The 576716-nt window shown below is 42.0% G+C and overlaps 1 protein-coding gene and 1 long non-coding RNA gene across 4 annotated transcripts; one reads left to right on the top strand and one right to left on the bottom strand.

The window, feature by feature from the left end:
- Window positions 1–204743: 204743 nt before the first annotated feature.
- Window positions 204744–518268, bottom strand: GBE1 (1,4-alpha-glucan branching enzyme 1). 2 transcript variants are annotated; one of them, XM_090059712.1, is made up of 17 exons: window positions 517896–518268; window positions 435355–435524; window positions 405199–405314; window positions 354548–354673; window positions 353725–353860; window positions 348015–348105; window positions 346520–346729; window positions 305071–305186; window positions 304647–304774; window positions 301922–302020; window positions 299531–299641; window positions 290859–291030; window positions 250597–250781; window positions 248761–248889; window positions 222568–222687; window positions 220519–220581; window positions 204744–205716 (listed from the first exon to the last, which is right to left on the bottom strand). In XM_090059712.1, exons 1-17 carry the CDS (start codon window positions 518009–518011, stop codon window positions 205660–205662), a joined length of 2145 nt encoding a protein of 714 aa, XP_089915838.1. In that variant the 5' UTR covers window positions 518012–518268; the 3' UTR covers window positions 204744–205659. The 2 variants fall into 2 exon arrangements, with proteins under 2 accessions (XP_089915838.1, XP_089915848.1); XM_090059722.1 differs by lacking the exon at window positions 220519–220581 and having other exon boundaries at window positions 517896–518266.
- LOC149874309 (uncharacterized) lies at window positions 517770–557170 on the top strand. 2 transcript variants are annotated; one of them, XR_016443789.1, is made up of 5 exons: window positions 517770–517927; window positions 537445–537567; window positions 549125–549511; window positions 551856–551987; window positions 552482–557170. It is a non-coding gene; the product is annotated as an uncharacterized LOC149874309 (long non-coding RNA). The 2 variants fall into 2 exon arrangements; XR_016443791.1 differs by lacking the exon at window positions 549125–549511.
- Window positions 557171–576716: the final 19546 nt, after the last annotated feature.

The following is a 576716-nucleotide window of genomic DNA, read 5'->3' as shown; positions in this document are numbered from 1 at the left end:
GTTTATTTATACCTTTTACTAAAACAATAAAGTAACATTTACAGAAAAAATATATATAATATACTAATAAAAGTATATAATGTTTGATTATAAGTAAAACCATAAATAAGATTACACTTTCTACTAATTTAAAGAAAATTAAAATAGAACATAATGTATGATTATACAAAAAAGAGCTGGAATGAATCAATATACAATTTAAGAATAAAATAATAATTTGTATTTGATCTTGGCCCTTACTCTTTACACAAGTAACTGAAAGATACCCAAGGCACGTAAGATAGGTTGTAAGTTATCTGAAAGGAGTGAAATTGTTGGATGTTTCTCATTAACCCAGTATTTAAACTTTTCTCCTAATGGAGCAATCCCTTTTCGTCCTACTTCTTCAAAGAGTAAGATCACAAATAGCGATTTAAATAGTCTATCTCAGTGGTGCTCAACCTTTCTGCCTGGTGGGCTAGATGGGTAGTTCCCAGTCCGTCCACAGGCTGGATCTGGCCAGTGATCCCAGAACAAGTGTGTGTGGGTGTTGGGGCAGGGGGCAACCCTGCCCTGATCTAGCTATGTGAGGGAAGAAGGTAAGGCCTGACCCTGGGGTGGGGTTGAAGTAACCATGTCCCAGCCCCAATCCAGCCCCAGCCTCGTAGTGTTGGGGGCAGGGAAGGGGGTATGGCTCAGCTTGGACCTGCCTCATGGGGGCTTGGGACCTGGAAGCAAAGGAGGGTGGCAAAATTAATTGCCACTGCTATCCTTTGCCAAATTTCCCAAACAAGCCCCACAAGCTGGATGCCCTGGCTTTGTGGGCCAGTTTTGGGCCAAGGTTGAGCACCCCAGTCTATCTCATTCTTCTGACAAGGAAATATCCTCTTGTATAAGGGGTCTGACGCCACCTGCCCATAATGACTCCACATCTCATTTATGTGAAATGCAGTCTAGTAACAGCCTCTTGTACTTTACAGTTTGGTACTTCAGATAGGTAGTTTTCTAGGCCAAAAGAGTGCTTTATTAATCTCAAAAAAAAAAAAAAAAGAAAAAAAGATCTCACTGCTTGTCTGCATGTTGTATATATCAATATGCATGTTGACATCTTTAATTCTTAAATGTGCATCTTATTTTAAATTGTAAAGCTATATCTTATCTTTATTTTACCTGCATCTACTAGGTAAATAGCCTCAATCAGCCTCAGTTGATACTGTTTCTTCTTCTTATCTATTAGCTTTTTTATAATTTATTGATGTGTTGGAAACTAATACCTTCATTTTTAGACTTGTATTTCTTCAGCACTTATATTAAAGGTTCTTTGGCTTTGTATAGTCCTTATCAAACCATGGTTTATACCACTGATGCCTATTCCCTGCAAAGATACATTCTTTTATGGGAATATTTTTGAGCTGTTGAACATCTGCTTTGTATTGAGTAATTGCTTCCTGGGGTTCTTTTTATTTGAGAATGCCAGATAAGTGGCCTGAGACAGTATCTTTAAATACAGTAGTAACATACTTCTCTCTTACCTTATTATTATCCCATTTGATTCTATTCTTATTAATTACTTCTAATCTAGGGACTACTTCTGTAGTTTGTGGGGAAGACTCTTCATAAAATTATAATGGTCTTCTTAGAGAGAAGTGGCCATTCTCCACACATGGTAGAATTTCAAATGATTTATACTTTAAACACATATGTCATTCTACTAATATATACAGTCTTGCAATGCCCCAGATATACAGGTATATCCTTTCCACTCCATACATATCTCACTCTGAAATTCACTTCTGCAATAAAATTTCAAGGAGCATTGCCCTCCTTCATTTAATGCCTTATCACATAAAATTACTGGGAGGATTCCACATATTTTGTTTGATGTGTCTTCATTATCCTGGATATTGGTGCTTCAGATTCTAGCATTGAAATCACCTGCTACTATTATTTCTAGCTCTGGAAAATTATTTTGGATCATTTCCATGGCATTATATAGCAGTTCTCATTTCAGAATGCTGTCAATTCTGGATGTATACAGTGGAAAATACACATTAATAAGAACCAAGGGAACTGTACCACAGAATTGAATGTAGACTGCTAATAGATAGTTTCATTTATTGACATGAGACTAACCAAGCCTCCCTGAAATTGCCCTTTAGGTCCATTCTTCCAGCCTTTTCTGTAGAATGAAAAAACCCATGAATGGGCACCAACTTGCCATACCATGTCTCTTGTAAAATCACAGTATTAAAAACATTAATGAGAGTTCTCCACAATGGGACAGATGATTTATTTGTCACGTTCTAAGCCAATAGACCAAGCTTACCTAGAGATGAAACAATTTGCTTCTCTTTAGTATCTAGAGCATGACCCTTTTTCATTTGATGCCTTAACACGTAAAATTACTGTGAGAATTCCACATATTTCATTTAATGCATCTTCATTACCTTTGGTGTTACAAATTCTAGCACTGAAATCACCTGCTATTATTATTTCTCCAGAGCATTATGTATCAATTCCCATTTCAAAACTCTGTCAGTTCTTGATGTACACGGTGGGAAATAATTGGTAATCATTGGTAGGAACTATCTATCATATATGCCTAACTTTGAATAGGTAGAGTGCCTTCTTTAATTTCCATCCCATTAAGAGAACAATTGACTCTCCAATTTTTCACCAGATGCTGAACATAAAACTTCTAAAAACAACTCTCACTATCCAGATTATTGTTTTTATTAGACATACACTTTAAAGATTCTTTGTTTATCAATTTTCGAGCAATTATATTTAGTAGAATATCATGTGCTTCTAGATGATTTAAAAGTGACAGATTGATATCTTCACTGGTATTAATTGGTTTAAAAGTAGAATATACCTTTCTTCATTTACTTTTATCATTTAGGTCTTTTCTCCTGGGACAGAACCAGGAAGAGAATTAAAACACTCACTCAAATTAGAATCAAATAGTAAAGGAAAGTTGTGGATTTTTTCCACAGTAATTTTAGATGGTGATATGGTACTAAATAAGTTCTCTTCTTCATTGATCATTTCTTGAAGTGTCTCATATGGTCTCAATTGTATCATTGAGCTGTTACTGGGGATGTTAGTGGTTGAAAGGAAGAGATTTTTATTAGGCTTTTCCTAACAATACAATTTGTAGTTTTCAGCTGTGTAGATATTGCTGACAGAAAGGGTGTAGAGACAAGAGGTGCTTCCATTATGAGTGGTTTAACAGATTAAGGCCACCCACAAGGGTGTGAGTGCCATTTGCCCCACTGGAGCCACTGCATCAGTTTCAGTGAGAGCAGTGGGGCACTCTGGTCTCCAGGAAACTGATGTGGTGGCTCCACACTGAAAGTGGGACCATTGTGGCTCAGCCATACCAGAGAGCCCCAGAGAAGCTACTAATAAAGCTATTTCCCCAGGGCTTTCTGGGCTCACTGAAACTGATTTGGTGGCTCCATGCTGAGAGCTCTTAGATCCCAGAGACCAAAAGCCCAGACACCAAGTAGCTTTCCTGGGGCTCTCTGATCTCAGCAAGCTGTATCCACTCCACCCAGAGAGTAGGCCAGCAGAGATTCAGTTCTCTGGTCTCATCTCCATTTCAGCAAGACCAGAGACACCCAGAAAAGTATCTTCTGAGCTACAAGTCTTCCTCTCATCCTCCCACCTGGCTACTCTCTACGTGCCCCTGTTCACCAGGCCCTTCAGTGGCAAATCAGTCGTGCAGGTCTGAAATGACATGAATCCTTCACCTGTGACTGCTCTAAAACCATCCTATATTTATGACACCACAACATACCATAGATTCTCGGCATTATGAAGGTAACTTGGGACAAAGTCCATAGTCTCTGGCTCCTGCCTCCAGCTCCATGGCATTCAGCTCACCTGCTTTATAGACTTTCCAGTATAATCCAAGACAGGCAGAAGGCAGGATATGGTGATATCTTATGGTGTCTTTACATGTGCTCTGGGAATGTGGGGAAGGGCAGGAATTCTTTAATTACAGCAGCTCTGAAAGCTGCTCTAGTCAAAGTGCCCACAGTGTCTCATGTATCTGCATCCCCATGCTTCAAAATTGCGGTAGGGGCACTGTAGTTAAAGCTCATTCAATGCGCTTTAAAGAACCCCTGCTGCTGTTCTGAAGTGTGGAGACACTAATACATAAGATGCGGAGGCTGCTGGAGCATGCTACTTAACACACTCCAGCAGACTTGATTAATCAATTACCCCTTTACTCCAACAGAGATAGTATTCTCTCTATAATTTAAGAGAATGTTATGGTCATAAATATTACATCATGCACAAACTACAATGCTGGTCTTCTTCATATGATTACCAATCCAAGTGATATTCAGAACAACAGAAAGTGTGCAAAGGTACACCTGATAACTGGATCAATTCAGAGGTAACTCCACTTTCTGAACTATATCAAAGCTCATTATTTACTTGCTGGATCTTTAAATGGATCCCTGGGAGAATAAAATACTTGCACATTTGCTTATGTAATTGCTACGAATTGTACCCTGTGTTAAATACAACTATGTATAATATATAGGGTAATATATGGACTTAGACACAAAACAAATTCCAAGGAGGATCTAGTCCCCAGGACTGGGAAAACTCTCAAGCCATGATAAGAAAAGAAATAGCCTCAGCAATCTATCATACCCCAGTAATTTCAGCAGAAACCTGACAATTCCTTTCTGGGCACTCTGTCCCTCTAGGCTCTCTGCTTCCTACAGCTCTCATCCTCTTCATGTTCCCTTTTTCATTTTTTCCATGGCCACTCTACCTTTCTTTGTCTTTCTGGTTGCTCTATAATTGCTTTACAAACGTACATTAAAAATTCTTTAAACTATATCCATCAACAAGAATAAAAAATGCATCAAAATCCTGGACCCCAATCTGTGGAAAAAAATGTGAAACTAACTTGGCGTCTGTAAATCTTCACTTGGTTTGGATATTTAAGTCACTTCCCTTCCCTTTGATCTGTCTTGCACATTCAGATTATAAATTCCTCAAGTAGAGACCACACCAAAATATGTGGCTTAGTACAAATGGGCCCTGTTGTCACTTGGCTACTGGACACTATCGTCATACAGCTAAATAATTAACAACAATAATTTAGAGCATTACCTAGAGCTAAATTTATCTATATGAGGAAGGATTAATTTACTAAAAATGATTATGAAGCCTAAAACAAATACTTCATAAATATACTCCATATTGATATACATGAATCTTTATTAAAAGAGATGGGCAGACTCTTGGCAGGAATTCTTTTTGGGATGAAAGGGGAATAAAGTTATTATTCTGTGAGACTGAAAATGTATTATGCATATATGAATTAGTTTCAAACGTTCTGTTTTATTATATGACTTTCATTATCCACCATGCTATGCTAGAGCTGCTACTGTAGAAAGCTGTATCTGCAAAATTACTTATGCATCTTCATGATTCCTCTCCAACTATAGTCAGAGTGAAACAGACTAATCTAATCATTTTGATCACCTTTGGTTGAGCAGCGCCCACTGTAACTCAGAGAAGATGCACGGATGCCATGTCTTCCCTCAAAGTCATCAGCCTGGTTTTCACCATAAATTACCCCAACCTGAATGCTAGTCTGCATATTAGTGTTTTAGTGATGATATAGCTATAATGGTCCAGGACTTATGAGGCAAGGATTTTTGGATGTGATGTCTTATATTGAACAAACTATGTAGTTGGGAGACATCTTAGATTGCTTTTGGACAAAAGGTACCATTCCTTAGGTCAGGGAAAGCAGCAGAGACAGCCTGAGCTCAGTAGCAGAGAGAATAATGGCCTGTGTATAACTCCCTATGTAAATAAAAACAATATGTTTCAATAAACGGAGGAGTTCTGTCACATAGGAGCAGAGAGACGTTATCAGGAGCAGCAAAACCAAGTGCAGTAGAAAGGATAACCTGATTAGCACAGCAAGACCATTCAAAAGGAAAGAGGGTCATTTTTACTTGTGGGGAGCAGAGAGGTTATGGATTTTTGTCCCCAGGTGAAACTATTACATCCTACACTTGAGAAATACCAGATTTTGTGAGACATATGTGCCTCTAACTGCCTCCCCCCTCCACAGCACCTGGCTTTCAATTAACACCTCAACCTCACTAACTCATCATGAGAAGCAAATTTCCTACTGATCAATAGATACCAGATGGAACAGTACCTTACCCTAACAATAAATACCAAACCTGTCAACACATCTCCATGTGGCAGGCTTGACGGTAGCAGCCTGTCTTGCCGGCTTGAGCCAGGAGGTGCATAGCGACTGGTGGGGGCATTTCCCTTCCCCACCAGTCTGGAAAGGGAAGGAGAGAGGCTTGCCCTGCCTCAACCTAGAGGCGAGGTGAAGAGGAGGACCTGAAGGGGGGAACTAACCCCTCAGGCTTTCCTACTGGTCCACTTCCAATCCGTGGGCAGAACCTTCTGAAGGAATAAAAAGGCAGCATGCGCCCAGCCCATGGGCAGCTTCGATGGGATGACAAACAGGGCTGATGAAGAACTAGCGTAGCTGACCAGCAGGCTGGAGCAGTTGCCCCAGAAGATGTCTTTGCCAGATGGGAGCAGCATGCAGCTGCATCAGACCCACTGTGGAGAGAGCTGTGACAATGGTGCACAGGTCGGTGCACAGAGAGTCCGGAAGCAGATGGGACTGGGAGTTGTACGAGGCAGCATGGGTCCCCAGCCACACATGAGGCAGGGGCTGAAGCCCTTGGTGCATGGACTGGTGCACAGATCAATACATGCCCAGGATCCAGGAGCAGACAGGATCTCAGCAGCTGCACGAGCCAGCATGGGTCTCCAACCCTGCATAAGGCAGGAAGCAAGCCCCATACAGAGCACAGAGCAGTGCACAGGGCTGAAGGCCCAGAGCACAGAACGGCGCATGAAGGGTTTGGGAACTAATGAGGCCACAGCAGCTGCACAAGGCAGTGCAGGTCTCCAGCCCTCTGTGAGGCAGGAGCCGAGCCCCATTCAGAGCACGGAGCAGTGCACAGGGCTGATAAAGCTGAAAGGGACTTCAGTGACTGCACAAGGCAGGGCAGGTCTTCAACCCTGCACAAGGCAGAAGCAGGGCCATAGGTGCACTACTGTAGAGCAAACAGGATGCCAAAGGCTGCCCTTGGCAGCTCAGGCTCCCACCCCCACCTGCATGCGACAGGTGCCCCTTCAGAGCACAGGACGGTGCATGGGGAGGAGAGCGGGCTGACAGGCTGGGAGAGCTGCACAAAGCGGCTTGGGCCTTCCCACAGAGATACCTCGCCCCTCCAACATACGCTGCTGGAGATGAGTCCAACCCCTTCAAGCTGTGGGAGTCATGAGTCATCAAGGAAGGGGATTCCCACAGGGGAAGCTGAGGGGGAGCCCTTGATGGGAAGGGACAATTCACCCTGGGGTATAACAAGAGATCCAGGATTCCTGTTTGTTAAGCGGGGTTCTCAGGTTAAGAGCCCTGTGGCAACTGAGTATCCCCAGCAAAGGTCAGGGTGTCCTATTTGGTGATGGACTCCCCTGCCTGGGTTGTCATTTCTTCCTTGGGCACAGCCGCTGTGCCACTGTTGGGGTCTGTTTGTTTTTTCTGTGTTACTGGGATTTTGTTGTAGCCCTGTGCCTTTATTATTGTATTAGAAGAGGGTTTTAAGCTGTCTTGTATTTGTATTTATTGTACTGATTGTTTCATGAATAGCTGTCTTATCTGATGTAACCTTTGTGCATGTGCGTATTCCTATCATCATTAGGCATTTGTGTCGTTGTTTATATTGGTTATTATTGGGTACATATATGTTGTATTTGATGTAACCCTTTTATGAATGTTTAATTATTGACGCATCGCTATCAGATGTTCTTGTTACTGGTCCATCAGCTAACCTCTGTTTTATCACTGAGTGCCTTTCCCCTCTGGCTGGGAGGGCTCTGAATGAGGGGCAAGGGCTGCAGTCTAACCTGAAGGCATCAGGGAGCTAGGTGTACGCTTGTGTTCAGGTTTAATTAGGGATTTGCTTGGGTAAATGATTATCTGCAAAATATATATACATACACACACACACACACATACATATCTATATACACATACATTTACATATATATATACACACATATATATACATAAACATATACATGTATAAGTTTGTGATTATAAGTTTAATATTATTTTATAATATTAAACTTGTATATAGTTAAGAAACACTATGTGTAGTGGCTGTCTGCTCGGTAGAGAAAGGAACTGAGCTGCATATGGCTAAGAAGCCATGTTTCCCACAGCATACCTACACCTGCTGACATCCCTTGGCCTGAAGAGGGCATACCTTTCTGTGTTACACCAAACCTGTCAACACATCTCCACTGCAACTAAAATCACAACCCCCCACTGTAAAACCAGCAGAATCCACAGACCCTACATACATGTATCCTAGAAAGTAGCTTATATCATCCAGCACACCAAATGTCATCATGGAAACTATGTGGGTGCATCTAGACAAACCTGGGTTCCAGAATGATGAATGATCACAGGAAAATGATGCAGGACAGAAAATCATGAATACAGGCAAGCAAACACTTTTCACAGAATAATCTTTTGGACTTCACAACCCTTATGCTCAAGATAAATCTACAAATCACCTTCAGAAATGGGGCTGGGATCAAAAATTCATAACTTTACTGGACACTAAAAACAGCATAATCAATGCTAGTTGCTAAAATTTACAAAGCAAGGCATCGAATAAATACTGGATTCCCTACTCAGAGAAATTTCCTAGTGACGATTAAATTGGATTTAGGACTGCTTTTCATTTCCAGATCTTATTGTACATGGGAAAATACTTGTAATATTGTCACGAGTTTCACATTAGATCCTCATGGTATACCTATTTTTTAACTAAGTAAATATTAAACATGTTGGTGAGGCACATGTAGAGAGAAAAAAGTTAAAACTTTGGGAGATATAGTCTGAAGAAAGTAGTTTAAATTTTAATAATGTATTTAATTCACAACTTGTACCCAATTACTGCTTTCTGCAGTTTTCCACACTGGATGATTGTTTTCTTTCGCTAATTGGCTATCTGTTCACTTCATGCTACATCCATGATTTCTGAAATTTACAGTATTCTGGGACAAATTTGTTTAAAATTGAGACTAATTATGAAATTAGCTGCTGATACCAAGTTACATAAAGGGGGCTCAGTAAGACAAATGTATTTCATGTACTTCACCCTACATATTATCAATAATACAGTCTAAACACTCACATTTTGATACATTGTTCAGTAATCTGGGAACTCATAATATTAACACAGGATCATAACAGCCTAGGGCTATGGAGGCAGAAAGATTTTAACTGCTGTTGCCTGGAAAGCATAGCTTGAAGACAGTGAAGAGTCTACATCTTTGAATATGGGAAATGGATCTGTATAGCCATTACATTCTTTTGCACAGAATCCACTAGAAACCTACCTACTTTAGAAGAGTAGGATATACCAGTTTTGACTTTGGCTAACAGATGTAAAGATGAGAAAGATGATGCATTTATATTGTATTTAAGTGTACAAACGTTTAGTTTTGGATAAAGCATTAACAATGGAAATATAGAAGGTGCCAAAAAAATAAACATGACTATAAGCCCCCTCACCACATTGTTGACCAACAAATTAATATCTCCTACATTTAACATAACAGATTTCCACATAATAGTAGGGTGGTTCTTTCAAAGTAAATTGATACCCATCTGTTACCAGAGTTTAGTAAAAAGTGTGAAGTCTAACACATTTGCATTTACAACCCGTGTTAAAATGATTTCTGATGGCAATACCAGTTAGAGGTGTTTGCAGAGTGAATGTGTCTTCTTTTAAACATGCAACAGGTGGATGTCTGCAAGTTACAACACTAAAGCTATGGACTGGATTTTCATGAATTAGTGTAAGTGGTGCAGCAGAGTAAATATCTCCTTCATAAGTAAGTATTTTAAACAACATAATGAAAAATTTTAGGTGCAACAGGAGTAGAAGAGAAGACTATACAAGTCCAATTATAATTCAATATTAGGCTCTTGGTTCAGTAGGTTAATTTTCCTTGTACTTACGTATCTGGTATAAATAGTAACATCTGTCTTGTAATTTTTTAAGTAGAGGTTGATTTATTGAATGACAGCAGACTCCATTGGCTAGAATACCAGGTTGTGTGTGATTATTCCCCTTTATTCAGCACTGGTAAAGCCATATCTGGAATACTGTATTCAGTTTTGCCCTCCCCACTACAGAAAGGATGTGGACAAATGGGAGAAAGTCTAGTGGGAGACAACAAAAATGGTGAGGGGGGTGAGGAACTTGATTTATGAGGAAAGACTAAGGGAACTGAGCTTATTCAGTCTAGAGAAGAGGAGGCTGAAAGGGGACTTAACAGCTTCAACTGCTTGGCAGGGGTGTTGAAAAAGGATGGACCTAGAGTGGTGGCAGATGACAGAACAAGGAACAATGGTCTTAAGCTGAAGCAAGGGAAGCTTAGGTTAGATATTAGGAAGAATTTTTTCACTAAGAGGGTAGTAAAACACTGGAACAGGTTACCCAGCGAGGTGGTGGAAGCTCCATCCCTGGAGGCTTTCAAAACACAGCTAGACAAAGCTTTGGTTAGGATGACGTAGTTTGGGATTAAGGGTGTGTGAAATGGGCTGTATTCGATTCAGATTCAACCTGAATCGGGGACAGTGATTTGATTCATTGATTCGGATCACTCTCCCTGATTGGATTCGGTCAAATCCAAATCTGAAGATTCAATGCTGATTCAGAGAATCAGCGATTTGGCCATAGACACAGCTTTAAATGTTTTTTCCACATACCTCAAGGTACCAAACATGACTTGTGAACACTACGATACTGGGGTGGATGAAGCATCCCACAGGAGTGCAGGGTAAGGGTGCCCACAAGATCAGCAGGGACCCCAGAAGTAGACCAGAAGTATGTTGGGTCCAATTCTGAGCCTGCTAGGGAGTGTACTGAGGGGCTGCCCTCTGCCTCCTGGCTCAGCGATTGGCAATGGGGGGACTCCCAGATCCAGAAAGGACCATTTGTAGAGCCAGGAGGGTTCAGGGGGGACCCAGAAGTGGACCAGAAGTCCTTCCGGTCCAATTATAGGTCTGCTGCTGAGCATGCTGGGGAGCCCTCCGCATTCCTGTGGGATGTTCCATCTGCCTCAACATCACAGAATTCACAAGCTGCCTGGTACCTTGAGGTATATAGAAAAACATTTAAAGCTGTGTCTGTGTCCAAATCTCTGAATCTTTCTGAATCTCTCCAAATTGATTTGGAGGGTTGTGATTCGATTTGGAGAGATTAAAGGGTCTCCTGATTCAATTTGAATTCAGAGATTCAGCCACCAAATCAGGCCAATTCTCCACCACATCAAATCAGGGACCAAAGATTCACACAGCCCTTTTTGGGACGGTCCTGCTTTGGGCTTTGGGCTGGATGGCCTGCTGAGTAGGGCTGTGTGAAACTTCAGGTATTGATTCAATTCAGGGGAGATTCAGCCTGATTTGGCGGCTGACTCTCTGAATCCAAAGTGAATCAGGAGACCAATGAAAAGGTCTGAATCAATCTGAAGCTCTCCGAATTAATTTAGAAAAGATTTGGAAAGCCTCAGAGATTTAGGCAGTCCCCACTTGCTGCCACAGGGAGCTAGACCCAGACTCCATGCCGGTATGCAGGGAGAAGGGGGAGGAGGGCTGGAGGAGGGAGGGGATCATGGGAGACCCCTACCAGGCCCCTTCCCCTGCCTGCTCCCCTCAACCCATGAGTGCCCCCTGACCCCCACCTGCTCTCCCAGCCCCATCTGGCCCCAGCTGCCAGTTCTTTAAAAAAAGAAAGAAAAAGCTCCCACTTACAGGCTGTGCCAGGTGGGGGAGCCTATCCCCTCTGCTCCCACTGCCCCACGCTGTGTGTGGGGGCTCTGCCATGAGCTCCCATCCCCCACCTTGCCATGGCTGCCCCACCTGACCCCATCTTCCAGCTTTAGAAAAAAAAAATTAAAGCCCCACACTCACTGGCTGCTGCAACAACCATCAGGGCTTCTGGTGGCTTATGGCAGAGCCCCGCCCCCCACACAGCATGAGGCAGTGGGGATCACCCCTTTCATGTGGCAGGAGCCAGTGAGAAGGGACCTTTTTTTTTCTTTTTTTAAACAACCAGGAGCTAGGGCCAGGCAGGGTAGCCATGGTGGGGAGGGGAGGCTGGGAGAGCAGGTGGGGGATGAAGACTCGTAGATTTCATAAACATTAGGGCTGGAAGGGACCTCAGAAGATCATCAAGTCCAGCCCCCCTGCCCAGAGGGCAGGAAGTCAGCTGGGGTCATAGGATCCCAGCAAGATAAGCATACAATTTTCTCTTAAAGGTGTTCAATATAGGTGCTTGAACCACCTCTGATGGCAGGCTATTCCAGACCTTGGGGGCTCAAACAATAAAGAAATTCTTCTTTATGACCAGCCTGAAACGGTCTTGCAGTAGTTTATAAACATTTGACCTTGTCATCCCTTGGGACTAATGGCAGAGCCCTTCCATGCAGCACGGAGCAGTGGGGGGCAGTGAGGATACCCCCCCCACCTGACAGCAGCTGGTGAGTGTAGGGCTTTTTTTTTTTAAAAAAAAAAGCCAGGAGGCTGGAGCCAGGTGAGGCAGCCATTGACGGGGCTGGGAGAGTGGGCAGGGGATAGGGCCTGTGTGATTCAGATTCAACCGATTTGGTGGTGGCTGAATCTTTGAATCAGATTCAGTCGAATCAATTTGGGATATTAATTTGAATCACGGAATCGAATCCCTGTTCCCCGAATTGGCTGAATCCAAATCTGAAGCAAATACTAGCCACTTCGCACAGGCCTACTGCTGAGATCCCTTCCAACCCTAATTTTCTATGATTCTATTATTGTGGCTTGGACATGGCTATATTCACAGCTCTGCCACTGACTTTTTATGTGACCTTATGCAAGTCGTTTATTTTTCTGAGTATCCACTTCCACCTCTGTGTTTTTGCCAATGTAGCATTTCTTCTGGGCATTTTCATGCAGGCTCTGAGCTATTGGGACCCTGATCTCAACTGCAGTTTCTAGGCAGTAGTAGGCAATAATATATATATTTTTAAGTGCAACCTTAAAAACTACAAATTATATTTTTGGAAAACATTGAGTTTTAGTGCCTACTCAGTCAAAAAAGAATGCAGCATTTTAGTTGTTTTCTAGGCTTACTACCATAATTTCATAAGATCATAAACTTTTAACTAATTAAAATTACTAATAATAATGTAAAAATAACAAACTTTTTCACTTATTATAGAGACCTACAGTTACTAGATCAAGGATCAATAAACGCTGAACTAGTAGACTGAATGCTAAACATAACTTTTCTTAAAATATTAGCAGTCAGTTTAGAGAAGACTGCAAGGGAGATGTTACAAACACCATTGTAATGGATCTTAATATACAATGAAGCCAGAGAGAAGCCAGAGAATATATAACAAGAAAAGCCAGAATCAGCTGAATGAAAATGTAACATGACTATTTTCTAAGTTTTGATTCATGGGTTTTTGCTAAAATTCAGAAGCCACTCTTAGTGGCAAGCTTCTGAAAACTTGCAGAGCTCTGATAAGAAAGGACATCTCTCATAAATATTCATTAAAAATTACCTTTTCTGGATCATGAATTTTTCAAGCAGACACTCATTTGACCTCTACAAGGAACAAAAACCAGCCTATAAAATAGTGTCTCCATTTTCTGACAAAAAAAAAGGGGCTTTTCTACCTAAGCGTCTACTTTGTACACTACATGAGGTCTCAGGTCACTTACCTTTGCAATGCAAGCATTTGGGTATTAATATTCATTGAAAATACAGTCTTTAAATTCTAAAGTGTTTCTCATTGTATTTCCTTGAAAAAATTATTGAGTCAAGGCTGGGATTTGCATTTTAAATAATATTCCAAACCACTTATCATGCCTGTCCCTCAACAATCTACTGATCTGAACTCAGCCATTTTAATGGATTAATTTTATTTGTGATCCTGCAGCATTTTACTAATAATGCCTGACCCTGCAAGTTTCAGCGTATTTTGTGTGCACAGTTAATTATGTTCTTCTTCCATTTAAGTTAGTGGAAGTAAAATAAGCTACAGAATTCTGATGAAACACAGCATCTCAAAGGATCCAGCTTACTATTTTGATCATACTCTCAATTATAGTGTAGTCTATTGGCTTGACCTCTTCACACCCAAAGGAGTTAGTGTGATTAGTGTTTGGAAGTTAAGTCCACATATAGAAGATGAACAAGGTAATGGCTTTCAAGATAAAACCAGCCCCTCATCTTGCTTCACTTTACAAATAGAAGCATTTTCGTTAGGATACAGGCATTATCTCAGTCAGATACTTTTTTCTGTCTTTAGCAAGTACACAGGTAATGTTAGGATTCTTTTGAAGGACATATGCTGCTTGTATTTACAAAAAAAATAGTATTTTCTGTTTCTATATTATAGATTTCATAGACATTAGGGCTGGAAGGGACCTTGTAAGATCATTGGTCCAGCCTTGCTGCCCAAAGTGCAGGAAGTCAACTAGGATCGAAGGATCCCAGGAAGATAAGCATCCAAATGTTTCTTAAAAGAGTCCAGAGTAAGTGCTTGCACCATCTCTGGGGGGAGTCTATTCCAAGCCTTGGGGGCTCGGACAGTAAAGAAGTTCTTTCTTATGTTCAGTCTTGCAGGAGTTTTTGATCATTGAATCTTGTCATCCCTTGGGGTGCTCTGGTGAACAGGTGTTCCCCCAGATCCTGATACACACACCTTATGTACTTACAGGCTCCCACTAAGTCACCCCTGAGCCTGTGCTTCTTCAGGTTGAAGGGTCCCATGGCTCACAGACTCTCTTCATAAGGCTTGTTCTCTTGCCCTCTGATTGTGCTTGTGGCTCTCCTCTGGGCTCTTTCAAACTTCTGACACCAGAGTCCAGATGGTTTATAAAGACATTAAACAGTACAGATCCGAGAACAGAGCCTTGGGGGACATCACTGGTCACTGAGTGCTGTGTTGATTCAGTTCCGTCAACCACCACTCTCTGGGTATGTCCTTGGAGCCAGTTACCCAGCTATCAAACTCTAATGTAGTCTGAAATATCATGCCCATATATAGAAAATTAAGCAATGATGAATGTCTCCTTTTACCTCTATTTTAATATTTCTCTGATCTGTCCACTTTTCCTTTATTAGCTACAACAGGGGGCAAAACAGTGGGGGAAAGCAACCACAAAGCTGATACAAGAATATCTCCAGGGGATGAGAGTAAAATATAGCTGGCTCCATATTAAACAAAGGTCATAGCATAAAACACATGGGATTGTATCAGAAGGATGTAATTGAATGGACTGTGGTTGCATTTCCCCAGCCCAGCTATAGCATAGCTTACTAGGACCTCATGCATCTGTGTTTAATGCAAAGGAAACCTGTGGCTGTTCTAATTTTGTGGTAATTGAGCTTCAAGAATTAAAGGAGTGCAATAATGTAACTGAGACCTGCTGTTCTTCTCTCCCACCCTCTTCATCTACACAGAATAGAGACCTGACACAGTACAAAATTTAGTCCCACACCTTTGAGCTATTTTTGTTTCATACATAAGCACATCTGTTTTCCTGGCACTTGCTTTGAATGTTACATTTTAATTATTTTTTCTCTTTCAAAACATTCTCTTCTTCAATTTTCCACCTCTGCCTTTCTGCTTCATATTTTTTGCCCTTTATTTTCTCACTTTTTTTTTCTATATTTCTGGATTCCTTATCAGGCCATGGGCCATCCATTAACCTAGTCATTCATGAATGCTATGCTGAGCTAGCCAAGGCTCTGCATTTAGAGCCATGGCCTGCCACCTCTCCAGCTGACCATTCAGACATAGCAAACAGGCCAGAGACCTCCATCCAGGTCAAACCATCCCCTCACCCCTTAACACCAAAGTAGCTAGTCAGAGTCAGCTGACCATCACTCTCTCGCATATAGACCCTGGACCCATAAAATGAAATGTCTGGACAATGGGGGTCAACCCCTACCAGAATTGCCTTGATGGCCCTTTCTTGTACCTTTGTCTGTTCTTTGCTTGATCTCTTGGCTACTGACCTGACTTGCACCCAGGCTCTACACACTACCTAATTCTTCAGCTTCCTGATTCAGCTTTCACCCCAGACTTGGCTCTCTGGTTGTTCTCCTAGCTACTAGACTCAGCTTATCCTCTGACTGATTCTCCACCTTCCTGACTTGGCTTCACAGACTGACCTCCCAGCTTCCTAAGCCAGCCCATTCCATTCATTCCTCCTGACCCAGGTCAGCACCTTGGGCACCTATACACATGCAATGAGGCCACTCCAACATGGTAATTATGATCCAGCAGACTCCAGTGTCATGTGTACCAGCACCCCTGAGCTACAAAATGGCAGTGGGGGCACTTTTAATAAAGCTCATCAAATGAGCTTTAGTTAAAACTCCCCTGCCATCATTTTTCAGCGCAGGAATGCTAATACATGTGACAATCCAGGCACTTTAATTAGAGCACCTCTTGGAGCTGCTCTAATAAAGCACCCCACCCCCCCAACTCCTGAACCATATGCATAAATGCCCCTTGTTCCCCGAGTGGCTTCTGACCTGGCCACTCATAGCCCAGTGTAACACAACCATCACTCAAAATGTCTCACTTCCTGTTCTCTCCCAGGTCACAAATTATCTCTTCTCTTCTTTTTCATTCCTCCTTTTCCTTTTTTCAGCTTACAACTCTGATCTCTTCATTTTTTTCCCCAAATCTTTTGCTTTTCTTCACATCCATCCTACTGACTACTCCATTCCTTCTCTATGCATTCCTCTGACTTTGATTTCTGTCTCTGTTCCTTTTCTCCTTCCCCAACTCATCCTACAAATATTCCCATCACCACATTTTACTACTGTCTTCTTTCCTTCACAACTTTTTTGCCTTATTCTCCCACCCATGGATGCCAGGGCTATGTGAGATTCCATCAGCTGTTTTGTTTTGGCGCTGTTTCAACTTGTTTTGAACTCAAAACAGCCAAATTGAAACAAAAGAAAAGGCTTCAAAACATCCTCAAAATGAAACAAGGGCAGTCAAAATGTTTCAAAAGTTTCAAAATGTTTTGAGTTTCGAAGCTGGGCTTGCTTGCAGCTGAAGAGAAACTAAGAAGAGGGAGGCGGAAGAGAGGGGATGGACTGCTCTGATATTGACTGTGTAGCTGGCCAGTGACTGTGATCCTTCCCTGAGGTTCCTTCCAATCCCAATGCTCTGGGGGAAGGATGAAAAAACAACATAAAAAGCATTGTTTCAACTGAGCTTTCTCTGTTCCTTCACACTTACAAGTGACACAAGTTTTCCTCTGAACAGTTTGAGGTCCAGTTTTCCAGAAACCCCTGCACCTATCTCCTTGAAAGCTCATGGGCTTCATGGCCTCAGCAGAGGCTACCATCCCTACAGTTTTCACCCCACTGTGCCTTAACACACACGTAATGCAAGTTTTGCTTTCAAGACTTTGTGGTGGTTTCTCAGAAACTTCTGCACCTATGTCCTTGACACTTGGTAGACTTCATGGCCTCTGAAGTATCTACAATCTCTGAAAGTTTCATCTGAATCAGGCAATAAATGACAAAGTTATAGGCAGTTTGGTTCTTCCCCATTATAGCCTGTGGACAAAATGTTGAAACAGCGTCAAAACAGAGAAACCGTTTTGACTAAACGAAACCGAACAGTGCTTTTGAAATTAAATGAAACACTGTCCCATCAAAATGGTGAAACAGAAGTCAAAATGAAATAGTGCTGTTTTTCACAGCCCTAATAGATACCACCCTTTTCAGCCATGTGATTTATAAGAGGACACCATTTTTACTGTTGACATTATTCTTCAGAATTGCTAGTTAGAATAATGTGGCGTTGTTTTTTTTCCTGTTAGCTTACATCAAAATTTTATTAATATTTCTCTTTCTTAGCTTTTTAAAATATTTCTGGTACTACTGGTCCAAGTCTGTGGCTACTCTCCCGTTACTTTGCACTGCTAATCTAGAAGTAGTAGAAATTTAGGATAGGAGTTAGTTGGTAGGCCCACCAATGGAAGGAGCAGGTATAGCTTGCTTAGTAGCACCTTTTCTTGGCTACTGGGTGTGATGTTATCTGTAACAAGTATGTTGTAGACAGAGATCATCAATCTCATATTTGGTCCACTGGCACTCAGACCAATCTAAATCGTTGGTTCACAGCTTGGAATGATTTAAAGCCCTCTTTACCTTTCTGTCATCCTAGTTTTGTTCAGCTCAGGTCCAGCATGGTTTGTTTTTCTTTTTTCCCCATCAACCCTATGTGACTTGCAATGCCTTTTGAAAATAATGTTAGCTGTGGAATTGGGATTATCAGGCCACATCTTGGTGAAGTATATAAAGAACCACTTGTGCAAAATATCAAGAGGTACCATCAGGCTACTTTGATTACTGCAGGAACTAAAGTACAGCTTTAAAAGTTACTTCAACACAAAAGGAAAACAAAAAACAAAAAACCTCTCATTCCCTAACCTTTTCCATTTGCTATGAAAAAGCCTGTGGAGAAGATATGTTAATTAAAAAGTCAACCACACTTTAAAAAAATTTGTCCAATTCTATACTGGTGTTCTTTATACATGAGTTTTAAATGCGACAAGGCTGTGACTAATAGAAAAAAAAGGGGGTTGGAAACTTCAGATTTTGGCATGCATAAAATTAAGTCTCTCTTACTGCTTCCCAAACCAGATAATTCATTTAGGCAAAATTACATGATTTAAAATGAATATAGCGTTATTCTAGTGTGGCAACATAACAGGACATGGTTGCAAGATACTTGTAGCCACAAGAAAGATTGAATTAGCAAATGGTTACTCAGACTCTGAATTGCGCCTCAGCTAGGATGATGGAATCATTTGGCTGTACTGTTTAACAGAGAACTGAATACAGTAGTAGATTAATTTAATCATGTGTATAAATGTTATATATATATTATTATGTGTATATATTTAATATATATATTAACAATGTTAATTTTGATCTGGCCCTTTGTTCTTACATATAGTTTATTTCATTACAGACAACGTTTATATGTCCCAAAACTGAAGTAAGTCAGTGTGTTTGGCAGAGAAGGCAGAAATCTGACAGTGACTTATATTTTACATTTTAATGCATACATAGAGAACTGAAAGAGGAGCTGAAGGACACTGGTTGCTACAGATTCAAGATACTGCAAATAATGTACCCTCTTCCTCTCAAGAGCAAGGTATACACATACAAGCTATTCTTTATGAACAACAGAATTGCTATTTGCCTATTTGAAATCGAATCCAAATGTGCCAAGCACAGCAAGAATACTGAGAGCAAAGGATGTTTAATATTCCAGCCCAGCTCACTGAAAAAGTATTGAATTGACAGAGCAGTGTTCTGTAGAGCAACATGATGTGTCTGCTTTAAATGGAGAATAATGGATTTAAGTTTAGTGCAGAACTAAAGGGCTCAATTACTATTCATGAATTCTGAAATGTTCTACTACAGAAACTCCTTTTGCATTAAATGTTCATCAGAATCAATGTGTGGAACTACAAAAAGTAAACCTTGCCCCCTTGCACAATACAGTACTTACCTAGAGTTGTGCATTTACAAAGAGCATTTCTGAGACATTTATCTAAAACCACTTGAATCTGTAGAACTAAACCAAATGTGTTTTGGATGGATGCTGTAAAAAAAGCAATGTAACTGGTACCATTTGGGATGAGTAATTTTCCTATTACTAAATGGACTGCCATTTGTCTAGAGAAAGATATAACCAATACTTTAGAAAAGCTGTTGCCATGGGGACTGAAGGTAACCTTTGAGTTAAAAAAGAACAAGTCCTAATTTTTCATTCCTTAAATGTATCTTTAGAACAAAAAAAAATCTTTATGAAGGAATTTTATTAATACTGAAGGAACTCTAAAGATGTTTTGTTTATGCTGAAACTTGGTCCCCATTCCCTATGAAACCAATGTTGGTGCTCATGCTCTGTATATTTGAGCATTTCATTGAAGCATATCACTATCTTCAGCAGTTCTTAATTCCCCATTGAGTTTAGTGGGAATTTTGTATAATAGCCTTCAGGATTGGGGCCATAGTATTCTGGTAATAAGCAACTTGTGTTCCAGTTTTAAAGAAGCTACAGAGGAATTAATCACTATACGTATTTAATGGAAAGACACTTGAAACTAAAAATACTATAAAAGGTTCAGATGCTGTTGCTGTTACTAATAACTGATTTCTTTAGGACCACTTGCAAGGAAAGGTACTACTCACTTTTCGAAAGTGTGAAAAAGTGGCAGAACATGAACATTGATTTGTGTATTCTTTCTACTCACTTGCAAATAATATTCTGGTCTCTCGTACACATTCATCTAGTTTATTCCTAAATAACTTAAGGCCAAATGAGTCCTCTGTCTACTTAAAAAACATCTGCCTTAGTGTCTGTTTTTGAATGCAAAAGATACTAATTATTCAAATATTTGTTTGCTGTGTTATCTATGTATATTTGCATTTGTGTTGTATTTTTACAAATGTCATATCTTGAGCCAAGTCCTTTTGTCCCCCCCACACCCCTGCCTTAAGTGTTTAGGAGTTCAGAACAGTCCTGAAGGCAGTTGCTAAAGCCTTGGTTAACAAGCTCCTTCTGTTTGCATATTCAATTCCTCAAAGTAACATATGCATAATTTTATCATCATTGTGTGCCATCTGGAGTATATTGATTGAACTGCAGTTTTAAAATGAGGTCTAAGGAATAATTTGGTTGCTTACATTTGGAAATAAAGTGTGGGGCAATTTGAGGAATCTGTCTATTTATAGCTTGGGAACTCAGATTGATTTGGGGACTTCATACGTGTATTTTGAATATTTGGGGACTTCATACTCCATTTTGAATATTTTCCTTTTCTGCTGTGTTTTCTTCTGTATGGGACTAAAACCTACTAGAGGTGATAGGAAACATTGTTGCATCTGGCATGTGGCTAATAATGGGAGTCATTAAACTTTGATGATCGTCTAGGTGGTACAGTATTGAACAAAAAGTAGCAATTACCTGGGACAAAATAGGAGTTTTCTAACTTCACATCTGAACTCAGAAAGGTTGTGGTGCTATTTAAGGAAAAGACCATAACTGATCAAAGTCATCTGACAAAGGGAACTGAAGGTTAGAAGACCCTTGGTCACTCTAGGAGGAGGAGAAAGACTTGGTTTTGACACTAAATCTTTAGCATGAAGATAAGAGTGTATCTATTTGTAACAGAGGGTTCCAAATTAACTGCAAGACTTGTTGAAAATAACAGGAAATAGGAAACAGGAAAGATTCCACAATCAGAAGAAAAACACCATGAGAAGGAGGTAAATGCTCAAGAGTGGAAATGCATCCATTTTATCCAGATCTGTGGCTTTCTTGTGCTTTGGAATCCTTATAAAATTTGTGGTTGGGTAGGCTATAAACCCAGAGGGCCACAACACAAAGCTTGGTTATATGTCTGAGGGATTTTAAACCACGAGAGGGGCTGAAGGCCCATAAAAATGGGAGTATACATTCTATTGCCATGACATGATAAACAAAGAGCTTGTGCCTAGGAAGTGCCAAAAAGACCAGAAAAGAAATGACAGTGTAGCCTTTCCTATTTCAACTGAAAGAAGCTTAAGAGATCATAGGCCTATTGAGGTAGGACCCAAATTACAGCAACCTAGTGAATGCCTAGGTATAGGAGATTACCAGGACTATCTGATAATGTGACAGGTGAGGATTTTCTGTGGGTGATATCTTGTATTGAATCAACTACAGTTTTAATAAACCTAGTGAATGCAGCGTTTGCATGCTCTACATTTTTCTTCAGGGCAATCAAAATTATTTAAATTGATTAGAATAATTTAGAAAGAGAGCTACAATTAAAATAATAAAATTAAAAATGTAGCCACAACTCGTGAACAGACTAGTAAAGTCAGGTCCTGTTAGTTTTATTCTTCAATTCTACCTAATTTAAATAAAAGTGCAATGTTTTAGCAAAAACTACATCTAGATCTTAGAGAGTATTATTGCTAAGTGGGTATTACGTTGCTCTACTCCTACTTTTTACTGGTCTAAAGAGTGAGGAAAAAAATAGGTTCAGATAGCTTATACAATGTAATGTCACTTGGGTTTCACTTGAAATTATACTCTGCGGAAAACTTTATCAGGAGATCAACCAGCTTTAACATTATACGTGAATTCTGTGGCCAATGGCAGAATGTTTAGGAGATTACAGCAAGCAAACCTTCCCAATTCCCCACCCCTCCCTCTGTAAACATATAGGATCAAAACGTGATGCCCTCAGAGTTATATAAACTAGTACTACAATGTCATTTTATTGTACCTATATGTGAAAGAACACATAGAAAAAAAAAACACACATAATGCATCTAAAATCAATGAACTTTCTGAAATACAGACTCTCTGAATGTTTCTATGAACATTTCTTAAGAGTAAAATTGGTTTATAACACTTTTGGTAAAGATGGGTACAGTGTTGATTAACCTACAGACAACTGCAAATTAAATTACTTCTTTCCATTAGTAGTTTAGTTGTTTTGTTCTTATATTCCATTGGACCTTTTTCAGCTGTGTTTAAACCTAACCTTTTCCTGCAATTTCACTGTGAGCATTGCTCTTTCTGACACTTCTATCTGATAGAATGCCACACCTCCTCTACTTAAAAAGAGCAAAGTTATATCCCCAGTAAAGACAGATACAGATCACAGGTATTAAGACAAAAAGCAAAGATGATTACCTAGTCTGACCTCCAGCAACAGAACTTAATTCTTTGATTTCTGCTTCAAGTGTAACAACTTGTAGTTAAACTAAACCAGCGATTTTCAACCTTTTTTCATTTTTCAGATGCTTAAAAAAATTTGAATGGAGATGCAAACCCCTTTGAAAACTTTGAATGGAGGTGCAGGCCCTTCTGAATTGTAAGTGTAGTTTTGATTGATCATAGCCATCTTTCCTGGACCCCTTAAACATGGTTTGTGGACCCCCAGGGGTCCATAGAGCACAGGTTGAAAACCACTGAACTAGACCATATTTTTTGGACAAGCATCTACTACTGATTGAAAGATTATATGTGATGAACAACCTATTCCATCTCTTGGAAATATATTCCGAAAGGTAACCAGAATTACTGTTAAAATGTTGTTGTACTATTCGTTTGAACTTGGTTTGAACTATTACTTTTAACTTTCAAACTTTGGATCTTGTTATGCCTCTGACTGGAAAATTAAAAAGCCTCAGTTATCTTCTCCCATGTGAATTTACACATGAAATCAGTGTACCTGAATAACCTCTGACAGTTCACACCAGAGTTTATTGCTGTTAGATGCAGTGTTTACATGTGCACCCGGGACCACAGTACACTGAGCCAGGGTAGAGCAGTCCCAGCTAGCAGGGTGCCTGAGGGGTCAGCCTACCCACTCAGGGCTGCTTCACCCTGGCTCAACGTGGTCATACCCCAGCCAACCCCAGTGACAGTTTATACATGCAGTGCAGTAGATTGAATGACTCTTCCATAAGATAACACTTGTATTGGACAGTACTAGCCTGCAGAGGAGTTAATTAGTTTAGATTGTCCAAATAGCTCCTCACATATACATGCTGAAGCTTACTGCAGACCTAATTAGTCAACTCAGTAGTAAAGTGCATGTGTACATGCCCGCCCTTGTAGTTTCTTATCAACTGTGATCCAGTTGCCTCTAACTTTCTCTTCAATACATTAGATAGATTGAACTGTGTTGTTTTTCACTATATAGTGTTTTCTTTTAGCACGCAGAACAATGTTTATATATATTAAGAAAACTAATTGGTATTGACTTATATAATGAAGTAACATTTTGAACATCAAACATCTTCACAGTAAATGGAGCTTTAGCCTAACTAGAAATATAACCAGCAAATTGCAATGTATTGAGAAAACCTTGATCCAAACAAACACCTGAAACCTAACATTAATTACACTTTTTTTCTCTTCATTTTCTGCTTTTCTTTCTCTCTCTCTTCATAAATGCTGTCCCCATCAAAATCAAATGGCAAAACCTTCATTGATTTTACTTTTTGTGTTTTAGTGTTTAGGTGTGAGATCTGTAATTCTAATAAGATTCTCATACTCTATTTAGAAAATTATCCTGGAAGGCTTAACTAAAAACATTTTTTCAGTCTCAAGATATATTACCAGGTTTAAAGGCTTTCAGCATTTCACAGACTTTGACAGACTTTCAAAACGAAACAATGTTTGAAACAAGGAAATATTATGCATATACACACACACACACACACACACACACACACACACACCCCACACCACCCCTCTCCCCATCAGATTAAGATGGAGCTTTATATATTCTATATATAAAAAGATATAGATATACATTTGTATATAAATTGTATTGCTGTGTGTGGGCATAGTTCCATCTTCAATAAACCTACTCATTAATTGTATTAAATAACCTGCATGTAGTACAGAACACCACCAATGACAATAGGCTCAAACACCACCAATGATGTTGGTTCAGAGAAAAATATAGCCAAAGATACCTAAAAAGTGTTCTACTTCAAGTGAAAATTGGTAGGGTTTTTTTGTCTTGTTTTTTGAATTATGCCCTTCCCCACCACAACCCACAACTCTGAAGGTTAAAATTGAAGATTCTGTTCCAATATTTCTCTCTCTCTATCCATATGTGTATGTAATATGTATAGATGTAATTATACACATTACATACACATATGTATAAATATACGTGTTGTAGAGCACTAAGGCAATCCTGTTCCTTTAAAATCAGGAACATCCTGGCTAGAAAGCCCAGCAACCTAAGACAGAGCTTCATGGCTCCAGATTAGGGCAGCAGGCTAATGATGGAATTAGCTGGCACCTCCACTCAGTCAGCTGACCAGGAGGAGGCAGGGCCCTGGGCACATAAATCCCAGGCTTAGGGTGTCTTGTGAGGCACTGACTTTGAATGAGACCCAGCAAAGTATGCAAAATCAGCAGGTTCTAGTGGGGTTCAGTGATCACACAAACTTGTGGGCAGCTTCCCAATTTATTATTTCAACCAACAAGATGTGGCAGGTGAGATTAGAAGGCTCCCACAGGTCAGAGCAGACATGGTCACAGAGCCCTAGGGGCATCATGGCCTGAGGACCCATGTCATGACAATACTATACGTGTGTATACACACACGCACACACACACACACGCACATGCACACACAGAGAGAGAGGTATCACATTTAGGTGTGAGAGGAGAGTGAGAGAGGAGAGGGGAGAGAGGGAGGAGATTGAGTAGGGGTAGAGGGGAGATTTGTTCTGCAATCTTGAAATATTTTCTCAATGTTTCTGGATCTCTGTGAAGGTTTTTCAGAAATCTGGATTTTTCTTCCAAAATCATTTGCTTTATAAAACATAGGAATGTAAATATAAATACCTTTAGTTTAGTTCTCATAGCTAGTTTTACAAAACAGAGAAAAATCATGCATGCAAAATCCAAAAGTGGGTCTTTATGCAGAGACAATAAATCTAGAAATAACCTTTCTAAAAATAAATAATCAGTAAGGTTTTTATGCATATTCAATATATTTCTATTAAAACGAATCTTCTAAATTTAGTACCTGATTTTGCAAGGCTTTTAAATGTCATCTTCTGTCTTGATCCAAGTCTTTCTGAAAAAGATTCTATTCTCTGCATTTTTTCTGCTAATGTTAGCCTTGCAAGACCATTTACACTACCTATGAAGTGGCTTTGGCCTCCGAGACGTCTTCATTTGTTGTCAGTCTGACTGTTTCTGTTCACATAAGAAAAATAGCCAAATCTCAATGGGCCACCAGATTGCACAATGTTTGAAGTCTACCCTGAAATCTTTTGTCCCTACCACCCTACTATTTTATAGTTTTCTGCAGAGTCTATGAAGTCCATTATTATCCTCCTGGATATTCAAAAATGGTTTATTCATATGTTTACACTAATACCGAAACAGCCAGTGTCCTCCACTAGCTTTAACAGATGTCATTAAGTAGAATTTTTATTTCAAAAGAAGGGCATTTTGATGTCTGTTTCTTTCTGTCAAATGCTGCTTGCTTTCTATGCCTTGGTAGTTCAGGAGATGAAAAGGAAGCATCAAGGAAAAGGAAGTTGAAGGCTATGTTTCTTTCCTTTTTCCTGCCACTGCTGCTTTTCCTTGGTGGTAAAGAAGAAAGAGCACTCCTGCTTCTACTTCCTTCAAGTGATCAGGGATCACTCTACCAGCAAGGAGGAACTCAGACTTGTTCTGGATCCAAGCTGTTCTACATGCTGTTCTTCATCCATGAGTAGATCTTAACCAAGCAGTGAGATATACTGGCAAAGGTGGTGGTGTCCCATATTCCAAAGGAAAATATCTGCTTATTGCAAGACTAGAATCCCCATTGTCTTGCCAGTCCTGGAGTGCCCATATGTAGAAATTGAGAAGCACCAGAGTAAAAACTTTGCTGTTTTTGAGGTGTTGGTTTTTTTCACCACTATCTTTTGAGTACATCCAGGAAAAAAATAAATTAGTAAATTCTGTGCTCTTGCCATCTCACTGAAATGGGATACCAGTATCTTGAGTCTGAGGGGGGTGAATACTATAGAGATATCTAGGATCCAATCTACATCTATTAACAGAGAGAAATAATCCTTGAAGACTCCTAAAGTTAGTAGTTGTTCCAGGGCCTGGCCAGAATTCAGGTTGTGCCAATGCTAGGATATTAGTTCAGCTAGATGCATTTGAAATAGCTCTTAGCTTGCATCATTATGGAGTAGAAGGCTACGGCCTGATGGTAGATTCAATCCTAGGATTCTATCCTTAAAAAACCTAGGGTGTCATGACGTATAAATATATAAAGCTTGGAATTATTACTTCCATTTGTAACATGACCTCTAGTAGGTTTGTTTCTGAGGATAAACCTTTCTTGCAGTGCTTGTTTCAAGTTCGTCTCTAAACGGAAGGCAGACAGTTTTGAAATAATAGCTTAAATTTAAAAAGCCATTATATTTTGGAGTCTGTGACCTGCTTTCTTTCACACAGAGCTGAATAAGTATTTGTAATCACTGGGCGGATCTACAAGAGATGCTTAATGCACAGTAGATTAATTCTGCTGGGTATTAGCGCACCATAACAAAAACCTCACTAATGCACCAATGAGCAGTAGAATTAATCCATTGCTCATGAAGCCTCACAAAAAAACCATGTGCCATTACTACTGTGCTTTAGCACTGGTTACTTTGTATTTATATAGTACCTCATATTAGGGGTGCTAAACTTGATGCACTGTAGCAACAGGGCATTAATGCACATGCAGGCATACCCACTGAAGTTTATTTCCATTGAGAACCCATAACAATATATGAATAGATTCAGATTTAGTACTGTCAGAGCAAAATTTTGCTTCGATGCTGCCAACACAGAAGATTGAGACTGACATGCATATTGGACTCTGTGAGTGGAAAGTTCCAAGGCTCACCCAGCCCTTGCCCCCTGGGCGACCTGAGGGCCTGTCAACCATTGTTGACCTACTTTCCCCACAGACGCATGCTCAGATTGTGTCAGCTTCTGGCTGAGAGCATGCTCAGTCAGAACCTGACATGAGGTAATCTGACTAGAAAGTTCTCTGCGGAGAGCGTTCTGATTGGCCACTACATTCAGATAAAAGTTCAGTGAGCCCCTTCAGGGGGAGATCGCGTTAGCTGGAGACAGAGGCTGGTGCTCCAGGGACTGTCTCTCAGTCAGGCCCTTAGGCCTATTGATCTCCTCCCTCAATTTGGCACTCTGCGTCCTTAACTGATAGTAATTGAGGCTTTGATTATTCGGCTTTCGATTGACTTCTCGCCATCCATGACTATGATTTGGATTCTCCTTATACTGACGATTCTCCGGTTACTGGACTGTTTTCGCTTTGGCCTTGACTTCGCCTCCGGATCACCCACGGTACCTCGACGTGACTCTACTTTACCTGGCTTTCGACCTCAGCTTTCATCATCAACCATCTGTTTGTCCATTGGACTGGCATCACGACCCCGGTTATTGACCTACGTGTTACAGTTCTGTTTGTCTGTTTACCCCGTTTATGAGCTGTTGACCAGCCCTGGGACTTATCCGACAGGCTTGCCCTGTCGGGGAACCTTGTGGGCCAACAGACCCCTTCATTGTTCTCTGTTGTTAATACTGTAACTGAAGACATCGCTGCCTACGCCTAAAGCGTAAGTTAAATAAATTCATCTTTGTTCAAATCCACTACGGGTCCATATCTCCTGACTCCACGCCAATAATCCCACCTGTCCATATCTGATTGCCACCCCGGCCCACTGTGACCTTGGGGCCCTGTTCCCTGAAGTACCATTCAGTTATCTCCAGTCTGCCCCACACATTAATTGTCCTCTCTGTAAAGAAATCATATATCTGAACTTGTTGCTTTCTCCAGCGGTCTTGTTGCATATGCATCCTTTTTTGCTATTCATAATAGTAAACACCTCAATCATGTCTTCTCTTAATCTGCCCTTTCATAATGACTACAAGCCTAATTTTCCTTTTTTCATAGTTATAACCCCTGAAACCATTTATCAACCTAATGAAAATATTCTTCTGTATTTCTGTCATATAGTATCCAAAACTGTGCATAGTATATTAGAGGTTCTCTCATCAGACTTCTTTGTAGTTAGAATTATCACTGCAATTTGTATTTGTATCTTCTACTGATATGTCTAAAGTAGCCTATTTCTTGTTAACTGCTGTGAGATATCGATCTTTTCTTAGTTCTGTCTTTTTATATTAGGAACAAGACCAATATAGACATAGGTCAGTTTAAAGAAGATTTGATGTTAGTTTAATAAGTTAGATTTTACAACTTCTGTTCTGGGGTCTGTGCCTCTGTTTCATGTGTATGAAGTGCACACAGGGTTTTGGGGGGTTAGATTTCCTCTTCATATTAATTTAACCTTGACCAAATCATATGCTACTTAGACCCGTTGCAATACATCAGTGTTGTGGAGTTTAAGCAAGACAGGGCTTAATACAACTCCTTGTGGTAATTTGCCATCATCTTCCTTCATGCTGTCCATTTGCTGTCTTCTCTCTAAACCTTTACAGCTAAGCTAGCTTTATGTACACCTTAAATTTGACCAATCATTTAATACAATAGTTGCATTGTTAGTCTGAGACTATAAACAATCACTTTGATATCAAAGATTTTATCACCCAGAGGTAAAATGTTAAACATTAAAAAAACCAAACCAACAACAACAATAGCAATTATCAAGACTTTTGTGAGGTAGGTATTATCTACATTTATCAGATGGGAAAATAAGACTTAGAGATATGACACTAAAATCATTTAACATGCTACCATCTACACTTCACTATTTGCCATATGGTGGTATATGTTTGCCACAGTTTTTTCTTCTTTGAAGGAGAAGGAGCTGGGTTAACAATTGGAAAATTTAGACCTTTCAGAAGCTTCTACCTTATCTCTCTCTGTCTTTGCAACAATTGTCCCTCAATACTTTGGCTCCCACTTACTTCATGAACTGTCAGTGCTATTGATATTGATATTCACTTTTCCACAAATCTGCCACTAGGTCTAGAAATTCTTCTTCTCTAGTTATGCCAGCTTTCAACTACAATTTAACATTTTTAATGCATCTGGCACTTAACTTAGAACAGCAAGTTTTTATAGGATGTCTACTTTCCTGTCGTCCTGGCACATAGTTCCTTGTTGTGTTGTCTATGCTTAGAAACATTTAGGAGGGGAGGGAAAAAAAAATCAATTTACCTCAACCAACCCAAAGGGAATACCCATCATTAAGCTCCTGTGGTGGGAACCTTTGCAAAATAAAATAGTTATGACAGCTAATGGCATGCAGGTGATACAAATGTTAGAAAATACTGAGCTTCCTGCTTATGTGGCTGAAACAATGCTGACATCATTTTTTTAATTATTTATTTTTATTAGAATAGTCAATTATAGACTGAGGTTAAGGATATGTGTCTGGTTCCAACAGAATTGATAAAAATATTGCCACTGACTTAAGTAAGACCCAGGACTGATTTACCTATCCCTATACACTTGATGTCAGTAGGGACCATAGTACCTAGTTACTGAAATGCATAGAACAACAGTTGTAATTCCTTTTGTCAATATGAGTTCTTACTCAAGCACTTTCCAACCTTCCACTAAACATAACATTTATCATAATAGAAACCCACTACTAAAACTGCCTGCTTCTGCCTAGGCCATCATAACAGTTATTTTCTCTGAGAATGAAAAGTATTGCAGCCTCTGCAGGCAAGATGTTTACACGCCATCCTGTTTTCCCCCATCAACCAAGTATTTTTCCAATTAAAAAAAACTACACTGTGGGCAAGTATATTATAAGCATGGGACCTGTGACTGGTGTAGTTCATCACCTATATATCTAATGATTGTTACCATCATGTTCTGTTACTTCAGTCTGCCTGTGAAATTACAATGTGAGCACCTTTTAGTATAAGTAATACTTAAAAGAGGCTTTAACCTTGCCCCCTTTTTGCTTTTTCCTTTAAATTACAGCTGATCTCTATAATTAGTTTACCTACAGATAAAGAAGAAAAATATTGAGTTTCAGAACAATTCTATATTTATTTAATTTTTTTGACGCTGTTAAAACATGTGTCAAGCTCATGCTTTGAGATGGCTCACTATGGTGATCCAGAGAAATGCAGAGTTGTAATGACAAGAATGTCTCAAGGTACTAATTAATCCAAAGAATCATAAGTCAAGCCATCCAAATCCTCATAGGCTAAGTTTTCTTGCAATTTATACCTACTATATGCTGCTAGCATGTAGGGAATTATGAGTTAGAAAAGGTACGACTATGGATACAATTTAACCCCAGGGCTTTAAAGAGAGAAAGATACACAGGAAAATCAGCGGATTATATGATTTATCATATCTGTATCAACTTCAACAGAATGATGAATGTTTACAGTGGTTGAAGATATGGCCACAATTTAACCATTGGATATGGAAATTAATAGGTTTCCCTCTCTAAAATGTTTAAAAGGCTGGAAATTTAGTTTTAACATTAAAACTTATTTTTAAAACAAAGGGGGAGGTCTCATATCTATACATTTATTTTATAGCATTGAAATATTCAATTAATAAAATTACAAGTTACATTGGGATTCCAAACCAATATATATAGGCTACATATATTGTTCTCTAGCTATACACAGAAGTAGCAGGACACAGAATTGTTTCAGTTAATATTTAAACTGGAATGCACAGTACTGTAGTCGAAATACATTAACTTATGACCAGAGATAAAATGTTATTCTATTCAGTATGCAAGGCATGTTGTGCATTCCACAGCTGTAGGAACTGCATGTAAAGTCCCATTTTTGTTAAAATTGCTCCAAGTGTTCTCCAACAACCATAAAAGAGACTATAATTGACATTTTACTGAGTTCTGTTCCTATAACTCTCTATTGATCTGGGGTAATCTTCAGATGCTATCATCCTTTAGAGGTCACAGAGTTAAAAAATAATATCTTCAGCATCCATATGGTGGAAAACTAATAGAATCCATGTAACAGCATTTACTTATTTAAGTATATTGCACTTTCCTGTGGGAAAAGTAATTATTATAGTGAACAAGTTATTTTGGAAATGTTAGCATGATTTTTTTAAAGCCAAATTATAGTCAAGTTATGACAAGTATTAACATTATACATACACGCACACAAATATATGTGTGTGTATAATATATAAAGAGTATATACAAAACATACTATTTATATACAAAATATACTATTTAAAGTTGTTCATCAGTGATACTATATAAAACAGTTATTATAAACGGAAAAAACCCTTCACTTTTCAAACCTTCTGGAAAGAATTACTTTAAGGACTAATTTTCTTTACCTTGTCATAAAAAAATAACTGCACATTCTGACAAATTATGTATTAATAGATGAAAAATAGTGCACTTAGCATTTTGAATGGGAGAAAAAGAAAATATTTCTTTACTGTCAAAGAAACAATTTTTCCATATTAATGTGCTTTACAGGGTGACTGGCAAAACCTAGATATAATAGGATATAATGTTAGTATATTCTCAGTAAGTTTAGAAACAAATACACATCCTTATTATTAATTTTTAAATACAGTACAAAAATCAGAGCTATACATATCAACTATATATAAACTATGCATTATGTACATGTCTGTCATAAGTAATAAAAGGCAAAGAGAGAGAAACAAGAAAAAGGAGGGAAGAAGGAAGAACAGAAGAAAAGGGAAGCATGCAAGGACTAATATTTTAATTATCAAAATAATCCAAAAATTCTTTCCAAATTGCACTAAATATTTCAATGCTATTAAGCAAGCTAAACATAACTTTCCATAGATATCAGTTATGCCACTGTATTGTCCCAGATTTCGATCTTTGGAGATCTCCTACTCTTCCAGTGAAGCAATCTAATCCTTCATGTCACTAATAAAACCTGTTCTAAGAGTGCAATCTGGGAAAGATTCAGTTTGAATCCCTTAGGGGTATACCCAAAAAGCATACAGGTTTGCTAAAGGTATCAGTCCTGTGTTCAAAACTATGTCAACTGTAACAATTTTTTCAAAAAAATTAGTAATAGGGAATTATCAAAACGTGACCAAGCATTACCTGCAACGCATCAAATCTCCAACATGCAGCTACTGGCTGTAAATATATATATTTTAAGTTTTGCAGGAACCCAGTGCAGACAAAAAATGATCTTTTGCTGTATTAGATGAAGTGTAAGATCAGTTGTTAATGTTAGAATATTGTAAATTGCTGATTTCCACTGGGATTCTGTCATCTGAATACCTGTGTCTCCATACCATTTCAGTCTTAAATAGCCTGTATCAGGTCTGCTATGTGAATGATGACACATGGGGGCACAAATCAGGGTAACTGCCCTGGGCCCCATGCTTTGGGGGGGGCCCACAGAGCTGGGAAGAGAGGCCATGGCTGAAATTTAGTCCACCCAACTCCCCGGTAGGCTGGACAGCTCTTTGCTTGTTCTGGCCAGCAGTTCTGGCCACTTCTGGTGTGCTGGGGCTTTCACTCCCCGGCGTAAGTGTGCCATGGGACTGGGAGTGGGGGCGGGGGCACACAGGCTGCTTTTCCCCAAGCCCCACATCCTGCTGGGATAGTCTCTGATAGCACAGGATAGGAAAGAGAAGCAAATTTCAAAGCAAATATATATATTTGCCTTGATATATATCTGGAATATTTGATATACCTAAAGCATCATGTCCAAACTGATTTTATAATCCTTGATGTAACATTATATATTGCCATACAACTGTTTTTAGATGGCCATAGTAATCACATAACTTTGAAAAGGATTTAATATGATTTCCTACTAGAAGCTGTTCTACATACACAGCACTCTTATCCACTCACCTTGTTCATCTCTCTCAGTTTGCATGATCCATACATCATATCGGGATAGCCCAAAATAGAGCCTTTATGATGTAATGAAATTGCAGTAAGTTTGCTAGATTCTAACCTTGTTGTGTTACAAAAAAATGTAGGAATTAGAGATAAGGGCCTTGTTACACATTAAACTTTAAGCTGCTCCAATGTTGATCAGTGTTAGTGCTAGCTTGAATTTAGAGCAGTCCCACTTAAGGCTAAAAACCCTCTCTGTCTGTCGCTGACCTACACAACTGTGACTTACCACCAGAGGCCTGGCAAGCAGGGGCCAGACTAGGAGCTGTAGCTGTGAGTTGCTATTAAAGGGCTGATGACCCAGAACAGGCTTCTATCCCTGCTCTCATTAGGGGTGTGTGAGAGATGTGTAGGGGAGACAGGAACACATAGCTGGGAGACAGAGTTAATGGGATAGGGGTTGCACCTATGAAAAAAGGTCTCATGTTTTAATAGGGATTTCGGATTGGGATTGGAGTATGGGGGAGGAGGAGCTGGTCATGCTTCCCTGGGTAACTGGGATCTGTGAGTGGTGAGGGAAGGCATTTTGGGGGGAGCTCTGCTTCTTCAGCCCAGGGAAGGAAGCCCCAGCTCATTCTGACCCACTCTAATATCCAGGTGACTGGCTAGTTGGAATGTGCTTGCAGTTAGCAAAATGTTGCACACCTACAGGTGGGAAGGTCATATTTCCAGTGACAGCAGGGGAGTTGACTTGGTGCCAGAACTGCACCCTAGGCTGTAGAGTTCAGGGGATAGAAAGTCTGTCCACATAAAATAGGAGGGTGGAAGAGGGAACATTGCATCTTGGGGATACTGGAAGACTGCAACTTGGGTGCCTCATCTATGGGGTGTGGCCACACATTAATGGAACATGAACTGGGTAACACAGATCAAAGATAAACCTGCTTTGGAGTGTGTAACTTTAAGCCAACTAAAGTGCGCTTAAAACGAGTTTCAGGTGTTAATGTGTGGACATTCCAGAGGCTAAGAACTCCAGGAGCTGCTTAAAATTCATGTGCAACAAGGTTGCTTAGGAAGATTATGATAAGGAGAGCTTGAAAATGGAAGAAAAAAAATAAGTGCCTATTCAATTTCCACTCATATCAGTAGGCCAGTACATGTACAGGCTTATTAAGAAGGCATTGTAATATTGACAAAGGTTTGGAAGATGAAAGCCACCCATTTCAATTGACAGTAGCTTTTTTGATGAAAGCCATTCCTTTTTATCCTCCCACCACAGAAACCTGTTGAATATTTAGTTGATTTTCACAAAATAGAATTGGGGGATTACACTACGCATCAACAGCATGTCTGCGTTGCAAAGAAGGCTAGCAGCATACTGGACTGCATTAGTAGGAGTGTTGCAAGCAGATCAAGGGACGTGATTATTCCCCTTTATTCAGCACTGGTGAGGCCACATCTGTAGTACTGTGTCCAGTGTTGGGCCCCCTGTTCAGAAAGAATGTGGACAGATTGGAGAGTCCAGAGGAGGGCAATAAAAATGGTTAGAAGACTGGGGAACATAATTCATGGAGGCAAGGCTGAAGAAACTGGGTTTATTTAGTCTGGAGAAGAGAAGACTGGGGGGGGATTTAATAACAACCTTCAACTATCTGAAGGGTGGTTACAAAAAGAATGGAATTAGACTGTTCTCAGTGGTGGCAGATGACAGGACAAGGAGCAATGGTTACAGCAAGGAAAGTTTAGGTTAAATATTAGGGGAAATGTTCTCACTAGGAAAGTAATAAAACACTGGAACAGGCTATCCAGGAAGGTTGTACAGTAGACAAAATCTTGGCTGGGATGGTCTGCTTGGGGGTGGTCCATTTTTGTGTAGGGGATTGGAGCAGATGACCTCCTGAGGTCCCTTTCAACCCTAATAGTCTAAATTACATTTGATTATGATTATGGGTAGATTATGTTATAGGAAAATTAGATGAGATAAGACCTTGATTTTAAAAATATTATCATGCCTACAGAGATATTGCTTAATGAAGCCATTTGTTCAGATCCTGTAATGTAACATAGGGAAAGCTTCTGAAAGTTTTAGCAAATGATACCATTGATATTCTTGGATATTTTAATATCCAAACAAGATATGCATGCTAATTGCCAATGAAACAACCATTTGCTAAATATATCCTTTGTCATGTACTCAGATTTAGTCTATTTAATTTCATAATCAACAGATTGCTGAACTGGTTGACTAATGGGACAGGAACTGATCTCTCAGACTGTGATAGGAGCATTAGTGTATCATCTGCAGACACCAATCTTGTGTTCACAGTCTCCTACCACAACACCTATTATATCATCCTTATTTCTCATGTCAGTAATCAACGGTTCCTGTGTTAAATGCAAGGGAGAGATAGTAGACAACCATGTTGAGTCCCCTTTGCAAGATAAATGGCTCAGATAAAATATTATTGGTCACACTTCTTAAAGTGAGACTTTTATATAGTAGCTATACCTACCTTAAGAATTATTTACCAAACTCCATCTCTTTGTAATACACAAAGAGGTACCTCCAAGAAACAACCAAAGGCATCAAATATGAAAAGAGCCTCAGGGCAGAAACAAATGCTGCCTTTGTGCTGCTATAATTTTTTATAGCGGTAAAAAGCCCAAGCAAACAGATGTCTGTACCCCTGTCACACCACAAATTGCCCCAATTTGTGGCTGCAACTGAGGCAATATCAAATTATGCTGCTTTATTGTAGCAGATGTCTTTTAGGTTTTCTTCAGCCTACAGCTGCTTGGGTTGTCATTCTAGGAGCTTCAGGGTCCTGAACCTGCATACCCCAGGAATTCCCACCCCCAGGGCATGCAAGATTGGGCCTCTGAAGCCTGAGGCCCTAGAACTGACAGGTCACCATTGCTGCACAAGGTGGTACGGGTCCCAGTGCACAGAGTGGTGCATGGGGGGCTGAGAGAAGGCCAATAGACCCCAGTGACTGTACAAGGCAGCTCGGGCCTTCCTGCCATGAGCAGCAACTGGACAGATCAACCATCCCTGTGCAGAAGGACACTGGAAGTCATGAGTTACACAGGGAAGGGGGATTCCCGCAGGAGAGGAGGGGCCTTCCCCACTGTGGGTGATCAAGAGGAAGCCCCTGAGGAATGGGGATTAATCACCCCTGGGCACAGTCTAGGGCCTCTGTTTGTTAAGGGTGGTGTCGTGGTTATGGGCCCCTCCTAACAAGGAAAGAGCCTCTAAAATTTCCCTCTCCAGCTCTGAAATTTGTTGTGTGGGTAGAAAGTTCGGAAACCTATCTATTTCTTCTCTAGAAACATTCAGTAAAATACATACTCTACCTCTTGGGATAGTAATTTATTCAATTCATCTCGTATTGTTAAGACTACACAGTTTACCAGGCAAAGGATCTGTGATATAATCCTCATCTAAAGACTCAATTTTTCTTTTTAAAATATCTATTTCTGTATCCCAGATCTTTCTTTCTTGCAGAATCACATAATGTTATATGCCTTCATAAGAAGACTTTAGTAGTTTCCTATAATATCGAAGCAGAGGAAGCAGTAGGTTGATTAAGCTCTATAAAATTTTTAAACTCCTTTAGAATGAATGCTTCAATTTTATAATAATTCAACAGAGAGGTACTGAGTCATCAGCAATTATTTACAGCTGATCTATCTGCAAGGAAGAGCTGAAGCTCCACCTCAGCCAAGTCTGAAAGAGTAATAGAATCAGAAGCATTGACCACTGAGTCAATCATGCTTTCAGAATTTAAAAAGTCAGCAATTCTAGAATATACTGATTGAGACATTAAGAAAAACTATAATCCCTTACTGTTAGATTCACCAGATATCTACTAAACCCAGTCTGACATACAACTTTTAATTACTTCCTTAGAAGTAGGTTTTGTGGCTAACAGGGCATGGACAGTATCCAAACATTCATTCCAAGCTGCCTCCAAAATTTATGGGCATTTCTTATTTCAGAGAAATTTACCAAAAAAAAAAAAAAGAAGAGAAAAGAAAAAAAAAGATTATATGTTGGATTGTCTGCTTTGGGCCACAGACACACCCCAAAGTAAAAATGGAATCCATAATTTTAACATTCTCATGAACAAATCTTCCCTCTGGATCATCAGCTATGTCAATTCAATTGGACATAATTGTGTCGCCACTAAAATAAAAACTCCACATGACTATGTTATGCACAGTAGCAATTGCTAACCCCACCCAACCATGCTCTAAGTTTGAGATTCCTTTAATTACAGATGAGTTTCTTGGGGGGCAGCAATATCATCCTTCTGTGTTTTAACAAAAGATATTAATTTCTTCTTTTAAATAGGACTGTTAAGGCCCTTTACATTCTAAGACACACATGTATTAGGACCAGCCATTCTTAGTGGGGGTCTACACATATTACATTTAGTTCAACATAACCAAGTGATTAAATACTCAATCATGCAGGCACTGAGGATTTCAAGTGCTCAAAAATGGTGCAACTAATCCAAGTTAGTGCACTGCAAGAAGTGCACTAACATAGATCGAGAAAGTGTTACAGATATGGAAAGCATGTGAACGTGCAACCACTCACCCCAGCCCTCAACCCTGAGGCTGTGTTATTCCCTCCCTAGCCCCCCACCACTGAACTACTTTAGCCTCCCAATTCCCCCTGACCTGGCAACCCCCTTACCCACAGATCAACTAACTCCCCTGATCCTGCGAAACCCACCCCCTCCTATCCTGCCAGCTTCTCCTCCCCCCTGAATTATGCAGCTACAATCAGCAGTGAAAGCCGGTATGATCCTCTCACAGTTCACATTTAGGGGGCTTAAAGTATGCCACATGAACACAGACTGGGTGTAGCAAACAGCTGTACTTAGCCAGTGACTTTATATTATCTGTTCAACTTTGTATACAGCTGGCAATTCAACAGTTTAAATCATGCTTAAATCAAGTGGAGAAGATTTATCTGTATACTGCCATAGTTTGTAATATTGACACCTCCATATATTCAGAGCTCATAACAAAATATACTCCCAAAATACACCCTTGAAAAGATCATACTAGGGAAGAGGAAAAGAAAGGGGAAAAAAGACAAAATAAATATAAAGTACAAGAACTAACAGTAAATTTAGTATATGACACTATGTCCGCTAGGAAAGTTTGAACAAATGTAACCCAAAGCTTTCTACCACTCTGTGACAATAAAGATAAAAATGTTAACAAACATCATTTAAATGCCATTCATTGAAAAACAGTGTTCAGCAACTTCAGAAACCTTACTATTTTCCTTTTTTGTGTGTGTAAAACTCAGGTTATCCTGAAAATTCCCTGCCTCCAGATGGTATCAATGTAATAAATGTTTCTGCTTCCACAGGTCAAAGAAAGTCTAGGTTTTCCCTCGGTGAATCAGATTCAGGATGGAAGGATACCTCATTAAGTATCTCAGCTTCTTGCATCTTGCCTGTAGTTTTGCTGGTTTAAACAGCCTGCTTCTCAGCCTTCTCCCAGGGAAGATCAGGAAACAGCATTATATGAATGCCAGGTTCAGCCCATGTCAGCTCTCCTAGTCCTCTTGTGGCTTTGAATACTCTCTCTTTGGTAGTAAATCACAGAAACTCGATTATGAAGACACTAGGTTTTTCTGCTAAATCAGGCATCCTCTAGTAAGATCTGTGGTCCCTCTCTATCTCCAAATCTGTCTGAGAGGAGTTTTAAAATGCTGAAAAGTAGTTATTTTCACAAACTCAGTGGAATTACCTGTTTTGGACCCCAGCAATGTGAATGTTGTATCTGAATCTGCCTTCCATGCCCAGCACTTTGTATCTCAGAGTCTACAGCTTCTTGTTGTGAAAGTCCATCTGCCTGGCCATTTCTATAGCCCAAGTCCTCAGAACCAGAAACTGCCCTCCACTTCCTAAACCCACTTCACCAACGCATCCAACAAAGCCTGAATATTTATTCCAAATCCCTGCATCTTGTCCACTATAATTTTAATGCTTCATCTGTCTCTAGATATGCCCTACATGAGAGAAGCCAAGTCCTCTGTCTTCTCTTCAGGTCTTACCTCAAAGACATCTATCTTGGAAGCAAAGGGACTTCTGAATGTCTTCTTTTTGGTTTTTTATTGATTTTTTTTTTCAATGGACCGTGACACCAGAAGGGAATAAGAGTTTTTTCCCAGCCACAAAGAGGATCCTATAGTAAACCCAAATATATATTTTTATTTTGAAGAACTTTAACACCTAAACATGGCAGAAAATGTCACAAAATGACAGATGCCTGTTAGAGTTGCATTTGCTTCAGTTCACACTGCCCTCTAGCTCCACAAACACACACCCTACAAGGGTAGATTCTCTATATCTTACAAGGGTAGATTCCCTTGTGTGCCATCCTTCATTAATGCCATACTTGGCTGGCTTATCTCCTGAGGCAGAAGGTCAGGTAGATTTACAGGTGCAAGTCTATACTATAAAGGGGTAACCTACACTATAAGGTATAGACTAACCATTTGCACTGGGAATGTATGCATCTTCTTGATCAAAGTCCTGGTTCTACTCCTGACTGCAACATAGAGTAGAACAGCCCTTTAGCTAGCTGAGGGATGCCACAATATACCAGACCCTAGCCATCCATTTTCAGCTCTCGAATCCCCAATATACCTACTGTAGTGGTTCCAGTTCTGCTAAACCTTAGTTATGGTAAGCTATACTAAACTAAGATCACCTGAAAAGTAGCTTGGGAGAAACTGGCCTCCTGATCTTTGGATGACCTGATAAGAAAGGAAAAAATAAGAACACACTAATGAGCAAAAAAGATTCAAAGAATGAAATAAGAAAACAGTGACCAAAAAATTTGAGGTCGAATGTAAAAAGTATGAGGCAGGGGCATTCACTAATAAGGCAGAGATAACAAGAACTGAAATATAGGCATTTACACTTTGCACAAGAAACAGGTATGGACAAAAACAGAGAGAGAAAAGAATAGAATTGGTATGGGGATGGGTGGGGGGGCAATCGTGTATAAATACAGGGACTAAAACCTATGTCTCGTAGAGATTTTGGGGAGCATAAAGAATATGTGCTGGGTCACTAGCTGCCAAGGGCAAGCTTCACTAAATTGGACTGCTGGTTAATCAGAATGACTGGTATACTGTCTGAGGACAATAAAACTTTCTGAGCTTTTGCCACCGAACACAGATTCGAGTAGTTTGTATTGTGTTGCTTCTGGAATCTGGAAGATTGCTTGCTAGCGTCAGCCTCCCAGAACACACGAACCCTGGCATCCTGTATATCAAAAGTGACAGAAGCAAGATACTACTGAGAAAACACTCCCTATACCTCAGAACATCACCCACCAAGAGTTGTAGGGAGGGTGAGTGCTGAAGCAGATAGATGTGTGAAAAAAATCTCTCACATTTATAAAATCTTGAGCTAAGTGATCCCAGTTTCAGTCCCTTTTCTACCATTGGATATTCCCAGTGTAACTATACCATTGGACCTTCCCAATGTAATTAGAGAAGGAACAATTTGGGTCCTAGAGAATTTATTTCTGCAAGAATGTATTATGGGCTTCTTTTCCATAGGTTTTTGATAGCAATATCTTGTAAGGAATATTGTTAAATAGCAAAAAAAAAAAAAAATTCAATTAAAAAATTCAAGAAATAATACATCTAATCCAAAATCCTGCTACTAGGGACATTTCCCAGGTTCTTTTTGTTTCTTTGTTTGTTTTTAATTCTGCCCACATTCTCTAGCTCAGAAGCTATTTGTTGCAGGAATTCTCCCTTTGACCACAATTTCCAGAAGAGCTCATCAGTGCTTCTTTAGGGATCAATACCAGACTTTTATTTGTTGGTGATGCTGAAACACTGCCGGAAATACAGATTCTTTTTAGAAAGGCAAAGGGTTCTCTGTGGGCTTTTTAAGGCAGAAGAAGAGAATCAAAAATGGACACCAATACATCATTTTTTAGAATGACTTTTTTAAAGAAGAGAGAAGGCAGTCATATAATGGAAGAGTCTATAATTGTTTGTGACATACATTATGTTCTTATGCAGCTAGAATAGAATGTTATGTTCCAAGTCATGCATTAAACAGAAGTCATGGTTTCCAGAAGGAAACAATGGCAACTTCATGTATTCATCTACACAATGTCACAAGAGCATGACATTGGTGAAACAACCATGTTAAAAACCAAGAAAAGATAATCTAGAAAATTCATATGATAGTACATTATATATAAAGTTCTGATCTCCAGTGACTCTATTTACCACCAGGGCTGATATTTTCCATGTTCAGTCTCCACCCAAAAGTGAACATGTGCATAAATTGCTCTCTAATTATTTTTGGGTAATACAATTATTAAAACCATTTTCACAAAGTAACTGTTTCCATACTTTTAGGACTGGATCTCTCAAAACTGCCTGATCCCTTAAACTGAAAGAATCAGGTTTTCAGCTGGTATAAATTCAGAGAGCTCTGACAAAGTCACTGGAGTTCTGATAATTTACATCAGTTGAGTTCCTAGCCCCAAAATACTTATGTATATAGCTTCTGGTTTGGAAGGCTTGGAAAATATGGTTGTAAAAATGAAAATCATGAGCAAAAGAAAGTATGTCAGTACAATGTAGCATATCTAATGACTCTAATAGAGAGAATCATTGAGCAGAACCAGCCTATAAGCTGACTAATGACCATTATAGAACATTCACAGAAGATAGCATCAGTCTTTCCAAGGGACTATATTATACACTTGTAGATATACTATGTACACAACTATTTTAAGCCCTGAAAAAGGGACCTACTTAGGTGCATTTCTTTCTATGAACAGGCAAAAAAATAATACAAGCAAACTACTCAAGCAGGAAAAGGAGAATAAGAATGATGTAACTTACCTTTGAAAGTTTATCTAAGTTTATTCCAGCAATGCAGTTGGTTCAATATATTATATTATACACAACAGTTCTCCCTCACATATTTCTTGCACTTAAGCATGAGTGGACATTCAGGAACTTGAATAATTTTCTTGCCCTATATGTAACCTATGGTGTATAGTACACAAATACTATATTTGGGCGAATCCAGACGAGCATGGCTGTGCAGTACGTGGCACCAGAAACACGTCTGCAGCGTCACATAGTGCACAGTCAGGCATTCTCCACACTGCAAGGGTGCTCTGCCCATGTGTGTACTGCATGGCTTTTTTTTCCCATGGGTTTTTTTGACCCATGGGGAAAAAAATGGAGCAGCACACACTGCTGAAAAGTGGAGCCAGGCTGCCTAAAACCATGCTGCAGCTGCCAGCCAGGCTCTGTGTGGCAGAATCGCTGCTGCTGCAGCCCCAGAAGGCTTTCTTTTCTGTTCCTCCCTCCCCTCCCCCCGGCCCAATCCCCCATATGACACATCATTTATCAAAAACAAAATTATATGTTGTTTTCAGTTATAAGTATCTTCATAAAATTCAGTGATTTGAGTTTGCTTTATTTCTAGTCCAGTGTAACTTAAAGAACATATTATAACATTTTGAAACAAAAATGTTCTCCCCCCCCGCCATTATAATTTTTTTTATTATTATTATTGAAACAACTTCTCATGGTAATAAACTTTGATGAAAATTTTAGCCAAAGTTTATTTTGGTTTTTGTCTGGGGTTTTTTTCATTTGGGCTGAGGGGATCTCCCTTCATAATTTGGCACTAGCATTAAGGATTTAAACCTAGGTCTCCCATATTCCAGGCCAGTGCCCCAACAATTCAACTGCAGATTCTCTCTTGCTTTCTGTGTGGGGGAAAAAAAATTGTTTCATTTTCCAGTCAAAAAAAAAATGTTCAGGTCAGGTCTAATTCTGACAGTCTTAGCCAGAAAAGTGGTCATCTTTCTGTCAGCAGAAAGCTGTGGTTTAGTTAAGGACCTCTTTCCTATAGAAACCACCATGCAGAAATGGGAAAGATGAAGCTTTCACTAAATAGCCTTGTAGTCAGTCAGCAAAGAGAACAGAAGAAGGCAGTATTACATTTCTGCTTGCACTGGTTTCCCTAAAATAATCAACTCCTTGCATTTATTTGAAGAAATGATTGTTGAGAGAATAACAATGAATCTCTTGGAAGAATAAATAAGCTTTCATAGTTATAAAGCTAATGATAATCAAGTGGTGGATAAAGTGGTGGATCAATCAAGAGGGACATTAAGACTTCAAAATGAGCAATATTTTGATATTTCTTTTCAGATGAACAACTCCCAATTCTGCACCATTTAAATTGGCTTGTGGCTGCTTATCCCCAAGAGCATACAACTAATGAGTCGAATGAAAACCTGATTGGTGGCCTGATCAGCATAACAGTAGAAGCTGTGGTTACAGAATTAGATTATCACTTTTTCCTCCTAGTTCAGAACCAATATCTGCAAATATCAAAACATCTGAGATCTCCCTCTTTCTCCCTGTAGGTACATCTCCAAACAGTACTATTTCATAAATGCAATGGCATCTACTAAATATTTCTTCTTCAAAAAGAGTAATAGAATCCAAATACTCTTCCACAAGCAAAGCCTTTTTTAAGACTTTCCCATAAAAAAGCAATATTTTCTGACTAGTCATTTTTCCTTGATAGCTGTAGATGACTGATCATTCTTCCCTAATGGTTAGAACATTTGGATGCATTTGTCCTTATTAAAACCCCTTATTTTAGTTGAATGCCATACAGTTTTATCATGCAGAAGTCTCTGAAACTCCTACCCTAAGAGGAAAGAAAGACAGAAAAGAGTTCAACTCCTATCTTTACTGTTGTTGTGATCATAGAATACTGCATCATCAGTCAGCCTGGATTTTTTTTCTTCCATGGAAAATGTCTTTGGGACCTAATCATAAATGTCCCATGATTCCCAATAATCCCTACATAAGGCAAGGAAAGGAGACCTCTAACAAGCAGATGAAACAAAGTTGAAGAAAATAAGTTATCCTGTAGTGTTAGGGAATTTTTTTAATATATTTTGTGTTCCAGGTCAAATTAACCAAATCATATCCATTGAGTAGAACTCAATTGTACAAAAAACATATCAGTTGAGCAGGCAGTACTTAATAGTTCTAAACACCATGTATGGTGCTACAACCAGAGAGCATCCTCCAACCCAGACTCACCCAGGGACTTCAGATACTCCCAAATACATTGGCAAGCATCCTACATGCAGGCCCAAGCCCAGAGGTCTTGGAACTCAGATGCCCCCTACACTTGATCTGAGCCAAACAGCATTAGGCGAATGGTCTTCAAGGACAGAACAAATAGCAGAAATTCTTCACCAAGAGCATGTGCTCGAATTTAAAAGACCTGATCTGATCAGATCTTGAACTGACAAATGTAACCCTTTCAGTGGTAACTTTTTGTGAACATTTGAGTGCTAGAGTATTGCTTACAAGCATACTTGTGAACTACTGGTCTTTAGCTAAACTAGTCATGAAACTGTGAATTTCAAATTCTACATTCCACTGTCAGATTTGCAATTCAAACAGTGCTGTATGGTTACATACTGCAAACTACAGAGCAGGGAGAGCAACAGTAATACTATATACATTTTATTCAAACCACCACAAAACCATCTAAGAATTCTGCAATGTCAACAGCACCCATAGCACCTGAAATTCACTCTTCACCAGTTACTTATCATGCCATAAACCATATATTCCCTTGTAATAAAAAAAAAGTACAAGACCATATCTTCAGGTGGTATGAGTGGCATGGTCTGTAATTGAATTATTCTGGCAAACATTATGCAGTTTATATAGTCTACAGAGAAAACAAGGACAGGATCTAAACAATTGTATAAAACAACTAAATTAACAGCTTCTATGTTTAGTTCCCAAGCAGAAAACAGAAAAGAAAAGTGAATTTTGTTGAATAATTTGCTCAATTTTGATAAACCTCTTCCAAGTAGTTACTGAAGATGCTATCAGTTTAACTAGAGGTTTCAAGTTTTTAACCCGTTCTTTAGTCTAATTCTGCTACCCCATAGAATCCACTCTTACTCCCTATGCCTCTGTAACAATCAGATCACTGAAGGGTGATACTACAGAGAGTCTCCTCAAGATGGCAGCAGCATCCTGTAACCGGCTACATGAATGTCCAATTCATGCTGCATTTTTTTTCCTCCTGTAAAGCAATGTCTCATCTCCTTGGTACACTTCTCCTGTGCTAGACTATGTAAGATGCAGGTGTAAGTTACATGCGAGACAGAATGCATCGCACATGTCCAATAGGTGATCAGGCAGCTCCCCATGATTACCTTCTTTCATCACAAATCACATTTATGAAGATTCAACAAAAAATATGAACTGTAACTTATACCAAACTTCCTTCTCAATTACACTTAAATGAAGACAAAAAGAAGCTGGTATATTATATCTTTCTTGTTATGACAAACATTTGTCTGCAACCCTATACAGCCATATTATTTGAAGGTACTAGCAACACCAACCTTGTTTTCATGCCTTTTCCTGCATTGAGTTCTTATTTCCATACATGATGCCTCCCTCTCTCCAGGTACAGCTTTGTTCCTGTGTGTATCAGCTACCATTGACCAAAGAGGTTGCCACTTTTTGATTTAAATTGGAGGACACAAAAGTAGTCCCAGAGAAAAAGTGGATACAAGATATATGCATAGTAAAAATGCTATATGCTTTTGGCCACCCAAAGTATATGAGGTTGTAGTAGTCTTAGTTCTAAACTTGAATAACACCCTTGTAAATTTTATTCATCTTAGGAACAGGAAAACATTTTAGAAATACTTTTCACTTTTTATAAATGTTTATGAAGAAGTAAAAGGGAGTAACACTCCAACAAAGTAATAGAACACGGTCCACATAGGGGCCCAGGTACAACACAGAGTCTAGGGCTATGGCTTGGAAGCCCTGCCCTCAGTCCAAAAAAAAAAATATTCAGGACAACTTCAGCCTGCTGAGACCCCTGCCAGTACCCCAGGAAGTGGGCTAGCAGTATCACAGTCCGAGGACTAAATGGCCACCCTCAACACTGAAGAGCACCCCCTGAATTGTCCAGCATGCCTGGAAGGTAAGCACCATCTGGTGGAGGGCAATATGCTCACACTCCAGTGACAGGTGTGCCTGCACCAAAAACTGGAAAAGCCTCAGGGCATCGTCTAAGCCAGCCCCAGCAAGCTAGTTCCTGCAGCTCTTGAGGGTAGCCATCTTAGCCTGGCCAAGTAAGAAGTTAGCCAGGCAGATAATACTCCCATTGGCCACCCAGTACGAGAATGAAAACAAATAGGTGGCCTCTGAGAGGTCCAAACCTAGCACCTCAAACAAAGTGCAGCTGCAAACAGCTGCAACAGCCAGGGACATCCGAAGAAGGCATGGTTAAGATTCTCCTCCATTCCCCACAGACAAAAGGGACAGACTGCTGACACAGCCAGGTCCATCTGGTGGACGATAGTGCTGGTGGCCAGTATCCCATGTAACAACCACCACTGGAGGTCACTGATCTTTTCAGAGATAGAGGGCTTATATAGCGTGTGCCAAGCAGGGCGGGCTGGCGTGTCGAGCCGAGTGGCAAAGATGTGGGTGTGGCAGACCCAAATCAACCACAGATCCGCCTTCTGGGGGAGCGCATCAAAGCAGATCCTGGTACCACTGTCAGGAGACATGGGGAGAACCAGTAAGGTGCCAGGCTCACCATGCAGGTTACTATCCACAACCGGGACAATGGGCAGTGTTGGAGAGGGCTTACCCAGGACATCCCCAGAAGGGAGGGCTCTCCATGATCAAAGGTACTCCTCTGGGGGGTGGGGGGGCGCATCCTCCAGGAGAATGGTCCACACATCCCTTAGGAAGTAGGAAGCACAGCAGGCTGAGCACATGCTCAAGCAGGTGGCCAGAACCTCAGCTGACAACCAGTTTCACTGGGTCATGTTGAGGAGGTGTCGCAGCCAGTTGGTATGGAACCAGACAAGGCTACTAGAGGCGAGGCTTGGCAGACTGTGCTGTAGGGCTGGGTTATGGACCAGGGGCTCCCACAGTAACTGCAGAAACCACAGATGCCTGGTTTGGGACTGGAGGCAGAAGGCAGCTCACCAGGACTCCGCCATGTTTTGATAGAAGGGTGGGAGGACACCCCAGTTCAGGAGGGTGGGGTCCAAAAGGAACAGCTCCCAATCAAAACCAAGGCCCTCCACCTGGTGCAAAAACAAATTAGCTAGCTGCCACTAGGGGAGGGGGTCCTCACACTAGAGGAGCCTTTGGAGGGCCTGTAGGTGGAAGACTGCCACCCTGCCCACCAGGTCAGCTAAGCCCTTGCCCCCTTTGGCCACTGCCAAATAAAGAATGGCTCAGGGGAGCCAGTGATGCCCATCCCAAAAGAAGTCCCCAGGCAGTCACTGGAGCTTCTCAAGCAGGTCTGGTGCAGGGTCCAACACAACACAACAGTGCCACAATGCTGCAGCTGCCAGGTTGTTGACAATAAGGTCCCACCCACAGTAGGAGAGGCTGGGCAGATGCCAGCACCATCGCTACAGGTGTGCCTCGAACTCAGTACTAAAGTCCTCCCAGTACCATGCCAAGAAGACCGACGGCCCAAGGAACATTCCCAGGGCCTTGAGGCCCTCCCAACACCAGGTAAGAACCCTAGGCAAGTTGGGGGGAAAGGGGATGATCCAAGAACTGAGAAGGAGGGTGTCAGTCTTAGTCCACTTCATGCAAGCTGAAGAGGTATGCTCATAGGCTTCTTGACAGGTGACCAAGAACTGGACATCACCCTGGGTGCTGATGAGGACAGTCATGTCATCTGCATATGCTGTCAGCCTGACCAACAGGCATCCCACTAAGATGGAGGCAGATGGAAAAGTCAGTCTGGTCAGGCACCGCTGCTGGGCGTGGAGTAGGGGCTCAATGGATAAGGTGTACAACATTCCTGACAGAGTGCAGCACTTGCAGATGCCCCTGCAGGCTGGGAACAGAGTGCACAGCATGCCATTCACTTTCAGGATGTTTGAAGCATCCCGATACAAAACCTGCAGGGCAGAGGTAAAGATGGGCCCGAAGCCAAAGGCCTCAAGGGTCCAAAACAGGTAGTCATGGCCGACCTGATCAAAGGCTTTCTCCTGGTCCAAGGAGATGAGCCTGATGTTGAGGCCAAAGAGGTCTGCAGCCATCAGCAAGTCTCAAAGCAGGAACAGATTGTCCTGGATGGTCCTGCCCAGCATGCAGTAGCTCTGCTTAGGGCTGATGCAGCCAAGGTCTCCTTTCTTAGGCAGCAAGGTGAGGACCCCTCGGTTAGCTGGTTGGCATTGTCAGGTCTGTGAAACTCTCATGAAAGATGCAGGAGGCAGGGGCCAAGGAGAGGCCAGAAGGTCTTATAAAACTTGGTAGCCATCCCATTGATGCCAGGAGCTTTGCCAGAGGTGAGATCCCCGACAGAATTGTGAGTTCTTGCAAAGACAGTTCTTACTCAAGATGGTCAGCCTCTGATGAGCAAAGCCTAGGAGGCTAACATGTAAGCACCTAGCAGACTTGAGCCAAGTCAATTCAGCTGCAAACACTTCCTGGTAAAAAGCAATGGTGTCATGTCAGATCTCAACAGGATCTGTGAGCGTTTGGTCATCTGGGGTCTTAAGATAGTCAATAACCTTCCATACGGCTCATCATTTCGCGAGGCTGAAGAAGTGAGTCAGGGTGTCGGTCTCTGACAGTTCTTGGCAACGGGCATGGACCGTTGCACCTCAGGCTGCACTCTCTGCCAGCTCCTGCATATGTTTCTGGAGGAGCTTAAGACTCTCAAGCAGCCCCACATCACTGCCAGCATCACACAGGGACACCTCAAGCTGCACTACATCCTCCCCCAACTTCTGAACATGGCAGCAAAGCTCACTTGTTGCCAACTGCATGTACTGCTAACAGAAAAACTCTAATCTCCACCTTTCCCACGTTCCACCACTGCTTCCAGGAGGGGAAGGTGGCTCCCATGTCTGCCAGAAGTGAGAAAAGCAGTCATGGAAGAGACTAGTGTTGAGGCGTCCTGAAAGAGACTAGTGTTGAGGCACCAGTAGGACACCCAGGAATGCATCCTACCAGGAAGGCTCAGCATGCAGGAAACCAGGCTATGATCTGACAGTCCTACCAGGGTAATGCAGCTGCTGCGCAGGAGTGGTAAGTGGTGCCTGGTGATGTACAGGCAGTCAAAGCATGCCATGGACAGCCCACTGGCAGTTGCCTTCAGTGAGGTATACTGCCTCGCATTGACATGGAGATGGTGCCAGACATCAACAAGGTCCGTTGCCTCTAAAGTGGTCCACAGTTTCTGGGCTGAGGATGGATGGAGCTCCAGCCCATTCTGGTCAAGACGCACATCAACTGTGCAATTGTAGTCTCCACCCAGGAGGAGAAGGTCATCACCATCAGCAGCACTCTGTAAAAAGTCACCCAGGGTCTCAAAGAAGGTGATCTGTTCTCATTCAGCAGTGGGTGCATAGATGTTAATAAGGAGGAAGCGATGTTGCACAAACTGGATGTGAATGGTGAGCAGGCAGCCATGGACAACCTCTTGGCCTACCTCTGAGTCAGGCTTCAGCTGTGGTGACAGAAGGATTGTGACCTCTGCGCTGAGGGAGGTGCCATAGCTGAAGAAACTGTGGCCCTTCCAGGCAGCATGCCAGTCAGCTTGATTGGCTGCATCAGTGTGTGTTTCCTGCAGAAAGGTAATATCCAGCCTTTTCTGGTGCAGGAAATCAAAGCATGATGTTCGCTTCACAGGGTCTCTGCAGCCATTGGCATTAAGAGAGCCAAAGGTTGTGGCAACCATGTGTGGAGGCATAGAAGCAGGGACAGGCAAAGCCAAAACAACAAAGGGAAAACCAACAGAGAGGAACCAACATGCAGGACAGGGAAGGACCAGGCCTACCACTCCCCAGCTGGCGCTTCTTGTAACAAGTGTCAAACATCACCTGCAAGCTTGCTAAGGTGAAAGCTATAACACTGCATCCCTAGAGTGGAGTGCAGCACCGCTGCTGAACCTTTAGTAGATACCACAAAAGCTTCAGGGTCTGGAAACATTTGTGTATGTGCTGTGCAACCTGCCAGTGGTGCTTGGTCTGGTCTAGAAACTCTATGAGGTGTTCAACAGAGTAGCTATCATAGGGAGGTTCCTCAGAAGCAGGAACAGGTTCCACCTCCATGGTGGGGATGCCTCCTACTGAGGGGGGAACTTTAGCTGACTCTTGGGAGTGCTACTCCCTGAGGAAGGACTTCTGTTGACTCCTCCTCAGAGGCAGAATCAAAGTCTGACTCCGAGGAGGGTGAGCTGTATATGTCAAGCACCAAGAGCCACCAAGTCCCAGGAGGAGCACTTGATCCCTCACCAGGATCCTCAGCAGCAGGCCCTCTGGGAGCAACATCACCCCAGGGGTCCTGAGGGGTGACTTCAGTCCCTGATCTCTTGGGTGGGGTGGTCTCCTGCACCAGGCACCCTTGCTCCTAGCTCCCAGAGTGTCCAACCTCCATATCAGTCTCATCAGGCTCAAGGACCTGAGAGGTAGGTGGTGGGCCATCCAACTTCCCACCACCTCCCCTACCCCCAGTTCAACCCTAGCCACTGCTGTATCTGGGGGGGATGCCAAGGAGGCAGGCAGAGAGGGGAGCCCCTGCTCAATAACCTCCTCTCCTTGAAGTGGTGGGGATGTCTTGAGAGGATAAGTAGGCCTTTTTAGAAGACCTTTTTTTTTTCTGGGACTTGCCTTTCCTAGCAGGAGGGGCCAAATCCTCCCCTGAGCGGGGAAGAAAAGGTGGGGGGGCAGGTCCACTGGCACAGAACCAGCTGACTCCAATGAAACAGAGCATGACTGGGAGGAAGGCCCTTCCCCACCACCCCATGGAGCTGCTGCACCAGAAGTGGATGAGCCACAGAAGGCTCCACTGCAGCTGGCTTCTTCAGCAGACCAACACCCCTACTACCACAACCTCATTCACTAAAGCAGGGGAGCTCAGGAAAATGATGGGGACTGAACTGACCCAGGCAGCATAAAGGACATGCTTACAACCTTTGAGTGCCCCCACAGCAGCAGCACACTCCTCCACTCCCATGGAGGGAGGGGCATGAAGCCAGAGACCAAAGCTCCAGTCCAGAGGGACTGAAGCCCCAGAAGTGAACTGCTGGGAGCTGTCTCCAGCCATTCCAGTTAAAAAATGTTTAACCCTGCAAGGAACCAGAGGGGTGGAGGATGGGCAGCCCTCTCCAGGGAACAAAGATACTGGAAACAAACAAATTAACCCACCCCAGGGGAGAGAGAAGGGTAAGCAATGTGGCAGGGAAGGGAAGGGAAGGGAAAAAAAACCTGAGGAAGGGGGAGAGGGTGACTGCAGGAGACAGGGCTGGGAAAAGGGAGAAAAAGACAGGGAAAAGTAATGAAAAGTGGGGGACTACAGTGAGAAAAGGGTCAGACTGTCTAGGAAAGGGGAAACAAAACAAGAGAAGGAGAAAGGCTCACAAAACAGGGGGAAGCTCTCAGAGCTCTGAGCAGACATGCCTGTTGGTGGCCATCTTGGAAGAAAGAAGGAAAAAAAGAAAGGAAGAAAGAAAGAAAGCCATACTGTGCCCTAAATTCTTTGCTCAGTTTGAATGTGCTACCTTTAACATAATTTAAGCATGTTATCAAATTCAAACAACCATAATTGCGTACGTGCCTATAAAGGAGGAATATCATTGTTGCAATCCAATGAAAATTCGTGGGACTGTATAAACAGGAACACACTGAAACATTAGACCAAAAGCACCATGCTACACCCCTCCCAATTATCGTACACACACAGTGAGTATGATAGAAGAATTGAGATTATTTTTTTAAAGCTCATTTGAACATCTCTCAAAAGTTTCATTTTAACAAGCAAAAGAAGAACTTTTCTGCTCCAAATTAACATCAGTTTTCTTCAAAAAGAGAATTGGTCAAAATGCTACTACTTACAAGCTTTCTAACTAAAATTAAGCAAGTCTTGCACCTCCACTAAGGGTTGTGAAATGAAATAAGTGTGTAACTGGTATACAATAATGCAAAGTCCAGATCCATAAAGGCATTTAAACCCACCAGATAAAACTAATGGCATTTAGGGGTCTTGGTAGGAGTTAGACATTGACATGAATTTATGGATATGGTCTTAAGCATTTAGCATTTTTGACAGAACAACACAATAGCAGTGAGAAAACCTTTAAAGGTAGCTAAATGAATACTCAGTAATTATTCCCTAACTTCATTCTTAAAATAAAAGAACTATGAATAGGGATTTTATCCATTTCTGTTGCAATCCACTGTTGGAGTCCACAAAAAATTTTGCTGGACATAATCTTAAAGACTAAGTCCAGACAGTCAAAATGTCTGAGGCTGAATCAAGTCGATCTTCACAGATTAGTCTAAGCTGCAGAGACTGAACCAATAAGCAAGTGAATCAAACATTTACTCTTGATTCTGGAAATGCAGCCACGTGTCTGCAGTGGCCTAGCAGAAGCTCAGGGGTGCTAGAGCACACCTCCCTGCTCAGCTGGAGCAGATAGTTTGGGCCAAGGCTAACTTGCCCACCTTGTGGGGTGGGGGGGAGTTATGGGGGAGGTGCAAAGCATCCTGGGATGCTGTAGGAAGTTTACATGTCTCATAAATGATATTTCAAGTAACACACTGCATCAGTACTAACTGTATGGTAAAGCTGTCACCCACTTCAGTAGATGAACCTTTCTTAGAGGACACACATTCAAATACTCCACACAGCTTCACAATCCTCAACTGTTACACAGTTTATAGTATATGACAAAAAAGTACAGATGTATGTTTATATACACAGTGGGCTGTCAAACATTTAAAAACCTTTAAAAGAAAACTGAGAAAAAAGAAAAAAGTTAGAAAGCATTATGTGATGGATATGTGAGACACTATTTTCTGAAATCAAATCCCCAAATTAACACTTCTCTTCATCTGCTTTTTTGCTTACTTCCTATTTATCATATTCTTTGTTTTTCCATCTGGTGGCACTGGTGTAGATGTGGCAAATGCTTTGAAAACTTTCAACTCTGTATTCTACTTTGGTTTCTCAATTCATTTACTGTTAATTTCTTAAAAGCTTTTCTGAGAAGCAGTCATTTTAGGTGAACATATTTCCAGATTTTTCAGATGTTACACAGGTATTACTGTTCCTATTTATATTACTTGCCCTGTTTTAAAGCATATCTTTAGTACTTCTAAATTACATTAATAGACAGACACCTTATGGAATAATATTCACAAATGACCACATTGTTCAGTATGCTGCATCCTATACATTTACTCATGGCAATAAGTTCAATCACATTACTCTACCTAAGGCAGATTTATACCCATTTCCTATCAGTCAATTCAGTGACTTTAAAATTTTGCTCAGTTTTTCATTACCTATCTGAAACTTCCCTTTCATACCTATCAGAATTGGTCTCCATTTATACATGCCCTCAGTCCTTACTTTCTAATAATAAATCTCAAATTCATCAGCCCCCTTGTCAGGTCTCTCATCCATGGGTAACAGAGCATTCACCTGTTATGCCCCTGAGCTGTGGAATTCCCTGAACTGAACTCTCATCACCAAATCCCCTGAGCTTTTTAAATCCCTCTTTGATTCTCACTTATTAAAATTTGCTTTTAATATTTGATCCAGTACTGACACAAGCTGCAGGCTTTACTTGTATAAAAATATTTTTATTTTCCTTACTATATAGCATGTGCATTGATATTTTTGAGACTAAAAGAGATTTTATGCATTTTTATTGGTATAAATGTTCTCATAATTCTTCCTGTTCTCTCTTGCATTTCTGCATTGAACTTTAGTTCATCTTCTGTAGTCTGTGATCCATAGACTAAGTCTAGAAGGAGAATTTGTTCTTATCAGTAAAAGACCAAGGAAAGTGAAGACTTGGTAAGGGGCACAGCAGAGTAAATGATAGGACTCAGGAGTCCAAGTACCCAAGTCACATGCTCAGACCCTGCTTCTTTCACAGTATCAGCTATGTCTGTGTCTGCATTGATTAGTTTCAGTCTGCATATTATCACCTCTTGGAAAGCCACTTTTTTATTAAACAAGCCCGTGTTTGACTTGCATATTCTAAATTGAAGCGCACACAGCTCTGGAGCGTATTGGAATTATTATTCCTAACAGCAGATTCAAAATTTGCATGCAAGTGACCTGCATTTTGTCTTACCAATCCAGGGATGAGCCAGCACTAATTTTCAAAACTAATGAAAAGCAGAGCTGCAGAGCAAGAAAGCCCCCATGTTTTCATATTTTAGGGTACCTGCATCACCCTTGAAAGGATACATACATAAATACATAAGTTGTTTTTGGTATCACGTACCACATAGATGCTATACGATAAGAAACTAAAAGACAAGCTTCAAGAATTGCCTAAAGGAGGAAGTTAATAAGACATTGTCTGCCCGTTTTGGTAAATCCACTGGGGCCTGAGGCCCAAAGTTAATATCAGAGTGCAACACTTTATAAAATTTAACAGCAGATGGGGCTCACAGAGGATATTTGTAGAAAGTATGTTTGTGAGTGGGAATTATTTGTTTGTCATGTGGAATGGCTGCTCTTCAAAAGTGTTTCCAGATCTAGATGACTTTAAAAGATGTTTCAGTGCATTGAAAATAAGAAGAACTTGGTAACCTTCTGATAATGTTGTGCAGTTGCTGAGGTACAGTGGATGCTTTTGCAGGGTTTGAAAGTCTCCTTTAGTATCTTGATTCCTTTTCAAAGTACTCTCCGTCCACTCCCATCTGGTTGTATGTGTTGCTCTTCAGGATCCTCTCTTACACAGGCTAGAGAAAGAGGTCTTGAGAGTGCTCTGGGACATCCTTCAGCAGCCAGTCTCAATGACATATGTAAAGCACTGACTTAGAGCAATTGCATTTTAACTGTAATTCTCATTGTTAAATATGAATTGATCATCAAAGTAAAATCAGTTGCTGCCTCTGTGCAATGTTCATAATCTAATTTTCTTTGCTATGCCCCATACAAGCATATTAGGGCTGGGTATTTGACCAGTCAATTAAAGTTTTGTCAGTTAACCAGTTAAATATCAGTCAAAAATTGTAAAACAACAAAATGGCCAATACAGTCAAATAATACACAGAAAAAACCCCAAATTTTACATTAAGAAATGTGTCAAAAACCATTTTAAAAATATTTCTATCAAGAAAATTGCAAAAAAATTCACTCCCCATAAAATTCCGATACTGTTTGGTCAAAAATATGCAGTCAATTGATGATATTTGACTGGTCAATTGACCAGCTCATTAATCCAAATACACACACACATATTTCCCAAAGCTAAAAACCAAATAGGAGCAAAATAGATCTTAAACAAAAATGTGAATGTTACCTGGGAGTTAAGAATGTTTTATTAGATTGCCAAAAACCTCATGATGAAAAAGGGTATATATATATATATGTATGTATATATATATATATATATATATATATATGAAGGCTTCTTCAGTTACAAAACATTCTTTTTTAACAGGGAAATTGAAAGCAAAAATGAAAAACAAAGTATAAAAAATGGAAAATTGTCAAGAATTAGTACAAATCATCAACTACAAAGCATAAACAACTGATAAAGCTAGAGTTCTTCACTGGTACCATCAGCAATCACTAGTAGGAAGGACAGTTAATAAGGAATTCTTGAAGGCATAAGTCAAGTATAAATTAAATCCTAACATAGGATTCAATATATAACAAACATAATATATGATCTATATAGATAGGAATGCTAAAAAGTGTCAGCCATGATGCCAAAATAGGTGGAAATACTTAATAAATATGTTTAGACTGGTATTTAGAAAGAAGTAGGATGATATAGTCATATCTGATATTGATAAGAAAATAGCTTCTATTCCTTCAAAGAAGAGAGAGGACGATAAATAACAATTCTCAAACTTAAACATTTTAAATTGACAGGGGCATGTCTACATGAGATGTTTACTGTAGTTGATTAATTAGCTGCACAGTAAAATGTTGCACATCTACACATATGCCCCTATTAGCAGAGTAGAGTTAACTCTAAAGCAGGATAGTACTTGTAAATACAAGTACTGTCCTGCTGCGTAGTTTTTTTTTAATTTTATTTTGTCAGGGGGATATTTAAAAAAACAAAGCAAAAGAAAACAAAACCTCTGTACCAGCACAATTGTGGATGGTACCCAGGCTGGCTAGCCCCTCACTGAAGTACCCTCATGATGCAGCCAGCTCCTCCGCAGCACATTGAGCCAGGGGGAGCAGCCCCAGGCTGGCAGGCTTACCCCTGGATTCCCTGCCAGCTAGAGATGCTCCAACTTGGCTCAACATACTCTGCTTGGGCACACGTGCAGACACAGTGCCTGGGAGCAATAAACTCCAGAGCAATATGCTCCAGCATGTTGCACATGTGCACTAAAAGCATATGTAGACATTCCCAGGAACAGATAACTTATACATTTGCATATTAAAAGAGTTAAATGAGGGGCTCTGTCTGTAGCATTAATAATGATTTTAAGCAAAACTTGGAACAATAAGGAAATTCTTGAGGAGTAGAGAAAAAAACATGTGCCAGTATTTTAAAGAGTTAGCAGATGAGACAGTTAACTGGCTGGGTAACCTGATATCTAAGTCAGGCAAAAACCATGGAAACTAAATCATTAAGAATTAAAGGGTAACAACATAATTAGCAACAGCTAACATGATTTTATGTAACAGGTCTTGCCAAATGAACTTGACATGGTTTTCCTGTTAATTTAAAGGTTTCATTCATAAAGATAACAAAATTGACCTGATATAGTTAAAAAGGATGTAGAGCATTTAAGTAGGCATAATCAAGCTAGCCTTTATTGAATGACTTAAGAATTGTTTAATTCAGAAAGCTGATGAAACTAGAATTGTAAATTTGGAATTATCATCCTATAGAATAATTTAAGAATCTATTTTTGTCTCAGCAGTAAGGAAGTCTGAAAGAAAATCGTTCCTGGTAAAATTTATAAATGACAATAATTAATGATGTGGTAAATAGCAATAAAAATGTGGTCAGTTATATAGACCTATCTAGACTATCTAGATCACTTGGTAATGATATGAACAGTGTGGGTTAATGCAGCCTAAAACAAGATCATACACATTGGAAGAAGGAATATATGACATGCTTATAAGACAGAAGACTTTATCCTATAATAAAGTGATGCTGAAAAGGAATTAGATGTATTTGAATTTTAATTATCTATCATCTTTATTACTATTTGGTCTAATAAGCCAAATAATTGACCAATACTCTACATCTCCTAAGTGATGTACACACACAGATCAAAAGCAATCCTTGCCACAAATAGCTTATAGCTTAAAAGCAAAATGCAACAGTGAACAAAATGCAACAAAAGCCTGATGGATGATCAATGAGAAAACTGGTGGGGAAGAACATGAGACAGTGTGGTCAGTGTGGATACTGCTTATCTACCAGCAGCAAATTTTTGTAGGCAAAAGTCAAAATCAGACTTTTAAAGAAGGTAGGAGAAAAAAAAATGTATTAATTTGAGGATGTTTCTTGCAAGCTCCTCCTAAGCATGAAGGGCACCATGGGAAAAAACAAAAAACCCGCTCATAGTACATATCTGAGCATGATGACTGGGAGCATGGAAGTAGACCAAGAAAAGCTGTGAATATTGAAAGTTATTTAGTTATTTATCTCTAATGCTATATAAGAAAGGAAACTGGTAGAGAGATACAGACAGATAGGCAATATGGTCAAAACTACAAAATTAAAGAAAAAAGATTAGAAAAAAGTTGCAATAGTTGACCTGTATGTGTGTGTGCACATGTGCACACATGCACATATTATGCTTTGTGTGCATGTGTGTGCAGTCCTCCACCTCAGCAGCCCAACACCTCCCCACCTCCCTTCCCACTTATCTCTGACCCCCTTCCAGTCCCTTACCAGCTGCTCTGTTGCCTAGGCTGCCATGGAGGAGAGAGTTCAGGAGGACAGCTAGACCACCTAGAAGTGGTGCCTCCTAAGAAACTGGAGGACTTCAAGTTTGTCATTTGAGCTGACTTGAACAATTAGAAGTTAAGCGAAGTTGAGCTCATTAGCACAGCTCAGACAAAATTCTCATTTCAAATGGCATAACTTTAAAACAACTAGGCCACGTGCAGACGAGTGCAGCCATTCAGTATGTGGTGCTGCAGACAGGTCTGTGCTATCTGTGGTGTCGCACCACACGTCCAGTTGTTGTGCCTCAGCATCTGTGTCTGAACATGCACTTTGGTGTGGGGCAAATTGTGCCACTTGGGGCAAACTGACCCAGCCCAGCTCCTCCCAGGTCTTCAGCTAGGGGGAGCTAGAGGCTGGAGCCAACACCTGTGCTGGCCTCATCAGTATGAAAAACTGCCCTGGTGAGCAGCTCAGGGCTACCTGCCCTCAGGAGCTTCTGAGGCCAGCCACTTGGTATCTGGGGACACTACCCCTTGTGCCAGCTAGACTGCTAAAGCACCGTCTACCGGATTTCCCAGTATTAAACTGATATCAAATACACAGCACAGGAAAGATTTTTTCATTCGTAGCATACCTCTTGCCATGTCTGAAACTGCTTTGAGATGCCACAACAGGCAGATGCTTGCACATCTGGATGGGTCCCTAGTGAGCACTTAGCAGTAGTTAACAAGCATGAATACATGGTCCTCCATATTTTAAATGTCTTTAACAAGATTTAGTTGCACCTTATAATGCTGACACACAGGTGATAGTGTCCATGGACATTAGGAAAAGACACAGTGAATAGGGCCAAAGGAGGAAGATTAAACACTCCAATCATGCCACACTGAGTTTGATCTGATAGCTAGATATTCATGAGCAGAGGCCAGAAAGAGAAAGAAAGCAGAGTGCCAGAGCTATGAGGCACCAGCCCAGAAGTACTGCTTCGGGTACCATTCCCCAGAAATAATTAGAGAAAAACAGAAGAAGCCCAAGATACAACCTTTTTTTAAAGCAACTCCATAAAAATAGTGTAAGGACTGAGAAGGAATTTTCCAAAGGGTAAACAAGCATGATTGGAGAAAAAGACAGCAATGTAGAGAGGAGTACTAGAAGACAAGTAAAGACAAGATTCCAAGAGAAGCAGCATGTTTGATGCTGTCAAAGACTTGACAAGACAATGAAGATAAGGTTCAAGTACGAGTTCAAAGCTTTGGTTAACTTAGGAAAAGGTCATTAGGCTCTTCAGTGAGAGTAATTTCAGTAGAATGCTTGGGATGGTAAATGTCTGGTTATGGAACTGGAATTGAGAAACATCAGACTACTTAAAAACAATATACAGATTAAACATGGAGATGAAAGGGAAAGGGAGATGTTGGGGATAACTGGATTTTTTAAATGTGACTAACATACTTTTGTACTGTGAAAGGAAAGAACCAGAGAGAGATTAAGGATATAAATAGGCAGAAAATGACCAATGGATGCAAAAAGGAAAAGAAGAAGAAGAAAAAATAAAATAAAATCAGGAAATGAGCTGGCAGAGGAGAACAGACAAGAAACTTCTGCATTGTTGGCAAAGTAAAAAAAAGGAAAACAGATGAGCCAACGGAGGGTAGTGAGGGGAGTAGGAAATCATGTTGTATTTTATTTTTACTTGCGAATAATTGATAATTATGTAGAAGGGAAACAGGAGAAGAAGAGTGTTTGAGTAAAAGAAAAAGTAGTGAAAAGTTAGTGGCAACTGCCAGAGTGAGATTCTATTACATTAGAAATGTAAAGATGGTTAGTGAAAGAATGGCAGGAGTGAGAAGGATTTTGTGGTGGTGGAATTAAGTCTGGTTTCAGGACCTGCCCTGATTATTACAGCTGAGCAATTTTTTTTCAGCAAAGATTTTATTTGCTGAAAAAAAGTGCAGTTTTCATCAGTATAAAACTATTAGCAAACTCAACCCAAATTCACTGACTAGTTTCAAGCTGAAAAAAGAATGAAAGGATATATTTATAGAAGGACTGGAAGAAGAGCTAGTTTGACAGGTGAAATGAATAATAAATAATAATGGTGATGGTAAATAAAGAACAATTACTTGCCCTGACCTACATACAATCTTCCCAAATGCAACCTCCACAGAAGATATTATAATCTCTTAGAAGGCTTCTTTTCAATGTTTCATAGTACAGTTTTGCTCTGCTTTGTGCTATGGATGAGTACTCTGAATCTCTTTGTTTTCCCATGTCACTTTCAAAATTACAGGTTATGCTGCTGATAAAGAACACACATAGTAGTTGTCCACTCTCCCACCTCTGTATCTTAATTTTTAAAAAGGAAAGGAAAGGGAAAAGGAAAAAGGACTTTGCTGTCTATTCCCAGGATGCCTGTTCTTAGTTATAGTTTAACAACCCTGCTTTTTTCATTGATTTCCATGTCTAGAGATAATTAACCTGAATTTAGCGTATTATTAGAGGCCAGACATCATTTCTTATTGTGGCCGGGATACGGTAGATCAACGAATTCTCCCCTGCAGGGACTCGTCTGCCACACCTTTGTTGTTGGAAGAATGAAAAGAGATGTTAAGCCCTGAGAGATCATACAATCAATCACTCTGCTATTAATCAAAATGAAAATTGGTTTTATTAAATCACAATCGCAGTCTGCGGCCATTTGTCTCCCGGTCTACAGCTTTACTTTCCCCTCTCACTTGGTTGCAGAACAGGGAGGTTATGTCCTCATCTCTCCTTTTTCTCTCTCTCTCTTTGCAGGTCCCTGCTTCCTACCTCCTACAAGGAGTTTCCCTCTTCAGACCCACCAGGTAAGTGCTCACAGTTTTGGAATCCTTTCTCTCGCTGATCTCTTGCCATGGTTTATTTCACCTGGTGATTTAGACTCTAGTGTCAGCTCTCGAACTAGATCTGTCTCTGTTACCTTGTAAATAAAAGGTATTTTGGAATTTGGAATATACAATAATGGTTCTTGAAGAGGGCCTACTTGACATCTTTAAACACCTGGATGGCTGTGGGATGCCACTTTAGCAGGTTCTTCTTGCACTTGGTAAGGTCTGTCAGTGGTGCCAAAATCTGTGAAAATTCTTTAATAAACTTGCAATAATCATTTGCAAATCCTAGGAAGGACCCAAGTTGTTTTAAGGTTTTTGAGGGTTGGTACCAGCAAAGAGCCTCCACTTTATTGGCCAGGGGTCTTATTTAGCCTTGTCTGACCATGAACCCGAGATATTGAGTTTCCCATTTTCCTAGGGTGCATTTCTTTGGGTTGGGTGTTAACCTGGCCTGCCTCAGATCTCTCAGGACTGCTCTTAGGTGCCAGCAATGTTGTTCCTATTCTTCTGAAAATACTATGATGTCATCAATATATGCTGAAGCATATTCTTGGTGAGGGGCCAGGAGAGTGTTCATTAGCCTCTGGAAGGAGGCTGCAGCCCCATGAAGCCAAAAGGGCATTCTCCTAAATTGGAACAGCCCCCAGGGAGTGCCAAAAGCAGTCTTCTTACGGTCACTCGTGGTATAGTGTCAAGTTATACTTAGCCGTCCCAACACTTTCTGGCATGTCATCTATTCTAGACATAGAAAAAGAATTGAATGTTGCAACCTCATTAACTTTACAATAATATATACGGAGCCTCAGGGTCCCATCAGGTTTTGGCAAAATCACCCAGGGGCTTCTCCAGGGACTGCATTTTCTTTGATTATTCCAAGTCACTTCATCTGCTCTGTTTCCTTTTGGACTGCCCAATGATGCCCAGTGGTGCCTTGACAGATGTCTCCACTTGTTGCATACTAATGCAACCAGCTGGTGTCTTTATTCTGTGCTCTATTCCTCATGCTTCACCTGGCACCTCTGTAAATACATCTCTGCATTCTTTTACTATGTTCGTTAGATCTTCCTGTTGGGCCTTCTCTAGAGTATCCCCTACCTCTGGGGCTTCCTCCTCCCATGAGGATATTTCTGGGTCTCCGAGATCCTCTAAATCAATACTTCTTTGTATTAACTATCCTTCTTGTGGAAGCCATTTTTGTAATAGGAAGCCATTTTTGTAATAGGTTGATGTGATATATTTGCCTTCTATGGACCAGCTCAGTGCTTAAGACCTCATAATTGGCAAGGCCTACTTTCCTAGTCGCTCGGAAGGGCCCTTGCCATTGGGCCAGTAATTTATGAGTACTATTGGGTAACATTATTAAAATTTGGTCCCCTCTTTTAACTCTCTCTTCCAAGTCTGCCTATCATAAAGCAGTTTCTGCTTAGTCTGACTCTTGCCTAAGTTCTCCTGTGAGATGGCATGTGCTTTTTCTAGCCTTTCTCTAAAATCTATTACCACCCACAGGGTTCTATTCCTTTCCCCATTTGGTTTGATCCAACTCTCACAAATCAGGTCTATCAGCCTCCAGGGGTTGTGGATGTAAACCAATTAAAAAGGTATGAACTGTGAGGAGGCTTGTGGGGCTTCTCAAATAGCAAACAATAAAGACGGTAATATTTCCTCCCACTTCCTCAGATCTCCTTGAATACAGGCACATATTAGGGCTGTGCAAAAAACAGCACTGTTCTGCTTCAACTGTTTCAATGTTTCATTTGGAGTTTAATTTCATTTTGAAAGCACTGTTCCATTTCATTTTATTGAAACTGTTTTGCTGTTTCGATGCTGTTTCAACATTTCGCCCATAGGCTATGATGGAGAAGCACGAAACTGCCTATAACTTTGTCATTTCTAGTCTGATTCAAATGAAACTTACAGAGATGGTAGCCCCTTCTGAGGGCACAATGCTTACCAGGTTTCTAGGAGATAAGTGCAGAAGGTTCTGGGAAACTGCACCTCAAGGTGATGACAAGCAAAACTTTCACTTCCTGGCAGCAACAGCCTCCTGTGACCTGGCAGGAAAATCTGGGGGCCCATACCTCCAGGATGTCTGTGGGGCTGCACTGGGTTCCTCCAAGGGGTGCAGCCCCTGATCTTCCTGCTGAGTGACAGGAGGCTGCTGCTGCCACCTGGGACCGGCACTGGGTACAGTCCACACCCAGCACAGGGAATATTGCTGCTGCCGCTGGTCCCAGGCAGCAGGAGCAGCCTACTGTGATTGGTGCTACTCCCCATCGCAGGTGGAAGGAGCATCCTCCTGTGATCCAACAGGCAGATCAGAGGCCTGCACCCCTGAGAGGGCTGCAGGGTTCTGCCGGACTCTTCCTGGGGGTGCGGGTAGGCCCCTGCTCTGTCTGCCAGATCACAGGAGGCTGCTGCTCCCAACTGGGACTGGTGCTGGTCACAGCCCAAACCCAGCACCAGGAAGATTGGTGCTGCTGCTGGCCCCAGCAATTCAGAGTAAAGGGACCCAGTAGGGGTGTGGAACCAAGATCTGGGCTCTTCCTTCCCTTTTGCTTTTTCTTTCTACCCTGTACAGGATGCCATTCCTTACCTCAAAGCATGGGTTCTGCATCATCAGCTGGGGATCCAGGATCTCTTCCTCTTGCTTGGCCAGACATTCTCAGAACAGTTTGAAAGAGAGGTTCTTGGTTCTGTTCCTCTCTGAACTTGTGCCCCTTGAGAATTGGTTCCACGTCTAATTCATCCATCTCCTGATTCAAATCTTCATCAAAATAGACTTTACCTGTTTAAATTAATAGTTCCTCCCCCTCGGGGCCCCTCATTGCTCAGGTTACCACCTCCCATAGATGGGACCAATCTATGCTGAGGAGCATTGGGCAAGGCAGGGTCCCTACTAAGCCTACTGCTAGCTTCTCAGTTTGCCCCATTAGTCATCTTGAACTTCCTCCACTCATGTGTATCTAAAGCCCCATAAATGCAGACCATGCTCACCGCATTTTCTCTAGTGCCCATCTGAGGGGAAACTAAGGCAGCACAAACCATAGTTTGGGTACACCCACTATTGACCACAGCCAGGACAATAGTGTCTCCTACCCATACCTCAGCTAGGGGCTTATTCCTTTTCCAGAGTCCTTTATGACTCCTGAAGCTGCAATCCATTTTTTCTTCATGTGGATAGTCTGGAGCAGCTTCTGGGTCCAGCTTCTGAAGACAAAAAACAGGCTAGGTGTCCTTTCCCCCCACAATCATAGCATATGAGCTCCCAGGGTTCCCTGCTAAAGTCTTTGCTGAGGAGTCTAGCTGTCTCAGGTCTCTTCCCTTTGAATCCACTCTCTCCCTAGCTAGATAGGGGGTTGTTTCAACTCTTCTCAAAGGACTAGCTTCACTTCTTGCTTTGGCCACTACATAATCTTCTGCTAGCCCCAAGGCATCTTCCGTGGTCTTCAGCTGATGGCTCTTAACCCATTGTTATGTGTTTCCTCCAAGGTCAGCTAGGAATTACTCCAGGATTATCATATCAATTACTTCCCCTAGGGAACTTTAATCTGGCCAGAGCCAGTTTTCCAATTGGTCCCTTAGTCTCTCCACTAACTGGGGCCTGAGCTCTTCCCTCTTCTTTTTAGTCCAAAATTTTTGTCAGTAGGACTCAGGGGACAATTCTAAGTAGTACAGGATTGCTGCTGTCACTTTATTGTAATCTTTGGCTCTGGACCTGGTAGGGGATCTATTACATGGCTTGGGCTGCCCTATTAAGAGGGGTCTGCTTCAGATGGCCCAGAAAGCTGAATAATTTCATTATTCATGATATATGAATTGACATTTTAATGACCGGCATATTCCAGGGCTCTGCCACAAAGGCATCAAGGGAAACCTAAGGAGAACACTGTATCTCTCCTTCCTGTATGGTATAGCAACATGGTCACTGTTTTGTTTGTATGCTTTTCAATTAGGTTGCTGAGAAGAGTCTAGGGAGATGTTGGCTTAATGTTTTATTTTGAAGGCAAAAGTTGTCAAATTTCTCAGAAAATCCATAATGGATTCAGATTGCTATTGGAAAATTAAGTTGAAAACAAAGGTATCATTGGGGAAACTCTACATTTTATCCTGAGAATATGCATGAGAATATGTAAATTTTAGGAAATCTATGGGATGCATACAAACTTTCATTTCTAGCAGTGAAAAATATTCATCACTAGAAATCATTCCAGGAGAGCACAGGTATACGTGCCTGAAATAATCCCCTTTCTCCTGGTCCTTATAATTTCCCCAGACTGGGGTGATCCAAGTCTTGGGAAAGTGTGGGGTGCAGTGGCTACTCCAGTACTCCCATTCCCAGTGGCTGGAAGCTAAGCAGATGGAGCAGTAAAGCAAAGCCCACACACCTCTCACACCAGAGTCTCTGGTGTGAAAAGTGGGCAGGGAACTGGTAGCAAAAAACTAGTATATATAAATAAAAAGAGTCTTAAATTTTTAAAAAAAAAATGTAAAAATGTGTTAAAGTGCTTTCAGGAAACTTTTTTCTTTTTTCATATCTTTAGTCATGATTTTTTTGCACTCTGACTTTTCAGATTAAATATCTAAATCTGTCTGACCTCTAGGTACAGAAATAGCTACCAGTATGAGACAGTGAGCCAAATTCATTCATGCTGCAACTCCACTGATGACAAGAAAATGCAGGGAAAGTCAATGGGCTTTCCTCTGGGGCTGAAGGCATCCACCTGCATAGATCAGCAGTACTGAAGCAGATAGCCTTGTCACAGCTGAAAGTCCTGTTACTGAAGATGAGCCTTAAGTTTGATTAGCTGCCAGCTCTAAGTGCTCAGAGCTGAAAAAGTCAAGCAATAAGGAAAGGTAAAGGTGCTAAATAAGCAAATCAACAAGCAAATAGATATTTAATTAAATCTATCAAAGAGAGTGGTGCACGCATATATTTTAAGAGCATATACCTTACCTTGCAAGCAGGGAAATGTAATATCTCACTATCTTTATTTTAGACTGCAACAGCACAAAAATAGTTCCCTAAATTGCAGATCCTTAATTGTATTCATTTGGATAAACTGCCCAGCAGCTGTGAAAGGGAAGAATGAACCTTCTTTTATGAGGCAAGTTTGGTTTAAGCCAATAATCCTAGAACTACATTTTTTTTTTCCTGGGTGAGTGGAGAGAAAGGAAGGGAAGGAAAAGAGAGAAGAGAGAGAGAGTGGGGCTAAGGGGAGAGGCTTGGACTTATTGCCAACAGAACATTATGTGCATTTCAGTCACAAGCACCATCATTACAGAGAAAAAGAATGTAGAGGAAATAAACCACCTATTGTCTCAGCCTTGTTCCTTTTATATTTTGATTCTGTGCCTCACAGACAAAAAGACGAAGAAAAATAAAAACAGATTTGTTTCCTGTAAGAGTAGACGTTTCACAGTATCTATCATAAAATGTATCAAAAACATAGTGGAACATACCCTCAGAAAATGTTGCTTCCTCAAAAATTGAAGTTTTCATGGAAACACTGGGTTAGAGGAGACCAAATGGAATTGGTAACACAGACACTAAGTACAGACAGTCAAAAAGTCCAAAGCTGAAACAATTCAATCTTTGCAGGTTAGTCTAAGCTGTGTAAATTGAACCAATAAACAAATAAATAGACATTCACTTTTGATACTGGAAATGTAGCCACATGCCTGCAGTGGCACCAGTCAGAAGCCACGGAACACTAGAGCATGCCTCCCTGCTCTGCTGGAGCAGACAGCTTACGCAAAAGTTAGTCATCCCACCCGGGGGGGGTTGCACGAAGACGTGCAAAGCATTCTGGGATGCTGGGGGGGGAATGCAACTTAACTTGAATCTGGAGGGGATTGAGGACAAAAGTTCAATAAACTAAATCAGTTAAGTCCATCCAGGTTTATCTAAACTGGTTTCAGCCATTTTGAAAGTGATTTATGTGCACTGAACTTCTGTTGTATTACAGATTTGAACTGGTTTCTGATCACTTGTATCAGTTTATGTGCAACTTCTGTCCCTAGCCAATGAGAGCAAGAAGGGGAGGAAGGAAGAATTAGCCAATAACAGCCCAGCAATCAGGACACTCCATGGTGATGCGGAAACAGGTTGAGGTCCTTGCTGTACCTGGTATAGATCAGGACCCATGCCTATGTCTCCTACATCCTAAATATATGCCCTGACCATCAGGTTACCAACTGTTCTTAGGTAAATGGGCTTCTCTCCCTCTTTTCACCCTTTCCCTGACCTCTGGCTCTGAGTCTTAAGTTAGTGTCCCTAAAACCAAATTAACTTTCTTCTCTATTAAACACTTCCTCAAAAGCTCACTGTGCTACAACAATTCCAGGCTTTTGAAAAATATTCACACTGAACTGTATATTAATAAGGCCTCCCCCCTTTGAACCAATTGCTGCGTTCAGATGTTTAAACCTTATGAACATTTCTTAGAAGTTGTAAAGGAAGAGGAAAATAGAGAGAACAACAATATGCTCCCTTTAGTCAGGAGAAAAGTTGACTTCTCTTCTTTAATAGGAGCTTAAAATCTGAAAGTCGAACCTCCTTCTCAGATGCAGGCAATGCATTGCAGAGAAGTATGTTCTATGTCTTTCATTAATGTCAGGACCCCAGCAGCAAAATTATCCACTAGCTGCAGACATCCAGTCTGACTTGCAGGCATGCCCACATAAAGGGTGCTTCACAATCCAACTATTCTATAACAAAGGTCTCAGCTAGTATCTACAGACATCCCTGAAAACAGTAGGAAAGTGACATGCAAGTGACAGCACATGATTGAGGAGGTCACCCAATTTGTCAACTCAGCCTGCATTGCCCAGAGCCAGCCATATCAAGGACAGGAAGCAGCCATTTTCCACAAACCAGTTATCACAACTTTGCCACTGCCCCTGGATGAGAGATGAATCGTAACGGCCACTGAGGAAAGATGTGAAACAGTAAGCAATGGTACAGAGCTTGCTTTTAAATAAATGGGGGATTTTGTACAGTCTGTATGTGATCTGCGAGACGAATTTATAGCAGATCCCCAAGATATACAATTCTAAAGAGTCTAGAGCACGTGACTGTACTATAAACTATTTGCAATTTGGAAAGAATAGGTTATGTTGGTCCAGGTTAAAGAGCAAGCAGGATTTTCAATTTAACAATGGAAATACATTTCAAAATTAAGGATAGAAGGTAACAAATGTATTCTGCACTAGTGTAAAAGGATTTCACTCACAGTACAAACCAAGTATTCTCCCCACCCCCTCTGTGTACACGCGCACACGCACACGCGCACACACACACACACCTATCCCATACAGAGAACACTCCTTGTAAGTCAATCAAAGGGAATAGAGAGCAAGGGAGATTAAAGTCATAGCAATTCTGGAGTGCGGGAACTCAAAATGTTACTGTGACTCCAGAATTTTGTGTGTGCTGATCTTTCACCCCCAAACAGTAATAACATTTCCACATTTTTGAATGATCACACTTCAATGCATAAGAAGCAGAACATGCAGTCTGTGGGTGTCAGAGCAAAGAAATGCCTCCAGAGTAAATGTTAGTGCCTGTGAGATGAGGCACAGCTTGGGTCACACACAGTAGAGCCAGGATTTTCAGTTGAAGCCTGTTCATCAAACAATTTGAATAATGGTTCCTTTGACATGTAGATTGCTTCTCCAAAAAGAGCTGCCTTATCCTTTTTTCCCTTTAACAACACTAGAAGTATAAGAGCATTTTCATATCTGATTTCCTATTGAATTCTTTTCTTAGCTTAGTTACAGCAGGCAAGGAGATAAAGCACTGCATTATCCAAATCCTCATTGCTTATAGTTATTTCATAGGGTAAAACTGGTTTGGGTTTTTTCCTCCCCCTTCTCCATTTTTCTGTAGAAATCTGGATTTTATTTTTCCTTTGTATCCTAGCTTTTACAAACAAACAAACCACTGTCAGCAGAAACACATAATGAAACAAGCCTTTCCATTTTAGAAATCTAAGGCTACAGTAAGAGAATTTATGTAGGAGAACAACAGAACACCAAAATAATTGGTCCAAAATGAGGGACTTTGACTTCAAAAATTCATGACTTACATGGCTGGTGCCAGGGGTCAGAAGACTCTGAAAATAAAATCCTTTAAAAATGCTTCATGCTATACACTTATATGCACTCATGTCTGAAGAACCTGACAAAGTCTTCTTGTTAAAAAAAAAAAGACCATACAAACCTGAAGTTCTTTGACTATTGAGATATGTCACATGATTTTGAACTATATTAACAACCGATCATGTATAGTCAAAAACCTGTTCGAATTTTATGCTAAACAGAGCTGTGAGAATTGTACAAACCCATTTTTTCTCCTATGCTGAGTGTAGCATACGCAGAAGTACCAACAAAATCTGCACAAATTAGAAAACAACAACAAAAAAAGAAATGTTAAGCCCTCGTAGAAAAAAACCCAAACAAACAGAAAGGTTCAAGTCCAACTCCTTTACTGTTTCTGTAGAAAGTGAATGAGACAGATTTCCTGTTTTAGAATCAATTCAGTCTGTGCTGAGTTTAAAATACAATTGTTTTAGCTATTATTGTAGCTGGAAAGTGTAGACCTTTAGGCTGTTTTCTGGAGTTTAGGGGAATTATGCAAAATTAAATGGACACCTAACTCCATTAGGCTCCTATGAAAATCCCAAACCTAATATATCTACTACATATTAGTTCATTCACCTGGCTGTTCTAAAGGTTTGCTTAATTATTACTTGTCTATATACATCTCATATCACTTGTAAAGCACACAATTTTGAATTTAGGCCAGCTTTCCCTGATTGAATAGTCTAAAACAATAAACCTAAACTCTACAAAGTATGAAGCTCAATGTTAAGCTTTGAATTTTTACTTTTATAAACTGCAATTAGGAGATTCAATTTTAGCTGCCTGAAAGCAATGGAGGGAAGGGAAGAAAATAACTAGAGGAAATAGGAAGAAAATCACCATGAACTTCATGAGGAGTAGAGTAAAGTGATTTTAGATTACTCTCTCTCCCTTTTCTGAGTAGCCTTCTGTGCCAGACACCTTCTTTGCAATTCAACATCTCACCACATGGCCCTCTTACCCTAGTATAACCACAAAGAAAACAGATATAGTTACCATGTTTGTCTCATTCTTTAGAGTGCTATTCATCTTCCTAAGGCCACCAGTCCAGCTAGTCAAGACCTGGGAAAGCCTCAGTAGGAGTTCGAGATACAGCTACAGCAATAGCATTGGTGTCTTCCTGGCTTCTCCTACCCTGCAGTTGCTACTGCTCTTCCCTCTGGAACTGTTGTTGTTGCTGAGTTTGCTGATGTTGCTGCTTCAGCCCTTCTAGCCATTTTAGCAGGGTTCTGGTCTCCAAAGCTGACATAGGGTTTTAAAATACTCACATTCTCCTTCATGTGTAGAGGGTTTTTACTCAGCTTTGTATTTTCCCTGGGGCAAACTGGTTCCTACAAGAAAACCAATGACCATAATAGGAAAAAAAAACCACTTCAAGAAGCAACAAAACCTCTAGCCCTTCCTTGGACCTGGAAAAAGCTATCCTGGCTCTGTGCTTCCTCCTTGGCAGCACAGCTCGCTCTCCCTCCCTCCCTCCCTCTCTCTCTCTCTCATCTCTCTTCCTTGGAAGCTTTTAACTTCCTCTGCCCAGGCAATCATCATTGTCAACTGACCCCCCACAGCTGGTATCCTGCCCCTGAGCAATGCACCCAGTTACAGGAAGCAACATCTGCCCAGCTTGGTGCACCATGTACAAGCTACTGATTGCCAAGAGAACTCACAACCTCTGGTGGGAGCTGTACATAGGGCCCTGGTTACAGGCATCTGTGGCTTCCACTTAGACCAGGCAGCAGCAGCAGCCCCTCAGACCTTTCTCCAAGGACTAGGTAGAGGAGATTTTTTTCACCCCTTCTTGAACTGTCCCAGCTACAGCCACTCTTTGCTGCCCTCAGCACCCTCTCTGGCACACTGGATTTGGATTTCTCTGAGACCATGTACATCTTCTCTATCCCATATTGAAAGGCCAAAGAGAGTGTGATAGGACTGGACAAATTCCTAATAGGCCAGGCCATGATGGCAACTCTGAAAAGCTGCAGAAATACAGGGGGCTGGCTCTAATGATGCCCCTCCAACTCTTCTACTTCCTGACCCAGGCACATGTCGCATTTGGTTGGGACATTTCAACTTGCAACAAAACATAAACCACTCATGAAAAGGACACTCTGCAAGTGAAAGGTGGATAACTGGTCCCACATGTGTGACCCTATGAGGGACATAGCAGGAAGAAGCTTCAGTCTCCAGTGACATGAACTTATGTTGATGACAAGTGTTTCATGCTCAGCCCCTGGGAGGGCTACATACCTTTACACTGGACGAATTCTTGGAAGAAAGGGACATCAGTAGCTATTGAGCATGGGAGTTAGGGAAACCGCCTCTCGATTGGAACTTCCAAACCTTAAACATTGGAGGCTGCAAGTGAGAGAGGAACAGTGGAAAATCCCTGGTCATACCTATGTCACTTTCCCTTTCAACATCCACTCTCTGCCACTGTGTGACACAGGATACTGGGGAAAAGAGATCTATGGTCTCACCCAGTAATGGGAAATTCTTATGTTCTTACTTGCACCAGTTGTTTTTAGTATTTGTAGAATAAAAGCTTAGGAAGTCAAAAGGTCTCAATCTTCTCTTGACAGTAAGAAAGTATCACATTCTAGAACTATAGGCTCCTTAATACTTAGCTCTGCCCTATTCAGGTCCCTGTAACATACCTATCATTTTGTTGTCTACGTACCAGTACAGCAGTTTTTTAGTGGCAGGTTTTCCTTTACATATTTCTAAACTATTTATGCATTTTAAAGAGGAGAAACAATTTTATGGTAAGAAAATGACTTTGTACTTTAAAAAAATCTATGTTCAATGCACTTCACAGCTCTTCCACAGCTTTCCTGTACATCCATGAACAAGGCACTTAACTCCTTTGTGTCTCAGTTCCCCACCTTGAAAAATGAAATGGCAAGACTGCTTTTCTCCTGTTCTTTATTCATTGCATCTATTTAGCTTGTAAACTCTTTGAGCAGGGTTATCTTCACTATGTTACAGTACTGAAGTACTTATTAACATAAAGATACCAGTTTCTCTCCTGTAAAGTAGTTCAGGATTTTTATTTCTATGCATGAAATAAAGTTCTTTGCTGCCTGAGTGAATGCAAAAGGTTCAAATGGATTTTTTCAATGGATTTAAGAAGGCAGCTAAATTGTTGCACGTTGTCTATGCTCAGAGATATTCTACTGTCAGACTGTTGTCATGTCTGAGTTTTACCTGTAGGTTAGAGTGCCGATGCCAGCAAAGCAAAAGACCATAATAACTTAGTAAGGACGCAGGCCATAAAGACCCCTGAGCACTAGTAGCCTTTATTTCTTTGCTAAAAGAAGCATTGCAGTTGGAGTTTGTTAAAAGTTTGTTCTCCACACTTAAGGAGCTTGTTTGCAATGATAAGTATTGCAGGTGCTAATCATAAGGTTGACCTTTTGAACCCGCTGAGGGCAGCCAGATGAATAATGTATCTAGGTCAAATGAATAGGTATCTAGGTCAGATGAATATGTATCTAGGTCACTGTGTAAGAACGTAATTGGCAGTCAGTAAATATTCACAATTGGCATGAAGTGATTGGTCACTGCTGACTATAACTAAGAGCAGATTCCGAGCACACCAAGGAGACACAGTCAGCAGATTGGCCACCTGTAGACATCTCCCCGCCACGGACCTTCATTTTGGCATATTCGTTTCTCACCGGTTCATCTGTCCTTCTCGTCAAAGAGCTCTCGGAAGTTTACTGATCAGAAGTGCATTGTAATTTTTCCCTGTGCATGAGCTGTTGACCAGCTCTGGGACTATTGAGTCGGGCAGCCGCACCTAGCTTCCGGGTTAGAAAGCAAGGGCTCGGCTCAGGAACCCCGTGAACCAACAGACACCTTTAGACCGTTCTGTTTTATGCACTGTAACTGAACAAGTCAGCTATCCTGCCTACGCTGCGACCATCGGTAGCGTAAGTACAATAAACCTTTCATACAACCAATATGCTTCAAGCCGCCTGACTCCTACTCGCCGCTACTCCCCACCTGTCCAGTCATCTATCCCTTCTGCGCCAAGCCGGTCGTGCCAACCCAAGCTCACAGGGCAAGGGTACGCCGGTTACGAGGTGCAACAACTGTAACAGTGGAATATGAGCAGTACTGTGACTGGATTCTTGATTACTGGCAGCTGAGTCTTATAGCTAGCGAGGGAATTAGGGACCCTGACCGCCTTGTCTGGGAATCCCCTTGCTTTCTTGGTTGGCTCATCATTAATGTTGTTTTAATGTAGCCTTGCCAGTTTCATTTTTTTTGCTTGTTCCAATCAGTCATTAGAAATATAAACCATCTCTCTCTCAAAAGCTCAGTGTATGTGACAATTTTAGGGATCTGAGGTCTAGATCATTAGTGAATCCAGACAGTTATCTGAGAGTAAATCACACAGAGGGAAAACTATATATACACACTTAACTGTTTAGAATCCTGACTCGTTATGTTCTGCTTGTAGTCAGAAACACACATTTTACCTTCACCTGAGAATTCAAAAGATTTGTTTCCCCTCAAAGTCATATAATGTATGCTTTCTGAAATTTGGTATTTAGCAAAACCAGGTGCCAAATTATCTGCTGCTGGAAATGGATACACTTGGATAGTGTAGAATACAACATGGAGAATGAAGGTGCCACTCTGACCTTGCAACAACGAAAATCATTTGCCTTTGTACTAATCAAGAAGTGGCATAAATAGGACTAAAGCCCTAGCAAGGGGGCTATAGATGGAAGGATTTCATTATCTTCCTTCTGATAAAACCCATGGGAAGTATTAAACCATTTTGTCCTAAATAAAGATTTCACACAAATTCCACAAAGTTGATTCTACAGCTTCTCCTGTTAAATGTCTACTAGGATACTAGGCACAGATATTGTGAATTGGGGTACATTGATCTACCTTTCCTTCACTTCTAGTATGTTACGTGTTTATATTGCTTTATGAAGGGTGAGAGAGAGGGGTTTGTTGCTCCTCCTTTTATTTTTTTTATTTCTGCTTTGATTTTACTAGTCCTTTTGAATGGACTTTTCCATGGAAGAGAACTCAATGCTATCATGCAGTTATATGAGAGAGTTGTTTAGCCAAAAAAAAAAAAGTCTCAGTGACTCAGGGTATGGGTAACAAAGAACAGCGATTTGATTCATCTACTAGGGTGTTCCCCATTTACATGTTCCAGACTTACAAGAGAAAATGGCTTTGCCTCAAGAATGTATTAAAACTGTAATTTTTTCCACAAAGTAGGAAATCAAAGAGTAGCTTGGAGAATTCAACACACAAGTAGGCATAAGATAAAACGGCCAACATTGCCAATATTAAAATGTATGAAACATGAATTTCAAAACTCAGGCAAGAAACTATTTGATTTAAGTCACCATGAGAACCACATAATGTGGAATGTTCTTGGCTGATACTACAAGGCTCCCAGCTCCACTTGTCAGTGGGCACCAACGTCCTCACCCTCATTTCTGGGCTCTCTGGGTCCTGCCCCCTCATGGTTATTTCCTGCCATGACTTGATGTTATAGGTTTGTTAGGAGGCTGCCCCAGAAGACAGACACTGGGGTTTGGAGTGGGTCCCTGTCTGAACTTACGCCTTTCCAGGTCTTGGATCACTTTTACTCTGGCTGGGTCCCACAGCGCAGGGTCCACTGCTTCAGGACTCTAGGTTCCTGGGCCCTAGTTCCTGCTTAGCCTCTGTGGTCTTTGAACCACTCGGGCTCTAGATATGCCTCCTTTGCAGGCACAGCGTTTACATTCCCCCCCCAGTTTTGCTGCCACATAAATAGCCCTCTGACATGCTGCAGTCCTCCCTGTTGCAACATATTTGGGCTAGTGCCCACACACAATAGCCCAGAGCTCTGGCCCCCTAGAAATTCTCTAAACAGAGTGGCTCGGCTGCACTCCAGTGGCCTCCAATCCACCCCTTACAGCCATCCTTGGCCTCTGGTTCAAATATAAATCAAAGTATGAGCATCCAACACCAAGCTTGCCATACACAAGCTCCCCTCTCAGCATTAATTCTCACCTCGGGTAACACAAATGAAAAAAGTGTGAAGTACTTACGTTACTTGCAATGTAGGGTTTCTTCCATCCTTCTGTGGTAGAAAGTCCTTGCTTCCAGACAGTCCATGCTCCCAGGCAGTCAGGACTGACTCTCCCCTGAAGCTCTGCTATGTACATTCAGACCGCCTTTTCTGGACTAAGCCCCAGGCTTTTGAGCCTCTCTTTGGGTCACCTGATCATTTACTTCTGCCCCAAGCCTGCTAGTCCTGCCTACACCTGCAGCAGATGACATCTTATTGGGATGCCTTTTACCATTAAGTCTATTCAAAGGGCTGGGCTGGGCTGGACTGCAGGCTGTAGGCTCCTTCCTCCTTATCAGGAATGAGGCAGAGGCCCCAGTACAAGCCACCATCAGGTTTGGTTAAATCAGATCTGTGTACTTCATAGTTTTATATGGCTTCTAGGTCCAGGATTGGTCAGTGCCTTGATAGATAGATGTTTCCAAATTGTATCACACCTTGGAAAAATACCTTAGAAGACTAATGATATTCTACTAAGATGTCTTTGTGGAATAGATTTGATGTGCCGGATCACATATCTTTAATGCATGCAGGCAGTCATGCATTATTTGAGCAAGTACAATAAATAACATGAGGTTTCATGTAGAACAAGATCACTGCAAGTACTGAGCCTATGGTTGAGTGTGAAATGTAGGTGATGCTTAAGTCTGGGGTTTTTTTCTTCAACAGATTTTTAAAGGCCAGAGACTATCTACATAAAAGAGACATTTTCTGTCTACAGATGAACCTGCAAGTTTTCCTTGCCACCATAGACAATAACATCGGTAATGTTATCTTACTCCTGGCATAATTGCTAAAATAATCCTTGCAGTGAACACTCACCAAAATGCAGGTAAAACAACTTAGCTATCAAAACAAACACAAACAAAAGGAAAAGCAGAAATGAATTTCTAAATGTTTCATTGTAACCACAAATTATCATGGGGAAAACTGGTCAAGGTTAAAAGCAGTTCAGGAAAGCTATTCATTTAGTAAACAACTGTAGATGGTAAAATGTAATTATCACAAAAGCAAACTTTACTAAGGGGATAACTGTCAGAGCTGTTACAGTTAAAGGTCTCTTTACTGTTTTAATCTGACAGGCTGAGAGTTCTCTGGAGAAAACAATTCTTAATAAAATCACAAATGAAAGGGTTCTTTTCAGCTTCCACTCACTACCGTGCTACTTGTAACAAGCTTACAAAGCAAATTAAACTGACTTGCTTGCTATAGTGACCAGGTGCAGAAAATGAACAGTGGCCTTGCACAGTATTATTTTCCAAAATAATAATATCATAGGAGTTTAGAAGATAAATTGTTCTTTGGTTACGGAGTGAACTGCTGCTCTGGATTCCAGTGGCTTCTTACTCCTTTGAAGGCGGAAATAGTTCAACAACATTCATTATTAGCAAAAATAGTGTATTAGAATAACAGAAATCTAATTCTTTCTCTCTTTCAACAAGACAAATACAGTAGTAATAAAAATTAGGGTCTAATCGTGCTCCTGTTGAAATGAATGGCAAAATCACTATCACCTTAAAAAATACAAGATCAGGTCAGAAAGTTAACTAATAAATGATTGGGTCAGACTCATTGCAAGATTAGGGCCAAAGTTCATCATTACAACAAACAAAGAAGTTGGTAAGAGATCTCTCAGGTGGAATAATGTGATCAGTGTCTTAAAAAATAAAAGGGAAGAGGGGAAGAGCAACCAAGATTTAATGTTTTACAGATAGAGAAGGTTTGAAAAATGTCAGGAACTGTACGAAGCTCCAGTTGCTTACGTCTCAGGGGAGCTACTTTACAAATCCCAGCATTGCATGTCAAATTCCATCCTGTGTCTTAAGAGGCCAAAAGGTCTTTTGACAAGGACTCAGATTGTTTCATCTGTTTATGCTGTCCTTTCTGAAGCGAGCAGTTTGATGCTCCAGACACCAACATTTATATCTAGAACTCCCAGTCCCTGAGGAACAGAAGTTCTTTGAACAAAAGAATCAATGATGTTACCTGGGTGGTTTATTTAAAGACAAATTTGTTGTTGGTATGCAACCTTAGTTCAGAGTCAGATATTGTACAATTGATAAGTCTTCTGATGTTGCTGCTAGCCATTTTGTGCCCTGTTCTGTTGCTATTAGGCAGGCAAAACTCCCACAGGAATTAGCAAGAGTTCTCTAGCAAAGATGGTAGGACTGGACCTCATTATGTTTTTGCATTATTGTAGTTTACTAACCTTTTCTTTGCCTGCAGATTAGTGGTCTGTCCGAAGTATCATAATCACATCACTGAAAATTATTAAGGACTTACTGGTGTCTCAGTTGTCATAGGCATACGATATAATTAATTTTGAAATAGAACTCCCCATTGATTTCAAAAGTAAGCCCTGCTTTAAAAAAAAGTAATCATAAAATAAGCAGGACAAATTATTTGAAGGTATTTCAGGCATTACAAAGAAGGACTGGCTCAAAACAAGAAGAAATGGACAACTTCACTTTCTGAAATTTCTTACTGATTTTCCAGTACAAACAGTGGACCAAAAAGAAACAAAAAAACCCTGCAATGCACAAATCTGTCTAAAGGAAAATACATTTTGTGCATGTGTGTACAAACACACGCGCAATATTTGGCACCAGGCTTTGCTAAATACCAATTTCAGAAAGCATACATTGCATGACTTTGAGAGGGAAAAATCTTTTGAATTCTTTGGTGAAGGTAATTGTGTATTTCTGACTACAAACAGAAGTTAATACTGAGTCAGAATTCTAAACGCTCGTGTGTGTGTGTGTGTGTGTGTATTTCCCTCCATGTGAGTTACGCTCAGATAACTGTCTTGATTCAGTAATGAAACAGACCTCAGATCTCTAAAATTGTCACATACACTGAATTTTTGAGAGATAGAGACAGTGTATATCTTTAATGACTGATTGCAACAAGCAAAAAAAATGAAACACACCCATACACTAAACTAAAACTATGGTAGGAAACAGTACCTAAGTGCACAAGATGAAGAAGAGCTTTTCACTGGGGAACACCTTAGGGTACAAGCTGAATCCCAGTTTTCTCCTCACATAAGTCACTTTACAGCTAGAGCTGGGTGGAAATATTTTCTTCCATCCTACAAAACTTTGTGAAAATGTTTTGCAGGAATATACAGTACCTTTGAGAAGACATTGCAGTTCTAGAATGGAACTTCTCAAAAGGAACTCCAAAAAAGTTGATTGATGTGAGGGCACACCACTTGGCATCTGGGAATCCTGGTTTCCAGTATCCGCTCTGCAAATGTGACCACCGGGACACTTGATGTTCTCAGGCGAGCCCCTCCCTTTTGACCACAAATTCTGTCCTGAACTGAGATACTTCTCAATTAAAGGTTCATCTGAATTGATATCAGATAGTTTTATTTTGATTCATCAGTTTTCCAATAAGTTATACCATTTAAAGTGTCCAGCATTCATTTTCTTCACCAATGGTTGTGCGTGCAAACTTCATAAGAATGTGAAAAGAGTAACTACTGAATTCTTTCAGTGACGGTTCATGCTCTCTCCATCAGCATCCTCAGACCTCATACACTCCATGTTGAAAGGCTTCATATGGCTTTGTCAAATAAAATGGATTATAATTTGCAATTCCATCATTTGGATATGTGACACTTGCTTATCTGACTACCATTATCCAGTAAGCCTTTTTTGTTTCTATGTTTTAACTGGCCACCTTAAGAACTTGCCCTCTATGTAGTCACAGGCAAGTTGTAACCCAGGGATGTCAATGTAAAATAATTAGAACTGATTAGAAACATATTTTGGCTACGGAAAATGGTAAAACTCCAATTTTTCTTCAAAAAAAACTTTTACCCTCTAATATGCACCACCTTGCATTTTTCAGTAATGGATATAATCTACCTCTGTGCTATACAGCTATTTAATTGTAAAGTTTTTTTCATTCTTTTTTATTCTAATAATTTTTATCATCACCAAAGTGTCTGTGAGAATAGCCATTGTCAATCCATGGCACGAATCATAGATTTTTACATCTAAAAGGGGCCATTATGATAAACTGGCCTGATCTCTATAACACAGGGCCTCGAGAATTTCATCATGTAACATCTACAGCAAGCCTTCTGGTTTGAGCTAGAGTATATATATTTGGAGAGACAACCCCAAGTTTGAATTGTAGACTTCTGGCAAGAAAATGTTCAACATATTGTTTGAAAATTGTTCCATTGGTTAATTACTGTTAAAAATACTTATTTCAATCTGAATTTAGCCACCATACAGTGGATTTTGTTTCACCTTAGTCCTCCATTACTTAAAATCCCCATGAAGATGCTTCTTGAATTTGGTCTGGTCACGTCAACTGACTTATGCTGAACTGACTGGTTTTTAAATCTCTCACTTTAATTTACAGTGTATGTGACTTAGGTATTTGATCACTGTCTAACACATTATATCTCCAAACACCCTCCCTATATGTGGGGTTCAGTTGCCATTTTGTTGGCTGAGTTTAGGACACATAGGCAAACACATGCTGTATTGTTCTCTCATAAAGGCTTCTTTGTAACTCTCCCTTGACTATTTCTGTCAGTGTCAAACATTCAGAAATGGAGAGTCAAGCCACAAAAGATAATGAGATTGCTTTTACACTAATGAGTTTAAAGCAACAACCTTCTGACTTGCTTCCTAGTTTTTGAGTCTATGTAGGCTAGTATTTTCAAGATTTTTTTCTGATATAAACTTATATTTTTCTAGAATGAAAGTGAAATTCTCATGAGATTGTCAGTTAGGCTTGTTTTGTTTCTGTTTTCACATAAAGACTGGGGGTAACTATTTGCTTTCTGCTGTGTGAAAATCATGCAATATATTTTTCCATCTGAGCCTCTCAGGGTCTATAAGACCTACTGTTCCTCTTAGTCAGCATTCTCTGCCTCTCCAGAGTCAGAGTCAAGTTCAAGTGCAACACAAAAAGCATTGCTGACTACATGCATGGCTACCAGCACAGACCCTGCCAAATGTACAGTTAAAAGCACGATGGGATCGTATGTGTGATTCCTGAAATCACACTTCCTGCCATAGCACACGTGCGTGGCAGGAGGCATAATTGTAAGATCAAGCATGCGATCCCATTGTGCCATATTGGCAGTGCAGAGGAATCTCAAAATCCTAATGCCAGGCTTCCCCTGCACCAGCAAGAAGCAAGGTTGCACAGATGGGAGCCCTATCAACTGATCTGGGCTCCCAGGCACAGGGCTGCACATTACATTCCTAAATCTGATCTGGGTTCCCGGCCACATGGTGTGGGATTTCAGCTGCGCCCTGAAGGATGGAAACCCTGATCTGTTGCTTCTCTCAGCCGAGGGGATGAAACAACCAGGTCTCTCATAAGCCCTTGTAGCTGATTATGACTGATCATTAGGACTGTGCTGATTTGATTCAGAGGAAATTTGGCCTGATTTTTTGGCCAAAGCTCCAAATCTGAATCAAATCAAGGGACCAATTAAAAGGTCTGAATCTATTTGAAGCTCTCTGAATTGATTTTGAAAAAATGTGAAGAGCTTCAGTGATTTGGGCAATCCCTGCTGGCTGCAGCAAGCAGCTGGACCCGGACTCCGTGCCTGTAAGTAGGGAAGAGGGGCGGGGGAGCTGGAGGAGGAGGGAGGGGACCATGGAGGGACCCCTGCCAGGCCCCATCCCCTGCCTGCTCCCTCATGCCCCTGAGCACCTCCCAACCCCCGCCCGCTTCCCCAGCACCCCCACATAGGTGCTGGTCCCTTGGCATCAGCCCCACAACTGCCACTTTTCAGGGTACCTGCCCTTCTAGGCTGCATCCCTTTGCCAGTCCCAGATTGGCCGCCTCTCCTCTTGCAAGTCCTAGTCCTGCAAGGCAGCCTGACATGTACCCTTCTAAGCTCCCCTCTGAGACTAATCCTTGTCTCAGAGCTCTTGCCCACAGCTTAAAATGACAGCAGGTATCCCTAGCTTATGTCACTTTTTGTTTCTCCCTGTGCTGGGTTCCTGAGTCCATCTCACTGCATTTGTGCCCAGACCTTGGCTTTCTCAGCCTTAGCCTGTTTCACTCTACCTACCGCTTTACAGAACTTGAAAACCAAAGTGTCCTTGGCACCTGCTGTATGACCTCCAATCCACTTCTACAGCCACAACCTGATGAAATACAAACCCCAAACAGCAACAGAAACAACACAAGACTTATTTCTCCTATCCAACCTCCCTGAAAAGTTCCTTCGATTGGGAAGATACAGGCCATTCTGTACCTTTGGCCTCAGACTCAGAATTGTAGGGTCCCATCTCCTCCCCATCTGGTCATCCAACCTGGCTTGCTGGTAATAAGGCCTAGGTGGTGCTCATCCCTTTTTCAACAGCTATGTATTCTGCTGCCTGCAATCTGCAGGCTGGGGCCTGTGGCCCAAATGGCAACAGGTACAGGTAGCACAGCTCTATGCAGTAGATCTTCTTGCAAACTGCACTGTATCTGCCCACATAACAGATGTTTTTTAGCCTTTTGCTGGTACCCTAGTACTTTCTGATATCCTGTTCTCACTCACACCCAGCTGCCACACTCTCACGTGGGACTTGCAGCCACACAGCGTATAGAGCAGGGTCTCACTCTCAAAGCCACATCACAGCAGCTACAGATTAATCAGCTGTTATCAGCTCCTCAGACAGACACACTTCCACCTGGTAAACAAGGATGTGCAGTAGGAATCACTACACCATCTTCAAACAAGGACAGGCTTGGAACAGGTGCATTTGTCCTAACCCTAGCTGAGCAATTTTTAGCCATTCTGATGCATTTTTAGGTATTTAAAGGGAAAAATAAAAGCAATTGAATTGTTTCAGAATGCTCCTCTGAATGCAGTAACTTCTCCTGTAAAAGTTTCATCTGGGATTTCAGCAGATCCAATATGCATACAACTGATAAATAAACCATGGATCTGAAGGTAAAACATGAGTGCTTCAAAATATTCCATGAAAATCTGTAACAGAAATCTTTTAAAGTAGCTCTTAATTACAGATGTATTTGAGAGACTGAAATCATTCCAAAGACACTAGACACATTTACAGTCTCAAAAATCAGATTTATGCTTTGTGTGAAAATTTTATGTTGTCTGTTGAACAATTATGGAGTTCTAGGAATATGATTCCTAAGAATATTTCAAGAAGTGTCCATTCCTATAGATTTCTTTTTTTTTTAAAAAAACATTAATTCAGGATCTTCTTTAGGCCACAAGAACCAGATTTGAAACTCAAATTCAGGCTCTCTCCTTACAAGTTTGCACCTGAATTTAGGGTTTCCTGATGTCTGAGGCCATCTGAAAGAAAATAATTCAACAGGCAATCCTTAGGGCCAAAATGATGAGCTAAAGAGAAAATTTAGTCCTAAATTAGATTCCATAGCATTAGGAGGTGTAAAGTGATCCATTCAATGTTCCTGTAGGTCAAGTATTATACTGTTCCTTATATTCTGGCCAGGGGAGTTTTCCTAATGTTAGAAAAGTGCCTTTGGTATGGGGCTTAAGAGTTCTAAAACATTCTGTGTTCTCACTCTTATCTTAGAGTATTAATGTCAAAAAATAAGTCTGTTGTTATTTTTCCAAGTTATGTTTTGAGTTAAAAGGTTTGGCTGCTGTGCTTTCCAAGGTTGTCTTATTCCACTGCAATTCTGCTTTCAAGCTTACATAATTTATACTACACTGTCTTCAGCTTTCATACCCAGCTGTCTTGTTCGTAAATATTTAAGTAATATAAGCAACTTTTAGGCATCCTTTATACTTAAAACAATACCATAAGGCACACAAAGTCCTTGTGTTGTCAGAGGAGTACAAATCACAGTGCATTTTTCCCCATTTCAGCTCTCTTTGGCTGCAGTCTGAATTATTATCACATATATTCTTTTGTCTTGTTTACACTTGAAAACTAAATAGAAGTATTGCCAAATGTCTCTCTAATTATTTGAGATGATCTAACTAAAAGGAATCATATAAACCATTAAGTTGGAAGCAAACAAAACATTAGTAAAACATGATTTAGAAAACAGCAACAAACATAAAATGGACAGCCCATGAATCAGAAGAATTATCCAATGTACAGAAATTATCACTGAACTAAGGTTACATAGCAACAACAAAATTGTCTTTAAATAAACTATGCAGGTAACATCATTGATTCTTCATTTCAAAGAGATTCTGTCCTTTAGGGACTAGATATAAATGTTGATGTTCACACTATCCAAAATGTTTGCTTCAGAGAAGACCGCTCAAACAGATGAAACAATTCTGAGTCCTTGTCAAAAGACCTTTTGGCCTCTTAAGAAGTAGGATGAAATTTGACATGCAACGCAGGGATTTGTAAAGAAGCTCCCTTGAGACATAGACAACCAGAGCATTTGACTGATCCTCGCTGAATAGATGTAGGCTTGGAAGCTGAGTGTGGGATAGAATAAGTAGGCTTTACAGCAGAGAAGATGAGTTGGCACCAAAGACAGAGAGGAAACAAAGAGGCACTTGCAACATAAAAAAAGGACTCTGCATAAAACTAGGTCAGACTTTCAAGAGAGCAGCAGCTCTTTTGCTCTGTTTCTGTCCTCTGACCTCCCTTCTTTCTGGCAGCGTGACGCTTAAGGCTGAGTGAAGACTGCAGGTGTGCACTCACTAACCTTGTTGCTCTGCGAGCTTGAAATGATGGACCCTCCAAGCTGTCCATACAGACACTTCCCAATCAGAATTATGTTTGGACTTGCGTTGTTTGGAACTGAGGGATTAGCAGGTGGATTATCATTTCTTTTCAAAGATAAGAGACCAAAGAATGAAAGACAGACTGCCTCCCAAACACAGGGAGAGGTAAGGCCACTAGAGGTCTTTTGGGAACAGGGTAAAATGATGCAGTATTGTAATCCAAACCAAACACCATCCTAAGCCTGGTGCCGGGCTCTGAAGCCTACAGTGAAACTCCTTTCAACTTAAAACATTGGCAAAGTTCAGGAAGGTCCACTATTGTGATGAACGTAAGGTAAAATTCACTCATTTGGAAGTCAAGTACAGCAGAGGAAGCAATGTGCACATGCTGCCTAATATGGCTGCAAGCCACTTGTTTTTATTGTTTTCAATTTTCAGGGAAAAAGCTAAAATAAAAGGATCTTATGAAACTGTAGGATGCTTCATAAAGCACTGAGTCTTAAAGTAATAAAATATATGCAGTTAAAAGCTAAAAGATAAGCATCTTAGGCTTTAAATACCTGTGTGTCAATTATTTGTAAAAGATAGGGAAGGCTGATTCTCAGTGGAGAGTTTTTAAAGTGAGGATCTGCTGAATTTTAAATAGCTCCATTCCCACTCCTCATCAGTGAATGTGTGATCTCTAATCATTGCTGTACACATACACCATGATGGAAATAAAGCCAGGTGCTGTAAACATGATGTTCTTTCTGATATGAAGGGCATTTATTTTTATTTGCACAATGGTATTCAGATTTGTTGAAGAGCATTTTTCCAAGAAATTCACAAGACAAATATTTGTTCAAGTTCCATTCATAGACAGCTACTTTTTTCTTTTCTGAGCATAGCTCTTAGTTCAGTGCTTCAGGAAAAAGAAATGACCCCTTTTGGTTTAGAAGGAAAAATAAGACTGCATTTGGGACAATAGTGTTCCCTGATAGAAATAAGTAGTGAATATTAATGCTACCCAGCCTTAATTAGCATGTGGCAACATTTTTTAAACAGTAATTGTGTGCATTACAAATCTAAAGCCCTGCACATCATATTAGCTCACTTTATGTAAAGGAAAAAAAGGAAGAATATTACATATTTTCAAATGCCAACTATTTCTTAAAAGAATGAAAGTTGCACACAAAGAATTATGCCTTTGCATAGAGTGCTGTAACAAAACCAACTCCCTATAATTGTACTGTATCATGCCAACCCCCTTAGGATATAGATTCTATTATATTTTATTGTTCCTAAGTTTGGTGAAAGTCTTTATAAAGAGCATTTTGCTAATCAGGCTAATAGCAATTCTGAAAACCTTGTAGTAATCTGTATTGTTTATTACACATATATTTGCTGACTAAACAAGTAACTCTTGTTTATTTCCACAAGATAATAATGCTGATGCTATATTTGTCTGCTCATCTATTGCTTTATCTGATGCGGCAAGGAAATGGGAGTTCTGGCAAATGAACAAAATCTAACTGCAAAGCCGCCTTAATTTCATAACACCCACCTGATCACGCCCATAAAATGGTTATATTCTGCTGTTCATTATTAACAAGGCTGAACATTTAAGTCTATTAAGATGCAATTCATTACCTCCGCCAAATGCAAATGGTTTTCAACCTTTTCAGTGCTGCAAGATTTATTGTACACTTTAAGGAATGATTGCACCTTCTTTCAAACACAAACGGGATTTGTTTTCTGGAGTACATTCCCAGCAGTTTAATATTTATAATTCAGTAAGCTTGATATACTCCTGTAAATATTTGCAAAGGAATTTGAGTAACAGTCCTGACACTTCATCTTTGACTTACAATGGGATAATTGCAGGAATGTTACAGTAACACAGTATAGTTAATGTTGCAGGGGGGAATAACCATGTAGTTGTCAAATACCTACTGTACATAGAGCTAACTCAGTTTTTAACTTTCATCAAAAATAAGGATTTATTTTATGATAGTGTACTGAATGAGAATTATGGTCTGAGGATATTTCCTAAACCCACAATTCCACACACATCTAAAAAAAATCAGTGGATTAAAGATGTTACTATATTGACCCAGTTCTTTTGGGAGGGAAGGAGAATTAGAAGGACAGTCCGTTGAAAAAGCTCTAAAGCAATTCTAGTTAAAAATGATTGTTTTCAGGATCTGAGCTTGAGATGATAGTTACAGCAAGCGGTAGCATTGTAAGCACTTCTGTCTTCCTTATACTCTAGGATTTAGGAATACTCCTTTATAGAGGGGCCTACAGAGAGAAAGTGCATACATTTGACCCATTCCAGTGCATCAGCAATTACACAGGGGGAAAGGAGGTATATTTACTTCTAAGTGTTCAGTACTTACAAAAATCTGGCCCCACTTGTAGATGCTGAGCACTTGAAAGTCAGGCCACATATAAAGTAACAATAGGGCTGTCACTCTACCATCACTATTTTCAACACTGATACCAAGCCTTCAGGTAAGAACCCAATAGACATGTATAAATATAGCAGTGATGACCTGGAACACTGAGGCCAAAATAATTCATTCATGTAGTCTACTCAAACCTTTTACTTTGTATGTTTACAAACTCCAGATCTGACCATTTGAGTAGGTACGGTGAACACGGACCTTGTAAAGAGGTATGGGCTTCTGAAGACAAGCCTTTTGTGGCTCAATTTGAACCTCAAGTTAGTAACTGCCTAAACATACTACTATTTGGCAGCCTACAGACTACTTTTGCTCTCTTTTTTTATCACCCACCAAAAGGATATACTGTACAAGCAGGGAACTCAGATAATGTAACATCTCCTTTATATTTCTTGTAATGCTGCCATTCAAGAGATGGAACTGAGCATCTCAAAATTACTTGCTTGCTTCAGAGAAAGATGCAGATGTATATGCATCTACCTCAAGTAATCTATAACTAATTAGATGGTAACCTGTCTGTCCAAGCCAATGGATAGGCTCCAGGAACTCAACCACCATAAGCTCCTCATCTAAGTTAGTCTCAAGACCCATTTTAATATAGCAAATTTCTAGCACTATTTCTTGCAAAATTAACCTTGAAAATAAATATTAATGAGAACAAATCACTGGCAAAGTAAGGAGCAATCACCTGAGAGCCACTTTTACAGTGGGAGTCTTTGCAAAAGCTTGAAAGATACTTAATTTTGATATAAAATGTTACATAATTAGAATGTAAAATGAGTTGCTTACATTTGCACCTATCCAAAAAATCATCACAGCAATATTTACCAAAATCTTAAGCCAGATTTCTTCATAGCAATGGAACTTTAGTAGACAAGAATGTAGTTTTCCATCTGACATGTTGCAAGTCATTGTTTTGCAAGACAATCCTAAAATGAAAAACCTACATGCTAGTGGAGGATAAATATGTTTGCTATGCATTGTGGTACTAACAGCTACTAAACACTAAAAGACAGTCTTTACTTTTTAAGGCTGAGTTTTGAAAGGATTTCCCCTATACTTTGGACTAAGGTCCAGAAGAAAAGCACTAAATAAAGGCATGGTTACCTTCAGCTTTGTCTTAAAGGACTTGCTTCTCATATAATTTCTGAATCATTGTGCCTAAAACATCACTCTTACACTACTGAGCACAAGAATGGAGAATAGGGTTGTTGTTTGTAGCCATGGTGGCCTAAGGACATAGGCAGACAAGGAAACTAGACATTTTTGCAAAGGACATTAAAGAATCTTGCTTCACAACACCCAATTTTTCTGTAGTTCACCTGTAATTTGAAACTAACCAGGGTTAACAAGAAGAATTTGAAGTATAAACTTTATGAAGAAAGGGATCTTAAAAGACATTTGAAAGTAAATATACGGAAATGGACTTTTCCTCTTGCTATTTGTGACATATTATCCCAAAGCTAAGATAAGTTTTCAGCCTCTCTGCCAATCATCTATAGATATATAAAGAGATATTTATGAAAAAGTAATCTATGGTCATTCAGAAAAGGAATATGATATCAACTTGAGAGCTGTATGCTCTGGAGTTCATGAAATGAGGATGAATCTGAATGACAACTTTAGTTCAACATCACTTCACTAGGTTTCCTAAATCATGTAATTACATTAAAAAACACTGAACCAGAACTCCAGAAGCTCATATTAATTCTATCATAGAATCATTTAACTCAAGTGGTTCTTTTACTCTGCAGTCCTTCCTAGGAGCATATTATTCAACTTCAGTAGCTAATTTTGCTAGAGTGGTATAGAGCCTCTCAGAGCATTTTTCGAAGAAGAGATAACATTTTCATGGAGTAGACCTTAGTGTTTTGACACAAAAATCAGATATAAAAGAAGTTAAAATCTCCCATATATACCATCTCATAATCATTGAATAATCTTATTACCTCCTTGAAAAATGCCTTCTCTACCTCTTTTCTTGATGTGATGCTCTAGCAAACCTCCACCATAATACCACTATTGTTCATGTCCACCTTTATGCTCACCCACACACATGTAGATCTGTAAATTTCTTTCTCCTGAACCTTGGAACAAGCATCCCCCAGAAATTATCCCTCCAAAGCAACATATCAATGTTGATATTTTAATCCCCTGATCCCACCAAGTTTCTGTTATGCCAATTAAGACAGTTTTCTTGACATACTGCAACTCCTAGTGCCTGTTTCTTGTTCCTCATGATCTTTGCATCTGCATCTAGACATCAGATACTTTGCAGTTTGCCTTCTCAGCTTTCTTTTTGCACCTCTTTTAGCCCTAGTGGCTCCCAAGCCCTTCTTTAGAATCATGTCTCTTACCTCAGTTCTCATCCCTTAGTATTGTAGGCATGAGACCAGTTCTTTTTCCTCACCTGCTCTTATAGAACCTATTGCAAAGGCTCCTCACCCCAGTTGCACAGGGATTAGGCTGATGATGCTCTCTCAGGTGGATGCCATCTCTGGACAGCACCCCTCTTTCATGAAACATCAGTTCTGTTAAGGAATCTAAAGCCATCCCATCAATGCCACCTTTTGAGGTACCTGTTTATTTCCATAAGGCATTTGCCCTTGCCTATACTACCTTTGATGGGGAAGATCCATAAGAATACCATCTGTGCTCCAGAACCATTTATCCTCTTGGTTTGGACAGTGTGGTTCCAACTCAGTTCATTGCAGGTATTTGCATCTTACTGAAATTAAAAAGTAGAGGCTACCCATACATTCATAATCCTGGACCTTGGGTCTCCACATACAATACTACACAAGCACATGAAATAATTGTATTCCCTAATTATATAGACACTGCTCAACATTTTACCTCAACTAAAAAGCCATAATGCAATATCTAAAGTGTTATAGTACATATCAGTGCCAAAAAAAAAAATGGATTTAGACCTCTCCCCAAAACCAAGATGGTATCAGACACTATTTAGCTCAGAAATGTAAATACCTCTCAACCCTCTATGGCTAGGGACAAAAGTTACACATAAAATGGTTTATGTGATCAGAAACTGGTTTAAACCTGTAACAAAACATATGTTCAGTGCACTTAAACTGCTTTCAAATGACCAGTACTGGTTTAAGATAAAGCTGGTTGGATGTAGTATTAGATTTGACTGATTTAGGTCTAATCTATTTGGAACTTCTGTCCCAGATGCATTCCCATTTCCAGTTATCTCAGTCTCCCAGTATCCCATGATGCTTTGCAGCTGTGCTGTCTGCTCCAGTGAGCAGGGTCTGCCCCACCCCTCTGCTCCAGCACCAGACCCCCAGCCAGGTGCTGCTGCTTGCGGTGGGGAGGGCATAGAGGAGGGAACCAGGCCCCCAGTCAGGTGCTGCTAACATGGGGAAGGCAGGGGGAGTCTGCAGTGGGGGCTTGACTCCCACCTCCAGAACCTGGTGCCAGAAGACACATCCCCTTCTCAGCCTTCAGGTTGGCTGGGAGGTAGGGAAAAGCCTGCACTGGGGCTTAGCTTCACCCCCAGAGTCGGGAGCCAGGAGCCATGGCCCCTTCTCAGCCTTGAAGCTAGCTGGGAAGGGGGAGAAGCCTGTACTGGGGCTTGGCTCTACCCCCCAGAGCTGGGAGCAGGACTGAAGTCCTTTGCCATGTCCCCTTCCCAGCCTCCAGGCCAGCTGAGGGCAGGGCAAGGGCAGAAGCCTGCAACCTGGCTTAGCTCTGTCCCCAAAAGCAGGGAGCCACAGCCTCCTCTCAGCTGGCCCAGAGGCTGAAAAGAGCACATGGAAGGGGACTCCAGCCCTGCTTCCTGCTCCTGTGGGTGAAGCCAAGCCCCGGTACAGCCTTCTCCTTCCTCCTAGCCATCCCTGAGTCTGAGGAAGGGGCATGACTAGAGGACTCAAGCCTTGGTCCCAGCCAGAGCCAAGCCCCACTGTGGGCTTTCCCCCTACCCAGCTGAGGAGTGGGTGTGACCCCTGCCTTTCCACTCTGGGGGCAGAGTCAAGCCCCTGCTGTGGATTTCCCTTTCCTCCTGCCCCTCAGCCAGCCCCAGGCTGAGGAGGGGCATAGCTCCCAGTTCTGGGGGTAGACACAAGCCCAGATGTTGACTTTCATCCCCCACTGCCTCAGCTGGCTGGGAGGCTGAGAAGGAGATTCCAGCCCCACTCCCAGATAGGGGGGTGGGGGTGGGAAAGGGGAGCAGCAAAGTAAAGTCCCCAGTTTCAAACTTGCCCTCCCCCAGCTCCTGGGCTATTCCTAGCTGGGGATCTGGTGCTAGGTAGGATGCGTGGGTTTTGCCCCCCAAACTCCTTGCTCAGCTGGTGGGGAAGCTGAAGAGGGGGCATGACTTTGGGAATCAGAGGGCTCCAGAGGCCTCTCTGCAGTGGCATGTTCTAGTGGTCTCCAGCTATTAGTATGGGTAACTACAGGGGTCTGGCTGCCTTTCCTGTTTGAATAGCGAACGTCAGTTCACTTGCTTATTGGTTCCATCTATGCAATTTTAAAAAACCTGCAAAGATTGAATCAATTCAGCCCTGGGCTTTTTGATTGGCTGTACTTAGCCTAAGTGTTTGTAGCTACTCAAATACATGCAGGTTTTCTCAATCTCAGTCTTCTGGATCTGATAAATATACCTTGGTATACCTTTTAAACCAGTGCACACCAGGCTATAAAAGATTTGTATTGCAGAAGAATAGGTAGTATTTCTTTAAATTGTGTGTGTGTGTGTGTGTGTGTGTGTGTGTGTGTGTGTGCGCGCGCGCGCGCATGCATGTGCATGTCTTCGTGTAAGAACTGAATAGCATCTCAGACAAATTAGCAATATCTTATCTATGATACCCTTGTGTGAATTCACACAAATGAATAATCTGCAAGACCAACATCAATTTGCGTTAATCTGTTGTGCCCCTTACTAAATTACAAACCCTTATACGATCAACTAGTGCTAATGAACCTTGGACTATATTCAGGAAGCCAAGCCTTACAAAAAAAGAAAGTTTCAGCTGAATACAAATCTTCATTAAGAAGATATAATTAAGTCCAGAACGAGAGCATTCTTTGTAAAACAGTATAGCAGATGACCTCTCTGACAAATTAGAAAACTTGACACAATGCTGCCATAAATAAGAACATGTGCATCTAAATGGAGATATGACACAAATATCTCCATTTAATCAAGAAGTTAATTTTGTTTCTGCTGTGTCAGAAAAATGAAAGAGAAAAGCAATGGTGATCAGAACAGACAGCAATGGTAATCAGACTTCTTGAACAGAGGAGGCTTAGAAACAAGTTAGCCACCGTTAATATCCCTTCTATGAATTTAGGCCACACAATTTTTACTTAACAACTTTCAGTTTGCTTTAGGCTTTGTAACAGAAAACAATGACAAGTTCCTGGAAAAATTATGAAGGATCTCTGAAATGGGCATATAACAGAACAAGATGCCCCATCCAAATCAATCCAGGTTTCAGGATCTCATGTAAGGAGACAAATACAACACCTCCATTCTTCAATACGTGGCACTGTTTTACAAGCAAATGTTTTGTTTCATATTCTCATACTAAGCAAAACAAAAGATGGTACTAAACTTTGAATAAAAGTTCACTGCCTTTGAATTATTTTTTCCAAGTGCCAAAACTACACTACCTCAAGCTGTTTGATGGATTACAGCCTGAAAACGTCCTAGAAGAATGAAAATAAAGCACTGAGCCAGATTCTCAATTCCTCTCTAGCTACCTGGTAGCTGTTCTTCAGAGCACTACCTGTGGTTAGGTATGTATTTTATTTCCTCCCTACTGCTATTGTTTGATTTTGGCTAGCTCTAGTTAGGCCCTTGGTTGTGACCGGTTGGTAGAAAAATACTTTTTGCTCGTGATCTAACCAGCTGTTTCTTACCCAGTCTTCAGAGGTCAGGTAGTTTGGGAACAGATGACTAGAAGATGAGGGGGAAGAGGTAATGCCTGGATTACTAAGGGCAGGATTTTCTTGACTAGTAGGAAGGCTGCAGTGTCCTTCTTATTTTGACTCTTCAAATCCCATGGAGGCAGACACAGAGGGAAAAGAGATGCGAGCAACAAGGCTCCCATTCAGTGCAGCAAGAGATTTTCCCTGCTTCTCTCTCTCCCGAAAGACTTTAGCTGTTAGAGCAATTAGACCTTGTGGTGGGGGAAGCAGGAGCAGAGTTCCTTTTGCAGCTTCGGTGGTTTCAATAGTCGAGATACACCTGAGTGTGGCATGTCAGAGTAAGCAAAAACCTAGTCAGTTCAAATTCTAGAAATAACTAAACCATTTACCATTTACCAATTAGAGCCAATTTTAGTATTTCTGGGTGGGTTTGAAATTCTATATTATGCTGCCCTGCTACTTGCCAAATAGAAATGACTCCTGTTTTATTACCATCATACTATAATGCACAGGGCTGGCATAAGGGTACTGGGAAAGATTAACAAGATAGTTACTTCAGTCACAGTGCAAACTTGACTGACTTGTTTTGCATTAAAAGTTTGTGTTCATGAAATGGAGGGATAGGGAGGGATCTGCAGAGGTCCCCGACACATTTTCCTATAGCATAATTTGAAAGACTATTGTTTTGTCCATCTCTTCCTACTGGCAAGTTGATGCTGTGATTGTAATGAAATGGCTAGAAATGTCTTTGAAAATTTAAAATGAAATCTGGGATAGTCCTAGAGGCTAGTACTGTTAACAAGGGGCTTGTAGGAACCTGTTCCAGCTTACCAGTGTCTGAAACAAGCACCTTAACAATTAAAACGATACTATGCTACGATGAAAATCCAGCTGATGCAATAACATTTGCCTTTTTATATAAAAACTAATTACATTCCAGAAACTAACGTGACCGATCCATTTTGTTGCTGAAGACATGCTTAAACATTATGGCTGTCTAACGAGTGGCAAAGAGTAGCTTAATGTATGGTAATTTATAGCCCCCCTCGCCCCCCCCAAATATTTTTCCCCTGCTGTTGGAGTACTTTTATTAAAACACACACACATTTTGATAGCTGTCTAATTTCTGACTGAGCTGCACACACTTGCTTAATTCTATACAATATGTGACCCAGATATGTAGCTTACTGCTTTGCAAAGCACATTCTCCAGCACTGACAGATAAATCAGTTGCTTGTAGCTGCTTAAAAATAGCAGCTAGCTGTTGAAGAAGTTCTCTACAAGTACAGAGCAGTTGAAACAGAAAATTGTTAGAGCAATCTACCACATTCTTGACATGCCAAAGGAAAGCCTGATTTACACACTATTGGACATTAGCATGAGCCCCCACAAGCAATCCGCCTGGCATAACAACAGAGCCGAGAAACCTGGGGGTATAGTGAAAGCTGTCAACAGTTTAATATGATTAGTTAAGGGGATCTGGCTTGTTTCCCTTACACAGATCTGAAGTGCTAATATTGTTAGCCTGGGCATCCCTGTTAACTAAACTAGGTCATCTCTGCTGTGAGACATAAAACATTCCCGATAACTCTTCAGTCCATTTTAATGCTGTTAAACCTAGTCTGATAATCTTGTCATTTTTTCCTCAGGTGTCAGTATAATTGGGCTTGACCAGAAGGTAAATGGGTTAGCTGGATGCTCAATACACTTGTAGCTTTTAGCCTAAGGGGCTTGTTTCATTTCACTATTATGTCATGTTCTGTTCAATATGGTTCCCTGGAGTAGGCCTGACTAGATTAAGAGTTACCCAGATCCCTTTTCTTTTCAGTTCGAATTTTGGAGGCAGAACAGTACTCTGAATAAACTGGATAAAAGAGTCTTCCAATTAATCAAACTAATACGGCACAACATTGTTCCATGGTGTTCTCCAAATGTTTCTGTAGTATTGTAAACAGTAACAAGAGTAGTATCCAAATAGTAATATTACCAACAGAGGCAGGATTATCACTCCCAGCTGAACCAAGGGGAAAGGATCCAGTACTTGTCTTCTAATTTTATGACTTGTAACTAATCAACTTGTTTTCTCTGGACCCATCTAAAAAAATGGTGTAAATCAGGTTTTTCACAGGGAGCCAGTGGTGTCTGCACTCGCTTCCCAATGAAAAGACAACTACCTAGCTCCCCTATTCCTCTTTGGAAACTCCCCCACAAAATGACTCTCTCTCTCCCTTCTTCCCAGGAGACTGTAAACTGAAGTTTTTGCTTGGTGACATAACTTTAGATGTAATTTAGTCCAATACAGGAAGCCCCCAAAAGACCAATAAAACCTTCAAAAGAATGTAGCAGAGATTCATGACAATCTGAAGAATGCCCAGTTAAACCTGAGCAGTGGTTTTCAACCTTTCTAGATTCAGGGCACTCTGCTTTTTTTTTTTTTTTTTCTAAGAACCAATGCCATGCTGCCTCAGCTCACCTCTATGGTTTTCAACCAGGGTTCTGTGAATGCCAGGTTGAAGTGCCCTGCATGCCTCATTTATAGCTAAGTAAGACTAAGGTGGGCAGAAGGGCTTGCTCTTCCTGCGGCCCTTCCTAGACCAGTGCTTCTGCACCCTCCCCCCCCCCCCAGAAACAGAGGTGTACAAGACAGTTCCACCTGCCCTGCATGCCTGTTTCAAGGAGGGGTGGGGTGATTAGAGCAAGATGGATCTGCAGAAAGACTGGGTGCTGCTGCCTGCATTAGGCTTACCTGACTGTGCACAAAGCACGTGGAACAGTCCCACCTGCATATTGCTGTGGCACCTGCAAGGGTCTCGTAGCATCCCAGTTGAGAACCACCGAACTAGCATGTTCAGAAACACCGAGAGCCATATTAAGCAGAGGTTTCAGACTTGGATACTGAAAATGGGCCACAAATGAAACTTAAGAAGTCCAAAAAAGACCATATGCAAGTCTTCTGCAGAGGGCTGAATATCACCCATTGAAATTGTTGGGCAAAATATTTCAGTGAATATAAACTATCATTGTTTAGGTCATTAGTAGAAGCAAGAAGTATGTGCATACAGCATGGAAAGGAACTGAAAATATTTAACATTTGATTTACGTAACTATATAAACACCGGACTCAGAATAGCTATGTATTTTTCTGCGTTTCAGAGCCCCATAATATTTTGCTCATGAGTTGTCAGCTATAGAATATTCATGACAAATCAGCATGCTAAAACCTGAGGAAAAATAGGGAAAAAAAATAATTCCCTCTACAGGGTGAAATTCTTTGACTTGTATTTGACGAGATCAGATTCGATCATTGCAATGATTCCTTCTAAATTTAAAAACCTATGAAATCAATACATGGAGTACTAGCTTAAAAGAGATAAGTCAAGGATTCCTTAAAGAAAATCATTAACACAGTTTTCATTCTAAATGAAAAACAAACAATACAATTCTAGAAGTGCTTTAGCCTCTCTTTCAGTCATCTCCAAAATGTTAATAAAAACCTGAACATTAATATCAGCAGAGTTATTTTTATATTGTACAACAGCAGGAATTTAAAAAATAATTAAGTTGTATCATATTTGCTTTTATGCCAAGTGACAGTAGAAATGAAGACAGTTGTACTGTTCATCACTAGAAATACTGTGGGTGTGTATAACTGCTGTGTAGCTTCACATAGTATAGTATTTTTCTTGCTTTTCCTCTAACCACCAAATTAGCAACCAGAACTTTGTGAGCCTCTATTGGGTACTGCTCTCTGTGTGTCTGAACATTCCTGTTTGACTACCTATTCTTTGGATTTTAATAACCCCGTGTCCTGTTCTTTACAAATGGTTTCACGACAACTGAATGGCAAACTGACCTACTGCTCACCTCCAGAGGAAAATGCCACATCCTTTCATTTTGAGGAGTTTTTGATATTCACTTTTCTGCAGTCTGACTAGGTGTTTCTGCAACTCCTGCTGCTGCTTGTCAGTTGGCGAGATGACGGATTTTGCTATCTGATTAGTTGCACTTCCAGCTTAAAGAAAAAATTCTTCTTGACGATAACAACTTCTCCTATTGATAAATGCCAGCAAAATACTTCTAGTTGTTCTAAAATTTTTGTCTCATCATCAGACAAACATAACACTTAATCCAAAAAGACACTGAGAACGTGAAACTCCTCTTTCAATCCATTGATGTAACAAGGGGTGGCTATGGTGGGGGGTGCACTTGTGCAGCTGCACCCACTTTGATTCCTGCTTCACCCAGATTTTAAAACCAATTGCCAGGGAGAGGAAGTGGCATTTCTATTCAGCCAGTGCTGTGAGAGTCAGTTTACTTCATGGCTCATTATAATCTTCCTGATTCCTGCTAACTGCTCTTGGTTCTACATGTGTTAATGCCCCTCTCTCCTTTTCAATGGTCTTGTTGTTCCATTAATCAAGATATCCTTTCTTCTACAATTTTGTTAGCCATTCCTGGTAATACCACTCTTCTGATTCACAGTTCTGCACACAATTTTCAGTTCTGGCTAAAAACCTTAACTTAATGGTGGTAATTTTAACTCAGGTGAACATTAATTCAGGTGTGGAAATAAACAACAGTGAAGTGCTGTTGGATGCTATGGGAGACATATATTTAACCAGTATGACTACAGGACTGATGAAACAATATTTTTTTATTATTTTTTCCTAGTTTGTTGCCTTCTTTTAAATGTAATACATAGTCCAGTAAATGAGTCCACATTCCAATAAAGCTGTATATAGTTTTGTTTTGATCTTACACTGTATAAGGTAGCACTGGGCCCCTAGCATATCAGTACATGTTCTAGTTTCTCTTTAACTGGAGGAAAATGTGTGTTATGTTGATGCACCACATCGTCTGCACTTCTGTTTTCAAAATCCTAGATCTGCCCAAGGATGCAACTCTCCCCAGCATGTAGGACCTATCCATAAAAAGGTCTACTACTTACATCCTGAGAATGGAGCTTTGTTGGTTCATAGGCCTTGCGTGAATCCCCTACATAGTGGCGAATTTAGGAAAAACTGGACAGAAGGAAAAACTTCTTTACTGTCTGAGCCCCCAAGGTGGCTCCCTCCATCCTAGACTCTCTCCAGAGGTGGTGCAAGCATCTACTCTAGACTCTTTCAAGAAATATTTGGACACTTATCTTTCTGGGGTCCATTGACCCCAGCTGACTTCCTCCCCCTGGGGTGATAATCTTCCAAGGTCTCTTCAGCCCTAATGTCTATGAAATCTATGAATTTCCCTTTGTGTGAGAGTTGTAACTACTCAAGATTTTTTGAAAGCATGTCTAACAATAACAATAAAAAAGGAGGCAGGAAAGGGTAATACATTAGAGACTAATTTATTCAGAGAGGCATAAGCTTTCATAGGTGGCTGCCTACTTTATTAGATGCTAGGAAAATTATCTCTGAAACTTGCTTAGAAAATTTTTAAAAAGAGGGAAAGAGAACTAATCACCAACTGCAAGTAGAACTAAGTTGAGACAACTTTGCAGGTAGTATAGGTCTTTCGATTGGTCATGACAAGGATCACCATTTCCAGTACCACTATCAGAATGATTAATGGAGACACCACAATAGCTAGAATCATTTGCCTCTCTTGTTGGCAACACCCATTGCACACTACTGCTTAAATGACTTCCAAAGCCAGATCAATGTATTGCGGTTATCTGCTCTATGCCATCTTCTTTACCTTTAACTTGTCATTGTAACTAAGTACCAGACATCAAAACAGCTATAAAATCATCTATCATTTATTTGATGAAAAGCAAAACCAACACAAACTCCTATCAATCACTTTCAAGATAACTCCAATACAAGTTCTTTAAGATACACTAATGGCTTTTGTTTCATATACTGCACACACAAAATCCAAAGAAAGCTTTTAACTGCATTTTCCTCCTTAAATTTCTATTGTACTCATGCTCGTGCCACTGTCAACCCATATAAAAAAAAAAAAAAACAGAAATACTTTGCAGTTTCTTCCACAAAAACTTCTCATCAGGGTCTTTAAAAAACCTGGAAAACCTTTTAACAACAGACAGGTATACCAAATAACATAAAGAACCTCTTCAATTAAAAAAATCTTCTTCATCTAATGTGAACTAATGCATAATATTCAGCTAACATCTGTTTGTAAATATTAGATGTACTTCAAAAGGCAATATTTATGCCTCAAATCATCACAATGGAGTAGGCCAGTATAATACTACTTTGCCAAGACAGAGGAAACTAAGGGAAGGAGGCACAGCAAAAGAATAAGACACAGAGAGGGTAAGTGACTTATTGCATCAGAGTCAGCCTACACTAGTGTTCTGAAGGGCATATACAGTAAAAGCTCTGTTATCCCCAGGAACAGGGAATGCTGGATAACAAAATATGCTGGTTAATTGAGTGGCCCTGGCTGCCATTTCTCACGCCGTGTCTGGGGTGTCCTTCTGCCCCTCCCGTAGGACAGGGAGGTGGATCCCGCATAGCCCTGAACAGCCTGTTATGCCCCCAGGCTGTGGGGGCTTGACAGCACAGGCTGCTTTGCCCCGAGCAATGGGGGCTTGGAGAAACTGGAAGTGCCATGGTGGGCACTTCCGGTTTCACTTTATCTTACAAGCCAGCATGCCGGCTAGTGGAACATGCCGGCTTGTAAGATGCCAGATAATGGAACTTTTACTGTACATCAGTTCTCTGCTATCTCATGTTCATTTAGGACATAATATATTCAGGAACAGATATTTCACTTAGCATTTTCCTACAGCTCTAGAACATTTCAGGAAAGAAAGGTAAAAGTCAGATATCTAAATCACATCAAGGAACATAAAACTGAAGTGACTGTCTTTTTCATAGCTTGTCTTAATATTTTCCTCAGTCACAAGGATTCAGAATGAGCTTGCTTTAAAAGGTGGTCTGTTTTTACAACTATTTGCCAAAGGCTGCAGAAAGATAGTGAAATGTCAGTGGGATTTGTGTTTGTATATCCCCAAGCTGCTTCTAAGTATCTCAGTGGAAACCTTAGTCCTTACTGAGACTATCTATCTGTTTTCATTCCAAATTAAAAAGACAAAGGCTCAGATGCTGGCTTTTCCTTTAAAAGGCACAGCAGAGAACTAAGAGCCCCAGAGTTCAATGAAACAATATAAAGAACGAAGATGCCTTTAAACCACCTGTTAGCCCTCCTCATTCCATACGAACCAGAACAGCCCCTAAGGCTAGAGAGAGACATTCAAAAAGCCTCAGCCTGAATTGGTTCAATCTTTGCAGGTTAGTCTAACCTGGCTAGGTTGAACCAGTTTGTAACTGGACAGACATTCTCTCTGAACTGAAGAAATTCAGGCACATGCCTGCAGTGGCTCAGGCTAGAAGCTGAGAGATGCTACAGCAGCTCTCCCTTCCCTTGTACAGTACTAAGCTGAGCGGGGGGGCATGGCCAGGCCCTGACAGGACGTTCTGATTAGGGAGGTCTGCCTGCATCTTTCCACTCACTGCTTAAGGGGTGGGAATGTTGCCAGACCCCTGCCCCCTGATAGCATTCAGAGTGGGGGGGGATACATTGCATGCATCTGTTGATGATACAGAGCTTTTCAATCTCCCTCCCTGTGTCTTTATACTGTCTGCAGCAAACTGACAGGCAAGCAAGCCAGCAGGGGGCTAATAACAGTGTGTGTATCACCTGATCAGCAAAACAATAGTCTCTCTCCATTACTTCAAACTCTCCTTAAACATCTTACCAGCTGACTTGTTGATTAGCTCCAAACAGCCCTAAGAGTTCACTGTTCTATCTACTGCCCGAGTGAAATTGGAGACACGCACACACAGATACTTCCCAGCCTTAGCTAGCATACCACATGCAGGGTCCATGGGTCCTGAGGTCCCTGCTGTGGGAGATGGGAAGGAGGGATGGGGGAATTTCCTACTTAAGCAGCGAGGGATGGGGGGTGGGGCAGGAGGAAGCCAGGCATACCATGATGTGGCTGTAAGTATCTGCCGGAGCTCTGGCCAGGAGGCAGAGGGAAGGAGCCAGTCCTCCTGTGGAGCAGAGAGCCCCTCCCAGCCCAGAGAGCGTATCGAGATGCTGGGGGTGTCTGGTTTATCTTAAACCAGCAAGGGGTCTGGGACAGACATTGCATAAACCAGTTTGAGCCAAATCAGTTAAGTCTGATACTACATTCAACCAGGTTTCAGCCATCTTCAAGCTGGTTTACATGCACTGAACATCTATTCTGTTCCAGGTTTAAACCAGATTCTGATCATTTAAACTGGTTTATGTGTAGTGTCTGTCCCTAGCCTAATGCAACTCAGATGCTAAATTACAGCAGTTTGTCACTGTGCCAACTGAAAGCACAGCTACCCAAAATTTCCACAGTTGTGTGTGCTATAGCCACATCCTGAATGTGCTCCCTTGTCCAAAGCTTGTGAAGGGGGTTGCAGAAGGTAGCCTCTGACTGTCTTTCTCAGTTTCTGTACATAAAAACTGTTCTTTCTTGGATCTGGAGAAAGGTAGTCATCCATGTTAGTCTAAGTTGGGTAGAAGACTGGGTATGGTGGCACCTTAAAGACTAACTGAGGGTATGTGCAGATGTCCCTGGGACCCTATCTATAATCACGCAGCTTGCTTTAAGCTGTATGATCATAGATTGTGTCCCTGCTTGTGTGTACATATGCTGGTGCTGAAAGCCATGCTGAGAACATGGTCAAATTAAGTTGTGATTGGGGAAAGGATGGGCAGGGGGTGTCCACCTCTGGCTTGGGGATTTTGGAAGGCTAAATATAGCCCAGTCATGGTTTGACGGGCACTGAAAAGGGGCCGCCCTGGGACAGGGGGAGTGGCTGGCCTTTACCAGCTTTGGGGCTGTCCTCCAAACATGTACACATGTTCATTTAGATAGGAAAACTACCTGACAAACCTTATTTCTTTTTACAACCAGGTCACAAACTGCTTAGATGTAGGAGTCGAGGTGGATGTCATATACCTGGATTTAAAAAAAAGACTTTGATATGGTGTCACATCCCATGCTTATAAAAAATCTAAGCGGCTGTAATTTAGACAATTACATGGTCAAGTGGTTGGCAAAATGGCTAATGGAATGCACCCAGAGAGTGGTAGTGGATGGATAGGTATCAACTTGGAAAGATGTAGGCAGTAGTGTCCCCTTGGGCTTGGTCCTCAAGCCAGTGCTCTTCAATATCTTCATCAGTGATTTGGGCAAGGGTATGGAGAGCACACTGTCCAAATTCACAAATAATACCAAATTATGGGGCAAGGTAGACACATTGGAGGGTAGGGAATGGATCCAGATGGATTTGGACAGGCTGGAAAAGTGGACAGAACAAAATAGGATGCAGTTCAACAAAGATAAGTGCAGTGTGCTGCACCAAGGGAGAAGGAATCACCAGCACACATACAGATTGGAGGATGACTTTCTAAGCAGCACAGCAACAGAAAGGGATCTCAGAGTCAGAGTTGACTCAAAGATGAACATGAGTTGACAATATGACAAAGTGATCAATAGAGCTAACCACACTCTATCATGCATTAACAGGTGCATCACAAACAGGTCTAAAGAGATGATTGTTCCCCTCTATGTGGCATTGGTAAGGCCACAGCTGGAGTAATGCGGCAAGTTTTGGGCACCGCACTTCAAGAGGGCTGTGGATAACCTTGAGAGGGTCCAAAGGAGGGCCACTAGTATGGTTAGGGAAAGGTCCTACAAGGAGAGATTGAGGGACTTGGATCTCTTCAGCCTCCATAAGAGAAGGCTGAGAGGGAATCTAGTGGCCACCTACAAATACATGGGAGGGTGGAGGGGAGCAGCAAGAAATAGGAGATGCTTTGTTTATCAAGGCACCCCTTGGAGTAACCAGAAACAATGGCCACAAACTGATAGAGAGCAGATTTAGATTAGACATTAGGAAGAACTTCTTTACAGTAAGGGTTACCAGAGTCTGGTGGTAACTCTCCCTTACCTTGGAGGTCTTTAAAAGGAGGCTGGACAGACACCTGGATGGGGTCATTTGACCCCAGCACGCTTTCCTGCCCAGGGTCAGGAGGTTCAGACTCAATGATCTTCCAAGGTCCCTTCTGACTCTAAAAAATACATGAAATCTATTAAATCTATGACACAGGTTAACCTGATCTAAGTAGTACACTCCCTCAGGTGAACAGTTTTTTTTTTCTTTTTTGCACAATCTAAGGTTTCCAAGCTATGTACAGTTCAGTACTTAGACTGAAATAACTGGGGGTAGGTCAATTTAAGTGTAACATCTGAATGTACCCTGAATAAGTTAGTTTATTACAGACTCATAGAAAAGTAGGACTAGGAAAGACCTTAAGAGGTTACCTAGTCCAAGTCTCTGCCTGAGCCACAATCATCAAACTACCCAAACTATTCACCTGCAAACACCTGCAAACTATCCAAACTATCCCATGCAAATCCTTGCCTATCCTATTACTAAAGCTGCATAGTCAGACCTGTCACATAACCACAAGGCACAATAACCTAATCTACCAAAGTTAAAGCAAGGGAACAAAAGCGACCACTGTCCTGCTGCTGTAAGCATTATTTAGGTGCTATCCTGACATGCCTTCTGCCTTACCTGGATCTAGAATTTCAAGGGCGTGTCTACATGAAACATTTACTGTGCAGTTGACTAAGTAGCTGTGCAGTAAATGCCTTGGCATCTACACATGTGCCCCTATTAGGCTGTATTAAATTAACTTACTCTGCAGCAGGATACTACTTATAAATACAAGCTCCACAGCAGCACATTTGTAGATGCTGCCCAGTTAGCTGGGGCATGAGGGTGCTTCAGTGCAGAGGCTGCGTGTTGGCTGGTCCCCACACTGAAGCTCCATCATGCCCCAGCTATCCCCTCCATAGCATGTTGAGCCCAGGGTGGGTGGCAGCCCTGGGCTGGCAGGCTGATCCCTGGAGCACCTTGCCAAGTGAGGCTGCTTCACCCAGGCTCCAGGTGCTGCATCAGAAAAAAACTGCAGAGCTCATTGCTCCAGAGTTAATTGCTCCTGGGCACACCTAGGAACAGCTAACTCCAGAGCAATAAGCTCCACAGTTTATTCAGGCACCATAATTGCATATGAAGTCACACCCTGAGAGTCTCTCTTCATGCTACTCCAGCCATTTTGACTTGGCATAATTATGCCAAAGCAGAGATGAGACTCTCACCTGCAATTTCCAAAGTAATAAACAAGGGGTCAGTTTTTTGATAATTGCTAAAGAAAAATTTCATAACAACCAGTTACAGCCTGAAACAAAGCCCAAAATCTGAAAACATATCACAAATTTGGTAAATTGATGGTATGGGTTCATTTCTAAAAGGAATCTTAGAACCTGCAACATAAATTTAAACTGAAATCTGTGTAAGAAGTGATTGTACAGTACTTTTTTGCCTGAACATTTCCTCCTTTTCTGCTGCTGTAGAAGTACACAGTAACCATCCTAGTCCATTATTACTAAGATTTAAGCCAACTAGTCTTATACTCTTGTTTTTCTCCAGTGTTGAGCATGACTCAAGCAAATTAGATTTCCAAATTCATCAACACAGATTTTAATCAATTTCTTTCTCACACTTTTTTTTTTAAAGGTTCCATCATTTTTGGTTAGACATTAAATTTAAGTTGATGCAGTACATAAAAAATGCATTATATCAACCTGCAATAAATACATTCTACTTACAGATTTATTCCTTTGCTAGGCATGTGTTCTTTTCTAGTCACACTCGAAGGTTTATTGTAATACATCTGGCTAAACAATCATGGTTTATTTTTCACTAAAAATATGGATTCCTGCTGACAGCAAAATTTTATTGCAAAAAGTACTGGAAAGTAATATCTGTTCACTGTAACAAACTCCATGAATCCATGCTATCAACCAGAAACCTGTTATAGGCTATTCATTTTGTCATTTTTTTCTTAAGAGAGTGCAATGGGAGCAGGAGCAGAAAGGTAGCCTTGAAGAACAGATCTCAAATGGTCAGCTTTGAAGAGTTAAGCAGTGTGTACTACCCATTATGATGTTAGTAGTCAGGCATGCCTTTTACGTGAAGAGACTGCCTGTCTTGCTTCTCTACTGCATTTTGACAGCTTGAGTCCCCTTTCAAGTCTCAGAAATGGCATATTTACTGACTCACACACCTGTTCTTATTAACAAAGCAGGCATGTGAGCAAGGCAACTTTGTTTATCAAGGCAACTCATCATGAATTCAGTGACAGTACCCTATGCTCAAGACCATAATAGCTGTATTTTAAAAATGGGGCTGAGTCTAAATGATTTGAAATGAGCACTCAGCTTCAGAAGAAAAACCAAAAAAGCATATTTTCCAATGCAAACCTCAATTTTTGTGAGTGAAAATAGGTGCGTGCACGATTCTGCACTTTCACTGTGACATGTTCCTGATTTATGCACACTCAGATGTAAGACTTAAATACCTAAGTGACCTAAATCACAAGCAGAAGAAATTGTGCATGCTAATTAACACCTGCAGAACTGGAGGCCTGTTACAATTAATGCTACTCTAAAAGTTCAGCTCACTATATTTAACCACAGGGCAATTTTATGCAAGCATGCGCTGTATACACGAACAATAAATAAAGAAACAAACTTGTTGGGCCAAACCTTAAACTTAATAACCAGTTAATAACAACAAAAAAAAAAGGGTGGTGTGGAATTCTACACCACTAGACATTTTTTTTTTCAGTGGCACAGGATTAGCTGAAGGCTTTACCTAACTGCAAAAAGTAAAGAAACTTCCTTGCTTTGGTCAAAGCTCAAACCAGTTATCCGAACCACAGAAAACTAGTGAATGAGCCAAGCCATAGAGGATGTACCACAGGTACCATAATCATGGGTTAGTGAGTGCAACTGTGAACATAATTAGCAGAGCCAAAACAGCAACAGAAAATTAAAGACTATGTTGTAATCTTCAGGGAAATTTTTCAGAAGAATTTTAGATAAATAGCTCCCACTAATATCAATAACATTTAAAATTATATTAAGCTCCCTGGAAAGCTTATCTATATCTTTTTATAGTTTTCAAAAGGTACTGTAGCTAGAAAAGTTGAGCAGCACAGTAATTCCAAAACAAGAAAGCTGCCTTAAAAACCTGGCATAATCAAACTAATTTGTGTGGCACGTGGGACAGGAACAAAGAAAATCATGTCCGTAGACTCTATTTCCCTACTAAAACTAAGCTTGAAATAAAACAGTGGAAAACATTTCCTGTTGCAAGACAACATAGGCATTTAGACCCTTGCTTTCTGAGGCTTCTCTCCTTTATGTGACTCCCATATTTCATTTAAATTTGTATCGCTGTGTGTCATTTCCCATGTGGTTTAACAAGACCATCCATAGACTCAACTTTTCTGTTCAAAGTGTAGTTCTAACATGATTCATTTCCCATATTAACTAGGAGAAATAAGTCTTGTATTGTAATAAATCTGATCATTCTGCTCCTGTTTCTTTATGGGGCTGTTTATTCTAAGATAATAGAACAGTTTCAAATCGAATAAAATTACCACTTGGTTGAAAGGAAAGTTAAAAAAAAAAAAGTAACTTTCTCATTTTTCACCCTTCTCTTTTAAACTCTACATTTTTTCATCTTTCCTTCTGTATATATTTCTAAATGATAATCTGTTTCTGCATGAAGAGTTTGGTAGCCCAACAGTAATGTGAATCATCATTTGAATAGTTATGGTCTGTTCCTAGATCTTGACATTTAGCAAGAAATGGTACTGTTTTAAGTGGAGGATTCTATTTCTGCACAGATCTATTTTAAAATAGTAGTTGTAGTAGTAAGAATAATCATTATAATCATCATCAACATAATCAGCTTGTTGGCCAAGATTTTCTTTTGACTCTCTATCAGTAAGCATTTTTCAGTAGAAGAGCATCGGATACTGTGCTAATTTTCCAGACCAACTAAAAAAGCAGCAGTAGAAGAAATATGGTGTAACCCCTGCATATCTATTCCTTTCTTACACAGGGGAGCTAATCACTCCAAGATAGTTAAACATAAACACTGGAGTTGCATTAACAAAGAAATTCATTCACTCACCATCCTTTTGTTCAATAGACTGTAAAAGATACAAGATACAATAACATACCCTCTGATTAGACAAAATAAAAGCTTAGAATATATAATTATAAAGCTTTCAAGGTACCTTCGTATATATGGCATTTTTAGAAATGATTACAAATCTATTCTTTTGTATTATGATTCCTCTTAAAATACTGCCCCCTTCCCCTTCACGCAGCCATGTGAACAAGAGTTGAAGATTAAAAATACTCTGTTGGCAGGGAGGGGGGTTCTTGCAAGGTAGTGCCCCTCTTGTGATATTGAATTACTTTCCTTTTCCTTGTATTTCTCCATGGGGTGAATTTAATGAAATTACCATAATAGATAATGGTTGACTGTCAATCGGAACAGGCTGTGTGGATTGACAAATTATAATCCCACGCATTGAATACCAATGATATTAGTTCTGTCTATAATGGAAGTTAATTACATTGCTGTTATGCAGTTAAATAATAATAACAAAAATTCAAAGTCAAGGTATCTTTTATGCCAAGTTGTATAAAGCACTGTCCACTCAGAGGCAATAAAGTAGATCTAGTCTAGGATCTTAGATCCAAAGCATTGGTCTTGGATCTCAGTGGCTTGTGACACTACATTCTTTCAGGGTTATGGGAGGTAGCAAGAGAAGAGAAAGGTCATAAGAGGAAGGGAAAGCTTTTGCTCCCCAAGAAAGGCTAGAACCAGCTGTGCATAACAGGATGTGGTGTCAGCCATCACATTCTTTACATTTTCTATCACACGATTTAATTGGCCAGAAATAAACTTCACAGGGAGAGAAGAAGGCTCATCAAATTATTCTTCCATGAAAATGTTTATAGCACCCAATGTATTTCTTGCATTGTAAATAATTTTAAAGGTACTTCAAGAGAACCTATGCCAAAGCTCTGCCTGCTATTCACTTCCCTTTCCCTCAAAATAGAAAAAATGTCACTCTGTATCTGTGTAGCAGATGTTGAGCCTGGGAGGGAAAGGAGAGGCAGCCATGGCACAGGTGTCATCGCTAATGTTGTGTTTGCCTATTGTTGCCCTAGTGGGCAAAATTATGCTTCAGGATACATAAAAATATTCTCAAGACTGTACATAGTCAGTACACTTGGGTGACTTCAACAGTAATTTGTGTGTGATGCAGGTATATAGTCTGGAAGGTGTCACCAGAAGCACTGCTTGCCTTCTCCCATAAATTAAGCATTCTGCATCAAGGCACTGGATTTACACTGGGTCCCATCCTTAGATAAGCTGTCCCCATCTGACCTTGGATAAGTCACTTAGCATATCAGCAGACATTGCCAGAGCTGATCTACTTTGCTGGGCAAAACAGACATCACCTGTTGTCCCACAGACTCGGGTCCCTGCCACCCTCAGGACTATCCTGCAGAACAATACTTGTGGCACACCTCTGCAAATGGGAGAACCCTGTGTTTCCCTGATTGGAGGGGTGTACCCAGGAATTTCTTATGTCCCTTGCTGCTCCACATTTGGCCCTGCACTACCCCACTTTGCCACACCAAGTCCCATGCCTGGGGAATCTCCAGGTATGACACTGCAAATGGGAAAACCTAGGCAGGCATACCCTGGGCTTCACAGGCCTGATCCTACATGCTCTGGGAATTCACCTGCAGGGAGTGCCTGAAGTCCTGGGAGCATCTGTCCAGGGTGGCAAGAAAGTGTAGGCAGCCCCAGGCTGCCCAGGCTCTCCCATCATAAAGAAAACAAATGTTTGGTACAAAAAATGGCACAATTCGATACCATCTATGTTACATCCACAAATTTGGGGCATCTCTGGTACAACAAGGGGTACAGATACATATTTGCTTGACCTTTCTGCTACCATAAAAATTGTTATGGAGACACAAAGGTGATGTCTGTTTCCAACCTTTGGGACTTTCTAAAAGCTATTTAGGCATCCAATTCTCATTGGAATCAAAGTTAGGAATCTAAATACCTTGAAATATCTGTCCTGTAATCTCTCTATGCCTTGTTTTCCTAGTCGTAAAATAGAATAACAAAACTGACTTTTCATCCATATTTGTTCACTGGGAGCCTGTCTACATGTGCAATTAATGTAACTGAATATGCTCTGGCTCAATTTGAGCCAGAGTAAACTAATTCCAACATCACCATCTAAGCACAGAAATTTACTGTGCTGCCAGATACCTCTAGTATCTGACAGGAGTATCTGATAGCACAGTAAATTAGTCTACTGTGCCCTAACTGCCATGCTTGTATAGACAGTGATGCTTTACTGTACAGCAAATTAGTCGGCTGTGCAGTAAAGCCTCTCTTCTAGATGTACCTTGTGTTATTTATTTAGATGTTTCTTGCCTCTTATGATACTATCTGTCCGGCACCTAGCTCAAGTGAACTGACTTTGTGGCACCTTGTGACATAATCAGATTATAAATGAATTAATAATACTCCAGTGGGACATTCTGGTGTAGTTGAATGTAATTCTCCGAGCTAAAGTGACTCTAGTCAGCTGTGCTTCACCACACTATAGTATAGTTGATTCACTCTTTTGTCCTTTTCACCTTACTGTCTCTTTCCTGTCTCATCTTTGTTGCCTTTTGTTGTTCACTCATAACTCACAAAAATGTTATGTGGTTCCATAACAGATGGAAGCCTTGGCAGAAAGGTGTTTATTGAATGGCATGGCCAGTGATCCACTCTATAGTTCTACAATACTTTCTCTGACAACAAACAGGTCACTGCTTCTCAAAAGCAATCATACACAGGCTAAAATACAATACAATTGCATCGACACTAGAAAAGAAAATTAGAGCAAATTTCTCATTTTAATTTTGCAACCCACCACAACAGCTGGGGAAAATGTTAAGTATGTATCACAAGGATGTATCCTTAACTGGTTTAGTTAGGGATGGTTTAGTCAGGTATAATTCTTTCTCGAGACTGGGGATTAAATTATATGACCTTATGTGGCCCCCTTCCAGCTCTACCATCTCATGATCCTATAAGAATAGTGGTAGATTCAAAGGGTCTACTGTGATGCAGTCACACCCAGATCAGATCATGCTACAGAAGCATCTGAAGCAGGTAGGAATACCCACACAACTCTTAGAACTGGCTTTCCTTCTCCTCTCTGCTCTGTGGCATATCCCCTCCCCTCCCTTCCCATTTCCTTCCCCCTGACCAACCACTGCCACTTCCCCCAGCTGATCCAGGGTTGGCAAAGAAGCTTCAGAGCCTTTCCTGCACTGCCCCAGTTGGGTTGCATGGGGAGCCAGACTTAGGCAGAGATAGGCACAGTAGTGATGGGCAGGCTCCCCTCCCTGCTTCCTATTATCCACCATCCAGGAAGCAGGCAACAGGAGAGGGAACTCCTCCGCTGCCACTGCCACTGCCCCTGGCTAAACTGAGCTCCCTGCACAACCTGGCTAGAGTGGGGCAATAGCTCTGGAGTTCCCACCATCACTGGTTCAACCAGGGACAGTGGCAGTGGCAATGAGGAGAGAGTAATGGTATGGGAGGGAAGGCGAAGTGCCACTGAGCACAGCGGGGAAGGGACAACTTCTAAAAGAAGAGGGATGGGGGCAGAATTCTTACCTAATTTTGGGAACTTAAAAAAGTCCCCAGCTGCTGCTCTAATGGTGTAGCCTGCCTTCCCTGGTGGGTGAGGAAAAAGATGGAAGCAGGGTTACAGCCACCCCTATAGTGCCAGTCACTACTCCTCGCTCTCTTCACAAAATCCTGAACCCACCCATTTATAATGAAGTTCATATATATATATACACACACATATACATACATATACATATACACATATATATACACATACACACACAAACACACACACACACACACACATATATATCTATATACACACATATACAAATACACACACACTTATATGTACACAAGTTCACCTGCATACATATATTTCCTATATGAAAGGAAAGTACGCACTTTTATGTTTATACAGATAGACCAGATTCCTATAGGCTGTGAGACTGCCTGTATATGTTTGTGTGTGCCCATGTGCATATGTATACACACATTACATTATAAATTTGCATGCATGTATATGTGTGCGTGTGTTTGTGTATGTGCATAAAAATAGTCTGCAAAGCTACATGAAATGATTGAGTGAATATGTACATGTGCATATACATACACACATATAGTTTTGTAGATTTTACTCTGATGCCAAAAATTCAGTTGCAGTTTCCAATCTCAGATAAGACTATTTCAACCAGTGTTCAGGTTAAATCTGTATCATGTCCCAGTCATACAGATGCTTAGAAACCACTTTAAAGTAAAAGAGAAAGGAGGATAAATTGTTGATCCAAGGAATAAAAGTATGCCAAGAAAAATGATTCAGTTGATAGATGAAACTAAAGAAAATTTGCCAGCTGATAAAATTGCTATACTAGAAAGTCAAATTCTCATCACAAGCTAAGATATGACAAAGATAAATGAATCCAAGAAAGTGTTGGTTTAAATATGTTGTTTGTATTCTTTATACCTGAAATTACAAATGATTTCTATTATTAGCTTAGAGGGGAAAATGTTGTTCAGCATCAGCATCAGCAACCTTATTTATACAGGGAAGGGATGTACAATGCATCACAAACTGAATATCTAATTTATTCCTTTAAGATTTAGTTCAGGTACCCAAACTACCTTGCTTTTATAGACATAATCCTAATTAGATTCAGTGAGTATATCTACACAAGATGTTTACTGAGCAATAAATTAATTAGCTGCACAGTACACATCTTGGTGTCTACACATGTGCTCCTATTAGGCTAGAGTAAAATAATTTAATCCACAGCTGAATAGTACTTGTAAATACAAGTACTGTCCTGCTGTGAAGTCAAAAACTCCACAGCATCACAGGTGTAGATGCTGCCTTGTCCTACACTAAAGCACCCTAGTGCCCCAGCCAGCCCCTCCGCAGCATGTTGAGTCAGAGGGAGCAGCCCCAGCATGGCAGACTAACCCCCAGGGACACTGTCAGCTGGGACTGCTGGGACCTGACTCAACATGTTATGCTCCCAGGCACAAGTTCAAGTGTCACTAAACTCTGAAGTATATTGCTTCACATTAATTGCACATGTAGACATGCCTGGTAGGAATTTTACCTGTCCCATGGAGAACAACATTGGGCCCAAAGAACATAAGATAAAAATACTGATAGAAGATTTTGAGATCACCTACCAGGGAGATAGCCAATAATATTACATCATTTCCTGGCATGAAAAAGTAAAAACATACTTTAAGCATCATCTTATACTCTATGTAGGCAGGACTCTCATCCACCAAAAATAATAACAACAATAATAATAATAGTAATTTTCCAAATTCCAAACTTGACCATTAATGGACAACCATTACTCCTTTATCATCTCTCTTTCATATCTCTAAAATTTTCTGTGCTTGTGAATGTAAGCATAATAGCCCCTTATGCAATTAGTTCAAGAGCTGGATTGAACCCACAGAGGTATTAGCTCAATTCCCTATTGCCTTGCACTTCACATAACTGTAATCTCTTATGAAGAATATGGATAAGACACCGCCAAGTATTTGGTAGTACATTACCTTTTATAGACTCACTTTTACCTGTACAGATCAGGTATAAAGTATTAAAGGACTGGAACCTGTATTTACTGTGTTGATCTATCCATTTAGAAAAGGGATCTGTCAAAAAGACTGCTCCAAATATAGCTGGAAGACCAGATTGATATTTATACTCTGTATAAATGTTGTATAGTGTAAACAAGACAGCAATAGTTGAAATACATTAACTGAATTCTAAATGCTGTTGTAGAAATACTGGATTCTAAAGAGGACTATAAAAAGTATAACAATTTATCTCTAAGTAATTTAACAGATGTTGAGCTAAACAATTACCAAAATCAAGCTGCCTGAAGGTTTCCCACTGATACTGCACATATCCCAAATCATGATGACAATAGCCCCACCCTTATCTGCAGGATTTATGAAATCAAACATTGATCTGTGCTCAGAGATTTAAGGGGCTGCCATCCATCTTTGGTAGGCTTAGGAAACTGTTTGCATCTCTCTGTCTCTTTACAAAGGCGACAGTTTTACTCCTCTCCTAATCTGCAGAAAGTGTCTATGAATTAATTCAAGCCTTATGATGAACAGATATTTGTTTCTGAAATGCTTGTGCAACAAGGAGCATCTTATGTTGTAGCTGAGTAGGTAAGATAGAGGCAAACATGTAAAACATCATACAAAGATTTTACTCTGAAATCTTAAATGCATCCTTTTCAGTTCTAAATACAGCCACCACCTTCTACCTAAAAATAATTAAAAATGATGTGACGACTGACTGAAACTTCTACAAATGTATCACCTACTACTTTTCAACAAAGTGAGACTTGGAATTTTCTAAACATACAAGAAATAATTGCACGTAATGTGGGGGGTCTAACAGTAGGATTCATGACTAGAAGCTGTACAGAGGAGCAAGAGAACATTCAAGTGCATTTTAAAAATACCAACAAAATCTTTCTTCAACTCAAAAGCTTGAAGAAACATTTAACCTTTTCCTTACCAGCACTTTTTCCAGTTTCCCAGCTAAACAAAGTGTCAACAGACCAATACTGAAGGACTGAAACAGAGGAAGAGAGAGAAAACATGATACTCATATACCAAAACTTCACATCAGTTTTCCAAAAATGGCTTAGTATTTAGCATTGACCAGTTTATTCCTGTATTAATAGAACAGATTAAATTTAACTAAGGCTATTAAACTTATGATTCTTAAATCGTATCTGCATCCTAATTAAGCAAGTAATTAATCGCATAACTAACTCTGAGTAGGTAAGCCCTCCTGTTATTTTCACTGAGCCTTCTCCACTGCCCAAAATGTTGTGCACGCCTGTAAGTGGTTTGCTGGACTGCACCACCAGGCATCTTAAAAAAGAAAAAAAGCTGTACTCATTTTCCAGAGCATTTCCAAAGGGCTTGACTGTGCTGAAGAATTCACATAAGAATACAACTGTAAGGAACCCTGGTAATTAAAACACCATTATACAGCTTGGGAGGGACTATTGTGCTTAAAGCAGCAACCAAGAGATTTTTAAAAATCCTACAAAAGTTTAGGTCATGTAAATAGATTATGTCAGTTTAGTCAATCTCTGTCCCTTTTTCATACTCTGCAATATCAGCCTTGGGAACATATTTGCCCATACCAAATTTGCCTATACACAGCAATTTATATGTAGATTTTGTTGTACTGAAAAGGAGGACAAGAAACTAAGCATTAGACCTACAAAAGAAGCTAGCAGAATGTAATTATAAACTGAATTGGAAATCATCCATTTTTTCTGCTAGTCTACCCCGAGATGGTGATATTACAAAAAAATATTAAAGGAAGATCACAAGTATCCTGAGAGTCACTCTGGGACATGTCCTCAAATCTTTCTTTTTTTATCTGCCTACTGGAAAGAGCATATCTTTTTTCCTTCCTTTTAAAACAACAGTATCTGGGCATGTTCTATAGGGGATGAAAATGTCAAAGCATTATCCGTGGGGAATGAAATGCTCACTAAAATGTTGGGGTAGAAAGGGCAGGTGGCAGGGGAGGGAGACTAGTTTCTCTTTCTCATTGTCACTCAAGACGCACACTATCCCAAATGGTCCCAAACGAATAGCCTGTATTTTCAAACACCACACTTAGAGTAAATTTCCAGCAGGGCTACAAGAGATTGGGAAAAATCACCTTGCAAGTCACTTTACTTTATTTTTAAAGGCTCACCAAGGTCACAAGCCCAAGGAAAGCTTAATTAAAGTCGATGGAAGATGAAGAAGTGAGGCGGAAAGAATAAGATGGCAAGAAAAAATCATTTTTTAAAAACATATTAGATTATGTGGAGCCAGAGAGGCCTGACACCATCGATTTCAGAAATGGTTTAAAGATAAGGAACTGAGTATTGTAGGAATTACAATGAGGCAATACAGGCTGGAAACACCTGCCGTACTCCACTTGCTAATTCTAAGAGATAAAAAATTAGGGCTAGGATTTTAAAGGAGTCAGGAGTCCACATTCCATAGCCCTTCATTACAGGGTGCCCAGTTCACTCTCAAAGACTCAAGTGAAAATTCTCCTTTCATGTTACAGAACAGATATTTTTGTCTCCTTTTTTTAAAGGCTGCTGGTAGAAGTTGCACTAGACTACACTACCTCTCTTTGTCCTTCAAGTCCAGAAGAAGCCAGAGCTATGGGTATTTGATACTTCAGAGGAGGAACCTAACTTTCTTGCAAGCTGGAGATGCTAGAAGGAATGACTGAGGAAAGAGTAATGAACAAATCAACCAACAAACTGAACTATTCTTTATTTTTAAATATAGACATTAAATTATATGTCTTTGGCCAAGCTTTTCCCTCAGCTTCCATTCAAGACCATTAGATAACTTAAGCAATATTATAGTGCCATTAGAATCAAGGCTTTGAGTTAAGATAAAGGGGATTAATAGAAAACAGTGGGTCATAACAAAGGGGTGACCAACCTGAAGCAGACATGCCACAGCCAGCAGATTGGAAAAGTAGCACATCGACAGATAGGGCAGGAAGCAAAGCAGTAGAATAGGCAGGGAGAAGGTGGCAGAGCAGCAAACAAGGTAAAGGAAAGGGATGGGAGTGGTACTCAGGGAGGGCATGGGACTTAATTTGTAGCACACCTCCCTAAAAGGTTGGTCCCCACTGTTGTAGTTGATGCTACTACAAACCACTTAATTAGCAGGAACACATAGGCTTATTTAAATGAGTAACTCAGCACTGAAAAGTGCAGGATCTGGTGTTTATGTGGGAATCTGTCTGCCATGAAAATAATGCAGAAGTATACAGTGAGCCCAGACAATCCTTAGGCATGTTAAAATTAATTTATGGTACATATGGTGGAGAAACGAAATAGAGGCAGTGCTCTTGGTGTGTTGCTTACTAATCTAGCTGAATAGTTTGGAAATTTGAAAGTGGAAGCAAATGTGAATAACACGGTTCTAGAAATGAGAGACTGCTCGATCTTAAGGTAAGGAAGAAAGGAGAACAGAAAAAAATCAGGCACAAATTGGGGAAAACCAGACTTTAAACAAGTGAAAAAAAGAGGGCTGGAGAGTTGGTTATTCCTAAGGGACATTAAAATTTGCTATGCAAAGAAAGGTTAGGGAAAGTAGCTAGAGACTTGGATGCTAAACCATGGTTCTCTAATAAACTGAATATATCCTGCAAAAAAGAGACATAGAAATATTTCCAAGGATAACTGTAAGAGCATATGTAACAAGTATTCAGGGACAAAATCAGAAAGGCTGAGGCACAAATTGAGATGCAGCTAGTAAGAGACATAAAGACATAGTGAACACATTGTATACATATGGTAGAGGTAAGAGCTGGGAAAATATAAGTTTCTCACTGAATGGAGAGGAAAGACTATTCATGGACAATGGAAAAGAGACTAATGTGTATAATTCCTTTTTACTTCAACCTTCACAAAAAAAAGTTCAACTATTAGATGACTAACACAATTAGCATTAAGGATAGGAGTGTAGGTAGCTAACCTAGATAAAGCAAACAACTATTTAAAGTTTACTGAGATAAGGTACAGATATTATTAAATCATCAGAGATCAGTGAAATGCCTTCTAGAGGACTCAAGGAAAATTTGAGCACTCATGGAGGTCCCATAAAATAATAAAAAAAAAGAGGGCTGACGGAGTGAGACCAGTTTAACAGCAATACCTGGAACAATACCGGAGCATATCGGTCCATCAATTTGTAAGCTCCTGAAGGATAATAATGTGATATCATGGATTTGTCAAGAGTAATTCATGTCTAATCAACCTAATTTCCTTCTATGACAGGGCAATATGCCTTATAGATGGGGGAGGAGCAGTGTATGTGATATACCTCAAATTTAGAAAGGCTTTTTAGACGGTCTACTACAACCTTTTCATAAATAACATCTAAAGGGTTATAAATCTTGATGCACAGCTTGTTGAATAATTGTGTTCAAAAGGTAGTCATCAATGGCTCAATGTCAAACAGGAAGGAGGTCTGTCCTGGTTCCAGTACTGTTCAATATCTTAATTAATAGCTCAGAGAACAAAATTGAAATCCAATGTGCACTTCGTAAATTTGCAGATGACACCAAGCTGGGTGGGCTTGCAGGCAATTTGAAGGACACAACTGTAAAATGATATTGATAAACTGGAAAAAAAATAGGCTGAAATAAAAAGGATTAAATTCAGTAAAGACAAGTGCAAAATGCTGCACTTAGAAGGAACAGTTGATTACATTGCAGTGCTGTAGAACAGAATATGCAAGTGATAGTTGATCACAAAATGAATGAACGAGCCAAGTTGTCTGGCTGGGGCACGAGAGTGCTTCAGTGCCAGGGCTGCCTGCTGGGTAGCACTGAACTGAAGCATCCCACCTGTCCCAGACAGCCCATCCACAGCAAACTGAGCCAAGTTAGAGCAGCCCTGGGCTGGCAGGGGACCCCCCCCTTACCCCCCAGACTCCCTGCCAGGTAGGCCCACATGCACATATACATGCGTACTAGGACTATGCAAAATTTCACCAAGTGTTTCGTTTCAAAGTTGTTTCAACACATTTTGAGCTCGAAACAATGAAATCAAAATGAAACAAAAAGCTTTGACACAGCTTCAAAATGAAACGTGGCAGGGAGGAGGGGAGTCATTTTGGAATTGAGTAAATACGGTAGTTAGTAACATTCCTCCTGATGGAGGCCCAGAACCTGGGCTCTAAGGAAATCATGAATCAACTACATATGATTACTGATAACTATAGTAAGAATGGCTCAGTTTTGCATCTCATAAACCAACAGGGAAGGACATCTTGCTAGTAAGTTTGTGCATGAACTCCTGCTATTATAATATTACTAGCCAATTGCCCATCAAGAATGATGGGAGGGGGTTGGGATGGAGTGCCACCACCTAACGCTCCATGATACTGCTGTTCTGCCTCTCGCAGTGACTGGGGTGGGTCTGGTCCTCAGCGCAGCTTTGGAATCATGGCGAAGCTCCCCCATTCTTGGAGCACTGTGATTGACTGTTTCTGTCAGCTAATCAGAGTGCAAGTAATGTGTTACAGACAGACAGACAGACTTAGGGTTTTAAAATATTAGATTAGAAGATATTGTGCATGAAACTCCCATTGAAATCATTGAGAACATGAGGGGGACAGAATGGTCCGAGGATCACATCCCTAGGATTTGAGTGGGATTACAGCAAATGTGCACTAATGGGTCATTTGTAAAAAATGCAGTGCTGTACATTACAGCTTGGAGCTACAGTCTGGAAACAGCAGCTGTGAAAAATGTTGAAAGAGGCAGAAAAGATAGTTGATTCCAGCTTATTTCCATCTCCTTAGCCTTAGGCTGTGCTTCCTGGAGTATTAGCTTAGCAATTCATTTTACTATACCCTCTCTGAATAATTCCAAAAGCATATCTTGAATGTTGTTCTTAAGCCTTAATCTTAAAATTTAGAGTAAAGTACAAATAAGTAATAAGAATTACACTGACATTTAGTTAGTGCTCTTCATATTGAAGAGTCTACATGTTCTTCATACACATGCCAAAAATCACTGCACTCATCACTTTGATCCAACTCCCACTTGGGAAAATGCCATTGGAGTACTTAGTATCACCCCAGCAAAACTGTTTAATAAAAAAAGAATTTTCATGCAATTGAAACTAATAAACAAACTATAGGCAGCCAGACTGCCTGATAATTATTTTATAATTATTTACCAAACCAAAATTTAAGCAGACACAAGGTCCAATACAGTTGGGAAAATGCCATTTTATTTAGCCCAACAGAATGGTGATAGCACTCAGGAAAAGAAGCCATTCCTCCTTGCTTGGTGCTTGAACTAAATGTTTTGTACTGTCACTTGACCTGGATGAACTGCAGGCAATTTAGTTACTGAAGCTCAAGAACATATCTGAGTTTTATGAATTTGCTCATAATCTATAATTATTTGGAGAGCTTATGTCAACAACAGTTAGCCTATGAACTGTATTCAAGGAGTTTGCTACTTATTACCTAATAATAGCTCATCTTGTTCACCATTTTCTGTTCTCACACCTTTCTCCCAACTGTTTCCTTTAGTGGGTGATTAACTATAATAAAGAAAAACAGTAAGTCTTTGGACATTTGATTCTCTGAAAGGGAAAATATGACTTGAAAGAGTCACAATATTTAGAGTAAAGCTTTTTAAAGATATTATAAAACTTTTCTATCCTGGGTTTCATCAAGCTCCACTGCTAGGTTGTTATAATCCAGGCTGGAGTTCTTTAAAATTAAGATTGATAATTTCATAGGAATCATAGAAAAGTAGGGCCAGAAGTGACCTCAAGGCGGGATCATCCCTGACTAAACTATCCCAGTCAAAATGGCTGTCCAACCTGCTCTTGAAAACTTCCAAGGATGGAGATTCCACAACTCCTCTAGGTAGCCTGTTCCAATGCTTGACCACCCTCATAATCAGAAAGTTCCTCCAAAGCTCCAATCTAAATTTCCCCTGCAGCAGCCTGATACCTTCTCCCGACTAGACATTGAGTTTGAGGACTACTCACCAAATACAATGATCCAACCAGATATGTTGTACCTTAAAGTACTTTAGTCTAGTCTGTATTTTCTTAGCTTGTTAATGAGCATGCCATGGGAGACAATGTCAAAAGCCTTGCTAAAGTCTAGATATACTATGTCCACTGCTCTTCTCTCATCCACAGAACATGTCACCCTGTCATAGAAGGAAACCAGGTTCATCAGGCATGACTTGCTCTTGGTGAATCCACACTGGCTATTCCTGATCACCTTGTTCTCCTTTAGGTACTTCACAATGGATTCCTTGAGGATCTGCTCCATGTTCTTTCCAAGTATAGAGGTCAGACTGACTGACCTATTGTTCTCCAGATCCTCCTCCTTCCCTTTCTTAAAGATGGGCATAATATTTTTCCTTTTGCAGTCATCTGAATCCTTGCTTGACTTCCATGAGTAGTACATTAGTGACTGGTCGGAGAGCTGGGATTTGGGAACAGACTCTGTTCATGGTATTGGGGTGGGAAGGCATTCTTCATATGCCTAGAAAAAACATTTGGTAAGTATTTTGAGCTTCATATTCCTAACACTCATTGTTATTAATTGCATTAAGCAAGCTAATAATACCTTCTAATATATATATGTGCAGCTCTACCTAAACAAGAAAGCAATTTGATCTCTATGATATCTTCTCTATCTGGGCTCAAGCTAGGGAGGCATTTAAAAAAGAGATAGATCATTCCTGATCAACTACATATAGAATGAACAACAGGAAGAGCCTTAGTAAACATAAAAAGACAATACAACACTTCTACATCATTTACAAATATCAGAGGACCGTCCTAATGTATATCACTTTCACACAGACAGGCATTTCTCCTGGAAGCAGATCATGCTGATCAGTTAAAGGGATGGGGTGGGGAGAGGGGAGCTGAGAGAGAGGAAGAGCAAGAGAGAAGAAGATTTATAAAAATGCACATGCAATTTTTTTACCTTTATTATAATTTTTTTTTAAAGTTGAAAACCAACCAGCACTGAACCCCACATGGAACTAGGCATGAAAACAAACAATTCAATAAAGGGACAAATGAAGAAAACCCTTGCATTTCCCCTGTTCCTACATACTTATGAACATATTTTGAGGACCAGCCAGCCCTTCTCCATAGTAGAAAGGGTGCCCTCGGTGGCCCAGCAGGATGCAAACTCACCCAAATGTTGCTTAAGGACAAAGTGCCTGTAACAGGGAATCATTCGCAGCCTCTGTCCCAAAGGTTAGAAGAGAGTGAATGAGTACTTACCTGGGGCAGTGTCATCCCAGTATTCCTGTGCCTGGTGACATCAAATGAATCAGGAAGGAGGAGGGGGTACTTCCAACAGTGTGGTGGCTCATTGCAGGAGCTGATGCAGATTGGTCAACAATCCATAGATTTCATAGACATCAGGGCTGGAAGGGACCTTGGAAGATCATCAAGTCCAGCCCCCCGCCCAAAGGGCAGGAAGTCAGTAGGGGTCATAGGATCCCAGCAAGATACACATTCAAATATCTCTTGAAGGTGTTCAAGGTAGGTGCTTCAACCACCCCGGCAGCAATCTATTCCAAACCTTGTGGGCACGGACAGTAAAGAAGTTCTTCCTTACATCCAGCCTGAAACAGTCATGGAGGAGTTTGTGACCATTCAATTTTGTCATCCCTTGGGGCGCTCTGGTGAATAGACGTTCCCCCAGATCCTGGTGAGCACCCCCAATAAACTTATAGGTGGCCACTAGATCACCCCTAAGCCTGCACTTTTCCAAGTTGAAGAATCCCAAAGCTCCCAGCCTGTCATCGTAAGGTCTGTTTTCCTGACCTCTGATAATGTGCGTGGCTCTTCTCTCAACTCTCTCAAGCTTCTCCACATCCTTTTTGAATTGTGGAGCCTAAAACTGGATGCAGTACTTCAGCTGTGGCCTCACCAGGACTGAGTACAATGGGAGAATGACATCCTGAGATTTGCTTGAGAAGCATCTATGGATGCAAGCCAGCGTTTTGCTTGGTTTACTGGCTGAAGCATCACATTGAAGGCTCATGTTCATCTTGTGGTCAATCATGACCCCCAAGTCCCTTTCATCCGTAGTGCTAGCCAGTGTAGCACTACTGTGCCTCTAAGCATGCTGTGGGTTTTTCCTCCCAAGGTGGAGAACCTTGAATTTTTCAGTGTTAAATGCCATCAGGTTCTCATCTGCCCATTTGCTGAGCTTGTCCAGGTCAGCCTGGATCACCCGCCTATCTTCTGGCGTGGATGCTTTGCCCCAAAGTTTGGTGTCATCGGTGAACTTGGCCAGTCCACTTTTGATGCCAATGTCCAGGTTATTAATGAACATGTTAAACAATATAGGCCCAAGGACAAAGCCTTGAGGGACCCCACTGGTCACAGGGCACCACAATGATTGACTTCCATCAACCACCACTCTCCAGGTCTGACCACGTAGCCAATTCCCCAGCCAGTGAATCATGGCAAAGCTGAGGCCACAGTTGGCCAGTTTTGCCAAGAGGTGATCATGGGATACCAGGTTGAAGGCTTTTTTATAGTCAAGATATATGATATCAATCTCTTCTCCCTTGTCCAGATGATAGGTCACCTGGTTGAAAAAGGAAATAAGATTGGTCAAGCAAGACCTACTGGCAACAAACCCATGCTGTCTATCCCTCAGGATTTTTCCATCATCCAACCTGTTGAGAATGGTCTCTTTGATAATCTTTTCTGGGACCTTCCCCAGGATAGAGGTCAGGCTGATGGGCTTGTAGTTTGCTTGATCCACTTACCTCCCCTTCTTGAAGATAGGCATCATATTAGCTTTCTTCCAATCTTTGGGCACTTCACTGGAGCACCAGGAGTTCTAGAAGATCTGTGTCAGGGGCTGGACTATGATGCTCGCCAGCTCCTTGAGTACCCTGAGGTGTAAACTGTCGGGGCTGGCTGACTTGAAGGTATCCAGCTTCTCAAGGTGTTCCTTCACACGGTCAGCATTGATGGAGGACACCCAGGCCTTCCTGTCCCGTAATAGGCAGGGGCGTCCCTTGGGACTGATGAAAGACTGATGCAAAGTACCTGTTTAGCAAGTTGGCTTTTTCAGTTGTCACATGTCCCATCTGGTTTAGCAGGGGCCCAATTTTGCCCCGGCTTTTCTTCCAGCTCCCCACATATCTAAAAAAAAAGACTTCTGATTGTCCTTGATACTTGTAGCCAGCTGGAATTCAGTTGCAGCCTTGGCTCTCCTGATTTGGTCTCTGCAGGTCCAAACCAGTGCAGAATATTTCTCCTTGGAGGTGGATCCCATCCTCCATCCTTTGTAGGCCTTTCTTTTTAGATGCAGAGGTCCACTAGTTCCCTGGAAAGCCAAGGGGGCTGCTGTGCCCTTTTGCTGCCTTACCTCTGAGATGGAATAGAGGCCCCTTGATGCCCCCCTGGCTCAGCAATTTCACCATGGGGGGACTCCAGGTGCCCCCCCAAACCCAGGAGGCACCAGTCACCAAGCCAGGGGTGTGGGGGGGGTGGTCCCCAGCTCGCTCCCTAACAGATCCAGAAGTGGGCCAAAAGTGCTTCTGGTCCACTTCTGAGTCTGCTGCTGAGTGTGCTGGGCCCCCCTGTGCTCCTGTGGAATGCTTCATCCGCCCCAGCATCCCAGCATTCATGAGCTGCCTGGTACCTTCAGGTATGTAGAAAAAACATTTAAAGCTGTGTCTATGACTGAATCTCTGAATCTTTTTGAATTGATTCGGAGCATTCCAATTTGATTTGGAGAGATTAAAGGGTTTCCTGATTCAATACAGATTCAGAGATTCGGCCACCAAAACCAGGCAAATATCCACTAAATCAAATCAGTGACAACTGGAACAACAGGCAGCGAGGAAGTTGGTATGTCTAGAGAACCTTTGGTCAGGAGGGCTTGCCATGTGTTGAGGTGATCTTGCTATGCAGCCTCAGCATTCTTGGGGCCACCTTTACTTTATCCACGAGGCACATCCAGGTGTTGAGGGACTCAGCCGGACTGGGCTGGATCAAGGAGCTGGATCAGCATGGTAATATGCAACTGGATCAAGGAAGTGACATGGCTGCTGGAGGCTTTTCACTCTCCACTTCAAGACCAGGTTGTGGATCAGCAGGTCCCACACAGCCCCTTGGGAAAACTCAGGTGCTTAACCAGGAGTCTTAGGCAGAAATAGGTTTGTCCAGGTCTGATGGAGGCTATGGTAGATAAGCAGAGCAGGAAACTGTCCCAGCTGAGGTAGTCAGGATCCAAGAAGTAAAGTTCTTGGTCATAGATGAGTTTCCCAACCTCTCCTTACCCCCTGTGACCCCCAAAAATGCCTTCCCCAAATCTGGCACAAAAAAGCAAAAGCCAACTGGTGCCATGGAAGCAGTTCACCAGGAAAGAGCAAGAAGCCACTGAAGGTCATTCAGGTGGAAAGTGTGCATCAGAACAATTGCTCACTGATAAGCGGGGCCAGAGAGTAACTCAGGAGAGCCCACCAGAGCCAGTGGTGCCCTAGAAAAGTTCTAGGAGGACCTTCTGGAGCAAGCATGGGGGGTGGATTCAGGACAGAACAGCTGTGCCACTAGGCAGCACTCACCCAGTTGTTAATAATCAAGAATCACCTGCAGTAAGAGAAGCTGGCCAGCAACACCATTGTAGCTGCACTTTGACCTCCTCATCAAGTTCTGGGCCAAGTGTGTTGTGAGAAAAGCCACTGTGATAAATTGACTTAGAATAGAAATCTGTTACTTCTACCTGAAATGAATTTGGTTTCACCGTGAAACAAATTTCAGTTTGCTGGGTGTAGCAGGCTTAGCTTTTGGAGCTTGGGTTGAGTCCCACGCTTGAAATCTTGCTGTTTTGATTGGTGGAGCTCATCCCCCAATCAGGAGGCAGCAAGAGGAGTTCAGTTGTGCCCCTTTCCTCAGGGGAGAGGGAGAGGATTCTCCCCCTCACCCCCGTAGACCTGATTGAAAACTGCAACACTCAGGTCCAGAAGATTTCAGGGGTGGAGCCCTGGAGTGTATAAAAGAAGCTGTGTGCCAGGATGAGGGGACCACATCCGGGAGTGAGAAGAGAGAAGAGCGGAACTTAGAAGAGCGGAGGAGAGCTGCTCATCAGGGCAAAACAGTAGCCCAGAAGCACCCCTGAAGACTTCCATCAGCGGGGAATGGCAGATGGCTCCAGCAGCTAGGCTCTCAGTGTGCAGCGCGGCATGTACCCTGGGAGCAGCATGAGGTGGCTCAGGTCTCCAACCTCTGGCATGCGGCCAGAGACACAGTGTACAGGCCAGTGCTCGGAGTAGGACCTTTAGAGTGCTTGGGCTCAGGTCAACCCCCAGAATAAGGCTGGGAGCTCGGTGCAGGAGGTGCTGCACAGAGGGCCTGGGAGCAGACTGAACCTAGTGCTGCATGAGGCAGCCCAGGCCTCCAACCATAGCAAAAGGTGGAGTCCAGAGAGCCAGATGGTGATTGGGCTACTGAGCCAGTCAACAGGGCCAAACCAAAGGCCCCAGAAACCCTGCATAGCAGAGCCCTGTTCCAGGGGACAGAGACCCCCACCAAAGCCCATTGCAGGTGAGAGAGCAGCCTGGCACAGAGAACAAGGGCCACCTTCCAGGCCTGGGAGCCATGAGTTGCAGGGAAAAGAGGAATCCCACACCGGAGGGGTCCCCTCTGGTTAGGTAAGGGCTCCTGAAATGGAAGATCTCACTGGGAGGGCCCCCCTAAAGTTACCAGCTTCTTTGTAGGGCTTGGGAAAAGCCCAAGGGCATTGGGCTGTCCCCAGAGGATTGTTTATCTTTGCAGTTTATCTCTTTCAGATCAGATACTTACCGGTGACTTACCTGTATCTGGAGCATTGGTATAAGCTTTTATGTAATTTACCCAGAGGGTATTGTTTATCTTACTGGTTTAGGTATCTTATAAATATATATATACATTGTACATATGTTTATATCCATGTTCCTTTCCCTTGTGATAAATTAATGTAAATAAATGTGTATACAAGTAAGTCCCCTGACTGTCCTGGCCTGGTTCTATAGGGACCGAGGGAAACTGAGCGGGCTGCAGTTCCCACCCCACAGCACACCTGCCAGCTAACAATCCCCTTCAACTGGAGAAGGGGAGTATATACCCAAGTTACCTGGGCTACACTGGGTCAACTTCCAATTCCCACAAGTTTTTGTTATACTTAAAGTGCTCACAAATACAAAATATAGAAGAGGGAAAGCAAGTTAACTGCCTTTTTCAGTGTACCTAAATGTTTATGAATAATTTTTGCCACTGTTTGCTAGGCTGCAGTTACCACTTTAGAGACTAGAGGAATCCTTAGAGACAGATAACTCAAGACAAAACAATATATATTATGTGATTCTTTTCTGAGGTGTAGGCATTGCACCTTGATTGTGGAAAGTAACCTCTTAAAGTTACCTTAACCTCACATGTAACTATTAAGTTGGCCCCATCAATATGTTGTCTCCTATTTTGTTTTTTCACGGTATTACTTTTTAAATTTGAATCAAGAATCTCCTTTTAGAACTTTCAGAACCCATTACTAAATGAGTGCAAAATTTACAAAGTTGTGCAAGAGAAAAATAACATTTCTGCTTTTATGGTTGAGTTCAGGCAGCTTTCACAGCAATGCAAAATGTGAACATTTGCCCTTATAACCATGAGTCTTTTATCAGTGATGATAAAATGAGGGAGATAAGAGCCACGTTTACTTAGTCTTAAACATTAATAGGGTAACCACTACTGCATAATCTTAGTGAAATTCAGAGATCCAAAGCAGAGTTTAATTCCAAAAGGCATTTCTGTGGAAGGGGTGGATGATTTCAGGAATAATGCCCAATGAATGGCAACCATCATGCAGTCAAGAGTTTGTGCTATTACAGCTAAAAGATTTGTTTGGCTAGTGTACAGTAGATCTTAAACTCACACTAGAAAAGTCACTTGACTTACTGAGACATGAATCTACTAAAACTTAAGTCCACCTTCCATTCTGTTCTGCTCTAAAACTACTGCCTCTATTCAGGCTCTTTCAGTAGATAAATGACTACTAAGTTAACTGCCACCCTCAAGAACTAAGCGTAGGTCTTTTGGTTTCACCCTGCAAAAGGTCTCAGGTTCCTTGCGCAGTTACACAGAAGCGATATTCCCACTTCTTTCCTCTGCTTATATAAAAAAGAACAAAAGTTAAAAAGCATATTTAACTTTAAATGAGATTATTCTTCCTGCTTTTGTGACTTTTATGAGTATTGATGGATTTATTTAGCAGGAAGAAAGGAGCTTCAATGCAGCAAATTATCCCTCCTTAATTCTTACCATTTGCCTGTGCTAACCTAGGCCCATAACATAGAAGAACAATTTTATCAACTAACTGTAGTCTACGAATGCTTTTACCACATCCTTTCTCAAGGAATTAAGGAAGCACATGGCTTGAGAGTCAATTATTCCTCTTTGCGCCAGTGAAGAGCTTCCCAGCATTGGGGGAATTCTCAGCTGGCTAGTTCACCACTTTGAGGTGCCACTTAAGCATCTCCACCTTGTATTTTTCAGACTTCGAATGAAGAAGAAACTGAAAAGGCAAATTGGCAATTAGGGCTGATGGTTGAATAGGAGCTGAGTTACCAGTGTAAACAGCTTATTCCGGCTCTTCTTTAAGAGGCAGTCAAGAAAAATAGTCCCTGATGCCCAAGCCCAGCTCTTGGTTTTAATGAGGAAAGGAGAATTACAATGAACTCATACATTTCAAGTCACAATACATCAAGCTGTCAAAAACAATGGCATGCTACATTCCTAATCTTTTTTGCTCACCAGAACACAGGCAGTGCAATTACCTCATTGCAATACATTGGCAAAAATTAGGCAGGAAATTAATACAGAAAACCTATAAAATCTGTGTTCCAGTAAAATGTCCCATTTACTATTAAAATTAAATAAAGGAATATTAAGACAGAATTAAATAAGTGTGTGAAAGATTTTTTAATAAGTCATTCCCCCTCTCTTCAAAACTGAAAATATTTTTGGTGCACACTAGTGACATGATCTGTAATTCCACTAGAGACAGAGGGGAAAAATGTTCATATTAAAGCTAGATCAGACCCGTAATTTTAGATCCAATGCAAAACAGTAGGCAAATCTAGTAGGTAATGCTATGAATACATATTGTTTCCAACAGGTATGATGGTCAGTAAATACATAGTATTGAAATTCAGGAGATGGAAAATCTCTATTCCAAAAAATGCAGTAAGACTCAATGCAGATGGAGGGTTTGCTTTCAGCAAATCAAACCTAGAAAGCCTAGGTTTTTCTTTAGACCTTTCTCAATACTTAATATATACAGGTGCCTGTACCTGAGCACAGAGGCAGCTCCAAAATGCTGTAACTCCAGCATGGTAATTACTGCACTCCAGCCAGACTCTGCATCTTGCGTATCAGCGTCCCCGGACTTCAAAATGGTGGTGAAGGCACTTATTTAAAACTCGTCAAACAAGTTTTAGATAAAGCAACCCGCCACCCCCACCCCACCATTTTGAAGCATGGGACACTGACATATGTGACATTCTGGGCAGTTTAATTAGAACAGCTCCTGGCGCTTCTCTACTTAAAGTGTCCCCTCTTATGGGTAAAAATGCCCTGTGAATAGCTAATAGAGTTAACAATGTCTTGGAATACAAAGTTTCCTTTCAGTGTCATGATAGTTATTATACTTTTAGAAATTATTACTAAATTTAAGTAGGCAGCTCCCGAAAGACAGGCTATCTTTGTCGAAGATGGATCCAGAATTTGTGACATAAAACACGAGGTCCGAGGGAAAGGGCCTATCTTTTCATTCTGTGTTTTTGAAGCATCTAGTCCAGCAATACAGTTTATGACTGGGATATTCTACAACAATACAAATAAATCAGCAGCAGCACCCAAACTCCAGATTGGAGCTATTTAGCACCCAAGTCCAATAAAAGGGGTGGTAAGATCATGCCTATGGGCAGATACTGTGGAGTAACCGATACATTGCAAATCCTTGTCTTCATATACAAAGTAGAAACTAGTCAAGTACCCGGGCCACGTACTTTAATCTCTCTCTGTTTCAGTTCCTACTCTGTAAAATGAAGAGTATTCCCTGACTCAAGAGAATAATTACATTATAGATAGCGAGGTACTTGAATACTATGGTAAGGAGGCCAAATAAGAACCTAAAATAGACAGACACATTTTTTTTTCTCATGAGATTAAATCAACCATGAGATGTTGGTTATAAAGTAAAAAGATAGGGTAAGTATTAATATACTGAATTATCTGTTCTTAAAAATCACAAGTTCTAGAAGAGCTATGCACCTGTCAATACTGACCTAGTATATTCTGCCTGGCTTAGAGAATGAACATTTTTCTCATAAGAAAAACAGGTTTAATTAGAGTATTGCTATTACATTTTCACTAGCTAGAAAATGACCCAATAATAATCAGTCACCCACCATTCTGATTGGCTGGCAGCTCTATTTTATTTGGTATAAAATTAAAGCCATCTTTTCTGTCGTTGTTGTCATCCTTTTAGGATGCTTCAAATTGTTTTTATTAGTTACCTGTCACACATCGTGTTTCTTGAAAATATCTTTCCCAGTGAGATAACAGCTCAGGAAAGGCTCCATTGTTTGTGGGGGGGGTTTCTACTGGAATCATAGCATTGTTCAGATTAAGGCAGGCATTAGATTATATTGGTGAACAGCTCACAGGACTCTGTCTTGAGCATCAACATTTTAATCAATTTTACAGAAGCAAACAATGCAGCACTTGAAAAGCAAATTCAGACTGGAGTGGCTAAGCCTTTTCTGTAGATCCTTCTAACCCCAGCATTCAATTCAAACTAAGAAAGCTCATATTCTCCATGAAGTATTTTTCTCTTCTCCTTGTGGTGATTAGCTATAGAATGAAGTAAAGTGTCTGATGTACCACATTAAGGAGACCACTAAGCGGTTTACAAGTTTCAGTAATTAATGACTATTTTTATCACAAAGAATATAGACTACCTTCTTATATCTATCTGAAACTCAATATAAGCCTCTATAAGCCTCCAGGCTGCATAATTGGTGCAACAGAGCTGAAAATGAGATGGAGGATATAATACAGCTCAAGTAATCCTGCCTTTAGCTGAAATGGAACAGTGGAGGCTCCTAGCATCCTGAAATGTTGCTGCCACTAAGATTTAAAGCCAGCCAGCTGTCACTTGCTGCAATGAAAACCACCACACTGTTATTTGCTTCCGTTAGTATATTTTAAATGTTTAAAGGAACACCACTGTATTTGTGGGCATGATTTACTACAGCGAATTAAGCCGTTTACACACTTTGCCTTAAAAGAAAAAATATATATATTTTTTTTCCTTCTAGGGGAAAAAGGAGTGATATATCCTTCATACAAATTTCAGCTGAAACACTTTGGGAAATTACCCCAGAAATTCAAAATTCCTTCAACTGAAGAAATTGATTTTATCATCTCTGTATGGTGGCTGTTGTAAATCAACCCCTTTTTAAATTGTAATGGATTTATAAAAGGTTTTGGGGTATATGCAGACATTTATTGCACTCAGTCTATGATCACTCTGCTTTCTTTGAGCTGCATGTGCATAGACTGGGAGTGGTTTGCACACACATTTGCCAGTGCTGGCAACTTGATCTAAGCAACTCAGGGTGGAAGGAGGAGAGGACAGAAACTGGACAGGGAAGGAAGAGGGGGCAGGTTCGCAAGTCTGTGGGGGGCAGGGGGTGCCTGCCTTGGGGTGGGGATTTGGGGACTAAAAATAGCCTAATCAGGGTGGAGGGGAGGGGGTAGAAAGAGCATAGCCCAGGGACTGGGGTGAAAATCTGGATTTTCCCAGCCCACAGACTGTGCTACAACCAAGTGTAGATATTCAATATAATGGGTTAACCCATTCCCAATCTAACTCAGTCCACCTCCTCAGGTGAACTAGTTTAGATAGGGCTGGCCATTTTCTGCCCGATCTAACGTCCCTGAACGTCTGCACAGATTGGTATTTAGATCAACCTAACCCAAAGCTGATCTAAATGTAACGTCTCAACAAACCCTTAGAGGATAGAATGGGGCAAAAGCATAAAAGGATTTACACCACTGAGACATCTTACAATTGAAAGGTAAAATATTACACAGACATCTGAGATAGTTGGTCAGACTGAGATTACTGCTGGGCTCGTTAACCTCACTGGTAAGAAAAAAAAAATTACAGGGCGAAACCCCTCTCCTTACCTTCTTTTATCTTTATGTTTTAGCTCGTATCTATGAGGAAGAATTAAATTTTAATAACAATAAAAAATTAATCTTCTTTTTGTGCTTCTTTATCAATTATTAGCACCAGTGATAGTCAAGCACCCTGGAGTGCCATCAGATACTTTCAAAGGTTCTGTGAAATATTAAACCTGTTAGGTGTGTGAACAAGACATCCAGAGATTTTAAACAGAAAACCATAATGTCTAAAACATTCTCACCTGTTGTGGTCTGAGTTCTTCGCAACAGAAGAATTAGTCTATTTTTTTCTGTAGTTAAAAAAAACAGTTGAAAGGTAAGAGTTGGCATTTTCTGAGCGGTTCCTTGAGTCTAAGAAGGTTGACAGCCACTGGCATATACAAGAATTTTATATTCTTTTTATCTACAAAAAACAGATGATATTTTCGGGAAAAAACAAAAACACATTTTGGAGGAAATTTGGCATTTATGATTACATACCATGAAACTGTGTCCCTTTCTCCCCTCAAATCATTACTATTTTCAAGTTAAAAAGCGTGGATTGAAATATATATGAGTTGTGGACTGCATTTTGATGTTTGCACAAAGCCTAGCAGAGTGGAGACTTGGGATGCTACTATAATACAATTATTAAACGATAAAACATCTGCTACAGATGGAAAAGCAGGTATAAATATTAGTGTACTGCACTTCCCAGAAAAAGCCCTCAAGCCCAGGTTGAAATTGTAAATCTGCCGAAGATGCAGTTTTTGATTGCAATCCTTTTCTATTTGGATAAGAATGAGCTCCTGACTAGCAAAGCACACTCTTCCCACCTATAATGTTTTATCAAGTTAGCACAGGGGGCAAAGATGATACATGATTAGCAAGAAATGAAAGGCTTCTATTCTTCATCTCAACCCACCTCCATAACCTCTTGCATAGTCACATAACTTTGCTGTGCCTCAGGTTCCTCAACAGAGAAACCTGTTGAGCAGATTCATTAGTACTGGGAGTTCTAGGATTGAAAATCCCATGAAGATACAAGTCATCATTATTAAATAATAAAATGTATTATAACAAAGTGAGGCTTATAAGATCCATCATGGTCCTGCTCAGTTTCTATATGATGTAACTACTGGAAATGAATAAAAATGTGTCCCTGCACTCTTATCACTGAACCATCTTACCACTTCCTTCTGTTTATGAGGCCACTCAAATGGCCCACCACCTCTGCTGCAAAGAACTTTTAGGCAACTGCTCTCATTTTCCAAAAATTCCACTACTTTCAAAACTTCAGCTAGAAGCCTTCTACTTTCTTAAAGAGAACTTCATGTCCAACTCATTTTGTATTCCTCTCTGTAAGTGGTAATACTATTATATCTACATAACAGTAGTATTTTTTGAGGAAGAAATCCTTTTTAAAGTGTTTACCTTAAAGGCTTTTGCTATAGATGGGTACTTCAAGACACAATTATCTAATTGCTTTCCTACCCTGAGGAATCTCTCCCAGTCTCCACCAACTTCTTGAAGTACAAAGTACAAAACCACTTCTCTGTATTCAGTGGCCTCTTCAGGCCAAAGGCACTGGAAAGGCATTTAAATCTTTCCCTCTCTTTGACTTTACTTTCTTCAAAAATGGTGATCTGGCAATCTTTGCAAAGAGGGAGGTGGAGGGGGCCACTGTACCTAGGCACATCCACCATGTTAAATACCCATTTTGTCCACCAACAGCTTTAGAGCCAGTCCTCAGTTGGTGTCAGACTGAGACAGACTTTGCAAAAGGAGAAATGTCAGAACTGCCCAGTATCTGTTTTTTTATGCTGACTCCTCCTTGTTACAGGATCTTCCTGAAATCCTGTACTGTTTTGCATACCACATCCCCACAAATAAGACCTTGTTTTGGAAAGGTAGAATGAAGAAATAAAAGCCGTGAAGTCACCAGCGCAAGGTGGCAAAGGCCTGCAGCAAGGCAGCAGCCCTTGATTTCAGGAGGGCAGACTTCAGTGAGCTAAGGAGAATAGTCAGGGAGGCACTGAGGTCCCAGAGAGGAGAGGAGTCGGGTGTCCAAGAAGGGTGGTTGCTTCTTAAGGAGACGATCCTCCAAGCCCAAAGGGCGGTAATCCCAACATGGATCAAAGGGAGCAGGAGGGCGCAAAAGCCCCCATGGCTCACCAAAAGGAGAATGCCTCCTTGCCAAAAGAGAGGCATACATCCAATGGAAGGGAGGGGCCATCACCGGGAAGGACTATAATACAGTTGCTCGGGGATGCAGGGGGGCAGTCAGGAAGGCCAAGGCAGAGATGGAACTGGGACTAGCTACCCAGATCAAGGACAGCAACAAGTCCTTTTTTAAATACATAGGGTGCAAAAGGAAGATACCGAGTAATGTGGGGCCCCTGCAGGACACGCTAGGAAATCTGGTCGTCACACCAGATAACAAAGCTAACCTATTTAACAACTTATTTGCCTCCATTTTCCTGAGCAGGGACTGGATCACCCCCCCTACCGGGCCCACCTCAGGCCCCAGGAGAGGTGCACCTAGGCCAAGGGTCAGTGAGGATCTAGTCAGGGAACTTCTAGAAGGACTGGATGTATTTAAATCAGCTGGTCTGAACAATCTCCACCCCAGAGTGCTAAGGGAATTAGCTGAGAGGTCATTGTGGGACCCCTGGAATGGCTTTACGAGTACTCGTGGTGCTCTGGTGTGGTGCCAGAGGACTGGAAGAGGGCCAATGTGGTTGCCATCTTCACAAAAGAGGAAGGAGGACCCGGGAAACTATAGGCGGGTTAGTCTTACCTCAATTCTGGGTAAGCTTTTTGAGAGAATTATCCTGGCACATGTTCACGAGGGGCCAGCGGGGGAGGTTATGCTTAGGGGCAACCAACACGGGTTCATCAGAGGCAGGTCCTGTCAGACCAATCTGGTGGCCTTCTATGAGCAGGTCAACAAACCCTTAGATGCAGGGGTAGCAATGGACATAGTCTTCCTGGACTTTAGGAAGGCCTTTGACACTGTCTCTCACCCTGTTCTCATTAAGAAACTGGGGAACTGTGGTGTTAACACCCACACAGTCAATTGGGTTGCCAACTGGCTGGAGGGCCACACCCAGAGAGTGGTGGTGGATGGGTCATTTTCGGCCTGGAGGGATGTGGACAGTGGGGCTCCGCAGAGCTCAGTCCTCGGGCCCGCACTGTTCAACATCTTCATTAATGACTTAGACGAGGGGGTAAAAAGCACCCTATTCCAATTTGCTAATGACACTAAGATGTGGGGGGATGTGGCCATGCTAGAAGGGAGGAATAGGCTGCAATCGGACCTAGACAGGTTACAGGGGTGGGCAGATGAGAATAGGATGGGATTCAACACCGACAAGTGCAAAGTGATGCACCTGGGGAGGAAGAACCAGCACCATACCTACAGGCTGGGGAACTCCCTTCTCATCAGTGCAGAGGCAGAAAAGGATCTTGGAGTCATCATTGATGCCAAGATGAACATGGGCCGGCAGTGTGGAGATGCAGTCAGGAAGGCCAACCACACCTTGTCATGCATCCACAGATGCATCTCAAGCAGGTTCAAGGAGATGATCCTCCCCCTATATGTGGCACTGGTCAGGCCGCAGCTGGAGTACTGTGTCCAGTTCTGGGCACCACACTTCAAGGGGGATGTGGACAACATGGAGAGGATCCAGAGGAGAGCCACTCACATGATCAGGGGGCAGCAGGGCAGGCCCTATGAGGAGAGGCTATGGGACTTGAACCTGTTCAGCCTCCACAAGAGAAGGTTGAGGGGGGATCTAGTGGCCTGTTACAAATTAGTCAGAGGGGACCGGCAGGCACTGGGGGAGTCCCTGTTCCCCCGAGCACCACCAGAAGTAACTAGAAATAACGGTCACAAGCTGGCAGAGGGTAAATTCAGATTAGATATCAGGAGGTGCTACTTCACTGTCAGGGCAGCTAGGAACTGGAACTAACTTCCAAGTGAAGTCCTCCAGGCTCCTAGCTTGGGGGTCTTTAAGATAAAGCTAGACAAAAAACCTTACTGGGGTCATTTGACCCCAGTACTCTTTCCTGCCATGCCAGGGGGTTGGACTCAATGATTTCCTCAGGTCCTTTCCAATCCTACCAGCTATGAAACTGTGGCATTACACAGTCAAGAATGAATGAGGCTGCATGGAGGAATGAAGCAGGGACAGCCTCTACTCTTTATCGTCACTTACTCTATCCTTGAAAATTTCTCAACTTAAATTTTGACCCTGTCACACCTGCTGCTAAATTAGCAGTAGCTTTTGGATGAAGAACAGCCAATAGCAGATGCCATTTTGGCAGCAGTTGTAACAGGGCTAAAACTGTGGGTGTCATGCTGAATAGTAAACTAAGTCTTTCTTTACTTGCTGCTAGCTGGGAGAGAAGGGGCAACAATTATAATATTCCATGTTTTTGGAACTCAGCATCTTCACTTAAAACAGATGCACCAAATTTGGGGAGAAAAGGGTTTGTACAGTATCTGAGTAAATGTGACAGCTCTCAACTGCTGCTGCAGGCTGAGTTGTGTTGCCTTCAGGTTTTTAACTCCTCATGGAAAAAAATTGCATTGGATGTTATTGAGCAAGAACTTGGTCATTAGGTACCACCCCTCCATCTCTGCTCACAAAACCTACCACATATGCCATGAATCTAGTGTCTACCACCTGAGCCACTTCCATTTTGATGCCATCCACACCACCAATTCTTACTAAGCATGCAGGTAGCAGGAAGCCGAGCTTTAGCCCAGCTATGCTCACCCCCCAAAGCAACACTGGAAGTCCAGCGCCAAAGCATTACCACCATGGGCACAGTCCCTCCCTTTAAAGCTAGAATTTTTCCTGTCTAGCAGAAGAAAAGTAGAGCCCCAGAAGACCCTGGGAGTTCCAGGCCACTGGAAGTAGAGAAGCCTGTAAAAGCATGGGAAGAAAGTTTCCCTTGGAAAGGGGAAACTGACCAGGAGACTTACCTGAAACAAGCACAGCGTTGCTGGACAGCTGCCCGGGAGACAGAGGTGTAGAATCCACAGTGGCCAGGACAAAGAGGCATTGTGCATCACTGCCGTTGCTGACCGCAGAAGTCTGGTAAGGTTGCTGCTCCTGAAAAGGAAGAGAAGAGGTCTTAGACGGAGGACCATGAGTAATAAATGGGGACTCTGTTACAAGGAGAGAGAATTAACCCTTTCAGAGGCAATTAGAGTCCAGCCCCTGTAGCTGGATAGGAGGACTGATGAGGGTCATGCCTAAATTAGACTGGCATCCCTAGCACACAGGATTGTTAGGGTCAATTAGACAGCATCTCCAGATGCCGACTCTGGAAAGTGAAAGATTCTGAACTTTGTAAGTTGAGTGCCAGCTGCACAACGAGCAGGCTAACTGCCCTGTGAGTCAGCTGCCTGGAAAGAAGGGGGCTCATAACTAGTAAGAAGTCTGAATACCAGCAAAGATTAAATAAGTTGTCCTAGGACTGGAGTGTGAAAAGACTACCATTAAGTCCAAGCAATGTAGAGAATAAGCCAAATGACAAGCGACTCTAAGGGTAAAAGAGTCCCAGATAAGCAGAGGGTGTGTGAGGAAGACAGTGAGAGCATATGCTGGACTGTTTCTCTTATTCTATAGTTTCCATTTTTATTTATGAGCAGAACCAGCTGAGTGAGACTAACAATTGATCCTACTCATGGTACATGAAGCGCACACAGTGAGGCAGACAGATCCATGCTCCTTCTTGGAACGACATTGGTGGGTGTCATCCAGGTGAGTGATGGACTGGGGTGGAGGGGTGGAGGAGCCCTGGACAAGATACATTCTGGGACCAGCAAAGAATTATTGGACTGTAGGATGCTGAAGAGATGACCCACCTAAGAAGGGGTTCCCATACAGCACAGTTCTCCTGGTCTCCAATAAATCCATTAAGGTGTGGCAGGAAAAATATCTAGCAACAAAGGAGGTGCTGTCCCTAAATAGGGAATTCACCTTAGGCTTCCAATGGCACGCTGTCACAGTGCACAACAGGCCTTGACAACCTTTGCATCAAGGTATCTTTGTGCAGAGATTATTTGGCCTGAACAAACACCATGGGATCAGGGATGATATGCTTCCTGGAATAGAGGCACATTAAGTGTTGCAGCACCTAGCTAGGCACCCTGGGCATTTATAGACAGGCTCTGGGAGACAGGGTTACACTTGAATTAGCACAGCTCCTAGAGACTTGATTAATCAAGTCTGCTCCAATGCTCTAGAATTCCAGTGCATCAGAGCAGCCTTTCTGTACATGTATAGGAACCCTCAAGTTATCCTCTTCTGTAAGCCTGACTGGATCCAGAAGGAAATAGTTTTGAGTATAACGAGATCTGGATGAAGGAAAGAATTATTATAGTAAAAGGGTATCTGATTGCTTCCCTTTACATGTCCCATACAGAGCCTGATTGACATCTATTGCCCAATCAGAGCCCTCTTCCTGAAACTTTAACAACGTACTTTTCTGAGAACTTCCAGGCCATTAGGGAGCAGGCCAAATTGATAGGACACAAAACCTGGTTTCAAAAATCTCAACTGTGCCAATGACTGCGTCAACTTCCTTATACAGGTAATAAAGATGTTATACCCTTGTAAACATTGATATTGAAGAGGACCTTTCATTGCTACTTCATATTTATATTGTTCTTTATAACCTAAATACTCACACGTCTACCTTATACTTAGGGACAGCAATGCAGAATATGTAGAGAGAGCCTAGGGTAGAACTAGCTTTGTGTTCTTGGGTAATAGTAGCAATTTCACCATGGCCACAGAGGTTAGCAGTCAATCTACCCTGCTGTGAAGCAGGCTAGTTTCTGTGACTGCAGTGTGACCTTCAGAATGCATCTATGCAAGACACTAACTGCACAGTAGATTAATTCTACTGTGTATTAGCACGTGACAGCAAAAGCCATGCTAATGCACTAATACACAGTAGAATTAGTCTACTGTGCATTAGCATCACTAAAAAAGTGTGTTCTCGCACTACTGCACAGTAACACTGGTTACTGCTCATTGAGTCAGTACTTGTTAATACAGGTACTAAACTTAATAACTAAATGGGCAGTAACTGCAGCACATCAGTACATGTATAGATGCCCTCTCAGAGTACAGAAAGGCAGAATTTTATGATGTTAGATAAATGGTGGATTTTTTCTGCCATTTCCTTAGGGAATAATTTTAAGTGTTGGCTACCTAGCAGTGTTTTTATCCATATCCATCTAATTCATGTCTGTATTTACAGTAGTACCTCTTATTTTATTCCCCATCTTTGCTAGTAACAGGCATCTTACATCAGCCTAAACTGGATGTGATAACTTTTACTGAGGATAATCACCAAGAAATGCTTTAGACGGAAACAGATCTTTGATCACAGAAAAGGTGGATTCAGGAAGCAGTAATAACCTGAGTGCAGAATGCAAGGAAACGGACAACTAGGCCTCCCGTTCCACAGGATACTGGAAGAAGCTAGCTGAGATGAAATATAGGTACGGGGCAAGAGGCCTAGTTACAATTTGCACATTTAGAAAAAGATGTGAATCAGGAAAGTAAACAACCAGCATTTATTTTTGTGTAATTAAAAGAGACTAAAATGCAATAGAAATGTCTAATCTCCACAGAAGTCCCGTAACCAATTTCCAACATGATTAAACTCATATTGTTGCAAAATGAAACAATCTAATCAACATACTGTGTTCTAATTATGTCTACCTGATCTTGGAATATTTTTGAGTTTGTTTATATCCCCAGGCCTTTTTATCTTGACGTGCTGTAAAATCATTTCTAAAATGAATCAGGTAATGTGTTTTTCTTGCCATGGCAGGTACAGCATTGTAAGAACACGAAAGTTCAGAGACCGCTGCTACAAAATGATTGAAAATCTCAAGCAAGTTGGGGGGAAGCAATGGAGAGGGAAATGAAAGTGCTCAAGGGGAAGGAACATACTTAGTGCTGGATACAGAAGGAAAAACCACTGTATACAAATGAGCATATAGCAGACTACCAGGGTGAGAAGAAAAATATATGGGGCAAAAAAAAAAAGAAAGCAGAAGTGGAAAGACTAAGGGAATCAGAGGCATTTAAAAGAAGACTGGAGGTAACTGAGGGTGTTTAAGTCCAAGATTTAAATATTTCCAATTTTCCACTATCTTACTTCAGACAACCTCTCAGACCTGATCTCTGTCAGGAAGTCCATAAGGATTCAGCTTATTGATTATGCTTGGCTGAAATGCAGAACAGATGATACTTCGATAAACTAGATAAATAAACAACACTGCCACTGTATAACATGTATTTGATTTTACTGCCCTTACCAAACTCTTCAGATTTTGCTCATGCTGCTGGATTTAAAGGCTTTGGGCTCAGACCTTGTCTTCATATTTCACATACAGTAACTTGCATTATAGGACTTATATCATCTGCCCCTGATTGAGGCACCTGCATTTTGAATATATAATTGACATGGAGTGACACAGCAGGGGAAAAATATATTATCTTACACCTTAAGGAGAAAAACATAAAAGCACAAATGTTTACAAATGCATCAAATATTCAACTAATGAGAATCAAAGGGAAGAATATAAACCCTAAAACTTTGGGAGGGGGGGGTTATAATATCTAAAATAAGCTGTTTTCCTTAACTTTCAAGTCCAAGGCAAAATACAGACACATTTGGTGGGGTAAGGGGAGGTTAGATTATATTATAAATGATCATCAAATCTAAGGTAAATTGGGATGGGGGGGAACTAGTTGGGGGGGATTATGGGGTAACAAGGCTGTGAAGGGATCCATGGGGCAATCTGGGGGGTGGGTAGAAATCATGGGAGGGACTGGGGAGATAAGGAGGGCAGGCAGTATCCATGGGTTAGGGGGCAGGTGGGGACCATGAGAGTCATGGAGGGCAAGTGTGATCAGTGGTGGACTGGAGGGGAGTCTTGAGGAAATAGCAAAGGACCCACATGACAGCCAAGCAGACTGCAATCTGTATTTGTAAAGGTTGCCAGTCCCAGAGTTGGGTTATAACCACGCATTGAACTGATGTCATTCTGATCCCTGACTTAAGCACTAAGGCAAAGGTTTTCTATCCCATCCAAACTTTGTCATCATTAGGGATAATGGTCCTGCGACTCCTTAATATACAGAGGTAACAGGGTGGTTTGTTCCCAAGGGGAAGTGAGATTTGGGACCAGCCCCAGCCACATTGCAGGAAGCAGCCCCATCAAAGAAATATATATTTAACTAAACAGAGAGAAGCTAAAATACAGGCTTGTTACACCTCTCCTGATCAGGTGTAAATCAAATGGCTCTCTCCTGATCAAGGTGATGATAATTTTTCAGTTGACCCTGGGAAATGTTAGGCAGGAAGCTCTGGCTTGAGAGAGAAAGGAACAGAGAAGATACCTGGGATTCAGTGACACTTTCCCTAGCTCACAGAAAGAGGGCCAGAGATTACAAGCCTATGGGGAGCACAAGACAGCTAGGAAGACTGGCAGGTTGAAAATAATCCTGCCAGAGAAAAGCTTCAACAGGGACACGGCTACGAACCCTGCACCAAAGGTTGCGGCCAGCTGTGAAAGCTGGGCATGTATTCCTGTGTTACTGTAAACATGATTAATACAACGAAACTCCAGAAAAGGAAATGCAACATCAAATAATACTCTGGGGCTTCCCTATATTTGCTGAAACATAGCAGAACTTAATTAAGGGTTAAAAATCCGTGTACAGTATTTAACAAAATACTCAACCTGATTTTTTTAAGATGTTCATTTAAAAAGAAAACTGTTCAGTGCGAGTCAGCTTGAAATGTATTTAAGTATTCTTTGCTTCTGTCTTTCTATACCCCAGTTTTATAGCCTTGACATCTTCCATAGGCATTTCAAGACCTTTTTATTTGGACAGGCTTTTAGCAGGCACAGATAAGATTCTAGAGTAGTGTTTGGGGTATTTGTTTGCAGAGTTCTTTATTACATACTATTTTATTTTAATATTTAATCTGCTTTTATAATTAACTTGTTTTTATTGTAAGCTGCTCTGAGCCTTTTTGTGGGAAGGCAGCATATATATCAACTAAATAAATATTCACACTGTCTTACTCCTAAGTGCCTTTTGAAAATATGACTTGGTCTCCTTAGTCACTTACATACTTATGTAATTTTTTACCTGTGACCTCCATGACTATAATAATCATTAGCAGGGCAGTAGTCATGCGAAGGGCAGATACTTCACTCTATCAAGAAAAATGTACAGTTTCTATTGATAGGAGGGGGAGAAAACAAAACAAAAACCATTCCTTCCCACCTCCCAATTATCATTTTTCACTCACAGTCAAGAGCCATTAAAGGGCAAGTGAAGTAAAAGAAAGTATTTAAAGGCCATCTCAATTATATATCTCGCTTGAAATGAACAAGGTCATATACTGGTACAAATTTAAACATGGAAGCACAAACCTCAGAGCCAGAGACATAACAAGGTATCTGGGCACCCAGGACAGCTGCCACGCACAGGCATGGGGACTCTGGGCTGCTGCAGCAGCCATTTTTTTCATTCCCACCCTCCCTAACCTTAGTTATGCCACTGCTCTGAGGGGCTAATTTACCCCATGCCTTGGTTCTTTTGTGACCGGGGTAAAATACATGGCCTTTATAAACCAAAGTCCATGTCTACACAGTAAACTTGCTACACCCACCAGCAGCTCCCAAAAGCATGCTGCTTAACTCTTCACTGGCTGCCTCTAAAACTGGAAGCCCGGGGATGCATCCTTGAGGCACTATGGATTGGCTAATTAGAACAACGAAATGACAGGTCCAATTATTTCACCCCCCATGTTAATTAGCACAAATGCAGCCCACCTGGAGCACTGCAGCATGCTAAAAGGCACCACTGCCAGGCATGGGAAACTGGGCATATGATTATGTCCCAAGTCTCTCTGACTTTCAAATACTTTGTTTCTTTAAGAGACAATGAGTTGTTTGCTATTTCAAGAGAAGAGCTTTAAAAATATATTTAAAAAGCAGGTTGATTATGTAATTCTTATTATGCAGTTCAGAAAGTTGCTGAAACATCTAATGATTTATGTATGGTTTGATCTTTTATAGGCCATCTTAAATTTAACATTTGAATTGTTTGAGAAATAGTGGCTCTTGAACTGACTAGTTTAAGAACTTTATAGCTGCTGACTCAGAATCTTTGGGCTTTTGTTTCCTTGTTTTAATGATGAATTCACTGCAGCATATGGAATTTCACTGTGGCAACATAAAAGTTTGTTTGCATAAGTGACTGGGTATTTAAAAGAAATAGTGGAAGGAAAGAAATGTGACTACTTATTAAATGTCACTGCTGTAGTGACAGAGCTGATTGCATCTCCCTGAGCACATCTTTTAAAACTTTCCTGTCCTGGGACAGAAACACAGAATCCCTTGCTAGTTCAGGATCTGGTTATTGTCTGTGCCAGCTACAAAATCTTTATCAGGGTTCAGATAGTTATACAATACTTCCTTTAGAAACCTATGAGTAGAGATATAGTGGCCAACAGCCTTTAGAAGTAGCAGAGGAAGAAGAATGCTTATTAAGAAAGGGAGTAAAATATTAGAGAAAATTATTTCAAAGTGATAAGCAATAGAGCTGTACAAAGCTTCAGTCATTGATTTGATTCGGTGGAGATTCAGCCTGATTTGGTGGCTGAATCTCTGAACCTAAATTGAATCAGAGGACCTTTTAATCTCTCTTAATCGAATTAGAACCCTCCAAACCGATTCAGAGAGATTCAGAAAGATTTGGAGATTTAGTCCACTGGGAAGCACATGATGCCCCCTTGGTCTGGGGGAGGTACTTAGGGTCCCCCCACAGCCGATTGCTGGTGTGTGGGGGGTCCCCCCAGTGTGCTTGGTGGCAGACCTGTAAGGGGACCAGAAATACTTCTGGCCCACTTCCAGGTTTGCTGCCGAGCACGCGGGGGGGGGGGAGGGGGCGGGGGACCGCATTCCTGTGGGATGCTCCATCTGCCCCACCATTGAAGCATTCATGAGCTACTCCTGGTACCTCAATATATGTAGAAAAAAACATTTAAAGCCATATCTTTGGCTGAATCACCAATTCTCTGAATTGGCATCGAATCTTCAGATTCGGATTTGGCCGAATCGAATGGGGTCTGTGATCTGAATCAACTAATCAAGTCACTGTCCCCGATTTGAGCTGAATCCAAATCCAAATTGAATATGGCCCACTTTGCACACCCCTAATAAGCAGCCTACTGTTGAGTCATCTATTCTTATGCTCTACTACAAGTTAAATTAGGTTACTCTGTGGTTATAGAAAAAGAATGGCCCCACCATACTTTCTGTCAGGTAGCCAGAGAGCTCTTGTAAAGCACAGCAGGGTCCTAGATCATCTTTCAAGACAGATCTGCCAGCTTTCAATTGTCCTTTTTCAAGGAGTTAGGTTTTTCATTTAATGTTATGTACATAGAAAGCCTTCCAGCTCATCGCTAATCATCAGTTATATTATCCTGCAATGGCCCATATTAATAGGGTCAAAGCAGAAAGTTCTCTTTTGGTCATCTTTTTATCTTGTTAATTCTTACAGTCTCCCTTATCCCTTCCCCCACACTCCCTCACTCCCTCCCCCCCCCCACACACATCAGCCAACAGTACTTTTAGGAGTGTAGCAGAATCAAGTCCATGGGGTGGCTGTAATGCCCCCTGGTGGCTGCGAAGCTCCTGTCCTGCTCTGGCTCTCTGGGTATCCTCCCTCTTTTGCCTTCATGCTTGCCGTGCCTTATTATTTAATCAGGAGAAAGGGAGGCTAGCCAGGGTCCCCAACTGAGTCCTTGACTATTAGTCTGTCTCCTTCCTGACCCTCATCCTTCCTACAATTCTAGATGGGCTCTCCCAGCCTGTCAATGCCCCTTGGGCACTAATCACCTTAAGGGCTAATTTAGTGGCCTCTAACCTCCCCTACAGCCATACCCATGCCTTGCAGATGTTGCCAGTCACCACTTAGGTGGGGCACTTTACCTCAAGCCAATGCTCGGCCTTCTCAGGCCTCTGAATCCTTGCTGGAGCATCAGCCTTCCCAGCCTCCACCCCTTTTCTCTAGCTGGGCCCTTTTGCTTAGGCCCACTGCATCAGACCTTTCCTCTTGATCTCAGGCCTGCTATCACCCCTCTCAGGCTTGTGTTCTGGCCTCTTTGGCCTCAGACCCACTACTGTCCCTCTTGGGCTTGTGCTCTGGCTCATTTGTTTGGCCTCAGACTCGCTAACAGCCTTCTCAGGTGCTTGGCTAGGTCAGGGGTTGCCAAACTTTTTTATACAGAGGACTGGCACAGGAGCAGAATGGGGTGCACAGAGCCAGCTGGCTCCCTCTGAGGGATGCCTCACCACCCAGCTTTAACCCTGCATGTGACTGCCAGTGGCAGAAGCTGCTTACCTGGGTGGACAGAAGGGGACCAGGTGAGGGACTTGTGCCACAAGCCAGCAACCAACCCTTTTCAGCCCAGTATAGAGCCATGACCCAGGGACTGGGAACCTCTTCTCTAGGCCTCAGACACACTTTTACCCTTTCTGGGCTCTTACCCCAAGTCCCTGCCTCTGGCAGGTTGTCTGACATGCCTCTCAGGCACCATTGGGATCTCCTCCTCCCACTAGTCCCAACTTGGTCCATTGGTACAAATCAGACATAGAAGCAAGCAACTGCTTTAACATAAACCTTCCCCTCTGGGCTAACAAAACATTAGGGAAAGAAAAGTCATGCTACTGCTTAAAAAGGAAACCTGTATCACACACATCAGAGCAACCCTCAGCCCTGGGAGGAGCCCTTATCCTGGGCTCTCATCATTCTCTGTCATTCTGCTCTGGTCCAGGGTCCCTCCAGTAGCTCTTTCCCTCCTAAGAGCCCTTCTTCCTGCCTCAGCATGGCCAGACTGCTTCTTCTAGCTCTGGCCCTGAGCTTGTAAGCTTCCCAAGCCCTGCCCCTTCTGGCCAGGTGGTTCCCCAGCCACCCACACAGGCTGCTAATCAGATCTTCATAGCTATCTCTTGGAGCAGCTTGCAACCACTGCTCTGGCTGCCTCAGCAGTGCCCCTGTTGTCCAAGCAGGGCTCTTGTCCTATTGTCCTATTGCAGAGCAGGTAACACTGCGATATGCTTCTCACTGCCTATTTCCCTACAGCCAGCCCATCAAGTGTAGTGATTCCCTCCATCTGGGAGAACTCGGCTGCTGTTCTCCACTTAAAGTATCAGGGAGCCTTACAGGAGCATGTATTTTCAATGGTGCCTCTGTAGCAGTAGGACGAGCTTTGCCTTTGCCATTTGAAGTTACAAGCCTTGCAATGGCGGGGGAAAGTAGTAACCTGCCTGCTTTCCTCTGACAGCTTAACACATTCTGTTGGAATCCAATGTGTCCACATTTTGGCGTACAGTTCAATATCTGTATACCAATGCTCATGATCATCACAGAAGTATTTTCTATGCCCCATAGAATCATAGAATCAATGAGTCACAAGGGACCGAGACAGATCATTGAGTCCAACCCCCTGCCATGGGCAGGAATGAGCACTGGGAGTGGGAGGGGTCATAAGACCCCAGCCAGCTACCTATCCAGTCTCCTCTTGAAGACTTCCAGGGAAGGTGAGAGCACCACCTCTCTGGGAAGCCTATTCCAGGCTCTGGCCACCCTCCCAGTGAAGTAGTTCTTCCTAATATCTAACCTAAACCTATCATCCCTCAGCTTGTGGCCATTGTTCCTGGTGACTCCAAGGGGGGCCCTGGTGAACAGGCTTTCCCCGAGTCCCTGCTGGTGCCCCGATGAGGTTGTAGGCAGCCACAAGATCCCCCCTCAGGCTCCTCTTGTGGAGACTGAAGAGATTCAGGTCCCTCAGCCTCTTCTCACAGGGCTGGCCACGGAGGCCCCCAACCATATGAGTGGCCCTCCTCTGGACCCTCTCCAGGTTCTCCACATCCCTCCTGAAGTGCGGCACCCAGAACTGGACACAGTACTCCAGCTGCAGCCTGACCAGCGCCGCATAGAGGGGGATCAAGACCTCTCTGGACCTGTTAGCGATGCCTCTGTTGATGCATGACAGGGTGTGGTTGGATCTGCCTATTGCTTCATCTCATTGGCGACTCATATTCATCCTGAAGTCGATCACGACTCCAAGATCCCCCTCTGCCTCTGTGCTGCTGAGAGGGTCAACCCCTAACCTATAACCATAATGCTGGTTCCTTCTCCCCAGGTGCAGTACTCTGCACTTGTCCTTGTTGAACTGCATCCTGTTCAGGTCCGCCCACTTCTCTAACCTATCCAGGTCTGCCTGGATGTGGTTCCTGCCTGCTGGTGTATTCATTTTACCCCACAGCTTGGTGTCATCAGTGAACTTGAACAGGGTGCTCTCCACACCCTCATCCAGGTCGCTAACAAAGATGTTGAACAGTGCTGGCCCAAGGACCGAGCCCTGGGGGACTCTGCTGCCCACACCCTTCCAGGTCGACATCGACCATGTTAAATTCCAATACAATCTTCAACTATTATACAGACAGATTTATTTGCTTACTGTCTGATAAGCTTAAAAATGAGAAAATATATACCACTTTCTTTGCTTAGTCTGAGTCTGCTTTTTGACAGGACTAACAGTCCATTCTCATTAGCCAGCTCACTTGGTTGCAACAAAAAAAGATAAATCACAACTCTAGAAACTATAAAGGGGGAGCAAATCCTTTTCATTAGGGTTTCTGCTTTAGCATTTTCTTTAAAACCAAACAAAAAAACATATTGCACACAAGTAATTGCATCTTGAGTTGGGTCAAAATTTATTGATGGAATTTTGGCCTGGGCAGCTGTCTACTTAAATTATATAATTTCTTGATATATTTGGGGTGGGTTATGCCCTATAAATGATTCAAACCGTGGGCTTTTTCTATTGTACTTTGTAAAAATACATCTGGATAGTGAAACCAGAAAAACCTATGGATTGATAGTATTTATGATTATAATAAGTGATAGCATCATAGGAATGTAGGGCTGGAGGGGACATCAAAAAGCTCAAGGCAGGATTGCCTGAATTACTGAAGCCAAGTGGCAGTCTGATCTGCTCTTGAAAACTTCCAGTGCTGGAGATCCCACAACTTCTCTAGGTAGTCAGTTCCCATGCTTGACCATTCTCAAGTCAGAAACATCTTCCTAATCTCTAACCTAAATTTTCCCTGCTTCAGCTTGAGGCAATTGCAGTAGGGGAAATGTGTGTCCTCAGAGATGCCGGGATCTCTGTATCTTCTTAATCCATCATGTTTAAGATTCATGTTTTCATAGGAATACATTTAATGGATCAACACAGAGGATGTACATTTTGTGCATAGACATTAAGTACTACCTAGAAAATTAATAGGAGGAGCAGCAGGACCCAGGTTTCCCTAGCTCTGGAGGTCAGCAATAGCAACAATAGGATGTTACCTTTCTTCAGCTTATCTGAAGGTTTTTGAACAATCTTTCCATAGAAAGTACTGAATCACTAACACTACAGAGTTTTAACAGAAATTCTAAAGTTGTGCTCTGGTCTGATCATGCAAGCTACATTCTAAAGCCCATTATCCTAGGTTTTACAGCTGATACAATGATAGCTCAGCCACATAAATGAAACATCTACTTCACTCTTGACAAGAGTCTTAGATGTTTAATCGATGAAGGAGCAACCTAAGGATTACAGCTCTTTTTGGGAATAACAAAAAAAAGGTAAGTGTGAAAACTCCCATTGTTCTTATTTTGGGATGATTGCTGTCAAGAGCCTTGCTGCAAAATAAACTGCATGAAACACTTTTTTTTTAATTGGCCTCTTTTCTCCAAAAGGGCTCATTTTCAAATAAAGGTTTATTTTGTTTAACATGTGGAATTTGGTTGCACTGAAATACAGGCCACCTCTAGGAATACAAATCACTATTGGACATTCATTCTTGATATTTTGGACAGTTGCAATCATCTACATTTGCAATAGAACATTTACCTTTGGCTATGGATTCATTTATTTCTCTTTCCTATAAAGATAACACAGATATTTATTATGGGCTGCACTTGAAATGCCTTTTTTATGTTCCATGTCAAAAAGATTAAATGAATGTAAATGTCTTGTGTTTTAGATTAGAACACTAACCTATAAACTATAATTCAATGTGGAATAGCTTTTCTAGATTGCAGAATGTGGAAAATAATCTCCACTTCCTCTTCATCCTCCATTAACATACATCCTTCTGTTTCACCTATAAATGTATGCTTAAACCTAGCTTAAATATAGTTAGAACAAAATGTTTACAAGAAGTCTCTTTTGTTGTTTGTCTGAAGACCTTGAAATGTTATTTCTGCTCTGTCAAAGACCTCTAGGTGGCATACTTTAGTAAACTTTTACTATTACAGACATTTTGGCCTCAGTGCATAGTTGGCAACGTTTTTGCCAATGTTGTTGAATTAATCTACTGTAATGACTGTCAGTTTAATGAGTTATTAAAATATATTCATGCTTTTGTAGTGCAAAGTGTAAAGAAAATGAAATAAATAACATCCCGTTTATTACAAATCTTTCTGGAATAAAATATATATCCCCTTTATAACTGCACTGCAGACTACAGGAGGGAAAAATAACAATATTGCCAAGCAATACAATCTTTTCCTGAATAGGGCATGTGACTTAAAAAAAAGAGTTACAGTTGATTTACCTGTAATCATTGAGATCTTCATACTAGGACTAGCATGATCTGGTACACATATGAGTGGTTTCACAAGAATATCTAATGAAGTGATTTAATTTACAAATCTCTACTTTGCAAAGGAGCTATATTACATTAGTTGGACCCAGTTAAATTAGTGTCATCAGATCATAACTATTCCCCTGCATAACACAGGCCAAGAAGTTTTATCCAGTAATTGAAGTACCACACCTTTTAACTTCCATTTGATTAAACTCTGATTTTCACTGCTTAATGTGTCCTAGAACTGAGCCCAATATATAAACAAATCTGTTTCCAATAAACCAAATTAGAGGGATACACCTTTGGGACACTTGGGAGTTTTGCTGCCTTTACTAGCATGAAACAAAGTTGGCAGTACCAAGTTTGGTAGTAAACCTGGGACGAAGTGCTCCCAGAAGCAATATTTCTAGACAAAGAAAAAACAATTTATACTCCCAAACAAAATAATCTGATTTTCAGATGTGCCAAACCCCATTCATGACCCACTGAGAAGGATGGTTGCTAAAGGGCATATCTGAAATCTGTCCGTTTTGCTTAGGAATCTAAACAGGATTTGAGCTCCTTTGAAAAATCTAATCCAGGAGGTTTAATCAATAAGCAAACTAGCATTATTGTAAAAGAAAACCAGTCCCTAAAACTGAAGTATCTCTGTTCTTTCTGCTTGTATTCTAACAAGTTAAAGATAAAGTGCATATCATTCTAAATGCCACAGGAAAAAGGAGAGGAGGGTGGGGGAAACGAATGACACATAAAACAAGAACAACTTCCAAAATACCCTAGGGTTATTATGCACACATACAGCTTTTCACAGGCGTTTTGGGATCCATCAGTGTGGTGGGAATTTTCCATTCATGTGGTTGCTGATTCCTGGATAATCTCTCTCTTGTGGATATCCAAGTTAATAAAGCAATGGCTATTTCAAAAAAGGAAGGAAAATGCTCTAAGTATTCTAGGTACAGACTATTGCATAGCTACCTTCACTATGCTACCACTAGCCATTTCAGAAACATTCTTTCATGGTAAGAAAGTGAATGCTGAAATTATTTACATTTTCTTTGTGTTATATGAAATTATATTGTAATTGGACAAAAAAAGGAGCTCAGAGTAACACATTTTAATATTAATGAAAATGACTTCAAACCTGAAAAGAGTGTTCATGAACCTACAAATTATTTTGCTACCAGCAGTAGCTGTAAGACATGATGCCAGAATCATCACAGATCAAGGAATTTTAAGCTTGGTAACACTGACACTGCTGTGCCTAACAGCATATAGATTTAAGATCCCTTTATCATTTTATCAAGTTGTACTCTGTATTTTATGATGGCATAATTGGGGTGGTCCTTCAAATGTGGTACACTAATAGTGGAGAGCAAAGACGTTTTAAGCCTCCAGTACATGTTCACTCAATGGCACAGTGGCATCTGATCCCTAATGCTAACGATTATGCTTTCTATCATGCCACTTGTACATGGCAGGATGCATAGATTTGGGGTTAGGAATCAGGGATCTCATCATGCCATTACTGATTACCACTGTGGGTGGAAGCTGGATTTTGATACCAGCTTCCTCATGCACCAAGTAAGTACCCACAACCCAGTGTAAAATGATGCAGTTCCAGGAATGGGACTGACAATCAGCTGTTTGTCAATCTTAGCCCTAGCACCACACCAGAGCCAGTTCAAGACATCAGTGTAGTTGTTAAATTCAGTGTCCTGACTGCAACACCGCACCAAAGTGTGCTTTGTTACTCAGCCCCTACCAGACCTAGAAGACAAGGCAATATGACACCAAGCCACGGGGAGCCATGCAAGTTTCCATGACCCAGAAACCCAGCTCAGCTAATTAGCTGCACCAGATGACTTTCAGCCTGCTGATACAAGGGAGAGATGTTAAGAAAACTCTGTCAAGCAGCCTGCATCAGGCCGCATGGAGAGGCTATCCTGCCACATGTTCAATTAAGGCACGATGGAAACCAGCCACAAAAACATTACACATTTTGTTGAATTATTTTGTAGCTGGTTTCCCATTTTGTCACACCATTAGTTGCTTGAACATGTTGCAGAGTTACTAAACAGGTTAATCGCATCTTAGGTGTAACGTCTGCCAGGGGCCTTGAATAAAACATTTAAGTGCAAATTTTAATGTAACCTTAATTAAGGAGCTGCTATAGAATCTCCCTAATTACTATTTCTTATATACTGCCTCTTTTAAAGTGTTTCATAAGCTGAGGATCAGGATGTCAGAACCATCTATGCAGCCTAGATCCACAAAGGGGAGTTAAGTACGGTGACACTGAGCACTGCACATGTTTAGGGTCAGAATTCAAAAATTATTTCTTGGGCAATGTTTGGAAAGAGTTACGTGCCTAAATTGGGATTCATGACAGTGAGCAGACTGAGCAGGAAAATGTCTAAAAGAAGCCATGCTGGAGAGAATGGCATTTCTGAAATCCTATCTATGTCTGACATATAGGCACTTAACCCAGGCCTTCAGGAAAGAGTATTCAAGAATAAGATTCCCAACCTAAAACCCATGCCTATTTTGTGCCTTTTGACCCACATTGCAAAAAGCCATTAATTTCTACCTGAATAATGTTGAGTCATGCACATAGTTGGCCACTACTCACCCCCTTTTCCAGATCAGTTATGAATATGTTAAACAGCACTGGTCCCTGGGGAAGAATGTCTAAATGAGCCATTACTTCTTTCCATCCTGGAAACCGATGATTTATACTCACTCTTTGCTTTCTATCTTTCAGTCAATTTCTAATCCACAAGTGGATGGTCTCTGTAATCCCATGACTATTTAACTTAATTAAAACCCTTCTGATGGAGGACCTCTGATGGAGGACCCTATCAAAGACATTTTGGAAGTTCAACTATATTACATTAGCTGGATTGCCCCAACTCACCTGGTTTTTGACACACTCATATAACTCTAGTAGGTTGCGGAGGCCTGGTTTCCCTCTGACAAAGCCATGTTAATTTTTCCCATGCAATTCATGTCCATTCATATGTTGAACAATTCTTTTTTTTATCATCATTGTTTCTACCAATTTTCCAGAAACAGAAGTTAGACTCAACACAGCTGCCTCCAGCTGGTAAGTCTGTTGTGGTGGGTGGAGGGGGAGGGAACAGGCATGGAGGGGAGGGAGGGACTAGGCCAGGGCAGGGAGCTCAGTACTCTGGGAGTGGTGTGGCATGGAATTCAGGTACGGCAGTGCTGAGAGTGAGGGCTATCCCGTGTTGCTACTTGCCTAGCCGGGGCAGGAGGCATGATGCAGCCGTGGCTCATTCCAGGCAGAAGAGGGCAAGTGGCAGCAGGGCATAGCCCCTACCTGCTTCCAGAGCTGCCACACCCACATCCCACCCCAGCAGGGCTATGCCCTGCTGCCACTTGCCCAGCCAGGGTGGGGGGAGGGGCACAATGCAGGTGTGGCTTGCACAGGGCAGAAGGGGGCAAAAGGCAGCAGGGCACAGCCCCCACTGCCAGTGCTGTTGCACCCACATCCCGTCCCCTTCCCCTGTCCTGGCTGGGCAGGTGGCGGCAGCTCCAGCATCCTGCACCTCCCCACCTTAGCTGGGCAAGCAGCAAGCTATGCTCTGCTGCCTCGTTCCCCCTTCCACCCAGAGTGAGCCATGCCTGCATTGCAGCCCCTCCACCCCGTCCTGGCTGGGCAAGTGACAGCAGGGTATAGCCCTCACCCTGAGTGCTGCCACAGCCACATCCCATGCTCCCCTGCCCCAGCTGGGCAGCTTGTCCCAGCCCTAATCCCTCCCTCCCCCATGCCTTTTCCCTCCCCCTTCCATCCACCCCAACAGACTTACCAGCTGGAAGCAGCTGTGTCCAGCATGGTGAGGACTGCTGCCTGTTTAGTTTATGGCCAAATCTCCCAAGCGGTGCCCAATCTTCAGATCCAATTCAGCCAAATCAAATCAGGACAGTGATTCAAATCTCTGAACTGAATCACTGTCTCTCCGAATCTGCTGAATCCGATTCTGAAGTGAATATTTGCCGTTTAACACAGGCCTACTATTCACTTCTGTGAAAAAGCAGAACTCAAGGTACCTAGGAAATTTTATTTGTGAAAGCTTAAGGTGCTTATGAATTATAAGGTCCCAAAGAGGTTAGGCAGGGATTTTATGGGTTGCTTTTGAGTTGACACAAACATTATGCTGAGGTCCCACTTGACACATGCAAACGCTATTGCAAACCTTACTTCCAAGACTAGGACAGAAACGAAAGATACAGCTTCATGCAATCAACAACATACCCCGCCCCACTTTTATTAAGAAGGATGGTAGTTGGTCAATACCAGTAGACTTCTCTTAGACATTAATATTAAGCCCCACATGCTTTGGCATCACACACAGAAGACAGCAGCAACCAAAATTCCGACTCTCACTTCACTTCACATTGCTTGTCCTACTTTAGTATAGTTGTTAGAGCCATTTGATTCTGATTTAAAATCATGTTAGTGTACAGCTGTGTTTTGAATATCCAGAGGGTTTCATTAGGTACATATGGGAGCCATAATTGCAGGTTACCTGAAATACTGTCAAATCTAAGACATTCAAATATTACAAGAATACCTCAAGATCAAGAGATTTAACACAACATTTTTGGCTTTTTACACCATTAGTATTCATGCTTTAGAGCTTTTTCTCTGCAGCAACAAAGAGTGGAAAATAACTTTAAAAAAAATGAAAGATGAGCTTCTCATCAAATAACTTGCCTCTAGAAAGCTGGGATGTGAAGAAAAACACCACTTATCCGAATACCAATAAAATGGTGGGAGTTTCAAGCTTCACAACAGTAAAAAGATAGGTGATTTTTACTGAGAAAACAGGTTAGATTAACTCTTCCTAATGTGAAGGTACTTAAAATTAGTATTGTGGCTCTTAATCCTACTGGAAATAGTGCTGATTCTGTCACTTCTTAGTTATTACTAAGATATTTGCTCCTATTGCAATAATAACTCTATGCTTGTTGCTTCTACCAGCATCTCAACCAAATATGCAAATGCAGTTAAAAGGAGTAAGGGAATAGTGTTAGGTGGTTTCAATTCTCCGCCCCATAGTTGTTTAGGGATGCCCTTTATCTTGGTCATTACCTGTCATGTAAGCCTAGAATCCCAATGCAAAACTATTTGAAAGCTTAAGGAAGTCCTAGATAGGCTTTGTGAAGCCTGAATCAATTAATCCTTTATAAATGGTCAATCTATCTCCTACTAGAGTTGTGCCATTGAGCACATCCCCACCTTATTTTTAATGCAAGGTAAATCACTGAATTTATGGTTTCTTGACCATTTTTTGCATTTAAAACTTCTATCCTAAATTAATACATGAATATTATATAGCCATTCTACCCTAAAGGAAAAGCAGGTACTTTAGGTGAGTTTCCTTAATTAAGGAAATTATTGTTTAAGAAGTCCTGATATTTATAAACATTTAACAATCTCAATTTAATTGTCTGCTTGGTACTGAATTTAGATGAATGGTGTGATTACCTACAGAGATTCTTGTATTCCCCATTTCTATATCCAGAGGGCTTGCCAATGAATAGTAACAGAATTGTGTTCCAGAATCTCATATTTTATTTGAAAAGAAGTGGTACTGTATAAACTGATAGAATAATGTACAAAATTTTCAGATAGCCTAAAACAATAGCATTGAAAGATGCACAATGTCCCATTTATTTGGCAGTTAAAATTTCACCCTAAAAATGTCTGTCTACGAAATACTGATAGGAGGTAAGGCAAGCATAGCATAACATAAATTGTGAAAATTATGAAAATAAGCACAGTAGGCCCGTACACAGATCTAAAGATGAGGGTTCTTGTAATATGAGTTTTCAGAGCTGCCACAACCAGCTGCATGGGACCAGAGGTGCATCAGCTGTTTGCTCCAGCTTTTATTTCTAAGGATGCCATTATTCCCACCAGCTGTACATGAGTTCAGCTGTGCTCAAGCTGGTTGTAGAAGTGGCACTCTTGGAAATAAAAGCTGCAGAAAGCAGCTGAATGGCTTATTTTTAAATTTGGCAACCTGCTACAAACCAAGTGGTTTATGAACCATCTATATGGAAAAATCTGGCTCTACCATAACACATAAGCTATTCAGTAGGAATGACATTATTCATTTTCAATCTAATTTGGTAGCCTACATTTTTATAATGTATCTGAAAAAAACTGTGATTTGCACTAAATATCAAGCTCTCTGGCTCTTGTTGGACAATTCAGGTCTTGCCTGCCACAAAGTAAAATGGAGATTAAATTCCATGTTAAATTCATGCTATATTTCATGGATTAGGTTTTTTAATTCTCTTGTATTGCTTTTGCACTGACATCATTATAAATAGCTTAACTTGAAAATGCCATGAAATTGAAGATTTACCTCACAGACACAGCACTACTGTAATTATGCTTTGATGCCCAACTAAAGACACTCAGGATGGTAACAGTCTAACTTACCAATATTACTGAGAATGAGGGTTAATAAAAAGTTGGTGACTTAAAAATACAGATTTGTTTAGGTCTTTTTTATACTTTACTTAAAATAAAATTTTATTTTTCAAACATCTCCATGTTTGGAAACGATTTATGAATTTAATACAAAGTATGTCAAGGCCTAAAACTTATTATAATCTCTTGAACAATTTACATAAACCCCCCCCCAATATGCTGAATATATGTACCTGTACACATGGGCTGTATGTTTTTCTATACAAAGAAGCAATCAGGAGGAAATCTTCTATAATGTGAGGTCAAGCACAAAATGTCATGTACTACCTTAATGGTGTGACCTTGAGGAAGACCCAGGAGTTATGCCAGTGAAAGAGGCTGAAAAGGTATTAGGCAATAAGAAAGATGTGGTTTCTGACTACAGGAGATGCCATCATACATCATATCAGGATCACCCACTGAGCCTACATGAGTGGTCTTATACCACCTTTTATATTGCTTCTTACTGTCTGAATTCTGATTTTAGATGTTATATTTTATATGCTGTTCTGTGTTTCTTTAAACTTCATTTGCCATCCTACTACAGCTGCTTGACCAGAATCATGAGCAAAAAGCTAATTGTCAAGTAAATATTACACACTAAAATATAAAATGAACCAGAAAGTATCTTACATAAGTGCCTTAATCAATGTGTATATTAATAATTTAAACTCTAAGTCAGGGGCAGGCAAAATGTGGCCCGCGGTCTGGATGCTGCCCTTCAGGCCATTCTATCTGGCCCACGGGGCCCCTAAAAATTTAGAAAGTTTATATTTATCTGCCCCTGGCTGCCTGTCATGTGGCCCTCTCTGGCTTGCCAAAACTCAGTAAGTGCCCCTCCACCCAAAATAATTTGCCCGCCCCTGCTCTAAATAATAAAATAATGTACAAAATGTAGTTTAACAGCTCTGTTTAGTTGTAAGTTTACTTGTTTTGATGGTATATCAACCAATGAAAATGTACTTCAGTTTAAAAAAAACAACAATGGGAGAACAAATGAAAAAGATAATGAAAATCAATTATTTAAGTCTAGGCTTTCATCTTTGTGACATAAATCAATTTACCCCCCTAAGAACAGTGGGGAAAAGTCAAATTCATTATTACAATGATCTCCATGTAGTTTTCCTATTTTGTATACTCTACATATATCCAGTTTAATAATAAAGATACAGCAAGGGTGACTAAGATATAGCCTATATGGTTCCCCACAGGTCCAAAAATTTGGTGGTGGGGCACAGGAGCCGCATGAATTGCTGCAGCTCCTGGAGTAAGGAACTGAAGCCTGAGATGTACATCAGCATTCAGCTGTAACAGGATCTTGTAAGCCTTGGAGAACAAAGTAAACAAAGCAATATTTTTTGATACTGGCAGTGGAAGGAACCTGGTGCAGGTAAGATTCAGACCCAGACTGTTCATAGTTTCACAGTTGGTAGGGTTGGAAGGGACCCGAGCAGACCATCAAGTCTGACCCTCTGTCATGGGCAGGAAAGAGTACTGGGGTCAAACAGTCCCAGCAAGGTGATTATCTAGCCTCCTTTGAAGACCCCCACGGTAGGAGTGAGCACACTTCCCTTGGAAGTTGGTTCCAGATCCTAGCTGCCCTGACTGTGAAGTAGTGCCTCCTGATATCTAGCCTGAATCTATTCTCAGTCAACTTACGGTCGTTATTCCTTCTTACTCCTCATGGTGCTTGGGGGAACAGGGACTCTTCCATTGCCAGCTGGTCTCCCTTGGCCAGTTTATAGATGGCCACCAGACCCTCTCTCAGCCTTCTCTTGTGGAGGCTGAACAGGTTCAGGTCTCGTAGCCTCTCCTCATAGGGCCTGCCCTGCTGACCCCATGTCATGCAAGTGGCCCTCCCCTGGACCCTCTCCATGTTGTCCACATCCCTCCTGAAGTGTGGTGCCCAGAACTGGATGCAGTACTTCAACTGCAGCCTGACCAGTGTCCTACAGGATCAGTCCCTGATGCAGATATTGAAAAGTGTGGGCCCAAGGACCACCCGTGGGGGACCCCACTGCCCACATCCCTCCAAATTGAAAATGACCCATCCACCACCACTCTCTGGGTGTGGCCCTCCAGCCAATTGGTGACCCATCTGACTGTAGGTATCGACACCACAATCTCCTAATTTTTTAATGAGAATGGGGTGAGAGACAGTGTCAAAGGCCTTCCTAAAGTCCAGAAAGACTATGTCCACCGCAACACCTGCATCCAAGGATTCTGTGACTGGTCATAGAAGGCCACCAAGTTAGTCTGATAGGACCTGCCTCTAATGAACCCATGTTGGTTGCCCCTAAGCATATACTCCCTTGCTTGTCCCTCACAGATGTGCACCTGGATAATTTTCTCAAAGAGCTTCCCCAGGACTGAGGTAAGACTAACAGGACTATAATTTCCTGGGTCCTCCTTCCTCCCTTTTTTGAAAATGGGAACCTTGGCTCTTTTCCAGTCCTCTGCACCTCACCAGAGCACTACAAGTGCTTGTAAAGCTGTGCCAGGGGTCCCACAATGACCTCTGCTAATTCCCTCAGCACAGCCAGCACTTATTCAGCTGCACACCCAGCACTCCCCCAAATCTAGATAGTTACCCAAAATCCATATTGTTACCCTAACAGGGACCATATCCCCCTTACCCGGAAGCAATTGTGGCAGGGGACTTGGAAAGAGCAGCAGAGGAGGCACAGATCCCAGGCCCCTGCCTTGATCCACCAGTGCAGCAGCTAGGAGTGAGCCGCTGGCTGAGTGGGGATTCCTAGCTCCTAGCTGCCACACCAACAGATGAGGCAGGGACCTGCCCCTCCCCTTCAGCTCTTTCCAAGCCCTATGCCTCAACTGACCAATTAAGACATGACCCTGGGACCCATTCCTGACTGGGACAGTTCCCAGCCCCCACTCCATAATTGCAGGGTGGGGTTTGGAGAGCCTGTTCCCTGCTCATCTCTGTAATCACGGAGCTGGGTGAGAACCAGGCTCCCCAGCCCCCACCAGCAGGATGTCCCCAGCACCAACTCCACAGTTGCAGGGCTGATGGATGGAGACTTATCTCCCAGCACCAGTTCCATGGTCATGAGTCCAGCACTGGGTGATAAGAATCTCCCAGGGCTGGACCCATTCCTGTGGAACTAGCTGTGGAGTACTAGCAGAGGCGGGGTGGGGAGGAGGCCATGGCCCTAGGTGCTGGATTGGGGGACAGGCATGTTTTGTGTTTATCCCACCCACCCACCCAGTGGGCTGTGGGCTTCTTTTGCCATTCCGGCTGGGAATTCTGGTCCCTGTGACTGGTTTGCCAGATTGCTAATTCAGGGCGGGAGGTGGGGCCCTGCACAGGCTGATTTACTTTGGGACCTGAACCCTGCTCGGATTATCCCGGGGGAGCGCAAATGTAGGCACTGGACCCCAGGTGCCGGAAACCCACAGAACACCACTGAGAGCTGGCACTGGGAGATAAAGGTCTCCCAGCTCTTTGCTCCCTGATCATGATGGCAAAATGGGGGCTTGGAGATGAGGATCTCCTGCCCCACCCTCCCAATTGAGATCTCAGAGTCTTGGAACTCCCTGCCTCCAGGGCAGGGGGACACAGTCTCCACCTCGGCTTGGGTAGCAGAGCCCACTCCTGCAGCACACGTCACCTGGGGAGCAATCTCCTGCCCCCCAGTAGCCAGTTAATTGAAAACATATTTGCTCTGGGTCAGGCATCTACATGAGTGCTACTGCACAGTAACTAATTACAAGTAAATTTGCTAGGGGTCTATAAAAAAATAGTGAGGTTTACTGTGTATTAAGCATGTGCACATGTAGATGCATATACTTACTATGCAGTAAATTATGCTACTGCTCACTAAAGTGTTTCATGGTGATGCATCCAGATTGATCTAAAAGTCAACATATATGCTGAATGTACTTTTAGCCATTATATTTATATGTGGGCAAAACTCCCAGTGTAAATATATAGGGAAATAGATATTTGTTCTTGTGCACATAATCCAAAAGACAGGTGATTTTGTTCAAATTCTCAACCAAAAAAAAAGGATCTGGTATGAGATCAGCTATAAAACAACAAAGGAATTAACCTGAGAAAACTAAAGGAGCAAGTGGATGAAAGATTTAGGATTAATATTGAAACTTAACTTCAACTATCTGCATATGCTGCAGAAGCTTGCAATCGTATCCTTAAGAAAAACTTTAAAAAGCGCTTTTGTTCAGAAGCAAATTCGTCTGCATCATTTTCCCTCAAATCTACATTGGTCATTGCTCCTTTTTAGCCTTTTTCTCTGAGAGCCAGTGCAATATCTGCTTAATATCAATTACTTTGTTTAAATGCAGGGGGATGGAGTGGATGACTGAGCACATCTGTAGCAAATGAACTCATGGGAAAGAGGTTATGGGTTCATGCTAATATGGTCTGAAACAGAGAGTTAGGAAATAAAGCACAAATGGAAGAATAATTGTTCCTAAATGGCTTGTTTTCCTAATAATTTTTCTGTGGCAACAGCAGTCCTTCAAAGCAAAACACTGCTAACTCATTTTTTGTTTGTTCAGATATGAGAAATAAATGACACACACAACTGTGGATGAAGCTGACTGATAATCCATTTTCTAAAATGGGGTGGGCTTAGGTAATACAGAATAGTACTGAATAACGCTCTGTATGCCTCATGTATAAATGGATAAAGGCTTTCTTGCCTATAATATTCATACAGAGAAAAAAGGACAATTAACGTGATGACCTCTGCAACAATAAGTTATTTTTCATCTGAGAAAGGAGTGAAAATTAGATACACAGTAAATATAGATAAAATAGATCTTGTCATTTCTGCATGAAAAAATTATCCATTTTACCATGTAACCAGCTACAGCAATTCCCTGGCTTTCAGATCCTGCTACCAGCTGAGGGGATGGTACTAATTAACTGCAAGTTGCTAGCTGCAAAACTCAGCCATCAGCTTGCTTCTGCTTTTAAGAAACATTTGAATGTTCCTGTTGGCCTTATCTCCTACACCCCCTACCCCCCGCACCCAAGTAAATACAAGATGTTTAAGACACATACAGCACATACAGCAATGACTAAATGCTAATGGATGATCAGGCCCCATGGTGCCATAAGGAAATGCTAAAATGGTCCAACAAATTAGCTTTCATAGCTATTGCACTGCCAAAAAGCAAAAATCAATGACTAATTCAGATGCATACTGCCTTCAGTGCTGAGTGATGGCATTTCAACTATTTGGTGTGCAGGGGGCTACATTTAAAAAACCCAGAACAACAGAACACGCATGACAGCACCAAAAACCTCCATTATGTACCTATATTTACACAGAATGCCCACGTCTGCAGGTTCAAATGGTTGCTCAAGGTATCCAAATGGACATTATTATAAATTGGGAACCACAAGAGATAGAAATGGTGCACATAAATATCATTTTACAGCTGTGCATATAAGTAAGCCTTTTCATTTGCCTTGACTGCCTGAATAGCACTTAGTGTTCATAGGCAGGGAAATGAACTGAAAGCTTATTGTAAGATATTCTCTGTCCTTCATAGTGAAGCACCATTTAAAACTTATCTGCTGTATTCCTATTCTAAACCCAAAGCAATTGCTTTAAGGTTCCAGTTTTGTACATACGACCTGACAGCCAGCATTAATAAATAACATTAATGCCAAGGATCCAGATACCCAGAGTTGCTGGCTGGTGAAGCAGTGTTCTGTGCTGTCCCTTCCATTCCAGAAACTGAAGAAACTAAAAAACTCTAATATGCTGTTGCACCAGGCCTGAGAGAAATTATACTCATATAAAGGATACAAACATAAACAATCTACAGGAAAAATGTAATATAAGCTAGTTAAATTAGGACCACACAAGTAATTTAATTAATAAAGTAAAAATAAAAGAAGAATTCATTAGGAGGGACATCAGTCTCAGATAAATAAGTCTCAGACTCTGATATTTGCTAAGGTGCAGGAGACATCCTAATACCACAGGCATTTGTTTTATACTAGATCACATCAGAAAATGCACCAAATGGAACAGTCCTGTATTGAAAGAGAGATAGATTGCATCCAGGGTCTCAGACTGTAGGCCATGTTTTCCAGTGGCTCCACAAAAACTTCTTCAGAGCTAAGCTTTCCCTCAGCCATTAGATCTCAGGATGCTAAGAACTCATACACTTGGCTGCTGTCTCCTAGTGAGAAGTGGGAAGCCATAAAACGTAGGCAAAACCTATATTCCAATTATTGCCACCATCTCACTAAAAAGAGAAAGGGCAGAGGGTTGATAATATCAGTAGAAATCATCAGTAGGAAACCACTCATCTTCTGATGAATCACAAGAGAAAGGAAACTCAGACCCAGTCTTGCCTCACAATAGGTAGCTAACCACTATTGTCAAAGACTTGTGAAGCTTTACTAAGCTCAGTAGAACTGAACTGGGAATGCCTCTGTTGAAAGCTAGGTTCCAAGAAAAAACAGGTAATATAGAATGGACAGCTGAAACTATATAAGCATTTTGCAAAGTAGGATGCCCAATCCTTGAGTTCACGATATAGCCCAGCAGCACCTATTAAGGGCACCTGCCATTAATGTTGCCTCAGTGACCATGAAACAAGATGTTCTAAAATTATCAAATGCTTTTACTATATAGCAACAAATGGATAATGGGTAATAAATGACCACTGTGCAAGGAAAATGTGTGTGTGTGTGTGTGTGTGTGTGTGTGTGTGTGTGTGTGTGTGTGTGTGTGTGTGGTTTCTCTGTGGAGGATGCACAATCCTGGAAAACTCCTAGTATTCCAAGTCCATGAAATGAAAAAAGGGAAACAGTTGCTCCTATACACCTCCATTCTGTTTTAAGGTATTACTGCTCTACAAATAATAGAGAATCTACCCACAACAGTCAATGTACCTTATTGTAAATATCTGTACCTATAATACCCACACTAACATTACCCAAATATAATACTCACATCTACATTAACTCCTATTACCAAACCATACATAATGAAGATGGAACTGATAAATTTCCTGCCATTGTCACTCCCTGGCAGGAAGCTGCTCCCCTCTTCACAGAGGCTTCTAGGAACTATAATGGACTCCCCTGTATATAGAGAAGTAGGTTGCTACCATTGTATTTCCTCCACTGGGCACATATGGTCCACCCATCATGACTGCCAACTACCACCATTTTCCCACTAAGCACGTTCAAGAGGGTCTCACTGATCTTCCTAAGATGGGTGCAGTATCTACCCATCACTCCACTAGGCACGCTGCATTTTGAAAAGTGTCCTCCAACAGTACAAAAGGTGAGGTTACACTTCATTCAGGAAATCCAGGCTCTAGCTTCTAACAGACCAGTGTGGATATGAGACTTCTAGTTCAAACTGTTTTTCTCTGAAAGTCCTTCCATCTGAAATAAACTAAGGAAGCATGCATGCCAGAAGGGTGTTTGTGCATGAAAAAAGAACATTTTCCAACTATTTAGTTGGTCTAATAAAAGATATCACATTTACCAAAAAACTTTGTCTGCCTATGTCCTTAGACCAACATGACTACAATCAACAACCCTTCCAAGTATCGCAACATTTTGGAAAGAAAAAGCTACTTCCCAAGGTTACTAAGACCCAAACCCCGCAAGACTTACAAGTGCCAAGCTGTAACCTTAAACTGTCAAATGATATGGAATCCAGTACAGATCACAGAGTCTGGTGCAAGGGGGCGACTGCGAGATATGCCATTGTGCGGACTGTGCAGTCCGGCCTTTCCCATCCTCTAAAATTTGAATTTGTTTCCAACTGTATTTCTATTTAGAAAGCACTGAGATAATACAGTCTAGTGACAAATACGTTATGCTGCTGCTTTCTGAGCATCCCAAAGATAATAGGAGTCCAGTAGGAATCATCAATAGTAAAATGAAAGATGGCAGAAACTCCCTTTAAAGTTAAGTGGGTTGCTCTGGAGCCAGAGTTGCAGCTGGTGCAAGAATTAACATGGTTCTATGACTACAGTGGATGAACTAGGCCCTGGTCTTGAGGACCTTATCATTTGTTCCTAACATAAACCCTTTGTGCTGCCCCACATATTATAACCATGCTGGGTAAAATGATGTAAAGAAGTCAGGTTCAACCCCAGTTAATGTAAGATAGACCTCTGCACTTATCCTCTAGACCAGAGTCCCAAAAGGAAGGCTCATGACACACTAGTGTGCCACAAGAACAACAGAAGTGTGCTGTGAAAAATTGGCTAGATGGAGCCCAGCCACACTGGTGCCACACAGCTGTGTCTCTGGCCCTGGCAGAGCCAGCCCGATGAACTAGTGAGTGCCGCCAATTTTAATCCGGAAAAAGTGTGCAAAAGTTTGAGCAACACTGCTATAGACTTGCAAACACTACTACTGATAACCTCCCTTGGAGAGTTTGGGAAAGTAACCTCCCTCTTGTGTGCCTCATTTCCCCTTCTTGAAAACTCTTTGTAGATCACTTTGAGAGTAACTAATGAGGGGTGATATATCAAACTTAAGCATTATTGTCACTAAAAGGTCTTTTAAGATTAGTGTAGATGGACACAGTTTATTTTAAAGTTTCTGCTTTAAGTCTGCCATATATTTCAATAGAAGCATTACCCATTTTTATAGAAACACTTGACTTTTCTGTTAATCACACAGGATACATTTGCTATAGACTAATTTTTTTTTGTGATGTAGAAGTTTATTTCCTTTTCACCATTCTAAATGTAATTATTGCCAGATTTGCAAGCAATAAACTGAAGGAATATATTGATGCAAATGATGAGCCAGAATAATTATTAATTTGTAATTTAAACTTAGCAGAAGTTATTTGCTCTAAATACTGGGTGGCTTCAAATGCTGAGAAAGACTGGTATTGTACATCACTTAAATAATACACTGCAGACAATTTTGACTATAAATAGAAGAACCAACAGTTGACAATATTTCTACCTAGTAAGATGGGGGCAGCAAACTGTAGTATGAGTGCCAAAAGTGGCACGGACAACCTCTGTGTGCATGGCACATGGCAAAGCAAAGCACAGTCAGGCAGCAAAGTGGTAGATAGGACAGGGAGCAGAAAGCAGAGCAGCAAACAGGTAGGAAGCAAAAAGCACAACCTCATATTGGATAGAGGAAGGAATTTGGAGTGGAACTCAGTGAGGATAAAGGGGTAATTTGTGGCACACTTTCTAAAAAGGTCACCCCTACTATGATAACAGACATAAATTTTCCAGTGTTCACAGAAGACATACTATTTCAGAATTTAACATGTAGCACTAACTTCCACTTCCCCAACACTTTTAAATCATGCATAAGGGTGAACAATCTTTTGCATGAAGATACCTCCAGTTCCCTGTTTTGTTTTGTTTTAAATTAAAAACATACTTTGTTTTAATATAACAACAGTTCTGTGAAAAAGCAAAAAGAAAAGCAAGTCAAAGATTTTCTTTTGTAAAGAACTGTATAAAAATGTCTCTCTTATAAAGGTCCAGTGATCAACCTTTCAGGAGCTTGTGATGAGATTTAAAATCAATGGCCCCATAATGTAGCTGAGTTTTAATGTTAGAGATTCCTGTAATAGTTTCCAATTGCTTACTTTTAACCAAGTCTTGACTATACATGTTGTGAATCAATTTCTAAGGCTCTCTAGAGCTGCAGAGCAATTCTCAAATAATCAGACACTTTGTTAGTCAACTTCCTTACATATTTTTTGAGGTGCTATAAGCCACATTCCTTTTTCCTTTGATACTAAATATAAGAAGTTGATACATACCAAAAAAGAGGGGAAAAAAGAAGAAAAGGTAAATGAAAATAATTAAGGCAATATAATCTAATTTTTACTCCAAGCTCTGCCATTAAAAATGTGAGATCTTAGTCAGTTGTGTGTGTTCAGTTTCCTCATGAGAAATATAAAAATAAATATTCTTACTTTCCATTGTAGTGTTCTGAGATCTGCAGATAAAAAACATCAAAGAAGAGGTAAATATTATTAATTTGATTTTTACCAGCTCAGTCACACCCCAGGATTTTATTTATTTACATACATACACTGCAGCTGGCAAAAGGGATTGATTTTAATATCAAGTAATGCCAAAGCACATAATTTGTATTTGAAAAGAAGGTGAAAGCATACCAAAGGTGACTAGATTTTTGGAAAATATGCCCTGGAAAGCTTATAAACTAAATAAATAAGACACACAAGAGAAATTGGAACTAGGAAAATATGGTTCACAAAATCTAAGTGAATGTAATCCTTGACTATCTTTTTATACAAGTCTTAAAGTTTGTCTATAGAACCACCCACCTAAGGGTGACTAGGGAAGTATTTATTAGGGCTGTGCAAAATTTTGGTAGCTGATTTGATTCACAGGAGATTCAGCAGTCGAGTGTTTGAATCCGAATCAAACTGGGAGAGCCAATTAGCTCTCTGAATCAAATCAGATGCCTCTGAATTGATTCAGAGAGATTCAGAGATTTGGCCATAGGTACAGCAGGCACTAGGCAGTGCCAGTGGGAGCAGCTGTGGGAGCATCCTGACGAGCCCTGGCTTGAGCCAGCAGCCCTGGGAGAAGCTGCGGCTTATGTGGCTGCTGCCCTGGCTGCCCCCCTGCCAGGGTGAGGCAGGCAGAGCTGGCAGCCCTGAGAGAAATCATGGGGGCCAAGAGGAATGATCGGGAAGCTGGAGGGAATGATCAGGGGCTGGGGGAACCAACAGGGCCTTCTCCCCAGCTCACAGTTCAGTTCTCCAGCTCACAGTTCAATCCCCCCGCTCCCAATCATTCCCCACGGCTTCTCTCAGGGCTGCCAGCACTGCCTGCCTCAACCCAGCAGGGGGGAAGCCAGGGGAGCAGCTGGATGACCTGCTGTTTCTCCCGGAGCTGCCAGCTCAAGCCGGGGCTTGTGCAGCTGCTCTCCCAGTTGCTTCCGCTGGCACTGCCTGCCTGTATAGTCTATGGCCAAATAAGATTTGGTGCCAAATATCTCTGGATTCAGGGCTGAATCAAATCAGGACAGTGATTCGAATCACCAAATCGAATCACCGAATCCAAAGCAAATATTTTCTGCTTTGAACAGACCTAGTATTTACCTTATTGTGTTTTGTTGCAACTTGCAATATTTTCATATTCTAGGAATGTGACATTCAGTGAGGAAGTTTTTACTACATGATTCCCCTACTGAATGTTTACCACAATAAGTATGATTCAGAGATACATGAAGAACCAGCAATGAAATGAATTGGCAACATCTATTACCCAGGTGAAGTGGTAGAAACCATGGGCCAAACTCCTGATCCTTAGTCATTCATATTATAGACATCAAAATTGAGTGTGGTTGTGGCTTCAGTACGAAATCCTGAAACATTCTTCTTTAGAGACCCACTAATACTTTATCAAAAACTTTGAAGCATTTCCCATTTCATTCTGCAATTCTATTTTCCTTCAGATAAAAAAAAACATACTTGTGTTTGTTCTCTATTGTCCTCCCCCTTCCCAATTAGAAAGGGTATTTGCATTGAAACAATCTCTTTTTCTTCTTCATTCATTTGATCAGCTGCTTATCCATCACCTGGAGGCATAATCCCTTGTCTATAGCTTCATAATCTTCTCCACTGCTAAAAGGATTAGCTATCCAGGTGAAGTATAAACAGCAGGAGCAGATGATCATATAGGAAATGAATGATATCTCCACCTCTGTTATGCCTCTTTCCTCAGTGATTAAAACAAGATGAAATAAGTTAGGAGAAACCCAGTCCAGGTACAAAAGAAAAAAAAATTCCCAACACTGAACTTCTGTAATGAGTAACTGCAGAACCAAAATTGCATAAAGCAGCAAAAAAGTGGAAATTTCACTTTTAAAAAATGGTGGAATAAGATTGGATTCCAAATGCTTTAATACATTACTTTAGTAATTCTTTTTTTCTTAATACAAATACCTCTAAAATTAGTATCCCATCCTGGGCTTCATAAAGAGCAAGAAAACACGGTGTGGCATACAAAGTTACACATAGTCCTTCCTTCTAGAACTAGCTTTCTTCAGGCAACAGCTCATCATGTTTTCCTTTATAAACTCACAGGACACACTGTTGCATCTGTCTATTTAAAACACGCTATCCCTAGTGAAAAAAGCACAAGTTTGCCACAACGCTCAATCATGCTAGACATTATAATTGCACATACATATGGGAGGAGGGGATTGGAAGGATTGAAGGAGGACTTCAGGAGGATGGACTGAATCAGACCTTTCAGTGTGCAAGAAGCCGTTGTACAATCTCACATATACTTCAGAACTGTGAAGTCTAATTCAGGTGATATGTATCCTTATGGCAGATTCTCTTTTACTTGATGCTAAAATCATATATTGTTATTCACTCTTCGACTACCCACCCCACAGCCAGTAATCTGACATTGAAACACTTTTAAGTGTATTGCACTGCTGGATTGATTTTGGATGGTTAATACTTGTGTTAAAATATTTAAGCCGAATATAACTGAAACTTTAGAAAATCTTTTGGAGAGAGACTGTGGGACAAGTGATACTGAACACAGCAATGACATCTAGAAGTCATTTATGGGGGGAGGGGCATTCTTTTTCAATGGTGGCTATTTGCAGAAATCAGACTGGGCCAATCTAAATCTTGCAGAAGTTTCTTGAAGCTGCTACAATTAACAAACAAATAAAATGAAATTACATATGACACTGTATTAAATCATTCTGATATTTTGCCCTTCCTTTCAAATCACTAGGTGTTAGTCCTACCGCTATTTTTATTAGTCAAAGGGAAAGTCACCACTATGATGCTACTGGGTGATAGAGCTGTTTATCTCTATCCATGCTCAAGAAGCTAACCTTCAGTTTCATAAACTATCAGTAGACTAGATTTTACCAAGTCAGCATAAGCAAAGAAATGCTACCTAATGCAGTGATACAAAGTCCTACTTCAAAACTTTCAGGTGCTGCCAGAAATTGGGATCAAATAAAGAATGAGTTAATAGCTTAAATAGCCTGATCCAGTCCCCTGTGAACATTTCCTGATATCATAAAACCACCAAAAGTTACTAGTCAAGAAAGCCCAGCCGAGGGGGCAATAGGATTATAAACAGGATAACTGAACTTTGGCTAAGTACAGATGTTCAGGGAGGTTGGGCCATGTTAAAAATGGCCACCCAATCTAATTTAGTTTGCTAAGGTGTGGGCCTTGCACTTAGATCCCTAGTTAGGTTGATGGTATGAACTGTACAGAAACTCCAGGGAGGTTTGATCAGTCTAAATGTGGCCAACCCAATCCAAGTGGACCCTATCCAAGGTACTCTATGTTAGATTGGGTTGGCAATTTAAACCAACCTAACTTTCCTAAACTTATGTACAGTTCCCAGTGCAGCCCCTGGGCTGGGAAGACCCAGCTGCTGACCCAGTGCTGGGGCTGCACTTCTCCTACTTGCACCCCTGGCACTAAGCAAATTTTAGCTCCCCAGTCCCATATGACCCCTGACACCCTTCCCCCCAAAGACCAGCCAGCACATCCTCTGAATCCCCCATCCCCTGGTGCCAGTTTTGTTAGTGTTTACCCGTGTTGGGAGCCAAAGAAATACGTCCAAGTGGATGGAGGGGCTGGGGGTATAGGTTTACTGGCAGAGGTAAGGAGGCCTAAAAATTGCCCCTGGTTCCCCCAAGCCCCTCCCCCATGGACTTCTGGAGCCACTCCGATCCCACCAAACCCTCCCATACCCCTTATTTACCCCTCTTGCTCTCTCAATCCCCCCTGTGGATGCCACCTGCACCCCTACCCCCCCATTCATCATGTGGCTTCTGCCTGCTCTTCAAGCTACCCCACAGATCCCACTAACCCCCCCAATCCCTCCATGGATGCCATCCGTCCCCCTGACTACCCCATGGACTCCACCTACCCCTGATTCCTCTGCAGACCCCGCCAACCCCCAAAGCCTGCTTGCCCCCCCTTACTCCCAACTCCCCTGCAAGCCCCACCAGCCTGACTCACCTTAGAACAGTTGACAATTTTTAACTCAATCTAACCTCTCTGTAACTTCCCTGAATGTCTGTACTAAGCCTTTGTTTCTGAGTTGGAAGCACATGTTTGCCTGTATCATGAGAAGTCAATTTTCCAATGTCATTCTTATTAAAACCTAAAAGAAGCTTGAAACTCAAAATCATGGAAAAATCTCCAAATCGACAATTCCTGGTATCTTACTGGGATATACTGAGAGACCTGGAGACAACCTACTGCCTGGGCACCTTACAGTGGGATATATTGGAAAGAGGATGACATGTAGGGAAGTGAGGCTCAATGATGTTAGGTAGATGGGGAAAGCAGTTAGAAAAATGTGGCAAGAAATTTATCTCCTCTCACACACAACCTCTGATTCAATAACTTGGAGGTAAAAACTGGTACAAAGGGGCTACCCACAATGCAGACGTTCTTGCTATAAACATGGTATTAGTGATCCATCATATGCACTGGGCTGCCCCTGAGCACATGAGGGAATTTAGTATGACCTATATGGCTTGACTAGGCTATGGGACAGATCACTTCTTTTTCTTTGCACCTTCCTTGAAGCTGTGATTAGCTTAAGCGTTTGAGCTGGATCCCTGTCTATTTGGGAAACAAACACCTGGTGGCATGGGCTTTCAACTTGGAGACTCATTGTTCCCTCTTTAATCTACAGTAGTCCAAATCTATTGACATTTAGAATATGCTTCAAAGCTCATCTCCTCTGAAGGCTGAGTAGAGAGGGATGGGTTGGTGGAGCAGGGTGTTTTTCCTCCTTCTTGCATTTTTATGTTTATTACTTTGATCATAATATATAGCAGAAGTGCCCAGCATCCCAGATAGATGTCTTTTAATGTTTTATATAAATCTAAGCAAACAAACGTTTGAGGGAATTAGGGGAGCATCAACAATAATAACTCAGCAATGGGAGGAACTGATTAATGAGGTAGGATGAAAAGAACTGAAGATGTATTGCCTAGCAAAGGAATAACTAAAGAGCAGGGGGTAGAGGAGATGGTAGTTGTGTGCTGATGAACTAGTCTATAAAGATTTGAAGGGTTTAAGAAAAAAAAAAGAAAAGAAAAGAAAAGATATTATTTAAGGTGGTCAGAATAAAATTTAAAAGACCACTGATAAAATCTTGTAGTTGCTTTAGAAAAGGCATAAATGGAATTTTAAAAGTTTCTTAGAATAAATACCTAAGACAGAGCTATCTTCTGTAGGGCCGTTATATGTAAGAAATACCCCAAAGTAAAGGAAGCAAAAAGTTTCAACATTTTATACATTATACTCCCGTTAATAGTATTTCTTCAAAATTAAATTGAATTTCCGCTAACAAGCCAATCGGGTATTAAAGAATGTATGTATTAAAACATTCAAACTAATATTTTTATTTTATAGTTTTATAAGCTAAGTCTTCGAAGGTGGGGCCCCTGTAAAGTGCCTGAAGCCAGGCATGCAGGAGAAAATGGTGTCAGTACTTCAGAGGTTAAAATGTGATTCTGTCACTATTTAACAGGAAACAGTTAATTGATGTTCAGGGTTTTGAATACAGACTTTTGTTGGTTAAGTCCATGGCAAATGCACTGGAAAATTCATAGCAGAAGTAGGAAAGGCAAGGGTGCAGGAGGCAGGGGAGGGAAATTGCAGCTGAAGGAAATTATATTGCAGCTGAATAGTGATAGAATGAGAAACTCATAAAAATATTAGTGTCTTTTCCAGTGAGACACGATGCTTAGTAAGAATCTGTTATTCTGTCCTCAGTGGGGAAGAAAGGGTTAGCTCTCTTTTTTTCCCCACTTAATTTGATCACTTTCTTGCTTTTCACAAAAACAGACAGGCAAAAGGGGAGGAGAGACAAGATAGGGAAAAAGCGGGGTAAATGCAGTTCCTGTTGATGTTATCAGGATAACAGGCAGCTGGTCTGTCATGGATGGATGCTTTCCCTTGGCAAGTCAGCTACAACACTGTCACTCTGGACCCTGGATAGCTTCCCAGGGCTGTGACATCAGCTGTCTAGTATGGTTGGATCCTTATCCTTCACTGGTCACTGTCAGGGAGGGAAAAACTGTACGAGCCATCTCAAGCCATTCTGCTGTCGCTGTGTGATGCTACTATCGGGATCAGGCAAAAAGTCCACAGAGAGAAAAAGAACAGGAAGGGCCAAAGAAGCATGGAAGGAAAGAGGAAAAGAAAGCAGATCTGAGCTGTTGGGATTCTTCCAGGGTTTTGGTGAAGATCAAGCATCCTGATCAAATGTCCCAACCCGGAAATCCTGAAGGTCACTAAAATACAGTTTCTCTGGAATAAATAAAACATTTGCCTACTTACCTTTCCCCAGGAAATCCCCCAAAGTTTGTTCCATCATACTGGTCTTCAAAGTGTTCCTCTGAAAAATCCCCAAAATAGACCATCTTCTCATTATTTTTTTCCATTTCTACCTGATTTCTGATTCATCATTTTTTACCCATTAACTTCTGATTTTATTCTCTCTCTCTTTTGTCATGTCCCAAACACTCCTTGAATTAAATTAAACACTCTTCCTTTTTGGACTCATCTAGTCTGTCTTCTCTGAGTAACCCTTAAATCAACATAGTTCAAGACTAGTGTAACATCTTATGAATTACAGATACACACAAGATAGATCAGTACTGGGACTGGTTGGAATATTTCATTTATTTATTTATCTCAAATCTTATTTTCCTTGTTCCTCTGTAAAGTATTCTGATCCATCTTCTTAAGATGGCATTCATAAAACTATCAAAGCAATATTTTGATGCAGTTATATTACTTAATAAAATACATGTACACTGAAGAGATAGGTAATTATGGTTAGCAGAGCTTGACAATACATAAGGTTCTTCTGATATTACTGCTTACATTACAAATGAGATAAGAATATATATTTAAGATGTACTGTTGGTCTTTAATAACACTGATAAGATTACACAAAGACTAATCTTCTTGTACCAGCAATTTAGGGTAGATATGTGTTTGTATTAAAATGGACTGTAGTGGTTACATCCGTAAAAAATGAAACAAAGCAAAACATTTAAAAAGTGAGAAAAGCATAGGATGAATATTCAAAAGCCTCAGTTTCAGCAAGGTAGTACTTCACAGATTAATGCATCTCAAAGGAAGTGGCTGAAGCTTCAACTTGCCCCACTTTAAAGACTGGGTAAAACAGTAGAAAAATATACTTTTGGGACCTGTGCTGTCCTAACAGGGTCATGGGATAGGTGAAACAATCAATTTCTACCTTCTAAGACACAATCAGACTACTGGTTTCCAGTTTCTTATGTGGAGGATGTTGTCACGGGGTGAGGCCTAGGAGCGGCCGTGAGCTCGCTAGCGCCCCCTGCCGTGTCAATTAAGGTGATCCAGCACCCTCAACTTGCCCACCACATCTTTGATGTTATAGGTTCAAATGGGAGGCTGCCTACTATCACCCTAGACACCGCTCTCTTCTATGCCCCGTTCCGAGTGGGGTGCCCCAGTGCGCCCCTGCCTTATAGGCGATGCGTGCCTCCTACCTCCCCTTCAGCATGCCCCAAGCCTCGCAGCTATTCCTGGACGTTATTATGTCCTTGCCCTCCGATGCCCCTCTCTGGCGCCCCTGGGCTCGTCACGCCCTGGTTCCCCTGTCTGGCGCCCTGGGCTTACTCCACTCCTGGAGCCCCCCTGGGCTCGTCCCTCCCCGGCACCCTTGGACTCCTCTCTGGCATCCCTGGGCCCTAGGGCTTGCCATGTTACATGGGCCCCCCTCCCTCGGCGCCCCTGGGCTTGCCTCGCCCAGGCAATGCCCCACTGGGGCCTATCTTGCGCTTTCTAAGCACTTAGTCCTCTCTGGGGCCTCTCACCCCTCTCTGGGCTCCTCGCCCTCTCAGGGCCTATGCCGCACGTCCCATGCTTGTGTCGTGCCCCTCGCGCTTGTGCTGCGCCTCGCATGCTTCCTCGCCCTCTCGGGGCCTATGTCGTGCTTCTCGCGCTTGTGCCACGCTTCTTGCCCCTCTGGGGCCTATGTCGTGCTCCTCGCGCTGTGCACCCTCTCGGGCTGGGGCCTCAACCCCTGCACGCCGAGCGCCTCTCTGGCGCTCGCTCGCCATGCCCACTGTGGCACTAGAGTCCCCAGTACTGTGGAGCCCTCTAGGACCATTTCCTGGTCCTACACCCGGTTGGGGCTCTGGTGGCCGTGGCCGTGCCTGGCCACCTAGACCACCATCTCGGTCACTTGCCCTACTAGGGCTTCCCCCTGTCTCATGCCACAGGGCAGGGGTCAACACCCCCCAAAACGCGCCCCACTGGCACAAACAGCTGTGCCCGCCCGGCACCACTTGCTGTGCCACGCTGGGCACCAGGAACCCCCAGATTACTGGGGAGCTCCCGTAAGGCCTCCTCACACCCCTACAGCCTCACCCGGTCCTCTGGTGTAATTATCACAGCCCAACAAAACTATAAGCCAGCCAGCTATAATGCATCATAAGCCCCCAAGCTTATAATACCAACTCCGCTCTATGCTGGCTCTCTCTCCTACCTCCGTCATGGTTCTCTCTACCCCTGCATCATTGCAGCCGGTCAGAGTGGTCAAGCTGCAATCATCAACTCAGGTGGCGGCGGCGGCGGCTGCTGCTCGCTAGGCTCCGACCTGGGCTGTTTATAAAGGCCCGGCCCTGCCCCCTTCTGGCCACATGACCTGCCTGGTTGCCCCAGCAACCGGCACCTGGGCTGACCTGCTGATTGGCAGCTCTCTTTATTTTCTTCTAGGCACTGGGCACCCAAGTGCCCCCGTGACAGATATATATAGCTTGTTAGCCAAACCATTTTAAGTTTTTTTCCCTGAGCTCAGAAACGTTAAAATTAGTAGTCCATCAATCCAACCCTCTCAAAGACATTACTGAATCTAAAAAACCTTAGAAGACAGGGTAAAAAAATTAAAACAAATTAGTGTGGGAAGATGAGATAAATCAAGCAGTGAATCCAAGAGTGAATTATCCAAATCACTTATTGTGAATGAATATTTTTCTACTTCAAAAGGAACCTATTAACTTCACTCCTTCTCACCCCCTTTTCACTCCTATACTTCAAGTAGCATGTTACAGAACTGGACTCATTAGGGTTTGAAATGTGTTCGAGTTCAGTTGGAGGAACCACACTACTTTTGAATATAATTTTTAAAAATATAAAAATCATTACAGCATAGGAAAATTTTCACTTAACAGAAATTAAGAAAAAATAATTATTATAACTGATTGACTGAAAAAAGTGATGCTGGAAAGCAGCATCCAGAATATGAATAGTATATGTCTGATCTAGTACTCAATGATACCAAGAGGACTGTTTTCAGTGGCTTCTGCATCTCACATTTTGGCATCAGATATAAAAAAGGCATAAGGGACTCACCTTTAAATGCAATTCAAACTCCATGGGAGTTGTGTATGTACCTCAACCTGTTTGAAAACCTGGGGTCAGATTTTCATAGATTCATAGATGTTAGGATTGGAAGGGGCCTCAGTAGGTCATCAAGTCCGAGCCCTTGCTTTGGGCAGAAAAGAAGGCTGGGGTCAGATGACCCCAGCTAGGTGCTTGTGCAGTCTCCTCTTGAAGATGCCCAAAGTAGGGGAGAGCACCACCTCCCTTGGAAGCCCATTCCAGTTTCTGGTAGCCCTAACTGTGAAGAAATTCCTTCTAATGTCCAACCTAAATCTGCTGTCTGTTATCTTGTGACCATTGTTCCTAGTTACTCCAGGAGGTGCCCTAGTAAATAGATCATCTCCTATTCCCTGCTGCCCTCCCCTGATGAATTTATAGGCAGCCACAAAATCACCTCTCAGACTTCTCTTGCGTAGGCTGAAGAGATCTAGGTCCCTCAGTCTCTTCTCATAGATCCTTGCCTGCAGGCCTCTGACCATACAAGTGGCCTCCTCTGAACCCTCTCGAGATTCTCCACATCCCTCCTGAAGTGTGGTGCCCAAGACTGGATGCAGTACTCCAAATGCAGCCTGACCAGTGCTACATAAAGGGGAAGCATCACCTCCCTGCACCTGTTCGTCATGCATCTGCTAATGCATGATAAAGTACAATTAGCCTAGTTGATCATTTTGTCACATTGATGACTCATATTCATATTGGAGTCAACTATGACTCCAAGATGCCTTTCTACTGCTGAGAAGGTCATCCTCCTGCCTGTAAGTGTGTTGGTGGTTCTTTTTGCCCAGGTGCAGCACTTTGCATTTGTCTTTGTTGAACTGCATCCTATTTTGTTCTGCTCATTTTTCTAACCTGTCCAGATCTGCCTGCATCCATTCCCTACCTTCTTGTGTTAACTTTGCCCCATAATTTAGTATCATCTGTGAACCTGGACAGGGTGCTCTCCACGCCCTCGTCTAAGTCACTGATGAAGACACTGAATAGCACTGGTCCAAGGACTAAGCCTTGCGAGACTCCACTGCCTACATCTTTCCAGATTAATATCAACCCATCCGCCATCACTGGGTGCAACCACTGGGTGTCTGGGTGCGACACCTAAGCCAATTTGCCACCCACCTGACAGTGTAATTATGTACATCACAGCCTGTCAGTTTATTTATGAGAAGAGAATGAGATACTGTATCAAAGGCCTTCTTAAAGTCTAGGTAGATAACATCTACCTTGATTCCTGTGTCTAAACATTTTGTGACCTGGTCATAAAAAGAAACAAGTTTAGTCAGGCAGGGTGTATCCATGCTGATTTCCTTCCAGCATTATTTCCCCTGCTGGGCTCCACAAATGTGATCCTTAATGATTTTTTCCAGAGTTTCACCAAGGATAGAGGTGAGACCAACTGGCCTATAATTTCATAGTTCAACCCTCCTTCCATTCTTGAAAATAGGGACCTCATTAGCCCTTTTCCAGTCCTCTGGGATTTGACCCATGAGTACTCAAACAGCTGTACCAGTAGCTCTGCTATGACACTGGCCAATTCCTTCAGCACCCTTGGAGGAAGTTTCTATAAACCTTTTAAAACAGCAATGCTTGTCTGGATTTTGTAGCTTCAGTAGAGATAAAACATGTTTACAAATTATTTTTGTTTTCTGTGGTACCACTTAGAATCAAGGATTAGTGCATCAACAACATACAGAATCAAAATCAACATTTCCTAACAATTATTTAGTTATCTATAATCAGGGCAGAATCAGCACCATACTTTTGCATCTATATTTAAGATGCTCATGTCTGACACCTTAGAAGCATGAATTACACGAGTACAATGATTCAACTGATGTGCATCTAGAAACACCAGATTCACAGGGCAGCTTTTATCACTGCTTTATTGACCTCTATATGAGGTTTCCCCAATGAAAATTATATTGGTGACAGATAAAATTCTCAGCACTTTGACTAAATTACAGTGCAAGATTCAGATCTTCCTAGATTTTGTTAAGCAATAAAACCTTAGTGTCAAATACAGCTTTTTGTGCTTATTACCCTATCGTCATAGTTTCTTGGACACTGAGGCATGATGTGTTAGCTAGTTCACAGTAACAGGAAGTAATTGTTCCCTGACTTCCAGAAGTGATAGGCGGTGGAGGGGGGGATAAGAAAACTTAACTTTGCAGAAACAATGATTATCACTTAGATTTCTGGAATGATGGTGAATTTATTACAGCCAAGAGACAGTAAAATGAACCTCTTCCTAATTCCAGGAATAAAGAGGAGCAGGAGGAGGAGGAGGAGTAATGTGAAAAACAGTAATTAGAACGGAGACAAATCTCTTAAAAACAGCCAAAAAGAGGGTTTGGTTTGGTTTGTTCCACCAGGTGGAGGCAATGGAGTTAATTCCTTTTATGTTATTTATCATCCCAATGAAATTCCCCGCCCCCCCGTATAGAAATTCAGGACTACAGGAAGGAGAGGACTGAACAATAGGGCAGTATGTTGTTCACATCACAACAATTCATTTTTACACTTGAACTATAGACATTGAATATACATATGACTGCATATATAAATTACATAGGGACCAGTTATGATTCTATAGTTAAAGCTTAACCAAGGTTTTCACTTAAGGAGAGACTGGAAGAGAGGCTTATCTTATACATGCATCTACATACACAACTATAGAAAAATTCTCTCTCTCTCTTTTTTTTTTTTTTTTTTATTAGTAGGAAGCAGATATATCTTACCTTCAGCTGTAAACAGGCCTTTTAACTTGGCCAACTGTACATAAAAAAAATTAAAAAGATTACCTTATTTATTAACCACACTCACTAATGGGGATCAACAAGAACCACTTCCACAGTGTTCCCTGGTAATATCTCAGATGGCCAAGAGCTCCCAAATCAACAAAAACACCAAAGCACACTGTCACTGGGCAAGGACAGCCTGGTGTTCCTTTGATGTTACTAAGTTGCAAGTATGGGGGAGAGTTAGGTTAGGGACAGAGCAAAGTTAACTACTTAGTAAACACAGTTGGGAAGGGGATCACACCGGGCATGAGTGCTGACTGATTAGGAGCCAGCAGCTATTTAAGTCCACGGCAAGGGGTTTTCCTTCACCCCCTGGGGCATGATGTGCAGAGATTCAGCAGGGATGCCAGGAGAAGCAAACCCAGCTCTGGAACTGCTTGCTGATTGGCTGACCGGGTGGAGGTAACCACGGAGACCAGTGAAGCAAGGAGGTGAGGAAAAAAGGAGAAACTTACTGGCTGAGAGAAAGGATCCGCTGGTACTGGCAAGAGAGAGAAAAGACAGTGATACTAGAGTCGAGCTGACTGGCTCGGGGGAGTGGGCTGCAAAGTGGTGGAGGGAAAAAGGGAGACTGAGAGCTGTGAGAACAGCTGGGGTTCTCCACAACCTGTGAGGAATTCACTAATAAACCAATTTTCTTTTATCCTGCTTCTGGGGTGATTTACTCCACCCTCTCTCGTTGGGGAATTAACATCTTATTCTTTCATCATTCCAAAGCGTGGCAGGTGAGCCCCAGGGAGAGAGATTTCTTTATTCACCCCCACCCAGCCACACACACAAAGATAAACAAATGGACACCATTTTAGTCATACAGAAAAAACTCACCTAATTTCCCAGAAGTTAGCAATTAAAAAAAATCAAGTTGTTCATCTTAATGGATGAAACTAATAATGAAGAGTTTGGTTAAAAGCAGTGGTGTCCAATCTTTATGCCCTATAGTGTGGTTGAATGATGCCAGTTTACCCCATGGATGAGATCTCGTTCATAGGCATAAGCCAGTATGTAGGGTAGGCCTGGCTGGGTCCAAAAGAAGCCACGTGGCAATACTCACCTTGGGCCCTGAAGTAGCCATGCAGCAACTCCATTCTGCCTTCCCTAAACAAGGGACATGAATTATTTTGGGGTGTGCAGTATGTGAATGAATAAAGTATATGTCTTTGCTGTGTACATTATTTTAGTAGCAATGCAAGTCCTATGGGCCCCCTATTCCTTACTTTTGCTTTACATGCTGCTGAAAAGCATCTCACTCATCACTAGATACTCTGAACAAATAATACTTACACAAATATTGGGGAGCTGGAGTCATGATATTCCCACGGGTACACAGATTTAAGGATAAAAAGGGTCAAGAAGAGCTGGTAGTTCCTAAGGATGCAATATAGATGCTCAACAAGAAGGTATTTCAACCCAGTGGAAATATAAGACAAACTACAGCAGAGTGACGTGGCTATACAAGGAGGTTCTTAGGTACCTCAGAAACAAGAAAACTAGGCGGATGTAAGTCCCATCTACACATTACACTTCAACTAACCAGTTAATCGCATCTTAAGTGGTTAAGTGGACACACATACATTCAGTTAATGGAGTGATAAGAAGAGGGATAAACTATAAAGGTATCCCACAAAACATGTGGAATACCTTGGTAGCTACTTCATACCATGCCATTAATTGAACATGTGGCACGGGAACCCTGTGTCTGGGAGCCCTGTCAGATGATTGAAGCTCCCAGCTGAGGGAGGCCCATGTGCACACCCGAGCCTGGGAGATCCTAGCTGATGCTGGCTCCCAGTTAGGGGAGCACACACCCCTGCAGCTGGGACCCCCATCAGCTGACAGGACTCCCACCCCTGGGGGTACCCCATGCACCTCCGCAGCTGGGACTGTCTCAGTTGCTGTCTTGCAGCCACAGGGGTGCACACGGAACTCCCATCAGCTGAGGGGGGCTCCCACACATGGGAGCTTCCTTGTTGGTGCAGGAGGAGCCCAATCTTGGGCTTCCCCTGCAGTGGCAATAAGGTGTGATGGGATCCAATTTGCAATCCTACAATTGTGCCTCTTTCCATGCATGTGTGGCATAGCAGGAGGTGAAACTGTGTGCAACATGCATTAGATTCAATCACGCCTTTACCCACACATGTAGAGGGGCTCTAAGAGATGAGTTGCTAAGAACACAAACAAAGGACTAGCAAAAATAAGCAGGGACAACATCAGGAAAGCAAAGGCAAGAAGTGAAACACAACTGGCAAAAGACAATAAGATGTATAAATAAATCATGCAGACAGGAAAGATGAAAGGAACAGTGGATCTGGTTAAGTAGCTCAAAATTGCTTTCACATGTTGGTCCATGTCACATCTGTGATGACGAACCCCCCCAGATCCGTCTCAGTAGCATTACTGCCTAGTCAACTATATCTCATTATGTATTTATATTTGTTTTTTCTTCTCTAAGCACCCTGTATTTCTCTTTACTGAATTCATTTTGTTGTATAGTACCCAGATCTCTAATCTATCAAATTTCTTTTGAATTCTAATCCTATCCTCCCAAGTGTTTGCAAGCCCTGCCAGTTTCTTGTCATCTGAAAACTTGATCAGGAAGATCTCTATTTCTGCATCCAAATCATTAAAAAATGTTAAAAACCAGGCCCAGAACAGACCCCCAGTGGACCACCATTTGAAACCTCCTGCCAGTCTGCTATTGATCCATTTATAGCTGCTCTCTGCTTGTGGTTATTAACTAATTACATATTTACCTAGCAGTAATTCTATCCATCCCCATTTGTCCTTATAAGAATATTATATAGGACTGTTCATAAGAACATAAGCATTGTCATTTACTGCCATACCTAAGGTCCATCTTGCCCAGTACCCTGCATCACAAACTTTACTAAATTCAAAAGTGTATTTTGTCTGTTTCATTCCCCTCTTTCACCAAACTGGTTACCCAATCAAAGAAGGAAACCAAACTGACTTTGGCTGCTAGTGATCTTTTCTCCACTTGAACACAATTTGTGTTTACAAATTGGCTGCTTTATAAATTGCTTCCTAGGTGTGGAATGGCACAAGGGTACCTGACATTTTAAGGGGAGCTGGCAGGCTGCAGAACAGCCAATAAGTGCACTCAAGCACAACTAGGTGGTCATCTGAGGGCTAAGAGGCCTCCTGGTTGGAGGAGAGCTAGTCAATTTTGGTACAAGCCCCGACCCAGGAAGCAGGGCTACCAGTTGCAACTGGAAGACCTTGAGAAAAACAGCAGCAATTGCAGCTTTCTTGGAAAGGGATGTAGCTGGGTGAACCTGGAAGGAACACAGTCCTAGGATAGCTGCAGACATGAATACCAATTTAAGCTGGGTAGTAGGCTCAGGGGAATCCTGTGGTTTGGGAAGCCCTAACACCAGGTGGAGACCATCAGGATCTGAGTAGCCCGGTTGAGCTTGGCTGCTACTCCCTGCTAGGCTGTGGAAGAAGTTTGTCACTCTGAGGAGAGAGGAGAACTGGAGGAAAGGGAGAGCTAGTAGGGGCAGGAGAAGGCTCCAGAGGGCTCAGAAGAGGTTCCTCTATATAGAGAAGGTTGCACCCAGGAGGGCTAGATTAGGAAAGGCCCAAGACCATTACAGCCTGATATGCTGTCCAGCGCAACTTGGACAAAAGCCTGGCTGTGGTTTCCTGAGCAGCTGGAAGAAGGCTCAATGAGATCAAGGGGAGCAGACCCTGGGTCAGTCCAGACCTGGGTTTTCCAGGATGACAGAGCCTGCGGAAGCAGGGGAGCAGCTCAAACCTGGCCCTGGCCTGAACAGTTCAGCAGGAGAGCAAGAGAGCCTAGGAGTTGGAGTATGGGAAGATGAGCAGTGTGGGGAGGGCCATGACTCCAAGAAGGAGGTCAAGGGGCCCTGATGGTCGAGGGCCATAGAGGCCTGTCAAGAGTGATGGTGGTGAGGGACTGGTGGCAGGCAGGCCATTTACTAACTCCAGCTGGTCTGGTCAAGGCCAGGGATCCATGATGACCTGAAGAACTAAGGCTCATAGAAAGGGGTGAATCTGGTGACAGACAGCCTGGTGTCCTGACTGGCCCAACCTGGGGCCAGGGCCCTATTGACCAAAGTTCCCTAACATAGCAGGGACCACAGATGAGGGATGAGGCCCTGGATACTGGGGAACATACAAAGGGAGTCCTAGATAACTTCTGGAAGCCACAGGGAGAGAAATTACCCAGCAGAGGAAGCTGCAGGGCAGATGAGGGTTGGCCCAGGAGTAATATCATGCTAAAAAGGGAACCGAGAAGTAGGCAAGATCTAGGGCAGGGCTGTGCAGGGCAATTGGTCCTGGGAAGAACCTAAAACTACAACCTGCTGGGGTTGAATGGTGTGGGAGAGCCGCCCATGGCAGGGTAGTTTCCAGTAAATGCTGCACCTGTGCCACTCCAGTGAAAGGCGGGGATGGGGTGCTTAAAAGCCTCAGACCCCATGACCTGGTGGGTTATCCCTTTAGTGAGTTCAGGTGAGGAGTGAGATGAGTGAGGCCGGTGATCATCTACCTGGCTAGGGAAGCAGAAAGAGGCCAGTGATCACCTAACTGGCCAGGGAAGCCGAGAGAGGCCTGGGATCTACTAGGAGGACAGGGAAGATGAGAAAGGCCTGTGGTAGTTCTGAAAGCCAGGGAGATAGTGAGCTAGGCAGATGAAGGGGCAGAGCAGCAAGCCCCAAGTAGGGGCCAACTAGTGAAGAGAGCCCCTTAAGTGGGGGAGAACATGCTCCAATGGGGCCAAGATTAAAAACAATTATGGATGCCATCTGCGAGGCATGGGACATGGTAAGAGGGAGGGTCAGAGCCATGTGTTCAGGACTGTAACATCAGGTGATGAAAAGGGTAGCCTCCCACATTTTACCAACCATTATTATAACATCAAGACATGGGGGGCGTGGGGGGTGCAGGTTGCCCAGGACAGGGGTGGGCCAGTGATGAACTCAGCACTGGGCATTGTGCCATCACACCAGGGAAAGCAAATGCTAAAATTTCCAGAAATGAATTAATACCTATTAAAGGAACTGACTGAAGAAACCTTGGAGGTTCTGGCAACAATATTTTCAGTCATGATGAGGTCAGGATTACCAATCTATAATTCCCCAGCTCCTCCTCTTTCACTTTTTCACAAAGGTACTATATATTAGTCCTGTCTTCTGGGACCTCATCATGACTAAAATATTGTTGCCAGTGCCTCCAAGATTTCTTGATTTCTTCAGCCAGTTCCTTCAGCATGCAAAAAGGAAAGTGATAGTACCATTGTAGTCTGTGCTGGTCAGGCCTCAGCTGGAGTACTGTATAAAGTTCTGGGCACCACAATTTAAGTGGAGAATCCAGAGACTAGTGACAAAGGAGGTAGGGGTTGAAATAAGTCTTTCAAACTTGTCTCATATGGCTTCTATTTTTGACCAGGGAGGCTAGGTGGGCTAAATTCTTGTGGAGAAGAGTTGCTGTAAACAGTTTCACAAGCAGGCTATCTAGATGCCCTTTCCACCCCAGGATTGCAGAAACTACTTCTGATTGTTTCCCTATAACATTATATTTAATTTGATTGGGCAAGTTGTAGTCCTCAGATTAGTACTGTTGCTATAGTTTTGTAACTGTTTTGTTGTGAGGGGCTGATTGTGCTTGAGGAAAAAGAGTGAGAAGACAGCAGAAAAAAGAAAGTAATAATCTCATGGATGTAGTGGAGTCTAAGGAAGGACAGTGGGAAAGGCACTGGCACAATAAATACTGTTTGGAGCTCAGCAGTCTGCTGTGCTGTTTGAGATGTTGGTACTCTGACCCCCCTCCATTCCATCTTTGAAGAAGAAATTTCCTGGAAACAGACCAAAAAGAAGGAGCTCTCCAAGGCAGGGGTGCTATGGGTCAACAGCGAAGCCAGGAACAAAGTCAGGGTCTCAATGTCAGAGGCTTGCCCTTTGTGAAGCCATGTCAGATTTGGCTTCAAGGGATCCTTGGGGAGAGGGAGACTGAATAAAGCCTCTTCTTGGCAAAGCTTCCCTGCCTAACGCCATTCATTTGGACATCAAAGGAGTAACACATCCTGCATTTGTGCAGGGGTTTGGAGCAGACTCTTGAGGTCCTTTCCAAGAATCAGATAGATAGTTCCCCCTGCCCCTCTGGATCAGCCGCACTCCCTCCAGGTCCCGGCTCCTCTGCCTCCAGGGGAGCAGGCAGGGAAGGGAAATCTGATCCCTGCCATGACTACATTCTCTAGACTGGGCTTAGACTGTTTACTAGTTACAACCTAATGATACGCCACTTTATTAACTGGTTTTTGTTCCCTGCACCCTCCCCTGAACTGCTTCCTGTCATGGGTGATTTTTTGTAACAAAGAGAAACAATAAATCTTTGGACATTTGAGTGTCTGAGGGAGAAAATATGAATTGGAAGAGTCACAGGGAGATACAGTATTTAAAGTAAAGCTTTTTAAAGATATTCTAAAACTTCGCTGCCATGGGCCTCACCAAGCTCCACTGCTAGGTTGTTATAATCCAGGCTGGAGTTCTTTAAAATTAAGACTGAAAATTGCATTGGAACCATAGAAAAGTAGGACCAGAAGGGACCTTATGAGGCAGGTCCCTGCTCAAGGCGGGATCATCCCTGACTAAACCATCCCAGTCAAATGGTTGTCCAACCTGCTCTTGAAAACTTCCAAGGATGGAGATTCCACAACTCCTCTAGGTAGCCTGTTCCAATGCTTGACCACCCTCATAATCAGAAAGTTCCTCCAAAGCTCCAATCTAAATTTCCCCCGAGGCAGCTTGAGGCCATTGCTCCTAGTCCTGTTCCCTACAGCCAGGGAAAAGTCAACTCCATCTTCTCTACAATTACCCTTACAACAGTTCCCAACCTGTGATACGCGTACCACCAGTGGTATGCAGACAACCTGTCAATGGTACGCAATAATGGATTTATTATAATTACTTTATATGATAAAAATTTACTGGTGGTACTTAAGGTTAAACTGAAAAATTGCTGCTGGTACCGAAGGTTGTATCATTTTAAATTGGTGTGGAGTCTGTCAGAGTTTTGGAACCAATGGGAGGCATTTGAAGCCTGTTTATTAAATCCCCCCTCACTCTTCTCTTCTCCAGACTAGATAACCTTAGTTCTTTCAGCCTATTCTCGTAAGTCTTGCCTTCCAGGTCCCTTTCTTTCTCCCATTATAGAGTTGGCCTTTGGGCCATACATTTTCTGCTGTGGGTATGATGAGCAGTTGAAGGGTTTCCCCATATGTGACATTTGGATCTGAGGCTGGCCATACGTGGCTGGCTAGGTAACAGCTGAAACTACTTTCAGGATTTTTCATGCATAGTAAAGCAGTAAAGTGCTGAGGTAGCAAATCCTGGACAGTGCCATTGTAGATACCACTTTATAATTCCCTAAGAAGGAAGGCTCTACCCTATTAAATATAAAACAATGCATTAACATATATACAGCAGTTTAAGTGACAAAAACAAGCATCTTTACAGCCACTCTGCTTTTAACTCGAATATATTGCATCACCCAGCTTAGCTACTGCAGTTCTAGCAAGCAACATTAGATTAGCATGTGTTCAAACTCCCTCTCCCTGCCCCACAAAAACAAACAAAAAACCCAACAGCAGCACCTAAGCAGAACAAAATATATCAAGGGTGGAGAGAGTTAAAACTCAGCTAATTAACTAGTTACTTTAGATTTTTAAAAGTGCTAAAAAAGATACCTGTTTCTGCACGCAAGGCAACCCTCACACAACTTAAGAAGACCTAAGAGCAGAACTACAATTTAAGATAAATCACTATCTTAAAGCTGAGAAGCTTAAATATCCTTCTTCCTTAAACAATTTCTACCTCTTCTCCCCATTTTCAAAGCTGTAGAAGGAAAAAAAAAGGATCTTGTCAAGATTTCTTGAAGGCCATTAGGTTGAAGGTCATCCACCTAAGACTATTTCAGACCAAGGAGAGAAGAATGAATTCCAAAGCTGTGGCATTCTCAGGGTGGCTGCTCATAGATTTCATAGATTTCATAGACATCAGGGCTCGAAGGGACCTCGGGAGATCATCGAGTCCAGCCCCCTGCCCACAGGGCAGGAAGTCAGCTGGGGTCATAGGATCCCAGCAAGATAAGCATCCAATTTACTCTTGAAGGTGTTCCATGTAGGTGCTTGAACCACCTCCGCTAGCAGACTGTTCCAGACCTTGGGGGCTCGGACAGTAAAGAAATTCTTCCTTATGTCCAGCCTGAAACGGTCTTGCAGGAGTTTGTGACCGTTCGACCTCGTCATCCCTTGGGGCGCTCTGGTGAACAGACGTTCCCCCAGATCCTGGTGGTCACCCCTGATAAACTTATAGGTGGCCACCAGATCACCCCTGAGCCTGCGCTTTTCCAGGCTAAAGAGTCCTGTGGCTCTCAGCCTATCATCGTAAGATCTGTTTTCCTGACCTCTGATCATGCGCGTGGCTCTCCTCTGGACTCTCTCAAGCTTCTCCACATCCTTTTTGAATTGTGGAGCCCAAAACTGGACGCAGTACTCCAGCTGCGGCCTCACCAAGGCCGAGTACAAGGGGAGAATGACGTCCCAGGATTTGCTCGAGAAGCATCTATGGATGCACGCCAGCATTTTGGTCGCTTTACTAGCCGCAGCATCGCATTGCAGGCTCATGTTCATCTTGTGGTCAATGATGACCCCCAAGTCTTTTTCTTCTGTAGTGCTAACCAACGTAGCACTGCTGAGCCTATAAGGGTGCTGCAGGTTTTTCCTCCCAAGGTGGAGAAACTTGCATTTTTCGGTGTTAAACACCATCAGGTTCTCGTCTGCCCATTTGCTGAGCTTGTCCAGGTCAGCCTGGATCACCCGTCTATCTTCTGGCGTGGATGCTTTACCCCAAAGTTTGGTGTCATCGGTGAACTTGGCCAGTCCACTCCTAACTCCAATGTCTACATCATTAATGAAGATGTTGAACAGTATGGGTCCAAGGACAGAGCCTTGAGGGACCCCACTGGTCACAGGGCACCACGATGAGTGACTGCCATCAATCACAACCCTCTGGGTCCGACCATGAAGCCAATTTCCCAGCCAGCGGATCGTGGTGGAGCCAAGGCCATAACTGGGCAGTTTGGCCAAGAGGTGATCATGGGATACCAGATCAAAAGCTTTTTTGAAGTCAAGATATATGACATCAACCTCTTCTCCCTTGTCCAGGTGATAGGTCACCTGGTCATAGAAGGAAATGAGATTGGTCAAACAAGACCTACCCGCAACAAACCCGTGCTGGCTATCCCTTAAAATGTTAGCCTGGGCCAGTCCATCAAGGATGGCCTCCTTAATAAACTTTTCTAAGATCTTCGCCAGGATAGAAGTCAGGCTAATGGGCCTGTAGTTAGCCGGATCCACTCTCCTCCCTTTCTTGAAGATCGGCACCACACTGGCCTTCTTCCAGTCTTCGGGCACTACACCAGAGCACCAGGAGTTTTCAAAGACCTGTGCCAGGGGCTGGGCTATGACACTCGCCAGCTCCTTGAGTACCCTGGGGTGCAGATTGTCAGGGCCAGCTGACTTGAAGGTATCCAGCTTCTCAAGGTGTTCCTTCACGAGGTCAGCATTGATGGAGGGTAGGGGATCCCCCTCACCCAGATTTCCCTGTCCCATAGCAGGCATGGGCATCCCGTGTGACTGATGAAAGACTGACGCAAAGTACCTATTTAATAGGTTGGCTTTTTCCTGGGCATCAGTTGCCCCATCTGGTTTAGCAGGGGTCCAACATTGCCCTTGCTTTTCCTCCGGCTCCCCACATACCTGAAAAAGGACTTTTTGTTGTCCTTGATGCCTGAAGCTAGTTGGAGTTCAGTTGCAGCCTTGGCTTTCCTGGTTTGGTCCCTGCAGGACCGGACCAGTGTGGAGTAATCCTCCTTGGAGGTGAATCCCGTCCTCCAACCTTTGTAGGCTTTCCTTTTTAGCCACAGTAGGTCTGCTAGGTCTCTGGAGAGCCAGGGGGGCTGCTGTGCCTTCTTGCTGCCTTTCCTCCGTGTTGGAATAGGTTTAGCTTGTGCACTGAGGATCGCTTCCTTGAGAAGCAACCACTCTTCTTGAACTCCCATCTCCCTGGGGTCATGGTCCTTGAAGGCCTGACCGACTAGCCTCTTGAGCTTGTCAAAGTCGGCTTTTCTGAAGTCAACGTCTTCTGTGTTGCTGACTGACTTGCCAGCTTTACGGCGGATGGTGAAGGTGATCAGCTCGTGGTCGCTGTCACCCAACTTCCCATCGATCACTAGGTCGCCGATTAGGTCATCCCCTGTAGCCAGTACCAGGTCAAGCAGCGCTTTGCCTCTCGTTGGCCCATAGACCTCTTGGGTCAGGTAGAGGTCATCCACGCATGAGAGAAACCTTTGCGCCCAGTCAGATTTAGCTGAGTGATCTTCCCACGAGATGTCCTGGTAATTGAAGTCACCCATGACAACCAAGGTCCTGGAGCAAGTGGCCTCAGTCAGTTCCCGGGCAAACTCCTGGTCAAGCTCGGGACTTTGAGTGGGAGGTCTGTAGTAGACTCCCACCGTTGTGTCCCCTGTGCCGAATTCCCCACGAATTTTTACCCAAAGGGTCTCTAGCTGTCCATGCCGGTCGCCAACATCAGCTTGCAGGGACATGTAGCTTTCCTTCACATAGAGAGCTACACCCCCGCCCCTTTTGTCAACACGATCCCTCCTGTATAGGGTATAGCCCTCTATACCCGTGGTCCAGTCATGGGTGGAGTCCCACCAGGTCTCCATTATTCCAATGACATCATATTTCTTTGCACTAAGCAGGAGGACGAGCTCATCCTGCTTGTTGCCCAGGCTCCTGGCATTAGTGTACAGGCAGGCAAGTGTGCCCTTGGGGGCTCTTGCCTTGCTCACAGATTGTGCCAGGGCTGGGGCAGGGGTGAGCTCCCTTAAGTGCCCCCTTAAGTGCCTTGGTCCGCTGGCTTTACAAGGGCCGTTCAGCGGGCCAGCAGGGGCAGTAGTCCTCCCATCCCCCAGCGGGCTTAGTTTAAAGCCCGGTGGAGCAGGTCAGCCAGCCTGGCTGAGAAGAGCCTCCTCCCCAGGGGAGAGAGGTGGAGGCCATCTCTTCCCAGCAGCTCGCTGCCTTTCTCTCCAAAGAGTGGGCTGTGGTCATGGAAGCCAAAGCCTTCCTGATAACACCAGCGCCACAGTCTTTGGTTCACCGCGTGGATCCTCCTCTTCCTCCTCAGCCCATAGCCTGAGACTGGGAGGATCGAGGAAAACACCACCTGAGCTCCCAGACCCCTAAGCCCCGCTCCCAACTCCCTGTAGCGCCTCATGACCTGGCTGGGGGTGCTCCGAGCCGTGTCATTGGTGCCCACATGAATAAGGAGCATGGGGTAGTGGTCTATGGGCCGGAGGAGCTGCGGGATCCTCTCCGCAATGTCTCGGATGCGGGCCCCTGGGAAGCAGACTTCCCGGGCTAAGGGGTCGGGGCGGCAGATTGCCCCCTCAGTGCCCCGCAGGATGGAGTCACCCACAACAAACACCTTATGCTTTGTCTTGGGGAGAGCGGGGCCAGTAGCTGCGGTCGAGCCTGGGTTGCCTGCAGGAGCTGGCAACTGTGTGGGCTCTGCTGGGGCTGCAAGAGGTGCGAACCTGTTGCTAAGCTCCGGCGGGGCAGTGGCCTTGGTGCGGCGGGCCTTGGGGCCCTTGACCACCTTGGTCCATGCCCCTGACTGGGCAGAGTGGGAGGTCCCAGTGTCCTCCTTAGTCGCGGAGGGAGATTGAGCTCTCCCCTGCGGCTCCCAGGGGAGAAGGGCCTGGCAGTAGGAGTCTATCTCCTGCTCGCAGTCCCTGATGGCACGCAGTCTCTGGACTGTGGCCTGGAGCTCCTCCAGCTGGCGCGCCAGAGACCCCAGCAGGGAGCAGACCCCGCAAGGGGAGGGGGCCATGCTCCCGGGCCCCAGAGCCTGAAAAAGGGACAGGCAGCCCCCGCAGCCAAGAGCCAGGGGCTCCGTCTGCGTTGAGCCCGGAACCATGGGCTCCATCTGGGTGGCCGTCTCTGAGGTGCCCAGTGGAGGGGCCGCAGAGCCCGAGGGGACCCTCGGGGTGCGGCGCGTGCCCATCCGTGTCATGCCTCTGGTAGGCTGGCTATGGCTGGGGCTGGCTATGGCTGGGAGGGGGGTCGCAGGCAGGGTCTCATGCCCTCCCACGCCCTCCCCTGCGCGAACTCCGCGCTAACTCAAGCGCCTGTTTACGCAGCCTGTTCCCGCGGCTCCGGTCGCGGGGCTTCCTGGGGGGCTGGGCCAAGTAGGGGCCTGGGCGGGGGCTTGACCCGGCCCGGCACCAGGCAGCGGCCTCCTCCCAGGAAGCGAGGAGTTAACCCGTTCCCACCACGAGCCCGCTTACCTCCGGCTGTGCTGGGGGTCGGCAGTGGGCTCGGCGGCTGCTGAGGGGGTGTCTGGGGGGCTTCGGGGCAGTGGGGGCGCAGCGGGGTTCACCCGCGCGTCTCTCACCGCTCCAGAGCCTACCTGAGTGTGTTTTTTTTTTTGTTTGTTTGCTTGCAGTCTGGTCCTAAAGGCTCCTTAGCTCATCTACCCTGTAATGGTATGGTGTCATCTGGTTCTTAGCTAGACAGTAGTTTTAAAAAGATAAAAAGGGCTTGAATAGTGGTGTAGAGAGACAGTCACTGTTAATCATGGTCTAGCATCCTTTCAAGTGCTTGAATACCAAGGTGATGAGCATAGCAGGAAAGCATAAACAAGGATATTGCACTTCCTCTCCCTTCTCATTCCTCCTGAAACAAAAGCACAGTTTACATAAAACAAAGTCATTACTTTGAATGTTAATGATGACTTTGTAAGATTTAAAGTCAAATGTTATAGCAATATGTAAATTGATTTCATAAATTGTCTTTTAAAGTTATCAATTGTTATTTACAAATGTGATGTTGGGGATGCAGCATCTCTCCACACCTACCTAGGCCCAAAAAAACAACAAACCCAGGGATCCATGCTCTTCCCTATGTTATATATTGCTCTTCCCTTGACCAATCAGCTTATTACTGCCCCCTTCTTCTTTCCCAGGGCTCTTCCCTATGGAGTCATTTCAAATCATTCCTTGTTCATCACCCAAAGATGAGGCCACTGCACAACCACTGGCTGAAAATGGTGTCTGCCAAGGGAGGGACAGCAAATGGTGCCCTCTACTGGGGCTGTATCCTTCCCCACTCCTTTGCCTTCTTTTGGCAAAAACTGTACCTTCAGACAGGGGCAAAGCTTTCTTGGGGGCACACTTGGCAGAGTGTGTTCTCTTGCAAGTGGTCCCAGGAAGTGGAAGCCTTTGGGCAGCCCATCCCAAAGGCCAGCTGTCATGACTTGGATTCAAACAGAGGTTGATGGAGCCACAATGAAGAGCGCTAACCACTATATGATCACGACCAGTCACCCACAAGATCTTGGCATATTCCTCCACCACATGAGTTTAGCTCCTGGGCCTGTTCCTTGACAGCTTACATTTTTCCAGCATGGCCACAGGCAGGCTATGGCTGTGCCTTCGAACAGCTTGGAGGCAGGCACAGCATGCAGACTGCAGATTGTGGCTCTGCCCTGGCTCCAAGTGTGCTGTCACCAGTACAAGATCCCAGCCGGGCCCTGGAACAACTCCCCACCTTGCCACATGCCTTGCCAGCGCTTCTGGGGCCATTGTCCATGGAAACCCCAGACCCATGCTATCACAGCATAGCTACTGCTGGAGTTTCCATGGAAACTGGCCCCAGCCACATGGGCAGGAGCTGCTGGGAAATGGAGTCCACTGATGGCTGAATCTGGCCTGCAGGATGAACTTTTCCCAACTTTCTGGTGAAAGCCCTCTGATCCTAGTGACTTATTAGTATTTAATTTATTTATTTGTTCTAAAACTTCCTCTTGTCACTTCAATGTGGTCCAACTTTTCAGGCCCATGTACTGGAAAGGATTGATCTGCCATGGGAATTTCCCTAGCATCTTCTGCAATAAACATAGACACAAAAAATAGTTTGGCTTCTCTGCTATGGCCGCCTCATCCCTGAGTGCACCTTTCACACCTTGGTCATTTAACAGTCCCACTGATTCTCCAGCTGGATTCCTGATTCTCATGTATTTTTAAAAAGTGTATATTATTAACTTAAGCATCTTTTGCTAGATGCTTTTCAAATTCTTTTTTAGTCTGCTTTATTGGCCTACTTTCACTTTTACACTTGACCTGCTAGAGTTTGTGCCTTCCATTTTTTTTTTAAGACTATCTTTTTGCTTTGAATGGCCTCCTTAACTCTGTTATTAAGCCCTGCAGGGGCTTTATTAGCCTGCTTGGTACCCTTTCTGATTTGTAGTATACACTTTTCCTAAGCCTTTAATATGGTAGTTTTAAACAGCTTCCCAAGCTGCCTGCAGGCTTTTTACAATTTCGTTTGCTCCTTTAAACTTCTAAACTTACTCATTTTTGTGTAATATCCCTTCCTAAAGCTGTATATTGGCATGGCAGACCCCTTTGACTTACTCCTTCCTGCTAGAATGTTGAATGTGATTATATTTTGGTTGCTATTAACAGAGTGGTTCACCAACAGATCCTTCTTGAACCAGATCCAGTATATTACTAAGAATTAGGTCTAGAATTGATTCCCCTCTTGTGAGTTCCAAGATGAGTTGTTCTAGAAAGCAGTCATTTATCATGTCCAGAAATTTTGATTGCTTGCAGATGTGAAACAAAACAAAAAAACCCGCGTTTTACTTTACACTTGGCACACTCCTGCACTGAACCCACCACATGCCCAGAAGAGGCAACACATTAGTTCGACCTGATACTACAGCATCTGTATAGATCAGGCACTTTAGTGTGTGTGTGTGGGGTACTTTTATCTAATAGCTGATTGAATCAGCTATTAGATAAAAGTGCCAAAAAGCCTTGCTGAAATGCCCAATCTATACAGATGCTGCAGAGCTGGATCGAACTAATGCACTGCTTCTTCTGGTAAGGCACATCTGGCAGGGGGGTGGAGAAGGGGGAGGTTTCCATGTTTGTCAGCAGCCTTTATTTCTGCATTTCACTTAGTTGTTTATCCAGTCTAGGTGAGGGTAGTTGAAGTCTCTTATTATTATTGCTTATCCCATTCTAGCAGCTTCTCTATCCCATATCATTTCCCATATCATTTCATATTCCTGATCAGGTGATCAGTAGTACAATCCTAGGACTATATTCAAGGACTGAATTTCTATCCACAGGGATTCTACAGCAGTTTTCATTTCAGGTAAAATTTTTATGCTGTTACTACCTACACTATCCTTAACATAAGGTGCAACTGCATCTGCACATCCCACTCTTATATTGTTTGTAACCTGTTAGAACAGGTATGCCAAATAATTGGCCTTCTACCAAACGTCTGAGATACCTGCTATGTCTAAGTCACTATTTATTAACCAGGCATTCTAGTTCACCCAGCTTACTATTTTAGGCTTTTGGCATTGGTGTAGAAGCACTTGAAAATGTTGTCCTTATTCAGTTGCCTGTTACTGCTCACACTATTTGTTTGGCACTCCAGTCACTCTAACTTCTCTTCGCTATTATCTACAGTAATACGTCTTACTTTCCTACAATTCTCTTCAACACAGTATAGAGTCTGAATGATGTCCCCTTTGAAGATGTCAGGACCCGCATGCTCTTCTGCAACTGTCAGCCTTCCCCCACTTTTTACTTTAAAAACTGCTCTGTAAACTTTTTAAATTTTTAGTGCTAGCAGTCTAATTCTGTTCTGGTTCAGAGGGATCCTGTCTTTTCTGCACAGATTCCTCCTCCTGTCCCAAAAGGTTCCCCCATTTACTGCTATGCCTAAACCCCTCCTTCCTGCACTATCGTCTCACTCACACATTGAGACTCTGGAGCTCTGTCGGTCTCTCTGGCCCTGCATGTGGAAGGGGAAGCATTTCAGAATATGCTACTATGCAGGTCCTGGACTTTAACCCCCTGCCTGGCCATCTAAATTTAGCTTTCAGGACCTCTCCCCTACATCCTTTGTACCCAATGGACCACAACCACCAGCTCCTCCCCAGTGCCCACTAGCATCTTGTGAGCTTCCTTTGGTATTGCTAAGACCAAGAAACTACCATATGACAAACTTTTTGCTGCCTTCTGAGCACTGTGGTATATGCCTTTATGTTTTGCATCTGTTTTAGCCAAGAACTCTAGCTACTTCAATTTCTATCACCCCAGAAAGGATTTTCTAAGGGTTAAAGCACTTGGATCTCAGTTGCAGACTTTGTAACTCTTTTGAAAGTGTCTTCCTCTAACAGCTTTTGAAATAATGCCTTGTAACAGATACTTTTTCAGTTAAATACCAGCATTTAAAGAATATCATTAGCTGATTGGAAAAGGGGATTAATTAGGGAAGAGAATACATTCTACTTCGTGAATTTGTTTTAAGTTTTTAGACCTCATTTTTTCTTACAGCCTTTTGTTCTGTTCTACTTTGATTTAAAAAGAGACAAGGACTTGGAGGTTTTCAGCTTGCGGAAGTGAACAAATTTTCTAGTGGACAGAACTGGCTTGCTGGGTTGCAATCAGACACAGCTTAGTATCTATGAGACTGGCAAGGGTAGAGGGGAAGTTTGAATAAACAGGAGCAGTCACTGGGCTAACCAGTAACTGTGACATGAGCATCTTGTGTCTAATAATGAAGCAAAATCCTGCAGAGCTTGAGTCTGTTGAGAGGGTAAGCATGCCAATTACGTGCAGAAAATATGCAAATACAAAGTGGTACATCCAATGACATTCAAGGGTCAGATTTATATTCCTTGAAAGTAACAGAGGAAAGCTAACCAAAACCTGTGCAGAGGGCAGGGGAAATGGGGTGGGAAGATCCAGGAAAAATATTTAGGCAAACACTGTGAAAACACAATACAGGAATTAGTTACTTTACCTTTTGCTACTTCTAAAGAAAGCTCCTTTTAAAACTCCCCATTTCCTTTTGGAATTTACAGGACTTTATATAATTAGACTGCTAGGCCTTTCCTCAGAAGGGGGAAAAAAAACAAACCCAAAAATAAACACGATCCAAAGCTCTATTGATAATGGTTTTTGTGCACTGAAATGTTTCCGCTACTGTTTCAATTTATAAATCTGCATTTCAGATGAAAAAGTGCAAAATAAGGGTTAGCAAATTAGATATTAAAGATTTTGCTTCTCTCTGCAGTTTCTATTATATTAGACAAGCAAACTATTTGCCTTAGCAGGCAGAACAACAATGACTAAGGGCTGCTATTATAACAGAATGGCTGCATTAAGATAACTGTAAAAATAATTGTAGATTCACTATATCAATTCTGGGTAAACATTTTCTCTAACATTTCTGTGGCCTTAGCTTGCATTTCAATGTCATTTCAAAGAATAAATACAGCCTTAGGTTTAAGCCCAGACATACAGATTGATGGTGATAAACCAAGTAAATTTGGGATTAACTTTAGTCAAATAGCATCATTCTCTAAACTACTTGGAAACCTGGATATGACAAAGATACAGTGTTACCCACTGGGAACCTTAAAAACTGTGTTAGTGTCACCTTGTTTTTCCCATTATTCCCGACTGTTAAAGGTCTCAAAGTTTATATTTGTGGAAAAGTCATAGAACGGCCAGTATGGAAGGTGCCTCACGAGGTCATCTATACCAGTCCCTTGCCCAAGCTTTAACTAAACCACCAACTGCCATGAAGTATTACAGATATAAATTCATTAATAAGGCATTATAGTTCATGAAATACTACTGATAGTGTTGACACATTTTGAGAATGATATGACAAAAAGCCAACACAACTTGGTACTGCAGACTGACAACTTAACAATGTAATATAACTATATTTCTCTGATTTGGGAATACGTTTACAGATTAACGATTGCAGAAGGGGCAATGATAGGGACGCTGTGAACTTCAATAGGTCAAAGTTTAATTTTAGCCCAGGAACACAACAAGAATACCTGAAAATACATCAAATATTTTGGACAACCTATATCAAGGCCACCACACAGTCTATTCCTAAACAAAGTTTACCACATAACTGCTTACTGCCAGTATCTTACAATTTAACTTTTTCTAATATGGCAAATTTTCAATGTTCTGATTCAAGGTTAGTAAGATATATTATTGTATTTATACAAATGTAGTGGTATTATGGAGGTACATGATGATCAAGACATTGATATGTATCTATCTATCTGTCTTGATCATATATATATGAAGTGGTTCAGTACAGAGATGGTTAATTCTGTTTTCTGTAGGGTCAGTGCTCCCTATGGTATTCAAAAAGTGCAAATAGTTGCACACCCATTATTTCCATTTGTTGGGGGGGTGTCCCCCCACACCTTTTTTTTGCATCCCTAAAGTTACTTTACTTCCCAAGAAAAAAGGAAATGTCTCCATAGTGATGGGGGATAGGTGTTTTTTTTTTTAATTTGATATTTAATTCCAATGGAAAATCTGAATTTAAATAATTAGATGTGACTTGCTGATATAAGAAAGGCTGTTTTAGATTTATTTTAAGTTATATACCATTAAGCTTTTGTATTCCCCTTAAAACATGCATGTATTTGTGTGCATGCCAAGATATATTTACTAGGGATATATGCATGAGCCAGTGATATTTTTTTCCCCACAGCGGAAACACAGCAAAACTTACATTAAATATCTTGTCAGCTTTTCCAGTCAGGCAAACCAGAAATAATTTGTTTTAAAGTGGTTTGATTTAAAAACATTATTTAAGTGAAAAAAATAGATCCTTGCTACAAAGGATCTATTTGCACAATTTATGAATGCATATCATATAACTGTTCAATCAGAAGAAAGGAAAGTAGTTATATTTATCTGCTGGGCTTTTAGAAACAGGAGGAAGAGGTAAGTTTAGTTTAATAGGAGGTTGCTAAGAGGAAAAGCAAATAACCCCCAGAAAACCAGAAAATGCATATACAGATAAGACATTTCTTGAATGGAAATGAGGGTGGGCCATTAAATTTGAAGAGCACACTTATAGGCTCCAGTCAAAAGTTACAGCGATACCCTGCCAAGGCTGCAACCTAAAGATGAAAAGGAGTTAGCATCTAATAAAGTAGGGTACTTATGAAAGCTTATGCCTACATGAATAGTTTTGTTTTTAAGGTGTCGCCCTACCTTACCTTCTATGAAATGGAGCGTGGATGAAGCCAGATAGGTAAATGTGCCCCTGCACTTGCATGCCAATTAATTCAAAGGATTATCGTAGTCTTTTCGCATGTTCTTGGTAACACTGAAAAAATACTGAAGTATTTTCTGTTAAAAACACATGTAAGTGTAACTGCAAGTGTCAACATAAAAAGTGAAAACACACAAATTGCTTTGTACACAAAGTGCTTTTATTGCTGGCATACATTTTCAAAACAATAACATGGACTTAACCAGGACCACTCTCATTGTGTGCAACAGGAGATCACGTATTTCAAACAGAATTTTAAATATTGTTTTGCAAAAAGCCTATAAGGAAAGGTCTGTGGGCTTGAATAACTTAAATAAAATATTTAACAAACACATAATAAACAAAATTTTGGACTTGTAATAAGGATGACTTGAGGTACAAAGATACTAACTAATGCTACCTGTCATGTCTGAGTTTTACCTGTAGGTTAGAGTGCCGATGCCAGCAAAGCAAAAGACCATAATAACTTAGTAAGGATGCAGGCCATAAAGACCCCTGAGCACTAGTAGCCTTTATTTCTTTGCTAAAAGAAGCATTGCAGTTGGAGTTTGTTAAAAGTTTGTTCTCCACACTTAAGGAGCTTGTTGTCTGCAATGATAAGTATTGCAGGTGCCAATCATAAGGTTGACCTTTTGAACCCGCTGAGGGCAGCCAGATGAATAATGTATCTAGGTCAAATGAATAGGTATCTAGGTCAGATGAATATGTATCTAGGTCACTGTGTAACAACATAATTGGCGGTCAGTAAATATTCACAATTGGCATGAAATGATTGGTCACTGCTGACTATAACTAAGAGCAGATTCCCTCCATTAAGCAGAGAACTCTGAGCACACCAAGGAGACACAGTCAACAGATTGGCCACCTGTAGACATCTCCCCGCCACGGACCTTCATTTTGGCATATTCGTTTCTCACCAGTTCATCTGTCCTTCTCGTCAAAGAGCTCTCGGAAGTTTACTGATCAGAAGTGCATTATAATTTTTCCCTGTGCATAAGCTGTTGACCAGCTCTGGGACTACTGAGTTGGGCAGCCGCATCTAGCCTCCAGGTTAGAAAGCAAGGGCTCGGCTCAGGAACCCCGTGAACCAACAGACACCTTTAGACCGTTCTGTTTTATGCAGTGTAACTGAACAAGTGAGCTATCCTGCCTACGCTGCGACCATCGGTAGCATAAGTACAATAAACCTTTCATACAACCAATACGCTTCAAGCCGCCTGACTCCTAGTCGCCGCTACTCCCCACCTGTCTGGTCATCTATCTCTTCTGTGCCAAGCCGGTCGTGCCGACCCAGGCTCGCAGGTCAAGGGCACACCAGTTACGAGGTGCAACACTACCAAGTCAAAGGGCAAAAAATTGACCTGTTTAGAAGGCTAGCATAAATATAGACATTGTTTAACATAGCAAGCCATCATAGACATACATATCAAAAGAGGATTTGAGAGATACTTCAAGTGGTAGCTGAACTCTACAGGAATAAACTTCACTCAAATGTCCTTATGTGGTTTTGCAAGCCAAAAATGATTGGTTTTTTTTTTGTTTTTTTTTTTAACTTCCTACAAAATAATTCATGTTAAATTTTTCACAAGACCACCTCAAGTTTAAGTAACATGTTGGTGAGAAATATTTCTTAACTCCAAAATGGGATTTTGTAAAGGTGAGGGGGAGAGGAGAGGAGAAGACAAATGAGAGAGAGCTATTGAGAGCAAACCCTTTAACAATAAATAGTCCATTTTTAAGAGCATTCTCCAGTAATGTAAGACTAGGGTTCAAATCCAAGTCTGAATCAGGCAGAGTGAGGACTTGTATGGGTGTTCCAAAATCTTATGGGGGTGCCTTAATCACAGGGCTTCTGGCAATTCTGGGTTGGGTAGGCTGGTCTCTCTTAACACTTAGAAAGTTCTTCATTTTGGCCTCCTAGGGAAATTTGGGAGTCTCATTTTTTTTAAACAAACGTAAATTATTTATTGTCCGAGTATTTGCTCAGTTCCTTAAAAACAGTGAATGAACAAAATACCAACTCTTTACAACTCACAGAAAAAAAAGTAGTTTAATACTTAGATGTGTTATGTTTTCATAATTGACTTTCCACTGCTAATCTCAAGATATGTTCTGTTTCATCTGCCATAAAGGTCTGGGCCTCCTGAGGTGCTAAACATTAGGGCTGTGAGAAGCTTTGGTTGCTGATTCAATTCAGTGGAGATTCAGCCCAATTTGACGTCTGAATCCGAATCAAATCAGGAGACCCTTTAATCTCTCCGAATCAAATTGGAACCCTCTGAACCAATTTGGAGAGATTCAATGATTTGGACATGGACACAGCTGTATATGTTTTTTTCTAAATAGCTCAAGGTACCAGGTGGCTCGTGAATGGTTGGGCTGATGGAGCAATCCATGGGAGCGTGGGGGGAGGGGGGATCCCCAACACACTTGGCAGCAGACCCTTAAGTGGACTAGAAACACTTCTGGTCCATTTCCACGTCTGCCGTGGAGCACGCGGGGGACCCCTCCCTGCCTCCTGGCTCAGTGACTGGTGCCTCCTGGGTCTGGGGTGGGCTCCTGTGGAACACTCCATCTGCCCCACTATCTCAGCATTCACGAACCAGGCCCGGTACCTCAAGGTATGTAGTAAAACATTTAAAACTGTGCCTATGTATGGCCAAATCACTGGTTCTCCAAATCAGAATTGAATTTTCAGATTCAGATTTGGCTGAATCAAATTGGGACAGTTATCTATGCCCCTGAATTTGGCCCAAATCTGAACTGGAAATGGCCTAGTTCGCACACCCCTACTAAACACGCCTCAGAGACTGTTAAGTGATTAGTAGAACTGAAAAGGCAGGAGTTTAAATGGACTTAAAAAGCAACATTTACCAGCTTCCTGCCACCTTCCCTGCCCTCCAAAAGGCAAAAAGATTGCTCCAAAAGGCAGTTGCTCCATTAGGAGGGAGCAGCTGAAGTTTGAACTCAACCATAGAGGAGAGTCCCTGGTATTTAGGTTATAAAACACAGGGAAAAAAGAAAAAAAACCCCAAGCCTCTTTATATTTGGCCTAACATCACTGTAACAAAACAGAAGCATATGGAAGGGTCAGTACATGAAAGAAACTGTCAAAAATAGTGGACAAAATTTCAAAAGCTATGCAGAGCATGCTTTCGTTTCAGTTAATTAAATTTTCCACATCTCTCCTGTAACAGAAAGAAGTAACTTCAAGGAAATTCCTTTAAAAAAACCAACAAAACAAAACACTGGATAAACTTTTATGAGGATAAATTAAGTGTGAAAATTACTTATGTTAACATGTAGTGAAGATTTTCACTCTGTTCTAGAGCTATAATCATATGCTAGCAAGGCCAGGACTAATAAAATGGATTTGGCAAGGAGCTATAGGACACAAGGACAGAATGTGGAGCTGTGTCTAACATAACAGTGTTCTTCCTTCCCTTTAGGAAGATAATTAGCATACTGTAGTTATCTTGATGTGAAATATGAAGTGGAAAAAAGACAAGGTAACTAGGCAAGAGCTGCATACAAATGTTCATGTCTGGTGATGGCAAATTTCCACTGCTAGAAATGATTCTGGGAGAGGAGGCAGTTCTGACATTTGGTCTGCAACTGCTTGCTCTTCCTGGGTCCTAACTTATGACTGGGGTACTCCTGGTCTCCGGAAAGCATGGGCTGCTTCAGGCCTGTTGTTCCTATTTATATCTGGTTCATATGTACCCTGATTTTCAGCTTTAGAAGGCACTGGTTTAACTTGAGATGAGCACACTGGGCTCCATATTGATATCCTGAAGGTATAGCCCTTGTCTCAAGAGCTTTAATAAAATGTTAAACAAACAGAAGAAGACCATGCTCAGACCAAAAATGTATACGTTGTCCTAGGAAACAGGTCTCTATATAAAAAAATGATTCAAAAGGTATGTAAAAAACCTTCAACTGATACCAATTCAGGAACCAATGTAGGTAAAGTAATGCTAGTTTCCATGAGTATGTTACTGCATTGCACTGGTTTTCAGGGTAGGTCACCAAGGAATGAGTTGAGATTGTTTTCAGAGCTTTCCATGTGGCTCTAGGTATGCAAGGGACTGGCCATCTCTTCTCGCTACATCTATTTGCCTCTTGCAGTAGCTATATCCTGTGGGATCTATGGAAATATCAATCAATTAGAAGACTCCTATATGCTCAAATCAACTTTTCCAGCTGTCTGAATCTTCACCATAGAACAGGAAGAGATAAGAAGCAGCAGAGAGACCTTACCAGGGACAAAACTGAAAAACAAGCAAACAAACTTGTTACTTGTATTGTGGGACATAAGTGTTCTGTTCATGTATTTTCTCATACACTCAGGCTTTCAACCCATTATTGGATCAATCAATGTATTCTTAGTACCGGGATGATTTTTTTCTCCTTCTCATTTTTAAATAATTGGGAAGCTCTTGGGTAACATTGTGATGGGTATTTAAGAACCTAGGTAAAGATAAAAACACTGCAAGAACTTTGCAGTTTTTCAGTGTTAAAAAAAATACATTGTACTGAAACTGAATTTCTTCCATATTGTGAATGATGGATTAATTCTCATGTGAAAGATGAAAAGTTGACAGTTACTGGCTTATAAGATATCCTGGCATCCAATCGTCCACACCTCAGATCTTTCTTGGGTCAGTTTCCCTTTTGGTTGCAATACTGGTTTTCTGTTGAGTTTTCCAGATGAACTAGGAAGAACACTCGTCTCTCAGGGCAAAGAATTCACATAGTTGAGATGAAACAAGAACCCTGATCTTCCACCCGGTCCGTTTACTTCCAGTGAATTCAATTGCAGTAAAATGAACAAATACATTAGAATATCTTAGCCATGATCCTAAGAGACTGAAAGACCTGGAACACCTTGGTTAAGGGTCTGAAACAAAGCAGGGATTAAATGAATGTAGGCTGTCCTCAACAGACACAATCTTTGTTCTTCTATTACATATAATGCATGTATTCTAAAAAAATAAAAACACTTTACTTGAAAATTCATCTACATAACTGTTTCCTGACATGAAAAGGGATTTCAATCAAAGAGGATTTTACAAAAACAAAATAAAAAAACCCCTTTGAAAATATGACCTAATTGCAAAGGAGATGCAGTGTTGTTTACCTGGGTTTCCTAGCCCTCTGAGAAAGTTATGAAAGCTACTAACTTCCAGTTCATTCTTAATTCTGAAACCCAAAGAAGACTATTCAATTTTCCAAATTTTAACTACTGCTTGTTTTAGGATGAGAAGACAGTAAGGGACGCACACAGTAGGGCATGAAGGGGGAAGCAGTTGGGGGAGGTGTTGGAGCCCCCAGCCCAATTTACAGCCTCTCATCTCTGCCCCCCTGTAACCTTTGGCCCCTGCCCATCCTTGTCTCTCCACTCTTCCTCCCCATTTCCCCCATGTGACACTTCTGCCCCCCCAGCCCTCTCCCCCCCACAGCCTCTTCTCCCTGCCTTTCCCTGCTACCCTTAGCATTGCTCTGACACTGGGGATCAGAGCATGGCCCCACAGAAGTAGAGTTGGGGCAGGATCTGGAGCTGCAGCAGCTGCTCAATCTCATACTCATACTCAGTTCCCAAACAAGAGGTTCACCCCACCCATGTTAAATGTGGGAAATAAAAATTAGTCTTGGAATCGAGTAAATATTATAGTTATTGCCCTTATCATCCCTAGGAAAATAATGGGAGCAGCAAAGGATATAAAGCCTAGTTTGGCATAAAATATGTGCTTCATCCAGGTTTCTCATATCCTTTCCCCTCTCAATACCCCACACTGTCGTGAACTCTGAACAGGAAGACCCACCTAGACCCAGTACCATCAGGGATCCTAAGTAGGCAGGTGAGCCTGAACTATGTACCACAGCAATGTAGTACATTTTGTTTTGGTAACCAAACTTGTTACAACCATTTTGTTTTAGAATGTTTTAGAATCTGTGATACTGCCTTAGTATCATGACAGTTTAAATGCCTCTGAAAACCTTAGTTTGTGTAGATTCACTAGAGATTAGAGTTAATGTAGCAGTGACCTAGCCAAGCCCCATACTCACCAGGGCAACAACTGATGGTGTGCTCTGCAGGCAATGGGCTCACAGCTGGACCTTTCCTGTCCACAGTGAGAATGAGAGCTGGGGCTTCACACACAAACTGAGCTCAGTCAGCCAAGCAGACAAGTGGTGAGAGTAGACAACACCTTCTACGGCTCAGGAGTTGCAGCTACAGGAGCTGAGTCCCTCTGAGGCTCTGAACACTTGGCAGCAATTGCAGGGCACGTGGGCCAAGCAGGGGTCCAGGTAGGCTTAGTTCAACCCAGAATTTCTGGTATAAAAGAGTGACAGCCTCAGATGATGGGGGAACACTGATACAGAAACTTCGCTACACAACATCTCCCCACCAGAACCCAGGATCCAGATCAAGGACCACAGAACCATCAATTCTCCATGAGGAGCCCTGACTATCCCTCAGCTGACGAAGGTCAGGTACACACAGGGAACACATCGGGGTTCATGGTACTAGTGGCTCCTGAGTGTCGAAAGGGCCAGCCCACTTAGACTTGTCTCACAGAAGGTGGGTAAACCCTGAAGAGCCCTAATCACCTTGGTTGAAGCAACTGACATATGCTTCAGGGACAAGAGGCCAGAAGCAGGCATGAACAGCATTATCTGAGTTACAGTCGTGTATTTGTTTCTCTTCATTTGTGGATCCATTTGCCCAAGAAGCCAAGCCTAATGAGACCAGGTGCCCACACCGGACACCAACAACACCTATATGGAAAGGGGTGGGATGTAGAGGAGGTGAAGCTCCACAGAAGACTTGCAGTTATTGGAACCCACAACATCTCCATAAACCTTGGATCATTGGGTACCACCTCCTGACAGCTATTTCAGTAACACCAAGTTGTAGCGGACGTGATATAGGAACAGAGGGAATTAGACTGTTCAATTTCAGTCACATTACTATTATGACTGAAATTGAACAGAGAAATCACATGAGATAAAAAATGTTAACAGACTAAGGTTGTAAAGTCAAGCACAAGGCAGCCAAGTGAACACTGTAAAGGCAACCTAACTATGCAACTTTATTCTTAATATTTTTTTAAATGTAATCGTCTATGTATTTTAAAAAATATATATTTATTAAATAATTGGAACAAACTACTTCTGATTTTTTTTTGTGACTTCTATAGTAAAATCTGATTTCAGACTGACAAATAATATCTAGTATTAGACTGTTACACTTATTTTTTATTTTTTTTTTTTACAGGAGTGATAAAACCACATGTGCATTTGTTTTATCCTTCCCATAGTTTATTTTAATGTATTATTACAGTTTCTACTTCACATCACATGTTTATTGCTTCTCTTGCAAAAAAGTTTGATAAGGGCAATTGCTTTGCATTATATTTTTGAACCATGGAACTTCAGCCCATAGTATCTACAGAACATATTAGCTGATCAATATAATGAAAATACAGCATATAATTACATTGCTTTTTACTTCACTACAGAGCTTACAATTTTAAAAACAATATTTTGTTTCAGCAGGTGCAACTCTTCAGTATATTGTTTAAAAGCAGCAGTATATATTTTAAAGAGTCTGTTACTGAATAACAAATGAAGTGGCAATGAAGGGGAAAAAAGAATTGTACCACTAAATAGCACTATTGCATAGGGCACTGTCTAATTCATCTATTACAAAAAGTACAATTAGACAAGTTGTGTGATCTTTCTGAACTCTTTTTAAAGTGAAATCATCAAAAGACTGTGCATCAAAGGACTATCAAAAGACTGTGCGTTTCCCATCATGTGATATTAGCCTGTCCAATTGACTCTTTACTTTTGGAACATATCCATGTTACAGATCCAAGAGAGTAAGTATAGTAATACTAAAAACCTTGCACAGGTTTTTAGTATTGGCATAAGTATTCTGCAGTTTATGTAACACTTTCTATAGAAGATAGCTAATTAGTAAAACTATGAATACCACCCCCCAAAAACAAACAACTAAACACAAAAACAACCTGTCATGGACATTTTTCCTTATGAATATTAAGTTAGAAAACAGAACTGTAATTTAGAATCAATTGTAAAGCTAAATAAAACCACATTTTAGAGCCAGTGCAAATTCATAGCTAGTATGTGTTTAAATTAGTATTGCAAAATAAGGTGTCTAATTCTTTGTCACCTTTTCAGAATAATATGTAGTTACAGTTTTCAAATATAAAGAACCTTATTCTTTACAAAAAAAATGACATTCAAGGAGCCACCTGAACACTTTTAGCCTGCACACCAAATTAGCTGGCTTGAATTTATCAAAAAGCTTAGTTTGATTACCAGCATATAAACACCCATATACATATGTATTGCTGATACTGTTTCTTCATGGTAAACAGAATTTTAAATGATAAAAAGTGCAACATCAACAGCAGAAGTGCTTGAAGTTCAATGGCAGCTTTTGGAAACAGTAAAATTAGTGGTTATGGAATCTTCAGGTTTATGCAAATATATGTAAAGAAAAGCTGTTTTTTCTTTCTCTCTCTCGTGTGTGTGTGTGTGTGTGTGCACGCGTGTGTACACACACTATGACTACTACTAAGTTTCTACACAGGGCTTTTCATTTGTAGATCTTAAAATGGTTTATAAAAGTTGGCAATATTCCCATTATTCAGATGCTAAGATGGAAGCACAGAGGTGAAGCGACTTGCCAAACCATGCAACAGATTACTGGTGGAGCTATAAACAGAACTCAGGTCACTGTAGTCTCAGCCTGTCTCCAAAGACCTCATTGTGAAATTTTCATTAAATAAAAATGGCAATGTATGCTATTTTCACTGGATTGTTCTCATCAGTGGTTTGACTGAAAAAAAAAAGTGATACCTGTAATGCCTGCGGAATGGACACCACAACATGGGGTGTCTCAAACATTTATGGCTGCATTTTCTCCAAGCTGAAGCTGTATTTTAACATATTGTTTACTCTTTGTCCTTACAAGAGATTGTGGTGTATAATGAATATCCGAATTCAATAACAAAATGACGAAGGATTAAAAGAAATTGCTGAAATCAGAGCAGTAATACACATGATAAAACATTATTCCTGAAAAAAACACCATTAACGACAGCTCAATTGAGAATGCCAGCTGCTCTAGAATGCTTTAAACTGTAATTCTGTAGTATCAGAACTATGAAGATGATTTTTTCTGTCTTTTGCATACAGTCTCCTTAAAATAGCTTTTAGTACTTGAGAGCTCTGTAATGATATGTAAATATTAATCCTATATTTGTATCACTTTAATATTACTATATTTAATTCCACAAAGCATCCATTGTACAAATTTCTGAGATATTCAGTGTTTGAGCAGCACAGTGTAGTTACTACATTATTTTAAACATCTTGCTTCTGTAGTGATGCCCATGGAGATCCTTAGTTTGGTATATCCAGGTTCTGAAGTACAATAGCCACTCTGCTTGGAATGTACACCTAATAAAAGAATAAGAACAAAAATAGTTTAATATAATATCAATTGCACCTGATATGGTTTTTCAGTAGCACTCAATAAATCACTATGTAAAAATGTGTATCATTGAGTCTTTAAAACTTGATAAAATGTGTTGCTGATGATGACTTATATTTAAAGGTAGAATTATCGATTGCCCTCTATGCTGCATCATACAAAGTAACCCAAACTGCACATTCATCACAGGTTTTCCGCTGTCCCTTAAACTTCTATGATGATAAATATGTACGTAATGACCACAAGAGGGCTCCATATGATTTACAATTGCCAGTTTAAGAAATTTGAGGCTATCTAGGTTGATAGGCTATACAGTGATAAATGACAAACTCTTATCACAGCATTTTAGCACTATTGTGTTGTGAATTAAAGCTGCCCTAAGGTCTATGTCGTCATTTTATGCAGGTAAATACAAGCAATGTGACATAATAATGAATTTTTTATTCTGTCTGACATCTGTAGAGCTTCAGCATCTGATCAAAAACAAAACAACCCTCCCTTTCTCTTCTCTCCAATGGTTACACTCAAAATAGATTCAAATTAATCATCAGTAAATTCAGATTAGCTTTCATTAAGGCATCATTACTGTTTAACCTTTTGACCCTATAATAGCAGACAAGTCTTCTTATTTGAAAAGATTTCCCAAATTTGTGACAATGTATTTTACATGACATTTCTTCCAAGCACAGATTAAATTCACAATCTGAGAACATGATCACTCTTCTACACACTGCTTACCAATTACTTGATATGTGATGCTGTATATATAGCCGAGCACAGTCAATCAAGTATGCTAAAACTCTTAATAAAAATGCAATTTTAAAAGGTAACATAGGACTGGAGATTATTGGCTTCATTTTGATAATTTCCTCATTAGACATTCTTCCTGCCTTATAAATGCCTAATTTTCTACTATTTTCAGCCAGGTTATCTCCAAGTTAGAGTCTGACAGCATGAACATCTTTCATAGTCTGCAACTGGAATAAAAGGTGTAGAGCAAACAGCTTTGGAAAAGAAGAAAAAAGGAAAAGAACAGCCGATCTCCATCGAACCAGACTACAGCATGTCCAATGCATCTCAGCTCCCACTAGTGAACATAATGATTTCCCCTAAGGTTTCAGTGATAAAAAACTCCTACAAATCTGCTCAGCTAAATAAAGTTGCTTAGAGTCAACTGACTCCCAGTCTATGGATAAAGGCAGGGTTTGAAAGATTGTTTTGTTGATTATGTTTTTGAATTCATGACTGTGGATTTAATGGGAGGGAAATAATTTCCCATTCCTCCCCTTCCCCCGCAATAACAACCACCACCACAAAAAGTCTGATGAATGGCATAAAATGATTATTCAGATGGATCCCATTAGAAATATTTTAGGCCACAGCCAGAATCAGCCATCGTACTTCTACTGACTTCCACTGGACTGCTGTCACTTTGAATCTGCTAAGGATCTGGCTACCAAGCACACCACTTAATTTCCACACCAAACGGAATGTTTAATAAAATCTTTAAGACACCAGTTTAGAGTTTACAAGACATGCCGCATTTAAAGTGTTTAGAACCACATCTTCCATTTATCAGAAGATATACAGCTCAATGCATCTCTGTATACCTAACTAGACTCTGTCCATATGATTCACTCCTCACTGAAAAGAACAATCTTTGGTCCATTATTCAATTATTTGGCCTCTGTGTTCAATCTGTTTAATACCAAATATGATGTTTCCATCTGTCACCTGTATAAGAAACAGTTCATACAGTTCACATACTATACTAAGTCTCCCAGAAAGAATGATCAGAAGTTTAATAAAATATTAAGAAATAAAACAATATCTACCATACACGTCTACCAATCCGAACCAAATTTTAAATTTAGCCCTATAGCACTTGACAGATATTACATCTCCTCACTTTGTCCAAAGCAAGCACAGTGCACCTTCCCAATCAAACACAAAGATTCTCTGGAAGGTATGTATTTAAAGTTTTCAGTCAGACTGCTCTCAAAGCAATCAGCTTCTGAATTAAGTATTTATCAGCTTGCAAAATTCCCAGTGAGCCCAACCAGGTACAAGCCATTAAAACAGAGAAGCCTTGAAATACAGTAATGACTGTTGATTGTCAAGAAATCTTTGTGTTCTTTCAGAAGGTGTTACAGTATTTTCCAGTCAAAGCCACCAACAACTGACTAGCAGAAGAAAATATATGGGAAAATTTGGAAAACTGAAGTCAAAATTATGGGCCTGTATTCTTGCTAATATCAGTGGGTATCTAGCATCTAGTTCTGTGCATATTGTATTCAGGGTTGTTGTTGTTGGTGGGGGTGGGGAAAGAAAGATCTGCCAACATTACCCTAACACAGTATGAACTGCTGTCTGGCATGAATTAGGGAAAACACTGGCATATTTAAACTTCAACTTCAGGATTTGCTTGGGGGCCATTTTGCTTATTGTGACTAGTGGGTTGTTAGATTCTTGTTCTGTTCCTGTATGGCCCTGTCCAAGATGGTTCAATGCTAAGTAGAGGGGACAGTGGTATACAACTATTTGTACACTACTGAAGCATTTCCTTATACCAGAGGTACCCTTTTAGAATGTTTTACAATCACTTTATGGTACTTTGGCAGCAGAAAATAGAATGCGATTCAATCTACAGAAAAAAGCATGGTAATAACCATCTGAAAACCTTCCCAGGAAACACATATTTATTAGCCTAATTTCTTTTTTAAGGAAAATACTCCTTCAGTGGAGGCATCTTCCCCTTTTTCAAAATTGAAACAGTTGCATCTCTTTTAAGACAATGATTAGAACGGTAGCGTATGCGAATATTGACACAATGCTCTCTGACCCCTTGTTAGCACTAAGTATGCCTTTCAATTTCAAGTCAGCTCAAAGAATCCAGCCAAAGCCATATATACTTTCATTAAGCAGAAGCTTGACCCAGCACAATCTCAATTCTGCCCGACATACAAGGAAACATTATTAATCGTTCTGCAACTGGATCTCATGTTGTTGAATGTCTGCTTTCCACCCATCATTCTCAGCTTTTTGGACTTTGCAACAGGCAACAAAGGGTGACTTCTGGTATTGAGATACCAACCAAAATAAGTTGCCAAGTTAAGGAAAATGCATTAAAATGAGTCATTCCTGCCTGTGAGTCCATTCCCTGTAGTTCTATTCAACAACTCATCAGTTTTCATTAAATGCAACATTTTATCTGTTCCCCAAGCAAGTCCTGTGCTTAGATGAAATGAGCACATAGATGAAGAACAGCTGGCTGAAGTTATACTCAGCTAAGACAGAGACCATGCCAGCTGACAGAGAGAAAAGCTTTGAGCAGCTTGCTCTCACAGTGCGGTCTTCTTTGGTTGAAGATGTTCTTGTAACTGTTCAATTTTGTCTGCAGTTTGTAAGGGCTCCTAAATTCCTTGCTGACACTAACATTTTACGTTGGACCTTCTAGGAGTATTATAATAATAATAATAATAATAATAATAATTTCTACCTTTTCTAATTGACCAGATGATTGTAATGCATCCAGGCAATTCGTTACTTATTTTCAGACATTCTTTATCTGTTCCTAGAGCAACTACTGAAAATGCAATATTTGGGTATGAAGCTATCATTCCTTAGGAAAATCCAACTTACAGAGAACGCAGTAACACATTTCAGCTACATAGTTCATCTTGAGAATATAAAATCTCCTCTCTACTATTCTCTGCAATGGCATCCCTTAGAATCTATGAGATAATAAAATATATAATAGTCTATGGAATAGAATATAAAAGTTGAATTTCAGATCTGTCCTCCTCTTCAAGATGCTCAATAGTCCTAAGCCCATATGTGAGAAAGATCAAACTCCATGAAGAATGCCATAGTTGAAAACACTATTCTTTGAATAAATGGAGCTATCAATGGCAGGATTTAAGGTCATCTTTGCATGTGATGGGAATTTTTGGGTATGGAACAAAAGCTAGCACATACAAGAACCATCTTAAACCTCACTCAATTCAATGTTAATGAAAGACCTTTGCTTTGCCTAGGATGTGATAAAATAGCATTAGTAGCTCTATGGAAGATTTCCCATTGATCAGTACAAAAGGCATCCATTCTCATTTTATTTTTCTTTTGAAACAGCAGACACAAATAATTTGAAAAACCTCACAAGACCTTCCTTTGCAGAGAAAATGAGCGAATACCTTCAAGTGACAAATGTTAGTTCCATCACCTATTGTGTCTTAAAATTTAGCTCAGGTGCTGCAATGGGGGCCAATAAGTACCTGAGTAGATGAGAGTTTTGAAAGAGGGCCATGCTTTCAACCAACTAGTTTTCATTTAACCTCACCTCTTGCAAATGGTCAGTTTTGAAACAAACACAAATTCTTGAGCCCACCGCAGTTTTGCCAAGTCAGAATCAGGGTTCAACTCATTTTGATACATTAATAGTCAGAGACTTAAATTATGAAAAGTCAGAGCAACTTGCATAAGTGTATATATAAACATTTTGGTTTCTTGATTTGTTGCTATACTTGCTTCTTTTCTTGCGCTTTTCTACAGTCCCACCAGCTGTGGAATTCAGCTGTCTATAATTCAGCTGAGTTTTTAATAGAATTTTGCAAGAAATGGAATGCTAACTCGTATTTTGCCTGAGGGTGAGTATACTTTCCTCTGGGTAGCATGATATAAGGCCCTTAAAATTCATTATTGATAGGAATCATCTACATTATACTCATATGAACACATTCCATTATATATACAATATATTTTTAATCTACTCAGTTTTAACTCCACACAGGATAGTCTATATCTAGTCACGTGAAAACATGTCTTAATACTTGACAGTAACTGTAGCTTAAATAAATCTCATTTTGAATTAGGTTTCACTATACAGTCTGTGCTTCATATAAGTGGACAATTCCAGAGATTTTTTTTTTTTTAATTTAGAGCCTTCTGACAATTCATATGAGAAATATCCATTAAGAAAGACTCCATGCCTTCTAGTATATTAGGAATGTGTGTGCAATAGGATCTAATATTAACTAAAACCCAAAGAAACAGAAATAGATACTACTGCTATGCATGTTTCTGTTGTCATTTGCCATTATTATCTCCAAAGACTGTAACTAATATAGCTTACATTTCTATTCAGATATTTTTATACTTGCTCTGCATTTTAGTATTTTTTTGAAATTCATTTGGGCTCAACTTTAAAAAAGCTAATTCTTATCACTCTTTAAAATTGGTTAGTGCTGAATGCTTGAAATGCCATTGTGAGAGTTTGGAGAATATGTCTACATCTAATGATAAATTCCATTTGATTTCAGAAATACTATTTACATGTGTAATGATAGATGGTTACACTTTCTATTTTGTGGCAGAAAACAGATGGTATCTGGGAAACTGAAACAGAGCCTTGAACCTTGAATACCTTAACCCTGATGAGACAACATGAGCTGCCAGCTGATCCATTTGACTTAGGCTAGAAATAGACAACACATCAAATGAAGTGGATTAGCTGTTCCAGGATGTGTCCTGGAACAGCTGATGTTTCACTGGGCAAAACACAAGATGCCGCATGTGATGTTCACAGGTGATGTTCTCCTGGGGTTTGAAGGTCAATGCTGTGCATCCCAGAAATTCCTGTGCAGAGTCAGGCCCTTCAAGCTTAAACAGTGTCTGCCTGGCTTTCACTTTTCACACAGATGCACCCTGGAAAATCTTGGGGCACATGTCTACAAGTGGGAAAGTCAGGGTTTCCATGCTTAGAGCTGCACCCCCCAGAGATCCTGTGAATAGCTCTCTAAGGGCAGGAAAGCCAGGGTCTATACTTGCAGAGGAACAGCCTGGGGAACTTGGGGCAAGTCTTGGCAAGTGTGAAATCCTGGCTTTCCCCACTTACAGATGTGTGCCTCAGGGCATCTCTCTGTAGGAGGGGAAATCTGGGTGGTAGGCCTGTGTGAAGCGGCAAGTATTTCATTTGGATTCGGCCGATTTGGAGGGACAGCGATTCAACTCAGTGATTCGAGCCACTGTCCCAATTCAATTCAGCCAATTTGGTTTTGTAGATTTGGCCATATGCTACAATGGGGAAATCACTAAAATACCTGTAATTTTGTCATTTTTTGCTGATTTGGATGAAAATAGCAGGGAAGTTAGCCCCTTCTGAGGGCATGAAGCCTGCCAAGTTTCAAGGAGATAGGTGGAGGTGTTTCTGCGAAAGTGCCCCTCCAATCGTTGAAAGCAAAACCCATATCACTTGTGTGTGTCAAAGGGTGTAGGTTGTAGCCGTGTTGGTCTAAGGATATAGGCAGACAAGGTTCTTTGGGTAAATATGATATATTTTATTAGACCAACTGAATAGTTGGAGAAATATATTTTAGCAAGCTTTCAGGTTTAAAACCCCTCTGTCAGGCTGAGGAAGCATCTGCAGTTGGTGTGCACTCCTCCTGGATGAAATGAATAGTAAAGAAGCCAAAGTCTGGGCTGCAGGTAAGTAAGCCAGCCAGTGAAAATGTGAATTGAGTCATCGGGGGTGAGAGAGGCTGTAAGGGAGTGTGTGTGGGGGGGAGATGGATGTAACAGGTAGAAGTGGAGAGGTACCTGGGGAGTCAGATGCCTATAAACTTCACTTCATAAATCTAATCGAGGGTGTGTCTATGGTGGCGGGGGAGGGAGGAAGAACTTGCAGCTTTCCCACCCCTGCCAGAAGACCTGGCACCGGCCTTTCCAGCACGCTTTGTAATGCTTAGTGTGCTGCAAAATGCGTATGTGTCTGTAATATATGCTGTGCTTTCCTTCAGTGCACAGTGATGACACACTGTCCAGGAAAACACAGAATAAGAGAGAGACCAGCTACCAAGAGACTAAATAGCAGGCCAGAGCCTTTCAGACACCGCTGGTCCAGGAGACAGCTCACAAAAGGCACAGATCACTTCAGACACAGCCTTATATGTTGTTTCCAAGTCCACCGGCCAGAGCATTGTGATTGGAAGGGAACTCAGGGAAAGATTACAGTCACTGGCCAGCTACAAATATTATCAGAGCAGTCTTCCCCCCCACCCCCGCCTCCACTCCCCTCTTCTCAGTCTCTGTTTCCTGCATGTCTGCCTTCCAAATCTCCAAGTCTTTATGAATCTTCTCTGAATTGATTCAGAGGCTCCCAAATTGATTCAAACCTCTTACTAGGTCTCCCGAATCGATTTGAATTTGGAGATTTGGTTGCCGAATTGGGCCAATCTCCTCTGAATCAAATCAGCTGCCAAAGCTTTGCACAGCACCTATTGGGAAGGTGTTTCTAGGGCTTAAGGGGCCCAAAGCTGAGCACCCTAGGAATTCTTGTGCAGGATCAGGCCACCCTCAGTCCCCCAGAGCACCTGACTGGGTAGTTGGAAAGCGTGAGCAGCTCAAGGCTACCTGGACTGTCTCCTTAGAAAGTGAATAAACATTCACCACTAAATAGCAACACAATTAATATCATCTTTGTCACGGCCACAAATCTGGGGCATTTATGATACAGCAAGGAGCATGGCCATCTGTTTGCTTGGCTTTTGTGCCACCATAACAATTTTTATGGAGGCACAAAGGCAACATCTGTTTTCACCCTCAATGACCCTCTGATAGCCATGGGCTGAAGTAGAGAAAATTTTCATTGAAAAAGAGAAGCTGGGGAACATGTCACTAACTGATTTTAGAAAAAGCCTGCCCTTTGCACCAGACAGGGAGAGATCACCACAAAAAACAATGCACTTAAAGAGCATGCTAGAATGATACGGTTTTCTTTCAGAAGCACAACTCTTTGTAATGCTGTGGTCTTTTAAAAGAGATGTTGTCTCCAAAGAGGTGAAAACTAGAGAGAGTGTATCTGGACACTGCTTAAACCTGGGTGAGCACTGGGTGGAGAGCAGGTCCAAGAGTATGTTCATTATAGCAGACAGGGTGGAACTTTCCAAACCTGCCATGTTCACAATATGGAATAACCCTAACCCTTCTCCTCCCTCTTCTAGGGAGATAGGAACTAATAATAAAAGATGACACTGTGAGGTAGAGTTACACTGAGGAACAGTGAGCCTATGACAGGGCTATGAGAAAATGTGATCTTTGAACTTTGCATCATTAAATCTATAAAAGATTAAATTTCACGAGTTGTATCCACCTTGGGGATTACAGAGAAAATGGAGATACCAGATATATAGATTATAATCAAATAGATAAAAATCGCAATTTTTGCCCAATCTTGTCCAAGATTTCTGTATTACTCACCTTTTGAGACTAAACATTTTGGGGAAGGGATATTTTTATCATATATTTTAAAAACATAAAAAGTTTCTATTTCAATCTAGTCTGGGACTTCTGAATAAGAACATATTTTATGTTACATTAATATCTATTATCATTATTCTGATGTCTACCAGCATATTTGTATTTCTGTAGGTAGAGTGGATCCATTCATGTAAATAGCCTCAGGAAAAGCTGCCATTACCGGTATTGTATTTGTCTAGTACAAGATGAGGGGGAAAAGCTCCTTGTCTTACATTTACAGACAAGTAAACCCCATTAAATATGATGTCTATCATTAAACTGCCAAAAACAGTACAGGCACCCTTTCTTTCTCATAACCTATGATTTCTATTTTTTCAGCAGCCTTAAAATGTCTGGCAAACATCACCAAACAGGGCTCCAAACAGTTTACCCAGATCCCTTTTGCCCCTTCTCAGCCTGTTGCATATGTGTGGTTCTGCCCTCAATGAGGTGAGGCCAGACCAGGTTGCCTTGCACCTCATCTGCATATACATTTTTGGAGGATACAAATACTCATGACAAGAACACCTGCCTCCAGTCACGCATGGGGGAGCTAATTAGCACATGGAGCCCTAAAGAGTATTGTGTAGGGGTGCACCAATATTAACATTATCGGTCTGTTTAAAGATGACTGAAGAGTGCAATCCATTCTCTGCAAGTTTTTCCACAGCCTTGATAGGTGGTACCTTGGGAGGGAGGGGAAGGTGGGGGAGCTATTGGTCATGATGTTGCATGCTTTGTTTCCTTCTCTGCTGTTTCTCGACTTCCTGAGCAAGATGGTTCTCTCTGAAGTGGACTGTAGTCTGATGTATGGTGCAGCACCATTGAGACCTGTTACCAGCCAGCACAGAGTTCCCAGGTTGTAAGCTTGATGCTGCCCTTCTTAAGATATGCTTTCAGGGTGTCCTTGTAGTACTTCCTCTGTTGTCTGTGCGTCCACTTACCATGACTGAGTTGAGAGAAGAGGACTGGCTGTGGGAGACGAGTGTTAGCCAACCGCACACAATAGCCAGCCCAGCAGAGTTGATATTTCATGATCTTTGCCTCAATGTTGCTTATATTAGCTGCAGAGAGGATGCTGGCTCTGGTCTTCCCATCTAATGGGAAGGATCTTTCTGAGGCAACGCTGGTGGAACCATTCTAGGTACTTAAGATGGCTTCAATATCTACATTTCTCCATATCAAACAACATCAGGTTAAGCGCTCCATCTGGGGAGAAATAATCTACAACACACTTACAGGCTCAGCAGTGCTACACTTGCCAGCACCACAACTGAATGAGACCTGGGTGTCATGATAGACAACAAAATGAACATGAACCACCAATGCAATGCCATAGTTGACAGAGCTAATCAAACACTGGCCTGAATCCCTTAACTTCTATGAAACTATATGTCACCCACATCTTACACCTGTAGGAGTATGGGGATAACCACTGCATTGTAGACCAAGATCTTAGTTTCCATTTGCCAGTTTTGGTCAACAAAGACACGGCAGATAAACTTTCCAAACGATATGCTGGTACAGTGAACTGTATGTTTGATTTCTACATCAAGACTGACTAACTGGGAGAGGTGGCTGCCAAGGTATGGGAAATGCTTGATGTTCTCCAGGGGTCCTCCATCAATGGCTATTTGTGGGGGAAGGAAGGGTAGCTTGTACTGGGCCTGGCTGACGAAGCACCTTGGTCTTCCCAATATTAAAAAAAAAAAAAAAAAAGTCCCAGGCTATGATAGACACCTGAAAAAAGGTCAAGGGTGGACTGTGGATTGGTCTCAGTGTATGTGAAGATAACACTCATCAGTGTACTGAAGGTAGGTGATGCCAGTCTTGGTAACTTTGATTTTACTGTGGAGGCACCATGGCTTGAAAATCTACTTCATACTCAACCCCAATTTCAGGAGGAAGGCGGTCACAGATGAGAATCAAAATCACAGCAAGATAAATGGAGAAAAGGGTTGGGGTGATGACACAGTCCCACTTGACACCATTACAGATGGTACATGGGTCTGTCTCTGATCCACTGCAAAGGACTGTGTGGTGGTCATACTGGAGGGTTAATTTTGCCAACTTCAGAATGCAATTCTCTTCTGATGGATAAGTGCTAGGATTTCCTCATTACTCTTGTCAACCCAATTTGGTGACAGTAAGAGGCATATCCAATTGATTAGGTGCATGACTTGTGAATAATGTTCTTAAGTTCCTTCCTATGTTCCTGGATGTCCTTGATGTTGTCAGGTAGGTCAGGCAGCCTCTCAATAAGGCATTGCTGAAGAGCCTTGTATCTAGCTTGGTCTTGGAGTGCCTTGATGTTAAATCTCTTCCGCATTCCTTTCAATTGTTTACAGTGTCGTGGCGCAAGCTGCATGTCCCTGATTGATCTGACTAAATGGTGATCCATTCAGCAGTCATCTGGACTCAAGTGATATCAACATTGGTATGATCACAGGCTCTCACCTCAAGTATGCCTGTTCTGCCATTGGGGTCTTTAGGAGTTTGGACCATGCTTAGTCTGGGACCTTGCCTCAGATCTGTTCATCAGGGGAGACCTTACCAGAAGTATAAGCCTCCAGATGACATGGCTCTGAGGGTCATTGGAACACACAAGCCTCTCCACCATGACTAGATGGAGAGGACCATACATCTATACTACTCTTAGCTGGCACTGATACTGTACTGAAAACAGAATTAACCATCAGTGATTGAAGAGCTGAATAAGTTTTATTTATGCACATGATTTTTTTTTTTGTAATCTCAAATATATTTTAAGTAACATTTTGTAAGATAGTAAATGGCAGATGGTCCTGGGTATAACTATAAACTAACTGGTGGCAACATGGTGGAGCTACTCATGGCAGGGTAGCTCCTATAAAATATCACAATGTTTCAATCTCCAGAGTAAGGCAAGTACAGGCACTTCAAAACCTTAGCCCCCACTGCCTTGGTTGGAGAAAGGCTAAGGGGACATTACCCTGACAGAAACATGCCCTTGCTAGGCATTAGGCAGTCAACAGCAATTCTTATCTTCTGCTCTCTGGCAGAAGCTATAACCATTGAGGCACTGAACTTCTGAACTCAGTTTGGCTTTTGCACTCTATCTCAGTGGTTTAAGAAGGGGGGATGGTAGGCCCTGGGCAGCCCCCACTCCTCCATACTTTTGCCTAGACATACATGTTGAAGGTCAATCAGATTAATCAGGCACCTGACTAAATCTTTTACACATACAACATGATTTATGGTTGCTTACTAAAATGGGAGAAAAATGAAGTTTGTTTCCCATTTGTTCCATAATTTACAGCTATAAATGATATAATAAATGAATGTGCAGAAACTCACTTTTCAGAATTGTCTCAGTTCATTTAGCTAAAGTAACTTCCAAGTATTGTATAAACGCCAACAAACTCTCCTTATGCCTGAAGAAGGGTGTTTGTGCCAAAAAGCTTGCAAAGAACAATTTTCCCAACGATTTATTTGGTCCAATACAAGATATCGCATCAGCCCAAAGAACCTTTTCTGCCCATGTCCTTAGACCAGCACAGCTACAACCAATAACTCTTAAACCCAAATTGCTTGATTATTCTTCAGTGTTATTTATTTAAAATTGTGAATTTTTGGAAAGCATGGCAAGCACACTGTTTTCAAAGTCATTCTACACTGTTTTGCTTTCCTTCAGAAGTCAAATAATCTATGTACAAGAGTGAATAAAATTTAGAAAGCCTCAATAATCAGGTACACAACAGGAGGTAAAATATCAAAACAGCTTGCTGGTATTAAAGATTTATCCCATTCCCCTTTAAATCAGTTAATTTTCTAACTACAAAGCTTCTTCACCATAATCTTTATGCGCAGGGGGTGGAAAGGGGGAGAAACAGTCAGTTAAAGCCTACATCAGACCCTTAAAAGTCAATACACAAATCCTTCTCATGGAAGTTATTCAAATCACTATATTCAAAGCTTAGGATCTCCAAGCACATTTCAGGCTACAAGAGTGCTTTTGTCTATCAATTGTCTCTAGGGTGCAGAAAACTGCATGCTAATATTGAGTATTATAAGTCTGGAAACAAGGTGAAAAGCATCAATAAGGATTTTCTTAACAGCAATTCACATTCAGTTTTATTTAAATAAAACATAGTCAGATACCTTAAATAAGCTGGTATAGGATGCTTTAATGTATCTGGGTCATTGCATAAAAGAAATTGACTAGTTCCTTTCAAAGTATTTGTTTCAAGATATTTTTGGCACAACTTAAGAAAATGAGCTCAAGTTTTAGTGACATAATTATATTCTTTTATTAATTTTAAAGAATTATTTTGCCAACTACTTATCAGAAGGGTCAGTACTCCTGTAGATAATTTACTGAACATAGACTACAGCCCATTACATTACTCTGGACAAAAATGCTGGCAAAATATCTACATTTAGAAATTTATATAAGCTTCTATAGTGATATTAGGTAACTACCACGTACAATAGCTTAGTGGCCACTGTTGATGCTCTGAAGTAGGGAAGAGCTGTTAACAGAAGTACATGGTGAAATATAGAACTTGTTTTGTAATGTAAGGTCCAATATTCTCTTGTATGCAGGAAGATTGCTAAGGAAAGCCTTAAACAGTCAAAAGATTTACTGTTCTCTTATTCCATTTTATAAAACAGCTTCCATTAAAAGTCCCATTTCCTGACTGCAATTAATTTGAGTAACCAAACTAATGATAGACATTGTTTTAAAATACCTTTCCCATTAATGTTCTATTTTTGTTTCTTTTGAAATGCCAAAGTCACCCATACATGCATTACCAGCTGATAAGTTCCATGTCTCCTTTGCAAGTAAAGGAATATCAGGTATATTTAACATAACTGGAAATACAACTAATTTGAACTAGCAGGAACTTTAATTACATCTCCATTCCCCTTGACCAGACCATTTTAAAACAAATGGGTGAAACACACAAACAGATTTATAACACCTTTGAAATTAGTCCATTAGGGAAGAAGTCACGGGATAAGGTACTGTCAAAGATTAGCAACCATGTAATAGAAAATAAAAATACTAGTAGGCCAGTTTACATCATGGCAAACACTTAAACAATGGGAAGTTACATACGGTTACATTCTAGAATTATGTTTAATTTATTTACCAATCAGCCAGAAATAGGGATGAGTAGCAAAAAGGCAAAATTAGCAAGCTATAATCAAGGTTAGATAAGGTTTTATAAATGAGTTCTCAATGGTTTTGAAACCTAGCCTTTACAGTTATCACAAACAGCTACCTGTGCTCACATATCATCAACTTGCTTGTATTCTGCTGATGACCAAAGTTAAACTCTAACTCTAAGGGTACATGCAAACTTTTACCACACCTGATTTATGATCAGGCAGCTTTGTTTAACCCATGTGATAGTAGATCGGGAGCAGCTTGTGTACACATTTGATAGTGCTAGGAGTTATGCCAGAAACCCCATCTCAGTAACCTGGTGAAGAAAGGGGCAGGCAGGATCAGAGCAGTGACTAACTTCTTCACAGGGAAGCTGGTTGGGCAGGGGTGGAGGAGAGGGTGGAAGCTGTCCATCTAGTGGTGGGGAGTTGGGGGGCTAAAATGGTTTGGTTGGGGCTGGAGGGGTAGGAAGAATGCAGCCCCAGGCTGGGACAAAAAACTGGGCTTTTCCAGCCCTGGGACTGCAGATATTCGGTAGATTAGGCTAACCCACTCCTCATCTAACTTAGTACACCTTCTCAGGTGAAGTAATTTAGATTGGGTGAAAAATGGCTGGCCTAATTTAACCTCCCTGAACATCAGTACAAATTGGCACTTAGATTAACTTAACCCTAGTTAGGCCCATATAAATCTAACTTCTCAATGTATCTAATAGGCCTTATGTTGTAGATGTCATTTTTCATAATAAAATTACGTTCTTTAGAGTGACATAGTCCACATTATTTCCCATTTTAAATTAGATACCCATATTGGTGTAATCTTGCATGGTTATTACTACATATGATTTTGTATATGATTTTATTCTTTTGTATAGGGTTCTGAGCACCTTTGGCAGATAGGATTTTAGGCTTTTTAAAGCTTCTGGATGTAACTTTACTTAATGAGTGCATATCATAATAAAACGATTTCTTATAACTGAGAATAATTCAGATTTTTAAAATAAGGAAATTTTAGTTCAAAAGGACAAGCTAATTTAATATTATTTAAAAAAAATGTTTCAACTTTAAATGCTGGCTAAAAGAGATTTAGCTACACAACTTTGATTAGTTTTAATGGAAGCTGTAAGGTCAAATTATCTAGTTAGATTTGAAAAATCTCAAGTAATATCTAATAGTCCTCAAACAAAGAGAAATGATTAACTAAAATTGGGATCTTAACTGGTATTGTAAAGGCTTCACCGTAAAATAGTTATGGAAGGTGCTAACATTTTGTCTCATCATTTTTAGCATCATTTCCCCCACCATGGTTACTGGTGCCACTGTACCTGTAGGTGGTTTAGAAAGCATCTTCTGGGCTTGCCATCAAAGCTGGTCTGTGAATTGGCTCTCTGGGAGATACAAGAAAGCAATGTGACCCACACTCTCTGGTTTTCTATTGACACAGAAGTGCCATTGCCATGCCAGAGCTTGTGCTGTAAGAATATATTAGCCGTTTTGCTTATTGGCATGTCACATGCTTTATCTTCCACATGCTCATACCAGATTTCACCTTTGTATGTTACATTAAGCTATTTTTTTTCAATTTGCTGTATTTGTCATCTGCATGTAGTAGTTAAATTCCAAGTTGAGATTAACAAGACTCACAATTGTTATTTTAGTAGTAAAGCAGCAGAACGTTAATTTTCACCAAGATAATAGATTGGACTAGGATGAAGCTAGGATTTCCGGAACACTATTGGACCTTGAGGGAGGCCATCTCAATCTTCACTTTCCCCTATCTGTAAAATGAGTGTAAATACTTACCTGCACCATAAAAACCCTGGGATGCTTAGATATTTAAAAAAAAAAAAAAAGAAAAAAAGCTGATGCAAGGTCCCTAGAAAGTCATCTTCTTTTTCTGTAATGAAATGTACTTTAATAATGTTGATAGCCTGAAAAAATATACAAAATCTCCTCACTCTCATCAATGTATAAAATCAATTTTTTTTGTTTAAGTAAGGTCCCAAGAGATGACTCTGGGGACTGAAGTCCTCCCATTTAACTGTGGAAGGCATATGGCACAAGCAGAAACATTGTTGTCACTCTCAGTGATGCACTGTAGCCTACTACATAGTAATAGTAAAATATAACCTATTGTATATAGATATGGTACAAACTTTCTCACCCAGATAAACCCACACAGTTCAGTACTGACCCACTTGGCTCACTTTGGAAGCAGAAAGTAAAAAACGTCTGTATAATTTTCAAATCTTAGCTTATGTGAAGTCTACATGCAAGAATGCCAGCTCTGTTGGTATTTTTGGTGATGTAAACAGTTTTCAACTACAAATCTGGCTTAGACCAAATCACTACATACATGATACTTAAGAGTGAATCTATATTAATAAATTATACATTATATATTATGTATATTATAATATCATTAGTAGATTAATCCATCTATAATACACATATGTGTATACATAGATGTAAATAAAAGAACAGAGGCATGGTGATATACTTCCCAAATGTCTTTGCAAGATAAGGAGAGAGAAACTTCTTGTAAATACATAATTTTCTATATTCCAGTGTTTATGGATTTGCTCGGAAAAAATGAGGGGAAGGATGAAACTATGTGTACACAGTAGCTTCTACAGTGTTAACACAAACATGCAGGTTATTAAGAAAATGAAAATGAAGCAAATGAATGATAATATTAATTGTGGCACAAGTCAAATGCATGATAAAATGGTTTCATGCATGTTTCTCTGCAAATAATCTTTATAGCATCATAAGTTTGTCTTATGATGGTGCATGCAACTTAAAAATGTAAAAAAAAAAAATATTTGCATTCAAGTCATAAAACCAATCAGATCATCACCAATAACCTTTAATTTCAGTTGGTGTCTTCATGCAAAGGGCATTTTTGAAAAACATTCCAAGTACATACTGAAACACATCTCGAGTTCTTTTCAGCCAATGACAAATACTTCAAAATTACTTTGAATGTTATATGACTTTAAAAGTTAGTTATCTACAGTAAAAGTTGTGTTATCCAGCACTTTACTATCTGGAATGCTCTATTAACTGGCATCTGTCATAGACGGCAATACATCTTGCTGTGCGCTTCTCATAGATCTGTTGTTTATGGAAGCTTCAAGATGCTGCTGAGAGGTGTTGTTAGCGGCAAGTTTCATTTGTAAACATCCGCCATTGTGATCGCGTTGTGCTTGGGCTGCATCACGACTTCACTGCTGAATATCTCACCCATACTGCAACTATGGCTAAGTATAACTCTCAGATAATTGTCATATTTGATTAACTGGCACCCTCCATTCCCCATGGATGCTAGATAACAGAGCTTTTACTGCACTAGAAAGAAAAATCTTACTTACCAAAAGTGAATTAGGTTGATAATTATGTGGATACTGTTCAGTAAAGTATTCTGTGCCGTGATCCAGTCTTTGATGGCCTCCGTATTCTGGTGCATCAGAATCCAGGACAATTTTATACTTGAAATATTTATTAAGGAATGATTACAGATTTTTGTTAAATTCACAAAAATACTAGAAGTCATTTCAAACCAAATTAGTCCATTTCTAAATGGGTGTAAAAACTGTTCTCAGAACAGAAATTTGGATGGAGTGGGAAAAGATATTTGGTCATACCCCAGATGTTCACAGTTTGTACCCAGAAAGGAAAGTTTGTTACCAAGCTATTGTAGGTATAAAATAAGAGAGAGTCTGATCAGATGGGATAATCTGATAATAATGAAAAATGATGAACAGATTTGGTAAAAAGTGATTATTACAAGTTTTTCCTGAGGCCTAATATGGAAATCTATTTGGGTATTTAGCTGAGACAAAAAGCAATAAAGCATTGCTTTTTCTAAGTTTTCACTTAACAATATAAACAATAATTTCTCTTCCCACCCAACAACCAAATCCAACCAAACAACATCAGTAATATGATCATATTTACTCAAATAAGAAAATAAGTTATTAGTAAGGTGTAATATTTGAGAGAGAAACTGAAGGAAGGAATATTATATGAAGGCATTTTACAGCATCTGACAGGCAAATGCATTTGCTTTCCCTTCTTTGTGCAGAGATGTGGTTAGTGTTCTTAGTTTGAAGTCAGGTAGGTATAGGGCAGGGTGTACCTTAGGATATGGACATATGTCCATTTGGAGTTGTTTCAAAGGAGCTGCAGCTATTATATTTTATTTTCTTCATGTTGACAAGCTGGGAATAATACAAATTTAGCAAAATTTGTCCATCTTTAAAACTGGATCAGGTGCTGTTAAAAGTGGAATGGTTTTGTTACATTGGTATTGTTTTCTGCTTGTCCATACATAACGATTAGAACATAACAGCTGGTGCTCTTCTGAACCAGCTCCAAATGTACATATGCCTATACCTGTAGAGACTAAATTGATCAGGAAGGCACGAGCATTCACAGGTGGATAGCTGACATTTATAGCATCTGATGAAGTAGGCTATTTCCTATAAAAAGTTAATCTCCCTCTGAACCAGTTACTCTCTAAGGTGCAACCCTGCCCTACTTTCTGCTAATTTTATTTTTATTTTTGCATAAAATAAAAGGTCATCCAGTTGAAAGAAAACAATTGAAATCTGTACCTGCAATTCTTACTAAGAGTAGCAAGGAAAAACAAAATCAATAGAAGTTAATTTAGTTATCCTAATGCAAGACAGCACACATTTACCTGATGTAATGGTGTGGCTGAAGTGATCAAAGGGAGCATGCTGTGCACCTTCAGATTCAGAGTAACTGACACCATTTTTAGTTCTGGTTATATAGTGAGACACTATATAGACACTATTTTTAGTTCTGGTTATTTAGTTCCCATTATAGTGAGACGGTATGGATGGGCTAACCTGCCAATTAGGCACAGGCAACCTTCCATGTGCCACCACACCACAACTAAGCAATATAGCATTGTTCACATCTGCTAAGGGGAAAAGCTAATTAACTGGCCAGGGGTTGGACAGAGGCTACTTCCTGACCTGAAGACAGGATAATTATGTTTCTATAGCAGCAGGCAACATTTGCTGCATCATCTCAGTTGACATAGCAGGATATTCAAAATCTGTAATGAAACCTCATTTCAGGGAGTCCTAGGATGCTGGGATACAACCTTTAGGAAACTAGTATAGCTGGTTGCTTTATGTTATTATTACATAGCATCACCAATGAGAAAAATTAAAGTTGTTTAGATGACTGATTACACTGTATATTTTTATACCTTCACATACTTGGATTCCATTTAAGTATCACTACTCTTGAATTTCCTTCTTTGTACAGTTTGGTTTTTGGATACCAGCAACATACTTTAACATTCTGCCCCCTCCCCCGCTCCCCAACAGAAGCATATCTGAAGTCTTTCACAAACTTTCAACCTCACCTTTAATTTTCTTTTGTCACAAAATGAAGAGGAGGAAACAAAATCTGAAACAGTCTTCTATAATCTACTCCCTTAAATTCTGAAGCAAAGAAAATCTTGTTTGATAAAGGCCAGTACTAATAGGATTAGAGCAGAGTGAAGCTGTGTTCTTTTATTCAACAACTCTTAAACTGCTCTGTGGCATCTGTGTTTGTTCAGCTTTTTGACAGCTTTTTGATAAAGGACCTGCTGAATGTCTAATGATTCTGATTTTAGGAGAATTGCTATCATTTATATCTTTTTATGCCACTCTCTTTATAATCAGCTGATGAAACTTAAGAACTTTCCTGAAACTTAGAATCCTCCTGATTGAAGTCTCTAGTAACAAAATAAATTGTTTAGAGATTGACATTACACAAATGCAGATCAGACAGTTAAATGTTACTTCAAAATATTTCAGAAACTTTATGCATACAAATACAGTGGGGATGGAATAATGACATAATACTTGAGGAAAGGATGTATAGAAGGCCAAGAAGGTTTTATTAATACTGTTTTTTGGGGGGAAACTAGGATGCTTTGGAATGGTAGGCAAAGCAGAACGGCCACCTTGTGGTTTCTCAAGAGTTAACCATCAAGGCTAGGGACAGACATTCAAAATGTGTAAGCCTGAATTGATTCATTCTTTGCAGAAGTGGTGATACATAGGGGTTGCATGTGCACCCCATGAGAGTGCCAGTGAACCCCCTGACTGGCCACGCTTGCAGCTTAGGCGATGGGCAGAGAGGGCAGGAGGGAGTGCCAGTGGCCCCCACCCCAACTGCAAGCACCGGCTGATTGTTGCAGCCACTCCCAGAAATGGCTGCAGCAATTCAGGCCTGGCAGGACACTCTGATTAGGAAGGGGTGTAAGCCCCCACCCTGCCTGTACCATCTCAGGCTTTTCCCTGCTTGCTACTCAAGGGGCAAGAGTGTTGCCAGCAAAGGGGGTGTGTGAAGTGCATGCATCTACTGATGATACTGAGCTTTTCAATCTCCCTCTCCCTGCTTCTCCATACCATCTGCAAACCCAACAGGTGAGGCAGACAGCAGGGGGGTGATAACACTGTTATTGGGCCTCTGATGGTTCCCTCCCCACTGTTTATCAGGGGGCTGATAAACACTGTGTTATAAGCCCATCCAGAAAACAAAAGCCTCTCATTAGTTCAAGCCCCTCTTAAACAGCTTTTCCCAGGGAAGGGATGGGAGGACATTACCAGCTGACCTGTTGATTAGATCTAGAAAGCCCTAAGCAGACACTGTTCTGTCTTCCTTTGTCCTGTCCCAGTGAATTTGGAGACGCATACACACCTCTCAGCATTAGCTAGCATACCACATGCCTAGGGTCCACACTGTAGGAGACTGAAGGGAGGGAGGGGTGAGAGGGGATGGGGCAGAGGGAAGCCAGGCAGACACTGCCGTGCCTGCAGTCTCAGCCACAGCTGTGGCTAGGGAAAAGAGGGGCAGGGCCAGCTCTGTTCTCTGGAGCAATAGCATAGCCCAGCCCAGGGCTGCAAAGCATCTGGGATGCTGGGGGCTCTGGCTGAACTTAAACCAGGAAGGGGTTGGTTTGACCCAAATCAACTAGTTTGACTCAAATCAGTTAAGCCTGATACACATTCAACCAGGTTTATCTTAAACTAGTTTCAGGCATTCTGAAACTGGTTTATGTACATTGAACTTACTACAGGTGCTACTACAGGTTTAGACCAGTTTCTGATCACTTAAACCGGTTTATGTGTAATGTTTGTCCCTAGCCCAAAGGACAAACAGAACCCAGGCTATCATAGCATGCCCTAACAAAAATCTCTCTCACTGGAATGTCAGCTAAATTGAGCTTTACTGGAAGCTTCGATCCACAAGGTTTTAAGTTATAGCTGCACACTTTCACAACCCTATATGCCCCTTTATTTTATAAATATGTCTAAATTCCCCCTTGTTTATTGTCATGTACCACAGAAAGAACCATAAACTACAACTTGTAGTTACTCTCTCTGGTACCTTTCCAAGCCTAGCATCGGCTGCTTTGCCACTGTATATTTTATGAATGTAGCAGGGGAATGTCTCCCTCAAGCATTTCACTCTTTGCTTCTATGATCTACAGTATACATTAAATTTAATAATTTATCAATGTTGCTGAAATGTCTGACATCTCTAATGATTCCCGTAAAATTATTTACATCAACTGTAAACTTTATGGCCATGTTTGTTTTAAAACAATTAACCTTTTTTTCTTAATTCAGGATATAAAAATGTCCAGCAGTGCTCCTTAGCTATGGGAAGTATAAATTCCCAATGCTTTTCATCCCTTAACACATTATTTGGCACATCTACAGTAAACAAGATCCTAAATAAAATGGTCATATATGTTAAAAAACACTAGAAAGTTATTGATTTTTGTATCAAAGATGTATTTCCTTACTAAGCACCCTGATGCTCATTCCAATTTGGACTTCAGAGAGAAAAAACTGAAGCTCTGATGAGCTGGATGAACATCCAAGTTTGTGAATGCTGCCTTCGTTAAAGCTTGAAATGACAACTACGTGTTTTAATTAAGTACATAATAGAAGCATTTTCTTTTACAGTGAAGCTTCTTTTGTTTCAGCTACAAAGCACTGGGAATACTAACCTGCATCCTGACTAAGAAATAAAGCCTGGTTTCTGTTCAGCTTGATGCCTTGACTATAAATTTCTTAAAACAAGTACAATGGAAAGGAGTTGCAAAACCAACGAACTCTTGTATATCGAGAGCTTGAAATGGAAAGGCTGTCATTATCTACCACATTAATTACTGAATTACTATGCTTTTATGATGTTTTGAAATACATACTTTAATGCAAAGTTTTAATTTAGTCTTATGCATGTTTAATGACACATAAAACACCACTAAGTAAATGCAAATCATATAAAATCATAATTTGTATTTTGCTCCTCAACTTCTACCACAGAAAAAGAATCCCAGTACTATTTATGTAGGTTATGGTCCAGCATAATTAAAAGCTCTTTTATAGGCAGAGTAGTTCAGAACTTGCATTGACCTGCTGTAAAATGATGTAACCCATGGTTTATCAAGTATTCATAAAGGGAACATTTCTTTCTATACTGTCTGGTCTGACTCTCAGAAATATCCATCACAAATTAAATATATTCAAATAAAGTAACTTGGTTCTTCTATATTACAAATAAAATTGCCCCACTAGGCAAGGCATTTTTAAATGGCAAGTTTCTTGTTCATTTGGAAATATCCCATTTTCTTCAGCTTGGCTACTGTAACTATCTTCACTATGCTTTTAAGGACAAAACCTTCTCCAGCCAGTTCCTAGATGGAGTAGCAGAACTGGTTTGTGAAGCCTACACAGGTCACCTGCTCTGTATGCTGGAGCCCAGTACTCCAATTACTCCCTGTATAGTCATGATTGAGGAGATTGGATGGATAAAGGCAACCTAGCAAAAGAACAACAAAGGGCAGGAACTTGGATCAAACCATAGTGAAGCTCCCTTGCACTAAAGAACTACACTTTGGGCTCCTGGTCATATGTTCTTCATTTCTATGTCACCCAACACATAGCCTAAGCATCTTGTTGTTGTCATTACAGTTTTCCAGACCAAACAGTGAAGAATTAAAAGAAGGAAAAGGCAAGATGTGGAAATACACTAAGACTAAAGATGATGTAAAAACAATGTCCTGAGAGAGTAATCTGCAAGAATCAGATCAAGGACTTTCAGGAATAAAGCATCTGCTTCCGGCATGCATCCTTAGCCATCTTTTCCATAACAGTGCAAAACTGAAATGAAAAAGTGTAATGTGAGCTGTAGTTGAGGATCAGCCTGATAGTGTCATTAAAAGAAAAACTAGGAAATATAGGGAACTAGTTTAACGCACCATTGCAGTTTAAATTTCAATGGTATACAAATCAGAAATTTTAGTTACAGTTTACAAAATAGCTATTACCTTTGGCTTCTTTGCGAAAATAGAGCATTTTCTATTCAGGTATTTAAAACCAAATGCAACAGCTTAAAAGAATGGATAAAATTCTGTCTCCCTCTCTTTCCCACTCCCTTCCATTCCATATGTAATCCCAACTGGCCACACATTTAAAAGCCTTGAAAAGCCTAGCTAATAGCATTTTTTTTTTTAATTCCCTGCTGCTAATTTGTGAGAGTAGCATGTCAGGGTCCCAGGGGTTGCTATGATGAAGCTGGTGGCTCCGAAACTGTACCCCACTCATTCCACCTCTAGAGCACCTTCCCTCATCTCTAGCCATGCCTTGATGGAAAAATAATAATAATGGGGAGACTGTCCACTGGCCTTTGTGTGGCCCCAGTCCTACTGGACCCCAAGTGGGGTGCCCTGGTACCCTACTGGCTCTGCTAGTCCCAGGCCCCTCACTGGGCTTCTGGTTGACTGTGCCCTTCAAGGCACCCAAAAACCTTGGGGACTAATTACATGGCTCCAATCCTCCCCTACACAATGCCTCAAGCCTTGCAGGTATTACACTGTAGTGATGATGTCCCGTCAGGGCTTTGGGCTCCTTGGCCTCTGCCCCTTTTCTTTTGGCTAGGTCTTCTAGCCTGTGACCACTGTACTGAACCTGGCTTTGAGGCACTAGCCCTCATTTGGCCCTTTTGGGCACCAGGCCCCTGGAGGCTTGCACCCCTCTCAGGCACTATATGGCCCATGTGGCTTTGCACTTTGGTCCTCCAGACTCAATAGTCACTTGAGCCTGCCCTGGGCAAGGGTCAAGGTGATCACATGCCCCCCAGACACTAATTGGACCTCCGTATATCATATATCCTATAGTCTCAACCCAAACCTACGGTGTAAACTGTAACATAAACATAAGCCCCTAGGCTATAACAAACAACAATAGCAGAAGCAGCCCTATGCCCCTTTCAGAGGAAAAACTTTCTCTCTTAAGAGACCTAGGTTAGCCTCCCAGCCCTGGGCTATATCCTAGCAAGCTCCACTAGTCTCACTGGGGATCAATGTGCAGCATCACAGTCCCTCAAGGAGACCTGCTGCTGGGAGCTCTTCAGCCTGTGGCAACCAGGGACAGACTAGCCTGGTAGCCCAAGCCTCAGGCTTGTATCTTCTAAAGGCCCTGCCCCCTTCCAGTCAGCTGACTGCCTGGGCTGCCCACAGGTACCTGCTGATCAATTTCATTGCACTGCTGACCCAGCAACCTGCAGTTGCTTCACCCTGCTTAGCATGCAGAGCATCCTGGATGGGCCATTTCTGCCTTATAGAAACAGAGCGCCTCAGACTGTGTTGCAGCAAATTACAGCAGGGAGAGGGTACTCTGTTGTGAGATCATGAGTAGAATAGAGCCAACGTGTTGCAGTAACAATTCTGAGAAGACACTGCTACCATTAAATAAAATAGGACTTAATTTTAAGATTGGGGTAAGTGCAGCACCTAATGACATAGGAGCATGTATTCTCTTGAGAGAGAAACATGTGGACAGAAAAGAGCTTTAATCCCTTAAACAGCTCAGGGATCAGGTGAACTCCTAAAAATTACTGCCATGGCAACATAATTAGATAAAAATAAAAATCAATCCAAGGCCTTCTTCTATGATGCACTTTTAATTTACTGCTACTTGTTAGCCTGTTTTCTACTTCATTTTTGTTTTGCAGTGGTAAAACTTTTAAAAGGTCACTTTAATCACTTTTTGTTTCTCCTTGGATGCCTTGAAACTTGTTCTTGGTCCTATCAAATGTCAATTCATCGTGTCATTGGCTTTTATGTAGAGTACACAGAGTGGAAATTTCCCTGAAAGATATAATGGTACCTTTCTAGTCATCTAGTCTCCTGAGGTTGAGAAAGGAAGAGACAGGAAGGATAAGAGATAGGAAAACATATTTTCTCTTTATAAGAAACATGGCAGGGTTAGGTCACATTATCATTATCTTAAGATAATGTAACTATTTTTCTACCCCCCTAACTTATTATGCATTGATGACTGGTCAAAATTTGTCCTCACTTACTTAGTATGATCATTTATCTACTTAATGACAGTTTGAGTCAGTGAAATTAATCTAAGTTATTTCTTCCTTATCAACCTTTTCCCAGTGTCCTTTGGCTTCCATCATATGCATAACATTTTGGTACTCAAACTCCTTCATGTGTCCATATTGTTTTTTTCCCTCCATGTAGGCATCTTTAGAAATCTACCCATGTCAATGTTAGTCCTTCTTAGGCAACCATTGTCATTCTATTCTATTAAATATTCCACCATTTATTATTACTTTAATTAGTAAGCCACAAAAAATAATCGCATACACCTAATTATGTGGCGACATCTCTAAAAGTCTTAGATAACATGACATCACAAATTATAATTTTAAATTGCATATAGGTCCAATCTAGAAAATGATTCACGTGTTCCTGTATCACAGAGTTCTGCAATGCTCCCATTTCTTTTTTATATATGTGTTCAGTAATGTGATAATTCCTTGGCTGTTTATAGATGTTCAGGAAAAAGAAACAAAAAAACAACAACCAGCACCACCAACCCGGTGCTTTACTTTAAACTCCACACACCCTCGTGCCAAACACCATGCATGCCTGAAAGAAACGTTGTGTTAGCTGAACCCAGCTCACCCAACATATGTATAGATTGGGTGCTTCAGTGGGGCTTTTTTCACCCTTTTATCTAGTAGCTGATTGAATCAGCTTTAACTAAAAGCACCAAAAAGTCCTGCTTTAGTACCTGATCTATACAGACACTGCAGAGCTGGATTGAACTAGCAGCTGCCTATTCTGATAAAGTAAGTCCCCCTCCCCCTCCCCCCACACATCTGTCTTCACCCCTTGTTATTAGGATATGTTGAGATATCACTGAACAAGCTACCATATTTACTTAAATACAAGATGAAGTTCCCCTCTAATCAGCACAGGGAAAAAAAGGCCCTCATTTTATATTCATGTTCAAGGAAAACTGATTTAATACATTGTGCATCATTAAACTGCTGCCAAAAGCAGCATGGGCTTGATAATGGAAACAAACTATGCAGTTGATTAAATGCAGCCAACACTCAGTACGACTATAAAACACGACCAATAATGGACCTACATGCTGATGGAAACCTACCACAAGCATAGGTTAGTGGATCCCATCTTAATAAGTTATATGGTAGTGCTCATTAAGCACAGGCCCCTTCAGCTCCAACTTTTTCAAGTCATGACGAGTAGGACTGTGCAAAGCTTTGGTAGCCAATTTGATTTGGAGGAGGTTCAGCCCGATCCTGTGGCGAATCTCTGAAGCTGAATCAGATCAGGAGACCAATTAAAAGGTCCAAATCGAATCAGAAGCCTCTGAATTGATTTTGAAAAGATTTGGTGCCGCTTCAGAGATTCAGCCATAGACTAAACAGGCAGTAGTCCCCATCAGGCTGGACATAGCTGCCTCCAGCTGGTAAGTCTGTTGTGGTGGGTGAAAGGGGGAGGGAAGAGCCATGGGGCAAGGAGGGATTGGGGCTGGGACAAGCAGCCTAGCCAGGGTAGTGGGGTGTGGGACTTGGGAAGAAGTGGGGGGGTGAGCAGGATGCAGGTGCAGCGGCGGCGGGAGCAGGGGGCTCTGCCCTGCTGCCGCTTGCCTCCTTCCACCTGGAGTGAGACACACCTGCGTCACACCTGTCCCCCTGCTCTGGCTGGGCAAGCAACAGAAGGGCAAAGCCCCTACTTCCACCACTGCCCCACCTGTATCCTGTGCTCCCCCCGCCCCCAGCTGGGCAAGTGGCAGCACAGCATAGCCCGCCACTTGCCCAGCCAGGGCAGGAGGGGGCGGGCACTGCCACTGCTTGCCTAGTCAGCGGGGGGGGGGGGGCGGGGAACGACATGGGATGTGGGCAATGCTGCCACTTGTCCAGCCAGTGTAGGGGGACACAGGATGAGGGCATGGCAGCAGTGGGAGTAGGGACTCTGTTCTGCTGCTGCTTGCCCAGCTCGGGGGTGAGCATGATGCAGGCATGACTCACTGGGCAGAAGGGGGAAGCGGAAGCAGGGCAAGCAAAGCCCCCGCTCCCACTGCTGCTGCACTCGCATCCCACCCCCCCACCCCCTCCCCAGCTGGGCAGCTTGCCCCAGCCCCAATCCCTCCCTCCCCCACACCCATTCCCTCCCCCTTCCGCCCATCACAACAGACTTACTAGCTGGAGGCAGCTGCATCCAGCGTGGCGAGGACTGCTGCCTGTTTAGTCTATGGCCGAATCTCAGAAGCGGTGCTGAATCTTTAGATCCAATTTGGCCGAATCAAGTTGGGATAGAGATTCGAATCTCTGAATCAAATCACTGTCTCTCCAAATCAGCTGAATCTGAAGTAAATACTTGCTGCTTTGCACCGGCTGAATGATGAGCAACTACACTGCATACCTTTTGACTTCCTCTTCACTCTCACAGCTGAGCTGTAGGTTTCTTTCCCATATCCAATGATTTCCGTTTCTTCACCAGCCTTAAATGCCTGGTAAACATCACCAAATGAGGCCCCAAACAGTTCACCCAGAATCCCTCTGGTGCCCCTCTTTAGCCTGTTGCATATAATTAGTGTGGCCTCACCCTCCATGAGGTGGAACCAGACCAGACTGCCCTTTGCCTTATCTGCATATACATTTTTGAAAGATCCCAGAACTCATCACAAGAACACCCAGGCATGAATGAAAGGTTAATTAGCACATGGATCCTATGGGGCAGTGGTGGAGTAGAGAAGGGAGTATCTGGAACACACACACACACACAGCAGTGTTGAGCTATAGGGGCCACCATAGCTTGAAATGCTGTTGACTGCTGGGGTCCAGCTCAGTGGTGGTAAATACTGAGCCTTTTGACTTTTAACTAATATCTTGGGTGGAAGGAGGCATAGCTTGTATTAAGTCTTGGCCAACTGTTTTAAGTCTGTTATAGGTGCAGTGATCCATGAGGACCAGGCATGACAGTGCCACGACCAGCAGTGCCAGGGTGAAAGATCCACGGTACCTGATGCAGCTGTGTGATACACTACAGTACTAATAGGAGAGGGAACAGAATGTTGCCACACTGAACCTCAACTTGGAGAAGGCCCATGACCCAGTATCTCACCACTTACTACTTGAGACTCTGGAAAGGATGCGAGTCCCCACAACCTTTGTGATCTGGATAAAGGCACTGTACACCAATGTGAACAGCAGGGTCCTGTTGAACAGGTCCTTGACAGCTCTGAGTGTGGTAGAATTGGGTGTCAGGCAGGGCTGCACACTCTCCCTGATCTTCTTTATTTATACAATGGAACCACTAGCACAACTCCTCAGACAGGACCCCTGAATCAGTGAAGATCCTCAGGAGAAATGGGGAAGAGATGAAATTCCTTGTGTACATGGATGACCTGAACATCATAAGCAGGGACAAAGAATCAGTGGAAAGTGCATCCAGGTATATGGAAGAGCTGCAGGACCAAGCTCAATATGAGCAAAAGCACCTACCTAGTCCTGGGTAAGCTTGAGGACCTGTGTCCCCTGGGGATTTGCCTCCTGTGGGAGGGGGTAAAGATCCTCACAGTGGAGTCTGACCCAGAGCTGATGGGGCAAATGGCATGGAGGCCAAAACCAGACAGATAATAGGGCTATGGCAAAACATGCTGCCTGTCAATGGGGGGGTAGGGGGGAGGGAGGTGGGGTTAGGTGGTGTTGATGAAGGCAGTGCTCCTGCTGATGCTGCTACTAATCAATGCTGTCCTAGTCTTTCCTCCACCTCACTTAGAACAAGTCAGTCTCAGAATCCAAAGAGCCATGTGCGTTTTCTTTTGGAACTCCACATGAGAAAAAGTGTCAAAGACCAAGCTGTACAAAGTGAAATGGTCCAGAAGCAGAGGAATGCTAGATGTCCTTCTCTTCCTTTGGGCCAAATACATGAGCCAGGTGTGCAAATTGGCAACAGCGGTAGAATCTAAAACAGCCAGCTTTCTTAAGCATTTTTCAGGGCAGTTACTGCAACAGTGGCAAATGCACACAGTGGCCAACATGAGCCTATAGACCATGGACTCCCCATGGTTTTATGAGATCCTGAAGCACTTTTGAGAGAACTACAAGCTGCACGCTGTTACCCTAGCGACTCTGGTAAACCAACGCAAGATACAGGAGGTGGTCAGGGCAAGAGACACCATATTGCTTGCAGACTAACTACCTGGTGACAACTGCCAGACCATGTAGGAGCAAATCTTTTGTGAGGACCTGTAGAAGAAACACACAGACCTGAACTGACAGGCAGCCCACCAGGCACTCCATGTGCAGGCATGGAAAAACAGCACAGGGCAGAAAGGTCCATTGAACTGCCTGAGCCAGACACGCTACTGGCAGGCAGAAATGATCAACCACCTCTTCTCTCTGACATATAGGCAGTCCCAGGATTGGAAAAAAGTCTGTTCACTCCTCCTGTTGGTGACAGGTTTCAGAAACATGACCAGGGAAGCAGTTCTCTACCTGACCAGACAGCAAGGGACCCCAACAGCTCACTTCAACCAGTTCATATCCTACTTCAGGTATGCACTGTGGAAAGCCAAGAACCTGCTCATAAACAGACACTCAGGCCCCATGGTCAAGGACTGTATTAAAATGAGACCAAGTGAAATGTACTAGGGGAAGATAGAAGACGATGACAGAAAAGAAATGGCACACCTCATCTGGTAGAGAGGGGTCTGGCATAGACTTTTTCAGGACTAGACCCTCTGAGAAGGGCAGTGGGGTATGGAGATATGTGCGTGCTATCTATATTTTTTTTTTGCAAAAAAAGTTTGTACTATATATCAGTAGGTATAAAAGTGCTGCTTAAAAGTGTGTTTAAGGAATACAGTACTAAAACTTGAACCAGTTTAAAAAAAAGTAGTGTGTGTCAATTTTTAACGCACTAATTTAATGATACTATGTGTCAATTACTGTACCTATGTTTATTTTAATGTCAGTTTTTTTCAACTTTGCTCCTTACTTCCATGTGCGCAGGGAAAGCAAGGTCTAACAATAAAGGGCTGCCAGGGGTAGAAGTCAGGGGCAGGCAGAAGGCAAATGGGCTACCTCACCCTCAAGATTTAGTTTCTCTGTTGTAACAGTGAGAGAAAGACAAATTCAAGGAAAACCTCCAATAATTAGATTCTATACTTGCAAAATTCTAACAAATATATAATTTTTCCATATATATATACACACACACACACACACACACACAAAATCTAATTATTGGGGAGAGTTGTTTCATAATCAGGGTCATTCTATAGTTGAGTAAATACAGTATATAAAGCTTTTCCCCAACCATCCTGAGCCAGTCTGAAGTTTGGGGATTTTTAACAAGTTCCAGGAGGATAGTAATTTATTTATTTAGAAGGAGGTCATCTTAAATCTTTTTTTTTTGTTTAAGAACAGAACATTTTCTAATATAGATTAAACTTTTCTGTCTACAAATGATACAGGGAGTTTATTAGAAGCTAATGCTTCTATCACAGGGAGAAGTGCAAGTAGAACATTAGAATGGTACTTCATTAACAGAAAGAATTAAATAAATCAGTCCAGAAAAGAAACAGGTGTTTCTTTCTGGAAAAAAAAACAAACTTGTCTATAAAGCAACCTTAGAAAAATCAGTGCTGATATATAACAGAATATTGGAATTACAACGTTTGAAGATATTATGCTATGAAGATAAGTATTCAGATTCTTCATTTTATTTTGAACTATTATGGACCAAAATATATTTTTTGTGGGAACTAGTTTCTTTTTTCTTTTTTTTTTTAAAGCTATTTTTTAAGAAGGCATTTAAAATATTTCCTAAATGTTCTATCCTCCTGGTAAATGTTTCTAAAACAAGCAACAGAATATGCTGTGCTTGGTTCAGATCAGAGCATACTGAAAAAAACTCCACATAAAACTGAAGTTACTAGATTAACATTCTTTCCAAGAAGCCCACACTTGGCAATTAATCTGACAATGTTCATGTCTTCAAAACTGAAAAGGTTCTAAGAACTAATATCCTTGCTTTAATCTAACAGGACAAACAGGGTTTTGTTACTGGTTTTGAAGACTCTGGATGCCTTTAAACACCCATGAATCAGCAAACAGCCTCCCATCAAAACCTTTATTGGATTTTTCAGTCCTACCTTACCTGGCAGACAAACATTCTAGATACAAGACTAAATGGAATGCAAAGTGGAAAAGGTAAAGACCTTTACAAAATTAACCACAAAATGTATTAAAATTATGTCTAATATCAGTCATCAGTCAAACAACACACACTTTGACTATACAATTAGCACAAATAAATTTAACAGTAACGTAAAATTAAAAGTGTATGTTTCTAAAATGCAGCAATATTCACCAAATCAGGTCAATCTGTATTATGTATACTTAGTAAAGGGAGTAGGACAGCAGAAGTAGGAAAAGAAAGACAAACTTCCTTAGTAGGTTAAGGAGAAGTATGAATGTGAGAAGTGCCTAAATCCCATAAGCACTTCTGAAAATCCTGTACTTAGTCATTAGAAAATATTTGTCTGTTCTGATTGAAAATTAAATATCAGTTTTCTAGTCTTACCGTATCACGTATTGTTAGCCTCATCCTAGCAACGCCACCTACAACCAGCAGCCTACATTTTAACCATCAGGATTGAAATAGTTGGATTCTTACATATCAGACAGATAAATTAGTAAAGCAGAGTAGAATAACCTGTGTCAAATTTTATTAACCCAGTTAATTATTTTTAAAATTCACACATCAGAGAATCAAACTAAGTAAAAAAATGCATAAAGTAAAAGTATACGGATCAATAAAGGGCAACCTTCATATAATGTAGATTAAAAAACCCTATCAAAACACCAAGATATCTTGTACTATTATATTTTGAAAGCTGACAAACAAAAACAGCTTTTTATTTTATTTCCATAGTTCTGCTGCAATTCAAAATTAGGAAGCACACAGGGCAATAATAAAATTGACAGATGTGCATGCCATGCTTCAATTAAAACTTTCAAGACCATCAATCACTAGCAAATGGTGAAATGTTACAAAACACAATATTTAAATACACATATCGCATACATTAAATAACTATCCAGAGAAGAAAATGGTAAAAGGTACACTGTAAACATTTATTTACATATCCAGGCTTTCCTGTCTTGGCATAAAGTGGAGTGTTAAGTAGAATAAGTACACATTGAGTAACAGAAAAAGTATGAAGTGAGAAACAGAAAACGTGACCAAAACAGGTCTCTAAGGCACACATCAGCATATATTTTCGTCCATTTACATTTCCTGTGCCTAAATATGCAATTTGTACATTTAAAAATAGTCACATATTGACTCATTAATTAAAAGAGTTAGCAAAGAACAGCTTGGGTTCAAGGAATATTTTTGGTTGGAATCCATCTTACATTTTGTTTGCAAGTTAACTAAAACCTTAACAAAATAAAACAAAAAATAATCTACATTTGTATGATCATTTTTTCCTAGAAAAACATAATAGTGAGCATTAGTTAAGCATTATTCTAGTCTGTGTTACAAAGGACAACTATTTTGTTTACGTCCTTGCACTTCTGGATTATTTCTTTTTCTGGATTTTCACATATTCCAGACTTCACATTTACAGAAAATAATGTCAGCAGTACAGTATCAAGAATATCTGTTAATCACCACAGCCCCTTGCCCTGGATTATTACATGAGTTATCTGTGGGAACTTCTGGATAAACCAATAAGCACCTACAAAAAATAATTTCACACGTAAAAACCATTTGCAAAGGTGACATTAGCCACTATCTCTGTTCTCTGAATAAATATTAAATCAATTTGAAATTACAGTAATTGAAGAAAACTTAGAAGGTGCAAAACTTCTCTTTGGTTGTGTAGACGAAACTAGGTTAAATCTCAGGCTCTTTATTACAAATAAAGCTTGGGGCACTGATTTGCCATAACCAGTAAGTCACAGAAAGAATCTGACAATATTGCAACTGTGGATAATTATGAAAGGATTTCCCTGCTAATGTTTAAAAGTCTAAATGCAATGTCATAGCTAGGAAAGACTGACCTAGACACTGGATTATCCATCCATCTCCAACCTGAAGCAAAATTAGACAGGAAGACTTTGTTAGTCCAAACTGCCTGCCTCTCATTAAAAACTTCTGAAACAGCATAATTCATTAAATAATTTACCAATATCAGCATAGAAACATTTTCTCCCCTCATTTAGCGTATGAAATAGAAATAAGAAAAAGAATATGCCTCTCCAATATCACACAAATTCATGCTGCTTTAAAGTCATAGTTCCCCCTCACTCAAATCAGTTTTTCAAGATGCATTCCAATAGTACTATGCTGTATTACTTACTCACAGATATTGAGCTTAATATATAAACTACCTTGATGGAAATTGGCATTTGGCTGATCCTAAATTAAGTTCTTTGTCTTCATTTGCTGTATAAAGCATGAATTCTAATAGGCAGGGACAGTTACATAACTGCACTTCAAAGCAGTCTGAAAACCAAGAAGCTACAAAGCAACATCTTTGCCTTTGGCAATCACACTCCAGTGACTCATTCAAGTGACCTTATTTGCTCATTAGACGCTCTAGGTGCAGGTTGCAAATGTCATGGAGTCTGAATTTACATTTTTTACAATACATATTGCAGTATTTTAATGACAATATTCTAAAAAACTCAGGTCACATTTAGCTATTTGCCTATCTTTACCTTTGACTTCACCCTAAATCCATGTCCACAAAAAATGTACTAGACTTTAGTGTTAATTTACCCTTTTTAATATGCTGATGCTTTTTGCCATGAGGAACTATTTCTTCTTGAAACATTATTTTTATTATTATTTTTATACATGGCTTCAACAGTAAATGAACACAGAGACACAAGGAACATGAACACATTACACTTAAAATACTTATTTAGGTAGAGCTGAGCTAGTAAAGATTCACATTGCACATTGTAATAACATTACATAGTCTAGTGACAAAAACAGGGATAACATGAGGGTTCTAATCCTTCAGTGGTCTCTGAAAAGGCAGATCTCAATGCTAATGGAAATCTTACTGCAGGAGCCTGGCCTACATCTTCAAATCCATCATATAAATTTTAAAAAAGGGGCAATTACATAAACCCATATCGGCTAAGTAGGGACGGTCAAAAAGCACGAGGTTCAATTGATTCAAACTTCACAGGTTACTCTAAGATGTGTAGATTGAACCGATAAGCAAGTGAACAGACATTCACTTGTGATTCTGGAAATGCAGCCACATGCCTGAAGCAACCTAGGCCAGAAGTCAGGGGACACTACAGGACGCCTCCCTGCTTAGCTAGAGCAGGTTGCTTAGGCCAAGACTAACCCAACCACCCTGCGAGGGGAGGTTTGAGGGGGAGGTGTAAAGTATTTTGGGATGCTGGGGGACTGTGAATTAACTTGAATCTGGAGGGGATCTGGGAAAGAATTTCAATAAATCAATTTACCCTAAATCAGTTAAGTCTGACACTATATCTATCTACATTTATCTGAAACTGGTTTCGGCCATTTTGAAAGCAGTTTGTAATCACTGAACTTATGCTGGGTTACAGATTTGAACCAGTTTCTGATCACTTATCAGTTTGTGTGTAATTTTTGTTCCTAGCCTTAATAGGTACATGGGTGCATATGAAAACAGATGGGCTGACCACTGGCCAAGACCACAAAGCCAACATACAGGGATAGCTAGCATATACTTCTTAAAACATCCCACCAGTACAGCTTCAGTCTTGTTCTGGAAGAACATGTGTGACAACATTTAACTTTTCAAATTTATTCCATTCTTGGCTCTTTTTTGAGACTGGTAATATAAAAGCCCACTGTTACATTTTAGAATTCCTGTAGCTCATGTTAAAACTCCAGAAAGAAAATGAGGAGTGCCAAGTAGAACTTTTAATGTAACTGAAGAATTTTTTAATGAAGCCATAACATTGTTAGATAAAAACCAAGCCTATCTGGGTTATAGAAACCAGCTATATTTTCTTATATTGCCACAGGTAGGATGCTTTTCAACAGAACTGAATGCAGAATGTCTCTAATTGCAGAGAAAAAAATTACATAGAAAGATATTCAATATTACAAAGAGATTATGAAAAAAAGAAATCTAAAAATCAGCATTCTGGGTAATGATGGAGCAGGAAAAGAAGTAGGTTAGGATAAGAAGGTTATAGTATGTAAGCTGTTAACATGCAAAACTTTCCATTTAAATTGGTATTAGGATGTTCCTGCATAATATCTGCGGTACAAATGCTAGAATACAGGATTCAGTTGAAACAGAAAAAGGAGAAAATAAGCTCATTTTTGCATGTTTTTTGCCTATAAACTGATCTGAAGTACTGTCCAAGTCGGCTGTTTTGCTGATTAATGGTTTAAAAATCTTAATGAACAATCTTAATGGTTTTTAATGCACCTAAAATGAATCAAAGCATGTAAATAATACAGTTTCTGGCTACATGAAGTAAAAGTAAGGGATTCCCATCGACTGACTTGGCCTGGTGGAGTACTTCATATCTATGTCTGACAACTGGGGAAAAAAAAAATCTTAAGTCTTCAGTTTAAATGCCCAACCAGATTTCACAGCACTCTCTACATTAAGGAAATTTTGGAAAATGTTTCTTCCTTTGCTAACACTAACTCATCTTTACCACCGTTGGTAGTTCCAACTGGCATTTTAAGGGTTTAATATACCCACTGTTGCCTCTCTCTTGCAAATGATAAGGTATGAATATATATAATGGGAGATCAGTTTTAAGGAACATTCCTATATACTATATCAATAGAATTCATATTGATATATTTCATTAATTATATTACCTATAGTCTATTACCAAGGTTGATTAAGCTAAGGTTTCCTGAAATTGGAGATTCTGCCTCACAAATTTATGCCTTAGGGTGGCATAACCTATTTAGTCACAAGGAACTTTCAGCAGAGATCCTGAGACACTAGGATTTAAATGTTAAGGCCTCTGAGATCAGGGCTTTCCTATGGGATATTAAAAAACATTCTCCTTTGGCAATTTTGGCTGGGCACAGATGTTCATTTCTACTGCAGGGAAATTCCTGATAAATTCTTCCCAGCATAAAAGGCTTTTTGGGTGAAGCAGAGTAGAGATGGTCAGTCTGTAGCTGCCCCCTCTCCCCTGTTCTACATGCCTTCCTGAGACAGGGATGATCCCAGTCTGGAGAAGGCAAAGGGAGTGGTGCCTGCTGCACTCCTCCCATGGAAAGACTCCTCGCTCCTGCAGATTGGTTACTAGGGAACAGGGTGGGAGAACAGCCTCCTTTATTCCGCTCCTGGTCTCTGGTAGCAGGGTGGAGGGAACATGGAGGCAAAGCCCTCCAGTCCCCATTCTAATCAGGGCAGTATGTAGCTTGAGGAAGAAGGAGCGAGCAGCGGTCGCTGCTCGTCAACTGTCTCGGGACAGTCCAAGAGGAGAAGGGAGTGGCGAGGCACAGTCCACTGTGCCTTCCCTGGTGAAGGAGCAGGCAGGAGACTTGCCAGTGCCAGGAGTTGAGGGGCAACTCCCCCTTATGACTCCCTGTGAGAAACAGGGGGCATGTCCCACTCTGCCAAAGAAAGCCTCCCTGAATCCAGGTCCCCACTAGCTGGCTTCCCTTCACCCCCAACTGCTCAATAGGCCTGTGTGAAGCGGCTGGCATTCACTTCAGATTCGGCTGATTTGGGGGACAGCGACTGATTCAAATCACTGTCCCAAATAGATTCAGCCAAATCTCCAAATCACCCAGGCCCATCCCCTGCCTGCTCTCCCAGCCCCAGCAATGACTGTGCAGCCCGCCCCACCTCCAGCACTTTGAACCCCATCCCCTCCCCGGACTCACCGGGTGCTGCTGGGCAGGAGAGCAATCCCCCTTGCCCCCCACTGTGAGGGGGGCTCTGCACAAGCCCTCCAACCCCCCCCACTATTCCAGTCCCCCGCCATGGCAGCACCACCCGCTATGGCTCTGACCCATTAAGAAAAAAACCAAAACCCTCCAAACCCCTACACTCACCATTCCTGCCTGGCAGTGGGGGGATCCCCACTGCCCCATACCACATGGGGGGGGGGGCTCTCCCATGATCCCCTTAAAGCCCCAAGGCCACTGCAGAAGCTTATCTTGTTTTTTTCCCCCCTTAAAGGGCTGGAGCTGGGGCAAACAGAACAGCTTGGGGGGGGAGCATTGAGGGCTCATGGAAGAGCCCCCCATGCAGCGTGGGGCAGTAGGGGGCAGCAGCGATCCCCCCCCACCAGCAGCAGCTGGTGAGTCAGGGCCTTTTTTTTAAAGCACTGGGAGCTGGGGCAGGCGATGCAGCTGGGGGGGGTTGGGGGAGCAGGCAGGGGATGGGGGCTGGCAGGGGTCCCCCCATGGTCCCCTCCCCCCTCCCTTGCCCCCTACTTACCAGCTCCGACTCCAGCTCCAGTTCCCTGCTGCAGCTGCTGGGGACTGTCCGAATCATCAAAGCTCCCTGAATCTCCTCTGAATCAAATCAGCACCCAAAGCTTCACACAGCCCTATTGCTCAGCTGAGCAGAGGCAAAGGGAAGCTGGCAGGGTACAGTGCTACTCCCTGCACTCAAGTTCTGCTGTCTGGGAGCTGAGCAGAGGAAACAGTGGGGCAAAGCCCCAGCCTGCTTTTCACACTGAGAACTCTGGCATAAGAAGCAGGCAGCAGGATGCACTGCTCCCTGATGATCGGTTCCTGGTGCCTGGCAGCCAAGCAGAGGGAACCAAATGGCAAAACTTCTCACACTACTCCCCAGGGGGCATGAATCCTGGAGAAAGTGCAGACATTTAGTCTCTCAAGAAAAAAACTGTCCCAGGAGCTACTTAACCCTGGTTGTTCCAAGTTATCTTCCCTCCCTGAATGGCCATTTTTGTACACTTCTGCCTTCTATCAGAAGAAAAGCAACTCTCTTGGTAGAAACTGAATGTCTGTATACAACCTTTGATTTGAGAAGGGGAGAAAGCAGCACCTTTGTCTTTCGGTTGCTTTTTCTGAAGGCACACTCAATCTGCCCGTGTTCTCTTATGTCATTTCACTAAGACTTTTCCCAGAAAGAATGAAACACACCATTTAGATGTGCACAAGACCTACATTATCTCTCTTCTCTTCAGGGACCTGGACATAGCAACCACATAAGAAGCCACAGAGTAACACAGTGCAATACAGAGGAGCCACTGTGGGCATCGACGTACACAACAAACACAATGGTCTACATGCTGTTTAAACCTGAAGAAAACAGACATACAGGGTGTGTATGTAAGTTACTTCTTTTGCTATTTAAAACACTTTATTGCCATGACTTAACAGAAATGCATGGTTTTACAATACTTTTAAAAGGGACAACATGCATTAAATTAACCCTTGTTAAATGTGTTATTAAAATGTGAAGAGCTGTATTTTACAGCACTTTAGCAACCTACAGTGCTTTAAATAGCTTCTATACATTCGTCAAATTGCTGACCAGTGGAGAAGCCCCAGGTGGTTACGGAGCCCACCCTGTCTCCTAATTTGTTAAGTGCAGAGCGTCTGAGGGGTTCCATCACCCTCCAAATACTGCACTACTGCCATGTTTAAGAGTGTTATAACTTATAGTGCTATAAAAAGTGCTCTAAATTACAGTGTGGTAAAACATGCATGGAGCTCTTTGGTTCACCCACAGGCCTTTTAAACTGGTTTAAAGTTGTGTGCAGAATGGTTCAAAAGCACACCTGGAAAAATCTCACATTCCACAGCTCCTACCCACACTGCTGCAACTGGCCCCTCTGCTATGTAGCCAAACTCTACTGCCCCTTTCCCCCCTTTTGTTGGCATTTTTTAATCAATGAGTCTACTTGTACTACTTGTTCAATAAAAGCTATCTTTCTAACAACCAGCTGTCTCCTCACACCCTACTTGACCTCAGCTCTAAGTCCAGTCTGTGGGAATCAAAATGGTGGGTCCAAGCACTCCCCCTCACCTCCTCCCCCCAGCACAAATCAGAAAAGCACACTGCAAACTCTGCTTGACTTTAGACTATTGAGGTTTACTGAATTCATGCTTAGGAGAGAAGGGAAAGGAAAACAGTTAAAATGCCCTCAGCCATAGTTCACCATGTCCTGGTACTCCAAAAGCATGGGTGCAAGCACACTTCCCCACCTACTCACCCATTGCAAGGCATGCTGCACTGGGTTCTCATTCTCATGCCCTGGTCTTGGAGCCAGCACACTTCAGACAATTGTGGAACAGGTCTCAATTAGTGATGTTTTGGAATGGTTTCATTATAGTGTGGACACACAAAACATCTGTGATAGGCCTGCAGTGAGCAACATTTTTTTTCAAAGACAAGTTCTTAGTGGTTATTCAGATCATTAGCTATGAGGACATTATATCAGAACAGAGTCCCTTGGGAAGCAGGTTGTGACAAATGAGGCTCCAAGACCTGCACCACATTTTTTTTTTTAGTTACACCCTTGTGAAAGAAAGCTCTTTGCTTTGTCTACCTTGGAAATGGCTGGGAAAGACACTTTGGCTTTTGAAACCTGTACATTGTTAAGCCTGTTTTGTGAGCCAACTATATGTTAGTATCCTATAGGTAGTACTCGATCTCCTTTTGCCTCCCTTCATAATTACTGGAAGGTCCGGTCCTCACCAGACTCATAGAATCAAGGCTAAGCAGCCGTAGATCAAGCTGACTATAGCTTATCATGTGCTGGAACATTTTCTGGAATCGTTTCTATTTCTTAGGCCACTGACAAATGTTTAAAAGAAGTCAAGATGGGATCTGATGCATGCTCCCAACAACTGCTCTTCCTGCCATGATATATATGCATAGGAGGTGCAGTTGTGAGATTGAACATGAGATCTTACCAGGATCCTGGGCTCCCTTGCACTGGCAATCTTTACTTCCATGGCTGGGAACTCCATCAATTGATTGGAACTCCCAGCAGCAGGGGCACACCGTGCACTCATGTGACTGAAAGGTCCAATCAGCTGACAGAACTCCCAGCCATGAGAGTACAAGCTCCAATCACTGCAAGGGCTCCCAGCCACAAGGTCACACATTTGCTTGGATTGGGGAAAGGGAGTGGGGCACAACCTGCATTCCCATGACTGGGAGCTCCATCAGCTGATCAGGGCTTACAGCCAGAAGAGCTCACCGTGCTTCTCTGGGCTGGGAGCCCTGATCAACTGACTAGCGCTCCCAGCCTCTGGAGTGCACAGGAGTGTAATAACTTTATCACTTATTCCTAGTTTTATCACACTATTAACTAAATTAATGTGTCACTAGATCCTCTACTTAAGACGTGATGAACCAGTTAATCATGTCTTAAGTGTAACATGTGTCAGGGGCTTTAGACTGTCTTAAGATGCAGAGTAAGGAAGATGGGTGAAAGGGAGTTTTGAAGGGTGGCAGTGAATGGAGGGGTTGAGGAATTAAGAAGAGCAGCAGCAGAAGAGAGACATAACAGAAGCTCACTGTCCCCAAAATCTTAAACAATACTGTAGGAGAGAGGCAATTCCTGATCTACTGGTAATTAAACTCCTGAAAGCAGGCCTCCTGACCATGGGAATTAAGGGACACACTGCATTTTGTAGACAAATAACCCTGGAAACAGCATTTAACTCCCTGAATTCTTTGCAGAGGAGGCCAGAATAGAGAATGAATCTGAAAAATCACTTTTTTACATGAACAGCAGATACAAAATAGCATGTTTCATAAAAACAAATGCATTAGAATTCCTTTTTCAAAAAAAAAAAAAAAAGCCTTACATTTCATAAACTACACTAGGTACTTGGCTATGGTACAAAAACATTAAATATAGAACCTTAATGACAGCCTGCCTTTCTCTGGGGTCTATTTATTCCCACACTTGAACTATCCCTATACACGTTTCAAAGCTAGGGAGGGGCCATACACATTAAAATAAACATCACACCAAAGAAAACAGTAAAGCAAATAAATAATTTCTGTTCTTGTCTTTGTAGCAAATTATTTGTTTTAAACATGCTAGAGCTATGCTTATTTTAATAAATCCTAATATGATTCCAACTAAGTCATAATACATTTAAAAGGCCCACAAAATAGCAGGTACCAATGGGTGAATAACTCAAACAATTTTTTCCATGAATATTTTTCTTGCATTTAAAAAAAAAAAAAAAAAAAAAATCAAATTAGCTTTTCAGCCAAGATACATTTCTGAACCTGCATGGATGCCCAGGGCAAACTAGCAATGGACCAATTTATTGAAACCCACCTGGACCTTGACTTGCAAATTAAAACCACTGAATGAAAGCTGTGGAATTTGCTTTGCAAGTGGCACTATCCAGCACCCTGAAATCAGGCCATATATATCCCACTTTTCATAAGTACAAATCCATGTCTTATTTATAATAAGAAAGAAGCTTCTAATACTTCAAATGTATGCATGAAATCTTTTTTAAATGCTTGAAAAATATTGAGGTCTTAAGTAAAAAAAGATACTGTCAATAGTGAAAAACAAAACAGAATTCATTCCATTATATATCAGTACAGTGAAAGATTAAATGTTCAAAAATGCTGTTTTCAGCCAAAGGAATCCAGGAAAGTAGCACAAGTACCTAGTAACACCTCATAACCAAGTGAGGGGTAGGAGTTAAGCATTAATGGGCACAGAGTTCCTTTCTAAGTATCAGTTATAAAAAGTGTCTTGTCATTGAACACAAAAATGGAAAGGTAGGAATGAAGCGAACAGACTGAAATACAGCAGTTATCAAACCAGAGCTTGTGAATATGCAGAAAAGGGGGTATTTAAACTGGACATAAGAACTGCCATTTACTGGGTCACACCACAGATCTATCTTGCCCAGTATCTTTTGTCACAGTGGCAGGGAGTAGATGCTGAAAAGAAGAGTAAACTAGGTATGACCAGGATTTTGTCCACTCTTCCTTTATTATTTGAAGCCTCCAACACTTAAGGTCTACCTTAAAGACAGTAACATGAATCTAAAGAATAGTGACTGGATAATTCAGAGAAGTCTAACAACTTTTTTTTTAATGGAAACATAAACAGGAATACAAACAGCAGGGTTTAAAAGAAGGGCATGAATAAGCAAACTACTGATTAGTATTTAATTTTGATTTACAGTTATGTGACAGATAATCCATAAGTAAAATTACTCAACCGAACTGAATACTCTTTTGGCTTGGAGTCCAGGGGTATATAGCAATTTTGCCAGTCAAGTGAAGCTCCTATTTGGCTTTCCTGTGACTAGAAGAGTTTTATTAAGATTTTCTACTCTTCCATCTTCAAGTCTCAAAGTGGTTTTTTTTTAAGACAGTTAATCCAGAAATAGAATTATTTTACCCAGCTGGATAATTAAAGCATAGGGAAATCAGTTAACTTATCCTAAGTTTAAAGGCCACGGTTGAACATGAGTAGTGACCTAAGGAAGTCCCTCACCTCTAACAGCTCAGGCCACATATATATGTTCATTTCTAACAGAAGGAAATTTCCACCACTGGACAAAGTTTCTGGAAAAGGGAATGGTATAGATGTTCAAATCTGCAACACTGCTCCTTGCACATTCCTGATACAAGGGTGACCCTGGTTGGGAACTCTGAAGCGAGAGCAATACTGCTTCATGGGCTCTGCTCATGGGTCTCAGAAAGGCATAGAAACCTTTTCTCCCAGCTCCACTCCTTGCCCCAGAAGGAGTTAAACCATGGGAAAGTGTACAGGCATTCATTCTCTGGGGTCAAACTGCAGGGAGAGATTTCTCTCTGGCTGCAGTTGGGTTACTTTGCCCCACAGCAGCCATTTTTGCTCTGGAAAGAAAAGCTGGAGTATCTGTATGGTTTTGGTTTCTACTGGGAGAGTGGTGATTCTCTCAATAGAAACTGAATATCTGTATATAGCCTCAGTTTACATACCTGGACATTTTCATAATGTTGATGCAAGTAACTGTTCCTTAAAAAAGGAAACTGGAATGACAGTATGTCTGCTGTCTTTAAAATTCATGTTTCTAGCTGCATCTTTTTAAAGTGATCATCAACATAGAAAGTTAGTTTATTTTGCATAAATAAAAATGTATTCTTACCTTTTAATTTGCATTTGTATTCAAGTCTATTAAAAGATAAAATTTCACTGAGGTATAGTAATAAAAGAAAAGGATATTTTCCTGCAGTTTCCACACCCAATCTGTAGTCAACATAGCTTTTGGACGGATGGAAGTTGAATATAAAAATGAGATTTGCCCTCTCAAAAGCTATGACCTTATTTGACTCATGTTTTTCACTCACAAAACCCTAAAAAGAAAGAGATAAGTACATTTCAATTGTTACAAATAAGGTTTTATTTGCAATTAGAATGGCAAAAATAGGCAGACACGTTGCAGCCTTACCTGAATTCAGCTGAAACCAAAATGCTGTCAAATAAAATTAAAGCGGTATTGATATTTGAGTTAAAGTCTAAGCTCGAATTCTGTCACACAGTGTGTAATTTCATATAAGATTTCAGATCACAAAACTACATCCTTAAATTTTTAAACAGCTGAGGAAGATGTGAAAGGAAAAAAAGATAATAAAATCAAAGTCAACTACACATTTTATTTTGGCAATTGGTGGGGCTGAGGAAGGGGAGCACTTGGAGGAAGAACTCCAAGTGAAATTAAATTATGCATCAATGTCCATACTTTTCTTTCCACAAATAGATTTCTTATACTAATGGTAATTTCCACTTACATTCTTGACTGGATCAGCATTATTTCTATTGGTGATTTAGAAATTAGTATACTTTGGGCATGTTGACATGTTGCCCTACAGCAACATCACTGTGCAGTGTACAATGGTGATGTAGAGATCACGTGGGTCTACAAGTAATAGCCAGCTATGTCACTGTAGAGCATGCTCTGATGTAGCAGCAAGATTAACAGTAACCACCATACACAGCAACGTGTTGGCACACCCAACGTGGAGTAAAGAAAATGCCTTTTGGTACTCTGTTACATGCTTGATAATAAGGATTATTTCTTAGTTTGCCACCAATGTTGGAAATAGTCTTGATAACCCACGTGAGAATATTTATTACTAGCAAAAACAAATTATCACACATATACTACCTTCACTTTATTTTCCTTGCATTAGCAAATACTTAATCAGATCACAAAGCTACAACCCCCTCTAACTTACTGGTTGGTCCACAGGGTGGGAGGAGGGAGGATATCCATTTGGGATTGTGGGGGAGAGGCCAGGGGCTACAAATCACCCAGTACCCAGGGAGGGGTAGGAAAAGTGCAGCCCTCAGTTTAGGGCCAGCAATAGGGCTTTCCCAGCCCTGGGGCTGCACTCTAAAAATATACAGAAGTTCAGTTAGAGCGACCTATCCATGCCTGATCTAAATTAGTGTACCTCCAAAGTACAGTTAAATTAGATCAGGTCAGCCATTTTTTGGACTGATCTAACTTTCCCATGAACTGTACAGAAGTTCCACTTAGATTCGTAGTTAGGTCAATCTAAGTGTAAGGTCTACACATGGGCAAACCAAGTTATATTGGGTGGTCATTTTTAACATGATCTAAACTCCCTAAACATCTGTACATACACAAAAAGTATTCTATGTAAATAATTATGCTTTTGACAAAAACAAATTATCAAAACAACGTAGACTTTCCCAAAACAACCTTTGGAGTGGATTTGAGGCAGATTTTTTATTTTCTTTTTCAACCAATCTAAAGTGAGGTCCTAAATGAAGAAGCAAAAGAAGCATAAATAAATAAATAAATAAATCAGATCAACACCACACTGATGGAGTTAATAGGACACTGTTCAGATTTTCATTATCTCCAGAAGAGACTTCAGTGACATGTTTTGACAACTTGAAATATGTAACAGGGAACTGCACGGTGCATAATAAAGTGCTGTTTAAAATTTTTGCATGTAGATTTTATATTATTAGAATTCTGAGCATGTACACTACTGGTGACTAAAACATAACGTTCAATATATATGGCTTACCGGGGGAGATGCAAGCCAGCCGAATCTTTCTTCCAATTTATTCATATCTCTGTCAAAAGCATTTAGAAATCTATAGCGAAGATGTTGCTCATCAGCTAAATGAAACTGTCTTCTGGCATAATGGTAGCTCTCGTTATTTCCTTTTCTGGGGAAGTCTAACCATTCTGGATGCCCAAATTCATTGCCTGTATTTAAAAATATTCATTAAGGAAACATGAAATATACACATACGTTTAAATGACACCTGAAAAAAATACTATGTATTTTAACATACTTTAACAATTTCCCTTCTCCATAATGCACTCTAAAGTGATTTTCCATACAAAAAGGTGCCTTGAAACATTAAAAAGCTTTTCAGGCCTTCCTAATGTGTTACTAGTATTGTAGTATGACAATGAGAATACTAGATCACAAAAGTTCCATAAGCCTTTTATACTGGTTATAGATTGACTGTGGATATAGACACATGGCATTGTTACTGGTATTAGTTTGTAGTAAATCCACTCCATAATAAGAAGTGAAAACACAACCAGCTCTCCCTAAAACTGGATGCCTGCAACATTACAGAGCTTTACCATTAGCTGGTAGGAGATCCAGCATACATTAAGCAAAGGAGTATACTGAGATGACATTGAATAGAAACTGATACACAGCACTTACTCTTGTAGCAATTAAAGCTATTATTGTTTCCTCAGGGGAATATTAGTCTGGAAAAGTCAAGACTGTAGCAATGCTACGCATTGTATATCTGTTCCACTTCCAGTAAAAGTAAATGTGTCGTGTCTCCACATCCAGTATTAATGGGTTAGGCTGCTTCCCTCTCCCAACTTTATGTTGTCACAATCATGCTTAAAGATCTATTAAGCAGCCTCTGGGCTGCACTCTGTGTGGTGGGTGGAGCCAAGGCTGCACTGTGGACAGTTAGCCCCTGCTGTAGCCCAGAGCACAGCCTTGGCTCCGCCAGCCCAGCAGAGCACAGTTGAGCAGGGGCTAATGGGGGGCTGCAGCCACCCTAAAATTCCCAATAGCCTCTGCTGCCAGCCCCACTCCAATCGAGGTGCACACGTTTGCCCCCATGCCCTGCCACTCTTCACCTAGCCAGGGTGAAGCCACGACTTGTCAAGGAGGCGCGGGGTGGCTGGGCAAGCGATGGGAGGGCATAGCTCCCACTCCCAGCGCCTTCTGCCACCCATCAGAGCACAGCCCAGTTCAGCCTGCACAGATCCGGGGACACATGCTCGCACATGGCAACGCACAGTGGCAAATGGACGGATGCCCCCTGTCCTGCCTGGGCAGTTTGTCCCAGCCCAAGCACTCCCTCGCTGTGGGGGTATTGACCTGCCCCCCCCACACCCCTTCCCTCCCCCCTCCACCCACCACAACAGACTTACCAGCTGGAGGTGGCTGTATCCAGCATCCCCAAGGACTGCTGCCTGTTTAGTCTATGGCCAAATCTCCAAATTGGTGCTGAATTTTTTCTGAATCTATTTGGAGGCTTCTGATTCAATTTGGAGCTTTTAATGGGTCTCCTGAATCAATTTGGATCTGGAGATTTGGCCGCTGAATCAGGTCAAATCTTCTCCAAATCGAATCGACTACCAAAGCTTCGTACATCTCCAATAAGCACTGTGACACTGTCAGTGTACCAGGATTGTTCTGAGAGCAGTTTTGAGAGCAACATTCATGTGATGCACAAACTCCCTATGCTTGTCATCTTATTTTGAGTATGAAGTAAAAGTAACTTAAAGAATTACAGAGATATCTCCAAACAGCTACTCATGTTCTCTTATACACAGTGCGTCTTTTGTAGAGGATTATACAGCTACTGGGGACTGAAAGAACCATGCTATTTTGTGGATAGATAACCCATGTGTGCAGCCAACACCTGCTCCCTTCCAGATGGACAAGCAACTGGTATGAATTTGGGTTTTCACAACAACCTTTATGAGTTTCCACAGTTCAAAAATAGGGAATATTAGCCAAGTTAAAGTAAACAAAACAAACAATAGAAGACAGAGGCTAAATTATTTTTATTTTTTCCATATATATGAAATTTTTTGCAATGCTGCTTTGCAAATGAACCGACAAGTGACAAATTAAATTTCATGTTTCAAAGCACAACAACTAAATTTCACATTCAGCTCAAAAACATAAGCAGAACTATGAAATAATTGGATCAGAATCACAGCAGGACTCTGAAAATGACCTTGGCATAACAGTGGACCATGCTTTAAAACTGTGTTGACAATACGGTGAAGAAATTTAAGATACTGAGGTAGTGCTACTAAAAAAAACATGCATCTAACTACTTTTAATATATTTATTTTGCATTAATTTAAGATATTCTCTTCAGAATAGTCTTCACAATGTGAAGACTATAACCGAAGGCAGTATCCTAAATTTTGAAGCACATGAGATAGCACAGTGAAAAATGGCAAAAAATGAGTTTTAAAGTGAGAGATATTACATATGTTTTGAAGAGAGACAAGGAAATCAAACTGTTCATTGTAGCATAACATAGTTAACACTGGAATTTTTATTTTGAATTGTGGAAAATATTGAATAGTTAAATGAATGCCATACCAATGAAGTATGCCACCTTAAAGCAGAAGAAAGGACAAACAGTTCTCTATATGCAGAATTTCTTTTTTTGAATAAGATATAGACGAACAGAAGCAAGTCCTATCTGAAGCAGACATAATATGATAGCTATATAGAAAGGCTTACATAGAAAAATAGAATTTAACACTGTATAACAAGTTAATAAAAGGTTAGATTACTTGCCGAGGGCAGGAATGTATTTAAAGTCACAAATTTTGGTAGGCTTAAAAGCTTGCTTCAAAGCAGTTTGTTTTTTATGGCATCTTTTAGATGACAACTTTTTAGGCAGCTTTTACTCTTCAGCAGGCAAGCTCTCTCATATATAAAGGGTAAAAGAGGAAGATTAATAAAAAGAGCAAATGTTGCTCTCCATGAGCAAGTCTACACATGCATTAATGTACCATTGCTACAGTGCATTTAGTTTAGTACCTGTAATATGAGGTACTAACTAAATGTGCAGTAGTTGGTGCTACTCAGCAGCAGCACTGGTGCACAATCTTTCCATGATGCTTAATGCATGGTAGACTAATTCTACTGTGCATTAGTGCATTAACATGGCTTTTGCCGTGATGCACTAATGCACAGTAGAATGAGTCTACTGAGCATTAAGCATCTCATGTAGACATGCTCCATAAGAAAGACGTTTCCAATTTCAGAGAGAATAGACCAGCATAGGTTTTTGGAACATGTTCTAAGAAAATGTAGCTCATGTTTGGGATAGAAATACCCACTTCATGAATCCATCAAGAGCACTTTGTCACTTGAAACAAAGTCTCAAGTCTTTTCCTCTTAAGTGAGAATTCACATTTCACAGAATCTCTTGCTTGATTTATCTTTGTGGTGTTCACTGAGCTGATAAATCTAAAAAACATAGGAAATTGAAGACTTTTGAAATACATGGGGGAAGGGAGGGAGCACAACAGAGAAGAAAACAGGTTACTAACACTGCTGGAGTTAATTAATGGCACCAGTAAAGTACGTGCCAAGTTCTTCCTCCTCACAACTTTTCATTTCCTCTTCAGACAGCAGCATTCATGTCTGGGTAATTGTGAAAACCTCTAAACTCAGAAGTACTATTGGGATTTCTTTTCCTGTAATTAATTTTTTGCTGTTTGATGTAAAGGTCCAAACTATAAAATGACAAGAAGCCAGCTGGTACAAGTGATGCAATGCAAGACAATGAGACTAATGGAGTAAAAAAATGTTAAATGAACATTTTGATTAGAGACACAAAATGAAAATATTCACTAAACTGCAATGCATACTAATTTGACTTATTCATTAATAAAAGCATGCCAATGCCTACACATTGTATATAGTGTACAACTTTAAGAGGTACGATTGTTGTGGGTAAAATATTAAATGCCCAATGCCGATGGGATCTGTGAATTACTGCCCCATTCACTAGGTTGACAAATTACTCATCAGTTCATTTATATGGTAAACTATAAATACATCTAAACCTTTTTCATAAATTACTTAGCAATATCCAGCAGAGCCGGTTAGTGTTCAGATGAAACCCACAGGGCTGTTACAATTCTGTTGATCTTCCCTTTTCTGACAGTTTTGATAGCAGTTCTATACACCAGTGGTCTCCTAAAGGGCAAGGCTAAACTGATAAGACAAAAGGGCAGTTTGTGAAATTAAGCAGCACTATGCTCTCGTTTTTGTTCTCTTTCCTTTTCCTTTTTTGGATAACAGGGAAATAATATGGTACTTTAGGAACACTTTAAAATTAATGGAAACATAATGCAACAAAAAGCAAAACATTCCCATTACAGGCTTTCCCATTATAGACTGTCACAAAATTGCATGGCAGAAAAAAAAATACAATCTATGAAAAAAGTGATCCATTTTCACTTCTTCAATACACTGAAAAAGTAAGAACTTTACCTGGAAAATTATTTTTATTGGGAGACTGGTATAAAATATAAAAACTTGGACTGTCCTGAAAGGGGCTAAGGGATTAACAGCCAAATTCATAAAGTAGTAGATATGTACTAGACACTTGGGGTTGTGCCTCAGATGGTTTAAATTAGCACAGCTCTATTCAAATCTGCGGGATTATACCAATTAACACCAGCTAAATATCTAACCAATCACAGGTTCCATCTTATTTGAAGTTAGCTCAATTACTGTTGTACTTATATGGTTGACAATGTAGCAATAAAAATACTCCAGTTAAAAATACTGCCTTATTACAAGAAGAAATAAATATTTTTTTAAGAGTACTGAAGCATTTCATGTCAGAACCAGGAGAGTTGGCATATTCTAACAGTTTTGCAGAAAGTGAGTATTTCAAAAAATTGCTAGACAAGTTCTTCATCCCATGGAGAGTTCAACCTGTATCTAATTTTTTTTTCTGAAAGTAAGTCTCACTGAAATAAGTTTCTGCAAAAATTTTAAATTAAAAACTGACTTTTTTTTGCTGACCGTTGTTGCAATATTCCCATTGAGCTCTGAACAGAATAGCAAAGCTGTTGTTTAAAATGCAGTTGTAAGCAAACACTGGACTGATCCTGAAAGCCCAATTCAATATTGGATGAAATCAATGAAGAATCAACAGAAACAGTTCTTCCATTGGGAACTGATATTAATTATTTATTACGTTGGTTACTACGGCTAGGGACAAAAGTTACACATAAACTGGTTTTAGATATCAGAAACCAGTTTAAATCTGTAACAGAACAGAGAGGTTCAGTGCACATAAACTGCTTTCAAAATGGCCAAAACCGGTTTAAGATAAATCTGGATGGATATAGTATCGGACTGATTTAGATCAAACTGATTCATGGAACTTTTGTTCCAGCTCTGTTCGCAGTTCAAGTTAACTCACAGTCCTTCAGCATACCAGGATGCTTTGCAACTCTGGGCTGTGCTTTCTGCTCCAGTGGAGCAGGGCTGACCCCACCACCAGTTATTACAGAGCTGAGGCAGGAAAGCTCTTGCTTCCTGTCTGTTAGCCTGGCAGGAGGAGAGGGAGGCAGAGGAACAGATCCCCCAAGGCTCCTTAGCCCTGGTCAGTAAAAGAAGAGGAGGAAAACGCCTCATGGAGGGGGCTTTATGCTCCCTCCCATGCAGCCCAGTGACCCAGGCTGGGATCAACTCAGGCCTTCTCCCTATTCAGCTGTCCATCTGTGATGGAGATGGAGGGTGGGAACACGCCCCCTGCCTGGCACTGGCCCTGCAGATAGGGTCTGCCTGGTGCAGGGGTGGGAAAACACAGACCAGGGGGCTTTTTGTCCCCCCTGCAGCTGAGACCCGGGCTGAGATTCCCCTAACTCCTCTGCATGAGTAACAGGTAAGGCTGGGGGAATCTCAGCCCAGCTCTCAACAGGGCTTTCCCCCCCAGTGGGGCTTTTCCTACATGGTGCAGTCCCTGGCTAACTTGGGGGTGAATTCTCACCCCTCCACCCCTAAGGAAGGGGCTAAGAAGAGATTGGCTGCTAGACATATGCCCCCACCTTTTATCAGTGGTGGACGGTAGAGCCAGGATACAAACCAGGCCTGGGCTTTTTGTTTTTTTTAAATAGTTATATTACATTTTATACTCAGAGGGCACATTTACACAAGACATTCACTGCACAGTTGACTAATTAGTTGCACATTGCATGTCACATGTCTACACTATTAGGCCAGAGTAGATTAATCAATTCTGTAGCAGGATAGTATTTTTAAATACAAGTACTATCTTGTAAACACAAGTTTTATACTCCACAGCAGTGCATGTGTAGACGTTGATACAGCTGGTTGGAACACAAGGGTGCTTCAGTGGGTGGGCTACCTGCTGGCTAGCCCCACACTGAAGTACCCTCGTACCCCAAACAGCCCCTCTGTTGGCAGGCTGACCCGCCCCCAGGTCTTCTGACAGCTGGGGCTGCTCTCACCTAGCTCAACGTGCTATACTCCCGAGTGCATGTGCATACGTGTCACCCAGGAGCAATAAATTTGGGGGCAATAAGTTCTGGATTTTATTCACATTCCGTAATAGCACACGTAGACACTCCCAGATAGAGGCAGTTAGCCATGTTAGTCTTAAGTCAGGCAGAAAGTAAGGTAGAGATGCACCAAATGGCCTCAAAAACATGACCTTTAAAGTGTGATTAATAAGTTAATCTCACATTAAAAAGTAATCCAACAACATGTGCAAGTCCATTTAAAGCATGCAAATACAGTCAACTAGTTGCAATGGCTGTTTATAGGTACTATGTTTTTCTAGGTTTAATTTGAACTAGAGACATCACTATATACACATCAACATCTGTAGTCCAAATTAAAATTGGCTCCAGTCCAAATGAACAACCCTCATTGAATGAGGATCAAAGTTAATGCAGACTAGGACAGTCCAAACTAGGCAGTTTAAACTATATTAAATGACATATATATTAGGTTAGGTATCGGGCTTTCTGTTGCTTGTGCCCACCACCCCTGCCATCTCTACTGAAGTGTAGAAATGCACAAAAACCTCCCTGATGGTCAATGTTAGTCTATTAACCCTAAATTCAAATTGAAATATCAAACAAATTGTGTATATATGAATCAGTTAACATGGTTTAGAAAACAGTGAGCGTGTCTACAAATTATTATTGTTAGTCCACATATAATATGTAATAAATAACTTTGCAGCTTGTTGGTATTATTCCATAAATTAAACATGTGCCCAGGACCTTTCTAAACCCCATACGCCATTCACCCAGGTGGCACCTAAAGCAGTGGCCCACATATAGGAACCTGCCACTAAACTGCTGTAGCCTGATAACAGGCTCTCTGTGCTTGGGAAGCTATGAAACCCTGGGGCTTGCCCCTTTAAATATTTGGCAGCCTCCTTCCTCCCTCCCTCCACACCTACTGTGTTTTATTTCATTGTTGAACATTTGCGTATACAATTAATTTTTTCTTCTTGTCCCAGCAAACTTTCTTTCTAGATCCCTTAAGGATGGACTTTATATATAAAAATCTCTTCCCTCTTCTTTTTGGAGTACCTTTGAAGTGACTCTGGTTTGTTCTTCCTCAGCCTTGTTTAATTCCTTTCTATAGAATTTGGATGGAGTGAAGAATCAACATATAAAATTCTGTTGGTGTGACAGATCAGACACTATATGGGCAGACAAAGAGATAATTTTTTTTCTCCTGATGAAGCACTGTCTATCTTTGCATCAATTAGAGTTTTTTGCACTGTGCTGTATTTGGTTTCCAGAAAGACGGATGTACAGTATTTGAAATATTCATAGTATTTCCAGGAATTTTTACTAGTATATATTTGTAATGATCACATGACTAATAAGTACCTGCAGATCATTTCAACAATGAACAATAACCCACACTACAGAGTTAGTAGGGCTAAATGTACCTTGTCCTGCATCCACAGATGCATTTCAAGCAGGGCCAAGGAGGTGATCCTCCCCCTCTGTGCGACTCTGGTCAGGCCACAGCTGGAATACCGTGTTCAGTTCTGGGCACTGCACTTCAGGAGGGATGTGGACAGCATGGAGAGGGTCCAGATGAGGGCCACCCACATGATCTGGGGACAGCAGGGCAGACTCTACAAATAAAGGCTATGGGACCTTAACCTGTTCAGCCTTCACAAGAGAAGGCTGAGGGGGGACCTGGTGACTGTCTATAAACTCACTAGGGGGGGACCAGAAGGGTTTGGGAGAGAACTTGTTCCCCCTAGTACCTCCTGGGGTAACAAGGAATAATGGCCACAAGTTGTTAGAGAGTAGGTTTAGGCTACACATCTGAAGGCACTACTTCACAGTCAGGGTGCCTAGGATCTGGAACCAACTTCCAAGGGAAGTGGTGATGACTCCTACCAGGGGTCTTTAAAAGAAGGATTGATGTCTACCTGGCTGGGGTCACCTGAGCCCGATTTTCTCTCCTGCCCAGGGAAGGGGGTGTGACCTGATGATCTACAAGGTCCCTTCTGACCCTACTTCTATGAATCTATGAGTCATAGAGAGATAAACCTCGAGGAGGTCATCTAACCAAGCTCCTGCTCAATGCAGGATCATTCTTATCAAACAGCTGTATGTATACAAAGATTTAGTCTAACCTGTTTCTAAAAAACTATGGGCATAACTCTTACACACATCTACCAGGCATAATGTCCAAAACATATAAAGCAACCTTTAATTTACCTCAGGTAAAACAGAGGGGTGACAGCACTGTCAATATTCTCTTACTGCATGCACAAGAAGTAGTTCATTAAATACGTTCAACAAATCCAAGGAAAAGCATAAAACCCCCCCACAACAATTCATGCCATAGGGTAAAAATCCTTCCTGATCCTAAATGTGGCAACTGCTCTGATCTGGAGTGGAGAATCAAGACTTTATAGCTGGGAACCTCTGGGTTTCTTAAATTCCAGAAGGAGAATCTGCACACCACAGTTAAAATCCACCACTCCAAATTTATGCCACTAAAACACAATGCTTTTGAGGTCCAAGACTGGTCCTCCAATCTGTTTGTAATACTTTCCAGTTTCACACCACCTGCACATTTGCAAAAACAAAGCAAAACCAAAAATGCCCTTGATGTTCATAGCAACAGAAGGGAAAAAATCGTTCCCTATGTGGCAGCTGGCAAAGTCCAAAAGCATGAGATAAACGAAACACCCTCCCTTTTTGCTCTGTAACCTGGAGACCACAGATGCATCACATATCACCATCTGGACTGGAGAGCGAGGCCTTCCTTTTCTAGAATTCTGTCTCCTCTGTAAACTTGTCTCAGCTCCTTTAAAACTTTCATATCTAAGTTTGATGTGGAACTCTGCTTCATTCCTCTTGCTGCTGAGCATGGTCTTCTCCAACTTCCACTTGCTCTATGCCGCAGAGCCCTTCTTATGGTCTCTGAGCAATGGAAGTGTGAGGATTGCCTGGGCTTCCAACTAATATTCTTTACCAGATGCTTCAGGTATTGATTCTACTAAATCGCCCCGACCCATGTTTATCAAAACACTTCTTGAAAACATCCAAAGAATGTCCATAACTTGTCTAAGCAGTACTCTGCCTTGTTGTTCTAACAGGGAAGAATTTTTCCTGACATCCAGTTCATTTCATTTTGCTATGATTTTAAAGAATTATTGTGTGTTCTACCTTCTGCAGGGAGAGAGAAAAGTTGTCCTCCCTCTTTTTATGATGTCATATTCTTTCATTATATCAGACTGACATCATGCCCTGGTCATACCCACTTCAAACCCTGGTCATACCCAGTTCACTGTCCCTTTCATCACCCAATCTCTGCCATTGGGTACCACAGGATACTGGGCAAGATGGATGTATGGTCTAACCAAATAAATATCAATTCTTATGTTCTGCCAAACCCCACTACCCCACTTTCCTACAAGCTAAGTATGCTTAGTTCTCTCATCATCTCTGTACGTAGCTTGAAAAGATCAATGAATGAAAGCTATGGCTTAGGAGTCATGAATTGTAGGGATCAACTGAGAACTGACAAAAGTCAAGCTGAGTTTTGATCTTGCAAGGGATGTTAAAACAAATAGCAAAAGGCTTTTTAGCCACATAAACAAAAGAAAAAAGTAGCAGTTGTAGGAAGGCAACTGTTGTCTGCAGACAGATCGAGTAATGTAATCTAGCCCTGCAAATAAAGCAAGTGGCTCTGAAAATACTGAAAAGGAAACTCTACCTCAATTTTCCATGTTGATTATGATGTTAAAATCAAGGGGAAAAGCAGGCTGGATTATGACAGTGAGGGTATGGAACTGGAAGCTACCATATCAGTTATGGGGTTAAAATACAAAAAACCCTGAAAAAGCATAACCTGTTCAAGTTGAAGGGGAAGCAATAATTTCTATTCCACAATTTGGGCCGGGAGGAATCCCTAACAGAAGAAACTGCAAGGACTTTTGGTGAATCCATCTGAAGGCTGTACTGTTTGACAGAAGAATAGCAGAGTGCTCACATTTAAAAGTGAAAAAAGTGATTTAGGCAACTGCAACTAGTATGGAAAACTTTAGAAAAAATATTGAAGGGAAGAATAATTAATGACAGATGAACAGAAAATGGAATAAAAAATGGCATTTATTTACAGTATTTACAAATGTAGATCATGCCAGACTAAACCGATATTTTTCTTTGACATGACAACTCATTTTCCAGACAAGGGAAATTCAATAGATATCATCTATCTGGATGCCAGGAGAGACAGAAGCACATGAGAAACTATTAATTAGTTATAACAGGTATGACAGGGACCAGTATTCAAATTGTAAAGTGGAAAAGGAGTTAGCTAAAGCAGATGCCAAAGGGTAGTGCTGAATGAACACATACTGAAAGTCATTGAGAGTTGGGCAAATAACTTCCTTAACCACTTTTGAAAACCCCACTTACAGTCTGATTATTCAACACTTATATGTGCACTATTACAAAAATGTTTTAAAGCAAGTCTAAACTGTTTATGATTGTTTTCATATTCATCTCGTAATGCCACGCTCTTTCACTATTATGAGTTCTCACATGTTCAAAGAAAATGAAAATGGAAAAAAGACAAAAATAATAGAAAATAAGGGCTGGAACGGACATCATGAGGACATCCAAACAAGCCACATTAATTAAAAGCATGCAAGCATCACGTGCATCAGTGTCTCTGCACAGAAGAATGGTGGCGAGGCACTTTAAACTAAATCTCATTGAACAAGCTTTAGTTCAAAGTGCCCCACTGCCAGTTTTCAGTATGGGGATGCTGATGCACATGACGGTGGAGGATGCTGCAGTGAGTTGGAGCACGTCGGAGCAGCTTTTCTGCACATCTATAAGGCCAATAGTGAGAAATTTATTTCTAATCTTCAATCTAAATTTCCCCTGCTGCAACTTGAGAGCATTGTTCCTATTACTGTCCCCTGCAGTGACAAAGAATATCTTCATCCTCTTTATAACCAACTTGCAGGTATTTGAGGAATATTATCAAATCTCCTCTTGATTTTCTATTCACCAGACTTAATAATGCTAGTTCTTTTTAGCTTACCTCATAAATCAAGCGTCTCAAAAGCTGCTAATAACTTCTGTTACTTTTCACTGTTTTTTCTAATCTGTCCACATCTTTCTTCAAGTATGGGGCACAAAAGTATTCCATATGAGACCTTATCAGTGTTGAACATAGAAGCATCACTTCCCTTGATTTGAAAGTGACACTCCTAATAACACAATCCAGCAAACTACTGGCTTTTTTTTCCTTGACAAGACCACACTGTTTATATTCATCTTATGGCCCCCCCTGGGAAATCCCACTCAACACTTTTTGCCAAGTAGACATTGAGCCACTGATGGCAACTTGCTGAGCACAATGATCCAACAAAACCTCAGGCTGACACAAAGGCATGGTCAGGCTTGGCCTGGCCTTGCTTAAATTTTAATGTTAAAGCTCTCGTGATCTAGATCTAGCTGGAATATTAGCAATAAAACCATTTTTCATTGGGAAGGCTCAATTAATTGAAAATTAATTTTTCAAATGAACAGAGATTCAACAAAGCTTTCATAGAAAAAGGTTCTTTGGTTACAAAACAGAGCTTCAGGCCAGAAACAGATAGAAGGAGCATACATATTCAGACCAGAGAGTATCTTCAAAAGTGAGGATGTGTGATGCCTTGATTCCAATTCTTACCTTACATGATCTGGAACAGGGCTTTTAACTTAGTTCTCACAAATTAGGTGAATGTTCTGACCATCTGTGACAGCTGAAATTATGTCCGTGTGATAAAGGTGCTTGCTGACAGCTCTATGAAGATTAGACTAAGTGTTTTTCTATATTTGTTTAGATATTAAGCTATATGTTGTTGCTAAAAGCCTAATTAAAGTTTAAGATGTAGTGAGGCCTTGTATAAAGTAAGGCCTAGTTAATTTAGCAAAGCCTAGAAGTAGTAGGCCCTGTGGCACAGTTAAAATTACCTTATCAAAGAAATGCAAGGCTTGTACTGCTATTGGTCAGTCTATGGACAGTTGAAGTAAAAGGAATCTGAGCGGTCGTACATTATCAGTATCCTTCAGAAGCTATAAATTTGCTGGAATATCTGGAAACCATTCAGAAGGAAGATACAGCTTTGTGAAAAGGATTAGTTAGCTGTTGCCTGGATCAGTGGGCCCGTGGACCTGGAGGAGCCCAATAACTGAATTCCAAGGTCCTTCCCGGTACCCCTCAGACAGTGCTGATTGGGGATGCCTGATTCGTTAAGCTTTGTGGAAAGAGAAACTTGCATCAGGCATTGGAGGGGACTGCCGATAAGTTGCCAACGTGAATTGTTCTTGTCTGTCATTGTTTGTCTTGTTACTACGCGTAGTTGTGTTTTTGTTAAGTCAATAAACCTTTACCTTTCTACGCCCGACCACACTCTCAATCCCGAACCTTGCGCAGGTGGCTGGGACATAAATCTAACTATTGAGTATTCTGTGATGGGTTTCAGGTTCTAATTTTGGAGCTTTGCAGAGATAACTAAATTGGACTAGAGAAACAGATACTACAACACAGAAGTATGGTGACTCAAGACTAATGCAAGACCATTTTAGTGCCCCAAATCAAATCAGGCAAATCTGGTCTACCTACATCCCTAGGAAGTACCCACATTTCTAAGTACCTGGCTACTTAGAGATGTCTGCTGTCTGTTTACCCCTGCCTCCATCCTGTTTGCTTCCATACACATGCATGTGCATGTGCATGTGCACAGACAACAAAAATACTTGGATTCCTAATCTGGACCTGGAAAATTTCTGAAATCAATCCTTGTGGGAGAGGATATCACTACACACCTATTTAGCTGCCTACTCCCAAATGATACACAGCTCTTAATTCTGGCTCTGAAATCACAGGATACTTAACCTTATGTAAGTTGTAATTCTGAGACCATATATTGTTCATGCTATTTGATTTTAGATTTAATACTTAGGAGGAGAGCAGCTATTAGTAGTCATCTTATGGAATTGATTAGTGGGAGGAATATAGGCAAGCAACATGCTTATGTTACCTAACTGGATAGTACTGAGTTTAAATGGTGGTTTCCTTATATCCCTCCACTTCCAACTTAGGTTTTGGCTTTTATTGCTTCAGCTAATTTTTAAAAATGGCATTTACTTCTTATTGACCTTTCTCCTCAAAAACATATCCTTTTGAAATAGATGTAATTTACAATAAATGTTTACTTGTGAAAGCTGACATAGTTGTTGTAGTTTTCTTCTCAGTAGTAAAGGCAAGCAGGAGCAGGTTAATGCAAAAAAAACAAAAACAAACAACAAAAAAAAGAAAAATCAAGCCTTGTTCTTTCATAGGTACTAAAAGACTATATGCAAATTTTGGAGACTTCATCGTTTTATGTCTCCAGCTTCTACTACCAGGAAAATACTTAGAAGGTCTTTATACCTAGAAAATGCTGCATTAATTTATGTTGTTTTACCACTGACTTTCCAGTTAAATATATAGGGCCATTTCAAAGCACATCAGGCTGTGACTTGGTAGATAGGCTGTTAGCTTAGATAAATACAATTAATGTTTATCTGTGCTTGGGTGAATTCCTCTCCCCACTCCTTCCCCCTCCCCCCCCCCCCCCATCCCATGGTCTCAACACTTAACTCTTAACTTTATTTTTTTTAATTGAGCATTTAGCTGAACACAGTACTTTCAAAGTTCACACTGATGAGTACTTCTAAAAATTCTCTTTAGATCATAGGCAGGCAATGTTCTTTGAGTAGATGTGATATCTTTCTTAGACCAACAGAGTAGTTGGAAGAAATTTTATATATTGCACCCCCCGCCTTCCCCTCTATAATACACACACATCAAATTCTTTGTTGACCTTTCTTCAGTACTTTCTCTTTCACAGTGTTTCCCAAGTCCTTTTTCTCCCACTTTTATAACTTTTTTTTCCTTTAGGTATTTGTATTTGCTCCAATACATGAAGCTTCAGGCTTAGGTCTAAACTCATTTACCAGGTAAAACCAACATGTACATAATTCAACTAATAGTTTTGAATAGTGCAAAACTAGTGCTCTGGCTTCTCATATTAGGGGTCACAAAATTCAATCCCCAGGGGTGTTAAGGACAGAGACTGAAAATGGATATACCTTTCATATTTTCTGTTCCGTACTGGTGAGGCCTCAGCTAGAATGCCAGCTGTAGTTTTATGTACATTTTAAGAAAGATTCAGACAAATTGGAATAAATCTAGAAGAGAGTAAGACAGACCAAATGATGTCTCAGGCACAGGGAACAGGATGAAAAACAATTAAAAAGATTGAGAGAAACTGGATGGGTAGCAGGCCAAGTCCAGGTAGGCACATGGGCAACAGAAAATGATGGAATTGGGATGGGGCAGGAGGCAGAGCAATAGAATGCTCATTTTGAGCATTCCTACCTTTGCTTGGAACAAGACATCAAGCAGTATAGTACATTTGGGTGCTGTAAAATGTATTACAATGAGAGCAGAGGGAAGGAAAACTACATAACAAAGATCACTAACTTCTTACACATACACCTGTATCTTGGCCTGACTACAAGCCCAAAGCCTATTCATACAGCCTTACCAAAATAAATAGCACTGCCTAAAGTAAGTCCACTATATCCAAGTCCCAAATCTCCAGATACAATAAGAACTGGGAGCCAGAAGCACGATTTGTCACTGACTTACCTGTTCTAGATTCTTAAAACTAGTTAGCACAATTCCTATACACATTTCAAATACCATCTTCCCTTACAGTGGAAGCATTTTCCATATAATCCACAACAAACCAAAACCTAATTTAACAATAAGGATAAAAATAGGCAGAGAGGGAACTCTTTTCTGATCTAGAAATCAGGCCAGTTATAACATAAAACAAAGTGAGAAAAAAAACCTTACCATAGCAAATTTTCTGTATACGCAAATCCCCTTTCTATTGTTACTTTTTATGATTAGAAAGCCTAGCCAGAACTCAGAGGCATATATTCCAGTTCAAAAGAGAAATTACTGAAGGAGTCAGATAGCTATGATGCAATTATGCTTATATATGAGACTGTACAAAAGTCCTCCTTCCATCAAATATGAGCCAAGAAACCACCAGAGGTAGTTTCATGCTCACACCATCAAACCACTCAACAGGCACCCAAATCTAAAATTCACTCTCTAGGCTTCTCAGAGCCACAAACCATGCTGTAAAGCCTGTACTAAAGTTACCTCTTTTGTGTGGAGTGTCCCTCTTATTCTGCAACTAAGCCATTTTTCATTCACTACCATTGAGAATCACTCTACTGGTGATTCTTTACTCAGAGCCAGAGAAACCTTTGCTTTTGTGGAAAACAATGTTTCAGATCATTCAGCCACCTTAAATGAAGGATAGCAGTTAAACCCATCCAACTTCCTACACCTAACGCAGGAGGTATTACTAGGTCTTACTAGGGGGAATGCCTTACTGGACTTCGGGTTGGCTATGGGGGAGGTCCTGGTAGGAGAGTTGCAGATTCGTGGTCACCTTGGGGACAGTGACCACCAATCAATCCAATTCACCATATGGCATAGGGTGGGTAAGATAACTAGTATGGTGCAAGTGCTTGACTTTAGGAAGGTTAACTTCAGTGTGCTTAGGAGTCTAGTAAATGATGATGCACTGCAGGATAAGAGTACTGGTGAGATGGCAGTCCAGGAAGGGTGGTCATTCCTACAGGAAGCGATGCTTTGGGCACAGAGGGAGACTATCCCAGTATGAGGGAAAAGGAGCCAAAAACGTTCCTTGGCTAAACAGAAAAATCCAGGGGAACCTAAGGGCAAAAAAACAGAAGGCATATATGCGGTGGAAGCAGGGGGAAGCTACCAAAAAGAAATATACCTACTTGGCCCACACTTGCAGGGAGGCAGTTAGAAAAGTCAAAGTAACTACAGAACTGAGGCTGGCAACACAAATTATTTTTTTTTTCAGGTACGTAGGGAGTAAAAAAGAAGGCGCAGGGCAGCATAGGACCCCTACTGAACAAAAAGGAGCAATTAGTGACAGACGGGGGGGACAAGAATGAGTTATTTACTGAGTTTTTTGCCTCAGTGTTCCTGAACAGGGGTCAAGATAAGTCTCTTAATGGGTTCTTAGATGGGCATCAGAGGGACATCAGCCCACTAACTGTCGACACTGACTTGGTGCAGAGTTACCTGGATGGACTGGATGTGTTTAAGTCAGCAGGCCCGGATGAGCTGCATCTGAGGGTACTGAAGGAATTGGCCAGTGTCATAGAAGAACCACTGACATGGCTGTTTGAGCACTTGTGGCACTTGGGTCAGGTCCCAGAGGACTGGAAAAGTGCCAATGTGGTCTCTATTTTCAAGAAGGGAAGGAAGGAGGATCCAAGTAATTATAGGCCAGTCAGTCCCACCACCATCCTTGGAAAGGTCTTTGACAAGATTATGAAGGATTGTATTTATGGGAGTCCAGCAGGAAAAATAATGCAGCAGGGAAGCCAGCATGGATTAGTAGCAGGTAGATCATGCCTGACCAGTCTGGTTTCATTTTATGATGCAAAATGCAGGAGTAGAGGTGGATGTCGTTTTCTTCGATTTTAGCAAGGCTTTCAATACAGTATTTCATCCCATTCTCATACATAAATTAAGAGTCTGTAACATAAATGTTTACACAGTCTGGTGGATGGCAAATTGGCTTAGTGGTCACACACAGAGAGTGGTAGTAGACTCAGTTGGTATCAACTTGGAAGGATGTGGGCAGTGAGGTCCCGCAGGGTTCGGTCCTTGGACCTGTACTTTTCAATATCTTCATCAGTGACTTGGATGGGGGTGTGAAGTATACTTTGTCCAAGTTTGCAGACGATACTAAATTGTGGGGTGAAGTGCACACTCCAGAGGGTAGGGAACGATTGCAGGCAGACCTGGACAGGTTAGAAAAGTGGGCAGTACACAATAGGATGCAGTACAACAAGGACAAGCACAGAGTGCTGCACCTAGGGCACAGAAATATCCAGCACACCTCCTGGCTGGGAAGTGACCCTCTCAGCAGCACAGAAGCAGAAAGGGATTGCGGAGTCATAACAGACTCCAAGATGAACATGAGTCATCAGTGTAATGAAATGATCAGGAAAGTTAACTGCACTATATCATGCATCAGCAGATGCATGATAAATAGAACCAGGGAGGTGATACTTCCCCTCTAGGCAGCATTGGTCAGACCACAGTTGGAGTACTGTGTCCAGTTTTGGGCACATACTTCAAGAAGGATGTTGATAGACTCGAGATGGTCCAGAGGAGGGCCACTTGTATGGTCAGGGGCTTACAGGACAAGCCCTATGAGGAGAGACTGAGGGACCTGGACCTCTTCAGCCTCCACAGGAGAAGGCTGAGAGATGATCTTGTGTTCATCTACAAATTCATTAGGAGGGAACAGCAAGGGATCAGGGATGCTCTGTTCACCAAGGCACCTCTGGGGTAACATGGAATAATAATTTCAAAGTGACAGAGAGCAGATTTAGGCTAGATATCAGGAAGAATTTCTTCATGGTAGGGATGGCCCAAATTTGGAATGGGCTTCCAAGGGAGGTGGTGCTCTCCCATACCTTGGGAGTCTTTAAGAGAAGGCTGGATAGGCATCTGGCTGTGGTCATCTGATCCCAGCACTCTTTCCTGCCTAGGCAGCAGGGGGTTGGATTTGATGATCTGAGGTCCCTTCTGACCCTAGCATCTATGAATCTATGAAAAACTTTAAAAAATATCTCTTTTTGAGGGGAGGAGGGAAGAGGTAGAAAGACTATAGCATGATATTTTGACCAAAAAGGTGCTTATTAAAGAATGCAGTTTATTCCTTTAAGGAAACAGAAATTAGGTATCGCAATATAAGATACCTATTCCAATGATACAGTTTGTGTTGATGACAATGATACTGATTAAAATAGTAGTACGTCACACTCAACTAAAATAGCTCTATAGCAGTACTAAAAAAAAAAAAAAAAAAAAAAAGGAGTGTGCACAGCAGATTGTGGAAAGCCCAAATAACATTAACCCTTTTAAGTGTTCAGGGATGTAGTCTCTAAGGTGCCATCCTGTCCTGCCTTCAGTCAAACAAAATAAATACTATGATGTAGGAAAACTGATTCTCTCCTCAGGCAGAATTTTAATTTACTGAAACTTTTTTTAAAAGTACTTTTTTTTAAATTACCTTATAACAATTTGTCCAAATTGAAGTTGTAATTTCTAATTTAAAAATCAATCCAAATTGCTGGCTTGGTCTGTTTGCTAATGTCATGCATTAGACAGATCCATTCCACCAGATATGTCTTCTACTGTCACCACATATGGCGATTAAACTTTCTATACAGAAATTAATTAAAATCCTAAGTATTTCTCAAAGATAAAAACAGTGCTGTTTCCAGTACCCAGAATCCAGCATAGATACTGTACAAATAAATGAATCTAAAAACCCACACGTGGGCACCATAAACTCATTTCAAAGCGATCCTTACATTTAAATATACACTTGAGGTAAGAAATACATGCCCTTTGACCTCAACTTATTACATAAAAATGATTCTATAGATTGGTTTAAAGTTAAGTTGTATGGATATTTTTAGGGGATGACAAGGAGATTTACTTTAGCCACTGGAGAGAGGCAAGTTTTATCTTTATTTTTTCCTCGGCCTACTCTTTTTAACAAACTCCCTTGTCAGCCTTGTAGCATATAGTATATAAAACCACATTTTTAAAAAACACTGTAGGGGTTCATCTATACATGCCATTCAGGTGATGTAAAACTCTGGTGCAGTTCATGCCAGAGAAAACTGCTCCTGGGTGCAGTGTCTACACGTGCTGGGGCAGAGCAGCCTCAGGCTTACAGGGCTTTCTGGGGGTCAGCCATGGGCTCTAGGTAATGCTGTCAGGCTGATGAGGGGCTGGCTGGGGCACAAGGGCACTAAAGTGCAGGGCCAGGTGACAGGCAGCCCCTGTACTTTAGCACCCTCACGCAACAGCCAGCCCCTGTCACTGCTTACACAAGCATTTCGGCAGAGTACATTACTCCACCATAGGATAGTACTGTCTCTGACAGTACTATCCTATGGCAGAATTAATTTACTGCACATTAATAATGGTTCAAATGTAGATTGTAATGCTTTACTGTATAACTAAATAGTCAACTCCAGAGTAAAGCACATGTGCAGCTACACCCTAGTACTCCCAGATGTGCAAGGGTGCAAATTTAGATTTATTTGCTGAAACAGTTATGGCAGTGACTTTTCCCCCAATAATCTAGGCAAATGTATCAAACACATGCAAGGTAGGAATTTGCTTTTTAGCTGAAGCCCCAGGGTTGAAATATTTGGATTCTGTAAAAACATTGCTTCAAATGCTCATAATCAACATATAAAGCTTCAGAGCACACTTCCTCCACCACATTGCATTCAAGGATTTGAAAAAATACTATGGTCCATATGTATATAAAAACTGCTCCAAAGTCAAATCAATGCTACAAATTCAAATCACAATGAAATTTATTGCACTGGGTCCAAATCTTAAAATTGGTCACTCAGAAGACTAATTAAAAATGAAAAGCAGCTGAACTACCACGAATCCACATGTATTATAGCCAGATAGCCAGTCCCTTTCTGGACCAATGCCAGCATGCTCTGTATTTTATTGTATGTAGGTGCTTACTGATTATAGTATCTTAGCACCTGCCAGCAGTGAGTTAAGCAACACAACTGATGACTGCCACATGTCTATTCTCTCAGCTTCTCCATAGGGAAGAAGCAGGTGCAATAAAGTTTCATGTTAGTAGATTTTAAAAATATATGGTTATTGCTATATATTGATGTTACGCTGGGCAGCAAAGTGTATTTTGCACTCAGAAAGTAAAAGCTAGGAGGTCTCTGGCACAGACCAGCTTTACCTTAATTGTAAAACATTTCGTAGTGCCAGAGAAGTGTTGTGGTTGATCTGAAACTGTAGGAGGTCTTTTAGATACTTTAGGTTATGAAACACTGAGATGAGGACCAAGTTGGAGGATTTTGTAACTAGGTGCATTACATTAACTTTCCAGCTACAACGCAATGAACCCAGGAATAACTGAGACGTGATTTTCAATCTGTTGGTCAATGGACCCAATGCCTTAGGTCCCACCTGCCTTTAAGGAATCATTACTAAGTAGGGTTCACAATGTGGTCTAGGTATAATTCTCCTCAGCCACATGTGGAATCTTAACATTGGGAGAAATCGTCACCAAAATGAAATGTACAAGTTGCTAATGGTAGTGTAAGTGTGATGCTGTAGCTATGAGGGTTCAGAAATTCTGAGAGACAAGAATTTTTTGAGTGATATCTTTCAGTGAATCCTGGCACAGTGGGGGCCCTGTGGGATCACAAACCTGATGAAGAACATCTTGCACTCGAATGTATGTCTAACTTTATCCCAAATACATAATTGGCCCAAAAAAAGATAATCACCTTAAGAAATCCTTGACCCAAGCTGCTAATGAAATCCCAAAGTATGGTCTCAAGTGTCATCTTGGAGAAATTTAGCTACACCTGCTAGCAGTGCTTATATTGCTATTATGTCAAAGGACTACTGACCACAATAATCTAATTATTATATAATTCACTTTAACTACAGAGCAACTAGATAACCATAAGAACAATTACAAGAGCTAAGCCATTTGAATGCAATTAATATGCTATATTTTTTGTAACTGGCTAAAATACTCCATTTTACACATTGTTTATTAAATCTAAATAGTGGGTATTGAATTTAACAGCAAACACATTATGAAAGAAATTTTATAGTCCAATATTAACAGTATTTCAGGATATAGAAAAAACTTTTCAAAATTAGAATTTTGTCATTTTTGACTCAGGTTTCTTCAACTGTTTTCCTCTAAATGAATTCAGAAGACTTGCCTCAGTGAGCCAAGCCATTGAAAACAACAAGAAAATAATAATAATAAAGTAACATCCAAAACCTAGGAAGACCAAAAAGTCTTATTCTTCAGTATGGCGTATTCTCATTTGCTTTCTGCCACTACTTCAATTCTATCATTTAGCAGGAAGACATTTAAATTTTTGCTGTACTGCTGCTTCTCAGAAAAGAATTTACAAATTTGACACTAAATAATCATATGTAGAATAATGAAACTAGATCACATTTTTATAGTACACTGCAGAATAAGATGCATGCATATGACTGACCAGAAAAGAGGACTGGCCAAACTGATTATAGGTAATAAAAAACAATCTTTTGTAAAAAGCAGACTGGACATTATATCTTCTTTATACCTCTAAGTGTGTGTGTGTGTGCGTGTGTGGGGGGGGCGGAGATAGAAACAGGGGAAAAAAACCAGTCAAAAGTGAAAGTGTATGCAGTATATTTTACCATATATATCTAGTTTAATGGACCTTTACATTAGCAGGGCAGCATAAAAAGAGGTCTTCAGGTAAAGGAGAAATCAGCCTCAATATAAGTTTCGCCCTTAACATTAATAGTAAACCATTCATTTAATTGATTATGCTGAACATGAGCATCATCACAGAAAAATAAACTTTAAACAGTAAAATATGTAGTCATTAGACTTTCAGAAAAGAAACAGTTTTTTTAATAGCATAGAGTTAGTCCTTCAGACAGCATTACCTTTGTTTCAGTACCTGAAGATAACGCAGCTAGAATGTTACTATCTCTCATAATGTTAACACCATGTATTAGAAAGATGCGGTATGCAATTACATGAGAATATTGAAGACATGGGGACTATTATAAGTACCAAGATAAACAGATAAGCTAGATTTACAAGTGTAATTTAAAGATAGTCTTGATTAATGTGTACATTTAATCAGTGTTTGCACAACTGAGAAAAAAATGGATGAGAGCAGAAAGAAGGTACAAAAAAGAAAAAGGCAATTTAACAGGTCTACAGAAAGCCCATCAATAGCCAGGCAATAGCTTTGGAAACTAAAGTGAAACTTAGCTCCCGCAGATAAAAGAAGCTCCAAAGTATAGAAAAAATGGTCCTATCAGTATCTTTTTTCTTTCTTTATTTTATTTGTAGCAAAGTGATTTATACAATACTTACTAAAATGGTAAGATTAGAGAACAATTCTGCTGTCGAGCCTGCCTTACATTTTGAATGGGTGCTTGGGGAGCATGGGAAGAATATACATTTTAGTGAGAAGGAATTTAAAATCAGGTAGCCAGTTTAAAGCAGGGGAAGGGATAGAGAAAAAAAAATAGGTGTAGAAGGAGACGAGGAAATATACAGGTGATTTTTCTGCTGATCAACTAGTAAGTTGAAATGCTTTATCTTAACTATTTTATGTATGGACTAACCAAGTGTTATCATATTCTATCTCTGAAAAACAACTTTTTGCATGATGCCAAATGTTTTAATCTTCCCCCCACTCCCCACCTCCTGCCCCATTTATTTCCTTGACTTGAAAACACTTTGAGGAAATAGCTTTAAATGCCTCTGAAGATTTGCGAGATGTACTGTCTTTTAAGTGACATTAGTCCGTTCTCTGTCTTTCAAGCAAACACTTTTACCATAGGTAGGATGTCTTGAGACAGATCCTGGCCATTTGTCTCCCAATATCATGCCTTTTGATGATGAGGCTATAAGGACTCCTTAGAGTTTCATCAGCCAAAATGTGCCAAATTTATATTTCTTCTTTTGGCTTCCAGCTTTTAGAGTAGTGAATGGCCCAGACTGCAAATGCAAAGTTTAAATGAAAAGAAAGATACAACAGATTTTTAATTGATACTGCCCAGTTACCTCAATAATTCATTGCTGACAATCAGGACACTGTATTTTACATTTTTGCTTAGTCTCCTGCCTCTCTTAATGTGATCACCAGTTATCTGATTACCCAAGAACTATTTCCCAAAACACTGGAAATAACTTGATGGCTGTTTTATTTTTTGACTGTTCCTAGAGATTCATTATTGGCTCAGAGAGAAATAGTCTGAAATCCATTAAGATGATCTAAAATTCTAGAAAAAAAATCTTTAAAAGAAATATGCTGAAGCCCTTTAAAAAATAAATTTAAAAAATGGTTATCATTCAAAATTCTTAGATTGATAAACACATAAGTATAATAGCCAAATTAATTTTAGCATAGTTTGTATTTAATTTGTACAGACTGACTTTATATTTTGAGCAGTTGTCACTTGTAGAAATCAATTATGATGGGGTCAAACTGTGTGTGTGGGGGGAGTAATATAAGCACAAAGTTTAAGGTACCAATTCCACTGCACGAAGTCTAGAGAAAACAGTTGCTTTTGGGGATAAAAAGAAACAGAATTCCCTTCTCCAAGTAAATGAAACCTTTGAAAATAAACTAAGATTAGAGCTGTACTTAGGATAAAATGTGTCTATTAATTTAATCAAACATATTTAAATGTTCTAAATGGTGTTAAAATATAACAGATAACTACTAAAAAATAGGAAGCCACTATTTAAACAAGTTCACTCATGAAGCTTTACTCTGAGTAAATAACTATTTCAGAGAAAAAGGTACATTACTTTATATACCTTAACAATTAAAAAAATTAAGTATTTGATTAAGAACTGAAAAATTCATATTTTTAAATACCTGAAGTTTAATTTAGGAATTGTTTTACTAATTCATATTTCTCATTTTAATTCTCCCACATTAATGTAATTTTTTATTCATTAACTTATTTTCTCAGAATGGAAATACTAAAATAATGTATCAAATCTTTTTGTCACAACATAATTAAAATGATTTCTACATAAAATCCTTTTAAATCAGCAATGTTTTGCTGGTAGTTAGATTGAAAACTTACTCCCTGTCCCCCACCCTCCATCTTCCACAACCACGTTTGCAGTTATTGGTGAAACATCCTTGATAAATGAGAACTTGGATTCTAGACTGAGCTGAGTCTGCTTCAATTAATGATGTACTAGCTAAATATTGCTATATATTATTCCTAAGCAAACTGTATGAATTTACAAAGAGAACAATAAGCTACAATTGGAAAATGGGAATGGTGGTAGGGATAAGACAGTGGCCATATCCCTCCTACCCCTACACACCTTTTTATTGGTAACTTTGAATCTTCATTTTTTTCCCAGGTAGTAATTGTTTATTTACCTGTTTATCCTAATTTTACTGAGTCCAATCAGCAAACCAACCAACTAACCAACAACAAAAAACTGCATCCTCTTGATGTCTGAGTCATGTCTGAGGTAAGCAAAAAATATTGAGAAAGCAGTATAGTGGAAGAAAATTTAGGAAAAGCTGGACAGTACTAGAAAATGAATGTTCTGATGGATGTTGGATCTATTAGTGGGGATCCTGGCTATTTCAGTCTAGCTGAAAGCGTAGACTTATTGCAGTTTTCTCCCTTTTGGTTGCCACCTGCATTTTCTAAGAAGTCAACAGACATTCAGAAGAGGAACAAACTTCCTGTTACAGAAGAAACCAAACAAACAAACCCAATCACTAAATCATATAAAATTAGAAATAAGGAAAATTGTGAGCCAAATCAATTCCTTTTTTTAAAAAAAAAAACATACACATACCAAGAGTTGGGGTGAGTCCACAATATGGGTGGAAGGGGGAAATGCCTCTAGTTCATTAAAGAGAAAGGACAATTCTAGTGAAGGCGATACATAGTTTTCACATTTAAAGAAGCTGAGGTTGTAATCCAAAGCTTCTCTGTGGCAGCAGAAACCTCCTTTCAGCTTGAGTTATGATAGCTACTGCCACCTGGCAGCATTCAAAAGGAGCATTTTCCGCCAGCTGCTACAGTCCCTTCACGCTTTGCACAGTGAATTTCAGGCTTTGGCAGCACAGCTGCTAGATGGAGCCTTGTAGAAGTCCTGTGGAAATGCTAAAAGCACCTGGGTGTGCATGTGCTGCAGAGGCTGCCATCTTTTACCGGCAGGACAAGGTAAGCATGTACAAGGCCTATTACTTCAATCATACCAAGCAACACCTCCCAATTCCTCTTCCTAAACATGTCTGACTTTTCTCGGTTTTGCTCACCTGGCCCCTTTCCCATGTATCAATCATAGAACAGATAGTTCTCCCAGACTGTTCTGTAAAAATACTTTTTCCATTAAGTCTCTTGACATACAGAAAAGTGTTGCTCTGATAAATGTGCTTCTAGTTTTTCTTTTTTTCCAAAACTCAATTGAGCTGTGACAAATTATAGCAATAATTTATTTCGAGTAGCAATATCTAGCCCATGACTGAGCAATTGTAAAGATAAATTACTGAACAAAATTTTAAGTCTGTTTAACATTTGTGTTTCAAGTTAAAGAATCCCAAACAAATGCAAGAAGACAAGCCAACAGTTAAAAAGTGCATTGTAAAGTGTTTTCTCTGGAAAAAGTTATCAATTCTTTTAAAAATGTACAGAAAATATGTTTTCCCTTGAAGAGCTATTGAGCAAAACCTGTGGACTGAATTAAACTATTAAAGTGCAAGACAGAAGAATTTTATTCCTGCTTGAAGTAGAGATTCCAATGCAAGCCTAACTGCGGAGTTGTTTAACTTCATATGCTATTGGATTCATGAGGCTGAGAAAGTTGTCAGATTGATGACCTTGGAAGATTAAGACAGAGGACAAAGTACAGATGTTCAGCTAGGAAGGCCTGTGGAAGTAAGTAACGTTGGAAATAGTAAAGCTATCTCTTTAGATTCCAGTGGCACCACAGTGAACATTTCTAGATGGTCTTTCCATTTTTAAACCAGACTACTAAGGTGAACTAAACTTTAAATTCCTAAAAGTCCATGAATTAATCCTATAAGTCCATCCATTTTAGCACACATGAATCTACTATTTAGTGAAACTTGCATAGAAACTTGCATAAAAAGTCAGCTGTTCCACCATGGCTCAAGATCATAATTCTTCAGGAAATAAGTGGGGGTTAATTTCATTTAGCCCTAAATTTCCCCTGATCCAATTTGTTTCTGCCCTTTTGTTTTAGCAACTAACTTGAGTTTTGTTTGAGGCTAACTGGGAAACTTAATTTATCTTTTAGCCTTGAAAGGGCCAGGGTTTTGGCAAACTGCAGAGAAATCAGCAAGGTGGAACCATTTGTTCTTTGTTAGAAAGTCTTAGCCAGGATTTATCAAGACCATTCTGGCCTACTGGTGATTATTAGATGTGTGAATTGATAGTAATGAGAAACAGGAGATGCAGGTGGAGACAGACGCCTATTATTTGCTGTCAACTTTTAGGATCTCAGCAATTCAGTTGTTTTACCTGATCAAATATCAACAATCACCAGCCCTTGATACTATCAGAGTTCCAATGGGTAAGGAAGTAGTGATGAAGAGGGAAAGGCAAGGAGAACATCTGAGCAGTCTCCTCCTTTCAGCAGGCCAAGCTTTGGAGGAACATCCAGTCCTGGAAATACCAGATCATCACTTGTGATTCTTATCTTTTTTTTGGATTACAAAGATCAGTTACTGCCAAAACTTGCAGTTTGTATTGGTGTGATATTGTAGCCATGATGGTGCAGGAAATATATAAAAGGTAAGAACTTTTGTGGGAGGTATCTCTTATTAGACCAACTGCATCACTGCGATAGTCTACCCCAATGCTTCTCAGTACCTTGAGATATTTTCAAGGATACTACATGGTGTCACACAATGTTAACACTGTTAGGTGTGCAAATATGGTTCACAACATAAATCCAGAGATTTCAGCTAGGAATCCATAGCATTAGAAATGTTCTGACCTGCTGTACTCTTTATGAGGTCTTTGAAACAGAGGCCTCTGGACAACTTCCTTTAAATATGCCTTGGGTTCTGATATCTGATCGCAACAACTGTGGCTCCTTCTGTGCCAAATGTGCATGGCAGGAGGCCTGATTTTGGGACTGGGAATCAAATCTCAAATCACCACCCCCACCATGCAGGGGGAAGCAGAGACTATGAGCCCCAGTGTGGTCCCTGGCCTAAGCTGACAATCAGCTGATTATCAGCCCAGCCACATGTTCAATTTAAATTGCCATACAAATCAGCTGAATTGTTCTACATTGTATGTAGAGTTACTTTATGGCCCATTTGCCATTTTATGGTGCCTTAACTTGGTGTAATTTTTACAATTACCACAGTAGTTGCAGCATATATGTAGCATATGTAGGGGGCCCGAAGAATTTCTCTATTATTTTTCCACGCTCAAAAGAAGAGTGAAAACTAAGAGCTGGCATTTTCCAAGAGGTGTCTCAAGTCTAACAACGGGTGCAGTTAGTTTGAAAAGGGTAAGATGCACCAGTTCGTATCTCAGTCTATTCCAGGAGTGTCCAATTTTTGACCAACAAGGTGTTAATTTGCAGGGTTTGCCCACTTCTTATGCCTGCCCAGAGGGCAGGACAGCTTGGCTTCTTGGAGGTTGCAGCATAGTCCAGTGGGGGAGCTGCCTATGCACATTCTGGAGCAGTCAAGAGTGGAGGAGCTGTGTGTGCATGATGGGGTTGGGAGGTGCTCATGTGTCATGCAGCAGTGAGCAGTGGTGGTTGCCTATGTGGTGGAGCAGTGGGGAGGGCAAAAGGGAAGCTGTCTATGTACAATGGGGACTGAAGAGAGAGACCTTGGCTTGAACTACCATTGCCTGTATAGTGTGCAGCTCTCCACATTGTGACCCAACAACATGTGGCCCCAGTCACTGAAGTTCAACAGCACTGGTTGGTTCATTCAAGTCATGCACTTGCTCCAGTAAAAGATACCACCCACAAAAATCCTGACCGATCTTATTGTGCATGTTATTCTACAGCTTTTTTTTCGTCTTTTTTTAATAATATGGACCCTACACACGAGAGAATTGTAGTACAGAAAAAAGTATGTCAGGTTTTTTATTCTACCAGTTCGGCAACAGGTAAACTGTTTCCAGTGATGGCATCTTTGTTATTTCTGATTTGTGGAATGCCATTTGTGATTCTCATGAATAAGGTAATGAATCAGCAAAATCAACTTAATTTCAAGCTTCATCATAAAAGTATGGGAGAAGAAGAGGAATATGTTACTACATTAAAAAAATGTATTCCATGGCCAGAAAGAATGAACAACCTAAAAGAGTGTTCTCTGAAACATGCATGTCTGACAACGAAGTGGACTGAATGGGAATGAAGATTTTTTTTTTTTGTTTTAGCCTCAGAAATGCCTGTAAAGGGTAAAAATTTCCATTCTTGTCTCTGCCACAGATTTCCTGTGCAACTGGGTGGCATCTGGTGCTAGTCTACTTTATTTTTTGGATTACAAAACACCTTTTATCCAAGGATCCTAGAGTACCTGTAGTAATATTACTTGTAGAAACCTCTAAGTTAGGCATCTTAAATATAACAAATACACAACCCTGAAAAAAGCAGCAATATGCCAAAGTCTTGGATGAAAACTTTCCCAGGAGATTGTTATATACCCACTTAAAATAAAGGAACAAACTGAACGGCTTTTTCTCTAAGGAGCTATTACAAGTAAAATTAGTAGGTCTACAAAGCCATTTTATATACTTGTTATAAAAAGACTCACTGGAGTGTCAACAAAAGTCTTGTGTATAACAAAAATGCATCTTTCACAGTAATTTTTTTCTTACACAGTGTTTCAGAAAAATCTATTTATAAAATACAACCTTTTAAAGCATTTTATTATTACAGATAAACTGATATTTTGACGCATTAACTACAGTACAGTAAGTATGTACTTATTATTCTACATTGTTATATACTTAATGGCTCATTGAGCAAAGAAACAATCCTGGTTCATTTTTTTCATTTTAATAACAGTAACTGCTAGCAATAAAAGAATATGTTGAAGTGATGAAGAATGATCTATACTGTACTTCTATGTTAACTGACAGACAAAAAAAGACTCCTCAAATATGGGCTTAAATTAGTTTTTAAGTAAACTTTTCTAAACCTTGAGGACCTTTAATACTATCTTTTGAAAGTTCCAAACCTAACTTTAAAACAAAGTATTTTCCTGCAGTGTCTGCAAACTAAGGAAGGAGTGAGAGCCTGAAAGTGAAGATGACAAAATAAAAGTGAAATACAATTGATTTTTAATGTCCAGGCTGCGAAAATTATTAAAAAACATAACAGTTCCTACAACAAGTGAACTGTGCAATATTTGAACTGAAAAACAGTTTGGATAAAACTAGTATATACCAACTCTTGGGAGTCTCATGACATCTGGTGTTTTGACTAAAGCCACTGATGGTGTAATTAAGAGGCCACAAAAATAATCTGAATTTTTATTTAAAAGAAAACAAAGAAAGAAAGAAAAATTTCTCATATACTACCATACCATAGTATCAAAGAAACTTGGAAGCATATAGCACTCTAAAGGCTGAGAATCACCCAAATTGGAAAAGAGCTAATCTCTATCCCCCATTGTTTTAAGCCATTCTTATATTTTTGTGGCCTTGTTTGTAATTTTTGAATGCCTATGGTTGTTAATATAACATCACAGGGGAAAAAAAAGAAAAGAAGTCAGCACCACCCTGTTGCTCTCTAACCAAAGCAATATTACTCCTCCAGGTGGCTGAGAAGGGGGTGGGAGTAAACCCCGCTGCCCGGTCTGGCACTGGACCCTGCTGCCAGGTGCTGCCAGGGAAGGGGTGGGGGGAAACCAGAGCTCCAGCTGTGTGCTACTGGCCTGGGGAAGGGGGAGGGAGCCTACAGCAGGGGCTTGACTCCAGCCACTAGAGCTGGGAGTCAGGCTCTGGGTTGGCAGAGGCAAGGTGGGGGGGGCATGGCTTCACCTCCCAAAGCTCGGAGCCCGGCTGGAGTCATCTAGCTACACCTCATTCTCAGCTGCCTGGCTGGCTGAAGTGGGAGGGGGGGATGAAACCCACGCTGGGGAACCATGCCGCCTCCTCCGTCTTGGGAGGAAAGGGAGAGAAGCCTACACCATGGCTTGGCTCCACCCCCAGAACCAAGAGCCATGCCCCCTCCTCAACCTCTGGGCTGGCTAAAGGGGTGGGGGGGAAGCCTGCAGCAAGGGGTCTTGGCTCTGTCCCCCAGAGCTGGGAGTGAGGCTGGAGTCCCCTAGCTATCCCCTTTTCAGCCTCTGGACTGGCTGAGGTGGGGGCAGCGGGGATGGGAGGAAGCTGGCACTGGGGGTTGGCTCCTCCCCCAGAGCCAGGAGTTATGAGCTACACCCCTTCCTCAGTCTCTGGGCTGGCTGAGGGGTGGGGGGAAGAGAAGCCTGCATCAGGGCTTGGTTCCACCCCACAAAGTCAGAAGTAGGGCTGGAATCCTGTAGCCATACCCCCTTCTCAAGCCTCCTGGCTGACTGAGAACATGACAAGGCTCCCAGCTCTGGGGGCAGAGCCAAGCCCTGCTGAGGGCTTCTCCCCACAACTCCGTCCCTCAGCCAAACCTGAGGCTGAGAATGGGGAATGGCTAGGAGAGTTCAGTCCTGCTTTGGCTCCCTATGCATTGGGCTGCTCCTGGCTTGGGATGCGGTGCCAAGCTGAAGGGGTGGGTTTCTCCCTGCAGCCCTTGCTCAGCCAGCCGAGAGGCTGATGGGGGGCATTGCTGGGGGAATCAGGCAGCTCCAGCTCTCTGCAGTGGCCAGCAGGCTGGAAGGCATGCTCTAGCACCCCTCAACTACTGATATGGGCCACTGCAGGGGTCTGGCTGCTTTTCCTGTTTGAAAAGTGAACATCAGTTCATCTGCTTATCAATTTCATCTATGCAGTTTAGAGAAACTTGCAGAGATTGAATTGATTGAGCCTTGGGCTTTTGGACTATCTGTACTTAACCACAGTGCTCCTGGGGTTCTGGCAGCAGTAAGCCCTGTGGCCATGGCCAGAGCTGGGGGCTCTCAAGTCTTGGAGGAGGGGACCTTCTACCCTCCTGTGGCATTTCAGTCCACACGCAGTCCCAGAGCTCTATAGTGCCACTTGGGGCTGAGGGAGTATTTCCTCTGTGGAGCACATAAAAGCAAGCATCTGCATCCGTGCCCCCCCCCCCCCCAAGAGTGGAAGGATGGAAGGGACAGGATGGAATGGTGGGGGAGGGCAGAGAACTGGAACACACAGGAGGCTCTGGTCTGGACAGGGACAGCTTTCCCACTCTGGTTCCTGGCCTCTGGGCTCTTAGGGAGACGCATTTCAAGCCCAGGGGCCAGTTGGGGGCATTGTCAGCTGGAGGTCTGTGAAGAGAAGCTGGGTTTCCCAGGCCCAATGCTGAAAGGATCAGGGATTTGCTCTAACTCACCCAGAGGAGAGACTATCTCTGGAGAGGATGGAGGAGTGCTCCTCACTGGGATGCCAGAGGACAGCATGGTGATCAGGTAACTGTATAAGTATTCATTCAGCCAGTAGAAGCGCTACCAGAAGCATCTTTTGTGATACACAATAGAAGTTCCTTCCAGACTAACCATTTTTGGTCCAGCAGAATATGCTTGAACGTTTGCTCACCAAATTCCACCAGTAGAAATGTAACGTTTGTACATTCTCTAATAGAACAAGATATTCAGAATAGTTGCTTTTTAATAGGGTAATGAACCAGTCATATGCTCAACTGGTTCTGAACAGATTATTTTGAATGTATGTGTGCCACATAGAATCATAGACTCAATGAGTCAGAAGGGACCTAGACAGATCATCTAGTCCGACCCCCTGCCATGGGCAGGAAGGAGCACCGGGGGCGGGAGGGGTCATAAGACCCCAGCCAGGTGCCTATCCAGTCTTCTCGATAGTTTTCAAAACCCAGAATGCATCTCAAAGTTTCACAAACACTCACGCCTTTAATACTTCAGCTAAAAATTGTTACTTATTAGTAATTCTGCCTAACAATCCTGAACCTGATTAGAAGAACCTTTTAAAATCTGTCTCCTCCCAATCTATTACATTATATATTAATTGCACAAAGTGCTGAGCGATACTAACCATCTCATCAAAACCGTTGGAACCAATTTAAATACTTTTTTTTTGGTGTCATTGAAAAGAAGGGAATGAAAAAGCAAAGATCAACTACGTAAGAACGCTCTCCTTATTTTTCTGGTAATGGCTGAAATTAAAAGTTTAAAATATTTAGGATTTATAATACTTCTTATCTTTATAGAATTGTAAAATTCAATAGAGTGTTTTTTTAGTGAATGGTTAGAGAGATCAAGGGTATGGGAATACAGCTAACAGTAACACATACTAGTAGAAGATAGAATCCAGCTTTTAATAATTAAAAATACCCTGTTTGCTTTAAAGTAAAATTTCTATTTCATTAAAAATGCGGTCATGCCATTTTTATTCTGGACACAAAAACTGCATAACTTGATTGCCAGAGAGGACAATTCTGTGGTTATACTGATACTGCTTTATTCTAGGGCCACAGATGTTTATTTCATCTATATCTTAGGACATAAAACAAACATGGAAAAAATCCCCTACATTTCAAGAGTGTAAATACATCAACACCAGCTCAGAACAGAGTTTAAAATGCAAGCTTTGCCACACTGATTCCTAAAAATGCTAAGCAAGGATTCACAGCAGTTGAAGTATAATCCTGTAAGATTGTCAGAGTGCTGTGGGACTTCTGACTTTGCTGTGAAAGTAAAGTAATTCATTCTCCTGCTCATCAGGCACTGCTATTTCCTAACTTTTAAAGAACTTTATATCTGTTTGCATTCCATGAAAGTAAGAGTTGTAGGTACAGATCATAGGGACATTACAGCTTGCTTTAATTTTCTTTGTTTCTTTAAAGGTTTCACTGCAGATTTTCTTCAAAGCACATCATGGCTGGACAGCTGTGACTGTTTCCCTTCTATATTTTCCTAATCCCTTACTCTCTACTTGTACCCACAATTAAATAGAATAATCAATAAACCAGGGGACAAAGCTATACCAGTTCTTTTCCACATTTAGTTGCTCATAAAAGTTCGCTCTCTGCCCTGAACTTCATCTGTTTGCATATTTCCATTTTAAACTCCTAAGGGAGTAACTATCTTGTTTGGATTTGTACAAAATTCAGCCCAATGAGACCCAGTCCCAGTGTGGGACACACCCATAATGCTTGTGTATGTACATTGTGGACACATGACCATAATGTCATTGACCGTTATTATTTTTGCAGCTTGCTGTCAATTTGTTAAACAATCATGACAGTTGCTGATCACTGAAAGACCTAACATCAACTCTTAGTGAAGATTCTCAGTAATTAAAGTCTCTACCTTCTGTCCAAAATAATAAAATTTTTATATTAAAAAGCTATTGTGCGTTGTCTGGTACTTTTTTACCGCATGTATTCAGCTATCACAAATCAATGCATACCTCTGACTATAATATATCAATTGCTGATAACTATTTGGGTATCAGGAACTGAATGACTGGACTTCATCTTTAAAGAGATCTTCAGTATAATATAAGAATTCATCCCAATGTTTTCAAAACAAGGTCTTATACCAATTAACCTATCTAGGAGCTACCTATATTTAATTTCTTTTAAACATTTGCAGTTTCTTTCTTGAGGCTATTTTTTATAAAATGGAATGAATCTAAGACCATGCACAAAGATGGAGGAACAGTTGTTGTTAAAAACACTGATTTATTCTCTTACTGGTTACGCCGGGAATCCCTTGCAACCATCTGATGCAATTAAACCTGTCTCCACCTCTGGTCTGCTCATTGACATGTTGCATACTGTCTAAATCCAAGTCTGTGAATGCTCTGCAGCAGGAATTCCTGTTTACTTGTTTGCATAGCATATAACGTAACAGAGCCTTGATTGCTACTGAGGTCCCTTGGTGGTACATGAGTAGAAAACAAAATGACAGATATTCACTGAACATTTTGAGTATGCTAACCTAGATTTTGTATGCTAGGAATATCAGGTTCTTTGAAACATCTCAATACACAAAAAGAAATCAAATATCTATATATTTAGTTTATAATATCTAGTTTCAAAACTCCAGTAAGATTGAAATAGTGTGTGAGCTAATATACCTTTCAAAAGCAATTGTACACACAAGCCTAAGTTTAATTTCTTCCCCCACCCACTCCTTTTCATCTATTTTGTTCTGAATTATCTTATAATTCTATTCATAAAGTACTCTAGTTATGTTACAATTATGTACAGGAATACACACCTCTGGAAATAAAAAATAAATAAAAAATCCAAAGCTAAAAATGCTTGTATCCACAAACACGAATAATTATTACAGATGTTTTGGGTATCCTCTTCTGCCTTTCATTTTCTTTTCTTTTTTTTTTGTTATTAAGAGCAAACTGCAAAATCACATTTGGTCAATATCTTTACACTTTTGAGTAATTGTGTAACATGGAAAGATACAGATGTCAGGTTTGTGCATTGTTATGCTACTAACCTGACGACCAACAGAAGAACATTACAAGTAAGGCTGTGCCCCTAAAGACTTTAAGCATGGAAGTCAAATCCATTCACCCCATCACAGTATCTGAACAGCATTTTGGCCTGGTGTGAGGGAAAAAATGAAATACTGGTAACTAAAAACTGGCCAGTACTTCATATAGCAGTGTCTGCACATCACATGCTACATAACACATATAAAAGAATCCCTGCCTCATCTGTAAACTGGCTTTTCAGGGAGCATATGTACATCAATGCAGAATATTATTGGGTTGTCAGACTCATTTTCAGATAAGCATATGCATTTTTCTCTTCTTAAACCAAGCCTTCACAGCCAGATGGGCATCTAAAACCCTAGAGATTATTGCAAAGTTGTAGACAGAGCTGAAATACAAGAGACAGAAGGAAGGAATGCTCCCAATCTCTTGTATTACAAGGAGACCAATTTTCTAAAATGACAAAATCATCCTATTTGCATTCAAGTTTTCATGCATCAATGAGTGAAACTACTGTAATATGTGATAGGGGGAAAAGTGAGAGGAAAACAGAAGTCAGCAAGGACCAGATATCCATATTTCTTTGAAGGACTGCTATTCATTTACAGAAACACTAATTGTTCATTTATGTCTACAATGCAGAGAAAATATGAAAATCCAAAGAAGGGCTCTTGGAGAAAGCTATGATGATTTTCACCCTTTTTGGGGGAGAGTGAAAGATTAATATAATTCCCACTGCTTCCAAATAGATCTCACAGGACCCCCTCTCTCAAGCACTTTACTGGTCTGCTTTGTATGCTGCTCTAAGGTTCAGAACCTATGAAAAACAGGATGGCATAGATAGATCTTCTGTAGGCAGCTTCTGCTACTGGCATTTAATTGAGATTAGACTCATGGAAATGGGAATGTGGAGTCAATATACTGCATTTACTTGCATATCACACACACAGTCCCCTTCCTCCCCCACTACATAATCAGCCTGCAAATAGGGCACGAGTCTTAAAAAAAAGAAGATGATTTCTGTTTCATAATGAAAGCATGGAGATATAACATAATGGTAATGGCTGCTGGGGGCTCTGCTTCTGTTCCAGTTGTGGACGAGGGGAAATTTTTAGAAGCAAAGTTAGTTTTAACCCCTTCACAGCTGCTGCCAAATTGGTGATAGCTTTTGGCTGTAGCAGCAGCTTTAACAGTTAAAACTGTAGATTTGGCAGAGCAGACAGGCAGAAGAGTGCACTCAGTTTACTCTGCTCCTGTAGTCAACAGTCAAATATAGAAAAAATATTTTCTTCTTCATTCTCTTCCCTAAACAAGGTGCATGTTCTATTTGGAAGCATATAATATGCAAGAAAATATGAAAAGTCATGGGATTTAGGGGCACAAAGTATAGAAGTCCTGCACGACAGTTACATGTGTGTCAAGGTTTTATACTTAGAAGAAAGAAGCACAAAGTGGGCTACTTCAAGACATTTTGCATTTGTGGTCTGAAGTTGGTGTCCACTTCTCATTCTCCTCAACACTCTAAGACTATTCTCCCGAGTCGGTACAGCAGGATTATAAAACAAAAACCAAAATATACAAAAAGAACAACCTCTCTCCTTTCCTCAACGTAGTTCATTCAGTTGGTCTTTCTATTTGCTTGTCTAGATGGAATGACACAAAAGTGCATTTTAGGTGTCCTAGATACTAAACATTTTGCATTTGTACCTTATACCTCCCATCATTTATTAGGATCCTTCCTCCCTTTACATAAACTATACAGAACATCATATTTACAGACACATCTCCTTCATACTACTCAAGAAAGTGCAGTCTTAAGCTTTCCATCAGCTTGCACTGACACACCGAATTTAACACGCCAAATTGAGTTACTGGTGGTTTTTCTAACTCTACGATTCCAATTGTGGCAATGATATCTGTAATTTAGCAGGTACATTTATAAGCCCCCTTAGCTAATATTGTTTAGAATCAACTAACAGATCACTTCCTTATATTTTGGTCATGGTTTACACATTGCATTAATATTTACTTCCTTCATTCCTCTGCGCTCTAGTAAGAAAATCTTCCTGAACTGTATAGTAAATAATACTGTTTTAATAGTATAGTATCACTTATGTGTCACAGCAACAAGTCAGCAGTACTGCAAGAACATAAAAAAGATTTTCCAAGCTATATAGAACTTAATTAAGCATACAAAACATTCCTTCTCATGCTCCATGATATATTAAAAGAGTACATCATTTTATGAAAGAAAAGAACGACAAAAATTAATCCACCTTGAGCATTTCTGTCATGCATGCCATTACACTATATATAAATATAGAATTTGTTCTGGATCAATCCTTAGAGTCACTGATGACGTAGTAATCAGAATTTAAGCCATTCTATCATGGGTCAAAAACAGGCAAAATACATCCAACAATGCTTTTGAGAAAAGATTATTAAAAAGGTACAGCAAATATAGAATTAAGCTCTAAAACTTTTATTCTACTCAATTTTTACTTACCATTATTACAATTAAACAAGATGTTAACTTAGAAAAAGTTTTCAATCCTATTTTCCTATACAAAGCAACACAAAATCATTAGACAAAACTTGGCTCATCAAATTATATACCGCAACAGGCTGAAGTGGTCTAAAAAAGAAGACTATTTCATAGCAACATTATGCAAGAGGAAATAAGAAGGAAATGTCAGCATAATGCTATTCCATAGTTATCAATCAGAAAAAAAAGAAAAATTGCAATTATTTTTGAAAGCTTATCTTTACTGTTACACAGCTGGCTAAGTAACATGCCAGGATGCTCCAATACTATTTTTTTTTCCTCTTGGGGTATTGAAATATTTTCATCTAAAAAGTTCTTAAACTAACAGCTAAGTAAGCCTGCTTCTGTAGTCTACTACTGTTTCTAAGGTAGCCACTGACATATTCCCAAAACACAGAACATCTCCTTGGTGAGGGTGGGCCCCCTCAACCAACCAACCAGTGGGGGCACTGCCTCCTCGGCCAATCAGCAGCAAGGAGCAGGGCCACCAGAAAAGGCCACCTCCCTCCCTTCTTCCCTGGCTGGGAACCCTGCTCTTCCTGGCTGTGCACTGGCCTACCTCTATGAACAGCCAATAGAATCACAGGGACAAATGACTGACTTGTATTTCCACCAATGAACTCAAAAACAACACTTTTTGCAGGCTCTTCTTCATTTAGAAACAGACAGGGGATAAAGGGTTTAAAAACAGGGCAGCCTGGTATAAAACAAGTCCAATGCCCACCCTATTTCCCTTACCTACCACACAGAACTATGCCTGAATTGCTACCTTTGCTTTCTTCCCACCAGTGTTTCTGGCACTACACATATTCTATGTAATAATAGGTAGGGAATAAAGAAAACACAGAAGTTTCATGATTTAAAACCATTCCTTTTTTCCAATTATTGAGCGACTAAAAAATAACCATTGCACATGCCATCAGTTAGTATACTAGGAGATATTCAAAGTCCCGAGAGCAGAGTAAAAGAGAATGCAAGTGAGCCTACTATTTCAAGATAGAGCTTAGTATATGACATACTCGCATTTAACCACCATAAAACAGCCAAACCAGAATGATTATGCAAAACAGTATTTTTACTTCATAGACTGTAAGGCTGGAAGGAACCTCAGGAGATCATCAGGTCCAGCAGAAAGGTAACTGGGGGTCAGGTGACCCCAGCAAGGTGACGGTCTATGTTCTTCTTGAAGATTTCCAGGGTAGGTGAGTTTGCACCACCTCTGGAGGGAGCTTATTCCACAGTCTGGATATCCTGACTGTGAAGAAGTTTTTTTCCTAATGTTGAGTCTGAATCAGTCTTCCAGTAGTTTGTTGCCATTACTCCTGGTTTTCCCCAAGGGTGCCTCTGTGAACAGCTGCTCACTGAGCCCTTCATGTACTCTCCTAGTGTAATGGTAAGCTGCTACCAGGTCCCCCCTTGGCCTTCTTTTCTTCAGGCTGAAGAGTCCCAAATCCCTCAGTTTTATGGCTTCCCATGTAAGGCTCTGATCATACAGGTGGCTCTTCTCCAGACTCTCTCAAGCATGTCCTTGTTAAACTGTGGTGCCCAGAACTGGATGCAGTACTCCAGCTTCAGTCTCACCAGTGCAGAGTAAAGCAGAAGAATCACCTCCTTGATTTTGCTGGAGATGCATCGATTGATGCATGCCAGAGTATTATTTGCCATACTGCATGGCTGATAGCTATAACATCACACTGCAGCTCATATTCATACTGTGCTCTACTATTACTCCCAGGTCCCTTTCATTAGTGGTGCTAGTCAGTTTAGTGCTGCCAAGCCTGTAGGTATGTTGGGGGTTGCGCGTCCTGAGGTGGAGCATTTTACATTTCTTGACGTTGAACTTTATCAGATTCCGATCCACCCAACATGCTAGCCTGTCTAGGTCTGCCTGTATCTGTAGCTTATTGTCAAGCATGACCACGCTTCCCCATAACTTGGTGTTGCCCATGAACTTGGCCAGTGAGCTCTTCACCCAACATCATTAATAAAGATGCTAAAAAGTACTGGACCAAGCACCAACCCCTGTGGGACATTGCTGCCTACTTCTTGCCAGGATGACAGATCCATTCACTAGAACTCTCTGGGTCCTAATCTGCAGCCAGTTTCTCACCCACCTGGCTGTCTCAGAGTTAAGCCCACAATCATCCAATTTTCTTGTGAGGACATCATGGGATACTACATCAAAGGCCTTTTGGAAGTTTAGGTATACAATGTCAACCTACTCTTTCATGTTCAGGTGGTGAAGTTACCTGGTCACAGAAGGAGATGAGGTTGTTAAGGCAAGACCTGACTCCAATGAAGCCATGCTGGCTGTCATTCAGAATTTTACCTTCTGCAAGATTACTGCAGATAGACTCCTTGACAAACTTGTCTAGGATTCTCTCTAGGATGAAAGTTAGGCTGATTGGCCTATAGTTACCCAGGTCCTCCCTCCTGCCCTTCTTGTGGAAGGGAACAACACTGGCCCCGTTCCAGTCCTCAGGGACGTCTCCAAAGTGTCACAGATTGTGGAAGAGTTTCACCAGGGGTTCTGCAATGACTTTTGCCAGCTCCTTCAGCATTCTTGGATGAAGATCATACAGTCCTGCTGACTTGTATATGTCTAATTTTTTTTAACTGGTTAATTTAGTTAATGCTATTGGTTCCAGCACACACACAAAATTATTGAAGACCTGGAATTACTCTGCATTTCATTTTCCTATCCTACATTACCTTGTAACTTAAAGATACTGAAACAACATACAAAACTTTTGAATGAAACAAGGCATCTAAACTATTTAAGCTGCAAACGTCGATGCTCAAATTCAGGACCTTTCCAGATCATTTTATTTCATCACAAAGCATGTTGTACAAAAGACTTGTTTCTATGATTACTTACCCATGAAGTTGAGATAGCCCTCTCCTCCAAGTGCATGAGTAATGAGGCGAATCATTTTATGAAGCTGTATTCCACGATCAATAACTGGAGTAAGAGGGGAAAGCACACTCATATTTGTATACATCTCTGCATCCATCAGACGGAATGCCAATGTCTTATCACCAACAAGGGCCTGCACAAAGAAAAAAAAATCCTTCAAATGTAAAAAATGCTTCTGATTTACAATTATAAGAAAATGTTCTAGATCAAGTATAAATTGTATTACTAACTATAATGCACTATAAATCAAGCCATCTTTTACAAAATTCATAGAAAGTGTGATGAAAAAAAGATTTCTATGTAAAGCATCTGGAACCATGCTTACAAGAAATTAACAAGGTTTCTAATATATTGATTTTCCAGTGAAAATGACTGTATTTTGTTTGTATACAGCTAAAATATGATGGTTTTCAGCATTTTACCTGGAAAAAAGGGCTTAGAATTCTGTTCAAAATCAGCAGTTGTATAAAGGTATTACTTTTATTCAATTAGTCTAATTAAGTTTCCTCATTATATATGGTGTTCAACACTAGACATGTTTTGCCTGTTTCAGCTGAAGTTTTCTATTAGATTTATTTTGGAGACCATTCCAGCAAGATTTTCTGAGTAGTTGTAAGTGTCATGCGATTTATTCATTGACTGGCCATTTGAATTTGTAAGCCTTTTATAAAAACTTAATTGGGTGTTGAAAATATTGTCAAAAATGGAAATCTGATCTGTTTCAAAAACAATTCTCATTTATAAAACCAAAATGATTTTTTTTTTAAGTACAGATACTTTGTGTAAAGTTTTAGTTATAACACTGTAAATATTTTATCCATTTTTGTAGCATATGGAAAGGAAATCCTGTCGCCCAAACAAGAAGTTAAATCTACTGCAGCATTTACTTAATATTTATACAAGCAAGTAACCTATACTAGAATAAAAACTAAGTCAAAAGGAACTGTTCAAGTATTTGATTTAAGTGAAGAATAACATTTCAGGTCAGGTACAAATAAATATTTACAGACATAATATTTTGTGTTCCTTTTTTTCTATATACTATATTTGGTTGTAAGGAAAACCAACTACTCTTCAAAACAACCTGGTGTTTTGTGACAAAGATACAGTGGTTAACGTTTTATCAACACTATGGCTGAAGGCAAAAATAAAGAGATTATTTTCCCTGAGATGCACCAAAACCATCATGGAAATCTTCTGGTTGCAAGGAAAAGAATAGAGGCCTTGGCATAAGTGTCTCCACTTGTATACATCTTCCAATATACAAAGATAGGAACAACATGTTTTTGCTATAAATGTGTAACTGCAATAATAAAAACACGCATTTAATCTGGTCTAAAACAGTCTTGCAGGGTCAGATGTCATGTTTTTGCCAATATAAACAGGAAAACACAAAGAGTTTAACAACAGTAACTCAGAGTAACTGGTATTTGTTAACATAAGGAATAACAATCAGTGTCAACAGTCAAAAGTAACTGATAACCTCTAAAAACCATGCTAGTTAAAAACTTGTTAACCAATGAATGTGAAATGTATCAAATTCTTAACTTAGTGGGGGGCAGGGGGGAGGGAAAGTGGTCTTCAAGACCAACCCATTTCATTAATATATGCTCAATCAAAGTTGTCATTACTGACTGTTTATCGGTGATTGGGAACCTATGGAGCATTAGGGGAACGAAGGACCTGAAGAATTGAACACACGGCAAGAACTCAAAGATCCTGGGGCACAAGAGTTTTTGTTCTCATTTACTGATCTGAATGCTAGTTAAACTTGTTAACTCTTTAATACTGAACTGTTGAGAAGAGACAGACATACTCGCTCTTAATTCCAGGGTCTGGCAAAGTAAGCTCCTTGGGCGCATCCAGACAAGCATGCACATGCTTTTTGCACCATCTCAAACCCCCTTTGAGATGGGGCAAAAGGCATGTGAGGGAACGAAAAAAATGTTCCCCATGCTGCAAACTTGCCGCACAGAAAGAAAATTAGACCTCTTGTTATCTAGGAGTCTAAAAAAACTGAAGGCTAAAAAAAAAAGTGGGGCAGGACATGATTCTAGATTGTGCCCTGAGGCAACCAGAGGCTGGGTCCTTCAGGGAGACACTCTGGCTGCCAGAGCGTCTCTGTGGTTGGCCCCTTGCCCTGGTGCTGGTAAGGGATTGGGGGGTGCTGGAAAAATGGAGAGGGGACCATGGGAAGACCCCCACTGGCCCACCTGACACCCCCTATCACTTCCCTGCCTTGCCTCACCCCCTGCCAACCCCCCAAACCCTGCCCTTCCCCTCGCCAGCCCCGCAATCACTTCCCTGTCCAGCCCCTCCCCCCTGCTAGCCCCCCAGACCTTCCCATCACTTCCCTCCCTGGCCCCTTTCCCTGCCAGCCCCCCAGATACCCCTCATCACTTCCCTGCCCAGCCGCTACCAGCACTCCAGCACCCCCAAAACCCTGCCCAGCACCATCCACCCCGATTCCTTCCCCCCCCAACCCATACTTAAAAAAACAAAACCAAACCCCAACCCTGGCACTTACTGGCAGCTCCAGCTGCCATCTGGCTGACTGGAGCCCCACCTACACAGTGCGGGGCAGAGGGACAGCCCCAGCGCAGCAGCTCCAGCCTGGGCCCTTCTGTCCCCCACTGCCCTGTGATGCCTGGCCAGGGGCTCTGCCAGGAGGCCCCGGAGCCCCCCCACCCCCTGCTTCTAAGATAAGTATAGGCTTTTTTCCCCATTTTTTTTTCTGTTTTTTTTTTTTTTAAAGTGATGGTACCTGGGGTTGTGCAGACAGCCATGGGGCCTTGGGGTGCAAGTGAGGGGGTGGGGCTGGATGGGGCAGCCATTAAGGGGGTCTCAGGGCAGCCATTGGGGGGCTGCAGCAGCTGGTGGGGGATGGGGCCAGGTGGAGCAAATCGGGGGCTGGGGTGAGGCACGTAGGCCTTGCAGGGTGGGGGGTGGTAGCCCCTGCAGGGGCCATTTGACCCCTGTTGGGCTTTAGCTCTTGCGTGGAGGCCGACCTCCTGTTGGGGAGCCGTAATCCCTGTGGGAGGGCAGCAAAATATATATCCATGTATTCATGAAACATGTATTTAGAGTTCACTATTATTATGATAAAAGACACGCTTTAACACTAGTTATATGAATAAAACATTGTACAACTGATCGCTGTCTCTCACCCTTTCTCTCTTTATAGTGGTCTTTTGTTTTACTTGTGGAGGAACATGGATTTGGGGGTACTCTACTGAGTGACTTTGGGATTTTTTTTTTTTTTATCAGGAATTTTTCAGTTGTGCAATAGAGAGCACCAGAATTCCTACTAGCACCCTGCCTGCTCAGAGCTGGCACCTTGTACCCAGCTAGCTATGGGTGACCTCCTGGCCAGCTGGACAGGCTTTGACAGTTCAAAGTAGGCCACCACGCTGGGAACATCTTCCAGGCAACAGCTGCCCATATGGGCAGGGGCACATGTGGCAGTAATTCTGCACAGAAGGCAACCCTGCAACCACAGCCAACTGGCAGCTGGCCCAGAGGGGCAGATGCCTCTACTGGCTATGCAGCCCCCATCTACCAGCACTGCCAGACCCCTACAGTGGGTAGTGGGTGAAGGGAATTCTCAGGGCTGCTTCAGCAGTCCAGCTGGCACAAAAGGTAGTGTCCCCAGATGCCAATTTGCTGAGCCCCAGAAGTTCCTGAGAGCTAGTAGTCCTGAGCTGCTTGCCAGGGTGGCTTTTTATACTGTTGGGGATAGCACAGGTGCTGGCCCCAGGCTCTCACTCCCCCTGGCTGCAGATCTGAGAGGAACCAGGCAGGGTTATTTTGCCCTGAGTGGCGCAATTGGCTCCACAACAAAGCGCATTTCCAAGCACGTGTGCCGAGGCAAAAAGCCCCGACTCAAATTTACACTGCTTCTATCTGAGCTGCTGCAAGCGCACATGTTCGCATGTGTGGACGCACCCTCTCTGTCTTAAATTTGGAGAGGGCTTTCCTTAATTGAACAATAATCGTTTTCAGGTTGCATAGTACAGTAAAGGAGAAGTCATAATAATGGCAAAATACTTTAAAAAAGCTGCTGAAAACCATACAATAGTAAGTGCAGTGGAAACACTTCTGAACCTTTATAAGACCGCTTCATCTGCCTGTTAAGCAGAGCATTACTTCCATTTTAGAGATATAAAAATTAACTAGTACAGAAATTAAGCAATTTGACCCAGATCTCAAGTGGTAAAACTCTGGCTTCATAAAAAAACAAAGTTCTGCCAGTGACTTCAAATAACCAACATTTCTTGCACGGCAGCTTCATGGCAGAGTCAGAACTCTCATGCTATGTCCAGTAAACCAAATATCTATTTTACCGGCCACAGAAAACAGCTGGATTTGTAGGGAACTCTGATGCTATATATTAAATGATGACATTCTGAACGCTTCAAAACCTGACTCCAGCATTTGCCACTTGTATACTGGATCTTTATGCCCAGGAAAGAAAATAGGGTTTCCTTTTCATCAAGAACAAAGCCTTATTCCATAAAAGAGGTTATTCTGCAGGAAAGCTTAACTGGAATAAGACTTTCTATTAATCTGTTAAAGAAAAGACTGCTCAATTTCTGCACAGGCACACTGTGCTAGTGTTTATAACCTATAGTGAACAGTAAATGCTATCTACCCGGCTTTATTTTTTCAGAAAGCTTTGAAACACACCTCCAAGTACTTTTACAAATATTGTTTGTATACTTACAAATAAGCATCGCCTCATGGCGGACTACCATGCTGATCACCTGATAGCAGACTACCACGCTTTGGGGTGCATGCTAAAGGAGATAGGGGCAGAGTTGGTTTTCTCTTCTATCCTACCAGTGAACGGATGTGGAAGACGGCATACAACATGCATCGTGGAAACCAACTGGCGGCTTCAGGAACAGTGTCTCGAGGCAGGCTTTGGCTTCCTCGACAATGACCGGCACATCACAACAAGAGACATGCTCGGATGGGATGGGTTCCACCTTTCCCCTAAAGGTAAGCATGTGTTCTCTTCTAGGTTGGTGGATCTCCTCCAGCAGGCTTTAAACTAGGCTTATTGGGGGAAGGGAAAGACGAGGGCGGAGGAAACATTGGACTGCCAGACCAAGCAGCACCCACAAGTACAGCCCAGCCTAGGCCAACAAGTGGAACATATACACAGGTAAGCAACAGGGGCCAGAGTAATGCTGAAAGTAGGGGACCAGTGCACATATCCACAGGAGGCCTCAAATGCCTCTACACAAACGCTCGTAGTATGGGAAACAAGCAGGAGGAACTTACCCTCCTGCTAGCTGACACCAACCCAGACATAGTGGGGATCACTGAAACGTGGTGGGATCCAACGCAAGACCGGGCATGTGAATGTCAACGGCTATAGGCTGTACAGGAGGGACAGGATAGGAAGGAAAGGTGGTGTCGTGGCACTCTATACTAAGGAGAAATGCACATCCTTGTCAATTATCAAAGAATCAGGGGAGGGGCACTCTGAAGTGCTTTGGGTTAGAATACAAGACAGTCGAGGGGAAAGAGACTTAACGGTGGGGTCTACTACAGACCTCCCAACCAAGGGGAACAGCTAGACCAGGAATTATTAAGTCAGCTCATGGAGGTAGTTAAGTCAAAGGATGTGGTGGTCATGGGTGATCTGAACTTTCCAGACATCTTCTGGGAAGAGCAGTCAGCCAGGTCTGACCGCTCATGTAAGTTCCTAGCCAGAATGCAGGACCTCCATCTAATCCAGGAGATGCACAGCCCCACCAGGGGAGACACCTTGTTGGACCTGGTGCTGGCCATGGGTGATGATTTGGTGAGGGAGCTGGGGGTGCTCAACCACCTGGGTGACAGTGATCATCGCCTGCTGGAATTCATCACAAGAACTGCTGGATCCAGCACAAGGTGGCAAAGGCCTGCTGCAAGGCAGCAACCCTAGATTTCAGCAGCTCAGACTTCAATGAGCTAAGGAGAATAGTCGGGGAAGCACTGTGGTCCCGGAGGGGAAGGGAGCCAGGTGTCCAAGAAGAGTGGTCACTTCTTAAGGAGACGATCCTCCAAGCCCAAAGGGAGGTAATCCCAACACAGATCAAAGGAAGCAGGGGGGCACATAAGCCCCCATGGCTCACCAAAAGCATCAGGGAATGTCTCCTAGCTAAAAGGGAGGCGTACACCTAATGGAAGGGGGGGGCCATCACCAGGGAGGACTATACTGCAGTTCCTCGGGGATGCAGGGGGGCAGTCAGTGAGACCAATGCAGAGATGGAACTGGGACTAGCTTCCCGGATCAAGGACTACAAGAAGTCCTTTTTTTAAATACATAGGGGGCAAAAAGAAGGTTCTGGGTAACGTGAGGCCCCTGCAGAACATGCTAGGAAATTTGGTCGTTGCACCAGATGGCAAAGCCAACATATTTAATGATTTCTTTGCCTCCATTTTCCTGAGCAGGGACCGAAACAGTCACCCCCACTCTGGGCCACCCTTAATCCCAGGGGAGGCGCACTTAGGCCAAGAGTTAGTGAGGAACTAGTTAGGGTACTTCTGGAAGGACTGGATGTATTCAAATTAGCTGGTCCAGACAATCTCCACCCTAGAGTACTGAGGGAATTGGCTGAGGTCATTGCAGGACCGCAGAACAGCTTTACGAGCACTCGTGGTGCTCTGGTGTGGTGCCAATGGACTGGAAGAGGGCCAATGTGGTTCCCATCTTCAAAAAGGGGAGGAAGGAGGACCTGGGAAACTATAGGCCGGTTAGTCTTATCTCAATCCTGGGTAAGCTTTTTGAGAAAATTATTCTGGTGCATATCCACGAGGGGCCAGCAGGGAAGATTATGCTTAGGGGCAATCAACATGGGTTCATTAGCAGCAGGTCCTGTCAGACCAACCTGGTGGCCTTCTATGACCAGATCACCAAATCCTTAGATGCAGGGGTAGCAGTGGACTTGGATGAGGGGGCAAAAAGCACCCTGTTCAAATTGGCTGATGACACTAAGATGTGGGGGGATGTGGGCAGGCTAGAAGGGAGGAATAGGCTGCAATCGGACCTAGAGAGGTTACGGGGGTGGGCAGATGAGAACAGGATGGGATTCAACACCGATAAGTGCAAAGTGATGCACCTGGGAAGGAACAACTGGCACCATACCTACAGGTTGGGGAACTCCCTTCTCATCAGTACAGAGACAGAAAAGGATCTTGGAGTCATCATTGACTCCAAGATGAACATGGGCCGGCAGTGTGGGGATGCAGTCAGGAAGGCCAACCGCACCTTGTCATGCATCTACAGATGCATCTCAAGCGGGAACAAGGAGGTGATACTCCCCCTCTATGCGGCACTGGTCAGGCCGCAGCTGGAGTACTGTGTCCAGTGCTAGGCGCCGCACTTCAAGAGGGATGTGGACAACATGGAGAGGGTCCAGAAGAGGGCCATTTGCATGATCAGGGGGCAGCAGGGCAGGCCCTATGAGAGGCTATGGGACCTGAACCTGTTCAGCGTTCACAAGAGAAGGCTGAGGGGGGGATTTAGTTGCCTGTTACAAACTAGTCAGAGGGGACCAGCAGGCACTGGGGAATTCCCTGTTCCCCTGTGCACTAGCAGGAGTGACCAGGAATAAGTCACAAGCTGGCAGAGGGTAGGTTTAGGTTAGATATCAGAAGGCGGTACTTTACAGTCAGGGTGGCTAGGATCTGGAACCAACTTCCGAGAGAAGTGGTGCTGGCTCTTACCCTGGGGCTCTTTAAGAGGAGGCTAGATGTACACCTTGCTGGGGTCGTTTGAGCCCAGTACTCTTTCCTGCCATGGCAGGGGGTCGAACTCGATGATCTGCTCAGGTCCCTTCTGACCCTAGAAACTATGAAATAGCTTTAATTGTATCAATCAGTTTCTCACTTACACTCTAATTTTGAGTATTCATTTTCTTTTATACATTAAGTAATAAATACGCCAAGTTGAAAGGTAAACTAATATCTTTTCAATAAAGTCTTAAGGTAAGAACAGATGAGCAAAAACTTTTCTTGATGTTGAGAAAAGAAGGATCTTGTTTGTTTGTTTTTTTAAGGCTCCCATGAAATTGTGTTTCCAATTTCATTCAAAATAAAAATACTGTGGTATGATAGCAGCTAGAAGAGACTATAAGTTATTGCAAAATAAAGAGGAGTAAAAACTTTTAGCCTAATGTAGGGCCCCCCTTTTTTTTTTATTTTTTTTTTTACTACCTTTGTCGTCTTCCAATGAAGGTGGACTTTTTCCTTAATTTTTTCTTCTGGGTACTCAGAAAATTAAGGCCCCCTAAGAAGCATTTTATCTGCTAAAAGAAGTTTCTGGATTACTTCTCTATTTTTTTTTCCAGAGTTCTTCCTTGATAACCTTAATAACGGAAACATTCTAGCCAACATGTTTAAGACTGCCTTAAATCAGTCAATCACATTTGTAGAAGTCAAAGCCATCAGTTTTGGCACTCCATTTCACTTATTTCACAGAAGCCTGGATTTTCAAAGCTGTTCAGCATGGTTCCTTTACAGGTTAATAATAAGTTTTCCATCCTAGGAATTCAAAAAAAATCTTGACAATAATCAGTGTTAGCACCAACCGACAAAGTATAGTAATTTCTCTTTTCTTATTAAAGAGATATTTTCAATACCTGGTCATGACTCTCTGCATATGCAATATATTTCTCTTCGTGCCTCCTGTTGGTCAGTGTATATACTATATTGCCCATATTCCAATCTTCATCTTTCAACTCTTTAATTATCTGTAAAAAATGAAACATAAAAAAAAAAAATTAAAAGGTCATTCAAACATTAGTTTTAACTGAACCATATTACATATGTTCTCATGGCATTTGGGGATTTAAAATTCCCCCTAAATTATAAAATTTTCATTATAATTCTTAGGCTTTTTAATTTTCTTTGAAGTGATGCAGTTCCTCTATTTGATATCTCAAATGGGATTTTGCTCCCCAAATTCTGTATTATACTTTAAAATCTCTAAACCTGTACTTTATAATTCTCTTCCATATCAGCTGCCAACTTTTGATTAATAACTGTGGTATGTCAATGTTATTTAAATTGATCTTTTCTGCTTTATAAGAACATCAAGGGATACTAGGCACCATTTCAATGGTTCTCTAAGCATAACGACTTCAGTGTTAAAAACCTCTCTTTTGTTTCGTAATGCTTTATAAGCCTCCTTTGATTATTTGTGTTTAAATTTAACCTCGGAAGAAAAACCTATTTCTGAAGAATTAAATTAAAAAAGAATGGCACTAATACAACTGGGGAGTTTAACATGACACCATGAAGTTAAACATTTTAGCAACTGCCTTTCATGCACCCTAGAAAGTGCTGGCAATAAGTTAGCATAAATACTTCAGCAATTTTTTAGGTTGGTGACCTTTAGCTCTAGTTCATGGAATACCATGATACTATGCTCAACATCCAAGTTAGGCATCTTAAGAAGGCTTAAACATTTGTGTGGAAGGAACAAAACTGGTTGTACAATTTGCACATCAATCCTTGCTTCTTCTGAATAAGAGGGTTTCTATAGGTTTTGTATACTACAGGTTTCAAATCCATACCTGCATTACAGTCATTCATAAACTGTAGTTTTGCCTCTACCAGTCCCCATACTTCCATTCCATGTATTCACAGCACACCATTATATGAGCAACCCTAACTTGGAAGTCATTAGCAGAAAAGTCACAACATGGAATAGGGCAGACTAGGCTTAAAAGTAGCATGTGTCATATGATCCCTAACACCTTCCACTTATTGATGGGGGGGGAGGGAGATGATGTATGATAAAAATAATGTGGATAACCTTCAAGTACAGTTTGGAATGCAAATAAAAATATCAAACAGAAGGGATGTATCACCAATTCAACTATTAGCAGCATTTGTAAAATGCATGCAATCAACATTCATATTCATCACTATTTGGACCCCCAAAGTACCTTACTGAACATTTTAACAGACTCTCTATTTTCAAAGAATAGCCTTGGTTCTTACTTTTCCCTCCTACTTAACTTTCTTGAGTCAATAGGAGACAAGAGAAAGAAAGCCTTAAACAGTCCTTGCTAGCTCCAGCTCTTACTTCCCACTGCAAGGATATGTAGGTATTCTCAAGGCTATGCAGGCATCTGGCAAGGGAGTTAGGTACTTCAATTTAGCTGAAGATCTCCTCCATACTTCCAAAACTTCACAATATCATTTTGGGATCACTGGTTAATTCATTTTCAATGTGAAAGGATGGGAGGAACCAACAGGTTTGAAATTGTTTGTGTACTTCAGGACTTGCCCATCTTTTGAGAGTGAAGAAACTAAGGATAATGTAATTCCCATTTTATTTTCCTTTAAGCTACTCTCTGCTGTTATTGAGGACATTAATGTTCCAATGAAATATTTATTACCTTTATTGCTTTCAGATTATCATGATATCATTGGGGATTTGCTTGTAATCTTATGTCTAATTGAAAGACATTCTCTGAAATGTCTCTGACAGCCTTTTGAGATCGCTTATTGTTTTATTCCTTTTCTTGCAATTCATTGTATTAAAGAGAGGTTGATTTAAATCCCTATCTTATAAGAGTTGGTGTTTATTTAGTACATTATTACTCTTGAGAACCACTTACAGCTTTTATTTTTCTTTTTATAAACTACATCCTACTGATGGCTGGTGTGTGGCCCATAGATTAAGTAGCTTTTTTTTTACTTTAAGCTATAATGTTTGATAAAATATATATATACTACATTCAATTTAGAGGATTCATTTTTACCAGATCATATTCACACATGCCAATCCCTCCCCTTACATACTTTATTTATTTATTTCACTGTACAACGATAACATTAAATTGTTGTACTACAGATTCTAAAAATATGATTCAGGATGAATCCAACCAAAATCTAGAAGCCCATAATTGACCAAAAAAAAAAAGGAAAAACCCAAATCAAGCAGAACACAGACTACCCATCATTCTCATTCTTATTCCAAGAGTCCCAAGCCTCTGAAAGAGGCAGATTGTTTTTTTCACCTGTATCCATTTATCTGGAATTGCCATGGCCATTCGATAATCAAATCCACCTCCTCCCTCTGCAACGGGACAGCAAAGAGCTGGCATTCCAGAAACTTCCTTGAAAAAAAATGTAGGAGAACATTATTTGATTGGCGGCAGCAAAAGTTCCTGGACATTTTCCGTAGTACAAAAACTTTCCCATACAAATGCTGTTTGCAGCAAACGCTCTAATGCAACTGACTTAATCCAAAGGTGCTCTAACATCATACTAGGAGTCTCTATATGCCAGCAGAAATTTTTGTTTACCTGTGAAAATGATGAAGAGCATCCCCACTAAATTTCCTAAGAATACTAATGTCAAGAAATATTTGTACCTAAGACGTGCACAAGATTTTTAATGTAAAAAAACTAAAACAAAACCAGTTTCTGCAAATATTTTTTAAGAAAACTAAAGCTAGCAATGTATTTTACTTGCATAAAAGATCACAGGTGCTTCTCCACTGAATTTGACCACCTCTACATACAACTGAACCAAATGCAGAACTCAAACAAAGCCTCCACTACAATTTAGGCCCTACTAGCAAGAGTCTAATGGGATGTAGTAGTGTAGAAAGTCTTGCATGAACTTCCTATGGTGAGAGGAATTTGTTATTTTAATTTTATATACACAAATGTATTTTATATGTACAGTTTGACCTTCTATGACAAAGCTTAAAATGGTATGGAGATATCCTTCCCCACTTAAAAACAACTAAATACATTTTCCTTCAGCTTTTGGGAGAAAAAGTGATGGCAGAAAACCAAATGTTTATCTTAAATACATGATGCAGTTTTGGTTATTGGCATGTATTCTCATGACTACACAAAACATTTTATCCTTGCTTTATATGTAAAGTCAAAAGTAATGCTTATGTCTTTCCAAACAGTATGGAACAAAGAACAGAGGGCAATCTAATGTATCAGGCCAGGGCCACAAATTTATTGGGAATCTCAAGACTTAATAATACATTGAGCCTAGAAATTACTAAAACACGCCTACGCAGAACACTAAGATCTGTTACTTTAAATAATCAGACAATTTTTTAATGATTATCCTACCATCTGTCACAGTCTAGACAAAACCTTTTCTCATGTGGGACTCATTCTGTGTCATTATGGGAAGCACACAATCATGCTAGCCATTTGTAGTTTTAAATTATATCAATAGTTCCTCTCTCCTAAATTTATTTCACCATGAGGCATGTGGATCAATTCCACATTTTGTACAGAGGTTCCCCCTAGACAGAAAAATGATGTATTGAAATTGAAGTAGTTTTCAATTTAAGCAGGATAAATTGAAGATACATCTTGTTAAAAAAGAGTCTTAAACTAGGTAATACAAGCAGGCTGAATTTAAAGTTTCATTGGTAGGAATAATGATAATCAGACTATAGCTCCCTAGATGATAAACCAATTTTATTTTAAATGAACTTGAAGATCAATATAACCATAAGTTTTATGCATCAAGTATATGCTTCTCCTCATCAGTTGCTATTTTTAATACCTGATATCATTAAGCTCTTAAGAGCACTTTGGCACATGTAGCTGTTGCCTATTAATTTGCCATATACAACAGATGAAATTAGCATTATTTGTCTTCTGAAGGCCAACATTTCAACATTAGATGTTATTTTGGATTATTTAAAAAAATGACCTGCACATTCCCCAGTTATTTATCAACTACGTGGCATTTTTAAAATAAAATGAATTAGGTCACTTATGCATCATTTAATAATATAATGCATTCACCAAGAAATCTTAAGAAAAATACTGTGTAGGATTTTCTTTTTATATACACAACAGTTCTATGAAACACCCCAACAGTCTATTCACAAAAGCTTACTGCTTTGGATTTTGATATTACTATTATTAATCCCACATGCCAACAATAATCCTTTGTACCCAAAACCAATTTGCACTGGCTTCAGCCAATTTCAATAATAAAACCTACTTATAGGCCTCAGGAAAAAAAAAGGTGCCTTTATATTAGCATAAACATTTAACAAAGCTCATAATATATAAGATTTATTACACAGAGGGATTGTCAAGTATGCATATATTTAATTACATTGGCTCATAATTCCTTGGAAGCTGTTACATCATGAACCTTCAATACCAAACAGTAGTGACATTTGTCCAACACAGTGCAAACAGACAATCAAGATACACCCAAACAAACAAACTTCATAAAAGCTAAATGACAACCCAAAGCTTATGTAAATTAAACACATCATGAATGTTTTATTTTTTCCTGAAGATGTTTTCATAAAGGAGAAGCCTGTCTACTAACAAGTATTTATTTACTTACACGTTTTGTTCAATAACTGAAATATGACTAATAATTAGCAGGGAGCATGAATTCTAGGACAGTAGTAAAGCACTGGAACAGGCTACCCAGAGAGGCTGTGAAATCTTCATCCTTGGAAGTTTTTAAGACCTGACTAAACAAAGCCTTGGCTGAGATGATCTAGTTGGGGACAGTCCTGCTTTGAGCAGTGGATTGGACTAGACGACCTCCTGAGGACCCTTCCAACCCTAACATTCTATGATTTTATGAATTCCAAACATACTTTATTAATGTTAAAGGATATGAAGTGGCAATTAAGAATAAAGTTTATTACTACTTATTCACTGATATTATAAGCAAACATGCACAGACTAAGTAACTAAAGTTCTTAAGTATTAGGAAAAGTTCCAATATTACCTCAGCTATGGTTAGACATCTGGGTTGCAAAAACTTGATCATGTGGTTGGCCAACATTAGATAAACCAGAGCATCTTCATCTACATGTAGACCAAAATATTCGTGGTAATCACCACTGAAAGATTCGCCTAATAAGATAAGAAGTTTAAAAGGTACCAAATTCAGAAAATTTTACTTACAAGTAGTTTTGATATATGCTATTTCACAGCACTACCAGCAATATTATTTTGCATTTTCAGTAATACATTTTATCACAACATATCAAGGAGTGAGCAAATTGACAATTTTAAAATGTTACAATATATAGTTCTGAACTACTCATTGATATTTTTCGGTATTTTACTTTTTCCACAATAGTATGATTGCAAGACAAAAAGACAGAGATGTATATTTATACACACACGTGCTTAGTAAGTTTACTTACCAATTCCATGATTGTGGTATATCATAGATGTAACACCATCAAAACGGAAGCCATCAAAGCTATACTCTTCTATCCATGATCTCAAGTTAGAGAGAAGGAACCTCAAAACTTCCCAGCTAAAATGACAGTTAGGTTATGAGCACAGGGCACGTTTCTGGTTGCAATGCATACTCTATCTAGTAAAAGAGCTGTATTCTATTTCAAGTAGACTACTGAATCAATATTTTTAACAACATTTGTTACTGACTTTGTATAGAAAGTTTCATTTTTATATATTGTAACGGAACATTCCTTTAGTCATTTGAAGATGGAACAAATTAGGCTTAAAATATTTTGAGATGACTAATCCAATGTGAACCTCCATTTAAACTGATTAATATATATATATATTAATACCTTACTATATATATATATATAATGTATTTTTACCTTACTAAATATGCTTGAAATCCAATGAAATAGGTTTTTAGTACAGGCGCACCAATACATTCGTCCCATATTAGATTGGCAATGATATAAGGAAAATTGACTGCATCAGCAGTTAGCATTTTTTGGCTGATGTGGGCCATAATGCCAACATGAATGCGCACAGATGCAACACAACATGCAGGTGGACAGGAGTGCAGCCTGGCAGCGTGGAGAGCAGCTGGGTCTGGCTGTCAAGTCTGTTGCGAGGGAAGGTGTGTGGGGGGGGCAGAGGCATTGGCTGCACAGCTGGGTCAGGACATGGGACAGAGCCACGAGCCTGTCATCAAGGAATGTTGAGGGGGGGGTGCAGCTCCTGCCACTGCATGCACCCTGGGAGGATATGGGGGGGCATATGTCCTTGGATCTATGTGTGGGATGCAGGCAGGCTGCCAGCGTGGGCTTGGGCTGGGGTCAGTGCTGGGCTCCTCTCCATGGGTGGTGGAGTTGGGGTGTGAGAGCCAGCAGCACTATTAGGGCCATGATGAATTTTGAGATGGCTGCAGCTCCCCCCCATAGCCCCCTCCCAGCACCACTGCTGCCCACCCTGAGCGCAGCCCAGCCCACACCAGGAAGAGGCCAGTGCCACTCCAAGCCCCAGCTCACAAAGGCAGCCTGCCCTTGCCCCATGCACAGCTCCAGAGGGCACCCCCCACATACCCTCTCAGGGTGTGTGCAATAGTGGGATGATCCCCCCATGCTCCTGGATGCTCCACCCATCCTGCTGTGCAGCAGCTGCCCCTGCCCCAGCCCCACTCCCTCCCTCACCACAGGGGCTTCAATCTGCACCTCAATGCCCTTTCCCTCCCCCCTCACCTCTTCCTCCACAACAGACTTACCAGTACGGTGCTGCTCTCCATGCTGCCCAGTTGCATAAATCAGCAATTGGATTTCATCAGTTGATGTGGCTCGTTAAAAATCAGCCATCAGTATCAGCCCAAAAATTCCCTATTGGTGCACCCCTATTTTTCAGTATACATTCTTTTGTGAAATCTGAACAACATTGTAATAACTTTTTGTAAGGCTTAGTCTTGTCTAAGTACCTAACATTACCTTGCTCCCTCATATAGTCAACTGTGCCTTTAAACGACATTCTCTATCCAAAGAACATTAACCAGGCAAGCAAAAATGCCCCATATTTGGAAGAAGGAAGCTGTGTCTGTAGCACTGGTTTACTCAGTTAATATAAATGGTTAAGACAAAACATGCTGTGTAATTTCTTAATGGTTCCCTTTTTGTGAAAGACTAAACAAAAAAGTAACAATAATGAAACTTTACTTTGCACGCAGCTGGTGATGGATTACTGCTTTCAGTAAAGAATATTTTTAATTATTTTAAATGCAAGAGATAGTGCTTTGAAATGGACAGCAGCTACAAAATTATATTTAAAACATAGCAAGAACCATAGCATAATAATGTTTCACCTTTTGAGATCTCCTACAGGCTCATGAAAGAAAATTATTTACAGAAGCAAAGGAAAAAAAGTTAGAATGTCCTGGATTAGATGTCCTGAGGTACATCTTGTCATCAAGGTAGTATTGACCCTATCTAAATCATCCAAGACAAGTGTACATTTAACCTATTCTTAAAAATTGCAAGAACAACTCTCTTACACAACTACTAGGCACAACATCCCAAAACACTAAGAGCAACCTAATCTGCCACAGAGAAAGCAGAAGGAAGAAGCCAAAGATATTACCCTAACTTCCAAACTAGTAGAGGATGGCAAGACTTTTTCAAATTTAAGAGTAGTGGGCTATAAATAAATACAGAAAATCAGTAGCTGAACCAGATATCAAAAAGCAAGAGATGGCCCTAAGAAAACAAGTGGTTAAAACATCTAGTACAGTAAAAAAATTCTTATTGAATAATTAGATTGGAAAATAGAGGTCCTACATTCCTGCTCCTAGCTCCTGAATTGAGGATCCCAACTGCCTCAGTAATGGTGGTAGATTTTTGAGCAACTGGCATGGGGAAAAACACCCCTCATATTGGATATCACATAAAAGGAAGCCTCACTAAATACACTGTCCATAATTAAATTGCTGCCAAAATCAGCTTGTGCTTAGTAGTAGAAACCAACTATGAAGTTGATTAAATGTAGCTAACACAGAGCACGGATAAAAGCCCGTGGTCCACAATGGGAAAATCTGTGGATAGGAACCTACCGTAAGGATAGTTTAGGAATCTTAATAAGATTTATGATAGTACCTTAAGCACAGTCCCCCTCATCACTGACTTTTTCAAATCATGGTGAGACACTGCATTGAATATATTTTTACTTCCTCTTCACTCCCACAGCAGAGCTTTCTTTCCCATTTCTAATCTGTTTCTTTATCAACCTTAAATGCCTGGCAAACATCACCAAACGGGGCCCCAAATAGTCCACCAGAATCCCTCTGTCACTCCCTTTCTCACTGTATCCCATATGATTACTATGGCCCCACCCTCCGCAAGACGGAGCTAGGCCAGGTTGCCTTGCACCTTAAATGCATCTCAGTTTTGGAGGATCTCAGGACTCATAACAAGAACACCCAGTTCCAATTATGAGTGGGGGTTAATTTGCACACGGATCATTTGTGATGGGCATCTGGAGGGTACACACATGCTGAGCAGTGCTGCGCTGTGGGGTCACCACAGCTTGAAATGCTGCTGACTAGCCCAGCTACTCTGGCCCATACAGTAAATCTTGAGCCTTTTGTTTTTGGACTAATGCGTGTATAGTTTGTACTACATAAAAGCAGATGCCAATATAATACTTAAAACCATGTTTATGGATTACACGTGCTAAAACTTGCAGCAGTTTTTTAAAAAAAAGGTAATATGCATCTATTTTGGATGAACTAAGTGTATGGGCACTATATGCAAGTTGCTACAGCCATGTTTAATTTCAAGGTTAGATATTCTGAAATTTGCTGCTTGCTTCTGTGATCAGGAGAGCAGGGTCTGACAGTAAGAAGAGGGAGAAGGGGCTTCCATGGAAAAAAAAAGGAGGAAAGCAGAGAGCAAAGGGACTACCTGACTACGCAAATTTATTTTCCCTGCTGTAGCAGTAGGACGGAGACAAATTGAAGTCAAACTTCCAAAAATTAGATCCTATACCTGCAAAATTATAACAAATTTATCTATTTTTCATAGATAGAATCTAATTATCGAGAGCTCACCTTATTATCATGGTCATCTTCTATTCAAGTAAACATGGTAATTAATTTTCCTGGTCAGATAATGTTATCATCAGAAGAATGAAGCCCTATATTGCAACTGAGGGTCATTGAACATACTACGTTCTGTGGCAGAGGGAGGGTATTGTTTTGTGGGGTTTTGTTTTTTCTTTTTGTAGAGAAACACAGTTATAACTAAACCAATGCAATGTTCATATAGAATAATATCCAATTGCAGCAGGCCCTTAAAATTAAATAGTTTTTATGGTAGGTGTAACATATTATTCTTCTTAAAAGTTTCACGATCATAAGAACATAAAATAAGTAGGGGTAACAAGGGATCTCATGAGGTTATTTGGTCCAGCCCCCTGCTCAAAGCAGTATCATCTTAGATGAAACCATCCTAGCCTGTGTAACCTTCTCTTGAAAACTTCCAAGGGTAGAGACTGCACAATTTCTCTAGGTGGCCTGTTCCAAGGCGTGGGTATCATCTTAGTAAGAACATTCCTCTGACTCTACAACCTAAATTGCCCCTACTAAAGCTTGTGGCCATTATTCCTAGTCCTGTCTCCTACACCCACAGAAACAAGCCCATCTCTATCCTCTCTATAAACATCCTTCATGTATTTGAAGACTTATCATATCCCTCTTCATTCCTTATGTACAGCAGCTGCTGCAATGGAGCTGGTGCTGAGGCTTTGGAAACTGGTGCACTTGTCTGAAGCCTCCTGTCCTCCTGTCACAGCTATCCCAGGCGCTCGGCAACTGCAGCAGGTAGTGGGTAGGCACACATGCACCCACCACCAGCAATACTGATTGGGCCCTTCAATGCTCCCCTGTCAATCTGACTCTGGCACCCAAAGTTGAGGAGTGGGTCAAGGCTGGGGTTTTCTGGCACTCTGGCCAAAAGTGTTGCTGAACTCTGGTCTACTGTAACCCCCCAGGTCCTTCTCTGCAGCACTGCACCCTAGCCAGTCATTGCGCAATCTGTATTTGTACATACAGTTATTTTGTCCCAAGTGCAGGACTTTGCACTTGTCACTCTTTTGTCTCATCTAATTGTTTGCAAATCTGTTTTCCAGTCTATCCAGGTCATTCTGGATCCTAGCCCTACCCTCCAGTTTACTGCAACTCCACCCAAATTGCAACTTGGTGCCATCTATAAATCATCCACTGAATTCCATCATCCAAATGATTAGTGATGATATTGAACAATACTAGAGTCAAGACAGACCTTTGTGGAACCCCATTTGATACTCTTTCCAACTAGATATTGAAACATTGATGACTACTCATCAAATATGATGATCCAATGAGCTATGCATCCACTTTACAGTACTTTCATCTAGCCTGTTAATAAGAATGGCATGGAAGACAGTGTCAAAAGCTTTGCTAAAGTGAAGGTATAAAAACATCCGCTGCTGTCCCCCATACACAAAGCTTATCACCTCCTAAAAGAAGGATCTCAGGTTGGTCAGGCATGTCTTGCTCTTGGTGAATCCATGCTGCCTGTTCCTGTTAACTTTGTTTCTCTGCAAGTGCTTCACAATAGGTGTTTTGAGGACCTGCTTCAACTCTCCACTTCTTCAGACAATCTACAATGGGATGGTGAGCTTACCTTGGAGTGTGGACAGTTTCTACAAAAAGCTCATCCTAAGAAATTCTTATCACCTAGATGCTGCTGAGCACTATTTTCAAAGGTAGCTCTACTTGTGCTACAATGAAAGCAGGCTTGAAGATCAATCCGGACAAGAGTCCACGGTTATATATGAATTAAGGGCACTGCCACTGGCCCCAAACACCGAGCTGTTGGTAGGATAAAGGATTGAAAACCTAAGCTTTGCAATGAAAGCAATAATGTATGAGGAAAGAGTGGAGAGGGTAACAATATGAATTCCACTACGCAAACCAATCTGGGGCTCTGCACTAGTTAAGAGAGTTGATTTTGTGAAAGTAATAACAGCGTTCCCCCAGGAAGACTTTTGATAACTTTTTAAATGTTACAATATTTCTACTCCGCGTTGTACACTTGTTGGTATTAAAAAAAATTCTAAAAAGTTAAAATTTAGCACAAAGCATGGAGGCAAAAAAGATTTATACACACACACACACACACACACCTATATACATATCTATCTTTTTTGTCCTCCATTCTATACAGCTACACACATCTATAAACACAGATATATACTTCTATACACATATCTATACATCCTTTGTATAGATCTATATATAAAGGATGCATAGATCTATACCTCCTTTATATAGACCCTATTAACATTGCCACTGAAATCCCAATTATAATTTTTTTTTCAAACCACGGATGATTATCTCTGTATTCCTTCCTTGCAAGTATAGGGAATACATCAATAGCAATAATACTGTGTACTCCCAAAGACAATGTTTTTAATACGACTCCAGTTCAACTTGCTGAATATCTGACAATGGATACTGTCCTTTACAAGGCTGGCAATAATAGGGAATATATTGTACCTATTTTATTTTAAATATAGAAGGTTACAGACTTCTACAATAGCAGTGTAGATTTGGTTCTCCCTTCCCTTGATCTTCCCTGTATCTTTTTGTGCCTGTTATAAATCAGCATCTGTGTATGTGGCAGCCATGACACAACAGTCAAGGGATGCATGTGTCCCATCTTGAACATGCCCTAAATTCTACAGTAATACAAAAACAAGTTTCTCTATATAGAACTCCGTTAATGATCAAGTGTACCATTATCCCTATTCCATGGTTCCTTTCCATTCCTATTCTTCATGATCAATCATTTGCTATTACTTCATCTTTACTCTGCCTTTTTCAGGCTTAGATCTTTTCATGATCCTTTTTCCTATGCTTGATTATATTCCATTCATGTGGCTATCTGAGTAGCATTCACAATGTATCAGACTCAGACTAATTTTCCCTCTTTGAATTGTACGAGGATATAGTATCAAACACAAGACATGTAAGCTTCTATGACCTTTGTTATTTGGGTTAATACTTTATTTATGTTACCTTTTAGAGCTTTAATAAAAACATCGCCTTAATGCAGCGCAACACAAGTACGTCATGTGCGACAGCTCCACCTTCTGTGTTAATAACCATCCTACAACACTGACACATGTAAAATGCTTTACACATCAGGAGTCCTACTGACTATAAAAAGAATGCTCAGCATCAGAGAGTTACTTGGGTGCATGAAACATCTGTGGAATCAAGTTTGGCCTTATGCAAAACACTGCAGAGAGCTTTATCTGAAATTCTGTAAAAACATTCTGGTCACTCATGCACAAGAAAGATTATTTCAAACCTTAACAGGTGCAGAGAACAGTTACCAGGATGATTAGGGGAAAATAAAGAGCCTGTCTTCTGACATGAGTTTAAAATACGTTTGTACAGACCAGCAAAACTAAATTTAAGAAAGAGTCATTATCCCTCATGAGTAAGCTAGAAAGGATAAATAACAGAAAGGGAGAAAAATCAGTTACTAGATGTGGTGGTACACACATGTTTCACAATAGGTTCATGCACATCCAGCTTTCTTAAGCATACAACTCATGTCTCCAACCAACTTTCTAGATAGGCAGAACTGCTTTGACCAGTGTTATCTTGCACTAGGATCATGGGGCACTTGTACACGTGACAAAGTCGCCGTTTTAGTGGTTTAATTGCATCATACTGTACATGCGTGGATTTTCTTCTTTCTTTCTTTTTATTTTTTTACAATTTAAACCAGTTACAGCTACATTCCAAACCCAACCACATCCACATGTAGTTTAGTTTGCAGCATAGCTATTTGTAACGTTGCAGCCTTTGACAGCTTGCAGTGCTGCTGTGGGAGAGGGAGGCTGAAGGCAGAAGCAGTAAGGGGCCCGATCCTTTCCCCACCCCCCACCCAGAGCCTGCCTGCATCTCCCATGGCTGAGGGGCAAGGTGCTGGAGGGCCCCAGTACTTTCTTCCAGTGTCGATGCCCACTGGTGCCACCCGGTGAGACTGCTGCTCCAGCTTGGGCTCAAGGAACATTTGGATTGGGCTGGGTGCTGCTTGGTTGCTGGGGCAGCACCCACCTGCTAGTTGCCTACCCAGGTGGCTCCAGAGAGTGTAAACACTGTGGAGTGAAGCTCTGGGCCTGCTGGCCACAGGAAAGGCAGGTAGGCTTGGGGGGAGGGGAAGATCAGGCCCCTTGCCATTTCCCCCCCCGCCGCACTCAGTGGACCTAGCCTGTGCAAGCTGCTGCTGGGCTGTACAGCCCCTGAGCTATGGGCAGTGGGGTGGGGAGGGGGGTGGTACTTCCGTCCCTAGTGGCAGCATCTCCCAGGGCCACCTGGGAGGGCTGTTAGCTGTGCAGGTGCTGCCCCAGCTGTCAGGAAGCATCTGCCGGATCTAACTCTTCCCTGAGCCCACAAGCAGTGTGGGGCCTGATCCTTCTTCCTCTTCCCCCTGTGGAGCCTGTCTGCCTCTCCATGGCTGGGGGGTGAGCTTTCTGTGGATCTTAATAGCAGGGGGACCCAGACATTACCCTACACCAGCAGCACCCACCAGGCAGCATCTGCCTCCTAGCAGCTCACACTGACAGCTCCCAGGTGGTGCCAGCACCACAAAGGGAAGCACCGCCCCCTATGCCACCACCTGCAGCTCAGGGACTGCTCAGCCTGCTGGCCACTGCAGAGGTGGGCAGGCTTCACAGGAGAAGGAAGAAAAGAAAAAGGAAGGATTGGGCCCTCACCGTAACGGTGACGGAAGCCCTAAATTGAAATGGTGGATTTTTAATCATCACAATTAAAAACCCATTATTTTAATTAGGGTTACACTGATACAGGTTTGGGGGCCAATATTGATATCCGATTTTTAAGGAGGCATATCAGCCAATAGCAAGCCAATTTCCAATACAATGCAGAGAGCTGCCTCCACCTGGTAAGTCAGTTGTAGTGGAAGGGAAGGTGGGAGGGAAGGGGTGTGGGAGAGCAGATCAATCCCTCCCACAGCAAGGGAGGTGCCAGGAGCAGGTGCTGCCCAGCCAGGGTGGCGTGGGATGGAGTCATGACTTGTTGGGGGGCAGCTCCCACTGCTGCTTACACTCTGGGAGGGTGTGGGGGGTGTGCACCCCCAAATCTGCATGGGGCAGGCAGGCTGAAGCTGTGGGCTGGATCTGGGGCTGCACCCGGCTCTTCTCACTGGGGGCTGGGCTTGGGGCAGGGTTTACAGAGGGGGCTGCAGCCACCCCAGATTTTGCCATAGCTATCTCCTAGTGCCGCTGCCACTGGCCAACCAGTGCAGCCCCAGCTCTTCCTAGCTCAACCCCCACCTCCTCCCACATGCCGGGAAGAGCTAAGGCTGTGCCAGGAGGGAGCTACGGCAAAACTAGGGGTGGCTGCAGCCCCCTCCATAGCCCCTGCTCTGAGCCCAGCCCCCACCGAGAAGAGCCTGCCACAGCCCCATCTCCAGCTGCAGCCTACCCTGCTCCACACAGATCTGGAGGCACATGCCCCCGTGTCCAGCCAGGGTGTAAGCAGTGGTGGGAGCCACCCATCCCCGATAAGTCATGGCTCCATCCCACACCTCGCCCCGCCCTGGCTGGGCAGCGCTTGCCCTGGCCCCCTCCCTCACTGCAGAGTGAGGGTTGATCTGCACACACATATGGCATTTATCAGTCAAATTAATCTGCTGTATCAGGCTGATTTCTGATGCAGTCAATTTTCCTTATTTTGGTACTGATCCGATATCGGACGGATGTATCGGTGCATCTCTAATTTTAAGTTAGGGGACTAAACACTGATTGTGTGTACAAGTGGCCACAGAAAAACCTCTGGATCAAAGAGATGAAGAGCACTTCATGGAACAGACATAATCAATACATCATTGCAAATAGCAGTTACAAAACAAAGGTAAATAGTACTTTTAACTCTTGGTCTGACTGCACTTTCAGGCAATATTTCCTGAAGTTTTAGATCAGGTGATACTTGCATAGTATTATGAAAGGTTAAACATGATGACATTACTACTTTTAAAATGTCTGTACCACAATGAGCTGCTGAGACACACTGAGAAGTTACATATATTCATTAAACATTAGCTGTTTTAACTTCTCAGGGCCTTCTGTCATGCACTTATTGCATACAAGTTAAATAAAAGCTATATAGTAAGCATTGCAATTTTAAGAATGTGAACAAGAAATAACCTACATTTCTCTGCAAGGTAAACCACAATAATCATTAGAAGGTACTAGTATCAATAGCTAAGGAAGAGTAACACAATTCATTAGTTATATATTAATAAAATATACTGTTGGAGTTTAACAATGCCATTTCTATTTCCAAAATAACTCAAATTCTGGATAATCTACAAAAATATATACTAAGCATCTTTCATAGAATTCATTAGACACTTCCAGTAAGCGTTGTAATTCTGTGTTTGTTGTATAATACTGAATAATGCCAGCATATCATCAAAAGAGAAGTTGGCCAATATGTGTACAGCTTTCAAAAGACAAAAAACCTGACAAATGTTATAGCACAAAACGTGCAGAAAAGCTCTTAATTAAAGAAACACTAATGCCACAGCACTCACTAAAACTAATTAGCTTAAAAAAATGGCAACTTACTTTTCCTTCTTTTCAAATAAAAGTATCAAGTACTTATTTTGCAACATGAAACTAAACTGATTTCAGAATGCAGAGGCTTGAATACTCTGCATTCTGATATAGAAAACTATTAATTTTAAAATATGTTATTTATTCATAGTTGATTTAATCATGCTTACAATTCTCATTTACCCATTAGTCCTTATTTTTAGGAATAAGTGAAAAATAATCCTGAAAATACCTGTTTTTTGTTATTCTTTGGGAATCTGCAGTCTTAACTCCAACACAGACAGGTCCTCATTTTGAAAGCAACAATTTCTGCTTGTTTTCTTACATGCAGTGATATAAGGTACATACACATTTTACATTTAGATAGAACTCACCCAGGTAGCTCGATTTAAATGACTAGACATGCTGGCCTTCACAGGGCTTAAACTGCTGTATAATATTGCACTCAATCTAAAGTTAGTTCACTTCAGTAGGTGAACTGACTTTGGATTGGTCTGGGTTAACCTGATCTAAAATGGGTTAATCCAGTCTAATGAACATCTGGGGAAAGCCCAGTCTCTCACCAGAGCCCCACACCTATGCTGTTCCTATCCTCCTCCAACTATTTTTAGCCCCTCTGACTACCTCCTTACCAACAAAGCAACTCCTTCTCCCCTCCTCCCCACAACAGATCCACCAACTCCCCACTGGACCTGCCAGCCCTTCCCCAGGCTCCCTGCTCCACTCCTGGCAACCAGCAAATGCCTTCACATTTTGCTCCCACTTTAAGCAGATTAAAAACAAGCTGCCTAAACCTAAACCAGGTCCTGCAAACAGTTGTTTGCACACATAAACAACCTGTGTTTTAAAACAGTGATTCTTGACCTTCCTGGAGTCAAAGCATGCCTCTGAAAATGTTAGCTCTTCATTTTCACTTTCTTTTTTGACAATAGAAAAATAAGAGCAATATTTCTATTACAGTGACCACAGATCCTATATGAAATCACCTGCCTGGTTTAGCCTGTGAGTCACATTTGCACACTTAACAGGGCTATCGGAAGTACTGAAAGTATCTCAAGGCACCTCAGATGTGGTTGAGAATCCTTGTTTTAAAACATCTGACAATGTAATTTTAACGCTCGTTTCTGCTTACTATTTGGGGAAGGGTATCCTGCATTATTTGTTTCCATTGCAAACAACCTACTAGAACATTAAGCTTCAAGCACTACTATAACAACACTACAAACCATTCTCACTGGACAGCTGCAATGGCCATTGGAACAGATCCTGATCAGAAACACGCATCTAATATTGACTTCTTGAATGGATTAGAAACTGATTCAAGCTAGATCCCCGAATACCTCCTTTCCTCTGACAAGTTTGCTTAATCAGTCTGCATCCAGTCTGGTCCACCTATAAACAACAGATAAGCAGCCTAAACAATCTTAGCCTCTATAACTATTGGTTTTCCAGCATTTGAAACTTTTCTCCCTCCCTTCCTGCCTCCCCAAATAAGTGCCCTTTCAAGTTCACCAAGTTCCCCCACTGAGAACCATCTCAATACAATTAAGTGGTCATGCCGTGAAGACAGGAAGATTTTGCAAATACGTAGTTACTTGACTTAATTTGGAGCCCAATATAAAAGGATAAACAGACACTTTTTTTAAATGAAGAAAAGACTATATATTCCAAATGTTGCCAGGACAGACAAGTAATTTTTGTTTCAACTAGCATATAATTCAAATTAATGCTGGTTTCCCCTTTCCTGTCCTCCTCCTCAATAGTCACAGATTAATGGCCTTTGAGAACATGCTTTGATAAGAGGATCTTTATCAGTTCTTGAAGTGTAGTCACTATTATTAGGGCATATACTTTCCTGTTACTGATGGAAATTTCATAAGAGAAAATATTTACAGACACAGCTGTGTTCAACACTTTAAACTATGCTACTATGGTGCATAATTTGTGTTCCTCAAAACCCTCAGAATTTGATGTGAGAGCAGTATGTGGGTAGGTGGACAACCTGAAAATTTAACAGCAGTACCTCCCATCCATCCATATATCCAATTTTATTAAAAAACAGCAACTAAGCTTAATTTTTAACGTAGAGAAAAGATTGAAGTAAATTAAAAATACTAGACCTTTTCCATTGTCTATTTTTTGTTTATTTATTTAAATGAAGCAGAGACAAAATAAGAACTGATGAAGCTGAGTTTCTTCAGGCAGTTAAAAGAAAATTAAAATACTTTTTTATGGACAATGTACTTTGTTTGGAGGACTTCGGTTCCTTAAGCAAAGGCCGTTCATTCTACGGCTGGAGCTGGAAGTTTGACAGTAGCAGTCCTCCTTTTTTTTCTACACATGGATTAAGAATGATGTCAGAACCTCTTTCTTCAATACTTATTACAAGAAGTTGGGAGAACTGTTCCCTATACTCCTATGGATTTGCCCTGTCCAGAACTAAGCAGTCATGAGAGATATCACTGCTTTCATACCTGATGGCTGGTACATTAAACATTTTAAATTAAACACTAAAACCAGTTCTGTTATGCATATGAATATTTGTGCATACAAGTTTTAGCAATCACAAAGTTAACTGAAACACAGCCATTCATTACATAACCTCAAATATATGAAGTGATTATTAAACTTTCAAGAACTGTTTTGGGTTGTTTTTTTCTTAATACCCTGGCTCTTTTATTTTATTAAGCTATACCACAAAAGCTGATTAGTGATACATTACTGAAAACCTTCCTTGGGAATTTGATTTAAGATGTTGCTGTATCAAAATACAAAACTTCTATCATGGAGTGATAGAATGCCTAGTGCCCATTTACCCAGTATGTCCCATAATAACCCATGATTAGAAAAGCTATTTAGTTCTGTATTTCATTTTTCTATAGCATTAGCATCTGAACTTAAATTACCTAAAAATAAAGGATACTTATAAACATTAAAAACAAACAAACAAACAAACAAACAAACAAAGCTTTATTGGAAGCAGCAGCAGTTTAGTTCGACTTAGCGTCTGTATAGATTGGGTGCTTCAGGGAGGCTTTCTAGCATTTTTATCTAATAGCTAACCAGCGATTAGATAAAAGCACCAAAAAAGCTTCACTAAAGTATCCAATCTATATAGACATTGGGCGAGCTGGGCCCAACAAACAAAATTCCTCTTCTGGGCATGCACTGGGCTCAGTATAGCAGCACATTGAGTTTAAAGTAAAGCGCCTGTTTGGGTTTTGTTTTTTTTAAATGTCTGTAAGCAGCCATGGATACTACTTGTGATTTTTTTTTTTTTTAAAGTGTTTACTTGTATATCTGAAATTATAATGGCCCTGACATCAGTGTAAACTTCCTCTTCTCTACCCTGTTCCCCTAAATGCACTGAACTACAAACAAGGGCTTGAAAGTGTTCAAGCTACTGTCACCACCTCACAACCATCAGACTGGAATGAGTTATCTTGCTTGGAGATTTTCTGCGGATTATTATGTATATTCACTTCTGGACTCCGCACTTCAGAAAGGATATGGAGAAGCTTGAGAGAGTCCAGAGGAGAGCCATGTGCATGATTAGAGGTCAACAGAGCAGGTCTTATGAGGAGAGGCTGAGAGCCGTGGGACTCTTCAGCCTGGAGAAGCACAGATTCAGGGGGAACTTGGTGGCAGCCTATAAGTATATAAGGGGTGTACATCAGGAATTGGGAGAATGTGTGCTCACCAGGACACCCCAAGGGAAGACAAGGTCTAATGGTCACAAATCTCTGGAAGACCACATTAGACTGGGCATAAGGAAAAATTTCTTTACCGTTCAAGTCTTCAGAGTCTGGAATAGACTCCCCCCACAAATGGTGCAAGCACCTACTCTGGATACCTTTAAGAAATGCTTGGATGCTTATCTTTCTGAGATCCTTTTACCCTAGCTAACTTTCTGCCCTTTGGGAGGGGGCTGGACCTGATGATCTCATGAGATCCCTTCCAGCCCTAATGTCTATGAAATCTATTCACTTCATAAAACTGTACGTTTTGTCCCCATAATTCCTGGCATAAATATTACTTCAGGTACGGGCCAAATTATGCAGCTATTTCTCATACACTATGGGAAGAAAAGCCCAAGCAGGTCAAATGCCTTAGTTATTTCATGTTATGGATGTTTATTTCACGTTTGCATTCCTATTCTTTTCAGGCAATAGGAAATACTGTAACACTTTCAGCAAATTTCACTCATATGTTTAGGAAGAATGTTTTGCTGTGTCCCAAGATTGGATAATTATGGTTCTGCCAAACAGAAAACACAGTAATTTTAAGGAATTAACCCACGCTTTTTCAATTTTTATAAAGCTTGAACGTCAACTACAAGGTTATCTAAACAGTCAGGGTGTCTTTACATATGCTCCAGGGGTGTGTGCATTGGGGGGAGGGGGGCAACAGCAACAGTGCCCACAGCATCTTGTGTATTCAGCATCCCACACTTCAAGATGGTGGTGGGGACCCTTTAATTAAAGCTTGTTCGATAAGCTTTAGTTAAAGCACCCCCACTGCCATTTTGAAGCATGGGGATGCTGAATACACAAGACACAGAGGCTGCTGGAATGTGCTAATTAGCATACACCAGCAGATTTGATTATCTGAGTTTATAGGAACCCTCATTCTTTGTTAATGATAGATAAAGTTAAAAGACAGAATGTTATTAGTTTATCCCACACCTACTACAAAAAATAATTAAAAAAATAAAGTACTAACATGCTACTGTATGACTCAAGAACAAGGAACTCAAGGAGGTTTTGAAGTTTTCCTTGAACAACTGTTTTCTGTTTTTTGTCCATGATGTCCTTGTGGGGCTTAATGGCTGGATCCCTGTGAATCTTAATTTTCCAGAATTTAAACAGAATCTAGGCAATGCTGTTCCACTTTAGTGTCTCTGGACTCACTCCTGGAGTACAGACCCCTCCTAAACGCCTGGTCCCAGGGTTTCAACCTTCTAGTAACAGGACATTGTTGACCATTTCACAGGTTTTGCCCAGAGCCTCTTGAATGTTTCCCCTGTTCTCCTCCTAGTGAAAGGAGACTTATTATAAAGTTTCCTTTGTCTTTTAGTTGGAAAATTTCCACTTTCTCCACTGCTCTCTAATTCAAAGCAGAAGGAAACACTGTTTTAAACTTTTACCAAAACCATTTTTGTTTTTAGACTATTGAAAGTATGCATGTAATCCATGAGTTCTGTGTTAGATCTCAGCCTAAAGAACAGGAACCAATATTACTACCCTACCAGATGCAACCCCAGCCAGCCAGCCTTAGTGGCTACACACAGAAGGCATTCAACAATACAGAATTATTCAGTGTCTTATTTTATATAATCAACCACAGTAAGCTGCACTGGTTCCTTAAATAACAACACTGTCATGCTCTAAAATCTATTAGCACACTGCGGTTGTCTTCAAAACAGTTATGCCTCATCTGGGTCAAGAATAAGGCTAATTTAGAGAAAGAAATGGTTATGAGAGCCTGAAAAATACGGTGCCCAGAAAACTACAAAACTACATTTTTTTCCAGTTAAAAAAATAAAAGCGCATACTCATGGCTTGAATTTTAGCACTGTTTTCTAACAAAATGAAATTCCTGCATTGGATTTCATTTCAATTACTATTTATCTAACACACACCTACAAATCAGGACAGCAATATTTGAAGAAGCCATAGTATCCTTTTTATATATTGATTGGCATCTCAGGTTCTTACACTAAAAAATGAGATTTGCCCATGCACAGACCACAACCAGCAAACCAACTACATCTTCAGTTCAGCTCACAGTCATTTGGTAGTTTAAATGAACATACTTTAGTCTTTGAATCTAAGCAGCTCCTGTAGCCAGTGGAATTTGTAGGAGATAGACAAGAGCAATATTTGTAATGATTAGTGACAGTCATAGCCCAGCCCCTGGCACAGATCTTTGAAAACTCCTGGCGCTGTGGTGTAGTGCCCAAAGACTGGAAGAAGGCCAATATGGTGCCGAACTTCAAGAAAGGGAGGAGAGTGGATCCGGCTAACTACATGCCCATTAGCCTGACTTCTATCCTGGGGAAGATCTTAGAAAAGTTTATTAAGGAGGCCATCCTTGAGGGACTGGCCCAGGCTAACATTCTAAGGGAGAGCCAGCATGGGTTTGTTGCGGGTAGGTCTTGTTTGACCAATCTCATTTCTTTCTGTGACTAATCACCTGGACGAGGGAGAAGAGATTGATGGCATATATCTTGACTTCAAAAAAGCTTTTGATCTGGTATCACATGATCACCTCTTGGCCAAACTGCCCAGTTGTGGCCTTGGCTCCATCACGATCCGCTGGCTGGGAAATTGGCTCCGTGGTCAGACCCAGAGGTTTGTAATTGATGGTAGTCACTCATCGTGGTGCCTTGTGACCAGTGGGGTCCCTCAAGGCTCTGTCCTTGGACCCATACTGTTCAACATCTTCATTAATGATGTGGACATTGGAGTCAGGAGTGGACTGGCCAAGTTCGCCGATGACACCAAACTTTGCGGCAAAGCATCCACGCCAGAAGATAGGCGGGTGATCCAGGCTGACCTGGACAAGCTCAGCAAACGGGCAGATGAGAACCTGATGGTGTTTAACACCGAAAAATGCAAGGTTCTCCACCTTGGGAGGAAAAACCTGCAGCATCCTTATAGGCTCAGCAGTGCTACGTTGGATAGCACTACAGAAGAAAGAGACTTGGGGGTCATCATTGACCACAAGATGAACACGAGCCTGCAATGCGATGCTGCGGCTAATAAAGCGACCAAAACGCTGGCTTGCATCCATAGGTGCTTCTTGAGCAAATCCCGGGACGTCATTCTCCCCTTGTACTCGGCCTTGGTGAGGCCACAGCTGGAGTACTGCATCCAGTTTTGGGCTCCGCAATTCAAAAAGGATGTGGAGAAGCTTGAGAGAGTCCAGAGGAGAGCCACGCGCATGATCAGAGGTCAGGAAAACAGATCTTACGATGACAGGCTGAGAGCCATGGGACTCTTTAGCCTGGAAAAGCATAGGCTCAGGGGTGATCTGATGGCCACCTATAAGTTTATCAGGGGTGACCACCAGGATCTGGGGGAATGTTTGTTCACCAGAGCACCCCAAGGGATGACTAGGTCGAACGGTCACAAACTCCTGCAAGACCATTTCAGGCTGGACATAAGGAAGAATTTCTTTACTGTCCGAGCCCCCAAGGTCTGGAATAGCCTGCCATCAGAGGTGGTTCAAGCACCTACATTGAACACCTTCAAGAGCAAACTGGATGCTTACCTTGCTGGGATCCTATGACCCCAGCTGACTTCCTGCCCTTTGGGCAGGGAGCTGGACTCAATGATCTCCCAAGGTCCCTTCCAGCCCCCTGAAATCTATGAATGAGGCAACACCCCCAAACTCAAAAATCATAGAATGAAGAGGCAGCAAAACACACCATTAAACAACCCCACTCCCAAAGCAGCTCTAAAGATACAGAGTTAAATTGTGCAGGCATTGTCTAACTGCTGTATCTGTTTTCAAAGGTCTAAATTAGTTGCCCACCGTTTTGGCGGGGTGTGGGCAATTTAAAAATCCACAACAAAGGTTTTTGGTCAATAAAATATTAATATTATGGTATGTATGGAAGATTTAGCTACAAGTGTCTGAAATCAAGCCACTGCTCTGAGGAGTTTATAGTCTAGCTTAGACAGACTGACTACCAATTACGTTTTAGAAAACCCATAATGTTTTGTAATGTTTTCAAAAAGATAAAACCAAGGACAGAATAGGAACCATGATGGACCAATAAATACATAAATTGGTCTACTCTTGAAAAGAGAAGGCATGACGGTGTGTAGGTGTTACATTCTAAACTATTACACTGCACACAATGCCTTGTGCCTCTCTTTTCAGACCAGTACTTTGTGAGATGCACAAAATAAATTAAAAACCACATTAACAAAAGGACACCAAAAGTTTTTCACACAAAGAAGAACAAATATGTGAAGCACTCTACTGCCAAGATATTTGAAGCAAGGGCTCAAGTGTTACTCAGGAAAGATTACATTGTGGGGAAATGTGAATGTAAAAGAAAAAAAAAGAAAGAAAAATGCCTTAGAGTCCAAATAGCATTTACTTGTTCCAATCAAAATCTAATATTCTAAAAGTTATTTTCTCACACAGTTATCTCTTATGCAAATAATGAAAAGAAAATGCATGTGTTGAAATCTATTAGTTGTGGTTTTAACCATGTGTCTAAAATGTACACGTTTTAGTGAAACTAATCTGCCCTTTTTTTTGTTTAAAGGTTATTTTTAAAACAGTAAAAAAAAATTGGGATCCTCGTCTATTACTTAAAAGAAGAGCAACAGCATCTGGAGGCAGTTCTTTTATTTTACAGGGGTAGGACGTAGACTTAAATATAATGGTTCAACCAGGAAAAAATTATTTATTTTTCAAGATAAAACTATTTGCCCAAATACAACTTGTGTGTGTGTATGTGCGTGTGTATATAAGGAATGTTTCCTTATACAAGTGCAGGTTTTATTCCTACCACCTTAGTTTTCTTCTGTACATCTTCTGACCATAATGTACAGAGAAAAGAGAAGATGGAAAAATAAAGTTTTTCTAATGGAAAGGTGTTATGCTTGGGGTTGACTAACTTGAACTGCTTAAGACATGATGAAACACCAATAGCTTGCTTACTAGTCAGAATCCAGTGAAAAAGTTTGATGTGCTCATTACATAATGCATCTCCACCCTCAGTAGGTCACTGTGAACAGCTTTAAAAAAATCAAAATAAGTCCCCCATTCAGTAGTTAAGCTTTTATCCTGCCTTAATCTTCATTTTTATGCATCTGCATATATGTTTAATTAAATCAGACAAGGGTTAGATCGATCTACTTAGTGCACCTAGGTACACTAAGTTAGAGAGGAACTAATTCCTCCTATTCACCTTCCCATTAATGTGTGTGGGACCTAAGTAAGGCTGTGTGAAACAGCACTGTTCCCCTTCGTTTCGTCAAAACTGTTTTCCTGTTTCAATGTTTCACCCATAGCCTATAATGGGGAAGCACAAAACTGCCTGTAACTTTGTCATTTCTAGGATGATTTGGATGAAACATGCAGGGATGGTAGCCCCTTCTGAGGGCATGAAGCCTGCCAAGTTTCATGGAAATAGGTGCAGAGGTTTCTGGGAAACTGCAACTCAAGGTGCTGACAAACAAAACTGTCACTTACTGGCAGCAGCAGCCTCCTGTCATCTAGCAGGCAGATCAGGGACTTGCCACCCCGGGGAGGGTTGCAGAGGCTTTGCTGGACTCCTCCCAGGGGTGTGGACCCCTGATTTGCCTACCGGATCCCAGAAGGCTGTTGCTACCAGCTGAGACCTGCACAGCCCACACCCAGCACAGGGAAGACTGGTGCTGCCGCTAGCCCCAGCTGGCAGCAACAGCATGCTGTCATTCGGCAAGCAGATCAGGGGGCCAGTGCCCCCTGGGAGGGCTGGGGGCTGTGCCAGAATCTTCCCAGGGGAAACAACCCCTGGATCTGCACAGCATGACAGGATGCTGCAGCTGCCTACTTTCAAAACATTTCAAGTGGCCTTGTTCCATTTCAAAGCTGTTTCAAAGGCTTTTGTTTCATTTTGATTACACTGTTTCAAGCTCAAAACGCATCGAAACAGCTTCAGAATGAAATATCTGGTGAAATTTTGCACGGCTGTAATACTAAGGGCATCTAAAAACAGAGTTACATTGTCATATATAGCTCACATTATTTTTTTCTAAGAAATCTTTTCCTGGAAAGTTGGGAGGGGAGAAAAGGGGAAATGATTTTTTTTTTAAATATAGATGTTCAAGGATTTAATTAAAATAAGGTATTATTTCAACTTAAATTGTAGCCCATGGGATTGAAAAACACTTTCATTTTTACTGCTACTTAATCTCACAGTCCATAAATATATTTTCACAATGGAGAACTAAAAACCACACTTATGCTAAAAGACACTGTTAGTATGTTTTCTTTCAATCTCTTACTAGATATTGTTTAAATTGCCACATATTTTTCAGAATCACTTTTAGAACTGGCTTTGTTAGAGTCAGTGTTCTGTATACTGCACTATATCTAGCACAATTATTTGAAATTTTCCCGACAATATAACATCAAGGTAATTGTAGTGTTTATTAGGCCTTTCAAAGCAGTGTTTAACAAACATCTAACGACACACATATTGTAAACCACCACTGTCCAAAGAGCTTATTTTGTTTATACTTGACTGTATAACAAAACATCAGAACCCCCCGCTCCTCCCAAAATTCAGTAAGTAATATGGTACAGTCAGTTATATTGGTTAATCTACTAAAATTAGATATAATATATGATATTGGAAGACTCAACAGATGGTGAAACACTTGTCCTCAGTAATTAAACATGTTAATAACCAATGCTCCCTACAATAGATGTGCATGTAAGAAGTGCAACTACCAACATCTGTTGCTCACTTAGGAACTTGTAGGGAGGTAGCAGACAGCTTTCAGTATTCCTCAACTCCTGCACATTCTCAACCTAACATATGGGCTGAAAAAGCGAATCGAACGTTCCAAAGATTATAAGATACAAAACAATGGAGAAATTATATTTTAACATTTGGCATACTCTACAATACTCTGTAAGATCCCTCCCACCTGCATACTGGGTGCCTAGCTGGTCCATGCCATAATGCTCATAGCTGCCGCCTGGCCAGCAGATGCTGATGCAACTTGGCATATGCTGGCCAGGCTCCTTGCATGCAACTAGGAACGACCCAAGAGGTGCTGGCTCAGCACAATCCCCAAAGCATGCAAGGTTTCTGGCCAGCATGGTCTGATTCTCTCTGACACCTCCATCCAGGCAGCAGGTTGGAGTGACCCTGCACACTGAGGGGAGAGTTCCTGGCCCATGTGAGCCCAATTGCCCTCTGCTGCATGGCTATGTGCTGGGTGTCACGCCTCACTTACCTTGCTGTGACATGTATATCTTCTGATTTCAGGTAAGTCATACTTGATGCTAAGATAAGGTTTGATTTTCCTCATGTTGAATGGGAAAAACCTTGTCTTACAAACAAGTAAATACAGTACTAAAAAACCCAAATAACTTTTAATCAATATAACCTATATTTTATCTAATTCAGAGATGAATACATTTCAACTCCTTCTACTATGGACTTTACTATATTGCAGAAAAAATATTGAACACTGAGGAAAAGAAAAGCCTTGCAACTGAAACAAAGATCAGCTTTGTTTGTTTAGACTATAACAAAGTCCCCCTGAAAATGTAAACATTTGTTTGTAATTTCTACTACATTTCTGGCCCTTATTCCTTCTCTGATCTACACACCAAAATAAAACAGACTGCCACAATATACTTCCACTGATCTCAGACTGTATGTAAAAAAGACAGCCATTTCAAATGAAGTTTATATTGCAAAATATCTATTGCTCATGACAAGTGCCAGCTACAGGGTCCAGATACAAATGCTGGCTAGATACAATCACATTCAATACTGTTTTAAAGAACTGTGCTAACAGTATTTTAACTCAGGTTTTTACAAACTGAACCTTGTTCGTGCTTTTCTATATTTATAGGTAAACTGTACACACAAATTACCTGCTCACATACATAACCCCATTTTCCCCCTTCTATTGGCCCAAGCTTATATCTGTCATTATTTCTCCCCAAATAAGAGAAGTTTCATCCAATGCTACTGAAGTACTAGTAGTAGTTGGTGCTATACTTATCGCTCACACTAATATTGTGAAATAGTACCTTATGCACACTATCACATGCTGTGGTGCTGAAGGAATCTGTATGTTCTTATTTGTGGCTTAATATACCAAGGACTTTTCTATTCTGTCTCCGTACAAAAACTGGGAGTGCTACGGAAGAACACATCCTGCCAAAGCACTCTCACTACACGTCCTTCAAATCCCAGATATGAGACGATATTGCTGCCACTCAGTCTGTCTTGGGATGAGTAAGCATGAGGAGCATTTGCCCCAGTTGCTGCCTAAGTGAAGAGGCACCAGAAGGGAGCTGGCAGGGTGGGGTGGAAACTTTCCCCTCCCATACCTTTACCGAAGGGTATTCTTAGAAATACAGTTATAAACAGCTTTTCTCCTGCTGGAGATGTCACCTCCATTTTTGCCACCAATATGTATGTTGACTGATCATTTCCTGGTAACATTTCTTTCAGGAGCAAAAAACTCCTGGGTGCTGCTCCAGCCTCAAGTGCTGATGCCACTTTTCTACTATCTCAGCTGCTGGAGCCAGAGCCTGAAATGCTGCAGAGAAGATGCAAGGTGCAGAAGGGAAGGGTGAGGGAGAGGGAACAGGGCACTTCCCAGTTCATAGTAATGGCCACTTACACCTTTGAATACAAGTAAGTTTTGCCACTCTAGTATAATTGCATCCAGATTTTATATTATTTATATATATATATATAAAATTCAACACCCCAAGCATAAAAATGTTTAGGATTAACATCTCCACTTTTTAGGATGCTCCTGACTTCATAGTTTCATAGTTTGTAGGGTCGGAAGGGACCTGAGCAGATCATCTAGTCCGACCCCTTGCCATGGCAGGAAAGAATACTGGGGTCAAATGACCCCAGCAAGATGTTCATCTAACCTCCTCTTAAACAGCCCCAGGGTAGGAGCCTGCACCACTTCTCTTGGAAGCTGGTTCCAGACCCTAGCCGCCCTGACCGTGAAGTAGCGCCTCCTGATATCTAACCTAAATCTACCCTCTGCCAGCTTGTGACCGTTATTCCTGGTCACTCCTAGCGGGGCTCGGGGAAACAGCGACTTCCCCAATGCCTGCTGATCCCCCCTGACTAGTTTATAACAGGCCACAAGATCCTCCCTCAGCCTTCTCTTGTGGAGGCTGAACAGGTTCAGGTCCTGGCAGCCTGTCGTCATAGGGCCTGCCCTGCTGTCCCCTGATCATAAGAGTGGCCCTCCTCTGGACCCTCTCCATGCTGTCCACATCCCTCTTGAAGTGCGGCATCCAGAATTGGATGCAGTACTCCAGCTGCGGCCTGACCAGTGCCGCATAGAGGGGGAGGATCACCTCCTTGGACCTGCTCAAGATGCATCTGTGGATGCATGCCAAGGTGTGGTTGGCTTTCCTGACTGCCTCTCCACACTGCCGGCCCATGTTCATCTTGGAGTCAATGATGACCCCCAGATCCCTTTCCGCCTCCGTGCTGATAAGAGGGGAGTTCCCCAACCTGTAGGTATGGTGCCGGTTGTTCCTCCCGAGGTGCATCACCTTGCACTTGTCTGTGTTGAAACCCATCCTATTCTCGTCCGCCCACCCTTGTAACCTGTCGAGGTCTGATTGTAGCCTGTTGCATCCTTCAAGTCAGATTTTTATCTTCTTGTACCTGCAACAAAGAACCAGCCCCAATCAGATTACATATCCTGTATAGATATCCAAGATACCTGCATTTTATAGGAAGTTCAGAAATAGGGTAAAAAAAGCTCAACAACCCTGTACTATTGCAGAGTCACCAAAATTTCCAAGTCCAGCACTTCTTTTCTTCATTTTAAGTTAAAACCTATACATTGTTAATTTCAGGACTTTTTCCTATCTACAATGGCTTGACTACAAACTCCAAAATGCTCCAAAATTTACATGAAAGTGAACAACACTTGATATTTTTGCAGAAATAAGCATTTAAAGCAAACTGACCAGCTCATCATGGCTAGATTAAAGCTTTCTGGGCTAAGTAAGAGACTTGTAATGTAGCCTATTCTTTGGATACTCAGTGCTTTTCTGAAAGCCCTGTTTTCTTGAGACACCCAGTTAACAAGACAACCTCTGTTTTTGTGAGTTTGAAGGAAAGCCTGAAAGTGTGAAGCAATTCCATCCTACAGACTCAAAAACCAGAAACCAGGGTAAAAAACAAATGACATTGAACAGGACTGATATTTCAGCCAATCAGGCCTCCCACATCATTTTTCCTTTCTTGCATCGTTATTCTACCTGAAGCATCCTCATTTTTGCCTTAACAAAGCTTTCCTATTCCTTATCCTTGTCCTTCTACTACAGCAGGTGATCTATATTCAGATGACTCCAACTTTGTTACCCCTACCCCTGACTGATTTACTGGACATCAGCATTTTTTTTAATCAAGCTACTTTGTATGGCCAAAACATGCATTTTAAGCACATAAAAACCATGACCTAGTGGATATTTAAATAATTAATTTGTTAAATAATTTAAAAGGGCAATGTCACTGCAGTACTTTACAGTGAAAACCAACTGTTCAGGGGGAAAAATGACCAAGGACCACTCCAGTTTGGGCTTTAGATACAACTCAGTGCCAAATGATATGCCCCTGGAGTAGTTATTTCACTAGTTTAGGTGACCACTGCTTTTTTTCATAGCTATCAGACCCATAGGAGAATCAAGTATTCTTGAAACACAAGTCCTTTAGCAGAAGTAAACCTAGAAGGAGTCATTATTGACTCCAAGATGAGTATGGGCCGACAATGTGAGGACGTGGTCAGGAAGGTTAACCGCACCTTGTTACACATCCATAGATGCATCACAAGCAGGTCCAAGGAGGTGAACGTCCCCCTCTATGCAACATTGGTCAGGCCGCAGTTGGAGTACTGCGTCCAGTTCTGGGCGCCGCATTTCAAGAGGGATGTAGACATCATCAAGAAGGTTCAAAGGAGGGCCTCTTGCATGATCGGGGGGCAGGAAGACAGGCCCTACGAGGAGAGGCTATGGGACCTGAACCTGTTCAGCCTCCAGAAGAGAAGGCTCAGAGGGGATCTGGTGGCCATCTACAAACTGACCAAGGGGGACCAACAGGCTATGGGAGAGTCCCTGCTCCCCCGAACGCTACTGGGAGTAATGAGGAATAACGGCCATAAGTTGATGGAGAGTAGATTCAGACTAGATATCAGGAGGCACTACTTCACAGTCAGGGCAGCTAGGATCTAGAACCAACTTCCAAGGGAAGCAAGCAGTGCTCACTTCTACCCTGGGAGTCTTCAAAAGGAGGCTAGACAGACACCTAGTCAGGGCCGTTTGACCCCAGCATTCTTTCCTGCCCATGGCAGGGGGTTGGACTTGATGATCTGCTCAGGTCCCTTCTGACCCTACCAACTATGAAACTATAAGAAGTAGGAGTAGTTGGTCTTTATCATCCAGACATGTTATCTTAATAAAAAAGTTAATTTTCTCTGCAGTACTTCCACCTGCCTACATTAGTATACCCAGAGATTTTGTAACCATACAAAAACAAATACTTCAACTGTATTGTTCTCACAGGGATAATTATCTCATAATTCTACCTCCTGTTGTGGTTTAATACTTAATGCAGTCATACCTCAAAGACATTAATTTCTCTCTTACATGTTTACTTTTTGCAAAAAGTTTAATATATTATGTTGTGATGATGTTAAAAGATGTGGGGGTGGGGGGTTGAGAACGGAAGCCCTAACTGAATAACTGCTACAGTACTAATAAAGAAAATACACAATATTAAATATTAGTAGGGGAAAGTGATGCATATTAAATGGTTTTGAGGGGAACTGTGGATACTCATGTAGGAATGCTCAGACAACCCACCAACGCAAGTTGTCTGAGAGGATTGTGTACCAAGGTAACTAGGGTAGAATAATGAAAGTCAAGTTGCTCAGGAGGAGATAGGAAGGAATTTATTGCTTCCTTCTGCAACTTACAGTAACTGATGAACTTGGGCTGGGTTCAAATAAATCTCTTCTGCTCCGACTGCTTAGAAGAAATTATCTAATTGCCAGGGAGAGGGCAAACAGCTAACCATAAGAGAGATCACCCTCCTGCCCCCCCCCCCACCTTTTTAAAAATCAGACCACTTACTGAGTTGTCAAAATATACATTTTAAGCACATAAAAGTTAAAAACCTTGACCTAATGAGTATTTAAATATTTAATTTGTTCATTCAAAAAAGGGCAGCATCACTGCAGTACTTTACAGTGGGCACATCTACACATTCATTAATGCACTGGTTACTGTGCATTTAATTTAGTACTTGCATAACCAAGGAGGAAGGAAACTTGTTGGAGGAGGGAAAGAGCCAATGGAATAACATGCACCTTGCTGAAGAAATGCCTTGGCCTATACAATTATTTGGGTATGTACAGATGTTACACTTAGAAGTTTGGTGGGTTAGATTGGGTAAAAAATGGCCATCCGGTCTAACTTAGTGATTCCTGACATGAATCCACTTCTTTGCAAATTAATTGCAGCACACATACACAGCAAGCGGGGCAGCAGGCTGAACAAAGGGATATCATTATTTGTATTAGGGCACATTGTCATTAAAAACTGACCTAAAGTCATCATCTCTTTTCTTAAGAGTTATAACAATGGAAGAGAGAATACAATTAAAGGAAGTGGTAAGGGACCTACTGGAGGTAACAAAAACCAAAGCGGAAATAAAAATATATGGTGAAGACAAGTATCATACTACTTGGGAGCCAGTCCCCCTTTTGACTTTTCACATGATCTCAAATTACTTTCCAATCAAGTGCAATATTTCCATTTACCAACTTTTCAAGTTGTTAAGGGAGGTAACAAGGTCACCTCTTTATTCCCAGTCCTGTTCTTTAACTACCAGGCTACATTCCCACCCTGGGAGATGAGGGGATACTGCTGACTACCCATTTGTACATCCAATATAACATCAGTCTTGCAATCATTAAAGAAGCAAATGCATTTTTGCACAAGCATCTTGCATATGGATTTCATGTTAACACTGAAAACGATCTAAAACAGGTTTCTTCCACTGCAATTTCGCAATCCAAGAAATAGAATTTTTCAACAGAAATTCCTTCTACAATTTCATGGCAATGAAATTATATTGATCAGAAAAGAATCTAGAAGAAAGTTTAACAGAGTCATTATTGAACTTTTCATTATTAATAGTATTGTAGTAGCACCGACAAGTATAGCTAATGACACTTCTGTATCATTTTGCTCCCTTTTATCAATAACCCTGAACATATGTACTCTTGTTTCCACCATTCTCTCCTAACTTGGCACAGTGCTGGTTTCAGAGTTCAGGTGAAACTGTGCAAGTGCTTAAATAGCACACAAATGCACAAAATGCTGCAGTCTCCCCCATTCTTGAATAGAATGGCCAGGGCAGCTACCCCTGGATCTGATCCTTGAAAAGAAGCTATTCTCAGGCTGCAGTTGGCTAGAATAGACAGGTGTTGTCAGGGTATCTGGCTAGTCAGTCCAGGCAGGGACAAGTTCTTGAGTGGGGGCACCTGATCATCCAGTAGGGACACGTGAACTTGATCCCAGGCTAATTCAACTGCCCCAGTCCTCTGTAACTGGACTAGCTGCTGAGATAATCAGTCAACCCTTTTAAGCACATCTGTAGCCTCAGGCTGTAGGCATGCTTTGACAAAAGTCTCAGTCTGCTCTGGCAAGCCTTGTGTTCACTGCTCTCTACTGGCTCTTGACTTGGCTTCAGCTTCCCCTGACCTTGCTTTTGGATTGTCCCTGGAACTCGGCACCTGGTTCTCCGATCCTCTTGGTTTCTGATCTCGACTTGGACCCTGCACTAATGTCTGATCTTCCTCTCTGCCATCCTGGGACCTGGTCTCACATGCTCTGCTCTGCTGATCCAGACTCTGATCAGATGCCCCAGTCATCTGTATCCCTACCCAGCTGACTTTCTGGTTGCCTTTCAGTGCCTACCTGCAGGAAAGGCCATCTACATCCTGGCTGAACCCGCACAGCTATCACTTGTGGCAGCACTTTCACATGGATCCCACTGCAACCTGCTGTAAGGGGCCGGGTTGTAGGCGGTTTAGACCAGGGGTTATGCCACTGAGGAAAGGCAGGGGCCAGGACAGAGTTCAGGAGCCAAACTGCCAAATCCAGAGGGAAATGCACAACACAGGCCAGGGTACGGGTCTGGGAATTAGAATCCAAGTTACCAATTCCAAGGGATAATCCGCAGGTCAAAGTTCAAGAACAAAGCCACACAGGGTGAGAAAAACAAGACATGGATTCATGGGGGAATCCTAAACTGGAGTCTAGGAATAGGGCAAAAACCAGGGTCAGGAATCAGGAAAGCCGGAGAGAACGGACCAGGAGGTTTGCCAAAACAGACTGGGGTCAGAACAGCTGTCTGGCCTGGATGCTCCTGCCACAGGTGGGAATAAATGGGGAGACTGAGCTCCCACTAGCCAACTGGAGCTTGACAACCAGAGACTTGAGGGAGGTGTGGCTGCACTGGCGATTAATCCAGGTTGGCCCTGCTAAGGGCCCTGATACTTATGCACTTCATTTTGATAAGGATAGGTTCCTTTAAGATCCTTTAAGAGCAATGAGAGTCTTTAAAGAACAACATACATTATTGGTTTTATTTCCAAAAATAAATAAATAAATGTATTAATGATAATAAATTATTATTATTATACCCATTAAAGAGTTTCTTTCCTGCATCTCTGCACCACTCATATATAACCTGGACAGCTATTTCCATATTTGTTTCAGATAACATAGTAAACAATGAGTACACATTCCATGTAGTGAAACTGCTTTATACAGTCTCTCAAACTCTCTTTATGTTTGTGATTGTTTCAACTTCCCTGAACTTAAGCAGTTTTAAAATCCTTTTCCCCCTAGCTGTCATTCATGCAGATTTTCTTCTCTGCAATGAGTAAGCGTGTCAAAGGGGATTCAAAAGTGCCTGCAAACTACACAGTTGTCAGCATCTTGGCACGCAGGGAGAAGTGGGACAGGGCTAACAGGAATAACATCCACAGACGGAGGACTTCACATTTTTAAAACAGAGTAGACCTTCACCTGCCTGATGATTTAGAAATCAGTCGGTCCTCAGCAACCAGAATATCAGGTCAATTATCTTTACACTCTTCTCCCCTATATCTGCTAGAAGAGACTCTTTGCTTAATTGTTCTTTAAAAGAGGATTCTTCTGTAACGACTGATATATTGAAAAGAAAATTGGGGTTCTCTGCTTTTTCCCAGCTGTCAGTAGTCTTTTTATAGTCTCTAAATCACCTTACCATTTATATGTCATTGTTCTTACTCTTCTCCTCCATAAATATTATTATTCAAAATGGGCTCATGGCACCTTCTAACTGTTTGTCTAATCTGCTGCACTAAACACAGGCATGCTATGACACTGGCAGGCTTGTGCTGAACAATCAGTATTCCACTTATTAGACAGTAAGGAACAGATCTTTACAGTGTGTAGATCCCAGATTGGTCTCGACTTCATTCCAGTGCAACACGTACTCACCTGATTTAGCCTGACTGTATGTACTTAAGATGGTACTGCAGCTGAATTTAAAATTAATTAACTGGTCAAAAATAGGGACCACTATACTGCATTTTAAAATATACTATTACAAGGGGAAGGGAGGAAGGAAAAGGAAAATTGGCTGTAATATTTCACAGCCCTTTCTTATAATATAGCAGTACACTGCTTAATTACCATACAATCATTGTTTGTGCAGCTATGTTTTAGAGACTTTTCACACAGCTGTGTTTGCTAAGCTGGAAGTTAATAAAGAAAACTGGATACTTCAAAAGAAAATGTGTGTTCTCAAAAGACTAAGTTTTGGAGCATCTGTGGTTTTAAAGTCTCCTATTCTGTCATATCGATCTCAACCTAAAACAAACAAAAAAAAACTTCTACAAAAAAATTTTTATTAAACATTAAAGCAATTCTTCTGTAATATTTCTAGTTGCATATATTATAACCCATATGGTTAGGGCTGGACCTTTTTGCACACTATTATTTTAAATGTTAGCATAATATAGAAATTTAAAGCTGCAGTGCACCATTCTTTCTGTTGGTGGCTTAAAAAACCCTTATTCCTCCTTGTAAGGACAACTATCCTATTATTTGCTGTTTTTGTAAATATGCATCTACAACGAATTGCTTGACAATTTACATAATGTCATTAAGTATTCAAAACAGACTATTTAAAACTTTATATATAGTCTTTATTAGTTTATCTTTATTATTTTATAGCCTTATTATTCTTTATTATTATTAGTCTATATCTTTATTATTTTAATCTCTTCTTACATCAGGAGCTCAAAGCACAAATATATATATTTTTTGCCCATCCTTACTGTGGAAATCCATAAGCAGACTGTAGCTTTAAGTAACTACTTTGAAATCAGGGTAAGCATAATATGGTAATTTGGAATAATTCTTAATATACAGGACAAACAATGCATCTTTTCAGCTTTTTAGTCATCATAGAACAACCATTACTTGTCCAAATTTGAATTCCAAAACCACATACTAGAGCATAAAAAATAGACCTTTCAATTTGTTTTCAAAGAGAGAGAGAGAGAGAGAGAGAGAGAACACCACATACCCCTCTCACACACTTTTAGCATTATGTTGCATCTCACAAAACACAAATTATATGTCCTTTCATAGTATACAGGTTCTAGAATCAACATTGTACCAAAGCCACAAATTCAGCAGAAGTACTAATTCAATGATAAATGAACTAGTGATAGCTATTTCAGATGGCCTTCAGTCAAATCAGTGGTATGTCCAAGATATCCCCAAGGAACACACACCTGTGATAAACCTGACCTGCCACTGGATGTCATTGCTACTGCATAAATGCACTTGGAGGAGTATTAACTGTAAAGTTTCACTAAAAAGTTCAGAAAAAGAATATTGCAAAACATGGACTAAGTTCTGAAAATGTTAGGTAGGCATATTACACATGATTTGAGTTATTCTGGCATCTTGTCATCCTCACAGGTGCATTAAGAAGGATACTGCAGACATACTAAAGAACACAGAAGTAATAAAAATGCCTAAACAAAAAAGGTACACATTTAAAATAAAATGTATGATGGTAAGTGACATTCCTTTAAAATAAATATGCATCTTTTGTTGCACTAGATGACGGCTGTTTAAGCTCCAGCAGTCCTCTAATAGCAAGCATGCAGCAAGGTTTTACTACCACTAAGACATTATGAAATTCCAAACAGCTGGACAAGGAGTCTCGTTTGCTACATCTACCTCCTATAATTCATATGAGGAGCTGGGAAGCAATAATTACAGTCTGGTGATACAGATTGTCAGTATAGATGTTTTAAGGCAGGGAGGTTACTAACTACAGCACAGAATATTCAGAAAAAAACCTGTGTTTAGGACATGGTGTTTCAAGTGCCAATACATAAATAAATAAAGCAAGCAAGCAAGCATATGGCTTAATCCCCCAGGTTGAGTAAATTCATATTTCAGAAGCCACAGAAATATAGTTAAGGTCTTTTAGGAAACAGTCATATGCAGTACCCTAAACACAGGCACATCACTGCCCCCCAAAAAGGTTTGTATAGTTTGTGGAGGGAGGGTTTATCACTGAGTATCATTTTGTACAGATTGTTATGACTGTGTAAAAGAAGCCATAAAAATAGAGAAACTGAGGGAGCTAGTGGCAAGCAAACACCTTGTATATTCTGGAGAAATTGGGAGCAAAGCCTAGAGAAAAAGAGAGCTTTATGACATAAACTGATAGCTGAACGAGGTTTCAGACCATGAGCAATGTATCCATGTATCTTTTACTGTTTGCAGTGCTGCATTTAGGGAAATGGGGCTAAGTCAGGACTTGAAGTCAAAGGCTAAGTACAGACATTCAGGAGATTAAATTGGGTTCAAAATGGTGCCCCAATTTAAACTTAGCTCTTCCAAGTGCCAACCTTACACTTACAGACCTGGTCTCAGTGACCAGCAACCAATCTAAACCTGTGACTGAACAAAAGTCCCATGTACAAAAAGCTTTGAGATAAACCTGGGTCTATGAAGTACCAGACTCATTCGATTTAGAGCAAACTGGGGCACAGAACTTCTGTCCACTTCCAGCGAGCAGCCCCGGAGCTGGGAAAACACAGCCACAGGCCCCAGCCCCAGGGATCCTTTTTTCACAACCTGCTTCTCCTGTACTGGTCTATTTTTTGAAGGTTGCACCTGCTTCCCCCACCCCTCATGAGTCATGCCTGCTCTCTTACTGCACCCCATAGGTTGCACCTGCCCCCTGGCAGATCACTGATCATCTCCAGCATGTAAGACCACCAACCCCTGGCTAACCCCCCACCATTTTGACTTACCTGCTATTGGGCAGCCATTTAAAATCTATTTAACCGTTGCCTACCACTCTGAAATGTCTGTGCTTAGCCAAAGGGATGCACGGCTCTTTGAGTACATGTGATATCTTTTATTAGACCAACTGAGTAGTTGGAAAAACATTCTTAGCAGCTTTTGGGTGCAATCACCCTTCTTCAGGCATAGGGAGCCTCTGCTGTTCTGAGACTCCAAGGAATGAGAGAAGGTAAAAGTGTGGCAGGATGTCAGTGAGAATGTAAATAGGTATAAATTAGAAAAACAAAAAGGTAAAGGCGGGGGAGCAGGGGGAAAAGGCCAAAGGTGAGTAAAAGAGACACTAGACAAATGAACTGCATTCACCACCTGATTCTACTACTAATCTTCCCTTTCTAAACTAAAAAATAACGCAGCATCACACCAAGTTTTTGGCTAATAGTTTGTCAAAAGGAACAACAACATTTACAGGAATCAAAGAATGTTAGAACATGATTAGATGCAAAGAATGAAACACAGGGTCTCACTTTCTCTCTCTCTTACATTTACTAGTTTTGAGTTGTTTTGAAATAGTGATTGTCTGATTTTAAAGTGGAAGTGTAAGTTTAAATTTTCAAACATAAACAAGCCCTAAAAGACATAATTAACATACAGAAAAATACAATTTAAATCACATGCTTGGATGCCCACAGAATTAAGAAAAAGGGAACTGGCCAACAAAATGTAATTATCTCCTGTTAAAAAACCATGGCATTACCAAGCACAGACAGATTTTAACATTTTAAAATATATATTTGCCAATTAATAATTTAACAATGTGAATCTGCCTATATTGGGGCAAACTGAATTTGAAATACCCAATTAAAGTCTTCCCTCCAGTCTAGACATGGCCCCAATATTCTCCAGGTACTGCAACCTTACTGTTGTTGACCCCTATACCTGGATGGATGTTCAGAAAGTGAGACTTCAGGAATAAGGTACGTTCATAACTTGTTTACTAGCAAATGGTAATTACCTAAAGGTAAAACCTTAATACAGAAGTAGTCTTCACTATTTAGAAAGATCATAGTATTGTTGAAAATCAGGGCTGGAAGGGGTCTCAGGAGGTCACCTAGTCCAGTCAACGTGCCTCGAAGCAGATCCATCACTAAACCATTACAGACAAGCGCCTCATCTGAAAAATGTTCAAGGATGGGAGATTCCACAGACTCTCTAGGTAACCTGTTCCAGTGCTTGACCACCCTCAGAATTATAGGAGTTTTTCTTGAGATCCAACTTAAATTAAATTAATTTTGGACTATTTTTCCCCTTGTTGTAATTTAAGACCATTACTCCTTGTCTAGTTCCCTTCAACCAAAGAAAGTAGTCTATTACCACATCCTTGAGGTATTCCAAGACTTATGAAAACCATGGCTCAAATCTTCCACTCTCCCCTTTTTCTAGCATGTCATGTTTCCTAGACATCCAATTCATAATTGTTACTTTCCACTGGACTCTAAATTTGGCCACGTCTGTCTTGAAGTGCAGTGCATGAAATAGGACACCAGTATTCCAGGTGAAGCTCTACCAATGCTAAAGAATAGAAATTATTCCCCTTGACTGGCAAATGATGCTTCTGTAAATGCAAACCAGGTTTTTTTCTGTTTTTTTAAATGTGTAACCAGAACATACTATTAGCCTATAATCATGTCCTCTATATCCTTCAAGTCTTTTTTTTCCACATTGCTATTGCTTAGCCAGTCATTCCCCAGTCTGTATTTGTGCACAAAATTGTTCTGTCCTAAGGGCAGGACTTTTTTTTCCCCCTAACATGTGGTTCGATTAATTTTGGACTGTATTTGCCAATCTGTCCAGGACATTCTGAATGCTAATCTTATCTTCTAAAGGTTTGCAAATCCATCCAATTTGGTGTCATCTGTGGATTGCTAAACATACACTCCACTCCATTCTCTACATTCATTCTCTCATACATTCTTTAAATCTTCCAGGAATCCCAGCTCGCAGGGTGCATAGAGAAGGGGTTGGCCCCTTTTTTTTCCAGTGCCAAGGCTTTGTAACTGCATGGTTTCAAACCTGTTATTCACCTCAACAGATGAGAGCCAAGACATGACCAGCTCTCAGCTCTACTTTCCTGCACAAACCAGGTTCTCCTTGGTCTCCACTGGCTTCTCTATTTGGCCATCTTCCCTGTACACCAATTTAAAGGGGGCACCAGAATGGTATCCTTAGCGTCTGGAGAACTTGTGGCACAGAAGCTGAAGTAGCTCCTGTGTTCAATAATCAACTTCCTTGCACAGGGTACCAAAAGTCCTTATTATGTTTTTAGTCTAAGTGTTAGGTTAGGTAATCTGAATGAGTTTTACTAATTAAACCACCCATGAAAACAAGGCATTTCTGTAACAACTACAATGACCGCTACCACAGTAACACAAAAGAATAAATCAATAATTTATTATTTATTATCAATAAATAATAAATTAAGGGAGGGCCAACCTCCCTTAATCTCATGGGTAGAGGTGTATTGCTGATAGCATCCAATTTCCTTAGAAAAGCTCATTTATATTAGTTATCCATAAGCTAAAGCATACTTTTATTAATAGTGAATACAAGGCTGAAAAATTGCTAGTTCCTAGTTTTCACGTGAGCTTCTAAGTTAAAGTAAAGCTCAGGTTCTGTCAAACTTTCCTCAGCTTTCTAAGTTGCACAAAATGTAGGAACTGTTTACGCATTTACCTTGTGCTTGTTCTCATGACCAGTGATCCTGGTTTTCTCTGATTTAAAAAAAAAAATCCCCAGTTTTCACGTTAAAAAAAAAAGTAACTCAAAATATCCACGTTTGCATGACCTCATATATATAGTTTTTTTAACCTGAAAATTGTTTTGTTTGTTTGTTTGTTTTTTAATCAGAGAAAACCAGGATCCCTGGTCATGAGAATAAGCACAAGATAAGCTTAAGATAGATAGACAAACAGACAGACAGCTAGATAGACAGACAGACAGCTATAACCACATTTATATCTAGCTATATAGTGGTGTTTAAAATGTGGATTTGGGGTTATTTTTTAACCTGAAAATAGGGGACAATTTTTTTTTAAATCAGAGAATTTATTTTTTAATCAATGAATTTATTAAAGATCATCTTCATAAGTTTTGGTTGAAAACAACTTCAAACAAAAGTTTGAAATTATCAAAACATCCCCTTTTTGATGTTTCAGTGTTATGTCTTCAAACACTTTTAATGATAAAAAGCTACGTATAGGAGAAAATAAATGTGATACAAAAAGAAACAAAAGCACGCATATTAAAGTGACACCTCCAATGCAAATTTTCAGATCACAAAAATCCTTCCTCCCCGCGCCCCCCCCCCCCTTTGTCCTAACTGGACAGGAAGTGTTTTCCAAATGTTAAAAGCAGATACAAAAAAATCATTTTCTGTTCTACTGTAATTAAGAGATTGCAAATGATCTTCTTGACATAGTTAAGGAAACCAGAGACTGAAGGGATACTACGTGACTAATGTCTACATAAAAAAGTCTGAGATAAAAGGCATTCCCTTAAGTACTCACACTGCATTATGGTCTAGGATAACTAAAACAAAATGATGAGGTTGTTCTCTCAGCAATTTTACATCACTAACTCCACTAATTTCATGAAAATTACTGGCAGGCATGGTTCTCTGAGTAGATGTGATATCTTTTATTAGACCAATGGAGTAGTTGGAAAAAAGTTCTTAGCAAAAAAATCCCCCCAAAAACTGAGACTGGATACCTAACAGTGGACAAAATTCAAACCTCGATTGCTACATTGACTGCTTCAGAGAAAGAATGAACAATGAAATACTCAACAAACATGACGATATCAATCTCTTCCCTCTCAGAAAGAACAGCCATAGAATCTCTAAGATCTAACCACTAAATAGTAATAAAAGCAGCAGATAAAGGAGTAGCTATAATTATCCTTAACCAGGAACTACATAAAAGAAGCCAACAGACAACTCTCTGACACTACCTTCTATAAAAAAAAACTAGCGGAAAATCCTACTCCCCTTTTCTCCTCAAAACCACATCACATCATTCCCAAGGGAACTACATGAAAAACTTCAGGCCCTGATCCCTTTACTACCCAGTCCAGGGGCTTTTTACCAGCCCCCTAAAATCCAGAAACAAAGATACCTCGTCAGACCAATCATTTCAAACCATGGAACCATAACAGAAGAAATATCAGGTTTCATCGAATGCATCTCAAAACTGCTCATCCCCCAAAGACCGAGTTTCATCCAAGACACAACTGACTTCCTGCAAAAACTCAAAAACATGGACCACCTTCCCAGAAATACCCTCCTACCCATCATGGATGTCACTATCTTATACACGAACAACCCACAAAAGGATGGCATTCAAGTCTGCCTCACATATTTACAAGAACACACCTCAGGATATCATTAAGCTCATATACTTCATCCTTATAACACAGTAACTTCAATTTCAACCACCAACACTTCCTCCAGACTATGGGCACCAAAATAGCCCCACACTATGCCAAACTTTTTATGGCCCACCTAGAAGAAGACTTCCTTAATAACAGCACCATCAAAGCCAAGCTATACCTGAGATACACAGAGGATATCTTCATCATTTGGACTGAAACCCTGCAGTCTCTAATTTATTTTCATCAAAAATTCAACAATCATCACCCCTTCATCAGACTATTGCTTGAATACTCTAATACTGACATTTCTTTTTTGGACACCACGATCAACATCCAAGCTGGTAAAATTCAAACCACCATATATAAGAAACCCACAGACCAACATACCTATCTACACAGAACCAGCAATCACCCTAAACATCCCAAGAAATTAATTTAGTTCCAAGCTCTCTGATACCACTGGATTTGCAGCAAGGAAAATACCCATGATCACCATCTCAAATCTCAAAAGGGCCTCCAGCCAAGAAGGACACCCATCCAGAGAGACACACTTCTGAAAGAGCCAACTGGATAACACATGAAGATTTGCTGCAGTAGAAAAAGAAAATCCCCACCAATTGCATACCACTAGTTATAACATATCAACCTTCCCTGGAATTTACACATAAAATCCTCAAAAGATTGAAACCTATACTACAAGACAATGCCATTTTTAAAGAGATCTTTACAGAACCACCCATCCTAGCATTTATACAAGCACCAGACCTCACTAACCTCATCACCAGAAGTAAACTCCTTATGACCCAAACCACACCCAAGGGATCCAAGCCATGCCAGAACAAGAAATTCAAAACCTGCCAACACATCTCCACCACCCCCACTACAGCTACACTCCATAACAGAACCATCACCATTCTTGGATCTTACACCTGCTCTTCCAGAAATGTTATATAGATATAGATATCTCATCCAGTGCACCAAATGCCCCGATAGAAAATATTTTGGAAAAAACAAACAGTTGTGCACCAGAATGAACGTACACCGAAAATCTATCAAGACAAGAATACCCAGCTATCTGTGGGGCCCACTTCTCACAATACAGTCACTCCCTCTCCAATCTCTCAGTTCTAATCCTCAAAGGGAACTTACAAAACTCCTTTTGTAGACGATCCTCAGAACGTCATTTCATAAATCTACTTGATACATAATCACAGACTTAATATAGACATTGGATTTATGACACATTACATCCTGCCTGACATCTGATTCACCAGGTACCTGCCTAGCCTGAACTCTTACATTCATCTTTTCCCCCACCTTTTCTCCCCTCCCCTACTTTTCTGTCTGTTTGTCTTCCTGATTTCAAACTATTTCCTTTTTCACTGAGATTCTCTTTTTTGCTTTATATGAAAATGTCTATGGATCCTTGCCACTTTCTATTGTATTTAATATTCACAGTCACCTGTCTAGCTGAGTGAATAATCTTGAAAACCTTACAAGACAAATTATATTTCTTTAGATCCTGGCTTTCATACTGAAATCAACAGATCGTACTGATAATGAAACTGTTCCTTAATATTCATTGCAAGAACATTCATTTCTCTGGATTTTGAAATAAATTTAGCATTCTTTGCATTAAAAGTTTAAGTAGCTAAGATTTAATAGCTCTTTTCTAAAAAAAGAGAAAGATTTTGGCACAAGTACTGTATAGTAGAAAAGTTCATAAAACACAACAGTAAAGAGAGAAACCAGCTAGATAATACTGCAGTATCCCCAACCCCTGCCTTTTTTATAAGTCTTAAGCAATTAAATCATGATCTCAACAGTCCTTATATAAGTTTTCTTTAAATGCTAGCTCCATTCATTTACCAACATGGAAATAAATGTAACTACAATTAATCAAAGCCTGAAATAACTGTCATGGCATTATTCTAGTCCTGTGATTCTCAACCAAGGTGCCAGTCTTGTCCCTGCCTGGCCAATCCCCTAACCCCTCATTGCTCAGACCCTTCTACAGGGAGATAAGCGGTGTAATAACAAATTAGTTTGTGAAATTGAGTGCTGCCGATTCACATAAGTTTTGGAGGGATGCCTTGAATCCAAAAAGATTTAGAACTTCTGTCCTAGTCTAATCAAAGAATGTTTCCATTTAAGGAAACATTTAACCATTTCCTTGCAGTTCTGTATTTCAAACAGGGCAGAGGAGCATATTAGCATCTCTGCTAGAGAAGATTCTGCCCGTATCAAAACACTTCATTTACAGCCAAGCTTTTGGGTCTCCAAAAGCATGCCTTGAAAAATATATCTGAGAAGCACCATCTCTTCACACAAAGATTAGCAGAATTTCAGAGTGCATTTCACTGAATTAACACCCTCCCCAGCAATTAGCTAACTATTTTTTTCTTTACAGAGCAGTAAAGACAACTGCACCTCAAACATCAGACCATAGTTTCTATGGAATCCACATCCTTTGTCCTCCACTTGTGGCTTCAACAATAATCATTTGCAAGTTTTGAAAATTCATCCCAAGTACATACAAAATGTGCATCTCATGCTGTGGAGAGGCATATGAAAATTAACTTATTGTGGAAACTAAACCTACAACAATTTCTAAAAGACTCAAAGTACAATAAAACTATCAAGTACCAAATATTCTGCACCTCAAAGTAAATTTAAGAAATAATGGCTTGTCCTACTCAGTGTTCATTATTTTGTCTACACATTAATCCTAAGTGCTGACTTGACTTTTTCATATAAATTCCATAGTTTAGCATTTTTCTTCAAAAAATGGTTAGAGTGCTGGAACAGATTATATAGAGAAGTTGTGGAATATCCATCATTAGAAAAGTACAGGTTAGACAAATATTTGTCTTGAATAGTTCAGGCAGGAATAATCCTACCTTAAGTGGCAAAGGGATAAACGGGGGGAGGAGTAAGGGGGGTTAACTAGATGACCTCCTGTGTCCCTTCATCCCTATTTTTCCTCTGTTCCTCTTATTCTAAAAGGCATAGCTGTTCATGGATAACAACCACTGCCTTTTATTTAAGATTAAATGAAAATCAGGTAGCTGAAACAGCAGCAGGTTTTACCAAAAACACAGCCACATGACTCTTTGAAAAATAACGATTTTGCTGGATATAGCTTTGTGCAGGTTTACATCAGTGAAAGAGGTGAAAAAAGGCTAGACAGGATCAGCTGCAGGGAGAGAAAGAGCTGAGGACACAAACGGAATAAAGATTGGGAATACCATCCAAAAAAAGGTTGTGCGCCTATTTTAGACTGAAACCATGAACAAAAAGGCAGTTGTTATTCACCCTAATTATTTGATTCCTGCTGCTTTCAGAAACAGGACTTGATATAACTTGGGGCTTCAACAAATAACTGACTCCATTACTAATTTATCTTCCTACTGGGAATGACCCATACCTTCCCAGATTTGCCTGAGTTGAAAAAGAGGTAACATTCTCGTTTAATGAGTACCTAAAGAGCACATTATGCCTGTGTTTGGATATTGTTGAAATTAAAGTGGGTCACAGAAACCTACAACTTAGTTTATCAGAAGATGTTTTTAGAGAGCAGCCAGACGCCACCCAATCCAAAAGCAGTTTGATAAGCAGTAATAACAAAAAAACCTTTTATCATCATGGATTAACTGACTGCTTTAATTGGGCTGGTGTTGTTAAAAAAAAAAAAAAAAAGGCTATTATAAACAACAGGTAAGTTAAAAACAGCTTCACAGATGCTCTCTATACTGGCTGCTCAGAGAATATCAAATGAAATTCAAATCCTCAGTCACAGTCTGCCAGATGCTCCATTAAACTGGCTTAAGTTGCCTAACAGACTGCCTCTGAGATGGTGACCTCCCTGAACAGTTACAATCTCATCTATAAATACATGGACCTCTCAGTCAAGCCCATGAGAGCAGGACGAAGAGCCATGTTGGCAGCTGATCTGAGGCTATGGAACTCTGTTCCAAATGGGGTAGACAACCACAAATCACATGATTTTCACAAAAACAGTACAAAAACTTGCTTATAAAATTTGTTCCCTTTAACTGAGTCCCTCATGCAGCCAGTGCACTATAGTAGATTCTTTCAAAAGATAAGTGCATCAGGAATCACAAAAACAAACAAAACTCAAAAAACCTGCACACGTACCTGCATCAAATGTGAAGCTCTGTGCAACGTTAATGCTTTGTTTTGCAAACAGATCCCATGGGGATGATGGTATAAACGTGTAAACACATTATTAAACATACAACCATTAGCATTCCCTGAGGTTAATGCAGCTACATTCTAAGTAATACTGTATCTGGGTATGGACAAACATACTCTTAGAGCAGCTTCAAATGGGAAGACAATGTTACCCCTCAAGAGTGTGAAGCACATGTTAGGTTATAATGGTTACACGTGCATGTTCCCATAGCAATGTAAGTGAATTAAATTACTAACTTTCACCTAGATGAAAAAGTCAGAGTGTTTTTGCTACACATGCATTGCTACAGGCTCATGAACATGTAACAGCTGCAGCATAACGTGTGCTACGTGGTTCACAGCAGTAGCTCTACCTTTGCATTTTGAGGTCATTCTAAATATTCCCCTGCTGATTGTTCATACCTTGTTTCATTTACAGTAAAGCCTGACTAAGAAAACGCTATTAAATTGTTTTATACATACTTTGAATAATCAAAAAGTCTGCTGTCCCAAAGACGATGCATTCCTTTAGGTCCAGAATGAAAAAAACAGGAGTCTGTGCCATCAAATTTGTTCAAACCATCCTCCGAGTTCTTTGATGCATGACTGTGCACAACATCCAATAGTACAGTAATTCCCATTGAGTGGGCAACATCAATCAGTTCCTTCAGGTCATCGGGGGTCCCATAACGACTACAAGAATGACAATACAACATATTAGGACATATGTAAATATAATTTTAAAACAAGAGCTGAATATGGTACACATTGCAGCAAATTTTAAACTGTAGAATACCTAAAATCACACGAGATAACTGCTGTGCCTCCTACTCTACACAATGGAATAACAATTGTACAGTAAAGCGTAATAAAATATTAAATTAAAAGACAACCAGATGTAAGTTAATTACAAAATACTGGGAAAAATTAGTTATAAACTACCATTAAGGTATGCTAAAGTCTTTCAAAAAATGATTGGGCAAAACTTGGTTATTTTCATGACTCAGAAGGAAAAATAAAGGGTTACCTTGATAAAACTGATTTATCAAAGTGTTCAGTTTTTAATTCCTTACATTTTAGACCATCTAAAAGTAGTTCCTACATAGATGGAATTAAACAATACATAAACATGGAACTTGGTACGAGGTAAAAAAGTATAATACAGTTAAAAAAACCCCCAATAAATACTCTGTTTCCCGCATGTTGTAAGCTGATGTCATACACTGACTTGTTTTGCATCATAATACCATTTATTTCAAACTTTTCAGTAAGATCTATCTTACTATTACAACGTATAGTTTGTTCAACTAATTAAAGCAATTAAAGCTTCCTGATGGACTACATTTTATAGTGTCACTTGAAGATTCATCAAGAAGATAATCTTCAGGTTTCCTATTGCTTTCATGAACAATTCATCTTCATCCTTTGCCCATTTCCACAAACTGGTGGGCCTGAAATCTCTCTCAACACAATATGTTATGAGCATGTAATTAATTTATTTCCTAATAAACATACAGAGGCACTTCGTTACAGTACGGCACTTTTTTGAAAAGTAAAATGATTAGAAAATACTGTCATGAACAAATGCCCTAAAGATTTTTTTTTAACCACAAAAAAATGCACATGTTTTTCTCTGTCAATTATTGACCAACATAGGGACCATAGAAGCATTTTTTAAAAAAAGCACATAGCTAAAGCCCTATAAGAGGGAAAGAGCTTAGTCAATTAAAGTTACTCATGATCTTTTCATTAATCTTGCATATTATATTAAAACTATCGACAGAATAGCTGATAATTATACAAATCTAGTCACAGATTTATTAAGAGAAGAAATTCTGTTTAAAAAAAGAAAGAAAAGAAAAGAAAAGGATATTTGGGCAAGATACCAAAATACTTGCTGTACATTAGACGTATTTACCTAAATTTAAACACTGCTTCAATACCAACAAGGTGGGGGAGATAGGCATTTTAAGCATACCTTGATGCTGCAAAAAAACTTGTTATCTGGTAACCAAAACTGGCATAGTAGGCATGCTCCATAATAGCCATCAACTGAATGCAATTGTATCCTGTTTATAAAAGTAAAAGTAAAACAAAACAAACAAAAAACACATAAGAAATTATATTCCTACAAACTTGCATAATTCTTTGATAAAAGTACTTACCTCTCATACTATATCTATTTCTGAAGTACCTTTCTTTCTTAACTAATTCTAAATTTCTAATGTAAATTTAATAATTAACCAACTGTGCAGTCACTCTTAAAAAGTAGTCACCTTAACACTATATACTTGCGTGCCCTTCCTATCAAAAATGCGAAGGGCAATTTCTCAAGTGATCTACATATGACTAGATATATTGAATCCCTCGGTTTTTAACAAGCAATAAATGATATGCAAATATAATCTTAATTTGACTTCAGAATATTAACTATGCCAATCTGCATGTCCTGAACTTCAGTTGCACTTTTGATATTTACAGTGTGATCAGGAAAGCAAAACAAGAGTGACTGATTATGTGTGCTATACCTTGTGCTTTACAAGACTTTTCTTAATATTTTAGACACATTTTTTACTCCATTTTTAATCATTACCTTTTTAAAAAAAATCCAGATTCATCTCCCTAAAGGGATCTTTTAAAAAAAGAACATTAAAGCAGTGGTATTCTGCACTGAGCTTATTGAAACAGCTGAGAACCAAGAAAAAACGCTGTTCCTCATCCTACCCAAAATGTTTTACTGTGATATTAAATGAAAAAAATCTAAATGAAAAATAACATTTTGATGATTAAATCACAGCACTTTACATAAATCTTTACTAAGCTAACTTTAATGTCAGCAAATGAAGACTATCAGCAAAGAATAACCTTCAGGTTTGCTGAAGTCTGTTGAGAATAAAGTTTCTCTATTTTTAATGTAAAAAAATCTTCAGCATGTTTAAGCCTATTCTTCAGCATAACTCTATCCTGATTGTTTAATTTAGCTGTTACATCACTTTTATTTGATTGTGAGGGTCAAAAGTAAGAGTTACTGTTACAGAGATAACTGGCATCAACTCAGCAATGTCTGAAGTCTGTAGCCATTTTACAATTCAGGTTCAATCCATTTATTGTTACTTACAGTACTTTTGTATATAAACAGTACAAACTGCATTGGATTATTCTCATTCTATTTGCTTGCTGTTTACCTTGCTATTTATGATGCACATACTTCTACAAATCATTAATATTTTATCATTCTTAAATATTCATTTAGAATTAGGAATAAATTAGCACTGAATACATTTCAGAACTGTGCAAAAAATAAGTAACCCTGAAGCAATTTTTTTTAAAAAAAGCAACAACTTAAGTAGGCTAGACGACAAATAATTAAACTTGTAGGAACATAATCATTCATTCCTTGTATGCTTGATTTAAAGTTTATAATATTTTTTTAAACTTCCGTTTGCCATTCCATACTTTTTTATTTGCATTTATATAAACATACACACACATTCTGGAAAGAAGATTTGCTTATTATGAACAGAAAACCACAATATTAAAAACCATAAATCTATGTTTCAAGTATATTTGAAGTTGAGGGTCATCAACATGCAAAACTGTTTATGTCCTGCCAACTGGACTTCAGCAACAGGTGAATGTAGTATTTTTTTAAATTACTTTGGGCATGTATACATCTGCGAGAGCCACTCGAATTAAAGCGCCCAGAACGTCTCATGTATCATTTGAGCTTTAGTTAAAGTGCCCCCACAGCCATTATTAAGCATGCGGATGCCGATACACAGGACACTAGATTCTGCTCCAACGTGCTACAACCATATCATGTCAGCGGAGCCTTGTTGCTCATGTACAGGAACCCTTTAAGTAACATTTAGGACTGGTTTAAATAATATGTGGATGGAAGTAATATAGCTACCATCTGGCTTCATATCTGCTTGTAATCTACTTTTCAATTACTTGTTTCCACCACACTCTCCTGCTTTATCCTCACACAATTCAGACTCAAAGATTCCCTATGCCTACAAATGGACAGCAGTGCCATCAGCAGACACATCCCCCAACAAAGCAATATTTTTATGACAGACTATGAAAACATAGCCATAGAGAGGTCCGTATTATGTTTGTCCTGGAAGAAAAGCCTTTTTCCTCAGCACAAAAAAAGTTTAAAGCTATTCAAGCGATTTCTTGTGCATCAGAACTAGCTCTTCTGCAAGCAAGACTGATTCCTTCTAAGACGGTCTCCCGCTTCCCATACTAACTTGAATGGATGTACACTTCTCGCAGGTGTTGAGGACAGCTAATATCCCAGTCTTCTGCTCTCCCTCTCTGCCTTCAAGGTTCCCTGGCTCACTGCCCGGAAGCAAGTTTAGAGGGAGTCCTGCGGGGAACAATTCCTTCTTCCCCCTCCCCACCACCAATCATTCTATTGACAGAACAGGCTGTCAAATGAACTGGCTCCCTCCCCTCCAAGGGCAGGGATGACCCAGAAATGGCTTTAGTGCCCCTGGCTAGGGAGCTGGTCCATGTGCTCCAGCTCCTGGACTCTAGAAGGCCTATCCAAGGCTTTTGAAATCCGCCTCCACTGGATGTGGTCTTTCCTCCATCTTCAGCATGTGGATACATGGGAAGTAGTCCATAGAGAAATTCCACCAGGACTTTAAAAACTTCCACCTCTCCACCAGACTGACTCCTGAATACTGCACCTTACCTGTTCATTTCTGGAACACCACTGTGAAATTGCAATGGCAACACCACCACCCTGGGCTTGCTTCCTATCTAGTATCCCTGCTCTCTGCAAGTTAATTCACAGCATCTGATACTGTAGATTTTCATTCATGCCTTTCTGAATACGAGTTAGTCTTTAAAGTGCTGATTTATCCTCCTTCTTCTATGAATAAACTAGGATTTGCCAGAAATACCAGATATCATGGCAAAAGTTGTTTTCCTTTCTAATCACAGAAAGTCATGTCTCATCATCGCTCACCAAAAAGAGCTAGCAAGAGAATGTTACATGATATAGAACAGCACCCAGGACACAAAAATAGCTATATAAAAAAAGCCCCAGAAATCACATAGACTAACAGCTTGTCCAGTTTTCTGAGGAAATCACAGCAACAGCTTCATCTACATACCTAGCCTTGATAATAATATATTACAGCTCTTTTCTAAAATAAAATTGCTTATGTTAACAATTGCTTTGCAATACTAGAAAACACAGTTTTAAAATGATACAATTTAACACATTTCAGTCAGTAAACTGAACCAACAGAAACAATAATTGTTTCCTTTTAGCTAGACGTACATTAGTAGAACTAATAATTGCAAATAGATTATCACCCAATGACTGTCATGCATAAAAGAGTTTCTTTCACTCTAAACACAAATTGCCCTGCAATATTTATCTATGCCTTTGGAATAACATTGTACTTAAAAATGTCAAATGGAATATTTTTGATCCACATACATGACTATGGACTTAACTGTTTCATTAATACAATTTTTACTGACTTAAAATACCTTTTTAAAGCACATTAAATTGTTCCTCTCTCCCCTTTCACTCCTCTACATTCCATCCAGTCCCTATATGAGGATATCTCTAGCCTCCTGAAAGTGAATGGAGAGCTACGTGCCCCTTGCCAGCATGCAGAAACATCCAACAGGGCTAACCGCCCTCTGGACTACCATATGTTTTACACATTGAGTTGATGTTCCATCCACCACCTGACAGGCCTGGCCCTGCCATCAGCCGCAGACTTTCCAGTTAAGGTGACAGTGTATGCCAATGGCATAGTCCACCTGTGATGCCGAGTACTGGCTGCCAGGTTGTTGATGGCCAGAACCAATAGAGATAGACGGGTGAGTCTAAGAAAATATCCAGGGCTTCAAAGCCTTTGTGGCACCTAGACAGGCTTCCAGGTAGGTTGGGGGGGGGGGATATCAGCCCAGACACCTAGTAGAAATGTGCCAGTTTTGATCCAGGTAATACAAGCTGAGGAGGCACACTTGTAGACCTGTTGACACTAAATCAAAGGGCTGGACTTCACTTTCAGTGTTCACAAAGGCCAAGGACAGAAATTACACATAAACCTGTATGATTGGAAACCAGTTCAAAACTGCAACACAGCAGAAATTCAGTACACAAACTGCTTTCAAAATGGTCAAAACCAACTTAGGATAAACCTGGATGGATGTATTATCAGACTTAACTCATTTAGGTTAAACTGATTATTGAACTTCCGTCCTAGATCCCCTCCAGATTCAAGCTATCTGCTCCAACAGAGCTAGGAGGTGGGCTCTAGCAACCCCCTCCCCCAGCTTCTGGTCTTAGCCACAGCAGGCATACAATCAAAAGTGAATGTCTGTTCACTTACTTATTGGTTTAATCTATGCACCTTAAACTAACCTGCAAAGATTGAATCAACTGAGCTTCATGCTTTTTGACTGTTGGTACTTAGCCAAAAAGTCATGTCATTGGCACGTGATGTCTCCTTAACTGGAGGGTCTGCAGCTGGAGCTGCAGCTGATAGCAGGGCTGGGCTCATCAGGCATGGCTGCAACAAATGGAGCAGCAATTCTATGTTTAAAGTATTCCTGAGATAGGGCAGCCCTGATGGTTGCCTCTGTATGCTGGACAAGCCCTTCCCAATAGCAACTCACTAAATAAACCCCCTCTACTACTGCCCATTTCCCTGGCTGAGGACAACAATCAGTGTGTCAGGCCCAGGACCCTAGAGTCCCTCTCTTTAACAAGAACAGAGGTGAGATGTGCCTTGAGATCCTGTCTGAGGAGGCACTGTACACACAAACAGTCAAAGAGCAACATGCTCATGTCCTCACTGCCTGCCCTGATGCAACTTGGAGACAGCACTTAGCAGTAACTCCACCAAAGCAAGCCTGGCTGGGCTGGTGCTTCCTATACCACCTACCCATTGCCAAGAGAACTGGTGACCTCCAGTGGTTGTATGGGACCCTGTCTATATGGGTGATCTGTACTTTCTGTGAGGAGGTGGTGAAAGACACTCTCTTCCATGCCTTCCTGGACTGATCCCTGGCTGCAGCCACTTTTTACTGCCTTCAGCACCTCTCTGGCATGCAGAACTTGGACTTCTCTGAGACTGTGTACATCTTCTCTATCTTGTACTGAGCAGCAAAAGGGAGTGTGATCTGCCTGGCCAATTTCCAGCTGGACCAGGCCAAAATTGTGACTCCGGAAAGCTGCAGAAACCAGCTTGCAGGGGCCAGCTCTGATGACTCCTTCCAACTCTTCTACTTCCTGGACTAGGCACGTGCCACACTTGAATTTGGACACTTCATCTTACACAAAAATATCAATCAGCTTGTATCACATTAGGCATAGGCTCTGTAAGGTGGGAGATGGACACCTGGTACTACCTATGTAACATCATAAGAGACATGGGGGGAGGTGTCTTTCACCCTTAAGCAACATGGTGGTTTTTTGTTACTAACAAGTATTTTTTGCTAGGCCCCTGGGAGGGCTACATCTCTTTGTACTTTCACCATTTGTTTAATATCTGTATAATAAAGATTTTTTAAAGTAAAAAAAAAAACAAAAAAGTCTCTCTCTCTCTCTCTCCTCCCACTCCTCCTTCCCCATCCCCCCCATTTATCTTTTCTAATAAGAACAGACTCATAAAAAATTTATCTCTGCAAAAATCTCTGTTATTACTTACCGAGATCCTTTATTCTAGGTAGTACATTGTAAGTAAAGTTTTTATAAGAAGCTATTTTCCCTTCAGGGGAAGCAATTCCCACATGAGACTCGTAGATTCTTAGGCTTTTCGGTTTCTCAGGGGAAGGATGTCTACTCTATGAAACAGAAAATGGTCATCATTAGGGCACAACAGCTGAGAAGCGTATTTTGTTGGCTATAAAAAATTTAAAAATATACAGTTAGGAGAAAAGAGCTAACATTAAACTTAAAAAAAATAATCAAATAACACTACAATTATAACAATACAATATCCTTCAGAATCTTGCTGTTAAATACTGTACAGGCGAAAAAGTACTTTCAATGTTGAGATTGAATATTTCCCGTCTCACTCTTGCATGAGAAACTGAGTACCCTTGACTTGACACCCTTAGAGACATATTAATATTTGTGTGGTTCACTTGGCTGTCTAAGTGCCGACTTTGTTTGAAAAAAGTGACTTAAAAAAAGGTCAATTCCTCTTTCAGCACTCCAGCTTTTGTATGTATTCAAAGTCATATCTACCCACTCTAATGATTTAAAAAATCCTTTTAACACCAGTTAAATACAGCATGCAGTTTTAAATACCCTGCAGAATGAAACTCTAAAAATGCAGGGGAATCCTCTGATTACTGAAAGGTTTTTAATTTTTCTTCTCTATCGTAAGCAAAACAGTTACCCAGGTAAATAGCATGCAGATAACTAGGTCCCAAGCTGTATGCTGGATAACTTGTATTTCACAGCAAACAAAAGGAATACAATATGAAACTTTTTTTTTTTTTTTTTTTAAAGGGACACAAGCTTACAAGATATGGTAATGGTGGTTCCCAGTGCATCCAGTCATAATTCACTTTGCCCTCCTCACGAATTACATATTTTGCCCAAGGTGAAATGCGGTAAAGGATCTCTCCACTTCTATTACGGATCACCAACTGCAAAACAAAATAAAGAGACTTAAAAGAAATCAAACACACACACACACAAACACACATGAGTTTAATGTTATACAACTTTTGTCAGGCAAACTGCACCAGAAATCATTACACATGATTTAACAGAAAAACAAAAGTGCAGGTAATCAGCTCAGACAAGGGCCAATGGATGTGTGACTGCGAGAGCTGAACTCATGGTCTAAACTGCAAATTTAAAATGTTTAGTGGTGCTTCCCTCAAACATGTTGCCTATTTCTCTGCTTATGATTTTCCAGGTCAGAAAACAGAGAAGCCGCATATACTAGCCTCAGCTATGTGGAGACACAGCTATATTAATGGTTTGGGCCAACACACACATCGAGCCAAGCCTAGCAAATTTTATAGTCTAGACACCGTTAGAGATACTAAATGGAAACAGCATAGGAGGCAGGAAAGATATTTCACAAGAAAAGTGTTACAGGAATAATTTTTCATTTTGGTCTCATACAACTGAAAACAAAGCTTCCCCGGCATCTTTCCAGGTTCCTGCTTCCCTCCAGAAGGACTCCTGGAATTTGACTGACAGGAAAGGAAAGGGAAGTCAGCTTCAGCAGACAGACTTATCAGTGTGCCTGTGAGACCTTCAGGAGAAGGTGGCTGATGAGCAGCGATTTCAACAAGGTTGAAAGATACCCTCAACACAGATGCAGATAAGCTTACCATTGCATAAGTCATCTATTTTCCAGAGGCATGGCACTTGAAACTATCAAGGCACACCCATGCAACCTTGTCTGATGTTACACAACCCTTTTCTCCAGAACAGATTAAGTCATGTTGATCTTCCAGCTGGCAAGATCCTCAGACAGCACCATCTCCTCCACTGGTAGGAAAGCATGAACTGAAGGTGGAGAGTCACTCCCCAGCAAAATGGGAGTTCACTGAGAGCAGTGTGGTTTGGGGGCCAAGTGTGGCTTCCTACCATTTTCCACACCAAAAAAAAAATCTGTGCTAAGTCCCACGGCAGTCCAAATGAGAGGAACCTCAGGTCCAACAAAAGGCACTGCAAGTACTTGACAGAGAAACAGGAACCCTCTATCCCAAGGCCTCAGAGCATGCATACTTCATCTTTCAAGACCAAATGTAAAAAAAGGTTCTTCAAAACAGGAGCAAATATATTTGTTATCAAGTCATACCAGTTTAACAAAGATTGATTGTCTGGTTTTAGTCTTTTTTCAGAGTGAACACCTATAACTAGTGCTGTCTGCACTGCTGCTGAGGGCCCAAGCAGCCCTGGAGCTCAGCAAATTACCAGGTTGAAAAGGAGAAAGAAAAGCAACAAGTTGCTTTACAGACCTGCCTCTTAGCAGCGAAGGAGAGACGTGGCTGCAGAGGATTTGCATGACTGGATAAAGTACCATCAAAAGCACTGTGCTGATCTGGTTAGGACAGGGATGTCACAGCAATCTTCCAGGTACACCAAAATTGAGGCCTGCCCATTGCATCTCCCATTACCCATTCATTTATGCCTTTTAGGCATAGACCTTATTCTATGTTATCTCTAGATGTTGTTAGCCCTATTAGAATTCTAAGAAAAAAATACTTATATGTCCCAGGAATATGGCAATGAAATTCACACCTTAACAAAGCTTAATGTAAAAAACAAAGACCAAAAAAAAACAAAAAAAAAAAAACTTATTAGTGCTAATGTTGTTACCTTCCAGTTCTGCTGGCAGTGCACTGGCATCAGGCACTTTTATAGTGTTATGGGGAGGGGCCAGAGGGGAGTGATGGGGGGAGGCAGGTGAGGGAGGAGGGAGGGCAGGAAACCCAGTTAAAAGGGGCTGCTGCTAGCACATGCATAAATTGTAGTTGCAATCATAGCAGCAACCTGAAGTCCCCACTGCCCTTGTGCACTAGGAACCCAGTTGTGTCCTTACACCGATGCATGTGGAATGTTAGAAACCCCACCCCCCCAACCATATCTTAGGGGAAAAAACAGAAGATGAAATACTCAGCAGCCTACAGTAACATTGGAAATCTGTTCATTCCACCTTGCTGGAAGAAAATCACATTAAAATGTCTGTATGGGTTTGCAGCTAAAATTTACAAGTTTCATTGTCGCAGAATATTAGAACTGGTAGGCAGCCATTAAAAGTATTGGCAGATGGGTTTAAACCTAACAAGAGAAAGTATTTTTATACAATGCATAGTTCACTAGTGGAAATCACTGCAACGGAAGGTAACAGAGTCAGGTTTAAAAAATGACGAGACAAATTAATAATAATACACCTATAATTAGTCATTAAACAGAACAGTTGGAGATATTTCCTTTGTCATTTCTAAACCAAAAATGATAGATGCCATGGAGGATAATATATAGGTCATAGAACAATCTAGATCAATGGTTTTCAACCTGTGGTCCACAGACCTCTGGGGGTCTAGAGATTGTCTAAGGAATCCGCAAAAGACTACTATGATCAAAAGTATGTCAATACCCACACTTACAATTCAAAGGGGTCGACACCTCCATTTGAAATTTCCAAAGGGATCTGCATTCAAAATTTTCTAGGTTTCTACAAATGAAAAAAAGGTTGAAAACCACTGCTCTAGATCTATCTACTCTCCCTCTAGCATCCACTTGTGCCATTGTCACAGACAGGATGCTAAGCTAGATTGACCATTGGTTTGACCCATCATAGCACTTCTTATGTTAATGTTTAGTCTGTAAGGCTTGCAGACATTAAAAAAACAAACAAACAAACAAACAACAACAACAACCCAAAATGGTGCTCTATTTCAAATTCAGGGGGTTCCTGCATTAAGCCCAGTGCATGCCCAGAAGAAGCAGTGCATTAGTTGGACCCTATAGATTAGGCACTTTAGTGAGGCTTTTTTGGCACTTTTATCTAATAGCTGATTGAATTTGCTATTAGACAAACACACAAACAAGCCCTGCTGAAGTGCCAGATCTATACAAATGCTGCAGAACTGGGTCAAATTAATGTGCTGTTTCTTCCAGTAAAGCATGGTTTTTGTTTTTTAAGGAGCTTGGGTCAAGGGGAGGTTAATGTCTGCAAGCTACCTAAGATGTCCCCCTACCCTGCCTTCTCAGGGTATATCTCCATTACAGATTGTTAAACAAGATTATTTTCAACTTCATGGAAGAGGAATTAATGAATTAGTTAATTTATTTTAAAAAATGAACATCTGTCTTTAACTATAGATGTATTTGGCATAAGGGACACTGTCAAATAAAATCTAAGAGCACTTTTACAGGTGCTCTGTGGGGGGAGGGGGGCAGCACTTTAATTAGAGCCGCTCTAATTAAAGCACTGCTGCATCTCCTGTATCAGAGTCCCCATGTTTAAAAAAGGCAGTGGGGGCGCTTGAACTAAAGCTTGGTTGACGAGCTTTAGCTCAAGTGCCCCACTGCCATTTTTACATATGGGGACACTGATACATGAGACACAGGAGGGTGCCGGAGTGCAGTAATCGCTACACTCCAGCAGACTCAATTAAATTGAGTCTCCTCCAACGCGCTAGAATTCCAGTGCATCAGAGCAGCCTCCACACACACATGTAGGCGCTTAAGTGTTCATATGGGGTTTATGCTAGGAAAGAATGCAGACAACAAGTACTTCACAGACTTGAAGGCCATTTACTGAAATTCTTTGGAAAACTGGCACCCCAACTTTAAGTGCAAGTAGTAATCCCTTAACTTTACCTATCAAAAGGCACACACATTCTTCTCAGCCTATTATGCAAGACAAAAAAATAGCATAGAGCACAGAAAACTAATGAAATAATACGTATTACTATGAAATACTACTCAAATTAAGTTAGTCAAGGGCAGAAAATACTGGCTTTTCAGGATTAAAACTGTGTACAGAAGTGCCAGATAGTTAAAGCTGCAAACTCAGTGTATTCTGAGGATGCTACTTATTTTGTAGTTATCACATAGTTTTCAAACATCTTCACAAGTACTCTAAAAAACAGAACGTATGCTCTAAAAAACAGAACGTAAACATTAAAAAAAAAAATCAGCTTTGAAGTGAAATACATGTGCTTGACCAACATTATACTCTAACTCATCTAGTATGATATCTAATCTAATCAACATTAAATAATGTAAAACATTCAAAGAAAGATTAGAGACATGCTTCAAATGAATCGAGCTTCTTCATGCACATGGTATTAGCTATAGTTCCACATTTTGTCACATTCATACAAGTACACAGATAAAACATGACAGCATATTTTACACATTTGAAATCATTACTGTTTTTCCCCCCATATCAGTACTACGCAAACTTCAAAATTCACTGTCCCCTCACTCCCAATTCCAGCTGTACAAACAGTGACTAGAACCATGCATTTGGCTAATAGGATTTTATTTCTCTCTCTATATATATCTATATCTATATCTAGGTGTACATCTATATATAGATATCTATCTAGAAAGAGAGAAAGAGAGAGAGATCTCTTTTCCAGAGGTTATTTCATTACAGTCTCAACTCAACATTTATTTGAAAAAAATTTACTGGATCAAGTTTAGGTTAGCTAAGAGTTGCATATCTTTTGATTCACAGCTAAATAACTTCTAACTTCATCAGCTAAATAACTGCTGTTTATTTGTAGAGGCATGGATTTGTTTCTTGCAATCTATTATATTAATAATGTATAAAATCAGACCAGTTGTGCTAATGCACCATTCTTCAACGTTTGTGTTTTATGCACTTTTATGAAGCTAAAAACAGAACAGATTAATAAATTTAATTTATTTTTGGGCTACGCTTTTATTCTAGGACAATTTAACTTCCAATATGATTATGCAAAGATACAAAGGACCTCTATGCTCTAGAGAAAAGGGCAAATTTATCCAAGAGTACAAGACACAACTTAGTTAACTTTGCAAATGCCAGAAAAAGCTCCTAAAAAGGAGACAAAGGGAGGGGGGGAGCAATTACATTAACAACTAATGAGAAAGTGTAGTTCTGGCTTCACTCACTAAAACAATTTTCTTTGCTAGGATCCTCTCTAAACTAGAGACCCTTTCTAAATAATTTCAACTTTTGATGCATCTCCTGTACCATTATCATCAACAATGAAAACCTAAATATTTAAGCAGTTATGGAGTATCCACTGAACACAGTTAAATCAACAGCAATGTTGATTCTTAATACTACCATTTTGACTGGGGCAGCATATATCCATTGTTGGTTAATGGCATTTTTAACACCACAGCAACCAATCTACATATGGGCTATAGATGCTACTAACACTGCTGGCACTGAATTTATGTTAGTAACTGAAAGAAAACTCTTAATTTGGTTACCCTAGTACACAGAAAACAACTTCCTCTGAGATTCAGGAAAAGATCCAGGGAAAGAGAGGCCCTGGCAAGTCTCTCAGGTCCTTTATTAATTTTAGCTGGACATAGTTCTTTTTTGAAAATTTCCTGAATAGCTGTGTAGTATTCTCTAAACATCTGCTGCATTCCATCTCATTGACAGTACCATTTAGTAGTGATTAAATCAATTCCCAGTAGGTAGGTGTGTATAATGCTCCAAGTGATCCTTTGGGATAAACACACCTTTAGCATTAGTCTTAATAAAAAACGTAATGTGGCAGCACTAACATAACAGAAGGAGCAGTGCTTTTACAGGGCATCCTGTAAAATGGTCTAATAATGATTCTGTGCCAAACGTAACAGCTCTTGTAAAAAAAAACAAAAACCAAAAAACCAAAAAAACCTGTCCAATACTACCCATTGCATTTAATTTCTGCATCTCCTTGGCATTTATTAGTACAACCCATTCTTTACATTAAAAAAAAAATGCAGAGAACATGGTGCTACATGCCCTGGCCTATCCTAAGTTATGTAATGGTAAGAAGTTTGAGTCCTGCACATGTGCAGTAGATCACGGTACTGAAGGATCGAGAACCAGTGAACTTTCCACCTCTGAGCAAGTACTGACCTAGTTGCATATATTAAGCATGCACAATGAAAACATCCTAACAAGAATTTTGGCACCAAAAAGGTGATCACTACCTCTTGAGGCAAAGTGAACGTTGATTGGTCTGAAGTGTGAAGATTGATAAATTTGTGTCAATGTGCTGATTGACAGATGCACCAATTGGATGAGCAATTGAGTGACATGTGTCCTAGAGATATGACAGGACTGAGAACATGGTGTGATTTGAGGATATAAAAGAGGCGTGAGTTTTTGCTTTGGGGTTTGTGTGTGTGTGGTGGGTGCATCTGCTTCTGTGAGACTGGTGTGTTAGTGTGCGAGAGTTCTTGTGTGTGAGGTGCGAGTCTAGTGAGTTTAAGACAGTGAGAGATTAAGGGTGTTTTGTGATTGTTTAGTGTCTGGGGAATGCTTGGAGTCATGTGTGTATCCTGGGTGGAACAAGGCTCCCCAGCAATCACTTTGGGATTCAGCCACAGACTAGGATCGGTGCTCGTTGGTCAACACTCATATAGTAAAGTATCACCCATTACCTCGATGAAAGGAGGAGTACCCTGGAGAGGAGAAAATCTCCCAGAGAAATAGGGAACCCATAGTTCTCACTGAAAGCACAGGGCCTGAGAGCACGTAACACAGGGGCAGGCAAAATAGGGCCCGCAGACTGGATCCGGCCCACCAGGCCATTCTATCCAGCCGTGGGGCCCCTAAAAATTTTAGGAAATTATTTTTTATCTGCCCCTGGCTGCCTGTCAAAGATGACAGCAAGCCAGTGGCAGTAAGACCCAGAGGGAACCAGTGGAAGGACCCAGTGGCTGAGCAGCAAGGCCTGCCTGTCTCCACCCTGCCCCCAGTGCCATACCCCCACCAACTGAAAGCCTCTGAAGCTTCTCACCTCATGACCCTGAAACTGTTCCCCACACACCCTCCATCTGAGTGGAAAATAAGAAAAGGTTGGGCAGAGGGAGGGAGGGAAACAGCTACAAACTGCCCAGCAGCTGGGAACCCCATGATGTAACAGCAGTACTATAGAGCCTGGTTGTAGTGATTGCCTGGCTGCATCACATGAGGCTTGCATGCAGTCTGCGACCGCTGCACATGATGGAGCCAGCAGCCTGGCCCCATCTTTCTCTCTCCCACCCCATCCACCACAGCCACACACCCTCCCACATGCCACACCCCTCCACACCCACCCACCATACCACACCACTTAACTGCCCACACACAATATATAGTAGGACTGTATTTTAAGCTATTACACAATCAGCTTTAGATACGCTTTTAAACATACAAATCAGTACAAAATATTTTAAAATAAGTTTAAAATAAATTATAATAGATTTTTTTTTTAAATATGATTTGGGTTTTTTTTTTCTGGTTTCAAGATGGAAGCACCCTCCCTCCCAAAAGGAGTACTTCTGGGGCAAGGGGAAGGACTTCTGGTGACAAAGATAAGGAGTTTGGAGCAGGATTTCCAGCCCAATATGGTGACCAGATGCAGGGCAACTGTCAAGGGGCAGGACTACCTATACAGCCCTTGACAGTTCACCAAAACTCGGTAAGCAGTCCTCCACCCAAAATAATTGCCCACCCCTAGTGTAACAGCTAAGCTCTGCGTATGCGTATGTATGTAAGTTACAATTTTGGATGCCTATACATGTGTTCCAATGGATTCTAATTAAAACATGTCAGAGCAGACTCAATTGACTCCACGTTCTAATCAGAATGCTCTAGCAGTGGGGTAGTGCTGGGCTGCCAGTAAGCATTCTACTAGGAGTTGCCCGCCACCTTGAAAATCCTTTCCCTGGGCTGAATTTTCACAGAAATAATGCCCTCCTTTGCTTAATTAAGAGTTCAACATTTAACAAAAAGGATACCATCCTCAAGAAACGCCAAGGCAACAGTGGTATTTTTTAGTTGCCTCATTCTCACTAGAGGAAGCAAATCTCGTATTTAGATGTTTACAGCTCTCTGAGCCAAAGCCTCTTCTGGCAATGAAGGATGAGAAATTTAGACTTTCAAATGTCACTGCTGTGTCTACCCTGTGACCTGTGTCATTCAACAAGCTTTAGTTCAAGCACCCCCACTGCCATTTTGAAGTGTAGGGATGCTGATACAAGAGATGCAGGAGGCTGCTGGAATGTGGTAATTACCATGCTCCAGCTGACTATTAATTGAAACTGCTCCATCATGCTATAAATACACTGCATCAGAGCAGCTGCTGCACTTGTGCACAGGCACCCTAATACATACACTGTTTTCTTGACAGTTTAGTATAAAACTACAAGTTGTTCCTACTGACTTAAACACTGTGGTTAATGTTCCTATGCTTTTGAATAGGAGACTTATTCCCTAAGATATGAATGACAGTTGAATGTAGAATACATACAATTTTTATTCTCCGAAGAGCATAGCTATATAGTTCTTATACATTCTCAACACAAGATACAGGACCCAGCTAACTTAAATTTTAGGACTATCCAGGAAAGGTATATGTAGGTCCTCTAATTTCAAGCATATACACATTACAGTGCTGCAGCTAATGGAAAAATCCTTTTTGGATTCAAACCAAAATTATAAAATTGCTTAAATAAATAAGATGTTGCAGTGATAGAGAGCCCCATATAAGACAGAGAGTGAATTAGAGTTGAAGCATGTTCTTGACAAGAGATGTGGTGTACTGGAGAACACAATGAATAGGGATGATTGTAACACTTCAAGTGAGGAAATGTCTGCCGTCTGTTCCACTGGAACATAGCTTTTTCTTTTCTTTTTTTAAACAAGTTCAATCTATAAAATTAAATTAGTCACAAACACAAATTTTCAAACTGGAAATTTCAAACTGGAAAACAGCAGACCTTTCTCAGAAGCAGCTGATAACTGTTAACCACAAAAGTCACCTCAAGATCAAATTAATTCCACATAGAATTGAATTTTGGAAGTATCCATAAAATAGACTTGGAATAGAATACAATGCTTCCTTCTGTCAAGGGTCCGGAGCTCACGGTCTTGGTCACGGTGGTGCGGCCGGGTGGTGGCAATTGGACACAGAACAGGTGGGATTAGCGGCGGTGGAGTTCTGAGAGACACGGAAGCTGGGGGTTCTTTTAACAAAATGGGTTTATTGACTTACGCTTGGAAGAGCGCAGGTACAGAGCTTCTTCAGTTACAGTAGCAATGTCAATGCACAACAGAGGGACCTGTTGTCCCACGGGATTCACCGACAAGCCCTTGCTTTCTACTCCCGGTGCCGAAGCCCAGAAATAGGTGCGGCTCCCTGTCGGATAAGTCCCAGGGATGGTCAACAGTTTATTAGCGGAGGAACAAATAACGAAACACAACTGTAACTCGTTGAGGTTCACCGGTCCACGGAATGGTCGGGTAGCTGGGGCGATTGCCAAGGTCTGAAGCCAGGTAAGTCGAGCTGAGGTCATAGCCAGAGTCCAAAGGGGTGATCCGGAATCGTGGTCGAAGGTCAAAGCAAAGGTAGGTAAGCCAGCAGATCAATACAGTAACCAAGTGAATAATGCAGAACACCAGATGAGGGAGGAGACCGATAGGCCCAAGAGCCTAACTGGAGGACAGTCCCTGAAAGAGATCAGCCTCTGTCTCCAGCTACGCGGTTCTCCCCCCCGAGGGAGGGGCTCGCTAAACTTTTATGAGAATTTGGTGGCCAATCAGAACGCTCTCCGCAAAGAAACTTCTAGCCTGATTACCTCATGTCAGGTTCTGACTGAGCATGCTCTCAGTCAGAAGCTGACACAGTCTGAGCATGCGCCTGTGGGGAAAGTAGGTCATTGCTGATTGACAGCTCCTGAGGTCGCCCAGAGGGCACATGCTGGGCATGCTGTGGAATTTTCCATTCAGGAGCTGTTCTGCACATGCTAGTCTCTCCCTCATCCTTTCTGCATTGGCAGCATCAATACAAGATTTTGTTGTCACACCTTCCTACCATATTTTCTTGCATACAACACCCACCTTTCCCCCCAAAATTTAAGCTGCTGGAAGTTGGAATGCACATTCAAATTGAAGAAAGAAACAATACTTCCAGGCCTCTGCCAGGTGAAAAACTAATGCTCACATGCAGCATGTGGGGGTGCACGGTAAAATCTCCAAGTCCACAGACAGTACTAAATGATTCCAGGAAGTCAAGTCCTAAGCTACAGAAAGATTTCAAACTCAGAGAGAGGGCTAGAAATGGTAGATGGACTTCATTGTTGACAAGTGCAAAGTAATACACCTGGGGAAAAAACATTAACTATATGTTCCCATTCTGTTCTAAAGGGCTTCCTAGCTGCTACTTGTGGACACTTTCTCTTTTACTACCCATCCTCTTCCCCTGGCAGAGTGTTGCAAAGAAAGATCTTTTTTCATTTATTCTTCCTTCCAAAAAAAAATTCGGTATAAGAATCCAATGTTCTTCAAGATGAGTAGAAGTGGATTCAACTCATCCACCCATTCATTTACTCAGGAACCCTGTACAAAGGAAAGCTTATCCCTTAAGGAAAGTATATTACAGTACCTCCCTCTACAGTATATTTTGGTAAAATCAATCCACAAGAACCCAGAGTTGTAGACTCAGGGCAGATTTTGCCCAATCCAGCATAATAGAAGGCTAGATTCAGGAGTTAATTTCTCATAGGTGTTGTCCAGATCTCTGGCTAGAGCCACTAACATACTATTAATTCCCTTCCACATCTATGAACTCTGAAACAGGTGAATGAATTTTGAGTTTGAAGTGGGTAGTATCCAAAGACCTTCATAAACTAAGATTCTCATCCACCATTAATACAGCTATTGGCATGCTTTTATGCTAGGTTACTTTTAAACGGAGGCTATATTAAATCCTATTTTAAGATGTAGGAAATTAAAATAATGCATATTCGGTAACAAAAATATTTTTAAAAGCAAAAATATAAGCCCCTATTTAAACAGGCACATGTTCCTAGCTTTTAATTAATTATTGAAATAAATAGTTCAAAAAGACATCTGTCTCTATATATGCACTCCCAGAAATGCATCCAGGTTTAAGTAGAAATCTTCACTCTAAACCATATTGAATGTTCATTCCACTCACCTTTTTCATTTCTGAAACTAATCCATAAAAACTCAGCTCATTCCTACCCTCATTCTCAGCTTCCCCATACCATACGTTACTCAATGACAAGTGCATGCCTAAAACATGTGAGCTTATAAAAAGAAAATGAGGGCAGGACACAAATGACTAATTTTCAAACATGACAAATTAAATATTCCAGAAAAAAAAAAAAACCTAAAAATGAAATGTGTCCTATGGTACAAAACAAAATATTGCAACACCTATTCAGTTCTTTAGCTACATATACATTTTAAACTTTTTCAATACAAATAATAACCCACAAAATGCTTTAAAGTGTGAAGGAATAGCTGTCAAATTCACAGTGATTGGATGCCACACCAGCACAAGGCACAGACTTCCTAAACTAGGGACAGAAATTACACGAACTGGTACAAATGATCAGAAATGAGTTCAAATCTGTAACATAACTGAAGTTCAATGCACATGAATGCAATCAGGACCCATAGTAGAGAGGATATCTTTTATTAGACCAACAAGATTTTTGCAAAAAAATTTCTTTAATTGCAAGCTTTTGGGCACAAGAACTTTTATGATCTTTTCTCCAATGCCTGATGAAAGGTGTTTGTGCCTGAAAGCTTGCAATTAAAGAACTTTTTTGCAAAAATCTTGGCCTAATAAAAGATATCCTCTCTACTATGGGTCCCGATTGCCTTTTCCTCCAGACAAATAGGGCTACAACCTGGATACCATGCACATAAATCACTTTCAAAATGGCTGAAACTGGTATAACAAACCTGGATGGCTATAGTGCCAGATTTAACTGATTTAAGTTCAATTGGATTATGGAACTTCTGTCCCAGATCCCCTTCAGACTCAAGTTAACTCAGTCCCACAGCCTCCAGAATGCTTTGCACCTCCCCCACAAAACCCCCTTGCAGGGTGGCCAGGCTAGCCTTGGCCCAAGCTGTCAGCTCCAACTGAGCAGGGAGGCATGCTCTAGTGCCCCCCCTCCCTCTCCCCCCAGCTTGGCCTGGGCCACTACAGGCATGTGACTACATTTCCAGAATAAAAAATGAATATCTGTTCACTTGCTTATTGGTTCAATCTATGCAGCTTAGACTAACCTGCAAAGACTGAATTGATTCAGCCTCAGCCTTTTTGGCTATCTTAACTTAGACGTAGGCTGCAACACTGAATGCACTCACCCCCAACACACTGCACTTCATGCTGACTTCACCTTCAGCTCTGTCGCCTTGTGCTGCAATGGGGGCATGAAAAGGAAACCAGAGCCCCTGGCTGCTTCTGCAGCCAAAGCGATGGGTCCTGAGTGGTGGCTAGGTGGGAACCCAGGGACCACAAATTAGGCACCTCACAGACTACCTGTCGCCCACAGTTTGCCAATTAGATCGCAATTAGGTTAAGAAAAGATCAATGAAGTGCCTAGTAGGTTGTGGGTGTTACCAATATAATCTACTCGTGCATGTTTATTGCACAAACTTCAATAAAAAATATGCTTTTAAAAGACAATGATTTCAGTTTCCTAGAAAATTATTTAATAATTAAATCATAGGTCTAATCTACAATTATACTAAGTACGCATAATACCTTATAGGTAATCAAAACAAATGTGATTACAAAGAATTAATGTATTTATAATATATACAACATGTCTTATACCAGATTTTTTTTTAATTCAATCAAAAACTACATGCACACAACATTCATCTTCATACCATTTCAACTCAGCCATCTATGATGGATAAAAACAGTTCAACATCATACAAAAAAAAATTATAAAACAAATCACAGCAGAGGGTGGGGGAGGAGGAAGAGTAGTTTGTCCGGCTTACAGTCCATAAATTATGAGTAAACAGAAAAATTTACAAAACATTTTTCATTCCCAGATGCTTAGCGTTACATTAAAAAAAATGCATTCAATTTTTACCTTTGGTCTGCGAGTTCAAAAATAAATCTCAACTGACCCTTCTATTCAGAGATGCAAGAGATCAAAAAGACTGCTGGAAGACTGCTGACAGAGTGCTATGCAGAAAACCACTAATGATCTTCTAAAAATCTCTAGTAATCCACTGATGACAAAAATAGTTCCAATGAATATTACTGTATAAAATGCAATATATTTAAAATATATTTCTAGATGTATCCATTTCTAAATATCCCTAAAACATATTTCTAGCCTTAGAGACTTCTAAGCTAACATTTGAGAGGGTTTAATAGGGCCACCTGATTTAAACTTAAACTTAGCTTGCGCTGGTCCTGACCTTACACTTACAGATCCCAGTCTCAGTGACCAGCAATCTATCTACACCTGTGACTATACAGAAGTTATATGCATAGAAACTGTCTAAAAATTGCAGAACCAAGTTTAAGGTAAACTTGGACTGATGTAGTATCAGACTCACTTGATTTAAGGCAAACTGGTGCACGGAACTTCTGTCCACTTCCTCAGGGCAGCCCTGGGGCTGGGAAAACCCAGTCACTGGCTACAGCCCTGGGGCTGCTCTTTTCAGATCCCCCTTCCCTCGCACTAATCTATTTTTTACCCCTCTGGCCCCTTGCTTCTCTCCCCACAACCAGCAGTTTCAACCCCTATCGCAGAACCTGCTCCAGGTTCAGCCACTTTTATTAGTGTTCACCACTGCCAGAGCCAAGCAAGTAAGCCCCAGTGAGGGGGAAGCGGGGGGAAGGATGGAGATGTAGGCTTGCTGGGGAGGCATCCCATCCCACCCATAAGTCTTACCTGCCTCTCCCCCTCACGGGTCATGCCTCACCCATCCTCCAGGCCTCCAATCTCCCCATTAGTCCCCCCATCCTGACTTACCTGATATCAGGCAGCCACTTTGAATCAATTTAACCTCCACAAATGCCCCCAAATGTCTGTACTTAGCCCTCGGGTATCCAAGTCGTAGCCATATTTGTCTAGAGGCCCTAAAGTTCTTTTGAAAGGGAGGGTTGACTAGGGAGAGAATAAGAAAGACAATCCACTATTGTGATATCGGAATAACATCAGTGATCTCAAAATATGTGCTTATAGTAAATCCTAATATAAAGTTGGACAGTCTACCAAGGCAGCATTTTGCCCCTGTCTGATATTCTGCCCTGCCCTTTTCACCACACAAGAAACTTATATTTATTTCTATTTATCTATATACAATCAGAACTCTATTTACTCAAATATGTGGACCCTGCATACAAGACTACTCCCCAGTAATTAGATTCCATATATAGAATATTTATAAATTCCTTTAAATTTTCCAGGTACAGAATCTAATTATTGAGGTTTACCTTGAATTGTCCCCCTCCCATTGCTACATCAGCAAAATAAATCTGGGGGCGTCAGGCAGCCCCCTTGCCCCTCAACTTCTACCCTCCCCATCATGGCAGGAAGAAACAGAAGATACACTGAGAGATGTCAGGGAGGATCAGAGACTGCAGATAAAAGCAATATCAACTGGTGATGGAATGCAGACAAGATTGATGATGAATAGATATAAGTTCACAGAAAAGGAACTGTTTGAGATACTGAGATATTGAAGGTGTAGGCAGAACATCTCACCAGCCTGTCTTCCAAAACAGAAAGTCTTAGGAGTTTACATACTGGAAGAGTGAAGGTTATGAAAATTTTTGGAAGAAACTTATCAAGGAATGTGGGAGGAGGAAACAGCTGTTCCATTAAGAATAGGCTGCAACAGTGTATTCAATACAGACCACATATTAGGGATTTTGCTTGTATGCCCAGAGATTAAAAAACCTTGCCTCTAAGTTCTAAAAAAGGTCAGAATTTCATTTATCATCACCTTAGATTGAAATGAAATTATCATAAGGAACAGACTGCCTGCCTATGGAATTTTATGAAAAATTTTGGCCATGGGTAGGGAGGGACATAGTGGAAGTTTGAGGAAACAGCGGAAGCAGGAAAGGCAAGGAAAAATTTTACAAAAGGTGTTATGATCATACTCATAAAGAAAGGGGAGAAGGAACTCATGCAAAATTGGAGGCCAATTACATTTCTTAATATGGACTATAAATTAATGGCCAGGACACAGACTTTAAGGATTAAGAAAACAAAACTTCTTCTCAGAATACTGGTTTAAGAAGTTAAATACATGAAGATTAAGTATGCACAGTACCAGACAGAAGGATCTCTGAAGTGATCAGTCATCAGAGATGCACTGTCCCACATCCAAGAGAGGAACACACACACACAATTATAGCAAACCTAGATTTAAAAAAAGCATACGACAGAGTGGATCATGATTACACATTCCGAATGCTAGTGAAAAAGGAGTTCCCAGAGAAATTCATGGTGGGTAAGGTTATTGTACAGAGAAGCAGAAAGTCCAAATTTATGGGAATCTAAGCATGGCTTTTAAAATCTATACAGGGGTGAGACAAGGGTGCCCCATCACCACTACTATTTGTGTGCAGTTTGTAACTGTTAGCACAAAGAATAAGAAAAAACAAGGTCATAAGCAAAGTAAAGATAGCAGGAGAAGTTACATGCATATTATACATGGATGATATAAATGTAGCAGTAACAGATAGACTTTCATCAGAAAGGGTGCTAAAAACATACATCAAATCAGAATATGGAGAATTTATGGAGACTAAACTAAATAAACTGAAAAGCACCATAACAGAAGTGGGGAACTAGAGGGACTTTGAGAAGCTGGACCTTCAAATAAAAACAGAGAGAAATCAGAGAACTAGGGATCCTGAGGCATGTTAAGGGAAAACATAATACAACATAGGAAAAGGTGAGGGCAAGGATTCAAAAAATAGTTTGGTTACAGTCCAGAAAGACACTGTCCTTTGCCAGAAAAGTGGTGGTGGTTAAAGTCAGTTATTCTATATATGAGAATTGTATTCTTAATCGTCTTCCCTGCCTAGTGCAGAGGGGCTGGGCCCAATAATCTTGTGAGGTCCCTCCCAGCCACTAACAATCTATGAATTATTCCCACGGACATGGCAGCGGATAGGAAAAGTACAGAGGGAAATGTGTGCGTCTTCTGGAATGCCAAAAAAAAGGCTGGCTAAAGCTCTACGGTACAAAGAGAGATGGGAGGATGCAGACTGCTGGACTTGGGATTGTTCATCTATGTGCAATATGCAAGCATGGTGTGCAAGGCAGTAAAGGAGGGAGCAAGGAAAGCAGCACTTATCATTTGATTTCACACAGCTGCATTTTTTAGGAAACGGGGTGTATACCAAACCTCTTCAAAGAATCCATGGGTGTGGCAAACACTGATTCATTATACAAGAATGGAAGGTTTCATGCAAAGATATAAGATAGGGAAAGTAGGGCTGAAAGTCCTGAAGGATCATAAGAAATTGATGAAAGTGGTAAGGGAAAGAGACAGTATAATGCCAGTAGGAAACTTCACAGAAAGACAAGTGAACAAGATGTGGGGAGTGGTGGCAGGTAAACAACTAAAAGGGAAACATGCTGACCTAGCATGGATGGCTGTAAAAATATCTTGCTGGTGAAACAAGTGCTCCACAAGCTTATTAAACTGCCCAAGAGAGAGATGCAGGGAAAAATGAAATGGTGGAACCTGTGTTTTGGGAGTGTACACATGCAAAGTGGGTGTGGGAACTCCCAAAATGCCCCCAGCTACATAGTAAAAAAGGTGCAGTAGATCAAGACTGTTGACTCAAACTACACAGACTTTATAGTATGAGCAAAATTCTATATCCCCCTCTCCCCACACATGTGCATGCACAGGAGCATACACACACCCACCAGTTAGTATGAACATTCATGAGCATGCATGTGATTTTATATTGCAAAATTGTACTTAGAAATGAATTTGAAGGTGTTATTTGATTTTTTAAGTGGATAATGAGAGCTGTTCCATTAAGAATAGGCCGCAACAGTGTATTCAATACAGACCACATATTAGAGATTTTACTTGTGAAAAAACCCTGCCTCTAAGTTCTAAAAAAGGTCAGAATTTCATTTCATCACCTTAGCTTTCCAGAAAGCAAGCTATGTTCTCAAAAGGTGTGACATTAATGCTTAAGGGGGACTGCATGCCTGAGGGCATTGCTAATAAACTGCAGAGCTTTTCATCTGCAAATTACCAGTCTCAATCCTGTGCAAATCAGCAGGGAATAAAAGTTGTTCCCAGGTTACATGAATGAGACCGTGTTTATTTATTCTTAAAACCAGCTCTAATTTAAATCACCTCACTACTATACTTTGCCTCAGAATATAAACCCCTTTAGCATCGAGTCTGTCCCATGATGCTTGAGCAAGGGAACACAAGTCTCATTCAACTCCTTCAGCTGAAGCTCCTGGTGTAAATACTGGAACTGACTTGTTATACACTTGCAAGTAGGATATAATCCCTGTAGCGCAGAGTTTTGTATTCCATTGTCCACTATCAAAATCAGATGATGAATCCAAATACAGTATGTACTCTTTTTAAAATATTTTAAATTTCTGACTACAGAATACTTGGGGTCTGACTTGTGATTTTGCTTTAGCACTACTGTCAAAAAGAGGTGAGAGCAGACTGGTAGGCCACTGAACCAAATGTTCTGTACCAAGAGAAGTGTCAGCTGTCAGTCTACAGAGATTGGCAAACAGCCATGAATTTTAGCCAGCTTCTTAAAAGCTGGCTAAAAACAGAATCTGAGATCAATCTGAAAAGTTGCTGACAAAATAGATCAGGAATTTGTACATCAGGGTATGATTAAAGTTGTAAAATTAAGTTAGGCTCTGAACATGAGAGTAGTTAACATGGAGAGACCAGCAGTGGTAGACCAAATTAATAAAAACCTGGTCCAGCTGTACCACATATTGGCAGCCTTAAGCATTAAAAAATATGAGTTATACCAGGTTTTTATTTACCTCCTGATCAATGAAGGAAGGCTGACTGATGAAGAACTACTGCAGGGTGCTGACTGCATTTCCACTGAGCCATTAATAATGAAGGCCAAGCTACAGTGGGCCAGACATGTGGCTTGAATACATGATGCATGAATGTCCAAGAGGTTCTATATAGATTATTAGAGCATGGGAAAAGGAAGTGCTACTCAAGAAAGTACTTCAAGGACTTGATGACATACAACCTACCAAGCTACTTGTACAGAGGTCTGGAAGTCTTTAAACTTTGAACTGACAACAATGGAGTAAGTAGCAAGATAAGAAAGATATATGTCTTATTGAATCGCAGCAGCATATCTTGGGGCAAAAAAAATTTGCAAACAAAATGGTAAGATTTTGCAACACTGGGATCCTACAAATGTGGTATTTTAGCACGTACCAGAAAGAAAACACACAGTCGAGTAGGACTGGAACATGGTAACTACTCCTCAATCTCCCAAGAGACTGCAGGTCCGAAGAATATTCTACAAAAAAAAGGATTAACCAGCTGGTAACACCTAACAGTTGTTGCTGCATTACATGTTTCATTAAAATATGAGGCCATCTATTTTACTGGACAGTCTATAAGCACTTGAAGTTTGAAGGTTCTGCTAATCCACCTAATTTGTGATTGAAGTCCTTAATAAATATAAATTACCTCATAGAATGTGTGCCTACCAGTATTAGAACTCAGCACAATTATGCTATTACTATTATGACAAGGATTAAATTTGTGCATCAATGAAAAAAAATATTATAGATTACAAATGCTTCACTGCCTACAAATAATTGAAGATACTATCAACACCGCTTTAAAAACAATAAATAATTTTGATAGCATGCCCTTTAGAGAATTTACTCTCACCCAGATTTCACAAAATTCCTCTGTTCTCCTGAAATACGAAGGTGCCTCCGATGTTTTCCCCCTGGCCCACCCAACATATGCTCATAGGCATCTCATCTCTCTGTAGGGATCTCCTTCCCTTTGAACTTTGGCCCTACTGGTACACTTTCTTTTTTGTTCCCTCAAAAAGCTGTTGAAGCAGATAACATATGAACCAAGTTCAAAGAGATTAGGTAGATTCATGGAGGACAAGTCTATAACATGTTACTGAATCTACTTGAATACTATACAAGGTTTCCCCCGCCCCCTCCATCAGCATGGGCATAAAAGCTCCTCATTTTACATTCACATACATGAAAACCTTGTTATATACACAGTCTATCATAAAGCTGCTGCCAAAAGCAGCACGTGCTCAGTAATGAAAACCAACTATGAAGTTGATTAAATGAAGCCAACGCTGAGCATAATTAAAGCACATGGCCCATACTGGTGAACCTTTTTTTTTTTTTTTTTTTTGCACTGGTCCTGGAAGCACTGCAATACCAGGTCAATGCATAGAGTGGACAGAACACGCTCCGGTTCCACCAACCAATACCAAAAAGAATCTGCTCAACATAAACCTCCTGTGGAAGACATATCAGCAGGCCAAGGAGATGCTCCCTGAAAATACAGGAGAGCCTCTTTCATCACAATGCACCAACCATCAAACCAAAAATAGACTAGTGAAACCTATCTGAATAAGATGCACGTGATGCCTACTTTGTTCAGTCGCCTTCAGCATGGACTCTTCTTCAAGTCATGGTGAGTCAATACACTGAATACACTTTAACTTCCTACTCACTCCCACAGCTATGCTCAGCTTTTCTGTCCCATTTCCAATCATTCCTGATCCTTTGCAACCTTAAATGTCTGGCAAACATCACCAATCAGGGCCCCAAACATTGACCTAGAATCCCTCTGTCACTCCCACTCATAGCCTGTTGCATACAATTAGTATGACCCTGCCTTCCATGAAGTGGAGCCAGATCAGACTTCCCTGCATTGGATCTGCATATGCATTTTTGCAGGCCTCAAGACAAGAACACCCAGTTTGAGTTACGAGTGGGGAGTTAACTAGCCTGTGGATGCTTCTCTCTCTCTCTCTCTCTTCCCCTCCCCCCAAGCTGTGGGATCACTATGGCTTGAAATGCTGCTGACTTCTGGGGCCCAGCCCAATGAACTGTAAGGTAAATCATGACTTTTGGCTTTGGACTAATATCATGCATAGTTTGTGCTATATACAGGTAGGTCCATAAGTGTTGCTCAAAAGTGTGCGTTTATGGAGTATGGCTGCTAAAGTTTACAGGCATTTCAAAAATGAAATGTATCAATTCTGAATGAACCAAATGATTATAGGGATGTTTATTTCAAAGCCAATTTACAAATTTACTCCTCACGTCAGTGTGCTCAGGGACAGCAGGTTCTGATAGTAAAGAGAGAGAGAGAGAGAGAGGGACTTTATGGGGGAAAAGCTACAAGGGGGAGAACAAGGGTGCCACCTGACCTACCCCCACAGATTTATTTTTCCTGCTGCAGCAGTTGGAGAGGGACAAATTCAAGGTAAACTTCCAATAATTACATTCTATACCTGGAAAACTATAACAAATGTATACACTTCCATATATGGAATCTAATTATTGAAGGATTGTCTTACATTCAGGATATATACATACACATACGTATATACGTACATACCCATACATATATACATACATACCTACATACACACACACACTTTACAAATTTCAGGATTTTAGACTTGTATGTGTACAATTCAGCAAATCTGTTGCATATTGTACTATGTTTTTTAATAACAAGTGAGGGAGGCAGGAAGCAGACAACTGACTTGGAGATTTGAAAAAAAGAAAAAAAAGACAATAAATTAAATGTTCTGAAACACTGTGTATTATTATTTCATTACTTTTATAGCTTGAAATCACTTGAAATGATTGTTGCTAAATGTGGTTTTTTAGCCAGTGACTAAAACAAATTGGCTATCACAAACTAACAATATTTAGCATAATGATAGAGTGGACCCAGCTTTAATATAAATATGCAAATGTCAATGACTTATTTACAAGGGCAGTAAATAAGACGCTATTATCTCTATATTTTAAAATTTATAGTATTTCATTAGTTTTACTTTTGTGCATTTATGAGACAAGATTATATGAATACAAAAGCCAGAGCACTTTGGGTTTCATTCTTAGCAAGCATATATCACCAATGAAGGGAACTGACAATAAGCACAGTTAGACTTAAAGACAATCCATGTTTTTGGCTACTGATAGGAACAGAGTTTTTTTGGAAGTCTGTTAGATACAACAACAAGCAAAAAGGATTTTCTTTTTCACTCTTGCTCTCCCTCTCCTTTTTTCAGTATCACCACATACCAAGTTTGCAGAGAATTAAACAAACATCACAATATTCTTCCTCCCCTCTTCCATTTCACAGATTATATTAATGAAGAAAGAGAGAACAGCTAAGTTTTCTTTTGAAAAAAATGTTCTTCATGATATCCTGGTATTATAAAGGTATAGCACAATGGATCATTTTTATGTTGAAGAAACTGACACAGTTAGGTAAAAGTCAACTTTGTGCAAAGACACACCAAGTACCTTACTGTTTTGCTGCCTACAACCTCTGAGGCTCCTAAGCTTCACCAAGTAAGTTAATCTAGGAACACAGGGCCTTATTACACCTTACACTGGTGTTAGCGCTAACTCAAGTTTGAAGCCATCACACTTTAGGCCAGCAGGGGCCTGGAGAACGGAAATCCCTCCCCTGTCCCATTCTGACTTCCCCTGCTACCTGCCTCCTCAAAGGCTCCCTTGCTTCCCTCCCACCCTGGGGCTCCCCCTGTGCTCCCCACCTACTTCTAGCTTCCCAGCTGTCTGCCTGCCCAGGTGTCATTGCTGAGCTGCTGCTCTTCTCAGGGTTAAGCCTGGCCAGAGAGCAGCAGTAGCAGCAGCTTGACAGGCAGGTTAAGCCTTCCCTGCCTGCTCGACCAGGACAGACAGTGCATACAGCCACAAGTAAGCTGTGGGGGATGTGGGGGGGGGGGGAGCGGGCCTGATCCAGGACAGCATAAAAGGGCATGTTTACATTAAGGTGTAGTGTACAGCAGCTTCAATTGAGTGCAACATGAGCTAAGTAACAGATGAGAGATAATCCTGCCCTGGAGTGGTGCAACTGAGCCGCATAAACTCTTAAACCCAATTTCAGGTGTTAATATATGAACTATTCAGGGGTTAAGAGCTCCAGGAGCAGTCCTAAATTACCATGCAACAAGGCCTTTACATTCTGCTACTCTGCCAGCACTGCTTTTAATCAAAAGTTGTGGCCTTGGCTCCACCACGATCCGCTGGCTGGGAAATTGGCTTCGTGGTCGGACCCAGAGGGTTGTGATTGATGGCAGTCACTCATCATGGTGCCCTGTGACCAGTGGGGTCCCTCAAGGCTCTGTCCTGGGACCCATACTGTTCAACATCTTCATTAACGATGTGGACATTGGAGTCAGGAGTAGACTGGCCAAGTTCGCCGATGACACCAAACTTTGCGGCAAAGCATCCACGCCAGAAGATAGGCGGGTGATCCAGGCTGACCTGGACAAGCTCAGCAAATGGGCAGACGAGAACCTCATGGTGTTTAACACCGATAGATGCAAGGTTCTCCACCTTGGGAGGAAAAACCTGCAGCACCCTTATAGGCTCGGCAGTGCTACGTTGGTTAGCACTACAGAAGAAAGAGACTTGGGGGTCAACATTGACCACAAGATGAACATGAGCCTCCAATGCGATGCTGCGGCTAGTAAAGCGACCAAAATGCTGGCGTGCATCCATAGATGCTTCTCGAGCAAATCCCGGGACGTCATTCTCCCCTTGTACTCGGCCTTGGTGAGGCCACAGCTGGAGTACTGCGTCCAGTTTTGGGCTCCACAATTCAAAAAGGATGTGGAGAAGCTTGAGAGAGTCCAGAGGAGAGCCACGCGCATGATCAGAGGTCAGGAAAACAGATCTTACGATGACAGGCTGAGAGCCAGGGGACTCTTTAGCCTGGAAAAGCGCAGGCTCAGGGGTGATCTGATGGCCACCTATAAGTTTATCAGGGGTGAACATCAGGATCTGGGGGAACGTCTGTTCACCAGAGTGCCCCAAGGGATGACGAGGTCGAACGGTCACAAACTCCTGCAAGACCGTTTCAGGCTGGACATAAGGAAGAATTTCTTTACTGTCCGAGCCCCCAAGGTCTGGGGCAGTCTGCTAGCGGAGGTGGTTCAAGCACCTACATTGAACATCTTCAAGAGTAAATTGGATGCTTATCTTGCTGGGATCCTATGACCCCGGCTGACTTCCTGCCCTTTGGGCAGGGGGCTGGACTCGATGATCTCCCGAGGTCCCTTCCAGCCCTAATGTCTATGAAAAGCTCAGCCAGAGTAGGAGGAAGAGGAGATGCTGGTGGTGGTACTGGTTCTGACTGCCTTTTGTAAAACAGCAAAATAGTTATAGTATTTACCCAGGAAGTGGGAAAGTTGGGTTCAAACCCATAGCATCTAACCTCACAGCATCCTACAAATAAGGCTGGAGCAGGAATGTTCTCTCTGCACCCACTGAAGGAAACAAACAATCTCTCAAAACATGAAGTATTCAGCCATTATCACAAAAGTATGGGTATCACAGCTTTATATCCTATTAAGCAGAACAGAAGCAAAAACATCAGGATTGAAAATATATCTGGATCTGTTAAGATCCAAGATCAGGAATCCATGTCTCAAGCCAGTTCATGGGAGACCAACACCTAGCCCTGGCATGAAACGGGCATCTTATGTTAAATACATTTCTTACTACTTTACCCTTCTGTTGCCATACTTAGGTAATATATAAACCCTTCCTGCCAAGGCCCAGGAAAACTTTTTCGGTTTAAAACACTTAAATTTTAGGTCAAGTCAACAAGCTCTTACTGAACACATTTAGCTACCCAGAGAGAAAAATAACCAGTCAGCCAGCAGCAAGGCTGTATTGGCTATATCATAAAACACTCTACTGATACAAAGCAACTTCCCATATAGAGATCTTATTCTTTTGGAAGGAAGGAGGGATGAAAAAAAGAACACCTATTGCTAAGACTGCCCAGTGAGCATCCATCCCTTGCCACTTCCTAAAGATTTAGCTCTATGAGGGAGGTTGGCATTTTAGCTAGAAGCTGCATATGAAATCCATCAGGTGCTATTTAAAAAGTTAACAGGTTTAACTCTTAAAATAATCCTTTTGTTTATTTATTTATAATGCAACACAGCTCGGCTCGTCAGCCTGCACTTGTGTAATTTGAAATTCAGGCTAAAAAAAAAAGGGGGGGGGAGGGGCTGACACATTTGCACAAATCTAAACCAAATTTACTGAAATTACCTTGTCTAATCTGTCTAGGCAGAGTTTAATCAAAAGATACAAAATAGCCAAATTAAATCTTGAGTTGAAACTTGCCACCTTAAGCCTAATATGAACATATTTCTTGTAAATAAGAATAATACTAGTATAAATACTAATATTAATAGTAATAATAATGTGATAAAGGATACCAGTTTAGCTTTATAGATAATAGTTACTGGATATACAAGAGGGATTTCTCTTATACAGGCATTTTTTCTTAAATAATGGACATTTTATAGTGTTCAAATTGTTGTCTTCTGTCTTTCTACCTGATAAATTGTGTGCTATAAAAGATATACTTTTTCAGCCATTAGCCTATGTTCCAATGGTGAATCTGTTAATATCTTTAAGGAAGATTTTAATACCCATGTACTTTTATCAAAATAAGGTATGAAAGGAGCAAAAAATCTATTCCGAAAGCAGGCCATGCCTTAATTTTCCAAAAGAGGGAGATATAACTCCATTTGTAAGTCAAATGTAACTTTTTTGCAACGTGGTACCTAAAAACACACTGTTGTAATTTAGTAGATTATGGTAAAAATCTTTTTTCTTTTTTCACTTTTGAATTATTAAGTTCACTCATGCAGTTTCACCATTCGATTCACAAAAACCACAGTGAGAAACTCCTCAGAACCCATGCTATATTAACTCAGATGGAGACACTTACAGTAAAACATCATTTATGCAGACCTGAAGTACTGTATATCAACACTATAGAGATTCAAGAAACGACATCTGGATCTGAAACTACAGCATAACTTGCACTTTTAGCAATAACAGCAATCCCTCTTTCAGTAAGAGGGCTGACAGACCCTATCTGGGTCCAAAAGATAGTTCCATTTAATATTCTGTATTTAGCTTTACTCCAGAAATCCAGCAGTTTGGTACACCACACCCTGCTAGCTAAAAAGGTAAGCTATACAAACAGCAGTAGCTACACATAATGATGCTTACTAGCAGTTACTGAATGAGGGAAAAAAAACCCATAAATTTTTTTTAAACCGTCAGATTTATGCTAGAGAACAAGCTTCCAACAGCTCCTTTCTTCTGAACCATCAGCATAATCTACAAAATAGTGTTGAGGTTCTAGGGCAAGAAAATTGCTTTATATGCATTATAAACAAATTTTTGTTTATATAGCCAATATAAAGATGTTTTTCTTTTTTGAAAAAGTAGCCCCTCAGATAGGATACAAGACCACATAGGTTAGACTTAACCACTTTGTTTTAAGCCACTTGAGAAGGAAAAGGAACTTGTGGTTTAGGTACTGACATTCATAAAGCCCAAGATGGAATTGATCCAAGTTACACGGTTTTCTGTATGTGGCATCGTTTAGATCGGTAGTGAACAGAACATGCATTCACCCTTGGGGGAGGAGGGCAAATTTTAAGACTACATTCTGCCATTAAATTACATTAAATCAATCTAGACCTGCTAAACTTCTGTTCTGTTATGGTTATAAACTGGGTTATAACTGATAACTTATACCAGTAAAAGTGTAATGTCTGTACCTGGCCATGAAGAAGAAGTGCATTTACATGTTAATACCATCTTATGGCTCATGCAGTCTAGTTCCAATACACCTACCAACAGTACTTCAAGCCTTGAAGTGGTTTGTCCCTTCTTGCAATTCAACTCTCCAGTCAGAGCCATGTTCAATTCTTCTTCTTTCTGGGGTCGCCTACTCCCACAAATGATAACCCAGTAACCTTGCACCAGACATTTAACTCAGGATTACAGGCCCACTGCTCCTTTACCTCCTTTTGCTCAAAGCTTTCAATAGTATTTTCTTAGTAGATCAGGGTTTTCTTACCTTTCTTAGTAGCAGTTACAGGAATCTAGAAACTCTGTACTTCAGAGACTATGAAGCAAGCTACTAAGATCTATTGCACCACTCTCTGATGCATCCTTGGACTATTTCCTACTTTTCCTCCAAGGTAATTTTCACAGGATACATTCCAGGCCTTGAAAATGTTTTCCCCTACAGGAGCTGACTTAACTTCTGCATCTTCAAAGCCTTTTCCCAATGTCCCCCTCTCAAGAGAAGATCCTATAAATTTACTCTCCCACATAGACTTCTTGCCTCCATCTCCATTTCATCAAGACCTACCCATCTGCAACTCATCTTTAAGTAGAACTGACCACCTCTGTCCCTGTATATGCAACAAGGTTAGGGGTGGGCAAAGACCAGCCTGCAGGCCCAATCAGGCCCATGCCAAACTCCATTTCCCAGCAGCCACAGTTTCCATGGAGACCCTAGTGGAGGTGGTGCCAGGACAGCACAGAACCAGGGTTTCCATAGAAACCGGCCCCAGCAGTATTGGAAGGGCACATAGGTGGGCTAAGAGCTGCTCCAAGGCTGGGATCTTGCAACAGTGACAATGTGATCCAGAGCAGGGACAGGGCTGTGATCCACTGCCCAAATGACCCAAGGAAGGGTGTGAAGACAGAGGATCATGGATCTGCCCCAGCTCCAAACTAGTGTCACCACTGCAAGATCCCAGCCCTGACCCCAGAGCAGCTCCCTGACCAGTCATAAGCCCTGCCAGCATTATTGAGGCTGGTCTCCATGGAAACCCTGGCCCCCTGCTGTCATGGTACCACAGCTACTGGGGTCTTCAAGAAAGCCAGCCACAAGGACATGAGGTAGGGGCGGCTTGGAAATGGAGTGCAGCCACAGGCCCAGTCCATATGGATCTGCCATTTTGCCCACCCCTGAACTACGTAGATCAGTTTTTGTATCGAAGGAAATAATGAACAAGCATGGGGTATATGCCCCAACACGGTGCCTCTGAGAAATAGTCTACATGCATATTTAAATTTAAGTGCGTTGCCAATAAACTACCATCAAGTAAGCATGCTGTGTCCCTCCTTTTATATTTTTTCTAAGCCAGAGGTGCTCTACTACTGGTCCACAAGCCAGATCCAGCCCACAGTGCTGTATCATCTGCCTCACTTCCTATTATCCATTCTTGTGGAGAGTTACAAGCCCTGAGATCAGTCCTGCATGCTGGTTTCAGGTGCCTGAACAAGGGTGATGCCAAGTCCCAGAACCCAAACCCAATGTTGGAGGCCATGAGGTGGCCCCATAGCCTGATCTTGGCACATAAAGCTTGATCCAGCCCATGGACTGGCCTCATGGCGCTCATCTGGCCCATGAGGCCAAAAGCTTTAGCGCCACTGTTCTACACAATCCACACATTCCTGAAAGTGTGGGAAGACAGGTTTGGATCCAAACTCTAGCATACCCAATGAGGGGAGACTCATTGGTACCTCAAGCTCTATTCTGGCCCATCATTTCCTGTCTGGCCAATATCAGAAAACACTTTGGAATAGACAATTTGGATTAAATTAGAACTTTAAAATTCCATGAACTAGAACAATGATCAGGAGGGTCACAGTGCCAAAAGTATTAGTTCCTTTAACAAAGGAGTGGTATTCCTTTTTAAAATCACTTTGTAAGTATGGATTCCCAGGGCTCAGGTCCCATTTTAAGACTTCGCCCCCACTAACCCAAGCAATACTTAAAATACAACTTTGTTTCAGAAACTTTTTGTTTTTTCTTGATAACCATTTGTTCCAGCACAGCAAACATTACTGTAAATATGCATATCTTGGAAAGTTGAAAAGTAATCTAAACAGCCTTTTAGTTGCCACTGTATCAAATATGGAGCTCATGTGCCATAAAGTCTAGTTTCTTTCATAGTTAAATTGTCTGATCATGATTGTATTGGGTAAGCCATTAAAGAATCCTATATATAGGTTGCCTTAGCATAATTACAAAAAAACAACACTTGCCAGAAAGAGGGGGGGAACCCCAAAACAGAAGACAGGTGTATATAAAAATGCATACTGAATACTAAAAATCACAGACTTAACACATTTTTATTGCTAATTACAAATTTACCTGTTCTCTCTGGTAACCCCTCCGCTCTGCAGGTAATATGGCTGTCTCCCATTTTAAAGGATCTTATTCTTTAAGCAAATTTAGATAAATTTATTTCAACTCCTCTTTACTTCTGCTATTTCTGATTACTTATTTTTGTTCCAGGTTACTACTCATTCCTTTTTCAAATGGCCACTTTTATTTACAAGATAGGGTTAAACAAAAGTAATTATTTTGAGAACAAAGCCTCTGCTCTTATCCCTTTCCTCCCCAGACTAGAGAAAGGGCAAACTAGACGACATTTATTCCTAATTCTGTCTATGTTGCAATCATTACATAATACAGGAATCACTTTCTTCCACACTTGTGGACTGGTACACAACACTTGAACTATGTACTGTATGGGCCCTTGTACATGTACTTGGCACTTAGTCGCTAAAAATGTTCCTGGTTTATTTTTTTCTTAGTTTAAGATGGCTAAATAAGTAACATGAACATGATTTACCACATAAGGGCTCATTATGCTGTGACTAGTAAAAAGCACTAGAGGGCATGTCAGAACAACTTTACCCTCATTCCCTTTTAGTCCTATCTTACTGCCAGGAGGAGCTTTAGGACAAGAAACTCCCAGTTGCAGCACTTCTGCCACTCTCTGTTCCTGGGTGCAGGTTGCACAGGGCGCTCAGGGGGCTGAGGCACAAAATCTTTCCATGCAAAGTTAACCCCCAAGCATGGGGCACTCGGGCGCTTCTTTTTTGGCCGCCAAACCTTTCCATGCAGAGCTCCGCAGGGCTCTGTGTACACAAGCATCTCCCAAGGCTGGGTGAAGGGGGGGGGGAGGGGGGGAGCAGGCCCTTCAGGTGGCACACTGTTTCCAAATGGCGCTGGGTGAAGCGTGCTCAAAGCATTGCCTCTCCTCTGGCTCCAGGGTCCCAAAGGGCATCATCTCCTGCCCTAGCTCGGTGCCCTTTCCCTTCCCTGGATGCAAGTTGCATGGGCACTCAGGCACTTTTTTTTTTTTTTTTTTTTGACTCTAAACCTTTCCATGAAAAGCCACGCATGTTTTGGTGCAAAATTTTCATGCACTTACCAGGCCAGCACCAGACTATCTGGTTTTCTTTTACACCATAAAAAGGCAGGTGAGGGGGCAGGGGGTGTCTGGCACCTTGCAAGCCTATAAATTCATGGAGCAGTGACTGACTAGAATGTGTACACTGTAGCCTTTTGAGGTGGATGAGAGATGGCAACATACCAGTGGCACACGGAGTCAGCCCTGCGGGACACTTGCTCCTAGGTGGAACAGCACATTTTCCATAAGAGTGCAGCCTGCTGCTTGCTGTTCATATCGGGTGCAGCTTTGCCTTTCAGTGCAAGATGAAGCAGCTTTTTGAGACACTTGAAAGAGGACACCCCAACCTATTTCACAACCAAATGGGACATTTACACTTAGGTAAGTGAGAACAAACACTTGGCTATGCCCTGAGGGAGGGTGGCTTGCACTGTTTACTTTATCTTTCATTTAAATGGGATTTAACTGCTGTGAATTAAGTTGCTAGGCATCTGACAGCGTCCTGTAGTAGCAGGACAATTTTCGAGAGGGGGGACCTCCTCACTACCCTCCCTTGCCCCTCAGCTGTCTGTCTTTCTCCACCTGCCCCTGTCCCCCCCAATCGTGTACAGGAGGGCTACTTCCATTTCAGGGCTGGAATGACTGCATGGTAGTTTTCCAATACAAATTCTTATGCTCTTAATTTCTCCCTCCCTCCTTTTTCTAGTTTCTGAATGCTATGCTTTATATTATTGCTACTACCATCGGGCACACCAGGCAGAAGAGAAGAACATAAGCCTGGGAAAGTCACCTGACACCGCTTCCGTCTCCAGAAAAAAGGATGGCAATGTCACTGCCGAGTGCCTATTCGATACTCTTAATGTCCTTTTAGACTCCAAAAAAGCCTATGGGAAGTCACCATTAGCCTCTCTCTGCCTCACTGTAGACAAGTCCTTGTATTATGTGAATACATAAGCAACTAAGCTTGCATTTTAAATAATCCCTTCATAATTTAAAAAGTAATATTTTTATTTCATATATGAATATGCCAGTATTTACCAACGAATATCTTTTTTTGTCCCTTTTTTGTCCTGCTTCCCGCCTTCCCTCCTTCCTCCTGCTCCTCCTCCTGATTCTGTGTCCCAGTCTGCAGTGCAGTGTGCAAGATTTAAAAATGCTAAAAACTTAAAAATGGTCAAGCTATAACAAGCAGCTACTTACTGAAATATGCTTCAGTAGCTCATTGCAAGGATCATGCATGTAATGTTCCTTTTTTTTTTTTTTTGCTTGTCTTTTCATGTAGCCCAGGTAATTATCCCAAGTAATTATGCTTTTCCCATGGCTGCTGGCTCCCTCTCAGCACTCCTGGTTGATGCTGGCCTACATGTCTCCCCTCACTCTTGCTATAGTGCAGCTTCTTTAAGAATCCCCTTTCTAGCCTGTTCCCCTGGGTGCTTTCCCTATGGCTGGGGGCTCCCTCCCAGCACTCCTGGTTGGTGCTGGCTGATGTGCCCTCTCCTCTCACTACTACTACAGTGCAGTTTTTCTAACAACTTGGAAAATGACTTGCACCGTCACTCCAAGCCCCCTAACCACTCGACTACTAGGTATTTATTTATTCCAACACATACACTGACACATACATACATACACATATACACATACATGCTATTATCATTGTTTTAAAAAGGTCCCCTGCCCAGATTGTCACTCTAGGCCTATGCCTGACTTGACTCTACTCCACAAGGAAGGTCAACTTGTGAGCTACATGTACTACCTCCCTCCCTCCCTCTTGCCTATGCTTCACCAATTGTAGACCCACAGCATCCCAGCTTGTGCTCTCTCTCTCTCTTTACAATAGCAACAGTCCTGAACTGAAATATCAGTCCCACCAGGTACTTTCCCTATGGCAGGGGGCTCCCTCTCAGGACTCCTGGTTGGTGTTGGCCTATGTGCCCTCTCCTCATTACTGCTATAGTGCAGTTTTTCCAACAACTCCTTCCCTCCCACCTATGCTTCACCACTTAGAACAACAGCATCCCAACTTGCGTGCACATGCGCACACACACACACACACACACACGCTTTCTTGCACTGCAAGAAATGCTTTCCTCAGGTCTGAAACCTGGTAAATCTCTGCCAGGAAAGGGCCTCACTTCTCATGCACTCTTCCTCCAGCTGAAGACAGACACACACACTACCCCACTTTGTGCTGGCAAAAAAAATATGGATGCTAATAATGCTCAGGTCTTTCACTGCAGAGAGCACCTTTTTGTTTTCTCGGGTAATTATTTTTTTTTAAAGGGTTTTTCCCTAAAAATCAAGACCAAGACTACATGCAGATTTGAACAGTGTTGGTTGAAAGTAAACTTTGTGATATAATGTTTTGTTCTGGGGTTGGGTTTTTTTGTTTGTTTTTTTTTGGGGGGGGGGGGGAGGTTGTGAAAAAGAAAGGTTTTCAGACAGTTTTTCACTACCAAGAGCATACCAGCTTCCCCACTCCATCGTAGGCCTTCCAATGCAACCAAGCACCCACACACCCCCCCACACATGCACTCAGCCAGTCTTGCTGGTGTAGGAGTTCAAGCTGGGTAGTTTGTTCTGACTCAATTTCTCCAGATCATAGTGTATATTCCTGAGAGCGGTTGGCAAGCTCTCTCCCTGCCTCTTGCCTCCTGGCTGGGACTCTGTCTAGGGCAAAAAAACCCTCCTTTGTGGTTTTTGTGATATAATATAACAGCTTTGTGATATAATATTATTCTCCTCACAAATAAAAAAGTTTTTCAGCCAGCTTCACTTGAATACCAACAGCTGCTTCCCCCCCCAGTACCCCTGGTTGGTGCTCACCTACATGCCCTCCCCTCCCTGGACAGGCCCTCCTAGCCTCTTCCCTCTGCTGCTTCCCCCATGTATGTAAAAAGCATAACTGTCAATGCTTGGACTTTTAAAAATGTAATGCAAAAATGTAAATGTAAAAATGTAACTCGTGGCTTATTGAAAGCCTCAATAGAAACAGTACTACATAAAATTTGTATGTGAAACAGAAAGAATCCTGCATTTTCTCATTTGTATTGTATCGAACTGTATGAAATTTTTGCAGTGGTTGGACAGTGATTGTTATCAAGGACCATCAAGATTCCTTGGTCAGCGGGGATCCCCCTTGGCCAGGACAGCTGATCCCAAAGCAATATTGCGGGGGGGGGGGGCCGTGATCAGCCTACTTCAACTCCTCCTCCCCTCTGAGATCAAAACAAATGGCCAGTATGACCTAACACCTCCACTGCGGGGAGGCCCATCAGTGAGGTTTGCCAATTGCTACAGCACCTGGCAGCAAACAAATTCAGATGCCTAAGTAACCCCCATGAGGTGGTGGAAGGATACCACACAATAGGCTTTCCTGCTTGGGAGCACTTGACAGCACACACATTCCCATCCTAAAACAGTCTCAGGACAACTGTTCATTCATAAACAGAAAGGAGTTTCCTTCTGTGATTCTGCAAGCCATTGTGGACCACAGAGGCAGATTTACAAACATTTACATGGGATGGGCAGAAAGCGTGCACCATGCTCATGTGTTTCAAAATTCACCACTGCCTGAAATGATGGACAAGGGCCAATATGCCTCAGGACTGGAGGAGGCTGTTATCCAAGGTGTTTCAGTGCCCCCCTTGATACTAGCTGACGTGGCCTAGCTGTTCCTGCCCTGACTCATGAAGCCATATGCAGGGCAAGTGAGTGACCCCCAGAGACTGCTGTTCAACAAGCAACTAAGCAAGCACTACATGAGTGTAGAGTGTGCATTTGGGCACTTGAAACCCCGTTGGTGATCATTCAACTACAGGGTAGAAGTTGATACTGATAACATTACCCCTTACGTAGTGGCAGCATGCGTCCTGCATAATATCTGTGAAACCAGGGGCGAGGTCTTCAATGACGCTTAGAGAGATCAGTTAAGAAAACTGACACAAGCTGCAACCTTCACTAGCAGATAAGCAGTTGAGCATGGGGGCTAGAGAAACAGGCAAATAGTGGGATGGGTGCTGTGTTCAGAAATTGTCTGGCGGCACACACAGGTGCCACTGTGGGGGGATGCGCTCTTGTAATTGTGTAAATTGATCCTTTTTATCATTAATGTTCCATTCCATTATTCATTTCTCATTGAATAAAGTGCATCTTGTAAAAAATTATCATGTATAATGAATTCATAACAGGGTCTCATGGAGGTCTCTGTGTAGGATGAACGATAGAGGGGAGGAGGTGCGTTGGGTGGGTAGCAGGGGGGATGGGTTTGTGGTACCAGACAACATGAGGAGATAAGCAGGTCTAAAACTGGTTTGGGGACATGACTGCAAACGGTAATAGGATTTGCACGCAAATAGATTAATTGATTTGACAATAACCTGGTAACCACCACCCCATTCCCCCTGCAGTGCAGCCTCTTAATTCTGGCCACTGTGTCATTGGTGGGGGACAGGGGGGGAAGTCCATTGCACCTCGGCAGTTTTTTTCTTTCTTCATGCAACTTAGTTGCTTGTTGAACAGGAATCTCTGTGGGTCACTCACTTGCCCTACATATGGCTTCATAAGTTAGGGCAGGAACAGCTAGGCCACGTCAGCTAGTATTGGGGGGGGGGGGGGGGCGGGGCACCGAAACACCTTGGATGACAGCCTTCTCCAGTCCTGAGGCATATTGGCCCTTGTCCATCATTTCAGGCAGTGGTGAATTTTGAAACACACAAGCATGGTGCACGCTTCCTGTCCATCCCGTGTAAATGTTTATAAATCTGCCTCTGTTGCCCACAACAGCTTGCAGAATAATAGAAGGAAAACCCCTTTCTGTTTATGAATGAATGGCTGTCCTGAGCCTGTTTTAGGATGGGAATGTGCGTGCTCTCAAGTGCTCCCACACAGGGAAGCCTATTGTGTGGTATCCTTCCATCACCTCACGGGGGTTACTTAGGCATCTGACTTTGTTTGCTGCCAGGTGCTGTAGCAGTTAGCAAAACCTCACTGATGGGCCTCCCCACATTGCAGGGAGCCACACTGAACTGATTCACAACGTGGTACAGGCTTGTTGGAGTGGCCAGTTTCATGATGGCCATACCAACGCACTTCTCTGAGCTGATGGGCATGACAGTCCTCCGATGCTGTATGCATGGCTTCAGCAAGCTAATGATGTGGAAGAACATTTCTTTCCTCATTCTGAAGGTTTCCAGCCACTGGGCATCCTTCCACATTGACATGACTATTCTCTCACCAGTCCAAGTTGCTTTTGTGTGCCCATATCTCACAAGGCTTGCCCTGAACGTATGGCCAGGAAGCAACTACAGTCTTTGACAAACATGCTTTCTGTTTGCTGCAACATGAAAGCACCTTCCCCACTTCAAACAGCATCCTCCTCACGGCAAACCTATGAAGTTGGCTCTTCATGAGTTTTAAAATACCAGACCAGAGGTACATCAAGTTGCTGAATCCCATCAGTAGAACCATACGCCTGTGATGTGAATGTTCGACTGCCTTCAAAATTAACCTCTGCTTTCTCCTTAGTCCCGCAGGATTCAAGGAAGACATTGTCTTTAGCAAGATTTTGGCCTGTGGAGTGACCTCTGTCTCAAATGTCTGCAAAAAGTCACTCTCCTGGATTACCATGAAATGACTCCTGTCATTTACATGTCAATAGCTACTGAAATCATATGCTCCCTGCAACTGAAGGTTGCCTGTATTTCTTGAAAACAGCTGAGAAGTTACCACATACCAAAAATGGTAGCCTGTGTGCCTGAACAAACCATACACGTCCCATACATGAGAGAGTACTTCTGGACCTCCACCCCCCCCACACACACAGTAAGAGTGAGCTCTGATCACCCTTGTGGAAAGTGCTCAGAAAGGATTTGTTTTGGTCTGCGCAGCTAAAGGAAATGAGTGCCATTGAGCCATTCAAACAGTTTCATAGTTTCCTGGCTGAAGTGATCACCCAACATTTTCAAAAATTTCCAGCACAATAGTAGTGTGAGCATGCTTCTGAATGACATGGGTCAGACGATCAAAAGTGAAGAATTGCTTCAAATGTCTGAAGATTGGAAAAAATCACACTTCTTTTATGCCTCTCTTGATAAAAGGTTCACACATCCCAGAACAGGTCCTAACAGCAGGCGCAGGCTGTAGGTGTCTATCATCTGCTCTGCTTTACATTTTATTGGCCATGAAGGGGATGAAGAAAAGTCAAATTTTAGAAGATGGAATGGATCCTTCACAAGGACAGGGACCAAACTGGACTTATGCAGAAGTTGAGGCACTGATTGACATTTGAAGAGAAGGGAGCATCATGACAACTGGGAAGCCACAGGAATAAACTTGTTTATGCCTCTTTTTCTGAACAATTAGAGCAACTTGGCATCAAATGTGACTGGGAACCATCTTGCAGTAAGATGAAGGCCTTAAAGCGTGCCTTCCATTGAGTAAAGGACAATCACTCTCAGCCTCGCATAGAATGATTCCATTTTATGACAAGCTATCATCCTTAAAAGAGATGCTTCAGAGGCTTCCGTGACTGAGTTTGCAATAAGAGGTATGCATCATGAGGAACCAGAAACTCCCCCGCACCAAAGTACTTGCAAAGTAGCCGTGGCATGGCAAGTTCCACGCAATCACCCGCCTCCTCAAGAACAGAACTGGCCCCAGCCCAACAACCTTGCTTCGGACTGTTCAATAGACCTCTTCGGCAAACAGCCAGAAATAAGCTCGTCCTCTACTCTAGTGAAACCATGTGTTTTGGTACCAGACACCCAGGAGGTTCAACAGATGCTCAGAAGAAATAACTCCTGTTTATGATATGGAAGAGAACTCCGACTCAGTCACCATTGTGTCGCAGGACTCATCAGGTTCTAAACGGAGTACTGTGTCAGGGAGGCAATGGCAGAGTCCCGAGACAGAGACTCAACTGTCCTCGCAAAGGGCGACTTGTAAGTAACAGTACTGGTATTAGTAGTGTTCTGGATTTTCAGTTTTACACTCGTATAAAATTCCTGGTGGGGGGGGAAATGGAGAATACAGTGTCACTCCCTGTGGCAGATGCTGCAATCCGGCACTTTGCATGTACCCACAGGATTGTAGCCACTTTCAGGAGGAGTGGAGCTCCAGGCTCTCACCCGCTGAAGCAGGGTGGCAGCTAGGCCTCTGAAGATGGGGCTGGCTGTCACAGCCACCTGCAGAGCTAGCTGATTTTTGGTGTGGGGTATGCATATGGCTGGGTGCGGGGGGTGTAGATCTTGTTTCACCATGCACACCGGGAAGCAGGGTGCATTCTGTGCTTGTACTTGTACTTTTGGATACAACCTTAAGAAGATGGTTGGGTGAGAAATAGTAGGCTGTCAATGGTAATTCTTGAAGTGGCAGTCCTGTTAAAATAATTTAAGAATGACTGGCTCACAGTGAATAAACGGCAGGCAGCACAGAGGAGGTGGGTGGGGGATAGCAGCACTGTTGGGGGCAAACTCAGGGACCGGTATGCCCCCAACTCCAGGCAAAAGCAAAAAAAGTTTGGCGTTTGGGTGGAAAGCAGCTGAGGCTGATAAGTACAGCCTGGAGCGAGGTGCATACGAAAAGGCAGAACATGTGTTTTTGAAAATCTCATTTTTCATTACTCTAATATAAGCAACAAAATAATCAGTAAAAATTTACAAGATTAGCACCTGGTGTCCAATTGAATCCATGCAGGAGAAATTAGATGAACTTCCATGGATTTCTCTGGATTTAGAAGTGAACCCAAGCAGCACCTGGTGGTGCAGTATTTGCAAAGGGGGGGTGGGGTGGAAATCACGTTTTTGTGCATGTCAGATCCTCGTTACGAATTCAAAAGGATTCACACCCGGAGGTAAGCGGGCTCGTTAACTCCTCGCTTGCTGGGAGGAGGCCGCTGCCTGGTGCCGGGCCGGGTCAAGCCCCCGCCCAGGCCCCTACCTGGCCCAGCCCCCCAGGGAGCCCCGCGAACAGGCTGCGTAAACAGGCACTTGAGTTAGCACAGAGTTCGAGCAGGGGAGGGCGTGGGAGGGCACGAGACCCTGCCTGCGACCCCCCCCAGCCATAGCCAGCCCCAGCCGTAGCCAGCCTACGAGAGGCATGACACGGATGGGCACGCGCCGCACCCCGAGTGTCCCCTCGGGCTCTGCGGCCCCTTCACTGGGGACCTCAGAGACGGCCGCCCAGAGGGAGCCCATGGTTCCAGGCTCCACGCAGACAGAGCCCCTGGCTCTTGGCTGCGGGGGCTGCCTGTCCCTTTTTCAGGCTCTGGGGCCAAGGAGCATGGCCCCCTCCCCTTGCGGGGTCTGCTCCCTACTGGGGTCTCTTACGCACCACCTGGAGGAGCTCCAGGCCACAGTCCAGAGACTGTGTGACATCAGGGACTGCAAGCAGGAGATAGACTCCTACTCCCAGGCCCTTCTCCCCCGGGAGCCACAGGGGAGAGCTCCGTCTCCCTCCGTGACTAAGGAGGACTCTGGGACCTCCCGCTCTGCCCAGTCAGGGGCATGGACCAAGGTGGTCAAGGGCCCCAAGGCCCACCGCACCAAGGCCCCTGCCCCGCCGGAGCTTAGCAACAGGTTCGCACCTCTTGCAGCCCCAGCAGAGCCCACGCAGTTGCCAGCTCCTGCAGGCAACCCAGGCTCGACCGCAGCTACTGGCCCCGCTCTCCCCAAGACAAAGCGAAAGGTGTTTGTTGTGGGAGACTCCATCCTGCGGGGCACTGACGCGGCAATCTGCCGTCCCGACCCCTTAGCCCGGGAAGTCTGCTGCTTCCCGGGGGCCCGCATCCGAGACATTGCGGAGAGGATCCCGCAGCTCCTCCGGCCCACAGACCACTACCCCATGCTCCTTATTCATGTGGGAACCAATGACACGGCTCGGAGCACCCCCAGCCAGGTCATGAGGCGCTACAGGGAGTTGGGAGCGGGGCTTAGAGGTCTGGGAGCTCAGGTGGTGTTTTCCTCGATCCTCCCAGTCTCGGGCTATGGCCTGAGGAGGGAGAGGAGGATCCACCCGGTGAACCAAAGACAGCGGTGCTGGTGTTATCAGGAAGGCTTTGGCTTCCATGACCACAGCCCGCTCTTTGGCGAGAGAGGCAGCGAGCTGCTGGGAAGAGATGGCCTCCACCTCTCTCCCCTGGGGAGGAGGCTCTTCTCAGCCAGGCTGGCTGACCTGCTCCACCGGGCTTTAAATTAAGCCCGCTGGGGGATGGGGGGACTACTGCCCCTGCTGGCCTGCTCAACGGCCCTTGCAAAGCCAGGGGACCAAGGCACTTAAGGGGGCACTTAAGGGAGCCCACCCCTGCCCCAGCCCTGGCACAATCTGTGGGCAAGGCAAGAGCCCCCAAGGGCACACTTGCCTGCCTGTACACTAATGCCAGGAGCCTGGGCAACAAGAAGGACGAGCTCGTCCTCCTGCTTAGTGCAAAGAAATATGATGTCATTGGGATAACGGAGACCTGGTGGGACTCCACCCATGACTGGACCACGGGTATAGAGGGCTATACCCTATACAGGAGGGATCGTATTGACAAAAGGGGCGGGGGTGTAGCTCTCTATGTGAAGGAAAGCTACATGTCCCTGCAAGCTGATGTTGGCGACCGGCATGGACAGCTAGAGACCCTCTGGGTAAAAATTCGTGGGGAATTCGGCACAGGGGACACAACGGTGGGAGTCTACTACAGACCTCCCACTCAAAGTCCCGAGCTTGACCAGGAGTTTGCCCGGGAACTGTCTGAGGCCGCTTGCTCCAGGACTTTGGTTGTCATGGGTGACTTCAATTACCCGGACATCTCATAGGAAGATCACTCAGCTAAATCTGACTGGGCGCAAAGCTTTCTCTCGTGCGTGGATGACCTCTACCTGACCCAAGAAGTCTATGGGCCAACGAGAGGCAAAGCACTGCTCGACCTCGTGCTGGCTATGGGGGACGACCTAATCGGCGACCTAGTGATCTACGGGAAGCTGGGTGACAGCAACCACGAGCTGATCACCTTCACCATCCGCCGTAACGCTGGCAAGTCAGTCAGCAACACAGAAGTCCTCGACTTCAGAAAAGCCGACTTTGACAAGCTCAAGAGGCTAGTCGGTCAGGCCCTCAGGGACCATGACCCCAGGGGATGGGAGTTCAAGAAGAGTGGTTGCTTCTCAAGGAAGCGATCCTCAGTGCACAAGCTAAATCTATTCCAACACGGAGGAAAGGCAGCAAGGCGACACAGCAGCCCCCCTGGCTCTCCAGAGACCTAGCGGACCTACTGTGGCTAAAAAGGAAAGCCTACAAAGGATGGAGGACGGGATTCACCTCCAAGGAGGATTACTCCGCGCTGGTCCGGTCCTGCAGGGACCAAACCAGGAAAGCCAAGGCTGCAACTGAACTCCAACTAGCTTCAGGCATCAAGGACAACAAAAAGTCCTTTTTCAGATATGTGGGGAGCCGGAGGAAAAGCAAGGGCAATGTTGGACCCCTGCTTAGCCAGATGGGGCAACTGACAACTGACGCCCAGGAAAAAGCCAACCTATTAAATAGGTACTTTGCGTCAGTCTTTCATCAGTCACACGGAATGCCCATGCCTGCTATGGGACAGGGAAATCTGGGTGAGGGGGATCCCCTACCCTCCATCAATGCTGACCTCGTGAAGGAACACCTTGAGAAGCTGGATACCTTCAAGTCAGCCGGCCCTGACAATCTGTACCCCAGGGTACTCAAGGAGCTGGCGAGCGTCATAGCCCAGCCCCTGGCACGGATCTTTGAAAACTCCTGGCGCTCTGGTGTAGTGCCAGAAGACTGGAAGAAGGCCAATATGGTGCCGATCTTCAAGAAAGGGAGGAGAGTGGATCCGGCTAACTACAGGCCCATTAGCCTGACTTCTATCCTGGGGAAGATCTTAGAAAAGTTTATTAAGGAGGCCATGCTTGAGGGACTGGCCCAGGCTAACATTCTAAGGGACAGCCAGCATGGGTTTGTTGCGGGTAGGTCTTGTTTGACCAATCTCATTTCCTTCTATGACCAGGTGACCTATCACTTGGACAAGGGAGAAGAGATTGATGTCATATATATTGACTTCAGAAAAGCTTTTGATCTGGCATCCCATGATCACCTCTTGGCCAAACTGCCCAGTTGTGGCCTTGGCTCCACCACGATCCACTAGCTGGGAAATTGGCTTCGTGGTCGGACCCAGAGGGTTGTGATTGATGGCAGTCACTCATCATGGTGCCCTGTAACCAGTGGGGTCCCTCAAGGCTCTGTCCTGGGACCCATACTGTTCAACATCTTCATTAACGATGTGGACATTGGAGTTAAGAGTGGACTGGCCAAGTTCGCCGATGACACCAAACTTTGGGGCAAAGCATCTACGCCAGAAGATAGGCAAGTGATCCAGTCTGACCTGGACAAGCTCAGCAAATGGGCAGACGAGAACCTGATGGTGTTAAACACCGAAAAATGCAAGGTTCTCCACCTTGGGAGGAAAAACCTGCAGCACCCTTATAGGCTCGGCAGTGCTACGTTGGTTAGCGCTACAGAAGGAAAAGACTTGGGGGTCATCATTGACCACAAGATGAACATGAGCCTGCAATGCGATGCTGCGGCTAGTAAAGCGACCAAAATGCTGGCGTGCATCCATAGATGCTTCTCGACCAAATCCCGGGATGTCATTCTCCCCTTGTACTCGGCCTTGGTGAGGCCGCAGCTGGAGTACTGCATCCAGTTTTGGGCTCCACAATTCAAAAAGGATGTGGAGAAGCTTGAGAGAATCCAGAGGAGAGCCACGCGCATGATCAGAGGTCAGGAAAACAGATCTTACGATGACAGGCTGAGAGCCAGGGGACTCTTTAGCCTGGAAAAGCGCAGGCTCAGGGGTGATCCGATGGCCACCTATAAGTTTATCAGGGGTGACCACCAGGATCTGGGGGAACATCTGTTCACCAGAGCGCCCCAAGGGATGACGAGGTCGAACGGTCACAAACTCCTGCAAGACCGTTTCAGGCTGGACATAAGGAAGAATTTCTTTACTGTCCGAGCCCCCAAGGTCTGGAACAGTCTGCCAGCGGAGGTGGTTCAAGCACCTACATCGAACACCTTCAAGAGTAAATTGGATGCTTATCTTGCTGGGATCCTATGACCCCAGCTGACTTCCTGCCCTTTGGGCAGGGCGCTGGACTCGATGATCTCCCGAGGTCCCTTCCAGCGCTAATGTCTATGAAATCTATGAAAATAACCCTCATGGAAGAAATTTAGGAGCTAAAAATAAAACATTTCAGAGGTATTTTAAATTACCACAAAGAAAAAAACCCTAAAACAATAATATCAGCTGGATACACAGATGCGATTTAGCTAGCTTAATGACCATTTTTGTCATGTGGACACAGGAAAAGTGTAGCATCATAACAGGAAGGGTGTAACGTGGACAACAGCCCTATGTTAGTGTAGGTCAGAGAATGAGGCACATTGCCTCAGTTTACAACAAAACATGTAGTTGAAATATAGGCAGGCCATCACCTCCACTTTCTCAGAGTGCCACGAGACCTCCTGGATACAAGTGATGAGGACTAGCTCTCTTCTCCACAAGACCACTTTGTATCTTCAAGGATTTGAGAATGCCATCTCTTCCAGGATTAGAAGGTCAGACTAGATCATCTGATGTTCCCTTTTAGCTTTAAACACTTTGAAGGACTTCATGCCTAATATAAACCTAGGCTTTTCAGATCCAACATGGAACTACTCTGTCTCCCAATCAGCAGGTGGCAAAACCTGAAGAATCTGGATTTCAGTGACGAAAATTAAGCCAGTTTACTACAGTTGGCTTCCTGCCAGTTTCTGACTGAATTATATAGTGCTAGCCAGAGTGAACAGGAGATGGGCAGACATGCAGACCTATTATGAAAGGGCCCTATAACTGGTAGAAATTGGAAACATTAAGTTTTGGTAATATTCCCTGCAGTTAACTGCTCCTGCCCCCTCGATCCTGAAGTGTACCCAAACCTGAAGTGTAGCAACCATATGTAATGTGCATCTCTATTTCTTAGTCACTGAGATCACTTGGCACATAGAACTGGTACAGACTCCTATTCCTACAACATAAATGGTATTGTTTGGGTTTGTGGAGCTCCTTAAAAACTATTCATGTTGTGCAAAGTTTTACAATAATTATATCAATGAACAAATCTAATTACCTTACGTGTATTAAATGTCAAACCTGGGTGGTGTTACAAAGGCTGACAGTGCTGAGATAAAGTACCCTAACAGCAATACTGAGCTTTCAGAGTTTTTATTTTCCTCCTTGGGGGAGAAGGGTTAATAAGTGACAAAGCAGTGAAAAGGGTAAAAATTAAAGGATTTTTTTGTTTTTTTTTTTCCTCCAAGCACTACTCTAAAGGTGACCTTTTCAGGAAGAAAAAGAAAAGCAAGCTTATGCTATTTGTTCCCTGAGCTGTATATGATTAGTTCTTTCATACACAGACAAATTAGTAAGGGTGCTGTGGCATCTAAAAGTCGTATGTTAAACAAAGTCGAAATTAATGATAAAACTGAGTTTCCTTTGTGTTTGATTTTCATCTGTGTGCACTCAATTATAAACGAGCTATCAAAGAACACTACCCATTAGTAGTTAATTCATGACATCTTCAAAAAACAATCCCTAAACCACCACTGATAGTTTACTGACAACCTCCTAAACTCTGCAGGTTTTGCTAAAAGCTACATTACATAGACTTGTCATCCATCCTGACTCCTTCCATCATGACTCAAAAAAAGAAAATCACTACCCAGAATCATTCATGTTAAAGCAGATTTACAGAATATACAGGTAGGATTTAAAATACTGTATATAACTATTTCATGCACAGATCTAGCACCATTATCCACACAATGTCAAATAAATTTATTATTAAAACATAAAACTCATGCTCTGTCAAGTCATTTGAGAAAAATCTACTGTCATTACTAGAAAGCTGAACAATTGCTATTTCTCTACTTCACCATTTTTAATCCACAGGAGTAAACTCAGTGTTTCAGCTGTTCAGTCTCCTGATAGATTTTATTTTCCATACAGCGTTTCAGGACAGTAGACAGTTTAGAATCTCTGAGTTCCAGTTAAGAGAATCGATCCAACTATCAAGTATTTTACCTAAAGTTTTCACAACTCCCCATCTGTCTTAAAATCAGAAATGATTTATTTATACCCAACGATAATTATAAATGTCTATTATGTGCATGTCCTTCAATGGGTCAAAGAAGTTCTTTTGCCTCATTAAAAGGAAGTATATACAATATTCTTTCCGTAAATTCCTTGCATATAAATAGCAAGATTTCTATTCTTATTAGCATGGTCTTGAATTCTGCAATAGAAACTGTGCAGGTTAATTTTCACACCAGAGATAATCTATTACAAGTTCACGATCTTAGGAATTACGATAGAAATACATAATTTGAAAAGTAAAAGTTTTAATTGGTATCTTCTCAATGAAAACCTTAAAAAAAAAAGTTGTAAGATACAGGAAGCATAGTAACGCTTTAATTATTGCATGCTTAAAATAAATCATGGAACTAGATTTGGCAAGGAATCCTATACACTTCAAATCTTTCAAATCGCACTATAAAAAGTATAGACAAAAATGAAGCTCAACCAGGGTATTATGACACTTTGGGGCAGGTGCCATGAGATCCTTTTAAGGGTGTAATGCAATATTAGCACTGTTAGATGTGGAAACTAGAGGTACACCGATATATTGGTCCTTATTGTATTGGTACTGATAAAAGGAAAATGGACATTTTCAGCAATCCGTTTGTTTGGCTGCTGTAACCATTAATGTCACCGATAAGTGCCGTGTACATGCACGCAGCCACAGCATGCAGGCAGGCAGGAATGCAGCCTGGCAACTTAGAGAGCAGCATCCTGTCAGTAAGTCTGTGGGAGAGGAGTGCAGGGATGTGAAGGAGGGCAGATAGAGGGACCCACAGTGAGGGAGGGAATGGGGCTGCAGCAGGGGCAAAGGCAGGGGCTGTCCAGTTGGGAACAGAGCCATGGGAAAGTCATTTGGGGAGCATCGGGAGGGAGCAGCTCCTGCCACTGCATGCACCCCCTGGGGAAACATGGGGGGCATGTGCTGCCAAGATTTGTGCATGAGGTGAGGATGAGCTGCCTGCTGCAAGCAGGGGCTACACTAGCCTTTTCCCAGCGCAGGGGCTAAGATGAAGCTGTGCTTGGGGCAGGGTGGGCGGCAGCTACTGGGTGGGCTACAAGCACCCCAAAATTCCCTGTGATCCCATTCCAGTGCTGCTGTCACCTGCCTCGAGCACAGCCCCAGCCCAGCCCAGCCGCCCCACCAAGCAAGGGCCAGCAGAGCTCCTAGCAGGCAAGCCACCCTTGCACCATGCACAAATCTGGGGGACACATGCCACCCATGTCTCCCCAGGGTTTGCACACATTGGTAGGAGCCACCTCCCTCAGATGAGCTGCCCATGGCTCCATCCCACACCCCACCCCAAATGGGCAGCACCTGCCCCAGCCCCAATCCCTTCTTCGCTATGGGGCCTCAATCTGCTGCTGCCATGCCCCTTTTTTCTCCACACCCCTTCCTCTCCCCCACCCCCTGACAGACTTACCAGCCAGATGCTACTCTCCAAGCTACCTGGCTGCATATCAACTATTGGATCAGTATCATCTGATATGGCTGGTTAATAATTGGCCATCAGTCCAAAACAAACAAACAAACAAACAAACAAACAAACATCTTTATCAGTACACCCTTGGCCCTCTGAGGACTACTTAAGGGTCAAGGATGGTTGGGCCCCCTCAGTCCCAAGTGATCATGTTGGGGGGGGGGTGAGGTTGCTTTGGTCAGAGAAGTGGCCACACCTGTCTCAAGCTAATGAAAGATTGGGGGGGTGGGGGGGAAGCAGGGACGCAGCAGTAGCAGCAGCAAGGCTCCATAGCCTTGTCATCTGAGCAGGCACTGCACTGCCTGCCACAGCATTTTGGCTCCGCGCTGCCTTACCCAGGCCACAGGAGCTGGGGCGATTCCCAGCTGGCCTAGCTTTGTGACTTAACTCTGTCTGGAGCAGTACAGCAGGCAGCAAAGGGGCTGGGCTGTGGAGGAAGATAGCAGGAATCAGGGCCAGCTGGTGCCTTGGTCTTGCCATGGCAGGCGCAGAAGCAGGAAGGTGCCAGCTATGAGTCCAGCCCCACTGGGGCACTGCAGGGCAGGACTTGTCCACCTCCTGTGGAGCTACCCCAAACCTGTGTGCACTGAAATTGTGGGTGAAGGTGCCTGCAACTCACCCTTCTGAATGCACACCCACTCTCTCTCACACTGGGCATGGGTTATCGATTAAATGGTTAATTGCTATAATTAGAAGAGAGTTTAAACAACTAAATTTTTAAACGATATATACATCCCCACTTCCGGCATAATGTCTGCTTCAAGTTCTTGCTGTTTACCAAAAGACTCGTTTTAAGGTATTCACTGAGTTTAATGTATGCTTTTTTGATGAAAAGCTAAAATGTCCTCCTTTTCAGCAGGTGGTTTCATTTTGTGAATGGATATCAAAATTCACAAGGGTGGGGAGGGAAGAGGAGAGCATGGGGAAACTAGCCTCAACTGTATTATAAAGGTTAATCCCCTCGGGACAAAAATATATCACACTATCTATAACAAAATTTCTAATTACCCACTTTCTTAAACAGCTATGTTTAATAATGAGAAATCAGCCTGAAGAACTTTAAGCAGACAGCCTACTACTATTAAAAACAGCCACATGTTTGTGACCTTTGTTCCTCATTTATTTTCCTATGAAAATATACTGTGACCTATTCTAAATTAGTGTCACCACCTATACTCCATCCACATCTCATCCTGGCTTAAGCTTTAAAAAAAAAAAAACTTGATTGATCTTGTTATTTTAAAAGCAACCATTTGTTGGTGCACTGATGGTGGCAGGCATTGATGACCCAAGCTAACAATAGTGCACTATCCACTACCGAGTTTTTAAACAACATGACAGAAAACAAGCTACTGACCTACTTCACAGTGTCCTTAGGACAGTGATTTTAAAAGTGTATTGACAAAAACTACTTTATACAGTTAGAAATAGCCTTTTTGTGGTATGGATAGAAAACTGGAAAGCAGAAGTCAAATGCTGTAGAAGCAGAAGCAGAGAGAAGAATAGATGCTCTCAGGAACAAATCAAGTCTCAGGAGAATAACAACTGTCCCATTTTATGGCCTTTGCAAAGCCATTGCACTGCCCAAGTCGCAGAGAACTGCAGACATCCTCTTTGGTCAGCGTATAGAAATAAAATTCAATCAAGGGCCAGGATGCCGAAAGAGAACAAAACTGAGTTTCATTATGCAAGAAAAAATTCACCGGACTGTCTAACTTCTTGGCATTTGAGGGCCTTCTGCAGCACAGGCAGCAGAATCAGAAGCCACCCTCCTGAGCACCACGCCCCCCCAGGCCATTGCACACAGCTCCAACAACCACATACACAGTCCTCCCCTCCACATGCCACGTTGGCAACCCAACTCTCCTGTGCTATGTGTGCAGCATCCCCATTCCCTTTCTGGCAATGCTCACTGTACATGCAGCCCACCTTCCACAGGCAGCACAAGCCTGGCTCTCTCTTCACAGGCACACTCCCCTGCTGTGCTTGCAGAACTGGAAACTTTGCTGCTGCACTGCCCCACCTCACCCCACACCCAAAGGGGGAGAGGAGGAAAGGCAGAAACCAGAAACCTGAGGAGGGAGGGAGAACCCAAAGAGCCAGGCCAAGAGTCATGGATAGAGTGGCAGCCGGGCCCAAGCATGCAGGCTGCCTATTAACGCCTCATGAGCCACAGGAAGTCGCCAACCAACTAGGGCTATGGACAGCCATGAAAAAAGCCACAGCCTGAATTGATTAAATCTTTGTAGGCTAGTTTAACCTGCCTAGGTTGAACCAGTTTGTAACATCACAGGCATTCCCTCTGAACTGAAGAAATGTGGGCACATGCCTGCAGTTGCTCAGGCCAGGTGCCAGGGGACACTAGAGCATGCCCTTGGCTGCAGGGAATCTGTGCTGGGGGGAAGGTGGCCAGTCCAGGCTGAACTACTGGGGTTTAAATTCCCTCCCACCCTGTCCCACTGGCAGGGACCCGAGCTGGGTGTACCTGGGTGCTTTCCCCTCTCTGCTACAGCAGCAGACCAGCAGGGCCCCTGAGGCACAGGGGGCAGGGAGACGTATTATCCCCCCTTCTTCCCCTTGGGGGACCACGGCCAGGTCTGCCTGTCTCGACTGCTGCCACCGCTGCTTCCTCCTTACTTGTGCAAGTGTTGCCCCATGGGGTCAGGCCAACCCTCAGGATCTCAATATTGCACTGTTAGACAAGAGGGTATGCTATACAATTGCACATGCACACATTCAAAAATCAATTAGGTATGCATACACCCACTAGGTGCATGCACACACTCTGCACACACACAGGGGTTACTTCAGGTTACTGCTGGTGGAGACTTAAGATGAAAGTTGCAAGTGCTGGGGTTACAACCAACAGACTAAAGGGAAGTTGGGTTAACAAAGTTAACTGGTGTTAATTGAAAGCAGAAAGCTGGCAGAGCAAAGGAGCAATGCTGGGGAGAAGCCTGGAGGCTAAAGCCGGAGCAAGGAGACTACAGGGGAGCCAAGAGGTACATGGGGAGAGGAAAACTGGGAGTAGGGATGAAAGATTGCAGAAAGCAACAGAGCTAAGAACTTACACAGACAGCAACAGGGCTGAGAGGTGGCAGAAAAGGGACAAAGATGAGCTGAGAGGTGGCAGAAAAGTGGAGACAGAATTGAGAGATCAGGAAAATGGGGGGGGAGGGAGAAGGAGGGGGACTGGAGCTGAGAGAGACGTGAATTTAAGATAGGGAAGGGACCGGGGCTCAGTAAAACACAACGCAACTCAGGGTTACAAATGATAGTGGTTTTATTGAACAGGGGAAATGGTGAGATATTTTATTGGTTCCTTTGCGCACACACACACAAACACACAGACAATGGCAGCAGGAGTTAAAGAGGCTTGATGCCGGGGCTGAAGTCCATGAGGAGGAAATATGCAGGTGATATCTACCTATCCCAGGCTGAAAGTGGGTCCTCAAATGGTCAGTCAGGGTCTCCTTCAGCTCAGTGTTGTCCAGAGGGGGTCACCAGCAGGGCCTCTGGATGGCTAGACAGTGTGATGTGGGCTGGTCTGGTCCAGATGGAAATGACGCTCCCAAGGAGTCAGTCTTCACTACCTAAGTTTATGGGGCAGACTACCTCTGATCTCCTATGGGGAGGGCCTGTCCAGGCAAGGTCAGTCCTATTCCAGAGGGCTCCAGGTGTTCTTACTGAGCATGTGCAGCCTTGGCACAATGGTGGGTTCCCTCATCTTTTGTTTCTTGAATGCTGAGTGTGGTTCCAAGGGCTGGGTCCTTCGTCCAGGTATTGGTGTTGATGGTTCGGTCATTCAGAAGGAGCTATTATTAGACCTACTGCCTTTGTCTCTCAAGCATTCATTCAGGAACCAAGTTACATAGGAGGGGTAATGCAAGTCATAGGTTGCACAACCAGGCATGGGGATAAGAGGGAGGCTTGACATTACAAGACAGAAATTTGACACGGCTTATGCCAACTTACCTATATAGGCCTAAAACGGTAATCACACAATATAAAAGCAGTACAAACATAATAATTATCACTTATAAAACAGTGAATATCTACATCAAAATAGCAGGCCACTTACCAGATTGAAGGCTTTTTTGAAGTCAAGATATATGACATCAATCTCTTCTCCCTTGTCCAGGTGATAGGTCACCTGGTTCTAGAAGGAAATGAGATTGGTCAAGCAAGACCTACCTGCAACAAACCCACGCTGGCTATCCCTTAGGAAGTTGGCGTCGGCCAGTCCATTAAGGATGGCCTCTTTATTAAAGTTTCCCTTCCCTGGGATTTAAGTCAGGCTGATGGGCCTATAGTTAGCCGGATCCACTTTCCTCCCTTTCTTGAAGATAGGCACCACATTGACCTTCTTCCAGTCTTCAGGCACTACACCAGAGCTCCAGGAGTTTCCAAAGATCCGTGCCAGAGGCTGGGCTATGATGATCTCCAGCTCCTTGAGTATCCTGGGGTGTAGATTGTCAGGGCCGGCTGACTTGAAGGTATCCAGCTTCTCAAGATGTTCCTTCATGAGGTCAGCATTAATGGAGGGCAGGGGATCTCCCTCACCTGGACCTCCCTGTCCCGTACTGGGCAGGGGCATCCCATGGGATTGGTGAAAGAACGACACAAAGTACCAATTTAATAGGTTGGCTTTTTCCTGGGCATCAGTTGCCCCGTCTGGATAAGCAGGGGTCCAGTGTTGCCCTTGCTTTTCCTCTAGCTCCCCACATCTGAAAAAGGACTTTTATTGTCCTTGATGCTCAAAACCAGTTGGAGTTCAGTTGCAGCCTTGGCTTTCCTGGTTTGCTCCCTACGGGACCGGACCAGTGCAGAATAATCCTTCTTGGAGGTGATAATCCTCCATCCTTTGTAGGCCTTTCTTTTTAGCCTCAGGAGGTCTGCTAGATCTCCCCTGGAGAGCCAGGGGAGCTGCTGTGCCCTCTTGCTGCCTTTCCTCCGAAATGGAATAGAATTAGCTTGTGCATTGAGGCTCGCTCCCTTGAGGAGCAACCTCTCTTCTTGAACTCCCCTCTCCCTGGGGTCATGGGCCCTTAGGGCCTCACTGACAAGCCTCCTGAAGTCAAGGACTTCCATGTTGCTGACTGACTTGCCAAATTTATGGCAGATGTTGAAGGTGATCAGCTCCTGGTCGCTGTCACCCAGCTTCCCATCAATCATGAGGTCGCCGATTAGGTCATCCCCAGTAGCCAGTACCAGGTCAAAGAGTGCTTTGCCTCTTGTTGGCCCACAGACTTTTTGAGTAAGGTAGGTCACCCGTGCACAAGAGGAAGCTTTGCGACCGCTCGGATTTTGCCGAGTGATCCTCCCATGAGATGTCCAGGTAATTGAAGTCACCCATGACAACCATGGTCCTGGAGCATGCAGCCTCAGCCAGTTCCTGGGCAAACTCCCGGTCAAGCTCTTGACTTTGGGTGGGAGGTCTGTAGTAGACTCCCACCATTGTGTCCCCTGTACTGTGTTCTCCCTGGATTTTAACCCAGAGTTAAAAACATGCTCTTACTGGATTTAAAAATTCAGTAACAAAAATTAATATAGTACTCATTCCAGACACTTTATATTAGGACACACTATTTGTGTTCATCCTTCGTTTTCCAGGAAAAAATTATAACAAAATAAAATAAAAGTAACTTGCCTCTGTTTAGGACTGCAAGAAATAAAAGCTTACAAAGCTTATTTTAAAAATAAAATACCTTCAATTTTGATCCATGGGGCACAGGTGGGAATCCATCTGGTCCAGGTGGTATGAACAACTCCCATTTGCCATAATCCATTTTTCGGTATGGATGTGAAAATGGATTCCAACCATCTGCAATTTTAAGATAGGTATTACTGCTACATATTGTAATTTTAATTAAATACATAGTAAGATATTTTAGTTATTTTCTTGATAACAACCAGAGAAAGTGGAAACTGAAAAACAAAACGCAAGCATGCATTTTTCTACTTGGTACTCCTTCATAGTACTGGATCAGACTCAATAAGTAGAATTATCTATTCATTACAGATCACACTCCAAAACTAATCTCAACACAGTGGTTAGAGAGTGAACCTTGCTTCAACCTAATTCAGACAAGGGAATTTTACCATGACTTTATTTTACTGCCAGTGCCTACAATAAATTTTAAAATAGTTAAATCTGGTGGGGGGGGAGGGGGGAAAAAAAAATCACTGTTCTTGACTGAAGTTAGATTTTAACTATAAAGTACAATCTTGACAATAGGCCAACTTCAAATTTGCCAGTTTCAAACACAGCCACTGGAAGTAACATGATGCTCCTGAGCACAGCCTTTACAAGTGTGCCCAGGACCTCAGCACATGGAGCCAGGACAGCACAGACCTAGCTGGCATGGTACCTGGGCGGGATGGGGGGGGTGCGGATCAGGCTTCCAACCTACAGCCACTCCACCCCAGCTTAGCATGCTGCAGTGGGGCTGGCTGGGGCATGAGGGTGCTACAGTGTGGTGCTGGCTGGCAGGCAACACCTGCATTGTAGCACCCTTGTCTGCCAGCCAGCCCTGGTCACTGTCTACATGTGTGTTGCAACAGAGTAAATAACTCCACTGTAGGATAGTACTTGTCAGGCAGTACTATCCTATAGCAATATCAATTAGCTAACTCTGGCTTGATAGCACCACTCATGTAGACAGTGATGCTTTGCTGTGGAGTTAAGTCAACTTCACAGTAAAGCACACAAGTAGATAAACCCCGTGTGACTGAATCTTTAGATGGAAGGTATATTTGTATTTCATTTTTTGATAGAGAACTTCATTCTGATCTAGTTATTAAATCAGCATAATGATAACCCAAAGGCTTTAATCTAGATAAGGGCTCCATCCTGCTAGACAACTGTGTACAATCAGAGGTCCCATGTAACAACTGCCAATAAAAAAACAATACCCTAGGAAATAAAGAAATGTTAATTACTCTCCATGTCACCAGACCCTGGTCAATCACTTTTTTACTTTCTCATCATATTACTTTTATTGCTTTTCCACCTCTCCCAAATCAAGTAAAAATGATTCAGATTTAATAAGAACTCAGATTAAAAATAGGACAATGTATTTAGGTCTAAAGTAATAGCTCCCAGTACTTAACAAGTGGGATCATAAGCCTCAAACTCAATTAGAATGGTTGAACTGGGACAAGTAATTGGATTACCACTGGGGAAAAGGAGTCCGGGAACCACAGGTCTAGAAGTAGAATTTCCTTCAATTGTTCTTTACCAAAACGAAACATCTATGTGTTTGGCTGGTGTACAGATTTAGAAATGAAGGACAATAAAGTAAAAATCAGAGAGGAAGATAATCATACAGTACTAAGGACAACCACTTAAAAATGAGTGCTTCCATCTGTTTAATTCATGGGATTAAACAACCAGTCACCCTGCTAATGCAGGCTATTTCTCTGTAGGTTCCTATAATACTGGTTCGCCCTTTGGCCTGTAGCTTATGTAAGGCTATCAAGAGACAGCATCTTTGGAGCAAAATCAGCTGTGTCAGAACATGCCCTGTGGGGGATCCCTGTGGTGCACGCATCTTGCTGCCACACCCTGATTTGGGGTACACATCTGCTGGCTGCCCCAAGTTGGGGTGTGTCCATGAGATACAAGAACCACAGGTATGCCCTGCAATAGATCCTTGCAGTACACATCTGCAAGTGTGGAATCCAAGTGGGTTTCCCCACTTGGAGATAGCTACCTGAGTTGTGGCACAGCAGCCCAATATGCATGCAGAGGGATTCCCCAGAGGGGAATTCTTGTGGCACACAATAAGCAAACAGACATCCCCATATAAGGCATCATAAATTGTCATTACTTTTGGTTGAAGAATTTTGGGGGGGCACTTTATGAGTAAAACAAAAGACTAGCATGTCTGCTCACTTGCAACTTAAAATTATAAAAAAAATTATGGCAGCACAAGGGTGACATCTGTTTGCACCTTACCCCACTCCCCCTCCACCATGTGCTCGGCAGCAGACCCAAAAGTAGTTCTAATCCACTTTGGGGTCTGCTGCCAAGCGCATGGGGGACCCTCCTGCCCACGCCTCCCCGGCTCAGCAATCAGCTGCAGGGGGCACCCCAGGTGCCCCCCCCCCAGACCCAGAATGCACCAGTCACTGAGTCAGGGGGCAGGAGGGATCTCCCACAAAGCTGTGTCTATGTCCGAATCATCAAATCTTTCCAAATCAAGTTGGAGGCTTCCGATTCAATTCAGAGATTAATGGATCTCCTGATTCAGTTCGGATATTTGGCCCCCGAATTGGGCCGAATCGCCTCCAAATCAAATTAGCGACCGAAGCTTTGCACAGCCATAGTAGTTACATTGGACTATAGGTCATTTCTTGCCCTCTGAAGACCACTCCTTTTCAATTTTGAGATGATGCTAGTGTGCATCCCACCACCCTGACTAGCATTTTGGGCAGTTTCCAGTGGTGTCCCATTTTGACAACAACGGAGCAGAACCAAAAAGTTGGTACCTTAAGAAATAAGATGCGATGAGACAAGCTTGACTGAGGCCTCAGAAAAAGTCTTGAAAGAAGCAACATGTATACAAAGAAATGTGATGCAAAACAGTGAGTCCCAAATGGTGTTCCATGGGAACACCAGAAATGTGCCATGAGATCCCCCTGCATGAGGAGGTAAATGTTTTCCTTCCCCACCTGGCACTCTATGCCTGCTCTATCAACTCCACCAATGTTTGCATCTACTCTTCTGGGAGCTTATCACTGCTGTTGCTGCCCTTACCCACTCCCAGGAACCCACTGTGCCAAACCCCTATGCTCCAGCAGCATGCTCTCCTGACAAGCGGGCATGTGGATGGACAAAGACAGCATTGTGCTTTGCAGCCCACCTCATCTCCTCTACTTCTCCCCATGCTCCCAGGGATGACAGGGGAGGCAGCAAGGGTAGACACCAGTCTGCAAGATCCTGCAGAAGCAGCCTCAGCAGTGGGCACTGCATTTGTCCTCCAAGGCACGGACCAGAAATTGGCAGGGAGCAGACAGTAGAAAGAAGAGGGCATAGCAGGGTGAGGTCCTGGCCTCTGGTGCTCTGAGGAACACCAGCAGGGTTAATGATTCTCAACTCTTTCAGCATCAAGGTCCTCTTCTACATGTTTTCTATATTTATATCTATCTTGAATAATTTTTCAACTAGGGTGCCACAGAACTTCAGAGGAATCATGGACAGGTGCTAAAAAAATTGAAAACAAATAGTATAGAGGCTAATCCTCTGCTTAAAGAAAGATGTACCTGGTGTCATTTTTTTTAACAAAACATTTCAGCACCGGTATATTTTTTTTTCTGGCAATGAAATGGAATTTATTATATTATTTGTTTTGAAAACTAGATACATCTGTTTGGGTATGAGAGTAAAGCATACCACCATTTTTTTCTGGATTAAAAAAAGAAACAAATGGACATGGTCACAGGTATCAAAAATCTGAGAAACACTGTGTTATATTTTTCCAGGTTTTATGCTTAACTTTCATCCTGGCTTCTGTAGAGTTGCCAATTAGATACTTTCTGACTTGGCAAAGTGTTTTATTACTGTTTCTTAGAGCAGTCACTTCATACTCTTTAGGAATATAATTTTTGTTCCTTTTTTATGCTAGGTCTTATTTTACATAGGTATTTTGCTGATGTCTCCCCCTCCTTCCTTTCTGTGGGTGGTAGAGGAGATAATGCTTTAATAGTGGCTTGTTTCCTCTCTCTCACACAATTACTATCTATCCTGGCTTCTCTAGCCTTCAGTTAGATTGTTTGTTTTTGCAAAGAGAATAAGATAAATTACTTAAATCACTAGTCATGGTCTTGTTGATTCTTTGAAGTAGGAAGAAAAATTGATCTTTCATTGGAAATTTTTTAATATTGGGCTAATGAAGAAAAAGCAATCTGGCTACGTACAGCCTTACTTGCACAAGGTATAAGGGCCAAGATCAAACAGAATTCCATGCTTTTAATATTATTACTCTACTACTTTATATTGCTTTATTTTACCTGTTTTTGAAATGTTCTCTTTAAATTTTGTTAAAATTGGCACAACATGTAATTTTATTGCATGTTTTTATCAATGACCATTAGGGCTATGTGAAACAGCAGCGTTCCATTTCGACGGAACAGTGTTTCATTTAGAGTTTGTTTCAATTTGAAAATACTGTTTTGTTCCAATTCATCAAAACAGTTTTGCTGTTTCTACGCTACTTCAACATTTTGATCAGGGTGGAGAAGGGAACTCAGCTGTATGGTGTTCCCCTCTTCAGTGCTACAAATCGGGCTCCCCTCCGGAGCCCAATAGCAGCACTGGGGAGAGGAACTCAGCAGGACTGCTTCGAAACTCAAAATGTTTTGAAACTTCCAAATGTTTCAACTGCCTTTGTTTCATTTCAAGGCTGTTTTGAAGCCTGAAATGAGCTGAAACAGTGTCAAAACAAGACAGCCAGCAAAATTTTGCACAGCCCTGAAAACCATCTCATTTTAGTATTCTATAAATCTACTGTCAATGTTATATTCTTTTGGCTGTGAATAAGCTGATACTGCAACTACTAGAAATCAACTAATAATTCTTACAAAATATGCCAATGTTGACTATTTGATGGATCCAAGCCCTATAGCATCCGAAACCTATTTTAACTCAATTTCAAATTTCAAAGTTGTTGGTGCAATCTCTCTGTTAGCCTTTTGTTACCAGTTTTCTTGATGTCTTTTGGGGCTGAGAATCTACTCTCTCTCCTCTTTTTCCTCACTTCCCCCTCCTCCCTTCCTTCTTTTTCCTTTGCTACCCTTGTCACACGTACATTGCAGTCATTTCCAAAGCTGGCTCCTGTATATGGGCTGATATCCTGAAAAGCTGATTTAAAAGTTTCTGTCATGATAAATGAACCATATTGTTGATGCCATCTGGGAACTTCAATTTACCATATTTACTCAAATACAAAACAATTCTGATTATAAGATGACCTCCTCCACCAATACTTAGATTTTCGGTATGGAAAATTTTTTAATTTGTTATAATTTTTTAGGTATAGAATCTAATTATGAATTCCCCCTCCCACTGCTACATACAATTCATACAAACAAACAAAACAAACGAACAATATAAATCATCACAGGAACTGTGGTGTCATCTGATGCACCCCTCTCCAATGGCTCCCTGTTCTTAGTAAACATATCTCTCTTCCCCCATGAAAAGAAAAAATGCCTTAACTAAATTATGAACTAAAACAAGAAATAACTTGCTGCTGCCTATACGTAATCAGCTGGCTACAAAATTTGAACATAAAATTGTGAATGTGTTTTTTCTTGTTTTGTGATCTCTGTAACATATGCTAAAAATATATCCTTTTTTGAAACAACTGCAAGTTTTAGCACAGGTACTCCATGAACACACTTTTGAGCAGTATTTTGGCATCTGCTTATATATGGTACTAACTACTGTGTAAATATTGCATAATATTAGTCCAAAGTCAAAGGCTCAGGATTTATACATATAGTTCATTGGTCTGGACACCACCAGAGTCAACAGCATTTCAAGCCAAGGTAACTCCATAGCTCAGAAATGCTCAGTATGTATCTGTACTCTAGACATGCCACAAAGGATCCACACGCTAATTAGCCTGCACTCATACCTGAAACTGGGTGTTCTTATCAAAACCTAGGATCCTCCAAAATATACATGCAAATGAGGTTCTTCATGATTAGTGGGGCCATGATAACCATATGCAATAGGCTGGGGGGCAGGGAGAAGAGGGATTCTGGATGAACTATTTGGGGCTCCATTTTGTGATGTTTGTCAAGCATTTAAGGCTGGTAAAGAAACAAATCCTTGGAAATGAGAAATAAAGATGAAACTCAGTGGTGAAGTAGGTAGGTAGGTAGGTTGAAAGACTCCAAGACCATATTAACACCATGAAAAGGAAACATTGGATGGAAACAGTAGAAAATTTTAACTTCACACACTCCAGCAGGAAATGCTGGAACACTATCAAAAAAATCTCACTGGAGAAAGCAAGCCCAAACAGCAATGACTTACGAAAGCAGACTCAGTAGCTACGCAGCTTATCCAGAACAGCAGATTGACAAATCCCGATAAAAACTTCTCCAGAGAGATCAACTGCACCAAACAACTGCAGTGAAATGCTAGCCCACTGTGGATCTGCATTTTACTGATTAATTCACAGAACTTGGAATGAAAACTGCTATAGATCGCCTCTCTCTAACTCTATAAAGCTGCAGGCCTAGATAATACCTACCCAGAATTCCTGATGAATTTAGGGCCCTGCCTGTATTGACTGGCTGATGGAGTTCCTGTCATCATGCATGTGAAGAAACAAAATACCCCAAATCTGGAGATACTATCCAAACCAGCAAGAACGCTAACAAACCCTGCTAGTTACAGACCAATATCTTTGCTATCGATTGTCTACAGACTGCTGGAAAGACTGATCCTAAATAGGATAACTGACATCATTGATCCACAGTTACCACCAGAACAGGCAGGGTTCCACAAAAATAGATGCACCACTGACCAGGTAAGAAGGCTTACTCAAGACATTGAAGATGCTTTTTAAAAGAGGGAAAAAGCAGGTAGTGTGCTGGTAGATCTAACAACTGTACATGATACCATCTGGCTCAAAGGATTACAGTACAAACTACTCAAGATGATCCCAGATAGGACAATGGTGGTTTTTAATCACTAATGCAATATCAAACAGATTCTTCATCCCCTCCACCAGTAGGAGATAAAAACTGATACAAGCATCTGCATAATGAGGTAGCACAAGGACCAGTGCTAACACCCAAGTTTTTAACATCTCTATATCACACATTCCACCCACTGCAGCTACACCTATGCAAATGCCTTGGCCCTGTCCACTTTTGACAAGTATAGAACATGCCAAAAATAGAAACTGCCTTTGTCTCAGTTCTTTGGAGGTGCTAAAATTAGTGTGTCAATCGTTTTTAGTGCCTTCGTCTTAAAGTCAAACAGACTATGTAAAGAAAGTACATGTTATTGTGTATTGTCTTTACATTTTCACATATATTCCAATAAAAAATGTCTTTCCACATAAAGCTGTGAATTTGTTTGAATATAACATTTAAATCACATTAAAAAGTTAAGTGTGCTGTATTTAATTTATTTCTGAATTAAATATTTCAGTTCAAATACTTGTGGCTAGTGGGACATAATTTGTTTTCTAAACATAAGTCAAATAAACATGCTAAAATCAGATCACACTATTCAGGAAAACCCACATCTAAAGATTTATAAAAGGTGTGTGCAAAATAAATGCTCACAAGGACATTTTTCTCTATTACAAATCAGGTTGCTGAGAATTAAAAATTCACTGGGCACATCTACACATTCATTAATGCACCATAGTTACTGCACATTAACTTTAGTACCTGTAATAACAGGTACTAACTCAATGTGCAGTAACCAGTGCTATGCCCAGTAGCACTGGTGCATGCCTTTTTAGTGATGTTTATGCACCGTAGACTAATTATACAGTGCATTAGCACAGCTTTTGCCATGATGCACTAACATGCAATAGGTTTAGCGTCTCATGTAGATGTGCCCACTCTGGATTAATTGGATTTAAGAGAAAATGAACATTCAGATTGGATGAAAACACCTATAAGTGTTCCAGTCACAGTATGCTGGAGGAAACCATGAATTCCTAATTAGGAAAGAAAAAAGACTCAATCGTATCAGGACACAATATAACTGTGTAAATAACTTGAACTTGTCAATCTGTCTTCAGTCAGGTTACAATTTTCAGATTTACAGAAACATAGTTTAAAGTAAAGAGTCTCTCTGCTCATCACTTTTACTATTGTGAACTTGTGTGCAATTAATAGAAGCGTTCATTAAGTGCATAAATAAAAAGGGAAAGAGCAAGTAGCAGACAGAAACTTGATAGGAGAGGCTGTACAGGCACAAGAAGAGTTAGGTGATGTAACATATCTAGCATACAGCATCCCATAGAGGACTGCAACAGGTACGTTCATGCAACAGCTATGTCATCCTAAAGAGGCAAACTCTGTTTTAAGATGTAGTCTGGTCAAATAAATCTCTATAGGACCTCCAGTTTAATGCTCTTTATATCCCTTTGAACAGAAGGGCACTACAAGTTTCCCTCACTTTATGCAGGTTTTGTATGTGCAAATTCGCTCTTATGACTCTTTTTATACCAAAAATTATACGCAAGATAAATTCATTCTTATACGATCAGTGTGGTGGAAGCCCACAGTCAGCTGCTTTGTGCAGTGCGTTGTGGGAGTGACACTCACCAAAATAGTCTCATGTGGATCTGTACTCCTCACTCATCATCTGTGACACGTTTCTTTGGTTGCCATCTCCATTATGGATTCCGAGCATCCCGCTAGCTTATCTCGTATGGATGTTACCCTGCCTGTATCTCCTACCAGTGATGTGGAGTCTGACACTAAAAAGACCTGTCACCACCCTCTCTTCACACCAACTAAACATTCACCACCACCCTGTGCTTGTGTGTACCAAAATGTACACACAAGCTCTAGGTGTGCTCCAGGTGAATATCAAAATTGTGTGCTCTAAGGGAGTACCAAAATTGCCTTGTACAAGTGGTAGAAATGGGTCTGGGGGTCAGTACAGTTGAGGTCTTGGAACGCATCTTTATTTGTTACTTTGCAAAATGGGTTGGTTCTCTTTATGTGAATTTGAGTTAATGCACCATTTTCTAGGAATGCATGTACAGCGTAAAGTGAGAGAAACCTGTACAGATATAAAAAATAGTTACTAGAAGATGCCCAGCAGCTAAATCTCACTGGCATCTTTCATAAGAAAATTTGGCCACATTTGCGTTATTTCTCCACCCTCAATTTTTCCATGAGCCACACATACCATGGCACAGAAGGAGCAGGAAGATTATTCAAATATGTAATCCTGAACTGAACAACAGGCTGAAGAGTACTTCATTTTTTCATTTTGATTATCTGACAGCTTGCAAAAGTTTAAGTGTAACATTTAGTATATGCAATATGCTTTGCTTGCAAGAAGATTTTCCACCTTCTTAAATATAGGCAAATAAGTAGACATTAGTGTGAATACTTTACCTGTTACTAGCTCCTCCCTAAAGTTACAATAGCTGTGGATTGCACTGTATTCAGCATCATGCAACATACATAAAATTATCAAGCAAAACTATTAGATTAACTCATAAAATCAGAATAGCCATATTTAAGAAGTTTTTGTTATCAGTTTTATTTCTACTACACCTCCACCACCTCACCTTTAAAGAAGCCAAATGTAGTTGTCTTGAGCTAGGTATAACTAAAGGCGGCATTTTAAACAGAAGTAAAAATTTATTCATGTAGTGGCATGATCCAGAGGGACTCTCTAGTCAGTGTACACACAGAATATATCAACTTAAATTCAGCTAATATTTTGAAAAGCCTTCAACAATTACAATTCCATTAAGTTCTAAAAGACACCATTACATATTGATATTGTCAATGTTGTCCATATTTTATTCAATGGTTTTAAGCCTACTGTACACAAAATGGATGGTAACACACCCTTCTAAGGAAAGAAACCACCATCACTGCAAAATCAGGGTGGATTTTTATTTTTATTTTTTTTAACCACAACTGTTTTAAGATTAGTTTTAAGCTTTAGTTATGTAGGAAGGAGAATCTCTTTATATAAACCAAAGATGCATTGTCATCTTGAGATAAACACCATGCCATTTATATACATATACACACATAGAATACATATTACCAAGTATTTTTCTCTTTACACAACACAAATACATATTGATATCCATCTCTGTTCTCCTGGTAGAAACAAGCTTCCCCAAGAAACTGAATGTCTTCAAGTTTTACCCCAGCTTTTCCCAGTAGAAAGGCTTCCACACCACCCAGAGATGTGGGCCATTTGTCTGGAGAAGGCATAAAAGGCAGCTACTCCCCCACCATGAAGACAGGAGGGGAGGAAAAGCCCCATCTGCTCCCCTCTTGCTTCTTCTGCAAGAGTTCCCGCTGTAAGAAGTGGGCAGGGGCTTTGCTACACCATTCCCTCTTCTTGGCTCCAGGCCACTAGTAGCTGAGTACAGGGAGGGCTGTCCCCTGACTGCTTCATAGACTCAGCTGAATAGTAGGGAAGGTAATTTAAAAGCCAGAGGGGCCAGAAGCCAGATTTGGAAAAGCCTCCTAAGCCTGGTTCCTAGCCCCTTTAGCTTCCCCTTGCTCTCTCTGGTTCCCCCACAACTCTCCCCCCCCCCCATGCTGCTCAGCTAAGTGACATGGACAGTGATTTAGAAGCCACGGGGCAGGGAGCCTAGCCTAATGCCCAGCTGAATTGTAGGAGTGGGGCAAGCAGGATGCCGTGTCACTGCAGCAAGATGCCCCCACCTCACCCCCACACCACTCTAGGTCAGCTTGGAGCAGCATGGGGTGAACCAGGCTGCCATGCCTCTGCTGCAAGGCTCCTGGAGGGTCAGCACTAGGGCCAAGTATTCCCACCCTCCCCCCTCAAAACACCACCCCTTCCCTTAACTCCTCTAGATCGGCCCAGAGAAGTACAAGGAAATAGGCAGGAGAACTACCCCCACCGCACTGCAAATCAGCTAAACCGTCCCACAGCTGCCTATGAACAACTGCCATTTTACAGCCTGGCCCCTCCCCAGGAAAAAAAAAAAAAAAGGAGATGGCAGGCTGTCAATTAAAGGCCTCCTCAAAGGGTGGTGGTACTTGCCCCTGGCTGGAGAAATTCTCCAGCAGTGGAACTGGAGGAATATCTGTACAATCCATCTCCAAGGGCATTTTTCTATTGAAAGATATCCCTCCCAGCAGAAATGCACATTTTACACAGCTTAGACGAGGTATAGCACAAAGAGGAATAACCTCCATGCTGAATGTATTCATGCCAACAGAAGAGGGCTTCTACCCGTTTGGCTCACAGACATGTTATTCACAGAGGTGAAACTGTAGCAAAGCTGGCAGACTCATATTATGGCGGGGAATGCAAAATAATGGACAAGATCCCCTCCTTACCAATCTAAAAAGGGAAGATGGCCAAGAGGAAGGAAACAGGAAAGAATAGACCTAAAAAGATTTGGAAAAATCCAGAAAACTTTCAGCATGGTGGGGACACATGAAACAGAAACAAATTTTGTGGTAGTATCTTTAATATTTGCATGAATCTTATTCTCTCTCTCAGCAAAGAAAGTGTGTGCGCTTATAAAGTCTTTGGAGAGTTTGACTGATGCTTATTCATACAGTTGCCCAAAGACGAACACAATAAACCAGAGGGTTATGCTGGTGGAACTCTGGGAGATTGCAGCAATTACAGGAGAGGCTTGGAAGAACTGGCACTAGTGGGTCTACATAACAGGGGTCACAGAGGTTTTCTACTGCCCAGAAGGATGTTAAATGTGGGCTGTCCTTGAAACTAGCACATATCAAGGGGACTAATGTCAAAGATAGTGCCTAAATCTCATCCAGCACTGAGAAAGCCAAGTGAACCTGAGACCCTCAATCTGTGATCAGTACAGCTGTCTGATAAGTATCCAACATCAAGACTGTAAGAATTGTAGTTTAAAACTACTTCATTGTGAAGACATAATTCAATATTTGTTCCCTATCAACTGCTCAAATACCCAAATTTAAACAACTGAACCAAAATAAGCAACCAGAGAAGCAGCAAACACCCATGCAAAGGCTTCAAAGAAGTGATGAAAGCAAACACAATCTCTGCAAGTTAACACTTGTCAAGGGGATGAAAGGAAATAAGGAATTTTGCCAACACCAAGGGAACTCTAGGAAATGAGGCCTATTAATACTGAGGGTGAAATTAGTGACTCAACAGATATGGAACTTCTTAAAATGTATATACCTTTAGTACAGTTTTAACTAGCAGGCATATTCTCATAAAACTGAGAACTTAAAACCCGTATAAAATTATCGGATGCAAGTAAGCATGTTGCAGATTCCATAGGCTGAACTAACTGCATATGCAAAAGAGGACTTCACATTTTCCCATACTCCCTAGAAAATGAAATAAGGATGCTGGAATGTATTATGGAGGTTTGTATGTTCTTTGGACAGATGCTGGAAGCTGTGGTTCTTCTAAATGGAACGAAGCAACTCCATGCAACACCCATTTTCCCTTCAAGGTTTCAGATCTCCACCAAAATCAAACAGTTCCTGATATTGTCTTGAACAGTCCCTAAAGGTTTATAAATTGATCAGGTACAACTTACAAATAAACAAAGAAAAGGCCATCAGGCTAAGTCTTGGGCCTCACAAGCTCAGCTAATGAAACTACACAAGTAAGCTGCATGTTCTACCACAAGACTTTTAGCTAGCTGACTGTTCATAAAAATACTTGTATACTTCTGTGGATTTGTATCTGCAGTTCAACTGCAACCATGCAAGAGGGGATGCATGCGGCTTGGGCTGAAGCCACGGGAGCCGTGCACCCAGAATTGCTCCTGGCTCCCTATACCCTGGCCAGGCCAGGCTGGCATAGAGCCACAGCCAACTGGGAAGGACCTTGCCACCAAAGTCCAAGCCGATCCCTCCATGCCTGCCCTAAGCAGTGCCCACACCTGGCCACTCTCAGCCACAGGCAAGGTGGGGGGATAGGAGGACCAGCCTGAGCCAGTCTGTGGGGGTTGACAAGAGCAGACTGGAGAGACCTTTTCTCTTTTTCTAAGAGCATGGTCTTTGAGCAATGAAATTGCCAATGTCATGCCCAAGCCCAAAGTCTTCAGAACCCCAAAGGCTTTCTCTGGTCTTCCCACTTCGACTTTTCAGCCTTAAGTGGCCATACCCACCAGCATAACTCATTAGACTGAAAGCCTCAAACTCCTGCCCTCACTGAACCCTGGTAAAAAGCTAGCTTCAATATGGACTGAGCAACTAATCAACAAATTTGAACACACTGAAGGAACTGACACAGGGAAGTATTCATTTAGTTGCAGGGACGAGAACTGTATTGCAGTTCTGAACAGAAGACTGGTTAAGATTGACCATTATTCTGATTCAGCATTATAATTATTTATCCAAGCCTCACCCCCTCTCTGGTAGTTATCATTTGTATTGTTTAGTGCCACAGGATGGAATCTATAATTCTCCACAAAACATTTGTTCAGAGACTGGAGAAAGGGTTCCATTATCTACAGATGTTTGAATTACAGAGAGTTCAACACTACAAATAATTCACATAGAAGTCAGTAAGTACTATTTCAATATATAGGTTAGACTACTGCCTTTAGTGCTTGTGGGGGTGAGGGAGAAGGAGGGTATATTTCAATCTTTCCCAACCCATTTCAGTTCAATAATCTGACAACTCCAGCTCTGAGCTGGTCAAGCACATCTTATTCTGTGATCTTAGCTCTTGGAAAAGATAGGGTTAAAAAGAAAATTGGTTAGGATGTCAAGAGGCGTCACAGTAAGTTTCTGACTTGCAAGTTATTCCCCTTCAATTCTGTCCCACATGCTAGACGGAAATCCAATTGCATAGTACATTAAAACTGGGTGCAAGTGCAGACAATTTAAATGTAGAGATGAATGCTATAGCACTGTCTTATTCACTCCAGGGCTTGGATGTAACGATTAAATAGGTCTTTTTCTCTTCCATCTTGTGTTATTTCCAATGACAGTGACTAAGCAGATTATCTAAATGCACACACTAAGTGACAATACAGGAAAAGATTTAAACACTGACATTTAAAACAGGCTTCATTACTATTCAGAGTTGAAACCTCATTGGGGAAACTGCAGCAATTCACACCTTAGACTACTGTTTTGGCCGTCTGCAGATGCAAATATGACATCAAATTTCTTTGTAATCATGAAATCTAGGATGTTACTTTTCCGAGAGAGAGAGAGAAAATGCAACTCCTTAACATTCTAGATCTCACTGAAATAAAAAAGTGAAAATCAAGTCTAAAGACAAACCAATTCAATGATCTTCAATACCTTAAGTATACCCAGAAGCAACACAACTAATGCAAAACAAAACATGGTACAAGACTTAAAACTAGGCCTCATGCAGACATTTATTTTCTCCTGGGAGAGTGACTGCTCTCCCAACAGAAACCACAGATGTTCAAGCTTTTTCTCTGGAGTAGAATTAGCTGCTTCAGGAAAGAAAAAAGAGAGAGAGAATGACCAAGGTTAAATTACCCCCAGGAGTAACTTCTTGGACAGCATATATCTGTACATGGTGTGATTTCTCTCAGAAGAGAGCATCCCCCCCTCTTCCCACCCTGGAAGACCGTGATACTTGTGAAACTTTACTGCTCCAGTAGAGAGCAGAATACACCCCTTTCACAATCCTGATATTGTGGTGCAGGGAAACATAGGTTGACAATGGGCGGACTGGGTCAGCCAATCAGGGAAACCCTATGCACTGCTGCCATCTGTCACTAGGCAGACTAAGGGAGCCTGTAGAGCACACAAAGATGTGTGCATAATGGACCCCACCCCCACCCTTCCAACTGCAGCATCACCAATGCCAACTCTCCACTATTCAGGGTCTCAACATTCAAATGTCTGTTCACGCAGCTCTGGGTAAGTTTTTCCTATTAAGAAAATAAACGTGGGAAAATTCTCCCAGATTGCTTGAATGTGTATCTGCAGCCTAAGCAGTACTCCTTTTTTCAAGCATTCAAACAATATTATTTTTCCCTTTGCATTTTACTTAATGGTAGATTCTAAGCTATACTGCCAGTAGCCACTCTTTACTGGCATGAATGGTATGAAGGCTTAGATCCCAAAATCCAGAGCTTTCCCCGCTACCCCCTGTATTCCTTACTTCCTAAATGATTTGGCTTCTGTTGGAGGATTTAAGTTTTAACTCAAGCTATTTAAGTTACGAAAACAGAATAGGGAAAGCCTTCTCAACTCCAGGGTGTACCATGCCAGACTTGTCAGAGATTTAGATTACATTAAAGCATAAACATTTGGCTCCAGACAGAGCCCAAAGAAATGAAGATTCTAAAGTGATGGAAGTCTTAGGCCTAATTTTATTTATTAAATGATATGAATAAATAAATATAGAGTTAGAGTTAAACAGGAATGCAGCTTTAGCCATTACATCGTGCAAAAAGCATATTGTTTGGGCACTAAATTAACCTCTAGTTTTCTATTTTTTTACATTTAAAATTGCAAGCAATCTATGCAGCCAGTTTAAGGCCAAATACTCTTATCTGAGTACTCTAAATCCCCATTATTCAATTCTATTTATTACAAGCCAACCTTATACTTTGACTACATCCGAGTGAAATGGGCCTTTATTTTGAAATGGTGGTTCCTAAGAAGATACACTGCCAGTAATCACTTAGTTACTTAGCAATAAAATATGCAACTAAAATATTCAGTATTATTACAAAGAGCTTTTAAAGGAAGCTATAATGTTGATATTGCCTGTAGTATCAGAATTTCAGCTGACTAATTGCATCATACACTTGATTTACTAAGCTGCTAAAACTACTAATTGAGAAATTTTAGTGTTTTTTTTTTTAATTCATTTAATAGTTTAGGTATCTTTTCAGATCATCATACCAGAATAACCAGAAATGCAACATCTTATTTCCACATTTTTTAGAGGCGGGAGCAGGGAACAGGGAACTTCTTAAAAGGATAAAATTTGTTTTTAATCAAGTGGGAAAAAGTAAGCATTTTGGTAATTTAGGGATCCCCTTCCCGCGTCCACCAAAAAAAGTGTCACACATCACTAAGTAGATATCAACTAACTATCTCAAAAAAGCACAATACTAAAAATGACCACACAAAAGAGTTACTCTGTCCCTACAGAATTTAGTACTCATAACAATGTCTCCATAATTGCATGTACTGGGCAAAAGGTGACTTAGCACATCAAAAGGAGTCCTTCAGTACTCTGCAAGCGGCAATACAAGTAAACACAAAATAATATAAAATGCAACCTTTTGGGAAGTAAATGAGGCTATTTATGTACACAACTATGTGAGCTATTACAAAACAATGAAGAATGTTTATTACAGTTAGCACAGTGTGAGATGTTATGTTGTTCTGAGATACTACTACACAGCTTGCTTAAACACCAAACATGTTTCCCCCATCCTCATTAAAATAATGGGTTGAAAATCATTCAGTCTTTTTTCAACAGGAGGACACTGGAAAACGCATACTTTTTCCAACTGAAAACACAGGTTGAACTTTTGGGTTGAAAGTTTTGGCAAGGGAAAACCACCTATTATAGAAAAGCAGTTTGTCTTATGCCTGAGAAACCTGCTTCGTTCTGACGGTTATTAAGCAATTTTCCAATGTGAACAAATAGTCTGTCTCTCTGCTCCCCACCATACAGTAGGATCTTTAATACCACATGTACAAAAACTTCATTACACACATCTCACGATTTACTCTCAGCAAGTAAAGAATACTTCACAAAGCATATAAAGAAATACAAGAACAAATGCCAGCTTGGCTTAAGACAAAGGTGTCAAAGACCTAACCTACAGGCCAAATCCAGCCTGTGGAGCCCCATCATCTGGCCTACAATTATTCCCCAGAGTTGATCCACACTCTGTATACAGTGTGCCAAGCAGGCCTCTTGTGGGCAAGACTCCATATGTGCATCACCTCACCCACGTGGCCAGTCCAGGAACCGCACTATAAGCTTACTAAGTGTCCATGGGTGGCTGATCTACAAGACATGTCCACACAATACCTGCTCTAGTTGGTCCAGAACCAATGATGCCCATGGAGCCTACCTCAGTCAGTCCTGGGCAAGCACTGTGTGCAGTGCAGCTGACAGACTACCATAGCAGGTACTACATGTCCTGGATCCAGTATTCAGGGGAGGAGTGGAGAAAGCCATGGTCCTGATCTGGCCCCACACCACTTATCCAGCCCATGGAGCCAGATGAGTTTCTCACCCCAGCTGGGGACCATATGCAATCTGTCTACCTCCATTCCCTCAAAAACAAATTTTTGTGAATCTTGTATCAGCCTTTCATGAGATGGACAAGTGCCCCAGATCCAACACACAGATAAAGAACCTTAGTAGAAAACAGTAGGGCTGTGTGAAGCTTCAGGTGCCAATTCGATTTGGAGGAGATTTGACCCTATTTGGCGGCCAAATCTCTAAATCCGAATTCAACTGGGAGATCAATAAAAAGGTCCGAATCAATTTGAAGCCTCCAAATCAATTCAGAAAAGCTTCACAGGAGATTTGGCGATTCGGGCAGTCCCCACTCATTTCAGCAGCAGGCTGGACCCGGACTCTGTACCAGTAAATAGGTGGTGGGTGGGGAGGGCCGAAAGAGGGAGGAAAATGACTATGGGGGGGACCCCCACCGGGCCCCATCCCCTGCCTGTTCCCCCAGGTCCCCCCTCTCCTCAGTGCCTCCCGACCCCTGCTTGCTCTCCCAGCCCCATCAATGGCTGCCCCACCTGGTCCCATTGTCCTAGTCATTTAAAAAAAGCACTGTACTAACCAGCTGCTGCAGCAGCCGTCAGGGCCTCTGAGAGGCAGTGCAAAGGGGGGGAACCAGGGATTGCCCCCATCCTCACCACCTGGCAGGAGCCAGTGAACAGGCTTTTCTTTTGTTTGTTTGTTTAGTTTTGGTTTGGTTTTTTTGTTTTTTTAAGTGCCAGGAGGCTAGGACTAGTCAGAGCAGCCATTGACGGGGCTGGGAGAGTGGGCAGGGGATGGGGTCTGTTTGATTTGGAGATCTGGTGGATTTGGCAGCAGCCAAATCTCTGAACCAGATTTGGCCAAAATCAATTCGGGACAGTGATTCAAAATCACCGAATCAAATCATTGTTCCCCAAACTAGAATCCGAATCAAATGCTAACCACTTTACATAGGGCTAGAAAACAACCCTTCGCAATACACCCATGTTTGCAGTAGGCCTATTTTAATCATCAACCAGACCAGGGGAAGCCAACTCCAAAACTGTGGGCTGGGTCTATCCTCTGGCACCAAGTCATCTAGTCCACAGGGCTCCCTGAAGCTTCAAAAGATTGTCAACAAAAGTGTGATGGTCCATCCCTGAGTCCTGCGCCTAGATGAGGCAGACAGGGCCCAATCCCATCACATGGGTATAGGGCTGGCACCAGGCCCTAATGAATAATTCCGTTCTGTGAAGCCCAAACCCAGCATATAGGGCTAGACAGGGGCAGTATAGGCCTGACTGCAAGACAGAGCCATGGTAGGGCCCAGGTCTGGGCAAGAGGCTCTGGGAATGGCAGAGGCAGGGTCAGTGGGCTTCGTTCCAGGTGGGGGCTGTGTCAGATGGCCCTAGCCCCTCCTGTACCAAATACATAGACTCTTCCCCTTTTTTTACTGACAGACTAGCCTTCCAAGGGGAAGAGGGGTGCAGGGGGCTGGTGCTGACAGCTCAGTTCCTTCAGCCTGCTCTGGGTTGGGGGAGGGAGGGGAAGCCCAGGACTATGCAGAAACTGGACTTTTCCAGACCCAAAGCTGATGGGGATAGGGGTTTGCTCCCTGCTTGACCTCACAGTAGTAGAGTTCAGGAAAATCACAGACTCCCTCTGGAAGTGTGGGGAGAGGCAAGCAGAGCATGCACACTAGGATGCTAGAGGGTAGAGGCTTCTGTGTGAGAGGAAAAAGTGTATGAGCATTCATTATTCTGCAGAATTTTTATAAAAAAAAAAACCAAAAAAACAAAAATCAGAAGCCACTTCCATCTCATCCAAGGTGATAAATGTTTCTACCATTTTTAGTCTGGTAGAAACTGTCTGAATGCTTGTACACTTATGGAAATGCAGTTCTAGCTGTAGAAGCCCATGGTGGAAATAATACTTGTATGCACCCTTAGTTACCTACCTACTCACATAAAAATACTAATCTTATTTGGATTATTGTTAATAAACCTGGTTTATTTAAGCTAGGATCCAACTGCAATTGGCACCTAATTCAAACAAAAAAAGAACAATATTCCTCATGAAGAATAATAGACTATAAGGTCCCAGGGAAAAAAAAAACCCTTACTACAGAAGAGTGCAGTCTGAAAGAACTATTTTCCTAATTTTTCACAATACATATTAAAAGATAGTGGACTGCTTAATTAGATTTTTGATAGTATTAACCTACTCTGCCTTTTTCAGCTTCAAACAAAGGCACAGTAACTTAAGTTCTACTTTTATACAAAAACTCTTTTCCAGTAGTTCATCTAAAGTTTTCTTTATGGAATTTTGTTATACGAATATTTCTTGTTAGAAACACTTCTTGTATTCAATTTTAACACAAAATAGCCATAAAGTTAGTTTGAGATTTTAACCTGCGTGATACTTAAAGAAAGGGTAAAGTGATTTAATTTTAATTAAATATATCTGTAGCAACTTAATTCTAAAATCTTCTGGTTTTGCAACCCAATTTCTCATAAGAATATTACTAAAGCTCATCTGCATTGAATGCCAATCTTCCATTCCTCTAGGCTTTCTGAATCCATTATCTCTCCCTTGGGAATGAATACTTTACTATGACTGATGATGAGTAAGATATATAGGACAAACGATGCTCTTTTTCATTTAAAAGACTAAGAGGAAATTCATTTTAGACTCCTTACTGCCGCGTTTCATTAAAATCTAGATACAGCTATTCTAAGACATTAGTCCTAAATTTCCGCTTCATTTGATAAAAGTGATACATGAAATATTTTAAGTAAATTAGAGTTTTTGGAGAAACTGCTATAACTTTTAGCTATCATATTACATTACACAAGTATTTTTCTTGCTTTAAAAATTTCAAGTATTAACCTCTCCCACCCAAGAAGTATTCACTTTAACTTTGTTATAACAAGACTTCTTTTTTTTTTTTTTTTTTAATATAGGTTTAAAAGGTACCCCTCCCCTCCCCCCGCAATTCCTGCCATCTTCCAAAAAAACTTCTTTAAATCCATCAGTTCTAAAAGTTAGGGAAACAAGTGTTGAACTAAATTATTTTTTTAATGATTTTTTAAAAAATTATATACTGCCCCCCCACAAAAAAAATATCCTGGAATGGATGTCTTGGAATTAGTGTTGGTGTCAGACAACACTACAATGTATTAGAAGGTAAGCCAAATTTGTAATTCATCACTGAGTACTGGCATTATTCCAATATGACGTGATACATTTAATTCCTGTATTAACATTCAAGTACTCTATCCCCTACTTCATCACAATCTGTTCTGGTAGAAACGCAAGCTGTATATGAATGAAAGGTAGTTTGTCATCCATTAAATCGTTCCTACCAAATAGTACCATGAATGCAAAGAGAGTTAAGCTACCTATTCTGTTTTTAAAACTAGGCAACCAGTAGCTTGGGAAGAGATCAGACAGAACACCAGAAGATAGGGCAGAGAGCAGAAGACAGAGCAGCAAATCTGGCAGTGGAATTGGATTGGAGTGGCACTCAGAGCAATACTCAGTTATGGCTACTTGCCAAAAAGTTTGGCCCTCACTGCGTTATGCAATGTGACATAGAAACAGCACTCTTTTGTTCTTATAGATTCAAATTAATTCTTCTCCGTTAAACTTGAAGACTGGAATTCATCGTAGGACCATAGGAAAGAAAGGCTAGAAGGGACTGCACAATGTCATCCAGTCCACCCCCTGCTCAGGGCAGGATCATCCCTAACTAAACAATCCCTGTAAGGTTTCTGTCTAACATACTCTTGAAAACTTCAAAGAACAGAGAAACTCCACAATTTCTCTAGGTGGCCTATTTCAATGCTTGACCACCCTGATAGTCAAAGTCCCTCCTAATCATCAACCTACATTTTTCCCTGATGCAGCTCGAGGCCATTGTTCCTAATCCTGTTCCCTACAGCCACAGATAAAACTGCATCTCCATCCTTGCCCTCCAGGTATTTGAAGAATATCATCCGTCTGGGCCTTTTCTTCTCCAGACTAAATAACCCTAGCTTTTTCAGCCTTCCCACAGAAGTGTTCCTTCCCAGGTGCCTAATCATTCTTGTCATGCTGCTGGACTCTCTCCAAGCTGTCCACATGCTTCTTGAAGTGTGAGGCCCAAAAGTAGGTACAGTACTGAGACTGAGGCCTTAATAGTACTGAATAGAAGAGAACAAGCACTTCCCTTAATTTGCAAGGGACACTCCTTTTAATACAGTCAAGTGCTGTTGGCTTTCTTGTGCAACAAGAACACATTGTTGTCTCCTATTCAGTTTATGGTTTACTGTAACCCCCAGGGTCCTTCTCAGCAGTTCAGCAGGCTAGCTACTCTTTCTTTAGTCTGTATTTGTGCATGCAAGTATTCCATCCCAGCTACAGGACTTTGTACCTGACCTTGCTGAATCTCATCTAATGAATTGTAAACCATTTCTCCAATCTATTCGTGCCATTCTAGATCCTAGTCATGCTTTCCAAAGCAGCTCCAGTACCTGCCAACTTGGTGTCATCTGCAAGTTGGCTAAGCATGTGTTTGACTGCATCATCCAAATCATTAACGAAGCTTTGGCCCCTGCCACACGTTACACATATTACACAAATTTAGACTGGCTACCCATGCAAAGTAATCACCACTCAATTAACACTGGTTAATCACGCAAAGAAAGAGGCCAGGATCAAAGCAATTATTTATCGCTTACTATTAAAGTATCCATCCAAGTATAAAAAGAGCTAATGAGCTACAAAGTTAGTGCTTAAAAATATGTAACAACTCTATAGCTAGTTTCTATCAATCTTTAATTTAAACATGAGGCAGGGCTCTTTTAAACAGTGTTGGACACAGGACAGACCCCTGGGGAACTCCCCTTGATATTTCTTCCCAACCTAACACTGAGCCATTGATGAGTATGATGATTCAACAAGTTATGTATCTACCTTACAGTATTTTCACGTAGTCTATTTCCCAAGCTTGTTAATGAAAATTTTGGGGTAGACAATGTCAAAAGCCTTGTGAAAGTCAAGCTAATCCCTAACCCATTCTGCCGTTACTCTAGGCTCTTTTACCCTTTCCCTATCCTTTCTAACAACTGCACTCATCATCTGGTACCTACCCCTGTTTAGGAAGGCTGACATGAAAGTGACATTAAATAATTTCAGCCTTCTCTGCCTCATCCACAACTGAATAACCTTCCACATTCTGTATGAGACCTATTGTTTCTCTGGTCTTCCTCTTAGTTCCGACACCTGTATATAATCCTTTTTTAGTGCCTTCTATCCCTTGTCAGCTGCATTTCAAAGCATGACTTGGACTTTGTAATTTTCTTCCCACTTGAGTGTACAAGACTCCTAAATTCTTCCCCAGCATGACGACCAAGTTTCCACTTTTTATAGGATTCCTTTTCAAGTTTCAGCTGTTTGAAGAGATTGCTCTCTAGCCAGGCTAAGTCCTGTTGCACTTCCCATCTTTCCATTGCACTGGGATAGCTTGCTCCTGTGCCTTAAGAAGGCCTCCTCAGAAGTACAGCCAGCTGTCCTCAACTCCCTTTCTCCTCAGATTTGCCTCCCAGGTGATCCTGCCCACCAACTCCTTGAGTTTCATAAAGTTTTCTTTTCTGAAGTTCAGTGTCCATATTCCACTGCTCTCCTTCCTTCCCCCACTTAAGATCTTGAGCTTTATCATTTCATGGTCACTGTCACACTACATACCTTCCAGCTTCACCTTTTCAACTAATCTGTCCCTATTTGTGAGCAGCAAGTCAAGAAGAGCTTCTCTCCCAGTTGACCTCTCTACCATCTCTAGATGTTACAAGCTATTAACAGTGAGCAAGCTCCAAAACATATTAAGCTATTAACCTCAAAATACTGCTGGTTACGAAGTAGCCCACAAGCAATTTTACAAATTCTCCTTCCCAGCCTTAGTATTTCTGTGATAAAGCTAACATTTTGAAATCCTATCTAGAATTTTCGATATTACTTCAACACCACAGAGTATTTCTAGTCATCAAACCCCAACACTACTTAATTTGAAAGCAGGTCTCCAAAATAAAGTTATAGCAGTCCCACTGTAAAAGAGTGCATGTATCTAAATAAGGAATCTATGATTTTAAGTGGAAAGGGTTTTTCCTAACCTTTAAGAAATGTTTTTGGTTTTGTGCAAACTTAGGGTCTTGTTACATGGTCATGTTGGACAGCTCCTGGAGCTTTTAACACCTGGACTGTCCGTACATTAACACCTGAAACTACTTTAAGGCACTCATTAGGCAGCTCAAAGTTACCCCACTCCATGGCAAGATTATCCCTGATCCACACTGCCCAGCTCATCTTCACGCTAAGGTGTAGCTACTCTACATCTTACTGTAAACACCTCACCTTCCTCCCCATCCCCCACTGGCATGGATTGAGCCACTGCTCCTTTCCCCCTCTCCCACTGGCTTCTGGCTGCCTGCACTGTGTCCTGCGGGAAGCAGCCAGAGAAGAGTTAACCTGCCTGCCCGGCCACCACCACTCCTGTCTGGATGGGCTCAGCCAAAAAGAAGAGCAGCAGCCCAGCAGGCATTGGCAGCAGCAGTGGTCAGATAGACTAACCCTTCCATACCTACTCCCTTGGGAAAGACAGTATAGGCAGCCACAAGTAAGGGGAGGAGCGAGGGGGAAACCCCAAGGGAAAGGGGAGACCAGAATGGGAGGAGAGATTCTTAGCTTTCAGTCCTCCAGACCCCTGCTGACCTGAATTTGTGACCACTCCAAACTTGAGCTAGCATTAACATTCATCAAAGTTTGTGCAGCTCACAGTGAAAGGTATAACAGGGCCCTCGCTCTGTACAATAATCCCCATCTACAGAAATCAAACAAATTTTCTGTCTCCAGCTATTTAATGTTTTTCAAGTGGTTGCAGAGTCATGATTCTGACCCCTGAAATGAAGTGCAACTACAGTTGTATAGATGTGTGGTTTTATTTTTTTGTCACTGTTATATGCTGACCTGGAGCCATAAAATGTGCTATCAAAGTTCTTCCACACCTTACCAAGAAATATATTTGAATTTAAAAAAGAAAAAGTCTGAAAAGTCCAAAAGAATCAAGGAGTAATATAATATCTCCCCTATTGCATTATGTTACTAGTCACTGTGTAAAGGAACTTAATTATGAACTTTTAGAACAAAGCTAGTACAATATGTACCTTAACTTGATATTTTTAAAATGTACTCTCTTAATTAATGGCCAAGGTCATTTTTTCCTGCCACACACGATGCTATTTGGAACATGCATCTGCCACTAAAATATTGCACTCAGAAAAGAAAAAAAAAATGTTATATATAGAGCTAGATCTATACATCTCTCTCTCTCTCTCTCTCTCTGAATGGAAGTAAAGGTGAATTGTTGATTAAACAGCATTTATACCAACTGCTTCATAAATCTGAAGTTTGTTTATTTATTTTTATGACTGAAGGACATTTGAGTTTTCATGCATGTAAGCAGAGACTAAAAATTACCAAAATGTTTTCAATAGGTACAAACAAACTGACAAAAAACTCAGAATTCTTAGATTATGGCTGAAATTCCTGTCTAGCATATGTCAATAACAAAATTCTCTAGGTCTTTAACCATTTAATATACCCTATAGCATGCCAACTGTAAAACATGAACCGCAAGAGCACTGCCAACACCATGACTGGGAAGTTGTTGGTTAATACCACACATCATGATTACAGAGGAAGTTAGAGGAAGGCAAAAATAACCTAGTCTTTTCCCTTAGTTTAGATTAGTAAAATTAGCCCTGTGCCCAAATTTGGCTATCGGTAATGGTATGAACACAAGCAGAGGAACAAGACCTGCGTTAAACTCCATCAGGTTCCAGCACAGCTGCTAAGTCCACAGTCACCTCCTCTCCGCCCCCCCCCCAGTAGCCCTCACCGCTTCGCCAACCTTAGATGTCAGCCAGCATCCCAAGCTGGATATCTCCTCAGCCTAGCCAAACTTCCTACTGTCTCTAGAGAAATATTGCAAAAGAAATTATTGTGCTTGCTCATCCCTTCTTTACTGCCCCCACAACCCCCGCTCCTGTAGAATCACCTGTCATCATTCCTCCTTACTCCAGCTTTCAACAAAAAGGCCTTGGACTCTTTCCTCTTCTTTGCCTCTCATAATCAAACCATTCTTAAATCTGGTTATATCCTCCGCACCTAAATTTTTCACTGAGCACTTTACTGTCTTCAAACTGTTGTTCTCAAACCTCTGGTGGTAGTTGGTATACTTTTTAAAATTAAAAATAAACAAAATTTGACATGCAAACATGTATCAACTATTAAGATGATTCTCCTTGATAGCAGAGGAGACTAAAATTGTTCCACTGTTCCATCCATATGCAACATCACGTCAAATGCTATGTCCTCACTTTTAAAACCCTACATAAAATCGCCCCTCTCCTGTCTTAGTTTCTCTTTGTAAGTTCCCATGGCATTCGCTCATATGCCTAGCCTAAATCCCTAGTTCCATTGGGATCCGGACACTTAAGTGTTAAAGTATTTGCCTTGGAAGGCCTTCAGGGGCTTCTTTCCTGCCATGTCTGATGGAAAAATAAGTTATCACTGGGAGGAGGTTGTTACATCCCACCTTCCCTGGGACCCTCCATAACCACGCTTGTCCAGTTTCCCGACTGGCAGCTTTACCTCCCTTACATCCCACCTTATGCCAACCTTAAGATGTTACCTTCTGATCGCCTCTAAGGTGAGCTACAGTAATAATTTTTGTGTCTTGGTCCTTTGACCTGAAAGGAAAATAGGGTAGAGACCCCACTCAGCCTGAGCTCGTGGCCATAGCAAAGACTAGCTTGTGATCCTTGCTATTCCTGAGTTACCTTGTTGCCAGGGACATCCTTGCTTTTCTGTTATGCGATTACTTTGGTTCAGACTCCTGGCTCTCTTTTCAGGGTCCCTGGCCATCCAATCACATTCAGAGGTGCCTAGGATTCACACCTCCTCTTCAGATACGTACCTTGGCCCTTGAGGGCTTCTCCATTGTCTGAGTGTCCCCTTCTGGGACAGCCATTACTCCTCTCTGAAGCTCCCTAGTGATTGATGGGAAGCTGAGTGACAGTGCCCACGAGCTGATCACCTTCACCATCCACTGTAAAGCTGGCAAGTAAGTCAGCAACACTGGAGGCCTTCACTTCAGGAAAGCCAACTTTGACAAGCTCATGAGGCTTGTCAGTGAGGCCCTAAGGGACCATGACCACAGGGAGAGGGATGTTCATGAAGAGTGGCTGCTCCTCAAGGGAGCGATCCTCAATGCACAAGCTAATTCTATTCCATCTCAGAGGAAAGGCAGCAAGAGGTCACAGCAGCTCCCCTGGATCTCCAGGGACCTAGCAGACCTCCTGAGGCTAAACAAAAAGGCCTACAAAGGATGGAGGATGGGATTCACCTCCAAGGAAGAAGATTCTGCACTGGCCCAGTCCTGCAAGGAGCAAACGAGAAGGCTGGGGGGCGGCATCTTGTGGCCTGTTATAAACTAGTCGGGGGGGGGGGGGTCAGCAGGCATTGGGGGAGTCCCTGTTCCCCCAAGCACCGCCAGGAGTGACCAGGAATAACGGTCACAAGCTTGCAGAAGGTAGGTTTATGTTAGATATCAGGAGGCGCTACTTCACGGTCAGGGCAGCTAGGGTCTGGAACCGACTTCCAAGAGAAGTGGTGCAGGCTCCTCCCCTGGGGCTTTTTAAGAGGAGGTTAGATGAACATCTTGCTGGGGTCGTTTGACCCCAGTACTCTTTCCTGCCATGGCAGGGGGGTCAGACTAGATGATCTCCTCAGGTCCCTTCCAACCCTAGAAACTATGAAACCAGGAAAGCCAAGGCTGCAACTGAACTCCAACTAGCTTCAAGCATCAAGGACAATAAAAAGTCCTTTTTCACATATGTGGGGAGCCGGAGGAAAAGCAAGGGCAACATTGGACCCTTGCTGAACCAGATGGGACAACTGATGCCCAGGGAAAAGCCAACCTATTAAAAGGGTTGTTTGCATCTGTCTTTCATCAGCCCTCCATCAATGCTGACCTCGTGAAGGAACACCTTGAGAACCTGGATACCTTCAAGTCAGCCGGCCCTGACAATCTACACCCCAGGGTACTCAAGGAGCTGGCAGGCATCATAGCTCAGCCCCTGGTATGGATCTTTGGGAATTCCTGGTACTCTGGTGTAGTGCCCGAAGACTGGAAGAAGGCCAGTGTGGTGCCCATCTTCAAGAAAGGGAGGAAAGTAAATCTGGCAAACTACAGGCCCATCAGCCTGACTTCTATCCTGGGGAAGATCTTAGAAAACTTTAATAAAGAGGCCATCCTTAAAGGACTGGCCAACACCAACATCCTAAGGGATAGCCAGCATGGGTTTGTTGCAGGTAGGTCTTGCTTGACCAATCTCATTTCCTTCTACAACCAGGTCACCTATCACCTGGACAAGGGAAAAGAGATTGATGTCATATATGTTGACTTCAAAAAAGCCTTCAATCTGGTATCCCATGATCACCTCTTGGCAAAACTGGCCAATTGTGGCCTTGGGTCAACCATGATCTGCTGGCTCAGAAATTGGTTCTGTGGCTGAACCCAGAGGGTGGTAATTAATGGAGGTCTATGACCAGTGGGGTCGCCCAAGGCTCTGTCCTTGGACCCATACTGTTCAACATCTTCATTAATTATGGGGACACTGGAGTCAGGAGCGGACTAGCCAAGTTCGAAAATGACACCAAACTCTGGGGCAAAGCATCCACACTAGAAGACAGGAGGGTGATCCAGGCTAACCTATACAGGCTCAGCAAATGGGTGAACCTGATGGGGTTTAAACACTGAAAAATGCAAGGTTCTCCACCTTGGGAGGAAAAACCTACAACATCCTTATAGGCTCAGCAGTGCTGCGCTGGCTAGCACTACAGAAGAAAGACACTTGGGGGTCATCGTTGACCACAAGATGAACATGAGCCTTCAAAATCCTGGGACATCATTCTCCCCTTGTACTTGGCCTTGGTGAGGCCGCAGCTGGAGTACTGCATCCACTTTTGTGTTCCACAATTCAAAAAGGATATGGAGAAGTTTGAGAGAGTACAGCGGAGAGCCACACACATGATCAGAGGTCGGGAAAACAGACCTTATGACGATAGGCTCTTTAGCCTGGAAAAGCACAGGCTCAGGGGTGATCTGATGGCCATCTATACGTTTATCAGGGGTGACCACCAGTCTCTAGGGGTATGTTTGTTCACCAGAGCGCCCCAAGGGATGACAAGGTCGAACAGTTATAAACTATTGCAAGACCATTTCAGGCTGGATATAAGGAAGAATTTCTTTACTGTCTGAGCCCCCAAGGTCTGGAACAGTCTGCCAGCGGAGGTGGTTCAAGCACCTACATTGAACACCTTCAAGAGCAAATTGGATGCTCATCTTGCTGGGACCCTATGATCCCAGCTGACTTCCTGCCCTTTGGGCAGGGGGCTGGACTCCATCTTCCGAGGTCCCTTCCAGCCTTAATGTCTATGATATCCCTCCTCCTTGGGGCTCTTCTGTTTCTACCGTAAGCCTTACTTGCAGCTCCCCCAACTCCGCTCCCAGCAGAGCTTTTACTTCTGCCCTAAGGGGCTGGGCAGGGAATCAGTGCCAGCATGCCACCATAAAACAGCTGGAGCCGACCCCGGCTCTTCCTGGACCTGTTGTACCTTCTCCCCCCACCCACCCCCCCGTCAATATTTGCAGCGGTGGCATTTTTTGCCGCCGCACTTTTGCTCCCGCCAGACTTCCAGTTTTCAGCCACATCCCACCCGCTCGGGAGCTCTTCCCTTTGAGGTAAGTTTTCCTTCAGGGCATTGCCCCTAATCACACTCTTCCCAACATCATCTCCACCAGGAAAGCAGCACATCACCCACCACACCAGATGTAATTTTAAAAAAGCAGCTAGCAAAGCCATCTTCCATGCCGATTAGTCTATTCTTATTTCCTTAACTATATCCATGTTGCCACATAGGGTTAAGAAACAGTTATAATTCTTGAACTGCATCATAACTTATTCTGAGAGATCATGGCTAGAGGGTCATTCAAAGACAATGACAAAAGATTATCTTCACTGTAAAACACAGCTACTGTCACCTCATTAGCTAAATGAGACTAGCAGGCATTTGAAAAGGAAACCTCCAAGCCCAAAGTAATACCTGTCACGTCATAGCAAGTTAGGAATATAAAATGTTCTGGTGGTTTATGTAGGATCAGGCTATTAATGCTTCATGGTATTGCAGCAAAGGTATTGGTTAAGGATTATGATGCCATTCCATGTAAACCTCTACTATTTTGTGTGTTATGATGATATCCAGCTCTGACTGGGGAATAGAGTTTTAAGTAGGAATGCAATTTTCATATAATATTCTATTGATGGTCTGGTCGTGATTATGGAACATTTAAAATGACTTCACTCTAACCAATAACAGACATTTGTAGTTAGCTTTTTAAAATCAGAGAAGGTTTTCTTCCACCACTGCCCTCCCAAGATGCCTATTATTTGCAACTGCTTTGGAGAGGAAATCAGGGAATTAACATTTATTTGTTTCAAGTTTGAAAAACATGCAAGCACGCTTTATTTTTTTTTTATATATATATTTTAATGGTATTAAAGTGTTCACTTCTTCACTATAAAAGTAAATCTCAGTAATATTTTTTTAAAGTTTTATTGGATACCACAGTATAAATTAACTGACAAGTGAATGTTACCAGTCTCCAACTCTATATGGATCCATGGTACCTCAACTTGTTTTTTTTATTTGTTTGTAAGCACAAGCTCAAGGGTCCTTGGTTCAATTTCTCAAGTGTCAGACAACACCCAGCCATCACAATGGCAACCTGGGTCATGCAACTTTAATAACAATGACAGCTGTTCTGCCTTTAAAATGCATTCTGGGAAGTAAAAAACTGAGGCAATTTTAGAATACTTACTGAAGTCACCGGTGAGAAACACTGCTTCTGCCCCTGGTGCCCATTCTTTACAATATATTCCACCATCCACAAACAGGTTGACTCCAAAAGTTTTGTAACTTTTTGAAAACTTATCAAGGCCTCCCTCATTTTCCTCAATGTTCTTCAAGTGTTGATAAAACAAAGCGTACCTAAAAGAAAGATTTTAAGAGATTTAGCAAACCATCTTATTCAGATCAGTCAGTCAGACCTACACCTGACAGGACCTTTCTTTACTGCACGCTCAAGTGAATTTTCAGTGAGGTGGCTCATTTTGATACCACCCTAGCCATATTTTCCTTTGTTTATGGCAAGCAAGCAAAACAAAATCCCAGGGAAGTTTGCATGTATAAAGTGCATATCTTGCTAATGCTGCAATTCAGTGTAAAGTTATAAAAATGCCTGCCTCGCATACCTCTATATTTCCTTTACTTTCCAGAAAGAGTTTGTGCTTTAGTCCCCTACACTGAAACTTGTGATCGACAGCCCAGAAGCCATAGGGTTATTAAATAATAAAAGGAGAACTTCACACTTTAAACAGCTTAGCAATTTTCTTCATGTGCCCTATAACCAATAAAAATAGGATTATAGGGAGAAATCCTATAGATTTGAAAATATCTACTGCAGCAAATACTGTAAATATAGTAGGATCTTAATAATTAATCTCTGCTTTCCAGATGTCATGCCAGGGACAGTGGTAGACATAAGCAAAAGCACATTCAGCATATAGATTTTTAATGCCAGAAATATTTGAGAGCTTCCAGAGAAAAACACTAGGCAGTTGCAACTTGCTTTAATAGTTTCTGCCAACCTTACCAGCTTGCTCTCCCACTTAGTCCCAATACAGCTAGAAATACCAAGAAATCTTTGTCAGGGCTGTAGAACTGGGGTTAAATTGCAGTCTATGGGGCTAGTTTGCCTGGCCACCATCCCCTTGCCTAGTGCTGAATACAGAGCCTTCAGTCACCATTAACAAGCTAAAAAATGACAGGAAAAAAAACACGGCAGGTGGAAAGGTGGACAGTAGCAGCATCCCACCCCTCAAACCCCTCAGGTTCTAGAGCCATGGGAAGGCAGCCCTGGCAGCCACGCCAACAAGGTCTCTGCAGCTCACAAGAAGGCCTGGGATCCAGATCTGGCCCACAGAGCCAACTGAACTGACTTCCCCTGCCCTAAGTTAACATTATATTGAAAACTACTAGAAAAATCCTGCCCTCTACTTTCCATTGACCCATCAATTTCAAGAGGTAAGGTACTAAGTATGGAGGAAAGACTGGCTGTTCAACTTGTTTAGATCAGGGGTTGGCAACCTATGTCCCACGGGCCAGATCAAACAACAGCCCAGAGCGTACAGGCAATAAGTGGCATGACACAGCTGTGTTATGTCTGGTCTTCTCCACAGCACTCTTTGCTGCCATCTCATACCTGCACTTACCCTCACTGCAGAGGAGCTAGGCATCAACAATAGGACTAAACACACGTGACTCGGGCACTCTAGAAGGCAGCAATTTGCAGAAGGTCAGGATGCAAGCTCTGGCCATCAGCAGCAAAGACTGCTGACAGCTGGTTTAGGCAGCAACAACCCAGTGGGTGCACGTACTTCCTTTTGGAAGTACTAAAGCATGGTGCAGTATCTACCCATACTGTGCCATGTGCATGGTGTATGATTAAACTTTAACTGCTACTTTGCCACAGCGGGCATGCTAAAACTGGCGAGCGTGCCACTATAGCAAAGTAGTTGCTGATCATGTGAAGACTCACGTGATTGCTATGTCGCAGTAGCGTATCATATGGCCACATAACGTGTCACTACAACAACATAGGGTGACGTGTAAATGCGCCCACTGAGTAACTAATCCTCCCATATACACAGGATCTAGTTTGTGTGAACCTCTTAGTAGACAATTTTATTTACTTCAGATATTTCTTTATATTCTGCTAGGGCTAACTACAAATGGTCAAAAGGCCCCTGGTGGAAGCTAACTATCACCTGACCAAGTGCTATAAAAGTTAGAGCATAAGCAAACCAAACAGGCATTCATTCAATGTACGGTGGAGCGGTCTTGAAGCCTACCCACAATGGCCACTGGAGCATTCCCGCATGCCTTCCAGGAGGCTGCCAGAATGGCCCGTCTCCCCATTCCCACCCCCCTCACCAGCTGATGACTGTCAGCAGCAGCTGGGGCAAGACAGACACTGAAGCCCTTCCCTTGCAGCAGCCCCATACAGGCAGCGGCATACCCAGAGCCCTTATCCCAGTCCCCAATTCCCCTCTCCCCCCACAAGCCAAGCAAGTGTGCTGCTGTCTAGCAGGGGCTGCTGCGGGGGAGGAGACCCCAGAGGCCTTTTTCCACAGCCCCCCCACATCAGGCTGTGGCGCACCACCGGACTGGGACAGCTGGGCTGCGTGCCAGGCTGGGATCGGAGGCTGTCACTGAGCAATGCCAGCTGGGATGGCAGTGATCACACTCTAAGTTAATCCTTGATGGGATCTGGCAAAGACATTTGATAAACTGCTCTAACAAAGTGCTTTCATCTAATTCTTCATCCAGTGATGGTTACCTTAGCACAATCCGCCATTTTAAAAGTGGTCTAAGACTCCAGAATGTTTGTTCAATTATAGCTTTAGAGCACTTTCTGCCTGCTTAAACTAAGATAGGTGTAACACATTGTCCTAGGCTAAGGACAGATGTTACATAAATAATCAGAATCTGGACACCTGTATGAGATTTATTTAAAAGTATGCATTTGGAATTGGACTTTTTCAGATTTTTGTAAAAGGAGGGGAAGGGAAAGGGGAGTTCAAGATGCCCTATTTACTGGTTATTTCAATTGAAACAGAATTACCTATATTAATTTTTAGAGCAAGTGTTATGACTTCCCTGAAGGCTAATCTCTCAAAAGCTTTTATTACTACAACTGACATTCACCTTGAAAACTGTGCAACTCAAAATAAAAATAAAAAAGCCTGAGGATATAGTAAATGAAATTCAAAACACCTGTAAACTCATCCCCCAGCATCACTTCTGTAAAATTCGCTCATGGGTGTAATGCTTCAAAACGACATCATAATTTCAGCAACCTTTTATAATCAAGTCCTTTTATAAGGCTATAAAAGTAGCCCAATACACCAGAGACATATTTCCACCCATCCCCACACCCACCAAGAAAGAAGTACACCAGTGTCTTTTTTTTTTAACTTTATTTGCATGCATTTAATCTCAGCAACAGAAGCACAGATTTTTTTTTTAATTTAAGGAAAAGTTTAAATGCCAACACAGAGCAACTTGCTGAGACTGCCTCAGAAGTTCAAACACCTGACATTTGGTAAGAGGGAAGATTATTCCATTATTGAAGGGCTTCTTGAAAAAGTGGAAGGAATCTTCCTTTGGAAAAAAAAAAATATCAATTTATATTTTGCTATACAACAGTGCACTGCATGGTCTACATGGCAGCCATAAGTCACACAGAAGTCCCCTCTAAAGAGCTGCACACAGCACTTATTATTTAATAAGCTATACTGCAGCAGGACCCACAGGTCTCAGACCCCACTGATACATGCTGTTCATAATAAGACAGTTCTCTGCCTAAACAAGTCCCAGTGAAGCAATGGAAGTTTAATGGTGTTAATAAAATCAGAATTCATCGTCACGAATTAAAAGATATTTTAAGTAAGCTGTTTATAGAAAATAATTCAAATATCCAATCTAACTTAAAACAGAAGCTCAACTGTTTTAAAAACACCTTAGCTGGCTGCTCGTCTGTTTGCCTCTTCTGTTTGCTCTTTGTTGTCTGTGGCTGTAAACCAGATTAAGTACGGGTAAAAGTGATACCAGATTTCTCCTGGGACAGTCTTTCATCCTGGGACAAAGCCCACTGTCCTGCTTTAAGTACCTGCGAAGATAACATTTTTTCCCAAAAAACAACAACTGCAACTAATTCAAATTGAAATTAATTCCAGGGACAACCTGCCTGTACAGAGGGTTATGCCTCTCCAAGGTTTCGGCTCTAATCAATTAGAACAGACTCAGACACAACATCTGTTTTTACTATAAGTATTAGGGAGGCTGAAGAGGAACGGGTTACAATAAATTATTACTGAAGATGAAGACAACCTGGGTTTCTGACTGTCTCAACAGAAAAGGATTTTTATGAAGTGTTATTGAAAAATTCAATATTTAAGCTGTGTTAAGACAGCCATCACTGGGAGAAGAGTGCACACTTGAAATTAAAGGAGAAAAACCCAAACTAACAGGATGAATGAGGCACAATTCAACACTGACTGGAAAGCAGTCAGGATTGTCACCAAGCTTCATAAAAAAGGTTGCTTGATATTATCAAGCAATCATTCTTCACTACAAGGGAGGTGTGCATTTGCCTCAATAGATTAAACCTTTCTCAAAAGTATTTTCTCCCATTAGAAACATCTAACTTCACCATGGAATCTAAAGCTGGCACTGTCTAACCTAAGGGAACTATATTTTACTCTTAGCTTCTTGTCTATTTCCTCCTTTATCAATAAATAAATTTAAAAATGATGTAGGAGAGAGGTTGCTGTTGTTCTATTTTCTGGGTTTGTTTGTTTTTTTTTAAATAACGATTATTAGTTCTATAAGAAAAATGACATACAAGATCTTAGGTTTAATCCCCTTTCAACAGTTTTGACATACAGAAGAAGCAACAACAAAACATCACTATCACTTTTAGACTGCTTAGAATTTTGTTGCATCAAGACAACAAAGAACTGAATGGAAGCTGGGATTATTCCATCTTCTATGTAGACAAGTAATGCATACATTCAAAAAGTTTAGAAGGCAGCTTACGGTGCCTAATGAACACTCTTAACATCTACCTAAGGGAGCACATGTTCCACAAGCAAGATTTGGATAGAGAACAAAGTCATTTTGAAGGTAAAGTTTCCATATAAATGTATGGAAGAACAGTTGGGTTAAGAACAGTTAACCAAATTCCAGCCATTAATAAAAGCTTCAGAGTATCTTTCTGAGAGATGAAGCATGAATCTCATCCTGTACCATTTATGACAGCTGGACAAAAATAAAGACAATGGAATGAGAGGAGAAGAGTCTGCACATGTAGTTTAGTGTGCAGGATTTATTTTGTCCAAGAAAAATGCTAGATGAGGACATAACTTACTCAATATCCTGAACATTACAATGAATAGTATTCAGACACCTCCTGTAGCTTCCCCCACCATGTGCTATTTTTAAGTTTCCTAAGGTCACTCCACAGATTCATAGAAGTCTCCTTCTGTGAAGACTTGGCTGGGTAGGCTGACTAACTATATCATAACAGCATAGGCTACAGCAAAAGAAGTGGGCAAACTCTAGCCTACAGGCCAGATCCAGCCCACCAGGCAATTTCATCCAGCCCACAGGGGCCCACCAATTAATTGTACCCTGCCCAGCACCATGCACTTTGCTTCCACTCTCAAGCAGAAGGGCCCTGGTCCTGACAGCTTCCAGGCAGAGCTGCTGCTGTTTCCATGAAGGGGACCTGCCCAGCTATCCCAGCCTCCAGCAGCTGCTCCTCGTGTCTTTGCTGCAGCACTCTGGGAAGCAGGTAGGGAAGCAACTATGTGTGGGAAGCACGGGGTCAGTGAGGACACAGATCCTGGGGCCCACATGAAACTTGACAGCAGGAACATGGAGCCCAGGTCAGCTCTGCTCCATCACACAGGCCTTGCTGCAGCTCACATGCAGCTCCCAGATCTTGTGCACCATGAGGGGGAGTGCAGAGGGAGCCCCACGCAATGGAGCTGGCAAGCCTTCCCAGCTTCCAGGACTCCACTATAAGTAACAGGGAAGTGATGGAGCCAGGCCACTCAGCCCTGCTCCCTGCTTCCCTGTGGAGTCCTGGGAGCTGCACGTGGTGGCAGGGAGTGAGGACAGGCCACTTGCTTCATCACACAGGCTCTGGCCAAGTCCTGAGAGCTGTATGTGATTTCTAAGAAGTGGCACACGATAGAGGTGTACTGGCCTGGCCCCATTTCTTGCTGCCACATGCAAGTCCTGCAACTGGCTGAGGCCACGTGTCGCAGGGGGGCTCTGTGTGAGCAGGCCATGAGCAAACTGAGGGTCCACTGCCTGTTGCTGCTGCTGCTGCCACCACCGGTGGCAGGGGCTGTGCACCATAGGGGGAGCATGTGGTGGGGCAGGGGGGCCCCCACACTTAATGTAACCCTTACCCCTCACACACAAACCCAGCACATCCACACCCTCCCCACAGAGCCATAGCCACCCACAAACCCAACATACAATATACAAGAGTAAGACTATTTTGAGCTATTATGCACTCACTTCACTATACTACGCAAGAACATGTAAATCAGAACAAAAGTATTTTTTTAAATAAAATTCAAAAGTGTTATAGTAGATGTTTGATTCTTAGTATATGATCTAGTTTTTTTCTGGTTCCAGGATGGCAACCTTCCCCTCCCCAAAGGAGTACTTCCAGAGACAAGTCAAGGGACTTATGGTGGTAAAAGTCAGGATTTAGGGGCAGGACTTCTAGAGCCAAGATGGTGACCAGGGGGTGGGGCAACTATCAAGGGGCAGGGCTACCCTTGCAGCTCTCGGCAGCTCAAAACTCATTAAGCAGTCCTCCAGATTAAATAATTGCTAACCCCTGGGTTACAGCCATGCAAGTTGCATTATGGATGTTTGTAAAGCCATATGACTTAATAAACCTGAGCTGTACCTTAACTGATAACCAGAAATGTGAACTGCATGCTAGCTTAAGCATTGTAACCTGGTTAATGAACTGTGAACCTGGCACTAGGGGTGTTTTTTTTTTCCCCCCACAATGTATTTACTGCAGAACAAATATCTAACAAAAACATCCTTAGCTTTAACTAAAATTATTTTCTCATCACCACATTGCTATCCCAATACAGTAAAAGTAGTAGTGTTTATAAAAAATGTATAATCTTCATTTTCAAAACAGAAAGCAAGTTTTGGAAAATATGATTTACGCTGACATTAAAAATAGGGTGCCAAAGGATTCTCAGAGCTGAATTAAGTTACTGCATAAATGCACATAGTAAGAAGAGTAAGTGTAAACTGTTAAATGTTGAAATGGTTGAAATAAAGCATTGCATGCTTCAATGATTGTTTGAATAGGGTAGCAAGCTCCTTTCTTCCACTGACAACTTGGTTTGAATGCTTAAACTAGTATTGTCTATGCTTACTTTGGAACAATATTCTGAAAATGATATACCACCCCCCCCATTCTGAAAACTAGATTTCTGTTCAATCACTTTTCCAATGTTCAGAGAAAACACTGTGCCTTTCAAAATGGATCAGTTACTCGTGCTGTGAACTGTTCTCAGATCTCATCTCAGTAGATGAAGTATTTCTGGCCATGGAACTATACCATTTGTCACACATGGTCTTGTGAAACAAAAATTAAAACACAAAACCAAAAACAAACCAAAAAAACCCCACACTTTTGTTCTGTGCCTTGTTGGACTTCTGAAGGCAAGCAATTCAGCAAAGTAAAAATTGCACCAATCAGGAAAGAATTTCTTCTGGATACCTGCTAATTTAGGAAGGAAGAAATCTTTCAACATGTCAGAAGAAGCTAGGAGCTGAAGAGGGCCCCCTAATTCCTTCTCATGAGTGCTACAACAGAGGGAAATCTTTATCACTTGTAGATAAGGATTCACCAGAGAACATATTTGTCTTATTGCTAGAAAGAACACTGCTAGAATAAGGGAATTCCAGGGGCAAGTAATTCTCAAGTGTGCCGGGAGAGTGCATGTCACTTGTCTTTGTAGTAGCAGAGGCAACTCAGATGCTGAGAAATGAAAAGTTTGCCAAATTGGTACCATATATTTTTAGGGAAATGGGCTTGGTACTGCACGAGCCAATACCAAGAGTTCAAGTCCAGTTCTGGAGCTTCAGTAGCTGTTGATAAATATCTAGTCCTTAGATACTGTTTTGCATCAGTACTGCATCATTACAGAGTCCAAAGATTTAAAGTGTCATCTTTGCTACCTCTTTTGAGCCCTGGTTTTTTAGTCTTCTACTCAGGTAAAAAGAAGTGGTATACCTGGAACTGGAGCTCACTTTTCTTCTACAGGCAACAAGAGAACAGGCTGCTTCTGCAGTGGCTTACCAGTAGTGTTAGATTTCTGGGATCAGATCTGAGTTCTCTTCTATCTTGAGGTCCTGATCCAATTTATTTAATAGGTGAAGTTTTGGGGATGTTACTAGGTGCTGTCTTTACATGCTGGAGTTTGAGGTTGGGGGGGGGGGGGGGGTTGGACAGATTCAGCAACTCTCTCCTGAATTTCTTTGGAACCAGGCATTCCTGTCAATGTCTTCTCAAGGAGGTAAAGTTTCAATTGGACTACATGATGCTCTTTAACCAGAAAAAGATATACAAATCAAACTTGTAGAGATGATATGGCTCCCCCCTAAGATATAAAAACAAAACAAAAACATCCCCCATTCCCCCCATAAAAAACCTCCACACTTGGTACATCCATAAGTCTTTCTGTGAATTACCCATCCTCAATATGGAGAAGATTAAAACTCTTGAAGCAAATTCAGCCATGGAGCTAAAAACACTATAACTGGTTTTTACGTAAGTTCTACATAACTTAACTTCTCTTTCCTATATAATGAGCTTTAGAGGGGTGACTTTAAAACAAAACTCTTTGGAAAACAACAACTGCAATCAATATTGTATGAGCTATGTGACAAGTTAAATTTCATTAAGGATGCTGAGGTTATTCTGACTTTCTACCAAGGAGCAGTGAGAAAGCTCTGTGTTGTTGGGATGCCTCACCCCATTTCCCCCATGCATTAGGAGTTAAAAAAAGGAAAAAGTGAGGACATGCAAGATGCATGAGCAGTCCCTAATTATGATGCTGCTGAAAACACTCTAAATTCTTATGTGAAGGTTTGTGTCCACCAGATGAGGGATCAACATTTTACAGAGATGAGATTCTAACTCAAAACACTCATGAATTTTCCTTACCAACATAATGATTTTCTCTTTAAACATCATGAGGTACACAGTCACTCCTAAAGCTAACAAAGTTCTCAACAAGAATTTGAACCTCTAAACCAAAGTCTTCAACAGAAACTTGATTCCAGGGTTACTCTCATTTAGATCAGGAAGTGAAAGCATCCTATACCCCACATGTACAATTATACTTAAAACTGTATGCATTTTGAAATATCTACCAACTGTCATTAAACATCTGTAGTTCAAGAAGTATTTGAATCAATAAAATTTTTCCCTTAAAAAGATTGTGGTATGACAGAACAAATCTGGTTTGATAATTATATAAACAAAGTTAAAAGGGAGCTATAAGAAAGGAGCCATTAAAAATGAGACCTCCAAAGTCATTACTCAAAGTTGAAAATGGCTTGTTTGGGGCCTTTTAAAACAAGATAAGCACCTGCACCTCTGCTTTTTTCACTTCTTTGACCAATTTTCCACACTTCAAGATGTGTTCAAGGTCCCTAGACAAGGGGTGGGCAGTTATTTCAGCCAGCAGGCCACATAACAAGTTTTGGTGAGCTGTCGATGGCCCAACACAAATACCTTTCAGAAGATATCATTTTGACAAATTATAGATAAAGAAAATTCACACTAAAAATAAAACATCTACTATATTGTATTTTAATTATTTTAAAAATGTTCTGTTTTGTTGAGTAGCGTACATAGAGGCAAATGCATAAGAGCTCAAAATAAGGTCTTACTCTTGTATATTGTGTGGGGAGTAGGTCTTTGGGAAGTGTGTGTGGGTGGGTATACACGTGTGTGGGAGACTGCCCACATACTAGATCCCAGGAGCCAGCTGAGGATGGGGGAAGAAGGCAGGGTAGAAGGCACATGCAGCATAGCTTGCCCAGGCAAGGTACGAGTACAGGTACAATCACCTCCTCCCTCCTTCCTGGCCTGTGGCTGCCCCCAACTTTCCCTCTAAATCGGCAATTCCCACAGTGAGTGCTACAGCACAACACCCTCCTATGCAAAGAGGTAAACAGTATGCTGCCCTGTCCACAACCTGCAACCGCCCCTGCAGTGCCTGCAGCTGCTCCTCTGAGCGCTGTTGTCATTACTGTTGCCTTCTCCACTCCCCCCAATCCTCCAGCCACTGTGCTGGCCCTTGAAAAGCCAGGGTGGCACAACAGGGTGAGGTCCTGTGCCCACAGCCCTGACGTGGTACCAAAGAGATCAGCGATTCTCTACATTTTTAGCCTCAAGACCCCCTGCTCCATATCTTTTCTGAATGTAGATCTATTGGGGGGGGGGGGGGGGGCGGGAATCATACACTCCCTATCTTTTCAGGTGTAGCGAACAGCTTGCCATCAATTTTAATCCAGAATGGCAGGTACTGATAGTGCAGTAAAAAGGTAACATTGTGCATTAGGGAGTATTTGAAGTCTCCTTTGCTTAGTAGTCTACATAGGAAAGGTCTACCACCTTAAATGCTGCAGTGTAACTAAACACACACTGTAAGGACAGTTCTACTGCATAAGTGTGCTTACAGATTATTTATCTGAAGAAAAGGGAATAAAACCAAACAGGGATTAAAGCTGCCATTAAATAAATTATAACTATATTCATGTTAAGGATATAACTGCTTTTTTTTTTTTGTTAAGGAAAAAGCAAAAGTTACATCATACCCCTACATGTCACTTATGCAGGTACAGACACCTGTGTTCAGCCCAAGCCTAAAGCTCAAAAACAATCCAAAACATAGCCTCTTAGCTATAAATTTGATTAGTAACATTTACCAGCAAAGCAGGGTGCCTTTAGAAAGGAAAGAAAAGACTGGATTTCAATATGCAGAGCGACATTCCCTCCTCCAAAAATAAATAAATAAATAAATAAAAAGCTCAGTCTCATGAAGTTGGTAGATCAGGGAATGAAGTTGAGTATGGGAGGATGGGATGGAGAAGAACAAAAAGGAAAAAGAAGGATTAGGCCATGTAAATTCAGAAACATCATATTTGTGACTGTGTTACATTAAAAAAAACCCAAAACTTTGTAATAAATTCAGTTCATTGCACCCAAGCTATGAGTAATCTGTGACGGAATGAGTCAGTAATTGTTTCTGTTATTTCTTGGCTCACCTCCCCAACATGCTAAGACTGCAACAGTTATAGGTACAGCCACAGTTTATATTGGACTCGATGAAGACCTAACTGTCTGTATCAGGAGACAAACAGCAATAACTTCAGTGGGAACATGAGATTGCAGGCAAGAATTAATACAGGTCTCAGGGATGGGTGCAAGCAGAAAAATGCCATAGATGTACAACATTATACTCATCACTTAAGGTTTGCTCCTATTCCTTCTGTAGATCAAAAAGGGACAAAGTAAAAACCAGCGTGGTAAAGAAAACAAAAGTGGTGCTCAACCTACGGCTTGTGGGCCAGAACCGGCCCCCAGAGTGACTGCATCACCCAACCCATGGTACAGCAGATAAGCAAAAAGCAGCTCAAACTGGCATAGCATCCCCTTCCCTGCCCTAAGCTATATACAACTGATCCCCTCCCTACATAAGGCACTGCTTATTTTCTCCCTCCACCATTGCCTATGGCAGGCACTGTTTAACATAACCTCTCTTCCTCTCCCGCAGCCCCAAGAGGAAAGTGGTGGCCCACGGTGGGCTGCCCAACCCAAAGCTTTAAAAGACTTAAGTGTACGGCATTAGAGCATAACAAATAAATAGCAAAATTTACCCACCACCTTCTAATTTAAAATCACAGAATAGTTACCAGTGGAAAAGAGAAACCATTCACATGCAGCACAATGGGGGCACATCTTTAGCTACCACTGCAATATGATCACTGACTCCAATCTTTGCATACACTGGCATACCACATCAGCAGGGAGATCATGTTTTCATTTGCATTCAGCCACTGCTTTATTTGTTTTAGTCTCTATTTGCTCTTTCCTCCCTTTACACACCCTCTGCTTGTCTACACAGGAAGTTAATGAAAATTAATTAAAACTGTAATGTTTGCAAGATAAAGTGCATTAAACTCCCTTGTGGATGCTCATTACTTTTGAATGAGAATGTCTACGTATGGTTTAATGCACTATTTCAAGCACATTAACAAAACCTTTTTTTAAGCTAATTCATCTCAACTCCCTATGTAGACAAGCCCCCACATATTCTATTCAGTTTGGGGCATTCAGAATACGTTAACCAACAGCGTTCCAGAAATATAATGTATGAGGCATGAGATAAATGTTCAGTGAATTTGCTTTAGTAGCAGCAAAGGTCGATGTCTGGTGTTTATAAAGATCCACCCACTGAAGGAGCCTGTCATTTTAAAGATTTTAAAAGGGCAATTCACTCATTTCTGAGATTATGGTCTAAGAGCAACTGTGGGTGGCTGAACTTGAATTTCCTAAAGCTTGCTTATACTAGGAAAGTTAGTAAGCAACCATTTAACCTGTCCTCCTTCTCTGATCTATCCATTGGAATGAACCTGCAATATTTTAACATCTCTGCAGGTGATCTCCATTGATAACCTGCAAACAGTACCAATCTGAAATCAAAGTGAAGATAAAAAGTTCAGTATTTGCATATTTAGGACATGGTTTACTCTATAAGATTACAGCCATTTCAATTTTTATATAGTTTTTGTTCTGATTTTTTTCCCCCAAGTTATAGTGCCTTATGAGCTCTTCTGGACTGTTGTTTAATATCAGAATGGACTCAGAAAACATCAGAAGGGAAGTATCTTGCGCCAAATGCAATTCTGTAAGTTGCATTTGCTTTAATGCAAGAAAGGAGACCAAACAGTCTTCCTTCCACATATAAGCAGGCTTTTAATGCATGTACTGAAGCTAAAAGTGGTAGAAGAGATGGAAATAAATACTAGAAAAAGCTTGTGAATGAAGCATTTAAACTTCTAGTCGCTTTGCTTGCTTACCCAGAAATACTTTATTTTGTTCAAATTAGGTTTTCCTTTGTCTTTTAGACTAAACAGCTGACACAAGAGTTTGATAGGGTCTGGAGGTACTACACAAAGGAAAGAATTAATGGACATAGGTAGATCCTATAGATGGTAAAATGCTTTTTAATACCCATTTCTGCAACAGAAATTTGTCCACTGAATTTTCTGACATTAAACGCACATTACTTAGATAGCGGGGAATTTTATCACATCTGAAAAAAACAAAACAAAACAAAAAAAAACCAACCTTAATGTCTTTATGGTACCCCTATACACACACAATCAGATTATCCCTGTTGCCATTTCTGCCTTCAAGACTCATCTCACCTTTCACCTTGAGGAAAATCTTAATCATGTGTACCAATTCATTAGCAAGATACAGAATTAAAAATAAATGAGATCGCAACACTGTTCAAGAGGATGGAGAGGTAAGTCATCCACATTATGCTCTACTCCCCAAGATTACCTCATGTTTAATGAACATATCATTAAAGGCCCTCCAATGCTCCTGGATGACGATGACGGTCTCAAGGTAGCTATGGGGGACAAGCCTGGCTTGATATATAGCTACCCAACCTAAAATGACATCTCTTCAACAACAAACTAACTATTCCTCTCACCAAGCCACCAGGTCTTGTTCCAGATGCAGAAGTTAGATTTACCCCCACACCAATACAGATCACATCACCACTGAACCAAGCAACATATCATGGGCTCATTCACCTGCTCTTTTTCATCAACATCATATGCCCTGAAGTATCCTTCTGCTACCTACACCAGATAGACAGGGCAATCACAATGTAAAAGCTTGAATGGACACTGATTTTATATAGGTCCCAGAAAGATACAAAAGCCAGATACAAAAAATACAAACTCTATAAAAGTGAGGGCGAGAACTTGAACATGAAAATGAAATTGCAGAACAAGAAGAATCATCCAGAGACTGGACTATGTTGAGTATAGTCTCAAAAGAGACTTTGACAATTATCCCATTACAGGTTTTATAACCCCTATGTTTCTCAAAAGGGTTCAATTTTATTTATCCCCTTTGATCACTTCAATTTACCTTCCCTTCTCAGGAGTGCCCTTCCTGATTCTCCCTTTTACATTAAGTTATATTTAAATAACCTTACTCCTTTCTATTTAGTACCCCTCCTCTCTGCAATAGGTGTCTTCCAAGATGCTGTAACAGTCACAAAAATAGGGCTCATATGGTACCTTCTCTTATGGAAGGGCCCCCATTAGGTCAATTAGTATAGGCCCCTGCTCAAGTCAGACTAAGCAATCCCAGCCAAGTCTTACCTGCTCTTGAAAGTTTCCAGGGATGGAGTTTCCACAACTCCTATCAAGCCTGTTCCAAAGCTTGACCGGCCTCATAGTCAAGAAGTCCTTCCTAACAGCCCACCTAAATTTTCCCTTATGCAGGCTCTTAGTCCTGTCCCCTATGACCACAGAGAAAAGTCTATTTCCATCCTCTCTGTGATGTGGAACAGCATCACACCCAGGACTGACCCCTCTTCCCAACTGGACATTGAGCCATTGACGATTGCTAGCTCCCACCCCCACCCCCCATTCCTTCAAGTGCCCCTCACACCCAACCCACAGCCTCCAGAGCTACATGGCCAGAGACCTGGGTCCTCATCCCCCTGCCCCTACCCCCCCAGCTATGCCTGAGCCCTGACTGCTGCTTGCAGGAGCTGGTGGCTGCTGTGGCTGGAGCGGAATGGGGAGCCTTGCTCCCCCTCCCCTGCAGGTGGCATTGCTGGAGAAGAGCCCATAGGGAGGGGAAATGGGGTGGATATGGGCTGGCGGCTGCTGTGGGCCTGCAAAGCCCAGGTGGGATCTGGTGCAGGGCAGGGAGCGGAGGCTTGGTGCCACCTCCAGAGCCCCGCTCCACCATGGCAAGTTACCCTTTGCCTGCCCGGCAGCAGCAGGGTGCACTGCTCTGCAATGTCACCCCTACTGCTGCCAGGTAGGCGGGGAGTGCCTTGCCATGGTGGTTCAGGGCTCCTGATGGAGGCACTTGGCTTCCTTGCCCCACTCTGCCCTGACGGGCCGGATCCCACCCACTGGACTGTGGAGGCCCCAGGGGGAGGACAGCAGGGTACGCGTGCCCCGCCCCCCATGCCTCCTTAAGGGTGCATGCAGTGACAGGGAACCAGCTCCCCTGCTGCCACCTGGGCAAGCTGCTCTGTCTTGCTCCCCAGTCAGGCCCTGTGGCCATGTGTTTCCACCATGGCCCTGGGCCTCAAGCCCCAGGTCCTAGGCACTGCCCTGGCTGGGCAGCACTCCCAGCCCCAGCCCTGCCCATTCCCTCCCTCACTATGAGGGCCTTCCCATCCTTCCCCCACCCAACTTGCCTGCAGGGAGCTGCAGGAACTGCTCTCCACATGTACGTGCCAGCCAGGCAATGTGTGCACATGCACATAGGAGCCATGTTTTCTGTGTTTTTCCTCCTTTAAAAGGAGAAAATACACTTTTTTTCTCCTTTAAAATGAGAAATCCTCATTTTTCCATGGCAAATGGAAAACCTGGATCCCTGGTGATCAGGAACAGGAATCCAGTTTTCACTAAGAGCAAGTCATGCCTGACTGACTTGATATCCTTCTATGATAAAGCAACAGGAATTGTGAATTGGGAGAGAGTAGTAGAAGTAATATACTTTGACTTTAGCACATCTTCTGATACAGTCTCTCAAAATGTTCTCATTAATAATCTATGGAAATACAGTCTAGATGAAAGCTCTGCAAGGTGGATAGATAGCTGACTGGATCATTGTGCTTAACTATCAGTCCTCAATGGCTCAATGTCTAGTTAGGAGTGAGGGGCACCAGTAGGGCTGAGATGATGGGGCTATAGTATGGGAGTGAGGGGCAGTGGCATGGGCAGAGCACTGACATATCAGGGCTGCTCAGCACCACTAAGCGGGGGGGGGGGGGGACAGCTGCAGCTGGAAGGGGGTAGGGGAGTTCCAATTTTCCATGATAAACACCACAAAAAAAAAAAAAGCCAAAATGTATAGTTGTTTAGAATTTTGCTTATTACAACGATTGAGGCACAGGTAAGCTTCCAAGTTACTTGAAAACTGTAACTATCAATAAAACAGTCATATACAGATACATTTCATTTTAAAATTAGGGAAAACACACAGATTTGGGGGGCTTAAATCAGAGAAATTGTGATTTTTAAACAGAGAAAACCAGGATCCTTGCTGGTCACCTTCTCCTCCAAGTATTTCAAAATGGATTCCTTGAGAACCAGCTCCAATATCTTTCCAAGTGTAGGTGTCAGATTGACTAGACTGTAGTTCCTCAGAACCTCCTCCTTCCCTTTCTTAATAGGCACTGTGTTTACCCCTTTTCCAATCATGTGGGACCTCTCCCAACCTCTGTGATTTCTCAAAGAAGATGGCTAAGGGCTCTGAAATGACCTCAGCCAATTCCTCCCATGCCCTAGAGCACATTCCACCTGGCCCTGCCAATCTGAAAACATCTAGCTTTTCTGAGTAATAACTGACCTCTTCAGCCATCACTCCAGGCTCTGCCTCATTCCCTATCTTTGCTGTCAACTGCATATATTCCTTGGGAGCTGTCCCTATTTAGAAAGGCTGAAGTGAAAATGTCATTAAATATTTCAGCCTTCTCTGCCTCATTGATACCTGTACACCTTCCACATCCTGTATGGGACCTGTGGTTTCTCTGGTCTTCCTCTCAGTTTTGACAAAAGTATACAATCCCATTTTAGTGCCTTATGTCCCTTGTCAGCTGCATCTCAAAGCATGAATTGGCCTTTCTAATTTTCTCCCTGCATGCCTGTACACTCAAAAGGCAGTACTCCTTAAAAAGGATAAATCAGTGCTACTGGACTCCTTTTTCTCTCCAATTTTTCTCCCAGCAGAACAGCCCATCAGCTCTCTGAATTTGCTAAAGTCTGCTTTTCTGAAGTCTAGTGGCCTTGTTTCATAGTTTCTAGGGTCGGAAGGGACCTGAGTAAATCATCTAGTCCGACCCCCTGCCAGGTATTCATCTAACCTCCTCTTAAAGGTAGGAACCTGCACCACTTCTCTTGGAAGTTGGTTCCAGATTCTAGCTGCCCTGACCATGAAATAGCGCCTCCTGATATCTAGCCTAAATCTACCTTCTGCCAGTTTGTGACCGTTATTCCTGGTCACTCCTGGCAGTGCTCGGGGGAACAGGGACTCCCCCAATGCCTGCTGATCCCCTCTGACTAGTTTATAGCAGGTCACTAGATCCCTCCTCAGCCTTCTCTTTTGGAGGCTGAACAGGTTCAGGTCCTGTAGCCTCTTCTCATAAGGTCTGCCCTGCTGTCCCCTGATCATGCGAGTGGCCCTCCTCTGGACTCTCTCCATGTTGTCCACATCCCTCTTGAAGTGCGGCGCCCAGAACTGGACACAGTACTCCAACCGTGGCCTGACCAGTGCTGCATAGAGGGGGAGGATCACCTCCTTGGGCCTGCATGACAAGGTACGGTTGGCCTTCCTGACTGCCTCCCCACACTACCGGCCCATGTTCATCTTGGAGTCAATGATGACTCCAAGATCCTTTTCCTCCTCTGTGCTGACAAGAGGGGAGTTCCCCAACCCGTAGGTATGGTGCCGGTTGTTCCTCCCCAGGTGCATCACTTTGCACTTGTCTGTGTTGAACCCCATCCTATTCTTATCCGCCCACCTTTGTAACCCATCTAAGTCCGATTGTAGCCTGTTGCTTCCTTCTAGTGTGCCCACATCCCCCCACATCTTAGTGTCATCAGCAAATTTGAACACGGTGTTTTTTTACCCCCTCATCCAAGTCACTGATGAAGACGTTGAACAGTGCGGGCCCAAGGACCAAGCCCTGCAGAACCCCACTGCCCACGTCCTTCCAGGTTGAGAAGGACCCATCCCTGGGTGCGGCCCTCCAGCCAGTTGGCGACCCAATTGACTGTGTGGGTGTCAACACCAGAGTCCCCCAGTTTCTTAATGAGAAAGGGGTGAGAGACCGTGTCGAAAGCCTTCCAGAAGTCCAGGAAGACTATGATCACTGCTACCCCTGCATCTAATGATTTGGTGATCTGACCATAAAAGGCCACCAGGTTGGTCTGACAGGACCTGCTACTGATGAACCCGTATTGGTTGCCCCTAAGCATGCAGTCCCCTGCTGGCCCTCCTGGATGTGCGCCTAGTCTCTTGTAGGATCCTGAGCATTATCATTTTGTGGTTAGCGTCATTTACTTTACATTCCACCTTCACATTCTCAACCAATTTGTCCATGTTTGTGAGCACCTTGGAAAAAGATTCTCCTCTAGCTGGCCTCTCTAAGAAGTTACCACCATCACCACCACTTTCCAAGTATTTGCTGGACTGCTTGGGCATTGTTGTTTCCCTCCCAGGACATGTCCCAATAATTAGTCACCCATGAGAACCAGGTCCTGAGATCTGGAAGTGTCCATCAGTTATTTCAAGACAACATCATCCACACCTCTCTCCTGGTTTGGTGGCCTGTAGCAGACACCCATGTTGACAACCGCCCTGTTCTACCATCTGACCGACAGGCCTACCTTCCACCTCAGAACATATGCACGTCACCTTTATATAGAACAGCAACACTACCTCCTCTTTTCCTCTCCCTAGCCTTCCTGAACAAGCTATAGCCATCCATGACTCTACTCCTGTCATGTGAACTGTCCCACCATGTCTCTGTAATCCCAGTTATATCATAAATCAGATTGTATTAAGCCATCCAATTCTTCCCTTTTATTGTGCATGCTTCTGAAATTGGTATATATGCTAGGGCTATGCAAAACGGCTACGCGTCATTTCGGTGTTTTGGATCATTGTTCCATTTCGATACGGCCAAAACTGTTTCGGATCAGCTGGGGAGAACCTGCAGCCATCTGGCTGTGCCTGTTTATCCTGCAGCTTCTCCAACTGTGGCTGCCTCGGCCCTTGTCAGAGGGAGCCACAAGAGAAGCCCCCATGGCTGTCTTGCCCAGCACCAGCCTCCTGGCTCTTAAAAAAAAAAAAATAAAACAGCTAGCAGCAGCAGCAATCAGGGCCTCTGAGAACTCATGACAGAGCCCCCCCAAGCAGCATGGGGCAGTGGGGGGTAGTGGGGATCACCCTCCCCCCACTTGGCACCCGTGCAGCAGCTCTTGTATTGCATGGATACAGCACACCTCAGCAGGGTACTGTGCACTGTCTGGGAGCTAGGGCCAAGCAGTGCCAGACTCCAGCTGACTGCTCCCAGTGTGTGGCAACCTGCTGAGCCATGCTGCACCCACGTGATGCAACAGCTGCGGTGGTGGGAGCAATCTCAGTGCCCGCCGCTGCACAGGGGGGTTCTGCCACAAGGCCTCAGAGGCCCCGATCACAACTGCTGCAGCCAGCTTTTTAAGTGTCAGGAGGCTGGTGCTGGGCAAGACAGCCATGGGGGCTTCTTCCACAACTCCTCTGGCTGTGCCTGACTCTTCCTGGGCTGAGGGGAGCTGTGAGAGAAGCCCCCATGGCTGCCCTGCCCAGTCCCAGCCTCCTGGCACATTACTCCAGCACAGCTCTGCAGCTCTCCTTTTATTCAGGAGCCGCCTCCAAAAGATTTCCAAACCATTTTGGAGCCTTCCATTTTGTTTCAGATTCTGTGTTTCAGGCACCAAAACCCTTCTGAAATGAAACGGCTGCCAAAATTTCACACATCCCTAATATATACACTTCTGGTATCTCACCAGTTTTCCTAATCTTCTCCCCAAGAACATTATTAAGATGTCTGCTATTATTTCCCTTTACTAAGTTAAACAGAAGCCAAAACAGAAATTGTGGGCATGCTTTATAAAAATGTAGCTATCCCCCAACTGACAGGACAAGCAAATGGAAAAAACATATTTGGTGTTGGGCATATCCCCCTCTGAAGCAGGCTACAAAAGAACTTAGATGTTTATTGTTTGGTCCTAATAGAACAGTGCCATAATTTTGCCAGAGGAAAAAGATTCAGCAGAAGTCCTTGCTTCTGCTGAACAAGAGGGACATGAGCCCTATTAAACATAAAATCTCTTCCCCAAACTGTGACTGGAAACCTGTTTCAATAAAACCCTTTTAAAAGAAAAATTGGGAGGGGTAGGAGGGGAGAGAAAAATCTTGCCTGCACTTTATCTAAAACAAATAGTAAATGAGTCTGTGGCAATAATGGAAGATAAAAGCAGAATGCAATGTTTAAAAGATAGTATAAATAAATTGATCTGCCTACCAATAACTAATGAGCAACTGTTCACCGTGTAGCAAGTTCCATATACAGTGCCTTATTTTAATGTAATAAAAAAAAATGCATTTGGTGTCTAACTCCTAGCACTAAAATACTTTATAATTTCTAAGAATGTGACAAAAAAAATCTTGAGTATATGGAAAAGATTAGATGCTAATTATTAAGTTTTTCTTGACATTTCCAGTCAGCAGCTGCTATTTCTGGTAGAAATGTAAATACTAATAAGCAATTAAATTTAATAACATAAGCAGTATATTTTAATAATATTTCAGGCAAGCAAGCCATTTGGCAACTTTAATGTTCTGGCACAGTATTTCCTTAAACTATATAGAGGAAATAGTCAGAACCTTGCTTTATTTTTTCTCATTAAATGTAATTTAGTAAATACACTGACATACAGAAGGAATTCAACAGCCAGCATTCTTGTAGGTCCCCTCCAGTTGCCTCATAGCAAACATCCATACCATTCAATTAAAAAGGTGAACATCAAGGTGACTGTCAGGAGAGGAAGAAATAAATACTGAGATTTATTTTATGCCTAATCATTGGGTGACTTTTCCAAGCAGATTCCAGTGTCACAGACAGAAAAAAAAAAAAAAAAGAGATCCAAGATTAATTTTATTTTCCTGTGGTACTAAATGGGCAGAATTATCACTACAATATTCCCCACTCGCTGACCTACCTCTTTAATCAAATAGGGATGTATCTAAAAAGGACAGATATCAAAAATTTGAAGACATACAAGTGGTGATTTTTCCTACCAAAGGTCAAGAGAGTTATCTCCATATTTACTCCAATAGAAGATGATCCTGATTATAAGATGACCCCCAATAATTAGATTCTACATACGGAAAAATTATTAATATGTTATAATTTTGCAGGTATTGAGGTGAATTATTACAGGTTTGCCTTCAATTTGTCCTCTGCTCCTCCCCACAGCTACAGCAGGGAAAATAGATCTGGGGGGGAGATCTGACTCCTTACTGTCAGATCATGCTCTCCCTTAGAACTTCTTACTAAGTTGCTACTGCTACGAGCTAACACACCAAACTATAATTAAAATACTGAATAGTGCATTCGGTCATCACAGCATCCAATTTCTATCACAGTACCCACTTGCTCATTTATACCTCCCCTCCTATCAATGACTGACTGTTGACTCATGTCTCCATCAAAGTTCAAGCTTGCATTCTGAATACTTCCCCAATTTTTACGTAACGAACTTGGCTTAACAATATAGCATTTTCTGTTTACCTAATCCATTTTTATGCAACAGATTCTCATACAAATATGTTCAGATTAAGAACAGTTGTTTCATTCAATACTCACCTTCTCGCTTTACTTTAATACACTAGTCATATAAAATGTAATAGCCATATTAAGTAGTAGTAAAGGGCTTTTCCCCATACCCATGGTCTTATCTATTTAATTTTTAAGAAGTTATACCACTGCAATCCTTTTTTATTATTATTTTAATTAACCTACTTACAGAGAACCCCCATCATATTTCAGCAGAAAGTTGTAGGAATATAAAGCGACAGATTCTTTCTAGAAATCAGTAGACTAAGACTGTGTTAGCTCATGTTTCATATTACACAAGAGAAAATAAACTGAAAGGTCAGTTGAACAGTTACAGCATTGCCCTTTTCCAAGGTAATCAGCAGAGCATGTAGCAAAGACGTGAACACAAGCGTGACTGGAAAGACAGTAGCTGATAAAGAGGCAGGCTGCCAAAAGTACATGGGACAAAATACTACACTTCCAAAGCCAGTTGAGGAGTGTGGCATACTACAGGATTTACTTCAGTAATTCTGATTTATTACTTTAATTTGAAAATGTGTTCTTGTTAAACATTCAGGTTTTTATATTGCCAAAAGGACACAAAAATATTTCATATTGAGCATTAATCACATGCCTAGGTAAACTACAAGAACAATATAGTTATTCATTTGTTTGCAATGGGGAGACAGTAGTCATTAAAACTAATTTACCTAGTTTACTAATGCACATTTACTTTAGTTACATAATCTGCTTTCAGTATTCAAGATCAGTTTTAATTGAGATTCACTGCATCATTTTTAAATAAAGGAGCTTAGTACAAGGAACTTACTGCCAGAATATTCCACAAAGTTTTTTTTTTTTTAATTAATAAAGTTAAAAATAGGCTTAAATAATAGGCTTTAAGAAGGAAAATAGGCTTGAAAGGTATTATTCACTGTAAGCATTTTTAATGGAGCTGTAGGTCACAGCATATCAATTTCCATTTGATTCTTCTGTCAACTCTTTCTAATAGACTTATTTTGTATTAGAAGGTGTCAAGGTCAAGTCTGGGGGAAACAAAAAACAAAACCCAAAACAGAGTCAATGAGTTCCACAACAATAATACTGATAGCTACAAAGTCTGAGTCAAAGCACCATCTAAAACAAAGGGTTGCACTCCGGCTTTGGGAAAAACAAGAAAATTGTTTATCATCATGTACCCAGTACATTTTTAACAGGAAGTACTGTTATATCCCATGAAGCCATAGGACTATCAGTATACACATTAACTAGACTACAAACTTACCTACCTGCCAAAGGGACTGCAATAGACAATGTTCATAAACTTGAATTTGTTAAGATGTGTCCCACTCACAGGTCATTAATGGTCAATATTCCACATGCAGTAAAGTAGGTCCAGTCCAGAAAGGCTAATCACAGTTGCATTTAATTTTAATTGATTACAGCATGGAACAAGTTATTTAAGTAGCCTTTATTAGCTTGTCACAGCAGTAAACATAAGAAGCCATCTGTTTCTTCTCCAATTTAAACTCCAATGTGCTATGCAAAGTTGATTTTCTTGGTAACGCTGCTAGTAATATTATTGACATAACCCAGTGCAACACTATGCTAAACAAGAATACCTTTCTACATTCAGCACTAAACAAAAAAAGATTTAGTACACTAATTGTCTATCACATTGAGGAAAATGGAAGGTTGTCAAAAGTCAATTCTTTGACATTACTGTAGGATGATTGCCCACAAATAACAAGGATTATAATCAACTGTGCCAGTCACGTAAACCACACACCCCACTTTTTCCAAACAGTTTTATGGTAATATACTCAATATTTAAAAGAAAACGACTATGTGACAAAAGCGAACAGCAAAGGGACAACAGGTGCTATACCCACAACTCTACTACGAATTCCCATTATAAGTCCTGCTTCAGAACTCAGAAGTTAAGGAACAAGGGAATTACAATACCTGATCACACCAGTGATTCATCTGGTCTGCTACTTTGTCTCAAGGAATGGCCAGTACTAGGTTTCAAGGGACAACTGTAAACAACAAAAATAATTCCACCCTTTACATAAATTGGTCCCCTGCAAAACATTCCTGGATCACTGTCACATATATGGCCTGTAACAGCAGTTGGAGGGGGGGCATGCCCCCAAGCCAGGCCCTCCAGGGGTACTCAGTCCTCCAGTGGTACTTCTGGTTTTGCCACTGGGACTTCCCATTTTGCCACCAGCTTTTCCAGACTCGGTGATCGGCCACAGACCAGGGAGAGGGCACAAATGGAAGCACTGGCCCCCAGGCGCCAGAGACCCAGGCTACACCACTCTGTATAGCCAGAACAGCACAAAAGTGTTCTAGTGCCTGATAGCAGGCAGTCAAGTGTAACCCTCATCTCTTCCCAACTCTTGGCTCTACAGAATACTTCTTACCTACCCTCTATGCTACAAGACCTGTGCATGCATAAGCATTTCCTCACTCCACAAGTTTGAGTATGGAGGTAAGGTGAGGTAACACTTGAATACATAGTTGATCAGTTCTGTACTCTCAATACTCACTATTAAATAGCATCAACTATATATTCACAATTGCCTGTTGCTATGAAAAGTACTGTTAGGCTGTAGTAGGAACTTGATAATGGGGAATACTTTTACTTCTCTCAAAAATTCTCTTTCTTAGGAAATATGCTGATTCGGTGCATGTGCGCTGTTTAGCATGCCACTTGTTTACCATTTTGTAGCTAATCTTACAAAGTTAAATTATGATCTTGCTCATTCAGCCCAAGAGAGGCCTATTGATCTAAAACTTATTAACTGGTCCCAGTAATGCACCCTACTTGGCATTAAAGCACTGCAGTTAGTGCCACACAATGCCAGGTAGGTATACATGATGTCACCATGTTTCTAACGCAGATCTTCTCTACTTTTTAGGTCTCTTAAAAATTTCCAGGCTCCACGCCCAGCACCGAATGTTGCGGAAAGGTTGGTTTCAACTGATTTGTCCATTTTTCTTCATCCTCTCAAGTTGTCAATTTAGAATATATTATACAAATTATTCCTTTAGTCCAATTCTTTTAAATTGCCCATTCATCCAGCTTTCTTTAGATGTACCTGAAGACTTGGATCTCTCTAAATTTCTGTCATCTGAAAATGATTGATTGGTAAATGATTAGATTTTTTAAAAATATATATTGGTCCTCATTTACAAGTTTAGAATATTCTGCTGTTAACAGTCTACCTTGTCAAAACCATTGTCAAGTAATCTGTATTCTCTCAACCACTTTACTTCATGACCATGTGCATCTGATCCCACCACTAAACTTCCTTGGCAACTTTAAACTTAAAACAAAACAAAAAACTTCTCAAAAACATTTTGATAGTCCAGCTAAATTCCATTCAGATAGTTCTTACTCATTTGGGGGTCAAAAAATAAAAGAAAATATTCCACCAGAATTCACAATAACAGGGCTTCTTATAGTTGCACCTCTGCTTGTAAATTTGCAAGGCATGACCTTCCTTCAGAGATGCATTGGTTCAGCTGCTTTGCTCTCATCTTACATTTGATTTTTTTTCTTCTTAGCATTGTAGCAGTTCTCACCAATATAAAATGTACAATATTATACTAACACTGTTTTAAAAGGTGAAACATTATCAGCCTTTTAGTCATCCAGTAGAGTACCTGATTTTAATAAGATGGCCTATTTTATAAACAGGTCAGCCACACAACTCTTTATTCTTAAAATGCTTTCAGAACTCTTGGATGCATACCAACTAATCCAGAACAGATCAATTTTCTCCAGCACCTTCTCTCAATACATTAATCTGACAGTATAACATACTAAGTTTGACAGTGTTCAAAATTAGAAGAGAAGTTTAGAAAAATCATGGAAAAAAAATGTTTTATAACCAATTTAAACAAAACTAGGTAAAAAGTTCAAGTTGTGCAATTAAGCAAACACTATTCCCTGTTGCCCCTTTGTAGAGGTAGCAGTTCTATTTCACCCATTCTATAGTCAAAAACACCTAATTAAACATGAATAGTAAAGCTTCACTAGCAGGTCCTTCATAGCTTACAGGACAAGACATAACAATAAAATTAAAGTTGGACAAGTTAACAACATTTTAATCAGTTAACTTTGCCATGGGGTCCTCAGGAGCTCATTTTGACTCTCTGCTCCAGTGGCTTAGTTAGGAACCAGACACAAGAACATAGAGGGTTCTTACCCAGGTTTCCCAAACCACACTTGCAGAAGTAGACAGATGTGCACACAAGAACTCTGTTTTCTTATTAGGGAGAACACTAGAGAGGTCTAATAAGTCTCCTCCACGAAGCCTGTCTTCAGGTCAAAAATGAGACTTCCTTTTGCTAAAGACAGAAGACAGTAATCCTCCCCATGAGAATAGTATAACAAAGGCATCAAGGTTTCTCTTAAGGTTTGTTGGGCCCAGCTGTAGGCTTATGGTAGATACACAAGTTCTTCAGGACAGGTAGAAACCACCTCATGATCATAATGATGAAGATTTAAAAAAAAGGTTCAGCTATGCCTTACAAAGGGTCATAATAAACACAGACAAACAGGGTTCTATTTTGAAGTACTTTGTTTACCATGGACCTCCTGTGCAAGAACTATGTAATATTACGAGTATAACCCCTCTGGGCTCACTATTAATTAGGCCTGTGCGAATAGGGAAGTATTCAATTCAGATTCGGCCGATTCAGAGGACAGCGATTCAGTTCAGAGATTTGGATCACTACCCTGAGTCGATTTGGCCGAATCAGCTTCAGAAGACTGGTGCTGATTTGGACAGATTTGGATCAGTCGTGGAGAGGTACGCACAGCCAGGTGGCTGCAAGTTCTGCCGTGGCTGCTCTGGCTGTGCCTGCCTCTCTCCAGGTAGGGGGAGATAATTTAAAAATAAAAAAGCCCCACACTCACTGACTGCAGAAGCAGTGACTGGGGCCTCTGGGCGCTCATGACAGAGCCTCTCCATGCAGCATGGGGCATCAGGGATCACCCCCTCTCACTACCTGGCATCTGTGCAGCACCTGCCCTATGGTGCAGGTGCTGCACAACTTGGCAGGCCTCCGCTTGCTGCCTGGCAGCTGCGGTCAAGCACTGCCGGGCTCCAGCTGATACGTGAAGCTGCTCCAGCTCCCAGGCAAACCGAGCCAGGCACTGGGCGAATGTTCAGCTCCCTGAACATTCCCTCAGCTTCCAGTTCAATTCCCCAGCTCCCTAATCTTTTGCCCTGCTGTCTGATCACTTCCCCCAGCAATTCCTGGAGGGCACAGGCCCCCAGCTGTTGTGGGATGGCAGCAGCCGTGGGCTATTCCCCCAGCTGGCAGCAGCAGCCACCTGCTGAAACCCCACACAGATCTGGGGGCCATGCCCTGGGAAGAACTGGGGGAATGATTAAAGAGCTGGGGAATTGAACCAGGAGCTCCAGCTCACAGGTAGAGCTGCCCCAACTCCCAGACAGCACACGGTACCCTGCCGGATACCCAGAGACCACATTTGCCGCTCCTGCAACTGGTGAGTGCAGGGCTTTTTAATAATAAAAAATAAAAAAATGCCAAGAGGCTGGGGCTCAGCAGAGGATAAGGCCAGGCAGCGCAGCCATCGGGGTTTCTCCCATGGCTCCTCTGACTGTGCCTCAGTGGGGGGAAGCCATGGGAATTCTGCCCTGCTGCTGCTTGCCCAGCTGCCATGGGGCAGGGGTTGTAACACAGGTGCAGCTCACTTTGGGCAGCAGCAAGGCATAGCACCTGCTCCCAGTACTGCAGTAAGGACTACTGAATGATTTAAGTTGACCAACATCTAAAATTTTATGGCTTATGATTACTGCTCGTTTAAAACACTCCCTTCCATCCCAGCCATAAAACAAACACACACACACACACACACACACACACAAATCAACAACCAACAGGTTGAGAGACAGCACCTTTCAACCAGTCCTTCGAAAGGCTTCCCTTTATAACTAGTGTTCTCGAAAGTTTCAGTTGGATTTGGGAACTAGATGGGACCTCTTGTGCCATCCAGACCCCTATACTCAGACATGACCACTCACTCAGAGATTTCCAAATGATACGTTCATACTTCACAAGGCTGTATGGGACCTCAGACGATCATCAGGTCCAGCCCTCTGTACCAGGCAGGAAAGACAACTGGGGTCAAGTGACCCCAGCAAGGTAACAGTCTAGTCTCCTCTTGCAGATTTCCAGAGGATACAACTGCACCACCCCTGGAGAGAGCTTCTTCACCGTCACGGTGTCCAGACTGTGGAATAAGTTTTTCCCAATGCTGGAGTCTAAAATCATCTTCCAGGAGTTTGTGGCCATTACTCCTGATTTTTCCCCAAGGATGCCCTGATGAACAGTTGTTTACCCAGCCCTTGATCTACTCCCCTAATACAGCGGTAAGCTGCTATCAAGTCCCCTCTTAGCCTTCTCGTCTGCAGGCTGAGAAGTCCCAGGTCTGTCAGCCTTTGCTTTTATGGCTTGCCATGCAAGTCTCTGATTATATGGGTAGCTCTCTCTAGACTCTCTCAAGCTTGTTCATATCCTTGTTAAAAGTGCAGTACCTAGAACTGGACTCAGTACTCTAGCCATGGTCTCACCAGTTCTGAGTATAGCATAAGAATCCCTTCCTTGGTTTTGCTGGAGATGCATCATTATTTTTGTATCACACTTATGCTATAAAAACACATATACATAAACATTTGTGTGTGAATATGAACTTGAAAATATACATAAGAACTGCCATTTACTGGACTTTCAACTGAGATCATAGGTCCATCTTACCCATTATCTTGTATCACAGTGGCAGACAATGGATGCTGAAAAGGAGGTTAAAGTGGACGGAACCAGGGTTTCTTTCCCTACTGTTCTCTCACTTGCAGCCTCCAGCATTTAAGGCCTACAAAGTTCTATTTCAGACACTACATCCCAAAAATCCAATGCTCAGTAGCTATCCTTCCTTCTTCCAAACATTTGTCCAATCCCTTTTTGAATCTGGTTAAACTGTCAGCTTCCAAAACATCTGATTGAATGAGTTCAAAACTTTAATTACATGCTGTGTTAAAAACCAACCACCAAAACAAAACCCCACCTTTTGATAGCTTTAAACTTACTACTAGCGATTTTCATTTTGTGACCCCTAATTCTTGTACTGAGATGGTAAATAATAAATCCCTATTTAATTTTCTCTTCAGCATTTAGTATTTTGTAAACCCATATGTCTTCCCTCAACTGAATAAGTCCAGCCTCTTCAGTCTCTCCTCATATGGAAGCCCCTCCAAACTATTAATCATCCTTATTACCCTGCTCTAGCCCTTCTTTAGTTCTTCTATATCCTTTCCGAGGTGTGGGGATCAGAACTGGGCACTGTACTTGGGTGTGGCTGCACCATTGATTTATAAAAAGGGGCATAATTATATTTTGGTTTGTTATCAATTATCTTCTTAATAATCCCTAACATTTGATATGCCTTTGTGGTAGCTGCTTAGCAGAGCTGATATTTTTGGTGAACTGTCCAATGACCCCAAAATTGTGTTCCTGTACGGTAACAAGTAATGGAGAGCCCATCATAATGTAGGTCTAGCGTGGGTTATTTTTGCTCATGTGCATCACTTGGTACTTATGTACATTGAATTGCTTCTGCCATTTAGTTGTCTACTCACCAAATCATTCTAGTTCCTCACACACTGCCTTTGTCATTGCCACTGACTAATTTTGAGTCATCCACAAATTTTGCCACCTCATTCCTCACCCCCTTTTCCAGAACAGAACGTTAAAACAGCACTAATCCCAACACAGATCCTTAGAAGACCCCACTGTTTACATCTTTCCATCCTGGAAACTGACCACTTTTACTCACTCTTCATTTTCTATCTTTGAGTGGATGTTTCCTGTAATCCCTGTAACTACCTAATTTAGTTAACAGCCTCTGATAGGGTACCTGGTCAAAGGCTTTTTGAAGTCCAAGTATACTGGCAATTGCATCACCCCAGTGTACCTACTTATTGATATCCTCGAAGAACTCCACTAGTTTGGCGAGGCATGATTAACCTTTGACAAAGCCATGTTGACTCCTCCCTGTAAAAATTGTGTTCATCTGTGAGCCAGACAATGCTTTTTTTGTTGTAATATGTGCCAGCACACTAAGGCCGGGTGATGCACCAGATTTTGGGTCCTCAGGGTGCCAGTAGTCCTGGGAGCCCCTCAGACAGACTACTAATTGAGGTATCCCATGGAAAGGTATGCCCCTCACCCTCACTACCCAGAATTAGCTCTGAACCCAATGAACATGTTATTCTTTATTATACATGAGTAATTTATATACAGGAACAAATAAAGCAAAACAAAGAAATAACACCAATAGTTAATGACAAACTAACAATTTGGAATAAGTTTACAACGACAACATCGTGCTGGAATTATCCACCTACTGGGTGGTCCCACTTATGCTAAACAACCTAAATAACTAAATTCACTTTATTAAATGCTTGAAAACAGTTTCCCCTGCCCCATAACCCAACTGATTTCCTTCTGATAGCAATCCACCTCCCGAAACAAGAAACAGCAACACAGCTATAACTATGATGCACCACTAGATGGCGGAGGCAATGCTTCTGCTGCTCTGGGGAAAATGATCTCCTTTAATCATGCCTGGCAACACAGCAAAAACAGGCTCTGAACAGCTGCTGCAGGCAGTAGGCTCCCTTTTGTTTCCTTTATTGGCAGATTGTTCTCTTAAGCAGTTTCCTCCTGGAAATACACTTACTGCAAACACTAGTTATAGGGTGTCCCATCACATACTCATGTTGGTTTGTTTTCTCTCAACCCACTCCCTCTCAGGGCTGTCTCCCCCTCCTAGCACATCCACCTGCAAACAGGGGTTTCCCTCTGTAGGTCCCTGACTCCATGGCTCAGATTTCATCTCAGTCAGATGACTCATAGTCCGGTCATTAACCCCTTAAGGGCTCAGCCGCTTCTCCCAGCTCCAGCAAGCCCACCAGCCTTGCTTACCAACCCCTCCCCACTCTTTCCCTGGCACCAGCATCCCTGGTTGCACAGCTCCAAGCCCAGTGGGGAAATCAGCTTCTCACAAGATGACAAAAGCTCTCTCCTGTCCTGATGCTTGCTCCCTGAGCAAGTTTCAGTTTCATCTACCTTGGCTTGGGCCGAGTCCGCACCCCCTCTCTCCGGGCTGGACTCTTCCCAGCTTCTCTTCTCTCCCCCTTCCCTCCCCCCTTTTTTCCTCCCTCAGGTTTTTTGGCTCAGCAGTGAATCAGAGCCCCTGGTTTGCAGTGTGGGCTCTGATTACAGCTTAAATGCTCCAATAAGAAGCATGTACCATGCACTGCATACCTTCCTGTCTGGTAAAAGCTTATACCCTCTACAAAGTTTTGCTGCCCTTTTCTTGCAGAGTTCTTAAGCACAGCTCACCCACTTAGCTTGCAGCCAGGTGAGCTTTGCATCTATTACATCATTATTATGATGATGTTTCTACCAGTTTTCCAAGAACAGAAGTTAGGCTCACTGGCCTGTAGTTCCCCAACTCCTCTAGAGCAGTGTTTTTCAACCTTTTAAGTAGCAAGTACCCCCTAACTTCTGAAAATTTTCAGAAGTATCCCAACATTCAATTTTCCAGGGGATTTTATATTTACAAACTAATGTGCACCATATTTTGGAAGAAGGGCTGTGTATATAAGGCTGTGATGCATCTGATCTGGTGTGGGTAGGGTTGCCATCTTTTATACCAGGGATGCACAACTCGAGTATGTACCTGGGCTAGACGTGATATAGGTCAAGCCTAGGGAGCACTGAACAAACTGGGGAATTTAATTTTTTTACTGCACCAATTTTTTGCCATAGGTTTTGAGGGCAAGAGAGAGGAAAGAGGGCAAGAGAGTGTTGGGGTACCCATGTACCCCCTGCCTGTTTTGCATACCCCCAGGGGTACACATACCACAGGTTGAGAAACTACGTTCTAGAGTCACACTGGCAACCCTCCAGTCCTCCAGTACTGAGGTTGCTTTTAAGCAATGGGTTGCATATTACAATCAAAACCTTAGCAATATCTGATCTAAGCTCCTTCAGAACCCTAGGGTGAATGCCATCAAGTGCTGGTGATTGCTACTGTTTAGTTTGTTAGTTTCCTCTAAAACCTTATGTACTGAAACCTCACTGTGGGTCAGCTGCACTAACTTGTCCCTACAGCCAAGTTCCTTATCTTGCTCTATGGTGTTTTTTCACATCCATCTTCACATGTAGATTTTCAAGCATCAAGGTTGTATCCATATTAGGTCTAGAGGAAAAAGCAATCAAGACTCGTGGTAGCGGTGATCTCTTTTATTAGACTAATTAGATGTTTGCAAAAGAGCCAACCCCAAACAAAATCTTTAATTGTGAGCTTTAGGGCACCAACACCCTTCTTCAGGCATTGGAGAAAAGATTGTAAAAGTTCTCCTGGGTAGAAATGAAATGACTACATCCTACTTACCACTATAACTTCAAGGTAAACAGACTATTCCAACCTCTCGGAGCCTAATCTGCATGTAAAATGAACTGTTTGATACAGATTTACCACATCCTTTCATTTCTACCCAGGAGAACATTTACAATCTTTTCTCCCACGCCTGAAGAAGGGCATTTGTGCCTGAAAGCCTGCGATTAAAAGGGTTTTTTTGCAAAAATCTAGCTGGTCTAATAAGATGCTGCACATCAACAGCATTCAGCATTGAGCCATGCTCCCACACCAAGTGCAGACTTTATGTGCTGAAGATTTACTGAAGGAATGAAGAACCTTTAATAAACAGCCAAATGAAGAGAGACCGTTTTTTGAATCTGTCATTTAAACTTGGAAAAACTAATAAAACAAGATTTGCAAATTCTAAGATTTCCATTTTCATTTTAGTGTGAAGTGCAAAGTTTAAGAGATTTCACCTATGAGTGCTAGCCAACTTTGCAAAAAACCCAAGCAAAAAACCCCACAAAAACAAAGGTTATTTCATTACTGAACAGTTAGCTGCAAGTGTCTCTACAAAACCTCTTTGAATATTGCAAATGCTGAAGTAGCTATTTAAGCCATTATCTAGAAGGCTGAAAAAAAGGATGAGTTCAGAATAGGTGTACAAACCAAACTGAAAATGATTCCACGCATCTGTAAAAAACTTGAATTCTTAAAGCACAAGTATTTGAATGCTTATTAAAGCGGAGCTCAAAAGACCTTTTTTGCCATATTTTTCCAAAGACCTTAAGAATGCTTGTTGAGTTATTTCATGCATATGAAGTCTTAGTTAAAGCCGCTATTGAAATACGAGATGAACTTTAACATTAAAGTATTTAATTGTATAAAATGGAAAGGTGATTTATACAAATGCTATTACTCCACCAGGTTAAATCTCCACTATTTTCAATTACTAGGTTTTTAATTAATCTTATAAATATGCATTTTGGAAAATGAAAATTTAACTGTAAGCTAAAAGTGTATTAAAAGATCCCTTAAAAGAAAAAGAAAGCAGAACTAGAAGGGTAAGCCAAATTAACAGTTATAAGAAATCTCTATAATTTTTTACTACTATTTGCTATTTGTCCGAGGCTCTTCATGCACACTGAGGTTTCAAATAGAAACCTGCTTGAGAAGACTCCACTACTGTAGACTTTCAGCTTCCCCTTAAAAATCGGCAATATTGAAGAGTCACAGTAGAAGTTTCTCCTATGAAAGAAAAAAGTATAAACATAAGGGTTTCTCCAGACCTCCTCTCTGTACAACTATTTCTACTCCTTATACTTACTACATACAATACTATGATGTCAAATGTCAGCAAGGGTTCCTGTTCTGCACAAGCATACAGGACTACTGCTGCTCTAATATGTTCCTGAGCTCCATGGGAGCTAGAGCTCTTCAAATTTTGAATTGAGCTCCTGTGCCTAGACAACTCAATGGGACTCTTAGCTACTGCATAAAAACCCAAGTGCACAAGTCTTTGCAGGATAAAGACCCAATTCTTAAAACAAAGCTTGAGGTTCTAGGCAAAACCAGACAGACACTGGCCCAGGAACTAGAGCAGAGTTAACCTAAAAATTTCTCCAGTCACTTATGTCCAACACTTGTGTCTAGCAAACTAGAGGAAACCCCCATTAAACAAACAACCCCCCCCAAAAAACAAAACAAAAAAAAAAGCACAAAGAGAATGACATGCCTGCCAAGTCAGCAAAATCGCCAAGAAGAATTTTAATGCCCTTCTGACTTGTTCTGAACTAAAATTTTCATTAAAATTTAGAAATCTAGCACCGTTTTTACATCTACCATTGAACTATTAAAGACAGAAATAGTGGGTCTCCCGATTAACAGTGATGGTCTAAATTTTTTTCTTCTGATGTATACAGAATCTGTATGCTATGTGTGTGCAAGTATAAATTGATATACAAAGAGAAAGAAGAAATCATCAATTTGTCAGGTGATTTACTGAAATATTGCCATTAATAATTCATGGTCTGTCAGTATACATAAAGAAAAGCGCAAGTGTTTGGACAGGTTATTGAGAAAAAAAATAAATAAATCTGATCATGGCAAACAAGCTGAATAAAGATTAAAAACAAAAAACAAAACCACAGAAGCAAGTTAATCAGGTTGGATATAAACAAAGTGGTTGAAATAAAGCATGCAATTCCTGTCTTTTTTCTCTAAATTAGAATGTAGGTTTTCTACAACACTCATACACACACTCCACCATTATATATAAAATAATGCTGATGTTTCAACTGAATTGTAGCTAATAAAATAGACTTCTAAATACCGTATTTTTAAAAAGTGAGCTATATTCCTCTACACTCTCAAGAGACTTCCCTTCCCCCCCCCCCCGACTGTTTTCCAAGAAACCTTACTTCTCTCCTATTCCAGGCTGAACTGCTAGCCCGAAACAAGCAACTCTTATCAATCCCATTTTATCTAAGTGTTTTAGTGTCTGCCCCAGTATCAGAGGAAACTGCCAAATAGCTTCTGACGTATAACACTTCCTACTAGACTCAAGTACCCATTAAGCTTAGGTATCCTCGCAATGATGAGCTGCTGGAGGTGGGAGAAGTCGAGCAGGTCCACCGGTGGCTGTGTGCTGGCTGGTGCAGGGGCCTTCCTGCACAGGAGGGTAGGAGCAAAATAGGCTCGTAGGCTGGGCAGGGTATAATTAATTGGCATACATAAAGAAAAGCACAAGTGTTTGGACAGGTTATTGAGAAAAATAAATAAATAAATCTGATCATGGCAAACAAGCCGAATAAAAATTAAAAACAAAAAACAAAACCACAGAAGCAAGTTAATCAGGTTGCATATAAACAAAGTGGTTGAAATAAAGCATGCAATTCCTCTGCAGCAGGGACACGATAGGAAAGCTGCAGCTTGGAGAGAGCACAGAGCATGGGGCTAGGGCTGGTGGGACCATGGAGTCCAGGGCTTGCTCCCAGTGGGGAAGCAGAGCTCGGGTACGCAGGATGCGGGTGTGGGTCCCCCGCAACACACACATCCTCTCCCCCATGGTGTATAGTTGTCCCTGGTGGCAGCAGCAGCACCACCACCACGTGGTAAGCCCTTGGGGTACTCGTGGCCTACACAGGTGCAGCTGCCTGGCAGTGCGGAGCTCCAGCGAGCTGCATATGGGAGGAAGGAGTAGAGCCAGGCCAACCTGCCTCTATTATACAGGCTCATGTAACTCCCAGCACTGTGCCCCAGCCCTGGCACAATCTGTGGGCGAGGCAAGAGCCCCCAAGGGCACACTTGCTTGCCTGTACACTAATGCCAGGAGCCTGGGCAACAAGCAGGAGGAGCTCATCCGCCTGCTCAGTGCAAAGAATTATGATGTCATTGGGATAACGGAGACCTGGTGGGACTCCACCCATGACTGGACCACGGGTATAGAGGGCTATACCCTGTACAGGAGGGATTGTGTTGACAAAAAGGGCGGGGGTGTAGCTCTCTATGTGAAGGAAAGCTACATGTCCCTGCAGGCTAGAGACCCTCTGGGTAAAAATTTGTGGGGAATAGGGCACAGGGGACACTACAGACCTCCCATGCAAAGTCCTGAGCTTGACCAAGAGTTCACCCGGGAACTGACTGAGGCCGCTTACTCCAGGACCTTGGTTGTCATGGGTGACTTCAATTACCCGGACATCTCGTGGGAAGATCACTCAGCAAAATCCGAGCAGTCACAAAGCTTTCTCTCCAGCGTGGATGACCTCTACCTGACTCAAGAAGTCTATGGGCCAACGAGAGGCAAAGCGCTGGTCGACCTGGTACTGGCTACGGGGGACGACCTAGTGATCGATGGGAAGCTGGGTGACAGCGACCACGAGCTGATCACCTTCACCATCCGCCGTAAAGCTGGCAAGTCAGTCAGCAACACAGAAGTCCTTGACTTCAGAAAAGCCGACTTTGACAAGCTCAAGAGGATAGTCGGTCAGGCCCTCAGGGACCATGACCCCAGGGAGATGGGAGTTCAAGAAGAGTGGTTGCTTCTCAATGAAGCAATCCTCAATGCACAAGATAAATCCAACGCAGAGGAAAGGCAACAAAAAGGCACAGCAGCCCTCCTGGCTCTCCAGGGACCTAGCAGACCTCCTGCGGATAAAAAGGAAAGTGTACAAAGGATGGAGGACGGGATTCACCTCCAAGGAGGATTATTCTGAGCTGGTCCGGTCCTGCAGGGAGCAAACCAGGAAAGCCAAGGCTGCAACTGAACTCCAACTAGCTTCAAGCATCAAGGACAACTAAAAGTCCTTTTTCAGATATGTGGGGAGCCGGAGGAAGAGCAAGGTCAACGTTGGACCCCTGCTAAACCAGATGGGGCAACTGACAACTGACGCCCAGGAAAAAGCCAACCTATTAAATAGGTACTTTGCGTCAGTCTTTCATTCAGTCCCATGGGACGCCCATGCCTGCTATGGGACAGGGAGATCCGGGTGATGGGGATCCCCTACCCTCCATAAATGCTGACCTCATGAAGGAACACCTTGAGAAGCTGGATACCTTCAAGTCAGCCGCCCTGACAATCTGTACCCCAGGGTACTCAAGGAGCTGGCGAGCGTCATAGCCCAGCCCCTGGCACGGATCTTTGAAAACTCCTGGCGCTCTGGTGTAGTGCCCGAAGACTGGAAGAAGGCCCAATGTGGTGCCGATCTTCAAGAAAGGGAGGAGAGTGGATCCGGCTAACTACAGGCCCATTAGCCTGACTTCTATCCAGAGGAAGATCTTAGAAAAGTTTATTAAGGAGGCCATGCTTGAGGGACTGGCCCAGGCTAACATTCTAAGGGACAGCCAGCACGGGTTTGTTGCGGGTTGGTCAAACAAGACCTCTCTCATTTCCTTCTATGACCAGGTGACCTATCACCTGGGCCAGGGAGAAGAGATTGATGTCATATATCTTGACTTCAAAAAAGCTTTTGATCTGGTATCCCATGATCACCTCTGGGCTAAACTGGCCAGTTGCGGCCTTGGCTCCACCATGATCCGCTGGCTGGGAAATTGGCTCCGTGGTCGGACCCAGACAGTTGTAATTGATGGCAGTCACTCATCGTGGTTTCCTGTGACCAGTGGGGTCCCTCAAGGCTCTGTCCTTGGACACATACTGTTCAACATCTTCATTAACGATGTGGACATTGGAGTTAGGAGTGGACTGGCCAAGTTCGCCGATGACACCAAACTTTGGGGCAAAGCATCCACGCCAGAAGATAGGCAGGTGATCCAGGCTGACCTGGTCAAGCTCAGCAAATGGGCAGACGAGAACCTCATGGTGTTTAACACCGAAAAATGCAAGGTTCTCCACCTTGGGAGGAAAAACCTGCAGCTTCCTTATAGGCTCGGCAGTGCTACGTTGGATAGCACTACAGAAGAAAGACTTGGGGGTCATCATTGACCACAAGATGAACATGAGCCTGTAGTGCGATGCTGCGGCTAGTAAAGCGACCAAAATGCTGGCGTGCATCCACAGATGCTTCTCGAGCAAATCCCGGGACGTCATTCTCCCCTTGTACTCGGCCTTGGTGAGGCCGCAGCTGGAGTACTGCATCCAGTTTTGGGCTCCACAATTCAAAAAGGATGTGGAGAAGCTTGAGAGAGGCCAGAGGGGAGCCACGCGCATGATCAGGGGTCAGGAAAACAGATCTTACGATGATAGGCTAAGAGACATGGGACTCTTTACCCTGGAAAAGCGTAGGCTCAGGGGTGATCTGATGGCCACCTATAAGTTTATCAAGGGTGACCACCAGGATCTGGGGGAACGTCTGTTCACCAGAGCACCCCGAGGGATGACGAGGTCGAACGGTCACAAACTCCTGCAAGACCGTTTCAGGCTGGACATAAGGAAGAATTTCTTTACTGTCTGAGCCCCCAAGGTCTGGAACAGTCTGCCAGCAGAGGTGGTTCCAGTACCTACATTGAACACCTTCAAGAATAAATTGGATGCTTATCTTGCTGGGATCCTATGACCCCAGCTGACTTCCTGCCCTTTGGGCAGGGGGCTAGACTCGATCTCCTGAGGTCCCTTCCAGCCCTGATGTCTACGAAATCTATGAAATTCACGCACCAAGGGGTTGGGGGGGGGGGTGGCCCCACACGATGGAGCCAGCTGCTTTTGACGCTCCCTGCGAGCTCATGAAGATCTGGAAGTCTGGGCTGAAGTGGGGGGTCAAGAAGTCTTGTGGAATTTGTCAAGTTTTGATTGTGCTGAGGTCTTCTATGAAAGCAATAAGCCCTGCCAAGGGCAGCTCCTGTTCAAGGTAGTCGGCCTCAGATACAGCGCGACTCAGATACCCTTGTTTAGGTATTGAATAGCTTCTGGGTAGGCAGGCTTAGCTGCAAACAGCTCCAGGTAGAAGCCAACATCACTCTTGCATGTTGGCAGGATCTGTAAGTATCTGGACCGATTGGGACTGTAAGGTAGCAGATGGTGTTCAGCATAACTTTTCTCCAGTTTGGGAAACAGGTTGGGGCATCAGCTTCCAAGTTTTTGGAAGCAGCAGTTCTGAGTTGGAGTTCTTTCTGGCCAAACACTTTAAAAAAGGAGTTCAAGTGCTTTTTCTGGAGTTTGAGGCTCTCGTACAATACATGGTCATTACCCGCATCCCTTATGGCAGCCTCAGGCTCCACAATATCTTCCTTTATGCTCTTGCATGTTGTTGTGGCAGTACTGGGTTGCCTGCTGTGCGCCTCATTGGCAAAAAAAACAAAAAAACAAAAATCGTGATTTGTGCTTTACCCATTTTCCACTGTTATTTCCAGGAGGGAAGTGAAGGCTAACCAAGTCTGCCAGAGGTATGTGAAGCAATCTTGTAAAAGGGCATCCTATAGAAGGCTAATGTTGTGACACCAATATGGACAGTTGCAGTTACACATCTTCCAAGAGAGCCTTGAAGATGGGATCCTTCCAGTCAGCTGCCAGCAAGCAGCCCTTATGCTACTACCCAAGAAAGGGATCTTGGTAACATTAAGAACTGGCAACTAGTATCACTACTGCATACTGATTACAAAATCCTGACCAAAGCCCTGACGAACCGACTCAAAATGGTTGTGGTCTCTGTTGTAGACTCAGAAAAGAGCTACTGCATACCTGGTAGAACCATCCAGGACAACCTGTTTCTGCTACATAACCTACTATGTAGGTTACTACCTACTATGGAGCTATGGAACTGACCAGAACAAAATTGGTCTCATCCTCTTGTATCGAGGAGGTAAAAAAAAAAAACAACCTCCCCCCCCCCCCCCCCCACACACAGTCTTTGATAGGGTCAACCGCAACTTCTTATTCCAGATCCTTTGGTTTTGAGCCAGTTCACCTCAGCCATCCAGTATCTATACTAAGATCTCTCTGGACCTCAGTATTCCTAAATGTGAGCAGGACCGTGCTCAGTTTCCAGCATGAGATGGCATTCATCATGGTTGTCCCCTCTGGAATGCTGTGTGTCCATCCTAAACATCAAGCCACTGCTCCATGCACTGCAACAGCACCCAATGCCCCTCGCCCTCCCATTAACAATGGTCCCAGGTACTGAGCCCCAGTTAAGATATGCCAATGACAGAACTGTTCTTGTGGGCATGGTTGAGTTACCCATTTCTGTGTTCAGCTCAGAAAAAAAAAGTTGTTTCTTTGGGGTTTTTTTAAAGAGTTTGAACACAGATTCAGATGCATTCCCATCATAGCATCAGATTTAAAAAGAGTCTTGTGGCAAAATTTGTTCCAGTTAGCAGTTGAATACATGTGACCTTAATTATATTTTCAATTACCTTGTTTTGTTTTATTTTAAAATTAAGGCTCTGGAGGAAACTTCCTATCCACACAGGGTGAGCTAATAAAGCAGCATAGTGCTGCATATCTGCAGGAGAACTAGATCTGTTAGCATGTTTGTTTGAGGTCCTACAGTCCAACAGAAACCAAGTGCAGGTTTGCATAGTCATGATAACATATTTACTGCAGATGGTTTCCTGCACGAACAGCACACAATTAATGAATACTCACTGGAGAAGCTGAGAAATGGCTCTATAGGCAGGAGAATGAGTGTGACTGAAGAAAAAAAAAATATATTGTTCATATAAAGCAAGCAGAAGATAACCAAAGATATCTGCACCACCTCAGACAAAAAATGGTATTACCATAACTATTAGAGAGAGATAGTTAGCTGTGGTAGTCAAGTCAGGCAGGAAGCAAGGCAACATAGCACTTTAAAGACTAACTCAATCAGAAGGCTTAAACTTTTATAAGCAGCATCTTACTACATCAGATGTTGTATTCTGGCAAAGATGCTATAGCATTTGATGTAGTAAGTCACAGACTTGTACAGTGCAGACTTGATTAACAGTCTGCTGGAGTGTGGTAATTACCATGCTCCAGACTCCAGCATTACATGCATCAGTGTGCCTGCACTGAAAAATGGTTATGGGGGTATTAGCTAAAGCTCATTCAATGAGCTTTAGCTAAAGCACCCCTGCCACCATTTTTCAGCATGGAGATGTTGATACACACGATGCTTCAAGCACTTCAGAGCGGCTCCTGGACCCGCTCCAATTAAAAGCGCCCAACCCACACTCTGGGAGCTCATGTATAAATGCCCGAAGATGCCATACTGCCCTGGCCTCTGCAGAGCTATTAGATTAACTAACATTAGAAACAATTCCTGTAGCCAGAGGATAACAGCTAAGCCAGAGAAGTATCAACGATATGACTGCTCTGTGTTCTCTAATAATTAGAGGATTATTTTTGAATAGTGAGCTGGGGAAATAAGACTTCTAGCAAGCTTCCAAACAAAGGAAGAATCCACACCAGAATATCTCCTTTTCATCACTGCACCAAGCACACTTATTATCTAATAAGTCCTGGTCAGCACCATGGACAGCCCCTCCCTCCCCCAAAGCCCATGGCAACAGTCTCCAAGGGGTGCAGCCCAGCACTGGCCAAGGGGGTGGAAGCCTCTAGTCCCCCCAGACATGACTGGTCTGGCCCCAGCCCTTTCTCCCCCCTGCCTCATGTTCCTGCCTCCCTGGTGTCAGACGAGAGTGAGCTGGAGCCAAAGCCATGGCCCTTGCTACCTGCCCAGGATTTAGGCACCCTTAAAAGGCTTCTCTGCGGCTCTCACCCAGGACAAATGGACTGAAACTGTGTCTACCCCCAGCACCCTGCATGACTTCCCCTACTCTACCCAACTCTGTCCCAAGCAAACACCCAGCCTTCCTGCTGGACACTGCCCGTGCCCTGGCAGGCTGGGTGCAATGAGGGTGGGTCTGCCTGCTTTATGCAGGTATCAAATTTAGGTTCAATTACCCTTAATTCACCTTTAAAAATGGTGATTTTGGGCTATACACATGTAGGACCTGCACCCTTAACGTGCCTTAAAAATGACTAACGCTCCTAAGTACTCGCTGGGCATGTCCACAAGTGCTAATTTTGAGAAGTGAATAGAGCTGCACAAGGTGTTGTTTCAAAAACCATCTGGCCTGCAATACTACTCACAGGTCTTTGAGTGGGCAGGCCCAGCCCAGCCCCACACAATGCATGCAGAGTCAGCCTGGCATATGCTACACTCTACATCCATGCTGGACCAGCTCTGTACGCAGAACTGAGGCCAGGCTGGATCAAGCCCACAGACCACCCTGTGTACTGTATCCAACATGTGCCCCAGGCATACAGCAGACAGGGCCAGCCCAGCATGCCCACTGGCTCCAGTATACAGGGCCAGTCTGTGAGCCCAATCCAGCCCACAGACCAGCCCCAAGGCTCTGATCCGTCTCCATGGGCTGAAGGACTGATATACCCCTGAGCCTACAGTCCAAACCCATTTTGGATTTGTTTCCCTATTAATAGGAAATCCTTTACAATATTAGAATCCCAAGAATCAAATTCTATTCCAGCAGTGTCATGCTGGAATAGCTTCAGAGGAAGATTCCTTACTGTTAGAACAGTAAAGTGACTGCTCAGGGAAGTTGCAGAATCTCCTTCACTGGAGGTTATGAAGCAGAAATTGGATAAGCATTGGTCAAGGATGATTTAGGCACATGTTCAACCCCATACAGAAAAAGACAAGATAACCCTGGAGGGGTCAACCCTATGATTCTATGCATTTTAGCAAGAATTACAACTTTGCTGAGAGACAACAACAAATAGTATTACTCTAAGCTCCCATATATACACATGACTAAGTGCCTCTTCAGCTGTTAGAAAGTAGAGGATCAAATTATGGGACAAGCCAGTATTAGTGACATTTCATGCCAAATCTCACTAGATCTTGTAATGAACTGCAATTAATGTGTCACCACAATAACTAGTGCAAGTAGTATATTACATTTAAGACTATCTGTTTGCTCTAACCATCTCATTACAGTCATAATCGTTCTCTGTAAAGATTTCTCTTAATACTTGGAAAAGAGATAGGAAAAAGAAGAAACAGATACTTATTATCCATATACTGTCTGGAATGTAATGCTGCACCATAATTAATATATTTATCTTAGGAGGCACAGCTAGGTTTGCCTCTGTGTCTATGATGTTGCTTCTTTCCTCATTTTCTCTGGTTACAATGGACAATGATATCATTTCACTAAAATGGAATGCATCAACTAAAAAAAAAAATCCCAGACAAGAAGATAAATATACAAACCCCAAAACAAATAGCCAGAGGTTTTCAACTGGTTAAAGTACAAGTTGACTTTAATCACTTCAATTTCAGAGTCTACCTCTTACCAAAAAAGAAATATTGGAAAGTGGGACAAAGATAGGTTTGTCTTCTGTAACACTGTCGCTTATGGCACGCTCCATCCTTCAAACTGTGTATTGGAGTTTCTTTATACAAATCCAACAAGCACTGGATTAAGTTCTAGGTTGTCTAGCATATCAAGAAGATATCCATCAAGGCATTCTTGCATTGCTTACACCCTTCATTAACATTGCTACACAGTACACAGGGATTGCAAAGTTCATCTTTTGAAGCATTTTAACCTGTGTCATAATCCAGCTACACTCTAAAAAGCAAGCAGTTTAATAAAGATTTTCTTAAAATCTAACATGCAGAAGGAGAGACACCAACTACAATTCTGCTGGAACAGTGTGGTGCCATTGTGAACAAGCTGCCAGTATTTAAGATTCAACAAGGGCTAGTGTACCCCACTACATTCAGTATAGGAAATAAGTCATATCCTGTGTGACTCTTTTTTTTTTAAAGTTTTTTTTTTTCCTTTTTCCTCCTGTTCACTTTCTATAACAACTATAAATGGTGCATTCACTTATACAATAGGCAAGTCACATTCCCCCATAGCTGTAGAGTTTGTTCTCCCATGCAACCTAGAACATCCCATCTTCAGCTGTACACATACACAAATTAAATGAAGTCATCCACAACAACTCTGCCAGGTTTGTGTCTTTCCCCAAGAGAAAGACTGACCTGTACAGAAGTTCAGAGAACCAGAATGAGCCTGCACTGTGGACACTAGGCTGCCAGGAGTTCCTAGAGCATGCAGCCCAGAAGGCTTTGCAGGCTTTTAAGTGAATAAAATCAGGGATTAGCAGGGTCTGGGAAGGTAAAGGCAGAGTCTTTCCCCTCCCTCCAGCCTTTCCCCTATCCCATGCCATGCTGGATCCCAGCTAAGGCTGTATGCTTATATGGTTCCCGGAACCCAAAGGCTGCCCTGCAATTCAGGCAGGCAACAAACAGAAAGCAAAACACCTCCCCTCCCCACCCCGCCAAACTGCTTCAAAGTGGAACTCTATTCTTTGCCCTAGAAGTTTCATATCCTGCTTTTAATTAAAACTGAAGCCATCAGGCCAGACTTACTTCATGCAAATTTTAAAAGAGCCACTCCCCCACATTTAAGCATACAAATTACGGTGGTGCACGCTCCCACGTATTGGATTAACAGAAGATCCAGATATTATTAAAAGGAATATGCAACAGAAACAGAGATTTTTTTTTCCAAGGGAACAAAAAGGTCTGAATCTCCATTCAGCCTTCTAAAGAATTTTTGACTGAAAATTTACTTGTACAGATACTTTAACCCAGTAGTTCTCAACCTTTTAGACTTAGGGCACCCCTCTGACAGGGGTGCCTTAAGTCTGATCTTAGTTTTCATGTGCTTCTTGACTACTGGGGGGGGGGGGCAGGAAATTATTAAATACCTGAAAGACTATATAGGTTTAAATGCTTTTGAGACTATAGATGCTTATTTGGAACTGTTTGGTTTATCTTCCAAAATCACTTAATTGGCATTCTAGAACCCTCTTAGAAAGACCTTATGGCACCAGTATCATGGAACCCTATTAAGAATCACTGCTTTAAAACAGTCACTAGGGGCACAGACAGAAGTGCAGCTCCCAGGTATAACTTATGTCGATTCACAGAAAGCACAATGAGTTAGATCAAACCTCCAGATGGAAAGAATTTTAGCTGTTGCATTGGGAGGGTAGAGGATTGGTTTCAATTTAGAGCCAATACAGGGAGAGAATCTGTGTCTATGCAGCCTCTCCCCCTACCCTTGCAACTCTGCTGCTATCTCTGGATAGCAAAGGGAGAGGGAGGCCTGTTCTGGGATTCTCAGTCTGGCTGGAGTGGGGTGGGCAAATTGGAGCCCCACCCCCACCCCAGGTGAGGGGCTCCAGTCCATTCTCCCCATCCCCACTCCAGTAGGGTCTAGAAAATCCCTGAGTGGACCTCCCTACCCTGCCTCCTTCCCCTCCAATCCAGAAACAGCAGCTGAGGCCAGGCTGTGCTGCAGCCAGGACAGAAAAATTATTAAAAGGAACATGTGGGTTATGTGAGTGGAGTGCTCGACAGCCATGCTCTTCTGTTTGGGAGCCAATCGTACGACAAGTGTCATGTATGTCTGCAGATGTCATCTGACAAAAATTATATTATATGTAAATGGCAGAACAAAAATGAACTTCAAAGAATATTTGTTGCCTCATTAAATTTAATCTTCTTGGAGCTACCACATCACATTAACGAGTGTGTTAAATGTGCCATCCCACCCTCTCACCCACCCACCAAAGTACTCTGTTTCAAGGTCCTCTTAACAAGCTTCTACATCTGCTTAGATACAGGGACATTCAGGTAGGGGCATCCATTTTCTCTGCTTAGCAGTAGAAAGTTGCTAAAACTATTTAAAGCTGCCATTTTCAGTGTACTTCTGGATGGACCTTTGAAGAGGGCCTGGACCAACTGGTGTTTGGAGGAATTCATAGTCTCACCCATTTGAGAAGCACCACAACATTAACAGCCACAGAATACTATAAGAACATAAGTACCATACTGGGTCAGTCCAATGGTCCACCTAAGCTAGCACCTCATCTCTGACAGCGGAAGCAGCAGATTCTAAAAAGGAGAACATTTAACTGGACAGACATAGGAGTGATCCATTCCCAATCCATTATCTTCCAGTCATCCACCATTATTAGTTTAGATACAAAGGACCTTGTCAAAAACTTTCTGAAAGTCCAAGTGTATTATGTCAACTGGATTTCCCCTTATCCATGTGCTTGCTGACACCCTCAAAAGAACTCAAGCAGATTGGTGATGCAGGATCTACATTTATTTTTAAAAAAAGTGTTGGTTCTTCCCCAGAAGGTTGTTTGTCCATGTGATCATTAATTTTATTCTTTATTATAGATTCTACCAACTTGCCAGGGGTAGAACTGAAACTCACTAGGTCTGTAGTTCCCAGGATCACCTCTAGAGCTCCATTAGACCGGGTGAACAAAAGACATACTCCAGAAGCAGAGCCCAATGCTAAGTCTAAGCTATGGAACCATGGCAGCGGTAGCTGAAAACAAGGAACTAGAATAGGATCCAGTAATAGTCCCATTATGAGCAATTGGAACACATTTACACAAGCACTGCCACCATGCAACAAACTGGTAATATTGTTAACACAGAGCTTGCTAAAAATTCCCAATTTTTTTTTTTTATATAAACTGTTACTATAGACACTTTGACAAGTAGCAAAACAAGAAGTCATGTTTCTTCTGCTTCAGCCTCTGTATCTATAAGCAAATGAATGAGAAGTATCAATTGCAGAGAGGCTGTCAAATTTCAGTGGGGGACTAAGGATCTGTTCCATTAACTTGTCAGTCAGTCTCAAACCATAGGCCCGTGACAACAGACTTGCAGCAGAGACTCACCTCCCTCACCACTTCTTCACATGGCATTACCTGGGGCGGGGGGAAGAGGGTGGAGAGTGGCAACGGCAGCAGCAGCAGCAGCAGCAGCAGCATTTGCCATCATTAGCAGCCACTAAACAGAGGAGAAATTCCTCCCATTCATAACCTTCTGTGCATGATCAAGCTTGGTGACATAGCACAGCAGCAACCTAATTAGAGCAACCCAAACTCCAAGACTTAAGTTTCAGTTGACATCAAAAGCATTTAGGTTGCTGGTGACTAGTTACTATGGGTGGTGGGATTCAATGATGGAGCCAACATAAACAGAGACTCTACGTTCCCTGATAGACAGAGCTCTCAGCCTCGTGCCACTGTATCAATTCTGGACAAGGTCCTAGGCACATGGTCTCTTTCACTCTGACATTTTGCAGCCACTGCTGGTAATCCTAGCGTTGTCACACAGAGAAGAACAGAATTACACAGCACTTAAGACAGAAATTCAAACAAATGCAAAGCTCCCTGGAGCAATGAACTGGCAGAGTACTTTAACAAATGGTCTGGCTCCATTTCAGAGCATGACAGTTAAATTGCTGTATTTCGTGCAAACAAACTTTGTGTCTGTAACACTACCTCAGAGTCAGAGTAAGGTATATACTATGAAATCTAAAAGAGCTGGTGCTACATGTAAAAAAAAAAAAAAAAAAAAAGGGAGACACCAACTTTAATAAAAACAAAAACAAAACAAAAAACCAGGAACAGACACCACAAATTTGTGGTACTGAGGACCAAATATTCTGATCTGCACCCGGAGTCCATACTATTTTTTTTTTAAAAACTTTTAACAGCAACAGCATGGAGTATACAGCTTGAAAAGTGTTGATTAACAGCCACCATAAATCGTATTTGAGAAGCAGCTCTCAAAGACAGAGACCCAGATAGGTCTTTTTTACTTAGACCTGAAGAGGCAGTGACATCACTGGAGTTGCAGTATTAAAAAGAAATTATTTGGTCTTTAGTGGTTAGTCCTCTAGTCTTACAGGCTTTTCTTTCCATGCATGTTAGAAGAAAAACAGTACCTTTCAAGACAAATGGTGAAATATGCCAGTGTCTATTTCAAGCTTGAATAAAGTCGCAGTTTAATACTTCAGAAACCAAGGAATGGAAGCTTAAGTGGTCATTAAGCCTGTGAAAAAAACAATTTACAGTACAAACTACTTGTTGATGTATTAATCATCCCTGGTGTGGATTGGCAACAGTGCATTGTGTGAAAGAGGATTCAACTACACCAGCAAACAGAACTCTTACGCAAATAGACACTTAAAAGCAATTGTACGACTCCAAGAAACATGAAAATATCATTCTAAAGGCCACATTTACTACAGACCTTTTTCTATAGCTATATTGGCCAGAGTTATGCCGGGGAATCCATGACCTATACAGCAGTGCCAGCAAGAGCCCCTGATCACTGCAGTTATGGACATTATGCTTTTGCAGTTAAGAATTATTTCCCTGAGGAGCGATGATGAAGAAAAAGGAAGGGGTAAACAAAGAGGTGAAACAATGTACCAGCAAAAAACTGTTTTTACCAGAGTATGCTGCATCCACACTAGGAATGCTTTACCAGTATATCTATCAGCATAACTCCACAGTAGAGTTTATACCTGGCTTCAGGCTGGTGTCCTGTGTCCAGCTACCAAGCTTTTCTTAATGGCCTCTGTGACAAAAGTGGACCTGTAACAGCAAATGAACAAGCGTTTTATGCAATAAGGTCAATGAGGGGAGGATATTGGATACTGAACTGCAAGCACTTGCAATTTCTCCAGCTTACATGGAGCAACAAAGTTGTTTCTCAGGTAAGACTATCTAAGCCTATTACATATACAAACTGAGCAAAACTACATACTCACAAACAGGATGAAAGGAAAACAAACTTTTGAACATCTGGGAAAGTTAAGATCACTTTGCACAGTAGCATAACTAGAGGTGGGTAAACTGAGGATTAGCCTTGAGCACCAATTTCGAGAGGATGCCAAAATGATGCCCCCCCCACCACACACACCAAGAGAGAACACCCACATAACAGGGACTCCTGCAGCTGTGGCTTAGGGAACCAGTCCTAGGACTTCAGCAGCTCAAGCTCATACCAAAGTGCAATGCCTCCTCTCCCCATTCCACACTGTCCAGTGATCAGCACAATGCACCATCTCCCTCACCACTCTGTCAAGAGTACCAACACAGCTAGCTATGCATCTGCTTGGGCACTAAACAGTATGCAGTACGTTCTCTCAGAGGGCTGCTTGCTAAACTATCCAGGGAATTGAAACACAATGGGCTTTCCCAACTTTAGGAAAAAGGAAAAGCTAGATCAGGGTGCACAAAGTACAGCCCGTGGGCCACAACTGATCCTATCCAGCCTGACAACTGCCACCAAAAACCTGAGGGAGGGCTTTGCCCCATATTGATCTGCTCGGACATAGCTGGGGCTGGGCTGTGCAGGGCAGACTCCTCTGTCCCCTCCACATCCAGACTCTTCCACCCTCCTCTGCCCCACCAGCTTCCTGTTGCAGATCTCGCACCACAGTCACCAGCAGTCAGGCCCAGGCGGGACGCAGAACAATGCAGCATGCTGAGTAGCTGTCCAACCCAATCGCCATGATGAGCTGCTCCAGGACCAATAGGAGGTAAGTCCACACTGGCCACGGGGGTGGAGAGGAAGGTGTTAGCCCAGGGTAACCACCCCCAAATTTCCTAGTGCAGCATGGCAACAGCAGTGGGCTGGATAAAACCAAACAGCATCTCTCCATCCCCCACCCTCAACAGTCACCAAGACTCCTTAAGTGGCCTTCCAGCCCAAATAAATTGCCCAATGCTAAGTGTGTGAGATATGCCATTAAATAAATAAATAAATAAATAAATAAATAAATAAAAAACAAAAACATTTTCTACAAAAAATATTGATCTTCAATAAACTGCTTGGCTTTAAGAAAACTATCAGGACTTCAATCACTGCACTAAAGGCAGCAGAATGTGAACAAAGGGACACCAGCTGATGTTTTATATTGGGAACTAAAAACCATTGTCCAGCAGAGTGGACTAATTGTGCAATTCTACTCTGGAAAATAGACAGCGGGCTCAGGGATTGGGAGCACTGAATGCAAATAAAAACAAGGAGGTACGGGTCAAAGTAACTGACAGCCAAAGCATTGATCATGGAAGAAGACTAGTAGGGCTGGTGTCAATCTGATCTAAAAACTTCCCAGAAGAGTTGCCACAAACCTCTCAACTTACGTTTGCATTTAAATGCTACTAATCAACACAATAGAATGTATAAGATATCCAACAAAACAGCAAATGTAGTTCAAAGCAGGTTTTATGACAGAAAACAATTAGTTGACAAGCACAGAGCGTCACTTTGCACTTTGTAACAGGCAAGAGGTCCCCCCCTCATATAGGTCAGAGTACCAGATCTTGACAAATTTATCTGTGCCTCTTCTGGGATTAGGAGATACTCTACTGTACGTCATAGTTGTCAAAGTACTGTGTAGTAGCAGCCCTTTATAAATAAAGCTAGCTCCGTTCACGGATACAATTGTGATTTTAAGAAACGTACTCAAGATTTTCACAAGGCCACATTCTTTATTTTAAAGGCATCAAATAAAAAAAAAATTCTAATAAAAAAGGGCTGGAGGGAGCAGGGGACTGTGGGTTGAGATTAAAGGGACAGCAGCAGGGCTGGGGGGCAACAGAATTGGCAGGGGCAGGGCATCGGCATATCACTGCCTCTGACAATTATACTCCTCCCCCCCTCCCGCCCCCGATGCAAAAGATGTTCTCTTTGTTTGAACTGGAAATGCATGTTAACTGTACTTTCTCTGCCTTCCTGATCCCCTTACCACCCTCCCTGGTTTCTCCTGCTTCTCCCCCTAGGCAGGTCTTACTGGAGATAAGCTCTCTCCTTCTCCCCCTCCACAATTGCAGGCACCCGTTTACCCAGGTAAGCTCTCTTCCCCTCTCCTACCCCCACCTCCAATATTGGCAGTCATCTCCCTCCCCTGCCTCTTTCTTAGCAGATTAGATAAAGCAACCTATTCTGTATTACTTGTTCACAGCATTCGGGAATCATTTTGTCCCCATTAGCAATCTACCACAAGAACAATTTGTGTTCCCATTTTAAAAGGAAAAAATTCCCCTTTTAAAATTCTAGTTGTGATTTTTTTTTTAAGATTCAAACTTATGGGTTAGTTTTCTTTTGCACATGCATTCTGAAGTCCAGAACAACTACTGGAAGATGATATTTTTCTCTCAGGCGACTACTAAACATTTTAGTAACATCTATTGACAACATTCCCGGCTCCTAGTCTCCCTTATCTCCTTCTAAAGAATGGGGGGGGGAAAAATAGCATCTCTTTTGAAAAGCTTTTTAACAAACCAACCTACAGTTACCCTTTCATTCTCAGTTGATACAACATTACTCTTTAAAGCTGCAAATAGGCATCTCATCTGACACAGGACTGACTATCCTGGGGTTTGCTCTAAATCAAAAAAAGCCAGGCACAACAGTTACTTAGGGCCTTGTTAATTTGGGGTGTATCCTGGAGCTCTTAACCCCTGAACTGTCTGCACATGAACACATTAAAAGTAGTTTTAAGCACTCGTTATGCAGCTCAAAATTACACCACTCCAAGGCAGGATTCTCTCTAACCTGCACTAACCAGCTCCTGTTCCATTAAGGCCTGGCCATTCCCCACAGATGTGCCATTCAAGCTGAAGTCCTCCGGTATCCCAGCATCTCTCACATCCTTGAATGTAGAGCAGGGCTAGAAGCCTGTCCCTGCTCATCAGGCTTCTAGTGGCAAGTCACAGCTGTGCAGCTCAGGGACAGTCATAAAAGGTTTCTAGAATAAGAGTATGATGGCTCCCAACTCCAAGCTAGCACTAGCGTTGACCAACATTTGTGCAGCTCACAGCGTAAGGCAGAGGTGGGCAATGATTTTGGCTGAAGGGCTGCTTAACGAGTTCTAGTGATGCGTCGGGGGCCACAAGGGTAGCCCCACCCCTTGACAGGTGCCCCACCCCCGGTCACCATCTTGGGACTGGAAGTCCTGCCCCTAACCCCTGACATGCCACTGAGAGCCTCTCCCCTTGCTCAGGAAGTACTCCTTTTGGGGTAGGGGGCAGTTTGCTTGTATATTGTGTGTGGAAGGGTGCGGGAGGGAATATGGTGCACGTAGTGCATCTGTGGTGGGGGTCAGAGTATAGGTGTGTGTGAGATATGTATAGTGGGATGTGTGGGACAGTGTTAGGTGTGTGTATGGGTATGGAATGGGGTGGGATGTGCGTGTGGGGGGGAGGTTCCCCCCTTACTGCTCTTTGCAATGTGGCTCAGTCCACAGGGTGGGGAGGAGGGGAAGGGCAAGGGGCTCAGCACTGCCTGCCTAACTCACAGCTTGCTGCAAAAAAAAGGACAGGAAAGCAGCTGCTGCCTCACAGTTAAACTGGTGAGTTCCTACCTGTGGGCTGGATCCAAGTCAGCTGTGGGCTGAATCCAGCCCACAGGCCATATTTTGCCCACCCCAGTGTAAGGTGTAACAAGCCCCTTACACATGTTGCTTTTCCAAGCTGTGTTTTTGTGTGTCCCCTCCTGCACAAGCTGATGAGCTTCTCCCAGGAATGACCCCCACCCATAACTTTACAGAAGCACACAATGATGCCCAAAGAAAAAAGAATAAGCATATTTTATCCTGAATACTTCAGAGGGACTTGAAGGACAGTGGACTTGTATGTCTGAAGGACCCCAGGTTAAAAGGCTCTCCCAGGACAAGTGTGGTGTCTATTTACTGCATAAAGTCACCATCCTTATGCTGCTCATTCTCACCATTTTCTCTTCTGCAGGAGGTTTCTGGCTTCTTAAGGCATAGACAACAGTGATTGCCTTCTACACTAGAGGAAATAATATCAGTACCTAAATACACACACAGAAATAACAATATATGGAAAAAACAAAAAGAGGTATATTATACTTAAGGGCAACCATTCCCATTCGGAGGGGAGGGGGGGAAATAAATAAATAAACAACTAAAAAACCCTCTCTTCAGTGCTTGAAGAACAAGATTCTATTGTTCTCTCTATTAGCCAGCTTTTTCTGCTATAAATATTTTAGTTCTTGTCCCTTGGCTTGCAACAACTAAAATTAAGTTATTTCACATTATCTACAAAGTTCTGGGAAAAAAAATCCATAAGCAAGGCAGACTTTGCCATCTGTCAGGTGCATTTCTACAGATTAATCTACTTATGTAGGGAAAAATATGCTTAATTACACTGCAAGACCACTGACATTGCCAGTTTGTTAAAAGTACAGCTTTTCTGTGGTGTTTGAAGTGGCTGCATGAGGTTTTGCACTACTTTCCAATTATCTGTAAGGAGTCAAGACAAGCAATAGTTCCTTAAAGAACTTCAAGAGGTTTACAAAAATTAAAATGCCTGTATCATTACTTAAGAAACCACATACATTGAGCCATACCTTGCCACTAAGCTTGAAATCAATTCTCCATGGATTCAAGGGAAAAAAAATCAGCTTGTGGAATATGGTACCCAGGTGAGGTTAGTAGTATGCATAAATCAGTAATTTAAGCATGTCTAGGCAGGTGGCCAATACTACCCCTCTTACTCTCACTTTGTCATTGCATCCTATTACTTCTTCCACTAGTTTCTGTTCTGCTTTAATCTTCCTTTAGTAGATCTTTTGTATGGTGCCCTACCACCATGTTATCACATGAAAGACATGATCATGACAGCAAAGGGGATTTTAAAGTACTGGATGCAAAATCATAATATTTCTATAACACAATATTCTGCTCAGATCATGTGCCATCAATTATGTGGCTTTGTATTAGTTCTGAAATATTGAATACTGAATATTCAGTACTGTATTAGTACTGAAATATTGAGCCAAGCTATGCTGGTGTCATTTATACAGCTCTTACATTATGCCAGGGCCGCCCCAACCTTGTGGCTGAAGCTACATTAAGTAGGTAACATATGAACCTATAGGACCTCAACAGCTACAGTAAATTAATCTGCTTACTCATATTTGGGGTGGGGGGAGGGAAGCCACACACACAGATAAAATTATGTAGAAGTTTTCCTAACAAAGTACAGGAAAATCATAATATCACCAGACACCTGCACCAAACTCATAAACAACATAAAAAAGGAAGGAAGAAATAATATAGCACATAAAAGGAAGCTTTATAAAATCCAAGTAGTATATTTTTCTTAGGTTTCTTTTAAAAGGAGTTTGAACACTTTGTGGTGGAAAGCCATGTATTGTAACTTTGTTAAATAAAGTGCCCCCTAAGAAAGATTTTTTTAAGAGGAAGGAGAGACATTTATTCTCATCTTATATTGCTCTGTGGAATACAAGTGCCTTCTAGATGGGAACCACGTTGTTCTCCTTTTCCTTTTAGTCCCCAGGATGACAAGGGTGTCAATTTTAGTTTTTCTTCTTTAAAGCCAAGATGCACTATGTATTTTTAATAGTGAAGGCAAGGTCAAGGAAGTGCATGTTTCCCTTGAAACAGAAAACGGTGAGATTTGTAATGATTCTTAGATCCTGCAGGATTTTGTTTCCCAGTTTCAGAACATGATATGTCAGGTCAAGGAGAGAGCTCTTCATATGTCTGGAACCGTACTGTTCTCTATAAAGTAAAGCCAACACAGTACTTGGAGGAGTACTTGGAGGGTACTGAGCAGCAGCAAAGAAAACCAGCTGTTCCAATGTAATAATTAAATAAGACATATTTACATTTTTAAACAGGTGTGGGGACAGGAGCATTTTCAGGCCTCAACCTAAGCTGGTTTGCATCTATCAAAAGAAGTGTGACCCAAAAGATTTAGTTTACAAAGACCAGCATCATAAAATGAAGAAATACCATATTGCAACCAGAACAAGGCCAGTCTTTTAGAAGCCAAGATTAATAGCAGTATCCTACCAAAATGCAAACAGAGCTCTGTCTTTCAAGAACTGAATTGGTGGTTTTGTGATTTATATCAGCAGCCAGTAACATTCAGGCAGCAGGCTGGAATGGAGTCCCAAGATGAGCAACACCAGGACTCAGCTGTGGTACAGGTGAAGCCTCCCACCTTCAGCAGGACGTATCCTGCAGCTCAGCACCATACCTAGACTCCTGACAGCCCAGGCAGACTTTTACTATCTGGCCCCTCTTCACCAGAGGTGATAATAATAATCCAAAAACTACCATTTTCAGGCTCCCTTCCTGCCTGAGCCCTGGGCAGCCACCTATTTCGCCCACGCCCACGTCCAGCCCTGCCGAAAGTTCTGAGAGCCATAAGTTGGCAACCCCCCCGATTTGCAAATTGTGTTAGGGACTACTGTTGCTAACAGCATAACAGTTTACCTTCCGCTTTCAAATCTACTTGCTTCCTGAGAACTCGGCATTGATATTAAGGCCAAAACTTTTGAAAGGACTTGTCATTGCGTCTTCTCTCAACACATTTGTATAAGAGCCGAATAGAACGCCAGTCCTTGTAGACCAGTACTTCTCCACTAGTGCCACAGCACTCTGGTATGCCATGAGACCCTTAAGGGCACTGCAGTGCCCTGCCCAATATTACCATTGTTCAGTTTATAAGAAGCCAATATATACGATTCACAAGATAGACCCCAAGATTTCAAATAAAATCTATGGTATCAAAAAATATTCTGACCTGTTGTGGGTTTCCTGAGTTTTGTAATAAAAGAATTGCTTTGGTTTTTCTGGCTATAGGAAAGCTAAGAGCTGGCATTTTTCTGAGTCTAAATGAAGCTGAAAACTACCACTATAAAGAAGTGTCAGAATTGAATTGCTCAAACCCATACTACCCACTGGGTGTCTCTACAAGTGTATTTACATGTGCCTGAACTGAATCGCCTAAGTGCATTAAGGCAAGTTAGGTAGACATGCTAATGCACATTAAAGTGCATTAACTTTTAGGTGTGATTAGCCAAGTTGCATTATCCCATGTGCAGACACGCTAATGAACATGAATGCAGTGTGCATCCATTGTCACACACAGTGTTAATGCCGATTAAGCATCCACACATAGGCTAATGTGACTTGTGCCTAAATGTGATGCTTGTTTTATGCAGGTATCAAATATAGGTGGGGTTAGCCTAATATTGCCATTTTAAAAGGTGCATTAAGGGTATGCACGTGTGAACACATGCCCTTAATGTGCCTTAAAAAATGGTGATTTTAGGCTCATCCTGCTTAAAAAGGGTACATGTAGATACACTCACCGATCTCTACAGTCAAAAACCTGACCTATGCATTAGTTACCCATATTTATGAATCTATGAGGATGTTTCACAAACTAACAGCTAAATGGCTTCCCATGTCATACGTCTTGCAGCAATAAGGAAGCTACACAGCAGCAGCAAACACCAATGGCAGCACTGATAAATGCACCCATCATTTACAACTGTTCAGAGAAGTGATGTAGTCCAGTAAGTGATCATTACACACAAAATGGCTTTACTTTGCAACTGCCATGCATTTCAGAAACACTCTTATAGCATTTAGTACTTGCTGAAATAAATTTAAAACACTTGATGTTTTAAATCAGTGGTTCTCAAAACTTTTGGTGCAGTAGGCCCAATGAGGCCCACAGGCCAGCTCAGGAAACACATTGCCTCCACTGGGCCCTGCACTACAAGACTGGGCCTCACACCACCTCCAGCCAGCCCATGTGCTCAGATCACGCATGAAAGCACCTCCATGCACCAGTCTACTATGCTATCTGGCTCATTACAGGTCCAGAAATTGGGCAGCAGGGGTATCAGCAATTATAGTAAGTGCTCCCTTGCTACTAAGTTTTCAGATCTAGGAAAAACAATGGAGGGCCAGGGGTTTGTAACTGTTTTATTTGTTTTTCTTCCGTATAACTGCCGCGCGGCACTCACACATTTATGTAACCTTGAAGTCTTGACTGTTAATCAAAATGAGCGCTTTGTACTTTGCTCCGCTGGCATTAAGCTACACATGCGCATTTTGTAAATTTCATTTCTTATCTAGAAGTGTTATTTCTGCAGAAACTAAACTTATGTAGAAAGTCTGCCTAGCAATTATTGTGTAAAAGAAACTATCCTATCCCTGTATGCTTAGCTTATATCATAGTTAGTATCACAGAGGCAGTCCAACCAGCATCTATAAAGAGGCAAAGAAGCAGGAAACAGCAGAGACGACAACTGGAAAACTCTGTAGGCCTGATCACCCTGCAGACCGGTTCTCAGCCTCCCCACCTGGGCGTATCCCAGCGAAAACAAAGGGCCTCGAAAACCCGACAATCAACAACAACTCACCGTGTTACAGTTTTGTATTCAACATCCCATTTATGAGCTGTTGACCAGTTCTGGGACTTAAGGAGCAGGCAGCCGCACCTAGCATTGGACTGGTTCCAGTGTTGGAACGCAAGGGCTTGCTCTGGAACCCCATGAACCAGACCCCCTTTGTATCCGGCATACTGTAACTGAAGAAACATCGGAGACTCCACTTCTCGACTGCCTCTCATCGTAGCTTAGACAGCATACCTACGCTCCCTGTACTTGTATTTACTGCAACTTCGTTCCAGCCAGCCTCCCCTCTTATTCGTAAGAGGGTGAGGCCAGGTGAGTGAATAAAACTTTTTGTTTTACCTTATATCTGCTCTGTAATAACTTCTACTACTAACATCCCATCTCAATGAGCCATTGACCAGTTCTGGGACTTAAGGAGCTGGCAGCCGCACCTAGCATTGGACTAGTTCCAGTGTTGGAACGCAAGGGCTGGCTCCGGAACCTTGTGAACCAAAGGACATCCTATAGACTTATTACAAAGAAAACTAACAACTTACTCTAAGTCGTCTACTTGTGCCAGCTCGGCAAACCTCGAGGGCGGTTATAAAGCTACCTCCAATCCCACCCCACAAGCCACGCGCTCACCCGCTCCGCAAAGCCCGCGGCTCCCCAAGTGGTGGCGGAACCGCTAGCCCGACATTCCGCCACAGGGTTGAGCACCTGCATTTTAAGCCGTTTTTGTAGCTTTTCAACCTGTTGTTTCCCCATGTTCACTCTACCCCATATTAAGTGAAAGCAGAAACTGTAGTAACTGAGCATTTAGGGGTAAACAGCTGTTCTAGTTATGGCAGGAATCAGTGAAAACATGAAACTATTACCATGGATCAGCCAACCAGTAAAGCCTACCCCAACTTATTCGTCAGCCCATCCACACTGTTAATCAAGTGAAAGTTTTCTTCTGTTAAGAGTTACCCTGAGGGAAGGAGAAGGCCAACCTGGTGGCGTTCTATGATCAGATCACCAAGTCATTAGATGCAGGGGTAGCAGTGGACATAGTCTTCCTGGACTTTCGGAAGGCCTTCGACACTATCCCACCCTGTTCTCATTAAGAAACTGGGGGACTGTGGTGTCAACACCCACACAGGGTCGCCAACTGGCTGGAGGGCTGCATCCAGGGAGTGGTAGTGGATGGGTCATTTTCGACCTGGAGGGATGTGGCCACTGGGGTTCCTCAGGCCCACACTGTTCAACATCTTCATCAGTGACTTGGACAAGGGGGTAAAAAGCACCCTGTTCAAGTCTGCTGATGACACTAAGATGTGGGGGGATGTGGGCATGCTAGAAGGGAAGAATAGGCTGCAATTGGACCTAGACAGGTTACAAGGGTGGGCGGATGAGAATAGGATGGGATTCAATACCAGTAAGTGCAAAGTGATGCACCAGGGGAAGAACAACCAGCACAGCCATCATTGACTCCAAGATGAACATGGGCCAGCAGTGTGGGGAGGCCCTCAAGAAGGCCAACCATACCTTGTCATGCATCCACAGATGCATCTCGAGCAGGTCCAAAGAGGTGATCCTCCCCTTCTATGCAGCACTGGTCAGGCCGCAGCTGGAGTACTGTGTCCAGTTCTGGGCGCCGCACTTCAAGAGGGATGTGGACAGCATGGAGAGGGTCCAAAGGAGGGCCATTCACATGATCAGGGGACAGCAGGGCAGGCCCTATGAGGAGAGGCTATGGGACCTGAACCTGTTCAGCCTCCACAAGAGAAGGCTGGGAGAGGGAGGGGGAATCTAGTGGCCTGCTACAAACTAGTCAGAGGGGACCAGCAGGGCACTGGGGGAGTCCCTGTTCCCCCAAGCACTGCCAGGAGTGACCAGGAATAACGGTCACAAGCTGGCAGAAGGTAGATTTAGGCTAGATAATCAGGAGGCACTACTTCATGGTCAGGGCGGCTAGGATCTGGAACCAACTTCCAAGAAAAGTGGTGTTGGCTCCTACCCTGGGGGTCTTTAAGAGGAAGCTAGACATACACCTTGCTGGGGTCATTTGAGCCCAGTACTCTTTCCTGCCATGGCAGGGGGTCGGACTAGATGATCTACTCAGGTCCCTTCCGACCCTAGAAACTATAGGAAGAGAGGAGATGGAAGACTGAGACTTTGTTCTGAAGTATGGGTGAAAATGCCTCTGATTAGAGATGGAGGGCTCCTCTAACCCTCAGAGACCACTGGAACACATTAGGCCCCAGGAGGGATAGTGCTATGGAAAGCACCAAGGCAAGCCCAACTCATTCCACCTTTGTGCCAGAACCTCCCAGTTCAGTGTACTTCTTGTCCTTCAATAGCACTATCAACCCAACCATATTAAAGGAGTTTCATTCTTAGCTACTGTTTTAACATGCTACCAGAGTTTCCTGGAGGTAAGCAAGCCACAACACAGCAGTGATGATTTAACAGTTTCTCTCCATGCTTAGCTTGAACGGTTGTTACAAAGAAGAAAGTAAATCCTTGGTCTAGAAAAGGTTCAACCACCATCTGAAGTGTTATGGCTAAGAGACTAAGCCAGCCCTGTATTTAATTTATGAGCTCCCCTATAACGGTGCACTTTCCTAAACTGTTCCATCCAGAGTTTGTATGGGGGGGGGCTCACCCACTCCCCCGTATCCATTTGAAAATCATAACCTGGGAAGGGTCTCTGATTTTATTAGGGGATTGTGATGGGCAGCCCAATTTTTTTTTTTGGTTTTGGGTTTGGTTTTTGTAAACCATTCCCCACCCCCCACCCCAAGAGTCAAAGTGTAATTTGAACCCTGGTTCCACCTCCAAGAGTTAGAGCCCTCCAGTTTGTAAAAGCCAGGCTCAATTCATTAAGCACATTGCAAATAGAGACAAAAAACCTTTCATGCCTAATTTCAGTTTAACAACGTTTTTGAAACAGGAATTAAGTGTCACACTGTTTCCCCTGACAGAAGCAGTGATCCAAGATACCACTAATTCTTCAACAAAAAATTGAGTCAAAGGCTCAACAGTAAAATTTGGGTATGAGGTATTTACCCTGCATAGTAGAAGAGAAGAGCTGCAACTTCTGGAGTTTGAGACTGAGATTTAAAACAAATATGCTTGCATGTCCCTAATCTTTCCTCAAAAGAGCTCATTCTATTCCAACACCCAGAAATGTCTAGGTAAGGAAAATAACCCCCCGATTCTGCAGTAGCTATTTTTCATACGGATAAAAGTGTTCTGGTTTTACACAGTAAGGTTACTGAAGAGACACTGGTAAGTTTTGCTGCAGTATGCAAGGGATAAAATAAATATTGCATTATCCTTGGAATGGCAATGTTACAATGAGAAGGTTCAAGAACCTATGTATTCAGCATTACACAAAAATGCTATGAAAAAAGAGGAGTTACAGTTAAGGCTGACCCGACTGAAGAATTCTCTTTTAAAATGTTTGGGGTTTTGGTGTGGTTTTTTTTTTGGGGGGGGGGGAGGGGGGTTGTTTGTTTGTTTTGTTTTTTGGGGGGTGGAAGGGGGAGGAATGTATTGGGGTGAACAGAAAAGGATAAAAAAGATGTATTGCCTACCAAAGCTTACTGTTTTAACCTAGATACTTAATATAGTATTGCTATATTAAAAACAAATGGAATGACCAACACAAACATATTAATAAAGTGAGCATTAGGGCTGTGCAAAGCTTCGGGTGCCGATTTGATTCAGAGGAGATTCGGCCTAATAATTCAGTGGCCGAATCTCCAAATTGAATCAGGGGAACCAATAAAAAAGGTCCAAGTCAATTCAAAGCTCTCCAAATCTACAGAAAAGATTCAGAGAGCTTCGATGATTCAGACAGTCCCCACTCCCCACTTCAGGGAGCTGGAGCAAGACTTGGGACTGGTAGGTGGGGGGGCGGGGGGACACACACTCCTGCCAGCCCCATCACCTGCCCACCCCCCCAGCCCCCATGACCACCCCACCCACCCCAGCTCCTGGTGTTTGAAAAAGCCCTCCCCCAAAAAAGGGTCATTTTTGGTAACTTCTTCAGTAACAAAGAATGCTAGAGTCCCTTACCCCAAGCTAGCAGAGTCTGGCTCTTTGGGAACTCTCCTGCAGAGTAAGAAACTCAAGGTTAAATGCCCTCTTCCCCTGAAAAGGGTAGATAATGCAGATCAACCCATCCAAGTGCTTTACCTGAACTAGTGTATGAAAGGGGAACATCCCATTAAATAAAATATTTGTCTAACCTATTGTAATCACAACAGTTAAATAATTAAATTGGTCAGGTGCAGGGGTGAGGGTGGGCATAGCAGTACTGGGCTTCAGCCCTGCCCTGCCATGGAAAAGTGCAGGGAGCTAGGAGCCAAAACGACCTCATCAGCCAGACAGCACAGCCAAGGAAGCCCCGAAGGAAGGGAGCAGCAGCCAGAAAGAGGATACAGCCACCAGTGTAAAGCTTCCCAGTGCAGGAGGGAAGGGGAAGGGGAGAGGCAGGCAGAGAGGGGCTTTACCAGCCACCTCCAGCCGCTGGCACACAGTGTGGAAGGGAGCAGCAACCCATCTGTTCTTCTCCCTCCATGTGTTTGGATCTGGCTGTGGGGTTTGCTTAAAGCTGGTTAGATCAGTCCACAAGTAAGACAAATGTTGCTAATGTGGGTTGCGGGTTCAAGTCTAATTCTATAATAATTGGGTGTGGGTTGGAGCAGGCCTTTAAAGATCAGACCTAAGCAGATTTCTACAATATGGAGCTCAGTTAGTACTGTCAGACACTATGAAAGGCAGTTGCATATAATTAAGAACTCTGCGCCTGAGCAGTTTTAAGCATTTTAGATACAAAGCATCTTTTTCCACTATAGTTAATTTACATTTCTTTTATATTTACTCATGGAAAAAAAAAATATGAATGCAAAATGTTCAAGTAAGAGATGGGAAGAAGATTCCAGATCTATGGCACAGCATAAATAAACAGGACCTCATACTGTGGAAAAAGAGGAAGACAAGAAGAAAAACTAGGATTAAAAAGCATAATGGGAATAAGCAGGTGGGAGATAGGGAGAGCAAATATGAGTTTACCAAGCTTGTGTCTGAGAGTCTGCCAATTTTCTAAAGAGTTTTGCAAAATGAGAACATTGTGCTCTTACTTTTAAACTCAAAAGCAGCAAAACAGGGAGACCAATTCCTTGAAATAGAATAGGATAGGAATTTACAGGATTAAGTGATGTGCAGTCATGGTGATAGGCAATGATTAGAGGCTTTATCCCAGCACTTCTTGCACATATTCAGACTCCCAAAAAGGGTAGTGCCCAACTAACTGTACATGGCAAGACCCATGTGTGAGTCATCTGTAAGATCAATGCTAGTCTATTTTAAAACAGACTCAGATAAAAGTTACTTATTTTAATTGGTTAGCAGCCTTTGAATTAGTCATTTAGGTTATTTATTCTTTACCCTGTTCCACCCACAGTCTTTTTTTAAAAGGAAAGGGGAAAAAAGGACACGCAGATAAAAAAAAAAAACAAAAAAAAAAAAACACTATGAGTTGGTTGCAGACTAAATGCCAACGAATGACAGTTAAAAGCTCAGACTCCATGTTTGTCCATATTAGCTCAGACTCCACGCAAGTTATCATGCCCTCACTGTTGCTTCAATGTGCACCTCACCAGGACGACAGACAAACTGGACAGATGGATATAATATACATTTTTTTTTTTTTTTTTTTTTTTTACTGGAGTAAGCCAACCTATAATAAAAAAAAACAACACTTTTTTCCACTGAATAATAGGAACGCTTTTTGACCCTGGGCACACAAGTAATATGTGGTGAAATAAACATAAATTTAATTACATTTTAAGCCTCTGTAGAGCACATAGATCAGATAGGCTGCTTACAGACATGGGAGTGGTGGGGGAGGAGGGAAGGAAACCCAAGACAAAAAAAGGGCTTTATTTACAGCTGGGCACACTCCTGAACATAAAAACACATGCCCAGGAGCCAGTATCACATTAGTTTGACCCAGCCCACCCAATGTGTATATAGCAGGGGTGGGCAAAATACGGCCTGCAGGCCGATTGGCTTTGCAGGCCGCATTCTATCCAGCCCACAGAGCCCCTAAAAAAAAAAAAAAAAAAAAAATTAATATTTCTCTGCCCTTGGTTCCTGTCATAAATGGGACAACAACAACAGTGGGCCCATCTGGCCCTGCCCACCAGGCGGGGTTTCTGTGCTGGGAGCACGTGGCTGCCCCAACGCAGGAAGCTCAGCTAAGTGAGGGAGGCACCCCAGGCAGAGAAGGAGCATGGGGGGGGGGGGGAAGGAGGAAGTGGCCCCTCCCTACCCCATGCCCAGTGCCCCGCACTGCAGCTCCTTGGGCCCCACCAGTGCTGCCTGTGTCTGCTCCAGACAGCCCCATGCAGGCTGCAAGCTCCTGCAGCATGGGGCACCAGGCATGGAGTGGGGGAGGAGCCACTTCCTTCCCGTGCTCAGCTCTTCCCTGGGCAGAGAAAGATGGCCCATTCCCCCCACCCCCCCATGGGCATGGGCTTTCTCCCTATCCACCCCCCCACTGCCAGCACCATCTTGTAACTCACACCATTGCCAGGCTGGCAGTGGGGTGGGTTACAAACTAGTGCCAAGCGTGGGGAAAAAGTGGCCCCTTGCCCACCCTACGGCCAGTACCCCGTGCTGCAGCCACCTGCAGCCCGCATGAGGCTGCCTGTGCCTGCTCCAAACAGCCCCACACGGGCTGCGAGCACCTACAGCAGAGAGCACTGGCCATGGGGCAGGCAAAGGGCTATTTTTCCCTGCGCTCAGTACCAGCTTCTTCCCTGCCAGCAAGCAGGGGGTCAGGGCTGTGCATTGCCCCGTGCTTGTACCGCAGGGTTGGGGGGCACTGGGAATGAGCAGGTGTGGGAGCCAGTGGGAGCACAGGGCTTGCACTGCTGCCCCAGAGTCAGTGCCGGCAGGGTGGCAGAAGTACAGGGTCCCAGCTGGCAAGGGCTCTATAGAGCCAGGCTAGCCCCCTCCTCTCCCTGCTGGTGCAGCCCTGCCTGGCTTCACAGACCCCTACCAACCTGTGCCCTGCTTTGGGCCCCACCCGTACTGGCCTTGGGACATTGGTCCCAAGATGGTGACGAGGAGGTAGGGCACCTGTCAAGGGGCAGGGCTACCCATGCGGCCCTCGACAGCCTGCAAAAACTGGGTAAGTGGCCCTCCACCCAAAATAACTGCCTGCCCCTGCTGTATAGATAGGGCACTTCAGCAAGGGGATTTTGGCACTTATCTAATAGCCGACTGGAGCAGCATCACATAAAAAGAGCCAAAAAGCCCTGTTAAGAGCCTGATCTATGCAGATGCTGGGGATCCAGGTCAACTAACATGCTTCCTCTTCTAGTAAAGCACCATTTTTTTCCCCCTACACCTGTCAGTGGCCATAAAGATTTGCATCTTTCACCCTCTCTCAGATGGAGAGCCCTAGTTAAATCATTCCTAGGACAAGCCTCTGACTTGCAACAAAACCCCTCCTGCCACACCAGAAAAATCAAAAATAAGATCAAACATTATAAGCAGCAAATGGTTTAAAAGCCACTTGAGAAGAGTTCTTTAAAAAGAATAATTGTTTATTGTCCAAAAAGAACACATCGGGAAGAAAAGAGGAATAAGGCAGACAATCTGTATACCTAGGTCTTATTTCCCCCAAAACGTGAGCAAACTTAGATGTAGACCCATCCTGCAGAGCTAGCCTGCATCTTAGTCTTTCCATTGCTTGAAAGAAATGGATAAGGACCAAAACAATCCTCACTGCTAGATTAGTTCTTAGGCCTGCGCTTCTCAACCAGAGTGCCACAAGACCCTTTAGAGAGTGCTATGGAAGACTAACATTGTTAGATATGCAAACTCCTACATGTGATCTGCAAAGTAAACCCAGAGATTTCAAATAAAAACCCATGGTATCAGAAACATTGACCTGTTGTCTTTCAGAGCTTTTGGCAAGAGAAGAATTGTTCCATTATTTTTGCATAGTCAAAGAACCTCATAAAAGTTAAGTGGCATTTTGAAAGACACCTTTAGTCTGAAGAGGCTGAGAACTACTGCCTGAGAACGACTTGCCCTCCACCTTGGCAAAACAGCTTATTCTACTGGCGTCTCCGAATTGCACTTTCCTCTTGACAGCCCAACCATCATCCGCTTAAGTTTGTTGAAGATGTTTATTCATTAGGTACTTACTCTAGGCCACTGTTTTGCTTCTTGATGATTTTTCTTAACAGTTAAGAACCTCTAGTTAGTAATATCAAGCAAGGTAACAAAATATCTAATTTTTTTTCTGATAGATAATGTTGCTCATTCTCAACCAAAAGCATTTGATAAATCAGCAGTACTAGGGAGTGGAGGGAGGTACCAGCCAGAGCAAAGGTAACATTTGGACTTTAGCTTGTGTCCCATGATGGAATAACTAGCCTGAGCTAATGCCACCTTTGAACTCAAGAGAGGTGTGTTTAGAGGAGAGGGGGGCAAGGAGGGACAACCTCAGAGGCTATATTAAAGCTGAAAACTCCTTAGGGTATATCTTCAATGGAAAGGTCTTAAACTCTGAAACAGCAGTGCCCAGAACAGAGAGGAAAGGCATCAGTTTGGCCATTAACGCATACACATACTCTAGTATACAATATGAATATTGTCACAATCAAGAAGTTCAGTGCTTATGGGAAGATGCTATTTGGACAACTAGTATAAGTTAGTTTCTCAGCTCCATTTCCGTTCCTTACAGAAGAGTCACAAAAGCCCTGTAAAGCCAATATGGTATGATTCAAGTTATTCTTAAGAACCTGCAGAACTAAATTCTCAGTTCCACTGCTTAAGCCATCCCATATCAGGAACATATTTCTCAGCTGAACCCTTCAGGGTAGTTCAGAGGCCCTGGAGAAAGCCTTTCATTTTCTAGTTTGATTCTCTAATGCGTTTGCTTCAAGGATACTTTTTTTTTTTTTTTTTTTTTTTTTTTTAACTGTTACTTGCATTGCTATTCTAAGTCCTACATTCTTAGATGCTCATCCCAAATTTCTAAAATCCTAAATCAAGCCCAGGGCCCTGTGATGTTACTTGTTTTGGGCCACCAAACTTGTGGCTTAGTCAAGAGCTGCAGACAAGCATCCAGTGCAAGTGTCCTAAGTGTTTTTCAGAACAGATAAGAGCAAGTAAACTTTTTCCTGCACTACATAATCTTCTTACAGCAGATCGTGTGCACAGCTTATTCAGGTAAGTGTTGTACAGCTTCTATCCCTCAAACTGGCACCAAATTCCCTACCCCATGGGTTTAAACAATTAAGGACATCAGTGATGCACTAACATAACAGATTTATTGGCTCTAGTCCATAAGAACTATCCAAAAACTAGAGCAATACAGTAGTATCTATTCCAAAAATCTGGCAGTCAGAAAAACATACACAGCAATGCAAACTGCTTTCAGTCCCTATTTAGTTTCATGTTGTGCATTTGCTTTATAGTCTTTGTAGATAGTTGTATATCACTACTTTCCAGGAAGAATCAACATCATGCTTCCCCAAGATAAAAAAGGCACAAAAACCACACACAATAAGCCATGCAGATACAAAGTTAAATGCTATTCAGTGTCTGCATTGAGCTTTTTCCTCCATGCCATGTCTACCAATTGAAAAATAGGTTTCTGTTCCATCTGGCTTCTTCTTCCTCTGTCTAGGTCCAGAGTTAGAACTTAAATTTCCAAATTCTTCCCACATAGAAATATCATCCTCCCCAAATTTCCACTTGACTGAATTCAGTTCATAGCACTTATTGCATTAAAATACAGTTGAAATAAAAATTTCAAGAGTAGTCTAAGCTTTAAAAACTTTATTAGAAACAGTTCTCTTGCACAGAGCACCTGCCCCAAAGTAATCAGTGACCATAATCCAAAAAAGCTATATTCCTGGGGAAAAAATTGCTAATACAGGACATTTGAAACAATAAAGAGCATATCTACTATAAAAGAAACTGGAAAACTCTTCTGTTTAGACAAACGTTCCAATAGATACTCAACCAGGGTGGATTTGATTTAAATCACTGGTCAGGAAGCATTGATTTAACAATTTTTTTTTTTACAAAGTGCATTCTTGTTACTTGATATCCTTCATTCATTTGAGAAAAAAAAAAAATCTTGAAACTGCACATTTAGAGAGAGGTAACGGCTTGACTATGTGTACACCAACTTTCAGAGACAGTAAGGTTGCAAAACACTTAGACGCAGGAGTAGAAGTGAATGTCGTTTACTCGGATTTTAGGAAGGCCTTCGATGGGTATCTCATCCCATTCTCATAAAATAAATTAAGAGGCCGTGACTTAGATGTTTACACAAGTGGGTGGCAAACTGGCCTGGCGGGGGGTTGCACCTAGAGAGTGGTAGTAGACGGGTCAGTATTAATATGGAAGGATGTGGGCAGTGGGGTCCCACAGGACTCAGTCCTTGGACCTGTACTTTTCAATGTCTTCATCAGTGACTTGGATATGGGTGTGAAGTATACTCTGTCCAAGTTAGCGGATTATACTAAATTGTGCGGTGAAGTGAACACACCGGAAGGTAGGGAACGATTGCAGGCAGACCTGAACAAGTTAGAAAAGTGGCAGAACACAACAGAGTGCTGCTCATAGGGCACAAAACTATCCAGCACACCTACTGGCTAGAGACTGACCCTGTCAGCAGCACAGAAGCGGAAAGGGATCTTGGAGTCAGTATGACAAAAATCAAAGCTAAACGCACTTTATCATGCATCAGCAGATGCATGACAAAGAGAGCCAAGGAGGGCATTGGTCAGACTGCAGTTGGAGTACTGTGTCCAGTTTTGGGCACCATACTTTAAGAAGGATGTGGATAACCTTGAGAGGGCCCAGACAGTTAACGGTTTGCATTATACAGGAGAAACTAAGGGCCCTGGATCTCTTCAGCCTCCGCAAGAGAAGGCTGAGAAATGATCTTGTGGCTGGCTACAAATTCATTAGGGGGGCATAGCAAGAAACAAGGCACCCCTTGAGGTAACAAGGAATAATGGTCACAAACTGACAGAGCAGATTTAAGCTAGATATGAGGAAAAACTTCATGATGAGTGAGGGTGGCCAAAATTTGAAGTGGGCTTCCAAGGGAGGTAGTGCTCCCCACTACCTTGGGGGTCTTTAAGAGAAGGCTGCATAGGCATCTGGCTGGGGTCATCTGCCCCCAGCACTCTTTCCTGCCTAGGCAAGGAGTTGGGCTAGATCTATTGAGGTCCCTTCTGATCCTGGCATCTATAAATCTAAGGCCGATGGGTGGGCAATCAGATTTGTAATTTCTTATCTCCATATACTACTGTTAACAAGGACGTTATCTCTGGAGACAGCCAACTTTTCCTATGCCTAAAGAAGGGTGCTTGTGCCTGAAAGTATGCAGCAGGATGCATATCACACCCAAGCAGGGTGTCGGTCACAGGGCAAGTCAGCCTTTGCAGGGCCCTGCCCCCAGATCGGAGCCAAATGGAGGCTTGGATTTTTGGCTTGGTGTTGCCAAGCAGCTGGAGGTGCCGGATTCAACAGCTGGGGGGGGGGGGGGGGGGGGGGGGAGACGTGAAGCCAGCAGCAGCGCAGAATTCCTGTGACTGCTCCACCCAGCTCCATAAGGCCCCCAAAGTACAGGGCCCAGAGTGGTCACCTCAATTTGCTCCCTCCCCCTCAGGACAGCCTTGTGTGCAAAGAACATTTTTTCTATTGATTTAGTTAATCTAATAAAAGATATCACATCCGCCCAAGGAACCTTGTCTGCCTATGATCTCTGGAGACAAATCCAGAGTTTGAGAACTAAAACTAAGCATCACAGAGATGCTTAATGTGTTCTTCTAGACTGAGCACCAAGTCCCATTGGGTAGAGTGCTTTTTTTTTTTTTTTAAATCTTTACTAATCTATAGAGGAGCCTCAGGGAAGCCCATAAGATTAGGCTCCTAATACACTCCACGGCCTATCGTGACCTACCCATAAATCTTCTAAAAAGATTACATAAATATATATAGTCTCAAATAGTAGAAAATTAGAAATTGTAATCCCTATTCCATTATAATATCTTTGATCTTTAACATGTTTTAAATTTAACCCATCTTTAATATAAAAGTTGTTTGGTTTTTTTTTAAAAAGCATCTTAAAAAATAAAGATGATTAAATTTCAAAAATGGGGGGGGGGGGTTAGATTGTTGATTTTCCACCCTGCACTCAACCAGTTAAAGAATCCCTTGCTAGTCTAAATGACTAGTGAAAAACTTGCTTTACTTGGAGGATAACAAAACAGCAAAATGAAAAGAAATCAAGCAGTTCAGGAGCATGTGAAGCAACATAGTTCTCTCCCCACATCATCATATTCTAGTTGCACAATTTTTCCACTGCCAACCTGCATTTAGGGCCAAACCAGCAGTTGCACATAATCATCTTGATTAAATCTGCAAGCAAGAGAGCTTTTGTCCAGCACCACAAATTACAGATTGAAGCTGCTTAGTAATGAGTTCCTAGTCTTTCACTCTATAAACTGAGCTACTGGAAAACACTTGCACGCAGGAGTGTGCAGTTAATAGATTACTGTGGCAGCTGCAGGAGCTGATGAATTATCATAAAAATGTGCATGTTTGTTAATAGTGCAGGAAATACTAGCAGGCAGCATTTTGATGCCATTTTGTAACATAAAATGCAATTACACCATAGGCATTTATGGCTTCAACTGAGTCGCTTATGTTCTAACTGGCACAAACTAAAAATACACACTAAACCTAACGTCTTCAGCCTACACCACACTTCAATTTTGTCTAACAGCCACTTTGTTAATACTCATTTCAGATATTTGGGTAGTCTGCAACGGTTACATTTAATCCAATACTGTCATTAGAAAGCAGGACTACTCAAATCTCAGCATCAGGATGCAGTTAAAGCCACATGCATAGAGTACAGGCAAGACTATAGTTTACAGCAAGCGCTAGAAAGTAACAAGGTTACGGTTGCCTCGTGAGCTCATTTGTACAACAGGAAAAAAGAGAAAGCAAAAGTTAAATAATATTATACATAACTGTTTTCTGTCCCTTTTGCTATCCTAAAAGGGTACATGGAGGAGGCATATGCAGAATCCAGCTGGAAGCCTGCCTATATGTCTGATCTTACCCAAAAGTTACCATCTTTAAAAGATACTATTAGTATTCTGTATTCTACAGTAGGTGCCATGTTTTCAGCAGTCCACTCTGTAGCAAAATGTGAACTGTGGCCACTCCAGATCCTCCATGTCAGTGAGACATGTTTGATCTCTAACACCTTGTTATTGTCATTTCTTCAACTTCCGTGTTGCCAGCACTACAGTGCGTCAAACAGCTCTCTCCCACATCTTAACTATTACTTAGACCTGGCAGACTGCCCTGTCAGTGAAGGAGAGACAGAGAAGACTCTTCTTGGACTTCCCCAGCTACAAACACTCTTTGCAGCCCTTGGCACACTAGACTTGGACTTCCTGGAGACTGTGTATATCTTCTCTGTTTCATACTAAGTAGCCAAAGGGGAGCACAATCTGCCTGGCAAGTTACCAACTGGGCCAGGCCAAGATGGCAACTCTGAAAAGCCACAGAAGCCAGCTTGCAGGAGACAACTCCAAATCTTCGCTTCCCATTTCAGGTACGTGTCACATTTGGCTTCACCTTGCAACAAAACGTGAACAAGTGGAACCACTTTGGACCAATCAAGGAGGTTCTCTAAGGTGGAAGACAGCTGTGGTCCTACATATGTAACCAACTGAGAGGTATGGGAGGGGGAAAGAGGGGTTTCAGTCTGGGGACATGGCTTATTTTTGTTGCTAACAAGTATTCCATGGTCAGCTCTTGGGAGGACTACATATTTTTGCGTTTCACCATCCGTTTTTAATATTTGTTTAATAAAGTTTTCAAAAAGTCTGAATTCTCTCTCTTTCTCCTACATTACATGATTTTCACACCCTAAAATCCAATCGGTAGAGAAACAACATTTGTAGAACATCCAATTCGGACTTGCCTTATTCTAGCCTAACCTAGGTAAAGCACTTCGTTGTTCATTTAGGCTTCCACCATTCACCACCACAATGCTGTACTACCCAGTGTAACAGAAAGGATTTCTGGCAAGATCTCATACAGTTCTTAGCAGCACATTACACTGAACTCTGAATTCATTCCTAGGTTTTCTCCCCATCTAGCAAGGACCTGCTGTCTGTAGCAGTGACACACACAAACAATACTTATGTAAAATAGGCTTCCAAGTGAAGTTCCTCATTATTCACGCAGACATTTCTGAAGGCAAAAGTAAACAACATTTGCCAGCAAGAACATTTAATGAGTGTCATTAACACATTCCAAGTAAATACACAAGTCCCTTTGAATTTTCAGAGTGGACAGTGTCTCTGGTCAAAGACTGTAGAAGTACAGCAGGAGGAATAAAACAAAGATAGGTGACTTTCATTGAAAGAGAGAGAGCGATCTTGCAGCCCAGGTGGAGCTATAACAGAATGCTTGAGGACTAACAGTACCAGGTTCCACTAGCCCATGTTTTCACTGCAAGATGTGAGGGTTTCCATCCTGAGGGGATGTGAAACCCAAGTCTCTACACTCAACTACACCTGCTAGCATGCATTTAAAGCATAGGCAGGCAAAATCCAGCCTGCCAGGTGATTTTATCCAGCCCCACTTATTAACTGCATCTGGCCCAGCATGGGGCACTCTACATGGGGCCAAGCCCTGCCCACCCCTGCTAGGCCAGTCAGCACAGCTTCTGGGCAAGGCCAAGCAACTCAGGCAACTGCTCAGCATCCCCAGCCTCCAGGTGATGACTCCTCCCATTACTGCTGCAGCATTCCAGGCAACAGGCAGGGAAGCAATGGTGGACAGAAGCCCAAAGTGTGGGGCTAGAGCCAGCAGAAGCATTGAGCCCAGACCATAGGGCCTGCCCAAGGTGGAACAGAGTGACAAGAACATGGAGCCCAGGTCAGCAAGAGAGAGTGGGGCCCAGGTCAAACCGGTTCCATTGCACAGGGCTCCCTGTAGCTCATGTGCAGCTCCCGAGACTCATGCACCACTGGGGGGGAAGCCCTGAACAATGGAACTAGAGGCCTTCCCTACTCCCTGCTGCCACATGTGGTTCCCAAGGGTCTGCTGGGAAAAGCAGAGCCCCACGTAATAGAACCAGGCCAGCTCAACCCCACTTTCTACTTTCTGGCCAAGTCTTGAGGGTTGCATGTGGCAGCAGGGAGTGAAGCCAGGCCACTGGCTTCAGCACATGGGGTTCTCTCCCCATCCCCCATGCCTCCACAGCAGCATGCAGTTGTGACCATGTCCCAGCAGTTGCATGAGCCCCATGCGATAAAGCTGGACTGGTTTGGCCCTGCTCCCTACTGTTACATGCAGCTCCCAGGACTCAGCCAGAGCCATGTGCTGCTGCAGGGCTCCACCTACATGGCAAAGGTTGTGCACCACGGGGGGAGCACTCACACACACCCCACACATGCATCCCCCCCACACACAGCCACAAAATACAAGAGTAAGACTTTATTTTGAGCAATGATGTAAATTGCCTCTATATAACACCATGCAAACACAAACTAGGAAAAATATAATTTTAAAAATAAAATTAATGTTATAGTAAATTTTTTATTATACAATTTTTTTTTCCCCAGCTCCAAGATGGCTAGTCCCCACCCTCCCAGTAGGAGTATTTCCACAGACAAGGGGAACAGAATGATGGTGGTAAAGGTCAGGGGTTACAGGCAGGACTTCCAGTCCCAAGATGGCAACCGGGGGGAGGGCACCTGTCAAGGGCTAGGCTACCCCTGCAGCCTTCAACAGCTTGCCAAAAACTCATTAAGCAGCCCTCCATCTGAAATAATTGCCCACCCCTGGTTTAAAACACCTTCAAAAACAGCCTAGAAAATCCTCCTGAATAAATGGAGTGGCAACATTGAAACTAGCACACTGAGGGCATACCTGGATTTAAAACAATGTATTAACTGAAATAAGCACTATACCCCCCAAAACCCCATTGGGCCTCACATAGTTTCTCAAGGAATAAATACTTAAGTGTCTTCTGTACCATCATCCTATAACAACACCACTCCACACCCCCTCCCCCACTCCACCACCCCTTTTGGTCAATGAAGATGATTTTTAATGCTAAGTCATGCAAGAATTACAAACAGCCTTGGTTTGTGCACATTACCAGTAGGGACCTACCTAAATCAGGGTGAGCTGAAGGGCTTTTCACAGCCCACTCATGGCATATAGGGTCACTTTCATAGGCATTTCATGGTAGCCTCACCTTTCACCACTGATTGGCAGAAAGGGCTGCCCTTCAAGGAGCCCTAGGTCCTTGCTGCTAATTGGCAAAGAGGCCCCAGTAGGAGAGGAGGGATGACTGCCATCTCAGCTGCTCCCCTTAATGCCACCAACTGACACCTTCCCTACCCAGTGGAGTGCAAAGCCAGGCAGCAGCAGCTGTGAGGACCATTTACTCCTAGTGGGGAGCCAGAATTTTTTTTTTTTTTAGTAAGTTTTTATTTTGGGGAGAGCAATTTCATAGGCAAAAAAAAAAATCACAACAAACATCTTTCAGTGAAAAAAAAAAAAAAAAAAGAATCATGGAAACCACTTTTTTTTTTTTTTTTTTTTTTTTTTTTTTAGAATTTCTGCAAAAACTACAGAAGTGCAATTTAAGCAGGTCCCTAGTTATTGAGTTCAGAATGCATCTTCTTCCTAGTGGAAACAGCAAGTTTGAGCACTTTTAATTCCTTATCCCTTTCTAAAATGAAAGGCATGTACCTGAAATGAACAGAAGATGGTAGACTACCACTACAGGCCAGAGTTTGAGAACAAGTTCTACACTTCAACCATCTCAATCTGAAACATTAATATTGACTTTCGGTAAAAATTAATACCAAAGATTTAAAGCACTGTGTTACATTATTAATACTAAAGCTCTACTTGCTAGAGAAAGTGTTGAATAAGTACAAGTGGAAAAAAAAAATCAATGAGATGAAAAGTTTAAGCTAATGAGTCTTACTAAATTTTTGAAAGCTAAAATAAGTTTGAGAACTCAAGATATGTTTAACTTAAGGATTTAGGGCAGCTCCCCGCTACATGGATATTAATGTGGAATTGAAGCAGCAGAAAGAGAGGAGCAATTCAGGGAAGAGACAGGAAAGGCAACAAAACCTGACCAAAAACAAAAAAAAAACACCATTAACATGTTAAGTCTCCTTTTTTTCCCCACTATAGAACTTTCTTCATTTAATCATGTTCTTTCCCAATAATGAAACTGAAGAAAATATTTACCCTGTGAAAGTAGCCACAGTATAATTTACCTCAAGTTATTTAATTCTCCTCAACTACACAGGAAGATTCAAGCTACCCTTCTTCTCTACTCCATGAAAGCCATATGTAGACCAGTGTTTTATACCATTTTCCAGTGGCAAGCTGGAATGACCCAGCTCAGGTCCTAGGCAGGCTGGTACTAAAACCTGGCAACCATTTCTCTCCACCACCCAACCACAGCACAGCTTGAGCAAAGGGCCTAGCCAAAATGCAACACAGCCTGGCACTGGTAAAGCTCCATTATCAAATGCCACCAAAACCCACTCTGCTGGCTGGATCTAATGGCACCACAGGACATGGGTTACTGACATCTGTTTTATCCACTTTTGTTGTTTCTCCACTTAGTACAAGACAGCTCTTCATCTTCATAGTGAAGGTAAATTTAGTTCTTTATTCTCTAAAAATTAAATTAGTTTAGCTTAAAACATGAAAATGGCAGAACAAGGAGTCATCCACAGACTATGGTTAAGTATGGTCTCAGCTCTGGATCCTACACTATTAGCTGGACTAGCTTTTATAACCTCTCAATGGATTCACTGCTTTGTTTTATCCCCTTTGATTCTTTCTACTTGCTATCACTTATCGGTGACCTGCTTTCCCTATCCTTTATAATTAAAGTGACCTTTCTCTAACCTTTATAATTAAAGTGAGGACACTTTCTATTTAGTACCCCCACTCTCTACATGTCCAGTCACAGCACATGACAAAGCAGGCTGTAGCCTATGAAAGCAATGTATCTCTAGACAAATTAGTCTACACAGGTGCCACCTAAAAAAGAGTGGGAAATCTAAAGCTCTGGTGCTGATGCATAGCAATGTGAAAGGAGTAGGGAGGGGCTAAGATACCATATTGGCCTGACTACATAGTTAGTAGACATGTCAGAATACAGTTTGGGTACAGCATTCCTGTCATAAGGACTGGAAAACCAGTTTCAGATTATGTAGCATGGGTTGAAATATCTTCATAAGGAGTTAGTTTTGCCAGAAGTTCCTACTCTGTTCCAACTCAAGCTGTACCTGATATTGCAGTGTTTTTCTAGTCCCCCTGGTATAACTCGAGTACATCAATGACATCTTCAAAATACGGACATGTAGGAATGACTCTTTAAAGAAATTTCACCATAAGTTTAAACAAACTTCCACCCCTCGAGCAAACCGACTCTGGAATGCTCCAACCCAAAAGATTTATTTCCTAGATACTACTGTAGGTTTGCAATGGCCACACCACAACATTGTGTTGCAAGTCAGCCAACTGCTTCAACTACCTACACACTACCAGTTTTCACGCAAGCATGCAACATTAGATACATCTACAGCCAAGCTCTGCTCTGATCCCACCAATCAGGATAAGTGCCTTGAGGATCTAGGGCAGGGATTCTTACAATTACAATACATACAATCCCAAAATAATCCAACAAAGCCACATTCAAACCAACAAAGCCAGACTCAGACCTTGCTACAATACTAACCCCAGGACCAAGACAACAGAATCCCTCTGGTCTGGTAATCACCTACACCTCAATTTGTACACCTAAAACACATCATTAATAGACTTCCTTTTTCAGGAGCCCTCCTGAAAAAGGTCTATCTCAAGGTATTCATGGGGGCAGGAAGAAAAAGAAACCTGTTCCAATTTAGAGAGACACACCCCGAAAAATAAAAAAATAAAAACAAACTACCAAACAATGCATCTCAAAACAATAAACTAACTGCCATCTTCATCAAGGCATGCAGCCTTACAATGGACCCAAATGCCTGCTAGGTCTTCACATGAATACAGATCACATCACCATTAGACCAAATTAAAAGGACTATGATATGTAATGTTCATTCACCTGCAACTCTACCAACATTGTATACGTCAGTGATTCCCAAAGGCTGCATGTCAGGAAACACTAGGGCACTCTGATAGTAACAGGGATTTACCAAGACCGCAACCCCTCCTTCAAGGAAGTAAATCCTCTCCTTCCCCATCTGGCACTGGGCACCTGCTCCAGCTATTCCAGCACCTGCTATTCTAAGAACCACTACCTAACCCACTCCCAAGCAACCTGTACCAGACCCCACCAACACTTCCAGCAGCACACACTGCTGCAAGTAGGTAGATGCTTTACAGCCCAACTCATTCCCTACATTCCTTCCACTTATGGGGATGAGCTGGGACCAGCAGGGAGGACTGAGGGAGTGGCTGCCAGCATGCAAGACATTCAAGAGCAGCCTCAGCGAAGGGGTGCCCTTGCCATCCCACCCCCCCCCCCCGAGGTAAAGACCAGAGGTGAGGCACACCGGGCAGCAGAAACCCATTCCAATCCTTAACTAAGGGAAGACTGTAAAAACTTCCCAACCAACCAGTAGCTTTCCAAGTTCCTGAAAATGCTCACACAGAAGCACAATTTCCCTATCTTCTAATCTCAGAATTTGGGAGAGGGGTGAGAAGACAGCTTAAAGTAATATTTCTAAAGTTTTAGCTTTTTTTATGACTAAGAAGTACATAGTTTTCTCATCTATTTTTCTCCCTAAATTGGAGGTTGGCAATGCTGAGCTATTAACTGTACAGTCTCCTTCCTTAGGTGTATACAGAAGTTGCCTTTTTTTTTTTTTTTTTTGCTATTTAAAAGAGATGTATTGCTATGAATTAACATAAGCGTACAGCTTTACAGCACTTTAAAAATGGGTACAAAGCTTTAAATTAACCCTTGTTAAATGAGAGATTAACATTTGAAGCACTATATTTTATAGTACTTCAGCAACCTACAGGGTGTTAAATATCCTTTGTACACTGATCAAATTTCTGAACAGTGCAAAAGCCTCAGGAAGTTGCAGAGTGCCCCCTGCCTCCTAGCCAGGAAAGTGCAGGAGAGATAGAGGCTCCCCACACCAAACACTGCACTTCTATCATGTTTAAAAGTGCTGTAACTTTATAGTGGTATAAGAAGTGCTCTAAATTACAGTACTGCAAAATGTGCACAAAGCATTTCTGTACACATCTCTTGTCAGCCTAAGTTTAGAGGCAGGAAGAGACAGCAGCAAATAGCTTTGGATGATGGGCAACTTTAAGCAGTTGCTGAACCCACTACAGAAAGTAGTTTATTGCTCCTGAATTTCTTAACTCTAGATCATTAAACTTGTGACAAAAGGTTTCCGAAAGAGACTGAGGGGGTGGTTCCTATAAGCATCTATAGCTTAATGGAACCATAGCTTGGGGGGGGGGGGGGAATATTTCCCAGAGTTTTCTGTATTTAAAAGCCTTGCTATGGCAATTTATAAACACTTATTTTTTAAATACTTGATGCTTCCTTTAAATCCCAGCTGCTGGAACCGAGAGACAGAGATTCTTATCTTACATCTTGTTTCCAGTGTCAGTAGATGAAGAGGAACCAAGAAAAAGTCTGAAAGCATAAAACCAGCACTCCAGTCTCAGAAGCCGGAAGACAAATGAAAAAAAAAAAAAATCTAAAAAATTAACCCATACCAATTTTTGCACTTGAGGTTGGCAACATAGTAATGCTCGAGTATTTTTACTCTATATATAGTCTTTTTTTCCATCTGTTTAGCAAGTTCTTAGCCAATTTCATTTTTGAGTTCTCATTTGAAAAAACGCACTGCAGCATTTCCCTTACAAATATTACACACAAACGTTTTATTTATAAGCCAAATTTGATCCAAAAATCCTTTAAGAGGCTAATAAATAATTTCATTTTTCTCCACAAGAAAGTCTTAAGTGTTTTGGTTTGCCAGTCATTCACAATACTATATTTGTTCAAATCCTAGATAAAATTCTCCCCCAAACAACATATGGAAAAAGGCCTCATCACACATTCAAATACCAACCCAAGCATGATGGCAGCTCAGCTTTGGCTTTGACCCTGGGCTTGGGGCTCAAGTCAGAGCTAAGCTGACACCTACCCCAGGCGGAATGGCACATTTAGCAGGAGGAAGGTATATAAGGCCAAGAGGAGCACCTTGGGACTTGAGGGAGGGGGAAAGCACCATACTTGTAGTCCAGGATTATCCCTAACAGGGGGATTCAAGATTTAAGAAGCTTGAGAGCCCAGGAAAATTCCAGCCCAGGGATTTACTGGGTGTCTCCCCATCCCCAGTGGTGGGAATGAGGCACATGCTGAGTGAAGAGGGCTGGTAAGAGCCTGCAGTGGCCCCACCCCACCTCCAGGGTGCATGCTGAAATCTTCATGAACAGGCAGGAGGTCAATGGAGCACATGACAGTTGAGCTGGAAAGAGCAGACCCCTAGAACAAGCCCTGGGAGTTCAAGCCAGCTTCACAAATTTCTTTGGGTGAAGACATAGCCCCAGGGAGCCCCTAGAGTAGGATACTAATGCCCCACTGGGGTACAAACTTGGAGGTTGATAAAAGAGCAGGATAAACCCATGCGAGTGGCTGGGGAAAGGACTGTGGTGGAACTGTGTCAGCTTGGCGGAAAGAGACGCCAGCAAGGGTAAGTTCCCCGAATGGCAGTGCAGGCTAAGACCCAGTGCTTAAGGGCCTAAAGAGGAAGTGAAAACAGAGGTGCTGTCTGGCCTGCCTGTGGCAGTGAGTTATTTCTCCATATGCTTAATTGCATAAATAGCTCTGTGGGTTTGGAGAGGCAGTACACAAGCAGAGAAGCATGCACAGAGGTGGCTAAGAACCTGTGTTTTGCAGGGGTCTGCAGTCAGAACAGCCTCTACAGACTGCAAAATGCCTAGGCCTACCTGGGATAGCCCAAGACAGCTGGAGCCCTCAAAGCATTTGTTGAGAAGAGCAAGGGACTGCCCCTCCCTCCATCCTTTGAGCACAAGTAGCGGTGAATGGTATTTAGCTGTGAATAATTAGGGGATTAATATAACGAGTATTTAGCATAGTATATATGTCATTAGCCTGATCATCTCTTAAGTGCAAATATTTATTAACTTATTTTTGTATAAACTCACCCTTACTGTATTGTAGAGTATTTCAAACTTTTGGTATCATTTAATATTTGCATGTATATTATAATTATTCCCTGTATAAAACTAAATTCTGTAAGTAGTGACTCCTGAGTCTCCCAGGTCTCTCCACTGTAAAAGGAAGCCTCTCTTATCAAAGAGGCTCTGGCTACTCCTAGGTGAGCTGAACAGTGCTACCTGGTACCCCAAGTCCCAAACATCTGGACATGGCCACGGGTAGCACCACGCGCCAATGGAAAATGGATAAGTGTTAAAATTGTCTATATTTTCCATGTGTAGAATCAGGGGGGAGGCAGAGGGAGAAAGAGTGCAATCATCTTAAATTCAAAGTCTTTTTGGAGTCTGATAAATATGGTAATTTGCTTGACCAAAAATTCTGTTTATTTAGTTGAAAAATTCAAAATAGCTGGTCCAGACATCTATATAATGAAGCTTTATTTATTTATTTTTCTTAAAAGAGACGGAAAGTCTAGAGCCAGTAAGTAAGACACCAGACTATAAACTGGATTCTTCTATTCCTGGTTCAGAAGCTGACCTGCTGCATGCAATCTTAAACAAGTTCACTTTTCTTCTTCCAATCTTTTTTTTCTTAGCCTCCCTCAGATTACCTGGAGTAGGCTCTCTTATTCAGGATGGGGGTAGAAGCATGCACATGAGCAACTGAAAAAAGCAGATAGCACTTCAAGTCCATGTTCACTTACCTTGACTGGAAGTAACTTGTTTGTGTAGCTGTACCAAATGAAATCCTCCTAAATCAGTGACTAAATAGTTTAGAGTTTGTCAATGGATTCGACAATACAATATTGTCAAATTTTGAAAAAAAACAAAGCTTTCAGGACTCCATCAAAAGGGGAAAAAAAATCCATAGCAGCTTCATCCATTTTGTTCCTACCTCTACCCATAAGGCTCTTGATCCACAGGAGAGAAACTCAGTTTGCCAGGAAGCCTACCGGTGTTAGGGGCAGCAACTCAATCCTGCCCTTCTAGTCAGAGGCAAGGAACAAGGGGAGTAAAAATCATGCTTGCCCTTCTCATCAGCAGTACCTGATTCTATGTTTCTACAATCCATCACTTTACGGAATAGCAGAGTGAATCTTTTAACAGTTTAATTAGTTTCATGCCAATTACTCAGACAGGAAAAAAATTGAATCAAATTAGGTTTTCATTCTGCTGTTTTTTGAGAGAGAGTTATGATCAGCATCAGCAGTAGAAAAAAAAATCCCTGAAAATTATAGTGCTAGAGAGACAGCTAGAAGCAGAGCTAACTTTCTTTCAAGTCATTACTCCATTTCACCCATTTGTTGTTTTCCAGTGCTTGAGACTTCCTAGATAAGGGAAGTGAAGTGGTAGGTGGTAGGGAGGGAGGTTATTACACAAATGCGGACAAATTAAAGCCACTCTTACAAGTGTTGGCTGCCCACTCTGCCTAAAAAGTAACCCACTTTAATATTATATTATTACTAAGTTAAAATTCTCATTGACACGCATTGGCAACTATTTTTAATTTATATATTTGCTTGGGCATTTGCAGGTGCATTTCTCCTTCTAGACAGCTTCTGTGTCTTTAAGGATAGAGTTGTTTCTCAGCACAGCATTCCCCCAAACACCCCACCAGAAATAACATTATTTCCACAGCATTTTTATAGAAAAAGCTGCACATTTTGACGAACATAAGGACATACCAGACACCCACAAACCCACTTACAAGTGTACCACCAAATGTGGGTCTCCACCGTAGCTTACTTAGCAACATGAAATTTATACATACAGGCAGATTTATTGCATTTATCCCAGCTGCACTATAGCCATAATCTCCAAAGGCAGACATGTTACTACACACAATATGTTCACTAAAATGGCAGTTACAGTTAGATTTCTAGCACTGTTTATCATGGCTTCTATTAACAGTCAGGGCTGCCAGTCATTGCCTCCTAAGGACCATTGCCACCTCACCTCCTCAAAATGATAGGTTTTACATCATAGCATACATGACACATGCTTGCTTAGAACCATTCTCCAACACTTCTGTAATCTCAAAAAGATTACAGTTTGGAGGTAGTGCAATATCAGCCAGTATAAAATATAAGTAGATAAGACTGATGCTTAATCCCATTTCACAAATTCTAGTCTCTAGTTTCCTTCACAAAGTGGCATCCAGTAATCATAAACCTTCAAAAAGATCCTACACTATGGATTTGAATGGCACAACTACACTTACTGAGAGAAAGCCAAATGTTTTATATTCAGGTTGGAGTAACATGCAAGAGACTTTTTTATTTTCACGCACCCACTGCCCTCAAGCCACATAAAACTTCTTGAATTTTATTAAGCATTCTGCTTTCATTTTTTGTTTTTTAATTTCAATTGAAGTCACCTTTGTCGGTCTTAATGACAGTTTTTCTAAGCTCTTCAGTTGTTTAAACTATCCCTTAGAAAGTCTTCCATCTTTGCACGATGAAAGCTTTTTAGACTGGAGTACATAAGGATCAGGACAGTTAAACTGAGGAAGGGGACATCCTGATATGGCACAGCTTGCACATTTAAACAGGAATTGGATTGTATCACCTCAAACCAAGCTTTTGGACAAGGCACAACTATGCTTTGTCAGCATAGCCAAAAGGATGGCACAGAAATCCCATTCACTGTGATGCAGGGCCATTAACACACAAGAGCAAAAGGCTGTCAAGTTAGGATAACTTGAGCTGAGAGAGGAGTTTGGCAACAGGACCAGAGGTTTGAAGGGTTTTGAATACGCGCTGTCTGGAGATTGACGAACAGGCATTATGTAGTCAAGATGAAGTTAGACGAGCTTCTGCTTGCAAGAGACCTAAAGAAGAATGCTTTGTGCTCCAAGTCTGCTCTAACTTGATCCCAACCACATAGCCGGTCCAATAAAAGACCTCACTCGAAGAAATAAAAGACCTCACCCAAAGAAACCCTTGCCTCAGCTTTCGCATTACTGGACCAACCCAGCTACATCACTTTCACTACTGAAATAGTGGATATGTGAAGACGCAGGGCCTCAAGCTGCTTGCCACACTAATAATTAACCCAAGGCAGAAGAGATTAGTTGCTAGTTTCTGTAGGAAAACAAAGGGAAGAGTTCCTCTGTGTTCAGCCCCACTACACATTCAAGTGAACGCTGGATAGAAAGTAGCTGCAGAGTTGCAACGCGTTTTCAAGCACTAACTCCAGAGCTAGCCAGCTCTTTTTATAGCCAGAGTGGTCTCTTTCCCACACGGCAATTACTTCAAGTGAGCGGCAGGGGATCAGAGTTTATTGCACCATTCACCACAGAAGTGCACAAAAATTAACTCTGCGTGGGGCCGGCCTTCCTTTGCACAGGCGGGCCCGTCTCCGCTTCCTGCATGATTCACCACAGAACTGCACCACCACTACTTTGGGGATGTGCGCGTGTGCGCCCAGCCTAACGTATGCCACGATGCCCCAGGGCCCTTTCAGACGCCAGGGCAGAGAGGGGTTTGTCCTTCAGAGACCAGAGCCTACAGCAGCCAGGCTGGCGGACTCCACAGGGCTGACCAGGGAGGGCGCAGCGGGGCCGCTCCGCCAGGCGCCCCCAGGGGTGCGGGCGGCTCCCGCTCAGGGCAGCGCTCGGCCCCGGGCCCTTCCCAGCAGCCCCTGCGCGAGCCTAAGCGGGGGAGGAGCGGAGCCGCCCCGCGCCCAGGACAGTGCTGAGGCCGCGAGCGCGCTGGGGGCGGGGGGGGCGTCGCGGGGGGAGGCGGGCCGGTACCTGCGCTGGAAATCCTGCTCGAAGGGGGCCAGGTAGGGGTCGCACTGCAGCAGGCGCTGCAGGCCGGGCACGAGCGCGGCGCTGGGGGGAACGAACGGCATGGCGGCGGCGGCCATTTTCCACACACCCCCCCCCCCGTTGCAGGAACCGGCCCTGGTAGCCTGGCGTGGCCCAGCCGGGGATATATATATACACACACCGCGTCGCGCCGCCAGAGGGGCGCCGCCCACTCGGGCACTGGGCAGCGCCTCCGCTGGGGCCGCCCCGCCCACGTGTGTGTGCGCGCGCGCGCGGTGTGGGTGTGTGTCTGGTGCGAGTGGGGTGCTGGTGTAGTGCGGTGTCTTTGTGTATGTCTGTGTGAGTGGTGTCTGGGTCTGTGTGTATGTGTGGTGAGTGGGGTGCAAGTGTGCTGTGTGCATGTCTGAGGGGGTGTTGTCTGAGTGGTGTGTCTGTTCAAGTACGTGCATCTCAGGCGTGTCTGGGGGTGGGGGTGGGGTGTGAGGGCAGGCACAAGGCAGTACACCTCAGTGGAAGAGCTGCACTGAGGTCTCACCTGGGCTGCAGAAGAGGTCACCCAGGGCAGCCCCAGGCCTGAGGCAGGGTCAACACCTCCCAGCAGTCCTGTAGTCCTCCCTTATTTAAATACTTTGGCCCTAGCACAGTACAGACTTGCCCCTGGCCTGCCACAGGGAAAGCCCGGCAAGCTTTAGCTGGGTTTATTTAGTCTGCAAAAGAGAAGGCTGAAGGAGGATTTAACAGCAGCCTTCAACTGCCTGAAGCAGGGGTCAAAAGAGGTAGCGGGAGCATTGCCAGTAGATTGAGGCAAGTGATTATTCCCCTCTATTCAGCACTGGTGAGGCCATATCTGGAGTACTGAGTTCAGTTTTGGGCCCCTGCTACTGCAGACAAATTGAAGAGAGTCTAGCAGAGGGCATGTAACTTAGGAGAGGCTGAGGAAACTGGGCTTATTAGAAGAGAAGACTGAGACCCTCTAACTAAGAACCTCCATCTTTTGTCCCAGCAGAAACATTGGCACACACCAGTCTAAGTCCCCAGTCTTAGCTGTGGCCAGCACAGCACCTCTGAGGAAGCTTGAAAACACCCATATGTAGCAGAAATGTCTGGAGGGGGGCAGGCAACCAGCAAAGCCCAGAAGCATGAGAAATACCCATGGTAGAAAATAAGTATAGCTGCATCTAGATCAACCCAACCAGTGACTGTCCAACCTCTCCTTGAACACCTCCAGTGATGGGGAGTCTACAGCTTGCCAAGGCAGTCTCTTCTACTGCTTCCCTGTTCCAGTAGTGAAGAATTTTTTTTACTGGATATCCAATCTAAATTTACTTTGCTGGTCTGTGTCCTCCTCTCTGTAGCAAGGGAGAAGGGGTGCTTTCCTCCTTCTTTACAGCAGCCCTTCAGATATTGTCGCATCCCATCTGAAACATCTATTCTGTAAACTGAACATACTGAAGCCCGCTACCCTGGGCAACACAGAACATCCCAGCAGCACCGTTCACTGCCTGTGGGATGGGAAGCAAGCACACACAGGCAGCAATTTGGGGTTTTTTCAGTAAAAAAAAAGTCTGTGGCCATTTTCATTTGTGAAGTTGTGTTTGATACCAGCTTTTTGACTAGTATTTTACAATAATACTTATCCAGACACCACATTTCAAAACAAATAATGTTTCTCTCCCTCCAACTAAGTGTTCAAGCATGTCACTGCAAGTGTGGCCCCAAGTTGTAGTGTTGTAGCTGCAAAGGTCAAGGAAATATAGGAGAAATGGGCAGAAGAAAGGAGATACTAGTAATATTGTGGTAAAGTCAAATGCTTCCAAAGAGACTGAAGGAAGGGCACCTTGTGTCTTAAGTTCTCTAATTTCTCTACCAGTCAAGCTGTTGGTCCAGTAAAAGAGATCACCAGAAAACCCCTTGTTGATCCCAAGATGTAGGGCACCATTGAGTGCTGTTTGCTCAGCAGCAAGCATTGCAGACACTCAAAAAACAAGATCCTTTGGGCTGTAGGTTTTGATGGGGCAGCACCTGAAGAAAAACAGAAAGTTGCTGTACTGGGTAGGGCTGCCAGATGTATACGTGCCCAGCTCTCTTGCCAAAGCCAATTCCTAGGCTGTTGCCTCAAGCGTACTCTTCATACACCCTTAGTGCAACCGCTTTAAAAATCACAAACAAAAGATGATAAACACAACGAATCTTAGGCCAGCCCATAAAGGCATTGTGGTACAGTTGTATGAAACTGGAACTTCTCTATCAGAAATACTCACCCTAGTCCATTCTGTCCCTGAAATAATCATACAGTAGCCTACACAACTCCTTGGTCATAATCCAATCCCTTTGTTCACCAACTCTCATCTTGTTCCCAGCCCATCTGCTTAGTCTCCCTGTTTGGAGGGCATTTCTTAATGTACCTCCGCAGTAGGTTGCTGCTTAGTCATACCCTTCCAGCTCATACACCTCAATGTCTGCTCAAGCTCTTGCTCCCTACAGTCTCTTCAGAGCCCTAGTTCTCTGATTTCTGGCTGTACTTCCCTTTCCTGTGATAGAGCAATTATAGAGTCTGCTGCTGACTGGATATTGCACTGGCAGTAACAGTGCCCAGTAGGAAGCCAGTAGTTCATTTGTTATATTACTTTACTTAAGTTTGGCCAGAAACAGGATAAGTGTGGTCACTTTATTAATATTTGTACACCAATCAATGATCTTTTTAATGGATATTGTGTTATTTAAGTGTTTAATTGTTCTTCTAAAAATAAACATTTGGAATTAAACCAGAATTTGAAACATGTTAAACACATAAATAAGAAATTACAATACATTTATTATTTAAGGAAGTAGTATTTCTATAATATTGGCCCTCTTATCAAAAGCACTGAATTACATGTTCTATGCTTCTCTATATCAAGAGAGATTTGGAAAGGATCTAATTTTTAAAAGGTCAAACATTATAAATATAGCACAATGGGCCATGTACTATATTAAGGGTTTGCAGGGGATCCAAGGAATACAGCAAGAGGTGCAAAAGAGTAGCAAAGACATCATGGGTGTTAGGATCTCACCTCTAACGCCAGAAAACACTATCAAGTGTCTCACTGAGGTAAAAGGGTGTAGGTTGTAGCCATGTTGGGCTAAGGACATAGGCAGACAAGGTTCTTTGGGTAAATCTGATATCTAGTTGGTCTAATAAAAGATAACAGATTTACCCAAAGAATCTGGTCTGTCACTGAGGTAATGCACTGAATAGCACCGAGTGGTTGTGTATGCCAATTCTGTAGGTTCTTCCTACCTGAGCTCTGATTTTATGTGCTGTTTTGTTTAATTATATTCTAGTTACCAGACTAGTGCAGATACCTGATACAAATCATAAGTTTAAAATTTAATTTTGTAATAAAGCAGTACATAATTCACCATTTGTAACAATCGAATGGAATATTAATAATATACAGTACAGATAGTAAACTATGAAATTGCTTACACAACAGTTTCAAGATGTAGTGCGCCAAAAACAAAAGGATATACCAAATCTAGTGTAAAGGATGCATTTAATAGTAAATCTAAATTTGTAATGGTTCTTCTTTTCAGTGAGAATGCCTCTTTCTTTAGAACACTACAGGAAAGGTGAAATTTAAATGATCATTTAAAATCAAGTCTTTGCCTGGATAGGGCATGATTTAAAATTACTCCAGTTTAAAATCAAGCTACCCTGCCACATGGCGCTGTAACAGACCCTGCACAGTATGTTCCACTCCAAATGAGTCACCAACAATCTCACTGTAGTCCACTGTGGCAAACTTAAGGGACTGTTATTCCAGCTGATTATCAAGAGCCAGGAACTTGCTTTCCCCAGGAATTTGCAGTTTATCTGCCTCCTGGTTTAAAACTACCAACTACTCCCCAATGGAGAGGTTTCCTGCTGATGAAGTGCAGAGAGGAAGGCAGCTCCTGCAGTCACTGAGATTAGTAGAGAGGGAAACAAACGCTTCATTTTTAGCACATTTTTCCCTTTGTTTTTCCCCTCATTCTCAGAGGCTCCAGCAGTTCACAGCATTACTATCAGCTGTCTGGTATAAACATGGGAGAGAGATTTATAAATCAGGATCGGAAATTTGTAAGTGAACACTGGGAATCTGGCTGTGAATTTCAGCTCCCTGAAAATAAGGATCTTGTCCTTAAGTCCAGACTGTTAACTTGGAAAGTTCTTTTAAAAAGTAATACAGAATCCAAATCCCAGATCTAGGCAGGCTTGAATTTTGGGAAAGTTTGACTAAAGAGCCAAATTATGCAAATAAACCTTGCCTGTGCACTGAACCAAACCAAAACCATATATTGAGTATCCTGAGATTTAGGAAAATTGACATCTAAATGTTGTGACTGAGGCCCACGTTTATTTAATCTTTATTTCTTTTTCAAGCATAATGAAAAATATAGCATATCATATCATATTATAGTTCTTTCAAATATAATACAGTACTTTTTTCCTTTTATCACATTTCAGCCATATGTCATTTGAAATGTTGTCTTTCCTTAATCAGGCACTCTAACTTTTCATCAGAATGCCAGTTAAGACAGCCTTGGAAAACAGTTTTGAAAATTTACCAGCTTAGACACCAAATTTCCTCATTTTCTCATAATCATGATGATGATGATGACAACCATGAAAATGTCATATTTTATTACACCTTCAAGAAAATTGTTTTTCCTGAGGCAAGTGGGCAGTGCTGGATTAAAAGCGATAAAAATGTCTGCCCCCTTTCAACATGAGTATTTCCACCATTACTTCAGTTCATGGAGCTGCAAGAGCGGCAGTGCATCATTGTTAGACTTCCCAAAAATCTTCTAATACAGACACAACTCATTTTTAAATTGTTTTGAAACAAATCAGTTACTCTTCTGGTTCACCAACTGAAAGTTTTGGTTTGAATGTATTTCACTTTGGGTTTCAAGTACCCAAGGAAAGAAGGATATTTACAGTACAGCTAACACAAATGTAAACCAACATTTTGAAGAACAAGTAGTAATATAGGTGTCATTTTTAGAAAAAATATTCTATTTATATGGAACAATATAAACTAGGCCCTGTTCATTCAACAAATCATAGGGGTTTTTTTAGGGTCATAAAGCACCACACCGATTATCTACTCTGCCTTCCTGCATCATACAAGCTAAAAAAAAAAAACAAAAACAAAAAAAAACACCCTATTAATTCACCCAAACAAACAACTGTCCAGGCAGTAATTGTAAAATTAGATTTAGCACATAATGCTCTACTATTGCCAGTTTAAGCTCTTCTATTCAGATATAAAGTAATTTACAAGTTCATTTTGGATTACTGCCCTTTTAAGATACTGAAGTGAAGATCGCTAGTCTCTTTAAAAAGTGTTGGTCATAAGCATAAGATCCAAGACAACCTTGACAGGCAGGTCCTATGGGCTAAACACAATCAGATGAGGTTCAACAGGGACAAGTGCCAGGTCCTTCGTCTAGGTAGAAAGAACCCTCACCACACACACACACACACACACACACACACACCACAGGGTGGTTATCCATTGGCTGGCACTGCATCCAAAAGGGACCTGGGGTAACAGTTGACCAGAGGGTGACTGAGCCACCAGTGTGATGAAGTTGCCAACAGAGCAAATAGAACTCTGGTGTGTATCAGGAGATGTGTTGCCAAAAGATCCATAGAGGTGTTCCTTCCCCCTCTTTTTGATGTTGATGAGGCCACAGCCAGAGTATGGTTCTGGGCACCGCACTTCAAAGATGTAGACAAGCTTGAAAGGGTGCAAAGATGAGCCACCCACATGATCAAGGGCCTGGGGGATAGGCCTTATGAGGAGGGACCTGGGTTTGTTCAGTCTGAATAAAAGAAGACTGAGGGGTGACTTGATAGCCACCTACAAATGGATCAAAGGAGAACACCAGGATCTGGGAGAGCAACTTTTCAGAAAAGCACCCCCTGGCGGGGCCGAGGGCCAGTGGGGACAAGCTAGTCAGGGAAAAGTTTAGGCTAGACATATGGAAAAACTTCTTTTCTATATGAGTAACCAAAACCTGGAACACACTTCCAGCAGAGGTGGTGTAGTCGCCATCGTTGGCAGTGTTCAAGAAGAAGCTGGACAAGCACCCTGTTGACATCGTAGAGCCCGTTACCTCCTGCCCACAGTAGGGGACTGGACTTGAGGATCCTACATGTCCCTTCCAGTCCTTCTTTCTATGATTCTATCTGAAACCTACAAATACAGGCAGTCCTTGACTTGCAATGTTTCGAGTTACAACGTTTCACACTTACATTTATAAATTGACACCCTGTTTCAACTTTCTGGTGTCAGTTTCGACATTACAACGCTTGATCTGATGCCAAGCCACACCAGAGAACAGGTTTGCTGCATCACCCATCTCCCTGGAGAACAGCTGTCCAAACTTCCTTGGACACTTTCTTTAAGAAAGCAGAAAAGACTCCAGAAAAACCTGCAGCCAAGACTCCTGAGAAGACTCCAACCAAGAACCCTTCAAAAAGTCCAAAGAGCCCTTAAAAAAGGCCAGCAACATCTCCTCAAAGAAGTCCTTCCAAATCAATGTGATTGCTATTTACAATATGAATACATTAATGTAGCTATATTACTCATCTATAATTGATTGAGTACAAAATTCTGGGTTATTTTTGCTGAAAATAGGCTATCAGGCCTTGGTTCAGGAACCAGTCCCCCATTTATAACATTGTTTCCTGTGGGAAAATCGGTTCCAAGTTAAACAATTTGACTTAAGATGCAGTTTTTCAGGAACCAATTGTGTCATAAGTCTGAGGACTGCCTGTAAATGTAAACAAGGAGCTCAAAGTTATTTCATTCAAAGGGCAATAGCATATGAACATTCCTGGAGAAATAATATAAAACAGGCCTGTTCAACTTGTAAGTGGCTAGATGCTATACACCCCTTGGGCCACAGTAGCAGAGGCCACACCAACAGGGCCCATGGGCCCCAGGGGTCATAAGTCCCGCCTTGCTCTACCTCCTACCCATCCTGTCCCACACCCTCCCCCTGGCTGCTGCACCCCACACTCATGTGCCTCCGAGCTGCGCTGTGCTCTCAGGAACCCCCACTACTGCTGCTTGTGCCCCACTGTGGACTCCCCAGTACTGAAAGCTGTGTTGCAGTAAACTGGTCTACCCCAGGGCAAGGGCATGAGTAGAAAAAGGCAATAATAATCTGTATGGTATGATCACCAGTTTACTTCCAAATCCATCCAGTCTTGAACCAGTTTTGTCACTGTTATTGGGTCATCACAGCATATTTTGAAGATCAGACTAGTTGTCTGAGTCCTTCAGCTGGATCTGGGCCTTGAATCCTAGGATCCGTGAATCCCACTGTCACTTATAAGCCCTTCCCATAGCTCCATTTATTCTGTAGGCACTGCAAGTATCTAGTACGGTTGTGTGAAGCTTTGGTAGCCAATTCGATTTAGAGGAGATCCAGCAGCTGAATCTCTGAATCCAAATTGAAAATCGGGAGACCAATTAAAAAGGTCTGAATTGAATTGGAAGCCTCTGAATTGATTCAGAAAAGATTCAACACCCCTTTGGAGATTTTGCCATAGACTAAACAGGCAGCAGTCCTCATCACACTGGGCACAGCTGCCTCCAGCTGGTAAGTCTGTTGTGGTGGGCAGAGGATGGGGGAGAGGATGCCAGAGGAGAGCCATGCACATGATCAGAGGTCAGGAAAACAGATCTTACGATGACAGGCTGAGAGCCATGGGACTCTTTAACCTGGAAAAGCGCAGGCTCAGGGGTGATCTGATGGCCACCTATAAGTTTATCAGGGGTGACCACCAGGATCTGGGGGAACGTCTGTTCACCAGAGCACCCCAAGGGATGACGAGGTCGAACGGTCACAAACTCCTGCAGGGGGCTGGACTCGATGTTCTCCCGAGGTCCCTTCCAGCCCTAATGTCTATGAAATCTATGAAAGGGGTATGGGGGAGGGAGGGACTGGGACTGGGACAAGCTGCCCAGCTCAGGTGGAGGACCATGGGACATGGGCATGGCAGTGCTGGGAGCAGGAGCTATGCCCTGCTGCTGCTTGCCCAGCTTGGGGGGGAGGGGGAAAAACACGAGGCAGGCGTGGCTTGCTCTGGGCAGAAGGGGGCAAGTAGCAGCAAGGCCAGAACCCCTACTCCCAGCGCTGCCACACCCATATCGAGCACTCCCCAGCCCCGTTTGGGCAAGCGGCAACAGCACCTGCATCCCACATCCCCTGGCCCAGCTGGGCAAGTGGCAGCAGCGCCCGTATCCCACGTCCCCCCCCCCACCCTGGCTGGGCAAGCAAAGACAGCACCCGCCCCAGGTGCGGGGGGGAATGTGGGCACTGCCACTGCTTGCCCAGCAGGTGGGCACTGCCACTGCTTGCCCAGCTAGGGCAGGGGAAAGCAGGATGCGGGCACTGCCGCCACTTGCCCAGCTAGGGCAAAGGGGAGTAGGATGCAGACACAGCATTGCTGGGAGTAGAGGCTATACCCTGCTGCCCTTTGCCCCCTTTCACCCAGAGTGAGCCATGCCTGCATCACACCCCCCCCCACCGCGGCTGGGCAAGTGGCAGCAGGACATAGCCCCTGCTCTCAGCTCTGCCGTGCCCACATCCCACACACACCCCCACCACCACCTCTCTCCCCGAATCCTCCACCCCGGCTGGGCAGCTTGTCCCAACCTCAATCCCTCCCCCACCTCTGCCCACCACAACAGACTTACCAGCTGGAGGCAGCGGTGTCCAGCGTGATGAGGACTGCTGCCTGTTTAGTCTATGGCCGAATCTCCAAAACAGCGACAAATCTTTGGATCCAGTTCAGCCTAACTGAATTCGGACAGTGATCCAAATCTAATCAAATCACTGTCCCTCTGAATTGGCCAAATCTGAAGCGAATACTTGCAGCTTCACACAGGCCTAGTATCTAATTTGGGAATTATTTGGTACAAAAGAGGGGGGATGCTTACCTATTGAATGAATATAACCACAAAAGTTTTAATAGCCATTAAAAAGGAGAGAAGTCCTTAGGCACCCACCCCAAGTCTGATCCATCTCTTTCAGAGAAGTTCAAGCAACACAGTAGCTATCCTAAAAATTGTTTTCTCACATGGCATTATTCAAGCCTCTGCCATGTTTCCTTACCATGTGCTTCACAGAAATGCTCTAGCCCATCCCTCCAGGCCACTACTTAGAAAAAACACTGTTCCACGAGCATGGTCAGCAGCTGAGATGCATAAGCTCTTTGGTTTTACATTGTTGTCTTGAGTGCTTCTCAGTGACACTCCTTTAGTAAGTAGTTGAATGCATTTCTTGGAGAGGATCTGGAATGCAACTCAACAGCTTTGTGAAAATTTAGACATGTTCAATATCTAATATTTATAGAGTATGTCATTTGCTAGAGATATAACTCATTCTATCACACTGACCAACCAACTTCAGTGGTTCAGAGATCCGTAAGAGAGAAATCATATACTTTTAGTCCAGTTCATTTAAGAGAGTCTGTTATAATAAGCATCTCCATTAGCCTTAATTACTTCATTATTTATTTTTTTTTGTTGGCAGTTTCAGCCAACAAAACTGGATATGACAAACAATCCACTCATCCTTCCCAGTAGATCCTCCAGAGGAGTATTGACACACATTAGAGAGAGAGTGGGCAGTGTGAGGAAGTTTGCACAGCTGCTGCCTAATCTGTACCTGAATAGCAGGTCACTGGTTCCTTAATTAAGATGGAGTGCTGTACCCAAAGTGGGAATTCAGTCACTTAGTTCCATATAAAGAGCGTGGCATGCCCTCCTCAAAATTACAGAACTCGTTGTGGCTAGAACTCCTTAGATTTTACAAGTGAACTAGTTCATTAAGGACCTTACATTCATTTTAAAATGGGTCCTTTAAAAATATAGCACCTTATAATCAGGCCATCTTTTAGCTAATCCTGTTGGGCTGTCACAAGCAGAAAAGACAAAAATGAAAAATGTCTTATGTGCCTCAAAATCAGCTACTGTTAATTTGGGACCGTGAATACTAAAATGCCTTAATCATAATTCTGTGGTTATTACATATATGGGGGGCATTACTATGCCTTCTCATTCATTAGTATTTTGGTGTCTGTAAATTTTATTTTTAACTGAATTTCCTGATTTGCAGTGTTCATTATAGAAATCCTGGTGTCTTTTTCTTTTTTAGATATATTATTACAATCTCAAAGATGTAAAAAAACCCTATATTGACAGGATTGTCAATTCTTTTGTGTTTTACTGCAGGAGAAAAATCATAGTGCAGTGTGCTAATGATTCATGCTAATGATTAACTTCCTTGTGTCATGATATTACATCATTTCATGGTACAGCCTTCTCTAACTTGGGAGTCCCAAAAAAAAATACTGCCTGTCATCAACAGTAAGAGTCCTACACAGCTGTGTAGGTAGAGATGAGTATGTCATAAATTTCAAGAAATCAATGGCCACCCTACATCCTATATATCTAAACAAAGTGCAGTACTAGCAACAAAAACATTGTCTGGTATAAGACCATTACCTGTAGAAATATATAATAGAGCCATATGAATGTCACTAGACATATCATTTCATTGGAGATTGACGCTTGAGTTTAAGTAAGCATTTGAAAACAGAGCCTGTGAGCCTCTGCAGCTGCCTCTCCTACAGCTGCACAACAGAGAAAAGCCCCAAGGGAAAGGAAGCTAGGCACCACTGGTGCTGCCTGTGAGGCAGGTGAGTAATCTTGGGGGGCTGTCCACACAGCATGCTGCCTCTGGCCACAGGAAAGTTGTACAGGGTTGTTCAAGATTACATTTGGGATGCTTCAAAAGTTGTTTTTTTTTTTTTCCTCCTTTTGGTTTTCCCCCTTAACAGTTCTACTGGTTTTTCCCTATAAAAAAGCTGCTATGGTAATAGCTAGATGCAACCATATTCCCAGTCTCTCTTTTCAAATAGCTTATGACGCAACCGGTAATAAAATATAGCTGTAGCTTTTGTTACATCATACCAATTAAATACTTGTCATCAAATAACACAAGACCGTATCAAGGACATTTACAACATTTTTATTATACTATATTGGTCCACTGAATCAAGCAGGCAGTTGCAGGCAACTCTTCCTTTTGCTAGCATCTTCAGTTAAATTTAGTCAGGAATTGAATGCAAGAATGTATTATCTCTATTACAAAGACTAAGCTACCAGCATTTGCTCTTTTCAGTGCAGTTCTTTCAGTTAGCAATAGTCTTATTTCTTAAGAGTACAGGGAATGACCTCTATGTTGTAGACAAATTATTTGATCTCTCAAACTATTCAGTTTAGAGTGCTCTTGACAAGTGAAGGTTTAAGTCCAGTTTCCTGATGAAGATTTTTAACACCTACATAATTTCAAAACAGTCTTTTTTGGACTCTTAATGTATAGCAAGTTAGCAAAAAGTTCTCATTTGCATAGGTTCAGGCAGTTTAGGACATTGATGTTATGCCACATCCAAGATTACTTAACTGTCACACATGCTAAAATTTATCATTATTTTTGTACTTAGGTGCCAACACGAGATATTTCTTGCGTTTCCAGACTCTTTGCAGCCCTTGGAAAAAACCATCAGTAATTGGTAGATTAGATTAAATTTTTAAAAATGCCTGTTTCAAGTTGCTACTTCAACCAGTAAATGTTCTGACATATGCATCTTCATGTGCCTAACTGGCTGGTTTAGGTCTTTGTGTATGATACACTTATATTCATTATTTCCTTTCATCTTTCTTCTGGTCTAATCCTTCAAAATAATCCCTACCACAAGGCTTTCCTTGAATCAGATGAGCCCTGCTCGTTTGAGAGGAATTGTAAGCCAACTACGCAATTAATAAAGTTGTGTTTTAACAGATGAACTTGGTTCCTTAGATTCTAAAGGGTTTCTGTCCCCAGAAAACTGAAGTATTGTCCTGACTCCTAAACTGATTACAGAAGATGGCAGTATATAGTTGCTACCCAGCAACTTCCCTAAAGCATGACCGGTTACTACTTCTTTCTGAAAAGTAGGTGAAATAAACTACCCAGCTATTTACAGTTAGGAAAGTAGGAAGGGGCCAATTAGCTCTCCATTCAGATGATGCAGCTAAGGTTCAGAAAGTTCAAGGGGAAGAAATAAACTGCAGGATGAAATGACCTGGCCAAGTCTTATTACAACAGTATTAACCCAAATCTATAAATATTTGTATCAGGGCTGTGAATTAAAATTGCTGTTAATGTGTGTGATTAGTGCATTAAATTGGTTCTTAAGTTAATTTTTTTAATGCTTTAGTTGTGCACATAGTTGTGGAGCCCATGCCTGGGCTTTGTTCCACTGCTGTCACCATCGTGTCTAGGCTGCCCAACAGAGTAGGGGTGGCAGTACAGAGGAGCTGCAGTGTAGCCTGGGCACGGGCTCCAGGCTGCTCCAGCAGGAAGGTGGGTGCACACACATACACGAGCACCCACAGCATACATACGGCCAAGAACACAGCCCAGCAGCATGTAGAGCAGCACCCAGCAGGTAAGTCTGTGGAGAGGAAGGTAGAGCGGGGAGAGAGGAGTAAATCAAAGCCCACATGGTGAGAGAGGGAGCAGGGCAAGGGCAGGTTGTGGGATGGAGCCATGGGCAGCGCTTCCAGGGGCACATAGAGGGCACGGCTCCCCGCTGCTGCATACACCCCTGGAGGAGGCATGGGGGGCATGTACCCCACAGGTTTTGCTCAGGGTAAAGGCGGGCTGCCTGCTGTGAGCTGGACCTCTGCACTCTCCTGCCTTTGCACTGGGAGTTGCACAGTGTTGTGTTATGCCTCCCACCACTGGTGGGCAGGGGATGCGCAACATGGCTAGTGCACAGCTCCTGGGGTAATAGTAGCAGGGTCCAGAACCCAAGCCTGCACTGGGCAGCCTGCTTCCACCACGCACACAAATTCAGGAGGCACATGCCCCCCATGCTTCTCTCCTGGGAGGTGTACACAATGACAAGAAGCCACACTGTCCACATCCCTGGATGATCCACCTCTGGCTCCGTCGCACAACCCACCCTGGTCCTGGGACCCCATTCACCCCTGCCCTACTCCCGCACCATGGAGGCTTCACTCTCCCCCTGTCCCTTCTCTTCCACAGCTGGTCACTGTGCTATACGCCAAGCTGCATTCCTGTAGGGTTACCCTATTTTGTTTCAAAAAAGGACACCTGTGGTAGAGAGGGGATAATATGATGGGGGCAGGGGAAGGAAGTAATATGCCTGTGCCCTGCCCCTGCTTCTCACTCCCAAGACAGCTCTACTGCTGCCCCTCTTGACCCACAGTGCCCCATATCCTACCAGGACATGTGGGGACCACCCCATCCCAGGCTCCAAGCCCCACACATAGCACCATGGTCCTCCACACCTTCACAAATTCCCCACACACATCCCACCCCCCAATCATACAAAGTACCTGCATAATTTTGCATAACTTTGAGTTTTTCTGCATGTAAATTTGAGTTTTTAGCTGTACAATTAAAAACCACAATTAATTGCAACTAATATTAATTGCACAACTAATCAAGATCAATTTTTTTTAATCATTTGACAGCTGTAATTTGTATACCTGAACTGGTAACCTGAAGAGGTTAAGATTTTGCTATGATGGAAAAATATGGTTTCATAATAGCTAGGGGCAGGAGGGACCTGAACATATATCATTTAGCCTGACTCCCAAATGGTAATTAGACATGTGTGAAAGTGAATGCTGAACTATCAAAAGTTTTGTATAAGGAACAGCCTTTGAGATCCTGTTGTGTTAAGGTGTAGCCAGTTGCATTTTACAGCATTTTGTCTTTCATCAACTCTTAATGACTCAACAACAAATGCAGTTTTTTTAAATAATTCTTAATCTCAATCAGTAGTTTTTTTTCAGCTATTCAAGAGAAAGAAAATATTCCCTAATAGATCAAGGAAAGTAAGGAAACAAATATTCTCAACAATATATGACTAGTGTGAAAGACCTCAGGGTCACATGTAGCTGGAGTTTCAATAACAGCACTGTGTGTACATTCCCTTGCCACTAGTAATTACTCCACTGCCAGGTGTCCTAGACCCAGGATCCAGTTCTCCATTTTTTTACTCCCATGGCACCCCAACATAACTCTTTTAAAAATCGATGGGATTGAAGCAGTGTAAAACTAGAATTATACAGTGGAGATTCAGACTTGATGTTCACCATCAGGTTAAATATGGCAAGCCGTGCCTGATTTTTCAAGTTCCCTGTAGTTTTGCTGAAATATATAGGCAGCATAGTTGTCTAAAACTGGAAGCATTTATACTGTAAGTTCCAAATCTGTCATACAGCTGCTCATGTAAAGCATCCATAAATGGATGAAATTGGGAACATTTATAATGTTGCAGTACTGACGCCCATGATACAAAATGCTTGTCATTTGACACTGAAAACTTTAGGCCAGCATCACTTCCCACTTGTATTACTTTTGCTGAATTTATCAAATCCATGCTCATTTTAACATCAGTTTCAATGAGGTTTATTTCACCATTTCTATTTAGCTGTTGGCCACAAGCAAACCATTTGTAGTAAACTGTTGCCCTGATCTGACAATGTCTTGCTCAGCCTTTATTTTAAAAATGTAGTTGTTTAATTCTCTTTCCTGTAAAGGGGGGGGGGGAAGTCTACGTTATATTCCCCCGCTTTTTCATAGTCGGTAGGGTTGGAAGGGACCTGAATAGATCATCAAGTCCGACCCCCTGCCATGGCAAGAAAAAATGCTGGGGTCAAACAACCCCAGCAAGGTGTTCGTCTAGCCTCCTCTTAAAGACCCCCAGGGTAGGAGCCAGCACCACTTCTTTTGGAAGTTGGTTCCAGATCCCAGCCGCCCTGACAGTGAAGTAGCGCCTCCTGATGTCTAGTCTGAATCTACCTTCTGCCAGCTTGTGACCATTATTTCTTGTCACTCCTGGCAGTGCTTGGGGGAACAGTGAGTCCCCCAATGCCTGCTGGTCCCCCCTGACTAGTTTGTAACAAGCCACTAGATCCCTCCTCAGCCTTCTCTTGTGGAGGCTGAACAGGTTCAGGTCCCTGAGCCTCTCCTCACAGGGCCTGCCCTGCTGCCCCCTGATCATGCGAGTGGCTCTCATCTGGACCTTCTTCATGTTGTCCACATCCCTCCTGAAGTGTGGCGCCCAGAACTGGACGCAGTACTCCAGCTGAGGCCTGACCAGTGTTGCACAGAGGGGGAGGTATTTTGTCCTCCAGTGCATCAGAAATGTATGCATAATGTTGGTAGGAAATACCATGTGGATTCACACTCTGAGTTGCAGCAAACAAAACTAATGGTTTACTTTATATGTCAAAAGCAAGCAACTGTGCATTCTAGCCAAGGTATTGTTAGATGCAACTCTTTTGGCATGAGCATCCTAACAATTATAAATGGGGACCTACTGAATTCATGGTGGAAGTGGGGTGTGCTGTGCTTTCTTTAATCTTGCAGGTTCCCCTGACCCTCCCCGCCCCTCCAGCCCTGCTAGTTGGTGGAGAGGCCCCAACTGTAGCTCGCTTCTGATCAGTGATGGGGGTGAAAACTGCAGTTTTAAATATGGTGCCATTTTTGCTACCTGTCCCTTGTTGGCTGAGGGGCCCCAGGTGGCCCTGCTGTTTGATGGCAGGGAGGCAAAAAATGGCTCCATGTTTAAAACCACAGTTTTAGCCTCCCTGCTGATGAGGAAGCAGCAGCAGGGTCCTCTGTTAATCAGTAGCAGGTGGGAGACAAGGGGCAAAGTGTGCACAGGAGAACATATAGTATTAAAAGAGCCACTATACACTCCGTTTCATCCGTGAATTCAGTAGGTCCCTAATTATGAACATCAGAAAATACACCAATCACCATTACTAGATAGTGATATCCACAGAGAAACAGCTACCATATGAAAGTATTACTAATGAACACTAGCTCCATCAAAAATCAAACCACAAACCTTGCTGAGATATGTTTCATAATTCAGACAATATCCTGCTTTATCTTCTTGCGTTTAATTAACTGATTTACATCAAGTGGAGAGTTTTGGGAAGACACATTAAGCAAGGTTAACTTACTCATTCCCCCCCACCCCCAATGCATAGAGAGTTTCACCTGCAGTCACAATTAACATAAAATATGTAAATTGTTATTACAATTCACAAATAGCATTTTATTTTTTGACCAACAGACTTAATCAGTAGCCTGTTCTGTACCTCTTCATTAACAGTTTCAACACAGTCATAAATAAGAGTTCTCACACACATTGCCATCATTACAACCCAAGTTAATTTCTACAACAGTAACTTCAAGTTGGACTGTAAAGTATTCTGCAAAATTCACATTTCTTCTGATCTCAAATTTCATTACAAATGATTTTCCTAGCTAAATCAAGAATACCAGATTCTCAGTGTGTATCCACTAGGAAATTTCTTTGTATTATTTATTTGCTGTTTAGCATGTAGAAGTCCCAGTCATTCTTCTCAGTTCTGTGTTTCTTTTCTAATACTCTGTTTTGCTGTGAGCTGAGAATATATTCAAAACTACAGAAAATCTTTAAGCTAATTTTCATGCACATAATCAATTTTTACCTCTTGTTGCCAAAAGAACTCCAAAATATTTACAGAGCACCTTTCTCCATACCAGAATCAGGTACTCTCAAATATGGCTTGGGTCTTTTGTTGCTTCCAGTTTTCACAAAAGGCCACAGGGGACATATTTTAGATTAGCCTGAAAAAAAAAATCAGGAACAAATGAGCCCAGTCATTTCATTCTAATGTCGTTTTCTAAAATGGCATATAAATTCTTCATATGGTCAAAAAGTTCGTGACATTTATCAAGAATCTCATTTTTACAGTTGCCATTAATATTTGCTGCAAGAGAAAACACATCAGTCCCTTTGAAAATTCTCAAGCCTCATTCATCCCTCTTTCCTCTCATGTCCAGGAATAGTGCGTCACATTTCGCATTCTAGATCCCCAAACCATTCTCCTCTCTACTGAGAATATTTTTATTTTTTTTGCTTTCAATCATATATATTAAATTTTGAACTTTTCAAATAAATTTCTCTTTGGTCATTCTCACCTATGCCTTAACAATTTACAAGAGACAAGGATTTTTTAGGTTGATATTTTTTTTATTTGACCAGTTGTATAATTGGGGTAGAGTTAGAAAAGCTTTTGAATGTTAGATCTTCCTCAAATCTGTGAAGTAAAAGCCAGCTTAGTAAAAAAGTTGGAAAGGAGATTGAGGGTGGCATTCCAGGGAACAACAGACAAATAGCAGAAGAATAAAAGCTAACACTGGAAGGCCAAGGCCTATCAAAAAGGAGGAGGCTTAACAATTTACTTCATCGTCTGCTCATTTCTACATTTTTGTTAATATTATACTGTTTTTCTTAAAAGGAATTTAAGCTCAACTTGAAGATGAATGAAACCCCTGTCATTATGCCAAGGAAGAGAGAAGCATCATGATTTCTCAGTATACTTCTTTTCCTGTTTTGAGTTTCTTAGGAACTGTTTTTCAGACCAGTGTAAGGATCTTATACAGACAAGAGGGAAGGGAAGATGATATAAAACTATTGAATGAAGCATATATTTCGTGTAGACATTTTTTCAGGATTTTCAGTGTCAGAACATGCATCATTCTCTCTTTCTGAAGTAAAGCCTGAAGCTATTTTGTTTTCCCAAAGGCTTAACTTTTTTGGAAATTTTAACTCAGTATCCCCTGTACTGAACTGTGGGATAAACTTGTTTACTTCAGCTTTTGCCTAGCTTTTTATTATACCACTTGTATATTTAGGGCCAAATTTTCATCTACATTACAGAACATTTGTAACACTGGCAATATAATGGGATGTTGAAGTGGTCCTACAATCATTTACATAGTAATTTATACCCACTTTAAGGCCCTTTGTGTATCTAAGAAGCAGTAAAGGATTCTTACCGTAGATGTGAATAAGACCATGTATGTTAATATACCCCACACCCATCAAGTCTGCCAGAATCAAGCCATTTCACCTACAGGCTCAGCAGCAGCATAGTGTGAAAAAGAGATGCACTGCTTTTACCCCCATTGATCAGTTTTGCAACTTTGTTCTTATCTGACTTAATATGCGTTGAGTTTTGCTCTCTTCTTCTCCTCTTACCATGTTTTTAATCTGTTCAAGTAAAATCTTTTGTATTCATGGGGTGGACTTCCTTTGAGCTACATTTTTTACAATTATAAAGTTTCTCAGATAGGTTTCAAGGGATTCCCACTATGTTAAAGGGGATTCAACACAGGCTTTATTTCCTTTTGTCTCAGATTGTAAAATCGGGATAGTTAAGAAATGGAATACTTCCTCCAAGGAATTAGTTATCTGTCTAGCTATAAATAGAATGCTGCCATTGCATGGCTAGAGATATATTCAGAGGTTATAGTTATGTGAGCTTTTCAGAAGTCAAACATAACTCAGTCTAACAGGATTGCTCTTTCTGCACAGAAGAGCAGTGTATAAAAATACGTCTCTTTAAAAAACATGTCCCTCCAAAGGGTAGCCAAATATAATTATTTCATGTGATGGTGTATAATTGGGTTGACTTGGAATTCCCCTTCTTGTAACACTTTTAATCTGGCCATTACGTTTGACAGGGTAAGGTTAAATCTTCTATCACCAGTTAGGGACTTCTGTTAGGTCTAAGAATAACTCACTCAAAGAGGATGGAAAGTCTCCATTTGGGGCATGCACATTAATTACCATATCAGTCTGTGAATATATCTGTGCTGACAGGAGAACATACTTTGCTGCCTTATCAGTATTTCTTGCATATAGATGAAAATTGAGTTTCTTGATGATTGAAATTGTCATTCACCTTGAATAAGTACATCCTGGTGAAATAAAAACATTCAGAATATACCCTGCCACCACACTGTTGGATCCTTTTTGCCATAAGACTCCCTGTCCTTCTAAAAGAACTAAAATAATACATGTTTCTATTTTAGTAACTAATTTAATTCTTATCAGATTCTATGTGCGTGTGTGCGCACACACACGTACACTTTTAATCTGACACATGATCCAATGAGACTTGTCTTATTCTTCCAAATTTCTTTTCTGTTTTCTTTTTCTCCTTAGAAATCATTTAGAACATTATTTTCCATAAATAGCTGTTTTTCATATTTAAGTAAATCAGACTTACAAACAATAGATCCCCATTCTGTAAACTTGCACACAATTATAAGCCAATCCTTCCGGAAACAGAGCATCGACTTCAACAGTGTTTTGCAGCTCCTCATAGTATCAAGCATCTTGCAGGATTTATTAAAAATGTGATTAGTCCTGTTGAAGTTAGAATTATTTGCCAAAATGCTTTCTACTGTTTACTCTATCATTGATTTATCATCATCATCATCTTCGCAGCAAGATTGGAAAATAAACCTTGGATTTGTGCTGTCAAAACTGCAAAGCTAGAGTGCCTGCTATTCATATTCACTTAACTTATCATTTAAAATATTTCCTTTACAGAGTCAGCATGTCTTCAGTTATATTTTGTCTCCATAACAATTGACCTTTCAAGTTCGGACTGACAGAGGCTGCTCCTTCAAGTGAACTCTGTTGGAAAGTCCCACTCTACTCGGCATCAAGAAGGTATGCAAGACAAATTTAAGTAAAACTATGGGTATGGACTGGCATATATTTGAAGCCACTTCAAAATGAGAATGTTTCAAAAGAGCAACAGCTGTTACATTCAAATTGTAACAGGTGGACAAGCTGGGATCAAACATAGCAAAACATCCAGTAGCAGTTTTGCTACATTTCTGTTGCTCTCAGCTTGTCCACACATAAGTTAGAAGGTAACAGTTGCTGCCCTTTTGAAATGTTCCCAATGCACGTGTCCAAACTTTATGTTAGTCCCGTCTAAAGTCTGTAAAGCAGACCCTACTGTCCCCCTTGAAAAGCAGAAGGCAAAACTGAATACGGAACTCAAATGAGTAAATACAATGGGGACAATAGATTTGACAGACTCAATTGACTGTTGCCCAAAACCCCTATATCAGGGGTTGGCAGCATTTTTGGATAGTGCCAAAATCATCCCAACCTCCACCCATGCCTTAATTTGGCATGTCGGAGATGGGGGAGGCTGACCCACGTTGCTGGTGGTGGCTGCACATATGCCTCTGGGTGGACAGTGTGGGAGAAGCCAGGGTTACGCTGCAGACACATGTGCTCCTGCCGCCACCACAGAGCTGGTTCTGGGGCTCCAGAGCCCAACACAGCTGTTTGCAGCTTCCCAGCTGCCTTGGACTCTGGGCAGCTTTAGCAGGTGTCTAGAAGGCTGCAAACAGCTGTGCCAGGCTTCACAACCCCAGCACTGGCTCTGTGGCTGCTGTGCACATGCCTGTAGGCATACAGCAGAGAAGCAGCCAGAGTTGGGCAGCCCTAGCCCCTTCCCCGCCATGTCCAGTGAGCGGTGTGTGTACCCGCAACAGAGATGGTGCTGGGGCTCTGAAACCCAGTATAGCTGTGTGTAGACTCCTGGCTGCCTTCCACAGCCAGCCAGGGCTCTGGGCAGCTGTAGCAGGTACCTGGAAGGATGTAAACAGCTGTGCTGGGCTCTGCAGCCCTGGTACCAGCTCTTTGATGGCAGCAGCTGCACACGTCTCTCTGGGCTGGTGATAGGAGAGGAGCCAGGATTGCACAGCCCCAGGCCCCTTCCCAGCCATGTGCCCAGAGGTGTATGCTGCTGCAACTGTGAAACTGGTGCCAGGGCTGTGGAGCCTCATGACTAACCAGCCTGGACTCTAGGCTGCAGAGCATATTGAGAAAAATGAATGTGTGCGCTGGGGGGAGAGGTTGATCCCTGCCCTACATGGTCAAAGTGTTGCAATGTGAGCAAAAAGCTTATTATAATACATTACTCTTCTGATCTGGCAGAATGTTATATCCACTTTGTGTATGCATCATTTGTTGCATAAAAAACAGGTCAGTGGATCCAAATCCAGATACCAACATGCAGGCTGAGTGGCTGTGTTCCAAACTTTGCACCAAGGAATGCAAAAGGAGTCATAGGACACCGGAAGCTTAAGGCTTGGCTCCACTGTCTTAGAGCACTGGTTCTCAATCACTTAAGAGTCAGGGCACCATTCCATCTTTTCTTTTTTTTAAGTTGGCAGACACCACCCTTGTTGAAAACTACTGTTGTACTACTTCATTTTGAGTTGAAACAGCTGTTTTGTTTTGTTCCGTTGAAACAGAAAGGCTGTTTCGACACTATTTCAGGTTTCGCTGGGGATGGTACCAGATAATTCCTTATTCAACAGTAGCAGCAGTGCAGTTGCGTCTTGTCCACACGTTAAAAAAAACAAGCCAACAAAACCCCAGTCAAGTTTGATTACAGTAGAAATGTTCAATTAGCTGCAACAGGATTACTCCTAATTCACACTAGTTAACTCAGACAGGAATAAAGACTAGACAGCAAAATAAAGTACTGTTCTACTTTTTCTTTTTCTGGGTAAAATTGTTGTGCATGGAGTAAAGGTAAAATACTGAATGAAATTAATTCATATTCATCTGATTTGTCCTAAATTATGCAACACATTTTTCATCTTTTGGATTTATAGAAAGCAAGAGGTTGTGAACTTTCCAAGAAGGCCTGCTCTGAGTAGGAACAAGACTTGCCATAATAAACACTGATTTTTTTTTTTATTGTTGTTTTGTGTTTTTTATTGTTTTGTTTTTTAAGTTAAGTGTGTACAAATACCATGTGTTCTGACAGTCCTCACATGCCTCCATTTATGGGAAACACCACGTGGTATCGAATCAGGAAGGGCTGCGGTTAAAGTGGGAGCTCCTACCACAGCTGCTTCCTGATTTGGTGCCAGAAGAGTCACGCAGTGCAGTTCTACCTGGCCACAGCAGCGGTGCATAGGCCACAGTAGCCCTAAAAGTGGCTTGCGACATCCCTAATTAGTAGGGCTGTGTGAAATTTCACCGGCCATTTCATTCCCACAGTGTCTTGACCAATTTTGAGGTCAAAACAGCAAAATTGGAAAGAAAAAGGCTGTCAAGATAGCCTCAAAACAAAACAAAGCTGGTCAAAATGTTTCGAAAGTCAAAACATTTTGAACATAGGCTGGGGATGGGAAGTCAGTCCAGCTGTGCTGATTTCCCATCCCCAGCTCAAGATCTGGCAGGGGACAGTGAAGCAGCCCAGCTGGGCTGCCTCCTGTCCCCAGTGTGATGTAGCATGGGGGACACGGCAGCAACCAAGCTGGGCTGCCTCCCGCCCCCAGCACGATCTAGCACTCGGAATGGGGGGTCAGCCCAGTTGGGCTGACTCCCCATCCCCAGCGAAACCTGAAATAGTGTCGAAACAGCCTTTCTGTTTCAACGGAACAAAACAAAACAGCTGTTTCAACTCAAAATGAAGTACAAGACAAAACGTTCCACTGAACCATCAAAACTCAAGGTAAAACGTAACAGTGCCGTTTCGCACAGCTCTACTAGTTAGCATCATTGCTCTAGAGAGAATATTCTTTTCTTCCCACAGCATCCCCACACTGTAGCAAACAGTCCCATCTGTAGTGGATAGGCTGGTCAACATGAGTTGTCCCAGATCTGCATTTCCATTCTTCCCTAAATTCAAGCCTAACCTGTGTTTATATTCCCCTGCAGTGACAGAAGGAGCCACTAAAGAGCTGTACTCCGAGAGTAAGATTACACCTTGCAATTAGATCATGTTAAGAACACTCAAAACTTGAATGATGATCACACACTAAGGCTCATTAACAAGTGCTAATTGCCATTTTTAGGCATTTTAAAGAGTCAATCCTTGTGTGAGGATTATCTGTGAACTGTGCTACCTAGATTGAGTTAAATTAACTTCTGGGTGTTCTCTTAAGAAAAAAAACACCAATTTGAAAGACATCCAGGGTCCCAGGAGTCTATCTAACTATCAGCCAGGACTCTATGATCCTGACAGTTGGGAAGAGTCAGGCAATGGGTAGGGGATGGGGTAGGTAAGGGAAAAGGGAGTAGGGCAGGGAGGGAAAAAGGGATGAAGCAGGTAATGGATTCTGGGGGGAAGAAGTGAATGGGGCAGGACTGGTGTGGGGAAGAGGAAGGTAGAGGGAAGTGAATTAGAATTGGGAGGTAGTAGGAAATGGGAGCTGCTGAGACGTTACTTTCTCTGGACCCCAAGATTGCCCCCCTGCCTTTGAATTTACCCCTTCTACCCCTAGATCGCTCCCATGCCATCCAATTCCCTTCTCCACCCCTGTCCTGATCAGCCCAAGAGTGGTGCTGGTGGGATGTTTCCCTCTCCCTGCATGCTTCTGAAGTTTCTACAGAGCAGTGCCCCTGTATTCCCAGATTCAGCCCCTATCAGGCTCTGCAACTAAATGGGAGAGGGTAGGGCGGGCAAGGAGCTACAAGGCAGGTATGAGGCCTGGTGGGGGCTGGACATAGGTGTTTGGAGATAGCCCAGGCTACAGGGAGCCCAGAAGCAGGCAAGGAGGGGAAGCCCTCTTGGCTGCTGCCACCAAGAGTGCTCTTGGGCTGACTGGGGTAACAGAGCAGTGATCCATAGGTGAAAGGGCCAATGAGAGGGTGAACCAGGGGCAGTGGGGGATTTGGGGGCATGGAGGGAGCAATCCAAAGTAGTATGGAGGGCACTTGCTAACTCTAACGTAATCTCACCCTGCAATAAAGAAAGAAAGGAAGAAAGGAAAAACCGGGATATATGAAGCCTCATGTGATTTCCTTTCAACCCACTGAAATAACAGACATTTCTTTGGAGTCTAGAGAGCTTTTCAAAGTCTAGTGGACTTCCTTCTTTTAAAGTTGGTATAGAGTGACAATTACAGTAGAGTTTGGAAACGCCATCACAATTAAAAGGAAAATAAGAACTTCCGCTACATATAGGACCATTGCTCAGAAGAAATCCTTATGGCTCTCTTTCCTGTCAAGTAGGACAGTATGTCTGTACAGTTTTACTCAACAGAAAATGCCTCTCTAAAATCAGCAGCACCAGAAAGTGGCAAAACAATCAGAGTGTGTTAGAATGACAGGCCAACACTTGAGCTCAGACACTACAGCAAGGAGAAAAGACTGTACATGCAACATAAACAATAGAAGCATAGTCAGGGAATAGATGGTTTGTTAGGAAGGCAGCTAGTCCCCTTCTAAAGTAAGTACCCATTACTGTTTCAGTACAGTGGAGGAAATAGGAGAAAAACAGCACTTAAAACATAGCTAGAGTTTCATCATTTTCACAAAAATTTGCAGTGCTCATGAACTCATTAAGAGTTTGCCTAGCTTTTCATCAGAAGTACATGGAAACCTAATTCCAGAATATATATACTGTAACCGATTCCAGTGTTGGGGAGAAAAATCAGAGCAATAAGTAATTTAGAAGTATCAGAGAAATCCATTCATCATTTGATAGGATGGGATCCTGCCTGTAGCTTCTGTGCATATTATAGCTTTGAGAGTAATATACTTCCTTTACTTAATAAGCCACAGTTATTAGATTTTAACAAACAATTGATAACAAATTATTATTGAGCAAATGTCACCTTTGTTTCTTTTTGAATAGTTAAACTTTTTAAATAAAATTATTGAAAAGAATGTAAGGCAAAATCCAAGTGCCATGTTTTGGCAGAGGGGAGCTGGTTTTTGGTAGTAGCTGTTTAAAATTCACTGTTACTAGAAACATTCCCACCAACCACCTCAGTCACCAAAATATCTGAGAGAAGCAAATGCAAAAGCAACAGGAAAACAACCTAAACAAACTTGCATTGGATTTGACCAAATATTTACTGAAATAGTTTTGAGACATCTACTGAAAGGCAGATTCTCACACTCCTAGGACATTGTTTCATGTTCATTTTAGATGGCTCCTGGAGGTCTTAACCCCTGGATTGACTACACATTAACATGTGCAACTAGTTTGAAGCACCCTGTAGACAGCTTGAAGTTACACCACACTAGGGCAAGTTTACGTCTGAACTGTGTTACCCAACACATTACACTAAGAGGTAGCTACTCAAGGCTACACATTAATATAAGCCAATCCCCCTACCTCCTGCTGGCCTGGATTGGGCTCCCCTGGCCCCATCTCCTAGTAGGCCGAATCAACCCACTGCTCCCCCATCTCCCTGGACTGGGTCCACCTTCCCCCCCATCCCCTCCCTCCAGATCCTCCCCTTCCCTCCTCAACTTACTTTTTTGTGCCAGAGCTGTCCTGGGGGAATCAGGCAGAGAAGGGGAGCCTGTCTGTCCAGCCACTGCAGCTGCAGCCCTCTGGGCTGGGTGGGTATGGGGGGAGCCCCAGGAGTAGGGGGAAAGCCTGAAATGCGAGGGGAGGAGGGGGGTGGCATTCTTATCTTTCAGTCCTCCCTGCTGTTTTGTACATGTGACTTCTCCAAACTCAAGCTAGCATTAACAAATCGATCAACATTTGAGCAGACCAATTTGCAACATGTAACCAGGCCCTTACACGGGATAATATTGTATTTCAGATGATGGCTTGCAGACAAGTTGTACCTGTGATCCTGCAAGTCTCTTCCATGTGCACTTTCCCCAAAGTGAACTTCATGAATTCACATTTGAATGGCTAAAGTCCCCTATTCCTTCTGTGCATACTTCCATGTGAACAGCATAAGCAGACCATCACAAGAGTAGCCCCAAGGGAACTGTATTTTGCTCTTTGCTCTACAACTCAGACTAAAAACAGCTCCTTCCAAATATTTAGTGTCTATTCATACAAACGACCACATCAGAAAGGATTACAGGCAACCGCAGCTTAACGTGATTTCACTTAGCACTATTTTGCTATAGCGCTCATTTAAAATTAATACCCAATTTCACTTAGCTGAGCTAGTTCTGCTATAGCGCTCAGCGAAGCAGCAGCGACGGTAAGAAACAGTGAGTGGGAGCGAGTGGGCAGGCTCCAGCAGGGGCCCAGGGCAGGGCACCAGGAGCAGGGAGAAGCGGCGCTGGGGAGAAGCAGCAAGTGGGGGCAGGCATGAGTGTGGGGCCCCTGCCAGAGTGCCAGAGCCAGCAGGAGCACAGGCCATGGGCTGGTACGTGGAGTGACCAACAGGCAGGCAGAGGGATGAGGAGAGGTGGCACTGATGGTGAGAAGCTTCGGTAAGAAGCAGCAGTCACCAATTATTTCTATTTACATTAATGTCTGGAGAAAACGAGCTTCGTTTATTGCTCAGTTTTCCCAGAACCAATTAACAGCGTTAAACTGGGGTTGCCTATAATCAAAAAGTCGTGCCCACCTGGGTCTGGCCTTAAAGCACATGTGAACCCAGCTTCTTAGCCATCCTGCAAAGCCTGCGTCTCAGGTCCACATCACCGCTGCATTCTTTGCCGTAACTGCTATCCAGATACTGGCCGCTTACTTCACCCACCTCCCCCCTCCTCTCCAGGCTGCATTTTTTTTAATGGCTTAATACCCCATTGCTCTTATGGCCCTAGGTTAGAAAACAAAGCTATCAATATGCAGTGCCATAACCAAGTTGGCATTTCCCAATTAATAATGCTACCATTGCTCTCTTAAGGACCTTTGATATTTTCCTTGGAAATATGTTATCTCTACTCATTGTTTAGTTTCCTGCTTGCATGTCCCTTTGATTTAACTACATGAAATTAGACATGATAAGGCAGGCAAGCAAACTGAGGAAACTTTAGCATTTATAAAAAAAAAAAAAAAAAAAAAAAAAAAAAAAAAGTGCAGACAATATCTCCCTTGCTCTCTGTATTCCAAAAAATTCTCCCACTGAAGTCAGTGGAAGCTACTTGGAGTTGAGGTGCTACTTAACATGACTAGTAACTTTAAAATATAAGCCCCTTCTAGCAGACTGTTTATAACTAGTGTAATAGCTTAAATATTTTGTAACTGAATGATATTTGATGCCATCATAGATGCCAAAAGGAATTACTTAAGTAAAGGCCTTGTTCTATTGCCACCTCAAAAACAGCTTCTTTTCTACTGTATTCAGGAAGATTGAGAGGAGGCTTTGCTGTAGCACTGGGCAAAATGGTTCTCAATCTGTTCATGGGAAAAAAAAAAAATAGCTCACAGACAATGCCAGTTTATTATAGTTCATTTCTTAATCTCCTTCATTCTGCATCATTAAATTTATCCTGTTCACCCTCAGGATGAACTTTTTTTTCCTCCCTTCTATGCCTAACAGGCCAGTTGGAGACCTCATTTAATCCTAAAGAGCAAGAATGTTAATTGGGTTGAGAATGGTAATGATGCATTTAATTCCCTCATATATGAAGTGCTCTTTCACCTTTCAGAACACCTCTCTGTACCGGCATCAAAGAACTGAAGCTTGAATTAATATTTTTGGGTCTTCTAATATCATTTCTTTATTGCATCTGGCTGCTGCCGTGATCCATTACCAGTCCCAAATACATATAGGTGAACTAAACTTACTCCCCTCGGTATTTCTTTTCATCCTATTACTGCACAGGAGCAGATGTACAGTAGGATTTATCAAAATATGAAGGATTATCTTTGATATTCAGTTCCCGGAGTTAGAGTGAAATCAACTCCACGAAAATCAACAGGATTAATCATCTCCATTCTTGCTGACACCTCAGTCACCCTTAAATTTTAGGACTGTATTTGAGTCTCCAGTAGTTCTAGGTGCCAGTGAAGGCTAGTTCCAATAATAACACTTCCAATTAACAGTAAATGTTAATGTATAGGATTGACTAACCTGTTCTCACAGCATTTTTTTTAAATCATGGAAATAAATATCCCCATTTTACAGACACATTGATCAAGCAATTTGCCCAAAGGCCTCACATCAAGTCCCTTTCAGAATGAGGATTAAAACGGAAAAAAAGCTTTCTGGGCTTTTGCTTTGTCTACCGTACCAATAGTTCTTATTGGCCTGTTTTTGTAAGTATCCCCAAGCAACCCACACAAATTATGCCATTACCAATCATTTCTCACATTCCTTTAGATTCACATAATCATACACACTTACAAAAAAAAATCATATGGTGCGTCTCCCTGAATAACTGTTGAAAAGATAGTGTCAGTTCATGTCTGCAATAGAAGAACTATAATAATATGGTCTTGCAATTTTAAGACTTTTGATTTTGGCCAGGAAATGCTAAGAAACTCTCCCTCTGATAATGCCACCTGAAAACAAAAATGTTACACTTTCTAGGCATAGACCTAGGTTTAATTCTTGCTAGGCTGTACCCCTCCTCCCCCCAGTATCTCCCCTCCCTCCACCCCCCCAATCTTTAAGACGCATAGCTTTAATATTACTTTATCAGAAAGATTACCCTGACTACAAATCGTGCCTCCTCTGATATTGGAGATGGTAGCAGGGAAGAAAGTGGGGTGAAGAGCTGCCTACTTCAGCCCCAGTACAGTCAGGGATTTCCATGTACTGGACAAATTTTCAGCTGCTCCATTTTAGCAGTTCTCCAAGTCCTTTGTACCAAGAGGACACCATTATTAATATAATAAATATGACTTTAGCATCAAAAGAAAGTGATAGCTCTCTTCCTGATGACAGGTAGTATCATTTGTAGTTTTCAACAATGTGTGGCCCTCCAAGAGTAACACAGTATAGCACCAGTCTTCAGACTGTCAGCTACCTTGACCCCAGGAAAGCAATATCCGCCCCCCACCCGCCCCCCGGTGTAGTTTAGGCTTCTTGCCAGACATATTGTCAAGTTTTCTTACTGTGTACAATGGACACACTTTGAGTAGGCCTCTCTCTTCAGGCTGCTTCTGTAACTCCCACTTGACAGTACTGGGGATTGAATTGTAAACTCTTAAGTGAATAGAACCTGTAAATTAGCCCACTCAATTTGTTAAGCTCCTGTGTCAGCGTCCCTACTTCAAAAAGACTTCTAATTTTCAGTTTTGGAAAAATAATGTATTTGATCTGTATTGTATGATTCTGGCTCATGATTGTATCTCTCCATCTCCTACATGATGGATGTGCAACACAGGCCTTATGCTGCAAATATATTACTTGACAACTGAAACATGCGTAAATATAACAAATAGCATAACAGCATACACAAATCAATTAATCTGTACCCAGCTTGCAGCGTTAACACCTTGTTCTGTTTGCAGACAGGATTTCTTGATCATTAAGTACAGGGTCTCCCTCTGAGTCCCTGTTTTCCTCCTCCCCACTCCTAAAAATATAACCCAGACAGGAGATGTTGCTGTAGACCTTCATTCATTTTAATAGCCAATCAAGCCTGCTTGTATTTAAAAAGTGACATTATAAAATATTCTGTTCTAGTTCTCTACAACTTGAAAGATTTTTCTGATTCAATTGCTGAATGTGACAAAAAAAAAATCAAAATAATAAATCTCTTGAATTATAGTAACATAGCTCATCATTAGCTCCACAAATCTTTTGTAAAGTCTACCTTGTCATTTCAGAAATTCTGAGTTTGACCTAGTCATTGGAGCTGTTACTATGCCAATGACTGAAACCTGATACGTGGAAAAATTATCCAGCATTTATGATAGATACTGGTATTTCAATCCAGGCTCCCAGACGATGAATTAGATTCTTAATAAGCATACACAGCACAGTTAAATTTAGAAGAAGAATTTTAACTAGTTGCCAAGTTTTCATCTGAAGGTCATTTATAGATTTTTTCCCCTAGCGTAAAATAGACAGACCTCACTAGCCCTTCAGCTTGTGCATATTTCTGTGTGTAACTTTTAAAAACACTATTTCTTGTATTAATCTCATACTGAATAATTTAGTGAAGACAAGTTATTCATGGACAAGAATACCAAAATTATTCAATAAGCTGCTAGCACCATATCTTTTAAAATGTTCTGTTTTCATTAACAGATACAATAAAACTTATGTACAAGATTATTATTACTTGGCTTTGTTTTGTTAGAAGAAAAAAAACCCCAAGAAAATGTCAACCAGCCACATAGATTTTCTCATCTCTTCTCATATGTGTGACTACATACATAAATCCATAAAAATAATAGTAAGCGTTAACAGCATGAGACAGCAAGATTGAGATAATCTGCACTGTAGAAAAACAAAACATGGCTGTATGGCTGTGTTCTGAAGCCTGCTAAATATTATATCACACTACAATTTAAGATGCCCAAGGGCTTCACAATTTTAATTGCATTTTAATGATGGCAACTCTGTTCCATTATGCTCTCTGTTCTTTTCAAAGAAAAAGCACTTCAGACTTTAAAACCATATTGAGGTTCTTTCCACCTTCAAAACAGATGGGTATGATGGTGTATCCAAAATTCTGACATTAGAGAGTTTGGGGTGAATGAAGACTGGATGAACATAAGTGTTATATATCTAAATTATATATAAAAAGGAATAAAAAAACTAGAAGGCAATATCACAACAAAAAGGCACATACTTGGATTTAAAAAAAAAAAGACATACATTTCTATTTGAGCACTGTATCTTTATGCTATTTGTCTCTAAATACCCATAAAAGCTGTTATGTGTAACCTGGAAAAGTCTGGCTGTCCACCAAAACTCCTCTGCATAATTTGCCCTTTCCATGATGGAACATGTGAAACAGTCAGGTAGCATGAATCAACACCTGAGGCTTTTGAGATTTGAAGTGGAATCAAGCAATGCTGTGTCCCTGCCCCAATCCTGTTCAGGATTTTATTTTCTCTTCTTCTGCTGTATGCTTTTGGGACCACCACTGAAGGAATTGAGCTACATACACACTCAGGCAGAAAATTATTCAACCTCACGCACAGTGAGGAAACTTTTGATTCATGAGCTGCTGTTTGCATGGGAAGTGACTCCACACATGCCTTACAATCAAATTAAGACCACCAGTGTTATGGCCCGAAAACACTGATTCACCACTAGTGATCACAGTAGGTTAAATCTTATTGGATGTTGTAAGTAAATTCATTTATCTTGGCTCCATTGTTACCAACAGCCTGTCACTTGAGGCTGAACTGAATACCTGTATTTGCAAAGCATCAGGTAATGCGAGCATGCGAAGAAAATGAGGGTGGAACAGACTGACTGTTAAGATCCAGGTCAAAATAGATCATGTCTACATCATCAACACCCCCTCCCCCCCCCCTTTTTTTTTTAAAACAGTTGTGAATTTTGGACCATATACTCTATTTAATAAAAGTACCTCAACAGCATCCACTTATGTTGCCTTCACCTCATTCTAGGAATTTTCTGGGGCCACCAAGTTACCCATGCTCAGGTGTTGGAATGTGCCCACATTCTGAGAATCCATTCTCTTCTCAATCAAGATCAATTTTGATGGCTCAGACATATGCAGAGAATGAATGATGGCCATATACTCAAGGATCTCTTGTATGGAGAACTCTTCAGAGGAAGGAGACCATGTCAATGTCCTTATCTCCATTTCAAAGATGTTTGCAAGACTGATATGAAAGCAATGAACAATGACTGGGAGAAGATCGATGAGGATCACAGCACCTGCAAGCAGCCTATTAAGTATGGAATGAAGGCTTTTGAGGAAAAAAGAGCCCAACATGCAGAGGAAAGAAGAAACCTCAGCAAGAACTCCACACTACATTCAGGGCTGTTAGGTATGAACGTCACATGATAAATGCAGTAGGGACTGTCTTTCAGAAATTGGACTCTACAGCCGCACTTACAGATGTTCAATGAGCTGATGCCTCACTCAGCACAAATCTTTTGTCTCACAAGACAGATGCATGCTGCTACTATGTGTCTTTATGCTGTTTTGTCTCTAATTAACCATAAGGTCTGTTATGATTATAGAGAACACTTCTCAACAACAAAATACAGGATTAGAAAAATAAGTGGTAGAAAAAGAGAAGAGTGGTACTTATACCACTGAGGAGAACCCATCAGAATAATCGAAGTAATCAGCCATCAGAAGAATGGCATCCTACAATTTTCTTACTTCCATCTTATGGAATATGCACTGTCATTAGACTTCCATGTTTCTCATCATGACTTGAGAGAATTTAGGACTACCTTATTGGCCTATATTTCCCAACCTTCTCTCACTTTCTTATTTCTCAAGGAGATTGACTATAATGGCCTTATTACATATTAAACTGTGAGCTGAAAAAAAAGTGTTGATCGGAGTTAGTGCTAGCTCAGGTTTGGAACAGTTACATGTTTAGACCAGCAGAGGCCTGGAGGACTGAAAGGTAAGAACCCACCCCTCCCATTCTGGGCTTCTCCCCTGGACCCTACCAGTGTAGTGGCAGCTAGAAGTGGCTGCAGTGTAGTGGTAGCTAGAAGTCAACACTGCCCTATACATCCTGCTGTCTCAGATGCTCAGCTGCCTTTGTTATGCCTCTGTTTTTCTCCCAGTACGTGGTAATATATCCTGGCCTTCTGGGAGTCAGAAGTCTGATATCACATAAGTGTTTTATTTTGAAGTATGCAAACAGTACAGGATCTTGCAGGGGGAGGAAGAGGATACTGCAAAGGGGAACTAGCCAAACTCTGTAGCCTCTAGGAACAGCTGTAAAAGTAAGCAAAGGAGGGCCCTTCAGGCATTTAGGCTGCCTATACACATGCTCTTTGGCATTCTAATTAGAATATGTTGGTGAAAACTTGAATAAATTGAGTCTGCTCTGTGTTCTAATTAAAATGCTGAAATGTCACCACAGTGTCACGTGGATAAGGCCCTGAGCATTTTAAAATGGCTGAGGGGTGCTTTACCTAAACCATATTGAATGAGGTTTAGGTAAAGCATCCAAGGGCCATTTTTAAATGTGCAGGGGCTTAATACATGTGACAGGAGGCAGTTTAATTAGAGCAGCTGTCCAGGAGCCGGCCCTCACTGCCAAGTATGTGTATAGGCAACCGTAGAGCTCTTGGTACAATTTTAATTAGCTTTTCTGTAATCTGTTTGCTTTAGCTCTCATTTCCCTTCTTGGACTTTTCACTTCCACTTCACTTTGTACCTGCTCCTCTTTCCCTCTTGTGACAGCTGAAAATTATGTCCGTCTGTGTGATAAAGGTGCTTGCTGAAGGCTCTATGAAGATTAGACCAAGTGTTTTTCTGTCATTTGTTTAGATATTAAGCTACATGTTGTTGCTAAGAGCCTAATTAAAGTTAAAGATGTAGTAAAACCTTGTATGACGCAAGGCCTAGTAAATTTAGGAATGCTTTGATGTAGTAAGGCCCTGTGGCTTAGTTAAAATTAATCTTATCAAGAGAATGCAAGGCTTGTACTGCTATTGGTCAGGACAGTTGAAGTAAAAAGAATCTGAATGGCTGCAACTTATCAGCATAGCTCAGAAATTATAAATTGGCTGGCACATCCGGAAGTCATAACTCTGTGAAAGAAGTATTGATTTAAGATTAGCCGCTGGCCTGGATCAGTGGGCCTGTGGAGCTCGAGGACCCCAAGGATTGATTGCCAGGGTCCTTCCTGGTACCCCTCAGACAGCGCTGATTGGGGATGCCAGACTTCAATGAGCTTTGCAGAAGTGAAAATCATTATACATCAGGCAGAGAAGACTGCCAATAAGTTGTCAACGTGAATTATTTTTGTCTGTCTGTTGTTTTGTTATCTGTGCGTAGTCGTGTTTTTGTTAAGTCAATAAACCTTACCTTTCTACCCTCCACCACACAATCTCGAACCCTCCACAGGTGGCTGGGACACCTCTTCTCTACTGTGTAGTTGTCCCTAAATTTCTCTTCAATATCTCCTTTTCTATTTACTCTTCTTTCCTTGTTGTATATCCTCTTCTAATTTCTTTGTTTCAGACTACTTTCCACCTCTAAAAGGTTGATCTAACAGATTGTTCATTCTAGCTTGTTACATACCATTCTTCTACCCTGCAGTGGTCTACTTTTCTCTTCCCATTCTCCATCTACTTTTCTTATTGGTCCCTACATGTTACCATCATGAATATGACTAATAACATATTTTTTTCATCCAGGCAATCCATTTTTCTTTGGTGTACCACCCCCATTTTATTAGATGTCAATATACGGTCTACCATCTTTATATTACTTTCAAAGGAATTTGGAACCACTCAAATAACTGAAACACATGGCTAACTGCTAAACATGTGAGTAGTCCCATTGACTCCCATGAAATTACTCTAATACTGAAATTCACACATGTAACTTACTGTTCAACTAGGTCAGTGCTTTGTCAGCTTTTCCTGTTGTTTGCTTTTGCATTTATTTTGGACCTTATCTAGGATATACTAGAAGCTGAATTGAAATGATGGTGCCTCCAAGTCCTATAGTGTTTCATGCCATCTGTTGCAAAAGAACAAACTTTTGGACTGTTGTTGCTACATTAGGTGGTCATTTTTTAATATGAATTGAATATGATGTAATTATTTAATGTACTGTATTTTAATTAATATAATTAAATTACATTAAATGATACAAAATAAAACACACCATGCTATACACAAAAATATTTTGAGTTATCATCTTGGTCTCTATTTCCGTTGTTAAATGTGAAAACAAAGAGTCACAAAACAAGCATTAGCATAAAAAGTTCTCTTATAATCATCCATCTAATCCCTTTGTTATATCTTGTGCTTTTCAGATAAATTTCCTTCATGCAAGTTGCTGTTTCTAAGGGAATTTGACAGTTATTGGATGCCATTCTCTGCTGAGTAGGATGGATACCAAAAATAAAAAGTAATGACTCAGTGCTTGCCTATCATGACTCCAGAGTCAAAATGGTAAATATCTAGTAATCTTTCCCTAAGTTTTGTTTATTTTTGTCTCTATTATCACAAGCAGTGAGTTTCCAAACACTGAGCTATACTGATATTATAGTAAGTTTAATACTATGCATTTTAAGGACACACATATGAGAGGCTTTGGTAATGCTCCCATTGAAGTCAATGAGAGTAATCCAAGATCCCTTGCATCTTGCATTTTCCCCTGGACCATCATGGCTACAATAGTACAACACTACCATAACTCTCAAAATGTAATTTAAGCAAGTTGTTATTTCCAGGATGTCATGGGGTGGTGTCCATAGAGATGTCCGTGATGCCCCTAGGGCCCTGTGTCCGTGCCGGCTTTGCCCTGCAGTCACTTTCTCATCTTTGCCATGCCTTGATGGTTAAGAAACTAGATAGTAGGTAGGGAGGCTGCCCTCAAGTTGCTATGCAGTCAGGGTCCTGGTGGACCACACTAAACCGTGTGTGTTCTTAGATCCCCTGCTGGGTCTTGCTCTAAGTAAGTGCCTCGTGGGACACCCCAAGCCTTATGGGCTAGATGCGTGACTCTAAGAGTGCCCCTTTACCATGCCCCATGCCTTGAAGGTGGTATTCAAACATTGTCCCTCTGAGGCCTTTATTTAGCTCAGCCTCTTATCATCAATGAGCTCTCTGTGCCTCTGTCTGATCACCCTCACTGGCACTGGGCTCTCCACATTGTAGTGTGCCCCAACAAGGCTTCCTCCTCCCCAATAGCCTCAGCTCATTCCACCAGATTAAACAACTAACAATATAAATACAAGCCCCTGGGCTATAACAAAACAACAACAGCACCACTGAAGGTTGCACTCTGCCCCTATAAAGGGGCAAGCTTCTCCCTCAACAATGTGTGTCCCCTACTCCAGATACTTTAGGAGCTCCTAGACCCCTTAGTCTTACCAGCAGCAGAATAGCCAAACAAGCATCTCTGAATAGAGCTCCTCCAAGAGTGCCTTCTTCCTGGTTGCTGCCAGAGTGCTACCTACCTCCAGTCTCAGCCCTGGGGCTTATATGTGCCCAGGGCCCCACCTTCTTCCAGTCAGCTGACCAGTTACAGGCGTCAGCTAATTCCTTCATTAACCTGCTGCCACAGCAATCTGCACCTGTAGGAGTTGCCTGGCTCCTAGGGCCCTCTCTCTAGGCAGCTTCTGCCCTTATAGAAGCAGGCACACCTTAGTGTCCTGTGACACAGGAGCTGTACTTGTTTATTTCGTATCCTAAAAACATAAGAAGTGTCATCCATACCCACCTGGCCCAATCTCCCATCTCCAACTGTGACATATAGATCCTTTAGAAGAAGAATATATGGATGGGGCATGTCTAAAGCGATCCATTCACTGACATACCCTTCCTGGAATCAACTATCATTGATTTAGGATTGTCAAATGTTTATATTTTTAGCCCTTTAGGAATATCTAATATTAGAGAATCTACAATTTGCTTCTGACAATGGAAAATACATATACCTATATAGATATCCATCTAGTCATCATCTTAATTGCATTGATGGAAAGTACTTAAAACAACACATTGCTATTTAAGTTGTTCTGGGCATTTCAGGCTACATACTGATAATACCTGGAAGTGCTGTACATAAATTATACATACTAACTAGAATGACTCACCGTTTCATTATTGATGAGGAAAGGGTAATTTTTTCAGATCCAGTTCTTGCTTTCTTATTATCACTGACATACCTTAAATTTTGAGGAAAGTTTACCTATGAGAGCTTCATTCCAGGTGATGAAAGTGATAAAGTTACATTAAAAAAAAAAATATGCATCATAGGATTTTTTCAGTTCTTCTTTTTAGCAAATATAAAGACTGGTACATTAAGCCATATTATTTTTCCTCCCATTTTAAATTTATCCCAGCCACAAAACAGCAATAGACAGTCCTTTGGCCCCCCAAATCATCATTATATAATATAATGCTGCTGGTTTCATACAGTAATGGCTGCCTACTCGATGCATCAGCTGCCTGAAGCCACAGGTGGAATACCTGTGGAAACAGCATAAGAGAGTTCTTGCTAACCAGCCTTGTCCCTTCACACACTGAAGTTCAGTTCCAATCTATCTACGTTCCCCACTATGGAGAAAAGGTACAAGGGTTGGGTTTGCTATATATCTGAACAGACACTGTATGATGTTCTCCAACTTAAGGATAACAGATAAAATGTACCTTTTTTTTTTTTAGTCTGCTTTTCAAATGTAGGTATAATTAAGTTTAGCAACCTTAACCAGATTCCTTGTACAAAAGGGTTTATCTGTGGGAGGAACTGGGGGGACAGTGTTCAATTCCAGTTCAAGGATATTGGTTGTAGCCATGTTGGTCTAAGGGCATACACCGACACAAAACTCTTGGAGCAGAGGTGATATATTTTATTAGACCAACTGAATACTTGCAAAGAATATTTTTTCTTTGAAAGCTTTTGGGCTCAGATGCCCTTCATCACGCAAAGGAGAAATCAAAGATATTAAGAGTTCTCCCAGGTAAAAAGGAAACCATCTTGCAGAGGAAAGACCAGAGATGTTGGGGTTTCTCCTGAGTGGAAAGGCCCTTAGACCAACATGGCTACAACCATTCAATATCCCTGAAACATGGAAGATATCTTTATTTTGCCATTTTGAAATGGATCTTCACAACTTGAACGAGGAAGAAGCTAAATTCAACACCCTGCTTGACTTCTGACACCTTCAGGTAACCAAAATGCTTCAGTCATTTATCTTCTCCTAATTTACAGGTCTCACAGAGTAGCTTTTTTTATGAACTGACCTTTCCACTCAGGAGAAATCCCAACATCTGTAAAGCTGTAAGTCTCTGGTCTCTCCTTCTCAAGCTGAAGTTTCCCTTCTACCTAGGATAACTCTTAACATTTTGATTTCTACTTTGCCTGATGAAGGGCAGCTGAGCCCAAAAGCTTGCAAAGAAAAACATTGCAACTATTTAGTTGGTCTAATAAGAGATGTCACCTCTGCCCCAAGAATTTTATTTCCGGTTCAAAGACACTTGTCTAAACAAGGAGGAGAGGACCATGAGGAAACAGAAAATAACTCTGCATCTTGCTCATTAATGGGAAAAGCCACTTTAGAAATGCTACAACTACATCTGCAGTTTTTTCTCTCACTGTTAATGTGTGAGAAAAACAGGAATGAGAAGGAACTTTGTGCATGTCCACGTGTATGTACTAAGCCACAGATTTCAGTTCCTTATCTAAAGTCCACTAAGGCACCTTCCATTGATTTCAACGGCCTTTGAGCTAGTCCAAACGATGGTTGTTTTCTTTTCTTTTCTCTACAAAGAGTCAATGTCCAGACACACTGTGTAGAGAGATTGGCTACATCTGCACCTAAAATATCATAGGAACATAGAGTAGGAAAGGTCCTGTAGAGATCCATGACAAGTGTTTGTGTAACCTGGTCTTAAATGCCTCTCCTGGTAGCCTCATCCAACTTTTCAACAACCTAAAAGTTGGAAAGGTTTTCCTAATACTGTTTCCATCCTAAACTTGTTTAGGCAAAATGAAGTTGATTTCTTCTTATCTTGTCCCCAGTTGTTACCAAGAATAATTAAGTACTATCCTAATGTACTTCCTAGTGCAGAGGTTGCCACCTAATAATGATCCAAGGGTGAAGACATGACTGTAGCCCTATCCATCTTTTCATACCAACAGTAGAGACTCCCTATGCCTGAAAAAGGGTGATTGTGCCTGAAAGCTGGCAAGTGGCTTTTTTCCAACTCCTCAGTTGGTCTAATAAAAGATGTCACATCTACCCAAGGAACGTTGCCTGCCTCTCTCCATACCAAGTGTTTACAAAAGATAACATTAACTTCATTGACATATCTGGTATGTTGCTCCTGTAGACATGCCATAGCTGGCTTTCAGATAGTTGGTTTGCAGGTTGTGGCAATGGAGTTTTAGCAATGCAGAGTTCAGCAGAGGCTGAAAATCCACCTGGAAAGCCAAGCAAATACTTGACTTGAACAGATAACTTGTGCTGAGCTCTGTTAGGCCCTGAATAGAAGCTTGTAAAAAAATGCCTTAAAGATGATCTTCTTAACAAGAGTAGAGCTGACAACAAGACCCACAAAATAGCGGTCTGCAGCTTAACTATCTTATCTTTGTAGATAAATATTATTTACCCTTTGTAGATGAGAACTGTCCTTCCTTGTATATTAGCACTGTTTTTCTGAATTGTTAGTGGAAAATTGCTCATCCTTGTACTATTGTTTTTGAGCACGTTGTTGTTTTTTATAGTTAACTATAAGAATCATTTGTAAATGTACATGTACAAGACAAAAAGATGGGCTAACACATATACTGACATGCCAGAATTAAAAACTGTCACACTTCTTTTTCCTTACATTAGAAGAAACCTGGACAGTTTCTCCCTGGTTATAATAGATACCTATATTTTTGAGTTTTGTAAGTATTTTATAGTATTTCAAAATTGTTTTGTAACTGTTTTGCCTGGCCTTATTTAGCTTTGTATCCAAATAAATGGGTCTCTGTTTGATCTATGGTACTGACTGTATGCCTGTGTTAGTACTTCACTTTCTCTCTGAAACTCTTTACATTAACCAGATTTACCTAACAAGCTCCATGCTATCTCATCTATGGTACAAGCAGTATCCAACCACTTAGTTTAAAGCTAGTTCAAGTACATCTATTCAAGCAGAAGTAATGGCAGTATAATAATACCTTGAACATGATATAGCTGTGGTGCTTTCTGGGTTTCTGGGCCACTGTGTATTCACTACTTTTCATCAAGGCCTGTACCTGCTAGGTAGAATCTGACCCAGAGCTTGGGAGTGTTCATGCCAGGATTTTTGGTGGAATTATTATAAAGAAGACTAGCCATGAAGTTTGACTTCATCTGAATTTTCTCAAAGTTTTGGGGTATTTAAATCCATTTATATTTATTAATCGTCTCTCTTCTCCAGAACTTTTAGTCTCTTAAAGACTTTCTGCATCTTAGGGAAGTAAATTTCATCCTATGAAGTGTGCAAGAGGTTTTTTATGCCATCTTTCTGATCTCTATTGAAATCAAGTAAAAAAAAAAAAAAAAAAAACCTACTTCTGGAGAGTTTAAAACAAAATTAAAGTATGAAATTTCACCAAAATCACTCCAACACTTCCAAAAGTTAAGACATTCCCATATATATTCATTTGGGTTTTCTGAGTGGAAGGAAGCTGCTTTATCTAGCTAGCTGGCTACCCATGATGAGGAATGAAAGGAAACAGAACCTTTTATATTTTTCATTTGCTTACAGTTTAGTTTTCCTGTATGTTGATTTTTGGAGGAAAGGGAGCATGGACAGTTACAGACTTCATTTCAACCAAGGTCTTACAAAGAACGCCAATTTATATTTTGTCCTAGCATTGTGACATCTGTGTTCCCTGAATAGGTATTTCATATTTTTAATTTCACTAATTTCTCCAAAGAAGCTGCGATAACATTACCAAAATCTTGTGATAAACCCTCAGTAACACTATTAGCGTTATTACCTTGAGTACCTCTGCAAAATGGGTAGTTTGGGAAGCTGGGTCTGAATAATAGAGTGGCAACAGCATGAGGAAGCACAAATGGCTGTATCTTTCTGTGGCCTCAGTACTGGCTCCTGCAATTGAATAAAACACTGCTTCTTATAGCCCCGATGGCATATTTTCTATGCTAATAACCAAGTAGATTCCACGACTCCACTTTACTGTAAGCCCCATATCACTAACCCATATTCTATTTTTGTAGACTTCCACTATCCTGTTCTTTAGCCATCTGTACGTGTGCAAAATGACTGTAATCATTCATGAAAGGCTTTATTGGGGTCAACAATCATGCTTAACACTTATGGCACTTTTCAGCCATAGATCTCAAAGTAAATAATATTAAACCCCATTTGCCTGATGGGTCAAACGGGGCTGGAGATGCAAAGTGAGTTACATAAAGTCACACAAGTCAGTGTTGTGGAGCTTGGAGCAGAACCCGGTTTCCTTTCTAGCAGTTCAATTACACTGTCCATCCAACTAGCCTGTGAACAAATTTGACCATGGCATACACACCAAAATAGCACTGTTTATATTGTCTAGTCAGGAATTTAATTTCACAACATCACATGCTACCAACACAACCGTGTCATTGCAATTTAACATGCATTTTGCTGATGTGCTCTATAACTCATTAAAGTCTCATCTCCTCAGCCAATGCCATATGCTACTCATCTGTAGCAAAGCTCTTAAACATAATGAAAAAGGTATAATCACAAATGAGAAAGTGAATGTCAACACTTAGTGCTATAGGTATTCAAGTTCTAGGACATTATCCAAACATAAGTTATGCTCTGGAGAGTTCTGGAGGGGTTGTTTTGCAGACAGCTCCTATGGATGAATTGTGCAGTCATGGGAAGTATTGTATGAAAATGTCATGTGCCAGAAAACGCTGAGGAACTAAATGGAAATAATTTGTAGGAAAAGATCATTTTAACAATTATTGGAGGGGGGAAAAAAGCCTAAAATTGTTGCTATGCTTTGCCTTACCATTTTCCAAATAAAAAATGTTTTGTTTCAAAAGTACTTTTCAGTCTGAAAATTTAAGCCAATTACAGTAAAAAAAAAAAAACCAACCAAAAAAAAAAATCAAACAACACATTTTGACAATATCAAAGATCTGCCTCTTCATAAACCATATCCATATAAGCAGGACATTATAGTCTATTGCAAGACTAAAAACAGAGTTTTTGCCTACTATTTCAAGAGTCAGGCTTGAAAAAAAGTTTTTCATATCAAGATATCAAATGCGGGCCAGGCACTAAGTTCTGTACTCAGCTTCAGGAATGTCATGCCATAGATGTCCATGGGAGACAACAGGCTGAGGCTAGAAATAAGCCAGGAGAGTGGGGAAGATTCCCTTGCTCCTCTGTTCTTTCATCCAATGACAATGACGTTGGATATTAATGACACAGAACTGGGTCTGTTTTAACTAGGTAATGAATACAGGCACCGGTCCTGCAAGGTGCTATGTGTAAAGGGCACTTGCACTCATGGAGAAAGATACTAAGTCAGAAGGGCACTGCATAGAATAAGACAGCATTGTAGGGACAGAGCTGTGATACAGTGCACAAAGTGGCTTCAACTTGCTGCTGTCATCACGAATGTGGCTGCCAGCAACAGCTGTTCTTTTTTGGCTTCCTCTCCCTGGGGCTTGTGCTCCTGTATGTCCCCTCCCTCCCAATTACCCCACTGGAATAAGAGGTCCCTCTGAAGAAGTCAATAGCAGAGTCAAGGCTGCAGCTCCTACACACTGAGACCAAACATCCACGGGTTACCAATATGCCAGTAAACCAAATAATAGCCTTTAAAAATATATATATATTTTTATTAACAAGCACTTTTAGGAAACATGCATTCTAACTCTGACCCATCTCTAATTAGATCTAAATTAAATTTCACCAAGTAAAATTACCACTATCTAATTTTTAGGCTCGGTGATAAATCTTGATTCCTGATGCTGCCTGGTTGCTCACTAAAAACAAAAGTTCATTGAACAATAAAAATGATTAGAGGTAACACCTTTGGCACTAGTCCAGTCCTAGTCTATTAGTTTACATCTTAAGAGGAATATGGTAATAGGCTTCTTGGAATAGACATCTTTATACTGTCTTTCAGATTTATATATGTACATGCGCTACTTAGAGACATACTGTAAAGTAGCTTTGGAAAATATCAAGGTTCTTGATATGAGAGGATGGGCATCCATCTCAAAACTGAGACTTTACTTGGTGACAACCTCTCAGAGACAATTCTATCACAGGAGAATGGATATGCCCATTTCAAAGATCTTTAGAGGAGCTAATGTCTCAGAATGGTTGTATTATACAATAGTCTCACTAATATTATTCTCCTCCTTTTTTGCCAGCATCATATTTCTCATTTATTCCTTTCATCTGGCAATAAATTATACTGAAGTAGATAGGCTTTTTCAGTCACACAACTACATGCTTAAATCTTGCTCAAGCACGCTTCTTTTTTATTAATTTATTTTTCTCTGAAAAGGCTCTAAATACTAGTTTGTCCCTGCCTAAACATACACAGATTGCTTCTTTTAGCTGATTCAGTTTCTTTTAAAAAGATAGAAACCCCTTTAAAGATTACAGATGAGCCTAAACCCAATCCCAAGGATTTTTTATGACTAAGAAAGTCTAGTGTACAAGTTGCTTTTCATTTAGGAAGAGTTCATTTCCTTCCATAAATAAATACCATATGAATAAGAGTCACTTGTTTTATGAAGTCCTATAATTTTCAGTTACAAGTTGTTAGTCACTGGTAATAAAGTTAGGGTGGCAGCAAACTGGCCTTTTGTATCCTCATAAAAAAAAAAAAAAAAAAAGGTGAAAATGCTATATCATATAGTTGAATAATTGAATATTTTCATCCTAACTAGTGATTTTAGATGCATGTTTTTGAATGCCCAAACTCAGGTACACCAACAGGGTGACCCAATTGTAGCCAATCCATGGCAGGTAGGATTACCATATTTCCCTGATCAAGAAAAAGGACACCTGTGGTGTGTCACAGGTGGGGCCTAGGAGCCGCCGTGATCTCACTAGCGCCCCCTGCCATGTCAATCAGGCAATCCAGCACCCTTTACTTGCCCGCCATGTCTTTGAATGTTATGAGGTTCAATATGGGAGGCTGCCTCTTATAGACCTGGACACCACGCTAATACTATTCCCCGTTCTGAGTGGGGTGCCTCAATGCACCCCTGCCTTAGGGGCAATGCGTGCCTCCTACCTTCCCTTTAGCACGCCCCAAGCCTCGCAGCCCTTCCTAGACGTTATCCGGTCCTTAACCTTCTGCACCCTACCTGGCGCCCCGGGCTTGGCCCACAACCAGCACCCTTCTCTGGCGCCCCTCCACAATCCGTATTAGTCAGTTGTATTCATTACCTGCTCTAATTGGGCTCAGGCAGCCTGAGCCTTACCTGGCCCCTCTGGATCCTGTCAATACTGATTGTCCAATTAGGCTCAGGCAACCCAAACCTTACCTGGCCCCTCTAGGCCCACTGGGTCCTGTCAATCATGTGAGTCCAGTTAGGCTCAGACGGCCAGAGCCTTACCTGGCCCCTCTGGTTCCTTGGGATTCCTATTGCTGCGGAAGCCCTCTGGAACCCCTTTTAGACTGCACCTGTCTTGGGGGGGCTGTTGATAGTACATGCCCCCCTTGGGGTGGCTTTATACTGTACGCGCCCAGCCTGGGGCCTCTCTTCAACACGTGCCCACTCCCACAGCCTCTTGGCACCTTCTCTGGGCTCTAAATAGCCCCTGGGTTGCCCTCACCAGGCTAATCGTCTTTGCAGCACCCACCCTAGTCTTCCACTCATGTGGCTCCCACACCTGGAGCCCAACATGAGTCCCTACAGGCTTCACTCTGGTGCTCAGCCCCTTGAGCGGGGTCCTCTGCCCTGCTCGGGCCTCTCACTATAATTCACTCAGGGCTACCCGCTGTGCCGCCTCAGCACTGAATAGCTGTGCCGCCCCAGGCACCACTCTGTTGCCCACACAGGGCACTGGGAACCCCCACGCAGCTGGGGAGATCCCATGAGGCCTCCTTGCACCCCTACAGCCTCACCTGGTCCTCCGGTTTCTCACTCCGGGGCTTCCCGCTGCCCGCTATCAAAGGTGCGCCCTCTACGGCACCAGGACCACTTCCCACGCTACTGCGGGGTCCCTATGAGGCCTTCTCCACCCCTTATAGCCTCACCTGGTCCACCGGTGTAACGGTAACTAAACCATGAGCCAAACGGCTGCAACATAACAACAAGAAGCCTTCTGGCTTATAATATAAACTCCGTGCCACACTGGCTCTCCTCCATACCTCCTTTAGGGTTCTCTCTACCCTGTATCCTCATGCAGCTGGTCAGGGTGCTCAGCCTGCAACCATTAACTGCTCCTGCTCCTGCTCCTGCTCCTGCTCCTGCTCCTGCTCCTGCTCCTGCTCCTGCTCCTGCTCCTGCTCCTGCTCCTGCTCCTGCTAGAAGGGAACTGCTCCCTAGGCTCCGGCCTGGGCTGTTTATAAAGGTCCGGCCCTGCCCCCTTCCAGTCACATGGCCCACCTGGTTGCCACAGCAACCAGCACCTGAGCTGCCCCTGAAGATTGGCAGCTCCACTTCTAGGAACAGGGCACCTCAGTGATGTAAAAATCGCGGTTCGTTTCTCGGGAGGCGGAAAAAAAACCTTCAGCTACAGACACACTCTATTAGCAACACAAAAGGTATATATTTGCAAATAGGGTCAGAGAGAGAGACAAAAGATCAAACACTCTGCCCCCGGGCACAATCATTAGCAGGCTTTTATCCCCTCTCTCCTGACCACGTGTGCAGAAGGAGGAACTTTTACAACTCATTTCCGGTTCATACAAACATATATGTAAACATGTCGCTTCATACGTCCCATGTGCATTATAATTAACTACTTAAGTATGCGGGGCGGATAGGCTTAATATGCATTAGGTTATCACGCGTGCGTAGAAGGGATCCAAGGTTACTCAAGGTTCAACCTGAAGGCTAAAATGGCAATTGCTCTTATCTTAGCCTAAGAATGTGGGGGTCATGAAAGAAAGTGTGATTTAGTGTAACAAAGAGATAGTAAATTTGCAGAACAAAGAGAGAGTGATACCTTAGTACAAAGGGCCTTTGGTGGTTTTCCCTTCAATTTCCAACCCCCCCCCTTCCCTCTCCCATTAAGGAGACAAGGAGGGCTAGCAGCTGTGTTTTTTTTCTAAATCTGCTATTGATAATGCATTTTTAATAATATTTCTAACAATATCCCCCCTCAAGATGCTTTCTGATCTTTACTTCATTCGGGCATATCAAGATAATTACGAGGAATTTTTCTGAGGACCATGACCTTTGCAGCAGTCTGTGCTTTTAGAGGGACTGCTGCGACCTGCATTCCTTCTACCGTGGTGGTTATCAATCTAGTGAGACAAGGAATAAGGCAAGGGATAAAAATCAAACCAGTTAGAGCACACAAAAGCACAAACCCTACCTTTTTCCACCAGGGTCCTCCAAATAATTGAAACCACCAGTCCTTATTCCATGTGGTTTCCCACGTTTGTATTGGTACATGGGCTATTTTTCTAATCTCTTTGGCAATCTCTAAGACTGCTTTCCCGTTGTCATCTATTTGGAGGCAACAATTAGAAAGGTTGAGCTTTCCGCAGACTCCGCCTTCCTCTGCAAGTAAATAGTCTAAGGCCATCCGATTTTGGTATATGGCTGCTCTCATCTGAGAACTTTGTCGGGCCAATAACTCGAGAGCAGTGGCGGTCTGGTTAGTAATTACTTCCAAGACTGCCTGCAACCGGATGATTCTATTCAGCATATATATTGGTGTCCGGTATCCCCAACTCCCATCATTAGCCCATGTAGCTGGTCCATAATACTCAATAATCCTCTGAGGAGGCCACTCATCCTCCTTCCACTTTTGGGAGCTACCCTGTGTCAAACTTACATCAATACTTCTCTTGGCCCTTTTCCAATCATCATACAAAGAGACTCCCAGCTTATTTCCAACCTCAGACGGTAACAAAAAGAAAGCTGGTACAATTACTCCCATATAGCAAGTTCCTGTCCACCCCTGTGGTAGTATTGTATAGGCCCGTCGTCCGCAAATCCAATAGTATCCTCTTAAGGCCCTATTTTCTCTATTGGTGGCATTTGGAGGGGCCCAACCATAGGGCATCTCGGGAAACCCCAAGCCTCCTTCTGGACCCAAAGGACCAGCAACTGCGTGGCCTCCTTTCATGGAACATTCCCATAGCCCATCCTGGTTCTTGTCTGTACAATCTGTCCGATCATCACTTTGATTTGTGGCACTCCAATACTTATTAAACCACACAATTGTTCCATTGGGATGCTGCCACACTAGCCGATTATACCCTGGGCTATTAGGATAATAAAGCCGTTCTAATCTTGTAAGGTTCATCCACCTTACTTTTAAAGTCCATATGCAACGGCTGTGTCCCAACCTTTTTCCTGTACCATTATTACTGATGCAATACTCTCCTAACGCCACTTGGGAAAGTTCCCAACTGTGGTTCTCATCCCATTTTTGACTAGTACTTTTAACATCTGCCTTACTACTTACTAGCCATTTCGGGGCCAAAGGAAAAGCCCTCCAAGGCCACTGGCCTCCGGCCTCCCGAAGCCCCCCACAGGCCCAGCAGTTGGTAAGATTAAAAGTACCTGCAATTCTTTCCATCATATCAACATACAAATTTGTCCCTGGGGGAGCAATTTGGGAAAGCGAGGGTGTGAGCCAGCGGTTAAGGCTGCTCAATTCTGCTTCTTTCATTATGCAGATAACAACAAGGCACATTAAGATTCCCACCATATTTTCCCTTTTACTTTCTTGTCTAATTTTCTGAGCTTTGATTAAGCCGTCTCAGGCGCACTTGGAGATCACCAGTAGGTTCACAGCTCCACTTGCTGGCTTCTTGTTCCGAAGACGACTCAGCTTCCGGAGTGAGTTCGTCTTGGGAGATGTTGTCCTCTGACGCTTGTGGATGTCGTTTCACACGGGTATGGTGTATCCAACGATCATGGCCAGTAATCTTTACAGCGGTGTGGGTTGTTAGAAGTACCTGGAAAGGGCCACTCCACCTCTCAGTCAAAGGCTCCTTTTTCCACCGCTGCACCAAGACCCAGTCTCCCGGGGAGAAGTCATGTACCGGTACATCTAAAGGCAGACGCTGAAAGGAGGCTGCATACCTGTGAAGAGAAAACAAGACAGACTGCAAGGCAATAACATATGTATGAAGCTCACTATTACCTAATTCAAAAGTTACATTCTCTCGCATCCCAGGAGGTAAGACTCGAGGCGGCTTGCCAAACATAATTTCATATGGGGTCAATTTGAGGCCCCGTCGGGGAGTGTTTCGAATGCAAGTAAGAGCTAGGGGCAATGCTTGAGGCCACTTAAGGCGTGTTTCAATACAGATTTTGGTGAGCAAAGTCTTTAAAGTTCTATTCATGCGTTCCACTTGTCCTGAACTCTGTGGTCTCCATGGTGTGTGTAGTTTCCAAGTAACCTTGAGAGCTTGTGCGACTTCTTGAACCACTTTTCCCACAAAGTGTTGTCCTTGATCCGACTCGATGGACTCAGGCAGGGAATACCGGGGAATGATCTCCTGTAACAAATACTTCACTACTGTAGCTGCAGTGGCAGTCCTGGTGGGCCAAGCCTCGACCCAACCAGAGAGCTGGTCTACCATGACAAGTAAAAACCCGTGATGTCCGGACCGTGGGAGCTCGGCAAAATCAATCTGCCATGCCTGTCCAGGGTATGCTGCCCAGGGTCTACCTCCCATTGGCACAGGGGGTTTCCTTCGAGGGTTTACTTTCTGGCATGTAATGCACTTGGTAGCAATGCGCTGAGCTTCTACATATAGCCCTGGGGCTACTGCTTGGCGGATCACTAGATCACCCATGGCCAAACCTCCCATATGGGTTCTTGCATGGAGCTGTTGCAGCACCTCCCGAAGCAATGGCCTGGGTATCATGACTTTCCCTCCTGGTACTATCCACCACCCCTGGGAGTTCTTTTCTGCACAAGCTTTCTGTGCAAATTTATCTTCTTCAGGGGAATACTGTGGGACTAAATCCTGAACGTATGGCCATATGGCATGGGACATGGCCTGCTTGGATACCTCTTCCGCTTCTCCCCCAATAAATGCAGCTTCCTTTGCTGCTGCATCAGCCTTTGCATTTCCAAGCTTATGCTTTTTCTCAGCAGCCTTCCCATGGGCCCGCACATGAATGACTGCTACCTCTTTAGGCTGGTGGAGTGCCTCTAGTAGTTTGATAATCTGGGGGCCATTAGCAATCTTATTCCCAGAGGCAGTAATGAAACCCCTTTCTTTCCACAATAGTCCGTGCGCATGGACTGTAGAAAAAGCATAGCGAGAGTCAGTGTATATATTAACTCGCTGGTCTGTCCCCAGCTGTAATGCTCGGGTGAGCGCAGTGAGTTCTGCAGCCTGTGCCGACCATGAGCTCGGCAATGACTCCCTCCATACTACCTTATCCAAGGTTACCACTGCACATCCTGTTCGTCTTTTTCCATCGATGACAGAGCTGGAGCCGTCCACAAAGTATTCAACATCTGGGTCTTCAATTGGGTCCTCAGCAAGATCAGGTCGCACCTGCGTGGTCTGATTCAGGACCTCAAGGAAGTCATGCGTCGGTTGCCCTGGCTCTGGCAGCAAGGTTGCAGGGTTTAAGGCTGTAGTATGTTTGAAAGTAAGTCCTGGATTAGAGAGCAAAAATATCTCATACCGTGATTGTCTGGAGGGGTTAAGAAATTTCCCTCCCTCAGTCCCTAGGATCTGGGGAACTCCATGAGGAGTGAGTATTTCCATATCCGCACCCATGACTATCTTCTGGGCTTCTTCAACAACCACTGCTGTGGCTGCCACAGCCCGAAGACAGGCTGGCCACCCGAGTGCAACTGGATCTAGAACCTTTGAATAATATCCCACGGGTCTCCAGGTCGGGCCCGATGGCTGTGTCAGCACCCCTGATGCAACCCCTCGATTCTCATGAACATACAGTCGATATGGCTTTTTACTGTTTGGGATGGCTAAGGCTGGGGGCTGGGTTAATGCTGCCTTCAGCAGATCAAAAGCATGCTGCATTTCTTTATTCCATTTCCATTTAGTGAGACTCTCCTTAGTCAGGGATTCATACAGTGGTCTAGCCTTCCCACCGTAATCTGGTATCCATAGTCGACAGAACCCAGTTAGCCCTAGGAATGCTCGCAGCTCCTTGGGTGACTTAGGTGGGGTTAGACCTTGAATCGCCTGTATGCGATCTGCACTCAGGGCTCTGACTCCTTTTGAGAGCTTATATCCCAAAAATGTGACTTCAGGCTGACATATTTGGGCTTTTTCTCTAGAGACTTTATATCCTTTTTTTCCCAGAGTGTTTAGGAGTGACCTGGTGGCTTCCTCGCAGAGCTGCAAGTTTGGGCTTGCAACTAGCAGGTCATCCACATACTGGAGGAGAGTCACTGCGGGGTGTGATCCCTTCCATTCCCCCAAGTCCTTCTGAAGGGCAAGTCCGAAAATATGGGGGGCTGCTATAAATCCTTGTGGAAGAACTGTCCACATGAGTTGGGCTTTATGGAAAGTATCTGGATCCTCCCATTCAAAAGCAAACAATTTTTGACTCTCTCGGTGAAGAGGAATAGAGAAGAAAGCATCTTTCAAATCTAGCACTGAAAATATTTCAGCTTCCCCCGGTACTTGTGTCAAAATCGTGTGAGGGTTCGGGACTACAGGATGGTCTGAAAGGACCTTCTTATTTACTGCCCGTAAGTCTTGGACCAGTCTGTATGAGACCCCATCTGCCTTTGGCACTCCAAGAATGGGGGTGTTATAGGGTGAAGACCCTTCCACTAGCCATCCGTACCTCTTGTATTTCTCTATTAACGGCTTGAGTCCAGCTCTGGCCGCTCGGCTGAGTGGGTACTGCTTTACCCGAACGGGCCCCTCCCCATCCTTGAGTACGATCCTTACCGGGGAGACGAACTTAGCTCGCGCAGGGGTTCCATCAGCCCATACTGAGGGGTCTACGCCAGTCATGTGATCTTCTGGACTTACTGCAGGGCGTCGGTCCTCCAGGAGAGCCATCTGATAGTTCGAGCTCTGCTTGACAGGTAGCTGGACCACCATCTGATCGTCTCTGAAAAAGATTTCAGCTTGCAATTTTGTGAGTAAGTCCCGCCCAAGGAGTGCAACCGGGCAACTTGGAGAATACACAAAGGAGTGCTCGAGCAAATGGTCTCCCACCTTGGTGAGGAGTGGTTTACAAACAGGGAGTCGGGTTTGCATTCCCTCAATCCCTTCTACAAGTACATGCTGTTCACTAGTTCCTGCACAGGGGGGGTTTTCTGGAATCATTGAAAATGTAGCCCCAGTATCCACCAAGGCTTCAAAGTTTTTGCCACCAACCCTAATGGTTACCATGGGATCTTCTCGGGCTCCAACCCGAAGGGTAGTGGTCTTAGATCCCTGTCCCCTTCATTCTGAATCCTCACCCTTGTCTTCTGCCCGCATGAGGTGACCTCTCGGTTCCCCCTCTCTCTTCTCCTTCAACTTCGGGCATTCCCTCTTCCAGTGTCCTTTCTCCTTGCAATAAGCACAAACATCTGCTCCCACTCTTTCTCCCTTCCTCTTCTGTATCCCAGCCTTTCCAGGGTTCCCTCCAGTTATAGCAGCTGCTAGTGCTGCCATCTGTCGCTGAGCCTTTTTATCCTCCTTGCGCTCCTGCACTTGCTCACGATTCCCATACACCTTATATGCAATTTCCACCAGCTCTGAAATCGGTTTCCCAGCACCTCCCTCAGTTTTCTGTAACTTCTTACGGATATCAGCAGCAGATTGACCAATAAACATAAGATTTACCATGCGCTGGTTATCTGGGGCTTCTGGATCCAGATCCGAAAACCTGCGAAACGCCTCATACAGCCTCCCAAGGAAAGCTGAGGGATCCTCCTCTCTTCCCTGTCTCACCTCATACAATTTAGACAGATTGGTAATCCGAGGCACTGCCTTTCCCATTGCTTCCACTATAATTCCCAAATACCGTGCACTCAGCTCTCTGCCCTCTGCAGTATGATTGTCCCATCTCGGCTCTTCTACAGGGCAGGTATCACGCAGAGTACGACCAGCAGCACCCTCTGACTCAACTCTGGCTGCCGCAATACGCTCTGCTGTACCTAACACTAATCTCCTCTCCTCCGGGGTTAGGAGGGTCTGGAGCATCATCTGGACATCAGCCCAAGTGGGTCGATGAGTCTGCCCAATAGATCGAAACAAATCCCTCATCTTTTCAGGGTCTTCACGAAAAGAGGGGCTCTGATTCTTCCAGTTAAATAAATCTGAAGTGCTAAATGGGGTGTAGACAAAAGTTGCAGTGCCTCCTTCCCCAATAACCTCTCGCATCGGACAGTTCAACACCGGCTGTGACTCTACAGGCTTGCGCAAATAATAACCCTTATTTCCTGATTCAGATGAGGCACTTGGCTGAGGCTCACGCTCTAACTCATTAGGTATGCATTGGTACGTCGGTGGTGGTCTCTCTAAGGGAGGGGGCGGTGGTGCAGAAGGACTGGATGCCGAGGAGGCGTCTGACTCATCTTCACTACCCGACAGGGCAACCGGAGCACGGGTCCGGTACTTAGCCAATTCAGAATCCCCCCCCTCATTAGACTCAGGAAGTACAGGCGGCCCCCCGCAAGCCTTTTTCTTAACAAGCATCACATGAGACTTTGCTAAGTAATTCTTAATCCAAGGTGGCTGATTTTGAACCACCCACAACCAACAATCAATATAAGGAAACTGATTCCAATACCCATTTTGCATAACAATTTCATGGATAGCTATCACTTCTTTTAGCACAAAGGATCCTTTCGGGGTCCAGTGGACCCCAAATGTTGGCCACTCGAGTTGACAAAACTTAGTTAAATCACCTTTTTTCATTTTTATTCCATAATCGGCCGGCTTTGCAAATTTATTAAAATGACGTAATAAGACTTTTAGAGGGGTATCAATATTGTTTTCTACACGAGAGCTACTCGTACCCATTTGCCCACAAAAATGCGCCCAAGGCACACCAAATACCAAAAAGATCTCAACAACAGATGATTTACAATGAGAGCTAAGCCTAGAATTTCTCAGCAAACTTACACATCCTTTGTTTTAGATCCGTACACCAGATTGGGCAAAGGGAATTCGTATACTCACTCAGATACCCCAGAGATCTCGATCCAAATTCCAAAGTGTGTCTGCCTCTCCAGAAACTCAGAATTTACATGGGATACTTCCTTTAACTTCCCGGATATTCGGACTTAAACCTCAAATTCCAGGGGCGAGTCCAAAGTCGGCTCGGTGCGCACAACCCCTGGTACCGGAGGTGCTCCGTCACTGAATTCCGGGGTAGTCCTCGAGAAGCCCCACGTTGGGCGCCAATTATTGATGTAAAAATCGCGGTTCGTTTCTCGGGAGGCGGAAAAAAAACCTTCAGCTACAGACACACTCTATTAGCAACACAAAAGGTATATATTTGCAAATAGGGTCAGAGAGAGAGACAAAAGATCAAACACTCTGCCCCCGGGCACAGTCATTAGCAGGCTTTTATCCCCTCTCTCCTGACCACGTGTGCAGAAGGAGGAACTTTTACAACTCATTTCCGGTTCATACAAACATATATGTAAACATGTCGCTTCATACGTCCCATGTGCATTATAATTAACTACTTAAGTATGCGGGGCGGATAGGCTTAATATGCATTAGGTTATCACGCGTGCGTAGAAGGGATCCAAGGTTACTCAAGGTTCAACCTGAAGGCTAAAATGGCAATTGCTCTTATCTTAGCCTAAGAATGTGGGGGTCATGAAAGAAAGTGTGATTTAGTGTAACAAAGAGATAGTAAATTTGCAGAACAAAGAGAGAGTGATACCTTAGTACAAAGGGCCTTTGGTGGTTTTCCCTTCAATTTCCAACCCCCCCCTTCCCTCTCCCATTAAGGAGACAAGGAGGGCTAGCAGCTGTGTTTTTTTTCTAAATCTGCTATTGATAATGCATTTTTAATAATATTTCTAACATCAGTGCTTCTGTGACATGGTGGAGAGGGGGGAGCCAAGGTGGTGGGGGGGACGAGAGTGGGAGGGATATATGATTGCAGGGAGCAGTGATATTCCTGTGTCCTGCCAGTGCCCCTCAATCCTGACCTGCAGCCCTGCCAGCACTGCTGGTGCCCCTCACCCCCAACTCAGCCCTCTTCCCCCCAGCCCATGCAGCTCCCATGTACATGTGCGCACACGCACGCACCCCCTCTGCCTCTTACCTGGGAACAGCTTGCCAGGGCCCACATGCACAGCTAATTATTTCAGGCACAGCTTCATGGCTATACTGCTTTAGGTGCCCTGGAGAACTCAGGTATCTCTGCATAATGCTGCTTTCTGTGATGCGGGCATATCCTAAATGACCAGAGCTATTGCCTGTGAATGCTGCTATCCACAGCAAAGGAGCCATCTACTTAATTCCATGGGCCTTTTATTATTATTTGTAAACTGGTTCTTAAATAAAGATGGTTACATATGCCTCTTGCTCCAGATGGTGCAGTTTAACTGCCTGTGTTACTCATGAATGGTTTTTTACTTTAAACAAATACTTAGCCTGGCAATTGTCTTGTCAAGTATTCTCTACTACTCACAATTGACACTTTAAACTGTATTGCTGCTTTAAGTCTCAGACTAGGGACTCAGAATTTTTCTGCCTCACAGGTCAAAAGTATGGGGGGCGGGGCCGGGAAAAATCACCTAAAATTTTCAATGCAGCAATCTCAGTTGTAAAATTGCCCGATATACTATCTATATCCACCAGGTCCTTGCAAAGCTTTAGGTAGCATATTCAATCCAAAGTCTGAGAGACACAGCCAAAGGCAGCCAAATAGAGTTGAAGTAACTAGGAAGGACCAACAGTGCAGGAAGGCTGTTCTATACCACACCCTTTGCATAATTGAGCCATACAGTTTGTATGCCAGGCCTTAGAGGATCACCAGGGCTAAGCACAGCAGACAACCTGAGCACTGCACTCAGTCCAGCTGCATTTTTGTCCCCGTGATATCATTACCAATTAATGCATTTCAAAATAGTATTAAAGCTTGAATTCAATGGAGAAAAAGAAACTTTTCAAAAAAGACTTGCTGTAGCTTCTGTAGAAATTGTTTTTAAAATATGTTTACATTTAAAATTGACAACAGCCCTTGAAACTTTATTAATTTTAAACACAGCAGTTTCATTTCAATTTGCTTAATTCAATTAGAAACACAACAGGGCTGGATGTCCAAGGAATTATGGTTTGAGTAGTAGGAGTGGATGATTCACTGAAAAAAAATCTTTTTGTGAGGCAGGGACCATTTCACATTTTGTAAAAACCAAATATTTAAAACACAATTAGAAATAGTCTGTGTGTCTTATTTTGAGACCGTAAAATTAAAATTTGCATTTTTTAGTTCGAAGAAACCTTCTATTTTGAGCTATAGTTTGTACATGCATTTAAAATATGTTAACTTAAGATGAAAAAGAAATCAAACAAAATGAAAATCAAAATGAAGGGCTTTTAATAAATAACTATTTTTGTTTTAGAACATTTTTGATTGGTTTTTGTTCCAGATCAGGATTCAAGAAATAGAAATTGGTCTAAACGTGGGTTAATTCTAAGCTAAGTTGTGCAACACCTCTCCCACTGAAGAGACATTTTGCAAGGATCTTGGGGAAAGATCCAACAAAGGGGCTACCTAATGGGCACCCTCTTTCTTGCCTACCAAGTCTTGTTGGTGATTATTATGATAAGGAGGATGCCTTCCAGTTTATGTTGGGCATGGTCCTAATGGACTCTGCTGAATCCCATGGGTTCTTGGACCCCTTTTGGGTCCCGCTCCAAAATGGATGCCTCTCAGGACATCCTCAGCCTTATGGGCTAGATGCATGGCTCCAAACTGCCCCTTTACCACACCCCAAGTCTCCCAGATGGCATTCACTCATTGTCCCTCCAAGGCTTTAATTTAGCTTGGCCTTCAGTCATCACTGGGCTCTCCACAGCCCTGTCTCTCTCGGCACCCCCTGGCACTGGGGTCCACTCACCCCCTTTGTCACTGCACCCCTGGCACTGGGGTTTGTTCACCCTGAATCCTGCACCCACACTGGCACTGTCCCCCCCCCTCAAATACTGCACCCACAGTAGCACTGGGGTCCCCACACTGTAGTGGGCCCCCCAATGAGGCCTCCTCCTTCTCCAATAGTCTCAGCCCAATCCTCCGGTGTTATAAGGCAAACAAAATATGAACCCCTGGGCTGGGGAGGTAACATAACACAAAGAGTTCAGGGTGTGCTCTGCCCCTTTAAAAGAGTCAAACTTATTCCCTAGCCCTAAGTGCCTATTAATCGAGGGTACCTGATGAGCTCCTGGATTCCCATTAGCCCTAAGTGCAGCATACCAGGCAGCTATACATCTCTGGGCAATTTCTCCCTGGATACTCCTTCCCCTTTGGCTGCTGGCAGGGAACTGACTCTCTAGTGCCAGCCCCGGGGTTATGTAGGCCCAGGGCCCTTCCTATTCTGGTTAGCTGACCAGCTGCAGGTGCAGGCTAATTCCCTCCTTAGGCCTGCTGTTACAGTAACCTGCACCTGTGGGTTTCCTGCCTGACTGCTAGGGCTCTTTCCCTAGGTAGCTTTAGCCCTTAAAGAAGCAAGCACCATAGTGCCTTGTGACAAGGGCCTTTTAAACCCCCATGTCATGTATACACACCTGATTCTTTGGCAGTGGGGAGGGGAGGCTGAGCTGCTAACTAATGGAGCAGTCCCTGGGCTGGGGAGTGGGGGGGGAGGGGACTGGTGCTTCCCTCTGAGGCAGTGGTGGCCACCCCCCCCCCCCCCAGACAGCACCTGTCCACAGGCACCCAGCTCAGGTGGTCCCAGGGAGCATTGCAGCTGCAGAAGGAAGCACCAGGCCCCTGTGCAGCTCAGGCAGGAAGGCAGGCTTCAGGGAAAATAAATAAATAAAAAACAAAGATCAAGCTTGCTATTTGTTTTGTTTTTTTCCCCTTGTAGAACCTGCCTTCCTGGGCTGCTGCCAGGCTGCCTGCACGGGCTTCCTGCAGATCCCCTGAGCTGCATGGAGCCTGGTGCTTCACTCTGTGGCTGTAGGGCAGCAAACTAAAACTCCTTGGGGCCCTAAATCATTTAAGGTGCATTACACCACCAAATTTGTTACAGTGGCTGGAATTACTGCGCAATACGCCATTGATGCATTCAATCACCAACACCATTAAAGTGGTGCAAAAGCATTTAGCCCGCTTTAAAGTGTTATGAACACATGCCCCTCACTTCATCTACATGCGGCCTATAAGTCACTTGCTCTGAAGTCAGGGCTCGTGGATAGAGGTGATATATTTTATTAGACCAACAAGATTTTTGCAAAAAAAAAGTCATTAATGGCAAGCTTTCGGGCACAATCACCCTTCATCAGGCATCAGAGAAAAGATTGTAAAAGCTCTCCTGGGTAGAAATGAAAGTTTATATTTCATAGGATTCACAGAGGGGTCAATAGATGGTAAACCCCTCTGGGTAGGCAGTTCTTAGCTGGTAAGGAGTCTTAGCTCTGCTGTGAGGCTATGATTATGCAAATTACATTAGACAAAGGCAGGACCAGGATCTCAGGTTTCAGGTGGTCAAAGTTGTTTCCTGCTTGGGAAAATATGAAGATTGCGTTTAAAAAATCTTCAAAAATATGAAGATTTCATTTCATTTCATTTAAAAAAGCTTCCACTTGCTCTGCAGTGGAATACAGGACTCAGGCTTAAGAGTCCTATATTATGCATAAAATATGTTAGGCACCTAATAAAAACAATTAAAAAAACAGTAAACTAAGCTGGAAGAGACTGGGAGAAAGCTAACAGAATACATTATAAGCACAATAATTCTTTTATCCCAGCCTTCTATAGAGCTGAGTTACCTGGAGGAAGCTTTCTCTGTCTGCTCAGGCTTTAAGTCAGAACTTGATCCTGCTTCTAGGATCCTACAGTTATTTCCTCAGGATTGCAGGATCTTACAGTATTTCCTCAAGGAAATGAACAGGTTGTTGCTGTTGTATTCTTCCTCCCTCCACCCCCCGACTCTCCCCTCTGTCAGTCCATTTTTAAAAACATATCCAGTAAAGGTATTTGCTCTCCATACTTCTAGCCAATGACCGTTTAATATAGCAGATTACCATATTTCCTTGCATACCTCACATACCCCACCCCCAGCCATATAAAATTGGGGTGCATATCTGAAGCAAGAAAACTGATTTTTATATCAGAAAGGAGGCATGGGGATACTAGAAAGGCTCTGAGCTGTTCTACTCCCTTCCCAGCTGCTTGCTGGGGAACCTCTCCCTGCAGCTGCACAGCTAAAGATTTAATCCTGCCACAGCCACTTCCAAACTGAACAATATATTTTAGTCCCACATGAACAAATAAAAGGGGGTTCTTGTATAGTTTTGGACCTTATCATAAGGGGAATATATGTGAATTTGCCCTGCTGTGGTTCTTTTATTATTGGAAAGAGAATTCAGTCCCCTTGCTGACAGCTAGAATAACAAAATGTATCTTTTGGGGAGCTGATGACAGTGGCCGATATCTGAAGCTGTAGAGGAAAACCAAAAATATTCCAAGAGGCAACTAACCAAATATACGGTACAGCACAGGGTGAATAAATTCCTTGATGACCCCTTAGGTGATAAAGTTGTGGCCTGAGGCATGAGTTTCATTATCTGTATCATTATCACAGCTTGCACATCTCTATTTGTTAATGCTGGCAATTAATTTGTCCAGATTTTCAATGTGAAATTAGCTTCATGAGTTGAGCAGACTTCATCTTGATCTCATTGTCCCAACTTTGCAAAATAGAGATGAAAGCAGTCTGACTGGCCATATATCTATTGATTATGAGTTTGGACAGATTTAACACCCACAAAATAACAGGACATATCCAAATGAGCATTAGGAATACAGACAATTCAAGCATGCAGCAGTTATACCTCTCAGCCTCATTAGATAACCCTGACCATCCTTCATGCTTCATAGAAATGCTTTCTCCATTTACAAACTGATTAATGAAAAAATTGTTTGGGATCACAACCAATTATTTCCATGTTATTTTTTTTCTTAATGTATTCCCATGAACCCTGTGATGGCCGGTACAATATTTCATTAATGCCTATATTTCAGACCATTTTTACTACTCTTGCATATCACAACTTACTATTCAAGGAACAGTTTGTACACACTGATGGACTTAGTGTAGAAACCTCTGCAGGTACTTTTTAAAAGAAGCCTGAGATTTGTTTAGAAAGATCATAACATTCTCCAGCTGTGTCTCTTCTATATGAGTCTCCTACCCCTTAGTCACAGTGCCCTAAGCTTTCTTAGCTATTTTTATTTTCCCTTTGAGTCATCTTTGTTAAAAATG

The sequence above is a fragment of the Crocodylus siamensis genome, chromosome 1 (assembly GCF_052110815.1).
Source record: "Crocodylus siamensis isolate JL-2025a chromosome 1, ASM5211081v1, whole genome shotgun sequence".
NCBI classification, from domain to species: domain Eukaryota; kingdom Metazoa; phylum Chordata; order Crocodylia; family Crocodylidae; genus Crocodylus; species Crocodylus siamensis.
The sequence above is the reverse complement of the archived record's forward strand: the minus strand, read 5'-3'. Positions and strand labels throughout refer to the sequence as shown.

Bases quoted from the DNA above. Each gene is read 5' to 3' on its own strand.
- GBE1 (XM_090059712.1), bottom strand. From the start codon at position 518,011: ATGGCCGCCGCCGCCATGCCGTTCGTTCCCCCCAGCGCCGCGCTCGTG. The intron at 348,106-353,724 runs GTAAGTAATAAC...TTTTATAAACAG, and splicing joins ACCTAGAATAAAGGATCTCG to GATACAATTGCATTCAGTTG. The intron at 346,730-348,014 runs GTATGCTTAAAA...TCATTCTTGTAG, and splicing joins AGTTTTTTTGCAGCATCAAG to TCGTTATGGGACCCCCGATG.